A 513,855-nucleotide genomic window follows, 5' to 3' on the forward strand; every position below is an offset into this window, starting at 1 on the left:
TCAGCATTCGCATGTTGAGCCATTGGCCAGAAATGAATCTCATAATTGAAACGAGACAAGTAATGACCCCAACGCTGGAGGCGGTGTGCAGCCTTGTCGGGAAGTGACGTTGATGGAAGAAACAAGGAAACAAGTGGTTTGTGATTCATAACAAGATGAAATTTGGACCCATAGAGAAAAACACCAAACTTATGAAGAGCATAAATAATGGCCAAAGCTTCTTTTTCAATTTGAGAATACTTTTGTTGGGCATCCGTGAGTGTTTTGGAGGCATAAGCAATGGGTTGTTCAGAGCCATCTGAAAAACGGTGCGCAAGGACTGCACCGACTCCGTATTGAGAGGCGTCCGTGGCAAGAACAAGATGTTGGCCAGGTTGATAAGTCGCCAGGCACGGGGCCTGTTTCAGCATAGTCTTCAATTTCTGGAAAGCTGCATCACATGACGCGGACCAGTGAAAAGGCACGTTTTTATGCAACAGGTGAAGCAACGGCTGAGCCACCGAAGCAGCAGACGGTAAAAACCTGTGATAATATGCTACTTTCCCCAAGAAGGCCTGCAGTTCCTTAACAGATGTAGGGCGAGGAAGGGCATTGATCGCAGCGACAGTTTGCTGAAGCAGACGAATACCATCCCGAGAGAGTTGAAACCCCAAGTACATGATAGATGCCTGAAAAAATTTTGATTTCTGAATGTTACACTTAAGACCAGCAGTCTGTAAGACATGAAAAAGTGTGTGGAGGTTCTGAAGATGTTCTTCAGTGGTGGAGCCAGGGACAACAATGTAGTCCATGTAATTTATACACCCAGGGACAGGGAGCAATAATTGTTCCAAGAATCGCTGAAAGAGAGCAGGGATGTTGGCAACCCTGAATGGCAATCGTTGGTATTGATAGAGGCCGAAAGGCGTGTTAAGGACCAGAAACTGCCGCGAAGCAGCGTCGAGAGGAAGTTGATGATAAGCTTCTGACAGGTCAATTTTAGAAAAATACTGGCCTCCCGCAAGTTTAGCGAACAATTCTTCAGGTCGGGGCATAGGGTAAATGTCGATGAGGCATTGAGCATTTACAGTGGCTTTGAAATCGCCACAGAGACGAATATCACCATTGGGCTTAGCAACGACAATGACAGGAGAGGACCACTCACTGGAAGTGACAGGAAGCAAGACCCCTGAAGTAGTGAGACAAACCAGCTCCCGTTTAACCCGATCACGAAGGGCCACAGGAATGGGCTGAGCCCGAAAAAACTTAGGCCGAGCAGTGGGTTTGAGTGTGATATGAGCTTCAAAGTCGTTTACATGGCCTAACCCAGGAGAAAAAAGGGACGAAAATGTCGTCGACAAGGAATCCAATTGAGCATAAGGAATAGCATCAGAGACGATATTGGCAGAGTCATCTACGGAGAACCCAAAAACGCGAAAGGCATCAAAACCAAAAAGATTCTCTGCGCTGCTCTGGTCGACCACAAATATGGGAACAGTGCGAATGACGTATTTGTAAGATACCTCCGCATTAAATTGTCCCAAGAGAGAAATCTTCTGTTTATTGTACGTACGTAATTGCCGAGTGACAGGTGATAGTAGTGGAGAACCCAACTGAAGATACGTCTGAGAATTAATGATAGTGGCAGCAGAACCAGTGTCCGCCTGCATGCGAACATCCCGACCAAGTATTTGGACAGTGAGGAATAACTTCCCTGAATGGTAAGAAGTGCAATTGACAGACAACACAGAATCAGAATCAGCGTCATGTTCATGAACATCATGTAGGCGGTCGGATTTGCACACGGAAGACACATGAACTGTCTTTTTGCAATTGTGACACACAGCCCAATGTTGGGGACAATCCTCACGTGAATGTTTCGTAAAACACCACGGACATGAAGGAAGTTGCCGGGGGTTTTGCTGTAGTTTCTGAGAGGGTTGTTTACGGTTAGGCCGAGGCTGCGCGTGGGAGCATACTGCGGGCACGTCGGCCGGCGGTGATACGCCGCACGCGTCGTCAACAACAGCACAGCGGTTTTATGTCCCCGACGTCACCCCACGCCTCTATTTGCGCTACAGCGGCGCGAGAAATTTCAAAAGACTGCGCAATGGATAGGACTTCATCTAGAGTTGGGTTTGCCAACTGAAGGGCACATTGCCTCACTTCTTTGTCGGGCGCCGACTGGATAATAGCATCCTGTACCATGGAACCCGCGTAGTATTCTTTGTGAACGTCAGTAACAAATTGACACTTTCGACTGAGGCCGTGAAGCTCAGCAGCCCAAGCGCGATAGGATTGAGTGGGTTGTTTTTGACAACGATAAAAGGCAACACGAGAGGCTACCACATGCATTTGCTTATGAAAATATACTGACAGAAGTGAGCACATTTCAGGAAAAGACAAAGATGCAGGATCTTTCAAAGGAGCCAATTGCGACAACAATCGATACATTTGAGGTGAAATCCATGAAAGGAACAGAGACTTACATGTTTGTTTGTCCGTGACATGAAATGCCAAGAAGTGTTGTCGAAGGCGTTTTTCGTAATCAGAACAGTCTTCCGCCATCTTGTCGTAAGGAGGAAAAGGAGGTATAGGCAACGACGAGAAACAGCCGGCATTGGATGCCGCAACAAAATTGCGAATCGCCGACGTTAGAAGCGTTTGCTGTTCAATGAGACCTTGCAATAGTTGCTCGACAGTAGCCATGGAAACCTGTGGGTCAACGATGAAAAGGAAAAATCCACTACCTCGTCGGCAATTGTTATAATGTCAAGTTGAACACACATATTTCAAAACGACACAACACATATGAGTCACAGAGCAAGTTGACAAGCAAGAATGTGAACACGGTAACATTCAAATTAGCACTGAGTCCAAGTCTAGCGGCCGCTGGCTGGCTGGCTGGCCGCTTAGGTGGCGTGGCTGCTGCATGGCTGGCAGACAGCGCCTCATGTAGAGGACGCGCGTAATTGCGCGACGGCACTTTGAATGATCGGCGAGTCACAACTAAAGTCCCATCACATTTGAAGTCATACGACATTTTATTGTTTTAAATATTAACCGATATCTCCGTAAACTTGATATTCATTTTGATGTGCTTTTAGATGAATGAAAGCATATATATATGCATAATATTCATATTCTAGCTGCAACCAAAGAATAATTAAATTAATTTTAATGATTGTTATGAACATTTTCAAGTTTTTATAACTCATGTCAGTAATTAATAGTATTGACTTACACATGTGCTACTATGTACTTAAGTGGCACAAACATAGCAGTAAAAGTTCAGTCTGTTGTAGCTTATGGATCTGGAAGATAGTTTGGATGTCACTGCAGGTATTGTATTTTTTGCTCTTAGGAACTCAATTCTGGTAAGGTGTGCTAATATGATAATAGATGGAATTTCATGTGAAAGATGCCAAAGAAATTAAAACTTGGAGGCAATAGGGATATGTTTGCTCTTATTCAGTAAAATATTCCATATGAACTCTGCAGGGCACAGAAAATGTGAAGTTTGCATTCTGGAATGTTCAGAATGTTGTACGAATTTCTACTGTGAAAGCTACAGTGGAAGTTTTAACCTCTCAGGACATTTACGCAGCAATACAAAAACAGTGCTGAGATACTCATAAGCAAGTAGACGTACAGGTCACTGGCATTGTCCGCAAAGCTGACGTACAAATATCAGTTATGAAAATTACAGCACTTAATATTATTGTAAGTTACGATTTAACGATTAGTAACTTCCTGGCAGATGGAAACTGTGTGCCAGACAAGGACTGAAACCCAGAACTTTTGCCGTTAACTGGCAATTGCTCTTCCAACTGAGCTATGTAGACACAACTCGTGACTCATCCTCTCAACTTTACTTCTGTTAGTACCTCTCTGTTAGAAGTAAAACTGTGAGGGCTGATGGCTGGTCATGAATTGTATCTAGGTAGCTCAGCCAGTAGATTATTTTCCTACAAAAGGCTTATGTTAGAAATTCGAGTCCCTGGGTGGCACACAGTTTTAATCTGCTGTGAAGTTTGAGACCAACACACTCCACTTGTAGTGGAACTGACCTATTCTTCAGACTATCTCCTCAGTAGCACCAATCTCAGATCACCACGAAGCTAGAAGCAATCAGTGCACATACCAGTCCAGAGCCTACAGTTGCCCATCATTAGTCACAGTTCAGTGGTGACATTATTTTGTTTTATTGCAGCACCACATTTACACAAAAAATGTCTCAGTTTGAACTTGGCACTGTCCTGAGGTAATTCATTAAAGGCGATTGCACTTAGGTAGTTCAGTTAAGTCAGTCCATAACACAAATCACTGTGTCCAACAGTAGTGCAATCCAGTGATAATAGCAGTCCACACAGTTTAATCAGAACACAGGTCAGCCAGACTATTCATTAATTTATGTTACAGATATCACTCTGAAGTAATTCAACAATAGATTTCTTGAGTTTTACCATGGCCAGTGTGCATATTTTAGTGCACAGAACGTGTATGACTGCAGCACAAGTCAAAGCCAGGAGTGCGTCCAACTCTGATCTTAGCCAGTATTACACTATCAAATTTCTTTGTCAAATATCTTTGTCAAAAATCTTTGTCAAAGATATTTGATGGTGTAATAGGAACTTTGTCAAATGTCGTCCAATATTTGATCAAATCTAGGGCCTCACTGTAGATTTGATCAAAGAAATCACTTGTCTTCTGTTCACTGCAATGTGACATGTTACCACATGGAGCGCTAGCATCGCTGCAGCGTTCTGTCGTCTGTAGTGTTTTTATAAACATTGCCGGTAAATGCAATTGCTGTATGCCGACAACTACAAAATTAATAGAGATGTATGAAACTGATGAGGTGGTTTACAATGTGAGGCACCCTGAATACAAAAATAGATTAAGAAGATTGGAGACCTGACCTGACGTATCCTAACCTAACCTAACATAACCCAACCCTCTCCTGCAGCAAGGAATCGGAGTGTTACAATGAGCCTGTTTTCTGAAGCTGTAGCAATTCTTAAATGAATATTGTGCTTTGTGATACGAGGATACACGTCACTGAGCACATACAGAAATGTATGCTCATCTATTCTTAAGTAATTGATATACGACTTGACGTCTTCCACTGTAAGCTCACGCAACAAGTTTTGTTGAATGCTTTTATCGTGTCGTCGTAAAACCCATGGCTTCACCCAGATTAGATTAATTTTTCGTTCCATAGATCCGCGCTGAGGAGATCCTCGTGCACGTGGAACATTTCAATTTTTTTTTAAGCTGAAATAACAATACTAATAGTATGAATAAATACATCATTTGTTTCTATTAAAAATTTGGTCAATGGAGTAGGAGTTGACCACTAGTAAGTCTTTCAGGCTCCTTTTAAACTGATCTTTATTTGTAACTAAATTTTTTATGTTTGCTGGCAAATTATTGAAGATGAGTGTTCCTGAGTAGTGGACCCCTTTTTGAACTAAAGTAAGTGCTTTTAAGTCCTTGTGCAGATCATTTTTGTTCCTGGTATTGTATATATGAGCTGAGTTGTTTGTTGGAAAAATAGATATATTATTTAGAACAAATTTCATTAAGGAGTAAATATACTGAAAGGCAGTAGTTAGTATACCCAGTTCTTTGAAGAGGTTTCTGCAGGACGTCCGTGAATTTACTCCACAAATAATACATATTGCACGCTTTTGGACTCTGAAAACTTTTGTTTGACTTGAAGATTTACCCCAAAATATTATACCATATGACATTATGGAATGAGAGTAGGCAAAGTATGCAAGTATACTTGGAAGGAGAGACAGCATTGGTCGTATATTTTTGTTTAATATCACAAAATCGATTTTCGGTCACTTAGTGACCATCTTCAGTCTATGTGATCGCCGTAAGCTTATTGACACCAGTGCTTACTAATTTAAGTTATATATTACAGCACTGAAGATGGTCACTAAGTGACCGAAAATCGATTTTGCGATAATAAACAAAAATATACGACCAATGCTGTCTCTCCTTCCAAGTATACCCATTATCTGGTCGTAGTGCACAGGACACTATGGAGTCACCAATCAATAAAGTATGCAAGCTTTTTCATTTTTATGTTGCCTATGTCTGCTAACACTCGAATTGCAAATACAGATTTGTTAAGGCGTTTCTGCAGTTCTGTGGTGTACTCCTCCCAACTGAATTTATTATCAAGTTGTAATCCCAGGAATTTAAGACTGTCAACCTCATATGTATGGTTCCTTTTTTCCCCCACTTCTTTTCCGCATACAATGCAATTGCGGTACGTGCAACTGCTGCGGTTAATAACAAGTCGTTGTCAGCCATCTTGAACTTTGACGAAAAATTTGATGACAGTGTAATACCCCTTCTAGCACTACGTCAAAGATCTTTGTCAAATATATTTGACGGAATATTTAATCACATCTTTGATCAAATCTTTGACAAAGAAATTTGATAGTGTAATACCCGCCTTACTAATGAATACTCAAACTGTGAATTGCCAATTATGGCTGAAATGTGATGTGAAAAGCTGTAAAAACAAATTATTTTGAAAACTGCATAATGCTTTGAAAATCACTTATGTTGGAATTTACTGTTTTTGATGAACTACAATAACTAATTTGATTCTGGCTTACAGAAAATGTTGCTGGTCAGAAATTAGAAAAATACAGAGGCAACTGTCATCCTTAATGACGTGTGAATCCTTGTTTACAAGTATGAGTACCATATTGCAAATTACAGCAAATTAAATGAAATTATTAATTAGTGAGTTAATCAGTTAATGCTGTCTATCATATTCTATAGAAAAATTAAGGTAACAAGAGTATGTAGTCATAGCTTGGAATCTAACAGTGATTCAGTCAAAATCTATGGTGGAAAATGGGGCTGCTTATATACTTCAACTTTAATGATCTCTTCAATTATTTTGTTTCTGGTAATGTAAAGAACTTTCACGTAAATTTGGAATGTTTAGCTTTCTCTTGGTGTGGACATTATAAAGAATTATGCTGAATGAAAGTTTCACTCTGCAGTGGAGTGTGAAAACATCCCCCAGGCTGTGGCTAATCCTTGTATCTGCAATATCCTTCCTTCCATGAGTGCTAGTCCTACAAGTTTTGTGGGAGAGCTTCTGTGAAGTCTGGAAGGTAGGAGACAAGGTACTGGCAGAAGTAAGGCTGTGAGGACCGGATCAGAGTCATGCTTGGGTAGTTCAGGTGGTGGAGCACTCGCTCCCAAAAGGTAAAGGTGCCAATTTCAAGTCTCGGTCCAGCACACAGTTTTAATCTGCCAGAAAGTTTCAGGAATTATGCTGATTAGCTCTCAGGAGTTTTTCATATATTATACTATTGTGTTAACTTTAACTAACTAGCCAAATTAATGGTATCAGTGGAATCAGTATAGGGAGAAGAATAAGGTAAACAATACTGTAAATGATTATGAGAGGGAAAACCTTACACTTTTGGAACATCAATATATGTATGCCACATTATCTATATAACAGTATTGGAAAACTAGAAGAAAATTAGAAAAGGGCAAAAAAAAGTTATTAGCAGAGGTCAAAAACATTAAGATATATGAGAAACCACCACACATGGAAATTATTATAATATTGTAAATGACAACAGTCAAAATGAGATAAATCTGAGTTTGAATTTATTACTGGACACAGCTGCAACAAGCTATAAACAAAATGCGAGTATAAATGAGGAAAGTGGCATCAAACATGTTTATTCAAGGACTTCCGGAGACTATAATTATGAGAATGCAGACAGTGGATGATGATCTGTTAATATCATCATGGAAGTTGGTAGATGAGCATTTAGAGCAGCTGGTTTGCCACAGTGAAGAAAGGTAGTGATTCAAGTGAAGTTTTCATATTGCAAAGTGTGAGGGAGTGGGTAATACAAGGATATCAGAGCCAGAGGGAAGCTGCACCAAATGCAAACATTATAATTGGGCTATGGATGAACATCAACAAGGCAACGATAATGAAATGTAGTTAAATTAAACCATACCATGCTGATGAAATTAGAGTAGGAACTGAGACACTAAAAATAATCAATCAGGCTTGCTATATAGGCAGCAAAACAACTAATGATGGTCAAAATAGAGAGGATGTAAAATGCAGACTGGCAATAGTGAGAAAAACATTCTGGAAAAGAGAAATTTGTTAACAGCAAATATAAATTTAAGTGTTAGGGGGACTTTTCTGAAGATATTTTCTGGAGTTTAGCACTACATAGAAGTGAAACATGCATGATAAACAGTTCGGACAAGAAGACAATACAAGTATTTGAAATGCGGTGCTACAGATGAATGCTGTAGATTGGCCGGCTAGATCAGATAGTCGATGAGGTGGTACTGAATTGAATTGGGGGAAGACAGAATTCATGTCACAACTTGACTAAAAAAATGGACTTGATTGATTGGAGACATCTTGAGGGATCAAGGAATCGTCAATTTGGTAACATAATGAAGAGTGAGGATAAATGTTTTAGAGGGAGACCAAGGATTGACGGCAGTAAGCAGGTTCAGCTGGACATAGATTGCAGTTGTTATATACAGATGATGAGACTAGGATAGATCAGCTGGGACTAAAAAATGGGATTGATTAATTGGACACATCTTGAGGCATCAAGGGTCATCAAGTTGGTAATAGAAGGAAGTGTAGGGATAAAAGTTTTAGAGGGAGACCAAGTACTGACTGCAGTAAGCTGGTTCAGTTGGATATAGGTTGCAGTTGTTGTGCAGAGGTGACGAGACTAGGATAGACCAGCTTGGATAGCTATATCAAACCAGTCTTCAGACTGAAGACCACAACAGATTACCACAGAGCATTCATGTGTTTAAAATGGGGTCAATAGTTGGTCTTTGAGGTCTAAAGCCATGTTGTTTCTCCACAAGTATAGATTATTTAGTCTTGACTGATACACTCATAGATTTCTCATCAGTGGGATAATGAGATTTACACATCTGTAGTTGGTACACTTCTTTCTGTCACCCTTTTTAAATACTGAAATGATGATGACCTGTCATTAGGTATCACATTTTACATATTCACCACAAGAAGTGTGACACTTAACATCTAGGAAGTGAACCTCCTACTACAGAAAACTAGTTGCTGTACAAGGTAGCTTGCCTTGCACACTAGCAACAAATGTGATCACAGGGCAATACATCTAAAACAATTAATGTGGGGAATGCAACAATAAACAATAAGTAGCATTTATTAAAATAGTTTATGCAGAATTAAATACTCAGCTTTGAGTGACAAATTGTGTGTGGTACTGTAGACAAAATGTTACAAGCTCATCTAACCTAACACACTGAAAGACAATAATCTAGCTAGAGATGTTCAGTCTGGACTACTGTATTTAACTTTATAAGACTGGCTTTGATTTGAATATCACTTAGGCACTTGTCAGTTACTGTTCAGTGATCACTCGTTTGTAGCAGCTAGTAATAATGGCTGCAACTGATGGTTTGTGTCAGCTGGCAATATCTGTAGGCAAATGTTGCTGGCAATTAACTGTGACAGGGACTGCTACTGTGCACACTGATGAACCACAACCGCCAACCTGACCAAATGTGTCTGTGCATCACACTTATCTACAATGACTGGAATAATCTTGCATCTGCAATCCTGGTGATGAAAGCAGAAATGGTAGGGTGGACCTTAAGTCAGTTGCCAAAAATGTGTTTGATGCAATAATACTAAACAAATAGAAATAAAAATTTAGTACCAAAACAAAAATACATTTAGAGTTCAACTAAACTATAAAAGATGCTCAAAGTGATTCCCATGCTGTCCTAAGCCAATACTGCATCTTGCCATCGTCATTGATTTACATTTTGTAACAAATCTTCTGGGCCTGTAGACTTTCAGATTTTGACTGGATTCATTCCTTCAAATGCTCACAATTAGGAATCTCGGCAGAATAACTCATTTTTTAGTATATCCCAAACTGAATACTCTTGGGTGTAATTTTTGGGGATCACGGAGTACTTGGGACCTGTCAGTCATCATATCAACACTGGAAAGTTAAAATGATTTCAGGTCTTCTGATCTTACGAAACTGTATAATAGTTTTCTAATCCTGTGTTGTGATTTTTTCTGGTATCCTGATCTTTCTAGTATATATTTCTGTTGCTAAACTACAACCAAATGTTTGACTTGTAATTTTTTTTCTATATCTGAACTGATAGCTTTTCCTGTACTCCACTTGGGTCCCTTTCTGCTTTTGCTTGATAAAGCTCTCATCTTTCATAGTTCTTAAACCTGATAGATTTAACATATCATCTTTCCTTCAGGCTGTTTATTTAGGTTTTCATATCTGAGTTTGACATCCACAGTCTACATCTGCTGATCTGCTATGCGTGATGCATGGCTGGAAAATGTAGGTATCTGATGTTAGTACCACCGAAGTAAATTAATACTCCCATCGGGTTGTTATTAACACATAATACTGCATCAGACACAATTGTCTAAGCATTCCAACCAGATGAAAAGATTTAATAAACAGTTTAGCTGTTCAGGGAAAGTTTCCTGAATTTTTGAAACTCACTGTGATACAACAAGTGAGAGCAACCACTGACATAAATAATAACAGGCCAATTTAATTGATTTCAGTGCTTGACAAGTTATTTTGAAACTGTAATGCTAGACCAAATGGACTCTTTCTTCAATAAGTACAGCATACTAAACAACTCACAGCACAGGTTCCAAACAGGACAATCTGTTAAACAGACTGTATTAAAGTATCAAAGTTATTGGCACTTTTCCAGATTTGTCTAAGGCCTTTGACTCTGTGAATCATGGAGTACTTTTACCCAAATTAGAAACTTATGGTATATGTAGAGTTGTTGTTATTGTTGTAGTTGTCTTCAGTCCTGAGACTGGTTTGACACTTACGAAACTAAGTTCACACCTTTGAGCTCGAAGTCAGGTTGATAAATAAACTATGTTATAAGAATGAAGGTAAGTTCCTAACAATGAAATAAACTTACAAGACCCGCAGCTCTGGAGTCTCGCAGGGAAGTGTTCTAGTGCCATTTTTGTTTCTTCTGTATATTGATGGCATAACACAGTATCAAAACTCAAAGCTAAAGAACTATGCTGATGATACATCATTTATTCACTGGGCTCCACTGAAGAGATAGCATCACAACACTATAAAGTGAACTTTGATCTGCTCTTGCAATGTCTAATCATGGATAAACTTACTTTCAATAAAGAGAGACTGTTAGATGTAATGTGCTGCTTGAACACTTTCATTATATTGATGGCATGATATAAATGCTGTAAATGTTTAAAAAATGATGATGTCCAAGTCTGTAAAGTTATTATGGACAAATAAAGATTATTATTATTAAATGAACATTAAGTAATTGGAAAAATGAGTTTTCTCTTTTTTCCTTCAAGTACATTCTGAAACTACTATGTGGTACATGGAAGAGGGTACTTCCCATTGTACTACATGTTATGGTTTCTTTCATCCATTCACAAAAGTTGAGGAAAGAACAAATGCTTGTCTATGTAACTTACTTGGGTTTGAAGTGTAGAGGGCTGTAGTCTATTCCTACATTCTACATTAATTCCAACTTTGTACGTAGGTTTTCACAGGAGAGTTAATTTCTTTCTGTTTGCAAGTCCAGATTTTTCAGCTCTTCTGTGATCAAATAGGCTAAAACTATGAGCATTCATGCTGTCCTCTCAACACATTCAAGGTCAGTCCTATTTGGTGTGGGTCACACATACTTCAGCAATTTTCTAGGATGGGTGGAACGGGCATTTTGCAAGCAATCTCCTTTGTACGATGATAGCATTTTCCCAGAGTGCTACCAACAAACAGAAGTCTGATACCTTCTTTACCTACAAATGAGCATGTGTGATCACTGATATTGTCACATCATAACCAAAGTCCATATCCAAAAAGAGGGCCTTCAATGAAACAAAAATTTAGCACTGAAAACTCATTTGTTATGAGCACCAACATACAACAGAACTGAACTCCTTGAAAGGAGACATCCTAGACAATCACTGGCTAATTGGTGAATGATCTCCAGTATTCCCACTTGGTCTGTCTTTTTTGCACTTCATATGTGGAAGAATTTGAAAATTGGTGCTGAACAACTAACACCTCCAACATTGTTCCTCGGTCAGACCAGATGTTACTTGCATTTCAATAGTAGTTTCCTCCTCCACATTGTCTGTAGTAGTTGTTGTGCATGATTCTTTGCCAATGGCACTAAGGTGGCTTCTGTGGTTGAGTTATGGCTGCTTGCAAAATTAGTGATCCAAAGTTCTCATTGTTTGCCTACAATATTTATGATCATTGCCAGCATGTTGATTTCCTTTGTGAGCCTTAGTAGCTTTTTGCAGTCCACAAAAGCTTCACAGTTTAAATGGCCATCTTTATTGCCTTTAATAGCAAACAACTGCCCAGAGCAGTCTTTGTTATGTGTGCTTGTTGGAATAGCTTCATCAGTTTGGGGCTCTGATCTTCCATACTCTATGACTGCTTGTGGTACCTGAAAGAAGTTCCAACTGAGAATAACATTACGACTACATTCTGCTAAAATGCACATTCAAATATCTGCGTCTTGTCATTGATAGTTATTCTTGCAATACATGTTCCTGCCAGCTGGCCGTATTTTCCATTTGTGACTTTCAGCGTAATCGCTTTTGTAACATGGAAACAGACTTCTATAAATGACAAAGACAAGAATTTGACATGACAGAAAAGGAAGCCCCTAAATCGGCACCCGAGAAGATGGGCCATTGAAGATGGTGTCAATGAGATTTCCTGACATCTTGGTGGCTCCACCTCCATAAACAGTTTCTCATTTAGCTTTCCTGAATTTGGCAGCTACGCTAGTGCCCAGTACCTCTTTAAGGCAGTGGAGAACTGTTCAAAATGTTGAGAAGTAACCTCATCCAGGGTACAGCAATGAGCTTCATCCCTCAGACCAGCTGTAATCATCGGCAGTTGACTGGTGCAAAGAGAACTGTTATTATGACTGACGTCTTTGTGGCATAACAGTCGTCGAACACACACCTTCTTTCTCTTCAATGTATCCATGGCATTCCTAGTGAAAACATGTAAATGTGTTGCTTCCATTGTTCAATGTCTGTCCTGTGAGCCATTATATCACATTGATTGGATGGTGAGTTGCCCTTTGATGTAGCGACTTTTAGTCCCAGTTGGCCAAGTCCATTCTTCATGGTGACTTCGCCTGATGGTGGAGATTCGTCCTAAATATCATTACACCCCTTCACTAACATTCTCTATTGCTTCCTGACCAGGCGCGGCTCGTAATTAAAGGCTCTGAGGCGGAGCCGCCTCAAAATATATGTTAAAGTAAATTTCGCAAGAAATATTACATAATTTAAATTATCAGGACGAATTTCGCATATTTCCCATTCCGATTAAAATAACGGCGGTCAACGTTTTTGGAACTGTTTGTATCGATAGATGTTTTCCGAACGGTTAGTAGTGTTTAGGCTGCGCCTTGGAACGTCCGTAAAAAGCTGCATGTAGTAGCGGTTTGGGGGCGTGGCTTCTAGTACTGCTCTTTATGGGCGACCCGAAGGCTCAGAGCTTGCAGCCTAAGGGTGTCATACCAACCACCACACATTTTTCAGGTTCCACTATCTATGTAATAAAGGAATGTAGAGTGGCCGAAACTTCGCTATCCAATCTCTGTCTCTGCACATCTCTACTACGCTTCGATGCGTCATTAATCGACGTTTAGTATTATTGTTTTGATAATGTTTTACATAGTTGTTTTGTTTCAGCCATTGGCTATTTTATGCACATTTAGAATAAGTTTGCAAAAATCCCGCCAGAGTGCACTACACTACAGTAACATACCAATACTGCCATCTAGCGAGAGTTTCCTAAGTGGTTAGAGGACAAAGCGCGCGAAATTTGTCCCGTTACTTTACTTTCCTTGCTTGCTGATGCTGACTGCTTTTGTTGATACCGTGTAATATTAGCAAGTTTCTTTTTCGGAGTATATTTTGCAAGATTTTAGTGAGTTTTACTTGCTGGTGAATATCTGCGACATACTGCGAGTGTGAAACAAGCGCAATATGAATTCAGTGTGCAATTTAATAGGTAAAAACTTGGAACACGGCCATAGAATGAAAGTGAAAGAACTTTGTGCATCCAGACCCGCATTAAAGATCTCTCCGAAACGCGTCTTTCCATATAATTTGCTGCAAAGTGTCAGAAAATGTAATGATGACGTATAAAAACGCTTACCAAAGATTTTAACCCGAAGTTAGCTTCTAATGATATTTAATACCTGATTATAGAAGATACAATACGTAAAATTATGGGTAGAGAGTGATCTGCCCACCCCGTCCACCTGAATTCTTAGTTGTTTATGTCAGACTAATCTGTAGCATAACCCGAGGTCTATGTTGGCTCCATTTATCATGAGATTACAAAATTATTTCGTCATTAATTGTGAAACTAACGTTAGTTAACGCCCTCTTGGCCACGCCATATCTTACTCTTGGTTATGGCGCTTATTACAGCCATAACGCTGATAGAAAACATTTGAGTTGACTTCGGTAGCGAATGATTCCGTCATAAAACTCTATCTCTATCAGGGCCAAGGACGTCAATAAGAGGGGGAGGGGGGCAGTGGTCATAGTGACACTTCATTTGGTTCACATATACGAAAATGCGCCTTTAACCGAACGGTCGAGACTTTTATTGGGCCCTACCTAAAATGATAACTAATACCGGTATGACCTGAAAATATCAATGACATAAAAATTAAATAAATATATGTAATGTAAGTTAGCAAATGAATTAGAGTAATGAAAAACTTTATAGGCAGTTCGAACTAAAGATATAAGAAGGATAATTAATTTAAAATCGCTATTTTTGTCTTTAAGAAATCCCATTCAATGAAGAGGTACGAAAATTGAGAATATCCATCTTAGAACTACTGTCCAATATGAAAGTCAACATGCGGGTGTTCTCAAGAGAGAGGGAATATCTCTTGAAGGACAACCAGTGCTTCTAGTTAAAATCGTTTAACAGTTGTTGCAACGTTTAACAGTTGTTGCAACAAATTCAGCGAGCACTTTCATATTTTCACTTTCGAAAACGAGTCTACAAAGTCGACCCTTGAAATTCGATTGCGTTTGGTAAAATAACACCACAAAATATCGATATTTTTTGTTTAATACCCAGCTGGTAAAGTTAATAACAGTGAGCGACATGGCAATGACAATAAACACATGAGCCATACATTTATTTTCAGTGTTTCCGAATCTCTAAAGTTAAGATGTGTAAAAAATCTCTAAAGTCATACCACTATACAAAAATGGTGACTCACAGAAAATTACTGACCTATATCGCTCCTCATCGCTTTTTCTAAAATACTTGAGGCCATAATGAAAACCAGGGTCACAAGATATGTAGAAAAACATAAACTAACAAATAACAGTCAACATGGTTTTTGAGCAGGGTACAGTACAGAAACAGCCATCCTGGACTACACAACAGAAACAGTACGAAATTTGGAGTTAAATAAACATGGTTTTGAAATTAAATTACGATGAAATACTATTAGGAGAACTTGAAGCAATAGGCATAGGGGTACTGTCAAAAAATGGTTTGAATCCTACCTGTAAGACGGCCGCGGTGGCCAAGCGGTTCTAGGCGCTTCACTCCGGAACCACACGACTGCTACGATTGCAGGTTCGAATCCTGCCTCGGGTATGGATGTGTGCTGTGTCCTTAGGTTAGTTAGGTTTACGTAGTTCTAAGTCTAGGAGACTGATGACCTCAAATGTTAAGTCCCATAGTGCTTAGAGCCATTTGAACCGACCTGCAAAACAGATCACAAGTCTTCTCGCAATTTTCATAATTTTAGACTCATATCAGAGTCAAAACAAACTGAAATAGGTGTTCCACAGGCCAGGATCCTGGGTCCATTGATGTTTCTAATTTATATCAACGATATACAGGTTCCAGACAGCTCAACCAAAATAGTATTATTTGCAGATAATACAAGTGTCATAACTAGCAATATAAAACAATCATTGCGTACTACAGGAGAAAAAGTGCTCTCATACTTACAGTCATGGTTTTATTCAAAAAGCTGACTTTAAATTCTAAAAAAGCTAACTTTATACCGTATGGAAGTGAGTGTCAAGAGGAAAATACGTGCATGATGCTGGAAAGGTGTGTATTACAAAGTTTCTGGGAGTGCAGATTGACCAACATTTAAACTGGAACGAACTTATTGTGGATCTTACTCAGAAACTCAGTTCAGCATGTTCTGCCTTAAGAATAATAGCCCAGGTATGTAGTCCAGAATTTACTGGAGCTCTGAACATTGGTTATTTTCAGTCAGTTGCAAGCTATGGCATACGCTTTTGGGACAAAACCAAGTCAAAATTGAAAGAATTTTTTATTATACAAAAAAGAGCTATTCACATCAGGACTGAGAGCGTATCACAAAAACACTTTAGACCCTTATTTAAACAGTTAAAGATACTAACAATACTATCTATATATATATTTAAAAATGACTCGAAATAGTCAGTAAAAATAACTGTAATCTTCAAATCAACTCCGGCTACAGTCAGCTCCACAAGAAAGTGCACGCCATAATATTAATGTGACATCTGCAGCCACATCTGTGGTAGGTCTCGAATCTGTACTCAATGCGCTTTTGCGCAGTGTATAAATAAACAGTGTGAGATCTGAATGGTTTATTTTGTCGGTTGCAGTTTTGGGTCTTCACACTTATTTACAGCCTATTTAAAAGCTGAAAAAATGTGGCAATATTTATAAAAAAATGCCACCTGAGGTCTGTTAAGAAGCTATTTGGTTCGAACGAGGCAAACTGAGGGTTCCAAGAAGATTATGGTTCGAAACATCACAGCCGTCTTTGTACAGCGTGGAAACGAGACAATAGGGTGTCCATAATGGATAGGCCTGCAATGTCTCTGGATGCAAACCCGATCGCAATAGTTTGGTCGTGTATTAAGATGAAGTTTAAAGGAAAGCCAATATATACTTTGAAGTATATATGGTACTGCAGATGTTGTTCAAGGGATAGGAAAATAGCGGAACAGGAAGGTAAGACTAAAGCCCTTCAGGTTTAACTGGATAGTGCTAGGGAGGAACTGATGAGGTTAAGGGGGGAGGAGGGTGAAGACAGGCGTGAAGTGGTAGCAAGGAACAGGGGCCAGAACAGTATCTGACAGTTTCATCATAGGCACAAACAACAGATTTGCTTTGCTATCTCAGTCAGCTAAGGAAGAGGCTCAAGTAGATGTACGTGTAGTCAGCAATCAACAGATTTTCACTAGGAAACCAATTGTTGCAAAAAAAGTAGAAAGTTATGCTGTTGGGTAGTAACCATGTAAGAGGTGTGGGCCAGATCTTGCAGGAAAAATTAGGTGACAGGTATCAGGTCACAAGTATTTTCAAGCCCAGTGCATGTCTTAGCCAAGTGATAGAGGATGTAGAATCATTGTCAAGGGTTTTACAAAGCAGGATCATGTTGTGGTAGTGGGTGGAGTGGGAAACAGTATTGATAGGGATGAGGGCTACAATATTGAGTGTGACCTCGTAAAAATAGCATATGCAACGATCCACACAAATGTTGGCTTGGTTTCTGCTTTCATGTGGTATGACTGGCCCCAATTGAAAGTTCTGTCAGGAGGGTCAATATGGAGCTACATCAGCTGCTTAAGGCAGTTACGTTGTCAGGTATAGGTTTTGGTTTCAGTTGATGCTATTGGTAGGTGGGACTTCACAAGACATGGCCTGCATCTCAATAGGAAAGAGAAGGGTAAACTGCCTGGAATGATAGCAAAATCTTTCAGGGGGCACTAAAACTCATGGGAGCACTTTTTTACGCTAAGATCAGTGTCCAATCATCCTACATTGTTGAAATTAAGCTTAATGAGAAATTCACACTAGCAGATAGTAGATATGTGAAAATATTTCAAGATTCTGATAACAGTACAGTGAGAAATAATGTTAGACTGTCACAAGATTCACGTAAAACCACAGTGAAAAATAATGTTAATATTGCATCAGAATATCAAGGGCTTAAAAACAAAGTAGATGAGATTTTTGTTTGTTTAGAAGATTTAGAAACTGAGGGTGGAATAGATGTACTGTGCCTGTCTCAACATAATATAGTCACAGGTATGGAAATGGTAAATATAAGTGGATATAAGCTTTCAGCACATGTAAGTAGAGAGACTATGGAGAGAGGAGGAGTTGCCGTATATGTTAAAATCAGTCTTAGTGTGAAAAATTTGGAAACTAAAAATTTTTGTGTAGAGCAATGCATAGTAACATGTCCATGTGAGCTTAAACTAAATAATGGCACTTTTATAATTGTAGCCATATATAGGTCCCCATTGGGAAATTCTCAACTCCTTTTGAAAAATGTGGATTCTATGTTGTGCTATCTGTCAGACAGAGGAAAGCAAACCATTGTTTGTGGGGATTTCGGTGTAGATTTTCTGAAAGAATCCGGTAGAAAGCTTGACCTTGAAGTATTACTTGGCTCTTTCAATTTGACATCAGTTTTTGATTTTCCTACTTGGGTGGTACAGGAAGGTAGCTCACTGATAGATAATGTTTTCACAGACCAAAATAAATTTAATCAAATAAAAACTTTTCCTGTTAAGAGTGGCCTGTCTGATCATGATGCACAGCTAGTTTCAGTATGTGATATTGTGGGGCGGCGGATAAGTTTTGTAAAAATAATTTAATTAATTGCTGGATAAACGCTTGCATGTAGAATCAGTTTCTGGCTCTTAGAATGTTGTTAATGCTGTCTTTCGCCGTTCTCAACACTGGCTCTCTATTTACTTCTTGGCACCCAGAAAGTGATTTAATAAAACATGGAGCCAGTAATTAGAGATCCTAGTGCCCACTTCAATTGAGATACCATTATAGCTGCAGCTTATAGCTCTGAGGAATTAGGAGATTGTCCGGGATTTCTAATCAAAAACGGTTTTCCAAAATAGTTGAGTATATTCTGAAATTCACTGATAAAAAACACAAGTATCCCTACAACCTAACTAACAGAGCAGTTCAGAATCTAATGCGCTGATGCAACTATAAATGTCCGAATTAAATGTTAAAAAGAATGCTCGCCATAATTTGATGAAAATACTTCATCAAACGCCACGCTAAATATTTGGTAGAATGTCTGTCCCGCGACGGCACGTGAAAATACGACAATACGCAAACTGAAGCTAGATAATTAAAATCATCCCAGAATTAACACTTCACATGAAATGTTTTCATGGTTCCGCGTATCTCTAGTAACTTAATACGGCACCCGAGGCTGTTTGTAGCAGTGACACTGATGCGACGCGGCTCCCGACACAGATGGCGTGTCATTCAGCGTCTGGAGAGAACTGGGGCCTTCCTTCCTCGCGCAGCGTCCTTATATATAAAGCCGCGGTGCGGACGGCGAAGGGAACGCCTGATCTTTTCGGCTCTCTCGACTAGCCGCTGGGCTAGTAACGCACCACTTCAAGTTACATAATAATTTATAGCTTCTTTTGCTGATGGCCGAAGAAGCTCTTAATTTAAACGTGCATTCAGCACGCAAGTAAGTATTGATAATAAAATTTTGACGTGGCTAAGTTAAATATTTTGGGCGAGAGAATTAATTAAATTACACTGCACGCAGTAGATGAGCTCTGAACTGGCCCTTTTGAGATCCGCTATCGCTATAATTTTATAGGTACTAAAAGGAAACTTTACACATCTTCATAGTCATAGCGGACCTCCAACCTATTTAAATCTAAACATCCTAGCCTTATTTATTAGCCTACTTAATCTATCTTGCTTCCTTCAGTTTTGAGACGAAAACCACAAAATCATGAATTTCCACTAAAATCTTAATTTGTGAAATCCAAAGTACTGTTTTTATTAAATCATTATGAAAGACGAATCTAAATATAAATTTTGAAGTCTCTAGCTCTTTTCTGTTGAGCCAATGATTTTTTTAGAAAAACGTCCGAATTTCGAAAATGACTTAAGTTATCGAACTGATATTTAACACACATTAGTTTAGTATTATTCCTGACATGCTAGAAAAGTTTTAGGTCATTTGCTTGATTTTTAAGGTATTGCGCAACATTTATGATGTCAGAGCTAGTTACAGAGTTACAGCAGACTTGCTGGCACACAATGGAAACTGATGTGAATTTACTACAGCGTGAGTAGGCTGCTTCCCTACAATATAGCTCCATAGAGTAATGCAAAACAGTCCTTCAAAATAGTGCACTTAATTAACGATTTAACAATTCAAAATTTTAGGGAAAGCTTTCAACAGTTCGACTGGGATAAGGTGTACAGGGAGCTAGGAGGAGTAATGATCCTGAAACAGTGAAACATTATAGAGATATTGAACTGTATTAAGAAATGTTATTAAAAAGTCCAGAAGTATGTGCAGTATGTCTGAGATTAGCACATCTGATAATAAAATTAAAACCATTTGGAATATTGTGAAAAGGAAAACAGGACAACTGAGAGCAGAGGAACACTGTATTTCTATCAAAGACAATGAAAAGTTTGTTAACAGGAAGTCAGAAGTGGAGAACATTTTTAATAATCATTTTTTAAGGGTTGTTGAGAAAATAGGATCCAGCTATTCATTAGAAAATGCAAGGCAGTATATGGAAGAGGCAGTACCTACGCAATTTGATAAATTTGAAATTCAACCCACCTCTTCTACTGAAATTAGGAAAATAATAAATTCACTCACATGGAATTGATGGAATTTTCATCAATGTACTAAAAGCTGGTTCCCAACAAATAAGTAGGATTCTCAGCCACATTTGCGGTAGCTCACTGAAACAGGGCACATTTCCAGACAGACTGAAATATACTGTTGTTAAACCATTGCATAAGAAAGGGGATAGATCTGACGCTAACAACTACTGCCCAATCTTATTTCTCACAGCTTTATCCAAAATTCTTGAAAAAGTAATGTACTCAAGAGCAGCATCACATATTTGTAAAAATGAAGTATTAACTAAATGCCAATTTGAGTTTTAGAAAGGCTTTTCAACAAAAAATGCTATATATGCCTTCAGTGATCAAATATTAAATGCAATGAATAACCAAATATCACTCATTGGGATATTTTGTGATCTCTAAAAGGCTTTTGATTGTGTGAATCATGAAATTCTTCTAGATAAGCTTAAGTATTGGGGTATGAGTTGGACAGTGCACAAATAGTTTAATTCATACTTAACTGGAAGAATGCAGAAGGTTGAAATTAACAGTACAGATAATCTGCAAAAACCAGCAGAGTCCTCTAACTGGGGAGGTATCAAGAGTGGTGTCCCACAGGGTTCAGTCTTGGGTCCCTTGTTGTTCTTAATATAAATTTACGACTTGCCACTCTATATTCATGAAGATGCAAAGCTAGGTCTTTTTGCTGATGATACAAGAATAGTAATCACACTCAACAAGCAAGAATCAGCCAAGGAAATTGCAAATAATGTCTTTTGGAAAATTATTAAGTGGTTCTCTGCAAATGGACTCTCACTAAATTTTGATAAAACACAGCTTATACAATTCTGCAATAGCATGTACATTCTTCCATTACAACCTACACACCATACGGCGCAGAGTCATACTCTTATACACGTAATCGCAACGAAACAGACTGACAAAGTAAGAGATGTTGGTCAAACATCGGCCCCTGGCCTCTCAGCACATGATGTAATATTCCTGGCCTACTCTGTGCAGCCCCCAAGGATCAAATCGCGTTACATAACTTGTAGGAACATGAAACGTATTGACCTTGACGCTCTAACAGCCGATTGCTCAGAAATCTCATGGCATCAAATAATCAGAGAACCTACAATCGATGGCAACATTAATGAACTTGGTGATAAACTCACTGCCCTTTATGACAAACATGCACCTGTGCGCACAATCCGTGTAAGAAAATCTCCTGCTCCATGGCTGACAGCTGAATTACGTTAAATGATGACTAATAGGGATGCTGCCCATAGGCGTTTCAAGGCAGATCCGAAACCCGAGCGTTTCGAAGAATATAGAAAGCTGCGGAACAGAGTGAAACAATGGATTCGCAATGCTAAAATCAGGCACGCTCGCTCCCTTGTATGCAGCGATCTGACGCCCACGACTCTATGGCAGAATCTCCGTAGCTTGGGGGTCAGAAAGGCAAAATCGGAAACTACTTTTCATGTGTCAGCTAACGAATTAAATGAATTCTTCTCTGCACCTCTGAATACCCGCACGGCTGATAATTACCGTCCACAAGAATCCCCAAACAGGATAGCTAACAACGATACCTTCCATCTAAAACATGTAACAAATACGGCAAGAAGCAATAATGAGAATCTCTTCTGATGCAATAGGCAACGACAGTATCGGTATAACCATGATTAAGAATGTTGCCGATATCTTAGTACCTGTCTTAACTGATACACTTAATTTTTACCTCGTGAACGGAATATACCCCACTGCATGGAAAAGAACCATAATTCGACCCATCCCTAAGATCGAAAACCCGCAACTGCCTAGTGATTACCGACCAGTTAGCATACTGCCTGCTATTTCCAAAGCACTTGAATATATTGTCCATGACCAAATCACTGAACACCTGCATGAATTCAGCCTATATGACAAATTTCAATCCAGTTTCCGTAAACATCACAGCAAAAACACTACTCTAATTAAAGTAACTGATGACCTGAAATATGCCATCGACAATCGAAAGGCAACAATATTGACGCTACTGGACTTCAGCAAAGCTTTTGACACCATTAACTTTGACATATTGCTCAGAAAAATGCAACAGCTTAATTTCTCAGATAGTGCAATGAGATGGTTTGAAAGCTACTTAAAAGTATTTTGCCTGATGGACTCATTTCTATGTTTGGAAATATTAGTGCCTTGAGTTTATTGTGGTTGGAGATTTAATGTTTTTCTCTTTTCTTCAATTGTGAAGAAGATACAGATATTTATGAGTAGCTCATTGCTTGTTGCATTAGGTGGAGTTGTTTGTGTATACTGAAACTGGTTGTGAAAGTTTTCATGAATTTTCGGGATTTCCGTGTTAGTGTTCGGTAATTATTGGATTGTTATGGGTAGGTATCATGTGTATTGATATACCATCGTTGGTTAGAATACATTTCTAATATTAGTCATGTGAGCACGATTTGGTTTGTTATAATGAGAACTTTGATTTAGATAGAGTAAGTAAAAGTGTGATATGTATGGCTTTGTTGGAGCTGTGTAGGTCAAGTGAAAATTGTGTTGAGTTTTTAGGTCTGTATGGGTTACTGATATTGAGGTCTTCATTTAGGATATATAGGTCACGTGAAATTTACAACAGCACTAGTTTTCATTTTTGTAATTTTTTTGTGTTAAATTTTGAGGATTTCACGTTCTTGATTATTTATATGACACCACATTAGTAAATGTATATATTGTGAAGGTGCTGTGAGAATGTCTAATGCCTTGAAGATGTACCTACTCTACCATCACTATCTCCAGCCACCAACTTACAATGTGATGTAATATGTGATCAGATTAGATGAATATGTGCTTCAGCTTTTGACAACTTGATATTTATTCAAATGCAGGAGTTTTTACTCATAGGTACTTCATTTGAGGTTGATTTGTATCTCATTGGCGACAGAGTGGTGTGCTCTACATGCAAAATTCATGTTATTAATCAGTACATACTTAGTTCTTTTCTAATTTGACATGCAGTGATGATTTTCTACTTATGTTTGTTCTTTTCATTACTGCTAGGTTCTATCATAAAGCATCCACTAATTCATTCAGTATATCTTTGATTTATTTTCAGAAACACATTGCAAATCCAGTACCACACCATAACTACAGGATTGTACAACCAAACGTGACCTGCCACCACACTATATTTTATGAGATGGCTACTAAGGATAGGGCATGGCGAATACCCAAGATCATTATTTTATATTTTATTTTACCATCTGTGCCAAATTAACGTGTCTGGTAATATATTAATGTTATGCCACTGTCAATAGTAGTATCATAGATCCACTTTAAGAAAGTGAAATAGTTTACATTCCACTGTGAAAACCCACTGTCATAAAATGTTTATTGAAGTGGATAACACTTGTATCTCTTGTGCTGGAGTTACTTTTTAGTATGACATGTTAAAAACAAATGCAGTAAAATAAATTTGTTTATTGCAAAAGGAGTTATGTCTCTTACTTATGTTATATCATCTCATTTTATATGTGTGTTGTTCACAATCCCTGCTCCCATTCCCACCCAGAGAAAGTAGTTACAGAATCGTTGCATAATGTTAAATAGTGTGTGTGTGTGTGTGTGTGTGATTGGCTCTGAATAGAATGTTGAATGTTTTGTTATAATATATTCAATTACTCAAAATTTATTTGCTTACTGTGAACTGTTAGACATCAGCAGTATTAGGTATAAATGTGATACCTATTAGTGACAAATGAATACTTCTGCTCAACTACAATTTGTACCTACATTTCTCCCGTGTTGTGAGGAAATATCCCATGAAGTTCTGGGTTTGCAGTCAGATGTTACTGAACCAGTCTTTTGACTGCATGACTTCTTACAATCTGAATTTGAATGGGATGAATAAATACTGAATATTCATCTGTCCTAGAGACCTCATCAAAAATTCACGGTGTATATGTTTAGAATAATGTATATTGAGCCAATTCTAACACATTCAGCCAATGATACACAGCTTCTTATTTATCATGTGTTCAGTTCTTTGATTCTTTCCACCCATCACCTCTCTTCTGCTTGTAACTTCGGATTGATCAGTCTGTGAGAGTACATATGGGCTGTGAAAATGAACGCTCGTATTTGCAACAGTTTCTTGTAGATATGTTCAGTTGGGTTTGACCTGTTGGATATGACATGATCTTTCAAAAACAGAACAAGTAGAAATAGGAACAGTTATGACTAGTGCTTGGTTTGTAAAAAAGTATAAGTACCAGTACTGTGACCTACCAGGAACTGGTTTTTTAAAATTAAGGCATTAAAACATTGTTTTTATGGTTTTATATTAGAGGTATCAGTATGGTATACCATCACAAATAACAACAAAACCAGTTGACACCAATAACAGTACCTGGATTACTTCATCATCTCACAGCAATAAAAAAGGAAGATTAATGATTGACAGTATTATAAAAAGGATAGTTGCTACTCACCATATAGTGGAGATGCTGATTCACAATTAGGCACAACAAAAAGATTGTCAAACAAAGGTATCAGCCAAACAGCCATTCATCACAGTTAGACAACATATATTCAGTATCTCTGCTATATGGTGAGTAGGAACTACCCTTTTCATAACATTGTCATTATTACATAATGGATTTTCCATTGTGTCATGTTTAGTTAGTAGCATCTTTGGAAAGAACACACACCAAGTTTCAGCAATATTTGTCTATTTGCAATATCATCGAATCGGTGATGGATGGCAGAGACTGCTAGTGTTGTGGGCATCTCAAATGAATGGGTGCATAATATTTTGCACAAACATTTGGACATGAGAAAGCTATCCACAAGATGGGTTCTGTGATTGCTCACGCTTGACCAAAAACAGAATTGTGTGAAGTGTTGCAAGGATGGTTTGCAGCTGTTCAGGATGGCTCCAGAAGACTTTAAGCATCGTTTCGTCACTGCGGATAAAACATGGACACATTGCTATACTCCTGAGACCAAACAACAATAGAAACAATCGGTTACCAAGGGAGAATCTGCACTCAAAATAGGCAAAGACCATTCCCTCGTCCGGAAAGGTCATAACGACTGTCTTTTGGGAATCGCAGGGCATAATCCTCATTGACTATCTGGAAAAGGGTAAAACTATTAGAGGTGAATATTATTCATCGTTATTGGACCGTTTGAAAACCGAGCTGCAAGAAAAACGCCGGCGATTGGACCGTAAAAAAGTCCTTTTCCATCACGACAATGCACTCGGCTCCTTCGGACTACTATTTGTTCCACAATTTGAAGAAATGGCTGGCAGGACGAAGATTTTATTCAAATGAGGAGGTGATTGCAGCAACTAATAACTATTTTGCAGACTTGGACAATTCCTTTTATTCGGAAGGGATCAACAAATTAGAACAGCGTTGGACGAAGTGTATAAGCCTAAAAGGAGACTATGTCGAAAAATAAAAAACGTTTACCTCAAACACGTAAGTAGTTTTTATTTTTGCACAGACTTTTCAAACACGCCCTCGTACATTTGCGTCTATATATACACCCTAAGAGCCACCACATGGTGCATGACTGAAGGAACCTTGCACTACCACTAGACATTGCCTTTCCTGTTCTACTTACAAATGGAGCAGGGGAGAACGACTGTCTAGAAGCCACCATTGTTGTTGTTGTTGTTGTTGATGTGGTCTTCAGTCCTCAGACTGGTTTGATGCAGTTCTCCATCCTACTCTATCCTGTGCAAGCTTCTTCATCTCCCAGTACCTACTGCAGCCTACATCCTTCTGAATCTGCTCAGTGTATTCATCTCTAGGTCTCCCTCTATGATTTTTACCCTCAATACAAAATTTGTGATCCCTTGATGCCTCAGAACATGTCCTGCCAACCGATACCTTCTTCTAGCCAAGTTGTGCCACAAACTCCTCTTCGTCCCAATTCTATTCAATACCTCCTAATTAGTTATGTGATCTACCCATCTAATTTTCAGCATTCGTCTGTAGCACCACATTTCGAAAGCTTCTATTCTCTTCTTGTCCAAACTATTTATTGTCCACGTTTCACTTCCATAGATGGCGACACTCCATACAAATACTTTCAGAAACGACTTCCTGACACTTAAATCTATACTCGATGTTAACAAATTTCTCCTCTTCAGAAACGCTTTCCTTGCCATTGCCAGTCTACATTTTATATCCTCTCTGCTTTGACCATCATCAGTTATTTTGCTCCCCAAATAGCAAAACTCCTTTACTACTTTAAGTGACTCTTTTACTAACCTAATTCCCTCAGCATCGCCCGACTTAATTCGACTAGATTCCATTATCCTCGTTTTGCTTTTGTTGATATTCATCTTATATCCTCCTTTCACTGTCCATTCCATTCAACTGTTCTTCCAAGTCCTTTGCTGTCTCTGACAGAATTACAATGTCATTGGCGAACCTTAAAGTTTTTATTTCTTCTCCATGGATTTTATTTCCTACACTAAATTTTTCTTTTGTTTCCTTTACTGGTTGCTCAATATAGAGATTGAATAACATTGGGGAGAGGTTACAGCCCTGTCTCACTCCCTTCCCAATCACTGCTTCCCTTTCATGTCCCTCGACTCTTATAACTGCCATCTGGTTTCTGTACAAATTGTAAATAGCCTTTCGCTCCCTGTGTTTTACGCCTGCCACCTACAGAATGTGAAAGAGAGTATTCCAGTCAACATTGTCAAAAGCTTTCTCTAAGTCTGCAAATGCTAGAAACGTAGGTTTGCCTTTCCTTAATCTAAGTCGTAGGGTCAGTATTGCCTCACATGTTCCAATATTTCTACGGAATCCAAACTGATCTTCCCCGAGGTTGGATTCTACCATTTTTTCCATTCGTCTGTAAAGAATTCGTGTTAGTATTTTGCAGCCGTGGCTTATTAAACTGATAGTTCGGTAATTTTCACATCTCTCAACACCTGATTTCTTTGGGACTGGAATTATTATATTCTTCTTGAAGCCTGAGGGTATTTCGCCTGTCTCATACATTTTGCTCATCATATGAGCCCTAATTTCTCTTGTCTTAGCAGGCCTTGCTCAAAGTGTATGTTGGCAGTAGTAGAATGGAGCCACAGTCATCCGCAAATGCTGATTCTCTCAATTTTGTGATTACTATTTTGCAAAAAGAATCTTGTCATCTCTCCAGGGATTCTCATTTCAGTTCATGAAGGTTTTGTATAATACTTGCGTAGAAACTACCAGTAACACATCTAGCAGCAGGGCTCCGAATTTCTTTGATGTCTTCCTTAAATACGACCTTGTGGGGATCCCAGACACTCGAGCAATACTCAAAAATGGTTCGAACTAGTATTCCAAAAGTGGTCTGCACCATAGATGAGCTGAAGTTTCCTAAAATTATCCCAATAAACTGAAGTCGACCATTTCCCTTCCCTACTAATGACCTTACATGTTTGTTCCATTTTAATCGCTTTGGGACATTAAATCTAAATACTCGTGGAAGTATGAATCTCGATGCAGTGTCCAGAGGCCTTCCACTACGAGAAGAGAATGGTCTTTGGAGTGCGCAGACTGAGAGTAGTGCGATATGAGTCTCGGTCTGAGGTATTTACATGTATTTATGTTGACTAATGAAGTGTACATGGATGCATCTACTGCATTCGTTTTTTATGGTAGTATTAAAAACTGGCCCGTACTACGATCTATGTACAATGGTGACTCCACGTCAATCATGAAACACGCAGTTCTTCGAATTTTCGACGTTTTTCGTCACCACAACGTGTTCTCACTGTGCACGAACAATGTTGATAACCCAGTGCACATTCGTCCCTACTGACATCATTTTACCCTTGGTACATCAACGATACCTACCACTTTCGAACCGATTCTCACACCGTGAGTACAGCTCAACGGTGTTCGACTACCCCATAGTGCTTGTAGGAACATTTTCACGTCATCCATGCCTTCCACGTTGTTTGTGCTCTATGACCGTTTGCATACCACACCGCAACAATCATTAGTGTGTCACGAACAATCACTGGCCATGTTGTCTCACATAACGGACCTGCTTTTAGATTTGGAGAATAGCGCATTCATGGGCAATGCTCTCATTCGAAACTGAGTGCAACATACGTGCGATACAAATTGTGTGCCTCCTGCGTCTTATGCATTGTGAAATGCAAACGTCCAGTCATATTTTGCTGCGACAAACGAGGCTTTGTGCACAATTGGCAGCCACCTTGCGTGCCACAAGGCAGCACTTGCATGAAATTGCCACCTTTTGATGCCGACAACCCCACCTTGTGGTCTGCAACGACTGACAATATTTTTACGACAACAGGAGTCCTTGATGATGACTCTAAATACGTCACTTTACTGTACCATCTAGCGAGTCACACAGAAATCATTAGTGATGTCATACTGTCACCGTCTCAATCAAACAAGTACGATGCACCGAAGTTCGCGCTCCTACAACACCTCTCATGTACCTCTGAACAACAACTACAGGAGGCTATTCCGATCAACAGCTACACGAAAGCACTCTGTCACACCTCTGGCGACATCTCTGGGCAACTGTCGACCATGCCTTCATGCCAGACATGGTACTATGGACGCAATGCCTGGTTGAACTACCGACAGAACCACAAGTAGCGATGATTACGCATGAGTCTGAACCTCTCAACAAACGGCTCATGCTAACCAACTATATGTTCCCCATAATCTGTCACCATCGATTACACATCAGGTAGCAAACAGGTGCTATCATCTTCAACGCCAACCACTGCCAGTCGATCCAGCTCGATGTAACCTGGTAACGTCACACCTCACTGTCCAGCTCCAACTCGCCACAGTAAGAACACCCCACCCCTGCCATGGGACTACGGCACAGTCAAACTTTTCGTGACCTTCGTTCTCCTGGTTTCATACTACCTTCGGGTGGACAGCTCGAAAATGTCAAAAACCATGTGAGTTTCCAAACGCCTTCTGCAGGCTGAAATGTGCCCTTCAGCACACTCGACACAACATAGTCACCTGTCACACTCGCATGTTGGATATGCTCATGTCACTTCTACAGTGCCCATGGATGGATGACTTCATTCAAGATCTAACTACACTACCTTATGGATGCGGACTCAGATATAAGTTTCCTGCCCTATGAGAGCATGGCAGCTTTCAAGCCATCAGCGGTTATTAGTCTACACTTGGCAGATGACTCAGAAATCTTCACCCACAGCGTCACGTCCAGCTTACATTGGTTTTGCTATAGATTTGGACATTTTATGTCTTTGACATGTGCGAGCCTATTATCGGCATGGACTTCCTATGCCACCAAAATATTTTGCCCAACATAGTGCATGTGGCATCGATGCGCCACACTACTGCGGCCCAGATTCAAGGACGATTCTCTAGGGCTATATCCACTATACCTTATTCCAGCAAACGTATTTCTACTTATGGGTCTATGTCAGAAGCAATCAGTCTATATGTCTTACGACTCAAAGCATTCTCTCCACTCAGCAGCAAGACGCTGACTGCTTCACACGCTGCAAGGAAAATCCCGACAGAAAGAAAGTTAGCACTGGTTGTAGTGTCATCCGTCTTTTATTTTGCATTGCAGATCTAGATTTCAACCGACAGTGCTTCTATCACTAGTGCATTATAAGTAGTCATGTAGACTAAATGTAATTATAACGAAACATATTCCAGTCTAATTTCAGGCATGTACAAGCATTATTCCAACTTTAATGCTAAGCTTGTTCATGCCTGAGTTAGATTGGAATATGCATCATTATAATTACATTTAGTCTACATGATTACTTATAATGTACTGATGACAGCTGAAATGTCAGTTGAAATATAGATCTGTAAAGCAATTAAAGTACATATGACATTATGACTGATGCTGACCTCATTTCTGTCCTAGATTACATCGCTGTAATGGGGCATAATCATACCCATGGAACTGAGCGTGGTGAAAATTCCGACCACTGACACTGCATCAATGCATCAGAAATCAAACTTGCAACAACATGCACACATACTAATGAGCTCGGGTCACAACGGCCAGCTGTAGCAAGTGGGACACCACCTCACAGGGCGCACCCCTGTAGCAGCTACGCCCGGACTTCATAAGCATTCTACCATGACACATGCAAAGACGAAACAGCAAAAATTACTTCAAACTAGCCGCTGCAGATCAAGTATCCCCTCTCATTCTCGCGGCCTGCTTCCATACCGGTCTCAGCACAGCACTCGCCACAGCCATCACTTGACAACAACGAACACCTCAAGGTCAGTACATCACTACATGCAGTGTTAGTAAACAGTGCACTAGCCCTGGTTACCTCCCACACCCAGCTTACGAATATGCAGTACGTGAAAATTCAATGCATAGGATTGTGATAACAGATGGTCCTCCCATCAGACACAAACCTTGTCACCTGTTTCCCATAGATTTACAAAACTCTAAAAACGCCATTCACGAACTCTTAGAAGCAGTTATCGTCTGCCCATCCGACAGCCCCTGAGTGTTACTTATTAAAATTGTTCTCAAGATAGTACAACAAGAAATTGTGGTGACTACAGTGTTTTTAAGCCTAAAAAATTCCATGATAGCAACACTGTGCAAACTTTCAAGACGTTATGCATGTCCTCACAGATGCAACAATTTTTAACATCATCGACTGCAAGTGCCTGTATCTACAGATTCTGTTGATATACAAAGGACTGCCATCATAACACCATTCGGATTTTATGAGTGCCTCTTTAAGTCTTCTGGCTTAAAGAACGCTGCTCAAACGTGACAGTAGTTAATTGAAGGCCTCCTCTGTCACTTCCTGCGTTGTTGTACATGTCTTGATGATATTTTGGTTTTCTCTCAGTCCCCAGAAGAGCATGCACTTGGATAGTGTTATTGTTAATGATGCCAAATCACAGCTACGTCAATTCGAAGTAACATTTCTTCATCACACATTTAATGCTACTGACATTAATCCAGTCACCGAATGAATGGACATTGTTAAAAACTTGCCTCTTCCTGAAACTTACCATGACTTGTTTCCTTAGGATTCTTAAATTTTGTTGCATACATCTCCCACATGTTGCCCAGCTTCAGTATTCAATTGCACACACCTTACCAGGCAAAGGCAAGCAGGGTATGATGGAAATCGTCTGGACAGCGGAGATGTCTGAGGCATCCCATAAAACAAAGAACAGCTTACCGCAAGCCATCACTCACTCTCTCTCTCTCTCTCTCTCTCCCAACCTGGAAGCTCACCTCACACTCACCACTGATGCAACTGATTACACAGTGGGTGCGGTACTTCAGCAGGTTGTTGATGAAGTACCCCTACTGTTACGATTCTTCTCAAAGAAACTTTCACACTCTCAGTCTAAATGGTTGGTCTTCAACTGTCAGCTTTTTGCAGTGTACACTACTGTTAAACATTTTTGAGAAGATATTGAATGATGTCAGGTGACTATATACACCGAACAGGTATTACTGGTCCACAGTATTAGAAATCCCTCCCTGGTTGCCAGCACCCAATGTTACAGACACTTAGACCTCATTGTACAGTATACTACTGATGTGCGCCATGTCCATGCCACAGATAACATCATCGCTGATTATCTGTCTCGTATCTGTGTGTATCCCTTCGATATGTTGAGTGGTACTTAAGTAAATAAATTAGTGAAATCAAAGTGAACTAGAAATTAGAATATAAATGAAAAATTTGGTTTAGTTTAGAGAGTTACATATTGGCGAACAGCGGGCAGAACAGCAGAGACAATGACGGTGAAGTCAGCAAGTTCCACATAAGCGGCCGCTGTCGATTCAGCTGTCAGGGCATCGCCCGACCGGCCCATGTGTGTCTCAGTTGTCGCATGTGAGCAAAGGCCCTCGCCTACATCCCAAGAGCCAATGACCGACGTCAAGAAGATTCTTCGAGAAGCTTTTCAACGTGACAGAAGAAGCAATGACCAGCTCACGTGTTTCTCAATCATCACATGTGATCAAAGGCCCTCGCCTACATTCCAAGAGCCAATGACCGACGTTAAGAAGATTCTTCGAGAAGCTTTTCAACGTGACAGAAGAGACAATGACTGTGAAGTCGTTCACCTCCAGTAAACTGAAGTGAATAAATACGCGAGACGCGGTGGGCCTGACAGATGGAGACGGAGACGGAGGCGAGAGACGAGAGACGAAGACGAAAGAAGAAGAGAAGAGTAGCAGTAGTTTTCAGTCAGTTTCGGTGCTGAAGACCGTCATGCAAGAAGAGACTGCATCATGCACAGACGCACCAAGTCCGCCGCTGTAATGGAATAGCAAGCAGCAGCCTCGGCGCCAAAAGACAGAAGTTAAAAGGTATTTGAAGTCTGATTTTTGCATACCCGGGTGACTCGTGAGGACGGGAAGGAGACGGCCTCATATCAGCAGCCACCTGTGAGCTGGGATGAAGATCTGACAGCCGAAGACTGGCAAGTGAGAGTCCGTTGTTCGAGTCCGGGACACTGGCCTTCCCCCGCCGCGCCGCGCCGCGCCGCGCCGCTGACCGACGGGCAACACACGCGGCCGCTTAGAGAAGAGAAACACTGGGACACCACATTCAAGGTATCACCATCGGATGCACGACTTCGCTCGCAATAATTAAACGGGCCACCTCGCGCTGCGCGTCTCCAGTCAGCTGGGCGAGACGGCGACACGAGATACACACTGCTACGCATAATCAGACGCCGCCGCCGCCGCTGCCGCAGCAGAAGGCTACGCAAACGACACAGCTGCCGCTCTCCAAACCAGAACATCCAGTGAGATACAGTTGTACGAAACTTTCAATAAAAGTTATCTTATGTAAAAATGCTGTTTCATTCTACCTCATACCCGAGCCAAGGAAGAACCCACCCTGCCCACGTGTTGTTAAGAGACAAAAATTGATTAATTTAATATTTTCATCCTGACAGAATGCTTTAGAATGCTCATCCTGACAACTGACAGCGTCAAAAGAGAAAACCCAGTTACATTTAGTGACAGAAGTGTTACATTTAGTATCAGAACTGTTACAGGTATGATTGTGAACTTATGGCAGCCAAGTAAGTGAAAGACTGCATCATCAAAGACAGATCTTCTCAACAGTATGACTACAAACATGCAGATCAAACATTGGACTCTGCCCTCCACTAACATGAAACTTTTCTGCGATGTTCCTTAAGACAGACCATGGCCTGTAGTTCCTCTCATCATGCACCAACAACTGTCTGTCAGGCCGCACAACCTTAGCCACCTGGGCTTCAAAGATCCAATATGATTACTGACAGACAGGTTTGTGCAGCCCAATGTCAAGTGTGACTGCCATCACTGGGTGCCGAGTTGCATGTCAACATTCGAAAGCGAACCACCATACCCAACTACAATTCCGACAGTTCCTGATCTCCAAGACGAGATTCCATCACATCCACATTGTTGGACCCCTCATGGCTTCTGACGGATTCCATTAGCCACTTTCGATCATCTATAGAACGTCTCGTTGGGTTGAAGCGACTCTCCTACAAAAAGTCACTGCCAAATCAGTTGCATGCAGTTTCGTGGAAACTTCGATCTCTTACCTGGCTGTTACAACAAAGTATTGTCAAAAATTAAAGTATAATAAATGTTCATTAAAATGGTCTACTGCACTTGAGGAGAGATTCATGGATGGAATAGAAGGAGTTGGCCACCAAAAAATCTTTTAAATTATGTTTAAATTGTGCCTTGTCTGAAACTAAACTCTTAATGGTTGCTGGTAACTTATTGAAAATATGCATTGCTGAATACTGGACTGCTTTCTGGGCTAGAGTAAGTGATTTTAAATCTTTATGCATATTCTTCTTATTCCTAGTATTGATACTGCGTACTAAGCAGTTAGTTGGAAAAAGAGATGTATTATTTACAACAAACTTCATTAAGGAGTAAATATACTGAGAAGCTGTGGTTAATATATCAATTTTTTGAATAGGTTTCGACGTGATGTTCTTGGATTTACACTACTCATTACTCTTATTATACGCTTCTGTACTCTAAAAAATTTTTCTCTGTTTGTGGAGTCACCCCAAAGTATGATACTATATGACATAATGGAGTGAAAATAAGCAAAATATACCAGTTTTTTTATATTTATATCTCCTATGTCTGACATCATTCGCATTGCAAACACAGACTTGTTTAGGTGCTTTAGCAGTTCGTTTGTATGTTGCTCCCAATTGAACTTATTATCAAGTTGTAATCCCAAGAATTTTACACTCTCAACTTCTCCCATATCCATGTCATCATGTTTTATACACACGCTAGAAGGAAATCTCTTGGAAGTTCTGAACTGCATATAATGGGACTTTTCAAAGTTTAATGACAGTGAATTGGCTATGAACAGCTTCTTAATGTCAGTAAAAATTTGATTAGCTGCCTGTTCTAAATTTATATTTGATTTACTATTTATTGCAATGTTTGTATCATCTGCAAATAAGACGAACTTGGCATCTGGTAATGTAACAGATGACAGGTCATTAATATACACAAGAAACAGTAGTGGACCTAGTATGGAACCTTGGGGAGCACCACATGTAATTTCTTCCCAGTCAGATGATGTCTGATTGCCTACTGCTGAAGTGTTACGTAATGACACCCTGTTGTTGTTGTTGTGGTCTTCAGGCCTGAGACTGGTTTGATGCAGCTCTCCCTGCTACTATATCCTATCTATCTTTGTCTATCCTGTGCAAGCTTCTTCATCTCCCAGTACGTACTGCAGCCTACATCCTTCTGAATCTGCTTAGTTTATTCATCTCTTGGCCTCCCTCTACGATTTTTACCTTCCACGCTGGCCTCCAACACTAAATTGGTGATCCCTTGATGCCTCTCTGAACATCATGTGACCACTGGTATAGAACTTTTAAGTGTTACAGGGTTTAGGTTAGCATCTCACTTTTGTAGATCAGAAATGGAGAAAGGAGGAGTTGCCACATTCATCAGGAACTGTCATAAATTTAAGAACATAGACATTCATAAATTTTGCCTAGAACAGCATATGGAAGCATGTGCAACAGAATTAGATTTTCACAAAAAATCCTTCATAATATTAAGTGTATATCGAGCTCCTGCAGGTAACTTTAATCTGTTTGTAAACCACCTTGAAGCTGTACTGGCCTATTTAACAACCAAAAACAAAGAAATAGTGGTTGCTGGTGATTTCAATGTAGATTTCCTTAAAGACTCTCCCAATAAGAACTTATTTGAGTTAGTAACACTATCATTCAACTTAATTCCCACAGTAAAGTTCCCCACTAGGATAGCCACTTGCTCACAAACAGCCATTGATAATATCTTTATAGAAAAGTTCAATGAACAAAATCATATTACAAAACCAATAGTCAATAGCCTCTCAGACCATGACATGCAGTTCCTTCTGTTAAATGTTAATACTGAACAGGATATAAAATCTGTTAAATCTCAAGAGGGTAATCAGTAAGCCAAAAACTGATTATTTTAGGACACTCCTCAGAGACATTCACTGGACTGATGTTTACAGTGCTCATGGCATGAATGAAAAATATAACATTTTTGCTAATAAAGTGCTTACCTTATTCGAACACTGCTTTCCCCCAAAACTTACCAAGGTTAGAGCAAAGTCTACAAAGAAGCCATGGATTACTCGAGGAATAGGGGTATCTTGTAAAACATAAAGAAAACTGTATCTGTCAATCCGAAACATTTCCAATGTTGATGCTATAGCACATTATAAGAAATACTGCAAAATATTAAAGACTGTAATACGGATGTCAAAGCAAATATATTACAAGGAAAAGATAGTCATATCAGATAACAAAATAAAGACAATATGGGATATAGTGAAGGAGGAGACCGGTAGAACCAGACATGAAGAGGAACAAATAGCATTAAGAGTAAATGAGACATTGGTGACAGATGTATATAGTGTTGCAGAACTTTTTAACAAACATTTTATAACTGTTACTGAAAAGATGGGGTTGTCAGGTTCGGTAGATGCTGCTATGGATTACCTTAGCCCAGACATTTTAAGTAACTTCCATAATATGAATTTGACCCTCACTACCCCAACAGAAATAATGTCCATCATAAAATCTTTAAAATCAAAAACATCTAGTGGGTATGATGAAATATCAACAAAATTAATTAAAGAATGTGATTCTGAGCTAAGTAACATATTAAGCTATCTGTGTAACCAGTCGTTTATCAGTGGAATATTTCCTGAATGGCTGAAATATGCTGAAGTTAAGCCACTGTTTAAGAAGGGAGATAAAGAAATAGCATCAAATTTCCGTCCAATTTCACTGTTGCCAGCATTCTGAAAAATATTCGAAAAAGTAATGTACAGTCGTCTTTATAACCATCTTATCTCAAATAACATACTGTCAAAGTCACAGTTTGGATTTCTAAAAGGTTCTGATATTGAGAAGGCTATCTACACTTACAGTGAAAATGTGCTTAATTCATTAGACAAAAAATTGCAGGCAACTGGTACATTTTGTGATCTGTCAAAGGCATTTGACTGTGTAAATCACAATATCCTTTTAAGTAAACTAGAATATTATAGTGTAACAGGAAATGCTTCAAAATGGTACAAATCTTATATCTCTGGCAGGAAACAAAGGGTGTTATTAGGAAACAGACATGTATCAAGCTATCAGGCATCATCCAACTGGGAACTAATTACACGTGGGGTCCTACAAGGTTCCATTTTGGGGCCCTTACTTTTTCTTGTGTATATCAATGACCTTTCATCAGTAACATTACCAGATGCCAAGTTTGTTTTGTTTGCCGATGATACAAACATTGCAATAAATAGCAAATCAGGTGTATTCTTAGAAAGATCAGCCAATAAAATATTTGTGGACATTAATCACTGGCTCCTAGCCAATTCTTTGTCACTAAACTTTGAAAAAACACAGTACACGCAGTTCAGAAGTTGTAAGGGGTGTCCCAAGAGTATATGTCTAACATATGATGACAAGAAGATAGAAGAAGTGGACAGTGTTAAATTCTTGGGATTACAGCTTGATAATAAATTCAACTGGGAGGAGCACACCACAGAACTGCTGAAGCGTCTTAACAAATCTCTGTTTGCAATGCGAATTTTGTCAGACATAGGGGATATAAAAATGAAAAGCTGGCATACTATGCTTACTTTCATTCCATAATATCATATGGGATTATTTTTTGGGGTAATTCATCAAGCTAAGCTGAAGTTTTCTGGGCACAAAAACGTGCAGTAAGAATTATATGTGGTGTGAACTCAAGAACATCCTGCAGAAGCCTGTTAAGGGAACTAGGGATACTAACTACTGCTTCCCAATATATTTATTCCTTAATGAAATCTGTCATTAAAAATATATCTCTTTTTCAAACCAACAGCTCAATTCGTGGAATCAATACTAGAAATAAGAATAATCTTCACAAGGATTTAAAGTCACTTAGTCTTGTACAAAAAGGTGTGCATTATTCAGGAACACACGTTTTCAATAACTTGCCAGTAGCCATAAAAAGCTTAACAACCAATGAAATTCAGTTTAAGAGAAGCCTAAAGGATTTATTGGTGGCCAACTCCTTCTACTCCATTGATGAATTTCTTAGTAAAACCGACTGATTTGTATATAAGTACAACATAACTTCTGCACAATTTCAGTGCAGTAACGTGTTCATTGAAAATTTGTGTGTGTGTGTGTGTGTGTGTGTGTGTGTGTGTGTGTGTGTGTGTGAGTGTGTAAGTATAATCTAACTTGTGCACCATTTCAGTGCAGTAATGTGTTCATTGTAAATAAGTATTACAGTAGTTGTATTACATGTTTATTAACTTATAAATAAATAAAAAGCTTTTTTATTTTAAATTCAGTGCATTAGTATTTGTAAAATGACTCTTAGTGTTCATTAAAAAATGACGATCATTCCACTTGGGACCTATGGAATGGTACATTAGCTAATTTGTTTTAGTTGTAAATATTTGTCATGTATTGTTGTTTTTCTGATATGTTCCACATCCTGGAGGACCTCCTCACTACGGATCAATTGGAATGAAAGTAAATCTAATCTAATCTAAAATAATCTCAGAACATGTCCTATCAACTGATCCATTCTTCTAGTCAAGTTATGTCACAAACTCCTCTTCTCCCCAGTCCTACTCGGTACCACCTCATTAGTTATGTGACCTACCCATCTAATCTACAGCATTCTTCTGTAGCACCACATTTCGGAAGCTTCTATTCTCTTCTTGTCCAAACTATTTATTGTCCACGTTTCACTTCCATAGATGGCGACACTCCATACAAATACTTTCAGAAACGACTTCCTGACACTTAAATCTATACTCCACGTTAACAAAATTCTCTTCTTCAGAAATGCTTTCCTTGCCATTGCCAGTCTGCATTTTATATCCTCTCTACTTCGACCATCATCAGTTATTTTGCTCCTCAAATAGCAAAACTCCTTTACTACTTTAAGTGTCTCATTTACTAATCTAATTCCGTCAGCATCATCCGATTTAATTCGACTACATTCCATTATCCTCATTTTGCTTTTGTTGATATTCATCTTTTATCCTCCTTCTAACACACTGTCCATTTCGTTCAACTGCTTTTCCAAGTCCTTTGCTGTCTCTGACAGAATTACAATGTCATCGGCGAACCTTCAAATTTTTATTTCTTTTCCATGGATTTTAATACCTACTCCGAATTTTTCTTTTGTTTCTTTTACTGCTTGCTCAATATACAGATTGAACAACATTGGGGAGAGGCTACAACCCTGTCTCACTCCCTTCCCAACCACTGCTTCCCTTCCATGTCCCTCGACTCTTATAACTGCCATCTGGTTTCTGTACAAATTGTAAATAGCCTCTCGCTCCCTGTATTTTACCCCTGCCACGTTTAGAATTTGAAAGAGAGTATTCCAGTCAACATTGTCAAAAGCTTTCTCTAACTCTACAAAAGCTAGAAATGTAGGTTTGCCTTTTCTTAATTTAGCTTCTAAAATAAGTTGTAGGGTCAGTATTGCCTCACATGTTCCAATATTTCTACGGAATCCTAACTGATCTTCCCCGAGGTTGACTTCTACCAGTTTTTCCCTTCGTCTGTAGAGAATTCGCGTTAGTATTTTGCAGCCATGAGTCATTAAACTGATAGTTCGGTAATTTTCACATCTGCCAACGCTTGCTATCTTTGGGATTGGAATCATTATATTCTTCTTGAAGTCTGAGGATATTTCGCCTGTTTCATACATCTTGCTCACCAGATGGTAGAGTTTTGTCAAGACTGGCTCTCCGAAGGCTGTCAGTAGTTCTAATGGAATGTTGTCTACTCACGGGGCCTTGTTTCGACTCAGGTCTTTCAGTGCTCTATCAAACTCTTCACACAGTATCATATTTCCCATTTCATCTTCATCTACATCCTCTTCCATTTCTATTACATTGCCCTCAAGTACATCGCCCTTTTTATTGACCTTCTATATGTTCCTGCCACCTTTCTGCTTTCCCTTCTTTGCTTAGAACTGGGTTTCCATCTGAGCTCTTGATATTCATACAAGTGGTTCTCTTTTCTCCAAAAGTCTCTTTAATTTTCCTGTTGCCGGTATCTATCTTACCCCTAGTGAGATAAGCCTCTACAACCCTTACATTTGTCCTCTAGCCATACCTGCTTAGCCATTTTGCACTTCCTGTTGATCTCATTTTTGAGATGTTTGTATTCCTTGTTGCCTGCTTCATTTACTGCATTTTTATATTTTCTCCTTTCATCAATTAAATTCAGTATCTCTTCTGTTACCCAAGGATTTCTATTAGCCCACGTCTTTTTACCTACTTGATCCTATGGTGCTTTCACTATTTCATCTCTCAAAGCTACCCATTCTTCTTCTACTGTATTTCTTTCCCCCTTTCTTGTCAATCATTCCCTAATGCTCTCCCTGAAACTCTCTACAACATCTGGTTCTTTCAATTTATCCAGGTCCCATTTCCTTAAATTCCCACCTTTCTGCGGTTTCTTCATTTGTAATCTACAGTTAATAACCAATAGAATGTGGTCAGAGTCCACATCTGCCCCTGGAAATGTCTTACAATTTAAAACCTGGTTCCTAAATCTCTGTCTTACCATTATATAATCTATCTGATACCTTCTAGTATCTCCAGGCTTCTTCCATGTATACAACCTTCTTTTATGATTCTTGACCCAAGTGTTAGCTATGATTAAGTTATGCTCTGTGCAATATTCCACTAGGCGGCTTCCTCTTTCATTTCTTGCCCCCAATCCATATTCATCTACTACATTTCCTTCACTCCCTTTTCCTACTGACGAATTCCAGTCACCCATGACTATTAAATTTTCGTCTCCCTTCACTACCTGAATAATTTCTTTTATCTCGTCATACATTTCATCAATTTCTTCATCATCTGCAGAGCTAGTTGCCATATAAACTTGTACTACTGTAGTAGGCATGGGCTTTGTGTCTATCTTGGCCACAATAATGCGTTCACTGTGCTGTTTGTAGTAGCTTACCCGCATTCCTATTCTTTTATTCATTATTAAAGCTGCATTACCCCTATTTGATTTTGTATTTATAACCCTGTATTCACTTGACCAGAAGTCTTGTTCCTCCTGCCACCAAACCTCACTAATTCCCACTATATCCAACTTTAACCTATCAATTTCCCTTTTTATATTTTCTAACCTACCTGCATGATTAAGGGGTCTGACATTCCATGCTCCGATCTGTAGAACGCCAGTTTTCTTTCTCCTGTTAACGATGTCCTCCTAAGTAGTCTCGGCCCAGAGATCCGAATGGGGGACTATTTTACCTCCGGAATATTGTACCCAAGAGGACGCCATCATCATTTATCCATACAGTAAAGCTGCATGCCCTCGGGAAAAATTACGGCCGTAGTTTCCCTTTGCTTTCAGCTGTTCACAGTACCAGCACAGCAAAGCCATTTTGGTTAGTGTTACAAGGCCAGATCAGTCAATCATCCAGACTGTTGCCCCTGCAACTATTGAAAAGGCTGCTACCCCTCTTCACTAACCATACGTTTGACTGGCCTCTCAACAGATACCCCTCCGTTGTGGTTGGACCTACGGTACAGCTATCTGTATCGCTGAGGCACGCAAGTCTCCCCACCGACAGCAAGGTCTATGGTTCATGGGGGGAAATGACACCCTATGTTTTCTATTAGTAAGATATGACTGAAACCTATTTGCTGCACTACCAATGACACCGCAATATTTTAATTTAGTTAAAAGAATGCTGTTATTCACACAGTCAAACGCCTTTGACAGTTGTCTCTAATTTGTTGTCCAATGAAATAAGGACATTTTCGCTGTAAGTATAAATAGCTTTCTCGATATCAGAACCCTTAAGAAACCCAAACTGTGACTTTGACAGTATGTTATTTTCACTAAGGTGCTTAAGTAGATGCTTGAACAAAACCTTCTCAAAGATTTTTGAAAAATCTGGCAAAAGTGATATCGGTCGGTAATTTGACGGCATTTCTTTGTCCCCTTTCTTGTGGAGAGGTATAACTTCAGGATATTTAAGCCAGTCGGGGAATGTTCCTGTGACAAGTGATTGATTACACAAATAACTTAAGATATGACTAAGCTCACAGAAAACACTCTTTTATTAACTTTATTGAAATGTTATCATAACCACCAGAATGCTTTGATTTCAAGGACTTTATGATGGATTCTATTTCTTCGGGTGAAGTAAGTATCAATTCCATTTTACTGAGATTGCTTGTGTGCACAGGTCTCGGATATTCCATTGCATTATTTACTGAACATGGCGACGCCTTGCTATCAGTTACAGAGACAAAATACTTGTTTAAATGGTTTGCAACACAACATGCGTTTGTTATCAGGGTTTCATTTATTTTTAGAGCTATTTGTTCCTCCTCATTTCTGGTCCTACCTGTCTCTGACTTAACTATATCCCATATTGTTTTTATTTTATTGCTGGATGTATTTATCTTCTTCTCATAATGCAGGTGTTTGGATTTCTAGGTAACCTTCTTCAATATTTTGCAGTAATTTTTGTAATGAGCTATAATACTAGTATCAAAAGTGTCCCTACATATCAGATAGTGTTTCCTTTTTGTCTCACATGATATCTTTGTCCCTTGTGTGATCCATGGTTTCTTATTAGACTTCTGCTTAATTTGAGTTACCTTCAGGGGAAAACAATTTTCAAATAAGGTGCTAACTTTATTAATGAATGTTTTGTATTTTCCATTTGTGTCTTGGGTGCTGTGAACATCCATCCTTTGAGCAATCTCCTAATTTCTCAGTTTTGGACTGTTTTATTGGCCTTCTGTGCTCAGTTCTGATAGATGTTTTACCCTGACAATTTTCAAACTCTAATGTTAGATGTTGCATGTCATGGTCAGATAGCCCATTTACTACTGGTTTTGTAATGTGGCTTAGTTGCCTAGAACTGTCTATAAATATGGTATCAATGGCAGTCTTTGAACATTTGTGTACCCTAGTTGGGAAATTTACAGTAGTGATTAAATTGAAAGACAATGTAACTGATTTCAGGAACTGTTCACTGACAGTGTTTTTCAGGAGATCTATATTAAAATCGCCAGCAACCACTAGTTCTTTGTGTTTTAATTTTAGATGAGATAATAAATCTTTAAGACCATTTATAAACAGGTTGAAATTTCCTGAAGGTGCTCTGTATATGGCTACTATTATAAAGGACCTATTATGAAATTCTATCTCTGTTGCACATGCTTCTAAGTGCTGCTCTAAGCAAAATTTATTAATGTCAATATTCTTAAATTTAAAACTGTTTTTAACAAATGTGGCAACTCCTCCTTTCTCCATCTTTTGTCTACAGAAGTAGGAGGCTAACTTAAATTCTGTAAGGTTTAACATATCTATATCAGTGGTCACATGATGTTCAGAGAGGCAGATTATATCAACTGGGTTCGATGACTCTAATTCGTCAATGCACATAAGTAGTTCATTAATTTTACTTCTAAGCCCTCGAATATTTTGATGCACTAAAGATAGTTGGCATTTCACATTTACCGAAATGAAATCAGGTGGAAATAAAATTTCTGCTGATTTCTGTAAATTTTTAACCAACAGCTGTGTTCGCTGATCCGATGTGTCTGGATTATGCTGTTTGATTTCTTTATCAAACTGAACAGATTGTAGCTGTGTTCACATTTGTTGATAGTGGTGCGGCAGAGATAGGATTGACTGAATGGTTGTTTTGAGATTGGGGCACACATCTTCCTAGTTATTTATGTGCAAACAAATTCATTTTGGAATGAGTAAGTTGAAGCATGTAATACCTTTCTTTGTTTCAGTCTTAACTTCTTTCAGAACTTGACTTCGTTCTGTCCTACCTGCCCTAAAAAAGGTGCTGCTCCAACACCTATGACCAGTGGTATATTACCACTCATGGCAGTGTCTCCCCCCTTACATTTTCAGCTATTAGCCCAGCCAGTTTATCCTTCCCTTTCATGTTGACGTGTAGGCCATGTCTGGTATAAGCCCACCTACTGAGAGAATCAACAGAAATCAAACCAATATGTGGCCCCGCACCCAACCCAAGCAGCCGTTCCAACTCCAAATTAACTCTCCCGACAGAAGAGTTTAAATGAGGTCGATCATGGCGTCTCAGAACAGACACAAACTCAACATTGGTATGTCTCGTTGCTGATGCAATCTTTGCCAGATCACAGTCTATATTGTACCCAGGATCTCTGTCAATACTATTGCCAACCCACCCAGAATAACCACGGTGTCTTCCTTGGTAAAATCTTAACAGAGTGAACCCAAATCCTCTGTCAACTAACCCAGACCAGCACTTGGTTTAAAAAAATTTGTGACCTGGTATTCTGATCCTGCAAAAGTTGGTCTACACCTCTGGCATGTGAACTACATAATAGCAAAACTTTCTTTCTCTTTGCTGACTTCCATACATTCTTATTCATTTTTCTACTGAAAGTCTGTTGTGCCCTCTCTACACCTACCTCTGTCTGAGGCTCATCAGCTTCTAACTGAAGCAACAGGTCAAACTTATTCTTCACATTCACCACAAAGCTGTCTGACAAAGTTCTAGGCCTGTTACTCCTGTTACCTGTTGCCACATCCCACCTCTCTTTACCCTTCTCCCTCCTTAATCTGTTCAGATCTTCCCTAGCCTGCTCTAACTGTGTGTGAAGGGCCTCAATTTTCCCCTCCTCTTCCACTATTTTCCTATCTCTACTGCATATCCTACAGAACCATGGATGAGTCTGATCTACTTCCCCATTTCCCACGCAGCTACAGTCACCCAAATGGAAAAAAACTACTGCACCCATCACACCAAACCCCCGGAGCTAACAATTCTACTGCACGTCAGGCACTTTTCACTCATGGTGAAAATCTTACTTTAGCGAGAATAAGTCAAATTAAATTACAGAAAAACAAAAAAACACGTTTACAAAAGATTAGGTCTAGTCTCAATCGTATGTAAACAAACTTACTTTAGTGACAATAAGTTAGATAACCGAAAAGAAGAAGAAAAACACATTTACAAAAATTAGGCCTAGTTGCGACGGTATGTAAACAAAGCTACTGCCGTATGCACAAAGTTTCCAGATACCGGAATTTACAATTTACGCTGTGTTTCGCAAAATAGGAGTTAAACAACAAAGGGATACGCTTTTCTTAAATTTCTGGGACGGAACAAATCAATTACATGGGATTCTGTGAATTTTACTACGCTAAAATGTATGCAAGAATATGATCGTAACCCCACTTTATGTTCTTTTCGCGTTTTCTAGAATAATACGCAAAGAGAAGTGAAACGTTTAATAGTAAGCTTGCAAAACACACTAATACACGTATTAAACTAGTTTCCTGAACTAAACAGAGCTTTATAACACTCTAAATCACTTATCTGTACGGCAGCAAAAACTCACGCTTCTAGCAAACAAGAACTGGAAGAGAGTAGTGTGATCTGCGTCTTGGTCTAAGGCAGCAACAAATATTTACATGGGCTAATAAAGTTTATGTAGATGTATCCGCTGGATTTGTTATTTATGGTAGTACTAAAAACTGCCCGCTACTACACGCTACCTACATACGGTACTTAATCTATGTGACTGTGGAAAGCGACACACAACTACTACTGCATTTGAATGTTACAGGATTGTTTTTCTTACTCCTCTGCAGTAACATACATTTTCTCACCATTAGAACAAGCAGAAATTCTGTCTAAGTAATCTTGTGAGTTACTTTGAATCTGCGTATTTTGCCTGATGGATTCATTCTTATGTTTGGAAATATTAGTGCCTTGAGTTTAATGACTTAATGGCGACTCAAGATTACATGACACAGTTAAGGTCCATGAAATTCTCCCTGTTAGCTTTGTTTCACAGCATGATTTACTCCTTTGGGTTATCGAATATTGAGCAAAACTCATCCAGGAGTGTCTTGATCTACATGTGCAAAACATTCATTGTACTTGAAAAAAAATATCTGGATCATAAGCAATGTTGCAGGTGAAGCAAGTTTCGTTAAACATGTTGACAAACTTAGGACAAATAAATTCAGCCTTGCTATTGATGAGTCACTAGATATGGCGTGCTTAAAACATTTGTGTTTGGCGGTACGTTTTCTGAGCGAAGGAAACAAAATAGCTGATGCTTTTCAAAGACTGATTCCACTTACTAATGCTACTGCAAAACATTACATCAGAAGATTGTCAAGTTTTTCTGTGATAATAATATTCCTTAGAAAGAATATAATAATATTCCTTAGAAAGAAAAAATGACTGTGAACTTCCAGCAGACTGGAGTAATACGTCTCAGCAACTTCTGTTAATCAGTAGAATGAAAAACCTGTCTAAGAGCATACGGATAAACTATGCGCTATAAAGGTTCATTACGCGTTTTGACATATTCGGAAATGCCATTTTCGCCTTTGTTATAAGGATTTGAAAATAGGTCTCTGCCCAAGACCAGCCATCGAATGAATACAAAGTAAAAATTTGCAGCTTGAACTGGTTTTCTGTTGTACTGCGAATCTAATTGGTTTTACAGTGGATGAAGCGAAAGTTATATTAGGGGCCTGTCATTCATTATCCACTTTCCTTAAGCAAGATATTCCACAGCTGTTCGTGATGAAATGCGTTTGCCATTCATTTGCGCTACATGCTTCTTAGATTTGCTTAGCCCTTCCTACAGATTAGATTAGATTAGTACTTGTTCCATAGATCATGAATATAACACTTCGCAATGATGTGGAATGTGTCAGGATAATAAAAGCTGTCTATACAAGATATTACATTATACAAAATATTACGTGACACTTATTTTAATTTTTTTTCTTTTTTTGTGGGGGTTGGGGAACATACCCACTAACTATATCCAAAAATTCATCTAATGAGTAGAAGGAGTTGCCATTAAGAAATTCTTTTATTTTCCTTTTAAATGCTATATGGCTATCTGTCAGGCTTTTGATGCTATTAGGCAAGTGACCAAAGACTATTGTGGCAGCGTAATTTACCCCCTTCTGAGCCAAAGTTAGATTTAACCTTGAGTAGTGAAGATCATCCTTTCTCCTAGTGTTGTAGCCATGTACACTGCTGTTACTTTTGAATTCGTTCAGATTGTTAATAACAAATTTCATAAGTGAATATATATATTGTGAGGCTACAGTGAAGATCTCTAGCTCTTTAAATAAGTGTCTGCAGGATGATCTTGGATGAGCTCCAGCAATTATTTTGATTACACACTTTTGTGCAATGAACACTCTTTTACTCAATGGTGAGGTACCCCAGAATATGATGCCATAAGGAAGCAGAGAATGAAAATAGGCATGTTAAGCTAATTTACTGAGATGTATATCGCCAAAATTTGCTGTGACCCTAATAACATAAGTAGCTGAACTCAACCGTTTCAGCAGATCTTCAGTGTGTGTTCTTCAGTTCAACACCTAATCAATGCATACACCTAGAAATTTTGAATATTCTACCTTAGCTACCGATTTCTGATCGAATTCTATATTTATTAATGGTGTCATTCCATTTACTGTGTGGAACTGTATGTACTGAGTTTTGTCAAAGTTTAATGAAAGGCCATTTACTGAGAACCACTTAATGATTTTCTGAGATCCATCGTTAACAATTTCGCCAGTTAATTCTCGTCTATTGGGTGTGATAGCTATACTTGCATCATCGGCAAAAAGTACCAGCTTTGTATTTTCGTGAATATAGAATGACAAGTCATTAATGTATATTAAGAACAGCAGAGGACCCAAGACCGAACCTTGCGGCTCCCCATTCTCGATTGTTCCCCAGTTTGAGAAATCACCAGTTTTTTTGCATATTATGTGAACTGCTTATTTCAACTTTCTGCGCTCTTCCAGTTAGGTATGATTTAAACCATTTGAGCGCAGTCCCATTCATACCACAGTACCTGAGCTTATCTAGAAGTATCCCATGATTTACACAATCAAAGGCTTTGAGACATCACCAAAAAATCCCAACAGGTGACTTCCCATTACTCAGAGAATTTAATATTTCATTTTCCGTTGAAAAACCTTTCTGGAAACCAAACTGACATTTTGTTAAAACTTTATTTTTACAAAGGTGTGAAACTACTCTATAATACATTACTTTTTCAAGAATTTTGGATAAGGCAGTCAGAAGAGAGATTGGGTGGTAGTTGTTGATATCAGACGTATCCCCTTTTTTATGCAGTGGTTTAACAATGGCATACTTCAGTCTATCTGGGAAAATACCCTGCTTCAGAGCGCTATTATATATATGGCTAAGAATCCCACTTATCTCTTGGGAACAAGCTTTTATAACCCTGCTGGAACCATGTGAGCTTTTATTCTTGAGAGAGTTTATTATCTTCTTAATTTCAGAAGGAGAGATGGGTGGAATTTCAGTTGTATCAAATGCTGTGGGTAGGGCCTCTTCCATTAACTGCCTTGCTTCTTCTAATGAACATTTAGATCCTATTTTCTCTACAACATTCAAAAAATGATTATTCAAAATGTTTTCAACTTCCAGCTTGTTGTTTATCAAGTTTCCATTCACTTCGATGGTGATGACGTCATCCTGTACTCTTGGTTGCCCTGTCTCCCTTGTAATAATATTCCAAATTGTTTTGATTTTGTAATCAGAGGTATTAAACTCAGACATGATGCACATGATTCTGGACTTTTTAATAACCTTTCTTAATGTAGTACAGTAGTTTTTATTATATTTGGTTGTTTCTGAGTCATTATTCTTTCTTGTTGTTAGATACAGTTCCCTTTTGTGGTTACAAGATATTTTTAATCCTATAGTAAGCCAAGGTTTTTGCATGGATTCTTATAATTAGATTTAACTACGTTCTTGGGGAAACAGTTTTCAAATTCTCTTACAAGTGTATCATGAAATAAGTTATATTTTAGATTAGCATTGAGTTCCTTGTTCACCTCATCCCAGTCTAACTGCTGAAGATTTTCTCTGAAATTTCTAATTGTTGAGTCATTGATTGAATGCACAACTTTGGAGGGTAGTTTTGAATTACTGAATGGAGCTATGTCATATACTATAATTAGCCGAGCACCATGATCAGAAAGGCCATTCTCAATAGGACAAGAATTTGTGTTTTTAAACTTATCTTGGTCTATAAAAGTGTTATCTATCAATGTGTTGCTGTCCTTTACTACCTGAGTAGGAAAATTAATGACAGATGTCAAATTGAAAGAACCGGGCAATACTTCCCGGACATTCTTCCTATTACACTCTTTCAGTGAATCAACATTGAAGTCCCCATAAATAGTAATTTGCATCCAAGTTTTCCAGAAATAAATGAAACTTTCCTGAAGGGGATGTATATAGTGTTACAATTATAAAAGAGCCCTCCTTCAGTTTAAGCTGACAGGCACACGCTTCTATACGTTGCTCTAGATAAAACTTTTTTGTATCCAAGCTTTTTACACAGTGATAACTTTTGACATATATGGCAACTCCTCCTCTCACCTTATTCTCTCTACTCATATGTGCAGCTAGTTTATAACCACTGATATTTACCTTTTCTATATCAGACACAATGTGACGCTCAGACAGGTATACTATATATATTACATTATCAGATTCAATGTCATCCAAACAAACCAGGAGCTCATCTATTTTGATCTAAAATCCCCGAATATTTCGGTGAAAAATGGTAACATAATTTTTTAAAATGGTAACAAGCATACAAAACCTAGCAAGGAATGTGTATAATTATATCTGGTGTAGCCCTGAGTACCTTGGTTAATTGAGAGAGTTTTAGAGCTATGTAAAAGTGAAACAGCACAAATTACTTCATTTCAGCGAGACACACTGCCTCTTTTTACACATGGTTGCATTCATGCTTCTTGAGCAGTATGATTCGCTGGAACTGTTTTTATCGATGCTGTGGCTAATGACAGACTTCTGGCAAACGACTCAATTCTGTAGAAATTAAATGATAATACTACAAGACTCTTAATTTTTTGATTTTTTTCTAGAGAAATTAAATCATACTACTACAATGATCTTTAATTTTCTCGATTTTGTGTTGCCTATCTTCAGCACACTTTATCTTAAAATGCAGTCATTCCCTGTATCGTCACGATGAAGCAACACTGAAGTGTTGTTAGAATGTTACATGAAGGACAATCATCTAGAAATAACCTTCTCGGAATACGTTTAGTATCGAAATGCCAGTCATTTTAAACACATAGACTGTGTTTTAAACCTCTTGATGAACTGTATTTAGGAGCAAAGGGTTTGTAGAGCATTGATAGAAATACAGATCTGTTTTGGGGCCAATTGAGTAACTCTAAAACTTGGTGCTTAGATTTCTTGATTGAGAATGGTCAACATATTGGACTGTCTTCCGTAAGCTGATACAGAGAGATAGAACATCTATGTTCCCGGGGTTGTCAGCCATGAATATGTCACAGTTGTCTTGCCTTATTAGTTGGCTAGTGTGGAAAGAGTATTTTGGCAATAAACAGAACGAAGAACGATGTAAGAAGCAGACTGAGCACTAGAAAAGTAACCGAACGTTTGCATTCTACAAGAAGTACTTAATTTGTACCCTGTTACGACTTTCCAATTGACACGGAATTTCTCCATCTGATGAGTAATGCCACTTACAACGCGGTGGTGGTGAGGAAGAAAATTATAAATTAAAAAAACATTTTTTCAGAATATCTTGCGTAATTTTTGCTTTATCTTTCGAAATTTTTAAGTTCTACCTCCTGAAAAAGAATCGTAGCTGGCAACACTAGTGATAAATAACATGTTTTGTATTTGTATTTTTTTATTTATACTTTGGATCTCTTATTGTACAGGAAGTGAACATCATATAGGACAAGTCTTTTTTCTTAGGAAATATCTAGTTTCAAAACATTGTTCTCTCTAAAAAGTTACACAGTGAGAATGAAAACAGAAAAACGTTTTCTCTAAAAAATTACACTGTGAGAATGAAGACAGAAACATGATGATTACACGTCTGTGGGTATGATGTTGGGCAACAATTAATTTCTACACATAAATGAATGCCATTTGTCTCCTGTTTAAATAGTTGTCTGGTAGCAAAATACCAGTTTTTTCTTGACAAAATTTACTTCAAAAATACAGTAGTAAAGATTTTGTAAGAAGAGAATATCCAAGATATCGAGTGGCAGAATAACTCAAACGTATGAGCCAAAAGGAAATGTCAACTGTTGCATAGAATCAAAACTGCTCCGAAATATTTATTAGAATAGGTGCTAGGCAGGACTGATTCTTCTTTCAGAGTTTCAACAAAGTTTTTTCCCTTTTTTATTATCTTCTAGCATACAAACTTTATAGCCATCACAATTGAACAAAGTTCAACATGCAGGGCAAAGTAGCCCAGCTTCTCGATAGTATCATAAAGTGATAGACAGTACTTTACCGTGTATGATCGATAACAGAGATAATACATAAGAATGTAACTTAAAATTAAACAAAAAGATATGAAATTTTAATATAACTTAAAAAATTGTACTATTTGAATCTGATTGTCTATTCTCGACACGCAATTTAAAGAACCGTTTTGACAGAGTTCAGTCATTTCGCTTTACCTTAACAGTAGAGCGGAAATGATATGGTCGTCGGATGGGCGAACCAATAACATATATATTTTTTATCTAGCTGTATATAAATTTCGGCATATGACTTGACAGTTGAAGAAATGGGAGGGTGGAATCCTGTAAGAGAAAGCGAGAAATATGGAGTGGGTAAGTTTTTTTCACGATTCAGTTTTGCTGAATGTTGTTTACACTTGCGCATCTGCGGCCAAGCCCACTTTTTGGACAGGTTATGGTGATTGCTTCACTTGAACCATTCGTTGAATGTCATTCGCCGAATATCACTCAGACCAAAATATAACGATGTTCGTAGAAATTAACCTACAATAGATATTTAATGTATGTTTCAGGGCAAATTGCTGCGTCCCTGGTTTGTTGTTTACGTTTGACAAAAATGCTTTATGCACTGAGCGTTATGCAATAATTGACGAGAAAGCGGTTTAGGCTTACTTATCACATAACGAGATATCATTTGTCTATTAGTTTATTGATTCAGGTTGATAGTTGTACTCGGTCTGCAGCAGCTTTGTTTAGTATTTTATGTAACAAAACAAAATAAGTACTTGGAGTGAGAACCACATTTCTTACTTTATGTTTAAAATTAGTGACATACTGTGTAGTGCAGAACATCATAGGAAATGTCCTTTCAAAACTTTGCACCTATGCCTTTTGCCATGATAGATATACTTAATTATTTTTGTAAGAAAAACTTTTATTATTCTCAGGTTCTGTAATATAAAACATTTGTTTGACCATCAATGACAGCAATATCATTTGCACTGTTATGGTAATGTCTCCAGCTGGTGAATTGTTTCCTTGACCTTTGTAGTACATGTTAGTGCTCCCTCAACAATTGAGCTCCGACATCCCTCCCCACCTGACATACTCATTAAAATGTCACAATAACTTATGTTCTTCTCTTTGCCTCGTTTCTTTTTCTGTATTGTCTAGTGCTGTAAATTCATCCAGATTTGGAATTCAAACTTGGAAACTTTTCTCCTCTACAGGCAGGGGTGTGACATACGAATGCAAGCCAAATTGTAAAAGCTTTTGACTGTCTCATATTACATCACTACTTTGTGCTTCAGTGATCCTTTGCTACTTATTACTGTACTTACTTCGTCTGTTTCATTTCAGACCCATATCAATAGATGGTTGCTAGTACAAGCTATTTACTTTCTTGGTTAATGTTTCTGTAAGAGGTCCCCCTTGCTGCATTTTTCATATTGATGTACAATGTAGACCTATGTACATAATATAAACCAATATACCTGTTGGAGATTTGTTGGCAATGTAGTTTACCATTTCTTTCCATTCTTTACATAAAGTGTGTTAATTATGGAACATTATTTGTGTTCATCCACTCACAACTAAATTGCTGCCTTCCAGCCTAACCTAGATCTAGGGATTCACTGCAGATCAGTTTGTCACCACAAACAATGTATCGAGGGGAGGCACCGTGACACTCTCACCGAACTGTCTGATACGTCAACATGTTCACAATTTTGCAGCAAGTAGCAGGCAGGAAATTGGAGATGTGAAGATATTCCAAAAGAAAGCAGAAGAGTTTTTATTGCTACTGCTCTTATAATTAATAACTTCATTAGGAATTGAGTCTGGAGTTTAGTTTGTAACCAGAAATCATATGGATCATATAAATTATAGTTACTGTTATTAATATAATTTGTGATCTGCCAATAGGATCGCTTAGAGAAATATTTTGTTTCTAAAACACGGTATCTTATCTATAAGTTCATTTTGGCCTTGTGAATACTCGGAGCGTATTTGATTTCTTCAGTGCCATTATAATATTCAGTCTGAATCAGTAAATCTATTATTCATGGGAAAAAATATAACATTTAATTTATTGCTTGCTATTACTCCTGTTTGCACTTTTTTATGCTGATGGCTTTGGGCTTCTCTTGGAGTCCCTGAGGTGGCATTGTTGTTGTGGGTCTCAGCCCAAAGACTGAGTTTGTGCAGCTCTCTGTGCTAGGCTATACTGTGCAGGCCTCTTCATCTCTCTATAACTACTGCAACCAATATCCACTTGGACCTGATTACTGTAACAGAGTTTAGGTCTCCCTCTACAGTTCTCACCCCTCACTCTTCGCACCATGACCACATTGACAATTCCCTGATGCCTCAGCATGTATCCTGCCAATCTTCTTTTCATCACGTTGTGCCATAAATTTCTTTTCTCAAGAATTTATTAGTTGCCTGGTCTACACATCCGATCGTCAACATTATTCTGTAGCACCACATATCAAAGTCTGGTTTCTTTCTGTTTGGCCTATTTATCATCCATGTTTCACTCTAACATAAAGTTACACTACAGACAGATACATTCATAAACGGCTTCCTAATATTGCTTGCCTTTCATGACTGCAGTCTGGTTTCTGTTCAGATTGTAGATAGCCTTATCGTTATCTGTATTTTATGCCTGACACTTTCAGAATTTCAATGAGGTTAGTCCAGTTCACACTGACAGACATTTTCTGTAAATCCACAAATGCTATCAATGTAAATTTGCCTTTCTTTAAGCTATCTTCTACGATAAGTCATGGGGGTCAGTGTTGCCCTTTGTGTTCTTACGTTTCTCCAGAATCTAAATTGATCCTCCCCAAGGTCAGCTTCTACCAGTTTCTTCATTCTCCTGTAAATAATTCCTGTCAGTATTCTGTGATGTTTACACCTGGCAGCAACTGCCAGTTTTGGAATAATGAATTATTTAGATTTTTCCTGAAAGACATTTTTGCTGTTCTGCCACCTTTCACACCAGGTGGAATAATTTTCTCATGGGTGGCCCCCCAAGGATTTCCATAAACCTGAGTGAATGTCGTCAACTCCAGGTGCCTTGTTTTAAGTTAGATTTTGAGTGCTCTGTCAAATTTTTGTAGCAGTGTTGTATCTCTCATCTTATTTTTTGATAATGTAATCTTCCAGCTCATTTCCTTTTATACGTTCCTTTCACCATTCTGCCTTCCTTTCCTTGTTCAGTACTGACCTGCCATCTGAAATCTTGTCTTTGAATTTTATAAAAGGTTTCTGTATTTTTCCTGTAAGCAGCATCTATCTTTCCCCTGATCATGCATGCCTTTACAGCCTTGGATTTGTCATCTAGCCGTTTCTGGTCAACCAATTTGCACTTACTGTCAGTCTCATTTTTTAGACACCTGTGTTTCCTTTCATGTGCTTCATTTAGGGCTGTTGCGTTTTTATATTCTCCTTCATCAGTTAAATTCAGTATCTCGTGTGTGTTCCAAGGATTTCTGCTATGCGTTGACTTGTTTGAAACTCTAAACAACAAGAAGTTCTTTCAGTATATCCAGATCCCATCACGTTAATTTCTTACTTTTCTGTAATTTCTTCAGTTTTAACATGCAGTTTATAAACAATAGTTATAATAAGTACACATCTGCTCTCAGAAATGTTTTGCACTTTAAAATTTGATTTTGGCGTGTATCTTATTAGATTAGTGTCCTGATGGATGAGTATGAGATGCAGTCAGCCTCTTGAGGCCAACTAAGGAGCTACTTGACTGATTGATATCTGTCCAAAGGTCAAGTTACCTGGCAGCAACTGGGAAGATGGCGTTCATACCAAATGCTCCAAATTCGATGATGCCTGTGACAGAGAGTGACGTAGTGATTGTTTGGTCCTGATTGGCTTGTCTAGGGCCACAATGTGGAACTTTGCCATTTTTACTGATGAATGAGCTGCCATATTTGTTTTATTAAGAAAAGAATCTTACAGCTACATCCACATACATATTCTGCAAGCTACCGTATGGTGTGTGGTGGAGTGTACCTTGTACCACTAGCGTTCACTTCCTTTTCTGTCCCACTCACAAATAAAATGAATGAAAAACACTGCCTATGTGCTTGTGTATGAGCTGTAATTTCACTTATCTTAACTTCATGGTCCTTACGTGAAATGTACATAGCCAGCCATAGAATTGTGCTGCAGTCAGCTTCATTTGCTGTTTCACTGAATTTTCTCAGATGTGTTCCAAGAACAGAATGTTGTCTTTCCTCCACGGATTCTTACTCGAATTCATGAAGCATCTCCATAATATTCACATGTTGATAGACCATATCGATAGCATATCTAGCAGCCTGCCTGTGATTTGTTCTGATTTCTTCCTTTAACCCAACCTGGTGGAGATCCCAAACACTCAAGTTGCACTAATGTTCTACATGCGGTCTCCTTTACGGATGAACCATACTTTTCCTAAAATTATCCCCATGAACCATGGACCTTGCTGTTGGTGGGGAGGCTTGCATGCCTCAGCGAAACAGATGGGCGTACCGTAGGTGCAACCACAATGGAGGGGTATCTTTTGAGAGGCCAGACAAACGTGTGGTTCCTGAAGAGGGTCAGCAGCCTTTTCAGTAGTTGAAAGGGCAACAGTCTGGATGATTGACTGATCTGGCCTTCTAACACTAACCAAAATGGCCTTGCTGTTCTGGTACTGCGAACGGCTGAAAGCAAGGGGAAACTACAGCCGTAATTTTTCCCGAGGGCATGCAGCTTTACTGTATGGTTAAATGATGATGGTGTCCTCTTGGGTAAAATATTTCGGAGGTAAAATAGTCCCCCATTCGGATCTCTGGGCGGTGACTACCTGGGAGGACGTTGTTATCAGGAGAACGAAAACTGGCGTTCTGCGGATCGGAGCGTGGAATGTCAGATCCCTTAATCGGGCAGGTAGGTTAGAAAATGGACAGTTTGCCCTGTTCTTGGCATCCTGCAGAGATGGAGGAACTTTTGCAACAACAATGCGACTGTTTTTTTTCTGTTTTTGTTGAAAATATTAAGGACTGGTTTGGAGAAGACATAAGAGAGAAGGTGAGAAATGGATCATTGTTGAATATTAACCAAACACAGGCACCTCAGACCTGTGACAGGTTGGGTATATATCCATTACCAAAAACTCAACCGGTTTGAAGGTGTCATCTTTCATTGGGATCATACGCTACAGACAGATAACTGTGTGTTAACCTAGAGCCACATGGAATCCATTTTGTTCATTGCCTCCAGAGAACCTAAGGATAAAAGGGTGGACCCCGGAGCTTTCATCCTAGCCTGAGAAACTTAAGATCATGGGTTACAGATATGATGTCGAGCTCAATTTTCTCCTCCAATGAGCTTTATGTGCCAGAGGTTTGGACGTATGTCGTCCATTGTGAACAACTCCCTACATGTGTAAACTGCCCAGAACATCCCCCTCGTGTGCCGATGGGTTCACTTTCCAGGAGGAGAAGAAAATCCAGAAACACGAAACTCGTGATTGCCTGTTTTATCAGGATACTAAGAAAACGTTTAAATGACTCCACTTGATCGATAAGATGTCAAACTTTGCAAAAATTTGTGAAAATTCACACGGTCTCGGACACCAACTTCAGGTACTAGCTACATGTGAATGTCTGTTTTACAGTTGGGGGATGGTACACTAGCCCCCCTTCATCACCACAGCCACCACACTAGTGATAACCATGCCATCAGTGCAGCCAGAGATGCCTCATCCTGATCCAGCATCACCAGGGAAGCGGATACCTACCAAGGTGCCCTCCTCCCAGGATAAAACAGATCAGCAATCTACCATCAGCCAGTGGCCAGTGGAGACACAGGCTGTGGGCCATAGAAAAGAATGGTCCTCTTCTGTTGCAGAAGTCAAGACAGGAAAATTCTCACAGAAACTGAATCCTCACATGGGCAAGAAGGATAAATTTAAAGTTAAAGTGAATTCTGCTGCTCCATTTGATCTGGGCCAAGTTACTAGAGCAGTCAATTTCAGAACTGGAAGTCTGCTTCCTTAACACTGGAGCTGTGATCTTAGTCAGCCATACACATTACAATCCGAAGCGCACACATCTCACCCTTAATCCAGTGGTATGTCCCTGGTGACCTCTGCAACTGAGACCATTTTCCTATCACCCTCTTTTTCGACCAATGGAACTTGCACCATGTAGGTCATTTCAAAAAGCCAAGTAGCAAGCTTTCAACTCCAATGCAACTTAGCCATGGTGCTTTGAAGAAATAGTTGCAGCTGCCAGAGAGCGTTGCAGGAAACTTTGACAAAAGTGCCAGCCCCCTATGGAACACTTAATAGCATTCAAGAGACTTTGTGTGAAGGCATGGTATTTAATAAAGAAGTAGGAGAAAGCAGGAGTGTTGGAAACAGTATGTGTCATGTGAGAGCTCACATCCAGTCGTCTCAAGTATGGGTTAAACTCTGCAACATTTTTGGCCACCCATTGTCTACAGTAGATCCTTGCATCTCCCTGAGTGGCGACACCTATACTGATCCAGTGGCTATTGCTGAGTATTTTGAGGCAAGCTTCACCAAAATATCCACATCCAGTAACTACCTTCCTAATTTCTCATCTGGAAACACCTGGTGGAGTGAAATTCTCTGTCCTTCCTTGCACAAGGTTTAGTGTCATACAGTGTTCCACTTAGGGAATGGGAGCTTCTGCAGCACTTTAGCAGAGTGTCAAGACACAGTTCCTGGACCCAATAAAATCCATAAGTGAATGCTTAAACGCCTTAGCAATGACAGCATCAAACTCATCCTTGGGTTTTCCACTTGTATTTTGTGGAAAGGGGAGTTTCCCTCCCAGTGGTGGGAGGGTATTATTATCCCTTTCCTGAAGAAGGAAAAATGCCCTCGAATTTTGAGTAATTATCGATCAATCTCTCAAACAGACAGGCCATGCAGATTATTTGCAAGAATGTTTGTGCCTGGAAGCCTTAGGACATATATCATAGTTTTGAAACTGTTTTTGGGAATTCTGGTTCATGACAGACCAACTGATTCAAGTCTGTAGTGCGCAATGCTTTTGTGCAATGCCAGTACCTGATCACTGCCTTCTTTGAACTACAGAAGGTGTATGACACCACCTGGTACCATCACATCCTGTCCAACCTGCGTGAGTGAGGCTTTTGGGGCTGCTGACCATTTTTATCCAGAATTTCTGTTCCTCTGGCTGTTCTGGGTCCAAATAGCAACTAATACATTCAGAGCATTACCCTCTTCATGTTTGCAATCGGTGGTATTGTGACTGCAGTGACAGTATCACCATCACTGTCAATGACATTTACCTGCATTACAGTGCTGCATCGTTGCACACCACATAGTGCCAACTTCAAGGGGCTACAGAGAAGATACATAATTGGGCTCTGAATTGTGGATATCAATTTTTCATCTGTGAAAACTAGTGTCATGTACTTTTGTTGAGTCAGAACTGTGCATCTGTACCCAGAACATTTACCTCAGTAACCAGTTACTTGAAGTCATTGAAACTTTCCAATTTTTAGGCCTTTTATTTGAGTCAGTTAACATGGTTACCATATGTACACCAATTCAAGGCAAATTGCTTGAGGAATATTACAAATCACCCAAAAATGGGTACACCAGCTGGAATACAATTAGAAGCTCTCTGTGAGGACTTCCAGCTGTCTGCTCTTGCCTGTGTACATAGAATTCCCTCTGGGCATCCCCTGTGGTATGTACCAAGTGATAAGATTCGGGTGGACCTCTTCTGGATCGTAAGAAAAATGTTGACCCCACAATTCTCAGATGTGCATTCAGTTTGTGTCTCTGTGACTACCCATATTCAACATGCATCTACATGGACGGATTGAAAATCAATGACAGTGTTTGTTATGCTTTTGCACACGGAAGGGAGCACGAGAAGTATTCTCTGGTGAGTATATACAGTGTATACACTGCAGGCTCAGCAGTACTACATTAAAACTCTCGCCATTAAGGACTTCCCGGTTTGTATTGACACCGTGAGCTGCTTAAAAGACATAGCTCAGTGCTACCCCAAAAACCTTTTGGTCACTAACATCCAAGACCTTTTAGTTGACCTCCACAGCCACAAAATGACAGTAACATTCATCTTAGGAGTACCAGGCTCAGACTTAAAATTGCAACTGTGTCTGATTCTGAACACCTGAGATATGAATAGCAGGCTACAGTGACCTTCAACAAGCTGAGAGCAATCGAGGGGACCATTGAGGTGGCATACTTCTCTCCAGGCCCCTCAGAAAGATGCCGCAGTACTTCACTAACTGTGTGTGGGGCACAAGACACTTAACCATGTATTCCTTTTGCATCAGGAGGGCACCACTCAGTGCAGCTGTGGTGGTAATCTCACAGTAGCACATATCCCAGCAAAGTATGCCTTGCTGGCCGATTTCAGATAAGCATTCAGCCTGTGTGCACACTACCTCAGATACTTGCAGACAGTGGGTTGGCAGCTACTAAAGTCTTCCATTTCCTGAGGGTAAGCAGATTTTACAATATAATTTAATGCACGTTCGGTGTATGGTATCGTTGTGAGAGGGAGTACCTCTCGTTGTGGCATGTGCCCTGAGGCTACTTTCTCCCTCCTTACTGTCAAGCTTTTTCAATTTTTTATGTACATATTTTATTTATCTACCTGTTTAAGGTAAGTAGCTTTCTAGTCTTTACAGTCTGCATTTTCTCACCTCATTTTCATTTTCCACCCCATTTTTAGTTGTACTGACTATGATGACTCTTCTTTGTGTATCCTTCAGTGACCAGATGCAAGTTTTAGCTATCTGGCTGACTGCTTGGGCTTCATATCAGTTTTAACTGTCTGATTAAAACTACTGTCACACATATTATTTTCAGCTATGACAACATGGTCACAGATCCTGTAGCTGACAACTTTCCTTTTCTCATTTCTTATCTTTCTACATGATTTTCCTGTGGATCGAGGGACAGAGAACTGAGTAGTGCAGTCCCTTTAAATTCAATATTATCATCATTACAAGTTGTCATACTCATTGCTGAGTGTTGTGAATCGGGCATCTATATTCAGATTGTTACCAGCTTGTCTTGGAGCCTGCTGAAGAATTGGATGGAGATCTTCTTGTTTTGATCTATCCACTTGCTTGCTGCTCTCCTCCTTGGTCTCGTACCTTCAACCTTTTCTTTCCAAGATTATTTTCTCTACATTTCCTCCATACCTTCTTACAATATGGCCAAAGGATTGGAGAATTTTTTGACTGACACCAGAAGAAAGGTGCCTGGAGATATTTAGTTGCTTAATAATGGACACATTAATTCTCCTTTAGGTCCATTTTAGGTGCAGTGTCATTTGCCAGCACCAGAGCTCAAATGTATCAATATACTGTTTGTCTCCGGCCTTAAGGATCCATGTTTCACAACTATGAAAGAAGGTGGGAAACACACGTGTTTCAGCAAGCTGGGTCTGCCCGAAAGCAGCTGGTTGTAGGGCTTCACGCTCGTCTTCAGTCCTGGAGACTGATTCAGTGAAGTCCTCCCAGCCAGGGAAACCCAAGGAACAGCGTGAGAAATCGAAAAAGAAGACCCCCAAGAACAAGTAACTTGCGGTGGCACCCACACCACAACTACCTACAAGCTCTGCATCTGAGGATGGGGTGGAGGTTCTGGTGTCTGCTGAGGTCCTGGATCTCACCGGACCCTCAGACACAATGGATATAGACTGCTCAGGCAAACTGTCGGTGCAGTCTCACGATGATGTCATCCTCCAGTGGAATTGCGGCGGTTTTTTCCACTGACTGGTTGAGCTATGGCAACTGTTAAGCTTTACACCTGCTTTCTGCATTGCCCTCCAGGAAACCTGGTTCCCAGCAATGCGGACCCCTGCCCTCCACTGCTATAAGGGATATTACAGGAACCGTAATGACTACAATTGAATGTCAGCTGGAGTTTGCGTTTATGTCCTATACTCAGTCTGTAGTGAAACTGTGCCCCTTCAAACCCCTCTTGAGGCTGTGGCTGTCAGACTATGGACTACACAGGAAATAACTGTCTGCAATGTGCACCTTTCTCCAGATGGTGCAGTACCCCTGAACGTATTAGCTGCACTGATTGATCAATTCCCTAAACCTTTCCTACTTTTGGTAGATTTTAATGCTCATAACCCCTTGTGGGGTGATACCGTGCTTCTGGCCAAAGCAGAGATGTCAAAACTTTATACTGTCTCAGTTCGACCTCTGCCTTTTAAATACTGGGGCCACCACACATTTCAGTGTGGCTCGAGGTAGTTACTTGGCCATTGATTTATCAATTTGCAGCCCAGAACTTCTCTCATCTATCCACTGGAGAGCACATGACGACCTGTGTGGTAGTGACCATCTTCCTGTCACTACCCCCTGCGGGTCCGGGGATTAGAATAGGCCCGAGGTATTCCTGCCTGTCGTAAGAGGCGACTAAAAGGAGTCCCACCCCCTCAGGGGGGTCGTTAGCGCCTGCGTCCGGAGACGGGCGGTTCCACGACCTCTATTTGCGGTCATTTTGCTTTTTCACTTCTCGTTTCTTCCTTCCTTTGGTAGGTTCCTTTCTTTGCTCTTTTCCACCTCACTGTCTTCCTTACTCTTTCCTTGTCTTCTTCTCCTTGCCTTCTCATTGCCTTCTTCTCCTTGACTTCTCATTGCCTTCTTCTCCTTGCCTTCTCTGGTCTCCGCCTCGGCGTTTGAGACTGCTGCTCTCTCTCCCTCTCTCTCCTCCTTTTCCTCTTCTTCCTTCCTCCCTGTGCGTGCCTGAAGGCCGACCCACGCGTTCGCACGCGTAGCCGGTGACGGGGTAACGCGTAATTCCCCGCCCTGGGTAGACATGTAAGGCACGCGCGTACCCCCTGGTAAAGGCCAGGCCCGGGGAGGGGTGATTGCCTGAGCTGATACCTTCTGACCATGCCGATTGGTCCCTCCGTCTGTTTCTCGGGAGATGTGACCTGAGGTGTAAACATTCACCTAAGGCGGGAGTGCCCTCTGAGAGGGTCCCCACAAGGAAGGAGCGCGCCGTCGGAGACGCTGGCAATCATGGGGGATTCCTCCGCAATGGATTTCACTCCATCTGTCTCGACTTCTGCCCAAAAATGGAAACGTGACCAACCATCAGTGACAAAAGTACTACCGCCTGCCCCACAGTTCCTCGTCGTTTCTCGATCTGAGGACGGAGAGGATTTTTCCTCTGTCAACCCTTTCGTTATCCAGAAGGGTGTAGATGCCATAGCCGGATCTGTCAAATCTTGTACCAGGTTGCGTAACGGTACCTTATTACTCGAAACTGAGAGCGCCTTTCAGGCACAAAAACTGCTTCGGGCCACACTCCTGTACACGTTCCCTGTGCGGGTGGAGGCTCACCGAACTTTGAATTCGTCTCGTGGTGTGGTCTATACTAGCTCCCTCGATGGACTGACTGACGAGGAGATTCAATCTTTCCTCGCTGAGCAGGGTGTGACGGCTGTCCATAGGGTCATGAAAAAGGTCAACAATGACCTTGTACCGACCCGGACACTTTTCTTGACCTTCGATAGTGTTAAGCTGCCATCGCGCATCAAGGCGGGCTACGAGGTTATTTCTGTTCGCCCCTATGTCCCGACACCTACGCGCTGTTACCAGTGTCAGCGTTTCAATCACACTCGACAGTCTTGTTCCAATGCGGCTAAATGTGTCACTTGTGGCAGGGATGCCCATGAGGGTGACTGTCCACCTCCATCTCCTCGTTGTGTGAACTGTCAGGGTGACCATGCCGCATCCTCCCGCGACTGTCCTGTCTACAAAGAAGAACGCTGTATCCAAGAAATTCGGGTCAAAGAGAAAGTGTCCACCTCGGCTGCTCGCAAGCTATTGGCTAGTAGGAAGCCCACGCTGCTCCCAGCGGGGAAATACAGTACTGTCCTCGCCTCTCCTCGGACTACCAGGGAGGTGGCCACCCAGACATGTGATCTGACCTTCAGCACCACGGTCGTCCGTTCGGCCACTGCTAAGATCGCCCGGTCGACGTCTCCTCTTCCTCCCGTCACCCCTCAGACGCAAGCACCTTCATCAGCTTCTGCCAAGACGAAGACCCAGAAGTCAGATGCACGGGCCTTCAAGAAGGAACCGTCCCGTGCAGACTTCCTACGTACTTCGACCTCCCAGCCTTCGACCGGTACTTCCACCAAATGTCCTTCCAAGAAGGCGCATAGGAAGCACAGTTCTCCTTCTCCGCCACGGCGCATTTCTTCTCCTGCGCCACCCAGCGGTTGCCGCCCCAGGCCGTCATCCATTTCGCCTTGCCGCACCGCTGGTAGTCGAACATCTGGCCGTTCACCGGCGGAGGAAGCTCCCCCTCCCGGCCATCTTCCCAAGATGGCCGATGAACCTATAGACCCAATGGACGATGACTGTCCGCCTACTGATAGCGGCGGCAGTGCTCGCTCGAAGCCAGGCCATCAGCGGCCTTCGAGGTGACCCCTTCTTTCGTCTTCCTTTTCTTCTTACGATGGCACTTATTCACTGGAATATTCGCAGCATTCGCTCCAACTGAGAGGACTTGACGTTGCTGCTCCGCTTGCACCGTCCGCTCGTCGTAGCCCTCCAGGAAACGAAGCTACGCCCATGCGATCAAATTCCCTTGGCACACTACACCTCTGTGCGTTTTGACCTACCCCCTGTGATAGGTATCCCGGCTCATGGAGGGGTTATGTTGCTGGTCCGGGATGATATTTACTACGATCCCATCACGTTGCACACCGGCCTGCAGGCAGTAGTCATCCGCATTACTCTCCCCACTTTTACATTTTCCATTTGTACCGTTTACACTCCATCGTCATCTGCCGTTACCAGGGCAGACATGATGCAACTTATTGCTCAGCTACCTGCACCATTTTTGTTAACTGGAGACTTCAATGCCCACCATCCCCTTTGGGGCTCTCCAGCATCCTGCCCGAGGGGCTCCCTGTTAGCAGACCTTTTCAACCAGCTCAATCTTGTCTGCCTCAATACTGGCGCCCCTACTTTTCTTTCGGACACATCTCACACCTATTCCCATTTAGACCTCTCTATATGTACTCCCCAACTTGCACGCCGGTTTGAGTGGTATGCACTCTCTGATACATATTCGAGCGACCACTTCCCGTGTGTTATCCATCTCCTGCAGCATACCCCCTCTCCGTGCTCCTCTAGTTGGACCATCTCCAAGGCAGACTGGGGGCTCTTCTCTTCCAGGGCGACCTTTCAGGATCAAACCTTCACAAGCTGCGATCGTCAGGTCGCACACCTCATGGAAGTCATTCTCGCTGCTGCTGAATATTCCGTCCCTCACCGTACTTCTTCTCCACGTCGCGTACCGGTCCCCTGGTGGACCGCAGCATGTAGAGATGCTTTACGTGCTCGTCGACGTGCTTTACGCACCTTTAAACGCCACCCTACAGTGGCGAATTGTATCAATTATAAACGATTACGTGCTCAGTGTCGTCGTGTTATTAAAGACAGCAAGAAAGCCAGCTGGGCTGCTTTCACAAGCACCTTCAACAGTTTTACTCCTTCTTCTGTTGTCTGGGGTAGCCTGCGCCGGCTGTCTGGCACTAAGGTCCACTCACCAGTTTCTGGCTTGAAGGTCGCGAATGACGTCCTTGTGGCCCCTGAGGATGTCTCCAATGCCTTCGGCCGCTTTTTCGCAGAGGTTTCGAGCTCCGCTCATTACCACCCTGCCTTCCTCCCCCGCAAACAGGCAGAGGAGGCTAGGCCACCTAACTTCCGCTCCTCGAATCGTGAAAGTTATAATGCCCCATTCACCATGCGGGAACTCGAAAACGCACTTGGCCGATCACGGTCCTCTGCTCCAGGGCCTGATTCTATTCATATTCAGATGCTGAAGAACCTTTCTCCTGTGGGTAAAGGTTTTCTTCTTCGTACTTACAATCGCATCTGGATTGAGGGACATGTTCCCGCATGCTGGCGCGAGTCTATTGTTGTCCCGATTCCTAAGCCGGGGAAGGACAAGCACTTGCCTTCCAGTTATCGACCCATCTCGCTTACCAGCTGTGTCTGTAAGGTGATGGAGCGAATGGTTAACTCTCGGTTGGTTTGGCTGCTCGAGTCTCGACGCCTACTTACCAATGTACAATGTGGATTTCGTAGGCGCCGCTCTGCTGTCGACCATCTGGTTACCTTGTCGACCTTCATTATGAATAACTTCTTGCGGAAGCGCCCGACCGCGGCTGTGTTCTTTGATTTGGAGAAGGCTTACGACACCTGTTGGAGGGCGGGCATTCTCCGCACCATGCATACATGGGGCCTTCGCGGTCGCCTCCCTCTTTTTATTCGTTCCTTTTTAATGGATCGACAGTTCAGGGTACGTGTGGGTTCTGTCCTGTCAGACACCTTTCACCAGGAGAATGGGGTGCCACAGGGCTCAGTTTTGAGCGTCGCTCTCTTCGCCATAGCGATCAATCCAATAATGGATTGCCTCCCAGCTGATGTATCAGGCTCCCTTTTCGTAGACGATTTTACCATCTATTGCAGCGCGCAGCGAACGTGTTTCCTGGAGCGCTGTCTTCAGCGTTCTCTTGACCGTCTTTACTCCTGGAGTGCCGCCAGTGGCTTCCGTTTTTCTGCCGAGAAGACGGTCTGTATTAACTTCTGGCGCTACAAAGAGTTTCTCCCACCGTCCTTACGACTCGGTCCCGTTGCTCTCCCATTCGTGGAGACAACAAAATTTTTAGGTCTTACATTTGACAGGAAACTTAGTTGGTCTCCACATGTGTCATATTTGGCTGCCTGTTGTACCCGTTCTCTAAATGTCCTCCGTGTTCTCAGTGGTATGTCGTGGGGAGCGGATCGAACCATCCTGCTTCGTCTATATCGGTCGATCGTCCGCTCCAAGCTGGATTATGGGAGCTTCGTATACTCCTCTGTACGGCCATCCATCTTACGCCGCCTCAACTCCATACAACATCGGGGTTTACGACTTGCGATCGGAGCATTTTATACTAGTCCCGTCGAGAGTCTTCATGCTGACGCTGGTGAGTTGCCACTCACCTATCGGCGCGATATACTGCTTTGTCGGTATGCCTGTCGGCTACTGGCAATGCCCGACCACCCGTCTTATCGTTCCTTTTTTGATGACTCTCTCGACAGTCAATACGGGTTGTATGTCTCTGCCCTGCTACCCCCTGGAGTTCGCTTTCGTCGCCTCCTTCAACACCTTAATTTTTCACTCCCTGCAACCTTTCGAGTGGGCGAGAGCCACACGCCACCTTGGCTCCAGGCTCAGGTTCGCGTCCACCTTGACCTCTGCTCGCTCCCGAAGGAGGTTACCCCCGGTTCAGTCTACCACTCCCGCTTTATCGAACTTCGTTCGAAGTTCATTAATATGACCTTCATTTATACAGATGGCTCTAAGACCAATGACGGGGTTGGGTGTTCCTTTATTGTCGGGGCACAAAGTTTCAAATACCGGCTCCATGGCCTTTGTTTGGTCTTCACAGCTGAGCTCTTTGCCCTCTACCAGGCTGTCCTTTACATCTGCCGCCACCGACATTCTGCATATGTCATCTGCTCCGATTCCCTGAGCGCTATTCAGAGCCTCAGTGATCCGTACCCGGTTCACCCTTTCGTGCACCGGATCCAACGCTCTCTTCAGCAGCTGCTGGACGTCGGTTATCCGGTTAGCTTTATGTGGGTTCCTGGCCATGTCGGTATCCCTGGGAACGAGGCTGCAGATGCCGCGGCCAAGGCTGCGGTCCTCCAGCCTCGGACAGCATCTTGTTGTGTCCCTTCGTCCGATTGTAGCAGGGTAATTTGTCGGCGCATTTTATTGCAGTGGCATGCCGATTGGGCTGCACTCACAGACAACAAACTTTGGGCCCTGAAACCTCTTCCCGTGGCTTGGACGTCCTCCTCACGCCCTTCTCGGCGGGAGGAGGTCGTTTTGGCCCGGTTACGAATTGGCCACTGCCGGTTCAGCCATCGCCATCTGCTGACGGCTGCGCCGGCGCCGTTCTGCCCCTGTGGGCAATTGCTGACTGTCTGCCATATTTTAACGGTCTGTCCGGATTTTAACACCCTGCGTCTTGATCTTGGCCTGCCATGTACTGTAGAAGCCATTTTAGCGGATGACCCACGAGCAGCTGCTCGCGTTCTTCATTTTATCAATTTGACAACCCTCTCAAAGGACATTTGATTCTGCTGTTTTCCTTTTTTAATCCTATGCCTGTCAGTCTGTCTTTTATCGTGTTTTCCGTTTCGTTGCTGTTTTAAACTTGTGACTCGCGGTGCATTCCTCACGTAGTTTGGGCGCTAATGACCGTTGAAGTTGTGCGCCCTAAAACCGCAAAAAAAAAACAAAAAAAAAAAAAACATCTTCCTGTCACTGCTCCGGCATCAAGCCCACAGACACCTGCTCATATGGGTGTTAAACAAGGTGGACTGGGAAACTTTCACCTCTGATGTCACCGTTGACTCTCCCCCACATGGTAACATTGATGTGATGGTTGAGCAGGTGACTACCACAATTAATTCTGTGGCAGAAAACACGATCCCTCGCCCTTAAGGTTGCCCCCAGTGAAAGACAGTCCCTTGGTGGTCGCTGGAAGCTGCTGAGGTAAGTACAGAGCGTCGGTGAGCTCTCCAGCAGCATAAGCGGCACCCTTCCCTAGAGCATCTGATAGCCTTTAGGCAGCTCCGTGCCCATGTATGCCAGCTTATAAAACGACGGAAACAAGAGTGTTGGGAGAGGTATGTGTCGACCATTGGGTGCCATGTGTCACCTTCCCAAGTGTGGATGAAGAGTAGACCTCTTTTTGGATGCCAGACCCCAACAGGTATCCCTGGCGTTACCATCAATGTCATGCTATTTGCCGACGTAAACGCGATTGCCGAGCACTTTGCTGAGCACTATGCTAGAGCCTCTGCATCGCACCATCGAACAGCGGATGGAAAGGAAAAAGTCCTCTCATTCACTGCACACCACAGTGAACCCTATAACATTCCGTTTGTAGAGTGGGAGCTCCTCAGCGCACTTGCACATTGCTCCCGACACAGCTCCTGGGCTGGATCAGATCCACAGCCAGTTGATTAAACATCTCTTGCATGACTACAAGCACCATCTCCTTGTGATCTTCAACTGGCTCTGGTGTGATGGTGTCTTTCCATCGCAATGGCGGGAGAGCACCATCATTCCGGTGCTCAGACCCGGTAAAAACCCACTTGATGTGGTTAGCTATCAGCCCATCAGCGCCTCACCAACGTTGTTTGTAAGCTGCTGGAACATATGGTGTGTCGGCAGTTGGGTTGGGTCAGGTCATGGAGTCGTATGGCCTACTGGCCCCATGTCAGAGCGGCTTCCACCAGGGTTGCTCTACCGCTTATAATCTTGTATTCCTCAAGTCTGCTATCCAAACAGCCTTTTCCACACACCAACTCCTTGTTGCCTTCTTTTTTGATCTACACAAAGCATATGACACCACCTGTCGACATCATATCCTTGCCACATAATACAGGTGGGGTCTCAGAGGCCCGCTCCAAATTTTTATCCAGAATTTCCTGTCACTACGTACTTTCCATGTCCAAGTTGGTTCCTCCCATAGTTCCCACCATACCCAGTAGAATGGAGTCCCGCAGGGCTCTGTATTGAGTGTATCACTATTTCTAGTGGCCAATAATGGTCTAACAGCAGCTGTATGGCCATCTGTCTCACCCTCTTTGTATGCAGATGGGTTCTGCATTTCGTACTGCTCCACTGGTACTGATGTTGCTGAGCGATGCCTACAGGGAGCCATCCATAACGCGCAGTCATGGGCTCTTGCCCACGGCTTCCAGTTTTCGGCCGCTAAGTCATGTGTCGTGCACTTCCATCAGCGTCGTACCGTTCACCCGGAACCAGAACTTTACCTTAATGACAATCCTATCACTGTAGTGGAGACAAATCGATTCTTGGGACTGTGTTTTGACACCCAATTGACTTGGCTACCTCACCTTTGTCAGCTTAAGCAGAAGTGCTGGCAGCACCTCAATGCCCTCCGCTGCCTGAGCAACACCAACTGGGGTGCAGATCGCTTTACTCTGCTGCAGCTCTACAAAGCCCTTATTCAGTACTGCCCTGACTAAGGGAGTCTGGTTTATGGTTCGGTGGCACCCCCAGCATAGCATGTAGTCGACCCAGTGCACCACTGTGGCGTTCGCCTAGTGACAGGAGCTTTCAGAACGAGTCCGGTGACCATTGTCCTGGTGGAAGCCGGAGTCCCTCTATTAAAGGTTAGGCATGCACAACTGCTCGCCAATTAAGTTGCACACATTCGTGGGTGTCCTCAGCATTCGAATTACCATCTCCTTTTTCCACCCGCGGTAGTTCATCTCCCACATTGGCAGCCAAGATAAGGGATAACGATTGCAGTTTGCGTGTGATCCCTTCTGCCTGAACTGGAGTCCTTCCGTTTACCACCTTCCCATCTAGGTCCATCCGCCCACATACACCTCCATGGTGTAGATCTAGGCCACAGGTTCGTCTCGACCTTTCACATGACCTTAAGGACTCAGTTGCTCCTGTTGCTGTGTCACTTCCTTTCAATTCTTGATGTGTTCCTGGGGCTCTTAAGTGGTTTACACTGATGGCTCGATGGCTGATGGTCATCTTGGCTTCGCCTACGTCCACAGAGGCCATTTTTAACAGCATTCCTTGCCCTATGGGTGCAGTCTGGTGGCCATCTCTCGTGCACTTCAGTATATCCGTTCATGCCCCGGGGAATCATTTCTTCTGTGTACTGACTCCTTGAGCAGCCTACAAACTATCAACCAGTGCTACCCTTGCCATCCTTTGGTAGCATCCATCCAGGAGTCCATCTATGCCGTGGACCAGTCCTGTCATTCAGTGATGTTTGTGTGGACCCCAGGACATGTCGGCATCCCAGGCAACGAACTTGCCGATAGGCTGGCCAAACAGGCTATCGGAAACCACTTTTGGAGATGGGCACCTCTGAACCTGACCTGCATTCTGACTTACGCCATAGGGTTTTTCGGCTTTGGGGGATGGAATGGCATAACAGTACACACAATGAACTGCGTGTCATTAAGGAGACTATGAATGTGTGGAAGACTTCCTTGCAGGCCTCTCACAGGGAATTGGTTGTCCTCTGCCAGCTCAGCATTGACCACGCTTGGGCGACTCACAGTTACCGCCTGCACTGTGAAGACCTGCCTGAGTGTCGGTGCAGCTTACGATTCACAGTGGCCCATATTCTGGTGCACTGTCCCACATTGACTGCCGAGCAACGGAATCTTGGGTTGCCGGACTCGTTGCCGCTATTTTTATGTGATAATGCCTCATCGGCTGATTTAGTTTTCTGTTTTATTCGTTAGGGAGGGTTTTATCATTTTATCTAAGTTTTAGCACATGTCCTTTGTCCCTCTGTGTCCTCCACCCTAGCGCTTCAAGGGTGGAGGTTTTAATGCATTGCAGAGTGGCTGGCTTCTCTTTTTTTCATTCTTGTGGTCAGCCAGCCATGGTAATCTGCTTTGTTGTTTTAATCTCTTCATCCCATTTCTTGCATATCTGTGGTTTTCTTGTTTCCTTTTGTCCATTTACATGTTTGTTGCCCTTCATCTTTCTTGTGATTTTTCCTTTCATTCCGTTTTGAGTTGTCAGTCTTGTTTGTTTTATTCTCACACATGAGGCATTGTTTTATTCGGAACAAGTGACTGATGATCTCATAGTTTGGTTCCTTTCCCCCTCTTTTAATCCAACCAATCAACCAACTTAATAGTGGAAGGGATATATAGAAAGACATTATCAATGAAAGGAAAGAGGAAGTAGATAAATGATGTGAAAGATATGGCAGTGCAAGAAGAATTTAGCAGAACATTGCAATACTTAGAATGAACAGGGCACCTGAAGTACACAAAATTTTCTTGGAGTGCTTGGTCCTTGGAAGAATTAGCCATGACAAAAAATTCCATCTGGTACACAAGATATATGAGACAGACTTAAAGACAATAATTCCAATACCAAAGAAGGCAGCTGCTAACAGGTGTGAATTAAAAATTTAATGAATTGTGGTTTTGAAAAACATGGCATGAATTGTTCCCAGAACAATGAAAAACAGGTAGCTGGTCTCTGGGAAGATCAGTTTGGTTTCTGGAGAAATGAGGGGAACATGACTCAGTACTGACCCCTCAACTAAAGGAAACCAAAACCATGTTTATGACGTGTAGATTTACAAAAAGCTTTCGGAGTGTGTTGACTGGAAAACACTCTTTGAAATTATGGAGGAGTTACGAATAAAATATAGGGTTATCTGCAACCTGTGCAGAAAGCACAGTTCAGTCGTAAGACCTGAAGAATATGAAACAGAAGCAGTGTATATTGAGAATTGAGTGAGACAATTTCATAGCCTACATCTGGTGGTATTCAGCCTGTATGTTGAGCAAACAGTAAAAGAAATTGAGGAGAAATTTAGAGCGGACTTAGAGTGGAGGGAGAGAAAATAAAAACTTCAGGGTTTATGGATGGCATTGTAATTCTGTCCGAGACCACAAAACGCTCGGAAGATCGGTTGGTGGATGGGATGGTATCTTTTAAAGAGACAGTAATATGAACATCATCAAAAGTAAAACAATGGAAGTGGAATGTAGCTGAATTCAATCTGGTTATGCAGAGGAAATGGATTAGGAAATGAGAGACTAAAAATGGTAGATGAATTTTCCTATTTTGGCAGCAAAATAACTGATGATGGCCAAAGTAGTGAGTGTATAATATGCAGTCTGGCAGTAGTAAAGTAAGTGTTACTTATAAAGAGAATTTTCATGGCATTGAATATAAATTTAAATGTTGGGAATGTTTCCTGAACATATTTGTCTGAAATATAGCTTTGAGTGGAAGAGAAAATTGAACAATTGCTAGTTGAGATGAGAAGAGCAATATAAGCTTTTAATGTGGTGCTACAGAAGAATGCTGAAGATTAATTGCTGCAATATAGAAAGGAGGAGGAGTGGAGTTACAGATAGGCACAATGAAAAAAGAACACTACAAATATATTTCTAGCATTCTTTCTCATTGTGCTTGTCTCTGACTACTTGCCTCCTGTTGGTGGTGAATAGCAAATAGCAATCTATCCTTTCCATATCATTGTTATTCTATCCTGGATTTTCCATTATCTGAAGATTAATTGGGTAGATTGGATAATTAATGAAAAGGTACTGAATAAAATTGGGGAGAAAAGTAAATTTGGAACAACTTCGTTAAGCTAAGTAGTACAATCAATAAATAAATACTTGAATACCGAAAGCCAAATAATTGAATGTCTATGATAGAGCTTAATATAAATATTTGTAAAACAGTTGTAAGTTTGGTGGTGGTATTCATTTTACCTCAAAAATTTACCGACTGTATAAAACAGGGGTGGCCAAGATTCTGCTCGCGGGATGTGCCCTGGCCCAGTTGCAAAGTGCTCACCCTCGTTTCACATTTCCCCTAGCGCCCCTCCGTGCTGTCTGAGCGTTTTGAGGGGGAAGAGGAAAAATAGCACCGCATTTAACTGGCAGTACAGTCATACTGCATATGACCTGGTTCATATTTCACGTATCTCAACAACATAGACATAATTTTTATGTGGCTCAAACTGTCGGCATAGGGACAGACGCAGACAATTTCACAATGTTTCGCGCCCAAGTTGTCACATAATCTTGACTGACTTAGTTCCGTAATCGAAAAACGATCTTTCACTCTAATATGTCCATAGAAATATCATAACACTTTTGCAACCTTGTTATGGAGACATGGAAAATCTACGTGAGAAAAGAAATGTAGACGTCTCGGACAATTTTAACGTAAAAATATTAGTAATTAGAACTGGAATTACCTTGCAGGCCAGTCAATTATATCTACACATGCACAGGGGCGCTTTCAACTGAAACGGCAAACGGTCTCGAAAACAGCTCGAAAATAGATGTAAGATTGACAGTTACCTCAAAACGTTTATAAAACTGTCGTTTTAATTTTTGCAAGGCCGATATGAATTCTTCAGACCTCATGCTTTCTGTAACGCCAGTGACCTTAGGTAACTGGATTGTCTTTGTCAGAATGTGTCCCTTCGAGAACGCGACTTTTTTTTCTTTTCTTTTTTTAGATGCATCCCCATCAAATCAGAATTTACCTTGCAGAATCTTACTGTTGGCAACGTGCAGTCAAGTCTACTTAAAATGCGAAGTCTGTAATCCACTCCAGATGTTCTACTTTTCTTTCCTGCCCTCCTTTTTACTTCATAAATTCAACAATCACCACCACCACCACCACCCAGTTCTTTCACTTGATGATACGACCTCTTTGAGTAGGCGTGTAACAAAGCATCCCAGTAAGATCTTCCGTTTCTTCCGATCCTGAGCTTCCCGTTGCCAATTGAATTCCACTCTCTTCCTTAGATCTCTGTCCCATCTGTTTGGTAGTCTTTCTCTAGAATTGGGTTCCAGTCTAGAATAATGCCTCTCATAAGCTTGCCAGCCCAATTTAATTCGACATATTATTTCTGGTTTTAAATCTCCTTTCATGTTTATCAGTTGACCCAGATAGATATTTTCTGTAACTATTAGGAGTTGTGTACTCCCAACTGATATACTTCCCTCAGGTGTCCATTCATTGATCATTATCTTGGTTTTATCAATGTTCATTTTTAGTCCAACCTCAAAGCACACTAATGTAAGTTCGTTAACTAATACTTGAAGTTCTTCTATGTCATTTGCAAGTAGGACAGTTTCATCCGCAAACTTCAAGTTGTTCAGTCTTTTTCAGAGAGCTTGAATTACCTTTTCTACCCAATTTAATTTAGACATGGCTTTTTCTAAAACTGCTGAAAATAGTTTGGAAGTTATAGAATCACCTTGCTTTGTATCCTTTTCAATGGGAAATTCATCAGTAGCTCACAAAGGCTGTGTAGGTATTGTAAATGTTATTTTGGATTTTGATATAGCCCTGTTCTACTCCTTGTTCTTTTAGAGCCGCAAACATAGCTGGGTGACTTCATCGAATAAAAGGCCTTTTCAAAGTCTATAAAAGCAAGGCAAAGGGGTAGATAGTACTCATTTGTTATATCCAGTAGCGTGAAGATATGGTCAACTGTGCTAAATCTTGATCGGAAACCGGCTAGATCAATGGGTTGAGCCCGGTCGAGTGTAGTGCTCAATCTGGTAGTCAGCATCCTAGTGAAAACTTTGTACAGTATGGAGAGTAAGCTGATAGGGCGATGTTTCTTTATATCTTTGGTACTATCTTTCTTATGTATTAGAATTATTCTGGCTTTATTTCAGTCTCTTGGCAATGTTGGTTGGTTGGCTGTTTGGGAGAAGAGACCAAACAGCGAGGTTATCGGTTTCATAGGATTAGGGAAGGATGGGGAAGGAAGTAGGCCGTGCCCTTTCAAAGGAACCATCCCGGCATTTACCTGGAGCAATTTAGGGAAATCACGGAAAACCTAAATCAGGATGGCCGGCCGTGGGATTGAACCGTCGTCCTTCCCAATGCGAGTCCAGTTCTTGGTAATGTTCCACAGTGCAAAAAACCTGAAAATATCTTAGTTATGCTTTATGGATTCCTCATCCATCAGCTTTACAACATTGGCTGGCAGGTCATCACTACCTGGAGCCGACCCTTTGTTTGACTTCTGATGGGAGTATTTCTGGAATTTGAGAGACGGAAGCATATGATTCATCTAGAATCAAGGTATCATCATTGATTTTACTGTATATGTTAGTATAAAAATTTCCAATATATTCAAGTGTTTTTTTCTTGTCTGTAATTCTGCCTTGATATGTGTATAATGCTATTAGCTGATTCGTTCCAATCATAAGCATATGCTTGGCTTTCTTTAAACTAGATGTATTCTCAAGACTGGCTTTTAGCGGGTCTTCTTCATTAGACAGATTAGATTAGATTAGATTAGATTAGTTTTTCGTTCCATAGATCCATGCTGAGGAGATCCTCGTGGATGTGGAACATGTCAATTTTTTTAAGCTGAAATAACAATACTAATAGTATGAATATATACAATACATCATTTGTTTCTATTAAAAAATTATTCAGTGGAGTAGAAGGAATTGGCCACTAGTAAGTCTTTGAGGCTCCTTTTAAATTGATCTTTATTTGTAACTAAATTTTTTATGTTTGCTGGCAAATTATTGAAGATGAGTGTTCCTGAGCAGTGGGCCCCTTTTTGAACTAAAGTAAGTGCTTTTAAGTCCTTGTGCAGATCATTTTTGTTCCTGGTATTGTATGTATGAACTGAGCTGTTTGTTGGAAAAGGAGATATATTATTTAGGACAAATTTCATTAAGGAGTAAATATACTGACAGGCAGTGATTAGTATACCCAGTTCTTTGAAGAGGTTTCTACATGACGTCCATGAATTTACTCCACAAATAATACGTATTACACGCTTTTGGACTCTGAAAACTTTTGTTTGGCTTGAAGAGTTACCCCAAAATATTAAACCATATGACATTATGGAATGAAAGTAGGCAAAGTATGCAAGCTTTTTCATTTTTTATGTCGCCTATGTCTGCTAACACTTGAATTGCAAATACAGATTTGTTAAGGCGTTTCTGCAGTTCTGTGGTATGCTCCTCCCAACTGAATTTATTATCAAGTTGTAACCCCAGGAATTTAAGACTGTCAACCTCTTCTATCTGCTCTTCTTCATACTTTATGCATATGCTGGGTGGAAACCTCTTACAGGTTCTGAATTGCATGGAGTGAGTCTTTTCCAAGTTTAATGTCAGTGAGTTGGCTTTAAACCATTTATTAATATCCATGAAAATATCATTAGCAGATCTTTCTAGAACTACACTCGACATACTATTTATTGCAATACTTGTGTCATCTGCAAGCAAAATGATCTCTGCTTCTGACAGTGTAACTGATGAGAGATCATTAATGTACACAAGAAAAAGCAATGGTCCTAAGATGGATCCTTGTGGGACACCACATGTAATTTCTTCCCATTCTGATGATGACTGATGACTTAATTCTCTAGTCCCTTGTACTGTGACACCCTTTGTTTCCTGTTAGCTAGGTATGACTTGAACCATTTTGCAGCACTGCCCGTGACACCATAGAATTCTAATTTATTTAAAAGGATGTTGTGGTTCACACAATCAAATGCCTTTGACAAATCACAGAAAATACCTGCTGCTTGTAATTTGTTATTTAATGAATTAAGTACAATTTCACTGTAGGTGTAAATAGCCTTATCGATATCAGAACCCTTCAGAAATCCAAACTGTGTTCTTGATAATATGTTATTTGTGGTCAGATGGTTGAGAAGCTGCCTGTACATTACTTTTTCTAAAATTTTTGAGACTGCTGGCAAAAGTGAAATTGGTCTGTAGTTTGATGGTATCTCTTTATCCCCTTTCTTGAATAGAGGCTTAACATCTGCATATTTTAGCCAGTCAGGAAATGTCCCAGTTATAATTAATTGACTGGTTACACAAGTAACTTAGAATTGTACTAAACTCACAATAACATGCTTTAATTAACTTTGTTGATATTTCATCGTAACCACTAGAATGCTTTTTGTAAAGGCTAGTTTCAGATATTCAAGGGCATTATTTACTGAGCCTGACAATCCCATTCTATCAGTAACGGATATAAAGTAGTTGTTAAATAGATTTGCCACACTATGCCCATCGGTTACTAATGTGTCATCTACCCTTAATGCTATTTGCTCCTGTTCCTTTCATACTTCTTGATGTTGTCTTTCATGCTCTTTCTCAGAGTTTTGCAGTGCTCTGCATAGTCTGTCTTATCTTTATCTGTATCAACTTTCATTCTTCTTCTTTTGCCCATCAAACCTGTTGTTTTATTTGTCAGTTTCTGGGGTTGGTTTTGTGATTTACATAAGCCACTGACTTCTTCAGCTGTCGTAATTAGTACCTTGGATACTTCTTCTGCTTCACATTCTTTTAATTTTTTCTGAATTCTTTCTTGAAATTCCTCTTTCCGTTCAAGGTTTTTGACATTTAAAATTTTACTTCTTCGTTTAATTAGTTTTAACCTTTCATATTTTGTGTCAAATTCAAATCTTGCTCTTACTAATCGATGATGACTGCTTGACTTGAACCTGTTTAACGCAGTGACATCTTTAATGTTTTGAGTCCTATTGGTGAGAATGAAGTCTATCTCGTTTTTCACTTCAAACTTAGGACTCTTCCAAGTCCATTTGCGACTTGGGTGATTCTTGAAAAACGTATTCATAATAGGTGTTTTCATGCATTCTGCAGATTGTACCAATCTCTCACCTCCATCATTTCTTTCGTCTATTCCATATTTGCCAACAACTGAATCACCTTCTTTGTATGTTCCAACATTGGTATTTAAGTCTCAAATTATAAATTTATAAAAACAGTCTCTGTCTTTCTCATAGATTTCCTTCAGACATTCGTAGAAAGATTCTCTCTCTTCATGCGAATGAGTAGACTTACGTGCATATGCTTGAACTATTTGGATCTTATACCTGTCTGATATTTTTAGGACCAAGGGTGCAATTCTGCTTGAAATTCCTTCTTATGCTGTTATCTTGTCGACAATAGTTTTGTTTGCTAAAAATCCAACGCCATTTAATTTTCCATTTGGTTCTCCACAATAATACATGAGATTCCCCGTATTCAAGGCAGTTTTCGTTTTTTACGGTGCACTTCACTTAACCAACGATGTCCCAGTTAATTTTCTCTAGCTCCTCTACTGTTTCCGTTAAACTGTCATCTCCCACTGGCGTACGACAGTTGTACGTACAGATTTGAAGGCATTGCTTTTCTCATTTTGTAGACTTTGTATTTTGCGATACTAAAGCAGCTCGCAGCTCCCACACGAAGATCCGAACGTGGGCCTGTTTTAACTCCGGGACATTTTACCTTACTGTCACACATCACGACTCGTAGGTGAAAGGTGTAATCGCCACGCATGCTTCAGAACGAATTGGCGATATAACTTTCGAGGCCACCCCTAACATGGGGTACAGACGCTGCCTATGGATGAGAAGTATAGGTTGGAAAATGAAAGATCCCTAGCCCTCGAAACCTAAAAGCATCAGGGTCGGAAAAGAACAAGAGTTGGCCGAGGATGGCCAGATAGGAAAGATAAAAGTGAGGAGCCTGGCATAAGTAAGTGGAAGCAATGCCAGGACTCAGCTCGGGGCCCTAGCCACGTACTCACTAGTAGGTGTGAGTCCCCTGGGGGGAAATTCAACAATAGCGAGATTTAAATTGAAAAATCGTCGCAGGCCTGCCCCTTGACTTAAACATTGCAGTAATATATGAAGTCTCCATACTCTTCGTTCATTTCCATTAAAAACTGTTGCAATCATTATTCCATTTTCAGTTGCGACTTCAGGAAGTTTACTATTCGTACCATCAACTTCTTAAAGTGCTCAGTGCCTGCAAATTTATTACAAAGTGCTTCTTGATGTACAGGACAATGAATCCTGTCTGTCGTTCGTTGTAATTTTTTGCTCTTCCATTGTCATCTAGAAATTTAAATTCTTTCTGCATGGTATAGTGATTTCGTTTCATAGCAAATCAGCAGTACCCGTCACTTGTGCAAATTGAGACTTCTCATCCCTCTCTTCTGGCATTCCCATTCATTTTAAAGGTTTGTAACGATAGATCGCTGAACTGCATGTTTTTGTGCATGCAGCCGCTGGACCTGTGGACGTCCTCCATATCACGAACAAATGACTGAGGGTAAACAGTGCTGACGCCACGCTTCTGCCTCTCAGCGAGTTGTGCCGACCGCTAACTGCCGCACAGCAATGCTACATGAAATGTGGCGCTGTTTGGGGTACTTCGAAGGACCGAGGAAAACAGAGTTGACAGCCCGGGCCTTTGTCCGCCCGCGGCCCACACGTATTGCACACATGAAGTTTGGCACGCTGAGGCTGGTCCTGGCATAAAAAGATTTCTGTATTAGCTCCTCTTTCAGAATTTGACTTTAGGCAGATGTTTGTGAAGGGATTTGATGTCTGGTGGGAGTGCATTAAACAGCTTACGGCTGGAGTTACAAACTCATTGTTGAACGAGCTTTAGATTTTTCAATTCAGTAAGCAAACTTTTATTGGTTCTTGTGTTGTAGTCATATTTGCTGTTGTCTTTGTACAGAGAAAAGTTATTACAGACAGAGGTCAACAAGGAAAAAATTTACTATGAGGAGGAGGTAAGGATAACCATCTTTCGAAACATGTTCCTGTAAGTGTGTCTGTGATGGATACCACTCATTATTCTGATGTTTTCTGCGCAGTGATGTTTTTCTTCTCTGGGAGGTTGCTTCCCCCAGAATAAAGTAGTATACGACATTAATGAATGAAAGTAGCCAAAGTAGGAAGCTATAATGGTATCTGCTTCAGCCACAGAAACCATAATTTGTAGTGCAAATATTGCTGAGCTAAGTCTTTTAGAAAGATGGAAAAATGTGGCTTGACCAATTACATTTGCTATCTATATATGCACCCAGGAATTTTGTATCCTCAACTTTTTTTTGTTGGTTGATCACTATACTTTATATAAATTTCTTCAAGATTTCGTTGTTGTGTATGGAACCATGGAACCTTTTATCTGCATTGAGTGAGAGACCATTTGAACAAAACCTATTTAAACTTTCAGTGAAAACTTTGTTCGAGTTTGTTCAAGTTGTTGCCACAATTCATCAGCGAGGATTGTAGTTTCATCTGCAAAAAGGGTAAACTTACACTTTGTATCGGAACGAAGAGGGAGATCGTTAATGATAATAAGAAATAACAATGGACCTAAAACAGAGCTTTGTGGCATACCGCAGTTTAGGGTCCCCCACTCGGGTGAGGCAGGTGCTCTGGATGCGCCATTCAGCATTAAAGTCTGCTTTCGTTCCTTTAGGTATGACTCAAGCCACGAACCAAGAAAAACGGAAAACTATTCTCCGTATTCGTATCGAACTTTATAGAAACGATGTTTAGACTGTGCGCTGCATGATTAGCATTGTCAGTAGTAGTGTTAGTGTCGCGCCTGCTGTTGGGTGCTGGTAAAGCTAGGTTTGGAGTAGAAGCATCGGGGTGCATTGCAGTTGCAGGCAGTCAACTTGGGTCTGTACGAGGTGAGCAGGGCTTTACTCGTGAAAATGTTTTATCGAAACAATGCTGCTGCTCCTCGAAAGGATCTTTCTGCACCGGGGTTGATGAACATGATTCGGAAGTTGGAATTAACTCGAATTGCTCCTGGGAGAAGCCGACGGCTAATCGCGCCTCAGGTTGTGAAGAAGTTACTGTTGCCGTGGCTGAGAGAATGCTGAACGCAATTGCGATCTTAAGTCAGCCCACGAGATGTCCCGGCAGCTGAACATTCCACGGCCCACCGTTCGAAAAGTGCTGTGAACAACTATGAAATGAAATGGTTTCCGTACAAACTTCCAGGATGTCGAGGATGCAGACGGTCGCCACATTGAGCAACGTTTGCAACATAAACACGATACGGGATCAACAAATGTTAATCGCTCATGTGGAAATTAAAGTGTATTTCTGTCGATGATTTATACGTTATCTCTCTTCCGTATGTTCTTACAAATGTTTCCACAAAGTTTCATTGTTCTACGATGACTCGATTTCCATGGGAGCCCTCTCAAGTAGCGGAAGTGCAATTATAACCACCCTGTACTTACAGCACGTTTCCAATAGAGGCAGTGTACCCCACTATCCTTCCAACATAGCACCAACACATCCATTACTTATGCGAGGATCTAAAAGTTCACGTACATTGACAACCAAGATATAAAAAGAATTTCAAAGCACGGAGAACGCAACCAGAAGTAAACATCACATAAAACACGACAGCTAGTCCTCTGGTACTGTACATCCAACCTTTGTAATAAGAACAAGTGTTTTTACAGAAACTGAACAATAACCAAACGATTAATACGCAGCCGACCGTTGTGGCCGTGCGGTTCTAGGCGCTTCAGTCTGGAACCGCGTGACCGCTACGGTCGCAGGTTCGAATCCTGCCTCGGGCATGGATGTGTGCGATGTCCTTAGGTTAGTTAGGTTTAATTAGTTCTAAGTTCTAGGCGACTGATGACCTCACAAGTTAAGTTGCATAGTGCTCAGAGCCATTTGAACCATTTTGTATAATACACATGACCTGGTTTTATCAGTATGTACAATAAAAGTTTGTGACTTCGTGCCTCGACAGTGATATCCCAGACAGTAGATCCAAATGTATAGCAGTATTGGATCTAAACTTCGTGTTGTTGGGCTTTAGTCACACTGCTCTTTACCGTATGAGGAGGAATAAAAATTGCATTATACACGGGTGGCAATAGGAAATCATCTACGGACTTTTAAGGAGAAACATACCGACACAGGTCTCTTTTTTTTTTCTTTTCTTTTTTTCTTTTCCTGTTCCTTTCAGTAATACCCCGTGAAAATGGTTCTTTCTACGCTTTGTTGCGTGTTCCGATTTCTATAGTTTTATGTTTTCGATGTCTGTGACACGCATTTCCGATGGAGTTTCTGTAAGTTATACTATTGCATGAAATCAAATTAATATTTCTTTAACAGGATCTGTACGGGTGACGCAAGACGCCGTCCTTGTAAATTTCACCTGTTGGAATAGATTTATCTTTTTTTTCCACTTCTGTCGAATAAACAAGTTTCTCTGCAATTGTGCCGGTTCTTGTTAGAGTTTTATCCGTTATGTCGCATTCGTATATCCTTGTATGATCAGTTGTGCGGTTGTGTTGTCAGAGACTTCCTTTGCAGATAAGCTCGCGCTTTCCAGAATTCCGCCATTTGCCTACCAGTCCAGTACATTCACACGGTTGTTCCCTCCAACACTGCACCCGAACGAGTGCGCCAATATACCAAATGAATTCGACCATAGACACTAAAGGTAGAAGCTCGGTAGTGAGACATACTATCTCTCTGACTACATTTGAATCATATTGGGCATTTTCATCTCACTTGTGTGCATCGAAATGAACTGCACTTGCTTAATTTATGACCAGATGCTACATACCGCAGCAAGTGCTAATTTATCTGAAAGTATTCCAGATTTTGCTGGGACAAAATGACATTCTCAGTGATAAATAGCAAAAGTCCTGATGAAAACACCTATCACACGGAACTCAACTAGTCTCCACGTATTATCGCCACGAGCCATAGACAGAACCAAGCAGTTTGATTCGGTGTTTCTGAACTTAGGAAAAGCATCGGTTCAGTAAAAATGGTTCAAATGGTTCTGAGCACTATGGGACTTAACATCTGAGGTCAGCAGTCCCCTGGAGCTTAGAACTACTTAAACCTAACTAACCTAAGGACATCACACACATCCATGTCTGAGGCAGGATTCGAACCTGCGAACGTAGTGGTCGCGGGGTTCCAAACTGAAGCACCTAGAACCGGCCGGCTATCGGTTCAGTACCTATCGATAATTGGTTAAGAAAATTCATTATGAAGTCTGGCACGCGAGCCGTTGAGAACTGTTCATGTGGTAGGCTATAACAAGTGCAGTTCATTGGGGCTTGCAAAGTATGGACGTGGATGAACGATTGGTTGGCTATTACAGTTTTCTTTGAAAGTATAATATTTACAGGGATTAACTTTAGCTACTCAAGTTGTCAGTCATTCAGATATACGGTACAGAAACAACAGTTACTTTGAGGGATTCCAAGTACTCGGAATACTGCAGAAAGATCTTTCACAAAACCCCAAAAAAAAAAAAAATTCTGCTCGCATGTAGAGGCTGTTAATGGCACCAGCCACCTACGGACGAAACAGGAACGGAAATGAAGGCTACCAAGGAAAAGTGCTTAACTCAAATGTACCTCTACAAAGGAAAATCCTGTAGCAGTGCCCAAATTTATTTCTCGTAGCCTACTTATGAAAAGAAGAATGAAATAGTTGTTGGTACGTTGAGAAATAGCTGAAATCGTTAAAACTGAACAAACCTGAATTAGCCCCTCTGTTAATTATAATCTGCCGTAGATACCTGAAACAGTGTCCAGTAGTTATAAGAAACCACAGGTCACATCCGTATGCCTGACCCTATATGTATAATGTATTCAGACAATGAAATTAGAGCTGTAGACAGTGTCAAATTTTTAGGGTCGCTAACTGATCACAACCTAAATGCGGCTTTTCGCGGATGATGCTGTAGTATACAGAGAAGTTGCAGCATTAGAAAATTGTAGCGAAATGCAGGAAGATCTGCAACGGATAGGCACTTGGTGCAGGGGGTGGCAACTGTCCCTTAACATAGACAAATGTAATGTATTGCGAATACATAGAAAGAAGGATCCTTTATTGTATGATTATATGATAGCGGAACAAACACTGGTAGCAGTTACTTCTGTAAAATATCTGGGAGTATGCGTGCGGAACGATTTGAAGTGGAATGATCATATAAAATTAATTGTTGGTAAGGCGGGTACCAGGTTGAGATTCATTGGGAGAGTGCTTAGAAAATGTAGTCCATCAACAAAGGAGGTGGCTTACAAAACACTCGTTCGACCTATACTTGAGTATTGCTCATCAGTGTGGGATCCGTACCAGATCGGTTTGACGGAGGAGATAAAGAAGATCCAAAGAAGAGCGGCGCGTTTCGTCACAGGGTTATTTGGTAACCGTGATAGCGTTACGGAGATGTTTAATAAACTCGAGTGGCAGACTCTGCAAGAGAGGCGCTCTGCATCGCGGTGTAGCTTGCTCGCCAGGTTTCGAGAGGGTGCGTTTCTGGATGAGGTATCGAATATATTGCTTCCTCCTACTTATACCTCCCGAGGAGATCACGAATGTAAAATTAGAGTATTAGAGCGCGCGCGGAGGCTTTCAGACAGTCGTTCTTCCCGCGAACCATACGCGACTGGAACAGGAAAGGGAGATAATGACAGTGGCACGTAAAGTGCCCTCCGCCACACACCGTTGGGTGGCTTGCGGAGTATAAATGTAGATGAATTGGAAAACTCACACTGTAGACTTAATGGAAGGCCTTAGTTCAGCTACATTTGCAGTACGTATGATAGCAGAAATAGGTGATTTAAAAATGAAGAAGATAATTTATTCGGCCTACTTCCATTCACTTATGATATGGAATCATCTTTTGGGGAAACTCCTCTCACAAAGAGAACATATTCAGAAACGAGTCATTAGAATTATATCTGGGGTCAGTCATAGATCATCGTGCAGAGACCTCTTTAAGAAACTTGGTATTCTAACTACTACTTCTCAGTACATATACTCATTGATGTTCTTTGTCATTTCCAACATCTCTTTTTACAAAAAAAAAGTGCAAAACATGATTATAATACTAATAATACCAGAACCAAAAACAATCTGTATAAGGACTATAAAAACTTAACATTAGTACAAAAAGGAGTCAAATACATGGGTACTCGTATATACCAGAGCATATCAAAGGTCTTGAAAGTGACAAAGATCGGTTTTGGAGTGAATTGAAGAACTTCCTGTTGGCCAACTCCTTCTACTCTATCGATGAATATCTTCACAAGGATTATAGCTCATAACTCTGTCTGCATTAGAATTGTACAATATACCATGTATCTGAGTATGTATATATATATATATATATATATATATATATATATATACTTTCTACATCCCAGAGACTCCTCTCCAGGATCCATGGAAAACGATAAATGTAATGTAATACAAGAGGGGTAGCAGCAACGATCCCCAAAACTACGGCCCTATACCACTGACATACATTTGTTATGGAGTCTCAGAACATATTTTGAGCTGACTGTGAGACGATCTTCTCCGTGCCAACGAGCTTGTGAAACCCAACAAGCACTTTTCTCCCATGACTTACTAAAAGACTTGGATTAAAGCAATTAGGTAGGCGCAGTGTTTCTCAATTTCCGAAAAAGCATTTGGCTATCTACGATTATTATCCAAAGTACAAACATATGGAGTATCAACCGAAATTTGTGACTGAAATGAGAATTTTTTGGTATGAAGCACGCATCATGCTATCTCGTATGGAGAGTAATCGATAGGTGTAGAAGTAACATTGGTTGGTGGTGCTCCAGGAAGTGTGTTGGGAACCGTGTTGTTCATGCTGTTTATTAAAGACCATGCGGACAATATTAATAGTAACCGCAGACTTTTTGGAGACGGTGTAGGTATCAATAATGAAGTACTGTCTGAAAGAAGCTTCGCAAATATTCAGTCAGATCGTTACTAGGTTTCAAAGTGGCACAAATGTTGGCAGTTTGCTTCAAATGTCCAGAAATGTAAAATTGTGCAGTTCACAAAACGAAAACGTAAAGTATCCTATGATAATAATATGAAGGAGTCACTATTGGAATCTGTCAACTCATAGAAATACTTGGGTGTAATAATTTGCAGGAGATGAAATGGAGCGATCGCATAGCCTCAGTTGTATGTAAAGCAGGTGACACAGTGATTCATTGGTAGAATGCTAGGGTAATGCTATCAGTCTACAATCTGCTCACTCGTGTGACCCTTCCTGCAGTGTTGCTGAAGTATGTTGGACCCATATCAGGAAGGACTAAAAGGAGCTATTGAACAGATACAAAGGAGGACAGCACGGCTGGGTCGACTCGTGGGAGTGTTTCTCGAAGATGCTGAATGAACTGAACTGGCAGACGAGTGGAGATAGAACCTACTTGGAAAGTTTAAACAACCAACTTTAAGTGATGAATCTAATAGGCTGAGGTAATAAAAGTCATGGGATAGCTATATGTACAAACACATATGGCGTGCACAAGGTAAAAAAAAGGGCCGCGCTTTGGCGGAGCTGTCATTTTCTACTCAGGTCATTCATGTGAAAGGGTATCAGCCATGATTATGGCCACAATTAACAGACTTAGAAAGCGGAATGGTAGTTGGAGCAGCTACACACATGGGACTTTCCACTTCGAAAATCGTAAGGAAATTCAGTATTCCGAGATCCACAGTGTGAAGAGTGTGCCGAGAATATCACATTTCAGGCGTTACATCTCACCACATACAACGCAGTGGCTCACGGCCTTCACTTAACTACCGAGAGCAGCATCGAGTTGTCAGTGCTAACAGACAAGCAGCACTGCGTGAAATAACCGCAGAAATCATTGTGAGACGTACGACGAACATATCCGTTAGGACAGTGCGGCGAAATTTGGCGTTAATGAGCCATGGCAACAAGGCGACCGACATGTGCCTTTGTTTACAGCACGACATCGCCTGCAGGGCCTCTCTTGGACTTTTGTTCGACTATAGACGAGTGGAAACCGTGTCCTGGTCAGATGAGACCTGATTTCAGTTGGTGAGATCTGATGGTGTGTGACGCAGACCCCACGTAGCCATGGACGCAAGTTGTCAGCAAGGGGCTGTGCAAGCTGGTGATGGTTCTGGTTATGGAAATGGCTATGTTCGGCTACTTGGAGACCATTTGCAGCTATTCATGGAATCCATGTTCCCAAACAACGGAGGAATTTTTATGGATGAAAACGCGCCACATCATTGGGCCACAACTGTTCGCGATTTGTTTGATTTGAAGAACATTCTGGACAGTTCGAACGAATGATTTGGTCTCCCAGATCGCCCGACATAAATCCCATAATCTGGAGGTCAGTCAGTGAACAAAATCCTTCACCGGCATTTTCGCTAGTACGGACGGCTAGCATGGCACAATATTTTTGCCCGTCATGTTCACCGATTTGTCGAGTCCGTGCCACGTCCAGTCGCTGCAGTACGCTGGGCAAAAGGAGGTCCGACACGTTATTAGGTGTCCCATTACTTTTGTCACTTCAGTGTGTTATAACTGCGCACGTATCGCTCCCGTTGGGATTGCGGAGACAAGATTAGATTAATTACAGCGCGCACAGGGGCATTTAAGCAGTCATTCTTATAGTGATCCATAAGTGAGAGGAACGGTGGAAAGCCCTAACGTACAGCGGAACGTAAGTCTGCCATACATTTTCTCAGCAGGTCTTCAGAGAACATGTGTAGATGTGGAACATCACATGCAGCTGACAACTAACAACGATGGTTGACATAAGGATTTCTTCTTCTCAAACCATGCCCAGATTATTCACATTTATTAAGTTTGTACTTAAATATATATATTCAGTAGTGTCTTAAGTAATACTCGATTTTCCCATTGTTGGGAACCTTGATATGTACATGAAAGTTTTGTTAAGCAGGCTTTGTGGTTATAAGTACGATAACAAGTAGAATAGAGGCCAATTTTCTTGTTTAAATATGTAAAATCCTATTAAGAGATTCACCAGATATTATGATTGTATCTACATTATGCGAATACTTAGTGCATCGTTTTTATTTCTACACATTTCTATTGGTTTCAGTGCAATGAACGTACACGGTAGCTACACTGCAATTTTCTGTTGTTGAGTTGTTTTTATTTCTACACTCTTCTATTGGTTTCAGTGCAATGAACGTACACGGTAGCTACACTGCAATTTTCTGTTGTTGAGTTCCTTAAGGGCGAAAAATAAGATCACTCTATTATTATTATTATTCTGTTAGTTACTGGGTTTATTTATTATTACTCTTCCAATTTCAGCGTATTTAGCAAATAACTGTAAAGGCAATTGAACGATATGTTCCCTAACTTCATTTTGAAATACAAGCAAAATATTTATGCCTTAATCACTTACTACTTACGTTGTTCGTCAATAAGGGAAATCGGCAGCTGACTTCTGATACACCACTGAACGTATTAACTAATCCGACTTAGAGTACTTCCCTCTTTGTCTTAAGAGTGGTGCAATTAATGTCCCAGAATATTTAATTTCGTGCTTAATAAACATATAAGAACTTCTTAGAACTGAAAAATTTCACTTTTACGTAAAACAATGTGCCGTAATTGTTTCCAACAATTATTGAACTCATAGATTTTATTGCAAGTTTGTTTGTAATATCTTTGCCAGCGGACCATAGACGGTCAACAATATTGTGCAATATTTCTTGAAGCGCAGTATTATTGAACGTGTGGGTGTGAGACTGAAAGATTAAGCAATTACATTGAGAACATCAAAAACTTTTGAAATATTTTGCGCTGTCCAGAAATATTGTGCCATCTGTGGGCAGTATTGCGCAATATCTTTGACAGTCTCTGGGGTTCTACAGACACTGGGTATCTTCGTGCGCACTGTTCGTAGTTAAGGCGTTGAAAACGGACTCCAAATTAGGCGGAAGAGCGGTATGATTAGAGTGCTTCGGAATGTATAAATAATTGCCAGCATTGTGAGATATGGCATATGGGTACAAAAACAGAAGTGTTTCATTCAGTAGTATATCCACTGCGGATGACGAACTGCGACTGTGATTTAAATTGGCGATATATCTGGTAATAAATATGCAACCAGTCGCTTTTTTACGATTTATTCAACCATGAACATGTTTTCGAGCCACTGCAGGCCAACCATCAAATGGAGGTGTTACAAGCACATTATGTATGTTGTGGACCAAGTCTAACTAGATGCAGTGCTGGTGCTGTAGACGGAAATTTAATAATCGGTGACGAAACGTTTACGAACCCGAAAGTCTTTTTATGTTTTAGGTTCTTACAGTGCACTGCCTTGTGGTATAAATATAAAATCTCTTCTTATCAGCACTGCATCTAGTTACACTTGGTCCACAACATAATGTTCTTGTAACACTTCCATCTGACGATGAGCCTGCAGTGGCTCGAACACATGCGCATGGTTTAATAAATAGCAAAAAAACGACTGGTTGCATATTTATTACCAGATAAATCGTCAAAGAAATGTTAAGAACGAATTGTAAATGATTTGTTACTCAGAAAATACAGGGAAATGCCACCACGGTCAATGTTTTTTTTTTTTTTTTTTTCGAAAAAATAATATATGCAAAATAAAGTAAATGTGGATAATGGTGTGTGTGTGTGGGGGGGGGGGGGGTGTACACACTCTACATACCCGCAAATAAATGTTTAGCGTACATATTATTTCATGACACGTTTCCATAACCCTGTATCAAATGCTTTAAGGTGACACTGCACTTGTAAATTTAAAATCTTCGAAGGAATAGCAAGTGGCAAATATTGCAGCATTACAGGTAAACACTTACTTACGTGGTGGAATTACCTCTTTTTGAACATAGGGATCTGAGCGTCCGCGAAAATTTAACCAGACGAGAGGGGGCAATGAAAGACTCCAAAATTTGTATTTTTGATGTAAAAGAGTTGGTCAGTTTGGATACAGAAACATTATATCGCAGAGAACTAATGGTTATCCACTCCGTATTTGTTACACTAACATAACTTCGATTCTGTACTTTGAACAACAAACGAACGACTATACAGCAATTGCTAAAGCCTTACTATTGCTTCCCTGAGATCAGCCACATTTGGATTTAGCGGAATCACCGGAAATCACGTGTAGAAGTATACAAAAATTTTGTAAAGAGGCAAAAACACCGTACACCATATTACAGGAGGGAGCGTAGCCCGCGGGAAGCAGGCCGGTTGCGAGAGTGGGGGGGGGGGGGGGGGGGGGTTGCAAGGAGATGCCTAACAAGGAAAACTTCTCATTGCACACCCCTCAGATTTAGTGGTAAGGTGTCTAAACGAGCAGCCCGTCAAAAACTGAACACAGATCAAGCATAGAAACAGGAAGAAGGTATGCTGAATTGCGAAATATAAACAGTGGACGGTCCAAACTTAAGATCTGTAACATAGGGCAACCGTGAACAGGCATGGCGTCGTGGTTGGTTACGGTGTTGGAATGCAATGTTCAAATCTCTCTCATACGTCATTCTTTTCTTCTTCACAAAATTATGAACTGTCTGTCAACTGTATCAAAATTTGTGTCTGTCGTGGTGTAGCGCCCAGCACATGCGACTGTTGCGTTTCGTTTTGGAAGTTTTGACTCTCGAATTCCTTTTTTGTTACATAGTTCACACCCGTTTATTTGTTGTTTTCATTTATGTGAGAGGTGTTGGTGAATTTCGTCCGCTCTCACATTTCATCCCATTTACTTGCGACCGTAGCATATTCTTATCATGTGACTGATATTCTATAACGAGTGTGTAGTGTAACAACTGGCAACACTACAAAAGGACAGACGCGTCAGTGACCGGACGGGCGGTTCATAGATTTGTGAAGAAGGAAGAAGAAGAAGAGGGAGATTTAAACACGGATCTCTCGCTTTGCACTCTAACACTCTGACCACAGAACCACGACGTCATTGTTCGCTCCATGTTGCACATCTTGAGCTGCGCTCGTTCACTGTTTCTATTGTGCTTCATTTTTCACAGTTCAGCACACATTCTTCCAGTTTTCATGCTTGATCTGTGTTCCGTTTTTGACGGCCATTTCACCACTAAATCTGACTGGGGTGTGTTGAGGAGTTTCCTTTGTAATTACAGGCTGACAATTATTGAAGTATATGAAATAAAATCGCCATAAAGTCTGAACGGTTTGCCTTAGGATATTCAAACTGCATGATTGGCCGTGGGGCATGATGGGAATTTGTATCGTTTGGTTTAGCGACGAAGCCCACTTTCATTTAGATGGGTTCATCAGTAAGCAAAATTGGCGCATTTGGGGGACTGAGAATCCGCATTTCGCGATCGAGAGGTCTCCTTCAGCCTCAACAGATGACTTTTGTGGTGTGCAATGTCCAGTCACGGAATAGTCAGTGCGATATTCCTTAACGGCACGGTGACTACCAGTCGGTACGTCAAGGTATTGGAATATGATTTCATCCCCATTATCTAAAGTGATCCTGGTTACGACAAGTTGTGGTTCATGCAAGACGGAGCTTGACCTCATCGAACCAGGAGAATGTTTGATGTCCTGGAGGAGCGCTTTGGGGACCGTTCTCTGGGATACCCAGAGGCCACTGGCATGGGTCATGATTGTCCGGCATATTCTTCGGATTTGAACACATGCGTCTCCTTTTTGTGAGCTGTATCAAAGACAACGTGTGTAGTAATAACCCCAAAACCACTGCCGAGCTGAAAACAGCCATTCTGGGGGTCATCGACTGCATCGATGTTCAGACACTTAAGCGGGTCATGCAGAATTTCGCTATTCGTGCGCCACATCGTCGCCAATGATGGCAGGAATATTGAACATGTTATAAATTAAATCCGAATATCTGTAGTGACGTGTACATACTGAATAAAGTGTGTGCACGTCATAGTTCGTAATTAATTTCCGTTTTTTTTCATATAGTTCAGTAATTGTATGTTGATAATCAGTTCTGCAGTATATCAGATGTTGGACAATCAACGCGCAAAATGATCATTTTTTAAAGTTTTCGTGAGAGATCTTTGATGGTCTTTGACACACTTTTTTTCTGCTTGCAACAAAGTAGAGCAATTATCAAAGCAGCAGCGTCTTTATCATCAGCAGTCCGAACCACACACAGTATTATTGAGCAGTTTAGGGAGAACGTCAGTAATATTCCACAATATTATTGTGCAGTATTCTTGACCGTCTAGGGGCCGGGTAGCGCGGCTGGCAAAAAAATCGTTTGTGGAAAAGAAGAAGAAGAAGAAACACAGACCTACAAGCACTGCTTCGGAGACACATCTGATAGATATTACGTTGCCTTTGAAATGTATTCTGTTATGGCTGTTCATTTATCTTGACAGTCCACGGGTCATTAGAGAGGATCACATTATTTTAACAAGCACAGGGAGCGTGTTCGACCGTGTTTTGTGGAGGAAACATCCCAACATTTGTTGTGAATTTTGGGGGATCACGAAATACCTAAACTAATGTGACGACACGGAAATCTTAATTCAGCCTCTCCAGAACAGCTGCTCTATTCCCATAGTGACTGCGGAAATTCTTTCGATTTCCTTCGGTTACTGCCACCAAACACTTTTCGGACCTCCAGAATATTTGGGTAACGTGAGGACAAAATACTTGTTGGAACACTGAATAGTATTGGGAAATAAGCCAATATTTGTTATTAAAATATCTGTAGTGAGTATTAAGAAATCTGTGGTGAGTGATGTCGTCTTGCGAACTGGTAATAGCTCACCCATTTCGAATAGCTGTAGGAGACAGGAATAAAGGCTGTTGTGTGGTAGGTGTACCATGTTTAATCCTCGCAGTACCAACCGTCGGCGGGGGTTACTTTATGTCCACCTTCCGAAAATATTGTAATACAGTCATGTACTTTATACAGGGTGTTACAAAAAGGTACGGCCAAACTTTCAGGAAACATTCCTCACACACAAAGAAAGAAAATATGTTATGTGGACATGTGTCCGGAAACGCTTACTTTCCATGTTAGAGCTCATTTTATTACTTCTCTTCAAATCACATTAATCATGGAATGGAAACACACAGCAACAGAACGTACCAGCGTGACTTCAAACACTTTGTTACAGGAAATGTTCAAAATGTCCTCCGTTAGTGAGGATACATGCATCCACCCTCCGTCGCACGGAATCCCTGATGCGCTGATGCAGCCCTGGAGAATGTCGTATTGTATCACAGCCGTCCACAATACGAGCACAAAGAGTCTCTACATTTGGTACCGGGGTTGCGTAGACAAGAGCTTTCAAATGCCCCCATAAATGAAAGTCAAGAGGGTTGAGGTTAGGAGAGCGTGGAGGCCATGGAATTGGTCCGCCTCTACCAATCCATCAGTCACCGAATCTGTTGTGGAGAAGCGTACGAACACTTCGACGGAAATGTGCAGGAGCTCCATCGTGCATGAACCACATGTTGTGTCGTGCTTGTAAAGGCACATGTTCTAGCAGCACAGGTAGAGTATCTCGTATGAAATCGTGATAACGTGCTCCATTGAGCGTAGGTGGAAAAACATGGGGCCCAATCAAGACATCACCAATAATGCCTGCCCAAACGTCCACAGAAAATCTGTGTTGATGACGTGATTGCACAATTGCGTGCGGATTCTCGTCAGCCCACACATGTTGATTGCGAAAATTTACAATTTGATCACGTTGGAATGAAGCCTCATCCGTAAAGATAACATTTGCACTGAAATGAGGATTGACACATTGTTGGATGAACCATTCGAAGTGTACCCGTGGAGGCCAATCAGATGCTGATAGTGTCTGCACACGTTGTACATGGTACGGAAACAACTGGTTCTCCCGTAGCACTCTCCATACAGTGACGTGGTCAACGTTACCTTGCACAGCAGCAACTTCTCTGACGCTGACATTAGGGTTATCGTCAACTGCACGAAGAATTGCCTCGTCCATTGCAGGTGTTCTCGTCGTTCTAGGTCTTCCCCAGTCGCGAGTCATAGGCTGGAATGTTCCGTGCTCCGTAAGACGCCGATCAATTTCTTCGAACGTCTTCCTGTCGGGAGACCTTCGTTCTGGAAATCTGTCTCGATACAAACGTACCGCGCCACAGCTATTTCCCTGTGCTAATCCATTCATCAAATGGGCATCTGCGAACTCCGCATTTGTAAACATTGCACTGACTGCAAAACCACGCCGGCTGGAGTGGCCGAGCGGTTCTATGAGCTACAGTCTGGAACCGCGCTGCTGCAACGGCCGCAGGTTCGAATCCTGTCTTGGGCATGGATGTGTGTGATGTCCTTAGGTTAGTTAGGTTTAAGTAGTTCTAAGTTCTAGGGGACTGATGACATCAGAAGTTAAGTCCCATAGTGCTCAGAGCCATTTGCAAAACCATGTTGGTGATGAACACTAACCTGTTGATGCTACGTACTGATGTGCTTGATGTAGAGCAATGAGTCGCATGTCAACACAAGCACCGAAGTCAACATTACGTTCCTTCAATTGGGCCAACTGGCGGTGAATCCAGGAAGTACACCACATACTGACGAAACTAAAATGAGCTCTAACATGGAAACTAAGCGTTTCCGGACACATGTCCACATAACATCTTTTCTTTCTTTGTGTGTGTGAGGAATGTTTCCTGAAAGTTTGGCCGTACCTTTTTGTAACACCCTGTATTTTAAAATTTTGAAAAAAAATATTTGTTTTCAATGAATTGTTTAACCAATAGGAATGTATGCTAATCGGTGTGCTCATTCATTCTGTGCCAAAAATGTTTGTTATTGACTTGTTTATTCCTTACAACAAAGCAATCGCCGTATTTATTTTGGTTTTCACCCTTTTTTTTACGCGCAGAAGGTCCATGTTCTTTAGCAATAACATTTATGTTCTGTCATGCAGTACGTATTCACCTGATGTATCCAGTTGCTTAATAAATTACAATAAAAGGCTACATCTTGACATGTTCTGCTTACGCTAACAGCAGTTAGTACAATATTGTCTCGAAAGTATTACGAGTTGTGGTCACACGATGGGGATAGGAGGTGGGGCTGGGACACTGAAAGGTGTATTACCTTCGTGTTAATAAGGAAGTCACCAAATTGTATTTGTATTTATGTAAAGAGGAGATGTAGCAGCAACAGAGTGAAAAGTTTGTGCCTGCCGTAGTTCGACTGGCGGCTGGAGGGCCTGCCCATGTTCCCGAATTCAGGATATCCTCATTAAGTGAGAATGGTATGGAGCTGTACCAACACGGTAAACTATTCAACAGTGCATAAAGTCCCTAAGTTTATAGAAAACAATATTACAGATACTAGCCTGCAACGCACAATAATATAGATAGACATCTCGTGATGTACCTTTTGACGCTGTGTAATATAAATTATTTGATATGTGTCGGAACGTTTAAAAAGAACGCACTGTTGTATTAGAGCAATATAAATCCACTGTAGTGTTGTAAATGGATTTGTCATTGTAACTCCTAGTTTCTTCATCAACAAGCTTATTTAATTCAGTGTATCCTGCTTAAAATGGAATAAAGTTATGCTACTGGACTTCCCATTCCTCAGTAGAGTTTTATTCCCATGTAAACGAACAACGCTTGTTGAAACGTGCATGAGTTGTCATGTTACGTCTTGTGTTTAAAAATTTTCTGCTGCTCTGGAAGGAGTGACTATTTGTGCAGTGAAGTAGAAATATGAGACTGAGCATTAAGTCATCTGCCTTCGATATTTAATTAAAGTGAAACAGCCGTTGTGCTGACTAAATCGGGCATCGGAACAACTGATGTGTAAAACAACTGACGATCGGAAATCCGATATTTAACTGGTCTAGCAAAACCGCCACGAATCTTAACATGTGAACACGATAGCAAAAAACTGTTTCCGAAATTCTCTTTTAATCCTCTGGAAGTTATGTATTATTCAGACGTAACAATTGTGGACGGATTCGCGTCTGGGAAATAGTGATCCAGCAATCGACTGTAGTGTGTGTCACTTCGTCTTGAACGTAGGGTATGACTGAAATTACTCCGTCACTGTCGATTTGTGTGTTCAAATGGTTCTGAGCACTATGAGACTCAACTTCTGAGGTCATAAGTCCCCTATAACTTAGAACTACTTAAACCTAACTAACCTAAGGACATCACACACATCCATGCCCGAGGCAGGATTCGAACCTGCGACCGTAGCGGTCACGCGGTTCCAGACTGAAGCGCGTAGAACCGCTCGGCCACCCAGGCCGGCTTTGTGTGTTCCTTTAAGTATTTGTGTTCATGGAAATAAAAAGTAAGAGGGTAAGTTTCAGTTCTGTGTACGTTATTTTATGTCGTATGTAATCCTTACCCACACAGCTGATGACTCCCGACATCGAACAGACAAGTATGAGGTATGGGTTTTAAATACGGTGACACGACAGTGGAAGACACTTCTAAACATTTGCACGCGATTAACGGCGTGGCTCAACAAATTCACAGTGAAATCCAGGTTTTGGAGCTGCCCCTTTCTTGCAACGCAAAAAATGGACACTGTGCAAAAACCCGGACACAAAACAGTGCACAGCCCCACTTCGTTTCAGCGTACGCAGACGGCAATGCTAACTACGTACCACCGTATATTTAATATTTCCACTAAGCCAGATGGTGCTGATAAGCCAGATTTGAAAATGTTGACAGTTGCTTTTATTTATCCCACCTTGCGACCGTACCCAGGAGCGATGTAAGTGCCCATCCGTCGGCCCCCGCCATTTGTGCCTGGTCGATCACAAATTGGGTTTGCGGTCACGGGAATTGTTTTCGCGTGTACAGTTACCCACGATCATGAACAACTTAAATTACCAGTTTAGACTAGCAGGCGATAGCGTTCGTGTCAGACATTATTGTGCACCCGCCATGTCATCATGTGTGCCCTACTTTGCACATGGTTTGGTACGTAGGACAACCGGAACTGAGGGGCACGATTAATTAATTTTAAGAGATCCTCTACAGTTGTTCTAATGATTAATCAACCAAGACCGGTTTTTACAGGTGTATAAAATTATTGTATTTGGTAAGGCATAACGCACAGTCGGGACAGTCAGTACAAGAGCTCAAAGTCACCCTTTCACTGACTGATCCGACCGCATGTTATGCCTTACCAAATAGAATAATTTTATACATTTGAAGATAGAATTTTAACATCTTGAAACCGGTCGTGGTTTCAATAATCATTAGCACAACTGAAGCGGATCTCTTTAAATTAATTATCTCGAGATGACTGGATGTTTGTGTTGTCCTCGTCATTTCATCGTCATTCATGAAAGTGGCGAGATTGGGCTGAGCAAAGGTTGGGAATTTGTACGGGCGCTGATAACCGCGCAGTAGAGCGACCCACAAACCAAACATCATCATCATCATCTTTAAATTAATTAGTCTTTCCTTGCATTAAAAGCTGAATTAAATTTTAGCTGCAACAGATCACCAAACCAAAGGCCAAGACAAGTGCTTTATCAAGGAAAAAAAGGGCGACAAAATCCCTTCAGAATTTAACAGGCGCCAACGAGGTGTGGTAGACACCATAACGATTTCAAACGCCGTCTTGTTGCCTATTGAACAACACAAGACACAAATGCAAGCAGCATCGGGAATGCCCGTCGATTAACAAATGCGCAAGTTGCTAAAAGTGGCCAGTGATTATGCAACATGGAGTCGTCAGCAACAGTTACCGTGACGTCATCGCCAGATGATGCGTCAGCCGGGGGACGCCGAACTCGCCCGATGAGACGACATCGGACTGCGCCGCCATCACGCCCCACCGCCGAGAGTTTCCGTAGAGCTCCGGAGTTTACGCGCCACTGTTCAGAGGCTGAAGTTGCCAAGCCTATAGTTGGTGGTGGTGGTGGTGTTGGTGGTGGTGGTGATGTTTGGTTTGTGGGGCGCTAAACTGCGTGGCGATCAGTGCAAGTACACATCCCCAATCTGTACACAGTCCAGTCTAGCCACTTTCATGAATGATGATGGAAGGAGGAGGACAACACAAACACCCAGTCCCTGGTCAGAGTGCCAGCCGGAGTGGCCGAGCGGTTCTAGGCGCTACAGTCTGGAACTGCGCGACTGCTATGGTCGCAGGTTCGAATCCTGCCTCGGGCATGGATGTGTGTGATGTCCTTAGGTTAGTTAGGTTTAAGTAGTTCTAAGTTCTAGGGGACTGATGACCTCAGCAGTTAAGTCCCATAGTGCTCAGAGCCATTTGAACCATTTGAACCTGGTCAGAGAAAATCCCAACTCGGCCAGGAATCAAACCAGGGACGCCTATAGTAGGTGCTACCTTCCTTCCCCACTAATCATTAACGACAAGTTTGAGGAACACACGGCTACAGAACACAGATGACAGCAACACAGTAAACAGCATATGAGCACACTCCACCAACAGCACAGTACAGAGAGTAACACCAACACCCATTACAACCCACAGAAGAAATCTCTGACTGATTTATGGATACTAGCACAGCATGGCAGCATCAAGCACAACACTGTGCATCAGGCAGTAGCACATCTGGCCAACATGTTCGCACCATGTCCGCTGAATTTCCCTGAGCGCCTACCAAAACAAAGGTCATATTTGAAGAAATACTCCAAGCTGGGAGTCCATCCATTGGACAACACCTGGTGTTCACTTTTTCACCTCGTTCACAAGAAAGACAGCTCATGGCTCCTCTGCGATGATTACTGCACGTTAAACAACACAATACATCCACATAGGTGCTGTATTCCAAGCATCAGGATTTTGCATGTGCATTAGCTGGCTTAAAAGTTTTAAGCATCATAAACTGCTGCAAAACTTACAACAAAATACATTGTTACATCCCGAAGTTGATGGTATATACACACTTTGGCCTGTTTCAATTTTTATTTATGCCATTGAGTCTCGAGCACAACGCACAGATGTAGCAACATTTTTTGGATGAAATGTTAAACTGGAGCTTCAGTTTTGCTTCACATACCTTGATGACAGTCTGGTGTTTTTACCAAATGTACAGCTACTTGAATGAAATGTGCAGGTGCAGGAATTGTTTCAGCGACTGCGTAACTAGGATGTAGTACGGAATGGAGAGCAGCACATTGTCGGCGAGAGCTTCTTAGGACAAATTGTTTCAGCAGATGGCATTCGAATATTACCAAAGAAGACCGCAACTGTATGAGCCTTTTGGAAGCAGATAGACAAGCAGTATTATGGCGTTTTCTTAGAACTCTAACTTTTGTCTTCATCACCTGCCAGCAGTGGCAGTCTTACAAACACTGCTCACAGATGCACTTGGAGGACACACCGCCACCTCAAGTGCATCCTGTAGACAGAAAAAGCTTTTCGTGATCTTCAGATGAGTAACTATCGCAGTGTTACCCACTCGCCTAGTGCCATCTGCGCCGCTGGCAGTAGTTGAAGAAGATAGTGGAACAGCGGTAGCTGAAGCTTTACACCAACAAATTTGCCAACATTGGCAACTGTTTAACTTTTTTCCCCAATGAGATGCAATCAGTGTAGCAGCAGTGCAGTGGCTATGATAGAGCACTGGTTGCAAGTATAACGGTGTTACGTATTTCTTCTCACAACTTGAAGCTCGCACTGTGACTGACCACAGACTTAAACCCCTGATCTTCTCTTCAGTACTGCTCTGTTTACCTATATTATTAGTATGTTTGTCCGAATTCATGGCATGCTTTGCATATGAGACGTGGTCATTATTTAAGTAATGACAGTTTTGATGATGTAGCCCAAACTGTTCTAACCCTAATCCGTGAAGATGGTGTGTGACTGAAACCAGGTGATATTTCGGTGTTAATAAAAAAGCAGCTGATGGTCAAACATGCATTTATACAAATACAGAGGCATGAGATGTACTTTGTTAGACATTGCACACTCAGCCAATACATTAATGCCAGAAATACAACCCCCCAAGAAGATTGCAGTGTTTGTTAGGTCATTATAAAGTAATTTTTCTGCCTGAACACCTTTCGAACACTGTAAAGGGTATTTCAAAAATTGTTATCTCACTGATGATATAAGCATAACTTAACCTTGCCAGACACAGCCCAGATGACAACTGACCAGACCTACAACTCGTTCAGAGTGAACAGCTCAAGTCTTTGTCATAAAAACTTGCATCATGCAACTTCAAACAACCGAAAATGATTTGCTACTACCATTACTCATGCACTAAAGGAAACTGTGTGTAAAATCCTTTGGGCTCCAGCAGGATAAAACATGGAGATGGAGACAACATGCAGAACAGCTAATAAAGTAAGGGGATTCCTTTGTCATGGATGGGACAGTTGATTACATTTTTCAGCAGTTGAAAGCTAATACAATGAAAATTATATACGGAAACTAAATTAAAAATCATATGAATAGTTATTTAACCTTCCCTTATAATCCGAATACCAGAAGTTTACAAAATGAGCTGTTAATCATCTTGTAAATTTTGTCATAGGTGAGGCAGCAAATGGGCATAGCATTCAATGTTGACTAACTGTGTGAATTCTGCAGTTACTTTCTTTTGGAAATATAGAAATTACACGAATAAAACAATTTTCTACACAATGAAATATCAATAAATATTACATCATTAATAGCAGTAATAGAAATTCCTGGTCTGAGTAACGTGTAAAATAAGGGAAAGGCAACCACTCACCTTTATTGGATCGATGTATGGAGCAAAGAAACACGTAACAGATAACAGCATTCACACACAAAACCACATAGTGTCTGTGTGGTTGTGTGTGAATGTGTGTACTGTTGTTGGAAAAAGAGCTAATGCTTGAAAGCTTGTAGATTGCTGTTTTCTGTTATGTGTTTCTGTGCTCCACACATTGATCTGCACTATGTCAGTGGTTGTCTTTACCATATTTTATACATTAAATTACTAATACTCACTCACAAAAACTGCAGTCAAAGATCGTCATGAGTGGGACAGGGAATTGTTGTAGGTGGGATTCATGTGAAGCAGAATTTTTTTTATAAATTAAAATTTGTTTAATTGTATCAGTTTTAGATGAATCAGTAGTTAATGTATTTAGATCTCACTTCCCATTTAAATAATCTTGTAGGAAAGTTTTATTATTACGTGTAAATAAGATAAATTTCGATACATTATTACTTCAAAATCCTGAGTACCTAGTTACTTAACTTTAAAAAATCCATCACTATAAAAGAACTATGCAATTGACTACTGGCCCACTTTCAGAAATGTTTAGATTTCCTAAAAACTCATAATATTGGGTGTTCCTAACATGTTTGATGTCTGGGTTTGGGAGAATAGCAAGAACTTGTTGAAATTCAGTGTATTATACACCAATCTCGTCAACTTGGAACACCTTTGCCGAGTCCCCTACAGGTCTCATACATACAGTCTGTATTTCTCCATTTTTTTGAGCAGCTCTCTGTACAGTTGCAGTATCTACATCCAAGCAGGTACTGCTCAATCCATTGTATGGCCGGTGGTGGACGGTATCCCATATCAGTACTAGTTGTTCCTTTTCTGTTCCACTTGCAAATAAAGCTAGAGAAAAACAATTGACTATGTGCCTCCGTGTGAACCCTAATTTGTTGTACTTTATCTTCGTGATTCTTATGCGCAATGTATATCTGTGGTAGTAGAATCATGTGGCAGTCAGCTTCAAATGCTGGTTCTGTGAATTTTCTCAGTAGTGTTTCTCTAATGAACGTCACCTTCCCTGCAGGGATTGCCATTTGAGTTACTGAAACATGTCCTTAACACTTGTGTATTGTTCGAACCTACCAGTAACATATCTGAATTGCTTCAATGTCTTCCTGTAATCCAACTTGGTATGGATCCCAAACACTTGAGCACTGCTCAAGAATAGGTCGCTCTAGCGTCCTATATGTGGTCTCCTTTACAGATGAACCTCACTTTCCTAGAATTCTCCAAATAATCCAAAGTTGAAATCATTACCATAACACATGCTTGTTCCATTTCATATCAGTTTGCAGCATTATACTCAGGTATTAAATGATGTGACTCAGTTGAGCTTACACTACTAATGCTGTATCTGAACATTATAGGTTTGTTTTTCCTATTCATCCACATTAACTTACATTTTTCTACAGTAGAACTAGCTGCCATTCATCACACCAACTAGAAATTTTGTCTAAGTCATCTTGTATCTTCCTACAGTCTCACAACTTTGACAGCTTACCATACACCAGAGCATCATCAGCAAACAACTGCAGATTGCTGCCCATCCTATCTGCAAAAACATTTATGTATATAGAGAAAAACTGTGGTCTTATCACACTTCCATGGATCACTCCTTATGGTACCCTTGTTTCTATTGAACACCCACCATCAGGGACAACGTACTGGGTTCTGTAACTTAGGAAGTCTTCAAACCACTCACATATCTGTGAACTAATTCCGAATGCTCGTACCTTCCTTAACAGTTGGTGGTGTAGCACTGTGTCAAACGATTTCTGGAAATCTAGAAATATGGACCCTGTCTGTTGCCCTTCATCCATAGTTTGCAGTGGGTCATTCTGCGTCAAATCATGCAGGTCATGTCACCCATCATCTCAAATTTTCACGAAACTTTGCACATTTGCTAATACTTATAACACAAGAACTTGTACAAAATCTTTTTGCACTCAGATTAAAACTTTTTTTTCATATTGAATTTTAAATGTGATATTCTGATAACTGTACTCCGCAACCATGTCAATGCAAAATGGTACTTACCTACATAAACACACATAACTCAGGTGTTTATGAAGCTTTTGATTTGGATTTTTTTTTCATAAGCTAAGAGAAGTACATACTTAACAGACTTGTAATTATTTAAGCAGTGAAGATACAAAGAACTATACAAAAAATTTAATATGTGTCACTTTCCAATTTCTGGAGAAAGTATGCACACATTGAAAAATGCTTTTATTACATTTCTCCAACCTGGTGGGAATGTAAAATTGGTCTTAAATAATTCCCAAGGCAGTACACATTGTAATAAAATGAAATTATTAATGAGTTTTCTAAGAATGGACACACAAATAAATCTGAAATCACAATACTTTGTGTTATGATGAAAAAAAGTAATTCTAAGAAAGATCATTCATACCTGACATCCACTGCTTTAGATTTTAACAAAACTATTTCTGCTTGTGTTATTTTCTGCGTGGCGATAGTCAGTGCAAAATTTCTCCACATACTTCATGTAGTTTGAGGGGAAAAAATGGAAATTGTTTACAAATGTAAATGGCGCAACTGAAGTTTGTCATTTGGTTTGTATTACTGCAGACAATAATAATAATAATAATAATAATAATAATAATAAACCCTATGCCCACCCACAATGGTAACGACACTGCTAGCCAACTGGAAAATGATTTAAATCCAAATAGAGGTGTTTTGCAGGATATGCTTCCTGCAACCACCCTAGAAGGAAAACAAAGACAGAGGATGAGATGGTCAGATGAAGTTAATCGACACCTCATGTTCTGTTATTACCAAGCAACAAACCTAGGAACCAACACAACTGGATACAGATCACAAGTATACACAACATTTATTACCAGATACCCAGAATTAAAATTTTTAACAGAACAACGACTAGCTGATCAGATCCGTGTAATAATAAAAAATAACAGGATACCCCAGTCAGAATTAGGAAACATCAAACAACAAGTACAACAAATACTGGAACAAAATAATGTGCAATCAGAAGAAGAAGAAAATACAGTAATGGACTCAAACATCCCAGAGCAAACAAACAAAGAACAACACGCACCAATTAAACAATCAGAGGAAAACGAAATATTAAGACAGCCACCAGAACAAGCACAAATAGAACACGAAGTGACACAGATGTTAGATATAGAAGAAAAATTTCAGCTAACATATATAGAATACAAAGACACAAATACAGACATTAGACAATTCTTGCATAGACCACCAAATAACCCACAAGTCGAAACAACAATAAAAACTATCAACACAATCATACACAACAAAATAAATGAAAACACAACTATGGAAGAGTTACAACTACTGGTTTGTATAGGAGCACTCACTACACTAAATATACACACTAGGCAGAGATCAGAACCAACCAACACACAGAAGAAACCCACAAAACCAGCATGGCAACACAGGCTACAGATCAAAATAGAAAAACTGAGAAAAGACACCGGACAGCTAACACAATTTATAAGAAATGAAATGTCAGAAAAAAAAAAAAAAAAAAAAAACGAAAAAGGTTAGGTAAAATCTCACAACAAGAAGTGATAGAGCAATTAGATGAAAATAAGCAGAAATTACAAGCATTGGCCAAACGACTTAGAAGATACAAAAAAAGTGAAAATAGAAGGAAACAAAACCAAACATTCAACACAAACCAAAAGAAATTTTACCAGACAATAGATAACACACACATTAAAATAGACAATCCACCAAACATAACAGACACGGAACACTTCTGGAGCAACATATGGTCAAACCCGGTACAACATAATGGGCATGCACGGTGGATACAGGCAGAAACAGACTCGTACAAGATGATACCACAAATGCCTGAAGTGATAATTTTGCAACATGAAGTCACCCAAGCAATTAATTCTACTCACAATTGGAAAGCCCCTGGAAATGATAAAATAGCAAATTTCTGGCTAAAGAAATTCACCTCGAGACATTGACATCTAACTAAATTATTTAACAGTTACATTGCAGACCCATACACATTCCCTGATACACTTACACATGGAATAACTTATCTGAAACCTAAAGATCAAGCAGACACAGCAAACCCAGCTAAATATCGCCCCATAACATGCCTACCAACAATATACAAAATATTAACTTCAGTCATTACACAGAAATTAATGACACATACAACACAGAACAAAATTATAAATGAAGAACAAAAAGGATGTTGTAAAGGGGCACGAGGATGTAAAGAGCAACTGATAATAGATGCAGAGGTGACATATCAAGCTAAAACTAAACAAAGGTCGCTACACTATGCATACATTGATTACCAAAAAGCTTTTGATAGTGTACCCCACTCATGGTTACTACAAATATTGGAAATATACAAAGTAGATCCTAAATTGATACAGTTCCTAAACATAGTAATGAAAAATTGGAAAACCACACTTAATATCCAAACAAATTCAAATAATATCACATCACATCCAATACAGATTAAGCGTGGAATATACCAAGGAGACTTATTAAGTCCTTTCTGGTTCTGCCTTGCTCTGAACCCACTATCCAACATGCTAAATAATACAAATTATGGATACAATATTACTGGAACATACCCACACAAAATCACACATCTGCTATACATGGATGATCTAAAACTACTGGCAGCAACAAATCAACAACTCAACCAATTACTAAAGATAACAGAAGCATCCAGCAATGATATAAATATGGCTTTTGGAACAGACAAATGTAAGAAAAATAGCATAGTCAAGGGAAAACACAATAACCAAGAAGATTACATATTGGATAACCACAGCGACTGCATAGAAGTGATGGAAAAAGCAGATGCCTGTAAATATCTAGCATACAGACAAAAAATAGGAATAGATAATACAAATATTAAAGAAGAACTAAAAGAAAAATATAGACAAAGACTAACAAAAATACTGAAAACAGAATTGACAGCAAGAAACAAGACAGAAGCTATAAATACTTATGCTATACCAATATTGACCTACTCATTTGGAGTAGTGAAATGGAGTAACACAGACCTAGAACCACTCAATACACTTACACAATCATAATGCCACAAATATAGAATACATCACATACATTCAGCAACTGAAAGATTCACATTAAGCAGAAAGGAAGGAGGAAGGGGATTTATCGACATAAAAAACCTACATTATGGACAGGTAGACAATTTAAGAAAATTCTTTCTAGAACGAGCAGAAACTAGCAAAATACACAAAGCAATCACTCATATAAATACATCGGCTACACCACTGCAATTTCATAACCACTTCTACAACCCTCTAGATCACATAACATCAACAGATACGAAGAAAGTAAATTGGAAAAAGAAAACACTACATGGCAAGCACCTGCCACACATCGATCAAGACGCATCCAACACATGGCTAAGAAAAGGCAATATATACAGTGAGACGAAAGGATTCATGATTGCAATACAGGATCAAACAATAAACACCAAATATTACAGCAAGCGTATTATTAGAGATCCCAATACCACAACAGATAAATGCAGACTTTGCAAACAACAAATAGAAACAGTAGATCACATTACAAGCGGATGTACAATACTAGCAAATACAGAATACCCCAGAAGACATGACAATGTAGCAAAAATAATACATCAACAGCTTGCCTTACAACATAAACTTATAAAACAACACATTTCCACATACAAGTATGCACCACAAAATGTACTGGAGAACGATGAATACAAATTATACTGGAACAGAACCATTATAACAGATAAAACAACACCACATAACAAAACTGACATCATACTCACCAATAAAAAGAAGAAACTAACACAACTAATCGAAATATCCATACCCAATACAACAAATATACAAAAGAAAACAGGAGAAAAAAATTGAAAAATACATCCAACTGGCTGAGGAAGTCAAGGACATGTGGCATCAGGATAAAGTTGACATTATACCAATTATACTATCAACTACAGGAGTCATACCACACAATATCCACCAGTACATGAATACAATACAGCTACATCCAAACTTATATATTCAACTACAGAAATCCGTAATTATTGATACATGTTCAATTACCCGAAAGTTCCTAAATGCAATATAACATATACTGTACAGTTAAAAGGAAGTCACGCTTGATCGAGGTCTGCGTCACTTTCCATTTTTGACCGGACATAACGCCTGAGAAAAGAAAGAAATAATAATAGAATGTATCTTATTTTCAGCACATCAGTCCTATTTTTCCAGATGTCACAGAAGGGACTTACTTTTCTGGAAAAAAATTAAGAACTATTCTTGACTTATGGGAATCTATAGAAAATCAGCTTAAGCTGTTGTGGTCCAAACAATGATTTTTATACAGCATGTCCCAGCTATCTTGTCCACCCAAAATATCTCTGGAACAATAACAGCTATTGGAAAACGACTTTCACCGGTATCAATGTAGGGCTGGGGCCCATGAATGTACATATTTGGAAACATTCTAAAGAAAAAGCATATGTGTTTTTTAACACAAACTTATGTTTTTTTAAATGGACCTCCTAAATTTTTTCTTCAGGAATCCATAGCATGACAAAGTACATACACAATGGCGTTGATTGCATCGCAATATTCCCATTACATCCCAAGATATTGAGACGCGAAGTTGACGCTTGGACCACCCGACATGCGCTGTTAGCGCATGTCCTGACGCTCAGGCGTGAACCCCATGCCGCCCGTAATTGCGATGTGAAGGAAGAAAATATCAAACTGATAGACAAATAGGAAATTGATGTATATTTGCTGCAGCAGGCAAGAAACTAGAATCTACCCGGATTTCCTGATTTCTGAAAAGCATTTGAGTCTGTACCACATCTAGGCTTATTGTCCAAAGTACTATCATATGGATTAAGGATTTTTTGGAAGGGAGGATGCAGTGTTTTTATATTCAATGGAGAATCATTTTCAGATGAAGAAGTAACTTTGGGTGTGCCCAAGGGAACTGCATTGGGACCCTTACTGTTCGCATTGTATATTAATGACTTTGTGGACAATATTAATAGCAACTTCAGACTTTCTACAGATGGTGCAATTATCTATAATGGAGTGCTATATGAAAGAAGCTGTATAAATATCCAGTTATATCTTGATAAGATTTCGAAGTGGTGCAGAGATTAGCTACTTGCTTTCAGCATTCAGAAATGTAAAATTGTGCACTTCACAAAGTGAGAAAAACGTATCCTAAGACTATAGTATCAGTGAGCCACAGTTGAAATTTGCCAACTAATACAAATATCTGGGTGTAGCACTTTGTAGGGATATGAAAAATGGAATGATCACATAGGCTCAGCCATGGTAGACTTCAGTTTATTTGTTGAATACTAGGGAAATGCAATCAGTCTACAAAGGATGTTGCTTACAAATCACTCATGTGACCTGTACTTGAATATTGCTCAAGTGTATGGGACTCAAACCAAATAGAACTAGCAGAGGTGTTGAATGTATACAGAGAAGGGCAGCATGAATGGTCACATGTTTATTTGACCTGAGGGAAAGTGTAACAGAGATGAAGAAACTGAACTAGCAGAGTCTTGGAAGGTGGGCACAAACTGCCCTGAGAAATTCTACAAACGAAGTTTCAAGAACTGGCTTTAAATGATGACTCTAGCAATAAACTAGAACCCTCTACACTTTGGTCACAAAGGGATCATGAGGAAAAGATCAGATTAATTACAGCACACACAGAGGCATTTAAGCAATCATTCCTCCCGCACTCTAAACATGAATTATATGGAAGAAACCCCAATAACTGATACAGTGCACATACAGTGGTTGGTGAAGCATAGATATAGATGTAGATATGGATGACTTGTCACCATAATGTGTGTTTACTTATATACAGTGCTAGAATTTATAAGGATGCAAATTCCACTAAGTCTGAGCTAAGAAGGGTAGAATGCAAAAATTGAGTATTTTATGAAACTGTTCAATAAGAACTGGACTGGAGGGATGTTTATAGTAGGAAGGCATGAACAAAAACTGCTACATATCTTCTTCAAAAGTATTTCAGATTAGACTGAAGCCTGGTGTGTGTGTGTGTGTGTGTGTGTGTGTGTGTGTGTGTGTGTGTGTGTGTGTATTTGCTATAATAGTTGCTTGTCATTTGTGGGCTTAAGTTATTATCCAGTGAATTGTTTCTTCTAATCTCATCTTCCATTCTTTCTCATGAAGTGTCCTGGGTAATTTTTGCTTGTAATTTTTTTCAGCCATTCACAACTTCTTTGAGGACAAACCGTATCGCATTAAGCTTTCTGTTGGGGAGACTGTTAATATTTTGGAAGAAAATGGGGAGTGGTATTTTGGATACACAACCAAGAACCGTGCACTGCGCGGAATATTTCCTAAAAACTATATCCATATTAAGGATACGGCCAGCACAAAATTGGGGTGAGTCTATCATATATTTAACTGTCAAAATCATAATCATTTGATTTTATTAATTAGTAATAAAATATGCACTTGTACATCAAAATTTTTGATTCTGTGGAGATAAGTGTTTTATTATGACATTTAATTAAAAGTTGAGTACTCATAAATGAACAAAGTGATTTTAGCATATGTCACTATAACGTCTTACAATATGATATGTTCTTGACTATCTCTGTCTAGTACGAGTAAACCAAGTTGCTCAATAAGCGACTTAAATCACATTTCCGTTTAAGTATAGACAGGGGTAATCGTAATAACCCTTCTGTGTGAACTATATTTTTGACTTTTAAACATAGCTCTCTCAGTTTACAGAGCTCTAATTGTTAATAGTTGAAAGTTTCACTCAGTGCTTAGCTCTCTGCATAACAAAAATCTGCCTGCATAGCCAAGCACATTAATGCACCACTTTCAAGACATGGTGTTGCGAGCCCGACCTGAATCGAATATGCTTAACGGTTTAATGATGAGGGTTGGTGAGGTGGCCATCCCCAATGTGGTTTTTAGGCAGTTTTTCATATCCCACTAAGTGAATGTTGGGCTGGTACCCATGTCCTGCATCAGATACATGTTACACAAACATTTAGAAAATATCCTCACATTTGCACATCAGTTCTGTTCTAGGTGCAGATAGACGGGAGATGCAGATAGATGGGGTACACTTTTTCTGTCATAGGGGTGAATAGGAGACTGATTATCTAAGATGTCTGGTCTCCTTAAACACACAATTGACAACAGCTGCAGGAGCAGCTTAACAAAAAAAATATTTCTATATTTTATGTTGCTAGTGGATTTCTGATCTCTCTTTGTCTTCCTCAACATCATTCATCTTTTGCCTGCTTTTGAATTGTTGCATGATGCTGCAACTCATTAGTTCTTAATACAATGTAGCGGTATTGTCTCATTTGCAAATACACTTGTCCTCAGAGTATCACAGACACTTGAACATATTATGACAGTACTTTTTGCTCAAAGTTCTACCATTTCTCAGCTTCAGTTACAAATGTTATATCGTAATATTTCTCTGTATTCACAGAACGGCAATACAGTGTGAGGAACAGCCCGTTTTCTAGCACCCTCAGTTATGTGTCAGATGATTTATCTAAGATCATTTTTTATTTATGTAGTCTGTCACCTTTCATAATCCACTTATGGCAACTGATGAGCCAAAATGAAGTGTGAATGATAGTGATTCAGTAATTCTTTGCATCACAGATTTATTGGGTGGGCATGTAGACATATTTCATACATTTTTCATTATAAAAGCCCAAAACAGGTTATTTATTGCAGATTTTTTTGTGGAAAATCAAAGAGGGTTTCATTCTATTCCTTAGAAGACACATTTACTTGTACAGTCATATGTCATGTTTCCAGCAAATCATTAAATGTGATGAGAGCCTATCAGTAGTAATGTTTAATTAGTCCAGTTTTTGGTATGTTCCATGGATCTTATTCATGACAACCCATTAAGATGTATAATATTCCAGTAAGCTTACAAATAAAGTGCATTTTCTCTCTGAAAACATGGGTACATGCTGGCTATTTACATAACTTGATATATTTAGTATCAGTCTTCTACAAAATTTGATAAATTGCATTAACTGACTATTCTCTTGGTTCTTAGTTGAATAGTTTATACATTATGAATGGAAAAACAGATGCCTCTTGTGTAATATTCTACACTATTGTAAAATATTACACCAATTTTGTGTGCTTTTCATTCATAAGTTTGATACATTTTATCTAGACATGTAGAGATATTATTTACTCAGAAATCCACATATGGAGAAGAAAGAGATGCCACGTAGAAATTATTGTAAATTTTTTTTAAACTTTCATTATATACCACCAGCTTTAAATCACAAGGGAAGAGATCAAGTATTTTTTATAGCTGTGTACTTTTCTCTGTGAAAGTAAGATTAAGTTGCAGCTGATAGAGAATGTTTATGTTCTTAGCGTTATATTAATGGATGGTGGTATTATATTGGATTTGTGCTTGATTCTTCACAATAAACGTTTGTGACAGAGTAAATCTATTGTGAGGCTATTGTTAGTTTGCCTAATTTTGTAAGCAGTTGCTAACAAGAAGTTAGAGGATGAACACCAGATGTTATCCTTACAACATGTTTATGTGCAATAAATAATTTGTGAATATGTTTAGAATTGCATGAGAAAAATATTCCGTATGTCATAAGTGAATGAATGTCTGCAAAGTAAACCAATTTACAAATACTTTCTTCACAAAAGTCAGCACTTACTTATAGAACAAATGTCAGTGAAATGTAGACCATATGTTCAGTGGAGAGGTCCATGTGGAAACCCAATTGTGGCTGACCAAGAATTGTATATTAGTGAGTATGAAACAGGTCTGTAGTGATTAATACCTGTCCTGCTACTTTCCATAAACAAGTGTCTAACAATGGTATATTCTATTCTTTCAGGAGATATGGTTTGTGAAAAATATTCTTAAAATATTGATTACAGTACCTATATCACAACAACAAGCTTTTAATATTTTGTTGAAAATGTTATCAACCCCATAAGAATAATTTGCTTCTAAGAAAGTAAATTATTTTCCTTATAACCTTGAAGTAAGTTACAGTGGCCTTGAATTGACTGACTGGTTGTGGTACTGATTGTTGCATAAACTGTAATGTTTTCTCTTGAAGATACATACTTGGTGTCAAGGAACACCTAGTCATTATCTTTGGTTACTAGATTGGGTTTTTCCCAGATAGATTTTGGTATTTTGCTTATAACTATGATGCGTATTGTTTTGATTTTATTTTTAGAGTTTTTAATCTTTGCCATGACATGCAAGCTTTTTGATTTTCTATAACTCTTATCAGTAGAGAATAATATGAAAGCGGTTGAACAGCTTTACTTATCCAAACCATTCGTATAGTTTCTCTATCTTGATACATGATACTGCAAGGTCTTTTATTTTCCAAGGCTTCTTTGACAAACTACTGGTATTGTATTTAACAGTTTTCATTGGAAAATAACCGTTAAATATAAAGATAATGTACTTACAAATACATAAATTTAGAGTTTGCATCCATTGCATAACTTAATCATAGCTAACACTTGGTTCAAGAATCATAAAAGAAGGTTGTATACCTGGAAGAATCCTGGAGATACTAAAAGGTATCAGATAGATTATATAATGGTAAGACAGAGATTTAGGAACCAGGTTTTAAATTGTAAGACATTTCCAGGGGCAGATGTGGATTCTGACCACAATCTATTGGTTATGAACTGCAGATTGAAACTGAAGAAACTGCAAAAAGGTGGGAATTTAAGGAGATGGGACCTGGATAAACTGAAAGAACCAGAGGTTGTACAGAGTTTCAGGGAGAGCATAAGGGAACAATTGACAGGAATGGGGGAAAGAAATACAGTAGAAGAAGAATGGGTAGCTCTGAGGGATGAAGTAGTGAAGGCAGCAGAGGATCAAGTAGGTAAAAAGACGAGGGCTAATAGAAATCCTTGGATAACAGGAGAAATATTGAATTTAATTGATGAAAGGAGAAAATATAAAAATGCAGTAAATGAAGCAGGCAAAAAGGAATACAAATGTCTCAAAAATGAGATCGACAGGAAGTGCAAAATGGCTAAGCAGGGATGGCTAGAGGACAAATGTATGGATGTAGAGGCTTGTCTCACTAAGGGTAAGATGGATACTGCCTACAGGAAAATTAAAGAGACCTTTGGAGAGAAGAGAACCACTTGTATGAATATCAAGAGCTCAGATGGCAACCCAGTTCTAAGCAAAGAAGGGAAGGCAGAAAGGGGGAAGGAGTATATGGAGGGTTTATACAAGGGCAATGTACTTGAGGACAATATTATGGAAATGGAAGAGGATGTAGATGAAAATGAAATGGGAGATAAGATACTGCGTGAAGAGTTTGACAGAGCACTGAAAGACCTGAGTCGAAACAAGGCCCCGGGAGTAGACAACATTCCATTAGAACTACTGATGGCCTAGGGAGAGCCAGTCATGACAAAACTCTACTATCTGGTGAGCAAGATGTATGAGACAGACGAAATACCCACAGACTTCAAGAAGAATATAATAATTCCAATCCCAAAGAAAGCAGGTGTTGACAGATGTGAAAATTACCGAACTATCAGTTTAATAAGTCACAGCTGCAAAATACTAACGCGAATTATTTACAGACGAATGGAAAAACTGGTAGAAGCGGACCTCGGGAAAGATCAGTTTGGATTCCGTAGAAATGTTGGAACACGTGAGGCAATACTAACCTTACGACTTATCTTAGAAGAAAGATTAAGAAAAGGCAAACCTACGTTTCTAGCATTTGTAGACTTAGAGAAAGCTTTTGACAACGTTAACTGGAATACTCTCTTTCAAATTCTGAAGGTGGCAGGGGTAAAATACAAGGACCGAAAGGCTATTTACAATTTGTACAGAAACCAGATGGCAGTTATAACAGTCGAGGGCCATGAAAGGGAAGCAGTGGTTGGGAAAGGAGTGAGACAGGGTTGTAGCCTCTCCCCGATGTTATTCAATCTGTATATTGAGCAAGCAGTAAAGGAAACAAAAGAAAAATTCGGAGTAGGTATTAAAATTCATGGTGAAGAAATAAAAACTTTGAGGTTCGCCGATGACATTGTAATTCTGTCAGAGACAGCAAAGGACTTGGAAGAGCAGTTGAACGGAATGGACAGTGTCTTGAAAGGAGGATATAAGATGAACATCAACAAAAGCAAAACGAGGATAATGGAATGAAGTTGAATTAAGTCGGGTGATGCTGAAGGAATTAGATTAGGAAATGAGACACTTAAAGTAGTAAAGGAATTTTGCTATTTGGGGAGCAAAATAACTGATGATGGTCGAAGCAGAGAGGATATAAAATGCAGACTCACTATGGCAGGGAAAGCATTTCTGAAGAAGAGAAATTTGTTAACATTGAGTATAATTTAAGTCTCATGAAGTCCTTTTCAAAGTATTTGTATGAAGTGTAGCCGTGTAAGGAAGTGAAACGTGGACGATAAATAGTTTAGACAAGAAGAGAATAGAAGCTTTCGAAATGTGGTTCTACAGAAGAATGCTGAAGATTAGATGGGTAGATCACGTAACTAATGAGGAGGTACTGAATATAATTGGGGAGAAGAGGAATTTTGTGGCACAACTTGACTAGAAGAAAAGGGATTGGTTGGTAGGATGTGTTCTGAGGCATCAAGGGATCACCAATTTAGTACTGGAGGGCAGGGTGGAGGGTAAAAGTCGTAGAGGGAGACCAAGAGATGAATACACTAAGCAAATTCAGAAGGATGTAGCTTGCAGTAGTTACTTGGAGATGAAGAGGCTTGCACAGGATAGAGTAGCATGGACAGCTGCATCAAACTAGTATCTGGCCTGAAGACCACAACAATGGTATTAAAGACTTGAATAACAGTTTTCATCAGCTGAAAACTGCTTCAGCTGTCAAAAATGTTTGTCCTCCCCTTCCCAAATGAGATTTTGGTAACAAGGAGGAATTACAAAAATAAGATGTGTGCATTTATGTTAATCTTATTGCTAAGTGCTTACGTAAAATGTTAATTTTATGTGTAATACTGGATCACATTCAAAATGATTTACATTTGTCAGATTACATATTAAACAGCGTGTCTGTATGTAGCTGCCTGGGTGAGCCAGTCCACCATTGGGGGTAGGGTAGGGAATAGCATGCCACTTACTGTAGGACAGTTCGTAATAAAGAGTTTCTGTATTAAAACCACAGAACTCTGTTAATGGATACAATTTTTGCCAGGCTTAATAAATTGTTCTAAATAATTAGTTGCAAGGTTGTTTGTTAGTATTTTGCATTGTCTGAGTTGAGTTGAGTAATTGACTGTAATACAATTTTTAACAGGACTACTGATGGTGAAGTATTTAACCAACCCCAGGTAGTCAATGAAATAACCTCTGTTCTTCGTGAATGGGGGCAAATATGGAAGAACTTATACAGGGTAATGTATTAATTTATTATTTTGTTATCTTATGTTTTTCTTCTACTGGTTGTCAATATATGAAGGAAATGAGTATTTCTTTATGGCAAGAGTAGGCAAAACATTTAGAAAATTTACTTTTTGTAGGATGTTTTCCGATTGATGTACAACTACTGAAATGTGTTTTTACTTACGCCAATCACCTCTTACTTTGCTCTCAATTACCCATGCTAGAGAGTTTATTTGTCAATCAACATCCATTACATATACTGAAAGTACAAGTGACCAGACTGCATAATGGGATCCTCTGCAATGCATACTTAACAAGGTCCACCAAAATGACATGTGTTTAAACGTAAGATACGTAATGGGTGGATCAGATTATTATTACGGGGGTTGTCCATGAAGTAAGATCTCCAATGATCTCCCATCGGGACGTAGCGAGCTAGCTTAAATCTGACAACAGCGCCATGTTCCTTGCTTCCCCACACCACTATTCTTGCCAGTCCCCACCTGTCTGTGATGCTCGTTCTTGGCGTAGCGGTCGGTAATGATGGAAGGGAAAATAGATGCTCCAGCCAAATGTGAATTGCATTCTGTGATTAGAGTTCTGTGGTTTAAGGGGTCAGCCCCTATCGAAATCCATCGCCAGTTGACCGATGTGTGTGGAGAAAAGTGTATGGATGTTAAAAATGTGTGTAAATTGTGTAGGAAGTTCACAGATGGCCATACAAATGTGCACAACGAGGCTGGCCGCGGCAACCATCAGTTTCAGATGAGATAGTGACGAAAGTTGAAGATGTTTTGCTTCTGGATTGGCATGTGACTATGTGAGAGATTGCTGAACTAATAGGGGATGTCTGTAAGACTACAATGGACAAGATTTCGATGGACATTTTGAAGTATCACAGTGTGTAGGCGAGATAAGTGCTGTGGATGCTCAGTAATGAACACAAAAAGAAGCACTTTGAAAGTGCCTGCAAATTTCCCCGCCGTTACTGGGAAGAGGGGTGAGGAATTTCTGGGTTCAGTTGTAACCGGGGAGGAGATTTCAGACCACTACTTCACACCAGAGACTAAGGGACAATCGAAACAGTGGCGGCATTTTAGTTCTCCAAATTTCAAGAAATTCAAGCAAATGCCGCCAGCAGGGAAGGTGATGACGCCAGTATTCTGTGATAGGAAAGGCGCTCTGCTGGTCGACTGCCTGGAAAGAGGTACAACAACCAGTGTGATAAGGCACCACGAAACATCAGTGGAGCTCTGCCAGGCTATACAGAACAAAAGGAGGAGTCGGCTGACAAAGGGAGTTCGTTTGTACCGTGACGAGGCCCACCCTCATGTCGCCAGCACCATGACAGATCTCATCACCAAATTTGGGTGGGAAATCATTGACTATCCTTCATACATCCCTGATTTGGCTCCCGGTGGCTACTATTTGTTCCCCAGCTTGAGACAACACTTGGGAGGGGGGAATTAAATTCTCAAGTGGTGAAGGGCTGAAGGCCCCTTCCTGCACGAGTCGACAGGAGAGTGGTGTGACACAGATATGAAAAAGCTTTCTGAGCGTCTCCAAAAAATGCTTCAGTTGTGATGGGGACTATGTTGAAAAATAACTAAAGGTCCAAGCTTTCGGAATAGGTAATTGATTTTGCAACAAAATGATGTTTACTACCTGAAAAAGCATTGGAGATCTTAATTTATGGACAATGCTCATGCAACCCACCAAGTAGCTGAGGCATCAGTGTTCCATGCATGATGGAGAAGAGGTATTCAAATCTCCGTTCATCTGTTCTGTGTGTGGATTTTTTTTTTTTTTTTTTTTTTTTTTCCTCTCTCTCTCTCCCTAAATCACTTCTGGGAATTGTCAGTGAAGCCAGGATCAATTTTTTGTCTTAGTATTGTCCAGTCTAAGCCAGTGCTCCACCCACAGTGACATGATGTTATACTTTTAACGTTTCTCCTTCCTTGTTAATTATGGAACATGAGAGCAATGCTGCTTTGATTCAAGAGCAGATTATCTGTTGTGCGAATCTTTCCTAATTTTGGCAGATGAAGATCATGTATTTCAATTAGTCAGTAGTAATGATTATAATATGATAGTAGAAGTTTTACATAAGTTACTTTAAAAGAAAGTTAAGAATGCATAATTCTGTATTGATAAAATTCAATAAAAATGAGAACAAAGTTGTTACATTAAGGTTCACAGTACCTTAAACTTAGTCATATGTCACAATAGCAAAATTTAATGAATGTGTAACTAATATTTCCAGACACACAGCAAAAACTTCAAAGCTGTGGAACATCAGATACTTGAGCTTTTGCAGTACCGCAGCAAGATTTTGTCAGGAACTCTGCCTGTTGATGAACTTAAAGAACTTAAACAGCAAGTTACTTCCAAAATAGATATGGGGAACAAGTAAGAACTTTATTCTTTTATTTTTAATTGTTAATGCCTCCTAACTTAAAGTTGAAATTCCCTTTGTGACTATTCCCAAAATTTTTCAATCACAGTGTAAATAATTACAGAATGGTTTATTTATTTTGAGGCGTCAAAAATAAGTCAAATAAAATTAAATCACTAATTTTTTACTTTCATTAAACATGTCTCTCTGTGCAGAATGCTGGATTTAGATATGGTTGTGCGGGATAAGAATGGTAACATTTTGAGTCCAGACATAACATCTACCATTCAGTTATACAGGCAACATGAGATGGCTACAGAACGTATTAAGAAAGCAGTAAGTATTCTGATGAGTGATAAATATGTTTGTATTTACATTTAAGAAGTATTGGAAAGATATTAATCATAACAAAGATTATGATGCACTAAAAATATATATTCTACAAGCTTTATTACAGAGGTTGGACAGTTTAACACAGAGTAGGAAATAAGTAAAGAATAAGATTGTCACTACTTGTGATGCTACACAGAATCTGATGTATTGATTAGTAGACTTAAATAGCCCAAGTAAAAAAAATAAATTAAAATTGACTTTATGCCACTTTATAGACCTTCATAAGTAAGACAGGTATTGCAGTTAGCCTCTAGCACTTTCATTGTTTTTAGGAGAAAGCCACATAGGAGCACATAACAGAGACTTCTAAATGGGTGTAAGACCACGTAGGATTTGTAAATAGCTTTGCAAGCTTATCTGTTTCTTTAGACAATGAATGACATGTAATGACGAAGTCTTCCAAAAAAGTAACAAGGTGCAATAACAAACATGTTAGACACCAGTTTTATTGTATACTGCAGGAAACTTAATCATGAAGGAAAGGTAAAAAAATTAAATTGCTAACCATGGAAATGAAGTTTGCAAAAAGTTCAACAGATGTAATAAAAATGGGAAAACTGGAAAATCAGTGTTGGGAGGACAACATAGGAGGAATCACTACAAGAGAGGGTTGATGGAAAAAAATATTAAAATCGTAAGGATGTGTAGAGAATGGTTGAGATGTGGGTGCCTAGGGTCAAATGTCTAAAAGGAGTGGAAGAAAGAAAAAATGCAGAATAGAGGAGAAGGATAGTAGTGACAGAGGTACCACCACCACCACCACCACCACCACCACCACCACCACCACAACCACCACTACTCAAAATACAACCCACGAAGGTGGACCCCCAGATGTCTTCGAGAAAATGAAGCTTAGAATGAAGCACAAGCTTATTCTTAATGTGTTAGGGATAGAATAACGTAAGATTATGAATATAATACAGGGAAACATTCCACATGTATTGCCGCCGCTCATACCTCACCTGTCTTTCAACAACATCTGTGCCTCTGTACTTCCGCCTCGACTGATGTCTCTGCCCAAACTCTTTGCCTTTACAAATGTCTGCTTGTGTCTGTGTATGTGCGGGTGGATATATGTGTGTGTGTGTGTGTGTGTGTGTGTGTGTGTGTGTGTGTGTGTGTGTGTGTGTGTGTGGATGGATATGTGCGTGTGTGCGAGTGTATACCTGTTCTTTTTTCCCCTTAAGGTAAGTCTTTCCGCTCCCCGGATTGGAATGACTCCTTACCCTCTCCCTTAAAACCCACTTCCTTTCGTCATTCCCTCTCCTTCCCTCTTTCATGATGAAGCAATCATTGGTTGTGAAAGCTAGAATTTCGTATGTATGTTTGTGTTTGTTTGTGTGTCTATCGACCTGCCAGCACTTTCGTTTGCTAAGTCACATCATATATATATATAAAAACAAAGATGAGGTGACTTACCGAACGAAAGCGCTGGCAGGTCGATAGACATACAAACAAACACAAACATACACACAAAATTCAAGCTTTCGCAACAAACTGTTGCCTCATCAGGAAAGAGGGAAGGAGAGGGGAAGACGAAAGGAAGTGGGTTTTAAGGGAGAGGGTAAGGAGTCATTCCAATCCCGGGAGCGGAAAGACTTACCTTTGGGGGGAAAAAATTACAGGTATACACTCGCACACACGCACATATCCATCCACACATACAGCCACAAGCAGATATATTTAAAGACAAAGAGTTTGGGCAGAGATGTCAGTCGAGGCAGAAGTGTAGAGGCAAAGAAGTTGTTGAAAGACAGGTGAGGTATGAGTGGCGGCAACTGGAAATTAGCGGAGATTGAGGCCTGGCGGATGATGAGAAGAGAGGATATACTGAAGGGCAAGTTCCCATCTCCGGAGTTCGGATAGGTTGGTGTTAGTGGGAAGTATCCAGATAACCCGGACGGTGTAACACTGTGCCAAGATGTGCTGGCCGTGCACCAAGGCATGTTTAGACACAGGGTGATCCTCATTTCCAACAAACACTGTCTGCCTGTGTCCATTCATGCAAATGGACAGTTTGTTGCTGGTCATTCCCACATAGAATGCGTCACAGTGTAGGCAGGTCAGTTGGTAAATCACATGGGTGCTTTCACACGTGGCTCTGCCTTTGATCGTGTACACCTTCCGGGTTACAGGACTGGAGTAGGTGGTGGTGGGAGGGTGCATGGGACAGGTTTTACACCGGGGGCGGTTACAAGGGTAGGAGCCAGAGGGTAGGGTAGGTGGTTTGGGGATTTCATAGGGATGAACTAACAGGTTACGAAGGTTAGGTGGACGGCGGAAAGACACTCTTGGTGGAGTGGGGAGGATTTCATGAAGGATGGATCTCATTTCAGGGTAGGATTTGAGGAAGTCGTATCCCTGCTGGAGAGCCACATTCAGAGTCTGGCCCAGTCCCGGAAAGTATCCTGTCACAAGTGGGGCACTTTTGTGGTTCTTCTGTGGGAGGTTCTGGGTTTGAGGGGATGAGGAAGTGGCTCTGGTTATTTGCTTCTGTACCAGGTCGGGAGGGTAGTTGCGGGATGCGAAAGCTGTTGTCAGGTTGTTGGTGTAATGGTTCAGGGATTCCGGACTGGAGCAGATTCGTTTGCCACGAAGACCTAGGCTGTAGGGAAGGGACCATTTGATGTGGAATGGGTGGCAGCTGTCGTAATGGAGGTAATGTTGCTTGTTGGTGGGTTTGATGTGGACGGACGTGTGAAGCTGGTCATTGGACAGATGGAGGTCAACGTCAAGGAAAGTGGCGTGGGATTTGGAGTAGGACCACATGAATCTGATGGAACCAAAGGCTGAGGGACTGCGTCAGCTTTCAGACAACACCACATACAAAGTTTGCCAAGGTAATCCCATTCCTGATGTCCAGGCGGAGCTTCAAGGAATCCTCAGAACCTTAGGCCCTCTGCAAAACCTTTCACCTGACTCCATCAACCTCCTGACCTCCACCTTTTGATTAACCTGCTCCTCCTCAGTCTAACAAGCTGCCCTCTTTGATGTTGACCTCCGCCTCAAAGACGGCTACATCAGCACCTTCGACCATATGAAACTCACCAACCACCACCAATACCTCCACTTCAACAGTTGCCACTCATTCCCTACCATATAACCTAGCCACCCATGGCTGTTGCATCTGTAGCGAAGAGTTATCCCTCCCAAAATATACCAAGGGTGTCACTGAGGCGTTCCAGACCGTAATTACACTCCCAACCTCATGCAAAAACAGATCTCTTAGACCTTATGCTCGCACAAGCAGCACTTTACCCTCCCCCACCCCTACCATGCTATCCCTCCCCTTCCCAGCCTCCTCCTTACCTCCACTATCCAGATTGCTCCTCCCATCAGATGCAGTTGTTCGCAGTCTGACCTTGGTGGACAGAGATAACAGCCAGGTGTCTGAGAGTTGCATTTGCATAATTGTGTGTGTGTGTGTGTGTGTGTGTGTGTGTGTGTGTGTGTGTGTGTGTGTGTGTGTGTGTGTATGTTACATTTGAGGTGGTTTAAACCTTTCAACAACAGATTTATACATTGTGAGAGAAAGTTTACAGTTACAATTTATTGCCGTGTCCTAATTTACTCAAAAAAGTTTATAGATGTAATTATGAACTGCAAACTTCCAACTTTCTCCAGAGCAAAGTTGATTTTTGACATACACCACTTGACAGTCAACCTGCCCATATGATAAGAGGCATTGTACACTTTTGAGTTGTTGTTATGGGTGACTATTTTTTGTAACTGTAGTTGGAAACCAAATATAGGAATTTTATGAAAAGGAAATCTTAGGTGTGATCAGAAAAAATAGTTAAGTATCCACGATGGCATAACTTGAATAAAAGGGCACTCCAAAAGAAATGAGCTGGAGGCTGTAAAATGAAAACCGCTGAAGGGATTGTAATGCCATTGCCTAAGGAAGAAGGTGTGGGCTCTATAAAAGTGCTGAGTCCCCAGACTGGCTGCTAGGGGACATGAGAGCATACACATGTGGTGACAGAGCAAGCACATGCACACGCTGGCCATCTACTGCACTCATTAGTGTTGAAAACAGAGAATTCGAAGTTTTGAATCAAAAGAGCAAAGTGGTATAGTGCATTTCCAGAGAGCGGAAAGAGTGTGGGGAATGGAAATTCATTGAAGATTGGCACAAGTGTATGGAGAGGAATGCATTTTAATTGCAATTCCAATGCTCAAGCCTACCCTTGGGCAAGGCTGCTTCATTAGTGGGGCCATCCACATGCTGGTCACTGGTATCGGTAAAGCAGTGTGATGTCCCAGATCACACATTGTCAGCCAGTGACATCTGTCCTTTCTTCAATCACTTTCTTTATCAATAAGGATGCAGTAAAGGTCAGAGTTTGCATAAATTGAAACATTTTTGTGGCCTCGGGTTGTGGTATGTGTTTCGGGGACCCTTATCTTCCTGTCTTGTTTATGTGCTAGGCAGTACATTGCCCCAAGCTGCTTGTCTCAGAGGCTGACAGAGACATCTTGGATCAAGCATTATTTGACCACGTTTCCTCCAAGTGGAGAATTAAAAGGGGATAAACCCAATCTTAACATATTCGGAGAACACTGATGGTTTGAATGCCACAGCGAATGTGGATGTGTCTTTAAGTTTAGGACAAACTCTTAATTAAATTTTTTGCTTCAAAAACAGTTTAATGATCCTATTATTTCTGAAGGTTGACAGGGTCTCCATTCATTGCATTCATTATATTCTTGCATGACATTACCAAAGCTTTTGTGTAATATAGCTACTATGGAGTATATAATGCATGGGGAGTGATGAAACTGGGTCTAAGTTCACAGTTCTCAATTGATAGTGTTCCAGGTGTGTCAAATAGCATTGAGATCAGGTATACTGAGAAGAATTTATGTGGGGGAGGGGCGGGGGGGTGGGGGGTGGGGGAGGGGGGTGGGGGAGGGGGGGGGGAGGTTGTTAGCGAGTATGACCTGTATCATCAAAGCACAGTTTTTGCATGCCAAATGTTTGTCACATTGGTAACCATTTAAGAGACTGACAACATTCCAGCCACACGACACTAAATTATTTGACCAGTCACAGCAACAGAATTACACTGATCATAATAGAAAGCTGGAACAACAGTGGCAGCTGCTATTTTTCAATGTGCCTTCTACTTCATACTTAAATTTGATTTATTTATACATGTTTGTCACATTCAGTCTACATCTTTCGAGGAGTTTCCCTTTTTCAGATGAAAATTATATTTTTATTTCATATGCTTGTGGTACTTTACTAATTTCATGTTTTTCTTTTTCTTTTCAGTCTATGGAAAGTGAAAAACCTCAAAAGGTCGTTACTCATTATTCACACATTGTGTTTGTATCAGTTCGAAATTTTGTTTGCAAAATGACAGAAGATGCTGAGTTACTGATGAATCTGTATGATGCGAATACAAACAAAGCAATCACGGAGAACTACGTAGTGCGGTGGAGCAAAGAAGGACTTGCCAAAGATATAGATCAGCTTTATAATCTACGTGTACTATTTACAGTAAGTTGATTTTTCAGCAAAATATTGTTGTGATTTGTGCTTCGATTTTCATCTACATTTGATATATCAACAGCTCTTTTATTCTCTTGAGTAGCTGGTTTTTGTAATTGTGTGCAGTTGAATTTTAAACCTCTGCATACATGCATGCGCCTTTTTTTTCATGAATGTAAATGATGGGATCCACAATCATAACTACCACCACATATCCTTTCAAAGATGTAGCATTAAACTTGTTCCATTTTTATTTAGGAATCCAAGAGTAGCATTCCATTCCAAACATCACAAAATTATCAAAATGACATTTCCTCAAAAATATTTCAGTTGACATTTCACCTTTCATCTTCTCGGGACCAGTTCAATTCAAAGTGTGTGTTGCAGCCAGAACAGCATCACCACACATGAGCAACACCAAGAACATGTCATCTCGTAAAGGATTCTATTTTCCCACTCAGAAACTCCGTTCTGCTGAGGAGGATATGGTGGAGTAATCAAATGTGTCATCCCAGTTTAGTCCACAAACTTATGTTTATCTTTCTGTGGAACTCCTTGCCATTGTCTGCACATAAATCTTTCATGGTAACATCAACTTGAATTTCAATGAACAGTGGTAATTTTTCTTTAATTTCATGTTTGTGTTGCAAAATTCTAAAATTGGAAAAACCGCCCTTAAAAACAACAAAGTATTAATGGAACTGCTAATAATTTTCTTCCATTGTTCAACAAAAATCTGCATAAAGTAATTCTCCAGCTTTAGTGGGTTTCTGCACTTTTTCACCACATGCCGGCCAATGATATTTAGCACAGACACACCCTTCAGAAAAGCTACTATCAGTCTTTGTCTCTATACCAAGACCATTTAAAAACTGGCACACAGAATGTTAAATTAGATACCCATTTTTTCATGCCATCCAAAAATAAATTACAGGATCCATCAGGACAAAAACGAATATCTTCAAAATATTGTTCTGTCCATTGAATATCTATACGACAACTCGACCGGTACCAAATGCTTTAATTTTGCACACCATTCTTGGCACTATCCATCTGCTTTAGAGTTTCAAGTGGTTCATGCGTAGTGTACCAGTCATGTTGATGTGTTATGTGATGTATTGCACCACTGTCAAAGTAACACTTATCGCAGCCCAGTGGATCTACAGAAAAGATGTTGCTTCTTGCTAATAAAAGTTCTTTATTTGTTTTTGAAGAATCTTAAATTTTACACTGTGTTACACTGGTTAACAATATAGCAGTCTTCTCTGTTGTCTGTGCATATATTTTTATTTGGCCGATGGCCCCTTTTTGTACATTGTTTTGATAAGTGACCTACTTTACCACATAAAAAGTGTCTTCTGTCTTCATTCCTTTTATAATGAAACGTTTTTAAAGCATCTGATGCAGATGAAGTTTGTTTACACCTTTGTCACTGTTTGTTGATCTTCATTTTCAACATCATTGCTGTAGCTCCACTTTCTTCATCAGAATGTGTTGTTCTCAGTTTATAATTTAAACAATGTTTATAACCTATTCCATGTCTCTTCTTCAGTAGGTATATCATTCCATGTAATACAAATGCAATCTATCTCTTTGCTCAAAGTTTGCAAAAATTATGCACAAAGGTCACCAACATCAGTCGGCTTTTCTAACAGTGAAAGTGGAGTTTGTACTTAATTGAATTTGGTAAATGGTGCTGTATACCACCAGCTGCTTCCCACACAATATCACAAAACTTGTGTTTAAGCAGAATAATCTTATCAGTTGAGTAAACATTGTAAATTTTATGTAGCTAATCCCAAATTTCTTGAAAAGTCTTGCATTACGGAACACAAACAGAGTTGGTATTGAGCAATAGAATTAGCCATTTCCTTGCTTTTGTGTGAGATGTTATGGAATTAGGAAAACGTGAACGCCATAGATTGTGTAGGCATCCAACCTGAAGCCATTTTGACTTGTGTGCTGCATGGCTTTTAAAAGATTGCCATTTTCCAGTTTTCAAACATTTTAAGCTGCGGGATCATTATGGGAATAATAGAGGGAAAATTATAGATATAGACTGTTGCAGATCTATATTCCTCTTAACTTGTTAAAAATCATGAAAAAGGAGATCTACCTATACCAGCACCCAAATATGCTGACAGAAATCCAATTTAACTTATTACTAGATCATGAGCCATTAGGATGAGTGTTAAAATTGGCTCTTTCCATGTTTAACTAGTGCTGCCAGTGTATCAAGCATGGCATACTGTTCCATATATTCTAGAATGGAACATAATGATTTGTGTGAGGACTGACCACCACTTAGAAAATACAAGTCAGATTCTACAGGTAGACAAACACATAGACAGACCAGTGAGTTTTTGACAAAGTTATTTTTTGTAGTTCAAGTGTGACTGTAGTTTTATTGCATGATGGTGTCTTTGATCTGGTACACAAGTATTGGTTAACAATATTAAATTATATATAACTATTAGTAAAGCATTGCAGCTTCCTCTCCCCCCCCCCCCCCCCCCCCTTCTCCTCTTGAAATCAGCTTCAGTCTCATTTTGTAGTTTCCACAGCATCCCAGTTTGGAGCTGACTGGAGATTGCATTATGCAATGGTGTATATAGAGAGGCACTGGCATAATATCTGTAGTATATGTAATCTCTCTGATGGAGATTTCTTGCATTTGTGACAAAAATAACACATTATTTTACATTAAGACACACCCAGAATTTTTTTTTATAAACTTGGTCTGACCTTAGAAGCTAGCATCCGCATGACTTCTCTAAACTTTATTTGTAATAAATATGAGATCAAATCCACAATGGGAGCCAGTGTGTTTGTTTCAAAATGCCTTTAAAAAGAGAGCAAATTAAGAATACTACTCTTTTTTATGCTATTGTGGTAACATAATTTATCTTGTGAACACAGTGAATACACTATCATTTTTGACACCTTACATGTTGATGATGAATGTTCGCTGCTCTTGTGGGGGGGGGGGGGGGGGGAGGGGGGAATTTGTAGGTCATCTTAATAGCCATTAACTATTGTTATTTTGAAAGTGTGTGTGTTAGTGAGACTAATTAAATGTGTCTGATTGTAGGATCTGGGTAGTAGAGATCTGACAAGATCAAAAGTATATCTAGTCTGCTATATCATTCGAATTGGTGCGATGGAAGTGAGGGATATCGATCATCGTCGAAGCTCTCAAGTACCAAAGAAACTACATGCCGAAGGTATGAGGAGGCCTTGGGGAGTTGCTGCAATGGATATTACCCTTTTCCTTTGTGGAAAGATGGAAAGTGATGAAGAGAAACACCACTTCATTCCATTTTTGCAGTAAGTCACTTTTGCATTAGCATTGTAAAGTTTGACATTTTTAAAATTTTTTTTTACTTCTCCTGAACTTTTTATCTGTGTTAGCATTTATTTATCTTAAAATGTGTTTTTACTGCCTTGTCATTGCACTGTTTCTGAGATAAATTGCAGTATAGATGTAGGTATGTGCTGCAGTCTCCACAGGAATGGTTAATAATGTTTTCATTAAAACTGAAGCGACAGATGTTTGTGAGGTGTATCTCCAGCTCATAGAGAGCTTAACATTAATATTGAATGAATAGATTTTTGTGGCGGCGTTCGTAGCGACAAGCAATTCGCTGTAGAAACGGCTTACGAAGTCACCGCCACACTTTTAATAGCGGGCCGACCGGTCCGCTGGAACAGTGAACAGAAAGATGAAAACCCAAACACTCTGATTAAATAAAAGTCGGTACTTATCTTTATTAACGAAGATACAGCAACACAGTAGTGAACTCCGTGTCTACAGAAATCTGTCTAGTTCGAGTCGGAGCGGCTAGGTCAGCGTCGGCTGACGACAAACAACAACTGTGCTGCGATGAACACACGACTGACTAGCAAGTACACAATTCGGTGGCGAGTATACAACTGAGCGGCGAATACAGAACTGTCCTAGCGCTCGCGACTCCAGCGCTTAAGAACCCAGAAGCCAGCGGTGGCGCGCGCAGACTTGCGGCGATTTCCTGTATCGCTGGCGCTGCTTATGCGGACGGCGTCCGGACTTTGATGCTGCCAACCTTTTGGCAGCGGGCTTGGGTGGCATTACTGGCTAGGATATAACACTCCTCCCCCCCCAAATCGCCGCACCGTCGTTGAGTAATGACGTGGCGAGCGTCGACGGTGGGGGAGGGGTCTGGCCGCAGGCGTAGCAGAAGAGACCGGGGCGGAGACTGTTGTCGGTGGCAGTCCCCGGTCCGCACCCCAGTATTGGCTGCGCGGGGCCTCGGGAAACACCGACTGAAAACCGAAGTCAGGGTGCACGCCTGTGACCACGGGCGCAGCTTCTGGTACTGGACGCGACGGGGCGTCGGGACCCACGAAGAGAGGCAGCGTCTCCTGACGCTGCGTCGACGGCTGCTGAGTGGGCGCCGGACAAGGCGCTGCGGTGTCAGACTCCTTGGGGGTGCCCAAGGAAAGCGGCTGCAGGACAGGCTGCACAGCCACCGCTTGGGAAAGCGGCCCGGCTGAGGGGTCGACGTCCATCACCTCCGAAGGCGGGTGGCGACTGAAGAGGGACCGCAGGCGCCGGAGCGACCACCTGGGGCGCTCCCGGATGAAGCTGCGCGGGAGGCATCAACGGGACGAGCTGTCGGCGTGGTAGCGGCGACGGCTGCTGCTGCTGCCCTGGGGGCGGCAGTGAAGTCGGAAGGCGCGGCTGGAACCCGCCGCGGACCAAATCTGTGGACAAAGAACGAGCGGCAGAATCCGGGCGGCCAGCGCAGCGCAACTGGTTCTGATGCCTCCTGTGCACCCCAGTAGCACCTTGAACAGTATAAAAACCGCGACCCTGGACACTTATCACGGTACCACGTTCCCAACGACGGCGACCGTGATAAACTTGGAAAAAAACGACGTTGTTGCGCTGAAAACGCATGCGATGCTCAGAAGCGGCGGGTCGATCCGGGGGGTGCAACAACCGTAGTAGGGTGCGATGACGACGGCCGTGGAGAAGCTCCGCAGGCGAAGGGCCGTCGCGTGGCGTGGTCCGGTACGACGACAGGAACGTGATGAGGGCCTGCTGACGAGAGTGCGTAGCACGAAGGCGGTCCATATGATCCTTGAATGTGCGTACAAAACATTCCACTGCACCATTCGATTGAGGGTGGAACGGCGGAGTAAGAACATGGCGAATGCCATTGGCAGAACAAAAACTTTCAAATTCAGCAGAGGTAAATTGTGGACCATTGTCAGACACTAAAACTTCTGGAAGACCCTCAATACAAAAAATTGAAGTCAACGCCTGTATAGTTTGTGCAGACGTTGTAGACTGCATGGGCACAACAAACGGAAAATTACTAAATGCATCTATCACGATGAGCCAACGAGAATGCCAATATGGACCAGCGAAATCAATATGTACTCGCTGCCAGGGACCGGCAGGGCGTGCCCACTCAAAATAGCGTTGAGGCGGAGCAGCTTGGTGTTCGGCACACGTCGAACAATCTGTAGACATCTGCGTAATCTGCTTATCAATGCCGATCCATGTACAATGACGGCGGGCAAGCTGCTTGGTGCGGACCACTCCCCAATGACCTTGATGCAACAAGTCCAGGACCTTGGATTGGAGCACTTGGGGAACCACTACACGAAGCTGGTCATTCTCGGTGCGTAACAGCAAAACTCCGTGCGAAACAGACAACAGATGACGTTGCGGATAATAGCGACGAACCACAGGATCCGATATGTCCTTTGCCTTGGACGGCCAACCACGTTGAACAAAACGTAATAGTAAACTCAGATGAGGATCCGTAGCTGTCTCACGTGCCACCTGACGATAATCAATCGGAAAATCCCGGAGGGATTGATGCTCACCGGCGTCAATCTGATGGCAAGAGTCGTCAGAGGAATCGAAGACATCATCCGCAGCAATCGGCAATCTAGAAAGCGCGTCAGCGTTTGCATGCTGAGCTGTAGGGCGATACAGTATCTCATACTGGTATTGTGATAACAAAAGAGCCCAACGTTGTAGTCTCTGAGCTGTCCGCTGAGGAACTGGTTTAGACGGATGAAACAGTGACGTCAGGGGCTTGTGATCTGTTACTAAATAGAATGGTCTACCATAGAGGTAGTGATGGAATTTTGTGACACCGACCACAATAGCCAACGCTTCCTTGTCCAATTGGCTATAATTACACTGAGCTTTGTTTAGCAATTTAGATGCGAACGCAATTGGACGTTCGGTGTTACCGACTCGGTGAGACAACACAGCACCGAGGCCGAAAGAAGAGGCATCACAAGCTAACACCAGAGGCTTGTTAGGGTCGTAATGGACCAGACAACGATCATTCAATAAAGCCTCTTTAAGCTGCTGAAAGGCTGATTGATAATCAGCTGACCACACAAACGGAACATTCTTACGGCGGAGACGATGCAACGGTGCAGCAATCTGTGATGCATTAGGTATAAACCTAATATAATATGTCAATTTGCCAAGAACTGCTTGCAATTCATGCAGATTGCGAGGGGCGGGCAAATCACGAATAGCTGCTAAATGTGACTGGGAGGGATGAATGCCTTGAGCATTAATAACATGTCCCAGATACTCCATCTCCGTAAGGAAAAATGAACATTTATCGATGTTGCAACGTAGGCCTGCCTGAGACAACCCTTTAAACAAACACTCCAAATTACGGAAATGTTCAGCAGGCGTCCGACCGGACACAACAATATCGTCTAAATAGTTGCAACACGATGGCACATTAGCCAGAAGTTGTGACAAAAAACGCTGAAAAACAGCTGGAGCTGACGCACAACCAAAAGGCAAACGCAGAAAACGGAACAACCCCAATGACGTGTTTATGACAAAATACTGTTGTGATTGCTCGTCGAGGGGCAATTGTAATATGCTTCACGGAGATCAATTTTGGAAAAGAAACGAGCTTCCCCTAACTTATCCATCAGCTCGTCCGGTCTAGGCAAAGGAAAAGAATCAATGACAGTCTGAGGATTAACTGTCGACTTAAAATCAGCACACAAACGTAACTTGCCAGATGGTTTCTTTATAATAACTAAGGGAGAAGCCCACTGGCTCGCTGAAACGGGTTGAATAACACCGTTGTTTTGCCAACGACGAAGTTCATCTGCTACAGGTGCCCGGAGGGCGTGAGGGACTGGACGAGCACGAAAAAATCGAGGCTGAGCATTATCTTTTAACGTAATATGAGCGGAAAAGTTCGCAGCACAACCTAGTTCGTCTTTAAATATGTCACTGTATTGTTTACACAATTCGGTGATGCTGTCTTGAGGAACAACAACAGAATTAATTTGCAACACATTGTCTTGGATAGACAGGCCAAACAAGTCAAAACAGTCTAATCCGAAAATGTTTACACTGTCTGTAGCGCGGAGCACTGTGAATGAAACTGTTTTTGTATTGCCACGGAATGTGGCTGGCACGCTACATACTCCTAACACAGGAATTTGTTCTCCACTATAAGTAGCCAAAGAATGTTTTGCCGCTGAAAGTTTAGGGCGGCCGATAGCCGCATACGTAGCACTATTTATGAGAGTCACAGACGCACCAGTGTCTAATTGAAAATTGAAGGTCTTATCCTGGATGCGTAGCTTCACAAATAGTTTATTACACTGTCTCTGGATCGGTGCAGTGGAGGCGGAAGACACAAAATCAGCGCGTTTAGTGCGTGTTCGCTGCTTACGACAACTCGTGGGTTGGGCGGGTGGAACAACAACTCCCGCTTCACTTGCAGTCTGTACATTACTTTTTACAGCGTTTGAATTACGCTTGGGTCGCATAGCAGAGGGCTGGGTGGGTGGCTTATTGCGAACAAGTTTATTACCCACACGAACCGTGGAAGAGTCTTTAAACGCGACCTTCTGGGCGGGCTGGCTTTGAAGAACATGAATATCCATGGGCTGGGGAGCATTAGAATTGTTCTTGCGTTTACGCAAACAAACAGTCTGGATGTGTCCTTTCCTTTGACAAAAGTGACAAACCGCGTTTCTCAACGGGCAACGTTCACGAGGATGAGCAAGAACACACTTAGGGCAAGACTTAACTCTATCATTTTGCACACGCGGCTGACGAATGTGTTTAACATGACGCGGCCGGCTAGTGTTCACAGTCTGACTCTGCCGGTGGGGCCGCGGGCGTGACATAACTTGCTTAGCACAGGCAATTTGAGAAATACATGGCTGATCTAACTCACACTCAGCATAGTCAAAAGTATCTTGGGCTTCAATGATGTTCATCACAGTCTCTAATGATGGGTCAGGCACTTTTAAGATAGCAGCACGAATACGAGAATCTGCAATGTTTTGAGTAATAGCGTCTCGTAACATGACATCACTGTAGGAAGCTCCACACACACAATTAAATCGGCTCTGACGGGTGAGGCCCCGTAAATCTGTTAACCACTGTTTATTAGATTGATGTGGCAGTTTCTTTAATCTGAAGAACTTGAATCTGGCTGCTGCCACATGAACTCGCGACTCGAAATACTCAGCAAGCTTGTTAACAACAACGTCATAGTCTAAAGCTTCTGGCTTGGATTCCGGGAACAACTTACAAAGTAGTCGATAGACTTCCACACCTGCAGTGGAAATTAAATAAAGCTGCCGCTCAGTACCCGTGATTTTGTAGACTGTCATGTGCGCCTGCAACTGCGCGAAATATTCTCGCCATTCTTCTCTCGATGCATCAAAAGCACGGAAAGGTGGTGCTGCCTGAGCTTGTTCCTTGTGTGTTGGAGGATTAGCCGCTTGTTTGGCGATTGCTTCCACCAGACTTTGTATTTGCTGACTCTGTAACAAGATCAACTGTTGTAATTCGGCAGACATAGTGAACACAAATTAAACCAGCCCCCAAAATTTTATCGCTATAATTAGTATAACCAGAAACAAGTTGAACCAGCCCTGCACACAAGTTCGGAACCCCTCGTCGCCAGTTTTGTGGCGGCATTCGTAGCGACAAGCAATTCGCTGTAGAAACGGCTTACGAAGTCACCGCCACACTTTTAATAGCGGGCCGACCGGTCCGCTGGAACAGTGAACAGAAAGATGAAAACCCAAACACTCTGATTAAATAAAAGTCGGTACTTATCTTTATTAACGAAGATACAGCAACACAGTAGTGAACTCCGTGTCTACAGAAATCTGTCTAGTTCGAGTCGGAGCGGCTAGGTCAGCGTCGGCTGACGACAAACAACAACTGTGCTGCGATGAACACACGACTGACTAGCAAGTACACAATTCGGTGGCGAGTATACAACTGAGCGGCGAATACAGAACTGTCCTAGCGCTCGCGACTCCAGCGCTTAAGAAACCAGAAGCCAGCGGTGGCGCGCGCAGACTTGCGGCGATTTCCTGTCTCGCTGGCGCTGCTTATGTGGACGGCGTCCGGACTTTGATGCTGCCAACCTTTTGGCAGCGGGCTCGGGTGGCATTACTGGCTAGGATATAACATAGATGGTTACATATTTATGCTGCTTGGAAATGTATTCTTCATAAATAGTCCATACAGAAGCCATATAACAAACTTTGTAGTGCTGAGGTTATGTGTTTTAATGACATTATCTACCAAAATATTACTTGGTGTAGAACCATTGTTTATTTATTTGTCTTGTACAAGCATCAATTAGTTAAAGTTGGAAAGGAAAAATACAACACATTCTAGATGTTTAGAGTAATTAATTTGTGAAGAGACTGGTGTAATTGGGGAAACAAGAAATATTAGTATCACAGACTGGCTGTGCTACAGTCTATTATATACTAAAGATTGATCATTTTCTTTGATTAATGTATGGACATGGACTGAACACTAATATTGTCATCATATGTTGTAAGTATTTCACTGATAAGCATTGTCACTTGACAATTTCAAGTTCACCTAGTAAGTGCTTAGTTTTTTTTCAGTTCTTTCTCAGTGCAAGGGAAAGTCCAGGTTAGAATATCAAGTCAGAAACGGCTTTACAGCTTGGGAATTATTTACAAATTTATTGAGGTAACTTACACAATTGGTAAATGTGTCATTTTGTAACAAATCACCTAAAGTTCTATTCACATACTGCATCAGTGCCCCATTCTGCCACCAGGAGCACCAGTGTCGTGCACAATTAAAATGGCTACTTTCACTAGTGTATAGCATGCTTGCTGTGTGTTTTGGTTTCATGAAACAAACTCTACAACAATCATTCAGTGTAAACTTTGCAGCAAATACAGTAAAGAACTTTCTAGCAGGTGTACAATTTACTCCTGGCACAAGAATTTTGTTCAGATGGGTTATCGTCGGATTGGATGTGAAGGACTAATTGTGTGGCCATCTCGCTCCCCAAACTTGACACCACTGGAGTTCTTTGTATGGGGTTTCATTAAGGACCATTAGTATGTTCCTTCTCTACCAAACAACTTAGTTGACACGAAAAACTGAATCTACGTTGCCGTTGCGCAAGTTACACCCAATTTGCTGTATTGAGTGCGCAGAGAAATTTATTACCATGGGAAGTTTGCCACATCACAAATGGTAGTCACATTGAACCAAAATGACACTTGACACTTTTATGTGGAACTTGAAGGTGTTTGCTACAAAATGACATACCGGACTATTCTGTAAGTTATCTTAATAAATTTCTAAATCATTCCAAAGTTCTAAAGTCCTTTATGACTCATCCTGCAGAATGAAAAGGACAGACTGCTACTAAGTACGGATTGAGTTGCAGACCGGTACAACGAAAAGGCTGTTACACATTGAGCTTTCAGCCAAAGCCTTCTTCAGAGAGGAAAGACACACACATTTACAAAAGCAAGCACACCTCATGCACGCATGATTGTTATCTGCAGCCACTCTGCCCTGAATGCAACTGTGCTGAGCAAAAGCGGCAGCCTGGAGATGGATGGCGAAGGGAGGGATAGAAGGGAGAGATGTGGGTAGTGCCTGGCAAAGTGAGCAGGGACTAGAAGGCCAGATGCACCCTCAAGAGACTTTGTGTGGAAGGGACGAGATGAAAAGCAGTCTGCCACTGCATCCACTGATCTTTTCCCCTTCTCTATTCCTCTCCTTTGCACTTCCCTTTCCTCCCCCCTCCCATTGTCACAGACCCCAGACACAGTGCGTGGCAGCTTTGTTCTGCCACCTTCTAGTCCCTGCGTGCCACACCAGACAGGATTCACTTCTCTCCTCCCATCCATATCCTGTTATCTTTCCCTATTCCTATTTTTCTTTTGTGTGCGCCCGTGCGTGTGCACGGGCGCTTGCGCGCTTTAAGCCTTTTAATTTTATTTTTGCAGTTTCTTTGTTCAGAAATAAGTGACCCAGTATATTGCATTATCCTACCACAAATGCTATGTATACAGAGCAAAAAATGAAGCAGCTGATTTTGTATCAGTGTGCAGTACTATCTTCATCGTTCCACAGTTTTTTTCATACCTGCGTTTTACATAAATTCTTCAATGCTTAGTGAATTTTAAGTCAAGAATATGTCATTCTTATTTTATAGTTACAAAGTCATAAGTTAGGGCATTGTTTCACTGTTCATATTGCCATCATGGCAACTGTAACTTAGGGTAAAAATTCAGAGGTTAGGTTCTTTTCATTTAACATCGCCTCCAGCTAGCTACTGCTTCCATTCTCTTATAAGAGACTTCTTATTGAGCATGTGCACACTCACTAAAGTAGAGCACTCGCTGAGAAAAATCCAAAGTTTTCCATCCTGCACTTTATATGTGGTTGCTGCTGTGATCATAGATGATTCTGAAGTTTCAATACAAACACTTTATTAACAGCACAAATTCACAGTGATGTTTGTCTCAAAAACTACAAGTGATAAATTGTTTGATCACTTGAAATAACAAACACAAAGTTTACTGATGGAGATATAAGATCTTCGGAAAGAGTCATCCCTTATGGCTGTAGGGCGGCACCCATTGAGAAACCGGGCCACATCGAGTAGCGCAGGCACAACAACGGTGCAAAGTAGAGTGGACTATCCTGGCTTGCCTCAGTGACTGCGCAGCATTGGACTGAGAGTCGAACTGCGACTTGAATTGCGAATTCAACTGTGACTCGAACTGCGACTGACCTGGTGGAGGCTGTGCTTGGCCTTATACACCCAGCAGGTGCAGGTGAAAGTACATTTCTGACCATGTGATGTGTGTGTGGTGTTTGTTCTTTGATAGTAGTGCTGCTGGTTTCCTGGTGTGGATGCGGCTCTGAAGCATAGCTGCTGCCTCATGATGGGACCTGGTACAAATGGCCTATGAACATACTGTGTATATGCAGCACAGGGTCATGACCATGTGATGCTTGTCTTATTTTATTTATTTATTAAAATGTCAAGTTCCGTAGGACCAAATTGAGGAGCAAATCTCCATGGTCATGGAACGTGTCAGTACATAAACTTACAACATAAAAAGTAATAACAGATAAAAATAAATGTTCGTGAACCTGAAAGAAAATCAGTCCATAAGTTTAAGCAAACGCTATCAGCAATACAATGAGAATCATCTTAATTTTTCAAGGAACTCCTCGACAGAATAGAAGGAGTGACCCATGAGGAAACTCTTCAGTTTCGATTTGAAAGTGTGTGGATTACTGCTAAGATTTTTGAATTCGAGTGGCAGCTTATTGTCTCATATGTATACGCAACCACCAGGGGAAAGACATTTGCGGGTGACTGACAGGCAACTCTGCGCGGCAGAATTGTAGGGCTGGCAGCAACGTATGCAGCCTACAGCCGATAAACAACATCCCTTCCCCCTGAGAAAGGAGATGACAATGCCATCTCAAAGGAGGCCATCCGTGGCTGCTGTGTTGTGATGGTGGTGAGAAGGGCGGAGTGGCATTGGGCGTGGTGGATGAGAAGAGGCATGAATGGCCAGGCAGGGTGGCTGTTGAAGACCGATTGGGGTGCAGCGTGTGGACTTAAACGGGAGATGGTGCAAGAGCCATCAAAGGCACAGGTGCCAGAGGAGGCGATTGAGCTTGACAAGAAGGCATTGAACCAGCCCAGTCACACGGGCAAATGACAGCAGCAGTCAGTGGCGAACCGTCTCCCTTGACATTGTTTCGTCAACGGGAGCAACCTCCGTAGTCACTACGAATAACGAACAGACAACTGGTGTTGAAGTTCACAGCACTGAACAGAATCAAAAGCAATATATTAAGTCAGAATCCTTGACTTGACAGAAACCCCTGAGTACAAGTTACAATGAACAAGACTACTGAGCGTGGGGTGTAGACCCTTGGCAGCTGATGTGCAAGAATAGAACATTTCAGAACAACTGAAAAAGCTCAGCGCCTCTTGCACGAAAATGAAGAAGTGAACCACACTTAACAATGAAGATTGTCCCAACAAAATAAGGCATGCTGTGTGTGTGAAGATAGAGGGAATGGCAAATGGCTGTCACAGTTGGCGGGGGAAGGCTGGGCATCTGCTGCGCTGTTAGTGAAACTTTCAGAAAAAAAAGTGCAACCCAGGACCCAAATGAACACGCAATGGAATTGGCAGCACAGGTCGAGACGGTGGGCTGGTGGGAGGGTTGACAGCAGCGATGGGAATGGCTGCACGGGCAACCGTGACAATGCCAGTGGGAATGACTGGGCTGGCCACTTACATGGCAATGGTGGCGGTGGTAAGAGGATCACCCGCAGCACAGGTGGTGACGAACACACTGGCAAGACAGCTGGCGTGGACATAGACAGGGTAGGCAGTGGCAGGTGAGCCAGCTGGAACAGGACCACTGGCGTGAGGACTGACGAATGGACCACAGTCGTCACAGACAGATTTGGCAACGGTTGGAGGGCTAGCAACACGGGGACCGACCACAGGAATGACGTCATCACCGACAGGCTTGGCACTGTCAGGAGGGACAGCCGGAAGAGGGTGGGCGAAAACCAGACTGGAGTCATTCTCGGCCCAGTTGGTGACGATGAGTCAGCTGGCTGAGACAGGGATAGTGATATCCGAATTGGTGACAGGACTGAAGACATCACTGACAGACGGAGTGACTACATAAGTGCTGGCCAGAAGAGGGCCAGTGACGTCTGGACTGATTACACAGCTGGCATCATCAGCGACAGTCTGAGTTGCGAAAGGAGGGTCAGCACCGACAGGCATGATGCCGAAAGGAGGGCTAGCCGTAACAGAGCTGGCACTGATAAAACTTACACCAATGGTGAGAGAGCCAGCATCTGATAGTGTCGCAGCCAAGGGCTGGGCCGAGAGTAACTGTACTGCCATCATATATTTTTGGGAACAAGGCGTGGAGTACCACATGGCATGCCAACCGTGTTGCAACCTACCTGACTTCAAGTGGGCCAGCTTGCCACACACAGTACTTATGGATGCCCTGTCTGGACCCTGTTCAGGAACAAGCTCACTTGAAAACAGTAAAAAGACTGTCTGATATTAACCAAGTACGTGGCACGCCTGTTGTGTGGCTGGGGGAGACTGACATAGTGAAAGTGTACATTTAAGTGTCCAACTTACAATTCATGGTTTGTGTCCTCTGGATGAGAGCCACAAAGAAACTGACAACAGAAACTCAATTTCTGCACCCACACTGGCAAGAAAATTGATGCTGTGTTGCATACCTTGTATGCCGTATGCCATAAAGTGCAACTCCAACTGTTGACAGTACAGGTCTCAAGTCATCTTTCTGACTGTCGAACATACGAAAAAGCGACACAGGTTCAGTGGCTGTGTGCCGAGAAACAGCTGTAGTAGCCAAAAACTGAGTGAGGTGAGCTACGCCCTGTAGCAGTTTCTGAATTTGCTGCTGCTGCTGCTGCAACCAAACAGTGTTAGACGAAGACAGCTCAGCTGATGGGACAGGCATGATAATGGAAAATCGCACTCAAACCATAAACAAAGATAACACTGGACTGTGACAGAAATATAAAAAAGGAACAATTGAAAACAATATAGACCAACAGCAACAACTAGAGAATTCCTTTGACAACAACACATGAACAGAAAACAACCCTTTTGACGCACAGACATCATCAGGAGATATGCAGAATGTGACTAATACCACTGAATATAGGGTGTGACAACAATATAAACCAAAATACACTGTCCCCATCGCAACAAATGGGCACACACAAGCAAAAGCTTATTCACTGGAAGGTCTCTGAGCCAGCAAACAAACTAACGTGGCGAGAACCATAAACCACATGTGAAAACAGTTTCATTGCCAATGTCCTGTATAGCAGGCGAGAAAAGGGAAAACAACTGCAGGAATGAACACACATGAGAGGATGACTCATTATCGCTTTTCTGTCCTGTGCTTTGTGTGTGGTTGCTTGCTGTTTTCAAAGATGATTCTGAAGTTGTCGTACAAAAGTTTCATTAACTAAACAAATTCACTGTGATCTTTGTTACAAAAACCACAATTGAAAGATCATTCGATCACTTGGAATAACAAACTCGAAGTGTGCTGATGAGGTATCAGATCTGTGAGAAGTGTCATACCGTATTGCAGTGTCCGATGAGGAACTGGGCCATGTGAAGTCGTGTATGCATGACAATGGATTGAAGCAGGGCAGTGGAGCACCCTGTTTGTCCTGGTGAGTGCACAGTACTGAACTACAGCTCAAGCTGCAACTGGCCTGCCGAGGCTGTGCCTTGGCCTTATGTACCCAGTAGGCGGAAGTTCGTTTCTGTCCATGTGGTGTGTAGATGGTGTTTGTTCACTGTCAGCAGTGCCTCCATTTCCTAGTGCACTGAAGCATAGCTGGTGCCTGCAGGTAGAGCCTAGTACAAATGGCATGTATAGCACAGTTTCGTGACATGTGGTGCCCATCTTGTTTGTATACACAACTACCAGAGAAGACACGCATGCGGGTGACAGGTAGGTAACTTCGCACAGCAGAAACATCAGGTTGGCAGCGGACATATGTGGCGCACTGCTGATGTGCAACACAAAGTTGATGCAGAATTCCACGCCTGTGCATGACTACGTGCTTATGAACTTTTCCTAGCTTTCCATAGTAGGAGCCCTACAGTGCCCATGACTCACCTTCTACATGTAGGAGGGCTACTGACTGTCTTCCTCATTTTTGTGAACTCCTAGCACCTCCATGAAATAATTCCAACATTTATGCTTTCAGGTGCATAAGCCTCCACTGCACAATGGAGACTTTCGCATTGGTCAGTCCCTGCTCCCACTAATTCTCTCTAGAAAGAGATGTGTTCCACTAGGATGTTTTAAAATTCTTTGCAATGGGTGCTAGAAAACACCTAAAGTTTCTTTTGTTAAGCAAGCATAGTGGGCCCTGACCGCAACCCATTTAGAAGGGTTTCAGGAAAACTTACCCATCACCTCCAGGCAGGACAAAGCCCCCTTGCTACCATATACTGTAAAACCAGCTATAGTGTTGTAGTGGTTCCACCTGCTTTTATTTTCTTCATTTGCTGTCCTCGGTGTTGATGTAATATGTTGTTACACTGGATGAAAAATGGGGTTTTTAATATGGACACTGACTACTGTAAATAATGTAGCCAACAAATACACAGTTGCGTTTCACTGTCTTTTACTTTTACTTTCACTTTTCACCCCCCACCCCCCCATATACACATTTATAAGGCCAGTGCACTATTGTTTACCTTTCGATAAGCCTAATTTATCTTTAACAGGCAAAGCTCCACATACTGCCACAATAGTTTCCTATTGAACATCTACGAGCAGTAAAAGCCTAACCACAAGGTTTACAGTTCTTGAAGAATAGAAAGATACGTATTGAGCAGACACTGTCATTGTTTTTTACACATGGCCTAATTGTTTAACACTTATTCCACAGTTAAGTTGAAGCAGTGTTGTCATTCTAGTTAACACAGGTTCCTCGTCTGAAACTCGGCCATGGACTGACTGTCCCGTGACCAAAAATCGGGCCCTTATATATCATCACAATAATAGGTGCTGTAGCTACACATTTTTTGAAGTTAAATTTACAGAAATTGCAATTAAAACTTAACTCATTAAATTAACTGAATAAATCAAAAATTCTTATACTGCAAGAGTTAGGCCAAATTATTTGTTTAAATCATGAAATTAACAAATACCATTACACAACCAATACTTTTTCCAAAGCTGTTAATTACTTTGGAATTAATTCAGGGCTGATTTTGCTAACATGTTTTTGAATAGAGCCAAATAGATACTTTAAAATTACTAGTATTTCATCTTCCAAATGTTTATAATTAGTACAGAATTTATATTTGGTTATACGTCAACAGTAGAATTTAAGTTGCAAAACAATTACTCATTTCTCCCTATAATTAAAGATACCAACTAGGAATAGTCAAAATAAATTATATAAAATCAATTACATACATAGAACTAGGCACAAAATTGGATCTGATGTTGTATTCTTTAAAACTGAGGGCCAACCTTTCTCTTTTATGAAAATGAAAATGCAGGTTATAGTCACGTGTGTTAATGGTAATTAGTCAAGAACAACATGAATTTTTAAGGAGGGAGATGGCAAAACAAGAGGGGAATTAAAATTATCCCAGCTTGCTTCATTACAGTGTCCACAAAGTGCAGATTGTAAGCCAGTTGGCACAGCCAGGAATGATATGCTACAGTTTGCGTGTTTAGAAGGTGCTGAGAAAAGTTACAATAGGACTAATAGTCTCACAAGCTGCCAAGTGTACTTGAGTCTTTAGCTTTTGAAAATCATTAACGTTCCCATCATCAGGAGAAATTAAGAAATGGGAAACACAGGAACTTGTAGGTGCTGGGGAAGAGAAAAGTTGATAAAAATGTGAGCTTCTAAAAGACACAAGATGCTCTGGACACTTCCTTATCCATTGTTTTTTATGAAATCAAGTGTTTGCGTTGACTTTTCCTTCTCTTTCACATCTTTGTTTTGTATGTTTCCTGTCATATAACAGAATTTATTTTAAAAATGTAAATAGTGTGTTTTAATTTGATAAAAATGAAAAAATGAAACTTACTCATTGCTGACAAAAGTTTCTAAAATATTTGTGTAATGAGTGTACTCAAGAATAGGGCACATCTGGAAATCCTAGAATGTTAGCGCATTGCATCCGGAATTTGAGTTGGCAGGCCTGCCACAGATTGAATCTGCCTCGTGGATTAACAATGAGTGCTAGTGAGCTGGCCAGCCTGGATGTGGTTTTTAACCTAGATAAACACTGGGCTAATACACACATCCCATTTCAAATACACACTGTGCTAACATTTACAACATGTCTCACTACTTGAACATGAGATTAACTTTAAATGTAGGTAGATGGAGAAATTCCATACAGGGGGAGTGGGGGGAGGGAGGAGGGGGGGGGGGGGGGGCGGCGGCGGCGGCGGCGGCGGCGGCGGCGGCGGCGGAGTGGTGGTGTCATGAAGGGCACCAAGCACCAAGCCACCAGCTGTCACTAACATTGCCAAAACCCATGTAACAATTCTGACGCTATAAAGAAATGCGAAAAGGCAAGGAAGGAGGAAGAGGAGAATGTACTCTAGAATAACATCCCACTTTGGCAATAACAATATACCCGGAGGTTGGGCAAGTACATAGTATGCAAGTGAGATAAAGTTCTTTGTGCTTTTTACTGAAGTGCTGGGACAATGGCCTCATTCCAACATTTGCCAGAGTGACCCATTTTATCAAGACCACCATTGTGAAGTTCATCACACATAGGGCAAGCATAGCAATTGAGAGTTGGACTGAGTCCATAAGGAGTCTTGTTTCAGGACAATATTCGAAATTTGCCTGTCTATTGGCAATGTTATCACAAGAAGATGAAGATACTTTTTGACACTCTTCGGTAAGTTTTACAGATAAGGTTTCAGACAATGTGACATTGTGCGTGATTGGGAATGGCTTGAACTTCTCACTTACACCTAGAATCTTGCCTTTAACTGATTTTATTAGTGTTGTTGAGGAAGCTGTTCGACATCATACAATTGACACTGTAGAAGAAATAAAGTGTGAAACATGTCATGTACTACTGAGAGTTTCACCGCAGAAGAGCAATGTTTCCTCTGTGGAAAGGGCTGCACTGCAGAAGTTGTGAGGAGATCCTCAGATGGTGGCCCTTTCCCTGGGTGAGGGGATTGTCACTGTGCTATAGCCATGTTACATCTATGACCAGACGTTTTATAGCTTATTGAGTGAACTAATATACTGAAAGATTGATAAAGACCCACAGGAGGAGTAGAAAGAAAAAAAAAAAGTGTTGTTGAATTATTCTTCTTTTCTGCAAAAAGATTAAGACCTCAGAACTCTGCTCCACCGAGTTTATAGGGTGTTCCGAAGATTCAAAAAAGTCTTCTATTACATCCTACTGTGAACAATATCGGCACTCTTTACACTTAACTTGGCTAGAAATCTTGCTTCTGTACTGAGACTTTCCCATGAAAGTGCTTTAATCATACTCACAACTCTTGTGATTTTATTAATAGCCTGATGTCACTTTAACCCAGTGAATCAGACTTGTTAGTAAGCTTCGATTTCGTCTTACACTTCCCAAGGCTTCCACCCGTGGTTTCATTGGCAGTAAGTTCAAAGCCGATATAACAGTTCTGTTTCATCATGCTCTTTCCTTAATCTACTTTTCATTCAACACTGAATGTTTGGAGCAAGAACAGTCCACAGATGTACTGCTGGCCCATAGTGTCCAACGGACACAGTATTTCAGCGATCAGACATGTCGCCATCGTCAGGTGCGCTGACGAACTTAGCTCCTGAGGGCGGGCAACCGTATTAAATCCCCTCCCCTCACGAGGCGTTCTCTCTGTGGTCCGCACCCGCACATCAGCAGTCGCTGAGACGCTGGCATCGGCGTCTGTGGTGGCGTCAGTGTAATTGCCTCATCCGCCCTAGTCCTCCATCTAAAAAAGACACTCAACAAAGGAAACGAATGGGCGACTAGGGCGGATGTGGCAATTACACTGACGCCACCACAGACGCCGATGCTAGCGTCTCAGCGACTGCCGATGTGCGGGTGCGGACCACAGAGAGAATGCCTCGTGAGGGGAGGGGATTTAATACGGCTGCCCGCCCTCAGGAGCTTTCGTCAGCACACCTGACGATGGCAACAGGTCTGATCGCCGAAATATTGTGCCCGTTGGACACTATGGACCGGCAGTACACCCGTGAACTGTTCAAACAAGAAATACGCCAGGAGAAACTGAAGAATCACAAATGTTTGGAGCAAATTGGCAGTGTAGCTCTGGGTAGTCCTCTCTCCCTTCTGGCAGTAAACTTCTGTATGGAAGACTTTCAGGAGAGGGCTTTTGATGTGGCAGAACTTAAGTTTTCTGGCAGTGTGTTGATGTGATACTTTTGTAGTGTGACGCTGTGGTGAAGAACAACTCTCATGCTTTCTGCAGCATATGAATCTATCCATGAGAATGTCCTGTTTAAAACTGAAGTGAAGGAGGATGGCTGTCTACCATTTCTGGACGTTTTGGTCAGTCGGAAAGTGGATGGATCATTGGGGCATTCCATTTACTGTTAGCCCACACATACAGACCTGTATTTATAGGTGTCTAACTGTGATCACCCGTCACAAATTATGTGGGGTCCTTCGAACATTGGAGCGCTGGGCACATGTTGCATGTGATAGAGAGACAGTCTTGCAGAAGAAATGGAACATTTACAATCTGTGCTGAAATATGATAACAGCTTAAAAGGAGGAAGAAACATGACCACCCACAAAATCAAGAGAAGAAGGAGCTGTTCAAGTCCATGACATTCCTCCCACATTTCGGCAATATTTTGTTGAAATTGGGCAGAATCGTAAGAAAACATTATTTCAAAGTAATCTTCCAGGCACCTACAAAGATTTGTGCTCTTCTCTGTTTGATAAAGGATGATCTGAAATTGCAGAGGGCTGGAATTTACAGAATACCGTGGTAGTGTGGCAAAGCAGTGGCAGTGTGGTGAAACAATATGCACAGTACATGAAAGGTTCATTGAACGTGAGTGCCACACTCACCTTTTGCAGCCCAGTAAATCAGCCATAGCTTAGCATTGTATGGATTTTTCTGCCAAGAAAATCTTGGACTCAGTGATATCCTTCTGGGATTCAATTATTAAGAAATTGGTGGAAATACATTTGACGGAAGGTCTGATTAATCGTGATGGTGGCTTTCAACTGAATAAGATGTGGGACCTGTTGATTTCTTTACTTTTTTTTAGAAAGAAAATATTTTATGATTAATGAGATGCCTAACAATACTTAATTTTATTGATTTGACACCTGAATTTTTAACTCTGTGAGCCCACATTCTGACAGAGAACATACAAGTAGTATTACCATTATGCATGTGCCTGCATGTCATAGGTGGGGCAGTGTTCAAACAGGGCACAAAACTCAACAGAGGGCACTCATGTAGTAGCTGCCTCTGCACCTGCATCTCTGTACCATTTTTTGGTATAAAGTTAGCAATGTGAACTAGCAGCCTCCAGTGCAAAACACTCACCTCAAGATGCCTGAATACTTGTCCGCCAGAATATTGAAACAAGAAGTTTGTTCACCTGGCTGAAATCCCGAAACTTCATTAAATATATGTTCAGTAAATTACAAAGAATGAGAAAGAATGCTATACTAAGAATGCCACTTACACATACACTCACCAAAGTTGACATCCATTAAAATACAGAATACCACCAAGTGATATTTCGTGATCTTTCAAAGACATTTGACTGTACACATCTCAACTTTTGGTAGAATGATTGAAGTTTTTTATAGAACAATGTTGCAGCTAACAAATAGTCTTAACCCTTTTAGTGCCAAATACGATCTGATCGTGATCCAGATTTTCGGCGAAAAATGCCAGTAACGATCTGATCATGATGCCTTTCTCATTCATTTTTTCCGCGCTTGAAGGCAAAGTTGTTAGTATTTCCTAGCGAATGAGAAAGGCATCACGATCAGATCGTTACTGGCATTTCTCGCCGATAATCTGGATCACGATCAGATCGTATTTGGCACTAAAAGGGTTAAGTTATTTGTCACAAGGAGAAAGCATGAAATTGTATCAGGTAATTAAATATTTGTAACAGCAGGGGAGCAGTCGTTTAAAAAGCTTAAGGACGTATCTTTGTCACAACAGAAAGGTGGTATGGAAAGAGGGCTGGCAGGGGTTGCGAGTAAAAAGCAAAAAACGAAGACAGCCAGAGTTCCCAGGCGGTCACCCATATGAGTACTGACGTTGTTGCTTAACTTCGGTGATCGGGCGAGAACTGGTGTATTCAACATGGTATGGCCGTTGGCGTCTTTATAATGTAGTCGCACGACAGAAGATGCATTCGCCTCTTCTCCCAACATCAGCAATCGCCATTTTCGGTGGTACATTTGACGCAAAGCACGTCCTTCCACCTCGAAGGCGGCGCGGAGTGTGCGCTTAGCGTCTCATAGGTGACTGCCGAACGTAGGTGAGACACACAACACAGCTGCTCGATGCACTGCCTGACATTTGCTTGGTGTGTGCAGCCTCCGACACTCGCGGGCTGTTGGCAAATCATTACTGCAGTTCCAAAAATTAATAGTAAGTCTGCTCTTATTTATCAGTAAATGTAGGTTTTCCTGCTTTTAACTGCTATGTTTGAAACAATTAACTCTTCTTTAATTAACCCCAAAAATGATCTGGACTAACTTAGCAAATGTTTGATAAACACCATGTGAAAAAGAAATTTTTGTTTTGCAGATGTGCAGAACGTGATAACTTAGATGGAACGCTTCGTCGAATACTTCTGCTAAAAGAAGTCCCTCAAAGAGACCATAAAGGGCACGGACTTTGGATTAGTCTGAAGTTACTTCATGGAGACATTAAGCAGGTACATTTGACTGGATCTTATCTATTTATTCAAATAACAGCTCAAACAATAATGACAAAAGATTATGATTTAGTGCCTTGTCAAGATAATCCAAGCAGTGTGTCATTTGGAAAATGAAAATGAATAATTTTGTTTTAATATTATGAAAAGGAAAGTTTCTATTCACAATATAGTGGAGATGGTGAGTCACAGATAGATACAACAAAAAGACTGTCACAAATAAGCTTTTGTCCAACAAGGCCTTTGTCGAAAAATAGACGACGGAAAGAAACAAACACACACACACACACACACACACACACACACACACACACACACACAAAACCGCAGACTCTGACAGCTGAAGGGTAAGCCCTTGTTGGCCAAAAGGTTATCCGTGATTCAGCATCTCCACTATATGGTGAGTAGCAACTTTGCTTTTCATAATATTGGTACATTCCATCCTGGGTTTTCCACTGTTTAATTTTATTTTATGTGGATACATAGAGCGATATGTCATTTGTTCTATGATTACCTGAAGAGAGGTGCATGCGTTTTCTCTTTAGCTAGATATTATTTTATGTTTGGTTTTACTTGATCATACAAATCTTCTTCTTCATATTCATCATCATCATCATCATCATCATCTTCTTCTTCTTCTTATTGTTATTATTATTATTATTATTATTGTTGTTGTTGTTGTTGTTGTTGTTGTTGTGGTCTTCAGTCCTGAGACTGGTTTGATGCAGTTCTCCATGCTACTCTATCCTGTGCAAGCTTCTTCATCTCCCAGTACCTACTGCAGCCTACATCCTTCTGAATCTGCTTAGTGTATTCATCTCTTGGTCTCCCTCTACGATTTTTACCCTCCACGGTGCCCTCCAATGTTAAATTTGTGATCCCTTGATGCCTCAGAACATGTCCTACCAACCGATCCCTTCTTCTAGTCAAGTTGTGCCACAAACTGCTCTTCTCCCCAATCCTATTCAATACCTCCTCATTAGTTATGTGATCTACCCACCTAATCTTCAGCATTCTTCTGTAGCACCACATTTCGAAAGCTTCTATTCTCTTCTTGTCCAAACTAGTTACCGTCCATGTTTCACTTCCATACATGACTACGCTCCATACAAATACTTTCAGAAACGACTTCCTGACACTTAAATTTATACTCGATGTTAACAAATTTCTCTTCTTCAGAAACACTTTCCTTGCCATTGCCAGTCTACATTTTATATCCTCTCTACTTCGACCATGATCAGTTGTTTTGGTCCCCAAATAGCAAAACTCCTTTACTACTTTAAGTGTCTCATTTCCTAATCTAATTCCCTCAGCATCACCCGACTTAATTCGACTACATTCCATTATCCTCATTTTGCTTTTGTTAATGTTCATCTTCTACCCTCCTTTCATGACACTGTCCATTCCGTTCAACTGCTCTTCCAAGTCCTTTGCTGTCTCTGACAGAATTACAATGTCATCGGCGAACCTCAAAGTTTTTATTTCTTCTCCATGGATTTTAATACCTACTCCGAATTTTTCTTTTGTTTCCTTCACTGCTTGCTCAATATACAGATTCAATAACATTGGGGAGAGGCTACAACCCTGTCTCACTCCCTTCCCAACCACTGCTTCCCTTTCGTGTCCCTCGACTCTTATATCTGCCATCTGGTTTCTGTACAAATTGTAAATAGCCTTTCGCTCCCTGTATTGTACCCCTGCCACCTTCAGAATTTGAAAGAGAGTATTCCAGTCAACATTGTCAAACGCTTTCTCTAAGTCTACAAATGGTAGAAACGTAGGTTTGCCTTTCCTTAATCTAGCTTCTAAGATAAGTCATAAGGTCAGTATTGCCTCACGTGTTCCAATATTTCTACGGAATCCAAACTGATCTTCCCCGAGGTCAGCTTCTACCAGTTTTTCCATTCGTCTGTAGAGAATACGAGTTAGTATTTTGCATCCGTGACTTATTAAACTGGTTGTTCGGTAATTTTCACATCTGTCAGCACCTGCCTTCTTTGGGATTCGAATTATTATATTCTTCTTGTAGTCTGAGAGCATTCGCCTGTCTCATACATCTTGCTCACCAGATGGTAGAGTTTTTCAGGACTGGCTCTCCCAAGGCCGTCAGTAGTTCTAATGGAATGTTGTCTACTCCCGGGGCCTTGTTTCGACTTGGGTCTTTCAGTGCTCTGTCAAACTCTTCACGCAGTATCGTATCTCTCATTTCATCTTCATCTACATCCTCTTCCATTTCCATGATATTGTCCTCAAGTACATTGCCCTTGTATAGGCCCTCTATATACTCACTCCACCTTTCTGCCTTCCCTTCTTTGCTTAGAACTGGGTTTCCATCTGAGCTCTTGATATTCATACAAGTGGTTCTCTGTTCTCCAAAGGTCTCTTTAATTTTCCTGTTGGCAGTATCTATCTTACCCCTAGTGAGATAAGCCTCTACATCCTTACATTTGTCCTCTAGCCATCCCTGCTTAGCCATTTTGCACTTCCTGTCGATCTCATTTTTGAGACATTTGTATTCCTTTTGCCTGCTTCACTTACTGCATTTTTTTTATTTTCTCCTTTCATCAATTAAATTCAGTATTTCTTCTGTTACCCAAGGATTTCTACTAGCCCTCGTCTTTTTACCTATTTGATCCTCTGCTGCCTTCACTACTTCATCCCTCAAAGCTACCCATTCTTCTTCTACTGTATTTATTTCCCCCATTCCTATCAATTGTTCCCTTTGCTTTCCCTGAAACTCTGTACAACCTCTGGTTCTTTTATTTTATCCAGGTCCCATCTCCTTAAATTCCCACCTTTTTGCAGTTTCTTCAGTTTTAATCTACAGTTCATAACCAATAGATTGTGGTCAGAGTCCACATCTGCTCCTGGAAATGTCTTACAATTTAAAACCTGGTTCCTAAATCTCTGTCTTACCATTATGTAATCTATCTGAAACCTGTCAGTATCTCCAGGCTTCTTCCATGTATACAACCTTCTTTCATGATTATTGAACCAAGTGTTAGCTATGATTAAGTTACGCTCTGTGCAAAATTCTACCAGACGGCTTCCTCTTTCATTTCTTAGCCCCAATCCATATTCACCTATTATGTTTCCTTCTCTCCCTTTTCGTACTTCTTCTTCTTATTATTGTATGTATTGGTATATTAGAATGTTCTGAGTGGGATCTAAATAGCAATTGAGAATGCAGCATGAAATTGGGATGATTGGAAACTGTCGGAGGGAAGAGTTATAGTAAGAGCATAATACAGAAGAAAGAACTATGGAGATGGCAGCCGCCTAGTAGTGTGTGACTTGACTCATGTGGAATGCAGGAAGAGTTCCTGTGAGTGATGGAAGGAAGTAGTAGTTTACACAGGAACTGATAAGGACTGATGGGAAAAGGGAGGTATTAGTGCATAAGGATAAGATAAAGTAGCTGCAGAAAAGAAAATGCTAAAATAAAATAATGTGAGTACCGGTCAATGGAAAAAAAAAAAAAAAAATCCAAGCAGAACTGCCCTTTCAGCAATGCAAGTGATCCTGTAATCTCCTCCAGAAGCAATATATTGTTTCTGTCTATGCTCCATGTCTGTTCTCCTATTCTTGTTCATAAATTCTTTCTTCCTGCTTCATTTTTTACATGTGTTGCTTCCATACTTATTTAATTTTCTCTGTTTATTATTTTCACTCCATCATAATCGTAAGCAGTTTGATATCCACTGCTGGATAAAGGTTTCCTCTAGACTTTGCCATCCAGTACTGTCTTCAGCTGTGCACATCCTTGTAAGAGGTGTTCAGTCATTATTGGCTGCTTTTGAACTCAATTTTCTAAAATTTTCACTGCAAATATTTTGAATTTCCTTTCTTACACTGCTGCTGAAAAGTGTTTGTAAAATACCTAAAGCTAATCACATTAATTATGAGCTATATCCAAGAATTGTAAGGAGGTCATTTATTATTTGCACTCATTCCTTTCAGCGCCAATAATTTCTTGAACTAACCTTACACGTCTAAACAAATATTTCGAGCTTCAGCAATGGGAGGGTGGCGTATTCACATATTTATTTAACATTTTTTTCTGTTAATAACAACATCTTTATTATTTATTTTAAACTTGTATTTGCACAAACAAAATCATTGTCTTTTTAATACCTCTGGGTTGTGAACTGAGAATCACAGTTGAACTTGGACTTGATCAGCAGAACTTTGCCAGTCAAAGATGATCCTGCTTCACGGCAATATAACCTACAATTAACATGTATACAATGCAGATTTCCATGTTGAGCTTGATCTGAGCTAATTTTCTGTGTTAATCTAAGGTTAACTGCTTTGTACAATCATTTGTTAGAGAGGTATTTCATTATAATTTTCGTTTATGAACAAGTAACATTAATTTGTTTGTTGTATTTTTTATTATTTTGCAGGTGAGAGAAGAGAACCCTCATCTTGTTCTTGGTAATGTTGCAGTTGCCAGGAAAATGGGTTTTCCTGAAGTAATTCTTCCTGGTGATGTTAGAAATGATCTGTACCTTATGCTTGTTTCTGGTGAATTTTCTAAAGGCAGCAAGTCTACTGACAAAAATGTTGAAGTCACTGTAAAAGTCTGCAATGAGAAAGGTCAGAGCATTCCTGTAAGTTGGTCAACAATTTTTGAAACATTATTTCAGCATGATTATTACAATGTTTGTTGAAGTTTCTAAATTCCTTTTGCCTCCTAAATTTCACAGGGTGTTATAACATTAGGTGGTGGTGTCGAACCATTAAATGAGTATCGTTCTGTGATCTACTATCATGAAGATAGGCCAAGATGGTGCGAGATTTTTAAAGTAGCAATTCCAATAGAAGAATTCAAAGCGAGCCATTTGAAATTTACTTTTAAACATCGTTCATCGACTGAAGCCAAAGACAAATCTGAGAAACCATTTGCCATGTCATATGTTACATTGATGCAGGAAAATGGCACAACATTGGAAGATTCACTCCATGAATTACTTGTTTACAAGGTAAGTATGTTTTTATTATTAAGTATACTGTTGGCAAAAAAATGGCAACACCAAGAAGGAATTGTGCGGCACAAACAAAAATTGGTAGGCATGTTTCTACATCTGAAAGATGGGTGTCTATTAGAATTTGTACCAGTTGCGTAAGTGTGGTGCCAATAGTGTCACTATGTGGCTGAAAATCAGGTTTGCATTGAATACGTGTTGCAACGGTCATGAGTGTTAGTTATGTTAATCGAGAATGCCTTTAAGGTGGCAAAGAAAGCCATCATTAACACCTCACCAAGTTTGAAAGATCTTTGTACATCCATACTTAAATTGGATGATGGTGGGACATTAGCTGGTGTAAATTTTATTAAAAATGAAACTCTTCCATCTGTACTTAAGATTTCATATTTATTTGGCTACTAGTTTCAACGTTGCGTCAAAGCCAACTTCAGGCCCTATATAACACACCATACATAAAACAAACAATGTGAGACATCAGTAGTCTGTGAGCTATTGTACAAAATAAACATTTTATATAAAGGATGAAATCATTAAAAGTAGTTACATTTTGTTCATTTTCACTAATTTACCTTGGCATTAGCAATTTGTATGGTACAAACAAGTACAAATGAAGTTATATATACACGGTTATTTCCGTTATAGGTCAATACTAGACATTTGAATGAAAATGGGGGTATATATAAGTATTGATCTATAACGGAAATAACTGTGTATATATAACCTCATTTGTACTTGTTTGTACCATATAAATTGCTAATGTCGAGGTAAATTGCATCATAGTGAAAATGAACGAAATGTATGTTGTAAATGCAACCAGGACAGTCGCGGGGTAGCAATGACGGAAAGTGCGGCGGGACCCACGGAGAGGCCCGCGAACGACAACACAACGTGGGAGGACGTACACGACAAATGAAGGACAGAACGAATACAACAAGATTGAACAAGGAAACAAACACGTCCACTTGTACACAGAACAAGGAAGTAAGCTGTCTAGCGCGAAGCGAGGTGTAAACTGACGTACACGAGATTATACTCACTGGCTGAGTGCGAGGCAGGCGCTTAAGTACGCTATCGGGGGTGCCGCTATTGGCCGCTGGAACCACGTGTTCCACTGTGGCGGCCTCACACTAAAAGCGGGCCAGGAGATGCGCGCCGCCACAGCTTATGGTGCGATGGTGCAGAGACCTCTATGGGTATTTGACGTCCGTGACGTCTGGTGCTGATTCAAATTCTGCGTCGCGCGGTACCAGAATGTAACTACTTTTAATGAATTCATCCTTTATATAATATGTTTATAATATATTTATGTTATACAATAGCTCACAGACTACTGGTGTCTCACTTTGTTTGTTTTATGCATGGTGTGTTATATAGGGCCTGAAGATGGTGTTGACGCAATGTTGAAACTAATAGCCAAATAAATATGAAATCTTAAGTACAGCTGGAGGAGTTTCATTTTTAATTTAAAAAAATTTTGAAAGAGGTCATGTAATAGGGCTACAAGAAGCTGGATATTCCTTCTTTGATATTGCAGAAAGACTTAGCAGGAATGTAGCCACTGTACACAGTCGCTGGCAGTGGTGGTCACAAGAATATAAGCTCACAAGAAGGCTGGGCTCCAGGCGGCCACATGGCACTACTGGTAGGGTAGACCATCATGTTCAGCATATGTCTCTGGTGCATCGTACTGCATCTGCAGCAACTATTTGGACAGCAGTTGGTACCACAGTGAAGCAGTCAACTGTTACAAATTGGTTGCTTCAAGGACAGCTCCAAGCCAGATGCCCTGTGGTGTGCATTCCACTAAACCCCAGCCATCACCATTTTCTACTTCAGTGGTAGCAAGCTAGAGCTGATTGGAGGACACGGTGGAGGTGTGTTACGTTTTCTGATGAAAGTTGTTTCCGCCTGAGTGCCAGTGACGCCCATGTGTTGGCTAGGAGGAGGCCAGTTGAGGACCTGCAACCAACCTGTCTGTGTGCTAGGCACTCTGGACCTACACTTGGAGTTATGGTCGTAGGTGTGATTCCGTAGATAGCAGGAGTACTCTTGTGACTATCCCACACACCCTGACTGCAAAATTGTATGTCAGTGTGGAGATTTGATCTTTTGTGCTGCCGGGTAACGCTCACAACATACAGTTGTTGCAACCCAACGTGCTCTACAGAGTGTCGACATGTTGCCTTGGCTTGCTCAATCGACAGGTCTGTCTCCAATCGAGCTCATGTGGTACATCACTGTATGACAACTCCACAATCAGCATGAATTGTCCCTCTGCTGAATGACCAAGAGCGACAGGCATGGAACTCCATCTGACAATCTGGCATCTGGCACCTGTACAACACAGTGCTTGCACATTTACAAGCTTGCGTCCAGCATTACGCTTCAGCATACTGCCAGTTACACCTTTTGTTAATGTACCAGCATTTCACATTTGCAGTTGCTTATCTTGCACTTACATTAACCTGTGATCTTGCAATGTTGTTGTTGTTGTTGTTGTTGTTGTTGTGGTCTTGAGTCCTGAGACTGGTTTGGTGCAGCTCTCCATGCTACTCTATCCTGTGCAAGCTTCTTCATCTCCCAGTACCTACTGCAGCCTACATCCTTCTGAATCTGCTTAGTGTATTCATCTCTTGGTCTCCCTCTACGATTTTTACCCTCCACGCTGCCCTCCAATACTAAATCGGTGATCCCCTGATGCCTCAGGACATGTCCTACCAACCGATCCCTTCTTCTAGTCAAGTTGTGCCACAAACTCCTCTTCGCCCCAATTCTATTCAATACCTCCTCATTAGTTATGTGATCTACCCATCTAATCTTCAGCATTCTTCTGAAGCACCACATTTCGAAAGCTTCTATTCTCTTCTTGTCCAAACTATTTATCGTCCATGTCTCACTTCCATACATGGCTACACTCCATACAAATACTTTCAGAAACGACTTCCTGACACTTAAATCTATACTCGATGATAACAAATTTCTCTTCTTCAAAAACGCTTTCCTTGCCATTGCCAGTCTACATTTTATATCCTCTCTACTTCGACCATCATCAGTTGTTTTGCTCCCCAAATAGCAAAACTCGTTTACTACTTTAAGTGTCTCATTTCCTAATCTAATTCCCTCAGCATCACCCGAGTTAACTCGACTACATTCCATTATCCTCGTTTTGCTTTTGTTGATGTTCATCTTATATCCTCCTTTCAAGACACTGTCCATTCCATTCAACTGCTCTTACAAGTACTTTGTTGTCTCTGACAGAATTAAAATGTCATCGGCAAACCTCAAAGTTTTTATTTCTTCTCCATGGATTTTAATACCTACTCTGAATTTTTCTTTTGTTTCCTTTACTGCTTGCTCAATATACAGATTGAATAACATCGGGGAGAGGCTACAACCCTGTCTCACTCCCTTCCCAACCACTGCTTCCCTTTCGTGCCCCTAGACTCTTATAACTGCCATCTGGTTTCTGTACAAATTGTAAATAGCCTTTCGCTCCCTGTATTTTACGCCAGCCAACTTCAGATTTTCAAAGAGTTTTTCAGTCAACATTGTCAACAGCTTTCTCTAAGTCTAAAAATGCTAAAAACATGGGTTTGCCTTTCCTTAATCTTTCTTCTAAGATAAGTCGTAGGGTCAGTATCGCCTCGCGTGCTCCAACATTTCTACGGAATCCACAATGATCTTCCCAAATGTCGGCCTCTACCAGTTTTTCCATTCATCTGTAAAGAATTCGCATTAGTATTTTGCAGCTGTGACTTATTAAACTGATAGTTCGGTAATTTTCACATCTGTCAGCACCTTCTTTCTTTGGGATTGGAATTATTACATTCTTCTTGAAGTCTGAGGGTATTTCGCCTGTTTCATACATCTTGCTCACCAGATGGTAGAGTTTTTCAGGACTGGCTCTCCCAAGGCCGTCAGTGGTTCTAAAGGAATGTTGTCTACTCCCGGGGCCTTGTTTCGACTCGGGTCTTTTAGTGCTCTGTCAAACTCTTCACGCAGTATCGTATCTCCCATTTCATCTTCATCTACATTCTCTTCCATTTCCATAATATTGTCCTCAAGTACATCGCCCTTGTATAGACACTCTATGTACTCCTTCCACCTTTCTGCTTTCCCTTCTTTGCTTAGAACTGGGTTTCCATCTGAGCTCTTGATATTCATACAAGTGGTTCTCTTTTCTCCAAAGGTCTCTCTAATTTTCCTGTTGGCAGTATCTACCTTGCCCCTAGTGAGATAAGCCTCTACATCCTTACATTTGTCCTCTAGCCATCCTTGCAATGTTAATCACATAAATATGTTACCCAGGCAAATGTACTCCTGACATTTCGTTATTGTACATTAATTATCTTTTGGTGTTGTGATTTTTTTTATTCAGCCAATGTATTTGATTCAAATGGGACAAATATGAAAAAGTAAATAAAGCATCACTAAATACTAATTATTTGTGAATGTCTTTCAGATCTATCAAAAATATTTCATTACGTGTTATGAATGTTATTGAACCGTCTTTAATAAAAAAAGCAAGAACTGTTATTTTGAACTAGAAAAAAGCATTGCCTTTGACACCCATGCATTCTCAAATCAGTTTCTGATGTTTACATAAATGCTATTAGCCTTTATCCAAAACTTGCACCCTTGAAATTTCTGTAACGGTTCAGCAGCTGATGAAGAAAGTAAATTTCATTTTAATCGGGCAATTAGAGGGGTGGCAGTCTGGGCGGGAGGGGGAGGAGGAGGAGGAGGAGGAGGAGGAGGAGGAGGAGGAGGAGGAGCGGCGGCGGCGGCGGCGACGACGAGGACGAGGACGAGGACGAGGAGGAGGAGGAGGAGGACGAGGAGGACGACGACGACGACCTGGTTCCTCATCCTCTACAGCCAGATTAAAGCCTTTTAAAAATTATTTGTTTGTACATCTGTTTAGTTCACACTCTCATGGCTACTGTCTGTGGGCACAACTGCTTCTGACGTGAGCAACAGTCTCCTGGAGTGGGTGGTGAGGGTAAGGAGGAGGTATTAGGTGGTGTGAGGGCTGTGGGAAAGTGCTGGTGCTACCTGAGGGAGTGTGTAGGGATGTGGCGGGGACAAGATAGGGCTACTAGGTGCGTATCATTGTGTGGGGTGGGGGGAGGGAGAAGTAGAAAAATGAAAAGGACTTGTGGTAGCATTAGAGGATTAGATGGAATGTGCATATTGTAATGGAAGCAGGGAGGGGGATAGAAAGGTTGAGAACAGGGAGTAACGAAGGTTAAGGCCAGAGGGGTTACTGGAATGGTGGATATGTTGTTGTTGCTGTACGAATGGGTGAGAGTTACTTTTGAGGTAGGACTTCGTCGAAAAGCTTAAGTATTTCTAGTATTCTTTTTTCTTTCTGCCTGTTCAACTAAGTGTCTGTTCTATCTGACAGCGGCTGCTCTCTGTGCTTAGTAGCAACCTATCTTTTCCATATTGTTGTTATTCCATCCTGGGCTTCCCATTGTTTTATTTATTTTTGAAACTATGATTTTGAACTAATAAAGATATCACAACAATTTTGGAGGAAATTTTTGTGTTGTTTTACAAATGAGTTCTCTTGGATTATTGCACTTTGGAGAAACAAAAGTCTGCATGACAGCATTCATTAAAGAGGAACTCTCTGTTCATAAACTGTGCCGATTTAAAGGGAGGGGGGGGGGGGGGGGGACACCAGAGCTCATAGATATTTCCGTAACCAACTTACATAATCAGTTTGCGAGCTGATGGATTGGCTCTAGTTCAATGCTGATTCACCAATACAACCACCCAATGTCTGACAAGAGTGACACATTGCCATTTCTAGAGATTTTGATATACATGAAAGTTGAAGAAACATGGAGGCAAACATGTTTGGAATTTACCTTCCATATTGTAAGCAAGCTTCAACAAAATAGTTCACGTGATGCAAGCAGACACTGTCAAATAATATTCGAAAATATGGTGTCTGAGATCAGTTTGGGGCTCATGTGGTGACCATTTTTAACAGTTAGCACTGTAAAATTAATATACTTCCATGCATTTTCCAGTTATGAAAAAAGTGCATACTTTGCAAGGAGGAGGACTTCATCTAATTGAACTTAATATTACTGTCTATTGAGCTTGACAAGTAAAGCTATTATTTAAAAACACTGGGAACTAGTAGTTACAGTGTAAGGTAGTAATTAAAACAGAAATCAGAAATTTGATTACATTGTGTAACTATCACATCAAGACATTACTGAAACCACTCCTAATAAAGCTGGCGATTGGACAGTATTTAGACAAATTATTTGTATAAGTTTGGTATAAAGCAGTTACTTTTTCACAGTACTTAATTTCATATTCTGACATTGCTGGTGTGTCTATCTGCAAAATGTGTCCTTACCTGTTTAACTGTGATCTTTCATTTCAGATTGATCATAAAAAGTATGAAGAAAGTGAGCTGGCATATTTGTCACTACCCAGCAGAAGGATACAGCTCACTGAGGGACAGAAACCTGCCGCAGGAGGTCTCTCGCTCAGTTCGAAAGACAGTTTTACAATTGAAACAAATGTTTGCTCAACCAAGCTTACACAGAATGGTATGTTAATACAAGCAATTGTAATTTATTACTCTTATAACTTAATTGTTGTTGAGATTAGCTACAGGATAACAACCTTTCATTCTTTGAAGAAAAAAATAAAATAATTTAAAGGGCCAGGTTTTTCTTCTGAAGTTGCATAGGAGTAGGATGCTACTGTGCAACCAGTTGTTGATATGATAATATACCTGAAAATATGCAATAGCTGAGAACTGATGAAAACAATTAGCTTGGAAGACTGTAATATGAAGAGTAAGTACTTACTGAGACTAGAAGAAGAAAATACTACGTGGAAAGTGACAGTAAATTTTGAAATAATAGTTACAGAAACAAAGTTTGAGAGTATGCCATGTAATTCTGAAATAAATGTAGAACAACATGATTTTAATGAGAGAGTGATGTTAGTTGCAAGTTTATTTGGCAGTTCATCCCCCCCCCCCTTGCTTCAGCTGGACTCACATTTATGATGAAAGTTCAAATCTCTGTCCAGTCATCTAGATTTAGGTTTACTATGATTTCCTTAAATCACTTAAGGCAAATGACAGAATGGGTCCTCTGAAAGGGCATGACCGATTTCCTTCCATATCCTTCACTCATCACCGTTGAGGGGCCATAAAACACTAATCTTCCTTCTTTCTTGCTTCAGAAATTCCCTACCTTACAACCTCTTGCTGTTGTTTCAATATTTTAAATTTTGCATCACCAAAATAAATTATTTGATACATATACTGAAAACATTTAGATGAATAAAGTGCTGGCACACATACAGTAAATCTTATGATTTATTTTTCTTGCTTATAAATGTAGTGTCTGAGTTACAAGGGGGTACGTACATTCTCAGCTTGATCACACAACTCAAGTTGAACAGGAAAAAGACATACAGTCCATTCGTATAAAATCACACCAATGCTTTTCTTTTCCATTTTGTCGAAGAGCATGATTTTCTTTGAGGCGATACTTGGACGGTCTCTCTACCCCAGGAGACAGTGCTGGCAGGGTGGCTGGGCAACTGCTGTCTGTACAGCCTCAACACCTGTCACTGATGGTGCCCTGTTGGCAACTTTTTCTTCTAAACAACAAACATAACAAATATATAATACTGAAGAGCTTTATTATTGTATAGATGATGGTTTATTCATGCATAAAAACACAGGGATGACATGTATGTATGCAAGATGAGAAAGTTTTCTAGTGGCTATAAACTAATGTGTTCAAAAATTTACTCATGGCCGCATAAAGTGTTGTTACAATATTTGTTGATTGCATTTAAAATTTTTGAATAATTGCATTTCTAGAAAATGAATGTCATCATGTGTTTCTAATATTAAACAAAAACTGTTGTATACAATGTAATGAATTTCAGAATGAATAGTTGATAGCTAAGAGTCATAATTTCTCATTGAATCGATGAACACATGTGACATGTAGAAACAAGTCACCCAGAAAATTCTTTCAGTTTCGTCCTTAAAGAAGGGAAGTGTGCTTCAGTATTAGTGTGTGTTATTATTGGCTGTTGTGAGTGCCTCCTTAAGGTTAGTATTAGGTAGTCCGTATGACTCTTAGTGAATTTTATATTAATGATAGAAACATATCATTCTTGTCACACACATTTGCAAGTAGCCACCTGGACTGTAGAGGAGTGGTGGCTTGAGGGGCTGGAGATTGCAGAAGGTGTCTGTGACACAAAGAAAATGACATTTTCTTTGGAGTTTCTGTAGGAACAGTCCTGAATTGTAAAATAGTCATTTGTTGATTAAGTTAAATGATTCCACTTGCTCACTGTTTAAAGGACGAAGGTAGAAGACAAAAGACTGATGTATTTAGATACAAATCAACTGTGTTTCTTCTTAATACTTGAGTACATAATAAACTTAATAGGAATTGTTGAAAATTTTGTAGGTAGAAACTATTTTTCATAGTCTGAAAGATGTGTGTGAAATTTTGTGACAGTAATTACCTCTGATAATGCTTACTTGCATCATTTAGTTGACCTGTTGGGCCTGTTGAACTGGGCAAGTCATCCGGAGGGCCTCAAGGACAGTCTGGCAGCTTTAATGAAAGTGGATGGAGAAGAAGTAGTCAAGTTCCTGCAGGATGTGCTGGATGCCCTATTCAACATCTTGATGGAGAATTTTGATTCAGAGCTTTATGACAATATGGTTTTTGAATGTCTGGTAAGCTACTAATCATTTTTTATTTTGTGCATAGTGTATAAGATTTTGTAGACATTCTTCTAACTGTTGATAACAAAATGGTGCAATGCAATACAAACTAAAAAGGAAACTAAGTCCATCATTAGAACATGTTGATGAGATAGTCTTATTAGTGAAAAATGGTACCTGTGCACACACATTTGCCTCACCTGAGGCATGTGCTGTAAACATTCAGTCAGTTATTACATTGCCAAATGAATTGATTACTTGACCACAGTTGCTGCACCATCATGTTCACACCTGGGAAGCAGGGATGGAAGGTAGCAGTAGTGTACAGTCTAGTTCTCTTGTAAGTGTAGGGCTGTCACATGCTGTACGTTAGTACTTGCCACTGGATGAAGTACAGAACAAGCAGAAATAGGTTGTATAGTATATCTCACCTTGTCCACTCAAGGTGCTTCCTTGGTAGTATACATAGAACTTCCTACTTTGGTAATGTCGTTATTTTTCGCAGATGTGTCTGTTGATTCGTCATCTGCTATTTGTTGCACATGATACAGCTGACACTTTGTTGAAATCTATGCTTACTGATTTTATCAAACAATGGAAACTCTACGTAGGAATATAAACAATGTTGGAAAAGATAAATTGCTACTTACCACAAAGAAGACACATTAAGTTTCAGGCAGGCACAATTGAGACCCTTACACAAAGCTTTCTACCACAGCCATCATCAACAAAAAGGAAACAGAGAAACACACACCATTCATACACACAAGCAAGCACATCACATACACACATAACTGCCAAATCTGGCAGCTCAAGTTGTTTGTAGGTGATGCCTTCAAAGGAGAAGTCATTGTGGGTGAGGGTATAGTCAATCTTGGTGACCAGGAAGAAGGTTGTAAGTTTGAGTTGATTTGATTTATTTCATGTTCCATAGGTCCAACTGTGTTGGATGCACAAGGATGTGGAACGAGTCAGTTTTTTACAAATACAATCTGATGATCTTATAGCATATACAGAAATTTGAGTACATAATTATATAAAAATATATCTAAAAACAAGGATGATGTGACTTACCAAATGAAAGTGCTGGCAGGTCGACAGACACACAAACAAACACAAACATACACACAAAATTCAAGCTTTCGCAACAAACTGTTGCCTCATCAGGAAAGAGGGAAGGAGAGGGAAAGACGAAAGGAAGTGGGTTTTAAGGGAGAGGGTAAGGAGTCATTCCAATCCCGGGAGCGAAAAGACTTACCTTAGGGGGAAAAAAGGACGGGTATACACTCGCACACACACACATATCCATCCACACATATATATATATATATATAAAAATTTATACGATAAATTCTTTGGGCAGCAATACAGAAAAAGAAAATGCATATTTTCTTAGAATCATTAAAACACTACAGAAAACAGATACAGAGCACACACAGATACAGAGCTCAGGTTAAATAACATTCTTAGTGGCATTATGTGAACTTGTATTATGTAGTATTAAAATATTACAATTAATTTAGTTAAAAGTTCATCTAGACTGTAAAAAGCTTTTTCTAGCAGAAATATTTTAGTGCTTTCTTAAACTTACTCTTGTTATGAATCTGCCTTTATTTCAGGAGGAAGAGCATTGATGAGTTTTGCTCCAGTGTAGTGGACACCCTTTTGTGCCAAGCTCAAATTTCTGAGCTCGCTGTGTATGTCATTCTTCCTCCGTGTGTTATGCTCATGATAACTGCTGTTTGGTTGAAATATCTCTATATTTTTACAAACAAAACACATGAGAGAAAAAATATATTGGCATGTAGTTGTGTATATTTTAAGTTTACGAACACTATTTCTACACGAATCTCTTGGGTGCAATCCACATATAATTCTTAAAGCTCGCTTCTGTGCAATGAACACTTTCATTGCTAATGGCTGGTTGCCCCAAAAAATAATTCCGTACTCAATGAGAGAATGAAAATAGCCATAGTATGCCACTTTTGCAGTGCTAGGTTCAACACATGAAGTGAAGTGACAACCCGTAAAGCATAGGTAGCAGAGATAAACCTCTTACAGAGATCAATAATATGTGAAGACCAGTTCATTTTCTTGTCAATGTGCACTCCAAGAAATTTTGTTGTTTCCATTCTTACTATTGGTTGATTACCACAAGTCACAGTTATCTCTCTCTCTTCTTCTGTTTTTGTACAGAATTGAATAAAGCTGTGCTTACTGGAATTTAATGAGAGACCATTCACCTTGAACCAATTAACCACATCTGAGAGTATGTGATTAACAAGTTCCTCAAGATTGTTGTCTGTTCTACTGCTCATAAAAATTGTGGTATCATCAGCAAATATTGTAAATTTACACGGCAGCCTTGTACATGATGGTAGATCATTTATAAAAATCAGGAATAATAGTGGCCCAAGAATTGGGCCCTGAGGCACTCCACATGTAATGGAACTCCATTCAGAATCTGAGGAAGTGTCACATACTCCACCCGAGCTATTCAAGACAACTTTTTGTTTTCTGTCTTGGAGGTACGACTGTAGCCAATTGCCTGCAACACCACTTATTCCTACTAATTTTGCTTTTTGCAAGAGAATCTGGTGATGAACACAGTCAAATGCTTTGGATAAATCACAGAAGACACCAAGTGCTAGCATTTTTTCATTAAGGGTATCTAGGACTTCATTTGCAAGTGTGTAGACTGCGTCTTCTGTTGCATGGCCCTTTTGAAAGCCAAATTGGCTCTTGATGAGAACCCTATTCTTCATGATATGATCAGTAATTCTTACATGTATTAGCTTTTCTAGAATTTTGGAGAAAGCTGGCAGCAAAGAGATAGGTCGATAGTTAGTTAGTTCAGCTTTAGCGCTCTTTTTGTACAGGGGCTTCACAATGGCATACTTAAGTTTACTGGGAACACTTTTCTGAAGGGAAGCATTGAAATTATGACAGAGAATGTCTGTTATCCACACACAAGAATATTTCAATAAATTACTAGATATATTATCAACCCCTACAGAGTTCGTACTTTTTAGAGACATGATGATTTTTTGAATTTCTTCTACAGTGACAGGATTAAGGTGCATTTCTGAAATTGTGTTTGAATATACTGCTTGACAAAGAGTTACAGCTTCATCAACATTGGGATTGCGTCATCTGTTGGGAAAGATAATGTTCAATAGCGGCAAGGTCTTGGGCATTAGGGGTATTAGTGTAAAAGGAGATGGCATCAGTAGTGACAAGCAGGGCATCATGTGCCAAAGGAACAGGTACTGTAAAGAGTCAGTGGAGAAAGTGGTTGGTATCTTGTATGTAGGAGAGTAGGTTGCGGGTAATAGGCGGAAGCAGTTGATTTATGAGAGCGGAGATTCTCTCAGTGGGGGCACAGTAACTGGCCACATTGGGACATCCTGCGTGGTTGGGTATATGGACTTCAGGAAGCAAGTAGAAGGCAGGAGTACAGGGAGTGGTAGGAGTGAAGAGAGAGATAGACTCCGAGGAGAGGTTAAGCGTTGGGCCCAAGGATTTGAGGAGTTACTGGAGGTTCAACTGAATTTATGGAATCCCACCACACTCATCCACATTCCTCCAGAACCTCAACACCTTTTCCCCAGTTTGCTTCATTTGGTCCTCCTCAACCCAATAAGCCACCTTTCTCGACGTTGACTTCCACCTCAAAGATGGCTACATCTGTACCTCCGTTCATATAAAACCTAATAACTACCTAGATTGCTACTCCCATTGTGCGCTGTAGCTTGCAGACTGGCTTCAGCAGCAGAGACAGTGGTTGTGTATTTATAAGTTGCGTTTGCATGAATGTGTGTGTGAGCATGTATGTTGTCTAACTCGGAAGAAAGCCTTTCGGCTGAAAAGTTACCTATTTAGCAGTCTTTTATTGTGCCTTTCTGTGACTCGACATCTTTACTATATGGTGAGTAGGAATCTATCCTTTCAATAACATTGTCATTGTTCCATCCTGGATTTTCCATTGTTTGGTTTGCCTAACGACTTTTCTTCCATCCCATAACCTGTGCTGTTTCCCTTCGTTTCTATTTTATAACATATTACTACACTCACTATCTTTCCTTTCTTTTCTCTTGTTTCCTATGTTTTACATGTTGCCTTCCAAACCACACCACATGCTCTGACTTACAAGCGACACTGTACCAACCGCCTCATCTGCACACAGTACACAGCTATGTGACTGTACTGATTGTTGGTGTCACATCTCATGTCTCACATTACTCCCACAGATATCATTAATCCAAGACTTTCAAATCACGTGAGGGGTTTGAAATTTTGGGTGGTTAAGGAGGACTCCTCTACATAGTCCAAGAATAGGATGGCATACAACTGTGCCATGCAGGTGCTCACTGCTGTAGCCCAGAAGTGTTTGTAGGTGATGCCTTCAACGAAGAAGTAATTGTGGGTGAGGAAGTAGGTGGTCATAGTGACCAGGAAGGAGCTTGTCGGTTTGGAATGCATCGGCCATAAGGGAAGGTAGTGTTCAACAGCAAAAAAGCCACAGGCATTAGGTATGATAGAATAAAGGGAGGAGATAAAAATGTAAATGTCGTGTGACTAGGGCCTCCCGTTGGGTAGACCGTTTGCCGGGTGCAAGTCTTTCGATTTGACGCCACTTCAGCAACTTGCGCATCGATGGGGATGAATTGATTATGATTAGGACAACACAACACCCAGTCCCTGAGCGGAGAAAATCTCCGACCCAGCAGGGAATCGAACCTGGGCCCTTAGGATAGATATTCTGTTGTGCTGATCACTCAGCTACCGGAGGCGGACAGGGAGGTGGTGTCAATAGTAATAAGCAGGGCACGGTGTGGTATAGAAACAGGAACTGTGGAGAGTAGGGGGAGGAAATGGTTGGTACCTTTTACATAGTAGGGTAGATTGCAGATAATTGGCTAAAGTGTTGTCTATGAGAGCAGAGATTCTCCCAGTGAGAGCACAGTAATTAGTGAGGCAAGGTAACCGGCCACACACAATGAGGTGTCCTGGACACACAATGAGGTGTCCTGGGTGGTCAGGTTTATGGACTTTGGAAGCACGTACAAGGTAGGAGTCTGGGTGGTGGTAGAGCTGAGGAGAGAGATAGACTCCAGAGAGAGGTTCTTGAATGGGTCTAAGGATTTGAGGAGAGTCTTGAGATAGTGCTGGATTTCTGGAATGGGGTCACTGTGGCAGGGTTTGTAAGTGAACAGATCTTATACCAGGAAGAGTGCTTCTGCTAGGTAATACTTGCAGATCAAAACAACATTGGTGTAGCCTTTGTTAGCAGATTAGTTTACAAGATCGGGATCAGTACTTGGGTGGTGGATAGTGGTTCTTCCTGTTGATATGAGGTGAACTTGCATATTGAGGGATTTGGGAAATGATGAGGAGGTAAGATTCAAGGTTAAGAAATTCTGGAAAGTTAACAGGGAATCTGTGGGGGTGAATCACAGGTAGATGGAGGAGTGAACTGAGTCAGGAAGGGTTGAGTCTGATTGGTATAGTTGGTGGCAAAATTGTGTTTCTACAGTAGGGACTGGGAGAAGGAGAGAAGGTCCTTACCAAGTGCAGCATGATAGAATTTGGGAGTGGGGCAAAAAGTAAGGCTTTGGGAAAGGACTGATACTTCTGTTGGACTAAGGATTTTGGAGGAAAGATTGATGACTGTGTTTTGAGTCTGTTTACATTCTGGAATCTATATGATGGTGGGAGCAAGTTTTTGACGGTGGGGTACATGTAGTAGGTCTGCAATACAGGACCTGTCAGCTATGAAGGGCTGTGGGGGAGGTTTGGAGACAGATGTGGTGGATAGTGGTAGTCCAAGGTTGGAGTAGAAGTGAACAGGTTGGAGATGTTTTTGAGGTGACATTGTGCATGCTTCTCTAGTTCCTGGAGGATAAAAGTTTCCAAATGTGAGACAAGATCCAGGAATTTGGGATTGCAAAGCAGGAGAATTTTATGGAGGGAGAGGAGATATTGCAAGGAGGTTCACGCATGATCTACATGGTTTTGCAGGACTGTTGGTGAGGATTGATGAAACCTGGACAGATGGAGGTCATTGTGGAAGGAGGGGTTAGGAGGGGTTGCAGCCAGAGCTGTGTAATCTGTTGATAAGGGCATTTGGGGGATTCCACTAGCCAAGCAACAAGAAACAGTATGTAGGACAGGATTCTGGCTAGGTATAAATAAACTCTTTCCTACTGGCACAGATACAAGGAACAAGATCCAGGGCAGAAGATAAAAATGCGTAAAAATACATAAACAACATGGAAATATGTGAAGACACCTTGGTGACCTGGATTGAGGGTGAGGACACCCTGTCCGCATTTCTCCAGAACCTTAACATCTTCTCGCCAATTTGCTTCATGTGGTCCTCCTCAATCCAACAAGTCATCTTTCTCAATGTTGACTCCCACCTCAAAGATGGTTATATTACTACCTCCATCCATATCAAACCTACCAACAGCCAGCAATACCTCCACTTCGACAGCCACCACCCATTCCACACCGTGAAGTCCCCTCCACACAGTCTAGCCACCCATGGGCATCCCATCTGTAGTGACAACCAGTCCCTCTCAGAATACACCAATGGTCTCACTGAGGCATTCACAGGATGTAATTACCCTTCCAACCTTGTACTGAAACAGACTCTCATGCCTTATCTCTCCAGTCACTTACCACCTCCCAAAGTTCCACCATCTGACCACAGAGGAGCATTCCCCTCTTGACTTGATACCACCAGGTCTGGAGAAAGTGAACCACATTCTGTGCCAGAGTTTAGACTACATCTCATCATACCCTGAAATGAGGAATGTCTTACTCACTATTGTACTTGCACTCCCACAGTGTTATTCCACTGGCCACCGAATCTACACAATACCTCATCCATTCCTACTCAACCCCTGTTCTCAACCTCTTGCCTCATATCCTTGTGATTACATAGATGCAAGACCTTTCCCATACATCCTCCCACCACCGTCTGCATCACGAGCATCAACTATCCCACCACACTCAGGACTACCTATGAAAGCAGTCATGTGACTCACAAGCTAAGTTGCAACCACTGTGCTTCGTTGTATGTGGGCATGACAACAAACAAGCTATCTGAAACTTCCTGGCGGATTAAAACTGTGTGCCACACCAAGACTCGAATGCGGGACCTTTGCCTTTCGCAGGCAAGTGCTCTACCATCTGAGCTACCGAAGCACGACTCACGCCCGGTCCTCACAGCTTTACTTCTGCCAGTATCTCGTCTCCTACCTTCCAAACTTTACAGAAGCTCTCCTGCGAACCTTTCAGAACTAGCACTCCTGAAAGAAAGGATATTGCGGAGACATGGCTTAGCCACTGCTGGACCCCCCCAGTTGCTGAACACGCTGCCAAACACAATGTTTTTCATTCAATGACTCCTTCATAGCCCGTGCCATGTGGATCCTTCCTACCGACAACAGCTCGAATTGCACAGGTGGGACCTCTTCCTGTAATATATCGTACATTGCCGTAACCCCTCTGGCTTCAACCTTCGTTTGCCACTGTCCTTCAGCTACCTATACCCTCTCCTGTTCCCACTCCAGCCCTACACAGCCTTATGTTTCACCAGCACACCCACAATATTCTTACTTCTCTCCTTTTCCGCTCCCTCTGCCCCCTGCGGCCCCCGCCATCAAACTCCCCAACTGCACCTGGCTGCCTTACCCTCTCCTCACCTCATTCCTGTATGCTCCCAGAAGCAGCTCTTTATTATCCCCACCCCTACACTGCTATCCCTGCCCATCCCCTGCCCCAGCCTCCTCATTACTCCCATCATGTGCTGTTGCTCGCAATTTGGTTTCAGCAGGCAGAGACAGTGGTCATGTGTGTATCAGTTGTATTTGCATGAAGGTGTGTGCGTTGTATATTTCAGAAGAAGGTGTTTTGGCCAAAAACTTACTTGTTTATCACTCTTTTGTTGTGCCTGTCTACGACTCAATATCTCCACTGTACAGTGAGTAACAATCTATCCTTTTCATGACTTTGTCATTATTCCATCCTGGATTTTCAATTGTTTCATTCAACTTTTAGATTTGTACGATTTTTCATATAAGCAAAATTTAGTGGATTTCTTTTAGTACTCAAGTTGAAGACTTCTCATATTTTGTTATTTAGAGTCAATTGCCACTTTTCTCATCATACAGATATCGTGTTCAAAAGTTTTCAAGACGGTAAATGACAGCATCACCTCCAAACAATCTACAAGGTTGCGTTACTTTCTAATGCGACCTTACTGATACGAATTCGTGGCTCCAGCCGCACAACCGAGACGATATTCTGTAGGCATGCAGTTTGATAAGAAATCATGTGTGAGGAATGGTACCAAAAGCCTGAGACTCTAAAAATATGGACAATTTCACATCGCCTGTCAGTAACACTCATTACTTTGTGAGAATAAAGCGCTAGTTGTGTTTCACAAAAATGATATTTTCTGAATATATGCTGACTATTTCTTATAAATAATTTTTTGCGGTAATTCATAACATTCAATTGCAGTACATGGAGAATGTACGGGACTTGGTAAATCAATCTGCCACGAGTAATGAGTATGATGGGCAAACATCTATTAGGCGCACTACAAATGTAGTGGTGTGGACAGGTTGTGAATGTGGGTCTCACGGGGAGTGTGCAAGGGGTAAGTCCCTGCAGGTGCACTATCCTTTGTGCCCTCGGTGGCTCAGATGGATAGAGCGTCTGCCATGTAGCAGGAGATCCCGGGTTCGAGTCCTGGTCAGGGCACACATTTTCAACATGTCCCCAGTGAAGTATATCAACGCCTGTTGCAGCTAGGGTGTCCATTTACTTATCATTTCATTTCTAGCAAAGCTGCAAGGTCATCAACGGTAACTGTTCTTTCGAGAACAGATACTATCGTCATATAAAATTAGTTGCTCCCAAATTGTGAGATCATCAAAAGTAAGGTACTTCTTTTACATTTTAGTACAGTGGTATTACCATAGTTCATATAGTAAAGGAAGTGACATCCAACATGTATCTATAATCATGGACCTTGCCGTTGGTGGGGAGGCTTGCGTGCCTCAGCAATACAGATAGCCGTACTGTAGGTGTAACAACAACGGAGGGGTATCTGTTGAGAGGCCAGACAAACGTGTGGTTTCTGAAGAGGGGCAGCAGCCTTTCCAGTAGTTGCAGGGCAACAGTCTGGATGATTGACTGATTTGGCCTTCTAACACTAACCAAAACGGCCTTGCTGTGCTGGTACTGCGAACGGCTGAAATCTAGGGGAAACTACAGCTGTGTTTTTTGCGCGGGCATGGAGCTTTACTGTATGGTTAAATGATGATGGCATCCTCTTGGGTAAAATATTCCAGAGGTAAAATAGTCCCCCATTTGGATCTCAGGGCGGGGACTGCTCAGGAGGACGTTGTTATCAGAAGAAAGAAAATTGGCGTTCTATGGGTCAGAGCGTGGAATGTCAGATCCCTTAATCGGGCAGATAGGTTAGAAAATTTAAAAAGGGAAATGGATAGGTTAAAGTTAGATATAGTGGGAATTAGTGAAGTTCGGTGGCAGGGGGAACAAGACTTTGGTCAGGAGAATACAGGGCTATAAATACAAAATCAAATAGGGGTAATGCAGGAGTAGGTTTAATTATGAATAAAAAAAAATAAGTATGCAGGTAAGCTACTACAAACAGCATAGCGAGCGCATTATTGTGGGCAAGATAGATACAAAGCCCACGCCTGCCACACTAGTACAAGTTTATATGCCAACTAGCTCTGCAGATGATGAAGAGATTGATAAAATGTATGATGAGATAAAAGAAATTATTCAGATAGTGAAGGGAGACGAAAATTTAATAGTCATGGGTGACTGGAATTCGATAGTAGCAAAAGGAAGAGAAGGAAACGTAGTAGGTGAATATGGAATGGGGGTAAGGAATGAAAGAGGAAGCTGCCTGGTAGAATTCTGCACAGAGCATAACTTAATCATAGCCAACACTTGGTTCAAGAATCATAAAAGAAAGTTGTATACATGGAAGAAGCCTGGAGATACTGACAGGTTTCAGATAGATTATATAATGGTAAGACAGAGATTTAGGAACCAGGTTTTAAACTGTAATACATTTCCAGGGGCAGATGTGAACTCTGACCACAATCTATTGGTTATAAACTGTAGATTACAAATGAAGAAACTGCAGAAAGGTGGGAATTTAAGGAAATGGGACCTGGATAAATTGAAAGAACCAGATGTTGTAGAGAGTTTCAGGGAGAGCATTAGGGAATGATTGACAAGAATGGGGGAAAGAAATACAGTAGAAGAAGAACGGGTAGCTTTGAGAGATGAAATAGTGAAAGCACCATAGGATCAAGTAGGTAAAAAGATTACGGCTAATAGAAATCCTTGGGTAATACTGAATTTAATTGATGAAAGGAGAAAATATAAAAATTTAGTAAATGAAGCAGGCAAAAAGGAATAAAACATCTCAAAAATGAGATCGACAGGAAATGCAAAATGGCTAAACAGGGATGGCTAGAGGACAAATGTAAGGCTGTAGAGGCGTATATCATTAGGGGTAAGATAGATACTGTCTACAGGTAAATTAAAGAGACCTTTGGAGAAAAGAGAACCACTTGTATGAATATTAGCAGCTCAGATGGAAACCCAGTTCTAAGCAAAGAAGGATAGGCAGAAAGGGGGAAGGAATATATATAGGGTCTATACAGGGGTGATGTTCTTGAGGACAATATTATGGAAATGGAAGAGGATATAGATGAAGATGAAATGGGAGATATGGTACTGTGTGAAGAGTTTGACAGAGCACTGAAAGACCTAAGTGGAAACAAGATCCCGGGTGTAGACAAAATTCCATTAGAATTACTGATAGCCTTAGGAGAGCCAGCCCTGACAAAACTCTACCATCTGGTGAGCAAGATGTATGAGACAGGCGAAATACCCTCAGACTTCAAGAAGAATATAATAATTCCAATCCCAAAGAAAGCAGGTGTTGACAGATGTGAAAATTACCGAACTATCAGTTTAATAAGTCACAGCTGCAAAATACTCGCACGAATTCTTTACAGATGAATGGAGAAACTGGTAGAAGCCGACCTTGGGGAAGATCAGTTTGGATTCTGTAGAAATTCTGGAACATGCGAGGCAATACTGACCTTATGACTTCTCATAGAAGATAGTTTAAGGAAAGGCAAACCCATGTTTTTAGCATTGGTAGACTTAAAGAAAGCTATTGACAATGTTGACCAAAAAACTCTCTTTCAAATTCTGTAGTTGGCAGACGTAAAATACAGAAAGCAAAAGGCTACTTACAATTTGTACAGAAACCAAACGGCAGTTATAATAATCGAGGGGTATGAAAGGGAAGCAGTGGTTGTTTCCTCTCCCCGATGTTATTCAATCTGTATATTGAACAAGCATTAAAGGAAACAAAAGAAAAATTCAGAGTAGGAATTAAAATCCATGGAGAAGAAATAAAAACTTTGAGGTCTGCTGAGGACATTGTAATTCTGTCGGAGACAGCAAAGGACCTGGATGAGCAGTTGAACGGAATGGACAGTTTCTTGAAAGGGGGATATAAGATGAACATCAAAAAAAGCAAAACGAGGATACTGGAATGTACTGGAATTACATCAGGTGATGCTGAGGGAATTAGATTAGGAAATGAGACACTTAAGGTAGTAGTTGAGTTTTGGTATCTGGGGAGCAAAATAACTGATGATGGTCGAAGCAGAGAGGATATAAAATGCAGACTCACTATGGCAAGGAAAGCATTTCTGAAGAAGAGAAATTTGTTACCATTGAGTATAGATTTTAATGTCAGGAAGTCGTTTCTGAAAGTATTTGTGTGGAGTGTAGCCATGTATGGAAGTGAAACATGGACGATAAATAGTTTAGACAGGAATAGAATAGAAGCTTTCGAAATGTGGTGCAATAGAAGAATGCTGAAGATTAGATGGGTAGATCACATAACTAATGAGGAGGTATTGAATAGAATTGGGGAAAATAGAAATTAGTGGCACAACTTGACTAGAAGAAGGGATCGGTTGGTAGGACATGTTCTGAGGCATCAGGGGATCACCAGTTCAATATTGGAGGGCAGCGTGGAGGGTAAAAATCGTAGAGGGAGACCAAGAGATGAATACACTAAGCAGATTCAGAAGGATGTAGGTTGCAGTAGGTACTGGGAGGTGAAGAAGCTTGTACAGTAATTTAGTTCACATTCTCCTTGTTGTTTTGTGATATTATATCATTCATTGTCATTGTTAATATAATTTGTGATTCCCTCATCAGTTTATTTTTGTTTCAGCTTTTTATTATTGGGTTGGTGTCAGACAGGAAGTACCAACATTTCCAGCCAGTTTTGGACTTGTACATCCAAGAGAGTTTCAGTGCAACTCTTGCCTATAAGTGAGTTATATGTTATCTTTGCCATAATTAAGACAAACTGTTAAACTAAAAGAAACATAATGGCCAAGCCAGCACTTACCATCATGGGGTAAATGTGAATACTTGAAGAAAAAAAGTTATTTATTTAGAATTTGTTGTGCACCAATATCCTGGTATTATCCCTTGTCATCCTGTTATCTAAATCCTACTATTCTGTATAAAGTATACCCTCCTTATCATTTCTTCACATACACCACTCCATTTCCCAGTTAATCATTGATTATCGTTATTTCGGTCGTATCATTATGCAGCAAAATCCTTCATGTGCTTGGCCATGTAGTCATTTATGTCATCTTTTCCATTACTAGTTCCTCTTTCCCATTCTCCATAAAATGAGTCAGTTACATTCTTTATCACAACTATTTGTACCTTGAAGGAGATCGGCAAACATATATGTGCCATCCTCATCATAATTTGCATCTGTCATTCATTTGTGTACATTTCTAAAAGGTGTCTCAGATCAGTTACTAGAGAACAATTTTATGATATACTCTACAAGACATCCAATCTATCTTCATTGCTGCAGAAGCATAGCAGATTTTGCCAAATTCATTTTACTTAGCCTTTGTATTTGCAAGCAATGTTTGAGTTGGAATTGTGACTCCATTAAGAAGAGAAGTAGTGCTAGATTTGGAAGCCACATGTACAAGAAAGGTAATTTCAAACAGCAGTAGCTAAATTAATCTGAAATTGACAAGGAATAACTAAAACTTGCTTGTAGAACCATCCTGGCATTAACTGGAAGTGGTTTAAGAAAAAATATCAGTACCGAGTTGCACTACACTTCTGTCAAATGAGTCAAGTGCTCTATAAAGAAAGGTCTATATAAACTACAATACATGGAAAAACATTGTGCTTGTAATGACCTCAGTTGCAATGAGGTCTATTCTGCCATTGGAATAGTGGAAAATTGTAGGAAACTTTCAAGGGAAATAAAAGTTACAAAGCTGCTTCAGGAAACCATAAGTAACTATTCTAGAGAAAATAAATAATGATGTACATTATGTTTGTAGTTTTATACACAAGAAACTGTATCTTTCTTTATCTGCTTTTTCAGTGGGGGTTGTTTGCAAATAGTTGCTCCTGGGCTTTTTCCTGTATTTCTTTGCCAGATTCATTCTGATGGTATGTTTCCCTCAGTCCCTGAACTCTGTAATATAACATCTCTGTACTATCTGTGGCACCCATCAATCATCTGTTTGGAAAACTTGATTCCATGTTCCTCCTTCCCGACTTCCCTTTTATTTTGTCTTCATTGTGTTGTAACATTTAGCCCAAACACTCCCCCCCCCCCCCCCCCCCCCCAAAAAAAAAAAAAAACTTTTTATCTGCTTTCTTTGTTTTAGTGTGTTGTGTTGCTTTCTGTATGCTCTCCAATTTTTCACTTAAATTCGTTCAGTGCCACTACTCCCTATTCCTCCTTTTTATTTGTTTCCTCACTCTCTCTTTGTTTTATCAACTTAAGCAGTTTTACCAGTTGTTTTCCATCCCTGAGCTGGCAATACTGGGTGTACATAAAGTCCGGGAACACTTTCAATTATTTACTGCACAAAAACCAAACACTGTCCAGATGTCATACATATTGCATTTTGAATAGAAACTCTGAAAATTTTTACAAACATTCGATATGCAAACCATGAGTGGAAGATGTCAATAGGGTAATTGAATTCTTGCCATACCCATCCCAGCATGGCATCGTCGACCGTGGCAGTCGCTTCCCGTATTCTCTACTGGAGCTCTGCTACATCACATGGTAGAGGCGGTACATACACTAGATCTTTAACATGTCCCAACAGAAAAAAATCACACGGAGTGAGATCTGGTGATTGGGGAGGCCATTTGATGAACTTCAACATACAGAAATCTCGGTTCGCACCTGAACTCACCATGTTTGTGACGAGCGTTGACTATCGGCAAATGACCAAACTATGCTGTGGCAGTATACATGGAAAAAAACGTTCAGAGTTTCTCTTCAAAATGACATATGTATGATATCTGTACAATGTTTTGTTCTTGTGCAATAAATAATTGAAATTGTTCCCGGACTTTATGTACACCTTGTATGTTAGCTTGTATATCTTATATTGCTCCCAGCCCTGACCTTTTACCCTTTCTTTGCATAATTTCCATTCAAATCTACTTGGACTACTATAAATCTATTCCTTTTCTGGGACTGCATATGCAATACATGTTACAATTTTTCCAATGACAGAAGTTGTCCAGATATTTTTGGCATTGTTGTTTACAGTGTACCTTTTGGGGAAAACAACAGAGGTAATACAAGAATCTGTTATTAATATTGATGTATATGTAATTATATTATTGCTTGCAATACATCATTTATTAATTCTGTGCTTTTACCATTTACAGTAAATTGATTGTTGTTCTGAAGTATCATATTGATAATGCCAGTTCAACAGATAGTCAAGACAAAGACATGTTGTTGAGAACAATGAAGTCTTTGCAGTACTGCATGCGTTTTGTGGTACGATCACGGCAGCTTTTTGCAGAGTAAGTTGTAATATGTAGATTTTGTTTTTATGTATAGCTATAATTTTTAAACAGAAAATAAGAACTGAATTTCCATTTGTTGTGCTCATTTTCTTACAATTCTTTGTTCGTCACCTTTCGAAACATTTTTTCCAGTTTAGTTCCACAATAATAAAAGATAGCTACATACAAGAAAGAGCTCCAGAGTAGAAAAGTGTGACTGAATTAAAGTGGTGAGAAAAATATTTGTTGCAAGTTTTTCTGTGGAAAAAGAATGTAAGACTGTTTTACAGTGGCTAGGAAATTGTGCTGTTCTGACAGATTTACCTGAAAATGCCAATAACAGCCAAGAGAAGATGAATTTTACATTTAGGATTCAGAGTCTATAATTCAAAGTATCTTTTCAGTGTCATTGTTGAAAATATTATTATAGAATCAGTCCCCAGATATTGAAACTTCCCAACAGATTAAAATTATGTACTGGACCAGCATTCACACCTGGATCCATTGCTTTAAATGTTCAGAAATATGTAACTATGTATGTTAGAAAACATATTGTCTTATTACTACAGTGACAATGAGTAATGCTTGGAATCAGTCAACTTGCGGAGGAGTAACAATGTGTGCAGAAGTGAAATAAAATGCTCACATAGGTTCAGTTGTGAGTAAAAGCAGATGGCAGACTTCAGTTCATTGTTGCAGAACACTAGGGAAATGCAATAAGTCTTTGAAGGAGATCGCTTACAGAGCATGCGACCCATCCTACAATTTTGCTCAAGTGTTTGAGACCCATACTAGAAAGGATTAACAGGAATATTGAACATATACAAAGAAGAGCAAAATGAAATGTTATACATTTGTTTGACCCATGGGAGAGCATCTTGGAGATTCTGAAAGAACTGAACTGGGAGATATTGAAAGATAGACACAAACTATACTGTGAAAAAAAGTTTAAAGTACCAACTTTTATATGATTAATCTAGGAATATACTAAAACCTCCTAGGTATTGCTCCTATAGGCTTGATTGATTACAGTGCACACAGAGGCATTTAAGCAGTCATTCTTACCAGGACTCCATATGTGAATGGAACAGGAAAAAAGCCCTAATAATTGGTATAATGGGAAATATCTGCTGCAATGCACTTTATAGTGGCTTGCAGAGTGTGGCTGTAGAAGTAGATGTAAAATGCAATGTTCTTACCTATTGATTACTCACCATAGTTGCTGTAGAATGTACCAGTAGCTAATATGGACCACAACCAAATTTGTTGTAATCATTTTGTGCATGAATCTAGTAGTCATGCTTGAAAAAAAATGTTCCCATGACATGAATAAGTTTTCAAGCACTAAGACCTAATTTCAGCTACTTAACTCTGAATTATCACAGGGCATGATTGCATACTGAAGATAATTTGTTGCAGGCCTCATAATCATGAATTCATTTTTAGTGACAATTAATTGACTTTGTGATGCCCCATTGGGGTTCCCTGTCACTACTATATTGATCAGGTATTGAAAGCAACTCATACACTTTTACTGATAGCAAAATCAGATTGTTTGAGAGAAGTCACAATTTATAAACACTCCAAAATTATTATCCACTCTATCACTGCTTATTATACACCACGAAAACCAAACAACCCTTATAAAAATCATATAAGCTCAGATAAGGTAATAGAAATGTAGCCGTTCGGGTACTGGGATTATTATTATTATTATTATTATTATCATCATTATTATCATTATGGATCTGTTGCACATCTTTCTCTAAAACTAATAAGTCAAGGAATGCACAGTACTACAGTGTTTTTTATCGGAACCTACTACAGGCGTGTACCAATCTCATTCTTTCATTTCTTAAAAAATATGTAAACAAAGATCTATGTGTCACCCTAATCAGTAGTAAGTTAAGACATCTCCTTCATTATTAATTAATCAGTATCATCCTTAGTCATCAGCCATGGAAAAAGTTTCTTTTCGCTTATCATCCTTCCTTTGCCAGTACAAATGCAGCAACAATCCAACAACGCTGCTACAGTCATGGATAACTTGCTTCATATCTGGTTTCTCCTACATATTTAGTAATTTATAAGGTGATTTTCCCTCATATAAAACCTTTTCTTTTATATAAAGTTTTACCCCATACATCTGATGGCATAACTGCTTTCCCTTATCAGATTTAATTGCTTCTCATATAGTGCTAAGAGCAGTACATGCAGTGTATATTTTCCTCTGAGTTAAATAACTACTTTGACTTCATTACAGTCTTTGCAGAGGAAATTAAAACATATTTTCTGTTTATTATCTTTTACAATCAAGTGTGAAATATATTCTGGGGTAACTAGAAAAATAATTTACTGAATAACCTCTTTGAGTTTTATCCTGAGAAAAATTTACTTTTTATTTTTTCTTCCTTGTATATAGACACTGTCTTAGACTAACTAGCTAGTGTTTCCCGAATCAACCTACTGTTGACCTTTCCTAAAAATTAAACAAGTTCCGCAGCTAATTTTAGCGTATTTGTTACACGCTAAAGAAAAACTTTCCTACTTCAGTTATTAGTGTCTCACTATACATAAATATCCCAAAGAGCCTTGGTCCAGTAAGTAGTGGATACACAAAGCAGCCTGTTCTTTAAGTAGAAGATAATGCTATTCTGTGCTTCCTACAGTTCCAAAATATCTACTTGCAGGTAAATCAGCGGAACGTTAACCATAGCATCTATTTCATCATCAACATAGAACCTAGTCATCAAGCAGTGAAAACAATTTACCACCACAATACCAGAAAAACAGCTCCCATTCTCACTGGACACTGTGCTGCTTACAGCAGCTACTAATTCTAGATAACTATTGATACAAATTCCAGTCAAACAATTTCTCCATTAACATATCTTCTAATCTGTTTGAGGTATACTTTACTTAGTGATCGACTAATGATCACTGTTTTTCCCCAACATATTATTCATTTACACAGATAATCACAGTGATATTGATAAGTAGGTAACAAGAAGTAAGTCTCTCCAGAACTTAGGAAAACTGAATCTGAAAATCGCATTAATTGGTGCTGAAGTAACATAGTTGGCAAAAAAAGCTTCCCAACAGTTTTTGCTTGAGTATGAAGTGCAAAAAAGCAAAGGAAAAACATTATTTGCACTGAAACTTCCTGGCAGATTAAATTGTGTGCTAGATTGAGACTCGAACTCGGGACCTTTGCCTTTCGTGGGCAAGTGCTGTACCATCTGAGCTAACCAAGCACGACTCACGACCTGTCCTTACAGCTTCAATTCTGCAAGTACCTCATCTCCTACCTCTTCTAGGAGTGCTAGTTCTGCAAGGTTCGCAGAAGAGCTTCTGTGAAGTTTGGGAGGTAGGAGACGAGACGAGGTACTGGCAGAAGTTAAGCTGTGAGGATGGGTTGTGAGTCGTGCTAGGGTAGCTCAGATGGTAGAGCACTTGCCTGCGAAAGGCAAAGGTCCCGAGTTCGAGCCTCGGTCCGACACACAGTTTTAATCTGCCAGGAAGTTTCATATCAGCGCACACTCTGCTGCAGAGTGAAAATCTCATTCTGGATTATTTGCACTTGTCAACAGTGACTGGTTGTCTGTAGTGGCTGTCTGTTGTGCTTTTACAGTACCAGCTTTTTTTCGGACACTCTGTGAGCTGCTTCCTCTGTTGTAAACTTCTATTATATTGCAATAAAATGTTCATATTAATTCACAGTGTCTTAAAAAGCCACAATTCACATCATCTGTACCTAAGATGGTGCTACACCTTTTTAATGTGGTGCATTATATTAATTTTGTCTGTCACACAATGACCTGACTTTGAATTTTTATGTTGTAATTATCCTAATTGAAAGTACATTTCTATGTTTCACAAACTAGGGAAATTCATATTTATGGTTCCCAGATTTTGATAACATTAAACATTATTTCAAGAACTTGCACAACACCGAATCCTCTCCCAACATAGTTCCATGTTTGTGTGCACCCTTGCTGAAGAGATGCATCTCGGCTGAGAATTTTTGTTGTGTCCTGTATGTCTGGACACACATTGTAAATATATTTCTTATTGACTTTAATGTCATTGTGTTGATGTTTACCCCATTTACAGATGTACTCTGCCCTTTAGGCGTGGATGTGTTAATCAGTGTACCATATTTCTCCTTCATCCTTCACTGTTCCTCCTTGCTCCTGTCAAGAAAACTTTAGACCACTGCAGTTATCTTTTATTGTTGATATTTATAGTAAGTGCACACAAAACTTAAATAAATCTTTGATGAGAAAAATAAGATATTTATGCAGGAAGCAGATCACACTAAATGCAGTTCCACTTGGTTATGAATTTGTGTTTGTTTTTATTCAGGTTGAATGAAGGAAAAGGCCAAGCAGAATTTGAAACTTGTCTGCAACAGTTGTTGCAAAGCATAACCAGCTTAATGTGTTACAATACGGACAGCACACTGCTGGTTCAAGGTGCCTGCTTAAAGTATCTTCCGTCCACAATACCAGATATTCTTGAAGTTTTCAGCGCAACACAACTCAGGTACAGCATATGTGAATGTTATCACTCTCTCTCTCTCTCTCTCTCTCTCTCTCTCTCTTTCTCTCTTTCTGTGTGTGTGTGAATATTATCGATCTCTCATGTGTGTGTGTGAAAGTATGTCATTAATAATAATTGTAGTTGAGATACAACTGTGTATTTTCTAATGTTATGTTGGCTTTTCATACACCAGCAGTGGAAACATAGAACTTAAACAGGGCAATGCCCAACCTGAAATGTCTGAAGGGGCTCTTGAGCCTTAGAACAACAGTCCCAGTAAATTAAAGTAAATGGGTTGGGTTGATTTGGGGGAAGAGACCAAACAACAAGGTCATCGGTCTCATCGGATTAGAGAAGGATGGGGAAGGAAGTTGGCCGTGCCCTGTCAAAGGAACCATCCCGGTGTCTGCCTGAAGTGATTTTAGGAAAATCACGGAAAACCTAAATCAGGATGGTCGGACACGGGATTGAACAGTAGTACTCCTGAATGCGAGTCCAGTGTGCTGACCACTGTACCACCTCACTCTGTAAAGTAAATGGGGAAGGGAAGACACTGTGTAGACAAGTGTCACAGACGTCAGACAAGTTGATAAATAACTCGGAGCTCAACTTTGGAGTTTTCCGCAGTCCATCTGGCCGCCATCATCAGGTGAGAAAAGATAAGTCCCTCTCGCTGATAACTGATGAGTGACAGTATCTTTAAATGCAGTGAAAATATGAAAGCACATGCGCTGAGATAATGTGCTTTCATATTTTTGCTGCATATAAAGGTTCTGTCATTCATGGTTTGAATCAGTCATTGACAAGAATGGCGTAGCTTCTCTCACCTGGTGATAACAACCATGTGGACTGCGGAAGTATTGTGTGCAGATGACTGTTTGATCCGGCTGAAAACCCAACAAGAATTTCATCTGTTAATGTGCCAGGAAAATGTACACGGTCACTACATCATCTTTATGCTACACTATGTCATGTAGTTTGTGGTACCCTCCATCAGTAGTGCTGAAATTTAATATGGTGTTGGCCCACCCTTTACTATCATATAGGAAACAGTGGACCTAGGGATGTTTAGGAGTGTGGAAATCTCGCGTACAGACCTATGACACAAGTGGCACCCAATCACCTGACCAAGTTAGAAGTCCGTGAGTTCCGCGGAGTGCCCCATTCTACTCTCTCACGATGTCTAATGACTACTGAGGTTGCTGATATGGAGTACCTGGCAGTAGATGGCAGCACAATGCACCTAATATGAGAAATTATGTTTTTGAGGGTGCCTTGATAGTTTTGATCACATAGTGTTTAGCATGATGGACTTGGAGTTAGGAGTAGAATGATTTCCAATGTTGAATCTAAATCTTACATTCTTGTGCCATTGCTTGAAACCATAAATTAAGAAATGATAAAAAAAAAATCCAACAATCTACGTGTTATTTGATTTGTAGTCACATAGTGTGTAGAAACTTTATTTTTCTGATAGGTTCCTGGTGGAGATGATTTATTATTCACCTCTCTAAAAGTCTGGATGATGGGGTTTGCAGTGGTGATTAAAAGAAGCATAATAGCAACCTCTCCAGGTGTTTCACTTTTATGTATTAAAATTCTGCTGAAATTCCTGTTAATGGGAAATAAGAATTCATACGGCTTGCTTTCATTACCTTTGCACAGCTTTCACAGTATTCACTGATTCCATTTGAGAGTATTGCTGACAAGGGGGTGTATGCCTGTAGCTTTAGAACTTCAGGATTGCTAAACACATGCTACTTCCATTCTATTGTGATGCATATGTTACTGACAAATCTGCACATATCACTTCACTAACAGGCTACCATCTCGACAAATCATCATTGGTGTTAAAGTTGAGACTCACGTGACCATTTGTTCTTTCAGTTCCTATTAAGGTACTTCAGTGTCCTTTGTCAGAGACACACAGCCTTTCAGCTAACAGCCCGCCCATGGTGCCCATGATAGTCACTTTAACATTTTTAATGTATATTGTGTATATTGTGGCTCTTGCTACTTGTGCCTCATGTGTTGAGTAATTTAGGAACTTGCATTTCCAGCAGATATATGTTTGATCAATGAGGTATAACCAAAGCACTTATGAACAGCAAATAATTTTTCTGGACAATTATTCTCTGTTTCTGTTTGCATCTCCTTACAAATTTTGCTTTGTAGTATGGGCAGCAACATTTCCCTTATGCACAGAAATATGTCTTGGGGGGTCAGGAAAATAACATGTAGCCTCAACTGCTATCATTAGGAACAATGCTGTTCATCATGGTACAGCTGTAGAAATGGCCTAATGACAGAACAGTATTTTTAATTAGCAACATCTAACAGTGTCCACAGTCTTTATGTCTCAGAACTGTTGAGCTGCTGTAGACTGCAGGTTCAGTAGTGTTATAGCACGCACCTTAAAATAGTCTGTGTTTAGTGTAGGAATGCAGCTCACCTTGGTAGTAAAATCTGTCTGCATTGAGTGATGGTGCTAATCCATTACATTCCAGTGTAGCATCTAAGGCCCAAGAAAAGTAAAGGTCCTCGTCTGTACATTTAATAAAATTTATGCTTTAATTTATGAAGGGAAGCAATTATGTATCCATTATCAGATTGGTAAAGTATCCTATGAAACGTGTGTACCATAGTATTACCACCACAATCTGTTCAGAAAAAAGACTTGTTAGGCTTGCCAAATAGGTCTTAAGAAGTATAGAATCCATCTGTCATTACCTCTACGGGTTCAGAAAATATCTCTCTGCTGTGCATACTTAAACATTCTAGAGATGGCTGCACAAGAGGCATTTCTACTAAAAGTATCCCCTTCTAGGGGGCTGTCTTTAATCCGATGAGAACATGCCCCGACATGGAAGTACATTACATTAAGCCAGTTACATAAATTGGTTTTTGCAGGGCATCTACTGATTTATTTTGAGATCTCTTCTTACAGAGTGCTTCTTTTGTTGCTGAGTGGTAGATGGATTTACAGACAAAGGGATTATATCAAGTATTGCAGTATTTTCAGCTTCAGCCAGTAACTCCACACTAACACATGCCCTTCACTGCCTCTTTTCAGTTGAAGAGTTTTCTCCATTCTGATCATCTTCCAGTCTCACAACAATATCTTTTCAACAGCAAATCACAGTAAATCACTGGAGAAGTGGACAGGGTATACACTATTTAAATTTTCATGTAATGAAAATATTTTGCATTATTTTAACTGTTTGGATCACTATTTTATTCTTTCTCACCTAAAAATGAGAGCAACCATTTTCAGTTTGAAATATACTACCATGTTGTTTTATCTATGTTAGATCTTGTGTAAACTTTGCGGCTGTTAATTGTAGTTGGTGAATAATGCAACCAGCCACAAATACTTTTTAAAATGTTTTATTTTATTGCCAAAACCAGTTTTGTACTACCACCTTCAGATGGCAAATATTATCAGTTAGATAGATGTTTTCATCAGCAGCACGTGGACTGCTCCTGCACTGCACAAGGATATATGAAAATTTAGTGCCACTTTATAAATTGTTTCTTCTTCTTCTTCTTCTTTCAAATGGGCCAGCTAAGGACCACAATATTCAACTTTTCAGCCTGGTGAGGGACTTGATGTTTGCCCGGTAATCCCGCATTCTCTGGCTATGTTTCTCCTATCTCTCCTTTGTCCACAGGGCACCGGTCTTTTTACGGGGTGATTTGTCCTGAAACCTCTTTTATTTTAGTATCCTTCTGAGAAGTGCTTGGTTTCTAATCTCACTTTCAGTTAAGTTCAGTTGCTGGATATCTTTCTTGACTTCTATCAGCCTTGGTGTCACAGTCTTCCTGTTCTTCCAGTAGTTGAGAAGTCTGTTGGTTAGTCTTGTTTGGTCCATCCTTCTGTACGTCTGTTTCATTGTTTCATTAATAAAAGCACACTAAAGTGGTTGCATTTACTTAGGTATAATGTGAAAGAGTTCTATTCACCTACATAAGTTCCAGTAGATGGTGGCTTGTTTTTTTCTGGCGTAAAAAACTAGTACACCTGCCATTTATGGTGTAGGGCCCCCATGAGCCCTCAGAAGTGCTGCAACACGACGTGGCATGGACTCGACAAATGTCTGAAATAGTGTTGGAGGGAATTGACACCTTAAACCTTACAGGGCTGTCCACAAATCTGTAAGAGTATGATGGGGTGGAGTTCTTTTCTGAACAGCGTGTTGCAAGGCATCCCAGATATGCTCAATAATGTACCTGTCTGGGGAGTTTGGTGGCCAGTGGAAGTGTTTAAACTCAGAAGTGTGTTCCTGGAGCCAATCTGTAGAAATTCTGGACATGTGGGGTGTTGCATTGTCCTGTTGGAATTGTCCAAGTCTGTCGGAATGTTAATTGGACATGAAGGGATGCAGGTGATCAGACAGGATGCATATGTCCCTGTCACCTGTCAGTCTTGTAACTAGATGTGTCTTTTGTCCCCTGTTACTCCAACTGCACATGCCCCACATAATTATAGAGCCTCCACCAGCTTGAACAGTCTCCTGCTGACATGCAGGATCCCTGGATTCATGAGGTTATCTCCATACACCTACACATCCATCCGCTCGATAGAATTTGTAATGAGACTCATCCGACCAGGCAACATGTTGCCAGTCATTGACAGTCCAATGTTGGTGTTTTTTTTTATGACAGGCCCAGGCAAGGTTTAAAGCTTTGTGTCATGAAGTCATGAAGGGTACGCGAGTGGGTCTTTGGCTCTGCATACCTATGTTGATGATGTTTCATTGAATGGTTTGCATGCTGACACTTGTTGATGGCCCAGCATTGAAATCTGCAGCAATTTGCAGTAGTGTTGCACTTCTGTCATGTTGAACAATTCTCTTCACCCATCGTCAGTCCCATTCTTGCAGGATATTTTTCTGGCCACTGCAATGTGGTAGACGTAATTTTTTACCGGATTCGGGATATTCACAGTACACTCATGAAATGGCCATGGGGGCAAAAACCCCACTTCATTGCTACCTCGGAAATGCTGTGTCCCATCGCTCATGCGCCGACTATAACACCACGTTCAAACTCACCTTAATCTCGATAACCTGCCACTGTAGCAGCAGTAACCAATCTAACAACTGCACCAGACACTGGTTGTCTTACACAGGCATTGCTGACCGCAGCACCGTATTCTTCCTATTTACACACTTCATAATATTCTTATGTTTTTGTTTATAATGCAGAGAATGTCCATTAAGCAAAGATACATACATAGATTCATTTTCTATTGAGCAAGGATGTAAAAAAGCAAAGATAATATGTGAGATGCACAGAATGCAACATATTACTAACAAAAAAATGTTTCCACTCTTAAGAGTGATATATATATATATATATATATATGAGATTATCATTACATTTTATAAGTTACTTGAGGTAAATACAGAATTAAAAAGGTGGAGGTTGGGATGAGAGCAACGCATTTTCACCATGGCAGTTTTTATTTTTACAATTTTATACTGACATAATAAACAGTTTTATTTTTTTGTGCAGGGTTCTGACTTTTAGGAGTCCAATTCGTGCTTTGTTTCTTGTGACCAGCCCAAGGCAAGTATTTAGAAATTATTTACTGGCTAGCTCCAGCTGCTCATTTAGAATCCATTGATGTGAACTGTGGTTGTGAATATACGAGGGCAGTTCAATAAGTAATGCAACACATTTTTTTTCTCGGCCAATTTTGGTTGAAAAAACCGGAAATTTCTTGTGGAATATTTTCAAACATTCCCACTTCGTCTCGTATAGTTTCATTGACTTCGACAGGTGGCAGCGCTGTACGGAGCTGTTAAAATGGCGCCTGTAACGGATGTGCGTTGCAAACAACGGGCAGTGATCGAGTTTCTTTTGGCGGAAAACCAGGGCATCTCAGATATTCATAGGCGCTTGCAGAATGTCTACGGTGATCTGTCAGTGGACAAAAGCAGGGTGAGTCGTTGGGCAAAGCATGTGTCATCATCGCCGCAAGGTCAAGCAAGACTGTCTGATCTCCCGCGTGCGGGCCGGCCGTGCACAGCTGTGACTCCTGCAATGGCGGAGCGTGCGAACACACTCGTTCGAGATGATCGACGGATCACCATCAAACAACTCAGTGCTCAACTTGACATCTCTGTTGGTAGTGCTGTCACAATTGTTCACCAGTTGGGATATTCAAAGATTTTTTCCCGCTGGGTCCCTCGTTGTCTAACCGAACACCATAAAGAGCAAAGGAGAACCATCTGTGCGGAATTGCTTGCTCGTCATGTGGCTGAGGGTGACAATTTCTTGTCAAAGATTGTTACAGGCGATGAAACATGGGTTCATCACTTCGAATCTGAAACAAAACGGCAATCAATGGAGTGGCGCCACACCCACTCCCCTACCAAGAAAAAGTTTAAAGCCATACCCTCAGCCGGTAAAGTCATGGTTACAGTCTTCTGGGACACTGAAGGGGTTATTCTGTTCGATGTCCTTCCCCATGGTCAAACGATCAACTCTGAAGTGTATTGTGCTACTCTTCAGAAATTGAAGAAACGACTTCAGCGTGTTCGTAGGCACAAAAATCTGAACGAACTTCTCCTTCTTCACGACAACGCTAGACCTCACACAAGTCTTCGCACCCAAGAGGAGCTCACAAAACTTCAGTGGACTGTTCTTCCTCATGCAGCCTACAGCCCCGATCTCGCACCGTCGGATTTCCATATGTTTGGCCCAATGAAGGACGCAATCCCTGGGAGCCACTACGCGGATGATGAAGAAGTTATTGATGCAATACGACGTTGGCTCCGACATCGACCAGTGGAATGGTACCGTGCAGGCATACAGGCCCTCATTTCAAGGTGGCGTAAGGCCGTAGCATTGAATGGAGATTACGTTGAAAAATAGTGTTGTGTAGCTAAAAGATTGGGGAATAACCTGGTGTATTTCAATGCTGAATAAAACAACCCCTGTTTCAGAAAAAAAATGTGTTGCATTACTTATTGAACTGCCCTCGTATGTATTGAGCTTCTCTGAGAGGTCCAGTTTCTTGCTGTTGTTAGTGGTAAGTGCCGATCCTGGTGCTAGTGTGTGTGTGTGTGTGTGTGTGTGTGTGTGTGTGTGTGTGTGTGTGTGTGTGTGTGCGCGCCGAATATGGTGTTGGCAGTGTGTGTGTTTGAATTAGCTGCCTTATATATTAGCATGGGTTGACTGCTGGAGGCTACCCACCTCATATATATGCGCAGAGCAGCGCTGATGGACCTGCTCAATGTTCATTGAGCTGTACCGTTCACACAGTTGTTCTGTGTCTGGTAATCTGTGGACTCAGAGAGGTTTATTTTTGTTATTGTTCAAAGGTTTATGAATACAGCCATATTTGTGTTACTCAGATCGGTTTCACGTGTTACTTGGTTACTACACAAATGGTGACAAGTTTGGAATGGTTTCCGCTTATGCAATCTTTAAGTGCTGCTTCATCAAGTTGGCCACTATTGATGCCTTGCTACCAGCCCTAATTGAACAGCTTATTTCAGCCGTGATGATCTTGTCGGCTTCCATCAACAGAGAGGGTACCATTCCATCAGTTTATCCACCTAGTTTTCCTCTATATGATGATTCACCTGAGGATTCGGAAGCTTACAAATAAAGACTCAGGCACCATTTTTTGGTTTATGGTGTGACAGACTCGAATTTGTGCAAGGCCTTCTCTCTCTCATGGATTCCACCTAAGGTGTATCAATTAAGGTGTCAGCTTGCCCCTTCAAAAGAACCGGCAGCTCTTACTTTTGATCACGTGTGCAGTTTATTGTCCATCACAAACAAATGCGTGTCATAGCGGCACGAGTTAAATTCTAATGATGCTGCAAGAAACCAAATCAGTCATACAGGGTCTGAGCAGCCCAACTTCACAGCCTTACCCGTAAGTGTCAATTTGTTACTGATCCCCATTATGACTTTTATGTAGGTTCCATAGTGCATGACTCAATTATCCAGATAAGGAAGTGTGCCAGAAGGCTTTACTCTTGTGAAAACCCCCCGTTGGCAAACATTTCCCAAATAGCACAATCTCTCGAAGTTTCCCAGGCAGCAAGTGACCAAATTGAAGTCTGGGTTGAAGTGGCAGTAGTGCCACAAGATGTGCCCTCTAGGATGACAGACAGCTTGCTTGAGGAAGCAGCAGTGGTGGCGGTGAACATGCGGACCAAATGCCAAGCTGATCAAGGCCAGTCAAAACATCTCCAACCACCACGGCACCAGTGTCGGCATTCTCTGTTTCGATCTTGTTCTTTCTGTTTTGTCCAGCAGGAACGTTTCTGTGCCATAAGTACTGGGCTACTTGTTATGCTTTCAGGAAGAAAAGCCACCTTGTCTTCATGTGTCGTATGGTTAAGGTTGCTCAGGATGTGGACATGTACATGAACTGTATGACTCCAACACTTGTGACTTCTCCCAAGTTGTTTATAGAGTTAAGTGTTTTTCGCCTAGTGGCTATAGGTCAACAAAGGTGGTGCAGTGACGTTATTGAATTCTCAAATCAATGTTAATTTAGGTACACCACTGTTGACACTGGTCACATAGAAGTTGGTCCGTTATAATAAACAGAACATTGTTCTGTTGGAACAATTTATGGCATCTGTCTCTTAAAAGTCAGTGGTTCATTCCATTTTTTGGTGGTTGCTGATGTTGGTGTTGAGAACTTGCTAGGATGGACGCATCTCAGCATTTGGATTTTCTGTCACATAAACAATTCACCTTGTGCGCAATCAGATACTACATTCTCAATTGGAAATGCTGTGCGAGATGTTTTCTGACTCGTTTTCTGAAGGTGGATGGTGTGTTACAGATTTTTCTGCTCATATTTCTTTGAAATCCACTCCTCGGCCTCATTTTTGATGGGTGTGTCCTATTCCTGTCACCCTGAAAGATCAAGTGAAAACAGAATCGGGCAGACTTCAGTCTTTGGGGTTGGTGCAACCTGTTATGGTTTGTGAATGGTTGTAGTTTGGAAGCCATCAGGGAAACTTTGCTTCTGTCCTGACTTCAGTACTACTGTCAGCGTGCAATCGATTGTGGATACACATCCTCCCTCGTGCCAGAAGAAACTGTTGGCAAAAACATCAGGTGGCCAGTACTTTTCTGAAATTGATTTTTGTGAAGCTTATCCTCAGATTCCTGCGGACGAAGAATCTCAGCAAGTTCTGGTTTTGGATACTCCTGTTGGGGTCCAACAATATTTGTACCTTCCTTTTAGTGTGGTTAGCACCCCTGCAATTTTCTAATGATTTTTAGAGCCACTGACTATGTCTGCTTTGGGTTGCTTAATTATTTGTGTGATATTGTTGTCAAGGGCCTCTCCATGTCTGATCACTTGAAAAATTTATGCCCTTTGTTTTCTGTCTTACAATCCGCAGGCTTATGGTGTAACCTCACAAAATCTCAGTTTTCTCATCTTTCTATTGTTTATTTGGGATTTGAGGTTAGGCAGAATGTGGTGTGCCCTCTGCCAGACTGCATCTCCACTGTTACATCTATGCCACTGCCTCCCTACCCCTCCCCCATTCACGAAGACACTTCAGGCTTTCCTAGGGAAGATATCCTACTACCATGAATTCCTGCCGGAGGTGGCCACATTTGCCCATCAGTTACATACCTTTTTGCTGGAGCCCGCATTGTGAATGTGCTTTTCTAATGTTGAAATCCAAACTACTCTCGGCCCCTTGTTTAGCTGCGTTCTGTTTGAACCAGCCCCTAGTCGAGGTGACTGATGCCCCCCAGCGTGGCCTCGGTGCAGTCCTACTGCACTGATATGCCACTGGCTGAACAACCTGTTCCTTTCACCTCTAAATCTCTTACTCAGTCCCGGCAGCGTTACTCTCAGGTGGAAAAAGAGGCTCTTGCCATAGCCTAGGCTCTCTGGAAATTTCACGTTCTTTCCTGTAGATCCAAGTTTCACCTCATGACTGACCATAAACTCTTGGTTTCCATGTTTAATCCTCAAACTACCTTGTCTGACAGTGCAGCACTCCACCTACAATGCTGGGCACTGTTCTTGTCTCGTTAAAATTACGAAATCCAATTTTGACCGTTTGATTGTGAAGAATTGCTTTGTTTCCATCTTGTAATTGAAATGCGAGGCATGGTCGAGGGTTTCCCAATTACGAGCTCGTGCGTAGTAGCTGCCATTGCCACTGACTGTGTTCTTTGCCAGATGGTCCAGTTTGTTCAACGTGGCTGGCCAGATAAACAAACAGGTCGGGCTTTGGATCCTGTGCAAAATTGTTTTACCTTATGGTATCGCCTCTCTGTTTTCGACAGTGTTTCGCTGTTGTTCACAAGAGACCTCTCTCCCAGAGTGAACACTCCCGATGTGTTACTGTCCGAGGTTTTATGCCTTCTCGACAGAGCCATTGGGGAGTTTTGCACACTAAACTTTTAGCTAGTTGACATGGTTTTTGGCCAGGGTTTTTTGATGCAGTTGTGTGTTTCGTCATGGCTTGTGAGCAGTGTGCCCAACAACAGGCAGCTCCCAGGGTGTCCTTGGCCTAATCTGTGCTAGCCACTGGAATGCATCCATGTAGACTTCTGCTTTGATACCTATTGGCTCTCGGTTGTGGATAAATTCTCTCACTTTCCCCTGTGTGCGTCGACTTCGGCTGATGTTAGAATTCGTACACTTTTGAGGCTTGTTTTTATTGGGCATTTGCCTCTTACCTTAGTTTCCCATTATGGGCCACAGTTCATTTCCCACACCTTTCAACTGTTTTGTTCCCATCATGGCATTTGTCATGTTATGGCTCTGCCATTCCACCCTCAATGACATGGCGAGGTGGAATGACTAGTGCATACATTGAAGTCCCAAATGAAAAAGTTTTTTGTGGATTCTCCACCAAACGATGCCCTTCTCCTATTTCTGAGCACCTATCACTTCACGCCTATGGGGGATCAGAGACCAGCCGAGTTGCTTCACAACTGGCAGCCGAGCGCACTTCCCCAACTTCTGCGGCCTGCGCCACACTTGCCACAGTTGGGTTCATCTGGCCACTCTGCTCCGGAATCACCAGTGTGGGCACGAGGGTTCGGTCACCTGCCCATGTGGATACCAGCCGCTGTTGTCTGCTGCCAGGGATGCCGTCTTTGTGATACCTGTATGGCCTCGAGGCTGCTTTGCACCACTTTGATCAGTTGTGCCCCCGCTTGCTGCTGGAAGCTACTGGTTCACAGGTGCAGCCCCTGTCACTGCAGCACGCCCCTCCACCTGCCGCCTGAAGCCTGTTGTCACCTGCTACGGAGGTCCCACCATCTCTTCGGCTGCCTCTTCCGTGTGTGGTGCCCAGAGATTTGAACTTCCCAGTGCTGGCTCCCGATCTGTCTTCGGCCTTCAGTCCATTGCCGCAGCCTCCTGTTCTGGCCGGGCCGCCGCCACCGGCCCCCTCGTCATCATTGCCTCTGCCATTGTCGCCGTCGGGTTCGGCCCCATTTTCTCCACACTGGGACCTGTCTGCTGATGACTGCGCAGAGATGGTGATGGCACCCTGTCTCCAGTGGTGCCATCAAGCGCTGAGCAGGCCTTCAACTCTGCTGGACAATCTGTTGCAGATTTGCACATATATACGTGTATGGCAGCACTGATGGTGCTTCTATATGTTCATCCAGTTGTGCTATTCACACCAGTTGTTCTGTGTCTTGTAAAGCGTGGATTCAGGAGAGTCATATTTCTGTTGTTATTCAGAGGTTTATGACTACAGCCAAGTACGTGTTACTTGGATTGGTTTCATGTGTTACTTGGGTACTACAGTATATAATGTCTGTAAGTTATCATTAATGTTAGAAACCGTGTGTCCATATTGAATCATGTTAATGGCTATTGCAGATTTTGATAAATTTTTAAATCTAAAGGCATTCATTTGTTCACAGTATTTTATACTGAAGCTTTTGTCGGTCTGTCCAAGATAAAAGCCGAGGCAATTGTTACAAACAGTCTTGTAAATTCTTTATTTTTCAAGGCCTACAGTGTTGTTTTTGGCGTTACATTGCACACTGTCAATGGTACAGAAATTATTTGAGCTTCTGTCCTTTGGAAAAGATTGGCAACTCAATATGAGATTATGCTGAGGAAGATTAAGCATGTAAATAATTCCTTTTCTGCTTGTGGTTATGAATTTACTGCAGGTGATTTACTAGCTTTAATTTTATACAGGTTGCGGCAGAACCGAGTAAGCAGTTACTATCGATTACCGCTGGGGCTGTGGTGGGGGTAGGCAGTTGCACGTGGTCTGCCTTTGTTCAGTTGTTGACCCCTTTTCAGTAGCCAACATGGTCTGGACTGGTGCACATCTTGGTTTTGCTGTTTGTGCATATTATGAAAACAACAGATCTGTCATTGCTACACGACGAGCTTTTCGACAACACTTGAACATTTCACGCAACAATGCGATTCCTAATGCAAACACAGTTCGGTCCTGGGTTCGGCAATTGGAGGAAACTGGTAGCACACTAAGAATAGATACACATGGCCGACACAGATCCATCAGAATGCCAGAAAATGTGCAGTGGGTGAGAACAGCAGTTCAACAGTCACCACAATGTTCTGCTCGACAATATGATGTTGCATTGGAGATTTCAGACCCCAGTTTGAGAAGGATTCTGCAATATCATTTGAAGTTTCATCCTTTCAAAATAATGCTTGCTCAAGAATTATACCCAGCAAACTACGCCAACCGTCAAAATCTGTGTGAGCAAATCCTTGCTCAGATCCCTCCGCATGGAGCTTTCTTCATTAGTGACGAGGCACATTTTCATCTTAGTGGGTGTGTGGGTAAGCAAAACTTTAGCTACTGGGCTGAAAATAACCAATGAATTATTCATGAAAGACTGCGGCATTCTCCTAAAGTGACAGTGTGGTGTGCCATATCACAATTTGGTGTGGCAGGCCCTTACTTTTTTGAGGAGGAAGGACTGGCCGTGACAGTGAATTCCACACATTATGTTTCAATGTTGCAAAATTTTCTGCAACCCAGAATGGATGAGATTGTTGAAGAACATGGACTGGGGGACTTGTAGTTCAGGATGGAGCTACTGCTCACATATCTCGAATTTCACTTGATGTTTTGGGAGAAATGTTTCTGGGACGCCTCATCTTTTTGAGGGGTGATGTCGAGTCTCCTGCGCAGTCACCAAATTTGAGCATTTGTGACTACTTTCTTTGGGGATATCTGAAGGAAAAGGTTTTCAAAAGTCGCCCTCACAACCTACCAGAGTTAAAAGAGTGGATTATTGACGAAGTGAATGCCACACCCCATGTGTGTGTGCAAGAGCTGCTCGAGACTTCAGGGATCATCTACAACAATGTATTCATACTAACGGGTGCCATCTTGAGGACATTATTTTCAAAACTAAATGAATGTACAGTGATATATTGTACTAATTTAGAAAATAGAAACATTTTTTCTTCATACATCCAGATTTACTTTTTATTGCTCCTTAAAACTGCTTAGTCGGTTCTGCCGCACCTTGTATATAGGCAGTCAATTACTTGTGGCCGATAGCCATTGTTTTTAGCTTCAGTTTTGCTGGTATTGATTTCTTTCTCCTTGGCAGAAAAGAACTATCTGCTTGCATTCCCATGCTAGGCACAATCTAATACCAAGTTTCCAATCTTTTCTGAAGAACGGGAATTCAAATAAGTTTCTGCACCAGTTACACTATGCATTGTTGTATCAAAGTCATAAATATAGGCCTTGAAAAATCGGGAATTAATAATTTGTGACCAGTGCAACAGCTTTTCTCTTGGATGGACTGGCAGAAGCTTCAGTATGAGATATTGTGAACACATGAGTGCCTTTAGATTAAAAAATTTAAATAAATTCACGTGAATCAATGTGGACACTGTTTCTAATATTAATGACTACTTACAGATGTTAACATACAGCTAACAAAGGCAAGAAAATGGACCTCTTAGAGCAAGTGTATATTCACACCATCAGTTCACACCAGTGCATTCTAAATGAGCAGCTGGAGCTAGCCTATAAACAATTTCTAAACACTTACCTTGGGCTGGTCATAAGAAATTAAGCACAAATTGCACACCTAACAGCCAGAATTTTGCACAAAAAATAAATCTGTTTATGATATCAGGATAAAATGAAAAGGTGCACATATTACCAAAAAATTCACCATGGAAAATTAGAAGCTGGCCTACTGGCATGACACAAAAAATATTTTCCCATCAACTGCAACTCTAGTGTTTGTTCTTCAGACTGAAATGGAGTAACAATATTTATTTATTTAACCTGATCAGATTAGGGCCATCAGGCCCTCTCTTACATCGGACCAGTGTTTCACACATCAGAATTACATCATGACCATAGTTTAAATAAAATTAGATTACTCTAGTCACAATATGAATAAAGAGTAATGACTAAGACCTAATAAGTACTGGCAGTATTTTTACAACAGGTGCTATACATACAAATTATGATAAAAGCAATAATAATAAAAAAATCAAATAATAATGATAAACATGAGAAAAATTGGCAATAGTTCTGAAGATTTGTGCAGATGTACATTAATATCTTGGTGTATAAAGTAGATGTTTACTAGTATAGCGAGTTTTGGGGAAGGGAGATTTAAGGAGGGGGAAAGAGGGAAGTAATGAGGTGAAGTGCATTCATGTACAGAGGAAGGCATTACTGTTGCATAAGTAGATACGTCATTAACTGTTTTTTGAAGCCGGACATTTTTTTAAGTTCTCTAACGTAACGAGGGAGGCTATTCCAGAGTCGGGTTCCTACTACTGTAAAGGACTTGTAGAAGGTGACTGAGCGATGCAGTGGAACAGAGAGGATTTTATTATGACGGGAACGTGTGTTTCTGTCATGTTGTTCTGACATAAGTGTTAAGGACGAGGAGAGATATGAGGGACAGTGTACATTTATAAGGCAGTGAATGAGACAGAGTGTATGGAAATCTCTGCATTTGTCTGCACGCAGCCAGGACAATTTTGCATATGCTGGTGAAATGTGATCAAAAAGTGGAACGTCACAGATATATCGGACGCAAGCATTCATGACCAGTTCCAGACGTCGTGAGTTTTCCTGAGAGAGGCCTTGTAGGATAATATCGCTGTAGTCAATGATTGGGAGTATAAGCGTTTGTACTAATTTCTTTTTCAGATCGAAAGGAAAGAGTTTTTTATATTTTTGTAGGACATGAAGGGATGCTGATGCTTTTTTGCACACTACAGTTACATGCTCTGTCCAATTTAGATTTTCATCTATTGTTACTTCCAAACTCTTTGCTGAGGGAGAGAAGTTAATATTTGTTCCATTTAGGATAAGAGATGGTACAGATTCCCGATGTTTTGGGCTAATGACCTTAGAGTGACCAACAAGTACCGCTTGGGTTTTAGATGGGTTTAGTTTTAGGCCTATGTCCTGTGTCCATTTTGGTAGTGCATCGAGATCAGTATTGAAATTTTCAATAGCTTTCTTAAGATTGCTTGGTTTCGCACTTAGATACAACTGAAGGCCATCAGCATACATATGATATTTACAATAAGTCAGAACCGATGACACATCATTGACATACAGAGAGAAGAGTATGGGACCTAGTACTGAGCCTTGGGGAACGCCTGACACTACCTGCCGCCATTGTGATTTTATATTCCCAGACAGGACGTGTTGCTGACGAGACGTCATGTATGAGCAAAACCATTGCACTGCACTTGGTGAGAAATTTAGACCGCTAAGTTTGGCTAGTAAGATGTCGAAGTCGACAGTATCAAATGCTTTGCTGAAATCTAAGAAGCAAATGATAGTCGCTTCTTGTCTGTCCATGGCAAGTTTCAGGTCGTCTGTCACCTTTATCAGTGCGGATGTTGTGCTTCGATGTTTACGGAAACCTGATTGGTATTCGTCTAGTAGGTTATTAGTAGTTAGGTAGTTGGTGAGCTGGTCATGGACTGTATATTCTAAGGCTTTTGATAGTGCAGGAAGAAGGCAGATGGGGCGGTAGTCAGAAGGTGCTGTGGCGATGTCCTTTTTAAGCAGAGGCTTAATTTGTCCCAGTTTCCAGGCCTCAGGGAAAACACTTGTGATTAATGAATCGCTGAAAATGTCTATTATAGAGGGCAGTAGTTGATCAATAATAAGTTTTTCCATCTGGATAGTGGTGCCATCATGTCCAGTAGATGCTGATCTAATCCGCATTATGGCTTTCTTGATAGTATTGCAAGTGATGTGCCATAGATAGAATTTTTCTTTGCTACAATCATTCATCCCCTTGAAGTAATCAATGATTCTCTGTTTTTTTTGTTTTTTTTTTTTTCGGTTCAATTGTGGTTGCGGGTAATGTGAAGAATCGGTTTAGTTCTTCACCTTGGACCATGGGATTTTCTGCAACTTTTATTTTGCCTAAACCGAGACTACGGATATTTTTCCACAGGATAGCTGGTCTACATCTAGTGTCAGCTAATGTACGGGCATGTCTGAGCTTAGCGTTTCTCACCGCTTGACTGACTTTGTTTCGTTTCTGCTTGTATTCAGTGTGATTTTCAGGTGTAGGGTGTATCTTGTATGCTCGATGTGCAGCGTCTCTGAGATTCATGAGCTGTTTTAGTTCATCAGTCAGCTAAGGTGCAGGTTTCCTTTTTACTTTTCTGGTCTTTACTGGAGCGTATTTGTCATATAGTTGGGTAATTTTGTTGGTGAAATCTTGGAGTTTTCTCGTTTATGTCCACGAGGGGAGTAGAGGTCATCCCCCAAACTATTTCTTGTGCCTCAGTTTCGAGTTCAGGCAAATCTATGCGTTTGAAGTATCAGTATGTAGACAGTTTTTGTTTCTTTCTAGGACATTCTAGTGAATACGTCATGAAAATGATGTCATGGGTAGATGTGCCAGGCGCAGATATTTGAGAGGTGCGGATTATTCTGTTTGGAGATTTCGTTGCGAATATATCTATGAAAGTGTGACTGGTAGTCGTGTGATGAATAGGTGCCAGCTGAAGTAGCATCATATTTGAAGAAGAAAGCATTCTCTTAAATTTCCCAGTGGAAGGACTATTGTGCAGAAAATTAATGTGTCTTTAAATATGTCTGCTTGTGAGATGTCTGCTTGTATCTGTATATGTGTGTGTGTGCGAGTGTATACCCGTCCTTTTTCCCCCTAAGGTAAGTCTTTCCGCTCCCGGGATTGGAATGACTCCTTACCCTCTCCCTTAAAACCCACATCCTTTTGTCTTTCCCTCTCCTTCCCTCTTTCCTGATGAGGCAACAGTTTGTTGCAAAAGCTTGAATTTTGTGTGTGTGTTTGTGTTTGTTTGTGTGTCTATCGACCTGCCAGCGCTTTCGTTCGGTAAGTCACATCATCTTTGTTTTTAGATATATTTTTCCCACGTGGAATGTTTCCCTCTATTATATTGAAAATTAATGTTAGTGTCACCTGCTATAATTACATGTTCATATGACAATTCGAGACTAGAGAGGGCAGTTTCGAAGCAGGTGAACCCGCCTACTTTAGGAGGTTTGTAAAGAACACATATTAAGCACCTTCTGTTAAAGGATTTGATATCTATGAATATATATTCCTCTTGTTTATCTACATTGTTGTCGGATGTGTGTAGTACTGTAGGTGACAAATCAGAGCGTTTGTACGCCCCTACTCCGCCCCCTCGTCTGTTGCATCTGTCGTGCCTGAGAAAGATATAGCCATCTAGGTTTACGGAAGTTGTAGGTAGGAATACTTGGTTTCAGCCAAGTCTCTGACAAAAGTATTACGTGTATATCAGTAGTCTGAAATATATATTTGAACTCGTCGAAGTGAGCTGGCAGAGATTGGACATTTGCATGTGCAATATGCAGCTTGGTGCGTTCGGGTGTTGATTGCCCGAGGAGACTGCCGACAGATGTTTGCGGGTCATGGTTAGCGGTGACAAGAGGGTCTGGCATGAGAAATGCCGAAGGCATGTGAAGGAGAGGGGGTGAGGGAGTGTCCTCCCAGTTCTGAGCAGTGGGAGCGGCCAAGAGGGGGAGGGGGTGGGTCCCCGGGGAGGCGACGGGAACTGCGGCCAAGGTCAGCGAGGTCTGCAAGGGTTCTGGAAGTAGCCGTGGGCTGGCAGGGGAAGGAATTTCACTAAACACTACGGTAGTAATCTGCACGTAATGGTAGAGTGTGATGTTAATTGCACTTATGAGAATTCGGGAGGACGACGGTTCAATTCCGTCTCCGGCCATACTGATTTAGGTTTTCCGTGATTTCCCTAAATCGTTTCAGGCAAATGCCGGGATGGTTCCTTTGAAAGGGCACGGCCGATTTCCTTCCCAATCCTTCCCTAACCCGAGCTTGTGCTCCGTCTCTAATGACCTCGTTGTCGACAGGACGTTAAACACTAACCACCACCACCACTTATGAGGATAACAACTAAAGTATGATGGTGGGTTGCTAATTAAAGATGGGGATGAGACTACCTTATATAATAGTTAACAAAATTACATGAGAAAACAATTAGAGATGAAAATGTGGAGAAACGAAAAGTTGATAATACAAATAATAACAAAATTACGCTAGAAAACAATCAGAGATAAAAAATAGTTATGTGGAGAAAGGAAAAATTTGTTAATACATTAGTTAAGTTATGGTTGACAGTGTATGCAATATAAACATACAGGTTAGTGCCAGCAAGATTAGACATGATTTAGCTTCTAACGCACAGGCTTTTGAGTTCATTAACACTGCAAATTGTTCTCTTTCCGTTTTCGGTCTTAACCATTATCCTGCCGTCATTTGTCCATACGTTCTGTAGCCCAAATTTCGAAATCGCTCTCTTCAAAATGTTTAGTCTTTCAGATGTTAGATCCTCGCGTACTGTCAGACCCGACTTCGCGAGATTCTTCTTTGCTTTGAAGACTTCAGATCTTTTCCTATACGACATAAATTTCACTATTATAGGTCTTGGTTTTGTAGAAACTGGCGACCTACGACCCACTCTATGACTTCTGTCAATGTCACTCAGAGTCACCTGCACGCCTAGCTTTTCTTGGACAAAGTTTATCACAAGTTCATCTGTGTCTTCTCTGCTGCTCTCTGGAATGCCGTACAGTCTGAGATTATTGCGTCTCTGATATTGTTCGAGCTCGTCAGTCTTCTCGATCAATTTCTGTTCGAGCAGTCGCGCTTTCTCCTCACTTGCTTTTAACGATGCATCCAGTGCACGGATCTCGCTCACATTCGCCTCCAGAGATTTCTGTATTTTATCCGTCACTGCTGCAGTGACGGCATCAGTGATGGTTTGAACGACGAGCCCGAGCGCCTCCTTAGCCCGCAGCGCCGCACTCACCTCACCTCGGCCTTCACGAGTGCGGCGATGTCAGCGGTAGTGGGCGTAGCGGCCGCAGCTCCCGGTGTGGACTCCACGCCTGCGCTGTCTCCGGCCTGGCCATTGGCTGCTCTGCGCGTTGTTCGGTGATTTTTCCATTTTAAGTGCGATTCCGTGTAATTGGTGCTCAGTATGTGATGTAAAATATGACACTTGGCAGTAGATATACGGCTTTAGTATATGTAGACTAGCCTAACTGCTTTAAACAGCTCCAGATTTCACGTAAACTTGCGAGCCAAGCTAACTCACGTCACTCACTCGCCGCCATGTTGTATACAATATTGCTAGCGTTTGGAAATCGATCATTGTATACGAGGTTACAGTGTAACCATCTTACATTGTTGACATTTCATTTAGGTAGTGACCATTATTCTGCTCACAATTCAGATATTTTACATGGCAGGACAGCCACAGTTTTTCTCTAAATAAGGAATAAAATTAGTGGTAATACCGAAAGGGAGACAACAACAACAAACTAGAGAATTCAGGGTATTTATGATTCAAATTTCAATCTTGCAGTTGACTGTTATGCAAAGAGTGTGGATTAATAGTGAAATTGTAAAAAAATGTGTTTTGGGTGAACCATATGTGTGTTATTTTATTTTTTAATTTAAACATCACCTTCCATAGGACCAAATTGAGGAGCAAATTTCCAAGGTATTGGAACATGTCAGTACAAGAAATTACAACATAAAAGTAATAACAGACAAAATAAAATGTTTACGAACCAAATAAAAGACAAGCCATAAATTTATGTAAACACAATCAACTGGAATTGGCTTAATTTTTCAAGGAACTCCTCGACAGAATAGAATGAGTGACCCATGAGGAAACTCTTCAGCTTCAGTTTGAAAGTGTGTGGATTACTGCTAAGATTTTTGAATTTTTGTGGTAGCTTATTGAAAATGGATGCAGCAGTATACTGGACACTCTCTGCACAAGGGTCAAGGAAGTCCAATCCAAATGCAGGTTTGGTTTCTGCCTGGTATTAACGGAGTCAAAGCTGCAAATGCTTGGGAATAAGCTGATATTGTTAACAAGAAATGATGATAAAGAATTTGTATATTGAGAGGCCAATGTCAGAATACCCAGACTAGTGAACAAAGATCGACAAGGGATTTGCAAACTTATGCCACTTATTGCCCAAACCACCCATTTCTGAGCCAAAAATATCCTTTGAGGATGGGAAGAGTTACTCCAAAATATAATACCATACACCATAAGCAAATGAAAATAAGCAAAGTAGATTACTTTTCATGTTGAACTGTCACTTACTTCAGATACCATTCAAATAGAAAAGGGGCAGCATTAAGTCATTGAACAAGTTCCTAAATGTGAGCTTCCCATGACAGTTTACTATGTATCTGAACACCAAGAAATTTGAACTGTTCAGTTAGACTGATCATATGCCCATTCTGTGAAACTGAAATGTCAGGGTTTTGTTGAATTGTGTGTTAGAAGCTGTAAAAACTGAGTAATTAGAAAATGTAAAAACTTAATCTTAACTGTGGTTTAGTGTTAATTTATTTTCTACAAGCCATGAACTTATGTCATGAACTGCATTATTTGCATCAGTGCGAATATTACGCACCGCATCCTTTACTACCAAGCTAGTGTAATCAGCAAACAGAAATATTTTAGAGTCACCCATAATACTAGAGAGCATGTCATTTATATAAATAAGAAACAGGTATGGCCCCAACACTGATCCATGGGGCACCCCACACTTGATCGTACCCCACTCAGACCCCACATCACAGCCATTCTCAACATTCTCAACATTGTCAATAAGTTGCTAAAGTAAGAGGCGAACCATTTGTGAGCTGCTCCCCGTATTCCATAATGGTCCAACTTCTGGAGCAATATTTTGTGATCAACACAATCGAACACCTTAGTTAAATCAAAAAATGCCTTATGTTGAAAACCTTTTGTTTAACTCCTCCAGTACCTCACAGAGAGAACAGAATATAGCATTTTTAGTTGTTGAATGACTTCTAAAGTTGAGTTGTATGTTTGATACCAAATTGTGTGAAATAAAATGATCAACTATCCTTACATACACAGCATTTTCAATAACTTTAGAAAAACTGAAGGTTGTTGCTTTGTTAGTCGCTGTCCTCACCCATCCAGCCCCTTCCCTGCTCCCATTCCAGCACTACACAACTGTCATTCCACCACCACACCCAGTCTTTTTTTATTTATTTTATTTTATATTTTTTCTTTCTTTCTTTCTTTCTATTTCTCTCCTTATCCGCATACATATAAAGATATCTACATTTGAGGCTTTCAGAGCCATTGGCTCCTTCTTGTGGCAGAAGGGTTGAAGGGAAAGGAAGAGGGGTGAAGCAGAAGGAGCCTGAAAACAGCTTTTGAGAATCTAAATACCGACCTGTGTACACTATCTAAATGGGTGCAGGATGTATGGTTAAAGCCCAACTCTTCCCAAACCAAAATGATGCTCATTGGTCATTCTAGTCGCATTGGCCCGAAGTATTGGGAATCCTTACCATCTTTAACTCAAAATGGGACAAATATCTCCCCTTCACCAAAGGGTCCAGGAGCAATTGAAACAGTGGAAAATCCAGGATGGAATGTATCAAGACTATGGAAAGTATAGTCCCTACTCACCATACAGCAGAGATGCTGAGTCACAGATACACACAGTAAAATGACTTATCACAAAATAAGCTTTCAGTCTACAAGGCCTTTGTCAAAAATAAATCGCACACACACACACACACACACACACACACACACACACACACACACACACACACACACACACACGCACGCAACTTACACATACATGACTACAGTCTCTGGCAGCTGAAGCCAGACTACGAACAGTAGCACACGATCGGAGAGGCAATGGGGTGGGGTAAGAAAGAGGCTGTAATAATAGTAACAATATTTTGAAAATTTAAACTGGACTGAGCACACAATTGCAATGTGCAAGAAGGTTTCAGCATCTTTCCATGTCCTACAAAAATATAAAAAGCCCTTCTCTCTTGACCTGAAAAGCATACTTGTACAAACACTTATACCATCAATTATTGATTACTGTGATGTTATCTTGCAAGGCGTTTCTCAGGAAAGCTCACAGCACCTGGAATTGGTTATGAAAGTCTGTGTTCATTATTCGTGTGATGTTTGAATCTTTGATCGTATTTCAGCATTACATACACAGCTATCCTGGTTGTGTGCATACAAGTGCAGAGATTTCCATACCCTCTGTCTTCTCTACTGTCTTATCAGTATGCAGCATCCCCTCTCTCTCTCCTCAGTCGTAAGGCTCTTGTCCGAACAACATTGCAGAAATGCCCATTACCACCAGAGCAAAAATCTTTCGGTCCCACTCCATCATTCAGCTACTTTCTCGAAGTCCTCCTAAGTAGCAGGAACCTGAGTCTATGCACTTGTTAGCCTCATACATTCTTCTTTCCTACTTGATTCTCCTCATTTCCCAGTGTTCTTAACTGTTGCAGTCTCTTTAAATTTCCGTACCACAGCTATTACTTCACCAGGAAACATCTATTTTGTACACCTATAAATTCTTTTTGTATCTACCGTTATCATTACGATTATTACTACTGCTACTACTATTATCACTGTTAGTGGCTTCAGCAGCATAGTATTAAAATTGTTATTTCTTAGGGAACAATGATTAATAAAAGTACTGTATACGTGATACCTGGTCCAATGTAAGAGATGGGCTGGTGAACCTGATCAGATCAGGTAAAAAAATAATGAACTTATTAAGAGGTATAATCTTATGTTGAAGCTGTAACACAATAGGACAAGTACTATAGTTATTAGAAGCCGTGTACTATAGTCTCGAGGCAGCGTGATTTGCCACCTGCAAATATTCAGATTATATTTATAGCAAATGAAACTATGTGGCTCCAGAGAACTTTCAAAGTCTCAAAGATCTATGATGGATATGTGCAGACTGAAGGAAAGAATGAAAATGTGCGCCGAGACCGGGATTTGAATGTGGGTGTCCTGCTCACTAGGCAGATACACTAACCACTGTCCCACCCACATACAGTGGCTTTGCACAACTGCATGGGCAACTCTAGAATGCCTCCTTCCTCAGTCCAATTCCAGTTCACAGCTCAGCAAACTTGGCATTCCTCCTAAACTCGAACAGCATTGCTGAGGCTCTCCAACTGTATTGGAATAGCAGCTCAGCTTCAAATGAAACAGGGGAAACCTGCCTGAAACCCAGGTATAGGTGCTTTAATCAGATGAAACTATACGGACCTAGAGACCATCTCACACAACTGTGATATATAGATGCAGACTGAAGCAAAGAACAAAAATTTGTACCAAGACCGGGATTCGAACCGGGTCTCCAGCTCACTAGACAGATACACTAACCGCTACTTCGTCCTGGTGCAGAGGCGTTGCACATCTGCATGGACTACCCTAGTACTCCTCCCCCTTTAAGCCGAATTCTCATCCACACTCTAGCCCACTTTGTGTTCCTCCTAAACTTGAACAGCATTGCATTGAGGAAGAGGCTGGGATACAGGTCATTGAAACTTGAAAAGTTCTCTTGATTAACGCACTTATGTCTGTATTAAAGCAGGATGCCCCATTTCGTGTGATGCTGAGGTGCTGTCCCAGTAGAGTTGGAGAGCCTCTGCAATGCTGTTGGAGTTTAGGGGGAGTACCGAGTGGGCTGAGGCACGAGTGGGAATTTGGAATTTGAATTGAAGAGGGAGGTTTGCCGGGATAGTCCGTGCTGTCGTGCAAAGCCGTTGCCATGGTGGTGCAGAGTTTACCGCATCTGCGTAGTGAGCAGGAGGCTCAGGTTTGAAACTTGGCCTTGGTAGAAATCATAACTTGAGAACAACAGTCATATCCATACCTGCAACACAAGAGGGAAAAGTGAACTTTATTACCCTATGTTAGAGCTGTCAGTGGCTCTGAAAGGAGCTCATTATGCAGGAACAAAAATTTTTGATCATTTGCCCAATGGCATGAAATGTCTGACAGGTAATTTAAAATCATTTCTTCTGAACAACTCCTTCCATTCCATTGATGAATTTTTATGGTAGTCAGTAAACAATGATGATAATTTTCTTCTTCTTCTTAGCATTTGTCCCGTGTGCTGGCGGGGCCTGCTTTTTTGGCTCGTTGCGATCTTGAGCCTGATCAGGGTGAAGGCCTGAGATCTTGAGGTCTTCATGCAGGGTGTCAAGCTATCACTGCCTTGGATGTCCTGCTGGACGTTTCCTGTTTCCATTTAGGTTGAAACTAGTCTTTGCTGCTCTAAGGACATGCCCGTACCAGCGTAGGTGGCTTTCTATCGTTTTGTCTACTGTTGGTGCAACACCTTATAGCCCGCGAGCTTCCATTATTTGTGACACGGTCATTCAATGTTAATCCTGATGACCACTTAAGCATTTTCGTCTCCATAACAACAAGTCTTTGCTCTACTTCCTTTGTTGAAGGCCAGCATTCAGCCCCCATACAGTGCAACTGGACAGATTACTGATCGATATACTTTTGGTTTGAGCCTGTTTGGAATTTTCTTGTCACGTAGTACTCCAGTAACGGAACACCATTTGAACCACGCGCTGCTGAGGCGGTCGGAGATTTCTACACCGAGATTTCCATCGGCAGCAATTGTCGAGCCCAGGTACTTAAAAGTCCTCGCTGTTGGGAGGTCGACACCATTGATTCTGATGGTTACAGAGTCATTTAAATCTGTGGAAAGGTAATGTTTTCAACACATTGAGCTGTAGTCCTACATCTGCGAGGCGGTCATTCCGGGCTCGGATTTGAAGTTGTAGATCATTCTTATCTTCACTGGCCAGTAGCGCGTCATCAGCATACAGTAATGTCCAGGGTGAGGTTTTCTGCAGGTTTCTTGTGAAGGTATCAGTGACAGTGATAAATATGAGTGGTGAGAGAACAGATCCCTGATGAACTCCCAAGGAAATATGGAAGTCGTCTGGCAGCTGACTGTACCCGGCTCTTCGAGTTCTGGTAGAGAAGTCTGACTCACCTAATGAGCTCTTCAGGTACTCCGTGCTCTCGCAGGGCAAGCCAAATTAACGCGTGTGGCACTAGGTCGAAGGCCTTTTCGAGGTCGAGAAAGGCAAAGTGTAGATGTTTTGACTTCTCACAGTGCTTTTGAATAAGCAGTTGAGCTGCATGGGTAGCATCTGTCATCCCACAGACCTTCACGAATCCACATTGCTTGATGGAGAGACTGATAACTTGTCGGATCCTTTTATCGATGATGTGCTCGAATACTTTCATGGTGTGTGACAGAAAGCATATTGGGTGGTAGTTGTTACATTCAGCTGGACTTCCCTTCTGCTTCCAAATTTGAAGTTTTGTGCTACATGTCCAGTCAGCTGGAATCTTTCCCTCCTCAATGATCTTATTAAAGTAATCCATCAACCATTCAGCTGGATAATAATAAACAATAATAACAATAAACAAACAAGTTCAGTTGCATGAACAGGACTAAAAATAGTAATGTGTGTATTACTATTAGCACTAATCATCTATACATAGTCTATAAACTTATTTGTTCTACAGCATTTCGATAAAAGAATTTATAATCTGTGGAACATGTAACTAAACAACTAAATCAATTATTTGAGACTGAGAGCAGTTAGTGACTGGAAACAGACTTTAGACATAATTTCAAACCTTTGCAGAACTTTTTCTTGATGATACTCCCATAAACTGATCAAAGGAGAAAAGTTTATCGCTTACTACATTTGTTGTTGTTTATGCAGTAAGATAGCCACATAAGTCATGACTTTTTAATTTTTTTACTTTGTTGCTGCGTACTCCATTCACAACATATTTTCCAGACAGTATCCACGTATACCACTGAATGAACCTGCAAAATTATATGATTGTAGAACACACAATTCAGAAGATATCGGAGCATAAATTTTCAGATGTGTGAAAAACTAGCTGGTGTTTAAAATGGAGTAAAATTTACCCAGATTATACGCATCCAGGGACTTGCAACAAACTTTAACCATAATTTCAAACATTTAGAAAATGTTTTACACACTTAACATCAAATAGTTTGCAGCTATTTTGTACATGAGAGTTCAATTCTTTACAGAATCAGGGGTTTAGTGGTTGTATATATTCCAAGATCTGTCTTCTCCTACATTTTTTACCCTCTGCTGCTTCCTGTAGCTCCATAGAAGTTATTACATGGTGTCTTAAAACATGTCTTATCATCTCTTTACTTCTTGCAGTTGGTGTAATCCTCCCATTCCTTTCCTCGTGATTTTGCAGGGAGCCTTTTCACTTGTGCTCTAGGTATATATATGCTCAGAAATATCTTTCTGGACCTAATCCATATTCTGTATTCAATAGACTATTGATTCCATTCAGCAGCTCAAGTAACTCTTCATCACTTTCTTTGAAGAGAGCAATGTCGTCAATGAATATCGTCATAGATACCCTTTCACCCTGAAGTTTAATCTCTCTTTTGAACATTTCTATTATCTTAATTTTTTTGATATAGAGGTAGAACAATGGAGGAGAAAGGCTGCAACTAGAACACAAGAGCTACCGAACTGACTGTACAATAGTTCTTGCATTTGTCTTCCCTTGCTACCTTTGGAATTGTGTAGATTATATTTTTATGAAAGTCGGACAGGATGTCTCCAGTATTATTGATCCTACACTTAGACTTAAATAATGCTTATTTTTTTTTTTTTTATCAGTTCCCAGAGAGTCTAGAAATGTCAAAAGAACTGATATTTATCTCTTCTGTCCTATTTGGTTGTGAGTCTTCTACACTTCTATAGCACTCTGACTGAAACTGGATCTCCTGTGGCCTTCCAGTGTGTATCCATTTCATCGTCTATCACTTTAGCAGACAATTACTCTCCTTCATAGTGGCCCCCAGTGTACTTTTTTCACATATCTGTGCTTTCCTCTTTGTGTCACAGTGGAATTACTTTTGCTGTATTAATGTTGACTACTGTGAGTTTAAAAGTCTCTAAAAATTATTTTGGTTTTTTTAAAGCTGACTCTATTCTTCTCATGAACATTTCTTTTTGATTGCTTCATTTTTCCTGCTGTCATTTTGGTTTGGCATTTTTGCACATCCTGTTGATTTCATTGCTTAGTGACTTGTATGATTGTATTGTATTCTTTTCCTGGGCATTTTTGTGTTTCTTACTTTGGCAGTCTATTGAAATATGAGGGTGAATCAGTAAATATGTCACAAATGGCAGAATACTGCATAGTATTTTAAATTTTGCAGCCTTGTGATTCTAAAATGTGGCAGCTCATGTTGAGTGAAAGATAGCCATAGTCAACAGCTGATTAACTACCATCAGTGCAGATTGCAAGCTTGTTACAGGGGTTTACCCGGACTAGAACAGTGCAAATTTGTGTAATTTTTGGGAACGAAGTGAATGTGAAACACGTCTTTTATGTGGTGTGAACTATATTCCATAGAAATCATTGTTGAGCTGGATATGGCAGCTGAACAAAGGATGAGAGAGACTTACCAACAAGGAGTGTCTGGTCAGCCTGTGGAGTTGACTACTGATGCCATTTTGCATCGTATATGGTAAATGGTCCTGGAAGATCATTGTGTGACAATTGAAGGCATAACACATGCCCTAGGTTTTCTTATAAACGGTTGAATTTTCATAAAACTTACACACGCTGGGACCAATTTAAGGTTCACTCTTGTTTCTCTTATATGTAAATGATCTTCCACGTAGTATGCAGCAAGCAGAACGAGTTCTTCAAATGATTCAAATGGCCCTGAGCAGTATGGGACTTAATATCTGAGGTCATCAGTCCCCTTGAACTTAGAACTACGTAAACCTAACTAACCTAAGGACATCACACACATCCATGCCTGAGGCAGGATTCGAACCTGCGACCGTAGCGGTCGTGCAGTTCCAGACTGAAGCACCTAGAACCACTCAGCCACACGGGCTGGCGAGAACTAGTTCTCTGTGCAGATGACATTAGTATTGTAATCAACCCAAGCATACATACACCGTTAGAAGAAATCGTAAACAATGTTCTGTACAGTGTCATTGATTGGTTTTCGCAAATGGTCTCACCCTCAATTTAAAAAAAGACATAACATATTCAGTTCTGCGTATCTAGATGTACTATACCAATGGTATGTGTGGTAACTTGGTAACAGAACAATAAATAGAGTAGAAACTTCAAAATTCTTAAATATAAATATCCATGCTGATGAGAATTTAAACTGGAAAAAGCACATTTTAGAACTCCTAAAACAAGTTGTTCAGCCCCATTTCCACTTAGAATAATTATAAATCTTGGGGTGAGACAAAGCAATAAGTTGACATATTTTGCATATTTTCATTCAGTAATGTCATATTGCATAGTTTCATTCAGTGATGTCATATTGAGTAATGTTTTGGGATAACTTGACGTCAAGAAAAAAAGTTTTCATGTCTCAAAAATGTGCTGTTAGAATAATATGTGTTGCTCACCCGCAGTCATTTTGCAGATATCTGTTTAAAGAATTAGGCATTTTGACTACTGCTTCACAGTATATTTATTCCATTATGAAGTTTGTTGTAAATAATCCACTACAATTCAAAAAGAACAGTAATGTACATAATTACAGTACCAGAAAAAGAGTCACTCATTTGCCACATTAAGATTGTCTACAGCACAAAATGGGGTGCTTAATGTTGCAACCAAAACTTTTGGTAACCTTCTCAGTGGTATGAAATGTCTGACAGTCACCATAGTAAAACTTGAAAATAAACTGACAACTACAATATAAGGAGGAGATAGATTGCTACTCTCCATAAAGAAGACACATTGAGTTGCAGAAAGGCACAACAAAAAGACATTACTCATTAGCTTTCAACCCAAGCCTTCTTCAGGAAAGGAAACACACACACACACACACACACACACACACACACACACACACACACACACATATTCATTCATTCACACAAGCAAGCACACTTCATGCACACATGACCGTGCTTTGGCTGAAAACTAATGTGTAACTGTCCTTTCTTAGAGCCTTTCTGCAAATCAACATCTCATCTGTGATTAAAAATTAACAGTGATGGTGAAATGTGCTGAGGAGGCAACTGATTGTATCCCAAGTTTCCCTTGATATGACCAGACTAATTATGTACCCTTGCTTTATCATTTAAATAATTGAAAGTTAAATGTCACTGTTGTATGAACTGCAGATAAAAATATCACAACCATTCTCCAGTGTTTGTTATTTGTCCGATACCACTCCTTCCTCAAACCAGGCTTAGACTCCTTATTTTACACTTGGATTATTATCATTGCATCCTACACACTACTAAATTATTTGTACGATAATCCATAGAAGTATAGTAGACTAAATATTTTCATGAGTACTTCTGTAGTTCTCTGGTGCAACTTGAATAAGATGTGACAAAATCTTTGTGGTGTACTCTACCTGCAGAAATCATAGCAATTGATATGGCACTGCCAAAGAAATATCTACAAAAATGTGAAAGCTCACAAAAGCAGACATGGTTACCTTGTTTCAAAGTTTTAATTGCTCACTGCATAAATATGTTATATGAAACGAAAAGAAATTTATTGTACCAAAAACAGTATAGTGTAATACTGATACTGATGTCAAACACTTAAGTTAATACATACAACTACACATGAAGATTTCTAACGCCTTTGTTGAGAATTTTCTGTTTAAATATTTGTTGACATATAAGATATAGTTAATGTATATAAATAATTGATTGTATTCGTCATTGTAGTAACAGTTTTTTTTATTATGTAATTGATACACTTGAAAATTGTTAAATTTGTTGATGATTTCCCATCAATATCATTACAGTGAACTTTTGAAAGAACTTATCAACAAACTGCCACCAAACCGTCTGACAAAACAGAAAATGATGACAGTAAACGACATTGTGCACAGTAAATTATTCTTACTGTCAGAATGCCGTGCAATTCTCTTGCCAGTGATCACAGCACAGATTAAGGAGCTGTTAGAAGCAAGAGATGAAGTAAGTAGCATTTGGCATTGAATATTGATAAAAGTGAAATTTAATTTGTGTATTCAATTGATTAATTTGAGCTGATTTAATTTTGTAATAATGTTGTATTTTTTGGAACCAGCTGTCATGATGTGCAAGACTTTTTTTTTTACTATGCTTTTGTTTTGGTGTATAATTAGAAATGGATAGAGAAAGCACCTGCAAACTGCATGTTTGCATAAGGGTTGAATGATAAAGTACCATATCAGTTGATGCCTTTATTAACAACAGATCATCTTTCACCTACATCACTGTCTGTCAAGAAATAATACTGTGCACCATTCATCTGCAGATCTAACTTTACCTCAAGTACAGTTATATGTGTTATAAATTTTGATGGCCCGTTAGCTATCAGAAAGATGAAATTTGGGGATATTATGATCGAATAAATACATGCCTGCAAATGTTTTGGCTGCAGTTAGTGAGTCCAGTAGAGGTACATACAGGGTGTGTAAATAAAGTTTCAGGCTGATTTTTTTTCCTGAGTAACAGTGTGCCTGCAGACCAGTCTCACAACCTGCACCAGATGGTGGGGGGTGTTGGCTAAGAGAGCCAAGCATCGACATTCACCAACAAAACGCTGGAGTGCAGGGATTGTGTGGTTTGAAACGTTGTCGAGAAATTGGAGCATCCAAAATGCAGCACCTCTTGGAGCGATGGTGTTCGATCAAATTTTGTGTAAAACTAAACAAGACTGGGACAGAAACATTCAAAATGATTCAAGAGGCCTATAAAGAATATGCCATGTCACATGCCGTGGTTTTCATGCGGCACAAGAGGTTCAAACATGGTGGTGAAGACTTGGAGGATGATGAATGCTCTGGAAGACCTTCAACGAGCAGTACTGACAAAAATCTGGCCAAAGTGCATCAAGTTATAAACAGTGACTGACATCTCAGCATCAGAATGATTGCAGATGAAGTGGGTTTGAATCACCAAACTGTGTTTCAGCTGGTGACAGAAGAACTAAAGATGGGAAAAGTGTGTGCGGAACTTGTCCCTGGAGTGCTCTCGGATGGACAGATGGAATGACGCCTGGCTGTTTCGTTGGAAATGCTTGAACGTTTACAAACTGAGCCTGATTTTTTTGGACAAAGTGGCCACTGGTGATAAGACCTGGGTCTTCCAATATGATCCAGAGTCGAAGAGGCAATGCTCAGAGTGACACACCTTCGCATCACCAAACCCGAAGATAGCCCGCATTAGCAAGTCACGTGTGAAAAACATGCACATTGCTTTTTTTGATGCAAAACGATTGATGATCCACAAAGAGTTTGTGCCTGTTGGACAGACTGTCAATTGTTAGTATTGTACTGGAGTGTTCCACTGTTTGAAGAATGGAGTCCGCCCGGAGAAGAAAGATGACTGGGTGCTCCACTATGACAATGCGACCGTTCACACCTGCTTCACCATCACTGAAGTTTTGACCCTGTTCAACATGGCAATGCTGCCACAGCCACTCTGTAGCCCCGACCTTGCCCCCAGTGAGTTCTCTTTGTTTCCTCCAATGAAGAGATACCTGAAAGGGAAGCGGTTTCACAGTGTCACAGCAGTCCAAAAGGCTTCAGAGAGTGTTTTGACCAGCTATCCTGTTAACGAGTTCCAGGGAGCTTACCAGCAGTGGAAAGCTTGTTGGCAGCAGTGTGTGGATTCTCAAGGCACCTATTTTGAAGAATTTTAGTCTGATGTATGAAAGTATTCAATAATTTTTTTTGTTCTGAGATTACGCTTGAAATTTTATTTAGACACCCTGTAAAACTTTTACCACACGAAAGGTGATTGAGACCATTGAGAAGCGTAATGGGCATTCAAACAGTTCATTGCAATGTAACTGCAAATGGAACAAGTTGCCCCATGTGAAGGAGAAGTAGATTTGAGTACCAATGTGTAGTAGATATTTTTTATATTTTATCGATATAAAAGCATAAGTGGATTAAAAAAGAAATATATAAATAAATAAATAAATAAAACGCAGACAGCTTCTGGCTGATTGGCGCAATTCACTTAATATTATCTACAGTTTTTTAAACATGAAGGTTCTGAAAGTACTGAAGGAAGTAGTCGAATGAATACCTGCATTCTAAATTTGCCTTTCTACCATATCCATTATTCCTTAGAAGAACAGAAAAAAGATTGGATGAACTATGAAGACAAGTCATAGCTTCTGCTTCATAATTACCAGTGGCAAGTGATGTATGATATAACATAGGTAGTTTTCCATAAAACACACAAGTTAGGGTAAGTCAGCTATGCTCATAAGAGTACCTACATTCCATGTAAGAGCAGTAGGATTGGAATTAGCCTGATAGTATACAGAATATGCTGTCTCTCTGAAGTCATTTACTGAAGAATAACTTATTAAATTTGGAAAGCTACTGTCTTACTGTGTTGTTGGATCTATTTTACAAAAACTGAGAAATTTCCTTTTGATGAGGTATGTAGAGGTGACAGAGCTTTCAGATTGATTAGCTTATTATTTTTCCATAATAGTGTGTGACAGTAGTTAGGCCAATATTCCAATGATTCTTATCTAGGATTGTAGTTTGGAATAAATCAGATTGTTGTTCATACAAGGGTTTCAAAGTTGGCTATGAAATTATCGCCTCTCTGTTTTCGACTGAGTCATTTGATAATGTTATATGTGAAATAGTAATGATATTTTTGGGGAGGAGTTCTTAAAGCTTTCAGGGCAATAACAGAGTCCCACTTATGCACTGGTATAACCAGTACCTGACTGTGATTAGGACAGCTCCTGGAAAGGGTTGAATTTGGGGTATAGACATGTAGCATGTTGTAGCACTCTTCTTGTAAGAATTGTTGAGTTTATGCTGTTACTACATCACCTCCATATTTTTGGGCCTTAAACATAATGATGATGTCACCCTGGACAGGTCTTCAGTTCTTTTGGCAGGGTAATAATATCTACTATCTGGAATGCCACTTCACTGATGATTAAATGTTCTCATGAAAACTTTCCAGGATTTTCAGCTGAAACTGCAGATAACTGTTTTAGAATTGCATTTAATACTGAAATTTTAAACACAAAGCTGTCCTACATGCGAGGGTAGGTTTGAACACCCCTGAATATTACTAGACATTGCACTCTTCAAATGTTCTTTCCTGCCTCAGACCTGAGGTCTGGTTCACCCAGGTAATTATGAGGAGACCTATTGATAAACTTTTCAGCCTCAAAACCATGATTGAAATTTGTTGTTGGTTTGAAGCAATAGATCTCAAATCCATTGGAATTGGTTTGTGAGGCTGCTTTGCCACTTTCCTGAAGCAAAATCTACAGCAATGTAGATGCGTGTTGTGTTACTCTGATAACGTGTAGATATCAATTGTAATGAGTATTGTTATGATGTAGGACTTGCTTTTATACCATCCTTGTTCCACAAAATTGCATTTTATTACAACAGAGGAAATGCACTCGGTGATTTAGCAGTTAGACCTGTTCTGTTTATTGGTCAATCACTATTGCATTTTCTGCACATTATGATCATGACCTATTTACCTGTACAGCTACTGTGGCATATGAATACACAGTCATTGGGAATTTTCACTGTTCAAATTTCACATCATTCTCTGCACGTTCCAAGATGATGTCTGTATTATCTTTGTCAGACACAGTGTTGTAAAAGAAGAAACTGAGATCATAGTGTTGGAAAGCACTTAGGTTGTATTGACTATGGCAGATGCATGCCAGAAACAATGTCTTAAGTGACAGTGGACTGAATACCCCTGACATTATGGCCAATAACATAGCTGTTTGTATAAGATAATCACTCACTATATCCAGCGGCAGATGTGGGCTCTGACCTCAATTTATTGGTTACGAACTACAGATTACACCTGAAGGAATTGTGAACAGGTAGTACATCAAGGAGAGGGGACTTGGATAAATTTAAAGATCCGGAGATTGTTAGAATTTTGGAGGAAGCATTAGGCAATAATAGACTGGAATAGTGGAAAGAAATACAATAGAAGGCAAATGGGGAGGTCTGAGAGATGAAATAGTGGCTACAGCAGTGTTTTGGATAGGTAAAAAGACAAGGCCAGGTGGAGATTCTTGGATAAGAGGGGAGATACTGAATTTAATTGGGGTAAGGAGAAAATATAAAAATGCAGCAAGTAAATTAGGCAAAAGGAAATATGTATGTCTAAAAAATGAAATTGCAGAAAGTGCAAAATGGCTAAGCAGAAATGCGTAGAGGACAAATGCAAGGATGTAGAAGCATGCACAAGTAGGGGGAAGATAGATGTGTATAGGCAAATTAAAAAGACCTTAGGAGAAAAAAGAAGCAGCTGTTTTAATATAAAGAGTCCATATAGCAAGCCAGTATAAAGCAAAGAAGGGAAAGCCGAAAGGTGAAACGAATTTATGGAAGTCTATAAAAGGGAAATGAACTTAAAAGATAATATTACAGAAAGGGAAGATGAAGTAGACAAGGATGAAATGGGAGATATGATACAGCGAGAATAATTTGACAGTGTGCTGAAAGACCCAAGCTGAAAAAAATCCCCTGGAGTAAATGACATTCCTCCAGATTTATCGAGATTCTTGTGGGAGCCACCCATGACAAAACTCGTCCACCTGGAATGAAAGATATGTAAGACAGATGAAGTACCCTCAGACTTAAAGAAGAATGGAGTAATTCCAATTTCAATACCAATACCAGTACCAATAACAACAGTTGCTGAAATTTTGAATATTGACAGACTATCAGTTAAGTAAGTTGTAAAGTACTGATACCGTATTTACAGCAAAATGGAAAACTGATAAAAGCTGATTTTGGGAAAGATCAGTTTGGGTTCTGGAAAATATAGGAACACGCGAGGCAATACTTGACACTATGACCTATCTTAGAAGATATATTAAAGAAAGACAAACTTACAAGTATAGCATCTGTAGATTTTGAGTAAGCTTTTGACGGTGTTGACTGAAATACACTTTTTGAAATTCTGAAGGTAGCAGGAATGAACCACAGAATGTGCAATGTTATTTACAACTTGTGTGGAAAGCAGATGGCAGTTAGATGAGTGGAGGGGTATGAAAGGGAGGTAGTGGTTGAGAAAGAAGTGAGATAGGATTGTAGCATATCCCTGATGTTATTCAGCATGAACCCAAAGCAAGTAGTAATGGAAGCCAAGGAAAAATTTGGAGAGTGAATTAAATTTCAGGATGAGAGGGGAGGGGGGGACACTTTGAGGTTTGCTGATGACATTGTAATTCTATCAGAGGCAGCAAAGGACGTGGAAGAGTGACTAGGTGGAATGCATAGTATCTTGAAGGAGAAGTTAGCAGATGAACATCAACAAAAATAAAACAAGAGTTATGGACTGTAGTCGAATTAAATTTGGCACTGCTGAGGAAATTAGACTACAAAATGAGATGCTAAAAGTAAAAAATGAGTTTTGCCATGACAGCCACAGTAAAGAAGATATAAATGCAGCATTTATGAAAAAGAGAAATTTGTTAACATCGAATATAGATGTAAGTGTTAAGTATGTTTTGAAGGTGGTTGTCTGGAGTGTAGCCTTGTACACAAGTGAAACATGGCATAAGCAGTTGGGAAAGTAAAGAATAGAAGCTTTTGAAAAATGTTGCTACAGAATGCAGAAGATTAGATAGGTAGATCGAGTAATTAAAGGTCCTGAATTGCACGGGGCATACAAGGATTTATGGTATAGTTTGGTTAAAAAAAGGACATGTTGGTTGGACACTTCATAAGGAATGGATAAATCATAAATTTGGTAATGAAGTAAGTGTTTGGGATAAAAATTGTAGAGCTAGAATAAGGGATGCATACAGTAAACAGGCTCAAAGGCTTGTGGGTTGCAGTAATTATGCAGCCCCCCTGCGGGTCCGGGGGTTAGAATAGGCCCGAGATATTCCTGCCTGTCGTAAGAGGCGACTAAAAGGAGTCCCTCCCCCTCAAGGGGTTAGTTAGTGCCTGCGCCCGGAGACGGACGGTTCCACGACCTATATTTGCGGTCATTTTGGTTTTTCACTTCTTCTGGTTTCTTCCGTCCTTTGGTTGGTTCCTTTCTTTGTTCTTCTCCATCTCACTGTCTTACTTACTCTTTCCCTTGCCTTCTTCTCCTTGCCTTTTCTGGTCTCCGCCTCGGCGTTTGAGACAGTCTGTCCTTCCTCTCTCTCTCTCTCCCTTCTTTTTCCTCTTCTTTCTTCCTTCCTCCCTGTGCGTGCGTGAAGGCTGACCCACGCGTTCGCACACGTAGCCGGTGACGGGGTAACGCGTAATTCCCCGCCCTGGGTAGACAAGTAAGGCACGCACGTACCCCCTGGTAAAGGCCAGGCCCAGGGAGGGGTGATTGCCTGAGCTGACACCTTCCGACCATGCCGATTGGTCCCTCCGTCTGTTTCTGGGGAGGTGTGACCTGAGGTGTAAACATTCACCTAAGGCGGGAGTGCCCTCTGAGAGGGTCCCCACAAGGAAGGAGCGCGCCATCGGAGACGGTCCCCACAAGGAAGGAGTGCGCCATCGGAGACGCTGGCAGTCATGGGGGATTCCTCCGCAATGGATTTCTCTTCTTCTTCTCCTCTCTCGACTTCTGCCCAAAAACGGAAACTTGACCAGCCACCAGTGACAAAAGTACTACCGCCTGCCCCACAGTTCCTCGTAGTTTCTCGATCTGAGGACAGAAAGGATTTTTCCTCTGTCAACCCTTTCGTTATCCAGAAGGGCGTAGATGCCATAGCCGGATCTGTCAAGTCTTGTACCAGGATGCGTAATGGTACCTTGTTACTAGAAACTGAGAGCGCCTTTCAGGCACAAGAACTGCTTTGGGCCACACTCCTGTACACATTACCTGTCCGGGTGTAGGCTCACCGCACTTTGAATTCGTCTCGTGGTGTGGTATATACTAGATCACTCGATGGATTGACTGACGAGGAGATTCAGTCTTTCCTCGCTGAGCAGGGCATGACGGCTGTCCATAGGGTCATGAAAAAAGTCACCAATGACCTTGTACCGACCCGGACACTTTTCTTGACCTTTGATAGTGTTCAGCTGCCGTCGCACATCAAAGCGGGCTACGAGGTTATTTCTTTTCTCCCCTATGTCCCGACACCTACGCGCTGCTACCAGTGTCAGCGTTATAATCACACTCGCCAGTCTTGTTCCAATGCGGCTAAGTGTGTCACTTGTGGCAGGGATGCCCATGAGGGTGACTGTCCACCTCCGTCTCCTCGTTGTGTGAACTGTCAGGGTGACCATGCAGCGTCCTCCCGCGACTGTCCCATCTACAAGGAAGAATGCTGTATACAGGAGATTCGGGTCAAAGAGAAAGTGTCCACCTCGCCTGCTCGCAAGCTATTTGCTAGTTGGAAGCCCACACTGCTTCCAGTGGGGAAATACAGTACTGTCCTCTCCTCTCCTCTCCTCAGACTACCAGGGAGGTGGCGACGCAGACATGCGACCTGACCTTCAGCACTACAGTCATCCGTTCGGCCAGTGCTAAGATCGCCTGGTCGACGTCTCCTCTTCCTCCCGTCACCCCTAAGACACGAGCACCTTCATCAGCTTCTGCCAAGACGAAGACCCAGAAGTCAGATGCACGGGCCTTCAAGAAGGAACCGTCCCATGCAGACTTCCTACGTACCTCGACCTCCCAGTCATCGACCAGTACTTCCACCAAACGACCTTCCAAGAAGGCTCATAGGAAGCACAGTTCTCCTTCTCCACCACGGCGCATTTCTTCTCCTGCGCCACCCAGCGGTTGCCGCCCCAGGCCGCCATCCGTTTCGCCTGGCCGCACCGCTGGTAGCCGAACATCTGGCCGTTCACCGGCGGAGGAAGCTCCCCCTCCCGGCCATCTTAACAAGATGACCGATGAACCTATAGAACCAATGGACGATGACTGTCTGCCTACTGATAGCGGCGGCAGTGCTCGCTCGAAGCTAGGCCCTCAGCGGCCTTAGAGGTGATCCCTTCTTGCATCTTCTTTCTCTTTTTCTTCTCACGATGGCACTTATTCACTGGAATATTCGCAGCATTCGCTACACCCAAGAGGACTTGAAGTTGCTGCTCCGCTTGCACCGTCCGCTCGTCGTAGCCCTCCAGGAAACGAAGCAACGCCCATGCGATCAAATTGCCTTGGCACACTACACCTCTGTGCGGTTTGACCTACCCCCTGTGGCGGGTATTCCGTCTCATGGAGGGGTTATGTTGCTGGTCCGGGATGATATTTACTACGATCCCATCACATTGCACACCGGCCTGCAGGCTGTTGCTGTCCGAATTACTCTCCTCACTTTTGCATTTTCCATTTGTACCGTTTACACTCCATCGTCGTCTGCCGTTACCAGGGCAGATATGATGCAAATTATTGCTCAGCTACCTGCACCATTTATGTTAACTGGAGACTTCAATGCCCACCATCCCCTTTGGGGCTCTCCAGCATCCTGTCCGAGGGGCTCCCTGTTAGCAGACCTTTTCAACCAGCTCAATCTTGTCTGCCTCAATACTGGCGCCCCTACTTTTCTTTCGGACACATCTCACACCTATTCCCGTTTAGACCTCTCTATATGTACTACCCAACTTGCACGCCGGTTTGAGTGGTATGCACTTTCTGACACATATTCGAGCGACCTCTTCCCGTGTGTTATCCACCTCCTGCATCATAACCCCTCTCTGTGCTCAACTAGTTGGAACATCTCCAAAGCAGACTGGGGGCTCTTCTCTTCCAGGGCGACGTTTCAGGATCAAACCTTCACAAACTGCGATAGTCAGGTCGCACACCTCATGGAAGTCATTCTCACTGCTGCTGAATATTCCATCCCTCACACTACATCATCTCCACGTCGCGTACCGGTCCCCTGGTGGACCGCGGCATGTAGAGATGCTTTACGTGCTCGTCGACGTGCTTTACGCACCTTTAAACGCCACCCTACAGTGGCGAATTGTATCAATTATAAACGATTACGTGCGCAGTGTCGTCGTATTATTAAAGAAAGCCAGCTGGGCTGCTTTCACAAGCACCTTCAACAGTTTTACTCCTTCTTCTGTTGTCTGGGGTAGCCTGCGCTGGCTATCTGGCACTAAGGTCCACTCACCAGTTTCTGGCTTGATGGTCGCGAATGACGTCCTTGTGGCCCCTGAGGATGTCTCCAATGCCTTCGGCCGCTTTTTCGCAGAGGTTTCGAGCTCCGCTCAGTACCACCCTGCCTTCCTCCCTCGAAAACAGGCAGAGGAGGCTAGGCCACCTAACTTCCGCTCCTCAAATCGTGAAAGTTGTAATGCCCCATTCACCATACGGGAACTCGACAATGCACTTGCCCGGTCACGGTCCTCCGCTCCAGGGCCTGATTCTATTCATATTCAGATGCTGAAGAACCTTTCTCCTGCGGGTAAAGGTTTCCTTCTTCATACTTATAATCGCATCTGGATTGAGGGACATGTTCCCGCATGCTGGCGCAAGTCTATTGTTGTACCGATTCCTAAGCTGGGGAAGGACAAGCACTTGCCTTCCAGTTATCGACCCATCTCGCTTACCAGCTGTGTCTGTAAGGTGATGGAGCGAATAGAATGGTTAACTCTCGTTTGGTTTGGCTGCTCGAATCTCGACGCCTACTTACCAATGTACAATGTGGATTTCGTAGGCGCCGCTCTGCTGTTGACCATCTGGTTACCTTGTCGACCTTCATTATGAATAACTTCTTGCGGAAGCGCCCAACCGCGGCTGTGTTCTTTGATTTGGAGAAGGCTTACGACACCTGTTGGAGGGCGGGCATTCTCCGCACCATGCATACATGGGGCCTTCGCAGTCGCCTCCCTCTTTTTATTCATTCCTTTTTAATGGATCGACAGTTCAGGGTACGTGTGCGTTCTGTGCTGTCAGACACCTTTCGCCAGGAGAATGGGGTGCCACAGGACTCAGTTTTGAGCGTCGCTCTCTTCGTCATAGCGATCAATCCAATAATGGATTGCCTCCCAGCTGATGTATCAGGCTCCCTTTTCGTGGACGATTTTACCATCTATTGCAGCGCGCGGCATACATGTTTCCTGGAGCGCTGTCTTCAGCGTTCTCTTGACTGTCTATACTCCTGGAGTGTCACCAATGGCTTCCGTTTTTCTCCCGAGAAGACGGTCTGTATTAACTTCTGGCACTACAAAGAGTTTCTCCCACCGTCCTTATGACTCGGTCCCGTTGCTCTCCCATTCGTGGAGACAACAAAATTTTTAGGTCTTACATTTGACAGGAAACTTAGCTGGTCTCCACATGTGTCATATTTGGCTGCCCGTTGTACCCGCTCTCTAAATGTCCTCCGTGTTCTCAGTGGTATGTCCTACTTCGCCTATATCGGTCGATCGTCCGCTCCAAGCTGGATTATGGGAGCTTCGTATACTCCTCTGCACGGCCGTCCATCTTACGCCGCCTCAACTCCATACAACATCGGGGTTTACGTCTTGCGATCGGAGAGTTTTATACGAGTCCAGTCGAGAGTCTTCATGCTGAAGCCGGTGAATTGCCATTCACCTACCGGCGTGATATACTGCTTTGTCGGTATGCCTGTCGGCTACTGCCAATGCCCGACCACCCGTCTTATCGTTCCTTTTTTGACGACTCTCTCGACCGTCAATACGGGTTGTATGTCTCTGCTCTGCTACCCCCTGGAGTTCGCTTTCGTCGCCTCCTTCAACACCTTGATTTTTCACTCCCTGCAACCTTTCGAGTGGGTGGGAACCAAACGCCACCTTGGCTCCAGGCTCAGGTTCGCATTCACCTTGACCTCAGCTCGCTCCCAAAGGAGGTTACCCCCGGTTCAGTATACCACTCCCGTTTTGTCGAACTTCGTTCGAAGTTCATTAATATGACCTTCATTTATACAGATGGCTCAAAGACCAATGACGGGGTCGGGTGTTCTTTTATTGTCGGGGCACAAAGTTTGAAATACTGGCTCCATGGCCATTGTTCGGTCTTCACAGCTGAGCTCTTTGCCCTCTACCAGGCTGTTCTTTACATCTGCCGCCACCGACACTCTGCTTATGTCATCTGCTCCGATTCCCTGAGCGCCATCCAGAGCCTCAGTGATTCGTATCCGGTTCACCCTTTCGTGCACCGGATCCAACGCTCTCTTCAGCAGCTGGTGGACATTGGTTCTCCGGTTAGCTTTATGTGGGTTCCTGGCCATGTCGGTATCCCTGGGAACGAAGCTGCAGATGCCGCGGCCAAGGCTGCGGTCCTCCAGCCTCGGACAGCTTCTTGTTGTGTCCCTTCGTCAGATTGTAGCAGGGTCATTTGTCGGCGCATTTTATTGCTGTGGCATGCCGATTGGTCTGCACTTACGGACAACAAACTTCGGGCCTTGAAACCTCTTCCGGCAGCTTGGACGTCCTCCTCACGCCCTTCTCGGCGGGAGGAGGTCGTTTTGGCCCGGTTACGAATTGGACACTGCCGGTTCAGCCATCGCCATCTGCTGACGGCTGCGCTGGCGGTGTTCTGCCCCTGTGGGCAATTGCTGACGGTCTGCCACATTTTGACGTCCTGTCCGGATTTTAATACACTGAGTCTTGATCTTGGTCTGCCATGTACTCCGGATGCCATTTTAGTGGATGACCCAGGAGCAGCTGCTCGCGTTCTTTGTTTTATCCTATGCCTGTCAATCTGTCTTTTATCGTGTTTTCCCTTTTAGTTGCTGTTTTAAACTTGTGCCTCGCGGTACATTCCTAACGTAGTCTGGGCGCTAATGACCATTGTAGTTGTGCGCCCTAAAACCACAAAATAAAAAAAAAAAAAAAAAAAAAGGTAATTATGCAGAGCTGGTGCTGCTTGCACATACAGGCTACAGAAGCTTGCACAGGATAGAGTAGCACAGAGAGCTGCATCAAACCAGTCTTTGGACTGAAGACCGAAACAACGAGAAGCTGAAATGAAGCATGTACACTTTAAAGTCATCACAAAGCTTCAAGGGATCACGGAGTATATGAGGTGTCTAGAAAAGTAATGAGACCTTTTTTTTTTTTTTTAGCTACCAAAGGTTTAATTTTCTTCAAACAACAGTACTGTCCCCTTCAAAGTATTTCCCTGTGGCAGCTATACACGGGCAAAGTCATTGTTCCCAGTATTGGTAGCAGCACTGAAAGACTTCAACTGGTAGGCTGTTAAACATGTTGGTCACATTCTTTTGAATGTTGTTCTCCAGAATCCCAAAATGACATCCTTTTAAGACATTTTTCAATTTTGAAAAAAGGAAATAGTCTCAAGAACTCTGATCAGGTGAATAGAGGGGCTGTGGAACAACAGGCATGCCTTTGTGGTCAAAAATTCCATGATTGAAGTGGCCATGTGATGGGATGTTGTCATGATGCAGCATCCACTTGTCTGCAATGTCCGGCCTCACTCGATTCACCCTTTGCCTGAGCCTTTCAGTTTGATGTATGGTGAAAGTGTTTAACAGTTCACTCGTCACCCTTATTGTTATACATTGGTGTGAACCCACAAGAGCATGCACACATCCAATGTTTTCATAGGTTTTTGAAGCTGAAGGTCTCCATGAATGTGGTTCAGCTCCAGCATGTTCTTGGGCTTCCTAAAATAATTTGTGCCAGCGAAAAACTTGTGCTCTGGATAGGGTGTGTTCCTCATAGGCTGGTTTCAACGTTTCAAATGTCACACTCGTGGGTTCTGTAAGTTTAATGCAAAACTTGGTGGCATAACATTGCTCTAAATTCTGATGTTCCATTTTCGTAAGACACAACAAAAACACAGCTTCACTAATGTCACTCTCAAAAATCACGTGATAGCTGTACAGAGCTGAAACTCAGACAGAACATCTGGAAGGGGTGAACACACCAATCTACATGTTCCACATCCTGGAGGACCTCCTCGCTACGGATCAATTGGAATGAAAGTAAATCTAATCTCTACACAAGTGGAACAACACAGCATTCCCAGATTACTGGTAGTGTTGTCAGTCTCATTACTTTTCTTACACACCTTGTGTACAGATACTGCATAGAGTGCATGTTCTATGCAAAATTTCAAAACATATTCTGAGTCCATTTTTATATCTATATTTTGTTTCAACAGAAGATCCACTTCATAGAATGTCTCAGAAAAATGCCTGATACCACATTTGGGCGACAATATCTACGAGTATCCACATTTAGCTCTTGTGACTTTCTTTTGTGATGATTTGTGGAAGATAGTAGCAACATACTTCCATTCAATTTAGAATCCTTGGGTCTTCATAACTGTGTTACTGATGCAGTGAAATTGTTGACAAGATGTGCTTACGTTCATTTTGGATGAAATGGGTTGTCACATGTATCTGTGTTGTATTACTGAAGATGGACAGACCAGACAGCTGCCGGCCGGTGTGGCCGTGCGGTTCTAGGCACTTCAGTCTGGAACCGCGTGACCGCTACGGTCGCAGGTTCGAATCCTGCCTCAGGCATGGATGTGTGTGATGTCCTTAGGTTAGTTAGGTTTAAGTAGTTCTAAGTTCTAGGGGACTGATGACCACAGATGTTAAGTCCCATAGAGCTCAGAGCCATTTGAACCAGACAACTGCAAAATATGTTCTAGAAACTTGAGGAGTCTGCCTTTGTTTGCATCCATTGCATAATTTCTTTGCTGAAATTTTTAGAAAATTTTAAAATTTAGGAATAACCTAATAAATTTCTGTACAGACTGTGAATGTTGCTATGTTTCAAAGAAAGAACAGCAGCTTTCTGGTATCTGTTGCACCATAATGAGAGGAAACTGCATTAACTAGTTCACTCGTAGACTGTAATAACTTTCTGGAATGATGCTGCACGTGGAATGCTATTTTATTGTCTTGGAAAGATGCATGTTGTTAAACAGTTTTTCTTTCTTTCTTAAAAGAAATAGACAGAGAAAGGGAAAAGAAATCACGTATACTAGTAAAAAAATAAAGTAAAAGTTAAAAAGTGTCTCACTTTTAGGATCAAGTTGGAAGGTGACATGGGGAAAAATGGCAATTAGCGGTATAGGCAGCTTGCACTTTTTTTAAAGAGTTTTTGTACAACCAGTTAAAATTATTGCACTTTTCCACATTCTGTGCAAGAATCAGAAGCACTTTATTGGATGCCGGGATTCTTGTTTACCTTAAATTTGGAGTGTATCTGCATATTTTACGTTTACAAAGTGATTTACTGGGATGAATGTTTTCCATTGATTTGTTGTAGGCACACTCGGTAATCTTTCCCATTTCTCCTCCCACCCTTCAGAATTTTAGTGTGTAAGAATTGTGATACTGTTTTACAATTACTTCTGTGTTGTGTTAAACAATCTTTTATCTCTGATATTTGTATAAGTTTTCCCCTGGATTATTGTATAGTTATAGTAGCTCTAGCTAGAGCATGGTTTTAAGTGTTTTTGAGTCCACCACTTGTTTGATAAAGTTAACTTACCTTTTAGTAGTGCACAAAGTGTTATACAACTATAAGAATGTTTCATGAAGTCCTATAGTAGTTTGTTTATATATAGGGGTTCAACATTTTACAGTAAATATGTAATTTTGTTGTGTGTAGTATGCCCATTGATTGTAGATATTGAAATGTAACTTAAATTGTCACCATTATTTGGGTTGTATTGTATAAACATCTGACCTACACATAGTTTGAAATAATAATGGAACAATAGAAAGGGAGAAAAATGTTGTGTCCAGTTGTAGTTGTAATAACAGTGTGTTTTAAGTTTTCATTAAGGTTGCCATTCCTTGTGAATGTGCTTTATTACATTCATTTCACAAATCACACTATGAAAACTCTGTCAGATTGTCATTATTATAATTTGTCCTCTAATTTATAAAGGAATGCTGTTAAATAGGCATGCAGCCGACGGGATTATGTTTTTCAGTGGGAACAAAAACTGACTTCCTTTTGTAGAAGATAAGTGGTATTCTATTGTATATAACCTTAGTGCTTTACAGCACATCTGCAAAGTTTCTTTGTCTGAGATGAAATATGTTACTGTTTATAATGATTGCTTTTTGTGTATAATGTTATGCTTGCTGTCCATAGTTCCCATGACCTTGGCAACTCATTAGCATCATGCCTGCTCTCTCATGGAATGCACAAATGAAACAGAGAAATTTGAATAATTCAGGTATAAAGGGACACAGAAAATAGTGCACTTCCTCTTTTATTATCCTAACATGGCTTTGTTATCAGTTTAAAAGTCTTGTGTTTATTACTGCAAAGAGCTAAAATGTGCTTATTAGCTAATGTGAATAATATGCTATTGCTTCAAACAAAATTTAAAATGTCTTTATTTATAATTATCACATAAACAGAAAAATTACAACAAGAAAGTGGCACTAAAAATGTGAATACTTGCTTTAAAAATTCTGCGAAAAAATTGTGACCTGCAGACTTAATTCGGGAGCATGTTAAATTTATGGTGGCTGGTGTATATAACTTAAACACATTTTAAGTTATTCAATTTGTCTTCACGTGCTGCATACAATATGCATTCGTCTTTTGTATTGGGGCTTATGTTTTTTTGTTGATTGTCTTGTGGTGAAAGTATGCATGTATTATTTAGCAGTCTGTGTTAATTGTGGCATGTAAGTTTCATGTTTGAATGTGTATATTAAAATGAAGCTGTCATGTGAATATATTGCAGTCTTTCATGTGGGAACTAATAATAGTGTTTACTTACAAATTATTGAAATAAGGGTGTTTGTGAAAAGAGTAAGTATACGTTAACTTTGGCTGTAAAAGTAATCCACTTATGAAGGAAGGCAGACAGCAGATGTGAGGGAGGAGGAAAAAAAAGTAAGGAAGTGAATTCCGTGGAAAATCCGGGATGGAATAATGAGAATATTATGAAAAGGATAGATTGCTATTCACCATATATCAGAGATGTTGAGTCACAGATTGGCACAGCAAAAAGACTGCCAAACAAGTAAGCTTCCTCTGAATTGGACAACATGCATACATACACTCACACAAAAACAACTCAATTACAGATGACCACTCTTTCTGGCTGCCAAGACAGATGTGGTCAAAAGCTTACTTGTTTGATAGTCTTTTTTGTTATTCTTATCTGTGAATCAACATCTCCTTTATATGGTGAGTAGCAATCTGCACTTTTCACGCTTTTCAGAATATTGTCCTAAGGGGGTAAAATGTAGATAAAAATAAATCATTCTAAAATGATGTATAAAACTTTGTATGATGTGAGAAATATTTGTTAAAACAAAAATATAGAAATATAGAACGTTTTACATGCTATAGCTGGTTTTGGGTGTTGTGTTTAGACTCATCTGGTTAGTTCGTGTTCCATTACTTATCATCTGAGGCTCTTTCTTTGTATTGAAGCTTTTAAGTCTGAAAACCTCAAGGATCAGTTTTGCTTCTGCGGATCAGGCCACCTCCTTTTCTGTGGTTTCTCCTGTTGTTTGGAAATATTACTTATTCAACACAGAATACAGTAGTTAATGGCATAACATAACAGCCAGTTACAAATAATGTCTATATGTCATGCATTTGTTCAAGTGCAAGGATGACATCAATGATCAAAGAATCTACAATACGCATAAAGTATTGCAGACAGTTTACTGTTTACATCACTCCTCTCTCCCCAAGCGTCAAGACTGTGATGCCCAGAATGAATGGTGACTGCAGATTTATTTGGAGGCAGAGATTGTTATGTTGGGAGGCTTGATGTTTCCAGTGACTTCATGGAATCAGACGCAGATCATAGGGAGTGTCTCAGTGCTAATTATGAACTGGTGTGAGTCTCATCTGGAGTAAAGGCTGGCTTAATTGATTGATGGATATTGTGACTGAAGAGTCAGTGATGTCTACACATTGTGTCATTGGCAGTACTGTGTGTGTAGGGAAGCAGCCTACTCATGCCATATAGAATTCATATGCTTTCCATTGTGTGCCAGCCTAGTCCGCTGCAACTAGCTATGATGTCATGAATGTTGCACAATACCTTAAAAGTAAAGTAAATGATCTGAAAAGTTAATAGCTTGTCAGGAGTGATGCTAAAATGATAATGTGTTAAATTTCAGTTTAGTAACTTTGACAGTTTTCGAAATTTGGATGTTTTACTTAAAAATCGTTGGCGCAACAGGAAGGAGCTAGAAACTTCAAACTTTATATATCGAATTCCTTTTTCATTGTAATTTAATGGAAACAGCATGCTGGATCTCTCAGAGTAATATTTTCGTTGAAATTCATGATTTTCTGTTTTTGTGTCCTAAAAGTACGGAAGCAACATAGTTTAAGTAAGTGATTAGATAAAGCAAGGATGTTTACATTAAGGTAGAATGGAGATACGCCATAATAACAAAGATGTGAGAAGATTTCAAAAGTAGCTATAAATCTATAGCTGTAGCGTTTCTCCAAAGGGCAAGTTCAGAGCTTATCCATTGTGTGCAATGCAACTAAAATAATTCTCTCGCCAGAAGTATTTAACCCAGCCACATCAGAATTTTATTATAGATACTTAACTGTGTGCTGATTGCACATTTAAATTGAGAGCTTCATCGGCCTTCAGTGAATGAAGCAATTAATTATTAAGTAACTTGAAGTGGTGCTCTACTAACCCCAACGGCTAGTCAGGAAGGCAAATTTTATCGGCTGCGCTTTCAGCGGTCCCCACCACGGCTATATAAATAAGAGCGCTGTGAGCTGGATTCAGGCCCCAGTTCTCTTCTAGATTCGTATCAGCGTGCACTCCATGTAGGAAGCCGCTTCGCATCTGTGCAGTTGCAAGGAATGACCTTGAATGCCATATTGCGTAACACGGTATTCACGTGACAATGAGTTAACATTGTGGTAATGTGTTAATTGCGGAAGGACCTCAGTGATTTATTCTCAGTTTGCGTATGTCGTATTTACACGTTTTGCCGCAGGACAGACCTTCCACCATTACTAGCATGGCATTAAGAGTATTAACATCAAATTTTGGTGAGCATTCACTTTGAACATTTACATCGATAATGATTATTGAACAGTTTCGTTATCTAGGGATAATAGGATCCGTGTATACCATGATGTCCGTTGTGTTGTATTGTAAGGCGCCACGTATACTGTTTGTATATGTATACGTGTATGTAGTCGTTGTCGTCTCTTCTTTCCCTCGTCGATATCAGAGCTTGAGAAACACTATGTTAGTGTTTTGTTTACCTATTTGTTGTCGACAACATACAACTACACGGCCACAGTATCACCTGATTCTGGAATAGCTAGCTTTATATAGTATTAAGATAGTGCGTTTTGATGCTGCATTATTTAAGTATGATATTATTCTTCACTTAACCTTTGAGACTTCAAGAACCAGCTACTCTTAATCAGGCCCGAATCTCGACTTGTAACGAGAGCACTTGCGATAAGTCTGTCACAATATTAATAATACGTAAGGCTCTACACCACTATAAGAAAATATCACTGTTCATGAAATAACAAAATATATGAATAAACTTCTTTTTATTTAATCAAATGCTTTCAAATGTTTATTTCATGCCCAGAAATCATCCACACCTCGATGTGGAGTGTAAATGTGTGCATGAGAAATAGTACACTGTTTCTGCTGAAAACCATGTATGAGCTTTTGGGTTGCTAGGCTACTTTTTCAACAGGATTTAAACTGGATTTTGAAAATGATCTTTCTATCCAAACTATCATCATCATCATCATCATCATCATCGACGACAACAACAACAATACTAGAATGAATCTGCCAGGAAGTTTCAACAACAATACTAATTCTGAACTTTCTGGTTCAGACAGTTTTTAAGCTTAATTTTGAAAACTCTTACACAGTTTAGCAAAAACAATCCACTTCATTTTTGCTTTTCCATTTATTTTTTTTGCTGATCAGCTGATCATCCAGTAATTGTAATCATCTGCCCTGCTAGACCAAGAAAGTTAGAGTTCTGCTTTCCAAAAATTAGTGGAATACTGGATACTGTTTTAATCACTCAAGTAAACCTCTAATATAAGTAATTTGGGATTTGGGTTTGATGTTATTTTTGAGTGGAGTTTCAGCCATGGTGAAAAGAAAATCAGCATAATTCTGTGTTTTTAATTCCACTGAAACTTATCATTTAATCAAAATAGCCAAAATTACCAAAAGTGTAGAGCATTAAATTCTTCATTGATTGAGTACCAAAACTTTGGTATTTCTTTAAATTATCCTATAGAAAAACTACATTAGAATACGGTAGTTTCTTATTCTTTTCAAAAGACATATTCTGTCACTATAAAACATGCAGCATCTGGAAACAGAAGAATTTGACATGAAATTTTATGGGAGTAAGGTTGTAGAGCATCGAATTGTGTTTTCATGAAGTCAAGGGAAGTGACAAAAAACATAGGTGGTAAGTAAATATTGCCATTATTTAAATATATATAAATCACATGATTAGAAACAAACATCAGCGTTCTACTTTCAATTCAATGGATTTTTCCAGTCTTGATTTTTTTATTTTTGCTATGGGTACATAATCTCTTATCTACACATTATCCAGGTCATAGTTTTGAAAAATATGAAATTAGCAGAATAATAATATTTAAAGGACAAAAAAAAATGTGTTTCAAATAGTATTAGTGAAAATAATTGTATTAAGTTTATTATTGTTTTATTAGGAACAAAGAACTTAATTCAGTTAACTATGAACTGAGTTACATATGATTATATAATATTGTGTTTAAGTAATACAATAAAACACAGCATCTTTACTTACAGTGAAAGATTAATGTTTATTTGTATTTGTATTTATTTATTTATCCTGTGGATCACATATTGTACAAAGTACACATGATATAGGACAAGTCATTTTTCTTAGGACAAGTCATTTTTCTTAACAAATATGTAGTTTGGAGAAAAAAAATAGGCAATGGACTGCCATTTAAAAAATGTACACAAAATTGTTCATTGATGAATATAGTAACTTCACATACAGAGAATACAAACAATGTACATGGGGAACTAAGAAACATGTAGGCAATGTAGTGCTACTTTAAATTTACACAAATAATCACTGAGATTACAGAATAGTGAAAATGTCAACTGGAAACACAACAGAAGGACAATGTCATTTAAAAACTACATTAAACATGAAATTAACATTGAGATTTCACAGACAATTAAGTTTTAATACTAATAGAATGTGTACTTGTACATTCAAAAGCAAGTTGAAAAATTTTGGGAAGTGAAACTGAAACATAGTTGTGTATAGTAGAAGTTAGGTTATTATTTTGCCTACAGAATGTTTTACTCTAATCACAGTATTTTACAAAGGAACTTTATAATTTTTCATTTCCAGGAATTCTTGTACTGAATAGAAACAGTGCTTTGTCAGAAATGCCTTTAGTTTATTTTTAAATATTGGATCTGGAGCAGTTTTTATTTGTTCTGGAATTTTATTGTGTAATACGACACCCAGATGCGTTATATATTTTTGGTATGATGATGTCCTTGAAAAAATTTGATGGATATTAGATTGCCCTCTGGTATAGTGAGCGTGTATATCATTGTTTTGGATTAATTTGCCTGTTCTTGAGAGGTGTACAGTCTGTTTTTCTTAATTTTACAGTATTATTTCATTACATACTTGGAGGATGAGGGCCCACCTAACATTAATCCCAATTCTTCCATTACTTCTATATTCATATCTGTGGTGAAACCTGCAGTTCCTGCTTCCAAAATGCCATTATCTGTGTCACTGTCATCAACGCCAGTATTAGGGATATCAGTTGGGGCACTGGTGCAGGATTAGCCTTTGCACGGTTTGCGAAAGGTGGTGTATTTAATGCCATTTTTCCCATAGGAACAACCTCCGTGTGACCCTGTGCTGCATGTGCAGTAAACATTTTTCAACAGTTCTAAAAATGGTGCTTCATTAGTAGTGAGAAATAGAAAGAGGGCAAATTTTGAAACTTTCCAGCCCCATTGCACCGGATTTAGTGGGTTGTTTTTCTAAGCTTGCTCTTGAAAATATATTCTCAGAGAATGCTGTTGAGTAGTAAGATTGAATGTTGCCTTTGATATACATTTCTCAAAGATGTGATAGCAAAACACTTTAATGGCTTTGTTTCAATTCAGGGGACACCGCCTTAACATAGCACTATCCATGCAGGCGAGGAGGTTTGCGTGCTCTGAATCCAGAGGGCTATGCCAGCGGTAGTGTAGCTACCAGCAGGGTCACCCATGCCGGACAGGGCAAAGGGGAAGAGCCAGATGAAGTGTGTCCCACAATGACCTATCATTAGCTTATCACCTATCCGATCCTAAACCTCTCCTTTTTCCTTACCATTATCAAACCATTGCCGGGGATATGGCGAAGTCCTTAACGACAGCTACGGCAGAGAAGAACATCTTTGGTATGGCGCAGCTGGCGGAGGAGGCACCGTTTCCTTCCTAAGGGCAAATGAGGAGTGGAATCACTGCCTTGCGGTGAAGAGGGATCTTCAAAGGCTGAGGGAGTAAACCCCGAAAGAAAATCCTCAGATGTGTTAGGCTCAGCAGACCAGCAGATGAGAAAAAGTTGTTATTGCTTTTAACCAAAGAACGAGCCTCGGATTAAAAATACCTAATGTAGTCAGCACTTCTAGTTCTCCTGGAACGAATGACAGCTCTTCACAGCCTGAAGAAAAACTGAGGAATGCAAGTAGATACACTAAACAAGAACAGGAACCCAAAAAAAGACAAAAGCAAGTTGAGAGTGGGAACATTAAATGTAATAATCGTGCAGGGAAGACTGAAGAGATTGTAGATGTGATGGAGAGAAGAAAGATTCATATCCTTGGATTGAGTGAGACCAAGTGGAAGGGAAAAAACTCTAAATTGCTGAGAGGTGGGTACAAGTTATACTGGTAGGGTTACAATAAAGAGGCAGAAAATGGAGTGGGGTTTGTGTTTCACAAAGACCTTGACCCAGTTACAGATGTGAACTTTGTAAGTGAAAGGATAATTAGAGCAAGTGTGAACTTGGGGGAAAAAGTTTTACTATACTCAGCAAGGGTGCAGTGAGGAAGAAAAAATGAAATGCCTTGAAGAACTGGAAGACTAAGTAAGAGAAGATAACTTTATGATAATTGGGGATCTGAATGCTCAGATTGGCATGGATAGAAATGGATATGAGGAGGTGATGGGCCCTTTTGGATACGGAAGACGAAATATTGAGGGTTAATAAATTCTAAATCTGTGCATAAGGAATCATCTTTCAGTGAAGAATACATTCTTCAAGAAACAAGATAGCCATAAGATTACTAGATATGGCTGGGATGGCAAATCTGACAGTTACAGACTATTACAGTGTGTTTATAAATGAGTATTGGGATTTTAATGCTTTATAATATTTATTATATTGAACTTATAGTTGTAAATGATATGTCAAATCAAAGAGCAACTCAAAACAGTTTTACCAAGAACCTTATAAATGTTCAATGTGAGCACCATTTGTCACACGGCACACACAAAGTCTATAGCCAAGTTCTTCCCAAATGTTGATAAGTGTGTCTTCAGTGATTGTAGCAACAGCTGCTTCAATCTGGTTTCTTAATTCAGGGAGGTCTGCTGGTAGCGGAGGCATGATGAAGTCCCAAAGGGAAAAATCGATGGCGTTAGGTCGGGTGAACATGGAGGCCATGCAAAGCAACCCCTGTCATTGGGCCCCTTGCGGCGTATCCAGTAGAACTCGGCTATTAACTTGATGTGTGCCATGTTCCAAATGGTGCTCACATTGAAAATTTATAAGCTTCTTGGTAAAGCTGTTTGAGTTGCTCTTTCAACTAACATATCATTTGTAACTGTAAGTTTAATGTAATAAATGTTGTGAAGCGTTAAAACCTTAATATTCATTTATAAATACCCTGTATTAACAAACAAATTAATTGGAGGAAAATTGTATTTATTTATTTATTTGTTGTTCAGCTAATTCAATCTATACAAGATGTAGCCTCTTTAAGTTATTAAATACATTTTAAGAGGTTTTTCCATGCATCTCTGTCTGCTGCTGTCTTCTGCCAGTTGAAGCCCGCAACTTTCCTGAGCTCCTTATCCCAGTGATCAGGTTGTCTCCCTGGTGATCTTCATTTTTCTTTGGGACTCCACTGTAAAACTGATTTTTGTCCACCTTCCATACTTTGTTCTTGCTATATGTCCTGCCCACTGCCATTTTAGAGTCTTAACTCTTTATAGAATATCTTTTACTCCTGTTATTGCTTGAATGTCTTCACTTTTCTGTTGATCTTTCTTAGTGAGTCTTAACATTGACCTTTCCATAGCTCTCTGAGCAGTTCTAAGTTTCTTTTTGAAAAATTCATTTAAAGTCCAAGTTTTACACCCATACATTAAAACCGGTAGGACACATTGATCAAAAACTGTCTTCTTTAAGTAGACTGGCATGTTAGATTTGAAAACTGTTGCATTCCTTCCATAAGCCCTCCAACCCAGTTTAATTTGATGAAGAATTTCAGGTTTCAAATCCCCTTTTGTGTCAATTATTTGCCCCAGATAAACGTATTCTGTAACATTGGTTAGGATGTTGCCGTTCAGTGTTACTTGTCCTGCAGCTACCCACTGATTACGCATAACCTTAGTTTTAGAGTAATTTATTTTAAGTCCTTCTTCCTGACAACGATCTGTTAAGGCTTTTATAGAGGACTGCATTTCCATCTTACTGTTAGCCAGGACCACTATATCAGCAGCAAATCTAAGGTTGGTGAGCCTTTTGCCATTTATCCTTATTCCTCTGTTGTTCCAAATAATTTTGGACATAGCCATCTCAAGAACTGCTATAAATAACTTCAGGGATATATTCCTTTTCCAATGGGAAATTCGCACTTGTTTTTCTAATGTTGATAGATGCTACAGACGTGTCATAAATGTTGCACAATATGTTTATATATTTTGTTTCCACTCCTTGCTCAACCAGCAAGGGTAGCAATGAGGAAAAGTAAGGGAGACTAAAGTCATACCAAGTGAGCACTTGACAGGTTACTAGTAGCCGATCTAAATTATAAGATGAAAAGTTTGAATGCTGTACAAAGAATGCCAAAAATTAAGGAGTGGAAGTTGAAAGAAGAAGAAAATAAGAAAAGTTTCCAAAATCTAGTAGCACAAAAATTGCCAAAAACTGAAAGGGGTAGAGTAGAGGAAGAGTGGAACCTAACAGTGCTCTGCAGATATGCGGCAAAACAAAGGGTAAAGTGAAAGACCAGGAAACCAGTTGGTGGAATGGTAGAGTAAAAGATGCAATTAAAAAACTTAATAAGGCAAAGAAAAACATGGAGTTTGAAAAAATAAATCAGAACCAGGGGCTGGTACCAAAAGATGAACACAAGGTGACAACACTGGAGAAGGAATACAGACAAAAGAAACTCTAAGCAAAGAGAATTGTGAGAGAAGAAAAGGAGAAGAGTTGGGAAATATTCGCCCAGAAACTAGAGCAGGGTAGCAAAGGGAACCAAAAACTGCTGTATGGGTTACTGAAAAGTAAAAGATCTGATAGAGAAGACATAAAAGCGATTGAAACACAGGATGGGGATTTATCAGGGGCATGGAAGGTATCAGAGAAGAGATGAAGAATTATTTCAAAATCTTACTGAATGGGGAAGGTGTACAAGAAAGTGACTCTGAAGTCATTGAATTTTAGGAAGAGCAGGATCCAATCTCTTCGTTAGAAACCGAGAATTCCCTGAAACAGATGAAAAGTGGGAAGGCAGCTGGAGTAGATGAGCTGACAGTGGATATGATTAAAGCCACAGGAATCCATGGAATGCAATGGTTACACCGGGTGCTAGGGTGATATGGAAAGAAAACAAAGTGCCAGATGAATTGAAAAAAGGAATTATAATACCATTGTTCAAGAAAGGTAGTAGAAAGAAATGCACCAACTACTGAGGAATCGCACTGCCTTAAGATAATGGAAAAGGTCATACAAAAAATATTGTGGAAAATCCCAGAACACCAATTAGAGGAACAACAGCATGGGTTCAGGAGTAATAGAGGAACAATAGATCCCTCAAAGAGCCAGACAGACCATGTACAAAACTTTTCTCCTGCCAATCGTGATGTATAGTCTAAGAGGCCTGTGTCATAAATAAGAGAGAAGAGTCAAATACAAGCATGTGAAATGAAGTTCCTTAGGTCAGCTCTAGAAAAAACTAGGAGAGACAGAGTCAGGAATGATTATGTAAGGAGATACCTGTAAGTGACATTGACTACAGAGGTGAGAATGAATGCTTTGAGGTTGAAGTGGTTTGGTCATGTGAAGCGAATGCACCCGACTCGAACTCCATGCCAGTATTTGGAGATGGAGGTACCAGGAATAAGACCAATTGGGTGGCCTAGAAAGAGATGGACAGACCAGGTTAAGGAAGATCTCAAGAGGAGAGGAGTAACATGGGATGTAGTGGAGAGGGAAAAGCTATACCAGGACAGAGACCAATGGAGGCATATCGTTCACAAAGTTCCTACCTGGCTTGCTGGAAGGAAATCCTGGTGGTGGTGGTGGTGGTGGTGGTGGTGGTGGTGTTTCAACTTCCCAGCAAGACTGCTTTGAACCTCTGTCCAGTGTCGTCAGTCTAATCAGCAGCAATACTGGAATTGCTGAATATCTCTGCTGCTTTCAGTCAGGTGTTTTTTCATCTCCAGTGCCTTCAGGAATTTGTTTTTCTTTGTGGAAAAATGAAGGAATCGCATTGCACCCACTTAAGGCATGTAGGCACAGAATGTTGACTTTCGATACTCGAGACAGCTTGAGATTTAGGAGACTGTAAACTATTGCGTTGTTTGCCTTTCACCGACTTTAGCAGAAAAATGTTGGGACATTGGGGATGAAGTGGTCAGCATCGCAAAAAGGTCGATGTCCACAAACTAAAACACATCAGAGTACTGAACAATGTCAACTGCAGAAGCTACAATTACGGCATCCTCAGCAACTTGCATAATATGGAAGTGCTGACTCTCAAGTTATACATTCAGTAAAGAAATGAGGTGCTGTTTATTTTATTTGTTCGATAGAAGCAAATCTGTTCCCTAAGATACTGATGTTGTTCCATTAAATGTGACTGTTTGTGATGAGAAGATGGCCCTGTACAACCGCTCAGGTGATTTCATGCTCAAGTTGTCCCATCAGGGTACCCATGAAACACAGTAATGACTTTTCTGCCATACTGACACTTGATGTAATCTACATACTTTGAAATTATGGAAGAAAGTAGTTATCTTGTCTCCCATGCTACTCCATGCAATAGAAATTCTCCAACTACAATGAAATCTTTCTTTTTGAAGTGAATTGGGTCTTTAAAGGCATCAAACAACTTGTAAAATACAGCTTTTTGTGTCTTTCAAATCCCTGCATTGTCAAATATAGGTAGAATATATGGGGACAACTCTTACTCAAAATAATACTGAAACTGTTCATTGCACTTTTTTTGTGGAATGTGATTCTACAAAGAATCATTTCAGAGTTGGTAGGAATGACCTTGTCCTTCATTGTGATGTTAGATTTCATCCACTGTGGAGGTAGGATTTGAGTTCTTATTCAAAATTTCAAATTATCAGAGCTGCTGCCAATAATTTTTGGATTGCACAAATTGCCATTTTCATCACCTTTGTGGGAATTGATCTTTTCATCACCTGTTATCCCAGTGCTAATAGACATTACACACTAATAAACAGGAAAAGGACTTTGTGACAAAAAACCAGTCGTACAAATTTTGGACCTCTGCTTCATCTCTTTCTATTCTTGAATTTCTGGCATCCACATGTTGCTCAGTTGTTGGAAATGAAACACTGCAACACTTTTCAGCTTGGTCAATGATGTCAACAGCTATAGGCATCAAAGCAATCCATCTGGGTAGAGTGCTGTCTGCCAATCCTGTATAAATCCACCACTACTCTTCATTGTATGTATTCATATTTGTTCAGCTGTCTTGTCAGGCCAAACTCCTGCCCAACATTTTTTCTGGCATTCTTATGGTGAACCATCCCTTTGTTACAAAAAGCTCATATTCTTATCCAGTAAGTTTTGTTTCCAATTCAGTCATGCCTTGTGAGTATAAATAACATGATTTTGCTTAAAAGTAGTAACCACTGGCATGAAAATAGGGAAATATGTCCTTAATACAATGCAAATGTAATTCCCAATCTCCACCATGCTCAACTCTCACAAATTTCTTTATAGTTGTTACTGTTTTGAAGTGCTGCACCCACAATCATACTGTACCTCCATTGTTAGCAGCTTCTTCAACATTTTGAGAAAATATTTCGAACATTGCTGTAATCAATGATGAATCTACATTCGTACTGTTGGTGTCCTGGTCATTAAGGATAGTTTTCACTGCTGAATGCTCTTCCTTCATTAGACTGAGCTTTGATGAAATAATGTGGACCAAACTCCAGTGTGTCAACATTTGATCCCGCAAAGCTCTTAAGTAGGTATCCCGCAAAGTTCTTAAGTAGGCATGTCCTGTTATAATCTCCTTTGCAGATACGACTCTGCAGATGATACTGAACACATCCTGCAACCCACTTTCATCCATAATATATCCTATAGCTCCTATGAAAGACATTAATAAATGAAAACCTTCAAGGCAGACAATGATAGATCCTAAGTCAGTGTTAGGATGAAGGAAGCGACAGTGTCTCTAGCCCTTCTATAACGCCGTTCATCGGATGCTACAAAGCAGATCTTCACAATATGTGCCTTGCATTTTTGTGCTGCAGCCAAAAGTGCAACATGTATAGTATCATATGGTGAGGGAAGGGAATTCACAAATGGCAGACACTATATGTGAGTGTACTGCTTCCATAAATCCCTTCCAACTTGGAATGTTGGTCACTGATTTCCATTTCAGCAGCTCATCATTTGACAGTTGTGCTTTAGTTGGGAAGCATTTACTATTAATACCAGATATCAATATTTTCAACAGTCCTCTGTCTTTTCTCTGAAATTGAACTTAAGGCATAGTTCCAAATTTTTCTGAGGCAGTTGGTGGAGAAATGTTTGTCAGTTATGGGACCAGCACTCCAGCACAAATTGATGACTTTGGTGTTACACATCAAATGCCACCCATAGTGTGAAAAGTGTTTATTCCTTCAGTGGTATCAATATTTACAACCACATTGTCAAACACAACCTTGATAATAGTTGTCTTGAGAAATTCTTATAGCTTTTTGCATACTAGGTACTTCAAACTTATATCATTTTAGGAACTGCAGAATCCACAGGCTGATAACATGACTATTGTTGTGGCGTAACAAGCTAGTTACCCCACACTGAGAAGGGAGCCGAAAGGCACGCGTACACACACGCCGACTGGCGTCAAGTCTGGAACAGGATACGTTATGACTGCTATCAAGAAAATACGTAGCTTTGGAATATACTTAACTTTATTCTTTGTTGGTTTACAACGTTCTTCTTGAGACATTTATACGATAACTCTCAAACTAGGTAAGGCTAATGGCACCTTGCTAGGTCGTAGCCATGGACATAGCAGAAGGCTATTCTAACTCTCTCTCGGCAAATGAGAGGAAGGCTTCTTCCGTATTGTCGCTAGCAATGTCGTCCGTACAACTGGGGCGAGTGCTAGTCCGGATCTCGAGACCTGCCTTGTGGTGGCGCTCGGTCTGCGATCACACAGTGGCGACACGCGGGTCCGACATGTACTAAATGGACCGCGGCCGATTTAAGCTACCACCTAGCAAGTGTGGTGTCTGACGGTGACACCACAACTATGAGATCCATATTTTTGGCATATCATTTCCGAAAGACCTAGCTGTATATTAGAAACAAAGGATCTCAGCCTTGCAGCTGAAATACCTGCATGCACAAGGAGGCTAATTTTTCTCCTTAGTGTTGAATGGTCTCCTTCCTTTTCTGGACACATGACCCTGGTAAGAAATAGTTTCAGTGATTCTGGAATGTCACTTTTAACTTTATCCAAGAATTTGACTGAAGGGGAATATGTCTCAACTTCATAAGCTCATACTCTGATGTCCTCCAATATTATGGCTGTTGCAGTTTCAAAAATTCTGACACATTCTTTTTGTTTGTCTTCCCTCTTGCCTCATATCACATGTCAAATATGATGGAATAGCCTGTGTTTCAAAAGCATAGTATGGTTTTTTGTGTTGATTTATTTTTCATGTGAATAACAAGTCTTCACCATATTTTTCAAGTAGCTGTTTTTGTACTGCTCCAATATTTTAGCTGTATCCATTATAATACTTCAGAACATCTTGAAGTGGAAACTGACCCTCATCCCCATTTGCTTCAAAATGCTCACAAATGAAATTCACACAGGCTGATACCTTGTCATCTTTTGGTCATCCAGCAGTAGTATGAACAGCAAGATCAGATATGAAAAATCTTTTTGCACAGTTACCATGTTACCTAAGATAGGATCTTCATTGTGCCCAACTTGAAATTGACATTAGTTGCCTAGTCATCATTCCATTTTGTCACTATTTACATTAACAATGTTGAAATGTCTTTGTTATTGTGTGATGAACAACACTTCTTTTCAGAATTGTTTTCTTTGTCTCTTTTTTTTTTTCATGTACTCCTGTGATCCATCTTCACCACAAAATAAACAGTTTGTTTTAAAGTCAAATGTTTAAAATGACAATAGATAAATTTGAGGCTCATTTTCCAGTCCAGTCAAGCATATCAGTCAGTTAAATAAATTTCCTGCACATTTCATGAACAACAACAATGGTACAGTTTACCAAACCAACATGTTTACCATCCTTTCTCTCTTCTCCTCTCTATCAATATTCATATACCTGTCTCCTTTGCTGAGATGACATCTACTGTCTCCACTTTCACTGCAAATAAAACACTAAAACATGACTTTCACTGACAAATGTAACCAACCAATGATCAGTGATGAGTGATGCCTGGTAGGGGCATCAACAAAACACGCCCTAGCAAAAACATGTGTTTCTCACAATTAGTAAGCAACAAACGGCAGAGAATGAATAAACAGATAAGCAAACAAATAAGAATGAACACTGGAAGAAACCATACAATGGAAAGAGAGAAATTAATGTAGGTCATTTACTGCATGATTTAAATACTATTTCATAATAGCAGTATTTATTTACTATCTACACTTTGTCACTTTCTTTGACTTTTTGAAACACAGTTGCACACTTCATAGTTATGAAATAAATACTCTTTCTTTCTTTCTTCTTTTTTTTAAAAAAAAGTGTAAAAAATTATTGGTTTGTGATGTAGCTTTCTTGCAGGAAAATGCAACCAAATGGCAAAATTCTGGTACTCAGTCAACGCAGAATTTGATGCTCTACATTTTTGGTAACATTGGCTTTTTTGATTATACCCATAGTTTCGGAGGAATTTGGGGGTGGGGGCATAAAAAATCTGGAGTGTTTGTGATTTCTTTTCATTGCGGCTGAAGCTCCACTCAAAAATCTGAACTCAGATTATTGATATTAGAAGCCTGCTTTGTGATTAAAACAGTTTTCAGAATTCCACTAAGTTTTGGAAGGCAGCCTACGTTTTGGACCTAATAGTACGGGTCTAATTGATTTTACAGTGTACTTTAAAACATACCTCTTTAAAGTACTCACCAGCCATTATGCCTGCTAGTAATTTTTTAGTTTCCTCAAGTGAATTTTCTTTTGATACAAGCATTCAAAGTTTAGAATTAAGATATGTTGACTTTTGCTGGCCGCTGTAGCCGAGGGGTTCTAGCCACTTCAGTCTGGAACTGCGCTGCTGCTACGGTCGCAGGGTCGAATCCTGCCTTGGGCATGGATGTATGTGATGTCCTTAGGTTGGTTAGCTTTAAGTAGTTCTAAGTCTAGGGGACTGATGACCTCAGATGTTAAGTCCTATAGTGCTTAGAGCCATTTGAATTTTGTAGACTTTTGATGAATTTACTTCTTTCCAATGTTTTATATATTTTTTTACTCTTCATCTTTCAAGTCAATAACTTGGAATGTGAAAATGGTATGGACTATCATATTCCTTTATTTTTATTAAGATAGTAATTTTTTTAGTTCACTTTGGTCCTTGCCAAAAAAAAGTTCTATTCCTTCTGGAATATGTTTAGTAGTAATCTTCATGTTCTTTGACACCGGCCGCAGAAGCCTACGTTCTCATATCATGTTCTTCATTTTCTATTGAAGAATCATTATTTAATTTTATTCTTCTTCAGTATTGGAGTCCCCCTTTATCAATTTGTAATGCTATTTGCTATCCATTCTAAGCTTCTGCAACTGTCCTCCTAATTAAAATGTGAGCATGTTAGTGCATAGACATAAATGATTTCCATTGAATATGTTTAGCCTATTTTCAAAACAGGACATGCTGTTTTGTTGAGATTCCTTAAATCCCTGTGATATTGGTTTCAATTTCCTTGTTTATAATAAAGCATACATAAGAATGTAGTCCCTGATATGTTTCTCTGCAATGAAGTGCATTGGCTGATTTTTATCACCCCCCCCCCCCCTCTCTCTCTCTCTCTCTCTCTCTCTCTCTCTCTCTCTCTCGTGTTCCAGCACTTGATCTGTTTGAAGTCACAAGTCCCACATTGATTTGGCGTGTTCATTCTCGACTTTTTCTAGCATGTGATCTCACTGATTCCTTGCCACCAGCAGATATTAATTTTGGGATGATTTCCTATGGATCATTTGTTGCACATTGTTGTACCTTTGCTTGTAATTAGTCTGAGCAGTTATTTTGCAACAGCTCAAGATCTGAACAGTTCTTTTGTCAGCTCTTTGCATAGTCTGCACTTTGAATCTTTTCCAGATTTCACGATTCTGGTTTTGAAGCCATGGTAATGGCTTGTTCTTGTGCATAATAAAATCATCCTCGGTTTGCTTTTGTAGAGTTGCATTTGTTAGCCCAGACCTGGTGTTTTCTTTATATATTTTGCCTTCAATCTCCTCCAAAAACTGCCTATGCAATACTTTATTGCATAGGCCGTCGGTCTGGCATTAGAGTACAGCTTTCCAATATTGATTCTTGGTTTGCTGTACCAGAAGAAGCTTTCTATTGTTGACTTTAATCAGAGCTGTTTCTTTGCTATCTTTACATGGTCTGCCAACTTCCAGTGTCTGCCTCATTTGCAAGAGTCCTCTTCTGTTTGTTTTTCCAGGCAACTACACCCTTTCGATGTCACTGTGGGGTAGATTGCGTGGTGAATTATCGAGAGTTTCCTTGTTTTCCTGTCCAGACTACCTGGCAGTACCAGTGCCCAAATCACAGTGCCTGCTGTCCACCTGGTGGTGAGCACGGCCCAGTTATTGAGTGCCTCGCTGGTATTGCTGCCATTCATGTTGCTTTTCAAACTTTTCCTGGCGTTTGCTTAACTCATATTTTACAATCTTATGCTAGGTATTGTTCAACTGCAAAATGCCTAAGTATTTATGGACTTCTGGCTGGTAGCAAGTGATTGTTTGCCCATTTGGCATATCAGTGCCTTTGCTTTCTGAGATTTTGTTCCTCTTTAATGTCAGTGTGGCACACGTGTCTAAGAATTCCATAACCTTTCTAGTTAATCTGGTTGCTTCCATTCTCTTAATATGCCCATAGAACTGTGTCATGCATTTTTGTATCCGAATAAATGTTTATATAATTTTCAATCTCTTTAGTTGTTATTAATCTGTATGTTCCTTCTTCTGAGTAATTTGGATGTTAAATTTTCCTGCTTACTTTCGTTCCTTTTTTTAGTGTCTCTCCCTTTGTGTTTCAGAAGGTGTATCAGCCCCACAAATACATTCTCATTTGATTGCTATTTTGAGATGCATTTTTTGTGATTATTTTTTATAATATTTTCTAACTTAGAATTATTTGCCATGTAGTATGAAAAAACTAAGCAATCCCTCCTAATTGGACTGGTTCATCAATTTTAAGCTCTGACCTTAGTTTATGTCACTTATGGTTTACTTTAGGGGAGACACAGTTGAAAAGTAATATGGATAGTCCATCACATTGTCTCACTCCTGTTTTAATTTTAAAATGTTCTGAAAATTTTTCCCTGAACTTCGCTTAAGATTTTCTTCTATTTAATGTTTTATTAACAGCTGCAGTGGTTTTGAGGTCCAGTCCTTGTTCTTTCAGAATTTGGAAGAGAAACTCAAATTCCACTTAGTTATAAATTATTTTAAAATATCTATAAAGGTATGAATTACTTGCTTGTAAAATTTTTGATGTCTGAGAATTAGTTTCAGTACAAAAATTTGTTCTTTGCAAGATCTATTTGATTTTTAAATCTGCTTGATAGTCTTCAGTGTTTGTTTCAAATTCTTGTTACACTGCATACAGAAGGCAATCAGTTATAACTTTGTATAGTTATTAACATCAGTGGATATGTCACTGCAGTTTTCTGGTTGTTTGGAATTTGAACACTATGTCAAATATTTTACCTTATTATTAAAATTTCTTTTAAAGTTTTTTGATCTCATGGCATCAACAGTTCTCATAGTGTTTTGTTGTTTATTTAACAAGTTTTGAAGCTTTTTGTAGTTACCAGGGGGATATCATGTGAATTTTTTCATTGGTGGCTAATCCATGTTTGGAATGCCTTGTGTCAAGATATTACTACCTGTTAACAATCTTCATTCCAGCAGGGATGTTTTTTCCACTATCGGAAAGGATCAGGGGGCATTTTTGATTAATTTATGTTTGAGTTTTTATATTGCTCGGATTTTACTACCATCAAATTTAGGATGGAATTCACTTATATTCTTGTTGATTGATTCCAGTATTTTTATTTGTTATGAAGTTTTTCCTAAAAATCAGTTGTAATTTTGAGGCTATATTTGTACACAGCTCTACCGGTATCTTTCTGTTTTGATTCATCCATTTGTACCCATGGAATTTTGCAACCATTTCCCTGTATTCAATCTTTTTTTCCTACCTGGAATTTTCACATGATTATTTGGAATTTTGAAGGTTATATTCTCTGGCACATTCCATGGCTTATTTGGTTTGGTTTATCATGATATGTACATTAATGAGTGCATCCCCCCTCCCCCCCTCTCCACATTTCAACGAAACTGTCATAAATCTGTTGTTCCCAGGCTTTACCTCAATTGTTGAACAAAGACTGTCCTATGAATCCTATGAAACCGGTCAGAACTCAGACAGTGTGTTTCTGAGGATTCAGTCTGCAGCTCGTGGTCGTGCGGTAGCGTTCTCACTTCCCACGCCCAGGTTCCCGGGTTCGATTCCCGGCAGGGTCAGGAATTTTCTCTGCCTCGTGATGACTGGGTGTTGTGTGATGTCCTTAGGTTAGTTAGGTTTAAGTAGTTCTAAGTTCTAGGGGACCGATGACCATAGATGTTAAGTCCCATAGTGCTCAGAGCCATTTGAACCATTTTTTGAGGATTCTTTTGTCCATTTTAATTTTGAACTATTTGTAATTTCCAGAATTGTGTGTTTTCATTCAGCAGTTTGTATGCCAACTAGCTCTGTAGATGATGAAGAAATTGATGAAATGTATGACGAGATAAAAGAAATTATTCAAGTAGTGAAGGGAGATGAAAATTTAATAGTCATGGGTGACTGGAATTCGAGAGTAGGAGAAGGGAGAGAAGGAAATGATGTAGGTGAATATGGATTGGGGGTAAGAAATGAAAGAGGAAGCCATCTGGTAGAATTTTGCACAGAGCATAACTTAATCATAGCTAACACTTGGTTCAAGAATCATAAAAGAAAGTTGTATACATGGAAGAATCCTGGAGATACTAGAAGGTTTCAGATAGATTATATAATGGTAAGACAGAGATTTAGGAACCAGATTTTAAATTGTAAGACATTTCCAGGGGCAGGTGTGGACTCTGACCACAATCTATTGGTTATGAACTGTAGATTAAAACTGAAGAAACTGCGAAAAGGTGGGAATTTAAGGAGATGGGACCTGGATAAACTGACTCAACCAGAGGTTGTGCAGAGTTTCAGGGATAGCATAAGGGAACAATTGTCACGAATGGGGGAAAGAAAAGTAGAAGAAGAATGGGTAGCTTTGAGGGATGAAGTAGTGAAGGCAACAGAGGATCAAATAGGTAAAAGGACGAGGGCTAATAAAAGTCCTTGGGTAGCAGAAGAAATATTGAATTCAATTGATGAAAGGAGAAAATATAAAAATGCAGTAAATTAAGCAGGCAAAAAGGAATACAAACATCTCAAAAATGAGATCAACAGGAAGTGCAAAATGGCTAAGCGGGGATGGCTAGAGGACAAATGTAAGGCTGTAGAGGCTTATCTCACCAGGGGTGAGATACATACTACCTACAGCAAAATTAAAGAGACCTTTGGAGAAAAGAGAACGACTTGTATGAATATCAACAGCTCAGACGGAAACTCAGTTCTAAGCAAAGAAGGGGAAGCAGAAAGGTGGAAGGGTGGAAGGAGTAAATAGAGGCACTTGAGGACAATATAATGGAAATGGAAGAGGATGTAGATGAAGATAAAATGGGAGGTATGATACTGCGTGAAGAGTTTGACAGAGCACTGAAAGACCTGAGTCGAAACAAGGCCCCGGGAGTAGACAACATTCCACTAAAACTACTGACGGCCTTGGGAGAGTCATTCCTGAAAAAACTCTACCATCTGGTGAGCAAGATGTATGAGACAGGTGAAATACCGTCAGACTTCAAGAAGACTATAATAATTCCAATCCCAAAGAAAGCAGGTGTTGGCAGATATGTAAATTACCGGACTATCAGTTTAATAAGCCACAGCTGCAATATACTATGCAAATTCTTTACAGACGAATGGAAAAGCTGGTAGAAGCTGACTCCGGGGAAGATCAGTTTGGATTCCGTGAAATATTGGAACACGCGGGGCAATACTGACCTTACAACTTATCTTAGAAGAAAGATTAAGGAGAGGCAAACCTACATATCTAGCGTTTGTAGACTTAGAGAAGGCTTTTGACAATGTTGATTGGAATACTCTCTTTCAAATTCTAAAGGTAACAGGGGTAAAATACAGGGAGCGAAAGGCTATTTACAATTTGTACAGAAACCAAATGGCAGTTATAAGAGTCGAGGGGCATGAAAGGGAAGCAGTGCTTGGGAAAGGAGTGAGACAGGGTTGTAGCCTCTCCCCAATGTTATTCAATCTGTATATTGAGCAAACAAAAGAAAAATTCGGAGTAGGTATTAAAATCCATGGAGAAGAAATAAAAACTTTGAGGTTCGTCGATGACATTGTAATTCTGTCAGAGACAGCAAAGGACTTGGAAGAGCAGTTGAACTGAATGGACAGAGTCTTGAAAGGAGGATATAAGATGAACATCAACAAAAGCAAAACGAGGATAATGGAATGTAGTCGAATTAAGTTGGGTGATGCTGAGGGAATTGAATTAGGAGATGAGACACTTAAAGTAGTAAAGGAGTTTTCCTAATTGGGGAGAAAAATAACTGATGATGGTCTAAGTAGAGTGGATATAAAATGTAGACTGGCAATGGCAAGGAAAACGTTCCTGAGGAAGAGAAATTTGTTAACACCAAGTATAGATTTAAGTGTCAGGAAGTCATTTCTGAAAGTATTTGTATGGAGTGTAGCCATGTATGGAAGTGAAACATGGACGATAAATAGTTTGGAGAAGAAGAGTATAGAAGCTTTCAAAATGTGGTGCTGCAGAACAATGCTGAGGATTAGATGGGTAGATCACATAACTAATGAGGAGGTATTGAATAGAATTGGGGAGAAGAGGAGTTTGTAGCACAACTTGACAAGAAGGAGGGACTGATTTGCAGGACATGTTCTGAGGCATCAAGAGATCAAAAATTTAGCATTGGAGGGCAGCGTGGGGGGTAAAAATCGTAGAGGGAGACCAAGAGATGAATACACTAAACAGATTCAGAAGGATGTAGGCTGCAGTAAGTACTGGGAGATGAAGGAGCTTGCACAGGATAGAGTTGCATGGAGAGCTGCATCAAACCAGTCTCAGGACTGAAGACTACAACAACAACAACAACAACATCAACATTTGGCAGTCTTGTTTCGTGCTATGCTAGAATTTGATTTTTGTGTTCTTTTTTGTGTTTCTCCTAATTTAAAGAGTTTTCCGAGTGTTAGGGGTAAGTTAATGGTGATTATGCCAATAAAAATGTTGATATTTGTGGGTTTCAGTTGATCAGAAGACTCCAATTTCATCTGATTTGTGATATAGCATCTCAGCCTAGTCTTCACAAATCCAGTAGACTAGCTGTGCCACTCAAGAAGGAGCATTTGTTGCCTACTGGGCTAATTTTGTTATTACTAAAATCTTGCAACATTGTGCTTGGAATTACATGGTTGAGTTTGGGAAAAAATGCTTCAGTTAAGTAATCTTTGAGGGGCTAGTTCCCGATTTTTAAATTTTGTTAACAGAGTTTGACTGCACTGCCACTTACTCTGTCAGTTGCAGTCGTACCAAGATGAGTTGGTCAACTATCCAATTCACATATTCAGGTGATACTGCAGCTGGTAAAATCTCTGACCTTCTAGAATTGGAATTGCCTCTTGAAAGTAGCATAATAGGCATGTCAGAGACCTCTTTAGTGCCATACGGTTTGCTCTCCAGAATAATTATCACTGGCATCTGATTGAGAGTATTTGAATATCGACAAAACAAAATGCAATTTTGCTTAAAGAGAATTCCTATATCGATAGAATTGGACCGCTTGAAGGCTCCTACCAAGGTTCCCTTTTCTAGGAGTCTAACCGTCTGTAGGGTTTTGATACTGTTGCTGAATGCGCAGAATGAAGCTCCAGTTCATTCTATTGTGTAGGCCACTAATTGCTAAGTGCATTGAAGTCTTATATTCACTCCCTCATTAACAATCTGGTGAAGAAGTGGAAGACAGCAAAAGGAAAGCGAATGTTTTAAACTCTGTATATAAATAATCATGTGTAAATGTATGGCAGCAGAAAAATAGACCTTACTACAGTGAAAATATATGTATAATTTTGATTGAGTGAAGTAACCAGAAAGCAGACTGTGATTAAATTATTTATTTCAAGTTTCTGCTACCAGTCACTTTTTATTTTATGCTTAATCTACCATAATGCAACGCATTTCGAACATGTTTTGTTCATCTTCAATTTTATTTTGATTGTATGTTAATTAACATTTGTGAATTTGAAATAAGTTAGTTCATTTATGAGACAACAGAAAGCAACATTTCCCTTATGATTTCTGTGTATTGTGCTTTGTAACCTGTGTGATAGAGAATGAAGATTTTTTTTTTCTAATTTTGGCTGTACAGAACAGTTGTTCGTATTATTGCTTGATGTTCATTACATAGGACATTACTTCTTTGTTTTATAAATCGTGCTTGGAACATTCTCCATTTAGTATTATGTGTAAGAACTAATTGATTGTAGTATCTGTACAAGCTTCATTCAAAAATTATTTGTGGTAGTTTGTTTAATATTGATTTTTAGTTTTCTAATGGATTCAAGCATGAGGCAGTATATTGTAGCATTAGTCTTGCACTAACAGTGGAAGAATATGGCATGCTTTTTATACTTGTATTTTTCTAAACTGTGTACAATCTGTAGTTCAAACAACTGTACAGTATACTGAAATCAAAGTTGATTTACTCATTGTAATATTGATAGTTATTAGACGTCAAAAGTCACTTGCAGACAATTGAACACACATCTGGTGTTGAATGCAACACTTTGGAAGTATGTTTGTTTTGCTGTGTTGTTTGACTTGAAAATCAGATGAGAGTGCGAATTCTCTGTGTCCCTTGTATGGTGGGTGTAGCAACAGCATTGTTATCAGGGACGCAGCGGAGTTCAGTACCGCAACAAGACTAAGTCTGATGCAAAGGTTGCCAAGGTGCTGGGAGCCAGCAAGCAGTACATTTGCTCACAACGAGGTTCTGAAGAGGTATGTAAATTGTTTTTGTTAATTTATATCTTTTAAGTTGTCATTAACTTCTCAGTTTCTAATGCACTTTGAAATTTTTGAGTCATCTTTATTTAAAGGGATATTGGAAATCTGAGTATTTTCATAGAATTTGTGTAGGGTGGGAGGGTTTCTGGAAGACTCCTAACATTTATAGATATTTGTTGCCAGTTGTACTGTATATTGATCATCACAAAGCATACATAAGAATCCTAGAAAACATTTCAGAGTTAGTTCATTGTATCTAACCTTTAAGTGAAATTACACAAATGTTGAACTTCAATAGGAGATAATGCTGCTGTTGGTGATCATTGCAGTTTGATGTTACGTTCTTCTTTCCTTGTCCTGTATTCGGTCTATATAATTAAATTTGTTACTTTCAGAAATTAAGAAGTAAATTGTAGTATGATAGACTTAGCTATTTCATATCAGTTTGTGATGAGAGAGTGTACAGTTATAATTTCTTTTTTCATTTTCCTAATGTTTTATTAATGAAATTAGTGTGACATGTTCATTGGTTTCTATTGAATAGAAGCTTTCACTTAGCATAACTGAGAAAATAGTTGCCACCTTTCAAGTCTTGGTCAACGTGTTTATTTCTTGTAATATTTTTATTATGTATGGGTTAGTCAGTGGTCCTTGTCAAACATGACCAAAGTAGCAAATGGGCTGTCTTGAGTGCAATAAAAATTGAAGTTTTTCTGTTTGGGATTGTTTTTCCATTGCAATCAAAAACTCAGCAAAAAAGTGTGTTCGCCGGAGCAGTAAAGCTGGAAGTGTGTGTGTGCGCGTGTGCTGCTGCTGCTGATGGTGATGATGATGGTGATTCAAAAACTGTAGTGTGAAGCTTAGATGTTGTGTTGTGTGCATTCCACCATATGAAAGAGTGAAATGAAGTAACCATTACATTATATACTTCCAACTGTCACTTGTGAAGTCTACCACTTAATCAAGATATAGCATAAAGTCTAACATTGATGGTATCTCTTCACTCCTCACTTGCTCATCTCATTGAAGAGTATTAAGAAAATGGTAGCTATATATCACACTTGAATAAAGACAAATGGTAAAATACACGGAATGAAAAGTTATCTATAACCTAGACAAAAAGCAGGCTGCAATTATAAGAGTTGAAGGGCATAAAAGGTAAGTAGTAGTTGGAAAGGGAGCGAGAATGGGTCGTAGCCTATCCCTATCCCCCCCCCCCCCCCTCCCCCAATTTGTACCTTGAACAAGCAGTAAAAGAAACAAAGGAGAAATATGGAATGTGGATTAAAGTTCCTGGAGAAGAAATATAAAATTCCAGGTCAAGCTGATGACATTGTATTTCTGTCAGAGGCAGCACTAGATGTGGAAGAGCAGATAAATGGAAAGGATAGTGTCTTGAAAAAAGCTTATGAGATGAATGTCAACAAAAGTAAAACAATGGTAATGGAATGAAGTTTAATTAAACTGAATGATGCTGAGAGAAATAGATTAGCAAATGAGAAATGAAAGTGGTAGATGAGTTTTGATAGTCTGCAAAAAATGCAGACTGGCCATAACAAGAAAAGTATTTCTGAAAAAGAGAAATTTGGTAACACTGAATACTAATTAAAGTGTTTGGATGTCTTTTCTGAAGATATTTCGCTGTAGTGTAGCCTTGTGTGGAAGTGAAAAGTAACAATGAGGAGTTGGACAAAACAAGAATATAAGCTTTTGAAATGTGCTACAGAAGGAGGCTGAAGATTAGATGGGTAGGCAGAGTAACTAATCAGATGGTACTGAACTGAACTGAGGAAAAAAGAAAGTTATGGCACAACTTGGCCAAAAGAAGTGATTTGTGGATAGGACATACTTGAGGAGGCAACAAGGAATCATCAAATTGGCTACGGAAGGAAGTGTGGGGGCTAAAAATTGTAGAGGGAGACTGAGACTTGAGTACAACAAGCAGGTTCAAATGGATGTAGGTTGCAGTAATTATTCAGAGATGAAGTATTTTGCACAGGATACACTAGTGTGGAGAGCGGCATCTAACCAGCCCTCGGACTGAAGAAGAAGAAGAAGAAGAAGAAGAAGAAGACGACGACCTTTATATTGTATTCTCTTTCTTCTCTGTAATGCAAGGAGGTCGAGTTTTCTTTGTGTATTGTGAACTTACATGGAAAAACTCAGACTACATTTCATCACTTCAGATCTGTGAAGGCTGGCTGTTTCAATGAAAAACAATCGGGGGGGGGGGGGCATTATGTAACAAACAATGATCAGCCAGATCATTGTTGTGTGCCTCCTCATAGCACGTAGGTCCACTATTTGAATGTAAAGCAGCTGCTTATTCTTCATAGCATAGATTCTGCAAAGTCTCTCTGTTGCCAGATGTAAGTGGGAGATGCCAATATACATCACGTAAATCCATTCTGTTAAAAGAGGGGTCTTTTGTTTTCCAAGTTGAAACTCAATTACATCACACACACATGTATTCAGTATTGTGGATGTCTGGTGACTCCGGGGATTAGAACAAATGAAATTCGTCACCATGCTCCTTGAACTGCTAGAGAACAGTTCTGAGTTTGAGAGATGGACAGTTGTGCTAAAATGTTAGTCCTTTGGGGAAGCATACATGTGATCGACAAGATTATTGATGGAACCCATTCCTTTCGGATTGCCATATTCAACACCCAGATGTGGAAGAGAGGCTCAGCTGAATGAGCCCCATTGTACCAGTATAATAGTTGCCCCCACATGCCTGCAGGTTTTTACAGTGCATGTGTCAAGATGTTTTTCTCACTGAATACAGTGAACCATGACATCCACATACAGAGAATAATGTTATAGCTGGAATGATTAACTCAGTTGAGTAACACATTTTCTTTGTTCAGTAACCCAATCACAGTGCGCTCATGCCAGCTGCAGTTATCACTTATTATGTCATCACATCAGTGTTGGTACTTGCAGAAGTTTTCTGTTGCATAGCTCCTACACTGTGAAGGAGTATTGTGCTGAGAAATGGTTTTTATACCTTTCCCAGTGTTATATTTTGCTTTACTAAGGAGGTTAGATCAAACAGTGAAAGTCCAAGATGGAATAAGAACTGTGATTACTGAAATGATTTATATTTGATGCTGAAGATCTTAGATAAGGTGTGGATACCATATATCTTATTGTCTGCTGTTAGTGACTATAGAGTTTGTCCATGATCAATAGATGCTAGTGACTGTTGCACAGGAATACCTGAATGGTCACCCTGTGGGACCTGTTCCTTGTTGCTGTCCATCACATCGTACCCTTTGGCAAACTCATCTGAATCAGGAACTGCATGAAGCACAGATAGACATATTTAGGCTTTATATTTGAGTTTTAATGCTCAAAAGTAATTATAATGAAGAAAGGTAAGTATTTAATTTAATACAAGATGGGTTCCATAAAAAAATGGAACCAATTGTTTCCTGACACATTGATACATCACAGCACATTGTAACTTGCTGGGCTAGATAGAGGGAGGGTGTTAACTTCAAAATGTGTCTGGTATCAGTCACCTCCAAGCTGCTGGAGAGTCAGGACATGCATTCCCGTGAACCCCATTTTGAGGTTAGGAAACTTTGCTATGAATCGTTTTTGGGAGCAAAGTTATGCTATCCAATTTTGCATTAAACTTGGGAAGACCACTGTTGAAACATTTCCATCAATTCAGCAAGCCTTAGAGAGTGACTACTTGTCCAAATTACAAGTTATCCAATGGCACAAGTTGTTCAGAGAGGGCCAAGAAGAGGTCGCCGACAATGCCCACAGCAGATGTCAATTAACCTCCCAAACTGGCAAAAATGTGATGTGTGTGCATGGTTGTTTGAATTCTGACAAATGGTTGAGTCTTCAATTGATAGCAGAAACTCTAACCATGATTTTTTTAAAAAAAAATAAAAAAAAACTGTTTATTGTATTGTAACAGAAGATTTGAACACAAGAATCCAAAAAATGTTGACTGATGAACGAATGGACATGTGAGTGCTCTAATGCCAAGAACTCTTGGAAATGTGCGAAGATGATCCAAAACTGTTAAACTTTGTTAGCCCTGGTGATGACCATGTATTATCATGTATGGCGTGAAGGCAATAAGACAAGAGTTCTGAGTAGCACATCCAAATGTCGCCTGTCCATGCATAAACAGGCCTAGGGTCAAAACATGCTCATTGTCACCTTTGACATTGGAACCCTTGAATTTCTACCAACTGGGACCACTGTACTGTGAATGCAGCTTTCTGTTTGAAAGAGCTCAAAAAAACTGAAAAGGACGCTCACCCATTGCCAAAACAACATCAAGGATGAGTAGAAACTGCATCATGAAAACGTACGAAGCCACAGTGTCTTCATTGTCACAAATTTCTTGCTTCCTCATCCTCCCTACAGTTCTGACCTAAATTTCAGAGTCCCCCCCCCCCCCCTCCCCTCACTGAAAGGGAAACATTGAGACACGACTGAAAACATCCAGGCTCGTGTTACACCACCTCTGAAGAATATTCCAGAGAAGGCTTTCCAGTATTGAAAACACTGCCTCCAGGAGTGTATTGATGCAGGAGGGTGCTATTTCGAAAATTTTTGACTATTTGTACAAATACATTGATAAAAAATTATTTATGAATTTGGTCACATTGTTTATGAAACCCACCTTGTATGTTGCTATAAACTTAAAGTTTGAATGTAGACTTCCACACGGCAGTGGTGGCTTGAAAACAGAATAATTTATCACATATCTAATAGAGCAAAACTTCTCAAAAACAGGTAGCCCCGGAGAGAAAATAAATGTCCATTATTAAAAAGTGTCATTTATTGGTGTAATGTCTTGTAAACTTGTATTTTATTTACTGAGTGACAGTGCAGATGTATCAAATGTCTTCTGGAAGGCAAAGAACATGGCATCAACCTATTGCCATACCTTCTGCTCCCAGGCTAGAAGTTGGTGAAATCAAAATAACATTCACTTTCACCATTGTGTTCTGCAGTTACTCCAACATATGTGGCTAGCCATTACCGTCTTATGGCTCTTTAACAGAAGAAGACATTTCTTTTTATCGAGAAAAATAAACTACATAAAATATTCTGTGTGATGACGCTGCCTTAGAGCATAACATGCTTTGACACATTGAAAATCTGTAATTTTTGAGCGTCAAATGCGGAATGGAAATTTAATCGTCTTTTTTGTACACTGACTTCTTTACATTTACTAGAAGTTACCACTATTGATAATTGTCAAGCTAAGATAAACTAGCCCATGAATATTTTTGAAACAAAACTGTAAGCACTGAACACCATAAAAATGAAATTGCTCAGCTGTCTTTTTTTCCATAGGTGGATTTGTAAAATCTAATTATGAAACACTGATATTGCACCTTTTTGCAAATAAAACATACAATACAGATTATGTACATCTTGAGGTCTATATAATGTTATGAACTTTTTTCTTGACGATGAAGACAATAAAAAACAACGAAAATATAATTTATTGAGGAATTTGCAGTGAAGAATATACTCTCCATTAACAAGGCAGATTATTCTCTTGTTTGGAAAGGAAAATGACAGATTTCAGAAGCCAAATGACATATTACTTACCTGCAATGGAGTTTTTGTTAAATATTTTCTTTACTTTGTATTCCTTTCATGTAGCATTGCCCTATAATTTGTTTTTTAGGGTAATGTCAACTGCTTAAGCTGCAGCTGACATCTTTAGGTGCTGCTGTATGAGTCTGTCTGTCTGTTCATCTTGAGCAACAGGATCTGTTGGACAAGGAGTACTTCACAGTTCATTTTAGAGCATTAGAGCTGAATTGGCCTGTGTTATACCATGTTGACATCTCACTAGGACAGTTAAAGACATTGCAAGAGTAATTATATCAATATACTACCTGATAGCAGGGAATGACCATAGATGCCTGAGTTGTTAGTATGGTGTTCATGTGCCAACTGCACAAGAATATAATAAGAGTATAGAGTGAACAGCTGCCTTATGGGAATTCTCGATTACAAACAGCTCCTTATTCACTTCCAGAGTGAGTTTAGGAAATATCATTCCATTATTGGTAATCTGACAGTGCTGGAGGTGACTATACAGCAGGCTTTCCTACTCATACAACACCTAGTAAATATATTTTTGATCCCTTGAAGGTCTGTGTACTATATGGAGACAGACTGTACTTTGGCAGTCATATCCATTGCTAAAGTGCTTTGTGTAGGGGTACTGCACATTGACTTCTAATTTCTGACAGAGAGAGTAGTGTTTGTTTACAAAAATGTTCAAATGTGTGTGAAATCTTATGGGACTTAACTGCTAAGGTCATCAGTCCCTAAGCTTACACACTACTTAACCTAAGTTATCCTAAGGACAAACACACTCACCCATGCCCGAGGGAGGACTCAAACCTCTGCCAGGACCAGCTGCACAGTCCATGACTGCAATGCCTTAGACCCCTCGACTAATCCCACATGGCTGTTTGTTTACTTCCACCATGCTACGTACTTTTGTCTAAACCTTTACCTCTATGGAAAGTTTATTGACACAGTTCTGAGTGTGAGTTTCAGTAAGATTTTGGGGTCTAATTTTGGGCAACAAGCTCTCTTTGCTACTAAATATGAGGTATGTGGAGCCATTGTTCTTCAAGACACTGGGCACCTTGGAGTGCTACAAATGCAAGTCTTGAAGAACCAACAGTATGTGCCTGCTCCAGTTTTATGAGTCCTTCATGTGGTCTGTGTTGGCTTATGGGTACCACACATTTTGATTAACAAAGACTTCAGAGTTGAAGATATAGATGCCACTCACCATGAGGGAGAGTCTAAGCTTGCTGACAGGTGCCGACACAATCAGCTCCATTCCTTGCCTCTGTGGTGAGGCTAGTTAGCCACTATTAACAATCCAGTGCATCAAGCCCAGCGGTATTTGACTGGTCCAAAGTTGCTGGTATTCTCTTGTCTGAGTTACCAGTTTTGGAAATGGCACTTGCAAATTGCATATGAGTAAAAATCCATTTGAGAACGACATAAAAATGAATCTTGTAACATTTGATGTTGTCCTAATATCAGTCCTTACTGAGACCTAGCTTTAGCAACAACTCTAGTTTCTAATGAAGCCCACAATTATATTCGATTTAACTGAGTGCAAGAAAGACTGATCTCCTGATTACATTAGATAGTAACTGCTTCGTGGTTTGCCCTTGACAAGTTTTCATATCCTTTTTCTGAATGAACAATGAGGTCATTGTCTTAAAATTCAGATATATTCATGACGGTGGAATCACTGGATCTCGTGAGATGTTTTCAAAATGTGGAGTCTCATATTGCTTGACATCCTGATTCCACAGCAAACCATTCAGTATGTTCCCAGCAGAGAACACCTTCCTTAAGCTACAACTTATAAGAAGGAGATGATAGTCTGCTGGGTAGCAGAACATGTGCAAATAAATTAATGTGTATGAAGAGGTCACTATCCAGCTAGCGTGTTATTCCCTATGGTGACAGAAATGACACACCTGTGTATAGTGCTAGTGCAGTACAAATTTAACTGACTGTGTTTTGTATCATGATGACCATAACAACTGATTTTGTCTACTGATATACCACTTATTTTAGGTGATAATGAAACAAAAGTGTATTATGGATATATATGTTGTTTTATATTCCACTGTGCCTAAATTATTAGGTATAGAATTTTAGTTTTTATCGTGGTGGCAGGCTCATATAAAGGATCAAGTAGCCACAATACACGAATACTCATCTAATTCCTTCTGTCAGAACATTTGCATTTTAAGAACAAGATGTCTTAGCAGGCTTAGGTTTAGTGTTCAAGGTGGTAGACGAATGTATATGGAAAGAGTGGATGGAAATGAGTAAATCACTTTTAATTAACTTTTTCGTTCAATTTAAAATTTTAATCGCATTCATATTGCAAAGTATGGTCACTAATAGCACTCTTTACAACTCCAAAAATCTAAAAAAAGAAATCATCGCAGTAGTTGTTTATAATTCAAATAACAGGTAGATTAGAACTAAATTTTTCAATGCTGCAGGTCCTGCTTTAATGTTAAGCTTGTATGTAAATGAGAGGAAAGGGGTGTGGGGCTTTTGACACTAGAGTCTCTCACTTATCTAGGTCACACATCACTTGTCAGCATTCAGTCGTGGTGGATCTATAGTGCTCCATATTATTTTATGTGAAATGCTTACTATAGAGGTCTTTTAAAATTCTTGGCAAACAGTTAATCAACTTTATGGGAAATGTTGTAAGTATGCTTTTTAAAAATTAAAGATGATATGTGTGATGATAGCAGCATTGAAATTTTAGATAAATTAATTCACAGATATAAACTTTGAGAGGTTTTACAATTTAAAATGTATAGCAAGTTCTCTCTCTCTCTCTCTCTCTCTCTCTCTCTCTCTCTCTCTGTGTGTGTGTGTGTGTGTGTGTGTGTGTGTGTGTGTGTGGGTGCGCGCGTGTGGTTTTCTCTGTTTCAATGCACATTCTTAGTAAAAATATAAAATATCTTGAGTTGTTAATTCTGCAGTTCATGTTGTATCTTTCCAACACCATTGTTAGTGAGTAGATCGGTGTATTCTGTGATTAGAGGGTTTTAAAATATGTTAGATTACTATTGAACTGAGTTTTTGTTACATACAGGTGCTTGAAAAAGGATCTGGCACAGGTGAGTATGATCTGGATTTTTATATAGAGCTAATTTTCTATAAAAATCATAGTGCACACAAATTTGTTAGGTGGCTCTTCTAGTTGGAAGCATATTTACAAGTCAGAACTTGGCTAATTATTGTATAAAGTTTCTGTAGCACATATACATAGTGACTATCACTATTGTGAAATAAGGAGTGACGTGGAATTATTATTAGTATTACTTACAAAGTTACCAAGCTGCAACATATAAATTTGGTAATTACCAGACAGCAGCTTTAGAGAGAGAGTAAATTATAGTATGTTAAAAGTATCAGTATGTTTCAGTTAAATTTTTTAAATTATTCATGTTTCATTTTTAAATCAGTGGCTGTATATGTAAAAAGTAAGTTACAGCCAATTCTTGAATAATTATTTTTATAAAATGTTAGTTTAAACAAAAATGTTTGCCATTACACAGCAGGTTAACCTTTTAATGTTTTGGAACTAAAGATAAGAGCTGCATTTCCATATGCATTGTATTTCAACGCCACAGTTGTCTGGATTGTTGTCAGTTATGAGATTTGATTACTGTGTCACATTTAATAATACCAGTTACTGAAGTTTTCTGGCTGTTTTCTATTGTGGTTTGTCATTGCTACTGATGAGTAATTATTGGGAGCACTATCCACATAATAGCCAAATAGCAACATAATCTCATTACTGACAGTCACAGTTTCATGTTTAGTGCATAATTGTATTGCAGTCATATCTTTATTTGACAGGTTGAACTGTGCGTGAAAATCCTCAGTGACATAATGGATCTTCTATTTCGACCGGACATTGGCACCACTATACATGATATAAAAGAAATAATGCTGACTGTTTTACGAACTGTTATACAAACTGTGATAGCCATGGACCGAGACAGCCCATTAGTGGTGAGTGAAAACATATTATTTATTGTTTGACAAAATGTAATAAAATTAATTTTTGTTTTGTTTGGTCCTTGGCAAGATAATATACTACTGGCATTGTTTTAGAAAAATGCCGTAAGGTCAAACATACTGTTCTTCTTGATGAATTAAACTAACGTATTACCTCTTTCATTTGTGGTATCCATTAAAGTTTCACACTGAAGGTTCAGTCTTCAGTTTGTACCCTACTTTGTTTGCCTTGAAGATTTAAATTAAGTTCATTGATGTTTGTAAACCTGTTACCTAAAAAGGCACCTTGAAATAGTCAGTTTCTATCAAAAAATCAACCTTTCAGTTCAGGACTGTATTCTGGAAAGAAAATATGCATCTCATTCTTCAGACCCCAGTATGATTAAGGAAAGATGTATGTAAATTTCTCATATCCTTACACAGTTGTTTGGAAAAGATTTTTTAGTGGCTGAGATTTTTTGAAGTTAACAAATTTTATGGTCACATTAAGAGCATTACTATAACTGATGGATAATTTTAATGCAACAGATGCCTTCCTATGGATCAGGCAGTAGCTACTAGAATAGTTTTTATGCTATTTTTAATAACCTGTACAGCTCTATTAATTATTCCATGCGTGGCCTTCACTCTGTCGATACTGATATCAATGCAGTTCCCCCATGGTACTTTAATCTCCTCAAGATAATACAAGTAATTTAGTAGACCAAATGCTTCAACTCCAGTATTATGTGTTGGTAGAGATCTGTATAAAAGGAGAGTTTCCAGTAATTTCTTTTCAAGCTGATACCGAATTATTATCGCTAATCATGGGAGCCCATCTGTGCTGCTAGAGTCATCTGTTTGTAATGAAAATTTGCATGGTTTGGAATTATAAATTGGTTCATTCTTTATATTGGTTGCTAAATATCTGATGTACTGAGCTACTATCATTTGGAAGTGAGATCAGAGCCACCCAAAGTGGAATGTTTAAAAAGATTTTCTGCATTTGAATAGTCTGCATCTCCTTAAGCTATTTTATATCTGACTAAGGAAGAAGCCAAAGTTGCTTTTTGATTTACTGTTATTGTTGTTTGAACCATAAATGTATTTAATTTTAATATTTCATTGTGCTTTCAAAAGATAAATTCAACGTATTTTTTCTTTGACCTTGCCATGAACAGATTCCAAATGACAACATGTTTTAGTTGGAACCACAGTGCTATTTGGGGGAACTTTGCATCTTATAACACACTGAGAATTATAATTACTGGTCATGAATCTTAAAGATATATAACTTTCATCATACTGCTGAAATTTTTATTGACTGCTTTGAACTGAATACTAGTAGAAGCATTAACTGATGTTATTTCTTTTGAGGTGATTACTACATTTTACTGGATTCTTCTTCTTATCTTCATTTATTGATGCATATCAGCTAAAGAAGACATTTCTTTTTTTAATCATTCGAAGGGGTTATCCTTTTTGAGTTAAACTTGAATTTGTTCGTTATTTATTATTATTTTACGAAGAAATAACCAGAACCTAACAGTAGCATTCATTTCATAATTTTTGTTCCAGTTAAGATTGGATGGTCATTCTGAAGTTATTTTTTATTCATTGTTAACTCCCAAATGATTCTACCCTCTCTGTCATTGAAAACTTGTAGTCCTCATCATCATTAGGATAGTGGCAAGACTGGAAATGGAAAGATTGGGACTTGTACGGGCATTGACCACGATGTTGAGCACCCCACAGACCATCATCATCATTATTATCTGCCATATTATGACGCAAGGTTCTACGCCTTCTTCACCAGGACCATTGGGGAGTTTTGTGCACAAAACTGTTAGGTAGGAGACATGTTTTTTGACCAGGGATTGATGACAAAATTGTCCGTTTGGTTGCGACTTGTAAGCAGTGTGCCCGACCACAGGCAGCTTGCAGGGCATCTCTGTACCCCTGGCCAACTCCATGCCAGCCATGGGAATGGATTCATTTAGAATGAGATTTTCACTCTGCAGCAGAGTGTGCGCTGATATGAAACTTCCTGGCAGATTAAAACTGTGTGCCCGACCGAGACTCAAACTCAGGAACTTTGCCTTTCGCGGGCAAGTGCTCTACCAACTGAGCTACCCAAGCACGACTCACGCCCCGCCCTCACAGCTTTACTTCTGCCAGTACCTTGTCTCCTACCTTCCAAACTTTACAGAAGCTCTCCTGCGAACCTTGCAGAACTAGCACTACTGAAAGAAAGGATATTGCAGAGACATGGCTTAGCCACAGCCTGGTGGATGTTTCCAGAATGAGATTTTCACTCTGCAGCAGAGTGTGCGCTGATATGAAACTTCCTGGCAGATTAAAACTGTGTGCCGGGCCGAGACTCGAACTCAGGAACTTTGCCTTTCGCGGGCAAGTGCTCTACCAACTGAGCTACCCAAGCACGACTCACGCCCCGCCCTCACAGCTTTACTTCTGCCAGTACCTTGTCTCCTACCTTCCAAACTTTACAGAAGCTCTCCTGCAAACCTTGCAGAACTAGCACTACTGAAAGAAAGGATATTGCAGAGACATGGCTTAGCCACAGCCTGGTGGATGTTTCCAGAATGAGATTTTCACTCTGCAGCAGAGTGTGCGCTGATATGAAACTTCCTGGCAGATTAAAACTGTGTGCCGGGCCGAGACTCAAACTCAGGAACTTTGCCTTTCGCGGGCAAGTGCTCTACCAACTGAGCTACCCAAGCACGACTCACGCCCCGCCCTCACAGCTTTACTTCTGCCAGTACCTTGTCTCCTACCTTCCAAACTTTACAGAAGCTCTCCTGCAAACCTTGCAGAACTAGCACTACTGAAAGAAAGGATATTGCAGAGACATGGCTTAGCCACAGCCTGGTGGATGTTTCCAGAATGAGATTTTCACTCTGCAGCAGAGTGTGCGCTGATATGAAACTTCCTGGCAGATTAAAACTGTGTGCCGGGCCGAGACTCGAACTCAGGAACTTTGCCTTTCGCGGGCAAGTGCTCTACCAACTGAGCTACCCAAGCACGACTCACGCCCCGCCCTCACAGCTTTACTTCTGCCAGTACCTTGTCTCCTACCTTCCAAACTTTACAGAAGCTCTCCTGCGAACCTTGCAGAACTAGCACTACTGAAAGAAAGGATATTGCAGAGACATGGCTTAGCCACAGCCTGGTGGATGTTTCCAGAATGAGATTTTCACTCTGCAGCGGAGTGTGCGCTGATACGAAACTTCCTGGCAGATTAAAACTGTGTGCCGGGCCGAGACTCGAACTCAGGAACTTTGCCTTTCACGGGCAAGTGCTCTACCAACTGAGCTACCCAAGCACGACTCACGCCCCGCCCTCACAGCTTTACTTCTGCCAGTACCTCATCTCCTACCTTCCAAACTTCCTCTCAGGAGAGCTTCTGTAAAGTTTGGAAGGTAGGAGACACTTGGGGTTCAGTCCTCAGTTCATTGTTTTTCTCACTATATGTATCAGTGATACTTCATCTGTGTTCACTCCTGTCACTACCAATCATATGTTAACGATATCCAGCTGTATACAAGTGCCAGACCTAAGAAAATTGCTGCTGCGATATCAGGTTCAAGGCGATCTCTGTTCAGTATCACGACAGGCATGATACATGGGTCTGAAACTGAACCCTAAGAAGTCACAGAGTGTCTTTATATCATATCAAAAGTTGATTGGTCAACAGAATCATTAGGCAGTCCCTCCAATACTTCACTTCAAAGAAACAGCAAAAGATCTTAGCATAATCGTAGGTGATCATGTAAAGTGGGAAGAACAAACTGTTGCACCATGTACGACATCTCTCTCTCTCTTGCCCGCGTGCAACCCAAAATTTTGGAAAAATAGTTCCACCCCAAATTAAACATAAGTTAGTCTACTCCACCAAATTTTTACTACTGTGATGTAGTTCAACACAACACCAATAGTGAACATTCCAGGTGACTCAAGATACACAGGGTGTTACAAAAAGGTACGGCCAAACTTTCAGGAAACATTCCTCACACACAAAGAAAGAAAATATGTTATGTGGACATGTGTCCGGAAACACTTACTTTCCATGTTAGAGCTCATTTTATTACTTCTCTTCAAATCACATTAATCATGGAATGGAAACACACAGCAACAGAACGTACCAGCGTGACTTCAAACACTTTGTTACTGGAAATGTTCAGAATGTCCTCCATTAGCGAGGATACTTGCATCCACCCTCCGTCGCATGGAATCCCTGATGCGCTGATGCAGCCCTGGAGAATAGTGTATTGTATCACAGCCGTCCACAATGTGAGCACGAAGAGTCTCTACATTTGGTACCAGGGTTGCATAGACAAGAGCTTTCAAATGCCCCCATAAATGAAAGTCAAGAGGGTTGAGGTCAGGAGAGCGTGGAGGCCATGGAATTGGTCCATCTCTACCAATCCATCGATCACCGAATCTGTTGTTGAGAAGCGTACGAACACTTCGACTGAAATGTGCAGGAGCTCCATCGTGCATGAACCACATGTTGTGTCGTACTTGCAGAGCCACATGTTCTAGCAGCACAGGTAGAGTATCCCGTATGAAATCATGATAACGTGCTCCATTGAGCGTAGGTGGAAAAACATGGGGCCCAATCAAAACATCACCAATAACGCCTGCCCAAACGTTCACACAAAATCTGTGTTGATGACGTGATTGCAAAATTGCGTGTGGATTCTCGTCAGCCCACACATGTTGATTGTGAAAATTTACAATTTGATCATGTTGGAATGAAGCTTCATCTGTAAAGAGAACATTTGCACTGAAATGAGGATTGACACATTGTTGGATGAACCATTTGCAGAAGTGTACCCGAGAAGGCCAATCAGCTGCTGATAGTGCCTGCACATGCTGTACATGGTACGGAAACAGCTGGTTCTCTCGTAGCACTCTCCATACAGTGACGTGGTCAACGTTACCTTGTACAGTAGCAACTTCACTGACATTAGGGTTATCGTCAACTGCACGAAGAATTGCCTTGTCCATTGCAGGTGTCCTCGTCATTCTAGGTCTTCCCCAGTCGCGAGTCGTAGGCTGGAATGTTCCGTGTTCCCTAAGACGCCGATCAATTGCTTCGAATGTCTTCCTGTTGGGACACCTTCGTTCTGGAAATCTGTCTCGATACAAATGTACCGCACCATGGCTATTGCCCTGCGCTAATCCATACATCAAATGGGCATCTGCCAACTCCGCATTTGTAAACATTGCACTGACTGCAAAACCATGTTCATGATGAACACTAACCTGTTAATGCTATGTACTGATGTGCTTGATGCTAGTACTGTAGAGCAATGAGTTGCCTGTCAACACAAGCACCGAAGTCAACATTACCTTCCTTCAATTGGGCCAACTGGCGGTGAATCGAGGAAGTACAGTACATACTGACGACACTAAAATGAGCTCTAACATGGAAATTAAGCGTTTCTGGACACATGTCCACATAACATCTTTTCTTTATTTGTGTGTGAGGAATGTTTCCTGAAAGTTTAGCTGTACCTTTTTGTAACATCCTGTATGTCCAACATTTGGATGCATGACCAAATCATTTATACTCAGATTGGGTGTAAGATGATTTCTGCAAGTTCCATATACTTCTTGTCTGACTCCTGTATGTATCTTGAATGTGTCTGAGATTTCTTCCATAAATTTTATTTTCTATGTGGTGTCTGTAAGTGTCTGTTGTATGAGACCTTCAGGAGCCTTTGCAGGTTATCGTTAGTACGGGACCTTCCTTTTCTGAAGCGTGCTTGTTGTTCACTTATCTTTGTATCTGCTTGTGGTTCTAATCTGTTGAGTAATGCCTTGGAGAGAAGTTTGTTTGTGGCCCATAATAACGAGATACCTCTGTGGTTATTAGGGTTTGTCTTGTCGCCCATTCTTTGGAGTGGGTGAATCAACACACATTTCCATTCCCGTGGAATTTTCTCTGTATTCCATAATTTCTGTGAGAATTTTATGGATTTTCTTTGTGATGGTTTGGTATCTGAGTTTCCAGATCTTGGAGCTAGTGCCGTCTTCTTGTATATTATTATTATTATTATTATTATTATTATTATTATTATTATTAGTGCATGTTGCTCATATGCTATACAAATTGTAATTTTGACTCGCGTAGGATATCTGATTACAAGTAAGAGAGGTCCTGGAGTCTCTTATCTTTCCAGGTGAAATAAATTCATAACTAAATAAATGGCCGATGCAAACTGTGAATGAAACCAAGGGGAATTTAAGTTCTGAGGGAATTAATTAAAACTTTGAGGTTTGTCAGTGTCATTGTAATTGTCAGGAACGCCAAAGTATTTGGAAGAACAGTTCAGTAAAATGGATAGCATCTAGAAAAGAGGTTATAAGATGAATATCAACAAAAGTAAAATGATGGTAACAGAATGTTGTTGAATTAAATCTGTTTGTGAGGAGGGAATTAGATTAGGAAATGAAGCACTTTGATTGATATTTTTTTTATTGGTCTGGTTTTATCATAGAACATATTTGTACAACTAATACTGGGCAGGCCAAAATGGGGTAGTTGTGTTTAGTACCAGCAAAAAAGAAGTGAACATAAGTAGGTGCGTATTTTTACAATTGAAGTTTTATCAGTAATTTTTTAAGGACAGACAAATTGAAGTTAGGTACCTATTCTTAAAGTCTAAGTTTATCAATAATTATTTAACTAACATTTATTTTTACATATTAGAAGTTCTTTTACACACGAGAAACATTTTTTAAATTATTGGATACCTAGCAATTTTTATTTCCTCTGGTAGCTTCTGTATCACCGATGTATACTCTTATGTTCTGGAACGAGTTTGGTGTATATTTGATTGCCCTCTGGTACAATATTTGTTTGCTTTCTTGTTATGGAGTAATCAGCCTGTATCCAGGAGGTAGTCCGTGGTGAACAAGACAGGTTCGTAAATGTGTGAGCATGGAACATTCAGAACATTAAGCTCAGTAAAGTGAAATTTATAAGACTCAATTTTTTAAGGCCATAATTACCTTTAGGGCTTTTTTTTTATGTGCTAAAAACATTTATGCTATGAGTGTCTCCAGAAAATGATTCCACATCAGAGCACAGAGTGGAACTGTGAATAGTATGCCTGCTGTACTGTTGTTTTGCTTGTTGTAAAATTAAATGTTCCTACACCATAGCACACAGATGAGAACATTTGCTTCAGGCAGAAGTCTTAAGTGTAAATATTTTTCACAAAATTCTGAACACAAAGCTGTATTTGGTTCTTTTATTATACTATCAGTTTATAAGCCACCATCTGGTATCTGTATCATCATAATTGGAGTATGAGTCAGAAGTGTAACTGCAAACATGAAAATAAAATGTAAATGACAAGAGAAGCACAATGTAGGGACCATGAAACTTGAACAAAATTTTGAAGATGCCATAAGTGTAACTACAGTAACAAAAATAAAATATAAATGACAAGAGCAATACACTGTAGTATTTACAAAACTCAAACAAAATACGTAAAATGTTTTTGTTTGAGTTTTGTAAGTACTACAGTTCTTGTCATTTACATTTTATTTTTGTAACTGTATTTGTGACTAATGGTCCAGTTGTGATGATAATGGTGCCAGGATTGTTTATAATTGAAACTGGTAGTGCAGTAAAAGAATCAAATGTAGATATGTGTTATGAATTTAGTAAAACACAGATGAGAGTTCTTTAACAAGTTACTGAAATGTATGTCCCATTTTAAGTCTTGTTAACCCATAAATGCAAAAAAATTTGTGACACATTTTCTGAAGGATCAGCTTTTAATCTTGCTTGAATATAAATTTGGCTAGATAATGGAAATAAATTAAAGTTGATACATACAGTTTTTACAGTATTTACAGTGAATTTGTTTTTGGCTAGATGGTAGAAATATTTGTTTTTGGCTAGCTGGTAGAAATAAATGAAAGTTGACACATACAGTTTTTACAGTATTTACAATGAATTTGATTTTGGTGAACCACTCTGAAAGTATTTTTATAGAACTTTTTACTGTTGACTGCAAGGTTTCTGGGCTGGATTCAGCGAGGAGTATGCAGGCATCATCTATGTTTTTGGGAGCTCTCATACATTCGACAAGGTCATCTACATAAATCAAGAATAGTAGCAGTACTAACACAGAGTCCTGAATACACTGTATTTTATTCCAACAAAAAATAATCAATTTTTGACTGTATTACCTAAAAATTCAAGTCGCCACGCAGTGGCAGGAGAACACACATATTTAAAAAAAAGTTTCACGTACGTGAGCTTTCGGAGCCAGTGGCTCCTTCTTCTGGCAGAAGGGTTGAAGGGAAAGGAAGAGGAGTGAAGGAAAAGGGCTGGAGAGATTTAGGGAAAGGGACAGAGTTCGGAAAAGTTGCCCAGAATCCCGGTTCGGGAAAGACTTACTGGACAGGATGAGAAGGAAATTCACGTGAAAGGAAAGAATTGTTTCTTGTTTTATTCAGAATGTTAATCTCATACTGAAGTTTATGGTCTTTTAGATATGAACACAACTAGCTATGTGCTACACAGGTTACGCCTAGATTTTGTGGTCCCAGATATTGAAGGCTTTTGGAAGGCCAAAGAAAATATCAGCAGGTATTTTGTATTGGTTGAACAATTTCAAAGTACAATCAAAGAATTCAAAAATTGCTATTAGTGTATATTTAGACTTTCTGAAACCGTGTTGTTGGACGGTAAGAATTTTTGAAAAGGAACTTAACTGTGACTCCAATCAGTAGTTTGGTTTATCAGAATAACCTTTTATTAGCTTTGGTGAAACTTTTTCTATTTTCAGAACATCTGGAAAGAAACTAGTTTCTAAAGAGAGGCTGAAAAGTTTTACCAATGGTATTGCTATGTGGTGAGCACATGCTTTTAATCTGAAGTCAGGTACTCCATCAAGGCCAAATGATATTTTATTACTTAATGATTTAATTTTTCTTATGTTTTCATGTGCTTACATAGAGGCTTTTGAGATCACCAATTTACAGGAGAATGTGGGACTGGTACTTCATAGTTAACATGAGTGTGATGTTTAGCTAGTGAAGTGATCATTAAATTTTTTTCACAACTGAGTTTGGATCTGTTGCTTTGGAGCTGTTTTGTGTTAATGATACATTCTTTCATTTTAGTATTGAGCTACAACTTTCTTTCTCCATATCTCTCCACATGGATCTCTTTATATGTTGAGTATCTTATAGTATTGTCATTCCGTATAATTTTAGTCTTTTTGACTTCTCTATCATAGATTCTTTTGTACACTTTCTCTATATTTTTATAACAGTGCTGCAGAAATCTGTTTCTCCCACTGAAAATTTGTATGCCTTTAGTTACCCAATTAGTATTGTTCAAAGATTTTAATGTTTTTATTCCATTAGGAAATGCTATATTAAAATTATGAAGGAAATTATTAAAACTGTTGTACAAGCTGTCAACCTTGTTCTGAATGAAAATGCTTTTCCAATTTTGCCCCCTAACAACTACAATCCCTGAATTTGTAGCTTTTATTCGTGATAAATGTTTGGTCAGTGATGAATCTGTACAAAAATGTTGATCTTGCTGGGCAGTATATTGTGAGGATCACATTGAATGTGTTGGTCACATTTATCAAAGTATCTCTCTTTCATTGCTGTCTTTTGAAAAAATGTTGCAATCGCCACAAAGCACTGGCATCATATTTAACATATTGGTGCGGTAGTTTGCACATGGAGACTGACAGATTTCCATGAGATAAATGTTAATAATTATGGAAATACATTCCGACAATTTAATAATAGGAAGGTCAGAATCTTATCTTATCTTATCTTATCTTAGCCTCTGTATTGACAATGCAGAAATTTATCTGCTCTTTCGCAAAGATAGTAGTACCACCATGGTTGGAGAACTCTCCCCTAAAATTACTCTGTAATGTTTATTCTGCTACCAAGATTAATTTTACTTTGTTATTTCATAGCCATTATTAAGTTATGTAAATTATGTCTACATTCACTAAAAGCAATAGACAAGTTTTGCAATTTGAGCAGCAAAATAACTGATGACGACCAAGGTAGAGAGGACATAAAATGTAGAGGGACAGTAGCAAGAGAAATATTTCTGCAAAAGAGAAATTTGTTAACATCAAATATAAATTTAAATGTTAGAAAAATTTTTCCAAAGGTCAAAGTGTCTTGAGAAAAAAACAATTCACACAAGAAGAAAATAAAAGCTTTTGAAATTAGATGCCACAGGAGAGTGCTGAAGATTAGATTGATAGATCAAATAATTAGTGAAGATATCTCCAGAAGGAATTTCCATTCTGCAGCACAGTTGTGCTAATGAAGAAATAGTTAATCGAATTTTGTAAAAAAAGAAATTTGTTGCACAGCTTGGCTAAAAGCATAAAAGATCCACCAGTTTGGCCATGGAGATAAATTTGTAGGGTAAAATTTGTGGAGGGAGACGAAGGCTTGACTACAGTAAGCAGATTCAAATGAATGCAGGCTTCAGCAGTTATGGGGAACTATTCAGAGTGCTTTGAGTGGAACAGCAATGATACGGATTCAATTGTTGCTTTGATACACAGTTATAATTAGTCAGAAAGTTTGCAGCACCCACTCTACAGGAAAGTGAAAGATAACGTCTAGAAATCTCACAAGATTACAGAATCAGTGAAGCACCAGTGATATCAGTATCATCGGACAAATATCTTGGTAAAATAAAAAAATAAAGTTGTGACACACAGGCAATTTTCTCTGCCTTTCCTTCCTATCCCTTCCTGCTCATCTGAATAGACAATCACGCTGTGGACAAACATGTTGTAATGGCTTATTTTACAGATATGGGCTAGATTATGATGATTTCAGTAATGCCTACTGATCCTGTATTCATGTGACATGTATTGTTGTTTTTACAAAAATTATTTGTATGTATTACTACATGTTAAGTTTGTTACATATAATTAGCCACACAAAAAATAAATGCCTAGGAATTATTTTTAAAAGCAACACAAGGCCTAGAAACCACACTAATGCAATTTTATTTAGAGAAAATGACATAGTTCGAAAGTGGATGCTGGAATACTGATGTTTTTTGCACATCACTTAACCAACTTCAAACATTTGGTTTTCCAAGTGCTTTGTCAGTATGTGGAGTTATGTCAATTGCAGTTGACTGAAAACAGGGGGGGAGGGGGGGGGGGAGAGAGAGAGAGAGAGAGAGAGAGAGAGAGAGAGAGAGAGAGAGAGAGAGAGAGAGAAGAAATAGCAAGCCAAGTATTATGCATCTTATTAGCTCACTGCAAAAATATTAGATATCCTCTTAAAAGAGCAAACTGTTCACTGTGCAACACTATAGGTGGTGCAGAACTTTTACTAAGCAATCATTTACCCTCCACTGCTGACATAAGTCAATGCAGTGATGTGGTATGTATGTGTTAATCAGTCTAATGGAGTAAACACTGAAAAATGGACCAATAATGAATATGTGACAGAATGGCAGAAAGAAAATATGGAGTTTATACAAACCGATGACCATACTATGAACAAAGTTGCCCAGTTTGTTTGTGTGTCAACGTGAATTGTCCAAATGTGTCTACAAGGAATGGTGTACCACTCACAACCATGTAACATGGCATAAGAACAGTGACCATAAAGACATCCTAGCTGGTGGGGACCGGAGACAAATGTCACACCTTGTCAATGACAATCAGCATGAAACCTAATGGGAATTGCTGCCTTCAGTGAATGCTATTCCATTTTGAATACTTTGTGAGCAATCATGGTGGAGCAAACTGCACTCAGTGGACATTTGGAAACAGGTAACATGCAAAGGCCATTGCTTTCAATGGCACATGTAACTGAATACTTTCAATGGGCCAAAAAACGCACAAACTGGGCAGTAGCTGTCTGGACATATGTAGTAGCTTTGCCTTTCAAACTAAAAAGATGGAAGATTTTGGAAATGATGGGCAAGAAAGTCCCATCATGGCATTAGTGTTATGTTTTTCATTAAGAAGGCAATTATATACAACTGTGCACAAAAGTATACGCAAATAATGAGGGTTTTCTAAAATGTTTACATTTTGAAATTACTTAGGTTGAAAGTTAATGGGAATTCATGTCTGTAGATAGTACTTAAAATATTTAATTACAACTACTTTCAGAGGATCATAGCTATGGATTATATCATATATATGGAAATATTAGCATAAATAAATAAGTAAAACTATATGAAACATGAGGGAAAACATTAACATGGGTAAAATATGGAAGACCCCATAAAATATGGGAGATGTGGCAACCCTAGTATGTAGTGTGGTCTGACAAATCACGATCTAATCTTGTTTTTCGATAGTGCGAGATGCTGAGTGTACTAGACTGCCTAATGAGGCATTTAATATGGAAATGATAAGATTGCTAGTCCCCACATAGAGGAGGTGTTGAGTCACAGGCAGGCAAAATAAAAGATAATGCTAGAAATATATAACTTTTCGGGCAAAGTCATTGTTCACTTTCACTCAAGCCCAATTCACACACACCTGCCCTCTGTCATTGCACAATAAGGCCCAACCGCAACTGCCTCTAATGTGAACAGCAGTCTAGTTGCGGTGAGCAATAAGGGTAAGAAAGAGGCCTGTCTGAGGATGGGAAGGGATAGAAGGGTAGGGGTAGGGGAAGATGCTAGTGCTGCCTGTGGGAACCTGCAGGAATGTGGTGGGGACAGGATAGAGCTGCTAGGTGCACCTAGAAGGTGCATGTGATATTGGAACAGGATCAGGGAAGGTGATAGGTAAGTGAAAGACAGGGACTAGTAAAAGGTAGAGGACTGGGGGATTACGGGAATGAATCATACGTTGTAGAGGAGCTACCACGTGCGCAGTTCAGAAAAACCGTTTTTATTGGGAAGAATCCAGATGGCACAGACTGTGAAGCAGTCGGTAAAATGAAGCACATCATTTTACAGGTCATGTTCAGCAAGTGGGTGGTATAACTGTCTCTTGGCCACTGTTCAGCAGTGACCATTCATATGGACATTGCTAAGTGTAGTGTTGGCAGAAGAGCCAACACTGTGTTGCTAGAGGAGGCCGAAATGCACGCGTTTAATTACACGCTGACTGGCGTGAGGTCTGGAACAGTTAAGGGAATTAATAGTAGCAAATAAAGTACGTAGTTGATATAATACTTAACTTTAATCCACAATTGGTGTACATCGCTCTTGACGGTACATGCTTCATAAAATAATATCAATATCAAATGCTATGGCGCCTTGCTAGGTCGTAGCAAATGACGTAGCTGAAGGCTATGCTAACTATCATCTCGGCAAATGAGAGCGTAGTTGTCAGTGATCCATCTCTGGCTAAGTCGGCTGTACAACTGGGGCGAGTGCTAGTCAGTCTCTCTAGACCTGCCGTGTGGTGGCGCTCGGTCTGCAATCACTGACAGTGGCGACACACGGGTCCGACGTATACTAATGGACCGCGGCCGATTTAAAGGCCACCACCTAGCAAGTGTGGTGTCTGGCGGTGACACCACACTAAGTTGGTAGATCACATGGCTGGTTCCACAGTTGGCCCTGGGTTCGATGTGGTAGGAGATGACTGTGACAGATGGAGTGGGAGGACATATGGGAAAGGTCTTGCATCTAGGTTTATTGCAGGGGTGAGTGCCATGAGGCAAGGGGTTGGGAACAGGAGTGGATTAGGGTCACATAAGGATATTGCATAGTTTGAGTTGGTAGTGTAATACTGTGTAGAGAGGGGAGGTGTGGGGAGATGGTGGGGAAGCTACTTCACATTTCAGGGTATGAATGGTGGCGTGAGTTTAGTGTTTATCAAGGTGTGTGGTTTTCTAAATCTGATGAAGGACTTTGTCCAATAACTTAGCCTACTTTTAGATATGTCTGTCTGCCAATAAACGTTTTATCTGTGTGATGAGTAGCAATCTATCTCAACTCATATTCTTAGCATTTTTCACATGTGAAAGTAATATCCAGATCTGAGAGAAGCAATAAGTGACACGAGAAGAAAAAATCCTGTAGTCAAGTCAGCACAAGACGATCCCTGACAGCTTGACAGTGTTGTTGCCAGCTTTCAGCTATGAAGTGCAAATGGCTGCAGATGAAAACCATGGCCATCCATGGAGCTGTGACATGACTGATGCATTGCCAAAGAGGTGTTTACAGAATCTCACTACATGAGTAGTTGAAGTGGGTGCGCGAAGCTGCTGCCCAGCCCTCTGCAACTGTCAGGGATCACCTTAAACTGACTCGACTATAGTGGCAGCATTCTCTCTCTCTCTCTCTCTCTCTCTCTCTCTCTCTCTCTCTCTCTCTCTCTCTCTCTCTCTCTTTCACCACAGACTTTAACTCAAAGAATAGAACTGTTTAGCTCATCTGAATATTGAATCCCAGACCTTTACATGTGTGCCAGTGCATAGCTACCCATGGAGCCACACAATTAAGCACAACTGGAAAAGAACTGATTGTCCCAACCTTGAATTTGTCCCAACTTCATCTAAGTTATTAAAACTTACTTCCAATCCATCTTTGCAACTACAGGGAAGTGTGTACTTATTTCACCACATGTGTTTCAATTTACTCATTTAAAACATCGTCAAAATTATCTGAAAATAATGATAATTTATCTGCTTCAAGTAAAGAACAATAATGCTTGTGTGTTTATGGCATTTATCCCATGCCTTTATAATTTTGTTCTAAATTTCCAGATTATCCAATTCAGTCCAGGTAATCAAGGGTCCACTGTAGCTATTAAGGTAGATTTGTAATACCTGTAAAAAATTGTGAAGCAGCTGTGGTATGACTGCAGAAATAAAGAATATTCTGTTAAGTAGCAGAGTCTCTTAATTGCTCCTGCCACATGGATTTGGAAAAAAGCAACAAATTTTATTATTAAATTAAACTTACCAGTTCTCCATTTTATATATTAGGTGATTTGCTGCTTCCTGACATTGGCACTGAAGTCACCAATACATTTTTGAAATAATTATATATTTGCTGTGTCTTTCTTTCCCAAGAAATGAAATTTGAGAATTAGTAAAGCAAGCTATAGAATAGAAGTTTGTCTCGTAACATACAATTTCTAGCCATTGAGTTAATGTTCAGGAGACTTGTCAAATCACAAAAACTGATTTGCAATTTTCCTTATAATGTCATTAATATAATATATGGTACTTAATAATTTCTTAATTAACCAATTAATAATTTTTCTTCAAAAGTAACAAACTTTTAAAAATTAACAGTCCTAAATACTTGCTCTCTCCCACTCAAATTTTCAGGTTGTCATTTATGAATTCTTCTACTGGATAGTAACATTTATTTTATTGCATCTCAGTGTTTCATTGTTCTGCATATTTGTTCGTTGTTGTCAAAAGCAGTATATTTCTATAGCTGATAGTGTTCATTTAAGGGGTTACCTGTGCAGTGAGTGGTCTGTGATATTTGGGCGAAAAAGAAATCCCCCCCAGAATGCAGTTCAATTTCACAGGCAAAAATTGAAGACTGCATTGCTAGGTCATATCTCACAATTTATTAATAACTTGAATCTAATAACTTAATTTCTTTATTTCAGGGCAATTTAGTTGCTGTGATGATTTCTATATTTCGTCAGATGAAAGCTCACCACTTCGAAGTTTACATTTCACATTTCCAAACCAAGACAGACCTTATGGATTTCTTAATGGAAATCTTGCTTGTGTTTAAAGATTTAGTATCAAGGCCTGTGTATACAAAAGACTGGAGTGAAATGATAATGTTACAAAACAGGTAAAATATATCAACTAAGGGTTGCTCTAGAAAAGCATATAACAAAGAAAAAGAAAGAAGAAAAAGTAATCATTCCCCAGCCATGGGCAAATGATGAGTGGCACATAGGTGCACGGATGCATCAACACGTAAATGGGAGTGCGCACGCGCACACACTTATTTATTAGTGTTATTTTCTGAGCTTAAGGTATGTGTATGTACCACTCGTCATTCATCTGCTGGTGAGTGATTGCTTCCTAATTTGACGTTTCTATTCCGGAATTTTCTTTATTGTAATGACCACTGTCTCATGTTAATAAGACTAAAAATGAAATGTTTATTTGAAATGAAGTGTACAACTCGAATAATTAAAGAATTGTATTTCTTGTCTTTCATATTTGGAATATACAGAGAGTGAATTAGTTCTAGAGGTGTGCTTATAATCCACTAACTGTTTCTCCTTAGTACTATAGAATTGAATTATTGTGATCTTGTGCTGTTACTTATGTCTATTGGTGTTGCTCATGCACAGAGATTGTGTGTGTCATCAGATCTCTTATCCAACAGTTTGCAAATGCTCAGATTAGGGAATATGGAAGGCTTTTACAAGTGTCATTATTGTTGCGTATTCTGTTCAGTCACTGCTGGCGAAAGCTGTTACTTTCTTTGGCGTATTTGAAATGGGGTTACATGGTCTTGGGACACAGATTTTTGAATGAAATTTTGAAGTAGGAGTCTAGATCACTTTAATTCACATTTCTATAGTTTCTTCAAATTTTTCAAGGAAAATGCCTTTGAACAATGTCAGTAAATTTCTTCTTCCATCTTTGTAAAAATAGCTATTTGACTTTATGACTTCCCTGTTGAAAGTATATTAAATTGATTGATAGACAGGCGGCAGGGCAGAAATGTGTCTGTGTCAGTAGTGTACATTGTTTTTAGATTGCATGAGCTAAGAGCATTGAGATAGAAATTTCACTAAATTCATATCTCTGATAGGGCTGCATTTTCTAAATCTCTGCATGACATTGAAAACAAATGTCTCTTATTACATACAAAGAACAGTTTACTATCAGTGACTGAGACCTATTAGATGACTAACTTGCTGATATGACTCCTGTGATGTTTTGTATAAAGGAATTGATATACATAAACTAGTATTTAAATTAAAGTTTTTTTGTGTTGTTATTGAGCTTTAGATAATGGTCCAAACTTTTTGATGTGATTACCATCTTTGGAAAATGTATTTTTTTTTTCTCAAAATTAACATTTTTGCATTCCATTTGTGTGCATGAAGCTCATAGTCGGGCATGTTTATGAATATATTATGGCAGCTTCTCTGTCAAGTGTTTCACTAAGAATTTGTCCAGAATTTGTAGGATGTTGAAATTATCAAAGCCATTTTTTCTGGCCTCACTATTTTTTTGAAAGACATTGATTAAGACAATACAACTGTTTAGTATGTGTATGATTTTTCATGAGGCTTCTTACGTTATCTGCCTGGGATAAGCCTGTTGGTGGGGTCGTCCTACATTTTACACCATTCTTACTGGTGCAAGCTTTAAGTTGTTTATTGTTTCCTTATAAAATCTCATTCTACAAATGTTAAAATAAAACTCATGCTGAGCCAGTAATCCAAGTGGTAGTAAATATTTTTTGGCTTATTACATAACGAAGTTTGAGCTTGCAAATCATAGGTTTGATTTAATCTTATGTTCGTTCTAACATAGAACCTGTGTCTCAGCTCTTAGCTCATAATTTCTTTGTTCTCCTTTCCTGCACTTTGTGTCCTTTATGATTTAGGATGGGAAGTGATTTCTACCTTCCCGTCAACATCATAAAAGCCTACCCTGTCTTTACCTTGATCCTATTCCTCCTCCTTTAAATCTAATTGTGATGGTAAGGTGAAAAGTTTTCAGTGAAAGACTGTTTTGTAGGCTGAAAAAAGCAGTTTTTCAACTTAGTCCGTTTTTATGTCAGTGCATTTTGTGCAATATTTTTTCTGTGTGTATATCCCATTCTGAGTTCCAATACTTATCTGTAGCTGTCGTAATCTCATTATTAGTCTTTATTGCAAATATATTTTAATGTGGAAATAAATGGGCGAAGACTTAAAAATTTGTGCTTCAAATTACTCAATTTTTCTATTGGCAAAGCTCCTCTGAGAGTGGGTGTACTTTCCTGGTGAAACACTCTCTCTCTCTCTCTCTCTCTCTCTCTCTCTCTGTCTCTTTCTGTGTGTCTTTCTTTCTTTTTCCTTCCTCAATGCAGGCCTTTTCTCACTGTTGTAATTGCTGATAGTACAATGACATAATGTGCCCATACTTCGTATTTTCATTCATGGTTGCAGTTTTGGGATGTGCTTCACATGGGTCATATTCAAGAGAAGTACGACCATGGTGAGGACAGATATCTGAAGGACCACACTCCTTGTAAAACTTCACCAGATTCGAATGAGTTTTCATTAGCAGAAACAGTGCACAAAAATATAAATTTAGGGTGATAGGGTTCTAGTTAATCTATTTGATTGAAAGAGACAGATCATCATCACGTGAAAATGTCTTGCAAATAAAACTATTCTATAGATTATATCTAAAAACAAAGATGATGTGATTTACCAAATGAAAGTGCTGGCAGGTCGACAGACACACAAACATACACACAAAATTCTAGCTTTCGCAACCAACGGTTGCCTCGTCAGGAAACAGGGAAGGAGAGGGAAAGATGAAAGGATGTGGGTTTTAAGGGAGAGGGTAAGGAGTCATTCCAATCCCGGGAGCGGAAAGACTTACCTTGGGGGAAAAAAGGACAGGTATACACTCGCGCGCGCACACACACACACACACACACACACACACACACACACACACACACACACACATCCATCCGCACATACACAGACACGATCAGACATTTTCTATAGATTAATCTGACATGACTGACATTATTGCACAATCTATACCAGTGTAACAAACATGTAGTTTCATTGATATTAGTGCTACCTTTGTGCCAGGCTAATAACTTTTCACCATGCCCTCATAAAAGTTAGAACAGTTAGACTCTGATTTTCTGTTTCTTAATTAATGTGTGCTTCAGTTATTTTCCAATCCAGTTTGAAACTGATGCACTGTAACTAATTCAGTGCATTGTGGATAATTCAGTTCATTATGGAAAGCATTCATATTTTGATTATGTTGTGAACAGTTGCATTGTGGTGAGGTACGATGAATAACATGTATAAAAGAAAATTTTAAAAGCTCATACTCTGATATATTTGGTTTTAATATTTATTGTTGGTCTCATAGTTTGGATGATGTTGAAAAAGCTGTTGACTTATTTCAAGCCAGAGAAATGTCCCACATGCTTAACTATGTATCAGTACTAACATTATTGGTAGTGAAATTATGACTCTGTTTAAAATTGTGTTACCATAATTTACTTTCAAATATTTTGTTTCAGTGTTATTCTGAAGTCTCTTCGCTTCTTCTCTCACACAATTCGAGATTATTTTTCTCAACCATTTGAACATCAGGCTTGGAATAACTTTTTCCATTGTGCTATTACTTTCTTGACCCAGCCAGCCTTACAACTAGACAGCTTCTCGCAGAATAAGCGATCACGTATTGTAGCCCGGTATAAAGATATGAGGCGAGAGACAGGATTTGAAATACGCAGCATGTGGTTTAATTTAGGTAAGTAAGATTCATATTTGATTTATGATTGATGCACTGTAACTAATTCAGTGTGTTATGGTTAGGTATCATGAATAACATCTATAAAAGAAAATTTAAAAGGATCACAACTGATTTAAAGCAAAAGTACCTCTTCAAATGATAGTTAACATCCTTTATTATATTGTATTGACATTATACATAAGTAGCAAGTAAGCACTAATGATGATAAGGAGCCATTTATCTGCAGCAGTATTTGATGAGTTTTCAAGTTGCATATCTTCATCCTAGGGTCATTTTGGGAACATTTTTCCACACAAGCGACTTATCATTTACCCCCTTCCCCCATCCCTTTTCCCCTCATACTAACTGTGTACAAATCTTTCACTGGGGCATCCCTTGTACCCCCCTCTAACTAGTTGTGATTTGTACTGTATAGAAATCTTACAGGTGTCACTTAAGACACCTCTCTCAGCTTGGCGCCCTAAGTGCCGGCTTGTGTCACTTGGGTCTTAAACTGGCCCTGCATTTTCCCAATTTACAATTTGCTTTACATATATTGGCTGTTGGAGACCAGTTGCCTTTTCTATTTTTTTCCCCTCCCTACTAGAATTTTAGTTATAAAATTAACTAAAGTTTCAGTCTGCGAACTTTACATTATTGATCTTACAAATAAGTCGAAAAGACCAATACATAAGCCATAACTGCTTTTAACCATCAGAGGTACAAGCATTGTCTATTCTGCCTGACTGAAATGTATTCGGCAGAAGATGGTTAACATATGTTTTATGCAAGATATTGTGGTTATGTTAACCAGAAGGGATGATAAGTATCTTATCATGATAGCGTATTTCAGTTTTTTTGCATATAAAATTTCCGAAGCAAACAGTTGCATCAAAAAAAGACATCTTCAGAGAAGAAAACACAACTTAGGGCTGTTTAATTCTGTGAAGTTGTAGATCTTTCATATTATTGCTACCTAAATGCACAGAATTTCCACATGCGGGTAGCTCAGAGTCAGTTAATTCACTTCTTAGGATAATAGTTGTTTGCTATTTAAGTATAAACAGTCAGTATCTTGTTGTACAATGACATTGTTTTCATGTTATAGCTAGTTTTACCACGAAATATTTTCAGAACCGAGCAAAATTTGTTAGAGCAAGAAACTATGTGCCATAAGTGATATGTGATTTATTCATCTCATTACATACAATTTTCAAATCATTTGATTTGATGTACAGGAGACATGTCAAGGTTTACAAAAAGATCTTTTTTCACTTTTTTAAGAGAAATATAAAAGTTTACATTATATTTCACATTTATAAGTTACAGCTACACGTGTACATAAAATAATACATGTAATACAATCCCTCTGTTCAGACTGTGAAGCTGTCCTCAGTGAATTCATCGACAGAATAATAATACTTTTCCACCAGAAGAGTAAAGAGCAATCTTTTCAGTGAACCATGCTCCATCTTAAATATATTACTGCCTTTTATTTTATTGAAAATTTTTAACCCCATATACTCTGGCGTTTGGGCATAAAGTTTTAAACGGTGTGTTGGAAGTTTGAAGTTATCTCTGTGGCGAGTGCTGTAGTTGCAGTCAAAACAGAAAGTGTCTAGTGTATGTTGATTTTTTTTTTTTTTTTTTTTTTTTTATAGGGACACCACCATCTCATATATGTGAAGTGAGGGGATAGATAGTATTTTTAAATCCTTTAACAGTGGTTGACAGGATTCCCATTTTTTTGCAACACACATCTTTCTAATTACTTTCTTTTGTAATACTAGGAGCCTAGTGACATTTGCTGAATTTCCCCAGAAGATTATGCCATAACAAATAACTGACTCAAAGTAGCAGTGATAAACTATCTTTCTGGTATCCATGTTTGTGGCACCTGACAAAATACACATTACAAATACTAAGTTGTTCAGTTTATTTGCTAAGCAATCTATGTGTACCTTCCAATTTAAATTTTTGTAAAGATTTAGGCCTAAGAACTTCACGTGGTTTGCTTCTGTGATATCCTGATCATTGCAAGTTATCTTTATTTCAGTCCTTTCTACTGATTTAGCTTCAAATTGCATCATTTTGGTTTTAGTTACATTTAGTTTTAATCCATTTTGATAGAACCAAGATTCGAGTTTTTTAAAAGTATTTTTGGCTTTTTCTGGAATATTTTCAGTTAGAACTGATGTGTTGTTGTTGTTGTGGTCTTCAGTCCTGAGACTGGCTTGATGCAGCTCTCCATGCTACTCTATCCTGTGCAAGCTTTTTCATCTCCCAGTACCTACTGCAACCTACATCCTTCTGAATCTGCTTAGTGTATTCATCTCTTGGTCTCCCCCTACGATTTTTACCCTCCACGCTGCCCTCCAATACTAAATTGGTGATCCCTTGATGCCTCAGAACATGTCCTACCAACCGATCCCTTCTTCTGGTCAAGTTGTGCCACAAACTTCTCTTCTCCCCAATCCTATTCAATACTTCCTCATTAGTTATGTGATCTACCCATATAATCTTCAGCATTCTTCTGTAGCACCACATTTCGAAAGCTTCTATTCTCTTCTTGTCCAAACTATTTATCGTCCATGTTTCACTTCCATACATGGCTACACTCCATACGAATACTTTCAGAAATGACTTCCTGACACTTAAATCAATACTGGATGTTAACAAATTTCTCTTCTTGAGAAACGCTTTCCTTGCCATTGCCAGCCTACATTTTATATCCTCTCTACTTCGACCATCGTCAGTTATTTTGCTCCCCAAATAGCAAAACTCCTTTACTACTTTAAGTGCCTCATTTCCTAATCCAATTCCCTCAGCATCACCCGACTTAATTAGACTACATTCCATTATCCTTGTTTTGCTTTTGTTGATGTTCATCTTATATCCTCCTTTCAAGACACTGTCCATTCTGTTCAACTGCTCTTCGAAGTCCTTTGCTGTCTCTGACAGAATTACAATGTCATCGGCGAACCTCAAAGTTTTTATTTCTTCTCCATGAATTTTAATACCTACTCCGAATTTTTCTTTTGTTTCCTTTACTGCTTGCTCAATATACAGATTGAACAACATCGGGGACAGGCTACAACCCTGTCTTACTCCCTTCCCAACCACTGCTTCCCTTTCATGTCCCTCGACTCTTATAACTGCCATCTGGTTTCTGTACAAATTGTAAATAGCCTTTCGCTCCCTGTATTTTACCCCTAGCACCTTTAGAATTTGAAAGAGAGTATTCCAGTCAACATTGTCAAAAGCTTTCTCTAAGTCTACAAATGCTAGAAACGTAGGTTTGCCTTTCCTTAATCTAGCTTCTAAGATAAGTCGTAAGGTCAGTATTGCCTCACGTGTTCCAGTGTTTCTACGGAATCCAAACTGATCTTCCCCGAGGTTGGCTTCTACTAGTTTTTCCATTCGTCTGTAAAGAATTCGTGTTAGTATTTTGCAGCTGTGACTTATTAAGCTTATAGTTCGGTAATTTTCACATCTGTCAACATCTGCTTTCTTTGGGATTGGAATTATTATATTCTTCTTGAAGTTTGAGGGTGTTTCGCCTGTTTCATACATCTTGCTCACCAGATGGTAGAGTTTTGTCAGGACTGGCTCTCCCACGGCCGTCAGCAGTTCCAATGGAATATTGTCTACTCCGGGGGCCTTGTTTCGAATCAGGTCTTTCAGTGCTCTGTCAAACTCTTCACGCAGTATCGTATCTCCCATTTCATCTTCATCTACATCCTCTTCCATTTCCATAAGATTGTCCTCAAGTACATCGCCCTTGTGTAGACCCTCTATATACTCCTTCCACCTTTCTGCTTTCCCTTCTTTGCTTAGAACTGGGTTTCCATCTGAGCTCTTGATATTCATACAAGTCATTCTCATATCTCCAAAGGTCTCTTTAATTTTCCTGTAGGCGGTATCTATCTTCCCCCTAGTGAGATAGGCCTCTACATCCTTACATTTGTCCTCTAGCCATCCCTGCTTAGCCATTTTGCACTTCCTGTCGATCTCATTTTTGAGACGTTGGTATTCCTTCTTGCCTGTTTCACTTACTGCATTTTTATATTTTCTCCTTTTATCAATTAAATTCAATATTTCTTCTGTTACCCAAGGATTTCTACTAGCCCTCGTCTTTTTACCTACTTGATCCTCTGCTTCCTTCACTACTTCATCCCTCAAAGCTACCCATTCTTCTTCTACTGTATTTATTTCCCCCATTCCTGTCAATTGCTCCCTTATGCTCTCCCTGAATCTCTGTACAACCTCTGGTTCTTTTAGTTTATCCAGGTCCCATCTCCTTAAATTCCCACCTTTTTGCAGTTTCTTCAGTTTTAATCTACAGGTCATAACCAATATATTGTGGTCAGAGTCCACATCTGCCCCTGGAAATGTCTTACAATTTAAAACCTTGTTCCTAAATCTCTGTGTTACCATTATATAATCTATCTGATACCTATTAGTATCTCCAGGATCCTTCCAGGTATACAACCTTCTTTTATGATTCTTGAACCAAGTGTTAGCTATAATTAAGTTATTCTCTGTGCAAAATTCTACAAGGCGGCTTCCTCTTTCATTTCTTCCCCCCAATCCATATTCACCTACTATGTTTCCTTCTCTCCCTTTTCCTACTGACGAATTCCAGTCACCCATGACTATTAAATTTTCGTCTCCCTTCACAATCTGAATAATTTCTTTTATTTCATCATACATTTCTTCAATTTCTTCGTCATCTGCAGAGCTAGTTGGCATATAAACTTGTACTACTGTAGTAGGTGTGGGCTTCGTATCTATCTTGGCCACAATAATGCGTTCACTATGCTGTTTGTAGTAGCTTACCCGCATTCCTATTTTCCTATTCATTATTAAACCTACTCCTGCATTACCCCTATTTGATTTTGTGTTTATAACCCTGTAGTCACCTGACCAGAAGTCTTGTTCCTCCTGCCACCGAACTTCACTAATTCCCACTATATCTAACTTCAACCTATCCATTTCCCTTTTTAAATTTTCTAACCTACCTGCCCGATTAAGGGATCTGACATTCCACGCTCCGATCCGTAGAACGCCAGTTTTCTTTCTCCTGATAACGACATCCTCTTGAGTAGTCCCCGCCCGGAGATCCGAATGGGGGACTATTTTACCTCCGGAATATTTTACCCAAGAGGACGCCATCATCATGTAATCATACAGTAAAGCTGCATGCCCTCGGCAAAAATTACGGCTGTAGTTTCCCCTTGCTTTCAGCCGTTCGCAGTACCAGCACAGCAAGGCCGTTTTGGTTATTGTTACAAGGCCAGATCAGTCAATCATCCAGACTGTTGCCCTTGCAACTACTGAAAAGGCTGCTGCCCCTCTTCAGGAACCACACGTTTGTCTGGCCTCTCAACAGATACCCCTCCGTTGTGGTTGCACCTACGGTACGGCTATCTGTATCGCTGAGGCATGCAAGCCTCCCCACCAACGGCAAGGTCCATGGTTCATCAGCAAATAAGACTGAATGAACATCAATAGCAAGTGATGGGTCATTTACGTAAAAAAGAAAATAATAGTTAGCTAACTGCTCAGTGTAGACATGATGGGCAATTTGATGCAAACATTCTTCAGTAATTTCAGTAAGACACTATACTTAGCTTGTAAACTATTGCTTATTGCACAAATGTTGAGAGCCTTAGTATTTACAGTATGCACACAGTATGTTACCCTCAGAGTTTCTATTCCATACAAAAAATTCTCATTGGCTGATGTAATGGTATCAGGAAAAATCATGTTTTTGCATAATTGATTCTATTAACTGAGAACTTTTGTTTCACCAGAGAGGAATGTTGTAACATTAATAACAGTTAACATTTGTATGAACACAAACTGTTGATCGATTTTTACGTTTTGTTTGTAAGAAATGATTTTATGTAAAATAAGATTTGATTGGCATTTATTTATTTCTTAATCTGATGTACAAATAAAGCATTTGAATATTCATGTAGACATGGAAGTAACTGATAAGAAATATTCTCACACAGAAATGATACAATTCTGCTAGGTATTTACCTTTCATGAATATTATTTCCTTTTGGTTTTAGGACAGTACAAGAGACAATTTGTTCCTGGACTCGTTGGACCATTTCTGGAAATGACACTTATTCCTGAAACAGAGCTCCGCAAAGCAACCATTCCCATTTTCTTTGACATGATGCAATGTGAATTCTACTCATCTCGTCATACTAGTGATAGTTTTGGTGATACTAAACGTGATTCAAGCCACATAAAGGCTAATTTTTGTGAGGTAAGATAGAACATGTTAACAAGATATTATGTCAAATACATCTTCCAAATATTCCTGTATCTACATGAATGTCATTTTCATAATTGTGCTTAGGTCTACTTCTCCTATGATTACACTAAATGGATTTGACATTTAGAATTGGAAATGAAAGGGTACATATCCCTACATAATATCACCTGTCAAGATATTCTTCCATGCTGTAGTTAAACTTGGGGGAACAGTTATGATCTAAATTTGTGAAACTTCCTAACAAATTAAAATCTTTTACACCATAACTTCAACTTGGAAGTTTGTTCACTGTGGGAAATGTTAATACTCAGTGAGCCATTTAAGTAGTACAAATGTGAGGGGCATTTGAAAAGTCTGTGCAAAGTCCGAGAGATGGTACCACCAGTGTGTATCGAGGTCATGTTTAGTTAGTAGCATCTTTGGAAAGAATGCACACCAAGTTTCAGGCGTATTGGTCTAGTTATTTGTGTTTGGCGTTGGTGTGAATCAAGGAAGTCAAATGATTGTCAAAAAATGGACAAAAAAGAATTTCGTGTGGTGATTAAACATTACTTTATGAAAGGTAGAATGCTTCAGGAGACTAAAGAGAAGCTTAATAAACATTAGAGTGACTCTGCACCTTCGATTAGAACAGTTTATAAGTGGTTTCAAAATCTTCAGAGTGGCCATATGGGCCCAAGTTATGCTGAACGTTCTGGACACCCTGTGGGGGTTACGACTCCAGAAATCATTGATAAAATACATGATATGGTGATGGATGACAGAAGAGTTAAGGTGCGTGAGATTGCTAGTGCTATGGGCATCTCGAATGAATGGGTACATAATATTTTGCATAAAAATTTGGACATGAGAAAGCTATCCACAAGATGGGTTCCGTGATTGCTCACACTTGACCAAAAACGGAATCGTGTGAAGTGTTGAAGGATGGTTTGCAGCTGTTCAGGTAGAATCCGCAGGACTTTTTAAGCGTCGTTTCGTCACTGTGGATGAAACATGGATACATTACTACACTCCTGAAACCAAACAACAATCTAAACAATGGGTTACCAAAGCAGAAACTGCACCAAAACGGGCGAAGACCATTCCTTCGGCTGGAAAGGCTATGGCGACTGTCTTTTGGGATTCGCAGGGGATAATCCCCATCGACGATCTGAAAAAGGGTAAAACTATTACAGATGCATATTATTCGTCGTTATTGGACCGTTTGAAAACTGAACTGCAAGAAAAATGCTGGCGATTGGACCGCAAAAAAGTCCTTTTCCATCATGACAATGCACCAGCACACTCCTCAGCAGTTGTGGGCGCAAAATTAATGGAAATAGGATTCCAACTCGTTTCACATCCTCCCTATTCTCCAGATGTGGCTCCCTCGGACTACTATTTGTTCCCAAATTTGAAGAAATGGCTGGCGGGACAAAGATTTTATTCAAATGAGGAGGTTACTGCAGCAACTAATAGCTATTTTGCAGACTTGGACAATTCTTCTTATTCATAAGGGATCAACAAGTTAGAACAGTGTTGGACGAAGTGTATAACTCTAAAAGGAGACTGTCGAAAAATTAAAAAAATGTTTACCCCAAACACGTAAGTAGTTTTTATTTTTGTATGGACTTTTCAAACACCCCTCGTATCTACACATGTGACAAATTTAATTGTAAGTTTAGTGGAAATTGTAATTACTACTTAACTTCTCAGGTGTAGAGCAGCTTTACATACTTGATTAATTCAGTATTTACAGGAGAAAAAAAGAAAGATAGAGAGAGAGAGAGAGAGAGAGAGAGAGAGAGAGAGAGAGGAGTGGGGAGTGAGTTTCAGCAGATTATTAAATTCACAATAGTACATACTAAGTGTCTATACAAGTTTAAATGCAAAAAGCTAAAAAAGTATGAAAATACTTACATTTTTATGTACAAACTGACATCATGAAAAATCTTAAGTTGGTGCTCGTTCCATTGGATGAGTGTAAAGAGCCATAACTGTGCACTGAGATAAATCAATTTACAAATAGTAATCATTTAAGAGTACTTCTTAACATATGTATGACCTGGTAATGACAATTAAATCAATTCAGTAAAGCCTTTTAGTAGTTCACAAGCGTAGAAACACACAACAGTAAACAGTATTTATATTAACTTTCGAGCTCTTGCACTTTCTCTAGAAGTAGTTCACACTCGCCCACGCAGACACTCAGCTGCACACGCCCAAGGCCTTGATGAAACAAGGAGGGGGAAGTGGGATAGAGTGAGGTAGCTGCACCCAAGGATGAAAGGAGTTGAGAGGGTAGAGCATGTAGGATGGAAAAGAAGGGTGTGTGTGTGTGTGTGTGTGTGTGTGTGTGTGTGTGTGTGTGTGTGTGTGCGCGCGTGCGCGCGCGTGTTATGGTGTGCAACATGTTTGGCAACTGGATGGCCAAGTTTGCAGTTTGTCACAGTTTGGTGGTGTCCATTCATACAAGCAAGCAGTTGGTTGCTTGTCATGCTCACATTAAATGAGATGGTTCTGTAGGAGAGATCTTGCACTTTGGACTACAATGAAATGACCCACGGGTTGAAGATTGCGAGTAGGATTGGAATAGGGATAGAAAGGATATTCTGTAGGGTAGGTGGCAGAACACTACTTTGGGGAATGTGGTTAGGTTTTGGGGTAGGATATCCTTCACTTCAGGGCACAACAACAGGTAGTTGAATCCCTAGTGGACGATGTGGTTGAGCTTTTCAAAGCCAGAGTGTTACTGGAGGAGTAGTGCTGGTTGGTGATTGTTTAACTAGTTTACTAGTATCAAAGGAGGAGATGGCATGGGAGATCTGTTTATTGATGAGCTGGGTAGGATACTGTCTGCCAATAACGGCTCTGGTAAGGTTTAAATGATTTCCAGTGTGGGTTTAGCATCCTTGGGTGACGAGGCTGTAAGGCAGAGTCTTTCTGGCACGTATTGGGTGAGAGCTGTCAAAAACTGAGATTGGTGTGCTTGATATGAGCAGATGTATTTGTGGAGCCTTCTGAGAGTTGGAGATTGATATCTTGTAAGGTGACTCAGTGAGTTGAGAAGGACCAGGGGAAGCAGATTTGGGAATATGTGTTGAAGCTATGGAGGAAAGAGCAAATGTTGTCCTTGCCATGAGACCAGATCATGAAAATGTCATCAGTGATTCTGAACCCAACAAAGGATTTTAGGTGTTGACTGGATAGGGAGGATTCCTGCACATGGTCCATGTATAAGTTTGCATAGGATGGTGCCATGTGAGTACCCCTGGCATTACAATGGATTTGTTTATAGATTTGTCCTTCAAAAGTGAAATAATTGTGGGTCAGGATGTGTTTGCCAATGAGGGTTTGGAGAGCAGTGGTCGGTTTGGTATCCAGGAGGGCATTAAAAAAGGTAGGTGTTGCATGGCTGCAATGCCATGGGTTGGTTTTTGGCTTATAAGGGTGTCACATCCACAGTGACGAACAAGGAGTCTGGCGGTAACAGGACAGGAACTGTGGAAAGGCAATGAACAAAGTGAGCAACATCTTAAAAATAGGTTGCGAGACTGTAGACAGTTGTTTGGGGATGTTGGTCAACAAATGAAGAGGGTCTTTCTGTGGGAGCATTGTACACAACTGCAGTGGTACAACCAGTAGGGAGATCTGCGGTATTGAGCTAGTGGAGCTTGGGGAGCAGGTAAATACTAATAGTGCGTTAATTGCTGGTGCGAGGAAAGGGATGGTTTTAGAGATCCTGTTTTGGGACGAATCGAAGGCCCTGAGGAGCTACTGAATGTCATGTAGCGTGTTTCAGATGGGTATGTGGTTGTAAGGTTTGTATGCAGGAGTTTTGGAAAATTGGTGGAGACCCTCAGCCACAGAATCACTATGATTCAAGATCACTGTGGTGGAATCTTTGTCTGTGGGAGGGGTGATAAGATCTGAATTGTTTGTCCTTACTAGGGAGGGATTTAGGAAAGGAAGGTGAGGCCAGGTTAGAAGTGAGGAATTTCTGAAAAGTTATCAGGGATGATTAGATGAAAGAGGAAGGGGATCACAAGTGCAGGAAGGTTGGAACTGTTCCAAACAAGATTCTATGTGTGATTTATGTTGGATGTTGGCAATGGGTTGTGTGGAGAATGAATGTTTCCTCTATAGAGAATGAGTAAAGGAAAGAACAACCTTTACAAGTCCATCATGACCCTAGCTTGAGGCCTTATAAAGTGTGAGACTTCTGCAAGGCTCATGGTAGAGAGGTTGATAACTGTAGCGTCCCTCTAAATAGGTCAGGTGTGCACTACACATCAGAGGCTGCTGCTCAGGTAGCTGACTGTGTGTGGGGAGCACGCCAGGGTTTTTTAGATTAGGTGACTCTCCACCCAATCCAGATAACGATAGCTGTAGGAAACCGAGAAGTGCCAGTGTAAGATTGCCTCCTACAAGTGAGAGTATTGAAATCCTATGGTAAACTGCCAAAGCATTCACAACAAAGCGCCAGAGTTTGAAGTGCTCATGAAATTGATAGCAGTGAGATTTTTGGGGAAACTTTATGTTTATGTCAGAAGGATAGGCATTTGGGAAATGGAGGTGGAGTATTTGTCGCAGTAGACAAATAATTCAAATCCACTGAACTAGAAATTGAAACTGCATGTGAGATCATTTGGGCAAGACTTAGTACCAAGGGTAGACATAAGATGATAGTTGGATCATTCTATTGCCCACCAGAATCCTCTCCTTATGTGACAGAAAACTTTAGAGACAATCTCATTTCACTTGTACGAAAGTTTCCCAGTCATACTGTTATCATCCAACAATTAGTTGAGAAAGTTACAATTTTGTTAGTGGCGGGTGAGATAAGACATTCTGTCAAACTTTACTAAATGCCTTCTCTGAAAACTATTGAGGACAGATAGTTAGGAATCCCACTCATGTTGAAAATATATTGCATCTAATGGCAACAAATAGACCTGACCTCTTTTCAGGATGTCCACATCGAAACTGGTATCAACGACCATGACACAGTTGTGACAGCAATGATTATCAAAGTACAAAGTCCCATTGAAACAAGCAGAAAGATATGTATATTCAGGAAACTAGATAAAAAATCAGTAAAGCCAGGAACTCAAAACAAGGAGGAACTCTGGCTCAAGTTTAAAAGAATAGTTGACCATGCCCTGGATAGATATATACCCAGTAGAACAGTTCATAATGGGACGGTAACTCCATGGTATACAGTTATTGTAAAGAAACCTCTCAAGAAACAGAGTTTACTGCATAACAGGTGTAACACCAAGCATAGATAGAGAGGTGCTGAATGAATTTCATTTGGCTGTCAAGAGAGCAATGCATGAAACCTTGCATGACTACCATAGCAAAACATTGTCAAATGAAATTTCACAAAATCCAGAGAAATTCTGGTCATATGTAAAGGTTGCTGGTGACACCAAAGATAGTGTTCAGTCTCTAGTGAATGCGACAGGAACTAAAATTGAGGGTAGCAGAGCAAAAGCTGAAATGTGTAACTCCATTTTCAAATATTCCTTTACAAAGAAAGAGCACTGGAAAGATGAGTGAAATAAGTATTAGTGTCAGTGGTGTTTAGAAACAGCTGAAATCGTTAAACCTGAACAAAGCTCTAGGTCCTGATAGCATCTCTGTCAGATTCTATACTGAATTTGCGGCTGAGTTGGCCCCTTTTCTAACTATAATCTGTAATAGATCCCTCAAAGAAGAATTGTACCCAGTTCTTGGAAAAAGGCAAAGGTCACACCCATCTACAAGAAGGATAGTAGAAATGATCCACAAAACTACCGTCCAATATCCTTACACCGATTTGTTGCAGAATCTTAGAAGATATTCTGAGATCTAACATAATGAGGTACCTTGAACAGAATGACCTCCTCAATGTCAACCAGTATGGTTTTCGAAGACATCGATCATGTGAAACGTAATTCACACTTTTTACATGACATACTGAAAGCCTTGGATCAAGGCAACAAGGTAGATGCACTGTTTCTTGACATTCGAAAAGCAATTGACTCAGTACCGAAACTACGCTTATTGTCAAAAGTACAATCATATGGGGTATTAAAAGAAATTTACGACTGGATTGAGGACTTTTTGGCAGGGAGAACACAGCATGTTTGTTATCTTGGATAGAGTCTCATCGACAGATGTAAAAGTAACTTCAGGTGTGCCCCAGGGAAGTGTATTGAGACCCTTGCTGTTTATGTTGTATATTAATGACCATGCAGACAAAATTAATAATAAAATCAGGCTTTTGCAAATGAAACAGTTATCTATAATGTACTTTCTGAGAGAAGCTGCATAAATATTGTCAGATCTTGATAAGATTTTAACATGGTGCAGAGGTTTGCAACATCCTCTAACTGTCCAAAAATGTAAAATTGTGCACTTCACAAAATGGAAAAATGTAATATCCTATAAGTCTAATATCAATGAATCACTGTTGGAAATGGCCAACTCATACAAATATATGGGTGTAACACTTCGTAGGGGTATGAAATGAAATGATTACTAAGGTTCAGTTGTGGGTAAAGCAGGTGGTCGACTTTCGTTTATGGTAGAATACTGGGGAAGTGCAATCAGTCTGCAAAAAGAGACTGCTTAAAAATCACTCATGCAACCCATCCTAGAATATTGCTCAAATGTTTGGGACCCGTACCAGATACTAAGGTTCAGTTGTGGGTAAAGCAGGTGGTCGACTTTCGTTTATGGTAGAATACTGGGGAAGTGCAATCAGTCTGCAAAAAGAGACTGCTTAAAAATCACTCATGCAACCCATCCTAGAATATTGCTCAAATGTTTGGGACCCGTACCAGATAGGACTAACAGCAGATACTGAACGTATACAGAGAGGGGCAGCATGAATGATAACAGGTTTGTTTAATCCATGGGAGAGTGTCACAGAGATTCTGAAGGAACTGAAGTGGAAGACTCTTGGAGACAGACATAAACTATCCTGAGAAAGTCTGTTAACAAAGTTTTAGGAGCCAGCATTAAATGATAACTCTGCGAATATATTACAATGACATATTTATCGCTTGCACAGGGATCGTGATGATAAGATTGGAATAATTACTGCATGCGCAGAGGGATTCAAACAATTGTTCTTCCTGTGTTCCATATGTGAATGGAACAGGAAAAAAGCCTAATAACTGATGCAAAGAGGTGTACTGTCTGCCATGCGCCTCATGGTGGTTTGCAGAGTATAGACGTAGCGGTAGATGAAATAGTGTTATGCAATGGTTGCTCAGGAACAGTGTGTTTCATAGGGGTGGAGAAAGTTTTTTGGGGATGTAGAAAGCGGAATAAGTCTTTAAGGAATGGTTGGAGAACTGTGAGGGATTGGTGTGTGTGTGTGTGTGTGTGTGTGTGTGTGTGTGTGTGTGTGTGTGTGTGTGTGTGTGTGTGTGTGAGAGTGAGTGAGGGGTGGCATAGGACAGGTGTAGCTACGACAGCTTCCTCAGATGGTGTTCCAACTGTTAAAGGGCAAGCAGATATCATTCAGGAAGCTGTGCTTACAGAGTAGAAGTATTTGTGGGAAGTAGTGTAGGTTCTCAAGTATGGATGGACCTAGGATTTTGTGCTTATGAGTGACCGGATCACTGATGGGATTGGGAAAAGTAGAGGTTTTTGCAGTAGAATGGATGACAGCTCAGAATGTCCATTTTAATGGATCCCATTAGGTGGAATAGCATTTGCCTGTCAAGATTTCAAAAAGATGATGTGTGACGAGGTTAGATAGGGCAAAGGAGAATTTTTAGAATTGGCAGGGATTCATGATCATATGGTTGAGAGGCTAAAGGAATGAAAAAAAAGGAAAGTTAAAGAACAGTGAATGTAAGAATGTTAAAATTAAAGGTTGAGGTTTTGTAACAGAAATGAATGATAGGTACTATATAGAAAGTTATGTGGGAAGTTAGGAGGGGGGCCAGAAAGTATTTTAAAGAAGCAGAAGGTAGTAGGCACACTCATAAACAGATATATTCGATTGAACATTCTCATGCACGACACTAAATAAACACAAGAGTTTGTACAATGCAGTCGTATATAAATACACACCATTGAATAACAGTCAAGTCAAGCAGCATTAGTTGCTAATGGAGGATGTGAAAAAAAAATCACTAAAATTAAAAGCTGAAAAGAGGCCATGAGAGTGTATCCCACATGCTTGCAGTAATGAAATTATCAGATTACAATTTCTTTACATTACAGTACCATCAGATCTACAACTAGCACACTATGTTTTCTCTTGTCGATGACAACACTTTTATTTGCTCACAAAGTTACAAATACTTTTCTGTAAATATATTCCACATTTTTCAGTTGATGCAGTATACTACTTTTCAACAATACTGTGCAATGGATAGTTGCTACTCACCATATAGCGTAGATGCTGAGTCGCAGATAGGCACAACAAAAAGACTTTCACAAAATCAGCTTTTGGCCAACGAGGCCTTTGTCAAAAATAGACCACACACACACACACACACACACACACACACAAACAAACAAACAAACGCAGCTCACATACACATGGCTGAAGTCTCTGGCAGCTGAAGTCACACTCACACACTACCTTTCTTGACTTTAAAAATTCCTAATCCTGTCATCATCATCATCGTTGTATCCTTCAGCACACTCCAACTCAACTCACAATATAATGTACTCTTTGTCCATCTAACACAATAAATATAATAATAATAATAATAATCATCCAAAAACCGTAACACATCCTAATAATCCATGAAGAAATCTGAGCATTCCATCAGAATATCCTTATTTCACAACTGGCTAAGAGCATTGTGAAAATAGTACCTTAATATCCATCTCTACAATAGAAAATTTTATGTGTCTGTGTGTGTGTGTGTGTGTGTGTGTGTGTGTGTGTGTGTGTGTGTGCGCATGCGTGTGTGTGTGCGCATGCGTGTGTGTGTGCGCATGCCAGTGTGCTATTTGTCTGTGTCCTGCACCTTATGCTGCAGTCCTTACCTATCCTGATAACTGGCAACACTGGTGTGAGTGGTACACGAGCTGCTATTTATGATTCTGACTGTCCCTAGTAGAAAATATATGTCCTCTCTGACAATTTTTGAAGTAATACTTTATGTGTTTGCTTTGTGTCATCCATAATGAACACTATTGTGCTAAATAATCACACCATACCTAAAATAACCTGAAAATCAACATTAAATGTTCCATGTGCATCCCCAAACAAACACACACACACACACACACACACACACACACACACACACACACACAGGTGCACGCGCGCAAACACTAGTCACGCACATGACTGCAGTCTCAGGCAACTGAAACGACACTGTGAGCAGCAACACCAGTGCATGATGGGAGTGGTGACTGTGTGGGGGTAAGGAGGAAGCTGGGGTGGGGAGGGTGAGGGATTGTACGGTGGGGATGACGGACAGTGAAGGGCTGCAGGTTAGATGGAGGGCCGGGGCAGTGGTTGGAAGGGGGAGCAGGGAGAGGCGGAAAAGAAGACAGAAAAAGACTAGTTGTGGTGATGGAATGACGGCTGTGTAGTGCTGGAATGGGAACAGGGAAGGGGCTGCATGGGCGGGGACAGTGACTAACGAAGTTTGAGGCCAGGAGGGTTACAGGAACATAGGCTGTATTGCAGGGAAAGTTCCCACCTGTGCAATTCAGAAAAGCTGGTGTTGGCGAGAAGGATCCATATGGCACAGGCCATGCAGCAGTCATTGAAATAAAGGATGTCATATTTGGCAGTGTGTTCAGTAACAGGATGGCCCACTTGTTTCGTGGCCATGGTTTGTTGGTGGCCATTCATGTGTGTGGACAGACAGCTTGTTGGTTGTCATGCCTACATAGAATGCAGCACAATGGTTGGAGCTTAACTTGTAGACCACATGACTGGTTTCACAGGTAGCCCTGCCTTTGGTGGGATAGGTGAGGTTAGTGACTGGACTGGAGTAGCTGGTGTTAGGAGTATGTGTGGGACAGGCCTTTCATCTAGGTCTATTTCAGGAATATGGACATGTGGTAAGGGATTGGGAGCAGGGGTTGTGTAAGGATGGACGAGTATATTGCGTGGGTTGGGTGGATGACAGAATACCACTTTGGGAGGGATGGAAAGGATAGTGGGCATGACATTTCTCATTTCAGGGCACGACAAGAGGTAATTGATACTCTGGCGGAGAATGTAATTCAGTTGCTCTAGTCCTGGGTGGTACTGAGGGGAATGCTCCTCTGTGGCCAGATGGTGGGAGTTTTGGAGGTGGTGGGAGACAGGAAAGATAAGGCACGGGATATTTGTTTTTGTACAAGGTTGGGAGGATAGTTAGGCTTCTGTGAGACCCTCAGTATATTTCGAGAGGGACTGCTTGCCACTGCAGATGTGATGTCCACAGGTGGCTAGGCTGTACGGGACTTCTTGGAATGGAACGGGTGGCAGCTGTCAAAGCGAAGGTATTGCTGGTGGTTAGTAGGTTTGATATGGACGGAGGTACTGATGTAGCCATCTTTGAGGTGGAGGTCAACAACTAGGAAGGTGGCTTGTTGGGTTGAGTAGGGCCAGGTAAAGCAAATAGGACAGAAGTTGTTGAGGTTCTGGAGGAATGTGGATAGGGTGTCTTCACCTTCAATACAGATAGCAAAGATGTCATCAATGAATCTGAACCAGGTGATGGGTTAAGAGTCTGGGTGTTTAGGAGGGCTTCCTCTAGATGGACCATGAATAGGTTGTCATAGGATGGTGCCATGTGGGTGCCCATAGCTGGACACCAGATTTGTTTGTAGGTAATTCCGAATTCCAACCCAGGTGCACAACCTGCCCAATCCAGCCACCCTGCGTTTCCTATTCCAGACCTGTCTCGGGCTTACCCTAACCCATCAGAGGCAGTTCCACCTGTGAAAGCAGTCATGTCACATGTCAGCTCCGCTGTAATCAGGGCACAGTTTTTTATATTTTTATGACTAGTAATTAACTGTCCATCAGGATGAATAGCCACAGCCAAACAATGGCCTAGACCAAAGTAGACCACCCTGTGGCACAACAATCAGTTGAACATAACATGCTAGATTTCAGTGGCTGCTTCACAGCCTGGGGCACCTGGATACTCACCTCTACCACTAGCTTTTCTGAACTGCACAAATGGAAGTTGTCCTTACGACACAGTCTCCACTCTCAAAATCATCCCGGAGGTAACCTATGGTAACCTACTGTCCCCACACCCTCCACCCAACAGTTCCACCTCCCTCTGTCTTATCATCTCTCTGTTCATGCCCCTTACTCTAATTGTAATCTGCCCCTCCCAACACACCTGCCTGTCTTTACCCTTCTGTACTCATCTCCTTTTCCACTTCCCTTCCCTCCTCCCCATCTCCCCATGTCTGTGTTTCGTTTTCTGAAGAATTGTTTGGCCAAAAGCTAAAAGTGTTAATTCTTTTTGTTGTGCCTGTCTGCAAGTCAATGTGTCATCTTTATGGCGAGTAGCAATGTATCCTTTTCCTTATCTTGCTAAAACCAAATCTCCTGTCTTCGACTGTGTCACTTTCAATCTAGCATAAGGTCTTCTTTTTTGTGATTCACCTTGTTTCTTCATTATGTCTTTTACAATGGCACTTCTTTCTTGCACAAAAATATGTCTAAAGTCTGGAAATTTAAATAATTCCTTTATAAGATTAGCTGGTTTTATGTCAAATAGTATTTCATGTGGTGAAAATCCCATGGGTGGGTGTTACAAACTGGTCATTGTGTCTTCAAAATTGATTATGCACTTAATCCAAGATGGGGTTTGTGACTACTACTGCACACCCTACCAATTTCTCTCGTGCATCTCATTGCAGGATTACTAGATGGGTGGTAAGCAGTCATTAAAATGTGTTTCATTGCTGATCTTGCAATAAATGATTGATTATGAACCAAACTTGGACCATTATCTGACATTACTGTTTCCAGTGTTCCTCGATGTGTGGGACAATCCCATTCTATTTTCAAAATCAACAATTTTCTAGTAAGATATAGTTCGATAAATTTTGAAAACATGTATACCATGACAAATATAAAATAGTATCCCCAAAATTTAAATTATGTGCATTCTAATAAAGCAACAGCAATTAAATAACCCTTTTGAGTAAGAAAAGACAGTAACACCAATAAAGTCGTGAAAACTGTCCATAACTGTTTTTCACCGATAGTATCATTTTCTTCTTGATTTGAATTCAGCCACCATTGGAGCACTTGGTGAGAATAACTGTTTACAGTTCATTATTCCTGTTGGTGTTCTTTTTCTTTTTTCTCAATACTACACATTCTTTAACTATGTTGTCTTTTCGTTGGCTCAGTAAGGCTTTTCTGTATTTTTATCTTTAAAATCTTGAAGATGTGTTGATTCTTCTTGTGATTTTTTTAGTTTGAATGTCTACATTTGATATATTAATTCATTAGTCGGAGACTAATGTATTGGGGTCCGCCCTCGTGGTCTCGCGGTATCCGTTCTCACTTCCCGAGCACGGGGTCCCGGGTTCGATTCCTGGCGGGGTCAGAGATTTTTCCTGCCTCGAGATGACTGGGTGGTGTTGTGTCGTCTTCATCATCATAGTTCATCCCCATTACGGTCGGAGGAAGGCAACGGCAAAACCACCTCCATTAGGACCTTGCCTAGTAAGGCGGTGTGGGTCTCCCGCATCGTTCCCCTACGCTCTGTAAAGAAGCATGGGACTTCATTTCCATTCCAATGTATTGGGATATTTATGTAGTGTTTTCGTTGCTTCTTAATACAGAGTAACCATTTCCACATGTTTTCAGTCCTACAATTATTCAAAGGCATTTTCCATCTCTCTACATTCATTCTACTTTCTCTGTCCTGAATGCATCGTCCAAACAGTAAAATTTTAGTATGGTCAGGTTTGGAAGCTTGTGCTTAGTTCTGTTCTGAATTTTGATGAATGACCAGCTGCTGCTAAATGTCACCCAAGATGAGTATAATATTAGTACTTTTGTGACAATACAGACTACAGAGTCTGCCAGAAAAATGTTTACACTCTTTGTCAGGCTCTATCGAGATATAGGTATTGTCGTTCAGTTTGAGTTAAGAGTGTGTTGTAGTATGGTCTTTGGCTCAACAGATGTTGGTACTTTTATCTCTGTATTGAGAAAACAAGATGGCTGGAGCTCACTTGACATTCGAGCAACAAAAATGTGTTGTGAAGTGGTTTTTCAAGTTTGATAATGTCATTGGAAGTGCAACATCAGTGGAAGCACGAGTTTGAAACAGAATTGCCAACCCACTTGACAATTAAATGTATCATTGATGAGGGTGAATTGCATGGAACGATTTGTGATATTCACAAAGGAATATCAGGAAGACAGCATACAGCTATAAGTCCTGCTTCGTCGGCTCTCATGTTAATTCTCCACAGAAGTCTGCTATGCAATGTGCAAGTAAAGTGAGGGTTAGCAGTAAAAGTGTGTGAAGAATTCTGAAAGCTGCAAAGTGGAAAGTTTACATTTCACGATTACTGCAAGCAATTAATGATGATTACATCCTGATCGCCAAATGCAATTTTGTGAATGGTATCAGCAAATGGTAACTGATGACGAACAATTTGTGATGAACATAGTGTGGAGTGACGAGACACAATTTAAACTTAATGGAACTGTGAATCGGCATCACAGTGTGTACTGGGCACCTGTAAATCCACATGTTTATGTGGATAAAGCGATCAATCTACCAGGGGTTCATATGGGGTGCGGACTATCATCTAGGGGCTTAGGAGGACCCTTTTTCTTTGATGTCATTGGAGAAGTGTACCTGGAAATGTTACGCACATCAATTTTGTCTGGTATACATCCACTTTATGGAGCTGATGAAGAGATCTTCTACCAACAGTGTGGGGTGCTACCACACTACCACCTAGCCATACAAGCTTTGCCAGATGACAATTTTCCAGGGCATTGGATTGGACAAAGAGGGCCCATTGATATGGCAAACTGTAAAAGATAAGGTCTATCGACGTAAACTATGCACGCTTTAGGGACTTCACCAGGAGATTACAGCGACATGTGCAGTGATTTCCACTGTAACATTGACTGATGTAGTTGCGGCAACCACTTGTCTTTCTGTTATGTGTATAGCTGCCAATGGTGAACATTTTGAACATTTAAAGTAACTATGTGCTAAACTGAAGGTTGAGCAACAAGTGTCATCAATTAAAAAATTAAAAAATGATAAGTCCGCACCGTAGACTTTTGTTACCTCATTGTATTGATTGACAGTTATTGCCCATTACATGTGTATTGGAAGAAGATTTTTGCTGTTTATTTCTAGTTGTATCTACTTTGCTCCAACATATTAGCGTGTAGAGTTTTATAAAATTCTGTTTGTTCTATTTATTTCTTATACAATGGTTGGTCAATCTTTTCTGATGATTTGTGTGGTCTATAACTGCAGTTCGAAGATGAAATGATTGCCAAGTTGGACATTCTTGTGGAGGGTGGCCTGGGTGATGAGCACTACAAGGAACTGTTCTATGAAATTATGATGGAATTATGTAAAAATCATTCAACAATGCATGATCAGGTAACACACTTTTGTTTTCTGACTTTATTATTATTGTTGCATGCATGTCTCATTCACACATACATATAAGTATTTGTATGATTGTTTACAAACTTAGATTAAGTCGCTGTAACTTGTGTATAGCCATGTCATATGTATTCTTTCCTCTGAGTATCTGAAAAAATGAAATAAACTATCAGATATTAGAGGAATTGGTTGACTCTGCAGGATGTGGAGTGGAATGGGTGAGCCTTGGAAGGGAGGTGGTGAAATAATGGAGTTAAAATTCATTGGACTCAGGATATATTCTTCATATATGGAATACAGAAAGCACTTACCCGGGGAATGGAGCAAATGACTGACTGAAATCCTAGGAGTTTGGTCAACAATAATAAAGGAATAGGGGCTGGGAGAGGTGGTGGTTCACGTTCGAGTGGCAGGTGGCTGGTCCTGGGTGAGCAGGGCCAGAGGTGGACAGCAGAAGCTGTCCACTCTGGCTGAAGGCTGAAGCAGCTGCACCCTCCCCTCAGAGGCTCTACAGCGACCACATACGTGGTTCACTTCCCATGTTCCCCATCAGTTAACATTTTTGCATGGATAAATTGGTGTGTTCAGCAGAGAAGGAAGGCATCACTTGTCAGTGGCTTTTACTTGAATGAGCTGCTTCTATCCTGAAAGACACACTGTTTTGGGATGTAGGCACTGTTGACATTGTACTGGTAGAGTACTTGAAAGAGTGAAGGAAAATGAAACTTGAAAGGCAATTTTTTCAAGAAATCCAAAATATTCCCAGACTGACTTGCTTTCCTGTGCCACTTTCCTCCTTCTGTAAGAAGTGGTGCTAATAGTATTTACAAAACAGTGCCAGACATTCCATTGGAAAACAGTTTGCCCGGATAGGGGACCTACAGACTATGGGAGGCTCTGTTGCAATTGACTTTCTGTAGTGTTGTAAAGAAGCACTTATTGCTAAGTGTTATAAAAATGTAGTTGATCTCAATTCTTGGCCCAGCTATAAAATGGAATACCCATCCACTATATGTTAATAGCAGAAGTGTAGCAGTTGGTTATCTATCTAGTAGGTGTTCACAATAAAAATAGCAACTAATAATGATTGTCCTCAGAGGTATTGGTAAAAGTAAAATCTCAGTTCGCTGATATGAATTTAACACACATTATCTACATTAATGAAATTGCTGTCTGCTCAACACTGTTGTCTTGCTAAGAGAAAATATGCAAATTCCTATAAAAGGAGTTTGTTCTTCAGGATGTACTAATTTTTCTGTGAGGTAGGACACTTCATTCCTTAATTTAAGTCACAGCATCTAAATTCACTACTACAGCACAAAAAATATGTACCCCAGAGCAAGCGTGGGCAACCTTAGGTGACCCATGAGCCTGATCCATGTACTTACTTAAGCTTGAGGGCTGCCTTGTCATATAACACAACAACAGCTGAACTATCACATAAAGTCTAAATAGTAATGTCCATGCTAAAGGGGTAACACTCTGATATGAATGACATTCCTTTCTTGCCATGCAGTGCCAACAAATTATGCCTCAAAACACGTTTTCAAGAGTACATTCACTTCCATTTTCAGATGTTTCCATTTATTTATGCATTATGTACATTGTTTGTTCACTTACGATGTTTTATAATAGCTGCCTTAAAAACCTTAATTTCAAAATTCTGCAGTGCCAGTAGCAAAGAAAGCAATATTTATGATATTTAAATAAATGTATGAGGGCTATTTAGAAAGTAAGGAACGTTTCCATCTGACACCGCTAGGCGCCTGCTGATCGCCTATATTTTTGAATGTGCGTGCTTCGCAGCTCAGTCAGCATCCATCCGTGACAGCAAGAACGTCTCTGTGTGTCTTGTTTTTTCCATATTCGAATTTGAAATGTGTGCTGCAATCAAAAATCCCACCAGTTGTGAAGTGTGGTCTGTGGTACAGTTTTTGTTGGCAAAAAACGTAAAACCTACAGAAATTTATCATGAACTGTGCAAAGTGTATGGAAACAATGTAATGAGTGAATGTTCCATAAGGAAATGGTGCAATCAGTTTAAAAATGACCGAACCATTGTTCATGATGAAGAGAAGAGTGGATGCCCGAGCATTGTGACTGACGATCTTGTCGCTAAAGTTGATGAAACGATTCGTGAAAACCATCGCTTCACAATAACGGAGCTTTCACTTTCTTTTCCACAAGTTTCTCCGACTTTGTTCTTTGAAATTGTCACTCAAAAGCTAGGCTACCACAAATTTTGTGCACAATGGGTGGCCAAAATGCTTACAGAGCACCATAAAGAACAGTGAATGGGGACAACATTGACATTGTGGAGGCCTACCACAAACATGGTGATTCATTACTGGATTGAATCATCACTGGTGATGAGACTTGGGTGAAACACATCAATTACGAGACAAAATTTTAGTCCATGGAGTGGGCGCACACAAGGTTCCCCCAGAAACCAAGAAAACTTTTGCTAACCTTGTCAGCAAGGAAGTTGATCGCGACAGTGTTTTGGGATATGCAAGATGTGTTTCTTATTGATTTTCTCGAACGTGGAACAAGCATAAATTTGGCTCGATACTGTCAAACTTTGCACAGCCTAGGAAGAGCAGTTCAAAATGCTGAGGAAAGCTGACATCCAAAATTTTGTTTTTGCACGACAGTGCCCGACCTCACACATCAAACCGCACTAATGAACTCCTTAATTCATTCAAATGGAAATTTTCCCTCATCTGCCCTACAGCCCCGATCTTGCACCAAACGACTTCCACTTGTTTCCCAAGATGAAGAACTGGCTTGCAACGCAGCACTTTGATGACAACACGGAACTCCAGGAGCGTGACTCACTGGTTGAAGCCTCAGGTGGCAGAATTTTACGACGAAGGTCTTTCGAAGCTTGTCCACCGCTATGATAAGTACCTCAGTGTGTTGGTGACTATGTGGAAAAGTAGTATGTCAGTCGCTCTTTCAGATGTATATAATAAATTGTATTTCTTGTACTTAGGGCCTTTTTTTTTAAATGCTGAAACGTTCCCTGCTTTCTGAATAGCCCTCATAAAATTCTGATGATGGGATGCCAGGCATCTTGAAACGTCATCGCAGAATAATAAATGCCTATAAAGGCAACTGATTGCAGCTAATTTATTATAAATTTCATCAGTTGCAACAATACAGTATGTACACACCTGACAAGAACTAGTTACTAGTGGTTAATACAGGAAATAATAGTAAAACAAAATACGGCACTTAGATAGGTGATCCCATTCAACAAGAAATTAGGAGTAATTCAGTGATTTTTGACCACATGCATGCCTTTCGAGAGTTTGAAATTTAATTTGTTAATATCCACAAACATTATTACAAGTGTTTTGTAAATATTTGTCGAAAAATTCTTTTGATGACTGACTGCATAAGCGTTGGTAGTTTCTTTAGCACTAAATAAATTAAGGGAGGTAGGATATCAAACGGGCCGACTTGGAGCAGGAGAGGCATCTCAGGACATTTTAATTCCCAGTGTCTACACTTTTACAAATAAATTCATAAAACTTTGTCAGCATCACTAGGAAGGATTCAGGATTCACACTCATTGCAGTGGACGTTCAAAAACATAACAAAATAAATTTTTTTATATGTGAAATTTCATCATTTTTTCACTTACTAATGGCTGCATTTGTTGCTATAGGTACACTTTTCTTCATAGGTTAGAGAGATTCTTCGATGAATTTTGCACAGCATACATACCATACTCACAGGTGCATGAAACTCTAGAATTTATTTAATTTATGAAGAAACAAATGAACTGTTATATTTTAAACTTTATGTTTAGAAAAACACAAATTTTATAGTTAATTAGCTCATTTTTTACTACAGTTTTTAATAGATTTGGAAAATTCGAGTTTCATACACCTTTAAGTATGGTTTGTATGCTTCTCTTACTTATGAAGAAAAGTGTACCTATAGCAACAAATGCTGCCACTAGTAAGTGAAAAAAAGATGAAATTTGTGAACGTAAAGAACGTAAAGAAAATTATTAAGTTATGTTTTCAAACTTCCTCTGCTATGAGTGTGAATTCTGAATCCTTCCTGGTCATGCTGACAAAGTTTTATGATTATTTTTTTTTTTTTTTTTTTTTTTTTTTTTTTTTTTTTTTTTTTTTTTTTTTTTTTTTTTTTTTTGTAAAAGGATAAACAGTGGAAATTAAAATGTCCTGGGGTGCCTCTCCTGCTCCAAGTTGGCCCGCTTGACATCCTACCCCCCTTAAGCCATATCTTTCTCTCTCTCTCTCTCTCTCTCTCTATATATATTTCACTTATGGACCGTCTGACAGTGACTGAATAAAACACAATTTTAGTGCCATACGCGTTTCGCCTTTATTTTCTGCAAGACATCATCATTGAATTGAAACAAGCGTTCAGTTCATAGTGCTGTGGAATGCGGAAAAAATAGCAAATTGGCGCTCATAGGAAGAACAACAACACCAAAAATGCAACAGAAAAGTAATATGTAAGAAACTGTCTATGCAACCTGCCACTGATGATGCCTTGCAGAAAATAAAGGCGAAACGCGTATGGCACTAAAATTGTGTTTTATTCAGTTGCTGTCAGACGGTCCATAAGTAAAAATTATCAATATACCGTAGTATTACGCGCAACTGAGGAGGACAGGACCACAAAAGTTGAAGATATATATATATATATATATATATATATATATATATATATATATATATATATATATATATATATATATATATAAAAAATGGAGGGAAACATTCCACGTGGGAAAAATTATATATAAAAAACAAATATGAGGTGACTTACCGAACGAAAGCGCTGGCAGGTCGATAGACACACAAACAAACACAAACATACACACAAAATTCAAGCTTTCGCAACAAACTGTTGCATCATCAGGAAAGAGGGAAGGAGAGGGAAAGACGAAAGGAAGTGGGTTTTAAGGGAGAGGGTAAGGAGTCATTCCAATCCCGGGAGCGGAAAGACTTACCTTAGGGGGAAAAAAGGACAGGTATACACTCGCGCACACACACACATATCCATCCACACATACAGACACAAGTTTTTAAATATGTCTGCTTGTGTCTGCATATGTGTGGATGGATATGTGTGTCCGTGCGAGTGTATACCCTTCCTTTTTTCCCCCCTAAGGTAAGTCTTTCCACTCCCGGGATTGGAATGACTCCTTACCCTCTCCCTTAAAACCCATTTCCTTTCGTCTTTCCCTCTCCTTCCCTCTTTCCTGATGAGGCAACAGTTTGTTGCGAAAGCTTGAATTTTGCGTGTATGTTTGTGTTTGTTTGTGTGTCTATCGACCTGCCAGCGCTTTCGTTCGGTAAGTCACCTCATCTTTGTGTAATAGAGGGAAACATTCCACGTAGGAAAAATATACCTAAAAACAAAGATGATGTGACTTACCAAATGAAAGTGCTGGCAGGTCGACAGACACACAAACATACATACACACAAAATTCAAGCTTTCGCAACAAACTGTTGCCTCATCAGGAAAGAGGGAAGGAGAGGGAAAGACGAAAGGATGTGGGTTTTAAGGGAGAGGGTAAGGAGTCATTCCAATCCCGGGAGCGGAAAGACTCACCCTAGGGGGAAAAAAGGACGGGTACACACTCGCGCACACACACACATATCCATCCATACATATACAGACACAAGCAGACATATTTAAAGACCACGTCCTTTTTTTCCCCTAGGGTGAGTCTTTCCGCTCCCGGGATTGGAATGACTCCTTACCCTCTCCCTTAAAACCCACATCCTTTCGTCTTTCCCTCTCCTTCCCTCTTTCCTGATGAGGCAACAGTTTTAAAGGGAAACATTCCACGTAGGAAAAATATACCTAAAAACAAAGATGATGTGACTTACCAAATGAAAGTGCTGGCAGGTCGACAGACACACAAACATACACACAAAATTCAAGCTTTTGCAACAAACTGTTGCCTCATCAGCAAAGAGGGAAGGAGAGGGAAAGACGAAAGGATGTGGGTTTTAAGGGAGAGGGTAAGGAGTCATTCCAATCCCGGGAGCGGAAAGACTTACCTTAGGGGGAAAAAAGGAAGGGTATACACTCGCGCACACACACACATATCCATCCACACATATGCAGACACAAGCAGACATATTTAAAGACAAAGAGTTTGGGCAGAGATGTCAGTCGAGGCGGAAGTGCAGAGGCAAAGATGATGTTGAATGACAGGTGAGGTGTGAGTGGCGGCAACTTGAAATTAGCGGAGATTGAGGCCTGGTGGGTAACGGGAAGAGAGAATATATTGAAGAGCAAGTTCCCATCTCCGGAGTTCAGATAGGTTGGTGTTGGTGGGAAGTATCCAGATAACCCGGACGGTGTAACACTGTGCCAAGATGTGCTGGCCGTGTACCAAGGCATGTTTAGCCACAGGGTGATCCTCATTACCAACGAACACTGTCTGCCTGTGTCCATTCATGCGAGTGGACAGTTTGTTGCTGGTCATTCCCACATAGAATGCATCACAGTGTAGGCAGGTCAGTTGGTAAATCACGTGGGTGCTTTCACATGTGGCTCTGCCTTTGATCGCGTACACCTTCCGGGTTACAGGACTGGAGTAGGTGGTGGTAGGAGGGTGCATAGGACATGTTTTACACCGGGGGTGGTTACAAGGATAGGAGCCAGAGGGTAGGGAAGGTGGTTTGGGGATTTCATAGGGATGAACTAACAGGCTACGAAGGTTAGGTGGACGGCGGAAAGACACTCTTGGTGGAGTGGGGAGGATTTCATGAAGGATGGATCTCATTTCAGGGCAGGATTTGAGGAAGTCGTATCCCTGCTGGAGAGCCACATTCAGAGTCTGGTCCAGTCCCGGAAAGTATCCTGTCACAAGAACGGACAATTGTGGTGTGTCCACCTCATTAGCATGAAACAACTGTGCCACCAAAAATGTTCAGACCAGTTCTGGCTCACCATAGGAAAGAGCTGCAGTGATGCTGGATATTTGAAGTTTTACCAGATTCCTTATATTCGAGGTACGCTCGTGAAAGGGTTGTATGGGAAAATCCGCACTTCATCACTACCTCAGAGAAGCTTTGTCCCATGCTCATGCAATGACTGTAACACCACATTCAAACTCACTTAAATCTTGATAACACACCATTGTAACAGCAGTAAGCTAACAACTGCTCCGGACACTTGTTGTCTCATATGGGCATTGCTGACTGCACCGCTGTATTCTGCCTGTTTACACATCTCGATATTTGAATACAAATGCCTATACCAGTTTCTTTGGCACTTCAGTGTATGTCAGTACTCATCACATGTCTTCCATCCCACTTTGCAGTACAAAGGTGTGGGTAGTTGTTTTGTCAGAAAAATTTAAGGCATAAATGTCAATATAATTAACCAGCAAGGCTGTTTTGCTTATGATGTATGCCACATTTTTTTCAAACATTCGATCGGTGTTACCTGATTCTATTAAGCAAAATCCCAGTCCAGTGACCTGAAGTAATCGGTAACCCGAGTACTGGGCTAAATTTGAAGATGTCGACAATGTATACTACGTCAGTCATAAAACCAGATAAACACTTAATGGATTCAAAGAAAACATGGTGATGTCTGAGTAATGTTATGAAAAAATAGACTGTAGTCAAGTTCTGCTAGTAACATTTTAGTCAAAAATTGAATGTATTATACTATCTGAGATATTGGACGCTAGTGAACACAAATGGGGCGTTGGTTGAGTGCATGAGGTAGCCTGTTTAAGAAATACAACTCGCCTACTAAATAAATCTGTACTGCCTGTTTGAGATTGTTCCTGTTTATATTATCGGTAAGTAGACAACATTCCATTAGAACTACTGACGGCCTTGGGAGAGCCAGTCCTGACAAAACTCTACCATCTGGTGAGCAAGATGTATGAGACAGGCGAAATACCCTCAGACTTCAAGAAGAATATAATAATTCCAATCCCAAAGAAAGCAGGTGTTGACAGGTGTGAAAATTACTGAACTATCAGTTTAATAAGCCACAGCTGCAAAATAGTAACGCGAATTCTTTACAGACGAATGGAAAAACTGGTAGAAGCCGACCTCGGCGAAGATCAGTTTGGATTCCGTAGAAATGTTGGAACACATGAGGCAATACTGACCTTATGACTTATCTTAGAAGAAAGATTAAGGAAAGGCAAACCTATGTTTCTAGCTTTTGTAGACTTAGAGAAAGCTTTTGACAATGTTGACTGGAATACTCTCTTTCAAATTCTAAAGGTGGCAGCGGTAAAATACAGGGAGCGAAAGGCTATTACAATTTATACAGAAACCAGAGGGCAGTTATAAGAGTCGAGGGGCATGAAAGGGAAGCAGTGGTTGGGAAGGGAGTAAGACAGGGTTGTAGCCTCTCCCTGATGTTATTCAATCTGTATATTGAGCAAGCAATAAAGGAAACAAATGAAAAATTCGGAGTAGGTATTAAAATCCATGGAGAAGAAATAAAATCTTTGAGGTTCGCCGATGACATTGTAATTCTGTCAGAGACAGCAAAGGACTTGGAAGAGCAGTTGAACGGAATGGACAGTGTCTTGAAAGGAGCATATAAGAAGAACATCAACAAAAACAAAACGAGGATAATGGAATGTAGTTGAATAAAGTCTGGTGATGCGGAGGGAATTAGATTAGGAAATGAGACGCTTAAAGTAGTAAAGGAGTTTTGCTATTTGGGGAGCAAAATAACTGATGATGGTTGAAGTAGAGAGGATATAAAATGTCATCTGGCAATGGCAACGAAAGCGTTTCTGAAGAAGAGAAATTTGTTAACATCGAGTATAGATTCAAGTGTCAGGAAGTCGTTTCTGAAAGTATTTGTATGGAGTGTACCCATGTATGGAAGTGAAACACGGACGATAAATAGTTTGGACAAGAAGAGAATAGAAGCTTTCAAAATGTGGTCCTACAGAAGAATGCTGAAGATTAGATGGGTAGATCACATAACTAATGAGGTGGTATTGAATAGAATTGGGGAGAAGAGGAAGGGACCGGTTGGTAGGACATGTTCTGAGGCATCAAGGGATCACAAATTTAGCATTGGAGGGCAGTGTGGAGGCTAAAAATCGTAGAGGGAGACCAAGAGATGAATACACTAAGCAGATTCAGAAGGCTGTAGGTTGCAGTAGGTACTGGGAGATGAAGAAGCTTGCACAGGATAGAGTAGCATGGAGAGCTGCATCAAACCAGTCTCAGGACTGAAGACCACAACAACAACAAGAACAAGTTGTAACGTGATCGTTAGTATACACAGGACACTGTTTATAAACCTGGAGTGTAACGGGTTGTGTTTTGTAGCATGATGTGTTTCACTCTATGAATGGTATGTCACCCGGCTGATGTGTGTACCAACTTTTACCTCAAAAATATCTTGTGATCGCCATTCTTCAAATAATTCACTGTAGTGGAGCTGCTGCTGTGCAGTGCCAACAGACTGTGACATGTCCTCTTGACAGTGGACTCTCCCACCTTTTGCCGGGGTGGATGTTGAAGGAGAACCCTGGTCTATTCAAACTGCTAAAATGACATGATCATGTTTATGATAACTCTTCTATGTTATAAGAGCAATGTTCCCACTGTAGAACTTCATTTAAATTGCCATGAAGTAGATCTATCTTAATTTGTAGCTCAGAAAAGATCACAACATGCATTGATTTACTGGTTTCACATTAAAGACTAACAGTTCTCTTGTATAATCTCCAGTTGTTGTGTGTTGACATTATTGCCTGTGCCCTTTGGTCTATGACTTCCAAGGCACCACAAAGCCACAATGCCAAAGCTTAAGTGGGCCTCCCCAACAGGTGGAGATGCTCACTTACTGTCGTGCCTTCTCAATATTTTGAGCTGACATCTTTTACACCCATCTACGCATATGGCAGACAGAGCATGCACATTGGGAGGTTTCACACTTAACAACTACCTAAACAATGTTTCTGGTTTCCATGAACATCTTTCAATGGCTCGAGTGGTTAGAAGTGGAATATGTTATTCTGCAGAATTGACATGTTGCCGGTACACCCCAAACTTTGTTCAGTGGAAATTACCATTGTGCATTTCAGGGGTAAATAAGAAGCTAAGATACTGTTGTTAACATTAGCAGATACTGTCTTTTCAGGATAAATTCTTAAGTTTAGTATGATTGACAGAGAAAAAGAGATGAGAGAGGGAGAAAAGAGAATGGGGCAGGGGGACATGAAGTGTTATATTATATGAAACAGCTTGGATTGTTATGTAGATTTAAGTGCAGGAGCAGGAAAACTAATTTCAAATGTTTGATTAACCGCCTCATCTCACAGCTTAAAATTTTGAGGAGACAATGATTTGCAATTTTAAATTATGGGATAACATCCATACAGCATCATATCACTATTCTTTATTGGAAACCAGTATGTTATACAATTAACCATCTTGTAGAATGTGCATATACAACAATAAAGAAAATAATTAAGTAAAAGTCGAATAAATCTATTACAGAACATTTTTCCTATTTATTGTCTTTTTTAATTGTATATGGACATAGCTGTGGATGGCCTGTTGTATGAATGTCATAACCATAATTCTTTGTTGAAACTGCTATTTTCATACAGTTGTAAGAACATGACAATGTTTTGCTTGTTGTATAGGAGGAAAGTTACTCACACACAAAAATAAAAAGTTGAAAAAACACAGAGGAGTGAAGCAAAAAAATAAAAATAAATGAATATTGTAAGCAGTATTGCGTTGTTTTGCAGGCCACAAAAGAGTACCATATTACACAGTTAAACTAGTGCCAGGAATCCAAATTAACAATTGGTATCAAAAGTGTTGTGTGGAATTTGCGCTTTGTTTATAGGAAGAATATGCCCACAGTTATTCTAGTTTGCCAAAAATTAGAAAAAACAAAAATGAAACAGTTGGATAATTCTGCTACAGATTTGTAGATAGGTGATAAAAGGTGACTGCGTCAACAGTAGGACATAATGCTGTATATTAATACTTTTGTATAGTGTTAAAAATATTTTATGTCTCATCATTTGCATGGATGTTGGTACTTCTGTAACTGTTATATAAACAAACACACTTTGTGTAAAGTGGAATACGAACTATAACTGTGTCACTTATTCTGTATCCCAAATGAAGTTTTCACTATAAGGCAGAGTGTATGCTGCGATGTAACTGCCTGATACAGAAAAACTGTGTGTCATTGTGTGAGTCAAATGCAGTGGTTGGAGTTTGAGGCCAGGTGCCATGGTGCCACACAGTTTTAATAGGTTGGGAAGTTTCATAGCTAATATGTTTATCTTAGGTAGCATTAACAATAACTAAAAGTCTTGGATATAGCAATATATAAAATAAGGGAAAAGCAATCTCTCACCAACAGTGATAAATACATGGAGCACAGTAACAGATAACAGAACAGCATCCACACAAACTTTCAAGCACTAGCTCTTTATCCAAAAATTGTACTCACATTGATGCACACAACCAGACAGACACGCAAACACGCACTCCAATGACCACAGCAAGACTAATTATAAGCTTTATTATTGAAAGCCGTTGCCTGAACTGATGGAGGTGGGGAGGAGTAGGGAAGGACACAAGGAGGGTGTGGCAAGGAAGAGGCAGGTCTTTGGACAGATTACTTCACAGCTACACAACAAGACAAAAAATGTACAGCAGATACAACAAATATAAATGTAGGGAGAGGGGAGAAACTGTAGGGAAAAATGGGGGTGGGGGAGTGAAAGGTGAAGATGAGGGAGAGGAAAGGGAGAATGGTTGAAGAGGTTTGAGGCGGGGGAGAGAGAGAGAGAGAGAGAGAGAGAGAGAGAGAGAGAGAGAGAGAGAGAGAGTGTACCCACATTGACCGGGGGGGGGGGGGGGCAGTGTAGGTGGGAGAAGGCAGTGTATGATCTGGATGGAGCAGGAGCGTTAGGGACAGAAGAGAGAAGGGACAAGGCAAAGTGAGACAGTGGGAACAGATTAGCGGGGGTTGTTTAGACCAGGGGGCTTGCGAGAGAGCAGGATTTGTTGGGACAGAAAAGTCACAAGTGTGTTGTTCAGAGAAACTTGTGCTGGAAGCAAGTTTCCAGATGGCATGTGTAGTAAAGCAGATGTTGAAGAGATTTGTGTTGTTATGTGCAGAACGTGCAGCAACTTGATGTTCAAGTTTGCAGTTTGCCACAATTTGATTGTGACCATTCATACAAATAGACAGTTGGTTACTTGTCGTGCACGTGGAGAATGCTGCACTATATTTTCAACATGGCTGCTTAGACACATGGCCCTGTCTTTTGTTGGGTAGGAAATCCCTGTGACTGGACTGCAGTTGGAGGTGGTGAGTGGGTATATGAGGCAGGTCTTGCACCTGGGTTGACCACTAGGGAGTGACCCATTGGTTGCAGGTTTGTGAGTATGGTAGGAAAAGGGATGGACAAGAATATTCTGTTGGTTGGATGGACAATGGAAAGTAGAACCCAAGGGAAATATGCATATGATTTTGGGTAGTATGTGTTCCTCATCTCGGAGCATAGTGTGAAGTAGTCAGAGCCCCGGTGGAGGATATAGTTGAGCTTTACAAGACCAAGGTGATACTGTGCGATCGGAAGAGTGGTGGTCGTTGGCTATTTGACAGATTTACTGGTGTCAGAGGAGCAGATCACACAGGAGACTTATTTATGGACGAGCTGGATAGGATACTGTCTTGTCAGTAAAGGCTCTGGTAGGTTTATTGGTACATTTTGACAAACCCTGGTTTTCATTGCAGATGCAGCACCCACAGATTGTGAGGCTGTAAGGAAGAGTGTTTTCGACAGGAGTGGGTGGCAGCTGTCAAAGTGGAGATACCGTTGGTCGTTGATCCACTTGCTATTATGGACAGCCATATTTATGGAACCATCTGAGAGGTGTAGATTGACATCTAGAAAGGTGTCTTGATGAGTTGATAAGGACTTGTAGGGTTGGATTTGTCATGTTTGGGGAGAAGGTAAAAGGTAGGAGTGCATGGGACTGCTGGTTTGAGGAGGGAGGTGGATCCAGATATCAGGTTTTGTGATGGACTGAAGGCTGAGAGAAGATGCTTGAGGTTATGTTGGACATCACAGATGGGATCATGGTTGTAAGTTTTGTATGCGGAAGTGTTGAAAAGTTGGTGGAGAATCTCAGCCTTGGTGGAGAATCTCAGCCAAATAGTCACTATGGTTCATGACCACTGTGATTGAACCTTAGTGTGCGGGAAGGATGATAAGCTCTGGACTGTCATTCATATTATTAATAGTGGTGTGTTCCATAGGAGTGATTTTGGGCTCACCAAGAAGCCGTTTAGGAAAGGAAAGTGAAGCCAGGTTAGAAGTGAGGAATTTCTGAAAGATTACTATGGGATGACTGGGTGGAAGGGGGTGGAGGATCATGGTTGGAACGAATGTTTGGAGGAATACATGATAAACGCTGTGCTGTCTTACTGACATTTATTCACTATCAGTTTTGATCATTGACCATCCTCACAGTGCTAGCACAAAAATGGAAATAAAATGAAAACTTTGAATCTCCTAACACAATACATTTTCTTGAGAGTTATTAGTCAGAAAAATTAGGTGTACTTACAAAAACTACCTATCATATCAATTTCACATGGCATGCATGCTGTTTAACCAGGAAAGTAAACACCATTGCTAACTTGAAAATGTGAGAAAATTGTTACTTAAACATTTAATACAGGCTTAATCAAGCAGAAAACTATGTCGAAAACATTAAAACCTCTAAGAATAATAATTGCATAGCTCCATTGCTCAGCCACAACAAGACCCAGTAGACTAACACGCAGGAGTTGATCAAAGAAGCTACAAGTCAGAGTCAAAGACCATAGGTCAAAGAACAAGTTAAAACATACGTGCACACGATAGTACAGTCACAGGGGGATACACATGTACTAAAATTACAGTAAAAGATATACAATAACAGGAGATACAGTTGCTTATGATGTTTTAAATTCTGTACAATATTATGTGATATAATTGTCACATGGTAGTGTTATGTCACATGACAGAAACCAACAATCCAATCATTTGGTGAAAACTACCATGTGTAATAATAAACATACACATGTACAGTACTGTATAGTGTAACAGTCTCATGTTGCTGTTGTCATGTCACATGATATTATGTGATGATATGATGTCACATGTTAGAAGCACCAAGTGAGGTGGCACAGTGATTAGAATTCTGGGCTTGCATTCAGGAGGACTGCAGTTCAAACCCATATTCTGCAACCTGGTTTAGGTTGTCCGTGATTTCCTTAGATTGCTTCAGGCAAATGCCAGGATAGTTCCTTTGATAGGGCACAGATGACTTTCTTCATCATTCTCCCTTAACCCGATGGGACCAGTGACCTTGCTGTTTGGTCTCCTCCCCCAAATCAATCAATCAACCAACCAACCAACTGTGCTAAAAACAAACTGACCACTAGGTAAGGACTACAACGTACAAAAATATACATAGACATGTAATGTTGAACAATTATACGAGGCAACACAGCTACAATGAATCATTCAGATTAGTAGTTGCATAACAACTTGAATGTCAAATCCATATCATAAGTTCAAGGATACAAATAGTGTAACCAAATGAGGAACTGCATACTGCATAAAGTGATATAGTGTTATGTAATATAATAATCACATGATACTATTAAAACATCCAGTTATATTGCAACGTCACATACCAACAACAAGCCAACCATTTGGTGAGAACTAAAACATAAGAAAAATATACGTAGACACATAACGTTGAAACGTTACCAGAGGCAGTTCCGCTAAGAACAAAGAGCATAAAAACTAAAAAAAAACAACCAAAACAATTCGAACATCAAGTCTACATCACAAGTTCAAGGATACACTTAGTCTAACCAATTAGATACTAAGACTAAAATCACTTATAATTGTGTCATACAAAAAAATGTAATTAATCAAACAATGGAAAATCCAGGATGGAATGTAACAATATTAGAAAGGGCAAGTTGCTACTCACCATATAGCAGAGATGTTGAGTCGCAATAGGCACAACAAAAACAACAGTGTGTGTGTGTGTGTGTGTGTGTGTGTGTGTGTGTGTGTTTATTGCTGACAAAGGCCTTAATGGCCAAAAGCTGTAATTGTGTGAATCTTTTTGTTGTGCCTGTCGCAACTCAGCATCTCCACTATATGGTGAGTAGCAATTTTCCTTCTCTAAAAACTGTAATTATTCACTTTATTGCAACAAATGTGACCCTTCTATCATATTAATCACTAGCCAATTTTATTGAACTAATTTATCTATAATCTGAACCTGTCATATGCCCAAAATACCTTGTATTATCCCACAGCATCGGTATGAAAAATCTGTGAATCTGTGAATTTAACTATCAGAAAATATGTACACATCGGTGATCATAACTAAATGACCGTAGTTGTGAGGAAATCCTGGTACCCGTGACACAAACAGTGGTGTATACAGGATGTATCAGAAAGGATGGCACAAACTTACACAGCTGAAAGCACATGGTAATAGGAGCACGAATGTCAAGTAAACATGGGCTCTAAAATGCATACCTTAAGAGCTTTGAGATATTTTCAGTATTGCGAAACACATCTTTTCTACCGCAAGCTCTTTGCTTTCCATATTTTGGGAAAACAAGAAAAAAAATGCCAGTAAACATGTGCTCTAAAAGGTATACCTTAAAAGTTATGAGCACTTGTTCGTTAGAATAGTTGTGTTCCAAAGCACCAAAGATGAACAGGTGCTCATAGCTGTTACAATATGCATTTTAGAGCACATGTTTACTGGACATTTTTTTCTTGTTTTGGTCCGTACTACCACTTCCCAAAATATGGAAAGCAAAGAGCATGCAGTAGAAGAGGTTTGTTTCACAATATCGAAAATCAAGAATACCTCGTAGCTCTTTAGGTATGCATTTTAGAACCCATGTTTGCTTGACATTTGTCCTTCTATTATCATGTGCTTTCAGCCATGTAAGTTTGCCCCATCCATTTTGATGCACCCTGTATATATTATTAATCAATTGCAACAGTTTCACTCCTGGTTGGTTAAGCTGTGTTATAGCTTTAAGTATCAACTTTCTTAAATTTTCAAGTCAGCAATGGCGTATACTTTCCTTGTTAAATAGCATGTATGCCATGTGACATTGTTACAGTAGATATTTTTGTAAGTACACTTAATTTTTCTGACTAATAATTCTCATAAAATGTAATGTGTTTTGAGATTCACAGTTTTCGCTTTGCTTTCATTTTTGTTCTAGCACTGTGAAGATGAACCATTTCATAACCAGTAGTGAATAATTTTTTTAAACACAGAACAATGTGTATCATGCGTTTCCCTGAGTATGTCAGTGCTGACTCTTCAAGCATTCCCGGCAGATATGTTGTAAATGGTCTTCATAGGTTTGACGCTGGATCACATTGTGCAAATTCCACAATATTTCCTCGGAGCAAGTGTCCAACATCTTCAGGTGGTTCAACCTTCCTCGTGGCCAGGTACAATTGACGGTATCCGCACACCGATGCCCGTTTTTAGAAAATGCGCAAGGGAGAATGCACAGCCGCGGAAATCACATATGCACAGCGATTTTTCATATTCAAACTCTGCCAAAAATCGCAGAGCGGCTCTCCTGCGCATGCGCTGTACACTGTTATTGTCAACAGTGTGACCAGACGTTACTCACCAATGGCCATACTAGGCCAATGTTATGATGGGCCTGTTATCAAAGTGTCTTGGTTTTCTTAGATTGCAATCATTGGACCTGTTACTAAGTTTCGATGTTGTGTCTTTATTTACAAAGGTGCCCTAGCAGGACTTTTTATAGCTCATTAGAAACAAGTTTGAGGAGGACATAGTAACATTATTCAAACACGTGCTTTCTTCAATGTACTTCTTATTTCAAGACCAATATTTTGAACAAGTGGACGGTGTCGCCATGGGAAGACCTCTGTCTCCTTTGGTGTCCAATTATTTTATGGAGGACTTTGAACAAAAAGCACTACGGTCAGCCTCTCTCAAACCCTCTTCTTTTCTGCCGTATATGTGGATGATACATTTGTGGTGTAGTCACATGGACTTGATACTCTACCTACGTTTCTTCAGCATCTGAATTAGCTCCATCTGAATATGAAATTCACATTGGAGGTGGAAAAAGATGGTGCTTTACCTTTTCCTGATGTCTTGGTATGAAGGACAGCAGATGGAACCTTGGGACACAGCACCTACCGCAAGGCAACGCATACAGATCTATATTTGCAGGCCACAAACTGCCATCACCCTGCACAATGCGGTAGTGCATTACGTACGTTAGTTCATAGGGCACATGTGGTATCTGATCCTGAGAACCTGTCGAGTGAAATATAACATTTGAAGACAGTGTTCCGACAAAACAATTATTCTGAGAGACAAATAGGTAATCCATCCAGGCCCAGGTGAATTCTATCTGCGGAGCAGAATGAAGATACGAAGACACCCACCACTTTGGCCTTTTTGCCATATTTTGGTGCCATGTCATCAAGAATCGGAAGAGTCTTCGGAAGATACGGAATTAATTGTGTTTTTCAACCATCTGCAAAACTGAGAAATCTGTTGTGCTCGGTTAAGGATGACTTTGGACTGAGGAAATGTGGTGTGTACAAGATTCCTTGTCAGTGTGGGGCAGCGTATATAGGCCAGACATATGCCGCACAGTACAAGAACGCTGTGATGAACCTCAGCATCATACACACCTTCGTCAGCCGGAAAAGTCGGCAATTGCGGAACACTGTCTGAATACAGGACATTGTATGATTTATGAAAAGACGGAAGTTTTATCTCTGGCGTCATCTTTCTGGGTCTGCATCATTAAGGAAGCAATACATATCCATACAGCCAATAATCTCATCAACAAGGACACGAGATTTCAACTGATCACAGACTGGAACCCTGCATTGGCTGCTATTAAATCATGACTCAAAAATCAAGATTCTTTGATAACAGGCCCGTCATAACACTGGCCTGGCCTAGTATGGCTGTTGGTGCGTAACGTGTGGTCGCACTGTTGACAAACACAGCATACAGCCCTCGCGTGGGAGAGCTGCTCTGCGATTTTCGGCAGAGGGAGTTTGAATATGGTAAATCACTGCGCATGCACGATTTCCGCGGCTGCGCATTCTTCGTGGGCGTGTTCTAAAAATGGGCGTCGGTGTGCGAATACTGTCAGTCATACCTAGCCATGAGGAAGGTTGAACCACCTGAAGATGAAGATGTTGGACAGTTGCTCTTAGGATATATTGTGGAATTTGCACAATATGATCCAGCGGCAAACCCGTGAAAACTATTTACTATATCGATGCTGTTGGCAGTTTCCTGAAAAAAAAATTTTTTTGTCGAAGTAGGTTGGAACTGTTGTAAAGAAGGTACTGTATGTGGTTTCATTTGGTTGTCATCAGTGGGGTGTGTTGTGAAAAATTGTTTTGACTGCAAAGAGGAAGTAAACGAAATAATGTCCTGTTCAAGTCCTGCATGATTGAAATTAGATTTGGGGCTGAAGGTGAGGCCATTAGAAAGTACTTGAAATTAGATTTTAATGCAAAGATGAGGCATTTAGAAAGTACTGAGACTTCTTTAGGGGTCAGAGCTTTATCAGAAAGGTTGACAACACTGTTATAGAACGGGTGTTCTGGAGCAGTGTGTTTCATAAAAGATGTGGAAAGCTTTTGGGAATGCCAGAGAAAAGACTCCACTCCATACATGGCCTCAAATAGCTTCTCAACGCCTTAGATTCATCTCAAAACGTGACACGTGAATCCGTCTCCCTCCTCACACCAGCAAAACCCTGCACTACTACCTCTTACCTATTCCTCAAGCTCCACAAACCCAACCTCACATGTCTCCCTACTGATCGTCACCTTGTGGCTGGGTACATTGCTTCCACAGAGCAGACCTCTGCCTTTGTTGACCAAGACCTCCAAACTATTGTCCATAACTTCCCATCCTACATTCAAGACACTGCTCACTTCGTTGACCACCTCTCCACAGTTTCTGTCCCGTTACCACTTGACTCCAAATGGGACATCCTTGTACACCGACGACACCGTTCCCATGGCCTAGCGACCGTGGAACACTACTTTTCCCAATGTCCTCTTCATACCAAACCCACCACTTCTCTCCTAATCCTCCTAGCCAACCACATCCTGTCCCACAGTTATTCCACTTTCGTAGGCCAAATCTCTAAACACATCTGTAGTACTGTCATGGGTATTTGCATAGCACCATCCTGTGCCAACTTATTTATGGGCCATCTGGTGGAATCCTTCCTATGCAGTCATAATCTAAAACCTGTTGTCTGGTTCAGATTAATTGACGATTTTTCAAGGTCTTTCCACATGGCAAGGACTACCCTTGCTCTTTCTACCATAACTTCAACACCTGCTCCAAAATCCACATCGTCTCGTCCTTCTCAACTCTTCCTTACAGCCTCATTATCCTTGGATGCCACATCTGCAGAAGAATGGAGGAGTTGTTGAAATATGCCAGTAGCCTTACCAGAAACTTTACTAACAGATGGAATCCTATCCAGCTCACCCATAAGCAATTCTCTCGTGTCATCTGCTCCTCTGATACTGATAAACCTGTTAACCAGCCAATGCTCAGCGCTCCTCTGATCACTCAGTATCACCCTGGTCTTAAGAAGCTCAACCATTCCATCCGCCAGGGCTTCGACCACCTTACGTCGTGCCCTAAGGTGAGGGATATCCTACCTAAAATCACACACTCGTGCCCACGCAACCTTCAGAATATCCTTCTGCAGTCCTTTTCCATCCCAATCCCATTCCTCATGGGTCCTCCACTTGTGTCCTCCACTTGTGACCTGTTCCATACACCCACCCACCATCTCCCACTGAAGTCCAGTCACATGCATTTCCTATCCAATAGAAGGCAAGGCAGTATGTGACAGCAGCCATGTTATGTATCAGCTGTGCTTCAATTACTGTACAACATACTACATGGGCATGACGAGTAACCATCTGTATACGTGAGTTAATGGCCACCACCAAGCTGCGGCAAACTGCAAACTTGACCGCCAGTTGCAGGACATGCTGCACACCGCAACATAAATATCTTCAACAGCTGCTTCAGTACACAGGCCATTTGGTTACTCGCTTTCAGCACAATATACACAGGTCTGTGCAAAAAATTCCGGAACATTCGAAATTTCGCATCTGTGGTGTGTCGGCACAAAATGCAGTTGGCATCCCTGCACATTCCTGTGTATGAGGTGTAACTGTTGAAAGTTTCAACGTGTATGTCTGTTAGTTATTGTTCAGTGCCGTATCGAGTAGAATGTCGTGTCACACAGTTCGTGAGTTTCGAGATGGCAGGTTTAGAGGAGCAACGTGGCTGCATAAAATTTTGTATGAAACTCGAGGAAAGCTTTACAGAGGCACACCAAATGATGAAGGAAGCCTACGGTGATGAGTGCTTAAGCCGTACTCGGTGTTACGAGTGGTTCACACAGTTTAAAAATGGCCGGATGGAAGTTAAAGATGACCCTCGTTCAGGACGCCTTTCGATGTCTACTGACGATGCTCATGTCAAGAACATCAGAGAAATTGTGCCTGCCAATCGAGGACTGGCTGCCTGAGAGATCACAGAAGAATATAACATTTCAGTTAGACCATGACTGAAGTCCTGACACAGGATCTTGGAACGCATCATGTTGCTGTCAGGTTTGTCCCATGGCTCATGAGTGAAGACCATAAAGATCTTCACCTCGCAATCTGACAAGAGCTTTTGGATCGCATAAATGAGAACAAGATATACCTTAAGAGAATCGTAACTGGTGATGAAATGTGGGTCTACGGTTATGATGTTGAAACAAAGGTTCAACCTTCACAATGGCTCAGAAAAGGTTCTCTAAGACCGAAATAAGCTTGTCACGTCAGGTCAAATGTCAGAGCCCTGCAGATAGTTTTCTTTTGACTTTGAGGATTAGTTCATTATGACTTCATGCCACAGGGATAAACTGTTAATCAATGGTACTATTGGGACATGTTGGGACACCTGTTAGAAAATGTGAGAAGGAAATGGCCTGAAATGTGGTGAGACAATTCATGGGTCTTGCATCATAGAGACACACCTGCACATTCACCCCTGTTGGTGCGTGACTGTTGCACAAAAAACGAAATCACTGTGCTGCCTCATCCTCCGTACTCTCCAGACCTGGTCCCTGTGGACTTTTTTTTCCCCAAACTTGAAAAACATGTTGAAAGGATGAAGGCTTGCAGTGATAGATGAGATAAAAGAAAATTCACACACGGCGCTTCGCGCGATCCAGAAAGAGGCACACCAAGACTGCTTCCGGAAGTCGAAATGGAGTTGGGAGCGATGTATAAATTGTGGAAGAGAGTATTTCTAAGGAGACCCTGTACACTAAGTAAAAGGTAAGAGTAGAAAAATTTCGTGGTCAATGTTCCGGAGTTTTTTTGAATAGACCTCGTACATGATGGGAACTGTCTGTTCAACACATCCTACACTCTTGCAATTCCCATGGCCTAGTCCTCTGCTAACCTGTTCCCATAGCCTCACGTTGCCTTTTCCCTTCTCTCTCCTTGTCCATCAAGATTGTGCAGCTACTTCTGCCACTACTCTTCCTCTCATCCCCCCACTGTGTAGGCATTCTCCATTTTTAACCCCTCTCCCTTCCATTTCCCTCTTCAGCTACACCTTTCTCTCATTTTTTCCACTCCTCTTCCCCCTCTCCTCAGCTCCTCCCTCTCAGGTCTGCACCCTCTGCAGTGCCACCCTCCATCCCCACCTCTCCGTCTTCCTAAATCTCTTTTTGTTGTACCCTCTGTAACTTTTTTCGTCTTGTTGTGTGACCGTGAGGTCCTCTGTCAAAAGACCTGCCTCTTTCCGGCTACTCCTTCCTTGTCTCCCCCCCCCCCCCCCCCCCTCCACGTCCATCAGCTCCGGCAACTGCTTTCAATAATCAAGTATAAATAATTAGTATTGCTGTGTCCATGGGAGTGTGCTTTTAGATGTCTGTCTGGTTCGATGTATGGATGTGTGTACTATTGTTGGGGGGAAAAAAGCTAGTGCTCAGAAGCTAGTGTGAGTGCTTTTTTCTGTTGTATGTTACAGAATTCTACATATTGATCTGCTATAGGTGAGTGGTTGCATTTCCATTAGTTTACATAGTGTATTATTAAAACATACACATAGTTAATATGTTTATTGTAAAACACCTAGAGAGGTTTATGAGCACAATCATCTGTGACTAGGTTAATAGATATGGGTATTTTTCAGTCAACACAGCAGAAAATGTTTTCTTAACTATTTGTTTGAAATTATTAACAGCATATCAACATGGTATTTGTTACACTCTTTGCAGGGTACAAAATTTGTAGATACTGTGGCTCGGCTGATGGAGCGATTGCTGGAATACAGGTGTATTATAACAGATGAAAACAAGGAAAACCGAATGAGTTGTACTGTGAATTTACTGGTATGTATCGTAACATCTGTTAATGCCAGGAAGAGAATGTGTTTTTGTTTTAATCTTGTGCATGTCCAAGGAGTTACACAGCAATCAGTAAAATTAAAATTACCTGTAGATGTTGCTGTAGGATTTAACTTCATCTTGTTAACTCTGTATGAACATTAGTTCTCCCAAACACTGAAACAAAGAATTTTGCTTAGTTTGCTTTGATTGATTTTGCCTATGATAGTCCATATTACTTTTGCACCTGAAGCAAAGCAGAAAATTTCTATTAGTATCTGTTAATAGTATTATTTCAATAACTGCTGTCAACACGATAAATAAGATGGTAACTATATTGTGAAAATGATAAAATTACAAAGAGAGAAATTGACTGCCTTCTGGAAGTGAAATAATTTTTCACAAGATGACTCATTTAAAAGTGGAAAAAAAAACTGTTACTAGGTTTCAGAACAATTAGCTTTTTCAAAGTCAAAAAATGGTAGATTGGGGGAAGGTTAAAAAGGAAGGGTGGGTTACTCAGACTTTAGGATGAAAGGGAACCATCAGTTTGTTGGGTGTCCCCCTCTCATTGTGGAGTATGTGTGACATGCCCTCCTTTATAACCTTCTCCCTATCTATCCACCTTTCCTCCCTAAGACAGAATCTAATAGTTATGAAAGCTAGGAATAGTTTTTTTTACATATGTTGACAGTACTACATTTAATCCCCTGAAGATGTTTGTAATTTTATGACAATGTAACATTTGGGAGGGGGGGCTACAACCCAATTACATAAATTTTAATCTAGGCCTGAGGTCGGTAGAGTTACATGGTTACAGTGTCAGATAGTTGGAAAGGGGGGGGCAGGGGGAGGAAGAAGGGACAGTAGAGAGAAAGGGGGTTTGTGGACGGGGGGGGGGGGGGGGGGGTCATGGAGAAGATTGTGTACAGGAAGTGAGAGGGGGCACGTATGCAGGAGGCGAGGTATATGTCCGCTAGATTAAACACATAAGAAATAGTACAGGGATAAGGTGGTGGACATGTAGTGAAGGAAAGGAAGATGCCCCGGCCGCGGTGGTCTCGCGGTTCTAGGCGCGCAGTCCGGAACCGTGCGACTGCTACGGTCGCAAGTTCGAATCCTGCCTCGGGCATGGATGTGTGTGATGTCCTTAGGTTAGTTAGGTTTAAGTACTTCTAAGTTATAGGGGACTGATAACCACAGCAGTTGAGTCCCATAGTGCTCAGAGCTATTTGAACATTTTTGAAAGGAAGATGCAGGTGAAAGAGAACAGGACAGGACAACATAGTAGAAAAGTAAAAAAGTGTATTGAGTCCAAGTGGAATTGTTGGTGCAAAGGATGCATTCTAGGTCGTCTCCTACTTGAGAAATTGAGGAAAGATGGTCTTGAGGAGTAACCTTCAGTTAACAGATTGTGAAACAAGTAGGAAAGTCAACTACATTGTTGTGTGCTGCATCATGTGGAGTTGGGTGGTCCGTTTGGCCCTTGGCTACTGTGTGTGTGTGTGTGTGTGTGTGTGTGTGTGAATATATGTATGTGGGGGAGGGGGAGGCACACGTGCATGTTTGGAATATCAGTCTGAGATTTAATTAAGCATGTTAATGACCTTACAAGTATTAAATATATCTCCAAACATTTGTCTTTCAAAGAATACTAATGTTTAAATTATGCACACCATTGGTAGTGTCATACTGTAGATTACAAAGACAACCTTATTTTCACATTTAGAGCCTTATTTCTCTGTTATACTGTTCTGTTAGAAATGGCAGCTAAACGTCTTTCCCAAGGGAAACTGCAATGTTGTTTCAGTTTATAACAATAATGATAATGAATAAATAGACTTAAGTAATGAATTAGGAATAAAAAACTGTGTTATTTGAAGGATTTCATCTTGCTTTCAGCTTTTAGAATTTTATTTTTCAATTGCTGTTTTGGCATTAAGCCGTTTTCAAGCATCCACAAAACATAATACAACATAATGTGGACAGTTTACAGCACATAAAATGTAATATTGAGTAGTATCACTGACTAGTTATTCTTTGATGTGCAATTGTGCATATTACGAGGGTTGTATCAAAAGTAAGTTTCCCGTATTTTTTACAAATAGAAAACATTGTTTATTATTATTAATTTGTACATTGTTGAAAAGCTTACTTTTGTCTATTTTTCAACATAGTCTCTTCTCTCTTTCTTTTTTTTTTTTTTTTTCTTCTCTCTCTCCCCCAAACACACTTTTGAAGACCGTGCTCCAGCTTTTGTCTTCCTAAGTCAAAGTAGTCTTCTGCCAACCCGTTGAGGAAGCGTGTGACCTCTGCTCAGCTCTTGAAGTGTTTGCCACCTAAGCGTTCCTTTAGCTTGGGAAAGAGGTTATAATCGCTGGGGGCTAAGTCCAGGCTGTACGGGAGATGGGGCATAACAGTCCACCCAAATTTTTTCAAAAGCTCCTGAGTTTCATGAGAAACGGGGGGTTGAGCGTTGTCATGAAGAAGCACTACTCGCTCCATCAGTCGTCCTCTCTGGTGATTCTGGATTGCTCGCCGGAGTTGGGTCAAAGTTTCACAATATCTATCTGAGTTTATTGTCGTCCCAGGTTGCATGAAATCGATGAGGAGTACCCCCTTCCGATCCCTAAACACAGTCGCCATAACCCTCTTTTTTTGTTGGGGGGGATGGTGTAATGAAACACCCATGTTTCATCTCCTGTGGTGATAGAGTCCAACAACTTCTCCTTGTTGCCTCCCCCCTCACATAGTTGAAGAAACTTGCAAGCACAGTCAGGGCGTTGCTCCTTGTGTCTATCAGTCAGCATCCGGGGGACCCAGCGAGCACACACCTTGCGAACACCCAACGTTTCTGTTAAAGTTCTTCCAATTGTGCCATTGGAAGCTTCAGGAATGCATCCAATAATGTCACAGACAGTGACCCTCTGATCTTTGAGAGGCTCACTGTTGATCTTCTGGACAATCTCATCCAAAACTGGCAGTCTTCCACTCCATTCTTCATCGTGAACTTCCGTGCAACCATCAGCAAAACCCCTGCACCATTTGCGGACGTGCTGAATGGACATGCACTCTTCACCATAAATCTGTCAGTTGCCAATGAATCTCCATGGGCAATAACTTCCTTGTATGGAGAAACCAGATTACTGCTCAAACCTTGCACTTGGCAGGAGCAGCGATCAACACTTCCATCTCTCATGGCTGCCAAGCCAACAATGAACAACGTAGCAAATTGTGGACGGGCGGGCTCGAGAGTGGGGGAACCACTGCGCTTGGCACTGTTGTCGGATTTAGCTTAGCACTTTCCCTCGAGGCTGTAGCTCATTGGGAACCTTACTTTTGGTTCAGCCCTTATACATTGTTATTTCTGCATAATATTAACCAATATGTCAAAATCTTGGAAGTACAGCATATATGAATGTTGAAAAACTACAAAACTGGTTTTACCTACTGTTAATCCCAGATGTGACGAAGCGAGCTGGGATATTTTTACTTCCCCTCTTGTTTTGCCATGTGCTCCCTTAAAATTAATTTTTTCAATTTTGAATTAAGTACCATTAACATACGTGAATATAATCTGCAAAGGTTGGCCCCCAGTTTTAAAGAATATAACACCAGACCTAATTTTGTGCTTAGTTTTATGTATGTAAGTGATTTTATAATTTATTTTGACTATTCCTAGTTAGTATCTTTTGTTATCAGTAATTGTTTAATAACTTAAATTATATTGTTGATGTATAAACAAATATAAATTCTGTACTAATTGTAAACATTTGGGACACGAAACACTAGCATTCCTAATGGATCTATTTGTCTCTGTTTGAAAACATGTTAGCAAAGCCAGCCCTTAATTAATTCAAAAGTAATTAATATTTTTGCCCAAAGTATTGTCTGTGTAATGATATCTGTTAATTTCATCATTTAAACAAATAATTTGGCTTAGTCCTCATAGTAGGAGAAACTGATAAAAAGAAGGAAAGTTTCGATGTCTTCAGTTAATTTTTATTTGTAATTTCTGTAAATTTAACTTTAAACAATTTGTAGTTTCAGTACCTATTATTGTGATGATATATAAGGGCCCAATTTTTCATGCTGAGACAGTCAGTCCACGGCCAAGTTTCAGACGAGTAACATGTGTTGGTTAAAATGACAACAGTGCATCAACTTAACACTGAAATAAGTGTTACACCAACTGGCCTTGTGTGAAAACAATGACATTGTCTGTTTCCATACGTACCTGTTTATTCTTCAAGAATTGTGAACTTTGCAGTTAGGTTTTTACTGCTCGTAGATGGCTGAAAATGGGTTAATGCCAAAATTGCAATCACAAAATAAAATTCAAACAGCTGAAAGTGGGAGGAAATTCTTTAAAAAATTTATAGAAGCTGTGGACCCATACTACAGGAAAATAAAAAAAAAACTATGTTTTTATTATCACTTCTGTGCTTTTTATTTGAAAAACACTGTAATCAAAAGTATCTGGACACCTGGCTGAAAATGACTTAAAAGTTCATGGTGCTCTTCATCGGTAATGCTGGAATTAAATATGGTGTTGGCCCACCGTTATCCTTGACGACAGTTTCCAGTCTCGCAGGCATACGTTCAGTCAGGTGTGGGAAGCTTTCTTGGGGAATGGCAGCCCATTCTTCTTGGAGTACTGCACTGAGGAGAGGTATGAATGTCAGTCGGTAAGGCCTGGCATGTAGTCGGCGTTCCAAAACATCCCAGAGGTGTTCTGTAGGATTCAGGTCAGGGCTCTGTGCAGGACAGTCCACTACAGGGATGTTATTGTTGTGTAACCACTCTGCCACAGGCCATGCATTATGAACAGGTGCTTAATCATGCTGAAAGATGCAGTCACCATCCTCGAATTGCTCTTCAACAGCGGAAAGCAAGAATGTGTGATAGTGCCACACAAAACAACAAGGGGTGCAAGCCCCCTCCATGAAAAACACAACCACACCGTAACACCACCGCCTCCGAATTTTACTGTTGACACTACACACGCTGGCAGATGACGTCCACCGGGTGTTTGCCATACCCACGCCCTGCCATCGGATTGCCACATTGTGTACCATGATTTGTCACTCCACACAACATTTTTCCACTGTTTAATCGTCCAATGTTTCCACTCGTTACACCAAGAGAGGTATTGTTTGGCATTTACCGGTGTGATGTGCGGCTTATGAGCAGCCACTCGACCATGAAATCCAAGTTTTCTCACCTCCCGCCTAACTGTTGTAGTACTTGCAGTGGATCCTGATGCAGTTTGGGATTCTTGTGCGATGGTCTGGATAGATGTGTACCTATTACACTATGACCCTCATCAATTGTAGGCAGCCTGTGTCAGTGAACAGACGAGGTCGGGCTGTCCGCTTTTGTTCTGTATGTGTCCCTTCACATTTCCACTTGACTGTCACACCAGAAACAGTGGACCTAGGGATGTTTAGCAGTGTGGAAATCTCATGTACAAATGTATGACAAAAGTGACACCCAATCACCTGACAAAGTTTGAAGTCCATGAGTTACGTGGAGCGCACCATTCTGCTCTCTCACGATGTGTCATGACTACTGAGGTCGCTGATATGGAGTACCTTGCAGTAGGTGTCAGCACAATACACCTAATATGAAGAACATATATTTGTGGGTGGGCCGGCCGGTGTGGCCGTGCGTTTCTAGGCGCTACAGTCTGGAGCCGAGGGACCGCTACGGCCGCAGGTTCGAATCCTGCCTCGGGCATGGATGTGTGTGATGTCCTTAGGTCAGTTAGGTTTAAGTAGTTCTAAGTTCTAGCGGACTGATGACCTCAGAAGTTAAGTCGCATAGTGCTCAGAGCCATTTGAACCATTTTGTGGGGGTGTCCAGATGCTTTTGATCACATAGTGTACATGTTATGGTCTCACTACATTTCTGGGAAAGATGAGAATGTGCTCAATGAAATATAGAATAACTTTAAACTATAGGGAACAGATTGCAATTAATCATATTTAACATGAATGTTTCTATTTTGCAGGATTTCTACAGTGAGATTAATAGGAAGGAAATGTATATTCGTTATGTAAATAAATTGTGCGAACTGCATTTAGAATGTGATAACTATACAGAGGCTGCATTTACATTGAAGCTTCACAGTAAGTTGTTGAAATGGTCGGCTGAGCCACTGCCACCGTTGCTTCGCAGTCTGCGTCATCCCACTTGTCAGACACACCGTGAACTTAAGGAAGCCCTTTACTATGATATCATTCATTATTTTGATAAGGGCAAGGTTTGTACTTTCTGCATATAGATATTTTTGTGTAAACCTAAATGAGAAGTATAGATATAAGATTTGTAGCTCAATATCATGCAGAGCAGAACACCTACTTACCTATCACAAAGACACACAGTGTTGCACCAGGCTGCAACAAGTAACAGGGAAAAATAAATAAAAACTCTGCTTCACTTTCTATATTAATTGATTATTATCAATAAATGACCACAACATTATGCTAGGAAATGCCCAGTATAGGGTTCTGAACATACTGAGAATTCAGTAGTCCTCGTCCTTGCACTGGGTTGTGCAAAAGCTCATAATGGGATTTCATCCCTCAAGATACTTTTTTCTGGTCATCCCTCTAGTCTTGTATTTTTAATGTGTGTCTTAGATTAGTATAACAGTGACTATCAATTGAAACATGTATCTGAATCTTACTAGTCACTTTCATTTATCTTTCTACAACAGGTTTAGGAGAATTTTCTCCCTATAATATTGTCTTTGTATGAATATGAATATGTATGTAAGAGTTATCTTTCGGATTACTTACACAACACTTAATGTAGTTCCACTTCCACCTCTGTGTTTCCTTTAACTCTGAGAATCCACCTGCTTAGCTGGGTGGTAACGTGCTCCCCTCCCATGCAAGCGGGCCCGGATTAAATTCCCAGCCAGGGTCGAGATTTTCTCTATTCGGGAACTGAGTGTTGTATTGTCCTCATCATCATTTCATTCTCATCACTGGCATGCAAGTCACCCAATGTGGCGTCAAATGAAATAAGACTTCCGCTTGGTGGCCAAACTTCCCCGAATAGGGGACTCCCGGCCAACGATGCCGTACACTCATTCCCATTACTTTTTTCTGAGAATTCATTGCTTCTGTTTGTGACAGAGCATTCAGCCTTCAAGACAGGATATCTAATGTTTCAATACGCATTTATTGTGTAACAAATTCTAGATTGTCAACAATATAGGAGAAGACTGATTCCTACTTACTGCAAAGAAGACGAGTAAAGCTGTAGACAGGCACAATCAAAAGACACTAACATAAAGCTTTCAGCCACAGCCTCCATCAGTTAAACACACACCATTCAGACACACAGGAATGCACACCCCATGCACACATGACTGCCAGCTGCAACATCTTGGGCCCGAGATACTGGAGCTGTCAGTCATATGTGCACGAGTTGTGCTTGCTTGTGTTTATGAGTGGTGCACGTTGCTCTTTTGCTGATGGAGGCTGTGGCTGAAATCTTTATGTCAGTGTCTTATAATTGTGCCTGTCTGTAACTTAGCGTGTCTTCTTTATGGTAAGTAGCAATCTGTCTTTTCCTAAATTGTTGATATTTCTACCTGGAGTTTCCATTGTTAGATTTTGGATTTTCTTCTCCCCACTGCTTACCTGCATGTTCCTCTTTACTTTAGAACTGTGTCTCTGTATCTGTGTCTTTTGTTAACAAAGCTGTAATTATTGGTCACTTTGTTGTTCACAACTTGTAAGTTTTTTTTTTCCTGCTTCTTCTTTAACTTCTGTAGTGTTAACTGAGCTTACAGCAGCCCTTGATGTCATCAAGCACAAGGTGTTTCTGTTTTGATTAGATATGGGCATTTGGTACAAGACATCTAATTAAGTTGTGAAACATAATCAGTAGTTAAAGCTTCATGTGGTTTAGTGTAGACTGAATGAAAAATTATATGCTATAATAAAACTATAAAGGTCCTTTTAAAAGTTTTTGATTTCTTTGTAGATGTGGGAAAGTGCATTGAGTATATGTAAAGAGTTGATCAGTTTGTACGAAGAAGAGACATATGATTACTTACAACTAAGTTGTATACACCAGCGTATGTCACAGTTTTACGACAGTATTATGAAGCAGATTAGACCAGAACCTGAATATTTTAGAGTGGCATACTATGGCCGGGGATTTCCTGCCTTTTTGCAAAATAAGGTAAGTGTTTTGCACCTCGCAGGGGTAAATATCGTAGAACACAGTAAAAATTATTACTGTTTCATTATAATTCTTACTAGGACATTTGGAAGAGGTACTAATTTTGTGTTCCATCCTACAGGTATTTGTATATAGAGGAAAGGAATATGAAAGGTTAAGTGATTTTTCTAGTCGTACAATCAATCAGTTACCTAATGCGGAACTCATGAATCGCCTTTCTGCACCAAGTGATGATATCACTGAATCTCCACATCAATGTATCCTTGCATATAATTTTTCTTGCTGTCATGTGAAACCATGTTGTTTAATTCTTATAAGTGTACAGCAGCTATTGTTTAGTATTATTAAGAAATTGCTCTAAGTTTGTTCTAATTGCAGTTGTGATCACATGAGGAGGTGTGAGAGGTTTTGTTTCCCATTCCACTGACATGTGATAGTCCTAGTAAGAGGTGAACCGTAGGTTAGCAATAAAAAGAAAAAAAAAAGCTATATTCTCTCATGAAAACCAAAGTCCCAGATGTGACGGTATGAAAACCAAAGTTTGTCATTGTAACTTGCTAAAATCCCAGTGTTGCACAATATCTGAATGCTTTTTCTTTGTTTTTCAGTTATTCAGATCTTGCACCACTAGACATCTGAAGAGGTTATATAAAACTGTATGCTTGCTAACCCCCATTATAAAACCTTAGTGTAATGAGTATCAGCCACAGTCCCCTTAATGAAGATTGTTTTCCATTTTCTGTGTTGTGCTGAGAGTATTTTGTGAGAAAGTGAGTGAGTGAAGCTGTTCCTGGCTTAGCTCAAATAAGAGAGAAAAACATCCATATTCATTCTATGTATAATAATAATTTGACACATGCTAAGTCCCCGTGTTAATTTTAATCATTATGGTGCTCGATGTATGGCACATTTCCTTTATTGGCAGAAATGCATTTGAAAAGGTGGCAGGTGGAATTAGGTTATCTACATCTCATGATTCAATGATATGATTTTATATACAGCTGTGTCACAATTGCTCGGTCAAAGAAGACAGTTACTCTGTTTTTGAAACACACTCTTCTTCCATAATATCTGTTTCAAAGTTGCTCATCAGTAACAAAACCTCTCTGGTCATAGTCTGTTGCCACTTGATGATAAGCAGCAAACTATATCAGAAAATAAAGCCTTGCTTTGGAACATCAGCAATTTGTTTTTGTAGCTAAATCTGTGACAAATCTTCACTTTATATGAGAAGCTTACTAAAGTATGTGATAATGGACATGAAAGAGAAAATTCAAAGAAGTGCTTTTCAATTGAATTTAGAGTTATCTAGTTAGTCTGAGAGCATTACAGAAATGTTCAACAATTTTAGTTGAGAGAAGAACTGTACAAAACCTGTAAAGAATTACTCCAAATTTCAAAAGTAGGCAGAGAGCTGCACTGACACACAACCTGTGTATGTGATAGGATGGGCTTAAATACCACCAAAGAATAGATGTGAAAGTAGCTGATGTTTTGTAAAGGAAAATGTAGTCCATAGTAGGTTATAATATTCTTTTTTAATTGTGTGAACAGCTAATTAATAAAGAATATTACAGCCTACTACAGACCATATTATACTTTACAAAAATTTTCTAGTCTCCAGACACATGTAAAAATGAAATTATAGCTGATGTTTTCTTTGTTGACATTTCAAACCCATGTAGGCCATTATGTTCATCTCCAGGCTTATATTAGAATTCAGAAGAAGTAAGAACAGACAAATAACACACAGTGGGCTGAAATGTAATCTTATAAGTTACAGGAATGTGCCTTTACTGATAAATCCTTAATATCAATCTTCAGATATTCAGATAAATAAAGTGGAACCAGTGATGGATGACCGTCGGAAAAGGTTTTCAGGGAAGGCAATCAGTGATCAAATAATGCGGTATTTCAGGTATGTTTGTTACTCTCATTAAGTATTTATAATGAGATTGACATTAAATTTATCTCTGTTAGTTGCTTGCTTTTGTTGTATAGTATTAATGTTTCTTCATAACATGTGTGAGAATAGGTCATCAATCTAAAACAGAAGAGCCACTGAGCTGCAGACCACTCTTCTCTGTATATAAAATGTGATGTCCTGACTGACTGACTCCTCATCGGGCAGCCCAAACCCCTAAGGATAGAAACTAGAAATTTACAGAAGCTTTGGACTTATACTGTAGGTGTCATTTAAGAAGGAATTTTTCAAAATTGCGTGTTAAAGCAATTTTGGAAATTTAACCCCGTGAAGGTGAAGTAGTGGGTGAAAGCCTTTATTTGAAAATATATCATTATTAAAGAATTACTACAGTATTTTTAAAGCTCGTACAGTCAGAAAAGACTATACCTATGTGGTCTTAATTTCTGAACAACATAAAAATATGATTAAATAAAAACAAAAAAAAAAAAAAAAAATCTCTGCAGGCCATACAATCTACGCGAGCGAAGCAGTGGGCACTAAACTAGTATATGTATAAAAAGAAAAATCTGTTTTATACTGAAGTAATATTCTTCATCCAACAAATATATAGTATATCAAATTATGGAAGATTATTGTCTGTGAATAGTTAAGAAATACTTTCTAACTTTGTAAACAGAAAATGAAAATGATATCAAATCTGACTTTTTGCAAGCCATTGAAGTTGGCTTCAAAAACACAGAAGAAAGTGAGAAAGAAGGGAGAGATGTTGAATTTTTTTTTTTTTTTTTAACTGAAAAGTGTGGCTCAGTTCTAAGCTTCTAAGCTAAGGTGAAGACCAACACACGTAAAATAAGGATGAGGCATTTGGTGAAACAGTTGAGAACAAAGATGCTTTCATTGTAAGGTGAGAAAAAAAGTAGTAAAGTTATTACCAGAAACAGTTCTACCTAGCCAAATGTGTAAGTACATCACCAAGTGACGTGAAGATATGGAATAAGAAAGACAGGTGAGAAGTAAAGCTAGTATTTGCCAAGATAGTTATGTGTAACTGAAAGGTATGGTCATCTTTGTCAAGGACAAGGTGGCTGAGGGTAAGGGATTGATCAGTCTGTAATGTAAACAGATATTAGTGGAAAAATTGATTACAGCAAGAGAAGGGAACATTTTAATGTGAGAACTTGAGGAGCAATACAAAAGGGGAAACCAGACAGGAAGAAATATATGTGCAACTATTGTTTGGCTATGTAGGTGAAATTTTTGTGGTAGGAGTGTAGGTATTGACGTATAGGGTTTTGGGAAATGATTAGATTGATTTAAGAAAAAGGCATGACTGACTGTTGAACAGTAAAGAGATAGCAGCAAGATAGATTGTTTCTGTACACAGACAAACAGAGAAGGTACATAGTAAAATAGTTACTTGATTATTGAAATAGAGAGCTGTTTAAAAAAACACCAGTCAGTCTTTTAATTTTGAAATCAGGCTATAATTTGAGACTGCACTTGACTCCATTTTTCTCTTTTGGTGATGCTTGTTTAATGGTTGAACAATTTGATTTTGGCACATGACTCTGTACCATTAATTTATCATAAAAAAAGGCAATTAATGCTCATAAGCAAAATATTATGTAGAAAATGTGTACAGAGATCATGTTGAAACAAAAAGATTTCTTTTTTTGGTGTAGGACAGTTGAGGAAAATCATAAACAGAATCTATAAATAATTGTAAATGACACCTTTTTTTTTATTATAATTATGTCTTCTAACTGGTAGCATACAGTTCAGCCTGTGAACTGAAAATAATTTTACACAGTCACTTAACAAACTATTTGTTTTCCTCTTTGTACAAGGCAGTATGAAGTTGCTTCTTCCCAGATGTAGGTAGAGGTCTAAAAATGCAGCTTATTTCTTATTATACATAGGAGATGTATGTCTTTCAGCCACTTACATTATCTGTTGACAAAACAGTGATGTAATCATTAAGTGCATACAGTTCTTCCATAACTACAGAAACTCACAATTGTTGAGGTGCTAGTTATCCAGTTTGTAGCTTATTCACGAATAGTTCAGTGATTTTTGAAAAAAATAAAAGAACACAGCTTGAATTATTCTGTAATAATTAAAATGAATATTTTCATTGAGAATACACTATTATGGATGTGACACATCTTTTATCACCAGAAGATAATGTGGATCCTAATTGCTTCATCTGACACTCCTGAAATATTTTCTTGGTGTTTCGCGTTTCACCTTCAGGTAAATGTGGGGCTCTACTCGTGGACAATTTCCTGTCTGTATATTTGCCTAGCCTTTTTGCTAAGAGCTAAAAATTGGTAGTTTCCAACTCATTGGCAGTTGATAGTAAAATAAAATGATTTAGGTTTTCTTATTGGTAGTTTTCTAGTTGCTGAAAGATCTCGATAATACTGTAATTTGTTCAGTGGGTCATTGAAATTGTTTCTTAATGTATTTCACACTTCTTGTTATTGCTGGTGATACAGGCAGTTTACATGTGTTAGGAAGATTACAGATAAACACAAATGTGGTGTTCTAATGTTCAAAAAGAAATTGAAAAGTATAGATAAGTTAGAAAATGGCGACTCTGCATTAATTCTCTGTGTTATGGGATAGGCATACAGTGAGAGACTTAAAAATAAATGAAGAAAAGCTGTTAAATTTTGCAACCCAAGTTGACAGCCATCACCGCATCAGGTCCATTGTTAATAGAAAAATTCGGAGAGATGCTTCATCAGATTTGCTGACTCAGTTTTAACATTTCTACAAGATATGAGAAGCTGCTGTTAAGAGTGAGAAAGTTTGTGCTAATGAAGACACAGCTGATGATTTTTATGGTCAGTTCTTTAGTTATTTTGAATATAGTAGTTGTCTCCTAGACCAGATTTACAATGCTGGTAGTTGTCTCCTAGACCAGATTTATGATGCTGGTTGGGTTGTCTTGTTAGGGTGTGCCCATGTGACCTTAAGCCTCTCAGACTGAAGAACATGCTAGCAAATGTAAGCATGTTAAAGCAATTTCTGTGAAATTCAGTGAGTGGAAACAAATTGAAGTCACTTGTTGCTGTCAAATAGGGGGAAAAGAAAGAAAGAAAGAAAGAAAGAAAGAAAGAAAGGGGAAAAGGCTGTTTTTTCACTGGACAATACACCTAGTCAATTCAAATGTGATGTGCAGCAGTTTCTGGTAAAAACAACTGTATTTTGGATTATTTATGTTTTTCAATTATCCATGCAATCTCAGGCCTTAATTAACATGGATAATCGGGAGCTTGCTGTAATGCAGAATAATGTATCTGAGCTGTACAATTCGTGAATTTCATTGATTATTTCTGTCTATGTTAGGAACTGATGTGGTAATCCAGATTGTATGTCTCAGGCACTTTAAGGGTGACACTGTATTTCTGCCTAAGTTAGGAACTGAGATGGTGTCTCGGGCACTACAGAGGTGACACTGAAAATTAGACAAGGATTAGTTCCAAACAAAATTTTAAATGATTTTATTGTTTTTCAAAATACTTCCCTTTAACATCAACACGGTTCTGATTTGATGATGCTAGACCATAAAGCAATGATGCCACTCTTCCTGAGGTACTCGAGAAACCAGATTTTTATAATGTTCCACTGCTTCATCTGATGATGAAGTTGTTATTCCATGCATTTTATCTTTAGCTTTTGTAACCAAAAAGGAAATCAAAAGGTACTGAGTCAAGGTCGTATGGTAGAAGGACCACAGTGCTGACCTTTAGGGCATACAGTTTCTCAGTTTTAATCTTGCTGTATGCAACGATGCTTTGATGTACTGTAAAATTGTTTCTTTTGAACAACAATGAAGGGAAAAGATAGAGTGCTACTTATTGTAAAGATAACATGTTAATTTGCAGGCTGGCACCATTAAAAGACACTGTCACATTAGCTTACAGCCATAGTGTTCATCAGAAAAGGAAAGGGAAACACATGTGCATTCATTTACACAAGCAAGAACACTTCACGCACACGACAGTCTCCTCTGATCTGAGCTGCTCAAGATTGAGGTGTTGTTGCTTGTCTTAATGAATGTGTGTGTGTGTGTGTGTGTGTGTGTGTGTGTGTGTGTGTGTATGTGGGCGCGTGCACACGCCCTGTACAACTCGTGAATTTCATTGATTATTTCTGTCTATGTTAGGAACTGATGGGGTGATCCAGACTGTATGTCTTGGGCACTATAGGGGTGACACTGAAAATTAGACAAGGATTAGTTCTTGTGTGTTTCCCTTTCTTTTTCTGACAGACTATGGCTAAAAGCTAATATGTAAGTGCATTTTTAATTGTACTTGTCTGCAGCTTAATGTGTCATGGTTAGTAACAATCGATCTTGTCCTTAGGTTCATTGTTACTCCAACTTGGAGTTTCTATTGTTTCTTTCGTGTGTTTTCTACATATTTTTCAAAAATTTGTAGTCAACAGACATTTGTTTGGTCAGTGAATGACGCGCTGGTCGCATCATTTGCCAACTGTCATTAATGGCTGCCTAATTCACAAGATCAAACATGGATAAAATAATATAGTCATTTGTTTACCAATCTGCAGTAACAGTAGAACTGTTTTCAAGTGCTATAGTAGCAATATGGCCCATTCTAGGAAAATATCTAGTTACCATCTTCTTACCAATACAAATAATCTGTAAGACTTTTGCGGCAATAGGTGCTGTTTGAAAGATCCTTTCAGGGTCACGACAATAAATCAAAGATTTGCCACAAATAATGATATTCTGAAGCAAATATGAAGTGACACCTTGAAAATTTTCCAGTTTTTTTGCACTATAGACAACAAAATTTTCTAACATCTTATTTTTTGATGTCAAATATTTTGGATTTGACTCATACAAAAGCTCATTGTTGCCTGAGTAAATTAGCTGCAATATTTTCATCAGTGGGTGACCTTCACGAAATTCATCACTAAGTAAAAGTCATTCTCTTTTGAATTCATTGTACCAACTAGAAATTGTTGCCTTAGATAGGGGTCCTTTGCCAGATGCATTTTCAGGTGATCTTCACATTGTGTAGGTGATTAAGGATGATTTAAAATCATAAAATAGCGTATCCTGGAAATGTTCCCTGGTCATATTCATTTTTCTGTGCACACAAAAAAAATCTTTAAATGTTGATAATTAACAAACTATTTCAGCAAACTGAACAAACTGTATGACAACCAGCTCACAAAATGGAAAGTAGCTACATGGCATTCAAAAAATTCTTGTTGTCACACTTATATGACATTATTACTAGATGCTACTGTGCTTTCAAATCTCATAATTGGTACCCCAGTGGAAAATACTTTTTTGTATAAAAAATGTGATGTAAGAAAAGGCAGCTACTTACTGTAGTGTACAGGGAAGTGTTAAGCAGCACCTTGTTTTTATAACTATCTATTGCTTAACACTACCTCAATATGGTGGTCTTTGTCATTCCTGGCACCGTTATTCGAATTTAGTTGTTTTTCTGAAAATCATTAATAATGTGCATTATGACTTTCTGTTTGTAATAACCATTGGTTAGTTTTCTCACTTCATTCCCTTTGCATTTCATTTTCAGGGTAAATGATGTACAGAAATTTAGGTTCAGCAGACCTTTCTACAGACGCGATGGAGCTAGTGGTGATCTTGACAACGAATTTGCCAACTTATGGCTTGAAAGAACAGTTCTTGTCACATCTTATCCATTTCCTGGTATTCTGCAATGGTTTCCTGTTATTTCTGCAGAGGTGTATTATGTGAGCCCATTACAAAATGCTATTGAAACAATGGAGGCCACAAACAAATCATTGAAAGATCTGATTGTTGCTCACAGAGCTGATAGCACCTTGCATTTAAATCCATTAACTATGAAGATTATGGGCATTGTAGATGCAAAAGTAATGGGCGGAATCGTCAACTATGAAAAGGTTAGTTTCTTGTAATCTAACATATCTCTTGTGTATGTTACTATTCATCATTATACACTTGTTTCAGTGAATTTTAAATTCTGAATTAAAAATTATGGTTGACGTTTTTGTGGTACGCTGTCAGCAAGCAACACGAGATTCCTAATCATTAATTGTAAATTTATAAACATTAACTGAAAATTTATTTATTTATTTATTTTTTAAATATGCATAAGTGCCAGGAGTGGAGCTGCTGTACAGTCTGACATGTGGTGGTAATAATGATGATGGTGATGATGTTCATAACACTGGCTTTTGTACAAAACGAGGTGTGAAATATATCTACTTTTGGTTAATTTTCCAATAAAGAGCATGCCTAACTTAGTTGTTACTTCACTTACTGGAGCCATAATCTCTGTTACATTTCTTGATTAGTAACTGAGCATATTACATTTAATGGAAGAAGCAAAGGCAACAACTTACCTTACAGCTGAGGTGTAGAGTGGTTGAAAACTGAAAATCTGAAAATTATGCAGATACTGTCCGTCATATTTCATGTTCATGACTAACCAGTACAGCACCATGTGTGCGTGGCCTTCCCCCCCACCTCCCCCTACCCCCTACCCCCCCCCCCCCCCCCCACGTGTGCACGCTTGCTCGCGCGCGCGCGCGCGCACACGCACACACACACACACACACACACACACACACAATTGCAAGGATGCTAGCTGGTCCTCTCATCCCTGTTTCTTAGGTGAATGGCATGCGGGTGTATTAGGTCTAATTTACCAAATTTTCTCATTGTGGTCATTTCACAAGACGTATCTGGGAGGAAGTTACATGTTGTCTAATTCTTTCTGGAACATACTCCCTTGAAATTTCAATTGTAATAATTGGCATATCTGATTAAAAATAGCAATCCTCTCCAATACTTTGTGTAAAATCTGTCCAAGTGAAGGAAATTAAATGTGCAATTCAGTGTTTATACATTAATTTGTGGTAGTGAATTTCATCAGTTCTTAAAAAGTCACAGATGTGTAACAGCAAGGAAAAACTCATCAAAAAAGTGAAATTGGTATCTGGGTGCAAGATAATTGAGCTGTTTTCCGACATGCTACGACAAGAAATTATATGTTCAAAACATGCGTTTTTGAGAGATCATCCTTTGTGCTCATCCAGGAAAAAGCAAAAATTGATGCACATGTTGAATTAAACCAAAACCATCACAGCAGCTAAATGGTTGAATCATAAGCATAAATGTGGACATCTGCATAACGGTACACTTTGCCACCATTGCTGTTATAGTTTAATGCTTTTCTTATGAGCCACACATAATATGCTCACTGCCACTAAAGTGTTATTTTAGGCATGATGAGAGAAGCAGGGATGTGAAAAAATGAGTTTACTTGCCTGATTGATGTTACAAATTTATTATAAGTTGGCTCAGTAAATTTCTTACTCTGTGTAAAATGTAAATTTGAAAGAAAGCACAGGTGCCACAGTTTCGCTTAATGTTCTCTCTCAATGCTCCCAGTCCTTATGATCTACATTGTGTGGTGTGTGCGGTGCAAAGTATGTACATGAGAAGTATATACAGTTGGTGCAACTGTTGGCATCTCTGTCATAGCATATTATTTGCACAAAAAGTGTATGTTCAACACTTCACATAATGCTTTCACCCCTACCTGCATGCCATCACTGAAGGGCCACTCCTCCCCTCCACACATCTGTTAGGCGAGCTCATTTTACGTGCGTTGGTGTGGCTATTGGGCAACTTGAACAAGTTGCAGCCAATTAAAGGTTCACCAGCGATGTTCCTGTAATTATGACTGAGCACATTCTTCAAGACTCTGTGTTGCATTGAAGAGGTTGATGGTTGATATACATGCAAAAAGATGAGACTGAGTTATAAGTGGCACAAGAAAAGGCGGTGGCTGGGCCCCCTACATCACATGTTGACTCGGTCCACAACATTTCACGTTGACTGTCTTGTTTTTCCTTTACCGCTGCAACCTAGCAGTACTTGTATCATAATTGCACAGTGAAGCTGAATGATGCAACTTGTTTTGGCAACACTGATATGGATTAAGTCAGCATTCCCTCTCTCACATGTCCCCTCTCAACAACAGCCTAAAATATTTCCTGAATTCCGCCGCCATCCGTGGTGCGAGCCATCAGTCTTTTCTGAAACTTATAACTTGTTCATTCACATCAAATTTCAATAGGAAGAAAATGGGATGAAGTCGAGTGAGACATCAAGTAAGAACTTAGAATCAAGGTAAATCTTACTAAGAAGAAATGTAAAATTGGGGAATTTTTTGCTTTGATGGTATGGGTTTTTCACAGGGGCTACGAATTTATGGTGCAGAATCACGAAAAATGTAAAATCGGAGAATGTAAAATCCAAGTTCCACTGTATATTATTCAAATTAAAATATTCCCAAAAAAATCTTAGAATACCTGGGTCCGATATCTCACCTGTATCAATGTAGATAACAGGCAAAAATTGTAGCAATTCTTGATTCCCGTAATAGGTGAACTGTCTGCATACATCACTAATTTTGTACGGAACTCTCAGATCCTCCGTTAGTGTGGGTAATATGCCGTGCAAAAGTTGTTGATCAACACCACCTTTTGATGTTCGTGGTCTCTTGAGTTTGTCAGCTATAGTTTCTTGCCACACACTGTAACTTAAGTCAATCTAATGCCTTGCTTCAGTGATTGCTCTTGGATTTGCAACTACTGACACAAAGTGATTGTGATAATTCTGTTATACCTTGTGTGTGAATCCCACTTTGTGAGTGTAATATTTCTCCAAGGATTTGATCAACAGTACATTAAACTCTTATGTCCGTCTCCATTAATAAAACACAAGCCATCAACTGTGAATTTTCAGGTCTCTGGGTTGGAAGCCATTGTCGGTTCTATAATCTGGCACGGTAATCTTGTGGCTATTGAGTGTGCACACATTGTGAGTAGTATGGATAAATTATTATTCCATGAATGTGACTGATATCCTCAACATCCTCAGTTTTTTGTACACTCATTTTAGGATCATCATCTTTCCATAGAAACACTTTCTTCGCCATATCCAGCATGTGAACTGTCTATCATTATACCATGCCCTTGTTTCAAATGATCCCATGTCTGCAAGATAAATATATAAACAGGAAATGGAATAAACATCTGGCAATAACATTTGTGCACTTTAAAAAGACATAGGACTGTCTCCATAGACCTTCAGTACTAAAAATTCTAAGGAGTCTAGGACTCCACCCAAATGTAATTAAAGTAGTAGAACATACTCTAACTGAGACTTAATCAAAAGTCAAGTTCTGAGGAGTAATTTCTGAACCATTCCTTGTAAAAACAGGCTTAAGACAAGGTTGCTCCCTACCACCATTACTGTTCAGCTCTGCACTTTAATGTGTAATGAGAGAATGGAACGAAGATAACTCAAAGACCATAAGAATTGGAAGTGCAAAATATTATAAAAGTTTAAACTGCTTGGGATTTGCTGATGATCATGCTCTCCTAGCCAAGAGTCAAGCAGTGAGCCTTACAATACTATTTTACTGATCCATCCCAAGCTTTAGCAACCTTCTACTCACAAATGTACTGTGTACCTGTCTTGTACTTCATAGGTTTTCTTGAACTAGCATGCTGCCATTACACGTTTCTTGTTTCATGTATCATATCTAGATCCACACAGTATTTCGGTGTTTACTACGATGACTGATTGCCATTTGTGTTTGTAATGTGTGCAATGTAACAATAATAAAATGGTTGTTACATTTAAAACCTGCCAGAAAATGAATAATAGTGTAAGGGCAGCCAAGATGGAAAATTGTGTAAGTTCAGATTCTCATGTGACCATCTACAAACATCTTGGTGTGTCAGCCTACCCCCAGCACAGTCTTTGATGGCTGAAATTGTGTGTGTGTGTGTGTGTGTGTGTGTGTGTGTGTGTGTGTGTGTGTGTGTGTGTTTTGTGGGGGAGGGCAGTCATATATGTGACTAAAAGTTCAGCAACTTTCCACTTAGCACGTGCTTTGTATTCATAGACAAATAATGTTCTGTCCTGGGTCTTCCATGGATACATACGTAGTTCTTTCTTTCTCTGCTGCTACCAGTACTAGCTGTTGAACAAAGTGAAGCAAGCTGGAAGCGTTCGAAGTACATTTCACTGCATTGTATCATGTATTTAGTTTTGCCTCCAATTTAACAGTAATTTAAATTAATTTATTGATGGTTTTCAGGCATTTTTCACTGATGAGTACCTCGAAAGTCATCCAGATGATGGCCCTAGTGTAAAAATGTTGAAAGATTTGATAGCATATCAGGTACCGCTTTTAGAAATTGCTATTGCCCTCCATCGGCAGAGAGCTCCTCCATCTCTAGCACCAATTCAGCAAAGGATGGAAGATTGCTTTTCTGAAATTCAAAGTCATGTTGAAGAAAAGTATGGAAAGAAGGTAAGAGTTAAGTGTCATTCATTATAAAATGAGGTTTTTTTTATCAAATAATTCCATTTTATTACCGATACTTGCTTTTGCCTTCAGTTTGCCCATGGGAACTCGTAGTTGTGAGGTTATGAGGTACTTACCATATTTGCAGAATTGTCTTACAGTGATTTTTGCACTGATAAATTATAGTACTAAAATAAATGAAAACACTGTAATAATATTTCTCGGAATATGTAACGCACTATATTCAGCTCAAATTTCCAGTTTGTTCTGAATGAATTCATCCACGAAGCAATAACATTTCCTTGTCAATGCCTTATATGGCTTTCATTTAAGTGGACCTAAATTCATCTGCATTAACTTGCTTCTTTTTATTTATAATAATTTTTCATTCCCATGTAGTGAAAACCCTGGCAATACAGCTTGAGGCAGTGGGTGGGAAACATAAAATTTTCTTTGTTTCTTGTACCATGGGGATGAACAAAATGGTTTCCCTCAAATAATTCATGTCTGGTGTACAAAAAGACAATTTTCCATAAGTTGTCATTTATTTTCAGTTGTAACATTATTAACGATCATTTTTATTTTTATTGTAAAGTCACTTTCTCTTTTTTTTGTAGGTGTGTGATATTAAATTTGATACACCACTGCAAAATCAAGCTAGAAGGCAGCTCAGTGGCACTTCTCAGACCATTGATCTTCATCGTTTGTCAGGAACAAGCATGGCGTCATCTGAGTGAGTACCTAAACTATTCAAAACATTATTTTTATATGTGAATGCATTTCATAAAAGAAGTAATGCTTTTCTATTTGTACATGGGCACTGAAAACGTACATTAACATTAATGAATGAAAAACTCCACTGCAACTTTTTCAGCTGAAATTAGCTTTTTACAAATTTATGTACAGGAACTGGTTTGCAAGTTGCTTTCATATCAAGCTTTACAGTGAAAAATTAGATACTTAGTGTTAAATCAAATGTCATTGAAACAATTTTTGTACCAAGGAAATGATTTCTCCAAGCTTGCAGTTCTTTTCTGGCTCTAGCTTTGCTTCTGCTGTGCATTGCTCATATCTATTGCTGCTATATCATTTCTTACACATTAAATTCTTCTTCATTCTGTGGTTCCATCAGTGACAGTGATGAAACTGCACAAATTACCATTCCCCACATACATATTGTATAGATTGATCCCTTCTTCTTGCTTGCCTCCTGAGCTTCAGTGTAACTGTAGAGGAAAATGAGCTATAGAGTAGCTACAATAACAGTGGTGTTTTCCTTATGGGTTTTTCTGGTTGGAGATTTCATTATAAAAGTTAATAGAGTGACACATTGTCTAGCAGCAGAACCATCAAAACGTAGAAGAATATTTATTTCCTATTCATTGTTGCCTGATGGACCTTTTTTTAAAAAATTTCAGTCCAGGCCAACTAAGAATTATGTCAAAATAACTATATAGTTCTGAATATAATAGAGGGAAACATTCCACGTGGGAAAAATATATCTAAAAACAAAGATGATGTGACTTACCAAAAGAAAGCGCTGGCAGGTTGATAGACACACAAACAAACACAAACATACACACAAAATTCTGGCTTTCGCAACCAACGGCTGCTTCGTCAGGAAAGAGGGAAGGAGAGGGAAAGGCGAAAGGATGTGGGTTTTAAGGGAGAGGGTAAGGAGTCAGTCCAATCCCGGGAGCGGAAAGACTTACCTTAGGGGGAAAAAAGGACAGGTATACACTCGCGCGCACACACACACACACACACACACACACACACACACACACACACACACACATCCATCCACACATATACAAACACAAGCAGACATATAAGGTAAGTCTTTCCGCTCCCGGGATTGGAATGACTCCTTACCCTCTCCCTTAAAACCCACTTCCTTTCGTCTTTCCCTCTCCTTCCCTCTTTCCTGACGAAGCAGCCATTGGTTGCAAAAGCCAGAATTTTGTGTGTATGTTTGTGTGTCTATCGACCTGCCAGCGCTTTCTTTTGGTAAGTCACATCATCTTTGTTTTTAGATATAACTATATAGTTCTCTTTTCCTTCATCCTTCTCCAAATCTATTTCATTTTCTCAGAATGAGCTTTCCCCCTCCCGTCTGACCATTTGACACCAGTAGTTTTACTGTATGTTTTATTTTCTCAGAGACCTTCTTGACCCTTAGTCTCAATTTCTCTCTCTCTTTTGTAATGCCTCCTGGCGAGTGTGCAGAGATAAGATGGAGAGAGGGCAGGGCAGCAAGGTGCAGCCAGGAGGTTAGACAGAGGGTGGAGGAGAGGGGAGGGGATAGTAGAAGAGGAGGGAATTAAAAAGACTGGGTGCGTTGTTGGAATAGAGGGCTGTGTAGTGCTGGGATGGAAACAGGGAAGGGGCTAGATGGGTGAGGACAATGACTAATGAATGTTGAGGCCAGGAAAGTTATGGAAAAGTAGCATATATTGCAGGGGAAGGATCCATGTGGCACAGGCTGTGAAGCAGTCATTGAAATGAAGAATGTTTTGTTGGGCAGCATGCTCAGCAATGTGGTAGTCCAGTTGTTTCTTGGCCAAAGTTTGTCATTGGCCATTCATGCAGACAGACAGCTTGTTGGTTGTCATGCCCACATAGAATGCATCACAATGGATGCAGCTTAGCTTGTAGATCACATGAATGGTTTCACTCCTCACTGCTACCACTCCCTGCACGCTTACCTTCTACATGTTTACTGAAGTCCGTAAACCCAACCATCCAGGGTACCCCATGAGAGAACCTCTGCCCTTGTAGACCAACACCTTCAGCCTGTTACCCAAAACATACCATCCTGTATAAAAAATACCAACCATTTCTTCAACTGGCTCTCCTCAGTTCCTGTTCCTTTACCACATGGTGCCCTGCTCAACACTACTGATTCCAGCTCCCTTTATACTAACAGTAATAATGCCCATGGCCTTACCACTATTGAATACTACCACTCCCAGCAAATGGCAGATTCCAAACCAAGAACCTCCTTCCTAGTTGCCATGACCAATTACATGCTCACCCACAATTACTTCTCCTTTGAAGGCATTACCTACAAATAAATCTGGGGTACAGCTATGGGCACCCACTTCACACCGTACTATGCCAACCTGTCCACGGATCATCTGCAGAAATCTTTCCTAAACACCAACAATCCTAAACCCCTCACCCGGTTCAGATTCATTGATGACATCTTTGCGATCTGGATCGAGAGTGGGGACATCCTATCCACATTCCTCCAGAACCTCGACACATTCTCCCGCATTTTCTTCACCTGGTCCTACTCAACCCAATGAGCCACCTTCCTAGATGTTGACCTCCACCTTAAAGATGACTACCTCAGTAGCTCTGTCCATATCAAACCTATTAACCACCAGCAATACTTCCAGTTCGACAGCTGCCACCCACTCGATACCAAGAAGTCCCTTCCATACAGCCCAGCTGCCTGTGGCCGTCACATCTGCAGTGAGGTGTGGTCCTTCTGAAAATATACTGAGGGTCACACTCGGGCTTTTTCAGACAGTAATTATCCTCCTCCCAAGCTTGAACAAAAATAAATCCCCCTGGCCTTATCTTTCCAGTCTCACACCACCTCCCTAAGTCTCACCGCCGGGCCACAGAGGAGCATTCCCCCCATAACTCAGTACCGCCCAGGATTGGAGCAACTGAATTACATTTTATGTCAGGGTTGTGCCCTGAAATGAGAAATATTCTGCCCACTATCCTTCCCACCCCTCCCACAGTGGTATTCTGCTGTCCACCGAGCCTACACAATATACTTGTCCTCCCTATGCAACCCCTGCTCCCAATACCTTACTTCATGGCTCATATCCCTGTAATAGACCTTGATGCAAGACCTGTCACATACATCCTTTCACACCACCTACTCCAGTCGTGTCACAAACATCACCCATCCTATCAACAGCTGGGCTACCCGTGAAACTAGTCATGTGATATACAAGCTAAGCTGCAACCATTGTGCTGCGTTCTATGTGGGCATGACAACCAACAGCTGTCTGTCCGCACGAATGGCCACCGACAAACTGTGGCCATAAAACAACTGGACTACCCTCTTGGTGAGCACACCGCCCAACACAACATTCTCCATTTCAATGGCTGCTTCACAGCCTGTGCCATACAGGTCCTTCCCACCAACACCAGCTTTTCTGAATTGTGCAGTTGGGAACTCTCCCTGCAATACATCCTACATTCCTGTAACCCTCATGGCCTCAACCTTCATTAGTCATTGTCCTCACCTATCTAGCCCCTTCTTTCTTCCCATTTCTGCACTACACAACCCTCTGTTCCACCAACACACCCAGGTTTTTTAATTCTCTCCTTTTCTGCTATCCCCCCTGTCTCCCCCATTGTCTAACTGCCCAACTGCACCTAGCTGCCCTACCCACTCTCCACCTCATCTGTGCACACTCACCAGCAGCACTTCACTGTCCCCCACCCCTACCCTCCTATCCCGCCCCCTCCTCACCTCAGCCTCCTCCTTACCCCCCACCCAGTTGCCTCTCCATTGTGCACTGCTGCTGATGCTCGTAGTCTGGTTTCAGCTGTCAGAGACTGTGGTCATGTGTGTGTGTGTGTGTGTGTGTGTGTGTGTGTGTGTGTGTGTCTGACATCTATTTTTGAAAAACACCTTGTTGCCAAAAGCTTATTTTGTGCCTATCTGTGACTCATCATCTCTGCTATAGGGTGAGTACCAACTAACCTGTTCATTATAATGTTACATTCCATCATGGATTTTCCATTTTTTGGTGTAGAAAAGTATTTTATATGAGACTGGTAGCAAACTCAGCCGGATAGCTTTGCAGATAGCCAGGATGGGAAGTTGCACTGGCCCCTGATCAAATTCACCTGGCAGATTAATGACAGGACTTGGTGTGCCAGCCAGCCTGGATGGGGTCTTCTGGTGGTTTCCCAAGTTCCATTCGGTGAAAATCGGGCTGATACCGAAGTCCCACCTTAGTTTCATGATTCACAAACATTTAGGAAACTTTTGATCACTTTGACATGTGTAACCTACACGCAGATAGTTGGGGAATGCGTGTTTTGTCTTGCACACTCAGGAAGAGCGTCCAACCACCCATTAAATTATTCATGCCAAATCCTTCAATAATCATGCTGGCCCTGCACCAATGGGGGACAAAAGCGCAAGCAAGGAAAACAAGAAGATGCAACTGATAGCACAGAAATTCCTCTGTAGTTGTCAATGTCTGGCTCATTGCCATTCTTAAGCAGCACAAACAGCACTAATCACAATAAATGAAGTTAACGGGAGTTCTAATTGTTAAATAACTGCAACTGCCATCTATGCTGTGCTACACATAGTAGTTCTCAGAACATCAAGTACATTTATAAGACAGAAATTTTGTGTGTGTGTGTGTGTGTGTGTGTGTGTGTGTGTGTTTTGCCTATTTGCAATGAAGGCCTTCTTGTCTGAAAGCTCACTTTCTGACACTCTTTTTGTTGTGCCTATCTGCGACTCAACATCTCTGCTGTACGCTGTATGGAGAGTAGCAACTATCCTTTTCATAATATTGTTTGTAAGACAGTTCTAGTGATTTGATCATCATTCAAAAACTGTGTGTTCACTTTCTGATAAAAAATGTCATGTAGATCATTTTTATGTCATTTTTGGAAACCGTATTGGTTGAAGTCATAGTGTTTTTGAGAACTATTTTTATGAAATCTCATTGCATTGAATGTATATAACAAGGAGAAAAGAGGTATTGGCAGCAGCTCTAATAATAAAAGATGCTTGTTTGTTTGAAGGAAGATTGTGTGTAAGTCCTGTACAGAATATGAATTAAGCGTAATTTTTGACTGCTATGTATCATAACTCTATCTGCCCAAAAATACCTGGAAATCTGTTAGTGGATATTAATATGGGTTGTGCCCAACTTTCTCCTTTGTGATGGCTTGAACTATGCTGGGAACACTTTCAATATGGCGTCTGAATGTCTGTTGAGAAATGGAAGCACATTCTTCATCAATAACTGAACCACTGAACATGTGATGTTGGATACTGGTGTCTGGAGTGAAGATGACATTCTAGCTCAACCCAACAAGCCATCTTCTAAGATACTGACCTCCACCTCAAAGATGGCTACATCAGTACCTCTGTCCATGTCAAACCTACTAACCATCAGCAATACCTCCACTTCAACAGCTGCCACCCATTCCATACCAAGAAGTCTCTTCCATACAGCCTAGCGACCCACGGTCGTTGCATCTGCAGTGACGAGCAGTCCCACTCAAAATATATCGATGTTCTCGCTGAAGCCTTCACATTATCCTCCCAACCGTTTACAAAAACAAATCTCTCTTGCTTTATCTTTCCAGTCTCCCATCATCTCCCAAGGTCTTACCATCTGGCCACACAGGAGCATTCCCTTCGTAACTCATTATCGTCCAGGACTGGAGAAACAGAATTGCATTCTCTGCCAGGGTTTCGACTATCTCTCGTTGTGCCCTGAAATAAGAAATGTCCTGCCCACTATCCTTCCCATCCCTCCCACAGTGGTATTCTGCCATCCACCAAACCTACACAATATACTTGTCCATCCCTGCACAACCCCTGCTCCCAACCTTTACCTCATGGCTCATATCCCTATAATAGACCTAGATGCAGGACCTGTCCCATACATCCTCCCACTACCACCTACTCCGGCCCGCTCACTAACATCACCTATCGCATCGAGGGTAGCGCTACCTGTGAAACGAGACACATGATCTACAAGCTCAGCTGCAACCACTGTGCTGCATTCTGTGTGGGAATGACAATCAACAAGCTGTCTGTCTGCACGAATGGCCACCCACAAACTGTGGCCAAGACACAAGTGGACCACCCTGTTGCTGAGCATACTGCCAACCAGCTTTTCAGAATTGCACAGGTGGGAACTTTCCCTGCAATGTATCCTACTGTGTTCGTGTAACCTTCCTGGCCTCAACCGTCATTAGTCTTTTTCGTCATCCATCCAGCCCCTTCCCTGTTCCCATTCCAGCACTACACAGCCCTCATTCCACTATCGCACTGAGTCTTTTTACTTCTCTCCTTTTCTGCTTACATCCCCCCCCCCCCCCACAATGTACCTCTCCTCCGCCCTCCCTCTAACCTCCTGACTGCACATAGCTACCCTACGCACTCTCCACCTTGTCCCTGCATGCTCTCCAGCAGCTCTTCAGTGTCCACCACCCTCACCCTACTCTCCCTCCCCCTCCCCACCCAAGCATCCTCCTTATCCCCACCCAGTCACCACTTCCTTCATGCACTGGTGCTGCTGCTCACAGTGTGGCTTCAGTTGCCAGAGACTGCAGGTGGGTGTGTGTGTGTGTGTGTGTGTGTGTGTGTGTGGTCTATTTTTGATGAAAGCTATACTGACCAAAAGCTACTTTATGACACTGTTTTTGTTGTGCCTGTCTGTGACTCAGTATCTCCACTATATGGTGAGTAGCAACTTTTCTTTTCATAATATTGTAACTCGTGCCAGAAGTGTTCCATTGTGATCAGTCGGGACTCTGAGCAGGTCAGTCCATTTCAGAAAAGTTATTGTCCACAAACCATTGCCTCATAGATTCTGCTTTGTAACAGGATGCACTGTTATATTGATACAATCATCATCATCTCTAACTGTGCCTCCACTGTACACACACACACACACACACACACACACACACACATTTGGACATTTGGTTTACTGTATGAATGGATTCATTGGGGTTGTGTGTTTTTTTTCTTCAATATTTTCAACATATTTGACAATAATGGGAGTTTCAGTGAGCTGAACCAATTTCACCAGTATATATATTCTACACGAATGAAGCCACAAGCTCAGGATGGATTTTACTTTATTCATTGAAACTAAATGTCTACCTTGGCATCAGTTCTAAGTAGTAGGTGGCTTCCTTGGTGCAGCTAGCTCCTGCTGCGTCATTCATTTCTCAGTGTGCATTTAATTGAGATGACTATAGCACAGCAACAAATGGCATTTTCAGTTCTCCATTTCAAAAGATGCAGCTCAGTTATAGCTCTGTGGAGTAATGTTTGTTGAGAGTGTGACACTGAAGCTCCTACAGTGTAATTGGTATTCGGATCTTGCATTGCACTGTAGTCTGTTTAGGTTGGGAAGTCTCTGTGTGCCTCCATTTTGAACAAATTTGTGTGAACTGGACACTTTATAACTACAGCAGTGAATGGAATAACATAGACACTTGACAAAGTTGGACCAAGTTGGGCTATCTTCTGAATGTTTTTCATATGTCTGGTGAGGGACCGGGGGGGGGGAGGGGGGGGGGGGGTATATTATTGAGCATTTGAGAAAAGTAATTGAAAACTGTGATCTAAAGAGAACTGTAAACTATGCCCCAAGGTTGTATGTGCATGTGTGTGAAAGATATATATTCTCATAAATTTAGATGATTCATTTGAAAATCACGGCAGAAGAGCTTCTTGCAAATTGAAAATCAAACTATCAGACTGGGTTTCAGTCTTCCCCATGTCATATGGGAGAGACTTGACCAAAACAGATGTGGAACAGGAAGAGCATCTACTCTCTACAGCTGGGGGGAATTGCGGGACTCTCAAAGTTGTGACTGCAGCAGGGCGGCACAGACAACGTCAAGTCATTCAGTAGAGTTCCTTGTGTGCATTCACAAGTTCCATCATACACCTGCATCAGTTTGGCTCGAAAGCAGTTGCGGGACTGAAAACCCAAACATTCATCTTTAATTTTCAGCTCTTTTTTTTTTTTTTTTTTTTTTTTTTTTTTTTTTTTTTTTTTTTTTTTTTTTTTTTTTAATTGGTTGTTCATAAATTTTTATTTGTAATTGCTAATCTACTTGTGATTGTTGAAGTGCCTCAGGAAATAAGTAATCTTGTTGCTGTCATCTTCGTTGTCATCCTCGTCATAGTTGTCGTCATCGTCTCAAGTCCAAAGACTGGTTTGTCGCAGTTGTTCACACTGCACTGTCTCCTGTGCAAGCCTCTTTATTTCTGACTAACTACTTTAGCCTTCATCCATTCGAACCAGCTTACTGTATTCATCCCTTAAGCTCTATCCACAATTTTACTGCCACATCTCTGCATCATCACCTTGACAATTTCTTCAAGCTGCAAGATGTGTCCCTTAAAATGTTTTCTCCCCCAATTTGCTTCAGTACCTCCTTGTCAGTTACTCGATCTACTCACATAATCTTCTGCACTATTCTGTAATATTATATATCAAAAGCCTCTATTCTCTTTTTGTCATTGTCCATGTTTCACTTCCATAAGAAACGCACAAGGCAAATACCATCAAAAAAGGTTTCCTAACACTTTAATATCAGATGTTAAAAAATTCCTGTTTTCCAGAAATGACTTATTGCTGTTGCTAGTCTGCATTTTATATGCTCTCTACTTTGATTATCATCAATTATTTTGCAGCCCAGATAGCAGAAGTTAGTCACTATTTTCAGTGTCTCATTTCCTAATCAAAGTCCTTTGGCATCAACAGCTTTAATTCAGTTCTATTCCATTACACTTTGTTTACTTTTTTTGATTCTGATTTGGTGACCTCTTTTCAAGACACTATCCATTCCATTCAGCTGCTGTTCCACATCCTTTGCTGTCTCTGACAGAATTACAATTTCATTATAAAACCTCAAAGGATTTTTTTCTCTCTGAAATTCAATTCACTCTCAAAATTTCTCCTTGGTTTCCTTTACAGCTTGCTCAGTTTTTCTTCACTGGTTGCTCAGTTATATATTAAGTAACATCAGGGATAGGCTACAATTCTGTCTCACTCCCATCTCAACCAGTGCTTCCCTTTCATGTCCTTTGACTCTTATGGGAATACAGACATCTTGTTTCTATACAAGTTGTAAATAATCTTTCGCTCCCTGTATTTTATTCCTGCCACCTTCAGAATTTCAGATAGTGTATTCTAGTCAACAATGTCAATATCCTCTAAGGAAAAATACAGGGTCAGTATTGTCTTGTGTGTTCCTACATTTCTCTAGAACCCAAACTTATCATCCCTGAAGTCGGCTACTACCAGTTTTTGTGTTCATCTGTAAATAGTTCATGTCAGTATTTTGCAAGCATAACTTATTGACTGGAAAGTTTGCTAATATTCACATCTGTCAGCACCTACTTTCTTTAAAATTGGAATTGTTACATTCTTCTTGAAGTCTGAGGTTATTTTGACTCTCTCACATATCTTGCTTATCAGATGGGATAGTTTTGTTCGTGGCTGGTTCTCCCAAGGATTTCAGTAATTCTGAGAAAATTTCATCTGCCCCATGGGCCGTGTTCTGACTGAGGTCTTTCAGTGCTCTGACAAATTCTTATGTAAATTTCATGTGGCTAGGGCCTCCTGTCGGGTAGACCGGTCACCTGGTGCAAGTCTTTTTGAGTTGACGCCCCTTCAGTGACTTGGGCATAGAGACAAATTCTTATGTCTGTGTCACATATCCCAACTCATCTTCATCTAAATCTTACTTCTTTTCTATGATATTACCTTTGTGTTTGTTTCTCATGTATAGCTCTTCTGTATATGCCTTCCCCCTTTTAGCTTTCCCCTCTTTGTTCAGTTCTGGTTTTTCAGCTGAGCTCTTGATATTCATACAGTTGCTTGTCTTATCTCCAAAGTTCTCGTTACTTTTCCCATGGGCAGTATCTGTCTTTCGCTTAGATATGCATGTTCTGCATACTGACATGTCTCGTCTAGCGATTGCTGCTTTGCCATTTTGTACTTCCTGTTAGTTTTGTTGTTTAAGATGTCTGTATTCCCATTTGCCTGCTTCATTTGCTCACTAAGAAATAATAGTATGTAAATAAACTAGTTCTTATGTACATTATTTTTGTTGATGTTTCTGTGTACAGTGGACCACCTTTCACATATTTCATTGGCATGCATGTAGATATTCTGTAACAAATGTTTGCTGTTATTAATGAACTCCCATAATTTATATTGTAGTGCCATCTTTTAACCAGTTTTATTATCTTTGCCCCCATTTTGTAACCTATCTCCATCTTTTTCTGTAGTAAATAATAGGTGAAAGATTACTTCTTCATGAAGTTTTGTGCCCCTACCCTTTTCTGAAGTCTCAAGTGTAGACGTTGCCCGTATGGTAGGCATGTTGCTCTAATTTATTATACTTTTCACTTGGACAGAAGCAATTTTCAGTATACTTTTGAAGAACACAATTCCCACTTTATTTATCTTAATGTTTGCTAGTCCTCTGAATTCATGTATAGGTAGTCTGTATTATGTCTCAGTGAAATACCCTATGGTGATACCATTCTCTGTGACATCATTTCCCTTAGAGGTGCTACCTTAGCAAGTAGCACTTGTAAAACTGGGGAGAGGTATGACAGTAGTGAAGTTGTAAGGAAAGTTGAGAATTGTTCCATTTTCAAGAAATTGTGGGACAGTGATATTTATTTATTTATTTATTTCTCTCTCTCTCTCTCTCTCTCTCTCTCTCTCTCTCTCTCTCTCTCTCTCTCTCTCTTTTTTTTTTTAATTGCAACAAATTAGCTGTTGGTTAAAAGCAAATAAATAATTTAGCACTTGCAGCTACAGTTATTAGGCTTAACAATGTGCTGGTTTAGTAACATGAAATTATGCTTTAGAATGACATTTTGGGCGATTTGTATGTGCAGTAATAAGTTCTACAATTATAAACATGAATATTCTCAAGATTTCAAATTGAATGAAAGGAGTAAGGCTGTTGCAGCTCTAACTGAAATTGGTATAACTATTAGTGATGTGTTTATTACAGATAGGCTGCTCTACATTTGACACAAATTTGCACCTAATTCATTTTCACCTCATGTAAATTACTTAAATAAATCAATGTTTTTTAAACTAGTGAGTGGGGAAATGTGTAGGACTTCGTGTCGCTATGTCTAGAGTGCATCAGTACAATAGTGGCAGGCACATACGACTCATTTGATTGCCTTGGGGGGGAAAAGGGACAGGTTTACACTCCCGAGCGCGCGCGCGCGCGCGCGCGCGCGTGCGCGCACACACACACACACACACACACACACACACACACACATATCCATCCACACATAACAGACACAACCAGGCATATGTAAAGGCAAAGACAAAGACAAAGGCAAAGTGTTTGGGTAGAGTCAGTTGAGGCGGAAGTACAGAGGCAAAGATGTTATTGAATGACAGGTGAGGTATGAGTGGCGGCAACTTGAAATTAGTGGAGGTTGAGGCCTGGTGGATGTGGAATGAGTCAAAGATTATATAAATATAAATTACTTAGCACATGTTACAAGGTAAAATCCAGTTAATTTGCAAAAACTGTCACAGGAAAAATAAAAATATGAAGCTAGGAAAAACAGAAGCAAAGTAGAAAAAAACCATCCTACACAGATTACCATGTTGTACAAAAATACATTACAAACAAACAAAAATATATGAATGAAAAGTGTATGAATGTGTTAAAAACTCTATATAATGAATACAAAAGTTTATCAAGTAAATATATCCATATGTTATTGATAGTTGCCCCTACGTAGACCTTTGTTGTTACCTGGCATTGACTTAAGTATTTTAATACTGGAATGCTGTACACCTTCCTCTTCTTGGGTTAGATTTTTGAAGTCATTATGGAGGTCGAATTTTCTTCTGTATTATGATCATGATATATCATTGGTCTCATAGTGCTGTCAGCCATGAATCTCATAGTGGACGAAGTGTGCTGACAAGTGGCTGTAAGTGTCCCAAGTTTCTTGAGAACATTACGACCAGAGGTACTCGAGAACGCTACACATCATTCAACCACCTATCTCTGCAAAACAAAAATTTTCTTTGATGTGGGTGAACTACCCTTCAAACAATTCCATAGTATATAATATGATGGAAGTACCCAAAGTAAGTGGACTTTGTATCTGATGTCTCCAATTTGTGACCGAGCTAGGTGACACAGTGGTTATCACCCTCGAATTACTTTCAGAAGCAAGACATTTCAAATTCCCATCCAGCCATCCAATTTTAGGTTTTCCAAGATTTCACTAAATTGCTCTAGGCAAATGCCAAGATCGTTCCTTTGAAAAGGGCATGGATGATTTCCTTCTTTGTCCCAGCTTGTCTTCCTTCTCGAATGATGTTATTGTCAATGGGACATTAAATCTTGTCTTCCACCATTCTATTTTCGATGTGTGAGATTTCCTAATGACAAAAGTAGTCAAGGGCAACTTTTGTATGGTATAGAGGACATGAAATTCACAGCCAAGCCTGCTATCTGTGTGATAGCCTGAGAATTTTGTGTAATATACCCTTCGCGTTTGCTGACTGCCATGTACAGTAAGCATGTCCTGTGGCATTTTCTGATGGGGCCGAACTGGGTATAATTTGTTTTGCTCAGTTTTATTGAGAGTGAGTTTGCTTTGAACCAGGTTAGTTCTGTGAGTAATTTGTTAGCATCAGCTTTTAGATTGTGGGAACATTTGTTGTATATAACAATCATAGCATCATCAGCAAATATACTGGAATTACATGATTTGTATCACAAAGGAATGAGAAAAAGCAATAGACAAAGGACAGATTCTTGGGGGACTGCATGGAGTACAGTGCCCCACTTGGACTCTTACCCCCTTCACCCACATTAGTGATCATATCCAACACTACCTTTCTGCTTCTAGGCATGAAGACAGGACTTTATCTATTTCCCCACTGCCCTCTGGAGGTGTGATAGTAGAAGGCTACTGAAAGGTCACAAAATATACCAACTGCTTTCATTTTTTTGTGTAGGGTTCATATGTGAAAGAAAACACAGTGTCAATTGTGGACATACATTTATGGAATCCAAACACTCTTTCAGGTTTGAGATGCCTCAAAATTCTGGAATACAGTACTTTTTTGAGGATTTTTGTGAATATGATTGAGAGAGGTGAGGTGACTTTTAATGACTTGTGTTGTGTCTCCATTTTTATGGAGGAACTTCACTGTAGCATTGTCTCTGGGAAGTCATAAATCATAGAAGCAGTAAATTTGTGGGCTGAAATTATACACAGTTGATTGGAGCAGGCTTTTAGAAGTTTAGTGGAAGTGTTATTTGCAGCTGATGATTCCTTACTTTTTAAAGAGAGAATGGTTTTCTTTATTTTGCTTTCAGTTGTTTGGATATGCTTATATCAGTTATGTTGTTGTTGTGGTCTTCAGTTCAGAGACTGGTTTGATGCAGCTCTCCATGCTACTCTATCCTGTGCAAGCTTCTTCATCTCCCAGTACCTACTGCAACCTACATCCTTCTGAATCTGTTCAGTGTATTCATCTCTTGGTCTCCCTCTATGATTTTTACCCTCCACGCTGCCCTCCAATACTAAATTAGTGATCCCTTGATGCCTCAGAATATGTCCCACCAACCGATCCCTTCTTCTAGTCAAGTTGTGCCACAAATTTCTCTTCTCCCCAATTCTGTTAAATACCTCTTCATTAGTTATGTGATCTACCCATCTAATCTTCAGCATTCTTCTGTAGCACCACATTTCGAAAGCTTCTGTTCTCTTCTTATCTATGTTAGAACTTCAAGTTTAACACATATATTTAGGAACAACACAACAACACAGATAAGTCACTGAGTAAGTTGACCTGTGTACAAGTCGGCATTCGATTAAACACTGAGTCCAAGTCTAGCGACCGCTGCTCGGCTGGCCGCTTAGGTGGCGCAGCTGCTGCTTGGCTGGCAGACAGCGCCGCACGTAGAGGACACGAGTAATTGCGCGGCGGCACTTTGAATAATCGGCGAGTCACAACACTTTTCCCCCCTTTGAAATTGTTGCACTGGTCGTGATGGAGGTGTCCTGGAGATGGCTAACGTCCATAGGCGTTGTTTGACTCGCCGTAAAGTCTCGAGGAGGAGGCTTCCCGTATGGACAGAAGTGTCCCCGATGATAACGGGTCAAGATGACAGGAGACGTGGGCGATGTGTCGGCGTCCGTTGGAGGAGGAGGCGAGTAGATGTACTCTGACAGAGGATGATCCTCCGGTTCCTGCATGGGCAGGTCTCCTGGTGGCGTCCGTTCTGGTGCTGGCATCGCGATGACGGTGAGAGGGCTGTGTTGTGAGTATTGAGAAATGCCAAGATCCTGAGCATCAGGTAGAGCCGAAGGTGGTGTGGCGGCATTCGGAACAGGCGTTGCTGGCACCGGAGGCCAAAGCTGGTCCGAATGACGCACTGCAACACCCGTGTCCGTCTGGATTTCATACAGGCGTCTGCCACGGTGTCTTAAGATGCGGCCCGCTCCATTTCCGCTGCCTGCCATATCCCCGTACCCAGACGAGGTCGTCGGCGGTGAACCGGCCAAGTGAAGGCACCTGCGGCCGTGAGGTGGGAGGCCGCAGAAGATGAAGGAGCGTGCGAGGCTGTCGGCCATGTAAGAGCTCAGCCGGGCTGTGATCGCCCATGGGGTGAAACGGTAAGACGCCAGGAACTGGAGAAGCGCATCAGCAGCAGCAGAAGAAGTCAGATGTTTCCGCATCTGAGCCTTAAATGTGCGGTCCAGCCGTTCAGCCTCACTGTTGGATTGTGGATGGAATGGGGGGACCGTGACATGCGTAACGCCGTGACGAGCACAAAAATTCGCAAATTCGGAAGAGGCAAATTGCGGACCATTATCAGTAACAAGAGTAGAGGGGAGGCCTTCCAAAGAAAAAATGCGGGCGAGAGCACTGGTGGTTGCCGCGGTGGTAGGTGACGTGCAACAGACAATGAAAGGAAAGTTAGAGTAGGCGTCATTTACGAGGAGCCAATAAGTACCTAAAAAGGGTCCCGCAAAGTCGGCATGAATGCGCTCCCAGGGCTTCTCAGGCGAAGGCCACGGTGACAAAGATGACTTCGGGGCAGCGGCCCGTGACGCACAAGGGCCGCAGGCAGCGACCATGTGTGCTATTTCAGAGTCGACGCCAGGCCAGTACACATGACGGCGCGCCAGAGATTTTGTGCGAGACACACCCCAGTGCCCCTGGTGAAGGAGGCGCAAGACCGAAGCACGCAAAGACGCAGGTACCACAACACGCGGCGAAGCATTGTCAGTGGAGAGGAGGATAACACCATCCCTGAGGCGGTAGCGCAAAGTGTAGTAGTTCCACAACGGATCAGAAGTCTTAGCGGATGGGCGATCTGGCCAACCCTTCTGAATACAGCGTAAAACCCGGGAGAGGGTAGGATCAGAACCCGTAGCAGCCGCCAGCCTGTCCCCAGTGATGGGGAACCCGTCCACAACCCGCTGCTCGGCAACATCCAGGAGGAAACACAAAAGTTCGTCCCTATCGAATGCCTGATCAGGACCCATGGGAAGGCGAGACAAAGCATCAGCATTCGCATGTTGAGCCGTTGGCCGGAAATGAATCTCATAATTGAAATGGGACAAGTAAAGAGTTCAACGCTGGAGGCGGTGTGCAGCCTTGTCAGGAAGTGACATTGATGGATGAAACAAGGAAACAAGTGGTTCTTGATCCGTAACAAGATGAAATTTTGAGTCATAGAGAAAAACGCCAAACTTACGAAGAGCATAAATGATGGCCAAAGCTTCTTCCTCAATTTGAGAATACTTTTGTTGGGCATCCGTGAGCGTTTTGGAGGCATAAGCGATGGGTTGTTCCGAACCGTCAGAAAAACAGTGTGCAAGGACTGCACCGACCCCGTATTGAGAGGCGTCTGTGGCAAGCACAAGATGTCGGCCAGGGCGATACGTGGCCAGGCACGGGGCCTGTTTCATCACAGTCTTTAATTTCCGGATAGCCGCGTCACATGACGCAGACCAGTGAAAAGGCACATTTTTATGCAACAGGCGATGCAACGGCTGAGCCACTGATGCCGCAGATGGTAAAAACTTGTGATAGTATGCTATTTTCCCCAAGAAGGCCTGCAGTTCCTTAACAGACGTAGGGCGAGGAAGGGCATCGATCGCAGCGGCAGTGTGTCGAAGCGGACGAATACCATCCCGAGAGAGTTGAAACCCCAAGTATGTGATAGATGCCTGAAAAAATTGTGATTTCTGAAGATTACACTTAAGACCGGCAGTCTGTAAGACATGAAAAAGTGTGTGGAGATTTTGAAGATGTTCTTCAGTGGTGGAGCCAGTGACAACAATGTCGTCCATGTAATTGATACACCCAGGGGCAGGGAGCAATAATTGTTCCAAGAATCGCTGAAAGAGAGCAGGGGCGTTAGCAACCCCGAATGGCAAGCGTTGGTATTGATAGAGGCCGAAAGGCGTGTTAAGGACCAGAAACTGCCGGGAAGGAGCGTCGAGAGGAAGTTGATGATAAGCTTCGGACAGGTCAATGTTAGAAAAATACTGTCCTCCAGCAAGTTTAGTGAACAGTTCTTCAGGACGGGGCATAGGGTAAGTGTCGATGAGGCATTGAGCATTTACAGTGGCTTTGAAATCGCCACAGAGACGAATATCACCATTGGGCTTAGCAACTACAATGACAGGAGAGGACCACTCACTGGAAGTGACAGGAAGCAAGACCCCTGACGCAGTGAGACGATCCAACTCCCGTTTTACCCGATCACGAAGGGCCACAGGAATGGGCCGAGCCCGAAAAAACTTAGGCCGAGCAGTGGGTTTGAGCGTGATATGAGCTTCAAAGTCGGTCGCATGGCCTAAACCAGGAGAAAAAAGCGACAAAAATGTAGTCGACAAGGAATCCAGTTGAGCATAAGGAATAGCGTCAGAGACAATATTGACAGAGTCATCTATGGAGAACCCAAAAACGCGAAAGGCATCGAAACCAAAAAGATTTTCTGCGTTGCTCTGGTCAACCACAAATACGGGAACAGTGCGAACGACGGATTTGTAAGATACCTCAGCATTAAACTGTCCCAAGAGAGAAATCTTCTGTTTATTGTACGTCCGTAATTGCCGAGTGGCAGGGGACAGGAGTGGAGAACCCAGCTGAAGATACGTCTGAGAATTAATGATAGTGGCGGCAGAACCGGTATCCACTTGCATGCGAACATCTCGACCAAGGATTTGGACAGTGAGGAATAACTTCCCCGAAAGGGAAGAACTGCAATTGACAGACAACACAGAATCAGAATCAGTGTCGTGTTCATGAACATCATGTATGCGGTCGGATTTACAAACGGAAGACACATGACCTTTCTTTTTGCAATTGTGACACACAGCCCAACGTTGGGGACAATCCTCGCGTGAATGTTTCATAAAACACCGCGGACATGAAGGACGTAGCCGGGGATTTTGCTGCAGTTTCATAGTGGGTTGTTTACGGCTAGGCCGAGGCCGCGCGTGGGAGCGTACTGCGGCCACGTCGGCCGGCGGGGCTGCGCCGCATGCGTCATCAACAGCGCACAGAGGTTGTATTTCCCCGACGTCACCCCACGCTTCTATTTGCGCCCCAGCAGCGCGAGAAATCTCAAAAGACTGCGCAATGGAGAGAACTTCATCTAGAGTCGGATTCGCCAACTGAAGGGCACGTTGCCGAACTTCTTTGTCAGGCGCCGACCGGATAATAGCATCCCGGACCATGGAATCGGCATAGGATTCTTTGTGAACAAATTGACACTTTCGACTGAGGCCGTGAAGTTCAGCAGCCCAAGCGCGATAGGATTGATTCGGTTGTTTTTGACAACAATAAAAGGCAACACGAGAGGCTACCACATGCGTTTGCTTTTGAAAATAGACAGACAGAAGTGAGCACATTTCAGCAAAGGACAAAGACGCAGGATCCTTCAAAGGAGCCAATTGCGACAACAACCGATACATTTGAGGTGAAATCCAGGAAAGGAACAGAGACTTACATGGTTGTTCGTCCGTGACATGAAATGCCAAGAAGTGCTGTCGAAGACGTTTTTCATAATCAGACCAGTCTTCCACCGTCTCGTCGTAAGGTGGAAAAGGAGGTACAGCCAACGACGAGAAACGCCCCGCATTTGACGCCGCGACGAAATCGCGAATCGCCACTGTTAGAAGCGTTTGCTGATCGCGAATTGCTGCCGTTAGAAGCGTTTGCTGTTCAAGGAGATTTTGCAAGAGTTGCTCAACAGTAGCCATGGAACCCTGGGAGTCAACGGTGAAAAGGAAAAATCCCATCCTCGTCGCCAATTGTTAGAACTTCAAGTTTAACACATATATTTAGGAACAACACAACAACACAAATAAGTCACTGAGTAAGTTGACCTGTGTACAAGTCGGCATTCGCTTAAACACTGAGTCTCAGTCTAGCGGCCGCTGCTCGGCTGGCCGCTTAGGTGGCGCAGCGGCTGCATGGCTGGCAGACAGCGCTGCACGTAGAGGACGTGCGTAATTGCGCGGCGGCACTTTGAATAATCGGCGAGTCACAACAATCTAAACTATTTATCGTCCAATATTAGTTATAGGATTAGGAAAATGTTGTTTCAGTGGTGGTGTTTACATTGTACCTTTAAGGACACATTGCAGACTATTTGTTTAGTAGCGTTTAAAATGTGGTCATTGAAGATTTTATACATCTTGGTTGCTTATATGCTTATTACCAGTATTTAAGACAATGTCTTTAGTTTTACTGGGAAAACTGGACATACCTCATTCCTCATTGTGTCCCAGGCTGTTTTGATTTTATTACAGGATTGGTTGATTTTGAAACTAAAACATGAACTTTTTGATTGACAATATTATGAAAAGATAGATTGCTACTCACCGTATATCAGAGGTGCTGAGTCGTAGGCGCAACAGAGAGACTGTCAAACAAGTAAGCTTTCTGCCAAAAAGGCCTTCATCAGAATTAGACAAAAAAAAAAAAAAGCAACACACACACACACACACACACACACACACACACACCACACACACACACACACACACACACAAATGCATCTCACACACACGTGATCACAGTCTCTGCCTGCTGAGGCAGTGCAACTTGCACACACATGACAACAGTCTCCGCCTGCTGAGGCAATATTCTGAAAATTCGGATGAAGACCTTTTTGGCCAAAAGCATACATGTTTGACAGTCTTTCTGCTGTTCCTGTCTGTGACTCAGCATCTCCATTATATTGCAAGTAGCAATCCATCTGTTTCATAATATTGTCATTATTTCATCCTGTATTTTCCATTGTTTGAACTTCTTGATTGATCATATACTTTGCTCAATGTTTTACAATACATTTTGTAATGGTTTAGGTGGTTTGGTTGCCTGAATTTTTTCCTATAATGTGTAATTCTCAATTTTTGCAAGATATCCTTTTCCTTTTTTTGTGGTTTCTTATGGTCGATTCCAGTGAACTCTTTTTGGAAAGGAACCTTCAAAATATTATTGTGTTTTCATTGCAAAATGGACTATTCGGAACTGATGTCTCTTTCACAAGAGATATCTCTCCAGTTTCCACCTTGGAGGCATGATTTAAATGCCTAAATCATTTCTTCATTTATTGGTTTGAATACATTCCAGTGAGGCTCAGTTTTATTCTGGCAAATATTCACATCATTAGTAAATAGTAAGTCTCTGGCCACTCCTACCCCCATGAACCATGGACCTTGCCGTTGGTGGGGAGGCTTGCGTGCCTCAGCGATACAGATGGCCGTACCGTAGGTGCAACCACAACGGAGGGGTATCTGATGAGAGGCCAGACAAACGTGTGGTTCCTGAAGAGGGGCAGCAGCCTTGTCAGTAGTTGCAGGGGCAACAGTTAGGATGATTGACTGATCTGGCCTTGCAACACTAACCAAAATGGCCTTGCAACACTAACCAAAACGGCCTTGCTGTGCTGGTACTGCGAACGGCTGAAAGCAAGGGGAAACAACAGCCGTAATTTTTCCCGAGGGCATGCAGCTTTACTGTATGGTTAAATGATGGCGTCCACGTGGGTAAAATGTTCTGGAGGTAAAATAGCCCCCCATTCGGATCTCCAGGCGGGACTACTCAGGAGGACGTCGTTATCAGGAGAAAGAAAACTGCCGTTCTACGGATTGGAGCGAGGAATGTCAGATCCCTTAATCAGGCAGGTAGGTTAGAAAATTTAAAAAGGGAAATGGATAGGTTGAAGTTAGATATAGTGGGAATTAGTGAAGTTCGGTGGCAGGAGGAACAAGACTTCTGGTCAGGTGAATACAGGGTTATAAATACAAAACCAAGTAGGGATAATGCAGGAGTAGGTTTAATAATGAATAAAAAAATAGGAGTGCGGGTAAGCTACTATCAACAGCATAGTGAACGCATTATTGTGGCCAAGATAGATACGAAGCCCATGCCTACTACAGTAGTACAAGTTTATATGCCAACTAGCTCTGCAGATGATGAAGAAATTGATGAAATGTATGATGAGATAAAAGAAATTATTCAGGTAGTGAAGGGAGACGAAAATTTAATAGTCATGGGTGACTGGAATTCGAGAGTAAGAAAAGGGAGAGAAGGAAACATAGTGGGTGAATATGGATTGGGGGAGAGAAATGAAAGAGGAAGCCGTCTGGTAGAATTTTGCACAGAGCATAACTTAATCATAGCTAACACTTGGTTCAAGAATCATAAAAGAAGGCTGTATACATGGAAGAATCCTGGAGATACTAAAAGGTATCAGATAGATTATATATTGGTAAAACAGAGATTTAGGAACCAGGTTTTAAATTGTAAGACATTTCCAGGGGCAGATATGGACTCTGACCACGATCTATTGGTTATGAACTGTAGATTAAAACTGAAGAAACTGCAGAAAGGTGGGAATTTAAGGAGATGGGATCTGGATAAACTGAAAGAACCAGAGGTTGTAGAGTGTTTCAGGGAGAGCATAAGGGAACAATTGACAGGAATGGGGGAAAGAAATACAGTAGAAGAAGAATGGGTAGCTCTGAGGAATGAAGTTGTAAAGGCAGCAGAGGATCAAGTAGGTAAAAAGACAAGGGCTAGTGGAAATCCTTGGGTAACAGAAGGAATATTGAATTTAATTGATGAAACGAGAAAATATAAAAACGCACTAAATGAAGCAGGCAAAAGGGAATACAAACGTCTCAAAAATGGTATCGACAGGAAGTGCAAAATGGCTAAGCAGGGATGGCTAGAGGACAAATGTAAGGATGTAGAGGCTTATCTCACTAGGGGTAAGATAGATACTGCCTACAGGAAAATTAAAGAGACCTTTGGAGAAAAGAGAGCCACTTGTATGAATATCAAGAGCTCAGATGGAAACGCAGTTCTAAGCAAAGACGGGAAAGCAGAAGGGTGGAAGGAGTACATAGAGGGTCTATACAAGGGCGATGTACTTGAGGACAATATTATGGAAATGGAAGAGGAGGTACATGAAGATGAAATGGGAGATATGATACTGCGTGAAGAGTTTGACAGAGCACTGAAAGATCTAAGTCGAAAAAAGGCACCAGGAGTAGACAACATTCCATTGGAACTACTGACGGCCTTGGGAGAACCAGTCCTGACAAAACTCTACCATCTGGTGAGCAAGATGTATGAGACAGGCGAAATACCCTCAGACTTTAAGAAGAATGTAATAATTCCAATCACAAAGAAAGCGGGTGTTGACAGATGTGAAAATTACCGAACTGTCGGTTTAATAAGTCACAGCTGCAAAATAGTAACGCGAATTCTTTACAGACGAATGGAAAAATTGGTAGAAGCCGACCTCAGCAAAGATCAGTTTGGATTCCGCAGAAATGTTGGAACACGTGAAGCAATACTGACCCTACGACTTATCTTAGAAAATAGATTAAGGAAAGGCAAACCTACATTTCTAGCATTTGTAGACTTAGAGAAAGCTTTTGACAATGTTGACTGGAATACTCTCTTTCAAATTCTAAAGGTGGCAGGGGTAAAATACAGGGAGCGAAAGGCTATTTACAATTTGTACAGAAACCAGACGGCAGTTATAAGAGCCGAGGGGCATGAAAGGGAAGCAGCGGTTGGGAAGGGAGTGAGACAGGGTTGTAGCGTGTCCCTGATGTTATTCAATCTTTATATTGAGCAAGCAGTAAATGAAAAAAAAGAAAAATTCGGAGTAGGTATTAAAGTCCATGGAGAAGAAATAAAAACGTTGAGGTTCGCCGATGACATTGTAATTCTGTCAGAGACAGCAAAGGACTTGGAAGAGCAGTTGAACAGAATGGACAGTGTCTTGAAAGGAGGATACAAGATGAACATCAACAAAAGCAAAACGAGGATAATGGAATGTAGTCAAATTAAGTTGGGTGATGCTGAGAGAGTTAGATTAGGAAATGAGACACTTAAAGTAGTAAAGGAGTTTTGCTATTTGGGGAGCAAAATAACTGATGATGGTTGAAGTAGAGAGGATATAAAATGTAGGCTGGCAATGGCAAGGAAAGCGTTTCTGAAGAAGAGAAATTTGTTAACATTGCGTCTTGATTTAAGTGTCAGGAAGTCGTTTCTGAAAGTATTTGTATGGAGTGTAGCCATGTATGGAAGTGAAACGTGGACAATAAATAGTTTGGACAAGAAGAGAATAGAAGCTTTCGAAATGTGGTGCTACAGAAGAATGCTGAAGATTAGGTGGGTAGATCACATAACTAATGAGGAAGTATTGAATAGAATTGGGGAGAAGAGGAGTTTGTGGCGCAACTTGACTAGAAGAGGGGATCGGTTGTTAAGACATGTTCTGAGGCATCAAGGGATCACGAATTTACTATTGGAGGGCAGCGTGGAGGGTAAAAATCGTAGAGGGAGACCAAGAGATGAATACACTAAGCAGGTTCAGAAGGATGTTGGTTGCAGTAGGTACTGGGAGATGAAGAAGCTTGCACAGGATAGAGTAGCATGGAGAGCTGCATCAAACCAGTCTCAGGACTGAAGACCACAACAACAATAACTGGCCACTCTGGTCAGAGAGACCATTCACTATTTTACTATTAAAGATGCTACCGACTTTCCCTTGGTCGACAAAAATGTTGTCGATTATGGTGCTTGAGTTTGGAGTTAATCTCATGGGAAAATTGACTAGTGGGACAACGTTGTAGGTGTACATCAAATTTTGCAGGCCAGTCTACCCACTACCATACATTAGGAAATTTACATATAAATCCTGTCCCCAAGCTATATGACATCCCTTTTACATTTAAATATAACTGCACAGTGCAAGTAATGACATAGTTCATTATTTAGTTCCATAAATTTAAGTATAAACATGCTTACAAAGTTATTTTGAGAAATACGGTAACCAGCCACTGTTTTATGTATATTTATTTACGTCAATACAAATTTTGGGCTTTTAACCCATCTCCATTTGGCTCAATACATATTTAATCTTAAGTGTGTACATCTTAAGACTTAAGACTTCAGTTTCAGTGCTGCAGCTGCATTTTTATTCTGCTTTTTGTTGGAGCAGCAACAAGCAGATTAGAAAGGCAACAGCGGCATCAAAATTGAAGTCGATGTTTTTAGTTCTGTAGCAACTGAAGATTAAGTATGTATTGCACCTATTGAAGATGGGTTAAAGTGTGAAATGTGTGGTGGTATAAATAAAAATACATAAAATATTGGCTGGTTGCCGTATTTCATAAAATAATATAATCCACAGCCATAGATCTCAACAACCATAAAACTGTAAAGGAATACCTATAAAGTTGTGTAGCTTGATGTTAGATGGCAGATTATACAGCAGTTTGACATGTGTTTCACCATGTTAGTATAGCTATACGTGCTCAGAAGCTTGATATGTACATCAGAGATCAAAAATTTTCTCATACAGTTTAGCTTGTTTGTTTTAGAGGATGCTTTTATTATTAAAGGATTAAATTATATAATAAACTGACTGAACTTTTGCGAGTCCTTCTAGATTCAGAAATGAATATTACACTTTATCCATACATAAGTTTCATGCAGATAATTCATTTATCATTTCTACAGTACTTGCACAAAATGTAGTAAAGTAAACCTGTTACCATAATAAAAATTTTGAATTCATAGCTCATCTTCACCAAGGATGTACTTATCTTAGCCTCCATTTACAGCTAAGGAAAGGATTGGAGATTGCTCTGTAATTCCTAGTATCTCTGTGGTCTGGCACCCACTTGGTGTAAAGTAATATTTTGCAACACTTCCGGTCGGTCAATCAAAGAGCTTTGACAGCTGTGGGGTTCTTCAGCTACTGTACAAATGAATTAACAGTACTATGTCTAACTTTTATTCACAACAAGCTGTTTGTGTACATTATAAATGTTCTTTTGAACTATTATATGGACGAATGGTCTTTTTTTATTAGATAACGTTGATGACATTCATGTATTTAATTTTTTATAATGTTTGAAATGGCTACCAGAACTGAAAGATCTTCTGGCAAAAACCATAAAGTCTTTAAATAATCTGATGTTATCACCTAAAGGTTAAGAGTACTGCACAGCATAGTTATATAAAGCCATTTTTATAACCTACTTGTGTGTGTCGTTTATAGATCAAAGTAACAGAGGTATCTAAAGATTCTAGTCAGCATCTGCAGTAGGGTATAAGAATTCTAAGTCACCTGTTTCCACCAGATGGCAGCTTCTCATAGTAAGTTACTTTCACAACGTGCAGCTGACACCACCAATGTCTAGCTTAATTGTTGAGTGACCTGAAGGTACGCTTGTGAGCCATGAAAGAACAAGCGAACTATTTACAGTCTGAGCAAAGTAATCCCACAATAGGGATTTATTACCAGACTGAAGTAAGGTGTCCTGTCTTGGATTTAATGAGATGCAGAATTATAAAACTCACCAGACTGCAAGGAGGCTTGTACTGCAAATTATATTACTAAGCAGGTATTGTAACCAATTTCAGAAGTGAACAGTGACTTTACTGTTCTCTACAGTAATGAAGCTAAGTATCACTAGATTTTCAGTAATTTCTCTTGGTCATACAGTGAAGGGTTTCACGACTGGATGTTTCAGCTGCTGAGAATTTTTCCGGGTTGTATGGCCGTGGTCCATGGAACTCTTCAATCACTGACGTTTCGTCCAAGGAGTTGACAAAGCCAGCAAGACTCAGCACAGCAGGAGCAACTCCGAAGATGTCCAACGTAGACTTGGACGAAACGTCGGGGATTGAAGAGTTCCATGGACCACGGCCATACAACCTGGAAAAATTTTCAGCAGCTGAATTTCTCTTGGGATTACTGAATTTAAAATATTTGATGCTAAGCTGTACATGATCCTGAGTCCAGTAGATCAAATGAGTTTCGATTGAAGAAATGAGTATCTTGTGTGCTGTGATTCCCCTAGTGTCCTACTGACTGTCATGCAAATGTGCCCAGCAGAAAAAATGTTCATGACATCCACTACAACTTAGTATGATCACAGGGGAAGGCAGTCTCATTTCAAATCTTGTGGAATTCTTAAGATAAAGAAGCTGATAATGTGGCCATAGAGCTATGTGGACTCAAAAAATGTAATCCCCCTGCTTGGAATTGCATATTCCTTGAGAATACTGACTGTTTGTGAGAACTTGGTTAGTTTTACTAACCATACTTTTTGGGCTATCTGACACAAAGGTACTGAAGACAAAATTGTTAAGCACCCAGAAACAATACACCAGGCAACCCGAATATCTGAGGAAATCTCACACACCGACTCAGAGTGGAAAGCTGCCATTATTTCAACTTATTCTTCCTTGTATAAAAAGCCATTGGGCGTATGCTATAATTTTGTCAACTCTGTTGCCCCTCTCAGTTCCATTCACTAAGAGACAGATACACTCCAGTGACTGATGAAAAGGAAATGACAGGTACTACAAATAACAATTATTGTTATGAGGTCACGAGTGGTACTATTTATTCTCCTAAGCACAGCAAATGCTTTGAAACAGTCACAAGTACTTAATATTTTACGTGCCACAATATGATAGTGATCTTTCCACAATGAGACTCTCAAATGAAATAATGTGACACAAATGATGATACACCAAACAGATTATCAACTTTAACTAAACATTGCTGGCCAGTAAATATTCTCAACCCGACTGCATGGCTCACACAACACTGCACTGCCAGCTGATTGCGGACTGCCAACTGCCTCCTAGCACTGGCGCTCAGCAACGGCAATCAGAGTTTATTCAAAGCATTGTCACTGAACAGCGATAACTTTAAATTCTGCCTTCATTAAACCAGAGGTAGCTGCAACATAAGCACTGCAGTCAAGCAGTTTGATAAATTGGTTCCCAACTGTTACCATGATAGTAAATAACTCGACATGTGATGCTATAGGATTCTCACACTCATCTAACCCACTATTTTGATCGTTGTTAATTCCTGCAATAAGTTAATAATATAGTGGAAAATTTCAATTAAAAGTTGAAAATATTGAGCCTCTTATGTGATTTAAATCAGTGGAGTTATGTTTAATTGTCAAGAAGGCAAAGTGGATGTTCATCGGCAGAACTGAAATGCAATTCAGTGCTCTATTGTACTCAGTAATAGTAAGATTGAAAGGGTTTCATCATATAAATATTTGGGGTATCAAATCAATAATAATAGGGAATTCTCTCAAGAAATGTGCTGCAGAATTGACCAAGACAGAAGTTCTTTCCAGAAAAATGAAGAAAGTTCTGACTAGCTGTGACATAAATATTACACTTTGCACTTGACTACTTTGATGCTACGTATTCAGTATCCTTCTCTATAGAATTAAGTCATGGGCACTTATGTATCTTTACGTAAGAAATAGGAGGCATTTGAAATGTGGGAATTTTGATGGATATTCAGACCATGGACAGATAGTCACAAATATGGCAGTACTGCAGAATTTGAACAGAGATTTAGAAATTCAAATATCATCAAGAAAATAAAACTCATATACTTCGGCCACATAATGCAGAACAACAAATAAAAGCAGGAGCAGCTAATAGTTCAAGGAAAAATAGTTGATGGACTTGGTCCAGGGCATAGAAGATTGTCCTGACTAACATACTTATGTCATTGGTTAGGTTTGAGCACAGGAATATTGCTCAGAAAATTCATGGATGAATAACAGATCATGCTACTGATCTCCAGTGTGTTTGGAGGATGAGGCACTTGGAGAAAAGAAGATTAGATTGCATTAAGACAAAGTAAATTGTTGCATAGGAAAGGTTGTTGTTGTTGTTGTTGTTGTTGTTGTGGGCTTCACTCCAGAGACTGGTTTGACACAGCTCTCCATGCTACTCTATCCAGTGCAAGCTTCTTCATCTCTGAGTAACTACTATAACCTACATACTACAACCTACATCTTTCTGAATCTGCTTAGTGTATTCGTCTCTTGGTCTACATGTATGATTATTACCCTCCATGCTTCCCTCCAATACTAAATTAAAGTTATCCCTTGATGCCTCAGATCATGTCCTACCAACCGATCCCTTCTTTTAATCAGATTGTGACACAAATTCCTCTTCTCCCCAATTCTATTCAGCACCTCCTCATTAGTTACATGATCTACCCACCTAATCTTCAGCATTCTTCTGTAGCACCACATTTTGAAAACTTCTAGTCTATTCTTGTTTAAACTATTTATCATCAGTGTTTCGCTTCCATTCATGGCCACACTCCATACAAATACTTTCAGAAAAACTTCCTGACTCTTAAATCTTTATTTGATGTTAAAAAATTTCACTTCTTCAGAAACACTTTCCTTGCCATTGCCTGTCTACATTTTATATTCTCTCTTATTCGACCATCATCAGTTACTTTGCTCCCCAGATAGCAAAAATCACCTACTACCTTAAGTGTGTCATTTCCTAATCTAATTCCCTCAGTATCACCGTATTTAATTTGACTACATTCCATTATCCTCATTTTGCTCTTGTTGGTGTTCATCTTATATCATCCTTTCAAGACACTGTCCATTCTGTTCAACTGTTCTTCCAGGTCCTTTGCAGTCTTTGCCAGAATTACAATCTCATCGGCAAACCTCAAGGTTTTTATTTCTTCTCCGTGGATTTTAATTCCTACTCCATATTTTTCTTTTGTTTCCTTTGCTGCTTGCCGAGTATACAGATGAATAACACTGGGGATAGGTTACAACCCTGTCTCACTCCCTTTTCAATCACTGCTTCCCTTTCATGCCCCTGGACTCATATAACTGCCATCTGGTTTCTGTACAAATTGTAAATATCCTTCACCTCCTGTATTTTACCCCTGCCACCTTCAGAATTTGAAAGAGAGTATTCCAGTCAACATTGTCAAATGCTTTCTCTAAGTCTACAAATGCTACAAATGTAGGTTTGCCTTTCCTTAATCTATTTTCTAAGATAAGTCGTAGGGTCAGTATTGCCTCACGTGTTCCAACATTTCTGCGGAATCCAAACTGATCTTCGCTGAGGTCGGCTTCTCTCAGTTTTTCCATTTGTCTGTAAAGAATTCATGTTAGTATTTTGCAGCCATGATTTACTAAGCTGATAGTTCAGTAGTTCTCACCTGTCAACACCTGCTTGCTTTGGGATTGGAATTATTACATTCTTCGTGAAGTCTGAAGGTATTTCACTTGTCTCATACACCTTACTCACCAGATGGTAGTTTTGTTGTGGCTGGCTCTCCCATGGCTATCAGAAGTTCTAATGGAATGTTGTCTACTCCTGGGATCTTTTTTTGAGTTAGGTCTTTCAGTGCTCTGTCAAATTCTTCATGCAATATCATACCTCACATTTCATCTTCATCTACGTCATCTTCCATTTCCATAATATTGTCCTCAAGTACATTGTCCTTGTATGGACCCTCTATATACTCCTTCCATCTTTCTGCTTTCCCTTCTTTGCTTAGGACTGGTTTTACATCTGCGCTTTTGATATTCATACAGGTGGTTCTGTTTCCTCCAAAGGTCTCTTTAATTTTCCTGTAGGCAGTATCTATCTGACCCCTTAGTGATATATGCCTCTACATGCTTACATTAATTCTCTAGCCATCCTTGCTTAGCCATTTTGCACTTCATATTGATCTAATTTTTGAGACGTTTGTATTCCTTTTTGCCTTCTTCATTTATTACATTTTTATATTTTTTCCTTTCATCAAATTCAGTCTCTCTTCTGTTACCCAAAGATTTCTGCTAGCCCCTATCTTTTTACCTACTTGTTCCTCTGCTGCCTTCACTATTTCGTGTTCTAAGCTACCCATTCTTCTTCTAATGTATTTCTTTCCCCTGTATTTGTCAAACATTCCCTAATGTTCTCTCTAAAACTCTCTGCAGCCTCTGGTTATTTCAGTTTATACAGGTCCCATCTCTTTAAATTCCTACGTTTTTACAGTTTCTTCAGTTTTAGTCTACAGTTCATAACCAATAAATTGTGGTCAGAGTCCAAATCTAGCCCTGGAAATGTCTTACAATTTAAAACCTGGTTCCTAAGTCTGTGTCTTACCATTATATAATCTATCTGAAACCTTACAGAGCCTCCAGGCCACTTCCACGTATACAACCTTCTTTCATGATTCTTAAACTGAGTGTTAGCTACGATTTAGTTATGCTCTGCGCAAAATTCTACCTGACGGCTTCCTCTTGTATTCCTTACCCCCAGTCTATATTCACCTATTATTTTTCTTGCTCTTCCTTTCCCTACTTCTGAATTCCAGTCCTCCATGACTATTAAATTTTCGTATCCCTTAACTATCCAAATAATTTCTTATATCGCATCATACATTTCTTCAATCTCTGCATCATCTGCTGTGCTATTTGACATGTAAACTTGTACTACTGTGGTAGGCGTGGACTTCGTGTTTATCTGCATTCACTATGCTGTTTGTAGTAGCTTATCCACTTTCCAATTTTTTTATTCATTGTTAAAGCTACTCCTACATTATCCCTATTTGATTTTGTATTTATAACCCTGTATTCACTTTGCCAGAAGTCTTGTTTCTCCTGCCACTGAACTTCACTAATTCCCACTATATCTAACTTTAATCCATCCATTTCCGTTTTTAAATTTTCTAACCTACCTGCCCAATTAAGGGATCTGACATTCCATGCTTATATTTTGTACAACAATTTATAGCGTTAGTACTTCCCTAAACGTTTCTAGATTTCTGAAGCCCAAACTGGTATTCCCCAAGGCTGACTTGTATCAGTTGTTCTGTTCTTCTACAGATGATTCATGTCAGTATTTTGCAAACAGGACTTATTAATCTTACAGTTAAACAATATTCACAACTATCAGCCTTCTTTGGCAATGATGTTACTGTTTTTTTCTCGCCATCTGGGGTTATTTCCTGTGCCTCATGTGTCTTTCACACTATAGGTGGAACAGCATTGTCTGAGGGAATGTCTACATTAGGTGCCTTATTTTGATTTAGGTCTTGCAGTGCTCAGTCAAGTTCATCATGCAGTATTGCAGCCTTCATCCACTACCTCTCCCCTTTCGCTAATGTTGACTTGAAGTTTCTTTCCTTTATATAGTTCTTGTACATGTTCATGCATGACTCTATAGCTTTTCATTTCTCCTAACAATTCCTCTTTTACAATTGACATCATCTGTCAATGCCATTTCTTGGACGTCTGTATGCTTGTTACTTGCTGCATTTCTGTTTTCATCTTTCATCCTTTGTTTTAATTTCTCCTGTGTTATCCACAAATTTCTCCTCAGCATGTATTTGCACCCTATTGTTACTTTGCTGCCTTCACTATTTCGTCCTTTGTGCAACAAGCTGTGGTGAGTCCATATTTGCCCTTGGATATGTTTTGCAGTTTAAAGCGTTTCAACATCTCGGTCTTCTGTAAGGCAATATATTTTAAGCTTCCCAGTGTCTCCTCGTCACTTCCATGTGTACAGCCTTTTTTATGATTCTGAAACCAAATAACAGAAATGTTTAAATTGTGCTTTGTGCAAGATACTACTGGATGACTGTTCCTTTCATTCCTTTTCCCTATTCAACTACTTTTCCTTCTCTATTTTTTGGGTCATTCCACATCAGGTGAGTCAATTTTAGTTTCGCAGGAGAGCTTCTATAAAGTTTGAAAGGTAAGAGACAAGGTACTGGCGGAAGTAAAGCTGTGAGGGCAGGGCGTGAGTCGTGCTTGGGTAGCTCAGATGGTAGAGCGCTTGCCCGCGAAAGGCAAAGGTCCCGAGTTCGAGTCTCAGTTTGGCACACAGTTTTAATCTGCCAGGAAGTTTCAATTTTAGGACTTGTTTCCAGCTGACCATCTCCAACTTGATGAAGTTTTGCACATATGTTCTGTATACGGAGAATACGATAAAGCTTTGCAAAATTTGAGTTCAAGGTACAAAATAGTCACGAGGCTACAAGAGTCTTATGCACCCTGCAGTAGTCTTGGCTAAATTTGATACAGTTTAAAATTTAAACTAATAGTAATGCAAAGGAGATAGTCACATATTTTAAGGATGTGCCATTCACCTCATGTATACTATATGAGGTCAATGTGAGTAAAAAATCAGTTTTGGCAATTTTCCAACCAATTTGTGACTGCATTAATTTTTTGTACAAAGTTTGTTTTTGAGATCCTAAATAAAGTTTTAAAAATGAGCATGAAAGTACTACTGTCAACAGTAACGAACTTTTACAATGATGGAAAATGCAGGATGGAGTAATGACAATATTGTGAAAAAGATACATTGTTACTCATGAAATAGTAGAGATGTAGACAAGTACAATAAAAAGAAGTAAGCTATCGACCAAAAAGCCTTCTTGAATGTCACACACACCCTTTGTTTGTATATATATGTGTGTGTGTGTGTGTGTGTGTGTGTGTGTGTGTGTGTGTGTGTCTTTTGTCTAATTCAGAAGAAGGCTTTTTGACTGAAAGCTTACTTGTTTAGCAGTCTTTTTGTTGTGCCTGTCTCTGACTTAACATTTCCACCATTTGGTGAGTAGCAATCTATCCTTTTAATAATATAGTCACAAACTGTTGTTATATTTAATAATTGACGGACTTCTCGTATTTTTTAGTTGCTATGATTTTGTATTTTTGCTAATATTTTTACTTTTTTGTATATTTAATTATAATGAAGAAATGTCCATAATGAAAATAATTCAAATAAGAAAACAGGCTTCCACTCATGTATAGATGATTTGCAGAAAAGCACATCTTCAAGGATTGCATGTATCAACACATGGTCATTTCCAATACTTACTAGCTAATTTGCTGCTCTTTAGTTGTTAGTTACAGCCTCTAGAAATTATCACCCTAATGATTAGACTGCCAAAAACACCTAAACTGTGTTGTTGTTGTTGTGGTTGTTGTTGTGGTCTTCAGTCCAGAGACTGGTTTGATGCAGCTCTCCATGCTACACTATCCTATGCAAGCTTCTTCATCTCTGATTAACTACAACAACCTACATCCTTCTCAATCTGCTTAGTGTATTCATCTCTTGGTCTACCTCTACTATTTTTACCTTCCATGCTATCCTCCAATACTAAATTAGTGATTCCTTGATGCCTCAGAATGTGTCCTACCAATTGGTTTCTTCTTTTAGTCAGTTAGTGCCACAATTTCCTCTTCTCCCCAATTCTTTTCAGTACATCCTCATTACTTCCGTGGTCTATCCATCTAATCTTCAATATTCTTCTGTAGCACCAGCTTTTGGAAGCTTCTGTTCTCTTCTTGTCTAAACCATTTATTGTCCATGTTTCATATCCATACATGGCTACACTCCATACAAAAACTTTCACAAAAGACTTTCTGACACTTAAATCTATACTCGATGTTAACAAATTTCCCTCCTTCACAGCCAGTCTGCTTCAACCATCATCAGTTATTTTGCTCCCCAAATAGCAAAACTCGTCTACTACTTTAAATGTCTCAGTTCCTAATCTAATTCCCTCAGCATCACCTGACTTCATTCGACTACATATTCATCTTATATCCTCGTTTCAAGACACTGTCCATGGCTTTTAATTCGTGCTCCAAACTTTTCTTTCATTCCCTTTATTGCTTGCTCAGTATACTGATTGAATAACATCGAGGATAGGCTACAACCCTGTTTCACTCCCTTCTTGGCCACTGCTTCCCTTGCATGCCGCTCTACTCTTATAACTGCCATCTGGCTTCTGTATAAATTGTAAATAGCCTTTTGCTCCCTGTAAACTAAACTATAGAACACTTTATCCAGTGTATTTCTTCAAACTGCTGTGTGTGGATTTGCGTAATACTTTAAAGATGACATTTGTACATTTCATCCGTAATGGAGTGGCAGCTGTCTGCCCTCGTTCTCACAACAGGTGGGTTGTTATCCTCCTGGGGTCTGACTGACCTGCCCTTCCTTTTGAACCTCTCCCTATAAATCCTTGTCTCCAGCCTCTCAAAGGAAACATCAGTTCCAAAAACTGAGTAGTATGTCTCTTTTTATGTTTACGTATGTAGTTGGCATTTCTATACTACATTTCACCTTTGGAAGGTAAGTGCTGGCCAGCATTTCTGTCTCATAATTTATTAGTTTTCTTAACTGAATTTTCCTGGAATACCGTTACAGAATAATTAATTTTTCTTCAAAACCAGATGTTTTGTGTACAAATTCACATTCTGTATTTTAGAAATACAGTACTTATTGAATTTCTAAATTGATTTTCTATTACTTTCCCTTAAGGTTTCCTAAAACTTCAATTGTGCCTATAAAAATATAGCATCTCTACTGATTCCTACAATTCAGTGTTGCTGATTCCTGTAATGCTTTTTTCTTCTTCATAATTTTAATGCAATTTGGTGTATATATGACGGAGCAAGTGCCGTGATTGAAAACTGTATTTACAGAACAACGAGGGACTCGAGAATCACTCTAGAATAGCTATTCTCTACATAATGTAAATTAAAATTTCCAGTTAGTATTAGTTAACTTTGTTTATAAGTTAAAAAGTCTAATAACACATCAGGTTGTGTAAATCATAATTAAAAATTTCTGTCTAGAGCCGTGTACTATTCCTGTTAACTTTCCATGAATTTCTTCATCTGCAGCACAAACTTCAAAATGCTAAACACTGCGAAATCTGAGAAAATTAGTGTTGTTTTTATCCATTGTTAATGTTAGTGGCAAATCCTTCTTCTCCCATACCTGATCTCGAGTAACAGGATGCTAAGTTGTATCCATCCATGTTCAGCTCTACAATTTCAGTTGTTACATGATACTCAGAAATCCATATTACATCATCATGATTTGTAGAGTTCATCAAAACAAATAGGAAGTATATAGACTTCATCTTTTAACCCTGTAATATTTTGGTGCAATGTGTTTACCATCATCATCATCATCATCATTTAAGACTGATTATGCCTTTCAGCGTTCAGTCTGGAGCATAGCCCCCCTTATAAAATTCCTCCATGATCCCCTATTCAGTGCTAACATTGGTGCCTCTTCTGATGTTAAAACCTATTACTTCAAAATCGTTCTTAACTGAATCCAGGTACCTTCTCCTTGGTCTGCCCCGACTCCTCCTACCCTCATTTTTATATTTACATGATTAAGCCTTAAAAGTATCAGTGAACTCTTAGTTTACCCTAATTTGCTGCCCTCTCAGCAGCACCTACAGGGATATTTCTACAATTGGCATTGTCTTCTCTTAAAGATTCTTCCAGTTTCCCTTTCGGGATGGGATTTAGGCCGGGACTCGTAAAACCCCATCTAGCGGTAGATCAACATAATGAAACTTGTGCTTGATTAGTCTAATTAACTACATATCATCTTATGTATGAAGTGCTGTGACATGTTTTCTTGTAATAATGGATAGGCAGATCTCGTAGACACTGCGGCCGAGGCGATGTGATGTTTGAGTTTGTACTTCTTATCTTTTGGCTTCTTCGAAGTTGTCCAGTATCTAATAGATGGCTGCACCTCCCTTGAATTGTTAGTACACTGCCATCAGTCTTTTCCACTCACTCACCAGTGCATGACAGCTGATGGCAATATATTTTTCAATGTGTACTTGAATATGGTATATGTCGCACATAATGTAGACAGGCTATGTGTTAAATAAGAGTCCATTGTGGCGTATACTAATTTTGAATAGTGTGTTTTAATAACTTTTTGTTGGTGAATGTGCAGCCTATTTGCCTTGTGTGTGATAATACTAACTTTGTGCAGTTTTTGAGTAAATTACTTCATGATAAGTTCTTCCAGTTTGATGTCTGTAGGTGCAGTGCTTTACGTACATTTTAAACAATCTTGTTGATTCCAGATTTCCTTTTATATTCTTCATTGCTGTTTTGCAGTCTTCATTTTTATTGACAACACAGTATGAAAAGTTTTGTGCTACTTATAATAAATAATGTATTTGTTACTTGCTTTTGTATCAAAGGAGGAAAAATGTAACCAGTGTCTCAGCTTATCTTGGAGCTACAGAATTGATTTGTATTCTATGTGATTATGGCAATGTGAGCAAAATTCAGTATCATTTCTGTAAATAAAATCCAGCACAGAATTGTTTTGTGTGTGTTCAGCCACTTCCTCAGTATGTTGTTCCATTCGTGCATTCTGCCTTTTTGAAGCTCCTTTCAAGGTGGAAAACTTCGATTCCAAATGTGTGATCCAATGTCTGTTTTTATTTGTTGCTGCTAGTTATTTATGTTTCATTATTTCCGTAACTGCTATTTGAAATGTTTGACATTCATGAAGTTTCTGAATAGAAAATGAAATAATAATATCATGACTAACCATTTATCTGCACAGGCACATTGAAAGAAGATTACTTGATTTAGTCAGTTGTCAGGCAGACTGTAAGTCCTACGTCACATGTAGACAACGACAACACGCACACACACACACACACACACACACACACACACACACACACACACACATATATGAATAACTCAGGATACATACGTGACCACGAGTAATAGTCTCCCGGCACCAAGACCCGACTGCGACTCCAGTGAGCAGCTACCTAAGCTGGGGTAGGTAGTGAGGGTACAGAAGAGGTGTAGTATGGGGAGAGCAGGCTAGGAATGGGGGAAGATGCTCTAGTGGTGTCTGTGGGAGAGCGCAGAGATGTGGCAGGGACAGGATGGTGGTCTGCTTGGTGCAGCATTGGTAGGCTGTGCTGTAGTGGCAAAACAGGCAGGAGAGGAGAGAAGCAGAGAGATACCACCCTGTCCCCTCCATGTCCCTGTAAAATCCGATGTGCAACACTAGAGCATCTTTTCCCATCCCTACCCTGTTACTATCCCTCTTCCTCCTAACCTTATGCCTCTTCTTCCGTATCCACACTTTCTGTCCTAGCCAATACTGCTGCTCATCACATAGTCAGGTTTTAGTGCTGGGAGAAGACAGAGGTCATGTAAATGTCTGAGTTATGGGTGTGGGAATGTGCATGTATGTTGTGTCTAAATCTGATGGAGGACTGCTAACATCAAGCAGTCTCCATTCAATGTGCCTGTTTGCCAGTCAGTACTTCCTCTGTGTAGTGAGTAGCAGTCTTATCTTCTTTCATATTCTTGTAGTCCATATTGCATACTCATTGTTTGTTTTTATTTGGAAATGTGTAATACAGGTGCTCTGTCCCCTTGTGGTTTATATCTTTGTCTAAAGAATGATATTTTTGCTACTGTAGAGGTGCAGCTTGGGCGAATAAAGTGTCCTGTTTCTATTACAAAGTAGATATTAACGTATTTTTTGATAATTGGTGTGGCTTAACAAAATGGTTGGAACAGTTATCTCTGATGTTGTTACTATTAACTGTTATATATTCTTACAAATTGTTTATACATTACTAATTATACTTTTTACTATCACTTCTTTCCTCTTTGTGTGTGTTAGTATTTGTCTTTGGTGTCAGCTTTGGTCTTTCTCTGTTTTGCATGTTGCTGCTCTCCTCAGGGGCAGTAGATCCCGTGTTTCCAGTTTAACCAGGTCACAAGTTGCCTCACTAAAAAGCTTCGCTACTTTCAACTTCTCAACTATGAATTCCACTAACACGTTGGGAAGGTAAGAATGACATCATCATCAGCACCACTGCGTCACCTTTCATGGGCTGTGGCTACAGGCACACTAATAATCAAAACCTTACTTATTCCTGCACAAAAGTATTCCTCTGTTTAATTGTATATGAATTGGCAACTTTCATTTCACCTACTGTTCTGAAGATACTAAACCACACACATGCAAGGTAGTCAATAATATTATTTGTAAAGTATCTTTTTGTCTAACAAATCATTCTGTATCTAAGTGTTTTGTTGCAAAAGCACTGAAATTATGAGAGAGTACTGTTAATTTACACAGTTTTATGTAAAATTATTTAGTTTATCTGTTTCACATGTGTATGAGGCCTTACTGTGGTGGCACTGTTTCTCTGATACTAACTTGAGGTTTCTGTGGCTTTTATTGTAAGAAAGAGACAACTGGTGAAGTAGTTATTTCTACAGATAATGTGTAAATGTTTTTTTTCTGTAATAACAGTTTAACATTTTATTTATTGTTAATATCTGGTAAAAGTTTAAACAAAAATTATGAAGTTTGTACAGTATTTAATGTTTGGTTTTGTGTAAAAAAAAAAATTGAATGAATTGGAGTAGTGTCCTCATAATTAATTTTAGTAATGCAGCATGTTATTGGTAGGTTGAATATATATCATATCATTCGAAGTAGACTATAGTATGCTTCTTTCTTTGCCATATTCAAAGAAAATGGAGAAAAAAAGATTGTGCCATAACAGTATGTAATCTTACATAATTTACATTTTATTTTAAGAAGTAATCATCCTTGCAACAAGAACTATAATTAAGGTGAATGTTCACATTTCAGAAATACAAACTATGGATTGAATTTTCAATTTCTGAAAGAATTAAGTTGGTATCATTTGACGTGGCATTTTTAAAAGTAACACAAATTGCCTATAACTTGATTTCATTAATAATAAATGGCTTTTTCTTTTTTCTCCTCCTCTTCCTCTACTACTTTGAGAAAAAGAACAGTATTCAAGCAGTCAAACTGAAATGCCATGATACATTTACATTAAAAATTTCATAAAGGTAACTGCATATATTACTGGATAGCTGCTATTCGCTAGCAGAAATATAACCCTCAGTTATTGATAAAATGGGGTTCAACAAACTGAAGAAGTTTAAAATATGCATTTGCCACTAATTTATTTTGCTGTAGAATTGTAATAACACTGTATGTTGTGTTCATCAATAACTGTCCCATTAAACAAAATTTTTTCAGGAAAAAGTTTGTAACTAACTATCCAAACACTATGTGTGTACATTTTCTGTAGCCCTCATAGTTACTGTGATTGGGAGGCAGGAAGTCTTTTCTCCACATTGGAAATCAATTGCTTCTGACAAGTGATTGGGGCTATAATTTGGCTGCAAAAAGTTCTCATATGTTGAACTAAATAAGTGATATAGAACTCTTTCACTTCTGTTGTAATGTAATGTGTAAAATAACCAATCATGATGTCTAAGAATATGATGATTGAAAAAATATAAGTGATTGCACAGAACATCTCTGAAGTTTAGTAATGTTGGAAGATTGAGCACTGAGGCCAAAGGGCTACACAAAATGTGTATGCACTGCATTTTTATTAAAGTCTGTACCAGTTATGTAGCAGGAAAAAGACAGCAAATTTTGTTGTTGTTGTTATTGTTACTGTTATTTTTGAGGAATGATGTTTGTTAACATATCTTTTGGTCATCAGTAGGATAAAATTTATACTGACTATGTTTACTTTGTCAGAGTGTTAGTTTACGTATTTTATTACTTTTCATAGTTGTAAATAGGTGGCTTACCTTACTCAGTTTAATATTTGTCTAAAGTGGATGAATATAATGGCATTCAACAGATTTCATAACAGTGATTACAAAAAGAAAAGAAAGATGTACCAAACAGTCATGATAGTTACTGTTTTAGACCAAATGAATTTTAACTCTTCATATAGTTGAAGTCATCAGTGATGAATAGAATATTAAAAAACACACTTTGGTCAAATCAGAGGAGGACATTGCCATTAGAAAAGAGCAAGCACACCATCTTAATAACAAAAAATTACTGCTTCAGAAAAAGAGTTGTTTATTGGAAAATGAAAGAAAGCAGTACATATTCTTGGGATTTTGCAGTCATCACATCTGGCCTAATCTCTATTGATTTGTCAGCTTCATGGAATTGTATGTAGCCTGTTCTGTGTTTTCTGTCAGTTTTTTGCACCACAGATAGAAGAATTTAAATTATTAACTTGCATAATATGTGTATTTTATAAAGAGTGTAAAAAGGAAAAAGAAAACGTGGGACAGAATGGAGATTTACAAAGAATCATATAAACAAACATAGAAAAAGACTGATTTGCGGAAAAAGTATTTTTTTCAGTGGTGTATGGTATGAGATACTGAACAAAAATACATCGAGAGAATTATTTGGAAGTAACGTGGTCGAGGAAATAGTATTTGCAAAATTCAAAATAGTGATAAACTATTCTCCTCAGAGTAACTCCTTATGCAGTGGTAAGTAAATTATAAGTCCTTCAATGATAGAAAAAACAATAATCACACTGACATCTTCACGATAGTGACAGTAACATTAGTGGTTACCACACCCAATGACAACCAAAACTATGCTAAAAGTCAGCTGTCATTCAAGTAAAGAACTAAATTGTTACATTAATATCATGTGTTTTGTAATATGTAGGCAACGCAATCAGTTATGGAAGCTTCAGATAAGAAATACAAGAGTTAGTCATTAAGAAATGAAGAGGGAACATTTAAAGTCTTGACAGTTCACTAACATTAGAAGCAATAATAATTCTTTTAAATATCAAATTGATGCCAATGAGGGAAATTGGAGAGAGGATGATAAGATACAGAACAAGAAAATTTCAGGAAAATATTGTTGATCCTTTACATATGAAATGTAAAAGCAGAAGGATTTACAAGAGGGAAGCTGATGTCAGAGAGCTAATTACAACTTTCAGTTATTGTGGATTACTCAAAAATATATAAATAAATAAAAACTGAAGAAAGAAAAGGAAAATAAAAGAAAATTGAAATAAAATGGATGGCCAGAGTTTGATTGCACTGGAGATCAAGCTTCATGCTACTAATGTTATTAGGGACTTATCTGTTAAGCACACGAATGCATCAAGTCCTGCCTTATAAAAGGTACTAGGAAGTGATGCTATGAACCATTTACCATTCTTTGTTGATGCAGAACCAAACCACTAGGAAATAAAAGTACATGAATATTGACAGTAACCAGTATTTCCATATCAAATGCTCAATCATGAACATAATAGATCTTAACAACTGTGCTGTTGTAGTGTGACTATTAGGGAAAATATGGTAGAATTTCTTGTAATTGTACGTGATGTACACTTAACTAATTTCTCTTCTTAAGCAACATTCTTGGGCCACCATAGTGTTACCAGCTATTAACAAACTCCCATTTTCACATTTAAAGATTGTTTTGTAAATGAGTGTTACCCTTGGCCACAGTATGGATAGGATGGTACTATAATTCAGCTTGTAACTCAGTTCACACTTAGATTTCCTAATGCCTGTTGCCCATGTTACTACTTTTATAATGCTGGCAACAGCTTGGCTTCATATTCTTGTCAAACCATATGACATAACACAGAAGTCACCAGTATATCATCTTTCTTATGCACATGACTAACTACAGTGCCAAAGATAGCTGCCACCTGCTCATAAAGTGCATGCAGTTGCTCCATCAGTACCAGGACTTGTTCTGTCATTATTGAGGTCACTTATGATGGCATGCACATGACCTGTAAAATCATAAGCAGGGTAGTTTGCAGTATTCATTACAGGTTTCTTTGTATTCTGGCTAAGGGCTGTAGCTGTAAGATACGGGGCATCCCTAAGTCCTGCTGTCATTTCATAAAAATCATAACTTGGAGACTATTAGAGATAGTGCATATTATTTTGTTGTTAAATGTTTAGCAGCTCTCAGAAGTGTGTGCTCCGTTTGTCAGTCACAGAACGTCAAGGTGATATTCAAATTCTACCTATGCATGGATCAGCATTACAGCATCAGTGGCTCTGATTGCTTCATTGACTCCTGCACGAGGGGTAACAGTGTCATTGACAGATGTTGTGTACACATGCGCCTTGATGTAACCCCCACAAAAAGAAGTACAGTGGCATGACATTGGGAGTGCATGGGGGCCATGCAATGGGACCATCAGAACCCATCCACTTCTAAGGAAATGTGCCATTCAGTCCCGAAGGTCCAACTCTGATATGAGAGTGCACTATCATGCTGAAAGATAATGGATGGCTGGGCCCCTTTATGGTTTTCTCTGAGAAGAAAAGTGGGCCTGTCAACCTGCATGCTTTAGGTCACACCAAATGTTAAGCTTCAGGCTATCACAGATGGGTTCATGTGTGCTGTGTGAGTTTTTGTGTCACAAATCATAATTTTGTGGCAATTCACAGTGAAATGTGGAATGTTATGTTATCTGAAAATGGGCACTTTTTGAGGTAATCATTTTCAGCATCTATGGAGAGCAACACGCAAGATACAGATGCATACTGCAGAGAATGATCATGTGGGTGCAGTGCTTGGACCATTTGTAGTTTGTACGTAAAAAGGCATAACTGCTTATGTAACATTATGGATAGTTGGTCTTGCTTTCTACAAATCACATGATGTGTGATGAATTAGCGACTGGAAGCTGCGTTGAAATGCACCTTGTAGTCCATCAACACGTGCGTGCGACACAGTAGGATGTCCACTGTGACAAAGGTCTTTGACAGTGACTGTCTCTTTTAAATTTTTGAACCACCTCTTTATGCTTGCTTCTACTGGTGGTGCCATCCCACACCGGCATCAATAACTTTGTTGTACCATTGCCACATATTTGGATGCTGCACCTTCTCCTGTTCAGTAGCCATGTTGATGAAATCAGTCAGTTCTGCAACAAAGAACAAAGGAAATAGGCTTTGAGAGCCGTTAAATGTTTCAAAACAAACCACAGTTTAGAAATTTTTGAAATGATAGTGTGACTTACCACATAGTCGAATTAGTTCTGCTGCATGGTGTGTGTGTGCGTGTGTGTGTGTGTGTGTGTGTGTGTGTGTGTGTGTGTGTGTGTGATACTATTATGTATGTTATACTATTTTACTTTTGTGCCTTTGTTTCCTTCAATGGGGAAACATATTTCATGTTGTTTGTTGGTAGGGCTTCTTCCCCAGGAGATAAGACTGTGAAATATTAAAAAGGCAAAACACAAACTTCTTTCAGAGTCCCTTATTGCCTCACTTTTGATGGAATGGGTTTGTGGTTGAATAGTTAGAGATTTCATCTTTCTTTAAATTTTTATAATCTTTAAATTCATATTTCATTTCTGCAACTGAAGTTGCCAATTTTGATGGTTCATATTTGAGATTCTGAGATTCACAAATCATATTTCACTATCGACTGCTGCTATTAAAAGAGGATGGTTAAGTATTCATGAGCTTGGAGTGGCATTGACTTAAATATGTAAACAATTATTGTCACTAATATTGTAGTAGACATCAATTTTGGTCTTAATTTTGCACTCAAAATTCGGCTACCTCATGCATTTGTAACTGTTTCTTTACTACAAATTCTAAATGTATGTTTCACTACGTGTCAGATAGAAAATACTGTGAAATTTCTCACAGTGTTTCAGTGATTCTCTCTCTTTTAGCTAGTCAATCTTTTTTCCCCCCTGCATGATATGCTAGTATGTCAGCCTCATTGAATTTGAAGAAGTTGTTTGGAATGATCATGTGTTTTATCAAGCAGAGGAATTTGTGACCAGTTTGTTTCATACTATTTTTCAGACTGAGTGTCAGTATGCCAAATTTAACATAGCCAATTTTAATACCTTATTCTATGCCAGAGGAATGGGAAACATTGTATAGTGTGCCTTCAAAACTATGACTGACATTTTGCAGACTGATTTGTGTAAAATAATCCAATTCTGTGGCCTTTGTAACTTTTAACAGAAACAAGCTGACATTTAGTTAGGACTCTCTCTATTTTTATATCCAGTGAATGTAAGAACATACATATATATTTGTGTGTGCAGTGTGTGTGTGTGTGTGTGTGTGTGTGTGTGTGTGTGTGTGTGTGCGCAGTGTGTGTGTGTGTGTGTGATCTGTGGATTTCAAGTTTGTAATTCTGAATGTAAGTGTAATTTGTTTGAGTCATAATTCACTACCAGTGTCTTTCTTACTCCACGTAATTTTGAACGGTGCTTCTGTAAAACATTTTTAATTGATTTGTTGTGCCAAATATTGTTTTGATGCAATTTCTTTCATGAAGCAGTTTCATTCTGAACTAAAAATTAACTGAGTATTTTGAATTTATGATAAGATAATTGTCAGTGTGTTGGTGTTGAGGGACAGGTTTTGATGTATGTTGACAGCTTGTAGTTCTAGTTTTTCAGATGATAGCTACAGTTATATTTTACTCTTCGTATTACTTGTTAAACTGGTCTGCAGTACTTTTGTGAAACAATATTGCATTGTCTTCATCATCATCATCATCATCATCATCATAATTTTCCTTGCTGCAGCAGCTGCTACTACTACTACTACTACTACTACTATTGGTACTACTAGTAGTAATACTACTACTAATAATAGTAGTAGTAGTATTAGTAGTAGTATTCAGTTACTTGTCATGGAAATAATATGTATTTTACACATTTTTTTTACACAGATTATTAATTTACAGACAGCCCTAGTATCACAGAAAGAGGTACTCAGTGGAAGTTTATGTTTATTCTGTTACGTTATCTTTTGTAGAAGATTAGTAACATCTATGTTACTTTTCTTTTTCTTTGGCCATTTATATGTATGTTGTTAGAAGAGGTCTGCATGGAAAAGCAAAATACTGCCTCCATCTGCACCTCTTCTATAAGTTCATTTTCCACTTGTCTTTGATCTGCATTTGTTGATTTTAAAATTTTGTGCAAGACTTCAAGTTGTTCAGTATACCGCAGTTCTAATGGCATCTTTGTGTGTCTCCTGGGTTATTCTAGTCTGCTGAAATCCATTCATTTAGATTTGATGCTTTGTTGTGAATTAACAGCTGTATATACTCTAGTAACAATCATATCAAATGAAACTCATTTCTCTTTGTGGCTGAAAGTAGCATGGAAACTTTTTTTTTTTTTGTTAATTTGTGCTTGAGACAAGTTAATTAGAAGAAATTTCGCACTAAATTTTGTTAATTCTGCAGGTACACTATATAAGTTACATTATGTAAAATACTTTTAAACAAAAGAGATTGTTGAAGTACTGAGCTGCTTCAAGAAATCACATTCTTTGATCACAAGTAATGTAAGTGAATAAAAATCATATGACATATTGAGATTGTCTTTTGACCAAAAAGTAATTTTGGTTATGGACATTCACAGACATACCTGCCTATGTCTGCATCTATAGATTCCCACATCCATGCAGACCTTTAACTATTGTAAATTACATGGACATTTTTCTCTATTTTAATTGTTTCCTTGTATCCTACATTACTTTCATCGATTACATGAACATGACAAGAATTTTTGTATGAGCCAGTAATGTTAAGCACTGTCTGCCTGTCACTCATACCTGTAACATATAAGACTTTCTGAGTTAATGTTGTAGATTTGAAAATTATATTAATGAATCTGTGGACATGAATTTCTTTAAAGTTAAACTGATTCTTCAAGTTTTTCTGTACTTGCTACAGCAATCTTCCCTGCTATTCAAAAATGTCCAGGGCAATGGCAATGTTGTAACTCTTTCATTTCATTATTGCTTTACGATTTCTTACTAAAAAGATACTGTGACAGGGTGACTTAACTGCTACAGCTACAAACTAACAAGTGTTAATCTGTATTTGTTTCGCTTCTTTTGGTGAGGGGAGCGAGAGGGGGGGAGGGGGAGTACACCTAATGCTAAAAGCAATTTTTTAATTCTTCATGCTCAGAACCTATTTGTATCAAAACTAATGAGTAATGTATAACATAATGAAATGCAGATGTAAGAAACTTAGCTTCTTTGATATGTAGTTTATTTGGGCATATAGTAGGAATCATTTTACAACTTCTCTTTTTGTTTTGAAAAAAATTCCTACCACTCTCCTTTCCTAATAAGAAAATTTCTCCACCACTAGTCTTTAATTGACTGTTTCCTTAAGTGCATATTCTTGAATATCTTAAATTATCTCTCTGCAGATGTTATAATTTTGTTCTACAGTGCATATTGGATTCACTATTTTTCTAGCTGAAAACTTTTTTCCTTCCCCTACATTTCAGATAGCAAAACTTAAGAATCTGTAAACATTTCCTGTTTCTTATTGTCATATAAGTATCATTCATCACAAGTTTTTCTCTCCTTAAAGTAAAGTAAACCATAGATTCATCAAAATTGGATGACCTAAAACACAAGCGGCAGAAACTTATAAACACTGGATCATGGTTTTTGAACTATTGATTCCTTTATTGGAATAAAAAGGCCAGATAGGATAACAGAAATACTTCAGGAGAAAGAGGTCAAAATTGAACTTAGTAGTCAGTTTTAAGGTGTTACTAAACTACATGAAGTGGAACACAAGTATCAGGACTGTGACATGACATTTTCCGTGTCTCTTATGTAACATTCTGACCTAATTATCTAAGTGACTTTTACCTCTCTCCAATTTTGAAATATTTTTTATCTTAACATTGTCATCTCTTCTGTTTTGTCTTTTGTACTTAATTAAGGAACCATGAGAAAACTTAGGGTATGACAAATTTTCCTTTACCAGTCCCATTAGCCTTGCTACACTTAATAGTGCTGATTAACTGGTAGCAAAAGTTCTTGTTCTGTTTGTATCTAGTGGTTTGAAATGAAGCTTACTTTATCTTCCACAAATGTTAATGAGAAACTCATCTGAATTCACAACAGAATGTGAAATAATCATTACTTAGATATTTTATGAAGTGAAGTGTCACGGATATACTGAAACGTGGACAAATCGAGTTATACTGCATTATGGTCAGTTCACACACAACCGTGATGTGACAGTACTGAGATCAATCTGTGCTTCTTTCTGCACAGTTAACAATATTCCATTACTATGCCATGGTAACAGTGTTGTTGCCGTCACCTTTATGTGATGGTTGGCTTTCTTGTAGACAATATTTTTCTTTCATGACAATGCTAGTTATGAAGTGTTTGAGATTTCATTTTGTAGTATGTTGTTTCATTTATCATCAGAAATGTGAATGATGAAAATCTTATTGAGCCAGTGTGTAGTATCCCAGGCTGTACAGTTTGTCCGATTCAAAATATATGGGCATGGACTTTAAGAATTCTATCTGAAGCAAACTTGAAGTGGAAATAGAGACAAACTATATGAATCATGTTTGTTTTGTGTTACTACTTATGACTTTATTAAAAGTGACATTTTATGAAGCAAGGTTATTAACATTTTTAAAGTTTATCCATCTGTTTAACCCATTATATTTTAAACTTAGATTTCCTCATAGCTAGGTATTACCTTACCAGTGCAGATACTTAGCATCATAATTGCAATATTCAATGAATATTTCTCTTACACAAAATGCAGGTGTAATAGATTCCTCCTCGAAAATATAAATTTTATATTTATGAACCCACTCCTAAAATTCATTTTTTGACTAAGGTAATTGTATGTATTTGTATTGTATTTCTTAATAAAATTTTGGAGTAAGTAATTTGCTGAATTTGCCAAAATTATGTGATCTGTATGTTCTGGAAAAGCTGAACCCACCTATTGTAAGGCCAAAATTTTTGTTTTAATATCAAAAGTATTTTTTGATGTCCTCCTGGCATGACTAAAATGTAGCTAAAGTGATCCTTGTCATCATCTAAATTATCACTTGGATAAAGTTGCACCATGCATCTTTTAAGAGGAAAAACCACCTCAGTTGCAATAATGTATTGAACAGAGCACCTATGTCTTGCAGAATAATTTTTTTCTGGAACATTCAGGTGTAAAATTAAGAACATTGCTTAATTTTGCATTGGACAGTCCCCCACCACACCCTGTGTCTTAATATGAGTTAAGCACTGATGGAATCAGAGAAGGTTGTGTCACTGTCTTATCACAGTTGTGTGTGAACCAACCTTTGATACCGGTACTGTGTACTGATCTTTGAGCAACATTCTTGTATTTTTTCAAAGTATATTCTTCTTCAACTGTTTTAATGGAGTAACAAAATTTCTTGTGTTTTTCTGAGACACCCAGTAACAGTGTAGGAGGTGTCGTTTTACTTGAGAAAACAGAAAATATAAATGTGGATTTTAGTGGTATAACATGCTTTGGACAAGTCTTTCTGAGCCTCTTGTCAACAGTTACAAACATCAGCACTTGCTCATCAATATTTCTGTGCAGTCTTATATACTTATTTTTTAATGTTTTCTTCGGAAACGTAACCCAGTGTAGACGTCAGTACAATGTATTTTTCAGGTATTGTTTCAAAGTACTGTAATAATTATTAATAGACATGTATTATAGGGATATTTGACGCCCAGAAAAGAGAAAATATTATTAAGCACATGAAACCTTTCTTTAGAGTGGTAATGCTAGGGGTTAAGTGTTTGAAAGCAGTAGCCATAAGAAGCTTTTGCGTAAGGAGAGGACTTTAAAAGTATCGGTAAAGGGGAATAATTTTAAATTAACATGACTGTATTCCAGATTCAATAATTACAAAACAGATTAAAAAATACAAGAAGTGTGAAAACAGTTATAAAATTTCAATGAATACCTCCTCTAAATAAACAGAGTACAGAGAAACCATTCTTGTTACAAATAGATTTGCGTTAATGAACAAGGAGAAAATACTGAACAAATTACATGTTTCAGTAGTCTCAAAACTTCGCTTTTCTTTTCCCAGAAAAAAAAATAAATAAAAGTGTGTGTGTGTGGGGGGGGGGGGGTGGGGGGGGGGCAGTGTTACTGCTGTTTTCTGCAGCTGAGGCTTAGGAAAAGGGTGAGCCATGGTTCAGGTTATGAGGAAGGGAAATAATAGCCACATAAGAACATCATGTATGGCAAAGAAGTAGTAGAAATAAATATAAGGGACAAGGTATATCCTCCAAAGCTCTCATGTGCCATTTTGTGACTTTCCTTTGTTCATAGTTTCAAGTACCTTTGTTATTTTGGAATTGTGTATCTTCCTTACTGCTCAGCTGTGTATTTATAACATTTCTGTAACCATTTCTTATGTTCCTTCTGCAATCCTGTTAGTTCTGTGGTATTCTTTAGAATTTTCTTTTTACCTAGTCCAGTATGTTTAATTTCCTTCCAGAAGTGGATTGCTAAGTTGAACAACTTAACAACACATTTTGAGAGTTTCTTAAATGAAATTTTGAGACACATTAATCCATTTATTCAGTCACAAGATTAGCTATAATGTTATTATGAGCAAATATATTTCCTGTCCTTTCTTTTTTTAACGTTGTGTATGAAAGATTTGGAAAGTAAGATTATTGTAACAGACATCAGGAGTCTCTGAATGATATAAGCTAGGGGGTTTCATGAAAAGCTATTCTGTCAAGTTTTATCTATATGAAATCTGTAATATATTAAAAATATAGAATTTTGAGTTTCCAGTTTTATTCTACTTGCAAGGTCTGCTTCAGTTTATTAATTTTCAGACTGTTGTGTACCTGACTAACAGTGTGTGGGTAGTTTTACTAATGAATGTTGTGAGGATCTGGTGTTGGCATTTGATTTCTTGCTCTTTCCGTATTTTAATATGCTGGAAACAAAACTTATTTAGAATGAGCTATTGTTGCAGCTACTATACTAACTCACCTGAATGAAGAAATTTTCATTAGAAAATGACATATTTTATTTAGACTGGAAATGTTTTAAAACGAGAAATGTATGTGGTATGGTGTATAACTGGATGCATGCAAGTTCAAGTTAGCAATAGAACACAGAAAAACATGTACTGTGAAAATATTGGAATTATGTATTTTATTGAAATTTGGTGCTCAAAGGACAAATTTTGTACCTTTTATATACACTGAGAACTAAATAAACATATCCTTATAAGAAACAAACCCTCTTTCTTTTTTTCATTTCAGAACCTGACTTTACAAGGTTTAAAGGCAAATAGCAAGAAGATACAGAGCATAACCATATGAGTAGCATTTTGTTTAACAAACTGTTACTCTTTTTAATGTATCTTCAAAAGTTGGTGAAATGGTCATTTGAGTAGTGCAGTACATCTTTTTAACAAGTTATATACAAAAAATAGCATCTTTAATAAGTAAATTGTTACTAACAAGGGGATGGATGATGTCAATGTTTTCCCATTTTTAATTTCTTTTTTGTAAGAGTAAAGCCAGGTTTAGCTGACTGCAACTGGGAGATTGGTTTTGATCACCACAGTGCTTTACTGTATATTAACCTTTGGAGGTGGTGTGCTCTTCTCTTACTCAGATCTTGGAACTGACTTATCCAGAAATGTACAGTGGGACATAACTTTTAACTATGACTTCAAACCCATCTACTTCATCAGTAAATCTGAAACATTGTCAGTCAAGCAAGACATTAAACTAGTTTTTCAAATAATGCTAACACTTGTACCACGCATGAGTGGAGAGGAGGGAGGGGGGGGGGGGGGGGGGGAGAGAGAGAAGCACATGCGCAAGTGGGTGTGGGCGAAGGGGGTGCGGGGGGGGGGGGGGGGGGCGTGTCTTGTTGAAATATTGCCTAGTTAATCATTTTCATTTTTGTATAATTTTTTTAGGGAGTGTGGTGGAGAATAAGATACCAGTAAGATAAATAAAGTAGGCCTTTATCAATTAAGAGAACCACATATCCATATACACTTAGTAACATTGGTTGTTAGTGAAAAAAAAAATCCTTCATTTGGTTCTAAATTTTACAAAGGTGTTCAGTGCATGTGCTTCTCTCTCCCTCTCCCCCTTCCCCTACTTCTCACCCTATGCGCACAGTGCGTGGATGACAAAACTAATGTGTGCCAGTAGTTTCAGTTACCAAAGATCCATGATGTTACCCTTTTTTTGATTTATAATAATGTTTTGATTCCAACTTTTGACTGTAAGGTCAGAGATGAACTTTCACATGTAGAGAAAAGAGTATGAATGGTTGGAAAAAGGCACACTCACAAGAACATAGCTGAATAGCAAACAAGTCACAGCCTCACATATTTTATAAAATTTTGAGGAAACTGTCATGCATCTAAAAGAATAAATTGTGCAAATCACTGTTTTAGCCATATCCTCATTATTCTCAGTTAATGGTGATATGAAAAAAACTCAAAGTTGAACTATAGTAGAACATCGACTGTAAGGGTAGAGGAAGACAGGAATTGGCTCATTAAAACAGTCATTGATTGAAAATAATTTTCAAAGAAATAAGCCAAGTGTGATGACAAATGAGATTATGCTAATATTGTTAAACTGACATAATTTGTATGACAGTGTTTATGAAAAGTTAGTGGTATACTAATGCAGCAGCTTTGATTTAGGAATATGAATATCTGGTTGGGGCGTATGTACCAGCTACATAAGTGTACACCAAATTCTTACTTGCACAATCATTCATATGCCATCAATATGTGCATTTCCTTGTGGTCATGCCACCATTGAATACTGCTGTACACTGAAATAACAAAATCAGCACAGAATAGTTAAATAAAAATTGAAAAACAGAAAGAGAAATGTTAACCTAAATAAACATAGAAACATACATCTTGAAAGGTCTCCATCTAGTGGACACGGATCCTTTCTTCTGGGTCTTTCGTCACACTGAGGCAGTTAACAGCTGTGTTCCATGCATGCTGGACTTGTTGACATTATACTTTTGTCAAGAATGTATTTCCATTAACTTTTCTCTTTCTTTAGTTAAAATTTCTATTTGAGTGCTTTGTGCTGATCATTGTTGTTTCAGTATACCACCAATTCTGTTGTTGGTGAATGTAATGAAACACAGTGAAGTATTTATTTTTATGTAATAAGTACTGGAAATAATGATTACTGATCTATACTGAGATTTAATGTCTCATGTCCTTAAAAGTATTTTGGTTATGTAGTTCAATAATGATCCAGAATTTTAAGAAGTGTAAAATGAAAAGTGCACCCTCCAGAAAATAGAAAAAAGAGCCTTTTTACCCACAGCAGAGTCATGAAATTCTGGAATTATTAGTTCCGTCTTTGGTTGTTGTAAATTTAGAGAAAGCTTTAGACAGTCTGAACTATAGTTTTGAAGACAGCAGGGATAAAATATGGGGACTGAAAGGTCATTTACAGTTTGTACAGAAACCAGACTGCAGTTATAAGAGATCAGGGGTATGAGAGGGAAACGGTGGTCAAGAAGGAAGTGAGAGAAATTTGTAGCCTGTCACCTTGTTAGTCAATCTGTACATTGAACAAGCAGTGAAGTAAACCAGGGAGAAACTTGGAAATAGAATAAAAGCGAAAAACTTATGGTTCACCGATAGCATTGTAATTCAGTCAGAGGTGGCTAAGGACTTAGAAGAGCAGTTGAATGGATGGATAATATCTTGAAAAGATGAACATAAATAAAAGCAAAACAATGGTAATGGAATGTAGCCAAAACGAGTAAGGTGATGCCAAGGGAATTAGATCAGTAAAGCCACACTAAAAGTAGTAGAAGAGTTTTACTATTTTGACAGCAAAATAACTGATACTAGTCAAAATAGAGAAGACTTAAAATTTAGACTGGCTATTTCAAGAAAAGAATTTCTGAAGAAGAGAAATTTGTTAATATTTTATATATACTTAGGTGTTAGGAAGTCTTTTCCTAAGGTATTTTTCTGGATGTAGCCTTTTACAGAAGTGTAATGTGCACAATAGGCTAATCAGACAACAGGAAAATAAAAGTTTTTAATCTGTTGTACTACAAAAGAATGCTGAAGATTAGATGAGTAGATTGCATAACAAATGAAGGGGTACTGGATCCAATTGGGAGAAAACAATCTTGAGGCATCAAGGAATTGTCATTTTGGCAGTAGATGAAAGTGTGGGGTATTAGATATGTTAAATGTAATTAGCAGGTTTAATTGGATGTAGGCTGCAGTAGTTATGCAGAGAAGAAGTGGTTTGCACAGCATGGAGAGCTGCAACAGTCCGGTCCTCGGATTGAAGAACACAACTACAGGTATACTATATTGAAGGAAAGAAACGTGGCAAGGCCAATATTTTATTAATATGACACAGGTGGTATTTGAAAGCACACCAGTTAATAATGCAATGTGAAAGAAAAGGCAGTAGACTCATAGGAGAAAGTGAATAGAAAATGAGCATAATGGTAACGAAAGAAATGTAATGTAGAATGTATTTCCAGAATGAATCTTTTTCACTCTTCAGCAATGTGTGCACTTTCTATATATTTTTTGAAGCTTAAAACTGTATGTGAGAATGGGACTCATACACAGAACCATGCCTTTTGCAGGCAATATTCTTACTGATGGAGCTATCCAGGCACAGATCATGGACTGCTTTCATACAGTTAGAAATTGACATGGAGTATGAAGAAGGTTAGTAAATTAAAAAGAAAGAAAAATCAGTGCATGAAATGTTTGAGAAATGGTGGGGATGGGAGGGTGGGTGGGGGGGACTTCATAGTAAAAATCAATTGAAAGTTTCAGTGCCCATTGTTGTGATTATGTCATGTAGGACACATGTGCTGGAAATGCACAACTGGAATTTATTCTTCATCACTTGCTTGGCTTGTGTCATTCTTAGTCTGTTTTTTACTTTCTTATCAGTTTTCCACTGTTCGTGTCTTTGATCCTTTTCATATTGCTACACTCTTCTTTTAATATCTGTATTTTCCTGTGTCCACATTCTCTCTATACAAACATCTCTCTTCTTCCTAAGTCAAATTCATTCACCAGTAATGTTCCTCATATTGTAATTTAACAACGAAAATAATCAATTTTTGACAGTATAATGTCAGTAGATAGATAAAAGAATGTATTCACTAAGCAGCGGCAGGAGAACACACACTTTTAAAAAAATGTTTTATTTATGCAAGCTTTTGGAGCCAGTGCCTCCTTCTCTTGGCAGAATGGTCGAAGTGGAAAGAAGAAGGGTGAAGGAAAAGGGTCGGAGAGGTTTAGGAAAAGGGGTAGAGTTCGGAAAAGTTGCCCAGAACCCCAGGTCATGAGAGACTTCAGTACGGGACGAGAAGGAAAGACTGATTGTTGGGGTGTCCCCAACAATCAGTCTTTCCTTCTCATCCCATCCAGTTAGTCCCCCATGACCTGGGCTTCAAGATGAATCTCCTCCCGGTGACTCTACCCCTTTTCCTAAACTTTTCCAGTCCTTTTCCTTCACATTTCTTCCTTCCCCTCAACCCTTCTGTTGGAAGAAGGAGCCACTGGCTCCAAATGCTTGCGTAAGTAAAACCTTTCTTTTATGTGTGTGTTCTCCTGACGCCACTTAGTGAGTAAATTTTTTATCTATTCAATTATACCATATTATTTAATTGGATAGATAAAAAATCTACTCACCAAGCGGCAGCAGAACACACACATAAAAGACTGTTGTGTCTGGCAAGCTTTTGGAGCCAATGCCTCCTTCAGGCAGAAAGGTTGAAGGGGAAGGAAGAAGGGTGAGGAAAAGGACTGGAGAGGTCAAGGAAAAGGGGTAGAATTGGGGAAAGTCACACAGAACTGTGGGTCAGGGGAGACTTATCATACAGGATGAGAAGGAAAGACTGATTGCTGGGACTGCATCGGACAAGATTTGAAAACCTAAGAGCTTAAAGGTGCAAGACAGAATAATATGCAAGACAGAGATTACTGCTTAAACATTATACATGAGTTAATAAGAGTGAACAGCTAAGTGCATTGTACGTAACAGACATAGGAGGGGGGGGGGGTGAAAAATAAACGGGAAATACAATGAAAGATATATAAAAATATAATGTGAAGAAATGCTGAGATGGAAGAAATTAATGTAAATTAAGGTCAGGTGGGTGGCGAGAACCAAGGACATGTAGCGCAAGTTCCCACCTGCGGAGTTCTGAGAAACTGGTGTCTGACAGAAGAATCCAGATGGTGCATGCGGTGAAACAGGCACCGAGGTCACAAATGTCATGTTGTAGAGCATGCTCTGCAACAAGATATTGCAAGTTGCCAGTATACACCCTCTGCCTATGCCCATTCATCCTAATTGATAATTTGGTGGTACTCATGCCGATGTAGAAGGCTGAACAGTGTTTACATAATAGCTGATATGTGACAGGTGTCATTTCGCAGGTGGTTCTCCCGTTGACAGTATATGTTTTGCCAGTTACAGGGCTATTATAGGTGGTGGCAGGAGGGTGCATAGGGCAAGTCTTGCAGTGGGGACGGTCACAGGGGTTGGGCCATAGGGCAGGGTGATGGGTGCAGAAGGAGCATAGATCCCGACAAGAATATTGTGGAGATTGGGAGGGCAATGGATAGCTACTCTAGGTGTCGTGGGCAAAATTTCAGACAGATTGGATCTCATTTCAGGGCATGATTTTAGGAAGTAATGGCCCTGTCGAAATAGCTGGTTAACACATTCCAGACGAGGATAATACTGAGTCACTAACGGTGTGCTTCGAAGCTATTATGTGGAGGAATCAGCAGTACCATGATTGGATGTGATGGCCTGGGAAATCTGCTTTTTAACTAGGCTGGTGGGGTAATTACGTGCAGTGAAGGCTGAGGCGAGAATGGTGGTGTATTGCTGTAAAGAGTGTGCATTCGAACAAATACATTTGCCTCGGATGCCGAGGCTGTATGTGAGGGAACGTTTGACATCATAGTGTAATTTGTTTATCGTTCCAGCTCTCCCATCATCTTTGTATTTTATAACTGCACTGTTCTATTCATTCTTTTACTTTATCTTATCATATTGCACTTTCCTTTGACTTGTTGCATGTACTTAAATCCCTTGTGTCAGTTTTCAGTGCATTTGACTTAGTGGACAATCCAATTTGTTTCGTTGCTGGCATCTTTTGCGTTATTGGAGATTGTCTACATTTTGCTATATATTTTTAGCGTGGAGGGAAAAAAGAAGTCTGTTAAGAAAGTAAAATTTTTTTAAATATATAGAATCATTTTTGACCTGGTGTGACTGCATGATAAACTGTTTGTAATTTACAAATGAGTGATGGCGTTCTGAAAGAACTGAAACTTTGAAACCTCTCTCTCTCTCTCTCTCTCTCTCTCTCTCTCTCTCTCTCTCTCTCTCTCTCTCCTCCCTCTCCCTCCCCCCCCCCCCCTCCCCTCTCCCTCCACACACACACACACACACACACACACACACACACATGACCACAGACTCTTGGCTGTTGAAAGAGTTGGGCTTCAACAGCCAGAGACACTGTGTGTGTGTGTGTGTGTGTGTGTGTGTGTGTGTGTGTGTGTGTTTTCAATGAAGGCTGTGTTGGCCAAAGTTCACTTTCTGACAGCCTTTTTGTTTTGCCTATCTGCAAGTCCACACCTCTTCTGTATATGTATGGTGAATAGCAACTAACCTTTTCATAAAATTGTTACATTTCATCATTCATTTTCCATTGTTTGATAAAATTCTTGAATTCTTTTATCTCCAATCAGTACCTTTTCTGTAGTTACTTGATCTACTTATCTAATCCTCAGCAGTCCTCTCTAACCCGACATTTCAAAATCTTATACTCTCTCTGTTTCCGAACTGTTTATTGTCCACATTTCCTTCTATGGATGCTACTTTGCAGACAAATACATTCAGAAGAAGCTTCTTAACATTTAAAATTATACTTGATGGTACATATTTACAATGGAGAAAAGAACAGCAAGTTGTCATGAAAGCCATCATTTTATTACAGCAAACTTCCATTTCAACTATTTCACAGTCATCTTCAATACATATAACAGCAGGTGACATTAATCCAAAGTTATACTTTGGACTAATACCACCTATTGTTATATGTACTGAAGATGACTATGTAATAGTTGAAATCTAGATCTACTGTAATAAAATGACAGATTTGTGATGGATTGCTGTCCTTTCTCCATTGTCTATATTCAATGATGGCTGCACGCAGCCAGATCATATTTATTCCAATTTAGGTAATGTATTTTTACTTATTTAGAAAATCTGTTTTTAATATTGCAGTTCTGCATTTTATATCCTCTTTACTTCTGCCATCATCAGTTATTTTGTTTCCAAAATACTAAAACTCTTTATTGCCCTTAGTCTCATTACCTAACATTATTAGTTCAGAATGGCATTAATTAATATGACATTATTTCATTATTTGTGTTTTACTTCCATTGAAGTTTCTCTTATACCCACTTTCAAGACAGAATCTGTTTTGTTTTGCTGCTCTTCGAAGTCCCTTGCTGTCTCTGGCAGAATTACTGTGTCATCTAGAAACCTCAAAGTTTTCATTTCTTCTCCCTGAACTTCAAGTTTCTATCCAAATGTCTCTTTGGTTTCCTTTACTATTTGCTTGAGGTACAGGTTGACTAACATGAGGGATTGACTACAACCCTCTGTCACTTCTTTCTCAACTACTGTCTCCCTTTCATTGCCAGACTCTTATAACTGCAATCTGGCTTCTGTACACATTGAAGATAATCATTCACTCCTTGTATTTTATCCACTCAGCCTCTAGAATTTCAAAGTGTGTTTTCCAGTCCACTTAGTCAAAAGGTTATTGCTAAATCTGCAAATGCTCTAAATGTAAGTTTTCCTTTTTTGGCCTTTTTCTAAGAGACGATGTAGGGTCAGCATTGCCTCACATATTCCTATGGTTTTTCTGGAATATAAACTAATCTTCCAATGGGTCAGCTTCTACCAATCAACCATTCTCCCGAAAATAATTTGTATTAGTATTGAAACTTCCTGGCAGACATACATTCTGGAAACATACCCCAGGCTGTGGCTAAGCCATGTCCCCACACAATATCCTTTCTTTCAGGAGTGCTAGTTCTGCAGGGTTCGCAGGAGAGCTTCTGTAAAGTTTGGAAGGTAGGAGATGAGATACTGGCAGAAGTGAAGCTGTGAGGATGGGGTGTGAGTCATGCTTCGGTAGCTCAGTTGGTAGAGCACTTGCCCTCGAAAGACAAAGGTTCCGAGTTCGAGTCTCGGTCTGGCACACAGTTTTAATCTGCCAGAAAGTTTCATATCAGTGCACACTCCGCTGCAGAGTGAAAATCTCATTCTGTATTAGTATTTTTCAACCAGGACTATAATACTGATAGTTTGGTAATTTTCACACCTGTCAGTACCTATTACATTTTTCTTGAAGCCTGATGGTATTTCACTTATCTCTTATATCTTGCATATCAGGTAGGATCGTTTTGTCATGGTTGTTTCTCCCAAAGTTGTTAACAATTCTGTAGTCTGTTATGAGTGCTTCATTTTGACTTAAATCTTTCGGTGTGCTTTCAAATTCTTCTCATAGAGTTGCATTCCCCCCTCTCATCTTCAGCCACTCCTTCCCTTTCCCTAGTAATGCCTAAAAGTTTTTTTCTTATACATGGCCCTTCCATATACAGGGTGTTACAAAAAGGTATGGCCAAACTTTCAGGAAACATTCCTCACACACAAATAAAGAAAAGATGTTATGTGGACATGTGTCTGGAAACGCTTAATTTCCATGTTGGAGCTCATTTTAGTTTCGTCCACCTACGCTCAATGGAGCACGTTATCATGATTTCATACGGGATACTCTACCTGTGCTGCTAGAACAAGTACGACACAACATGTGGTTCATGCACGATGGAGCTCCTGCACATTTCAGTCGAAGTGTTTGTACGCTCCTCAACAACAGATTCGGTGACCAATGGATTGGTAGAGGCGGACCAATTCGGACCAATTCCATGGCCTCCGCGCTCTCCTGACCCCAACCCTCTTGACTTTCATTTATAGGGGCATTTGAAAGCTCTTGTCTACACAACCCCGGTACCAAATGTAGAGACTCTTCATGCTCGTATTGTGGACGGCTGTGATACAATACGCCATTCTCCAGGGCTGCATCAGCGCATCAGGGATTCCATGCGACGGAGGGTGGATGCATGTATCCTCGCTAATGGAGGACATTTTGAACATTTCCTGTAACAAAGTGTTTGAAGTCACGCTGGTACGTTCTGTTGCTGTGTGTTTCCATTCCATGATTAATGTGATTTGATGAGAAGTAATAAAATGAGCTCTAACATGGAAAGTCAGCATTTCCGGACACATGTCCACATAGCCTCTTTTCTTTATTTGTGTGTGAGGAATGTTTCCAGAAAGTTTGGCCGTACCTTTTTGTAACACCCTGTATATTCCTTCCACTTTTCAGCCTCCCCGTCTTTCCTTAGTACTGAGTTGCATTCTGAGCGCATGATATGATTACAGTTGTTTGTCTCTTCTAAAAAGGGTTCTTTAATTCTCTTGTATCTGTCTATCCCAATGTCATGCATGCTACCTTCCTGCAATTTCTTATGTTTTAATCTGAAGTTCAAAACCAGTAGATTATGTTCGGAGCTTATAGCTGCTCATGGAGAAGTTGTGAAGTTTAAAAGCTGGTTTCAGAATCACTGCCTTACTATTATATAACGTATCTGAAACCTTTCAGTCTCTCTAAGTCTCTTCAACACTTAAAACCTTCTTCCAAGATTTGTGAACCATCTGTTAACAATGATTTAATTGTGTTATGTACAAAATTCTATTGGGCAGCTCCCCTTTTAATTCTTTTCCCCTAGTCTATGAGTCTATGCTTCTCACCTTCGAGTTATGTTGTGTGACATAAATGTTAAATTTTCCGGAGTAATAGCCCCACAGTCGGATCTCCGGGTGGGAGCAACTTTGATGTCCCAAACACCAAGTGGTGCTGAGAAGAAGATACAGACTCTTCACGTCTGTACATATAACTGTCGCTCTCTAATAGGCAACGACAGACTAGAAGAGATCGAGAAAGAGCTTACAAAAATCAACTGGAGTATTGTTGGTTTAAGCGAAGTTCGCCGAAAAGGGGAAGACTGTCTCCGTTTGCGCTTGTTTTACTTTTGTGGCGACCCAGAAGGAAAACTCAATGGAGTTGGGTTCTTAATCAACAAGAATATTGCTGATAGAGTATCTGTCTTAGAAGGAACTTCCAGCAGGACAGCTCGGATGGTCCTGAAGGTGTCGAATAGGTATAAAATACAGATTGTTCAGGTGTACACTCCCACCTCAAGTCACCCTGACGAAGAAATTGAATCCTTTTACGAAAGTCTGGATAACACCTGTAAAAAAGGTAGCGATTGTCACTTCCAGATGGTCATTGGAGATTTCAATGCAAAAGTTGGCACCAAGAAACAAGGCGACACAGTGGTGGGCAACTATGGGATTGACGACCGAAACGATAGAGGTGAGAGATTAGTCCAGTTCGCTGAGTACACCAGTATGTCCATCATGAATACGTTCTTTAAGAAGCACCCTGACCGAAAATGGACTTGGAGGAGCCCAAATTTCAGTGTCAAAAATGAGATAGACTTTATTCTGTCAAATATTCCGCAGATTGTAAAAGACGTATCAGTGCTAAATCAGTTCAACACTGGCAGTGATCACCGTCTTGTGAGAGCAAGGGTCGAACTCAATGTAAGAAATGAAAGGAGTAAACTTATGAAAGGGAAGAGAAGGGTAATCAACCTCAAAAACCTGGAAGAACATTCCTCGAAATTCCAAGAAGTCCTCCAAAGCAAGTTCCACGTAACTAAAGATTGTGATTTGGCAGAAATGATTGTTTCAAGTGCACAAGAAGTCGGTGGCCTATGCCAAAAAAATAAACAACCAAAGAAATTCAGTGCCAAAACTGAAACCCTTTTACAACAGAGGAGAGAAATGAAAATCCAAACCGATCGTGACATGGTGGCGTATTCCGAACTATGTAAGGCAGTGCGAAGAGAAATGAAAACTGACATACAGAAATTCACTGAAGACACCTTACGAGCAAGCTTGGAGAACAAGACAAGTTTAAAGTCAGCCAAACGCAAACTCACAATAAGTAAAAAGCAGATTATCGCACTCGATGGAAATGACAGTCGAATCACTGAAAAGGAGGCGGTTTTGAAGTTCATCAGAGACTTTTATAGCAATTTGTATAGCAATCCAGGGGAAAATTTGAGTGTATCTAATTTAAATGATATATCTAGTGTTCCAGATATACTCCCATCGGAAGTCAAGTGTGCTCTAGACAGCATGAAGAAGGGAACAGTGCCGGGTGATGATGAGCTCAGCGTTGACATCCTCAAACTGGCAGGAGAGGTAACAATAAATCACTTGGCAAAAGTATTTACTTCCTGCCTGCACTATGCTTCAATCCCACTATCGTGGAACAAGGCTAAGATTATTTTGATACACAAGAAAGGAAGTATTCACCATATTAAAAACTACCGTCCTATCAGCTTGCTCTCAATTTTGTACAAAATTTTTACAAAGATCTTGTTAAACCGAATTAGTTCCACCCTAGACTCAGCCCAACCTATCGAACAAGCTGGATTCCGAAGCAATTTTAGCACTATTGACCACATTCTGACCGTTAGTGAAGTGATAAGCAGAGCAAATGAATACCAACTGCCTCTCTGCATTGCCTTTGTTGACTTTGAAAAGGCATTTGACTCCGTTAGCCATGTAGCTGTCCTCCAAGCTTTGAGTGAGCAAGGAGCGGGAGCAGCATACATTGAAGTGCTCAGGAAAATCTACGAGAATTCTTCAGCTTATGTTAACATCGGCGAATCAACTCAAGAATTCCGCATCATGAGGGGTGTCAAGCAAGGCGATCCCATCTCCCCAAAACTGTTCTCTGCTGTATTGGAAATGGCTATGTCAAAGCTGAGCTGGGAAGGTAAGGGAATTAGAATTAATGGAAGAAGGCTTACCAACTTGAGATTTGCTGATGATATTGCCTTACTGGCCAAAGACTTCGCAGAACTCCAAAACTTAGCTACAGATCTTGCATCGGAATGTCAGCTGGTTGGCTTAAACATGAACCTTTCCAAAACAAAAGTAATATCCAACAAATGGGTCCCAGCTGGAGATGTGAAAGTGAAGGACAGTCTACTAGAAGAGGTCAGTGAATATGTCTACCTTGGCCAGATTATAAATATGAAGGGAGACATAAGACCAGAAATCTATCGACGCATCAAGCTTGGCTGGCAAGCATTTGGGAAGAATTCAAAAGTATTCAGATCAAAAATGCCAGTAAATCTGAAGAAAGCAGTATTTGATCAATGCATTCTTCCTGTGATGACATACGGATGCGAGACATGGACACTGAACTCATTCACAAAAGGGAAACTTAGGACAGCACAGAGAGCCATGGAGAGATCAATGCTGGGCTATACAAGAAAGGACAGGAAAAGGGCAGATGACATCCGGTCTGTGACGAAGGTTAATGACATCTTAGAGAGAGTAGGTTCCTTGAAATGGCAGTGGGCTGGCCACGTCGCAAGAAGAAAAGACAACAGATGGACGAAGCTAGTACTGGAGTGGAGTCCGAGAGAGCACCGGAGGCCTAGAGGAAGACCACCAGACAGATGGGACAAAGACATCAAGAAGATCGCTGGTAACACCTGGCAGAGAACTGCCCAAGACCGTCCCACTTGGAGAAGACTTCTGAAAGCCTACCTGAATCCACGACTCGAAGAGGCCACATCATCTAATGATTGAATTGGCTGATGATGATGATGATGAGTCTATGTCTTCTATTATTTTTGTTTGTCTTTCTTTTCCTATTGTTGAATTCTAGTTGCCATCTCAATTAACATAATGAATAATCTCTTTTATCACATCACACATTTCTTCAATCACTTCACAATGTGTAGAATCATTGGCATATATACTTCTAGTAATCTGATGAGGTTTGGCTTTCAGTCTGTGTTGGCTCTGATAATGTGTTTACTGTGTTGCTTATAGCAGTTCAAACGCATTCCTGTTTTCTTATTCCTGATTAGACCTACCCCTGCATTAGCTGCGTATGATTTTTGTATTGATAACCCTTACTGAACAGACCAAAAATCAGGTACTTCCTGCCACCACACTTTTCTGTTCTCACTGTATTTCACTTCAGTCGATCCATTTCATCCTCTTCTTCTTCTTGTGTGGACCATGCTTGTTCAACTGTTGGGCTTTGATCTTTGCCCAGTACTGTCGCATCCTCTGCTGATGTGACTCCTTCCTTTCTTCTATCCAGGGGGTACCTTTACTTCGGGGCTTTGCCTGAAATCCTTGGACCTCCTTGAGGGTATGTCTCACAGACTGTCTGTTCTGGAGATTAGTTATTCCCAATTCTTTAATGTCCCTTTCAGTCTCTATCAGCCAAGTGGTGCAAACCTTCTTGTTTTGCCAGAAGGTGAACAGACAGTTGGTCAGTCTGTTTGGAGGCAATGTTGCAACATGGCTATAGAAAGCTACCCTTCTTTTTCTTGCACAGTCAGAGAGCCTCTCAATATGTTTGTAGACCTCAGAGTTATGTCATCTTCTGAATTCCCCAGGCCTAGGATCTTCCTGAGTATTCTCCTCTGTTTGACATGCAATTTCTCTATCCATTTCACTTTTCATATTCTCTATAGCCCAGTAGAATTAGTATTCAAATTGGAAATAATTGATACAAAAGGTTTTATTGTTTTAATGGCTCCGCTTGTGTCCCAGTATGAGTATCCTAGGTCTTCCCCCTCAGTGGAGTTGTGGAAAAGTGGTGGGGGCAAAAATTTACCCAAAAAGGGGGTATTTTTTCGGTTTTGTGATTATATCTTGTAAATGACTAACAATATCAAAAACATAGTCCAATTAAAAATTGTAGGGCATGAAATTCTGCATTGAATGAGACCATCCACATTTTTTTGGATTACCCGTTTCCATGCTTGTGCTCTTCGAAATTGGACCAATTTTACATGTTCATGAAAAATTTTCGGTCTAACCTGTGTTTTTTGGCAATATTGTTGAAACTAACCCACCTATCAATAATGTCGTTCATAAAAAAGATATGAAGAGATAAATTTTGCATTCGATGAAACCAAAAGTGAATTTATTGAACCACCCATTTGTGTACAGCTCCTCATTAAAGTTGGACCATTTCTCATCATCAATGAAGACAATTTCAAATGTAGTTCTTCAGTAATTCTTATGTACTCTCTTTTAAATACAGAACTGTAGCAACCCATTGTCTTGTACTTATTTTATATAGTAATAGAATAAAATATTAAAATTTTGTAAAATTTGAAAAATAATATTAAAAAAGTTTTTCATATATTGAGGGTTAAGAACTGAGACCTTGTGTCTGACAGATGTCAGAAAAAGTCCTGGCTCAAAAAAACTTGTAAGTGAAAAAAAATATGTTATAACAAAATAGTGCAAAAACGACGCTGCACAACCTGAGAGTAATACATGATTATTCTCTAAATAAAAAAAATCAAAACAATCAAAATTTTTATTAAAAGTTACATGTTTTAGCTCCCCTGTAAAATTTGTATTTCGTCAGATACGTGGTCTCCATTCATAACCCTCAATATAATATAGTGATACCCATTCAATTGATATGAAGGAGGCAAGAAGAGAGAGACACTCCTTGAAGTTAAGTAGTGGTTATTATATTTCGTAATTACAGAATTTTACATAAATGTTTGAGATGAAAAGGATAAAAGTAGGTATGTACACAGATTTCACATACGTCAACATTTGACCAATTTTGTTGAATGTCGTTGTATCACTCGGCTCCTCAAAGTCTGTTATTTTCCAAGTTCGACGCCCTGTCGCTCGGCTTCTCAAAGTCGGTAATTTTAGTCACCTCATATATACAGTCCAGATCTTCGTCAACATCTGGTTCATCAATTTCCTCTGGTTGGAGGGAGTTCGTGCATGAATTCCCTTTGCAGTTGGCACAATTAATGAGCTCTTAATACCAGCCTTCTGACACCTACAACTACCTGCACAGCCCTTGTTGCATTTGCAGGAAATTGTTGAGAGAGGAGACTGTGGAGCTGGTATTTTGGAGGTAGGAATGGGGCCAAGACCAAACTCTGAAGCCTGCCATCCCCAGAGGAGTGGATCCATTTGTTGTCCTATCCACATTTGTACTTGTAAGTAGGTCCTCAAGCAATGCTGGCGAGCTGCTTCCGACATTGGCGGTAGGGATGCTAGGGTGAATCTGGATTTCACATTCGCTTTGGAAAATAAGTCGAATCGCAATTTGTCTAAAGTGTCTCCTGCCGTACCTCCGTAGAGGGTTGTTAAAAATCGGAGGCCAGCTTTGACAATAGCTTCAACTTGAGTGTCAGGCTCTAAGAAAGGTTTGATATCTTCCAGAAGACATTTATTTTTGACCAGTAGATTGACCACCTTCTACTTGCCCTGACCGAAGAGTGCTGAAGTTGTGTCACATCCACTTATGATGTGAGTGACCTTCTGATGTTGTTTGCCAGTTTGAAACTGCCGGAACGAAATACTTTCGATTAGGTCTTTTCTCTTCCAGGTTTCAAAAAATATATATTTGCTGATGGTGTGGCTAGGGCATTGAGCATGATGAGAAGGTCTGTATCCTCACCAACAACCACAACCTTCTCATGTTTCTGTGATACCTCAAGCTCTCTGGCAACAATTCGGTGGACTGCGTCTTCATTAGCTTGCTTTATGGAGAAGGCTTCATCTTCAAGCCTCAAAATAAGCAAGCTAATGAGACGTGCTGTATTTCTGTCATTGGAAAGGAATTGCTCCTGAGTCATAGTCACCATCATTAACTCGGTAAAGATGACCTCAGGAGTAGTGTGCCTTTTGCTCCGGTAGAGGCACTCAGCTTATTTTATGCTCTCAGTGGACAGGTCTGCTGGGTAGTCATCGAACACCACACTTGTCACACGTCCGCTGTATTGTCTTTTTAAACATTCAACGTATTTTGTTAGCATTAACTGGAATGTTTCACCATTCCTCCATACAAGCTGGTGGAGAAGAAATCCACCATCGAAGACAAATGCTGCTTCTTCCAGATTTACATCATTCAGTGGTTTGAACAAGTCATATAAAACTTGGTGAGTCTTCCTCATTCCAGATGCATCGAACAAAGAGGGAGGATAGGGTGCCAGCTCATATCGGAAGAATTCTTTAAGCTGAGAAGTGCTATCCAGTGGAATAATGTTTCAGGGTTCACTGGTACATACTCGCCATGAATGGTCACCTTAGATTTAAATCCCTGTATACTCATCACTCTTTTCTTTCGGACAAACTTGATGTTGTCAAAGGTTTGACCAACTAGGTGAGCATTGAGGATTTGCTCATTTCAAAGGCTCTGTGACAGTTGATTGTGTCATCTCTGGTGATTCCTGTGCTGATGGACATAACAAATTTAGTAACAGGAAAAGGATCATGGGATTGAATGCTCTCAATAAATTGCTGAAGGTCTGCATTGTCACGCTGAACTCTGGCATCCCTTGCATCAACATGTTGCTCTGAGGTAGTGAGTGATACCCCACAAAACTCTTCAACCTACCGGGTCACTGTAGTAACAGTTGTATGGTCAGAATCCATCCACTCCGAGTACTGTCGGAAATGCCCCGACCGTGACTGAGCCCTCCGGTACTTTTCAACGAGCGCATTAGTGTTTGCTCAATCTTCATGTCAGACCGTATCCCACTCGAAAACATATCAGATCTTCTGATAGTAAACCAGCCTTTGAGTGCAATCTGTGTACAGTCTTCTGATATTTTCTTTTCAAGGCTCATCATGTCTTGTAAATACATCTGTGCAGATTTAGCATACAGAAAATGTTCACTGGCAGGAAAATAGGGTAACATTTTCTTAACAGTGGTGAGGTGCAGTTCCCAGTCGCCACTCCTCTCAGCCTGAATGAACTGCTTCATCAGAGTAATCGTGTTGAAGTAGAGAATCCATAACTTGGCAGTGGGACCATTTAGCTCCAGCTCTCCAAGTTTCTGTGTAAACATGTGCTTCAAAGTTTCATAATCAAGGGCTTCCAAGGAACTTGATGAGGTAGACATCTCTTCAAGGTGCTGAAGAGTTCTCTCACTGTCACTCATTCTTGTGAGGATAACATGTGTGAGAGCCAAATTGCAAAAGATATGTGCACAAACTGAGCAATAAACAAGAGAGCAATAAACTGTGTTGCCTAGTGGGCGGACGCAGGATGCTGCCGCCTGGTGACTGTGCACTCACATCGTGCACAGTTTCTACTAAAGCAAAAGCTGCTCTTCCAAATGGTGCATTGTTGTTGTTGTTGTTGTTGTTGTTGTTGTGGTTGTGGTCTTCAGTCCTGAGACTGGTTTGATGCAGCTCTCCATGCTACTCTATCCTGTGCAAGCCTCTTCATCTCCCAGTACCTACTGCAGCCTACATCCTTTTGAATCTGCTTAGTGTATTCATCTCTTGGTCTCCCTCTACAATTTTTACCCTCCACACTGCCCTCCAGTACTAAATTGGTGATCCCTTGATGTCTCAGAACATGTCCTACCAACCGGTCCCTTCTTCTTGTCAAGTTGTGCCACAAACTCCTCTTCTCCCCAATTCTATTCAATACCTCCTCATTAGTTATGTGGTCTACCCATCTAATCTTCAGCATTCTTCTGTAGCACCACATTTCGAAAGCTTCTATTTTCTTCTTGTCTAAACTATTTATCATCCATGTTTCACTTCCATACATGACTACACTCCATACAAATACTTTCAGAAATGACTTCCTGACACTTAAATCAATACTCGATGTTAACAAATTTCTCTTCTTCAGAAACGCTTTCCTTGCCATTGCCAGTCTACATTTTATATCCTCTCTACTTCGATCATCATCAGTTATTTTGCTCCCCAAATAGCAAAACTCCATTACTACTTTAAGTATCCCCATGGATCTTAATACCTACTCTGAACTTTTCTTTCGTTTCCTTTACTGCTTGCTCAATATACAGATTGAATAACATCCCGGATAGGCTACAACCCTGTCTCACTCCCTTCTCAACCACTGCTTCCCTTTCATGCCCCTCGACTCATAAATGCCATCTGGTTCCTGTACAAATTGTAAATAGCCTTTCGCTCCCTGTATTTTACCCCTGCCACCTTCAGAATTTTAAAGAGAGTACTCCAGTCAGCATTGTCAAAAGCTTTCTCTAAGTCTACAAATGCTAGAAAAGTGGGTTTGCCTTTTCCTAATTTATCTTCTAAGATACGTCGTAGGGTCAGTATTGCCTCATGTGTTCCGACATTTCTATGGAATCCAAACTGATCTTCCCCGAGGTTGGCTTCTGCCAGTTTTTCCATTCGTCTGTAAAGAATTCTTGTTAGTATTTTGCAGCTGTGACTTATTAAACTGATAGTTCAGTAATTTTCACACCTGTCAACACCTGCTTTCTGTGGGATTGGAATAATTATGTTCTTCTTGAAATGTGAGGGATGGTATTTAGCCTGTCTCATACATCTTGCTCACCAGATGGTAGATTTTTGTCAGGACTGGCTCTCCCAAGGCTGTCAGTAGTTCTACTGGAATGTTGTCTACTCCCGGGGCCTTGTTTCCACTCAGGTCTTTCAGTGCTCTGTCAAACTCTTCACGCAGTATCGTATCTCCCATTTCATCTTCATATACATCCTCTTCCATTTCCATAATATTGTCTTCAAGTACACCGCCCTTGTATAGACCCTCTATATACTCCTTCCACCTTTCTGCTTTCCCTTCTTTGCTTAGAACTGGGTTTCCATCTGAGCTCTTGATATTCATGCAAGTGGTTCTCTTTTCTCCAAAGGTCTCTTTAATGGTGCATGTTAAATTAAAATCAGAGGTGACCTATACAAACATATTTGCCTCCAAATTTTCCAAAATGTGGGGTTTTGATTTTTTTAAGGTAACTTTCTGGACGATTACCTTAGGAATTATGAAAGATACGCTTTTCTCATTATTACACTGGCTTACCAGGTAGAATATATACACAAAGGCAGAATAACAAGGTGCAAAAAGGCTTTTCCGTTTAATAAGGGACTGTCAAAGTTGACCTTAAATTTTTTGTCATGGAATTTACCCCTGACTTTGAATAGTTTTTTATATATTTTTTTTTTCAATCTTTACTGATAATGTTATTTTTGAGTTATCTGCATAAAACTGATCTAGAGACCTAGATTTGTAAATGTGAAGTACCTTACATGCATAGCAATGAAAGTACAAACTTAGCCGTACAGAAATGGGTGGTCCATTTCACTTTTGGTCTCATCAAATGCAGAATTTATTCCTCTATATCGTTTGTATAAGCCACTTTATTCATAGATGTGTTACTTTCAACGATATTACTAAAAAACAGAGGTTAAAATGAAAATTTTTCATGAACATGTAAAATTGGTCCAATTTTGAAGAGCACTAGTATTGAAACGGATGGTCCAAAAAATATGCGGATGATCTCATTCAATGCAGACTTTTATGCCCTACAGTTTTTTATTCCACTATGTTTTCGATATTGTGAGTCATTTATGAGATATGATCACAAAACCGAAAAATACCCCTTTTTCTGGTACATTTTTGCCCCCCACCACTTTTCCACAACTCCGCCAAGAGGGAAAACCTAGGATAGTCATATTGGGCACAAATGAAGCCATTAAAACAATAAAACCTTTTGTAGCAATTATTTCCAATTTGTCTCATTTTTAGGTTTAACTCTACTGGACTACTAAGCTATCTACCTGATTAAGGAATATAAAATTCGACACTCTGACCACTATTTTTGTACAAGTCTCACACTGTTTATATGCCCATCTCATAATCATTAGAAAGTTTTAATACAGACTCACCATTTTTAACTTTTCTGAAAGATATTTAATTTTTGTTAATTAGACAAACAAATTTTACATTTATGTATAATTTAGCTACCACAAGTACATTATCCAAAACTTCATCAACAATGAGAAATGCAAAATACCTTAACATTCACTTGTCAGCTATACATTTGAGAAGCCATAGTATTACTGAGATCTGTCGATGATTAGAAAAAAATGATCACCAATGCATACCTCGTGGGTATGCTTTCATTCAGTAGCAAACACTGAGCAAGAATTCTGAAGGGAAATGTCCCAGAAGAAAATCTATGTCATTTTCTTTTTCTGTCAGTTTTACGTGAGTTGGAAATTATTGACCTTCTGCTTGTAAGGAAAGGGCCAAGCAGAAATACAGACAAGAAACTGACTATGTCCATGTTACAAGCTTAAAGTCCCTGCATTTACCTGTAGATGAAATATTTATAGGCTGCCAGACAGTGGTATTGGGGTCCACATTGTCTGCCAGCAGTAAGACATGAGTCATTCGTGTAATTCCAAAAAAAAATATTTGTTCTAATTAAGGAAAAAATCAGATTTTGGTTTTTATATTTTCAATAATCACTCTGAGAGAGGTGGAGCAGTGGTTACGATACTAGATTGCATTCAGGATTATGAAGGATCATACCCATGTCTCGCCATCCAGATTTAGGTTTTCCATGATTTCCCTGAATCACTTGGGGCAAATGTCAGGATGGTATCTTGAAAAGTGCATGGCTGACTTCCTGCCCCATCCGTTTGTAACCCAAGCTTTTGCTGCATCTCAAATTACTTTGCTGTTGATAGGACAGTAAACTCTTTCTAATCTTCTTTCTTTCCTTCCTTCTTCAATAATCATTCTCCTGTTATTTTTCACAAATTTTAGAAAAACGAGTGGATAGGGTCTTGACAAAAATGATTGATTTAAAACAAGACTGGCAAAAGTGTGGGTGTGAATCTGGAGAAGATTGAAAGATAAAAATAGTTTTTTTAACTAAGGCAGTGTTAATAGTGAATCAAAGAATGCAGAACATATATTTATATTTGAGAGAGAGAGAGAGAGAGAGAGAGAGAGACCAAAGTAATGACATATTTTCATTAGCATTGGCCACATGGATGGTGAGAACAATGTACATGTTGTCAGTGAATGCAGTTTGCCTAGGGCCAGTACTTGCTTTGTGGTAACCCTATATTCACTGGGTTAGTGTATTAGTGGACATCTGTTATCACTGTCTTCTGTACACAAACTAAATGGATTGCAGATGTACGTCATGAGATGAATAAAACACAATTCATTTTTGTATCCCATATACACACACACTGCAAAGGGAGTGGGTGGCAGGGGAGGCGGAGAAATCTGCCAGAATACTTCTGCATGTACTGTAATTAATTGAGTATTGCTTGAAGCCTCACTTGCATGTTCCCCCCCCCTCCCCCCTCCACCCCTCTCCTTTGCTCCCGCCCAAAATTTCTCTCTCTCTCTCTCTCTCTCTCTCTCTCTCTCTCTCTCTCTCTCTGTTTAGTGAGTATCTTACGAACTTTGTGTGTGCTTATGTGTCAATACATTAATCTGTAGGGGTGTGGTTGGCGGGTTACCTGTTCTCAACTGTTTATGTAAAATGTTATTTCCAGATACATGTCATACCCTCTTTATCACTGATATCATCATATATAAATTACTGCATCTGAGGGGTTTTACAGACTAGTCAAAAACTAATGGATGTCCAGTAGCTCTTAATTAAAACTCTGTACTAATAAAAAATTGCAAAATGCTGTGAAGGTAATGCAATATGTATGGTGTCAGAACTTTGGGAAGCTGATTCATATTTATGCTTTGGCATCACTAATGGAACAAAGTGCTACGTTGCTAAACAGATACTGGAAAATTCCTTTAAAAAATAATTCACTCAGGTGTATTTGTCCATCCTGCATGGAATCACAAGGTTAAGGTCATTCAATGTCATAGTAACATTGTGGAGAAAAATGGATTGCTACTTATCATAAAGATGAAATGTTAAGCTTCAGACAGGCACAATTAAGACAGTTACACATAAGCTTTCGGCCACAGCCTTCATCAGAAAAAGAAAGATAAACACACACCATTCATTTACACGAGCGACCACACCTCACACATACGATTGGCAACTTAGCATTGTCAAATAGTTGTGTGTGTATGATCATTGATACAGTGTGACTTGGAAGTCGCTGTGATTCGAAAGACGGTGAATAAACACAGGAAAGAAGAGAGAGAACAGATACTGAGAAGAGTAATACAGTAGGGAATAGTAACAAAGGAAAACATCCCAAGGTTGTGAGATGGAGAAAAAGCTGTTTAACAAAATCAAACAATGGAAACTCCAGGTTGAAATATCAACAATGTCAGAAAAGACAGATTGCTACTTACTGTAAAGATGACAAGTTAAGTTGCAGACAAGTGCCAATTAAAACTAACTTACACATGTGTTTTCAGCTTAACTTAACGTGTCGTATTTACATTATCTTTTCCAACATTGTTGATATTCCAACCTGGAGTTTCCATTGTTCAATGTTATATTAATAATGTTCAGGTGCTTCCATTATTATGATAATGCGTTGTTCCATCATCCATCATTGCAGTGACAATTTGTAGATCATTAATGTTACAGATGGTTACACATGGTAAACCTTGAAAAGAGTCTTCTTTGGCATGTTATACTATTAATAAAACTGCTGAAATGTGTAGCAATTACAGATGTGTAGAAATATGAAGACCCAGTTACTCCCAGTCAATTCACATACAGAAAACATTTCACCTGTACTGTAATGTGTTAAGTGCTTATACATCAGATGAGAAGTATTCCTCTATTTCTTAAGATATTTCTTTCATGTAGTCATTGGGCTGTTACAAATGTCAGATACATGTAGTTCTTACTATTACAGGTAGTAATTACAACAACTAATAATGCCTATCAAAATACATTACATTCTTTACATATATTATTACAACAAGAATCATTAGCTTACCACATATCATAAATTTTATATTGTAGAAAATAATGTGGTTGATTTATTAAAAAAAATTGAAAAAAACTTGAAACATTTTATGACTAACTTGCATATACAGTATACCGTACATTATGTTAAAATACATCGCTTGGCTCATAATGTTCACTGCTTTAAAGTTGCTAAGTGAATACATACATCTTTCAGTTATTTTTTTTCTTTTTAATTCTGATTTACATTGTTTTTTTTTATATTAGTTTTCAGGGACTCTGCTAGCGTATTATACCATATCAGCCCATTAGTGTATGGGTTCGGGTTTGTGATATCATTCTTTATCTAAAGTAGTTACCTTTGGACCTGATGTTGTTGTTGTATATCACTACATTTAATTACTTAAGTACCAAGCGAGGTTGCACACTGGACTCGCATTATGGAGGATGATGGTTCAAAACCCTGTCCAGCCGTCCTGATTTAGGTTTTCCATGATTTCTCTAAATCGCTTCAGGTCAATGCCGGGGTGGTTCCTGTGAAAGTGCGTGGCCGACTTCCTTCCCCATCTAAAGGGACCGATGACCTCAGTGTTTGGTACCTTCCTCCAAATCAGCCAACCAACCATTTACTTAAATTTTCTGGGAGGCAAAAAAATAATTAAATTATAGTGGTACAACAAGCAGATGGTGAAATATTTGTGTTGTATGAAAATTGTATGGCAAGAATCTTTACAGCCCAGTCCATTTATAATCCTTAAGCCACTTGTTTGACGGTAGCAGCAGTACTCTGTTAAGGTTCACATCTGCATTACAACCCCATATTTCTGTGTGGTGCCTAAGATAGGGATAGATTGTCCCTAACACACATTTTTCAGTGTGTGAGTGGACCCCATTTTGGACAGTTGCCTAAGAAGATACAGACTGTTACTGACTTTATTACACACAGCATTAATAAGGTTATTCCACCAAAGGCTTTGTCCAGATGGAACCTAGAAATTTAAAGCTGTTTGCTTCCGCCACCATTATCACAAATATCTTTCATGCATGAGAACTACGAGTTTCCAAGTGCAAATATTAGCAGCTGGGACTGACTTACATTGATCATTAGTCCTTTAGCATGGAAATATGTCCATAATTATAATATCCTATTAGTTTTTGAATATTCTACTTCCTTATAGTCTTTGCTGTAGAATAAAACTGATGTGTCTTAAGCACAAATTACAACGTGTGAGTTAATGAGACGTATAATGTCGTTAATGTATATTGAAGAAAAGGGAAAGGACTAATAATTGACCCTTGAGGCCTCCTTGTATCACTTTTCAATTTAAAAACTAAAACCTTATGATCAGTTTCATATGTAAGTTTGATACATGGTTTCAGATTCATCAAGCATGTCGCTTGAAATTTCATAGATGCATCATTGATATTGGATGGCTGCAGTTTTTTAAAGAGAAGTCAGTGCTTTAGTGAGTCAAAAGCTTTGCTCAGGTTTGGAAATATTTCAGTGTTGTGCATACCCAGTTCTATATTACTGTATGACTTTATGGAAGAAACTGACAACAACAGGGGGCGTGCTACGTCTTTCATAAATCCATGTTGTTGTTCAGTAAGCATTTCAAGACTTGATAAGTAAGCTCTGAGTTGGGATAGGGTAACTAGTTCTAGTATTTTACAGAAGGTGGGGATTGGTGATATTGGTTTGTAATTTGAAATTTCTTCCTTGCTTCACTTTTTCGCTAAAATCACCTATTTTTAAGATCTGTGATATCTTTTTTTCCAACTTATCCTACAATAAGTAAGACAGGTAATGGGTTGAATTCTTTCATTGGCACACTTCTTTAACATCATACTTGAGATACCATCCCATCCAAATGAAAGTTTGTTCTTTAGTTTTTGAGTTGTGTTCAGTACCTTCTGTTGACTCATGTCAACAAAATTGAGCCCTACAAAGTTTGTGATATTATTTGGCTTCTCAGCCTGTAGATCTATAATGGAGGATGATTGGTCAAAATAAGAGATAAAGTGCATATTGAATAAATTACATGTTGCATTTGGACCTTTAAGTAGGTAGCCTTCATGCCTAATACTGACTGGTTCAATTTGCACCTTGCTGATGGTTTTGCAATGTTTATTGATTAGTGTCCAGGATGCCTTATCCGTGTTGGTTCAGTACTCTATTGCATCATTGTTTACCTCTTTCCTCAAGTGGAAAAGATCTGCCTTGAAGATAGGGCATACTTGTGGGAATGTGGAAATAACGATTGATGTGCACTATATTTACACCATCCAAGTGCAGCGAATGTTAGAAAGTTAAGTTTTTATTCTTTGACTCATCTTCTATTGAGTATCCTGTCCTGAATTGGGAAAAGAAAATGTCCTAAGTAATTTTATATGTGGGTTTAATTTGTTGCCCACATAATTGGTGACCCGGGAGAAGAAAGCAACTTTCACAATGATAATATTGTGTGGCAGATACGTTTAGTGGAAGAAGCTAACAGACTTATACAAGCCACAAATGAAGAGATACGGTGGCCAAAGCAAGAGATTGAGGTTTTGGAGCTTGCAATGCCGAAGTATGATAGGAGAACAGATTCCATAAATTTACTAGTTTTGGTACTAGCAGTCATGACATGAGAATACATATGTGCTGAAGATTTTTTGCATATGAATGCGTCATTATCAACCGTGCCACGGCTGCAGTTAACAACTCCATTCACACCTACGCAACCAGACATACGGTATGCAATACTAGAGAATATCTCCGAGCAACAATGCATAACTGAAGACTGCGAAAAATTCACTATCACAATTAGCAACTGGGATCGAAGGACAACAGCGATAGTCTCCGATGTGAGCCTAAATCCTCCACTCTGTCAGGCATATGTCACACTTAAAACATTATTGATCACTCGCTGCATGAAATTTTCTGAGCAGCGACTTTCTCATGTGTGTAACAGGAGAAACATGGGGGCAGAGGTCCATCTGAATTTTGGAGACATTTGTGCCCTATAGTCAACTCAAGCATAATACCCGATGAATTATTACTACATGTCGGGCGGCAACAGTTTCCTCACTAAGTTCAGCTAACATTGATCACATATGAATGACAGTCTCTAGACAAGTTGCTGTAAATACCAGACAGAGCTTTCGCTACCCTGTAGCCGGTGCTCTTAGCGTCCCTAGCAAAATCATTGGTTACCTCTGCAAAGGAAGCCAATAGTAACTCTTTGGAGAAGTTAGAAAAATTCATGTGAAGCTGTGCTGCTTCAAATTACAGGCCTAATAAAAACCATGCACTACTGAGGGGATCAGACAGCTGCAAGCCACGATGGAAAAGATGGCTTCTCGGCCATAACTTGGAATGACAAACTTCCACCAGTAACAAAATGCAGTCACACTCCAAACAGGATCAGGCTCACAGCAATGATTTTTGCTGGTACCGCAGGTGTTTCAGGCCATGAGCTGCATGATAAACAAAATCTTGTGGATTCTTGAATGAGAAGGGCAGCCGTAAACGAATGAAAAACCAGGTGACAACTGTAGGCGGCAACATTTACATTGAAGATAAGGGCTGTTTTGTGACATCATGGAGAATTAGCTAACACTCCACAGATTACATGTGGTTGATAGACTCCCAAGTCCCAACTTCATGATAGGCACAGATTTGGAAGTGAGTTCGAGTGTTTAGAGAGGACATTAGCAAGTCTTTGAAATTGCTAGCAGTTAACAATTCAAGCATAAAAATGTCTTATTATAAAGAGCTCACAGTTGTTATTGGTTTGTCTACCAATTACAAATGGAACTTTATAAAGTGGCACATATTTTACAGACTATCTTACGCACAGATTTCTTGTCTCATTTCGTGATCACTGTGGACTTGACAAATAACCACCTTACTACCAGATCACATAGGGGCATGATAAAAGGTTCTAAGTGCAGTGGAGCAGAGATCGTAATAGGAGTAGTGAGCAGCCCAGGGATACTCTCTCTGCAGCAAGAAGCCATCAAGACTCCAGTAGTGAAGCACAATACAGTGCATTATATACACACCACACCATGCCTGCCAATATCAACACGTGTCCACAGATTATTGACAGAGTAATTAACAGGGATGAAAGTGATTTTTGAGGAATAATTAGAAGACCAGACAGCTTGCTCTTGGGCATCCCCTCTCCATCTACGATGCAAGATAGATGGCACATGGAGTCCCTGTGGTGGATATGCTGATTGAACATGAGAATGATTCCAGGTAAATACCCCATACCAAACATTCAAGAATGTACTGTGCTGTAGCAGGTGCGAAAATGTTCTGATTACTGGATTGTCATAAGACATACAACCAGATTCTGGTGACTCCAGCTGATATGACGACGACAGCACTGATCAGACCCTTTGCGATATTTGAATTTCTGTTTATGCCATGTGGACTAAGGTGCTTTAGGTGTTACCTTCCAGCTATGCATACCTGGATGATATTTTGATATTCTCAGAGAATGCACAATTACATGATAAACATATTCAGGAGGTACGACAGAGGCTGGATACATACAGTGTAGTTTTAAATGAACATAAGTGCACAATGCGCAGAAATCGAATAACTTTTCTCAGCTATATAGTTTCAGCCGATGGTATGCAGATATGGCACTGGAGAAGACAGATATGCTGCAAAATCTACCTAAACCTGCAGACTACAAACAACTTGGGCATTTCCTGGATATGTTAAACTTTTACTGTCACCATTTGCCAATTACTGCCGCAACCAGGCACTGCTAATGAATGCATTGGCTGGCAAGAATGCAAGAATTCTACAGGAAAGCAAAAGCTGCAATGGACACTATAAATGAGTAAAGCTTTAGAGATTCACAAAGAATCTTAGAAGTGGCAGTGTTGTTTGCACACCCCATACCTGCAGCACCAATGAGTATTGCAGTAAACAGCAATCAGGTTGCAATTGAAGCAGCCTTGCAACAACAGTTAGACGAACAGCAGCCTCTTAGTCTCTTCTCGGAGAAGCCGCAACTCCATCAGACAAAATGGAGTGCATAGGATAGAGAGTTTGCGATAAACGAAAGTGTCAGACATTTCTGCCCATATCTTGAAGACAGGCCAGTAATAATTTTCACCAACCATAAACCTATAGTTTCAGCTTTTGGCAGCATCAGCGATAAATGCTCACTGAGACAGTTTTGGCACAGGGGTTTGTCCATTACGGATATGAGGCACACCAGAGGCGCGGAGAATGTGGTTGCAGATTACTTTCCTCGTGTTTGCAGCATAGCCAGCACTCTGAACCATGAAGAACTTGCGGCATCACAGAAAGCAGATCTAGAGCTACAGAAATTATTGATGGACCACACAACAGAGTTACAGTTAGAGCTAATACCAGTGGCGGGCAGTGCGATATGCACGGCAGAACCCGTGCCCATACATTAGACAACAATTTCGCAATGCGGCATTTGACAGTGTTTGTGGTCTGGCATACCCTGGGGCAAATGCCATGATCAAGTCACTGACATTATGTTTTATGTGGTCTTCAATTAAAACAGACACCTGGCGACAGACTCGCGCATGTCCGTGAAATGGGTGAAGGTTATTCCGATCACTGACATAGCGGTGGAAATAGTGGTGGAGGCGTTTGTTTCTCACTGGGTAGTTTGCTTTGGGTGCCCACTTCATATCACAACTGATCAAAACTGCCAGTTCAAATCCAGCCTGTTCAAGAAATTGGCGGCTTTTGCAGGTTCCAATATCACCATACAACAAGCTGCCATCCAGCAAGCAATGTTATGGTAGAGAGGTGGCATAGGATGTCGGTTGGACTTCTCATGTGTCATCAAGGAAGATGAAGAGACGCATTACCTCTGTTTCTCCTTGGACTACGGACCATGTAAAAGACAGACATCGAGCTTCAGTGGCGGAATTGGTTTATGGAGAACCGTGGGCGTCCCAGCTGACTATCTAACCACTGCCTCATCACCACCAATGTTAACAAATCTCTTATCACTGATATGTGAAATCTGCAGTCATGTGGAAACAGTGAGAAGACCAACAGTATCTAGGCACAGTGAATGCCCAATTCTTGGATATAAGGCGTTGGTGGACTGTGCTCGTGTCTTGTTTCACTCAACTGCACTCAGAGCCCCACTGCCACCTCAATATACTCTATTGAGTAGTACGATGCAACACCAATACTATAGATGTCTCGCAGAAGAACAAAACCATTAGTGTGTCCTTGGAGAGAGTAAAGCCAGCATGGGTCTTACTGGAACCAGAGTAGCATGGGTCTTACTGGAACCCAACTATGATGACATTCATCCAGAAGAGAAGGACCACAGTTTGGAGTGCACTGCGCATAATGTAGCAGAAGAATACACATTGAGATGTCATGGAGTCACAGCACAGCAGTCCACACTGGCTCCCACACCTTCGCAGCAACGAATTGTCTGTATGAGACCAGGAAGACAATTCATATTTAAGTACCAGTTCATCCTGGGTACTGCGCAGATATTTAAGTTTTTGTTGTTTGATTCATGTTCTACTGAGTATTCTGTTCTTAGATGGAAAATAAAATATCCTACGTAAATTTTCATGTGGGTTTAATTTGTTGCCTACATATTTTTCCTTAACTGTGTGCAGTTTTGTTTCTTTATGCCTAATGTCAACCTCATGTGTTTTCTGCCTTAACTTAATTAGACTAGGTGGATGTTTTTATCTAGTGGGAAGCAGCAGTGGTAGCCAAAATGCCTAAACAGAGTCCTATAAAATTTATCCAGTTTGCTTTTTGACTCTTTGGTAAATGGTGTTCCACATCTCCTCTGCTAGCTTAATGTTGGAGGAGCTGATATTGGTGCTACTCAGAATCCTCTTTTTTTTTCAATTATTTTAGCTGATTTTGGTACAGCAAAGCTTAAGTACTCTAGCAACTGACAATAGTGATTTGAGTTATGAAAGTTAACACTCTGGCAATTTACATTGTCTCTGTACATTCTGTTAGCTGTTACATAATCAGTTTTACTGGTGCTTCATATGTTACCCTAGTGTCAGAGCTTCTTACTACATTTGTGAGATTATACAAATTTAATATATCTGTCAGCTTCATGTAGGTTATACCTACAGGAGTTTGCATCAATATTTAAGTCTCCAGCTATATTAAGCTCTGTGGGGCCTGTTTGCCAAATTGTCCTGTTGAGTCTATCAGGATAGCATGAAGCATCATCACATGGTGGACAGTACATCTCAGTATCTTTCAGTTTAGCTATCCAGTTGAGTGAATATTTATGTCAACCACAATACCAATCATTTCAGTTGTTCCATCTTTAGTGTACTTTTCAAGAAATGAATTTATTTTATGTAAAAGATGTTCACTAACAAATATTGTCATGCCACCCCTTCTGTGTTGTTGTTTGCAGTAACTAGCTGCTAATACGTAATCATCTAATTTGTTAATCACAACTTTATTGACTTGTAGTACACATTCTGTTATTACTATTAAGTGTCACAAAAGCTTGTCATAAACACTTGGAGCAAATTGAGCTTATTTTTAAGATACTGCACACCAAATCACTGAACACTTGCATGAATTCAGCCTATATGACAAATTTCAATCCGGTTTCCGTAAACACACAGCACAAACACTGCTCTAATTAAAGTAACTAATGACCTGAAATATGCCATCGACAATCGAAAGGCAACAATATTGACGCTACTGGACTTCAGCAAAGCTTTTGACACTGTTAACTTTGACATATTGCTCAGAAAAATGCAACAGCTTAATTTCTCTGATAGTGCAATGAGATGGTTTGAAAGCTACTTAAAAGACAGACAGCAATGTGTTGTCTGCGTAAATGAAAAATCTTCCTGGAAACATGTTTCCTCGGGAGTGCCACAAGTATCAGTCTTAGGACCACTTTTGTTTTCTTTATATGTCAACGATATTTCGTCGGTTCTGTCCTCCTGTAAATATCATTTCTATGCCGACGACCTCCAGCTCTACCTAAGCGTCAGACCTGAAGATGTAAACACTGCAATCGCTCAGATGAAAGATGATCTGTCTTCAGTAGTGACATGGGCGAAAAACCTGGGGGCTTAAACTAAATGCGAAAAAGACGCAAGTAATCTTAATAGCCCATCAGAAATTAATAAGTTCAGATTTCCGCGAACGGCTACCTCCTATTCTGCTCGACCGTACTCCAATACCATATCAGAAAACAGTGAAGAACTTGGGTATAACTTTGGATGAGCATCTCAACTGGGCGGAGAATACAGTCGCAGTGTGCCGAAAGACGTCTGCTTGTCTCTATGCTCTCAAAAAGTTTCGGAACATGTTTCCACAGGACTTGAAACACCAGCTCGTGCAAGCACTCGTTCTACCGAACCTCCACTATTGTGATGTGATTCAACAAGGCACGAGTAGTGAAAACAAAAGACGGCTAGAGCTAACCATGAATGCCTGTGTGCGTTACACCTGCAACATTCGCCGATATGATCATGTTAGTGCTTCATACTCCGAGCTAGGGTGGCTGGGGCCGGACAAATTGCGTGACTACCACACTCTATGTCTACTTCACCGACTCCTCGTTGCGCAAGCACCCCAGTACCTTGCTTCAGAGATTAAAAACCTGTCATACCATCATAATCGAAACACGAGGTCACTCTTATTTGGTATCCTAACTGTGCCCACTCACAAAACAAAAACTTTTGCAAACTCCTTCTCAGTTGCCGCTGTCCGCCTGTGGAACAAATTGCCCCTTACCTTGCGCAAAATTCAATCTCCTGCTGCTTTCAAGAAGAAGTTGAAGCATTTCCTACTATCATCCTCATAAAGTTCTCCACAAAATTAATGTACAAGGCCAATCCTCTCATCTGTCAAATAGCAAAGCTAGCGTCTCCTATCGTGCTCCTGAGATGCCTTCCTCTTCATCTATCTCTATTAGCCACGCAATCTTCTTTTCCTTTATATTTCCTTAATTATGTTTCATCATGTCTCTCTATTCTTCTCCTCCCTTCACCATCAGTCTCCCTCATACTCCCTGCTGCCAGCACTCCTATATAAAATCTGTCTCTTCAATAATGTCTAATTATAACAGTACTTATGATCTACGAATATAAACTCTATATGTATGTATTTTTCCAGGTGTACCTTTCTAATTGTTTATTTCACTTTTTGTACTAGATGTAGTTTAACATGCCTACTAAAACATATGAATGTAAAATAAGTAGAATGCCTGGTTAGATGTAAGAGAGGGCCTCATGGCCCTAATCTTGCCAGGTTAAATAAATAAATAAATAAATATGTGTGTTGTTCTAAGGGATACTGATCATTTTGTTTACCTTTCGTTCTGTGTAAATCGTTACACTTTGTGATAAGGGATTCTGAATGAGCAAAATTATTTCACGTCTTTCGCAATGCACTGCAGTGGCAGTTAACTCACTGCTAAGCATGTCTGCTCACTTAGTAAATGGCGTTCTGTCGTGTCTGAGGTGTTTCTTGTTGAACTAAACACCTTGGATGTGAAAAAGCCTGTTCACATGGGAAAGAGAAAGGCCTAGAATGAGTAAATTATCATTTCAGTGCAATCTGAAAGTATACACTATTACAGAGCTATGTAAAATTACACATATTGTTTGTGACCAAATGCATTTCATTTTAAGAATTCCAATGTCGTACCAAAGCCTATATACCAACAACTATAATACCAGAAACTCAAAATGGTAAGTTGCTGTTAGACCCATGACTGACTGAAGTTACATTTCTATCTTCACTTCCTTATTTTTCAAAACCATTTTGAGTTTGTGGTGTTATGATTGTTGCTACGTAGGCTTTTGTGCAACATTGGAATTCTTAAAATGAAATGCATTTGGTCACAAACAATATGTGTAATTTTACATAGCTCTGTAATAGTGTATGTTAATGACATACTTTCAGACTGCATTGCAAAACAAACACACACACACACACACACACACACACACACACACACACACACACACACACACACACACACACACACACCCTCGCACATGTGCATTGTACATTGTACTGGCTGGACACACAGTGCTGGGGATTGTGGTTTGGTAGGTGAACTGGATTGACGGCTCATACGGTAGCTGGAGGGAGAAAGAGGTTTCAAGCAGGGGGAGGAGTTGGAGACAAGCAACTAGTTGCTCAGAGGTAGATGGCAGGTACCAAAATAGAGACGTGTGATGGAAGGGCAGCAGATGCACAGAGCTAAGCATGTGACGTACAAGCACCACCAGCCGATGAGTTTGTTTGGGCATGATGGAGATAATGTAGAGATGTGGATTAGAAGGGAGTGGCAGGACAGGGCAAGGGGACTCTGTTAGGTGAAGGATGTGGGGACAGTGGATTAGTGGAGACTGAGGTCAGGAGGATTACAGGAGCAAAGATGTGTTGCAAGGATAACTCCCACCTATATAGTTTAGGAAAACTGAGGCAGGAAGGAAGAATCCTGATGCCATGGGGTGTGAAGCAGCCATTGAACTTGAGTATGTTGGTCTTAGCAGTGTGTTATGCCAGTGGGTGGTGAACTCTGTTCTTGGCCACAGTTTGGCAGTTGCCACTCAGTATGGCAGACAGCTGGTTGGTCGTGCACACATAAAATGTTGTGCAGAAATTGCAGTAGAGCTGATATTTGAGGAAGTTGCTTTCACAGGTGGCCCTGCCTCCGATGGAATAGAATAAGCCAGTGGCAGGAATGGAGTAAGGCATGTCAGGTGGGTGAATTGGACAAATCTTGCACCTGGGTCTTCTACATGGGCTGTGGTTCCTGTGGTAAGAGGTTAGGAGTGGGAGTGATGTAGGGAAGGGATGGATCAGAATGTTGTGTAGGTTGGGTGTGTGATAGGATACCATTATGGTAGGAGAGAGAGAGAGAGAGAGAGAGAGAGAGAGAGATTCCAATTTATGCCAGGACCATAGACATGTACCTGGAAAGAAAAAAAAATTATTTTTTATTCGTATTAAATTATTTTGTTACTTCACTTTGTACAATTTTGAAACTATTGCACAGTCTAAGGTAATGAATTATTATTATGATCATATCTGAAATTTAATGTCTGCAATATAAAGTCCATGGTTTTTAATTTGTGGGGTTCTTCTATGGGGTGTGTATTAGCTCACTGGCCACACACTGTGTGTCATACACATAGTTGATGTCTACTGTGTGGACAGTGCTAGGTGTGTGGGGGCATTTGGCTCCATGCTGTAGATTTTATTGTGTAGCTCCAGCAGCGGCAGCAGCAGCTTAGTCATTCTGTCTCTACACAGCTGCTCTCTGCATGGGGATGAAGCAAATATTTATATATGTTCACAATTCTCTGGCTTTCTTAGTGTGTCTTGCAAAATTTGTGTACTTACTTTAAATTGTAAATCTAATTGACTTAATCAGTGTAAAATAGTCACTATGGTAGGATGAAAACTATTATGTTACTTCCACGTAGGGAATTGTCATTCTACACACGTTTTCCTTTATGACACAACCCATCAGTGTGTGACACATGTGATACACAGCTATCTATTTGCCATATTTGAGGTGATTTTGGCCAATTTATACTGATTTAGCCAAACAGCTCTTACATTTTGGATGTCTTATTTGAGATCTTTTCATACTGCATCAATTAATAATTTACTATTTTTATTGTTGTTTTTTATTCATTTTAATACACCGTCTATACAGTAACTCAGGTGGTGTGCAAATGACTTCATTTCCAGGTGCAGTTAACTCAAACAACAACATCATTACCATGTAAAACAACTGTGTATCATTTGTTTTAGATAGAACTTTTATAAAGAGAGTTGCAAAGGGTGTATAATATTTATTTGTGTAAGATAGTCGTCAACATTAGTCAGTTGCCTCCATTTCTTGGTAACAGCCTCTTCAATATGTTGCCATGCATTGCAGTCGTAGGATATTGACCAAAAGGTCTTCAAGTTATTGTGATTCTCCTGTTTATTTATTTTTGAGTTAGTCCAATGATTGTCTTCAACTGCTGTAAAGACAAAACACCAAAACTAGACTAGCTTTTTGAATTACAGTGTGCAATTTCTTTTCAGTGTGTTCATTGTGTATTATTTTAACCTTGTTATAACACTCATATCAATTATTGACCTCTAGACCTAGTGTCAAACTTACATTATGAAGTTCTTCCATTCATTGTTAACTGCATTAAAAGCAAATATTACAGTGATATCAGTAAAAATAAGGTGGCATGTGAACTGTGACATGTGATTTATTCATTTCGCTACATACAATTTCAAATCACTTGATTTGATATAAAGGAGATATTTCAATTTTTACAGTGAGAACATTTTAGAAGCAATACAAAAATTCACAGTGTTTTATATACATTTCTAGATGCAGCTACACAAATACTTACTATAGTTTTCAGTACACACAAAAAAAAAAAAGAAAATACAAGGTCATTATAAATGTGTGAAGCAACTTCACAGATTTGCTGTAGCTATATTACTTGACATATTGTCACAGGGCTTTGCACCCACATAGAACAACTCAGTTCATTTGACATATTACACATGCTCCATATATGCCCCACTACTGATTCTACAGATATCAAGTCAATAGTCAAGTTCTTTTCACATTTGGTGCATCATGTCCCTATCAGTCCATTCAAAAGCACTGTTCATGAAAGCTCACAATGGAGTTTGGGAGAGAGTGGAGATGATGACATGAATTTCTGATCATCAACCCCATCAATTGGTTTCTGAATTTCTTGTTTAAGAATTCTTGAACATCATAATGGAAATGGGGTGGAGCACCATCATGTTGGTAGATGAAGTTCATGCTGTTGGTTTCTAGTTGTGACATGAGCCAATTTTCCAGCATGTCCAGACACATGCCTCATGCCTTTTTGTGGAAGAAAATGGGACTGTAAACTTTAAGCTGTGAGACTGTGCAGAACATGTTGACTTTTGGTGAATCAAACCCATCCTCTTCCATAAGCTGTTGAAGCTGTGCCGAAAAGTCAAAGCTTCTGGCTTTGTCATTCGGAGTCGGAGCTTGTAGCAATTGCAAGTTATAAGGCTTTAGTTTCATTTGTTTCCTTACGATCTCCCAATGGTCATTGTGGTGTGTTCAACTCTCTGTTTCCTCAGTTCTTGGATTTCTGTGGGCTACGTGGGGCAACTCGCTTGTGCCTGGTCAACTGTTTTTTTCACTTACTGCAGGCTGACCCATTGATTTTCCATTGCAGAGTCATCCAGAAGCTTTAAACTGTGCATACCATTGTCAAAAGGAGTTGGTAGTTGGTGGGTCTTTGTTGAGCCTATTTCTGAAGTGTCATTACATCGTTATGGCAGACTGATGTGGATGTATTCCAAGCACAGTATACGCATTCTCAGCACCTGTCACTACCTTACATAACTGCTCACTGCTGCATTCTCTTGGCAGAAATCTCAAGTGTGGCTGCAACAATATGATACTTATGAGTTTTTCCATACGAGTGTTGAATTTTGTGATATGTCAGTTAAACTAGTTACAATGATTTTTTTAAATGGCTTCAGCTATATCTTATAATTAAATGTTTCCCTGACACATTTAAGTCTCTCTATTATCTATGATAATGATCAAAGTGGAAGAAATGAATTAAAATTTGTGCCGTGGCCGGGACTCAAACCCGGGTCTTCTTGCTTGCTAGGCACAAATGCTAACCATTACATGACTGCAGTACAATGGTCAACATTGTTGCACGAACTACCCAAGTTGAGTGCCCTCCCCAACACAAACTTAAATTCATATCCTCTGCTTGTTTTCCCTTACATTGTCACTACTGCCAGGGCTCTCCTACATTGGAATAGCACATAGTTGAGTGCCCTCCCCAACACAAACTTAAATTCATATCCTCTGCTTGTTTTCCCTTACATTGTCACTACTGCCAGGGCTCTCCTACATTGGAATAGCACCCCAGCATTGGACATAATGGGAAAGTCCTGTACCATAGAAGATTTTATCAATTATTGTAGATAATGAAGGGACTTGAATGTCTCAGGGAAACATTTAATTATAAGATCTCTTATGGTACAGGACTTTCCCATTACGTCCAGTGCTGGGGTGCTATTCCAATGTAGGAGAGCCCTGGCAGTAGTGACAATGTAAGGGAAAACAAGCAGAGGATATGAATTTAAGTTTGTGTTTGGGAGGGCACTCAACTTGGGTAGTTCATGCAACAATGTTGACCATTGTACTGTGGTGGTGTAATGTTTAGCATTTCTGCCTAGTAAGCAAGAATACCTGGGTTCGAGTCCCAGGTGGAGCACAAATTTTAATTCATTTCTTCTGCTTCAATCATTACCGTGGCTTCAGTTATTTACTCTGTGTGTGGATGGGGGGGGATAGTATTTTTAAATTTTTTAATGACAGTTGACAAAATTCTCATTGTTTGGCAACACACACATTCCTAATTGACCGATGACCAAGCGATTCCCCCCACCCCACCCTACCCCTCCTTCCCCTTTAAATCCACCAACCAACCAACCTAATTATTTGCTGAATTTCCCCAGAATATTATACCATCTAAATAAGTGATTCAAAGTAGCAATGATAGATTATGTTTCTGGTGTCAATATTTGTGGCACATGACAAAATACCCATTGCAAATGGTAAGCTATTTAGTTTATTTAGTAAGTAATCAATGCATACTTTCCAGTTACATTTTTATCAAGACTGAGGCCCACGAACTTAACAAAGGTTGGTTTATATGGTATTCTGATCATTGCAAGTTATTTTTATTTTACTTGATTCTAACAATTTAGTTTCAGACTGCTTCGTTTTGGTTTTAGTTACATTTTGTTTAGCCAGTTTTGATGGCACCAAGATTCAAAGTTTTCTAAAAAAGTATTTTGACAGTTTCTGTAAAGTTTGGAAGGTAGGAGACGAGTACTGGCAGAAGTAAAGCTGTGAGTACCGGGCGTGAGTCGTGCTTTGGTAGCTCAGATGGTAGAGCACTTGCCCGCGAAAGGCAAAGGTCCCGAGTTCGAGTCTCGGTCGGGCACACAGTTTTAATCTTGTTGCATACGTTTCCAACTTCTGATTGAGTTTGCATCCCAATATTGAAAGATGGCAGGGGTTCAGTGATGATTCAGGCAACCATATCATGGTATTCTGAGGGCCCTGTGGTTACTCTAAGGTTGCATTACTGCCAAAGATTATGTGAGTGTTTTGGCTGATTTGGTCCATCCCATGATAGAAAGTGTGTGCCCCACTGGTGATGCTGTGTTAGGAGATGATAGAGCTCCTATTCACACAGCTCACATCGTCTGGGACAGGTTTTATGAGCACTGTAATAAATTGTCACAGCCCCTGGCCACCGCAAGCATCATATAATAATATTATTAAGCCTTTGTAGGCTACTTTAAAGAGAAGGGTGTGTGATCACTATCCACTTTCATCATTGTTATTTGAAATTACCACTATTTTGCATGAATAATGGTATAAGATTTCCTTGAAAACCATACAGGACATGTATTTATCCATTCTGAGATGACTGGAAGCTATTTTGAATGCCAGAGGTTTTCCTACAGTGTATTAGCTGTGGTAATGTGTTGTGTTTTTGATGTTTCCATATTTTTGTCCACCTCGTGTGTGTGTGTGTGTGTGTGTGTGTGTGTGTGTGTGTGAAATCGTATATATTATCTGTTTGTTTATATCAAAAATAAACAGTCTACAACACAAGTAACTCAACTTCACTAAGGAAAAAATAAAAGTTTGCTACAAATGTTGACAGCTGCAAAACAGAATTTGACAACCTAAGAACACTGGTGGTAACTTCTGTTAAGACTTCTACATCTATGCCTATACTGTGCAAGTCACCTTACAGTGTGTGGTATACTAGTGTCACTTCCCTCTTTTCCTGTTGATGTCACATATAGTTTTCAGGGAGAATGATTACTGCTACGCCTCCATTTCTGATTTTATCGCCATGGTCTTAGACCGTACTGTGATGCAGAATGCCTCTCTTGTAGTGTCTGCCGCTGGAGTTGGCCGAGCATCTCCACAACCTTTTCACACTTCCTAAGTGAAACTGTAATGAAACACACTGCTGTTCTTTGGAACTTCTCTATTACCTGTATCAGTCCTATCTGATACAAATCCCAGACTGGCGAGCTATATTCAAGTATTGGTTGATCGTAACTGAAACAACAGTATTGGTCTACAGTAGTGTACATGGAAGAACATAAACAACAATAATCTTTTATTGCCTGAAAGTATTTATAATGGTCTGCCAATGATTTTTACAGTATTAATTTGCACCATTATCTGTTGTTAAACCTTTCAGGTAGGTAAATGGCATGCAGTTCATTATTTTTGTTCTTTATGTTTTAGTGATTAGGGCTTGTGCTACTGTTAAACAGATACTAAATCGGCTCCTATGTCCTACTGAATATTTCACACTGTTATATATCAGCATTACACTAATTTGTTTGGTTTTAACTGAAAAATCACACTTAAATTGCTGAAGATGCAGTTGAAAGAGGCAAGACATCAGAGCTCCAACTGAAGATATGCTAGTTGGCAGGTGAACATTGAATCTTCATGCAATGAAGTGATGCTGGAGGGAAAATAGTTAACTTGAGGGGTGTGAATAAAAATTTGAAATGATTGTCAGAAGGAGAGTACTTCTTTAAAGTCAGTACCGCCATTAGACTGTTTTTTATTTGCAGTGTTACATTTACACGATCATGATTTCAGCTTAAAATGCCATTATCAAGTGTTTTAATGTTATATAGTGTCTAAGATGGCATACTGTCGTATTTAAAATACGCTGTTAGTCACATTATCTAAGGGTCAGTATTTTACCAGAAATATTTTGGTGTACATGGCCACTCCTCCATTCTGCAAAGAGCTCCTTGAAAAATATCCAGCTATTCTGTAACACAGAATCCATTTCAAACTTTCCTTCCTTTCCAGTATTGGAATTCATGCACACATTTTTATTCTTCAGTTTAATATTCTTTTTCAGCTCTAGTAATGTGGGATTTGCATTTAATTATTCTTCTGATGTTTGCCATATAGCTTCCTGTGAGAAGCTGAGCTGTGAACTAACCATGCTAGGGGCTTCAAAGGACTGTGCTAGAAAGCTTCTACAAAGTTTACCACCTGCCGATGGTATTCGATATTACTCAAAAATTCTTGAGGAAATGGTGAATGCACTGCACACTCTGAATATGAGTGTGGAACTTTCAGAGGAATCATTGTATAGGAAGATGAGTTGAAGCTCATTAAATGTTATTTTCAAAAGATTTGCTTTTAAAGTTGAAATTTTCATATTCCCATCCCTAATGTCATTGCTCAGTTTGTCCTGGGTGTACCACAGGAGGAGGAATGCACAACCAGATTTCTGCATGGAATTTAATACTACACTTCTTAACACTGTTAAACAAAGATTGTGCCTTTTGTAATTCTGTCTGAAATCAATGGTGAACAGTGAAAATGTTTTGTGAATCAAAGAATATTATGTAACTGCGTGATCAGCAGGTTGATGGCCACATAAAGGCCCTGGGTTCAATTCCTGGTACTGCCAGGGATTTTACCTTGGTGTTAGAACTGGAACAGGGTCCATTCAGTCATGTTACCAGTTGACAAACTACTTGAATGAAAAGTAATGACTCCGAGGGTGGAAAGCCGACAATGGTCGGGAGAGTGGGTGCTGACCCTGTGCCCCTCTACATCACATCAGAATTACGTAATACGCAGAAGATGACACAGCAACCGGTAGGCATCGTGTAGGCCCAGAGAGTGATCGTGGAGTTAAGTTTTTATTCAATCCAAGAAATTCTGCATAGCCTGTTTTGAAAAATTGTGTATATTAACTACTGCTTTTTAGCTATTTAATCATCAAAGATATTTCAATAACCTAATTATTCATACTTCCAACCAATAACGTATTTTCACAAAATTATTATGAAGGTGGTAACAGTCTGCAAAAAACTATTAGGTGATTATTTTGGTATAAAATGTAAGCTGTCAATTATTCAGAACTACGCATTTTCAATAATTTGTCATCAGTTGTGGAAAGCTTACCTACAGTTTAAGAAAAATGTGAAGTTTTTCTCAGCAGCAAACTCTTGCTGCTCAGTGAAACTAAGCAGTGTATGTATTACTAATGATGTCACATAATGTGTGTGTTATTCAAAATTAGATTTCAGCTCATTGTCAGTCCAGTAACATGACCTGATTATGTAATCATGGTAAGTTCTTTTCAGTTGACAGTGGATGGTTACAATAGCATAAGAATTATTTTATGTACTTTAATGTGCAAGTATTTGTTTTGACAATTATTGTTTAACTTTATATATGAAAACTGTATTAAATTCCTCTGATTTGTTTCAAAGCCTGACTTTGTGGAATAAACAAAGTACTTAACCTAATCAAATCTTGCAGGCTGTAGATGATTTAAATTATTTCTGTTTAGTAGTTTCCATAATGGTTGTTCCATCAGCTTATCATAGTTCCTGTAAGCAGAATCTTTGTACATGATTAGCAAGCATGCTATATCTACATATAAGAATGTGACTGCTTATAAATAATTTCTTACTCTATGCAGTGCGCTTCACTGTTTATGTAAGCCAGTTCATATGAAATTTTGCTTGAGATTACTAATGAAAATAATAATTTACAATAATCCAGTTAATGTGCTGTTGTCAGTCTTAATCAATGAAAAGAGAAGGCTGTGCTTAATTAGTATAATTTTCCTGTCACATTCTAGAACCCTTTATTGTAACTTCAGCTAATGTGTTACAGATGTCATGAATTTGTCATTACACTATAAATCATTACAGATAATTTATTTAATGGTATTATGTACTGATTCTTCACCTTGTATAAAAGGGGTAGCCTTAATTATGTAGTGGACCATCATCGATGTAGAAGAAATTGTGTTCACAAATTAATTACTTGCCCATATTCATATTTAAACACATGTGACAAAATTAAGGATAAATGTGTTGTCGTGCATAACATTTCTTTGAATCAAATAGTCAAGTACTATCTAGATGGTGGAAAAATTACAGATTTACGTGAGATGTAGAATATATTCAACAACTTAGCAATTTAGTAGCAAGTTACTAATTGTTGAACGAGGTGTACACTGAAAATATGTAAGTGGCACATTACTGGTATGTGCTTCTTCCTAGACTTATGGCTTATTCTTGAGCAAAATTAAGTGAAATATGGTTATTAAATGAATAAAAATATATTTTATGTAAAAAGAAGAAGTTTCAGAATGAACAATAATTATAAAGTTGCAACCCAATTTTGTTTACACAGATCAACAAGCATGCATCAACCAGCTAGTAAGACGCCTGTAACATCTCCCACAATTGGTGGTCCAATATTTGCCAAAGCTTCAGGTGGGACTTTGAAAAGCAAAAAAGATAAAGGGAAAGATAAACGTCGGGCTAGCAATAAAGCAGAGAAGCGTGAATCAGCAAGTCAATGGTACACATCGGAACTGGATACTGTTAGTAACAGGACTACACCAGTTTTTGAATTGCATCAGGAGGTAATTCAGACATATGTAAGCATTTTTTATCTACTTTACCTCACAGAGGGAAGATGTTGGCATATAACATTCATATGTGTGCCTTTTCTTCTGTGTTGGTGTGCTGGAATCTCTGCAGTATTGTCCCTTTTTATGCTTTTTTTTCCTGTTTGGTCGGTATATGATGTATTTGTGCTGAAAGCATTCATTCATTTTAATCTACACAGATTATAACTAATCCTCCTGCAATTGTTGTTCTGTGTGTGAAGTAACTTAAATACGTTGCTTTATTCATTGTTCCAGCTAACATACATTATCACAGTGTATGGTTTACCTTCATTACATGTCTTCAGTGTGTTGGTTGCTTCTTGTCCATGAATAACAGTTTTGTGGTTTTCAACATAAATTACATAAAATACCCATAGAAATTAATCCATTCTTGACAAGTAACTTTTACTTTGAATAAATGCTTGGTGGAATTCTTACAATGTCAGATTTGTCCATTTTGAGCCTCAGTGACTTACTGCATCATCAGTGTAAGGAGATTGGATTTCAGTAGGACATTAGGTAGTGCTGAATTATGTCATGGTGACTTCGTAAAGCATGGAACTTCTGTATGCTACCAGGTATTATGCCAGTATCTGTGACTGAAGAACAATGGTAGTGATGCTGATTCCGTTAGATGGTGGGCGACTAAATTGCTTTGTTTGTTACCTTTCAGCATCAGACACCCATTTCCATGCACCACTAACGATGTAGCCACTGTCAAGCTCAAAGGTCTTGTTACATAATCTGATCTCAAAAGCTTATCACCAAAATTTGCAATAATGCTAATAGCAGTTGCTGCACTTTGTGACAACCAAATTATTCATCCAATTTTAGATGCTATTTTCTTGTAGCGATAAAGCTGTGAACGGGTATCTATGTGTTAGTGTGATTTCCTAATATATATGTCAAGTTATGGCAAGAAATGTGAAGTTCTTCACAAGCAAGTGAGAGGGATTATTTACCACATATATAACTTTTTCAAATGTGAATTTGAAAGCAGAACTACTACTGTGTTTATTTGAAGACACAACAACAGACTGCAGAATCCTGTGGTGTAAGGAAGAGAACTGTAGAGAGGATTGTAAACAAAAGTGTCAGAGCTATAGAAACCTCCAGAAACATTGGTTGCATGTAGCCTGGAAACCACCAGAATCACAAGAAACCTGTAACACAAATTGATGATATTGACAACAATATTTTAAAATGGTCCATGTCTGAAAATAAATAAATGGCAAATATCCAACATCACAAAAACTTGTTACAATTTAGCATGAGAAAATTGGCTCCGAAAGTAGTGCTATGTCAGTGCAAAGAATTTTAGAAGGCATTGGCTTCAAATATGTTGAGAAGAGAGAGATATTAATTGAAAGAAGTGAGATAGATGCAGAACAAACCACATACCTTATAAAGATGCACAATAAAGAGGAGCAGGTAGTTCCAACAGTGTATTATCATGATGAAACATGGGTGAATCGGAATCATACCAAAAATATCTGCTGGAAAAAGAGTGTTGGTACTGGTGGTTCGAAAGTTCCCATAACGAAAGGTTCTCGGATAATTATTCTGCATGCTTGCTCTTCTTCTGGTTTTGTTGCTGAGAGCAAACTTGTATTTTATTAGTTTGTGACTCCCATTTAGAAATGGATTCTATCAATTTCAAGGAGTGGCCCACTGAACAGTTCTTGCTTCAAAGGTAGTCATGTGATGTATTGTTCCAGTTATCATTCAGACATTACAGAGAAAACACCAAGTACAAACAGCAGGAAAGCGGATATTGGCTTAAAAATAAAAATATTCCATTCAGTATAAACCAGACTCATGCCAAACTCCTTCAGCTCATTTATTCATACAAGTTATGTGACAGAACGTACAATCTTCACTTCTTGCACGTGAATGTGGTCACACAGTTTTGCATGTATTCACACATTTCTGTCAGTATAGCCCGATGGAATTAATTTGGGCACGGGTTAAAGACTATGTGGTAGGGGAGAGGTGGGGAGGGGAGGGCGTGGAGTTCTAGGTAATGGACATTTGGATAGCAGTTACGATAGTATTATGATGTAGGCTTTTGTTTGAAGACTCGTGGTTTAAAAAATACGTTTGTCAACATAGTAATTACATACATAGTATGTGAGAACTTCCTAGCATTTATTTATTAGGAATTTGTATCCTATGAAATAAGTAGATTACTGCATTCAGTGAACTGCCCAAGGAGAAGTTAAGTGTATATACTCTGATAACTTGCAAGAATGCAGCTGGACAAATCCTTCAAGAACTCTGATATTTTGACAAGTAAGCCTGTGCCATTTTCAAAATACAAATTGGAAAATGCCTTATAATGACAGTGGGGTTGCCTGTCAAGATAATGGTGGTTATCAGTAACCATTCCCTCGAGTTTTTCACAGAAGGTAGTCAATTGTTTGCTTGTTTAATGGATCATAAATACGGTCTCTCATTGCAAGTTAGCTACACCCATAATGCCCATTGACAGTGAAAAATATGACAACATACTGACCAATTACTTGATAGTATTTTTCATTACTTTTTGCTACCAGTAATTCTCTTTTATACACAGTGATTTACACTTTACGGTCAAACACACATACATACGTGCATTATATACTTTTTTTAAAAAAAATTCTGTGGAGTTAAAGCAGTTGTCATGCAAATGTACTCATTTCAGTTTGTGTTTGATGTTAATCTGTGCATAAATCTGTGCACACTGTTCTACACTTTTGGAGGCAAAATTGATTCTTAGCCATTCTGTACAGCAGCTCTGGTGGTATTATGGGAAAGGCAATTTCCTCCGACACGAGTGTTGCTTGTTTATCACTTTACAGGCAGGCTGGACCTCCCTACCATTTCCTGTCTAGTTCTCTCATGTAGGGAGACAAAATTATTTAACAGAGCTTCTGTTTATATAGTAGAGTTATTTTCAGTTTATTGAGAAAAAAAAGCCCCTGTAAACAATGACTGAGAAGTGCCTAATTTGTGAGTGTAGTGCTGCAGGGAATTGTAGTCAGTTGGTTGTCAATTAATGAATGACCAAAACTTACCACACTTGTCCCATCATTAACTGCATTACTGATAGATAGCGTAAATCCCACTGGTAGACTGGGCTTAACTGACTGGAGTCCCTTGCCACACATCCACAATGTATCTTGCAAGGTGTGTTAATATGTCTGGTGGAACAGGATTGATCATGTTCAAATTCAGAACAGTAATTTGCTGTAATACAATGTGTGACTTATGTTGAAATATTTGAAGTTCCATAACAGCGAGGTGACATACTTGTGTTGCAAAGGAAGCCAGTTTAAGATCTTGGCCTCTTCAGATCTTGGGAGAGCAGACCCCGATGTGATTCTTTTTATGTCCCTCGTGCTACAAAAAGTACTCCAGCTATTAATAGTGGAGACAATAATGTCAACATTGTCAAATGCATATTGCCAACACGTTACACTTAGGTGGGCTCTGCAGCTTGATACAGCTGACAGCTCCAGCTGTGGAGATTTTCTTATGTAACAAATCACTTGACAACAGCAAATAAGTGCTCACTAAATAAACTGAAAATAATGCCACTATATGAACATGAGCTGAGTGAAGTAATTTTGTCTACTCACATGAGAGAACCGGACAGGAACTGTTGGAGACTTATAGTCTCTCTATAAACTGAAAATCAAGCAGTACTCGTGGCAGGGGAAAGTGCATTTCCTGGTATAACACTGGAACTGCCACACAGGATGAGTAGGACTCAATAGCCCTTTGGCAGTGTAGGACATTGTGCAGGAATTTACATAGATTCTATCTGTATTCATATTATTAATAACATGATAATTATATATAAAAACAAAGATGAGGTGACTTACCGAACAAAAGCGCTGGCAGGTCGATAGACACACAAACAAACACAAACATACACACAAAATTCAAGCTTTCGCAACAAACTGTTGCCTCATCAGGAAAGAGGGAAGGAGAGGGGAAGACGAAAGGAAGTGGGTTTTAAGGGAGAGGGTAAGGAGTCATTCCAATCCCGGGAGCGGAAAGACTTACCTTAGGGGGAAAAAAGGACAGGTATACACTCGCACACACGCACATATCCATCCACACATACAGACACAAGCAGACATATTTAAAGTTAAATATGTCTGCTTGTGTCTGTATGTGTGGATGGATATGTGCGTGTGTGCGAGTGTATACCTGTCCTTTTTTCCCCCTAAGGTAAGTCTTTCCGCTCCCGGGATTGGAATGACTCCTTACCCTCTCCCTTAAAACCCACTTCCTTTCGTCTTTCCCTCTCCTTCCCTCTTTCCTGATGAGGCAACAGTTTGTTGCGAAAGCTTGAATTTTGTGTGTATGTTTGTGTTTGTTTGTGTGTCTATCGACCTGCCAGCGCTTTTGTTCGGTAAGTCACCTCATCTTTGTTTTTATATATAATTTTTCCCACGTGGAATGTTTCCTTCCATTATATTAACATGATAATTAAATAGACACCCTAGCTGCAAACAGGCGTTAATGTACTTCATTGGGGACATGTTGAAAATGTGTGCCCCGACCGGGACTCGAACCCGGGATCTCCTGCTTACATGGCAGACGCTCTATCCATCTGTGCCCGCGGTGGCAGTCTTTTGGTTGTGCCCGTGTGTGACTCAGCACTTCCTCTATGTGATGAGTAACAATATTTCCTTTTCATATTGTTGTTATTCCATCCTGGGATTTCCATTCTTTGATATCTGTATTCCATGTAGTGTTAATCACTAAACTTATTGTGTCTAGAAGTAGTTCAATTGATTTTATTGTGCATTTGGGCATTAGCACACATTTTGTAACAACAAATTGGCTGTACCAGTATTTACTCTTGTAGGCCTAATATCTGATTTAACTTTGTGCTCTTATCTTTAACCTTTATTTGAAACTACTTTTTCTGTTAAACGGTTGTTATGTTATCTAGCTGACATTGTATCTGTTACTGTATTTATAGTATGTCTTACTTTAACTGTGTACAATTTGGCATTGAATTGCCCTTGTATTTATTGTAAGTTTAAATTGAAACCTGTACAATTTGACACGTTCAATATCCTTGTGATTGACTCACTAACTGGATCTACGGAACAAGAAATAAATAAATAAATTAATTAATTAATTAATTAATTAATGCATTCTGCAGAAAATAAAAACCACCAACATGTGCGCATACTGCATCACCTGTGATTCATAAGGTGAGCAGTGGAGGGGTTGGTATGACTTTGTGAACTAGCCTGTAATTGCTTTTTGTGATGTACTCCGGTAGAGAGAATGGATAATTGCTCGCTCACTCTTCATTTGCAGACCTATGAAGGAGAGAAGTGCACGACCACAATCTGGGGATCTGCCTTCCCTCAAACTTCTAACATAACCCCCCCCCCCCCTCCCTTCCACCCTGTTACACCCCCAGAACGAAATTTATACCTTAATACAGTTCTGCTGCATTTAGATGTGGTATACATATCTAATATTTATTACTAACCCACTTTATTTAACAATAAACATTAATTTTATACAGTTAAAACACTATTTTTTATAAACTGCAATTTTTTTGTCCCCTGCATTCTAGTAACTATTATTCCTAAGAGACAGAATGAACAGGACTTTTCATGGTAAATTTACTGTACTTCTATTATGTACTGGGAAGCATTTTCTCCAGCAGCTGCAGTTTGTTAGAAATTCAAGAAAAGCCTAAAACTGTACCCTTTACTTTAACCCCCCCCCCCACACACACACACACACACACACACACACACACACAATCCACTGGTCAGGATTTGTGGTATGTTGTCGATGAAACTGGTCAGGATTTTTAGTATATTGTTGATGACACATCCCTCATTCCAGTGTGCTGTAATTTAAATTTGTGACTACGCAAATTTTTTACCCTGATTTTTCTTTGTTTACTGGACTAGGAGTATAGCTGTATTTCTGGTTTTGACCATGTCATTAGAGGCGGGGTGAAATGATGTGAGTAATATGCTTGATCCCATTCTGGATGCAAAACTGTTGGACAGCAACAGATGCAAATTGTGGTGTATTATCAGCGACAAGAACTTTTTAGATAAAAAAACAGTGGACAGGGCCTTAGTGGTATTCTCCACCATGATCTGTCACATTTTGATGATTTACAGGCAAACAGTATCAACCACAGGGCCCCATGGAATGGACATGCAATATCTGCCTGCACCTGATCCCACGACTGGGTAGGTGCGGACAATGGATGGCAGTCTTGGGACAGTGCTAGTTGCTGAGTCTGATTAGCTTGGCAGTGCTGCGCCATGTACACAAGATTCTTGTTGACCATTTGCAGATTCTTCATTTTGGAAATGCCCCTACGGCATTGATGCAAGAATCACCATATTGGGAATGCATAACCTCTGGAATCATCTCTCAACATTGATGATCGTCTTAGTTCAGTAGTAGGACACCTTTGAAAAGATGAAGGTCATGGCATCATGTAAGGAAACTATGAAGTTCTGCAAATGCTGGCAGAGGAAGGGCCTCCAATCAGCTGGTTTGTATGAACTGACAAAGATGTCTCCAGAGTGACTCCTGCTGCAACATCTCTAGAAGCAATGGAAACGTTTTCCACCAACTGTTCCAATTGTGGTTCAGTGTAAAAGTAAACAGTCTCTTAATGGTGTACTCCTAAGTGTTCATCCAAATTTGTATTTCCATATTTGCACAATATTTTGACAATGACAAAGGATGATAAATCAGACATTCTCTTGTTTATGAAATTCATCATCAGGGTCCAAAAGTAATGATGATGACAGCACATCTGCATCCTATAAGAAAAGAGCCCAGAGTTGTAATCTCTGAGATGTCTGCTCATGCCACATTGACATATGGACAACGACTAATGATTTGTGACAAGACGAAATTGGTTGCCATACAGGAAATTGTGAAGCTTCTGGATACCATAGATAATTGTGAATGTCCTTCTCTATCAGGGAATAAATTTCATGTTCCATGGTGAGGGTCTCAGATAAGAATATCATAGGCTGTTCCAAACCATTCAGGTACTTATGCGATAGAAAAGTTCTGACCCCATGTAGCGATGTGTTCATGGCCAACACTAGAGATAAATGAGACTAATACAAGGCAAGGTAATAATCAGCTTAGAGTTGTTGCTTCAGCTTATGAAATGCGTAGCAACAGCTTGTGGACCATTGGTAAAGGACCCCTCACTTCTCCACAATCAAGTCAACAAATGTGGTGTTGGGAGATAAATCAAGCATAATTTGTAACCCTGCAGATAAAAATCTGCAGATCCTTTACTTTATTTGATGCAGGAAAATGAGAAATGGGTGCCACATCATCTGATGTCAGTTTAAAGCCATCGTGGCTAAGGATGTACTGTGTACAACTAATGTAAAGATGAAAAAAATGAGCATTTTGTCAAGTAGCACTTAAATGCTGCTTGCAAAAGCATGGAAAATATCCACTTGGAAATTCAATATATGACCCTTCTGACTCTATCCTGTGACCACTATATCATCCAAATAATTGGTGCATTATGGAATACTGTCAATAGCATGTTCTGTAAATTTCTGAAATATTGCTGGAGCACTAACAATGCTGTAAGATAACATGTTGTATTGATAGATGCCATGAAAAGTATTTAATACTAGAATGGCTTTGGAAACCTCATCCAAAGGAAGCCGAAAATAAGCTTCCGAAAGAGCAAACTTGGAGAAAAGATGACCCTTGCTGACTTTGAAAGTAAGTCATCAGGATGGAGAAGGGGCACTGAGTCCACAGTCAACTTAGCATCTACCATTTTTTTGAAGTACCCACTAAAATGAATGCACCACCTGGTTTCTGAATATGTCTAAAATTAATGCCCATCTGCTATAAGGAATTGAAGATAACACTTTTCACTCCTCTAAGCGATGCTAATGCATTTCTACTTAAACCTCATTCCAAAAGGCTAAAAGTGTTGGGTGGGCTTGGGAAAATTTTGGAACTACTGACTCTTTTAATGTAATGTAAGCAAAAAAGTTAGAAAGCAGTCTCAGGCCTGTAGAAAGGAAGGGTGCATATTGGGACACAAATATGACACTTTTGCAAAGGAAATGGTATTCTAAATTACCTGAACTGAGAGTTAGTGAGAAAACCCAAAGGCTGAATAAGCATCTGGGCCAAAAATATTTTCCATCTAGGTTTCTGGTACTATAAAGAAAGGAATTGTTTTGGTTACTTGCTTATACATTAATTCCAGAACTATACGGTCTAGTAACAGTAAGTTCACAGCTTAACTGCCAGAGATTTTAAGAGTGGAGAATGCATTCAGAGATACAAAGTCTGATTAATAATTGAGACCGAGGCCCCTATATCACAAAGGACTAAAATAGGAATACCACGAACTGTTGCTGACAGCATAAGATGGTGTTGTACTATCCTTACATCTGTAATATTGTTTATTTCCATCAGTGCACTAGATTGCCGATAGTATGGCTGGCTTTGAAAAACATCTGCTATGTGACCCTGGTGAAAACAGTGCTGACATACATCATTATAATGTAGGCAAGTACATCTAGCCTGTGAAGAAAAACAGTCAAGATAACTGGGCAGTATGCAAAAATTTCACCAAAGTCAGGTGGAGAAACTGTTACGGAACTGGGATTCATTTCAGTCTAGTCAAATGGGAGCCCCTCCACTGCCACCTGGACTGCACAGCGTTACTGCAGTTTCAGTGTCAGCCAGACTAGGTCGTGCAGCATTTGCCAATTGAGTTGACAGTACTGATATCACAACACCATGGAAATGGTAACCTGAGCTGCTTGAGAAATCTCAAAAGCTCTAACAGTATGCAAAACTTCAGCTAAAGCAGGATATGACTGCTGTAAAGCTTAAAGTGAGCCTGAGGTATCTGCGCCAGTGGAATAGAAAGGCAGAAAACACAAGTTCAAAAACAATCTATCGGACTCATTAAAACGAAACAATAATACAATATCCAAAAGAACAACCGACTCGATCCAACTGCCGATCGACACGATAACAAAGAACAATAATAATAAAAAATACCCATCTCTTCACAGGGAGCAAACACAAACAGTTCTGCAACATCAAGAGGTTCATCAACTGTACCAAGAGATTGGCCAGCTCTGGCCACGGCTGCCAGGTCAGCAGCTCGGTATCCTTCTGAGCGCTGCTTCTAATTGCCTTTTTCCAGTAGTGCGCCACCTTATAAAGCTGGAACTATTTGTGAACACATGCCTGGTGTAGCTAAGTAGTCCCTAGGCTAGCTGCAACCTCTGGTGAAGCTGTTCTGCAGGCTCCATGACTGGGTAGTGGTCCCTGGCGGTTGTTGGAGGAGACCTGGTGGTGTGTTGTGGCCACCAGTAAGTCTTTCTTTTGACAACACGTATGACGTAGGTTTTCCTGGTGAATATACACCCTGTGATGCAGGCATCCCGTGGCGGTTGGACATAAAGTGTGTTGCCGATGTAGTAAGGGCTACAATGTCTGAAGTGCCGGGCCACAGCAGACCCTCCACCCCCAGGGGGGAGTGGAAGGCTCATGTCAATGTCAGGCACTGAGGCCGTGGGCGAAAGGAGACCGGGAGGGGGGGGGGGGGGGGGGGCGGTCGCAGGTGCAGGATCCACCTCCATGGGCGTAGGGCCCTCTGCTGGAGAGGCCGCACAGGGTGTGAACTGTGGGGGCAGTGGGCGGTTGGGCGGGGAGAGGAGCACCGTCAGCCACAAGGGCCGACAGCCCTGGAGACGGTGGTGGACCACGCCGGGAGTGAAGCTGGTTGGTACGCTTCCGGCACACTGTGCCATTGTCAAGGGTGACTGCCGCCATAGCACGGCCGATGAGCGGGGACCCACTGGGGACGATGCCGGCTAAACACCAGTGCCCAGACCGCATCCTGTAGAGAATAACGGGACCGTGTCGAATGCGGAGGAGCTGGGCGAGGAGAAGACGGAGACAAGGGGGACCGTTGAGAATGGCCGTGAAGTTTTACAGCTGTGGATGATCCTTCCTGAGCAGTGGATTGGCAGGAGGAAAGAAAGATGGTAAGGGTATCATCCAGGGAGTGTTGGGGTTACAATTTCAACATCTGGACTTTTGACTGTCCGGAAAAACTGTTTGGCTAATCCGTTAGATGAAGGATGAAAGGAAGCAGTATGAATCTACTGGATGCCCTGGGAGGTGCAGAAGGAGGTAAATTCAGAAGATTTAAATTTAGGGCTGTTGCCGGTCACAAACGTCTCCGGAAGGCTCTCAGTGGCAAATATGCAGGAAAGAGTTTGGATGGTATGGGTGGAGGTCACGGAGGACGTGCGACGGACATAAGGAAACCCACTGCCAGCGTCCACAAGGGTAAACCAGGAGGAGCCGAGGATTGGGCCCGTGAAATCTAAGTGCAAACGAGACCGAGGAGAAGTAGCAGGAGGCCACGGGAACAGGCGGCGAGGAGACGCCGACTGGTGCTGTTGACGAGAGGGACACGAGGCAACCGTGCGGGTGATGGCAGCGTCCGGCCCCCTCCAGTAGACGTGCAGGCAGGCAAACCATTTCGTCTGGACAATCCCCCAATGACCAGTGTGCTGGAGCTCTGAAACCCACTGGTGGAGGGAGGGTGGCAGCACCACCTGCCAGCGATCGTGATCACCCGAGATGAGGAGGAGCCCATCTCTGACAGACAGGTCCTGGCGGCGGTGCCAGTAGCCCGGGCCTCCGCCTGCAGCAGCTGATGACGGCCTGACGGCCACCCGTGCTGAACGTGGTGCATCAGCACCTGGAGCGTCGGGTCCTCTGCCGTGTCACTAGCTTGGCATCCAGTGGCAAATCGATGACTGCCGCAGCAGCGGCGACATCCAGGTGGGAACTGGCAACCGGGCAGCATCGAACTCGGGGTCAGCACCCACTGGGAGATGAGAGAGAAGATCCGCATTGGCATCGGGAGCTGTGGCCCAAAAATGGATGTCGTAGGAAGCAAGGAATAATGCCCAGCACTGGAGGCGGCGAGCAGTCCTCTTGGGGATGGCAGCTGTAGTGCTAAACAACAAGACCAGAAGCTTGTGATCGTTGTATAAGGTGAAGCGATGGCCGTAGATGAAATTGTGGAGTTTCTTAAACCCAAAGATGATAGCCGAGGCCTCCTTCTCAATTTGGCTGTAGTTATGCTGAGCCGGGGATAGTGTTTTGGAGATGAAAGCCACCAGGCACTCGACTCTGTCAGTGATGTGAGACAAGACAGCCCCCACACCGCAGTCTGATGCATCGGCAGGCAAGATGAGAGGCTCGTTGAGGTCATAAGCGACAAGGCAAGCTGGCATCAGGAGAGAAGACTTCAGACAGTGGAAAGCTCTATCACAAGCTGGCAACCATTCTCGGGGAACATTCTTACAGAGGAGGGAGTGAAGGGTTTCCACCAGAGCTGCAGCATGTGGGATGAAATGGCGGTAGTAATGGAGATGACCCAGGACTGACTCGAGCTGGAAGATGTCCTTCGGGGGTGAACCCAGCTGGTGGTGGGAATCCCCATCAGTGACGGTCTCGGAGGAGACCGTATCCACTTGAAAAGGGAGAGGAGAGCCGTTCAACCGTACAGTCAGAGTGATCACTGCCGTCGTGTGTGGAAAAACCGACTGTACGGAGGAAATCTCATCCGACACAGAGTTGGAGGCGTCGACAGCAGTGTGGTCCACGGCCATCAGTGGAGATGACCGACAAACCTCGGCTCTGTGACCCTACTTTCCGTAGATCAAACTGGTCACCCTGCAGAAGTGGCAACCTTGCCTCTGATATGTGACAGAGCATTGACTACATGAGGGCAACTGTTGCTGCTGATGCCGCTGCAGCTGCCAATTGCACAGGTAAGGATCAGCGCCCTGGTCCTGGAGGGCAGGTGTGGCCTCAGGAGGGGCCCCCGGCACCGCTGCAGCAGCTGCGGTGATGGGAACCGGCAATGCAAGGTGCGGGCTGTGAAGACCTGCACCGGGGACTGCAGCGTGGAAGCAGAGGGAAAGGACTGCTCGTGAGGGTGGATAGTGGATAATCGGGTGTCTAAAGAGGGATCTTTCAGCTTCAGAAGATCGGTCCATAATGTATCGTGGGGGGCGTGGACAAGAATCACATCAAGAATGAGTGCCGAACCGTAAGACTGCTTGCAATGGGGGTTGCCACAGAAAAAATGAGAGTCACGCGGGAGAGACCTTGCAGTATAGCAATCCATTCCCTGTGTGACTGTGTGGGAAGCATCTGACAACAGAACAACTTGTGATGTGCCGCCACCACGTGGACCTGAGAGTCAAAATAATCCAATAGGCTAGAGGCCAATCCCTCGTAGGAGAGAGCATGAGGTTCCGTATAGTGATGCAACTGTTGCAGAAGGTGATAAAGTTCTGGGCCCACATAGGTGAGGAAAAATGCGCGATGCCGAACGTCACCAGTGACATCGTGAGCAATAAATTGTTGCTCCAAATGAGCCACGTAGTTGCCCCGAGGTTCAATGGATTTGCCGAACGTCAGAAACACGGGGGGCGCAGCACAGAGCCCCGGAAGTGGGGAAGTCGGGTAGGACCCCTGCCTTGGCACCTCGACAGGAGGGGTGGACATCGACTGTAAACGCTGAATAACCTCGACATACTGGTGCGTCGGTCAAATGCCATTAGTGCTGATAAGATGGCCGAGGTAGGTCACCTGAGGAACAAAAAGACATTCCTCCTTGTTGCAATGTAAGCTGGCACCCTGAAGAACCTGGAAGGCCATCTGTCATAGCAGACAACAACCGAGCAAACGTTGGAAACTCATAAACCAGCTCGTCGTCACTGAAGTATCTGTGCTAGCAGAATAGAGGCAGAAAACACATGTCCGAAAACAATTTATTGGACTCACCAAAACAAAATAATAATACAATATCCAAAAGAACAACCGACTCGATCCCAACTGCGGATCTACACAATTACAAAATAACAAAGGATAATAATAGTAAAAAAAAACCGTCTCTTCACGGGGAGTGAACACACAAAGTTCTGCAAAGTCAAGAGGATCGTTGACTATACCGAGAGATCAGCCAGTTAGAAGAGGCGTCTGGCCGTGGCTGCTGGGGCGACAGCTCTGCATCCTTCCGAGCAGTGCACCAAACTGCCTTTCGCCAGCAGTGCGCTGCCTTATAAAGCCTGTTGGCAGATGTATATGCCGGAACTATTTGCGATTATGTGCCTGGCACAGCAGAGTAGTTCCTAGCCTAGCTGCAACCTCTGGTGAAGCTGTTCTGCAGGCTCTGCAAATGGGTAGCGATCACTGGCAGTCGTCGGTGGAGATCTGGTGGTGTGTCGTGTTGTGGCTGCCGGTAAGTCTTTGTTTTGACAACACAGACGATGTAGGTTTTCCTGGTGAATATACACCCTGTGACGCGGGCATCCCACGATGACTGGACGTAAAGTGGAACGCCGATGCAGTGGGCGCTACTATGATGTCCAACATCACGTATTAATGATTTTGCATATGCTAGTCCTCAAGAACAATGTAAACGTGCGTTTTTTACCAAGGCATTGTAGGTTTGCTATCCGTGATGCATAACTGAGCAATTTTGTCCTACAGTGTTGAAGCGGTTCTAAATGAGCAGTCACCAAATGCATTTTTGTACCAAAATGTTAACTCAGGAGAGAGTGTCAGCACTGCTGGGTCAGACAATGGGACCAATTTTTGCACAAGATGATAGAGCTGTGGGTTTGTTGATAATAGAAAGACCCACTGTTGCCCAGGGCACTTAAGGTCACTTGCCTGGAAATGAAGTGCTAAACGCTTTTGATACACTTGCCAGTGATCTTGAGCTTCATCGATTGGCTAGAAAGTCGGAAGTGCTGGAAGTAATTGTAGATGAGTCAGATATGTCAGCTACTGCTTGAGCTTGTGCTGCTGTTTGAACTGTTGTTTCCAGAGCTGGCATACAATACACTTAGCTTTCCACTCTTATTATCTCATCCATGATGTTTTGGCAGTAATCTCCATCTTGCATATTATCCTGTCTTCCACAATTTTTTGCTCTCAAGTATTCAAATGTGTTTCGGTGCGGTCCCCAACAATCAGTCTTAGCAGATAGAGGAACAACTAGCTCAGAAGTGAAGTCCATATGTAAAATGGAAAAAGCACAATCCTTACGCAAGTTTTCTCAGTGTGCCAACATGCATTACACATTAAAATATGCTAGCCTAACTATTAAAGCAAAAACACACATGGCATAACGAACATTCTTAAAACAGAATCAATTTAACAACTATACCATTGTATTTTAGTTTGTTATTTGTGCTGTCAAGTGATATAACTTGCATAAGGGTTGCAGTTTTTTCATTTCACATATGGACTTTCGCCTTGGATAATTGTGCCCCTGCCTACTGAGATTGAGCAAAACTCTTATTATAACAATGAAGACAATCAATTATTGATAAAATTATTTAATTGGACAGATAAAAAATCTACTCACCAAGCGGTAGCAGAGCACGCACATAAAAAGACTGTTGTGATTGGCAAACTTTCGGAGCCAGTGGCTCCTTCTTCAAGCAGAGGGGTTGAAGTGGAAGGAAGAAGGGTGAAGGAAAAGGCCTGCAGAGGTCTAGGAAAAGGGATAGATTTCGGGAAAGTCACCCAGAACAGCAGGTCAGGGGAGACATACCATACGTGATGAGAAGAAAAGACATTGTTGGGGTCTGCATCGGATGAGATTTGAGAACCTGTGAGCTCAAAGGTGGAAGACACGGTAATATGTAAGACAGAGATTACTACTAAAACATTGTGCATGAGTTAAGAAGAGTGAAAAGCTAAGTGCGTGATATCCCTGCCACTGATGATGTATGGAATGTCTCGTGCTATAAAAATAACTATTTGTATTGTGATGTAGCTTTGTATGGCTCAGATGAGTGACTTCACTTAACTGCTGGAACAGCATAATGAAATAAACTATTTCAAAATAAAAGCACAAACTACACAGGAAAAATACTTTCATCAACTACCTGTGTGTATCATTATGTGCATAATGGATTGAAAATGAAGCACAAATCATAAGACAGGGGATTTACTGTCATTTGGTTTACCACAGTTTGTCTTGACAAATGCATTATAATTGAAGGTGACTTTTGTTTGAAGTTGCAGATATTCTGTGTAAAGTACTTTGTGTACATAATTTGTGCTGCACCAGATTTCAGCAAATTCCTGAAGCACACAAAAGTGCATCTGTATCTTAGTTTTCCTTACTGCCCCAAGAATAAGCTACACTCTTATCTAAAGCTACACTTATGACTTATTTTGATTTTCTTTATCCACATCTTTTATACTTACCTCACTGTAGCAACGTAATACCATGCATAAACTGTAATTTTAAGTTAATTTCAGTTTCATACAGTATGGCTTACCATTCAGCCTTGTTCAAACTCCAGCAGTTTGTCTTGTGGAATGTTTGCTGTAGGTGAGGCATAGTGGTGCATTGTGCTATGTTTATGGCCAGCAGAATGATATATTCAGCATTGAGTGTTCTTTTCGTGTTTGTATAATGTAATCCTTCAGAAAGTGCTACCCAACCCATCCACATATTTTTACAATAGTTAGTGTAAATATTAGTGTATTTGTGATTAGTTCTGTTTAGCAATAAACAACAGGCAACCAGGAATTTCCATTATTGTTATGTATTTAGTTTCTCTTTGACATAAATCATGTCACTTTCAGTATTTTACAAACAAGTTTAAGACAGTGTGAAATTCCTCTAATTATGCTTAAGATAGCATTGTAGGCTGTACTTTTTATGGTAACAAATGCTTCGCAAATTTTGACCATTAGACTGGACATTAACTCATAGTTTCAATAACCTCCATTGTGTTGTCTGTAATTGCCTGTGAGTGTTTTGTAACAAATAAATGTAAGTGTGTAAAGTTAATAAATTCTCTCTCTAATTGCTCCCCTCAACCAACAATCTAACTGTTTTTGTGTGCCTGTGTGATTTACTCTCTTATGTAATCAACTTTGTTGACCTCATGTAGTTCACATCATTCTGTGTTGTGCTTTTACTCACGATGTGTAAAATATGCATTCTTTGTTCAAGCTCACACCAAAACGTCCTTTACGGTCAGAGGTAGAAAGAGAAAGAAGATTAAGCCGACCATCTAGTGGTCAGTTTGTACCAGGAAAATTTGGTACAAGCTACAAATTTAATAGTTCTGGAACTAGTAGCAATCGTGATTCAGTGGGTATGTTAAAATATATATTGTTATTATTATTATTATTTATCTCTTCTTACTCTGCCCAGTCTTCGATCTGTCTCATGGCTGTAGCTGTTATTAATTATTTCCTCATTGTTGTTCCCTTCAGACTTTTTCATAGTGATTTGATTTCTGCCCACTCATGTACATTAAAGCAAATGTATTTGTAACTTACTGTTGGATTTTTGGATAGACATCAGTTACATGAAAAACTCATGCTTAATTTTGAGTTTTTGGAGCTCAAGATTCCTGCCTCAAATAACTTATTAGAAGAAAGCAGAAGACAAAAGTATTGGGTACTCTGACAAACAGAGGCCATAAGTGACTTTGAAGATTCTATCACTTGTAAATTAAGTTGCTGTGATTGTTAAATAGAAAATTTCTATCTGTTGAAACACAGATAAAGATACTTCTGCTTGCTCTTATTTTTTGGTATTCAACCTTCATTTGCAGATGAAACCAAAATGGATTATTCTTGTTCAACTACATTTACATCTTTCTGTACATGACATCAGAATTCATTTTCTCATGGTTCTATGAAACATTCTTCAACGTCTAGAATAATTCCTTTACACTGCAGTAACGTGTTTGTTGAATGAAACATTATAACAGATTAATACTGTATTCGAGATGCAGACTCAGTTTATGTCTCTCAGCTTTCACATGGTTTAGTTTTAATGTTAGAAAATATCATTCCTCAATGATGTTGCTATTTCTCTATAGACAAATCATAAATAAGATATCGGCAAAGTTTTGGGTCATCTTAGCAGTTGCATATGTTTTACACATGCATCTTGGTTTTTGACTGTCTCATATCTTCACATACTGTTGAGGAATGTTTTCAAAACAGTATATTACTTCTTCACAAAGCATGCACTTTTTTGACTGCCTTACATCACCTTTGAATTAGAGCCTTTGTGCAGTGCAGTTAAATTCTACACTAATGCACTTTAACCTCAGCTGTTAGAATTGTAGAATCGCCTTAAAATATCATTCTGGTTAAGAATTAAAGTATGCCAATGAAATAGCATTGTGCGAGGTCAAATACAGTGGACAGTTAAGTGCATCTGAGTTTGCATGGTGTGACATCAAGAACAAGAACAAGAAGAAAAAGATTTTTTTTTAAAGTGGGAATGTGACCTTCCTGTCAAAGTTGTGTCTTAACACTCAGGTTTGAGATGATGGAGTCTTCTGTCATCTCTTGTAAAATCCTTGCAAGAATGGCAAATTTCTACTAATATCATACTGTGCTGAGGATTCTCTGCATACAGTTTGGTTTGCCTATTGGTGTCTGTCTCTATATCAACCTCTCCAGAAGCCCTTTGGTACAGACCTTTTTCAAGTCTCCACTGTGTTGATATTTTGCTCATACATCAATCTATATTTCCAGTGTCATTGATATATGTTTCACAGTCAAATATTTGACCTCCAACTGTGTAACACATTTTTCACTTTTTGATGAATGTTTCCTATCATCTCATTTCTATAAGTAACCAATCAATAACACTAGTGTTGTGGTGAACATCATAAAGAACAGCAGTTAGTGTTGCAGAGAGTTGTCACTCAAACATATGGGAATAGAGAATTTATGCAGTAAAGATACCTGCGTGAATTCTACAATAAATGAAAATACAACATAAACTGTGCGTGCCTGGTGGAGTAACCTTCACAACTTTACCACTGAAATAAGAACACAAAAGAAATTCATAAACTGTTTCAAAAATATTGAATGAATGTTTACACTTCCAGTAACATTAATGAATAGATATACTAAAAGCTTTCTATGCTAAATGTGACAGTGACTCAAGATAGTGAATGTATCTGGTTGATTCTCTGCTCTGTAACTTTGTTTCTTAATGTGGCACGAAACAAGCAGCACAGGGTCCGTGTAACAGCAAACGCTGTTACCAAAAGCATTCAGGTTGACATTTTGATTTTTTAAGACTTTTTCACAGTGTCTTCAGTGTGCACCCCAGATTAGAAATCCACTCAAGCATCTATCTCAGTGCTTATATATGTGCATGTGTAAAATGCATGACCTACAGCTACCTTAATATGTGAAACAGGAATTAATTCTATATAAATTTGGCCACCCTCTGCATATAGAGCTCTGACATTGTGATTAACCGTTCCAGATTGTCTAACAAAAAATATTTTTTGTGAGCAACAAGGATAACTCTATGCCTAAATATATAATTAAAAAAAAACGAACTGCATTATACATAAATTGAAATCTGCTGTTAAGATATTTAGTGAGATAGCAAAATAAATAAGTCCAATAGACTATTTAAATTCTCTTATAGGGCACATATGAGCAGCTGGGTATGCCAGAGATTAGTCTGTGTCATTAAAAGAATAAATGAATGGTAGCAAAACTATTATATAAAATACTGAATTTGCATCTCATGTTACATCCATTTAACTGCACAAAATATAATTACCTGAGCTGGAACTTTTGAAATCATAATCCCTTCTTGCAGAGATCAGAAAGAAGATGAAAAGATTTCAAAGAAGAATATTGGAAATTCTTTTTAATACTGTGAAAAGAACAGCACATCATTGCCCTATTCTTCTCCTTTTTTGTCTTTTTCTGCCGTATCTGACTACTAACTGTTTTTATGTATGTATTGTAATGTCTGCCTGGCTCGCCCCTTTTGCAGGTTTCACCTTTAATGCCCAGAGTGGTCATATTAGCCTCTTTAAGATGTTTTTGTTCATTGGTGTGCATTACATTTATTCCATGTACTCCCAGTCTTCAGCTATTTTCCTTTTGATGCAATAATTAACTGTTGTTCATATTATTGTGATGTGAACAAACAACAATGGAATATCAAGTGCATGGCACTTATTCATAGACAACTATATAATCAAACATATAATATTTTGAAATGTACTTTAACAGAGGCACACAGATTACCAGGAAAGGACAGCTGGCCAATGTCCATGGAAGAGGTAGAACTATTTATTGCAGTAATTTACGCTCAAGGTATGAGTGAGTGCAGAGTTAGAGACCTCCACATATATGGCCACACTCTTGGGGCATACCATATTATATGTAAACCATGAGCAGAAATAGCTTCCTGAGGCTTGACAAGAAACCTATATGCTCTGTATGTTTTGCGAAGGTTTCTGCTGATTGGAACAAATTCATACAAAACTTCACTCTATGTTACAAATCTGGATCTGATATAATAAATTAATTGCTACTTATCATATAGCGGAGATGCTGAGTCAAAAATGAACAGGCACAACAAAGAGATTGTGAAACAAGTAAGCCTTCAGGCAAAAAGGCCTTCATCAGAATTCACACACACACACACACACACACACACACACACACACACACACACACACACACACAGAGAGAGAGAGATAGAGAGAGAGAGAGAGAGAGAGTACCGCAGTCTCTGGCTGCCGAGGCCAGACTGCAGCCAAAGGCTGTTGTTGTTGTTGTTGTTGTGTGTGTGTGTGTGTGTGTGTGTGTGTGTGTGTGTGTGTGTGTGTGTGAAGGGATTTTTGGCTGTTACTTTTTTAACAGTCTTTTTGTTGTGCCTATCTGTGACTCAGCATCTACATCTACAAATTACAATATCAAGTCAGTTACACTCTCTCCCTACTCCAAAAGAGGACGGACAAGTGTAGTGTAGGCAGTCTCTTTAGTAGATCTGTTGCATCTTCTAAGTGTTCTGCCAATAGCACAGTCTTTGGTTCACCTTCCTCACAACATTTTCTGTGTGTTCTTTCCAATTTAAGTTGTTCATAATTGTAATGTTGTTGTGGTCTTCAGTCCTGAGACTGGTTTGATGCAGCTCTCCATGCTACTCTGTCCTGTGCAAGCTTCTTCATCTCCCAGTACTTACTGCAACCTACGTCCTTCTGAATCTGCTTAGTGTATTCATCTCTTGGTCTCCCTCTATTATTTTTACCCTCCACACTGCCCTCCAATGCTAAATTTGTGATCCCTTGATGCCTCAGAACATGTCCTACCAACCGGTCCCTTCTTCTTGTCAAGTTGTGCCACAAACTCCTCTTCTCCCCAATCCTATTCAATACCTCCTCATTAGTTATGTGATCTACCCATCTAATCTTCAGCATTCTTCTGTAGCACCACATTTTGAAAGCTTCTATTCTCTTCTTGTCCAAACTATTTATCGTCCATGTTTCACTTCCATACATGGCTACACTCCATACAAATACTTTCAGAAAAGACTTCCCGACACTTAAATCAATACTCGATGTTAACAAATTTCTCTTCTTCAGAAACACTTTTCCTGCCATTGCCTGTCTACATTTTATATCCTCTCTACTTCGACCATCATCAGTTATTTTGCTCCCCAAATAGCAAAACTCCTATACTACTTTAAGTGTCTCATTTCCTAATCTAATTCCCTCAGCATCACCCGACTTAATTCGACTACATTCCATTATCCTCGTTTTGCTTTTGTTGATGTTCATCTTATATCCTCCTTTCAAGACACTATCCATTCCATTCAACTGCTCTTCCAAGTCCTTTGCTGTCTCTGACAGAATTACAATATCATCAGTGAACCTCAAAATTTTTATTTCTTCTCCCTGGATTTTAATGCCTACTCCGAATTCTTCTTTTGTTTCCTTTACTGCTTGCTCAATATACAGATTGAATAACATCGGGGAGAGGCTACAACCCTGTCTCACTCCCTTCCCAACCGCTGCTTCCCTTTCATGTCCCTCGACTCTTATAACTGCCATCTGCTTTCTGTACAAATTGTAAATAGCCTTTCGCTCCCTGTATTTTACCCCTGCCACCTTTAGAATTTGAAAGAGAGTATTCCAGTCAACATTGTCAAAAGCTTTCTCTAAGTCTACAAATGCTAGAAACGTAGGTTTGCCTTTCCTTAATCTTTCTTCTAAGGTAAGTCGTAAGGTCAGTATTGCCTCACGTGTTCCAATATTTCTACGGAATCCAAACTGATCTTCCCCAAGGTTGGCTTCTACTACTTTTTCCATTCGTCTGTAAAGAATTCGTGTTAGTATTTTGCAGCTGTGATTTATTAAACTGATAGTTCGGTAATTTTCACATCTGTCAACACCTGCTTTCTTTGGGATTGGAATTATTATATTCTTCTTGAAGTCTGAGGGTATTTCGCCTGTCTCATACATCTTGCTCACCAGATGGTAGAGTTTTGTCAGGACTGGCTCTCCCAAGGCCGTCAGTAGTTCTAATGGAATGTTGTCTACTCCCGGGGCCTTGTTTCGACTCAGGTCGAATACCTAAGTATTTAATTGAATTTACAGCCTTGATATATATTCCCCTTAGTACTCATGTGGATGACTTCACTCTTTTCATTATTTATGTTCAATTACCAATTATCACACCGAACAGATACCTTTTCGAAATCATTTTGCCATATGTTTTGATCTTCTGATGACTTAACTAGTGATAAACAACAGCATCATCTGCAAGCAACCTAAGATGGCTGGTCAGATTGTCTTGTAAATCGTGTATATACATAGGGAACACGAGAGGGTCTATAAAACTATCTTGTAGAATGCCAGAAATCACTTCTGTTCTACTCAATGACTATTTGTCATATACTATAAACTGTGACCTCTCTAGCAGGGAATCATGAATCCAGTCTCATAACTGAGACGATATTCCATAAGTATGCAATTTGACTGCAAGCCACTTTTGTGGTACAGTGTCAAAAGTGTTCTGGAAATTAGAAATAGGGATTCAGTTTGAAATCCCTTGTCAATAGCACTCAACACTTCGTGTGAGTAAAGAGTTAGTTGTAATTCACATGAATTATGCTTTCTAATTGCGTGTTGACTGTTTGTTAATAGACCATTGTGTTCAAGGTAATTCATAACGTTCAAATGCAATATATGTTCCAAAATCCTGCTGCATATTGACATTAACAGCAATAAACTCTGAAAGTAACCTAACTGGGATGCAATTTGGACTGAAAGACTTGCTTTTATTACGTGATTTAAGTTGCTTCGAGGATATCTACTTCTAAGTTACTCATGTTGGTAGCTGTTGTTGATTTGAGTTCTGGAATATTTACTTTGTCTTTTAGGAGGAAGAAATTTTGGAAAGCTGTGTTCAGTAACTCTGCTTTGGCAACACTGTTATCAATAGTATTTCCATTGATCATGCAGAGAAGGCACGACAGTGTCTTGCCGCTAGCATATTTTACACTACTTGTATTTGCTGCCATGTTTTCAGATGAAGTTTCAGTGTGGAAACTATCATAAACACTTCATATTGAAGTTGGTGCTAAATTTTGAGCTTCTGTAAAAGATTGCCAATCTTGGAGATTTGAATTCATTCAAATGTGGCTTGCTTTTATCATTGTTTCTGCAGTAGTGTTCCAACCCATTCTGTGTGCCAAGGGGGATCAGTTCCATCATTTGTTAATTTATTTGATGTATGTCTCTCTATTGCTGTTCCTACTATTTATTTTAATACAAGCAACATGTGGTCTACACTTATAGTTTTAATTTGGAAGGAGTGGAGATTGTCTCTCAGGAAGGCGTCAAGTGTATACTTACGTGCTTTTGTGCATAGGTAATTTTTTATTTATTTTTGCAAGATTTTGAAGTTAGAGTTTTCATTCTTGCTGTGACAACACTGTGGTCACTAATTCCTGTATCCATTTTGATGCTTGTAATTAGCTCAGGATTATTTTGTTGCTAAGAGGTCAATTGCGTTTTGACAACTGTTTACTCTTCGAGAGGGCTCGTGAACTAACTGCTTTAAATAATTTTTGTAGAATGCATTTACACAGTTTCGGACAATATTTTATGTGATCCTCCGGATTTAAACATGTATTTTCACCAATATATTGAGGGTAAATTGAAGTCGCCATCAACTATAATTGTGCGTGTCAGGTACATGTTTGAAATTAGACCCAAGTTTTCTTTGAATCTTTCAGCAATTGCATCATCTGAGTTGGGAAGTCGTTAAAGGGATACAGTTATTATTTTATTCTGTTTACCAAGAATGACCCACACAAACTCATAGGAACTATCTGTTTCAATTTCGCTACAACGTGAACTACTTCAACAGCATCAAACACGCCACTGCCAACTGTGTTTAGCCTATTGTGTTTGAGAATAAGTGCTTTCAATTAGTGCTTGGAGCTCTAGTGCTTTCCCAACACAGCCATGACATTTTACAATTGTCATACCAATAGTTTCTGGATCTACGTTCATCCTTTGAGTTTGAAGCCCTTTTTGTGTTTTCTCGAGACCCTCTAAACTAAAAAACCAACCAGTCCGTGCCACACAGCCCGTTCTACTCGTGTAGCAGCCTCCTGCGTGTAGTGGACTCCTGACCTATTGACCAGAACCTGAAATCTAGCCACCCTATGATGCAATTCGAGGAATCTGCAACCTACACAGTTGCAGAACTGTTTGAGCCTTTTATTCAGACCCTCCACTCGGCTCCCTACCAGAGATCCGCAATCGGTCCTGTCGACTATGCTGAGCTCTGCTTTCATCTTGCAAGCAAGACTGACAGCCTTCACCACTTCTTACAGCCACTCAAAACCTAAGAGAATCTCTTCCACTATATGGTGAGTAGCAACTATCCTTTTCAGAATAAGTCATTGTTCCATCCTGAATCTGACATAATGATAGACAAGCAACTTTTCCTAAGTAGAACTAGGTGCCTGTTCACACAGTTCATGGCTTTGAAGCCTGACAGGTATGGACAAAAGCACTGGTTAGTTCTAGGAGTTGATGGCTAGTATATTCTCAATGGTTTCCCTTATCTTGGTAAGGATATTGTATGATCCTGTAGTGAAAGGGTTTGAGACTGTGTAGTGATTTGGCTTATGGAACCATTTCTGTCCAAATCAGAAACGTTAATATAGATAATTTCTTCACTTCCCTCAAAGTTTCCAAGAAACTGAAAGAAAAATCAACTTCCAACATAGTAATAGTAAAAAGAGCAATAGGAGAAATATCACATGCTCTGTAGTCTTTGAAGGCCCCTCTCTATTCAACAAAAATCATCAAACATCATGATATTTCCTTGACAGTCTGTCAAGGAAAGGAAGAAAAAAATGTGCTAGCGATGCATTTCCTTCATCCTACTGTTACTACAAATTTAAATTAGAAAACACTCCACAAAGAATGTAAGTTATTACAATGTGACAAAGTTTGGGGCCAGGAAATATTCAGTCAAGACCTACTCAAGAATATTTGCAGTACCCTCCTACAATATTCTTGACCTAGTAGGATTAAATGGATATCTTGTGTTCAGGGCTGTTACTGGAAAGGAGATCAGAAAAAGATATTTTATTCAACCACTTGCAAAGGAACTATGCACTGAATATGTGAAGAGTCGCTCACATATTTGGACCACGATATTATAAAAGGATAGAAATGAAAATGAAGACAAAACAGTACAGAAAAGTCATAAATGTCAAGTTCTTAAATCAAATGTTATAGAACTAATTCCAAGGGAATTGTTTGTAAGAAGTGGCTTGGGGAAGTGCACAAAGAAAACTCAAAGCAAATTTGTCAATTCTGTAGAAGTAGGAACTAGCTAAAATTGCTCTAAGCATGAATAATTCAGTATTTCAGAAAGTTCTGGTTGAAAATTACAAATTATTTAGGAATAAAGGAGATGACTCAGTGAAAGTTAGAAGCACTGCGTTGTCGATAGGCACACAAACAAAAGGTACGGAGCTTGGCTAGCTTCCGGAATGCACTTTTTTTTTCTATCTGTAGGAAATATGTGCACACACACACACACACACACACACACACACACACACACACACACACACTCTCTACATCCATACACCTGTCTCCTTACATTATGCTCAGTTGACTGCCAGTCATATGCATGTTCTTTCTAGAGCTGGAAAAATGCAGTGCATTCCAAATGCTAGCGAAGCTCCATATCTTTTATTTGTGTGCCTAACAACAATGCAGCGCTTCTGCCTTTTGTCAAATAGTCTCTTTTATTCCTAAATGATTCATTTTTTCTAAGCATTTAAAAGTAAGTAAGCCACCTCACTTACTCTTGTCTGAGTTTTGTGGGTTTCAATGAAATAATAATAATAATAATAATAATGATAATAATAATTGATGTTATTTGTATTCTGTTGCATTTTATTCACAATTTTGAAATATTGATTCAGAACATAGCTGTTACATAGTATGGGTCAAAATGGCCCCTCTAGATGTTATAGAGGGCAATAAAAGACTGGGCATTCTAGTCTTAATTCTTTCCTTCACAGTACATGGCGTTGGTGACAGTTTTATGAAGACTCTACTGAAAACCATATTTCTGTGACTGAATGAAGGACTAAATGAATTAACAAACACTTGACAACTTTCATCCTCTTTTCAGTTTTTGCTTACAGTTGGTAGTGAAACAATGATAATGAACATTGTGATTTATCAAAGTTTTTAATATTATTGTTAGCTCTCCTTTTATAGGTTACTCTGCTATGTATATGAAAACTAGACCTGTCCTTGATGTGCTGGGTTTTATATTTTGCAAAAATGTTCTATTGTTGAATTACCATGTTTAATAATGTTGTATTCTGTAATCATTGTTCTTTCTTTCTAAATGTTGTAAGTGGTATTTAATGCACAAATTTGTCACTGAAGGTACTACAGACTCCACAGCGAGTGAGGAGGACATGGTTCCGCCGCCTCTCCCAATGAAAGTACGCAACGAGCCAGATTATTGTAATCTTCCAGATACGGGAGAAGTTGAGTCTGAGACAAAACATATGTTGCCATCAGTCCCACGTGTTGATCCAAAGGTATATAGTCTTATAATTATAATGATTAATTCTCTTGTTTCCATAGTTCTCTAAGCAGGAATAATTATAAACATTCTTCATCTACTCGCCAAGCAGTGGCAAAAGAAGACACATATAAAAGTATTGAAATTTTTGAACTTCTGGCAGAAGTGTTGCGGAGGAAGGAAGAGAGGTGAAGGGAAAGGACTGGTGAGGCTTGGGAAATGGAGCGAGTTCAGAAAAGCTGCCCAATACCCTGGGTCAGCAGAGACTTACCGGATGGGATAAGAAGAGAAGGGCTGCACCAGATGAGATTTTAAAATGTGAGAGCTTATGACCGAGTACCTAATGGTGCCGAGGGCGCCAAGCACGAGAGACTGTTACTGCGTCTATCGAGCGTGACAACCCCACAGCAAAGCCGAACAACAACACCCGACAATCCACTGGACCAGGCTGTCCACACCCCATACCTGGCCACGTACGCTCGTTCCTTGTGGTACGTGGTGGTGAACAGCAAATTATCCACATGCCAGTGCCTCCATTTCATCCATCTTACAGATGCCCCTTTGTGCTTGCACTGCGCAGTCGTATCAATTCGTACATGCACTGCTTGACGTGTGCCTTGAGGGACAGCTGCTGCGACCTTATACAACATATGCTGGCATTCCTGTTGTGACAACAGCCAGAGTCTTGTCATGCTGGATGAACTCTGACACTCAGATACTGTTTACTTACCCACCACCAGAACAAACGCAATCAACTGGCTAAAGGGCACAATGCTGTATTACATTTTGCAAGCCACACCTGAAAGTACTCTCGACGTGTAGTTCCGCCTGACAAATGACTCGTGAGGCATTCTGCCACCACATATAGTACCGGACACGACTATCAATTTATTTAGGCACATTATTCGAGGATCCTCCTACCCATTGGGGCATAGAGAGCTTACTGGCAAAACACCATGCAAGACTTGATAAGAGTGCAAAGCTAAGTGCATTATATGTGGTGGACATCTGAGGTGAGGGAGTGCGGAAAAATAGACAGGTGAGAAAATAAAAGATGTAGGAAACTAAAAGGGAGTGGAGAAAGGAATAGTTACCAAGAAGAAATACAGAGACCAAATAAATTAATGAAAATAAAGTCCAGCAGGCTGGCGAGAACCGAGAACGTGTTGTAATGCCAGTTCCCAACTGTGAAGTTCCGAGAAGCTTCAACCTCTTGTCAGTCAGTGTAATCCTGGTACTGACTGTATTAATCATCTACTTCGGCAGTGCTATGACTTCCTAAAATAGTGCCCTGAAAAGACACCCATTCTGGCTGGCACCTAGCATAGCTTTTTGTCGCCCTCCCAATCTCTGCAGTAACCTTGTTAGACCCTATGCTCCTTCTGCCCCTACCCCTACCCCTGTGACTGTCCCCACTGTAAGACTTGCCCTATGCACCATTCTACCACTATCTATACCAGCCCTGTAACTCGTAAAACATATACTATCTAAGGAAGCACCACCTGTGAAATGACATCTCGTGTATCAGCTGTTATGCAAACACTGTTTGCCCTTTCACATCGGCACGACTGCCACCAAGTTATCAGTTGGGACAAATGGGCTTAGGCAGAGGGGTATACCGGTAACACACAATATCTTCTTGGAGAGCATACTCTGCAGTATGACAGTAATGAATGACAGCAATGACCTCAGTGCCTGTTTCACCACACGTACCGTCTAGATTTTTTCCACAGACACCAGTTTCTCAGAACTCCGCTGGTGGGAATGGGCATTACAACATGTCGTCAGTTCTCAACACCCACCTGTCCTTAATTTACACTAATTTCTTTGGTCTCAGCATATCTTCACAGTAATTATTCCTTTCTTCACACCCTTTTAGTTTTCTATATCTTTTATTTTCTGACCTGTGTATTTACCTCCCACCCCACTCCTCTTCCTCCTCCTCCTCCTCCTCCTCCTCCTCCTCCTTCTCCTCTTCTCCCATCTCTAATACGTACAATGCACTTAGCTTTCCACTCTTATTAGCTCATGTACAAAATTTTGTCAGTAATCTCTGTGTTGTGTGTTACCATTCCTTCCACCTTTAAGTTTTTGCAGTCCCCAACAATCAGTCGTTTTTTCCTCATACCATCTGGTAAGTCTCTCTTGACCTGGGGCTCTGGGCGACTTTTTCAAACTCTCCCCATTTCCTAAACCTCACCAGTCCTTTTCCTTCACCTCTCTTCCTTCCCCTTCAAACCTTCTGCTAGAAGAAGAGCCATTGGCTTTGAAAGCTTGCAAATTTCAACACTCTTTGTATGTTTTCTCCTGCCACCACTTGGTGAGTAGATTTTTTTTATCTATCCAATTACATTATATTTTCAAAAATTATTTTTTGGTGATCTATAAAGATTGTTAGCAATATTGATAACAGAAGAGGAGAATCCACTTACCAGTCCAAAATGAAAACAATTGTAGCATGAATGGGGTAACAAAAAAATGTAAGTCCCTAGCTATCAGTACTTTTCTCAATATTTTTAGAGTTATTTCATCATGTTAGATGGGCATCAAGAAAACAAAGGGTGTAGATATTGAAGTTTCTTGAAACCCTAGACTAGCAGACAATGTACAAGAAATGAATAGGTCTAACGATAGACAGACAACATTCAAAATCCAGAATTCTCTTATGTTGTGATATTTTTCAGCTGAAAGATGAGAGCTACTCGAAAATTCAGTAAATATGAAAGAAATAAAATATTTATGTTATTGCAAATGAAAGAGTATTAGGTGATAATTTGAGAAAGACACGAAGACAAAAACAAAAATAAAAGAAATAACAAAGAGAAAAGGTAATTAGAAGGAAAGAGTAATTCTACACAAGCATCAGATGAGGTAAATAAGAGTAGGGATAGAGGCAGTTAGTGAGAACAACAATGTAGTATGTAAGTTTGGAAAGGAAGAAAGGAATTTTGTCGAATGAAAATCAGAGAGGAGGAAACTGGCATTAACAAAAACATGATGGAGAGTTAGTGTTTAGCTCGAGGATTCAAAAGCGCTAATTGAGTTAGGGGTGGTGGATCTAGATTATATCATTGGTGAAACAGATACACAAATACTTGCTGTTATGTTTTACAAAACATTTAACAACAGGATGTTGGTAGATCAAGTGTCCTTATGGCAAAGAGTCCATCTTATTTACCACATTAGTCTACTGCCACTAATGACAAAAATTAATTTAGACATAAAGTTTTTGCTCAGAATGGATGGCCACAGACAATTTGTTTCATATCTTTTCTTTCCTATGACTTCCTCTCAATTGTCTGCTGCTTCTTCCTTTCTTCTTTGTCACTGCCCATATTTGTTTCACCAATGCTACCCACAACTACTCATTATTGTTTCATTGATGCTTCTATTTCAAGTCTGTACTTCCCTTTTAATGACTTGCTGACTGCTTCTTGCATCTTATTAAAGTTTTCTTGTTGGAATTAAATTATTCATGCTTTTTAATCTGCTCTGCTGTCCGTCTCCCTACTTACATAGTTCATAAATAATCATATTTCCTCTTTCAATTTTCTTTCATTTTAGAACCAAAGGTTTTGGGATCTAGAATGTTTGGTACCTTTTATTTTGTTGTATGTTTTCTAACACCTTTGTCAGTGTTGTTTAATTTTTATTTTAGCAAATTAAATAACTTGTACTCTTTGAAATTGATTCTACACTACTCTACCTTACCTGCTAAATGACTGGGCACATTTTCAAATTAACAAATAAATAGAACAAAGAAATTCTCCACATATAACTTGGACAGTGATTGATGGGCTGTAATTGATCAAAAAGAAAATTTAGTCAACTATTGTCTTTCAGCTTATTAAAACACCATGAAAAATAATATGTATCAATAAATTGGTCAGAAATGGCTTCATTAGAACTTCTTAGCCTGTTTAGTTTATGGAAGAGTCTAAATGACATGACTATTCAGTTGGTGCTATGGCCATGAAAACATTTATTTGTTTATCCATCTGTAGACATTGTAAATTGTATGGATGTTGTCAACACACAAATAAATAAAGTACAGGCATAGAGATACATAAATGTACACAGTTACACACATAAATAGATACATAAATTTCTTGTCTTACTGAGTTATCCATTTGGACATTGCATTTCACTATTCTATTGAACATGTCGTAAACTGCCTCTTAACTGCAGTTATTAATCATTAGTGTAATTGACAACAAAATTTACACATCATTTTAGATAATCCTTTATGGTATAAAAACACTTTTCGAACAAATAATTTTTAGGGTATTCTTGAAGGCATGTATTTCAATTTTGTCTTTGATCTCTTGAGATTGTTTATTGCACAGTTCAGTTCCATTATATAGCACACTATTTTGGGTTTTTGTTTTTTTTTTTTTTCTATTGACATCTACATCCATACTCCACAAGCCACCTGATGGTGTGTGGCGGAGGGTATTTTGAGTACCTCTATCGGTTCTCCCTTCTATTCCAGTCTCGTATTGTTCGTGGAAAGAAAGATTGTCGGTATGCCTCTGTGTGGGCTCAAATCTCTCTGATTTTATCCTCATGGTCTCTTCACAAGATATAAGTAGGAGGGAGCAATATACTGCTTGACTCCTCGGTGAAGGTATGTTCTCGAAACTTCAACAAAAGCCCGTGCCGAGCTACTGAGCATCTCTCTTGCAGAGTCTCCCACTGGAGTTTATCTATCATCTCCGTAACGCTTTCGCAATTACTAAATGATCCTGTAACGAAGCGCGCTGCTCTCCATTGAATCTTCTCTATCTCTTCTATCAACCCTATCTGGTACGGATCCCACACCGGTGAGCAGTATTCAAGCAGTGGGTGAACAAGTGTACTGTAACCTAACCCCTTTGTTTTTGGACTGCATTTCCTTAGGATTCTTCCAATGAATCTCAGACTGGCATGTGCTTTACCGACAATTAATTTTATATGGTCATTCTATTTTAAATCACTCCTAATGCCTACTCCTAGATAATTTATGGAATTAACTGCTTCCAGTTGCTGACCTGCTATACTGTAGCTAAATGATAAGGGATCTTCCTTTCTGTGTATTCACACCACATTACACTTGTCTACATTGAGATTCAATTGCCATTCCCTGCACCATGCGTCAATTCGTTGCAGACCCTCCTGCATTTCAGTACAATTTTCCATTGTTTCAGCCTCTCGATATACTACCCAAAAAGCCTCAGTGAACTTCTGATGTTATCCACAAGGTCATTTATATATATTGTAAATAGCAACGGTCCTACGACACTCCCCTGTGCCACACCTTAAATCACTCTTACTTCGGAAGACTTCTCTCCATTGATAATGAGATGCTGCTTTCCATTATCTAGGAACTCTTCAATCCAATCACACAATTGGTCTGATAGTCCATATGCTCTTACTTTGTTCATTAAATGACTGTGGGGAACTGTATCAAAGCCTTGCGGAAGTCAAGAAACACGGCATCTACCTGGGAACCTGTGTCTATGGCCCTCTAAGTCTCGTGGACGAATAGCACGAGCTGGGTTTCACACGATAGTCTTTTTCAAAACCCATGCTGATTCCTACTGAGTAGAATTCTAGTCTCCAGAAAAGTCATTATACTCGAACATAATAAGTTTTCCAAATTCTACAACTGATGAGATGCAAATTGTTCCATGTTCATGTAGAGACCTGTCGTGTAGAGACCTGTCGTGTAGAGACCTGTCGTGTAGAGACCTGTCGTGTAGAGACCTGTCGTGTAGAGACCTGTCGTGTAGAGACCTGTCGTGTAGAGACCTGTCGTGTAGAGACCTGTCGTGTAGAGACCTGTTCATGGGGTTCTGATCAATGTCATTTTTTTAGTGTGGATCACTGTTTGAAAAATGTACTCACATGGAACGGTCAAGATTACCATAGCTTTAAACAACTCAGTGCAGTGAGTTCTCATGCTACTTTTTATCATAATTTGTACAGTCCTTTTTTTATAGCTTAAATATTTTTTGTATGTTCTGCTCATTTGTTCCTCAGAAAATTATCCCATAACTCCTCACACTATGAACATATGCAAAATATGTTGTTCTGATGCATGAGCTCTTCTAAGTGCAAAGCATGCTGAAGCTATTCATTTCCTAAGGGCAGTAACATGCTCGATCTATTTTAGTCATGCATCAGCGTGCATCTCTAGAAGTTTTGTTTGTGATACACATTCTGTGAATTCATCTTTCACTTTTAAAGAATTTTTTTTTACTTTTCTGCTTATGTGGAAACTAATTCTTTTCACATATAAAGTTAATTTGTTGTTGCCAACTCATTTACATACATGCAAGACTGTTTCTTCAGCTTTGTCCTTTAATACATATGGTGATGTTTCACTGATTAGAATTTTACTGTCACCAGTAAACAATACTGTTTCACTGTGTTTAACACTCTGTGGAAAAATCGTTGATGTATATCAAGAAGAGTATTGGGTCAAGCACACTTCCTTGGGGGAGTCCGAATATTAATGTATTCTGGGCCAGAAAGGTGTTTTATGGTATGCTTGGAGTTTGTTTGAGAGATCTCTAACCATTGCACTCTGTTTTTTAGATATGAACAAAACCAGTTATTTGATACCCCTCTCATACGTGAAGCTTCCAGTTTATTTAACAGAACTGTGCGGTCTAGTGTATTGCAGTCATTGCTGAAGTCAAGGGAGATGCCTGTTATATGATCTCCTTTATTTAGTGCTTCCAGAACAACATTTGTAAAATGAGCTATAGCTGATTGTGTGCTTTTACCAGACCTGAAACCAAACTGTTCTTTACAATGAAGATTATGTTGTTGTTGTTGTGGTCTTCAGTCCTGAGACTGGTTTGATGCAGACATATTTTTAAATATCTTTAAACATGTCTGCTTGTGTCTGTATATGTGTGGATGGATATGTGTGTGTGTGCGAGTGTATACCCGTCCTTTTTTCCCCCTAAGGTAAGTCTTTCCGCTACCGGGATTGGAATGACTCCTTACCCTCTCCCTTAAAACCCACATCCTTTCGTCTTTCCCTCTCCTTCCCTCTTTCCTGATGAGGCAACAGTTTGTTGCGAAAGCTTGAATTTTGTGTGTATGTTTGTGTTTGTTTGTGTGTCTGTCGATCTGCCAGCACTTTCATTTGGTAAGTCACATCATCTTTGTTTTTAGATATATATTTCCTACGTGGAATGTTTCCCTCTATTATATCCAAATGAATATTAACATCTTTATATGAGAGTTTTCCTGTACCCCTCATAACTGTGTGTGTGGTTTTCTTTTTTTTTCATTATCCTACTGCTCGCTACAGTGTTTTATAACTGTATCAGCACCATTGTTTGCTCATGTGGAGACAGTCACTCAACTAAAGACAAATGCAGCTCCCTATTTCTTAATGAAACTTTCCACCATACAGTTTTGTATAGATTAGCAAAAATAGGTGAGTGATGTGTCAGTTGCCAAATACTGCTTAAATATATTTAACAGTCCACTATTATAAGTTAATTACATCATAATCATGAAAACAGTCAATTTATTCAGATATATAAAAAGCTTACTCACCAATGATGGCAGAGCAGACACTTAAGACTGTTGACATTGGCAAGCTTTCGGAGCCAGTGGCTCCTCCTTCAGGCAGAAGAGTTGAAGGGGAAGGAAGAAGGGTGAAGGAAAAGGACTTAAGAGATCTAGAAAAAGGGGTAGATTTTGGGAAAGTCACCCACAACTGCGAGTCAGGGGAGACTTACTACAAAGTTCAAAGTTCTTGAAGAATAATCAGGTACATAAGGAGCAGACACTGTCACTGTTTTTACACACAGCCTAATTGTTTAACACTTATTCCACAGTTAATTTGAAGCATTGTTGTTGTTCTAACCAGCACAGGTTACTCGTCAGAAACTCGGCTGTGGACTGATTGTCTCATGACCAAAAATTGGGCCCTTTTATATCATCACAATAATAGGTGCTGAAACTACACATTGTTTAAAGTTAAATTTGCAGAAATTACAATTAAAACTTAACTCGCTCAATTAACTGAATACGTCGAAAAATTGCATATTCTTAACAGTTTCTTCTACTATGAGGTTTGTGGCGAATTGTTTGTTTAAATCATGAAATTAACAAATATAGTTACGCGTGCAATACTTTTGACAAAACTGTCAATTACTTTGGAATTAATGGATGGCTGGTTTTGGTAACATGTTTTGAATAGAGCTAAATAGATACTTTAAGATTACTTGTACTTTGTCTTCCAAATGTTTACAATTTTTACAGAATTTATACTTGTTTATATGCCAACAATACAATTTAAGTTATGAAACAATTACGGATTTCAACCTATAATAAAAGATACTAACTAGTAATAGTCAAAATAAATTAGAAAATCAATTATATACATAAAACTAAACAAAAAATAAGATCTGGTGTTACATTCTTTAAAACTGAGGGCCGATCTTTCTCTTTTATGAAAATGCAGATAATATTCACTTATGCTAATGGTAAATAGTTACAAGTAACAAAACAAATTTAAGGAGGCAGATGGCAAAACAAGAGGGGAATTAAAATTATCCCACTTGCTTTGTCACAGTATACTTGAATAAACATCAGTAAATTCCATTCTTATGTTGAAGAACAGATAATGAGCTTTATTCCTTAACAATGTAATGGTAGATTGGTACTTGCTGTAAAGGTAACATGCTAAGTAGCAGACAGGCACAATTAGAAGACACTTGCACATAAGTTTTTGGCCACAGCCTTTGTTGGATAAGAGGAACACGCACCACTCATTCACTTGAGTGAGCACACCACACGCACACATGGCCACCAACTCCAGCAGCACGGCCAGAATGCCAGAAGGCATTCTTGCCGGAGCTGCTGGCGTGCTTGCTTGTGTGAATGAATGGTGGTGTTTGTCTTTTTCTGACAAAGGCTGTGGCTGAAAGATTACATGTAAGTGTCTTTTAATTGTGCCTGTCTGCAACTTAAGTGTGTTATCTTTGTGGTAAGTAGAAATCTATCTTCTCCTACATTATTGATATTCCTACATGGAGTTTACATTGTTTGATCTTTGTGCTTTGTTTTGTGGGTAGCCACAAGAAGTGTTCATTGCAAGAGGCCAAAATGAATCTTTTACACTGCCCACTGCAGCACCCTCCCCATTTATCTTCATCAAATACTTTCCCTACAAACCACCGAATTATGGAAAGAGAACCTATCGATCCTCTCACCGGATCAAATGATATTCCTTGAAGAAGCTGAGTACAGTGTCATGTCCACCTTAGGTTCATTTCAAATACTGACTTATTGAAAAAAAATTGTCCTAATTTTATATGCTGTTAATTTGGCTCTAGTCACATTTGTATGTGAAATTTGCATTTTGATCATTTTTTCATTTTCACATTTAGATACAAATATATATTAATGGCTCTCTTTTCTACTTTTTCTTATGTTACATCAAGTTTAACATGTAGGAAATAGGCTTCTAGCTTCTCCTTCCTCGGAATTCTCGTGAGGGACTGTGTCTTGCGTTGATTTACTTTTCTCGACATGCAGTCATTCTTATGACTGTTTCCTCTTTGCATACTATGAAAAGCCTCTGGCTTTTCTCTGCTGAAAATGCAACTTTAGAATCAATGTTCATCATGTCTTGGAACTTTTTCTGTCTTTTGACAAAGCAGTATCAATATCACTAATTGGTCTTTTTCATCTTTCAGTTGATCAACAACTAACTTTAGTACTTTTTCATGTCTTTCTGTTGTGTTTAATAAATCGTTTCTGTTTTGGTATACAGCCAATATCATTCCCTTTCTATACACATACATTCAGTAATTTAATAAGCTTTTAATCAATTCTTTTTTTCCATTTCTAAAAGGTTCCTCGGCCTTTTGCTACAATCCTCAAAAATGTGTCTTATTAGATACAATAAATTTAGGGTTTCGCTTTCCTACTTCAGCCTTACTTAAGGGTACACTACGTGAAAGAAAATTTAAACTTGATTACAATTAAAACTTTTATTGAAACTACTTTGTCTATAACATCACACTCTCTGTGGTTCTGAACCATAACTTAAATCATTTAGCTGTATGTTACTTCTAGTGGCTCTCTCTACTTGATGCATTGACTCTGGTATGGCAGAACCTTGCCCGTACTTTGATCTGGAGACCTCTTGCACATACGTCTTCATGCACCTCTGCATCACATTTGGACTTTATTGCTCAGTTATGGTTACACTCTTCACACAGCTGCTTACTCACAGATATTACGAGTCACCTCTCCACAGCTGTTATTGGTGTCCTCAGTGTTGTTTGATGTTTCTGCAACTATAGTTGCAGTTCTTGTGACAGATAATTCCTGATCCAATTTTCACTGCCTGCAAACCACATTTTGATTCTATTCACAATGCATCATTTGTAATATTGCTGGGGTAATATATTTATTTCACTAAACAGCCATAGTATATTTCAAACTTTATGTCTGCCACCTTTTCATTTCTGCTCTTGAATTTGTGCAAAAGTCTTCTGTGATCACATAATACTGCACTGTTACCATTCATCATAACATAATATTTTAAAGTTTGTGGTGTGTCACAAGGCATTTCCTTTTCTCCCACAAAGGATGCCTTGTGTGATCCCCTGTCTGTTTAATTTAAAGACATGGATAATTAAGGAAGTTAAAGCACCATGTTGCAATAAAAGACCCGGTACAAAATGGATAAGACAATCACAGACTGCCTTCACATCACAAAGTTACTGCCAAATTTTTAAAAAATTACAAAAAGTTCAAAATTCTAATGTTATGAGACAAAATTAATCAGCCTGAGTGTACAGTAAAAACAACAAGAGATCTAGTACAAACAGAAATTGGGAAGCCTGTCAATCATGAGGACAATTCAGTTGTTAAAGAAAATAGCCAAGCAGCCCATAGTAACATGCAAATAGCAAACATTTATAACAATAGCATCTTTAACAACACAGGAAAATGGTGCATTCTGATCAAAATAAATATAATTATAGCATCACATTGTACTACAAAGATCCAGTCAGTTTTACATCAGTATAATAACTTCATGTGAAATTAAGAAAATAGTTATATATCTAAAAACAAAGATGATGATGTGACTTACCAAACGAAAGCGCTGGCTCGTCGATAGACACACAAACAAACACAAACATACACACAAAATTCAAGCTTTCGCAACAAACTGTTGCCTCATCAGGAAAGAGGGAAGGAGAGGGAAAGACAAAAGGATGTGGGTTTTAAGGGAGAGGGTAAGGAGTCATTCCAATCCCGGGAGCGGAAAGACTTACCTTAGGGGGAAAAAAGGACAGGTATACACTCGCACACACACACACATATCCATCCACACATACAGACACAAGCTTGTGTCTGTATGTGTGGATGGATATGTGTGTGTGTGTGTGTGTGTGTGTGTGTGTGTGTGTGTGTGTGTGTGCGAGTGTATACCTGTCCTTTTTTCCCCCTAAGGTAAGTCTTTCCGCTCCCGGGATTGGAATGACTCCTTACCCTCTCCCTTAAAACCCACTTCCTTTCGTCTTTCCCTCTCCTTCCCTCTTTCCTGATGAGGCAACAATTTGTTGCGAAAGCCTGAATTTTGTTTGTATGTATGTGTCTGTTTGTGTTTCTATCGACCTGCCAGCGCTTTCGTATGGCAAGTCACATCATCTATGTTTTTAAATATATTTTTCCCGCGTGGAATGTTTCCCTCTATTGTATTAAGAAAATAGTTAAATATGTATAAAGAAAAACTCTCATGGGGTTGATAATCTTTCAAACAAACAGTTTAAAGCCTGTCATATAAAGTACGCACTGCATCACTTTTACAATGTATTTTTAAGAAAAAATAAACAATGGAAATGTTTAGCTACCCTATAAAAAAAAGGAATTCATATTGTTATTAATTTCTGCTATCTACTTAAAACACAAATCATAATGTTCTTTTGGAGAAACATAAAGTTTATTACGTCGAACATTCAGGTAGTAACTAGTATCCTTAATGTCTAACTAATGAAAAGTGGACAGTTGCGACAAGATATCTAATCAGTTTATACAAGTAATCATATACAGAAAATAACTACTACTGGTGTGTTACTGCTATGTGTAAATGACCTGCCTCCACAAATCAGTAAAGTGGAAGTAATTCTCTTCATTTATGACTTAAGCTTCATAATAAAGTTCACCAGAAGTGCACCAAGAGAAGAAAAGCATAAATAAAATCGTCAGTAAAATGATTTATTGGTTTCAAGAAACGAATTATTATGATAGTTGTATGTAAAAACTTCGTGAAATAGGATTTCCATATACATGATTGAATTGGATTGGAGCTAGCAAAATTTTGATGTTCATTTCTTTTTGTTTACCTACAGCCTCCTCGAATTCCTGAGCCAACTGACAGGAATACTCCACCACCAACACCACCACCAAAACGACCTCATTTGAAATTACCAATTAGTTAATTGTTATTATGTAGTCTGGCACTAGTCTTTACTTATAAGAGATTGTACTCTAAGTAGAGTAATCAGTATTGTTGTTAGTAAGTTCTGCCTCCATTCAGAGTGATCAGAATAACATCACCTTCTTTTAATTAATAGATGACTACATAGCTCCAGTATCACATGTTCATTGATTCCACCCTTCATTATTACATTTTGTAAATAAGCAGATGCTGAAGTTTTGTTAGTTGAACTAATCAAAAACTTTATGGACCTGTTAAAGAATTGTCAAAAAGTAATTCTCATTTTACTGTATTTATGTTATGAGTAATGTGAATTACTGTTGTTTTGTTAATAGTGTTTGGTAGATAAATGATTGCTGTTGAAGGAAATTGTTGATATTAAACATATATCACCAATCTCTGCCATTAATGTGCTGAGACGGGAGGGGGGGGGGGGGGATTTAACTTTTTCTCAGTATGTGAAGTGCTATTGTATAAGAAAGAAAGATTGTGTGGTGTAAGTTGACTGTATAATTACTATTTACACATTGAATGTTGTTTGGATATACTTGTCAGTGTAAAATTAAAAGACAAGATTAGTTATTCTCTTGTAATCTCAACATTTAATGTCCCTGGAAGGAGTCTTAAATATGTCCAGAAATTAAAGGCATTTCTGTACACACTTCTGACATAAGTTAATTTAATGCTGTGATCCTAGAGTAATACATATCAGTTGCGAACATTATGGCATCCTCAATTGTCCTCATTGTTGCCATTGCAACAAAATAGTTTTGATATTGTTCATATTGTGTGTGTGTGTGTGTGTGTGTGTGTGTGTGTGTCAGGTAGAGAGAGAGAGGGGGGGGGGGAGAGAATGCATTCTTCAGTGTGTATGTGATACTATTTTAAGAGCTCCATATATATTAGTGATATGTGTTTGAAGAATAATGATGCATTTTAAAGAAGTAAAAAATGTTAAACAAAATTGTCATATTTTGTGTAAATGTTTTTGCATTTATAAATTATTTGTTTCAACAATGAAAAAAGAAACATTTAAATGATTTTATTTAATAAATTATATTTTCATTGCATTTCATTGTTTTAGAGACATATATTTTTATGTTTATAGAGTGAAAATGCCAGTGTGTTGTATTTACAACATTATAATGTAATTTTTAGGCAGAAATAAGTAGATAGATACATAAAAGATGCCTTATTACCAGTATTGTTTTGTGAAAATCTCGATACAATTAATAGTTCACATACATCTTACTGCACATATCTTCATAGAAATAGAAAGAAATAATAGATTATTTTTAAACACACATTTTAATTAAAAGTTCATTTTTATTTAACATTAGTTGTTTGAAAATGTATGGTTTAATTTTCTACTTACCCAGTAGGAGAGGTTTCTGCATTTAATAGATGAAGTTTTTATTGGTTTAAAGAGTTTAAAGAAGCTGCTCAAAGTGTGTGTCAATTCTGTTAATTTTTTCCTTTATCTGCCACATACAACAAACACTCACAAGTGGTGTTGTTATAATTAAACCACAGATCTTAAAACACCAATATGAGACATGCATATGGTGACATGCACCCCTGTTGTCTTTGTTTTGGTGCTGTGGCTATGAAAACAGTTGTGGCTTGCATTCAGTACAAAAGGAAATGACGTAAAATTTAATTAACTTGCAGTGGAAAATGTAAGTTTCAATACAATCATAATAAAGACTTCAGTGTCATGTCTGTTATAGGGGCTAGCTCTTTTTGAGTTGTATCATTTCCATAGTGGTATCATAGACTTTTCTGTGAAATATGCTCATAATTATATTGATAATCAAATCTGAATATACAGAACCATGTCATTTTCATATTATTTGAATGAATCAACACTCAAAGGTAATTTATTACTCATCTTATTCTGTTTGTTCAGAACTATGGCAGTTATTACTTAAAATTACCATTTATTTTTTTTATTCCACCAAGGATTTTCCATTTCAATGTGTATGGAAAGACATCAACTGACCTAACAAAAGAATTGGTGAGGACTTGATAAACTCATAAATAAGGTTTTGAGACATTTAGCTAAGGTTTCATACTTAAAGTTCAGCTACAACTATCACTGACATCATATTCCAATTCACTGATTAATATACATTTGTATGATGAGTTTTGTCTTTCCTCACACATTACATCTCTTTACAAAAATAGTGGTTTTATGTTATTATTATTATTATTATTATTATTATTATTATTACTATTATCAGTTTGCTACATCTTTATCTTCAGTACTAATTTTAGCATCACTACCATAATTTTGCCATTCACATATAAGAAACTTAAGTTGTGACCGTCTCACCCACCTGTTATGCCCTCGTTGTAAGAAGATAAGAGTTTGTTGTTCGTAAAGTAATCAGATTACAATTGTATTTGCTCTTGAAGCTTATTCTATTGGAATAACAAAAACAATGAATTTTTGGCAGAATCATTTAATTGGATGGTTAAAAAAATCTACTCACCAAGTGGCAGCAGAACACACACACAAAAGAAGGTTGTAATTAGGCAAGCTTTCGGAGCCAGTGGCTCCGTCTTCAGGCAGAAGGGAAAGGAATAGGGGTGAAGGAAAACAACTGGAGAGGTCTAGGAAAAGGGGTAGATTTTGGAAAAGCCACCCAGAACAACGAATCAGGGGAAACTTATTGCGCTGCATGAGAAGGAGAGACTGATTGTCCTTTCCTTCTCACCCTGTGCGGTAATACTCCCCTGACCTGCGGTTCTGGGTAACTTTCCCAAAATCTACCCATTTTCCCAGACCTCCCCAGTCCTTTTCCTTCACCTCTCTTCCTTCCCCTTCAACCCTTCTGCTTGAAGGAGGAGCCATTGGTTCCAAAAGATTGCATAATTACAACCTTCTTTTGTGTGTGTGTGTGCTGCCGCCACTTGATGAGTAGATTTTTTTCTATCCAATTAAATTATTCTGTTGGAAGTATTATCAGCTTTTTGTGCATTCATTATTGGTTGCTCATCTGGTAGTTGTGTTAAGAAATTGTTGCCCATTTTAAATTGGTTAGTTGCTTCTTTACAGTTCTAACATGCTTCTCCTCAGACATATTTGAAATTGGAGGCAAAGATAAAGCCCCAACCAGTTTCTCTCCTCATCCCTAGAGGGGCACTTTTTGGGTTGAAACTTAGTTCCATGATCTGTTTTAAGTGTTTTTATCAGCATATCCATCAGTTCTTATGCAGAGATAAATATTGGCTAGCCTTTATATCTCTATGTGAATTTAATAATTTTCGGACTTGATTGTTCATTTTTATGCCTTTTTTTGAGTGATGTTTCTTACAAAGGTATGAAGAATGACATAACTAAACATATTGGATCTTACATTGAGCTAGTTTTTGTTAAACCGGTGTATAAGATGTGGTTATTGTGTGTAATTCGTTTACAATTGGCTATTTAATTTTTATTTCCTCATTTAGTGTTATTTTGGGAAAAGTGAATGTCACATCTTTTATGCACAGTGTCATCATTTTATTTCATATTGGTGGACTATTTTTATTATGACAACTGTCAGTTTTTGTTATACCAATAAACAACAATAATAATGATGATAGTAATAATAATTACAAATATTGTTGGAACCTGACATATCATGGTAACATTATATGAATATTTAATGATTTCATTAGTATTACCAAGAAAATTTGAAAACACTGAAGTATTCGAGTTTTGTAAGATGAGCTGTACCTGCATATTATAAAATTCTTTATGCCGATATTAATTGTACAAAAATTCACATTTGTTACATATCTTGTTATATGTATTTCTGCATTTATGTTTCATTTGGAGCTATTTTTATTACTGTATATGTAAAATTGTGACTCACTTATATTCAAGTTTCTCTGTGTGTATTCACCATCTAAATTTTTTAAAGGAAGGAAGTCAATTAGAATATTCAGTATTACAATTACAAATTTGTGTATTGCCCTTTTTCAAAATGAATTTTATCAAAATTTCTCCCTGCTTTCATTCACCTTCACCTAATACCTGTCCATTCCATTACAAATTTTGATATTTTTAGTCATTGAGATTAGTACTTTTCTATGCTTCTTCTTTTTTACTTGAGTTTGTATGATTACTGTCGGCACCCTTTTAGTTTGTCTGCTGTAATCAGCTGCAGAGTTATTTCATATTATTCTAGGTTATCCAGCATTAGAATTTTCCAGTTTTTAGTGATTAATCATCAAAGTTAGCTGCTATATCTCCACATAGACAAATGATTTAAGTTATTTATTGTGATTTTGAGTGGACACTGTTTCTAATCGTAGCTCTGTTGATATGTGATCCATTTAGTGCCATTTAAGTTGAAATGCTAATGACCCTGTCTTTCACTTTTCTGCCAAATTTATTGAATAATCGTGCTTTTTGGTATCAGCTTTCAACTTTTCATTTCTTCGCATCTTTCCAAATTAGACTGTGTAGCATGTATTGCGAATTAACTATGTTATGCACTATGAAGCTGTCAACTTCATGATGGGTTTTATAAATACAGATGTCATAATATTTCAATTTTTTTAAACAGATAGTTTAAGCCTTTAGCTTTATTACCTTTAGTGTCACTTGTTAACTGGTGTGGTGTAGTTAATTGTGACTCAAAACTGAACCCATGTGTGAAAAATTATAAGTACCTATATTTCATAAATCTTTTTCAATCCTGTACATTCATGTTAAACATAAGATATACTAGAAAGACAAATTTTGTAGGAAACTGAGGACAGCACAATCAGTTCCAAGTTTGAGTTTTATATACTGTATGTTACATTTATTTTTATTTATCAGTAAATATCTGTGAACCAAAGATTATATTTAACAAAGAAAGAATGTATATTTCTGTATCTAAATGTACTGAAGCTAACAAGAAAAGTATTTTTCTACTGTGCATTAATTTTCAGCAGCACTTTCATGATTCTAAACCAGGATATCAGTTTTCATTTGTATATTTACAATATTTGGATCCTTCTGTTTTGTGTTAAAGTTTTCTTAAATATATTTTAATACATTGTAAATACACATATTTCTGATCTTCTAACATTAAAAACATAATTTACTTCCAAAACTCAATGAATTTCATGTCAGTTTTGGCACTTGACTTTTAAACTGTAGGAACTAAATGTTTGTTTTTATAAGTGTGCTGTTAAATAGTGTGTTCCACTATTATGCTGTTCTTTCTCATCAGGTGGTGCAATTTTTTCCCCATGAATTGATGTTAATGGCGCAACAAACTGCTGCTTCCAATGACAAGCTTATGTGTAATACCTAACTAATGATCTGTTAGAATTCCTTTTTATTGTCACTTTTTAAATTTAACATGGAAATATGTTTCTGTCTCCCTTATATTCATACCGGTATTTTGGAGACAGGCTTTTCTAAATTTATTTGCCATAAGTAGTTTAGCAAACGGCTGTGTCATGTCATGCCCAGACTGCTGTCATTTTTGTGTTCAGTGGTAAGTTTTGAAAAATTTACAGGAGTTCTTAGTAATGTGTAGAAGCAAAATACTGTGTGAGTGGTCCTGCTCAAAGGTACAAATTTGTACAAATAATGCTAAGTTTCGATTAAATGTTATTTAAAGAGAAAATTATTGTAATTTTTGAGTAATTATAATGTAACATTGTAATGTGGATTTCAGATACATTATTTTATGGTTGTATGAATGTTCCAGTGGAAAATACAGATATTCTTTGTATATTTTTGGTTTTCTATTTGGAATGGTTTTAGAGATTAGTGCATAAAAGATCAAGTACATCTCTCTCTGTGTTATCTCAACATTTCTCATATCAACTCTAGTCTACTTACAGACTAGCAACACAACAGTACTCACTGCATACTTTTTATTGTTATTGTTGTCTCTTTTCTGAAACTAGGAACACACAATAGTTATTTGAGCATATAGAATCTTTCCTAATATTCAAAATGGAGGTAAAATGGCCTACTTCCATGGGTCAGGAAGAAATGAAGGACCCATCTAATGAGGCTAACTGGCATTAACCACAACACAGGCAAAGTGTTACATCACTCAGATACATATTGTTGTTGAAGAATATCACATAACTGATAAATTGTTGATTACACATTTTTCAGTTGGTTGAGATGCATGATTTTCAGCACATCTGCTCTTTTCACTAGAATACAGAATTTGTAATTATTTACGAAGAAAATTAACTAAAATGATACTGTGTATGTGACACAGTGAAAAAGTAAGTCTAAATACCACGGAACAAAAGAGTTTTTGATGTGGTAAGAAATACTGCATAAATGCAAAAGCATGCATAGCCACTGCACATTGTTATTGCTTATTGTCCATCTCCTAGGATCTTGGCTGAAAGTAGATAATGAAAGCAGAGATGCCTTTCCGACAGTGATTGGCACTAGTAAGAAGATTGTTTCATTATTTATCTGGCATTACCACCAAACCACTAGAACTATGAAACTTGATAGTATTACAGCTGCTGTATCGTGGTGTTAGTCAGACCACCACACTAACAACATTATTGATATCATCTTTACTGTAAACGCATGAATTTGATCTTCAGGTTTGTTTCTCTTAAGGGGATATATAAGATGATGTAACTTACCAAACGAAAGCATTGGTATGTTGATAGACACACAAACACACACACACACACACACACACACACACACACACACACACACACAAAATTCAGGCTTTCGCAACCCACGATTGCTTCATCAGGAAAGAGGGAAGGAGAGGGAAAGATGAAAGGATGTGGGTTTTAAGGGAGAGGGTAAGGAGTCATTCCAATCCTGGGAGTGGAAAGACTTACCTTAGGGGGAAAAAAGGACAGGTATACACTTGCGCGCGCACACACACATATCCATCTGCACATATACACACACAGGCAGACATATATATGTGTGTGTGTGTGTGTGTGTGTGTGTGTGTGTGTAGAAACTTCGCTGACTGCATCCAGTAATGCTCAAAATGATGTAGGAGTCATAGTTCCCACTGCAGCCAACAGTACCTTTTCACACTCATTGCTCCTCAGTGATGCTCATTATTCATCAGAAAATTCAGATAAATTATTGGAAGATGATGGAAGCAAGGATGCTGAAGATGGAAGCCAAGAATTTTATGGTGACTTAAGCAGTGACAGGAAAAGGAAGTGTAATGTTCTTCCCCGAAGATTGGAAGAAAAACACCAATACAATTCTGAGAATGCACGGCCAAGCATATATTGGATATAAAAAAGTTGAAGTTCACAATTTTGCAATATACCGCAAGAGAGACATGAAAATTAGGCCAGAGGTGTACTGATGCTGGAAATCCATTCAAAGGAAGAGTCATTAATTTTCTGCTGCAGATAGGCAGTCAGAATTTCTCATTCTGGGATTTATTTATTTATTTATCTCTTGTTCTGGTGACCCATGTTGTGACACTATCACAGGATATGGAATGTGTCAATTTTACAAGCTATTGGCCAGAATTTATGGTAATACATGAAACAAAACAAAAACAGTAACTTAGGTCCCACTACAAAAAATACATTTTAGAGATAGATAAAGATTACAAAATAATAAATATCTAAAAACAAAGATGATGTGACTTACCTAATGAAAGTGCTGGGAGGTCGACAGACACACAAACAAACACAAACATACACACAAAATTCAAGCCTTCGCAACAAACCGCCGCCCCACCAGGAAAGAGGGAAGGAGAGGGAAAGACGAAAGGATGTGGGTTTCAAGGGAGAGGGCAAGGAGTCACTCCAACCCCGGGAGTGGAAAGACTCACCTTAGGGGGAAAAAAGGACGGGTACACACTCGCGCGCGCGCACACACACACACACACACACACACACACACACACACATCCATCCACACATACACAGACACAAGCAGACATATTTAAAGACAAATATGTCTGCCTGCGTCCGCACACGTGTGGATGGATATGCGTGTGTGTGTGCGCGCGAGTGTGTACCCGTCCTTTTTTCCCCCTAAGGTGAGTCTTTCCACTCCCGGGGTTGGAGTGACTCCTTGCCCTCTCCCTTGAAACCCACATCCTTTCGTCTTTCCCTCTCCTTCCCTCTTTCCTGGTGGGGCGGCGGTTTGTTGCGAAGGCTTGAATTTTGTGTGTATGTTTGTGTTTGTTTGTGTGTCTGTCGACCTCCCAGCACTTTCATTTGGTAAGTCACATCATCTTTGTTTTTAGATATATATTTCCTACGTGGAATGTTTCCCTCTATTATTACAAAATAATAAGTGTTACAGAGAAATAAATATTGCAAAATATGTGTTTACAATAAAAGTATTCCGTATTACAAATACGAATTTGGGCATAGATTTGCAATTTACAATACAAGAAATGTTAAGCACTGTAGTTCAGGAACTCTTCTATTGTATAAAATGATCCTTGCAATAGGAACTGCCTTAAGGTTTTTTTAAACAAGAGATCATCATCTACCAAACACTTAATTCTTGAAGGGAGGGCATTAAAAATCTTACAGCCACTGGAATGGACTCCTTTCTGCACCATACTTAGATTTGGCTGTTCATAGTGGATATCATGTTTCCTTCTAGTATTGTGACTGTGATATGCACTTTTCAGCTTGAACATGGATTTTTCTTTCCTTGTGAAGCACATCAACGAGAATATATATTGCGCAGTGGACGTAAGTATTTCAAGCTTCTTAAAAAGATTCCTGCATGTGGCTCTAGGATGGACTCCACACATGATCCTTATGGCTCTTTTTTGTACACACAGTACTTTTTTAGCCAGTGACTGATTTCCCCAAAATATAATTCCAAATTCCATAATTGCATGAAAGTAACCATAATACGCTGGCTTCATGGTTTCCATATTTCTATAAGAAGAAACAATGCGCAGTGTGTATGTTGCTGAACTTAGTCTTTTGCATAGAGCCACGATGTGGTTGGACCAATTCAGTTTGCTATCAATATGCAAGCCTAGGTATTTTGAGGAATCTAACCTGGTTATTGTTTGCTCACCTATTTTTACTACTATTTCCTCATCTTTGGGTGTTTTGTGGAACTGAATGTAGTTTGTTTTATACTAATTTAAAGAAAGACCATTAATGTTGAACCAGTTCACCATTTCATTTAAAACCTTATTTGCTGGTACCTCAAGTTTATCTGCTGAATTATCAATAAGTAGTGTAGTGCCATCCGTGAAAATAGTGAATCTACAATATTCCGTAGAGAGAGGAATATCATTTATAAATATAATAAAAAGTAGGGGGAATGTCATGGGGTCAAAGATGATGTATGTAATCAGTTCTGTGAACATAGTTTCAATCAAATGCATGGCAAGTCTGCGAGAAAAGGTACACTGATGTATCATTTGAAAAATGAGATGGTAAAACAAGGAATGCAAAAAGATGTTTCACAATACTCTTGGGATTAAAGAGCTGATTGTCCGACATTGACTGGATAATTCCACACATAGGATGAACTCTTATTTGTAATTATCACATTCTCAAATGAGAAAAAAGACGAAGAGATCCTTCGGAAAAGAATTTTTAGACTGCCTCCTGAAACTGCAAGTGCATTATTGCAGGAAATGCTTGTGGAAGCCGTACCTTGAGCCTATTCTACAATCCAGACAACAGCTGATAGACTCTACAAGGAAAAATGTAATATGGAGAAGGCTCCACCATTGAGTGATTTTACCTTTACCTTGATCTTTGAAGAGGATAACCATAGCCTACGCCTACATCCCCCCACCCTCCCACCCCATAAACGATTATTGCAACTTGTGTTGTTATAGGCTCAGAAAATTGACTGAAAATGTGAATGCAGCACATAGAATGTAAAGAACAGATAAGACTGCAAAAAGATCTTGTTTGTAGAAAGTTGCGCCTCATGTATCTTGGAAATCCTGTCCAAAACAGTTAAGGAAAATGCTGCCCAAGTCGTTTTGTATTATGAAGGCTGCACACATCAAAACAGAAACTTGATATAAACAAATGCTCTTTTAAGATAAGCTGTTAATACTGGAGTACTGGTATTGGAAAAGCAGAAGTTTTTGAAGGAAGGTCACACTCCCATCGAGTTCAAGCTTAACAGACGTGAAGTTACACATGCTAGGCAATACACCTTGACATCTAAAGAGGTGTGGCTCAATTAGGCCTGGAAGAGCTGGGGAAACAAAGAAAAAATTGGCCTATAGTTTCAGATCTGAGGCTGATACAGGGCCATCCAAACGGTATTACTTATTACAGTGTACTTTCAATAAAGTGTGGCAAGAAATACCAAGACATCGGAGAAAAATTCTTGGAAATGTTTGCCAAGCCATTATTCTTAAGGATTGTCATTGCTATTACGACAACATTCCATACTGATAAACATTATCTTGGATGCAGTGTTTCAGGAGTGGCAGTGCAATGCAGTTCTTTGTTTCTATTTAAATGGCATTCTTCACTTTTTTCCTTGAAGACGTATACACACAGTATCAGAACTATGTGAATGGTCTGTGTATTTGAAGTTGTTTCTATGGATTCTTTCAATAAAACACTATGGTTTTTTTTCTAGCTTTTACAGCACCAAAACAATATATAACTGGTAAGTCATACAGGAAACTCTGAGTAACAAATACCCCATAAGTAACATATCCTACCATAAATACTCAGTCAGTTCTGTTTATATGCTGTGTTTGAGCTTTCTAACAATCATTTTCTTTGTTTCCCTTTTTGACATAATCTGAAATTTCATTGTAGTACTACAACACAAATTTAGTGTCCCTATGAAACATGTCTGGTTTCATATGCTTGTTTTTGTCTCTACTATAAAATTCATGTTTTACTACTTATGTGGTATTGTTTCTTCAGTGATGATATTCTCTCTGGACTAGTGTAGATGAAATTAGATATACTTTTTATTTCGTGGACCCATACCGAGGGGATTCTCAAGAATGTACAACATGTTATCAAACAAGTAACATAATATATACTTGCAGAGAGAGAGAGAGAGAGAGAGAGAGAGAGAGAGAGAGAGAGAGAGACAATATCTTAAACACACTATTTATGAGGTAATAACAAACTTTACACATTTATGTAAATGTATGTACAGTGATGTAAATAAGGTAATTCTTTGGCCACTGGAGCCATGTATCATCAAGCACAATATGCACAAGACAGATTTTATGTAAGACACAAGTTATTTGATGTTATTAATAATACATACATAAAGTGATTCTAAGAAATTCACCATCAGAGCAGGAGGAGTTGGTCACCAATAAATCTTTTAGGCTCCTATAAGACTGAAGTTTATTTGAAGGTAAGCTTTTTATGGCTGCTTGAAAGTCATTGAAAATGTGTGTTTCTGAATTGTGCAAACTTTTCTGGACTAAAGTAAGTGACTTGTTTCCAGTATAGATTCCATGAACTGACCTCTCATTGGAAAGAGAGATATTTATGATAAATTTTATTAAGGTACATGTATGTTGAAAAGTGCAGTTAGCACCTCCACAGCTCCTGTAACAGCCTTCTGTAGGACTTCACACTAGAAATAAAACTGTAACTTGGTTTGCTGAGTAACACCAAAAAATTATCCCATAGGACATTATTGAATAAAAATAACTAAAGTATGACACCTTTAGTTTATTTTTATATCACATATATCCAACAATAGTGTCGGAAGTTCCATGCGGCTTTTCGCGGATGATGCTGTAGTATACAGAGAAGTTGCAGCGTTAGAAAATTGTAGCGATATGCAGGAAGATCTGGAGCGGATAGGCACTTGGTGCAGGGAGTGGCAACTGACCCTTAACATAGACAAATGTAATGTATTGCGAATACATAGAAAGAAGGATCCTTTATTGTATGATTATATGATAGCGGAACAAACACTGGTAGCAGTTACTTCTGTAAAATATCTGGGAGTATGCGTGCGGAACGATTTGAAGTGGAATGATCACATAAAATTAATTCTTGGTAAGGCGGGTACCAGGTTGAGATTCATTGGGAGAGTGCTTAGAAAATGTAGTCCATCAACAAAGGAGGTGGCTTACAAAACACTCGTTCGACCTATACTTGAGTATTGCTCATCAGTGTGGGATCCGTACCAGATCGGGTTGATGGAGGAGATAGAGAAGATCCAAAGAAGAGCGGCGCGTTTCGTCACAGGCTTATTTGGTAACCGTGATAGCGTTACGGAGATGTTTAACAAACTCAAGTGGCAGACTCTGCAAGAGAGGCGCTCTGCATCGCGGTGTAGCTTGCTCGCCAGGTTTCGAGAGGGTGCGTTTCTGGATGAGGTATCGAATATATTGCTTCCCCCTACTTATACCTCCCGAGGAGATCACGAATGTAAAATTAGAGAGTTTCGAGTGCGCACGGAGGCTTTCAGACAGTCGTTCTTCCCGCGAACCATACGCGACTGGAACAGGAAAGGGAGGTAATGACAGTGGCACGTAAAGTGCCCTCCGCCACACACCGTTGGGTGGCTTGCGGAGTATAAATGTAGATGTAGATGTAGAACAACATCCACGGTTGTTTAGATGTGTCAGCAGTTCTGCTGAATTCTCCTTCCAGTTGAATTTATCAACCTGTAATCCCAAGAATTTAACCCTGTTAATTTCTTCTGTCTATTTGTCATCATATATAGGCTTATACTGGGAGAAAACCATTTACATGGTCTCAGCTGTATGTAGTGGGTCATTTCAAAGTTCAGTGAGAAAAAATTTGCTAAGAACCATGTATTAATGTTCATCAAAATTACATTATCCACACTTTCAAACACAGTAATTGATTTGTTATTTATTGCAGTGTTTGTATCAAATATGGCCTCTGCTAATATGACTGATGGAATTTCTTTAATATACACAAAAAGTAAGGGTTTTAAAATGGAATCTCATTGGATACGACACATAATTAGTTCCCTGTTGGATGATGATTGAAAGCTAACACAAGACTCTTTCCTACTTATATCCTTTGTTTCCTATTAAACAGATACATTTTGAACCATTTTATGGCATTTCCTGTTACACCATAACATTCTAATTTGATTAAAGGCCATTGTCATTTAAATAGTCAAATGCCTTTGACAGAGTATGGAATATACCACCACCCTGTCAATTTATTGTATAATGAATTAACTACTCTCTTAATTATCAATATCAGAACCTTTAAGAATCCAGATGATACTTTATTAGCTGTCAGCTGGTTAAGAAGCTGCTTGTATATTACCTTGAATAAATTTTTTAAGAATACTGGCAGTAGTGAAAATACTGTAGATTTATCTCCTTTTTTTATATAAAGGCTTAACTCCAGCATATTTTTGCCAATTAGGAAAATGTTCTACAGAAAAAGGTCTTCTTATGCAAAGAACTTAGTAACCCCTCTACCACAGGCCATGCATTATGAACAGGTGCTCGATCATGTTGAAAGATGCAGTCGCCTTCCCTGAATTGCTCTTCAACAGTGGGAAGTAAGAAGGTGTTAAAACTTCAGTGTAGGCCTGTGCTGCGAGAGTGCCACACAAAACAACATGGGGTGCCAGCCCCCTCCACGAAAAACACGACCACACCATAACACCACTGCCTCCATATTTCACTGTTGGCACTACACACGCTGCAGATGACGTTCACCAGGCATTCGCCATAACCACACCCTGCCATCTGTTTGCCACATTGTGTACCATGATTTGTGACTCCACACAACATTTTTCCACCATTCAATCGTCCAATGTTTACGCTCCTTACACCGAGTGTGGCGTCATTTGGCATTTACCGGCGTGATGTGTAGCTTATGAGCAACCGCTCGATCATGAAATCCTAGTTTTCTCACCTCCCGCCTAACTGTCATAGTACTTGCAGTGGATCCTGATGCAGTTTTGAATTCCTGTGTGATGGTCTGGATAGATGTCTGCCTATTACACATTACGACCCTCAGTCAACAGACAAGGTTGGCCTGCACACTTTTGTGCTCTACGTGTCCCTTCATGTTTCCACTTCACTATCACATCGGGAACAGTGGACCCGTACCACATTTGAAGTTCGTGAGTTCTGTGGAGCGCCCCATTCCGCTCTCTCACGATGTCTAACGACTACTGAGGTCGCTGATATGGAGTACCTGGCAGTAGGTGGCAGCAAAATGGACCTAATATGAAAAAAGTATGTTTTTGGGGTGTCCGGATGCTTTTCATCACATAGTGTACATCTACATGGATACTTTGCAAATCATATTTCAGTGTCTGGCGGAGGGTTCATCGAACCACCTTCACAATAATTCTCTGTTATTCCATTCTCGAACAGAGTGGGGAAAAAATGAACACCTATATCTTTCCATGTGAGCCCTGATTTTCCTTATTTTATTATGATGATCATTTCTTCCTCTGTAGGGAGATTTAACATTCGGAGGAAAAAGTGGGTGACTGAAATTTTGTGAGAAGTTCTGCTGCAACAAAACACTCCTTTGTTTTAATGATGTCCACCTCAGATCGGGTACCATTTCAATAACACTCTCTCCTCTGTTTCGTGATGATACAAAGTGTGCTGCCCTTCTTTGAACTTTCTCGATGTAGTCTATCTGTCCTATCTGGTAAGGATCCCAGGCCATGCAGCAGTACACCAAAAGAGGATGAATAAGTATATCGTAGGCAGTCCCTTTACTAGATCTGTTACATTTCCTGTGTGTTCTACCAACAAAACACAGTCTTTGGTTTGCCTTCCCCACAACGTTTTCTATGTGTTCTATCTAATGTAGTATGTTTGTAATTGTAATTCGTAGGTATTTAGTTGAGTTAACGATCTTTAGATTTGACTGATTTATCGTGTAATGAATGTTTAATGGATTACTTTTAGTATTCATGTGGATGACTCACACTTTTCATTATGTAGGGTCGATTTCCAATTTTCAAATGATACAGATATCTTTTTCTAAATCGTTTTGCAATTTGTTTTGATCTTTCAATGACTTTACCAGATGATAAACGACAGCATGATCTGAAAACAACATAAGACAGCATCTTAGATCATCTTGTAAATCGTGTTTACACATAAGAAACAGCAGAAGGACTATAAAACTATCTTGTGAGATGTCAGAAATCACTTCTGATTTACTTGATGATTTTCCATCAGTTACTATGAAGTGTGACTTCTCTGACAGGCAGTGTCAAAAGCCTTCTCAAAATCTAGAAATATGGAATAATTTTAAATCCTGTGTCAACAGCACTCAACATTTCATGTGAATAAAGAGCTAGTTGTGTTTCACAAAAATGATGTTTTCAAAATCCGTGTTGACTGTGTGTTAATATACCCTTGACTTTGAGGTAATTCGTAATGTTTGAACATTATACATGTTCCAAAATCCTGCTGCATATTGACGTTAATGATATGGGCTTGTAATTTAGTGGATTACTCCTACTATCTTTCCTGGCTATTGGTGTGGCCTATGCTACTTGCCAGTCTTTGAATACAGATCTTTTGTCGAGCAAACGGTTGTGTAATATTGCTAAGTATGAAAGGAACCTAATCCTCAGCATTAATTCCTGAACTTTTTGGGGTCCTAGCGTGGCCTTTCTCGTGACGGCTCATGACCAGTGAAAGGCAAACCACCATGTGTGCATCCAGTTGGGCCCAAGACACCATGCATCTTCCCTCATGCTGTGAAAAATCAATACTATTCATGCACATAAATATTAGATCTCTGAAATATAAAGCTGATGAACTTGGTGTTGCATTGAATGGAAACAATAGAATAGTATTATGTATTAACGAACACTGGTTAAGAGAAGAAGAGATAAAAGTGTATGAACCACCATGTTTTAATTTAATTACAAGTTACTGCAGACCCAATGAAGGTTATGGGGGTTCCTCAATATATATAAGTGACAACCTAGGGTTAAGATATACTGTGCTTGATGTTAAGGACATGTGTGTTAAAGGCATTCTTGAAGCGGCTGTCATGTTACTACCAACATTAAAACTCACAGTTATTTCAATATACCATTCTCCTGATAGTGATGCCGATCAATTTGTAGAGTGTTTAAATAAACTTATTCACCATACAGAAAAATATACCAAACACAAGACAATAATTTTAGGAGATTTATATTTTGATGTAAGGAAAAAACCACACAAAAATACTAATTTTCTTAACATGCTAAGATCCCATAATCTCTTCTGTGCAAATTATAGTCCCACAAGACAACTTTCTTGTCTCGACAATTTTATCACAAATATACAGAAAGATGATTTTGAATTGGGACTCCTTAATGTCGACCATCTGACAGATCACAAAGGTATATGGGTAAAACTAACAATTAATGAAACAACGGGGGATTGTGTACCAACCTGGTATGTCAGGTTATTAAATGATAAAAGCATAAATAGCTTCAGGGATAAGCTGAAGGTACTAAACTGGAATAAATAATATATGCTTCCAACAATGCTGAGCAGGATTGTAGCAGGTTTGTTAGTACTCTAACCGAAATTTTCAATACCTCCTGTCCAATGGTTACCAAATAAAACAAAACTGTGGCAAGAAAGCATGGTCGAACTACTCCACATAGGTGGTTCACAACATATTTACAGAAGCTAAGATTAATGGTTTTGATATACTATGATAAGGTAAAAAATGGTTGTGTTGACAATGCAACATATATTAGCCTCAAGAGACACTATAGATCACAAATCAGATAATCAAAATGTGGAGCAAATGATAACTTCATCAAAAACTCCAATAATAAGTGTAAGGCTGCATGGAGGGTCATTAAAGCAGAATTAGGTACAGGTAGTCATAGTGTAAAAGTTACAACTGATGTTGATGTCACCCCAGATGAATTTAATCTCCTTTTTATCAATGCAGCAAACCCTGATCCCTCATCTCCTCATAAGAAGAGTTCAAAATCAAATTCACAGTCTACTTATATAAACCAGTTTTTACAAAACTTTGCTGATACTGTGCCAACCTGTGATTGGGGACATGTGGAAACAAGTGATGTAATTAAATCAGTGGCAAAGTTAAGTGGCTCCAGATCAGAAGATATTTATGGTCTCTCAAATTTTGTGATTAAAAAAATAATCGACTTGATATCATTCCCTCTCTGCACACTCATAAACTGGATATTTAACGGTCGTATTTTTCCAGAATGTCTAAAGAAGACAGTAGTAATTCCATTACACAAAAGGGGTGATAAATCCTGCACTAACAATTATCGTCCAATTTCTCTGATACCTATTTTTTTTAAAAAAATCGAATATTGTATACAAAAGCAAATTAACATGCATTTGTCAAAAAACAATATACTGACTAAGTCTCAATATGGTTTTAGGGCTCAGTTATCAATAATTAATTCTGCTGAAAATGTTGTTTCTATTGTGCAATCTTCTTTTGAATCCAAATTATCTGCTGAAGCCACACTAGTGGACTTAAGCAAAGCATTTGATTCTGTAAACCACACAATACTGCTGGAAAAACTATGGTGTTATGGCATTAGGGATCTGGAACTCTCCCTCATTACATCATATCTCAGTAACATAAAGCAAACTGTAAGCGACAATGGTCAAAAGTCACAGTTATTGAATGTCACTAGAGGTGTTTCCCAAGGATCAGTGCTTGGGCCGTTACTGTTTATAATATTTATAAATGACCTGCCCAGCAATATGCCATGCAAATCTGTGCTTTACGCAGATGACACAACTTTCATCAATTCTGGGAAGGACATAAATAAACTGAAGGAGCAAAGTAAAGATTTTCTCTGATTATCCAATATGTGCTTCAAAGCCAATGAGTTAGCTATTAACTGTGAAAAGACTGTAAATATATCCTTCAGCTTATCCAATGCTGATATTGAGTACACTTCTACCAAACGTCTTGGCATATACTTAGATACGAAATTAACCTGGCAGAGTCACATAGACAACATATCTCGAAAGCTTTCGCGAGTTATCTATCTACTGAAAAAATTACGCACCTGTGTTTCTGAAAGCCTGCTGATTAATTCCTATTATGCATTATTTCATTGCCATATTAGCTATGGTATTCTTCTTTGGGATAATTCTCCATGGTCCAGGAAAACTTTCATTTGGCAGAATAAAGCCATCAGGACCATCTCTGGGACTACCAAAAATAACATATCATGTAGGTCATACTTCAAAGAATCACAGATAATGACAGTTTCTTCTCTTTTGTGCATAAAAGAAAACTTTAACAGTTACAATCTTAGGCAGTCTGTTCATAATCATAACACTCGTCAAACATTTAAGATAGACATACCAACAACTCGACTCAAGAAAACACAAGACAGTTATGAATACATGGGAATAAGGCTTTTCAACACATTACCTGTGCAGGCCCATTGTGTCTCTCTTAATACATTTAAAAGTATGACTAAAAATTGCTGAAAGACCAAGCTTTTTACAGTGTTAAAGAATTTGAAAACTCTTCAAAAATAGACCTGACTTATGAAACAACTTGCAGCTCTGTTTGTACCTCTTCCTAAGCGTTTTTTTTGTCTCTGTAGTTCCACATTTAACTGTTAAACATGTGAAGAAATCCTTATGTATAAAATGTATTCTTTTATTATGCACATTCTTTAAAATGCACACTTTAGTTATGTGGGATATCTTTATGTATCAAATGTGTTCCTTTTTATGTATGTTCTTTTAAAATGTATTCTTTAGCTTTGTGTGATACCTCACAACAGTTATATTTCTTAATATGTAAATTGTACATTACTCATGACACAAGCTTGTGTCTGTATGTGTGGATGGATATGTGTGTGTGTGTGTGTGTGTGTGTGTGCGAGTGTATACCTGTCCTTTTTTCCCCCTAAGGTAAGTCTTTCCGCTCCCGGGATTGGAATGACTCCTTACCCTCTCCCTCAAAACCCACTTCCTTTCGTCTTTCCCTCTCCTTCCCTCTTTCCTGATGAGGCAACAGTTTGTTGCGAAAGCTTGAATTTTGTGTGTATGTTTGTGTTTGTTTGTGTGTCTATCGACCTGCCAGCACTTTTGTTCGGTAAGTCACCTCATCTTTGTTTTTATATATAATTTTTCCCACGTGGAATGTTTCCCTCTATTATATTAATAAAATAAATAAATAGACATCATGCCACCCAGTACCTAAGGCTACCACTAGATGGCACACTTGGCAAGTCATTCTTAGAGAGCCTGTATAGAGTCCCTGTATATAGAATCAAGAATCTTTATTCACCATAAATCATTTCACAATGATATGGGTTTTGTCAATTTAATACAAGATAAAGTATATACTATAGGCTCTAGTCGTTCTTTTCCAGTCTTTTGAAAATGACTGAAATATATTTGATTTATTGTTGGATTTCTTAGATGCTCTGTATGTATTCGTATCGTGGAAAAACACCAGCTTGTATAGATTTCATGACTGTGAACATACGTATGAGCTTTTATATTTTATTTATTTATTTATTTTATTTGGTATGCTTATTCCATAGATCCGTACATGCGAGTGATTCGCCTGCCTGTGGAATGTGTCAATACAATTGTACAAATACAATTCATGCTACAGAATAGTAATATAATATAATGATATAGATATTAATAAGTATCACTTTTTCTCATTTACAAGCTGTCATTTAACTAGTATAGCAATTCTCAATATAACACTAACACTATAACATTAACATAATATTGTATCATCCATCTAATAACTAAGAGACTAAATACATCTATTATTAAGGGAGGGCATTACTTCTGGAAAAGAATTCATCTAACGAGTACAGTGGATGGTCAAGCAGGTATTTTTTTAACATACCTTTGAACAGCGTTTCACTTTCTCTTGTACATTTAATATAATTAGGTAATGCATTAAAAGTCTTTGTAGCAGCATACTTTACTCCCTTCTGTACAAGTGTTAAATTTTGTAGTTCAACATGTAGATCATCTTTACCTCTAGTATTGTAGTTATGGTATGAAAAAATTGTTTCATACTGAGCATAGTCTTTATTAACTACATTCATCAGAGAGTATATGTACTGACATGTTGTGGTCAGAATACCTAACTGTGTAAAAAGTTTTCTACATGAGGTTCGTGGAGGAACCCCACACATGATTCTGACTGCTCTCTTCTGAGCAGTTAAGATTTTTTTTTAGGCTGGTGAATTACCCCAGAATATTATGCCGTAACTCATTAAAGAGTGAAAGTACCCAAAGTAAGCTGATTTTAAAATGTTAATGTCCCCAAAATGAGTAATGATTCTTAGAGCAAAAGTTGCTGATGAAAACCTTTTTAGAGTAAGGGACACATGCTGTTCCCAGTTGAGCCTACTGTCATTGTGAACCCCCAGGAATTTAGTGGATTGCACCTGTTCTAGTTCCTGGTTGTCATGAGCAATTACTATATTTTCTAGAGTTTTATTTTCTGTGTGGAACTGTATAAAATTAGTTTTTTTAATATTAACTGAAAGAGAATTAATTGAAAACCAAGCTGTAACTTCTCTGAGTATATCATTAACATCAGTCTCCAGATCAGCAGTAGACTTACCACCTACGACAATGCTTGTGTCATCAGCAAACATTGTGAATTCACAATTTTTACTAATGGACAGGGCAACCTGGGCTGCCCCTGCATGATTTCCTTTATGTACATTTTTAGGATTTGAAAGTCTGTGCCAGACATTAGTGTACTGAAACTGTGACAGAATTTTAAAAAACAAAAAAATCCCAAATAGTTGCCTCTGAAAATGAGACAGCTCTGGTGAGTGTAAAACAATGCTTAATACTAAGTCGATTCTCTTATTGAATGCATAGCTTAGAAGCTTCATTTTATGATGGTCTCCGTTTCCAATCTCCGTTCACACCAAACTTTTTTTGCTTCTGTTTGAATTATATATTTTTTGTCACCATGTTCCAAGAAAATTACTTTGGAGAGCACTACATATGGCAAACATAAACCCTTCCTTGATTAAAATAATACAACAGATGTATAAAGATAATATTTGCCAAGTGAAAGTTGGTAATAAACTTCCACAGAAATTTAGAACAAGCAATGGCCTTTTACAGGGCTGTCCCATGTCACTATCATTATTTAAAACCTACATAGATATTAGCCTTAGAACATGGTCTCGTAAATGTAATAGTATGGGACTGGAAATAAGAGATGGAGTTTACCTACATCATTTATTGTTTGCTGATGATCAAGTCGTAGTAGTAGCAGCACAAGATGAGGAGGATGCTAACTATATATGCAATCAACTAGAAGTAGCATACAAAACTTGGGGTTTGAAGATTAATTACCAAAAACCAGAATACTTGACTAATGATTTAGATGAGCTATACATTGAAGGAAAGGAAATCAAAAAGATAAACACTTTCTGTTATTTGGGATCCATTTTAGAAATTGAGGGAAAATCTGAGTCAGAAATCAATAAAAGAATTAGTAGCAGATGGAAGGTCGTTGAGATGCTTAACTCAGTCTTATGGAGCAGGAATGTAATGAGCAGAACTAAAAAATTAATATACAAATCTATATTAGAGAGTGTGGTTCTGTATGGAACGGAGACCTGGACAATTAACCTGAAGCACAATAAAAAATTACAAGCTCTAGAGATGGACTTCTGGAGAAGACCAGCAAGACTCTCTTGCAAAGAGAAGATAAGGAACACCAAAACAATAAGTAGAACGGAAATAAAAGAAAGAATATATGACATAATGGATAGGAAGAAATTACAGTGGTACGGGCATGGACGACGACTGGAGAAAACCAGAATACCAAAATTGATACTGGAGTGGGAACCGGAGGGGAGAAGAAGAAGAGGACGACCTATGACCACCTGGCTCCAAAATGTACAGCACACAATGAGGAGAATGGGTGCAGAGGAAGAGCACACACAAGATAGAAACACCTGGAGGAATATTTTGAAAATATAGTTTAAGAACGTGTATTCTTTTTATAATAATTTCTGAGTAAATTATTATGTTGGAGACAAGCCTCTGTAATGAGGAAAAGCTGAAAATAATCAATAATAATAACAATAATAATTTTTTGTCACTTGGAAACTGTAATAAAGACATTTTGAATCATAATTTTCTTATAAAAATATCATTTTATTTTCAGCTATAGCTGACATGAAACAAATCAAAATTTGATACAGGTGTATGAAATGATGTATATACATCAATAATAATCTAGAATGAATTTTCATTCTGCAGTGGGTGTGCACTGAAATGAAACTCCCAAGCAGATTAAAACCAGATTAACCTGCCAAGATGTTTCATCAATAATACTGGCACATTTCGTATGCTCATTTCCGTATTTAATGAAGAAATTATTGTGCATTAACAGTAAATAGAGAAGATAGAATACTCAGGAAAAAATACCTTTTCAGCTGACCGGCATATTTTTCTGTAAATACGGTCCAACCTTTTAATTTTTACGTACAGTACTAGGTTCCACTGGATTACTTATGTGAGGGATGCCTGCCATGATATCTGTTTGCTTTTCCACTTTGCTCACAGTGTCTCTCAACATTTTACATGACCATATTTGTTTGTGTAAATGTCATTTATTCAACCAAGTATGGAAATCTACTAATTTTTCGATGGACTACAGCTCCCTAAAATTTCATTCATATGACTACCAGCTTTCATTAAGGTTTTATCTCCCAGTCACAACTGGTGACAAAAAGTTTCAATCTCAGTTTCATCACGATCCAGACTACCAAGCTTTGTTTTGGTTTTGCTACTGCCGCTGGCTGTTGGCACTGATAAATTGTGAGTATGTATTCTTTATTTCTCTATTTTTAGTTGGTTGCTGTAGCACTGTTTACTGTAAATATGCCCCTGCCTGAAGAAACGTTGCTGAACAAATCTCCTCGACAATACTTTATAGACTATAAGTTGTAGAGACTAGACTATAAGTTTGTAGAGTCATGACATAGCATAAATGCTGATTTACTATCTAAACTAAGACACTAATAATTATTGTGCGGTTTTATCTACTCTGGCTAATGCGCGTTTGTTTAACTTCTTGCTCTTGATATGAAGGAAAATCTTAAAATATCTAAATTTGTAGTCCATGTTGTTGTTAGTTCAGTGATTGTCTCCTGAACAAGCTTCAAACCAGAAATATGTAAGCCTACCTATATAAATATCTTTTAGATTTTCTGTATTGAACTCCATATACTGTTAGGGCATATAAAGCTTGAGAGTTGCATTATTGGTCCAGTAAGCATACAGTAGCTCAAAAATGTTTAATGGCGTATTTTCCGCAATTTTATCTTACATTTTTGCCTCAGTACCAGGGGTATAACAGGGGAGTTTGCACTCGGCTGTCGTCTGTTCGTACGTGGCGCCACAGTTTAAAGACGGCAAGTTCAGTATGATAGTGACAGCGCAAGATACGTGGTGGCGTGACGTTACGAGACGCGACCCCCGAAAGCTCAAGATTTAACGCCGAGTACCTAATTGGTACACATTCTGGACCAGAAGACTTGCTTTTATTAAGTCATTTAAGTTGCTTCACTACTCTGAAGATATCTACTTCTAAGTTATTCGTGGTGGCAGCTGTTCTTGATACGAATTCTGGAATATTTACATCGTCTAGTAACTCTGCTTTATCAGCACTGTCGTCGATAGTGTTTCCATTGCTATCGCACAGAGAAGGCATCAGTAGTGTCTTGGCGCTAGCTTACTTTACATACAACCAGAATCTTTTTGGATTTTCTCCCAGATTTCGGGACAAAGTTTCGTTCTGGAAACAGTTATAAAAGCATCTCGCATTGAAATCTGAGCTTAATTTCGAGATTCTGAAGGAGATCGGCAATCTACAAGATTTTGCGTTCATTTCAATTTGGCATGCTTTTTTTTGTTGTTTCTACAACAGTGTTCTGACCCGTGTTGTGTGCCAAGGAGGATCAGCTCAGTCGTTTGTTAATCTGTTTGATATAAATCTCTCAGTCGCACTCGTCACTATTTATGCCAGGATTTGTACTGGCTGTTATGCATTGAGTGTACTGAAAACATGTGCTAGCCTGAAAACATTAACCAGCGCGTACTACGCTTACATACAAACCCACCTACAATATGGTGTAATATTCTGGGGAAATTCTCCAACTGCTCTGAGCACATTCAGAATCCAGAAGAGAGCAATGAGGATTATTACTGGGAGCAAACCCAGAGACTCCTGCAAACCCATCTTCAGAAAGTTGGAAATCCTTACACTGCCTTGCCTCTACATTCTCGAGACTCTAAAGTTTTTCAGAAACCACATAGTGCCAACTAACCCCAGAGTCGTAAAAAATAATGAAATACATGAACACAACACCAGGAAAAACGCGAATCTGCATGTTATACGTACAAACACTCAACTGTGTAAAAAGGGAGCTTTCCACATGGGCCTCCAACTGTTCAACAATCTTCTCACTTGTATTAAGTCCATCGAAGACATCATAAAATTTAGCAAAGCCGTGAAGTCATATTTGTTGTGTCACTGTTTTTACTCTGTAAATGAATACTTAGAACACTAATTTTGTTATTTGTGTTAAATTGAAAACATTGAGCAATATAATACATTAGGATACTATAGGCCTATGTTAATATATGTTAACTGATATTTTATGACGTCTGCAACACACCGTGTACCATCAGATCACATGGAATAAATAAATAAAATCAAATTAAAAAAAAATTTCTTTAGATTCATGCCACATCTGGTCTACACTTACACTGTTAATTTGGAAGGAGTGGAGATTGTCTCTCAGGAAGGTGTCAAGTGAACTTTTATCTGCTTTTTTGAACAGGTTTTTTGGAGGATTTGGGGGTTACAATACTGAAGTCTCCCTACTGATTTATTGATTTGATTTATTGATCCATTTTCATCGACAGCTGCACAATGTGCAAGAGATATTTGGATTTTTATGTTAATATTAACAGTTTTACATATAATATAATATACCTTTGTACATAATAACACACATTATATATCAATTAATGATGAATACTTAAATAAATGTTGTTACGCTATATACGGAGAGATAAAACACAAATGTTCTTCTGAATGAGACTACATTGGGTTAACACAGAAAAATTTAGTTTTGTAGGTATTAATTTAATGTGTAAAAGCAGTGATTAACCAAGTACGACTTCAGTTTAGATTTGAAGTGACCAATGTTTTGTATGTGTTTAATGGTATCTGGTAAGGCATTGTATAGTTTGATATTAGGATGGATAAGGCCGTTTTGAAATAACTTTGTGCTGGCGCTTTGAACATGTACATCTAATTTTTGTCTTATATCATAGCTGTGTATTGTGTGATTTTGATGGATGAGTGGTCTTTTTGTATGTAAGTTTTGCTATAAATACATTATATTTTCAAGTATATACAGGGTGCGTCAAATAAATGTATACACACTTTTTAAGCATCATAGAAAATTTATTTCCCGTTCTACAATGTTAAATTTCTGGAAATGGAAAGCTTAAAGTCCAATTGGAAAAATAAATGTACTTTTCAAATGTGATTAATGTTCAAACTGGTGGCCTTCAGCATCAATACATTTCTGAGTACGAGTCACCACCGATTCCGTACATCATACCAAAGTGTCCAATGAGATTTCTGTGCACACCGCTGAATCTCATTCCAAAGTGTGCCCAGGTTACGTGGGTTACATTTGTACACCTCATCTTTTACTGTGCCCCATAAGAAGAAATCCAGTGGTGTGAGGTCTGGAGAGTGTCCAGGAAACTCGAAATGGTCCCCTGCGTCCTATCCACTGGCCTGGCACATTGTGATCCAAGTATGCTCGTACGTCCGTATGATAGTGCAGCGGAGCGCCATCTTGTTGGAAATAAAACTCATCATTACCGTATAATGCATGAATGGCAGGGAATATGGAGTCAGCAAGCATTGTTAGGTACGTTTCTCCAGTAACAGTACCTTCAAAGCGGAAAGGCCCAATGAGTCCCCTTGCAGACAAACCACACCACACATTTACACCAGGCAAATTCACAGCCTTCTCAACTTTAATGTGAGGATTATCTTCAGCCCAGTACACACAATTGTGCCTATTGGCAGTTCCATTGAGTTTGAATTGGGCTTCATCCGACCAAATTATGCTACCCATAAATCCCAGTTCACGTCTCACCATCTCCTGAACCCATTCACAAAATTCTAACCTTCGATCTGGATCATCGTCACTTAGCTGTTGCACCAGCCTTGGAATGTACACACGAAACTTGCCTTTCTTCAGAATGCGTAGCACACTACTAGCACTTACATTACTCTCACGTGCCGCTTGCCTTGCAGATTTTTGAGGCGAACACTGAAACAGTTCCAAGACCGCAGTTGTGGAATCATCACTTGTATCTGTACGAGGTCGCCCTGATCGACCTTTATGCACATCACACACTGTTCCACAAATTTCAAATTTGTCTCGTAGATGTGTAGTTGTTAACCTTGAAGGCGGTTCTGTAACATACTCACTTCTCCATTGTCTTTGAACCGCAGCTACATTCTCAAACTTCCAGTTCCACTCAATTATCTGCTTCCGCACTTCAAAGCTCAAATGCATGTCCACCATGTTGCAGTTATTTCCTTGCTACTGCTGCCACCTGTTGAAGAAACTTAACATTACTTTCTCACAGATATTTAACCTTGTAGAATGGGAAATAAATTGTGTATGACAGTTCAAAGTGTGTATACATTTTTTTGACGCACCCTGTATATGCAAGGAAGTGGCAGGACCATCCTTTCTTGAAACAATGGTCTACATGATTTGCGATTATCTACCCCTTCCATTATTGTTATAATTTTTTTGAATGTTTTGATGGCATCTCCAGAATTTCCCCAGAACATAATCCCATACCAGAGGTGAGAGTGTACAACTGCATAATATACACACTGAAGGGTGTTGTAGCTGGTACAATTTTTAATGTATGTAACACAAAACAAGAAGTACTTAATTTTTTGTTCATTTGCTCAATATGTGCTTTAATATTGTGTTCGCTAATCCCTGTATCCGTTTTGATGCATGTTATTAGCTTAGGATTATTTGTCGCTAAGAGATCAAGTGTGTTTTCACAACCGTTTATTATTCGCGTGGGCTCATGAACCAACTGCTCGAAATAATTTTCAGAGAATGCATTTAGCACAATTTTGGCTGATGTTTTATCGCACCTGCAGATTTAAACATGTATTTTTGCCAACACATCGAGGGTAAATTGAAGTCACCACCAAGTACAATTGTATGATCCAGATGCTTGTTCAAAATTAAACTCAAGTTTTCTTTGAACCTTTCAGCAATTCTATCATCTGAGTTGGCAGGTTGGTAAAAGATACAATTATTATTTTATTCTGGTTGTGAAGAATGGTCTCTACCCATACTAACTCACAGGAACTGTCTACTTCAATTTCGCTACAACATAAACTACTTCTAACAGCAAGAAACACGCCACTGCGAACTGTGTTTAGGCTGTCCTTTCTGAACGACGTTAGGTCCTTCGCAAAAATTTCGGCTTAACTTATCTCCAGCTTTCAGTGCCTACAACGGTTTGAGCATCAGTGTTTTCCATTAGTGCTTGGAGCTCTGGTACTTTCCCAATACAGCTATGACAGTTTACAACTGTTATACCGATGGTTCTTAGATCTACGTTCATCCTATGTTCAACCTGCACCCTTTGAGACTGAAGCAGCTTTTGTGTTCCCCTGAGACTCTCAAACCTGAAAAAACTGGCCAGTCCACTCCACACAGCCCCTACTAACCGTGTATCTGCCCCCTGTGTGTAGTGGACTCCTGACCAATTCAGTGGAACCCAAAACCCAGCCACCCTATGGTTCAAGTCAAGGAATCTGCAGCCTACTCGGTTACAGAACCGTCTGAGCCTCTGATTCAAACCCTCCACTTGGCTCTGTACCAGACGTCCACAATCAGTCCTGTCAGCTATACTGCAAGTGATGACCTCTGCATTCATCTTGCAAGCAAGACTTGCAGTCTTTACCACTTCTGTTAGCCACTCAAAGCCAGAGAGAATCTCTTCCAATCCAAAGTGTCACTCATCACTGGTACCGACATGAGCCACCACCTGCAGTTGGCTACACCCTGTGCTCTTAATGGCATCTGGAAGGATCCGTTCCATGCACATACATGGAGTGCACATTGGCTTTATTCCCCTCCTTGGCTGACAAGTCCCAAAGGGGTTCCATAATGTGGCTAACATTGGAGCTCCCAACTACCAATAATTCTGTCCTCTGTGATTGTCTGGACCTTGCAGGCTGAGAGGATTCCTCTGCAACAGGCCAAGTGACTGCATCTGGCTGAGGGACAGTGTCAGCCACGGACAGCACCTGGAACTTGTTTGACAGATTAACCGGAAGGCCTTTCGCCCGCCACCTAGGAAGTCTTTCGCCCGCCGCCTAGGAAGTCTCTCGCTGCCTGCCATGCCCCGAGGTGACCTACCACTCGACCACGGGTGAGAGGTCAAGCTCAGTGTGAGGAGTAACTGGGCTGGCCACTCGTGCAGACTGATTGGCAGACTCAGACATGCTAAACATCCATTGGATCCCTATGACTGGCCCACAACAATGATGCCCGTCCACTGCAACTTCAAGCTGTGTAACAGAAGCCATAACAGCCCGAAGCTGAGAGTGAAGTGTCGCCAACTCGTATCTGCACACAGCAGTCACCATCCCTATCCATACTAAAGGCCACAACTCTTGCCACAAAGTGATATGTATGAAATCGCTTGCAAGCAGTGTAAAAAAGTGTATAATTGTCAGTCAGGCAGAGCTATATCTATTACACTATGTGAACATGAGAGAAGCTGGAGATTAAGGAAGGAAGATTCCACCTTTGATGATCATCTTGTTGCAAATAACCATTCACTGGTGTAGAATTTGAAGTATTACATTCTGTCAGGAAAAACAGAAAGATGACCCTGCTGGAAATCAGGCAACACATGACACTGGAACGCCAGCCTGGTATTAAATGATCAGACTCAGTTTCCATTTTCCCCTGTACTAATTTAAGTTTTTGTTACAAATATTAAATTGAAATTATTATTGCATCTTATTTCTCATCAGCTTTTAAGTATGTCCCCACTTAAAAACTTTGTTTACTTCCTTTTTTAGTTCATGTAATTATTTTTGAGTGTCAAAAAAGGGTAATATTTTCATATGTAAACACTCTGTCTTCTATGTAAATAATATCTGTGTAAGTAACACATCATATTTATCTATGTTTGCAATATTCATTTGTCACCTGAAAATGGCCTGAGAAGTAGAAAGCCAGTTGGTGGCCAAATAAATACAATTTTTAATATAATGGACTTAATATATTATTAAGCTTAGAACAATACCCATTAATTAACTTCATTCTGTGTGTATACATCCCGAGAAATCCAGGAAATATCTGGGAACTTTTACATCTGGGAGAAAACCCGGTAAATTTTCATTGCTTCAGTTTTCAGTTAAATTCTTATTATTTTGACTCGTAACAACTGATAATCTAACACAGAATTTTATTTTAGCCCACTACAGCAAAATAATATGCAGCAACAAAACAAGCAAGAGAAAAACACCAAAATAAAAACAATTCTGTTCTGCCTGTATGTTGGTTTCAGTAATAAACGTGTTTTCAGTGCTATGTGTTGCACTTCACTGATGACCCCATTTTCAGATAAGAACATGATTGTCATTACAATGTGACAATATAAATATGATCTTCAGAAGTCGTAATGTCCACCATAAAAAATTTAAATTTTTTTAAAAAAATCTAGTGGTACTGATAAAGTAGCAACGAACAGGGTATGTATGTGGACAAAGAAAAAAAATTCCCGGTTAAAAAGACACTTATTCCCAGGTGAAAATACACTTTTTTCCACTTTAAGTGATAGTATACTGTCCCTCAGAAATGGGAAACTTCTGAATCATTTGAATGGTAAATGTTTTACACACAAGCACAGAACGTCCTGGCACTTTACGAAATGGAACCCAGGAGAAAAACATGAAAAATAAACAAATAAAGACACATTTTGAGAAGATCTTTGATGCACAGCAACACGTACACTGCATTTTTCATATTACAAATGAGTACATATGAAGTCCACCAAACACAGCATGTCAGTTTCCACAGCAATTACATCCAGATAGAGATGCTTTCCCTCCATGAACCATGGAACTCGCTGTTGGTGGGGAGGCATGCATGCGTCAGTAATACAAATAGCCGCAACCACAATGGAGGGGTATCTGTTGAGAGGCCAGACAAACGTGTGGTTCCTGAAGAGGGGCAGCAGCCTTTTTAGTAGTTGCAGGGGGAACAGTCTGGATGACTGACTGATCTGGCCTTGTAACACTAACCAAAATGACCTTGCTGTCAAGGTACTGTGAATTGCTAAAAGCAAGGGGAAACCACAGCCATAATTTTTTCCGAGGGCATGCAGTTCTACTGTATGGTTAAATAATGATGGCATCCTCTTGGGTAAAATATTACAGAGGTAAAATAGTCCCCATTCAGATCTCCGGGCACGGACTACTCAGGAGAATGTCGTTATTGGGAAAAACAAAACTGGTTTTTTATGGATCAGAGTGTAGAATATCAGCTGCTTTAATTGGGCAGGTGAGTTAGAAAATTCAAAAAGGGAAATGGATAGGTTAAACCTAGATATAGTGAGAATTAGTGAAGTTCTGTGGCAGGAGGAACAAGCCTTCTGGTCAGGTGAATACAGGGTTATAAATACAAAATCAAATAGGGGTAATGCAGGAGTAGGTTTAATAATGAATAAAAAAATAGGAATGTGGGTAAGCTACTATAAACAGCATAGTGAACACATTATTGTAGCCAAGATAGACATGAATCCCATACCAGCCACAGTAGTACAAGTTTATATGCCAACTAGCTCAGCAGATGACGAAGAGATTGAAGAAATCTCCGATAAAATAAATTATTCAGATACTGAAGGGAGACGAAAATTTAATAGTCATGGGGGGCTGTAATTCGATAGTTGCAAAAGGTAGAGAAGGAAAAGTAGTGGATGAATATGGAATGGGAGCAAGGATGAAAGAAGAAGTTGCCTGGTAGAATTTTGCACAGAGCATAACTTAATCATAGCTGATACTTGGTTTAAGACACATGAAAGACATGGAAGGGGCCTGCACTGGAAGGTTTCAGGTAGATTATATAATGGTAAAACAGAGATTTAGGAACTATGTTTTAAATTGTAAGACATTTCCAGGGATCGATGTGGACCCTGACCACAAACTGTTGGTCATGAGCTGTAGTGGCTAATAAATTTAACAACTACTTTTCTAATGTAGCACACCACCTGATTACCAAACATTACAACCCACAACCAGACAGCAATACACTCCAGTCAGATACAAAAATTCTTACAAGAACCCTATTCATGTCCCAAACAACACCTGAGGAATTATCTGTCATTATAAAAAGGTTACCCAATAAGTATTCAGCAGGTACTGATGAAATACCAGATATTATCATCAAAGCAAGTGTAACATCTATCATAGAACCATTAATGGATATTTTCAATTCATCATTCGTGAGTGATATATTCCTGAAAAATCTGAAAATGGCAAAAGTGACACCACTGTACAAGAAAGGGGACAAACATGAAGCTGCAAACTATGGACCTGTATCAGTATTGTCAGGCTTTGGTAAAATTCTTGAAAAACTATTTCTTAGAAGGCTGACAGCCTTTCTAAATAAAGAAAACATAATAAGTGATGCACAACACGGATTCAGAACTGGCAGATCAACACAGTCAGCTATTTATACCTTCTTAAATGAAATTCTAACTGCAGTAGATAATAAGAAACATGTGTCTTACATATTTCTTGACCTCAGTAAAGCCTTCGATGTAATTGATCATAATATTCTGTTGCAGAAGCTAGGTAATTGTGGAATACGAGGCCTGCCAAACAAGTGGATACATTCCTACATTCATGACCGTCAACAGATCACTCAAATAAAATACAAAGACATAAAAACACAAAAAATTTGTAATTTTTACAGTAATGCACAAAACATTACATATGGAGTTCCTCAAGGATCAGTCCTTGGGCCAATTCTTTTCATTCTTTATGTTAATGATTTGTCAGAAAAAATAACTAAAGGGACAACAGTACTTTTTGCAGATGACACAAATATCCTAATCAAATCACGTGATGAGGAAAGCCAACAAAAAACAGCTACAGGTATAATGCAAAATTTGACACAATGGTTCAGAACAAACAAGCTAATAATAAATAATGAAAAAACAGTGACAGTCAATTTCTACAATTCACAGAAACTACATCCTGCAAGACCAATTTTTAAAATTGATGGAAAAACTGTCTCATCTGTGAGCGACACAAAACTTTTAGGTATACATATTCAGCAAAACCTGAAATGGGAGACACATCTTAACCATGTAAATAAAAAGCTAAACACACTTACGTACGCAGCAAGAATCCTTGCACAAAATACAAGCTGTGCATCTGTGATCACAATGTACCATGGCAGTATTCAGTCACTGCTGACGCACGGCATTATCTTTTAGGGGAACTCCGTAGGTACAAACAAAACATTTAGGCTACAGAAAAAGATTGTTAGAATAATAAACCATGCTAAGTACAGAGACTTCTGTAGACCAATATTTAAAAATCTCAGTATACTGCCTCTTCCTTGCTTATATATGTATGAAATATTAAATTTCACAAAAGGAAGTATTTTAAAAGATGGAAATATCTTCAAGTATAACTGTGATTACCACCCTCATGATACTAGGCAGAAGCATTACTTGCATGTCAATACAGTAAGTACAAACATTTGTAAGAGAGGAGTGTATCATACTGGCATAATGCTGTACAATCACATGCCATCCTATTTAAAACAGATGCAAAATTTACAAAAGTTTAAAGTAAAACTGAAAGAGTACTTGCTTGACCACTGCTTCTATTCTGTTTCTGAGTTTTTAGAGTACCAGAAAAGTGTAGAGTAATTGCTCAAATATTCTTAATAAGTCTATCATTTTATTTTATCATATTAAATTTGTCATTGATATTCAACATGTATTGAATAATTTTTAATTATTCATCCTTTCAAAATAACAATGTGTATGATGTTGTATATACTGTACCAACCTGACTTGTCCTACATCGTTTGTGCAAAATATGTACCTAAACACGATTAACAGAACCAATAAAGAAATACAAATACAAATACAAAGTAGATTAAAACTGAAGAAACTGCAAAAAGGTGGGAATTTAAGGAGATGGGACTTGGATAAACTGAAAGAAGCATAGGTTGTAGAGAGTTTCAGAGAGAGCATTAGGGAATGAATGACAAGAACAGGGGAAAGGAATACAGTAGAAAAAGAATGGGTAGCTTTTAGAGATTAAATAAAGAAGGCACCAGAGGAACAAGATGAGGGCTAGTAGAAATCCTTGGGTAACAGAAGAAATATTGAATTTAATTGATGAACACAGAAAATATAAAAATGCAATAAATGAGGTAAGTGAAAGGAAATACAAACGTCTAAAAAATGAGATCAACAGGCAGTTCAAAATGGCTATGCAGGAATAGCTAGAGGACAAATGTACGGATGTAGAAGCATATATCACTAGCGGTAAGATAGATGTTGCATGTAGGATAATTAAAGAGACGTTTGGAGAAAAGAGAACCACCTGTATGAATATCAAGAGCTCAGATGGAATACCAGTTCTAAGCAAAGAAGGGAAAGAAGAAAGGTGGAAGGTGTATATAGAGGGTCTATACAAGGGCAATGTACTTGAGGACAATATTATGGAAATGTAAGAGGATGTAGATGAAGATGAAATGGGAGATATGGTACTGCATGCAGAGTTTGACAGAGCACTGAAAGACCCAAGTCGAAACACGGCCCCGGCAGTAGACAACATTCCATTAGAACTACTGACGGCCTTGGGAGAGCCAGTCCTGACAAAACTCTACCATCCTGTGAGCAAGATATATGAGACAGGTGAAATACCCTCAGACTTCAAGAAGAATATAATAATTCCAATCGCAAAGAAAGCAGGTGTTGACAGATGTGAAAATTACTGAACTATCAGTTTAATAAGTCACGGCTGCAAAATACTGACATGAATTCCTTACAAGTGAATGGAAAATCAGGTGCAAGCTGACCTCGGGGAAAATCAGTTTGGATTCCGTAGAAATGTTGGAACACGTGAAGAAGTACTGACCCTAAAACTTATCTTATAAGATAGATTAAGGTAAGGCAAAACTAGGTTTCTAGCATCTGTGGACTAAGAGAAAGCTTTTGACAATGTTGACTGGAATACTCTCCTTCAAATTCTAGAGATGTCAAGGGTAAAATCAGGGAACAAAAGTTCTAAAGGCGTTAAGGGTAAAATGAGGGAATGAAAGCCTATTTACAATTTGTTTATAAACCAGATGGCAGTTATATGTGTCGAGGGTCATGAAAGAGGAACAGTGGTTGGTAAGGGAGTGAGACAGGGTTGTAGCCCATCCCCAATGTTATCCAATCTGTATATTGCACAAGCAGTAAAGCAAACAAAAGAAAAATTTAGAATAGGAACTAAAATCCTTGGAGAAGAAATAAAAACTTTGAGGTTCGCCAGTGACATTGTAATTCTGTCAGAGACAGCAAAGTACCTGGAAGAGCAGTTGAATGGAATGGACAGCGTCTTGAAAGGAGGATATAAGATGAACATCAACAAAAGCCAAACGAGGATAATGGAATGTAGTCAAATTAAATCAAGTGATGCTTTGGGAATTAGATTAGGAAATGAGGCACTTAAAGTAGTAGATGAATTTTGCTATTTGGAGAGCAAAATAACTGATGATCGTTGAAGTAGAGAGGATATAAAATGTAGACTGGCAATGGCAAGGAAAGCGTTTCTGAAGAAGAGAAATTTGTTAACATCGAGTGTAGATTAAAGTGTCAGGAAGTTGTTTCTGAAAGTATTTGTATTGAGTGTAGCCCAGTGAAACATGTACAATAAATAGTTTAGACAAGAAGAGAGTAAAAGCTTTTGAGATGTGATGCTACAGAAGAATGCTGAAGATTAGATGGGCAGATCGCGTAACTAATGAGAAGATACTGAATAAAATTGGGGAGAAGAGGAATTTGTGGTACAACTTGACTAGAAGAAGGGATTGGTTGGTAGGACATGTTCTGAGGCATCAAGGGCCACCAACAACCTAGCCAAGAGACAGCTGGACAACCCAGTTGCTGACCATGCTGCCCAACACAATGTGCTTCACTTCAATAACTGCTTCACAACCTGACCATCTGTATTCTTCCTACCACACCAGCTCTGCTGAACTGTGTAGGTGAGCATTCTTCCTGCAATACGTCCTACATTCCTGTAACTGCCTGGCCTCAACCTTCGCCAGTCCCTGTCCTTCTCCTGCCTACCCTCTTCCCTGCTCTCACTCCAGATGACTATAGTTGAAAAGAAGGTGCCTATCAGTCAACCACTGTTACAAATTGTCTGTTGACAAGTATGAAAATACACAAGGAGCTGAGAAGACTTTACTGACATACTGCATCTACTGAAATAACAGGTGCCTTTCTCTGAAGCAGAATACATATTTATAAACGATACAGCGCAGCAATCAGTTGTCCTTTTTTTGCAGGTTTTATAACACAAATTCAGATTTCAGCTTGTGTCTAGCCATTATCAATGCACTATTTTGTAAACTCAATGCGTGTTTGTTCCCTGTTGTGCGAGCGTCAGTCACAGAACATCATGGAACTAACATGCATTGAGTTTAAAAAATAGTGCATTGATAACACAGGCCAACAATCGAATAACTTTTTTGCTGAAAATACCTTATACATATGTTTTTTAGGGTGAGAAATCCAAATATGATACTTAAAAAGCTGTATCGCCCACCATTTTTAACATTTTGCAGTTAAATTTATTAAATTAAGTGATTTTTTAAAGAATTTAACAGATTTTACATAGTTAAAATAATTTAAAAAGGAGGTTTAATGAATGTAAATGACGTTGGTAGCACTGCTGAAAAGCAGTTGCTGGCAAAAAAAGGTCGTTTCTATTTTTGTGTAAACAGATGGTGTTTTGTTTACTGACAAGCTAACCTCATTTTCCTGTTTCCTGGACATGTGCTCAGCACAATGTCTAATTGTGGTTGTAAAAACTCTGCTGACAGTTTTTGTTATATCCATGGTGAATTTGCGATTAAAAAACACCAAAGAAACATTGCAGACTTTGTGAAAAAGGTTTATCTATCATACTTTGGATCTAAACTTGGTGATCAAGATAAATCTTGGGTACCACATAAGGTATGTTATGTGTATGTTGAAGATCTGAGAAAATGGTCCAAAAAGGAGAAAAAGGCCTTCAGATTTGCTGTTCACTTTTGCAGTGTTGATGTTACTGGTCATAATTCAAAAAACAAGAAGGTAATAAGCTACCCTAACTTTCTGTCCACCATCCGACCAGTAGGGCATGGTGTAGATTTGCCAGTTCCTGAACCACCAGACGCTTTAAATTCTATTCCAACGAAAGTATTTTCTGATGTACAATGTGATCTAGATTAACTATATGATGGTGAATTCCATTGTAATACAGGAAGCCTAGAGCCCAATTTGTTTACTCAGACCGAGCTTAACGATTTGGCTAGGGATCTGGGCTTAACGAAAGAAAAAGCCGGATTGCTTGGCTCTAGATTAAAAAAAAAGAACTTATTGGCAGTTGAAACCATGTATAGAAAGAGAGAGCAGCAATTTTCCAAGTTTTTTCCAACAAGGTGATTTAGTATACTGCTCAGACATTCCCAGTATGTGAATGAGTTTCGTACTGAATACAAAAAGGAAGACTGGAGGCTGTTTATTGATTCATCCACAACTAGTTTAAAGGCTGTTTTACTATACAATGGTAACATGTATGCATTTATACCTGTTGGACATTCTGTACATATGAAAGAAAGCTATGAAAACCTAGAAATAATGCTAAATAAAATAGGCTATTCTGCTCGTGGTTGTATGATATGTGGCGATCTAAAAGTTAACATTCATGCTCCTTGGTCAGCAAGGTTGCTTTACCAAATTTCCATGTTTCTTGTGTGAATGGGACAGTAGGGCTTGGGATCAACACTGGTGCAGAAAGAACTGGACTGTGAGGGAGTCTTTAAAACCTGGTGAGAACATTTTATGCAAAAACCTCATAGATCCAAAAAACATATTCCTACCACCTCTACATATAAAGTTAGGCCTAATGAAACAGTTTGTAAAGGCTTTGCCTAAAGATGGACCACATTTTAAGTATCTGCCACTGTTGGTCACGTCACCGAGAAGTTCAGCAAGTGACTCACTGTAGAAAAAGCTATGAAAGAAGCTTCAAAGAAAAAAGAAAAAGAAAATACAAACCAGTTCCAGGTGACAAGTGAAACCTCTATTAACACATATCATTGTTTTAAGTAGCTTACTGTAAATACAAACTATGCTTATGTTGTAACAAAGCGTTTCATTAATTTCCCCATTTACCATAGCACTGGATCTTTATACTATATAACAAAAAGCATATTGCTTGAAAACTATGGGTGATACAGAAAAACTAAGGCTAGATTTGGATTCAGCTCATAAAAATCTATAAAGATCAGCTACCAAGGGGGGGGGGGGGGGGGAATAAATAAATAAATAAATATTTGTTGGCCTGTGTAATGGCTAGGCACGAGGCAAAATCTGGATTTGCATAATAAAACCTGCAAAAAAGGACGACTGATTGCTGCACTCTATCATTTATAAATTACATAACGGTCGCTGAGTGCACCCCCTTTCCTAATGGAAGGTAACCTGATGAGAATACATATTGATTTGTTTTATATATACAGGGTGATTCAAAAAGAATACCACAACTTTAGGAATTTAAAACTCTGCAACGACAAAAGGCAGAGCTAAGCACTATCTGTTGGCGAATTAAGGGAGCTATAAAGTTTCATTTAGTTGTACATTTGTTCGCTTGAGGCGCTGTTGACTAGGCATCAGCGTCAGTTGATGCTAAGATGGCGACCGCGCAACAGAAAGCTTTTTGTGTTATTGAGTACGGCAGAAGTGAATCGACGACAGTTGTTCAGCGTGCATTTTGAACGAAGTATGGTGTTAACCTCCTAATAGGTGGTGTATTAAATGTTGGTATAAACAGTTTACAGAGAATGGGTGTTTGTGCAAAGGGAAAAGTTCTGGACGGCCGAGAACGAGTGATGAAAATGTAGCACGCTACTGTAACTGGACTACAGTATCTGGAGATGTTAGAGAATTGGCTGTTCCCTCAGCTCGAACAAGAAGCACAACAATTCATATTTCAGCAGGATGGAGCGCCACCACATTGGCACTTATCAGTCCGTAACTACCTGAACGTCAACTACCCGAGGCGATGGATCGGCCGCCAGGCAGCCCGTGACAGAGCACTTCATCACTGGCCTCCAAGAAGCCCTGATCTTACCCCCTGCGATTTTTTCTTATGGGGGTATGTTAAGGATATGGTGTTTCGGCCACCTCTCCCAGCCACCATTGATGATTTGAAACGAGAAATAACAGCAGCTATCCAAACTGTTACGCCTGATATGCTACAGAGAGTGTGGAACGAGTTGGAGTATCGGGTTGATATTGCTCGTGTGTCTGGAGGGGGCCATATTGAACATCTCTGAACTTGTATTTGAGTGAAAAAAAACGTTTTTAAATACTCTTCGTAAAGATGTATAACAGAAGGTTATATTATGTTTCTTTCATTAAATACACATTTTTAAAGTTGTGGTATTCTTTTTGAATCACCCTGTATATTTTAGAGAAATGCATGATCAAGGGTGGGAAAACACGGAGAGAACTTGTATTTCACAGAATATCAGCACAACCTCCAACAAACAAGAGAGCATTAAAGTGTAAGGTGCACAGCAGGAATCGAACTGCTATAAACAGCGGTGCAATACCAACAATAGTTAAAAATCTGCTTAAGTGCAGGCAGTGACCACACATGTCACATGTCTGTCAGTTAGTTCCCTCCTGTTCTAGTGACTAAAATAACCAAGCAAATCAGCCATTTTCAAGCACTGCCTCAAATATAGTCCTAAAATGGAATATAATGTGACCAGTATTTTGGTGGAAATGCCAAATTTCTGGGACAGCATAATAAAGGAATCTACTGAAATAAAGATGTCAGATTTCACTTTAAATAATGCTTGTGTTCTGGTACACACTTTATTAAAATCTCATTGGCCATCAGAGCCACAAGGCTGGGAAAACACTGAGAGAATTTGTATTTCACGGAATGTAGGCATGACCTCCGAAAAACAAAAGTTCATTAAGATACGTGTAGCTTCACCTGCTTTGTTTCTTCATTTGTTGTCCTCTGTGTTGACATACTGCATTGCTACACTGGCTGAAAAATGGGACTTGTAATTTGGACACTGACAGGTGCACAGTTGCGTTCCACAGATGTTTACTTTCACTTTTCACAACCCCCAATATACACATTTCATATGGCCAGTGCACTATTGTTTAACTTTCCGTAAGCCTCATTAATAGTTTGCAGGTGAACATCCACATAATGCTGCAATAGTTTCCTGTTGAACATCTACAAGGAGTAAAAACCTAATCACAAAGTTCACAGTTCTTGAAGAATAAACAGGTACATATGGAAACAGATAATGTCATTGTTTTTACACACAGCCTATTGGTGTAACATTTATTTCACTGTTAAGTCAATGCATTGTTGTCGTTCTATTCAACACAGGTTCCTTGTATGAAACTCAGCCATGGACTGACTGTCCCGTGACCAAAAATCGGGCCCTTGTATTTCATCACAAAACAGGCCCTGAAACTGCACATTGTTCGATGTTGTTAACAGAATACATTGAAAAATTCTTTCCTTTTAACAGTTTCTTCTACTAGAAGGTTTAGGCCAAATTATTTGTTTAAACTCTGAAATTAACAAATATATTTACGCAAACAATACTTCTGACAAAACTGTTAATTACTTTGGAATTAATTAAGGCTTGGTTTTAGTGATTTCTAATAGAGCCAAATAGATCCTTTAAGAGTGCTATTGTTTTGTCTCCCAAATGTTTATACTTAGTACAGAATTTATATTTGTTTATATGTCAACAACAGAATTAAGTTACTAAACAATTACTGATTTCACCCTATAACAAACGATACTCACTAGGAACAGTCAAAATAAACAAGAAAATCAATTACATAAATAAAACTAAGCACAAAAATGATGTGACTTACCATACGAAAGCGCTGGCAGGTCGATAGAAACACAAACAAACACATACATGCACACAAAATTCTAGCTTTCGCAATCAATGGTTGCTTCGTCAGGAAAGAGGGAAGGAGAGGGAAAGACGAAAGGATGTGGGTTTTGAGGGAGAGGGTAAGGAGTCATTCCTATCCCGGGAGCAGAAAGACTTACCTTAGGGGGAAAAAAGGACAGGTATACACTCGCACACACACACATATCCATCTGCACATACACAGACACAAGCAGACATTTGTAAAGGCAAAGAGTTTAGGCAGAGATGTCAGTCGAGGTGGAAGTAAAGAGGCAAAGATGTTGTTGAAAGACAGGTGAGGTATGAGCAGCGGCAACTAGAATTAGCGGAGGTTGAGGCCTGGCGGATAACGAGAAGAGAGGATATACTGAAGGGCAAGTTACCATCTCCGGAGTTCTGACAGGTTGGTGTTAGTGGGAAGTATCCAGATAACCTGGACGGTGTAACACTGTGCCAAGATGTGCTGGCCGTGCACCAAGGCATGTTTAGCCACAGGGTGATCCTCATTACCAACAAACACTGTCTGCCTGTGTCCATTCATGCGAATGGACAGTTTGTTGCTGGTCATTCCCACATAGAAAGCTTCACAGTGTAGGCAGGTCAGTTGGTAAATCACGTGGGTGCTTTCACACGTGGCTCTGCCTTTGATCGTGTACACCTTCCGGGTTACAGGACTGGAGTAGGTGGTGGTGGGAGGGTGCATTGGACAGGTTTTACACCGGGGGCGGTTACAAGGGTAGGAGCCAGAGGGTAAGGAAGGTGGTTTGGGGATTTCATAGGGATGAACTAAGAGGTTACGAAGGTTAGGTGGACAGCGGAAAGACACTCTTGGTGGAGTGGGGAGGATTTCATGAAGGATGGATCTCATTTCAGGGCAGGATTTGAGGAAGTCGTATCCCTGCTGGAGAGCCACATTCAGAGTCTGATCCAGTCCTGGAAAGTATCCTGTCACAAGTGGGGCACTTTTGTGGTTCTTCTGTGGGAGGTTCTGGGTTTGAGGGGATGAGGAAGTGGCTCTGGTAATTTGCTTCTGTACCAACAAGCAACAGTACCTCCATTATGACAGCTGCCACCCATTCCACATCAAACGGTCCCTTCCCTACAGCCTAGGTCTTTGTGGCAAACGAATCTGCTCCAGTCCGGAATCCCTGAACCATTACACCAACAACCTGAAAACAGCTTTCACATCCCGCAACTACCCTCCCGACCTGGTACAGAACTCCGGAGATGGGAACTTGCCCTTCAGTATATACTCTCTTCTCGTTATCCGCCAGGCATCGACCTCCGCTAATTTCAAGTTGCCGCCACTCATACCTCACCTGTCTTTCAACAACATCTTTGCCTCTTTACTTCCGCCTCGACTGACAGCTCTGCCCAAACTCTTTGCCTTTACAAATGTCTGCTTGTGTCTGTGTATGTGCGGATGGATATGTGTGTGTGTGCGAGTGTATACCTGTCCTTTTTTCTCCCTAAGGTAAGTCTTTCCGCTCCCGGGATAGGAATGACTCCTTACCCTCTCCCTTAAAACCCACATCCTTTCGTCTTTCCCTCTCCTTCCCTCTTTCCTGACGAAGCAACCATTGGTTGCGAAAGCTAG

The 513,855-nt window shown here is 39.7% G+C and overlaps 1 protein-coding gene across 1 annotated transcript; it reads left to right on the forward strand.

The window, feature by feature from the left end:
• Positions 1-51,863: 51,863 nt before the first annotated feature.
• LOC126473544 (dedicator of cytokinesis protein 1) lies at positions 51,864-472,453 on the forward strand. Its single transcript, XM_050100670.1, has 35 exons — positions 51,864-52,000; positions 108,836-109,016; positions 114,938-115,034; positions 117,287-117,432; positions 117,634-117,754; positions 123,090-123,317; positions 126,400-126,635; positions 146,007-146,136; positions 150,543-150,749; positions 150,846-151,121; positions 157,534-157,702; positions 159,689-159,876; positions 172,187-172,287; positions 174,697-174,837; positions 179,185-179,364; positions 209,556-209,730; positions 248,478-248,585; positions 258,015-258,170; positions 273,758-273,951; positions 277,390-277,622; positions 283,685-283,887; positions 298,323-298,451; positions 320,869-320,982; positions 326,990-327,241; positions 328,978-329,178; positions 329,300-329,435; positions 331,003-331,096; positions 336,688-337,036; positions 341,275-341,490; positions 342,102-342,217; positions 379,176-379,283; positions 433,317-433,551; positions 449,654-449,798; positions 459,423-459,580; positions 471,942-472,453. Exons 1-35 carry the CDS (start codon positions 51,955-51,957, stop codon positions 472,029-472,031), a joined length of 5,859 nt encoding a protein of 1,952 aa, XP_049956627.1. The 5' UTR covers positions 51,864-51,954; the 3' UTR covers positions 472,032-472,453.
• The last annotated feature ends 41,402 nt before the right edge of the window (positions 472,454-513,855 follow it).

The sequence above is a fragment of the Schistocerca serialis genome, chromosome 4 (genome assembly GCF_023864345.2).
Source record: "Schistocerca serialis cubense isolate TAMUIC-IGC-003099 chromosome 4, iqSchSeri2.2, whole genome shotgun sequence".
NCBI lineage: Eukaryota > Metazoa > Arthropoda > Insecta > Orthoptera > Acrididae > Schistocerca > Schistocerca serialis.

Excerpts from the sequence above, each read along its gene's own strand:
- LOC126473544 (XM_050100670.1), top strand. The coding sequence starts at position 51,955 with ATGGGAGGGTGGAATCCTGTAAGAGAAAGCGAGAAATATGGAGTGG. Across the intron at positions 298,452-320,868 it reads ATTCAACAATGCATGATCAG|GGTACAAAATTTGTAGATAC; the intron begins GTAACACACTTT and ends CACTCTTTGCAG. Across the intron at positions 329,436-331,002 it reads CACTGAATCTCCACATCAAT|ATATTCAGATAAATAAAGTG; the intron begins GTATCCTTGCAT and ends ATCAATCTTCAG.